At 46.4% G+C, this 576716-nt stretch overlaps 1 protein-coding gene across 8 annotated transcripts; it reads right to left on the bottom strand.

Annotated features, from left to right (window-relative positions):
- Window positions 1–108564: 108564 nt before the first annotated feature.
- LOC138282727 (uncharacterized) lies at window positions 108565–499098 on the bottom strand. 8 transcript variants are annotated; one of them, XR_011200989.1, is made up of 4 exons: window positions 499036–499098; window positions 491910–491982; window positions 463197–463240; window positions 183481–183679 (listed from the first exon to the last, which is right to left on the bottom strand). XR_011200989.1 is itself a non-coding variant. In XM_069220573.1 (3 exons), exon 3 carries the CDS (start codon window positions 110471–110473, stop codon window positions 109322–109324), a length of 1152 nt encoding a protein of 383 aa, XP_069076674.1. In that variant the 5' UTR covers window positions 110474–115501; window positions 491910–491982; window positions 499036–499098; the 3' UTR covers window positions 108565–109321. The 8 variants fall into 8 exon arrangements, 1 of the variants encoding a protein (XP_069076674.1); XR_011200990.1 differs by lacking the exon at window positions 183481–183679 and adding an exon at window positions 262605–263639; XM_069220573.1 differs by lacking the exons at window positions 183481–183679; window positions 463197–463240 and adding an exon at window positions 108565–115501.
- Between the last annotated feature and the right edge of the window lie 77618 nt (window positions 499099–576716).

Here is a 576716-nt window from a genome sequence, read left to right as displayed (position 1 = left end):
TCTTCTGTAAGGGACTTTTTTTTTAGCATTTGCCTGTTTCACTTTAACGCTGTGGGTGCTTGTTCAGTCCCTCCTCCCCACCAGCTCCCTTTGCAAACATATTAAAACAGAGGGGGGCTTTTCCAGGGCCAGCTTTCCCCTCACTGTTTATTTATGTTGTGTAAACATGATTCCGTTTCTTGTGCATATTTTTAAAAGGTCACAGTAAAACACGACCTATGTGTTTTTGGGAGTTGAGCTGTACAGCTTATTGTTTTCATCCCCGTGTGCGCTGATCTGCGCAACGGGTCTCGCATTTTCTCGAGTTAGAGCTATTAGGGTTGTAAACTCCTAACTGGACTTTTCTTGCCACACAAATGAAAAGAAAAAAACCGCAGCTTCATCGCGCTGGGGTTTACAGAGCGCGATCGAGCTACGTTTTTTTTTTCATTTGTGAAGAAGAAGCAGGAGCTTTCGCTGCTTTCTACTTTTGCTTCTAACTTCGCCACTAGAAGCCTCTCTGACCTGCCGCCTTGCACATCCCCATCTGTAAAGTTTAGTTAATGTTTAGCGGCTGTACAGTCAGAGTTGTGCAGATTAGTGTTTGTAGCTTGCTTGACTGACTGGCATCATGACTCATGCCCCGGCTGCGCACCATGTGCACTCCTCACTGCTAGACGGGCTTGCGCGCCTGTGTCTGGGTGCGTTACCCATGATATGTGTACTGTTATTTCAGGGAGATGTGTTGTCATATTCAAGCACGCTTGCACCTCCTTGTCTTTGTCTTTTTGCTTTCACAGCCTATACAGTGCCCCCTGTTGCCGAGAGGCGCTGCTGCACTGACAGGCAGAGATAAACTGCCCTCCATTCTCAGGCAGTGTCAGGGCATGGGGCAGGTAGCTTTGCGCTTGAAAAGCGCAGGAAACCTTACAATATCAGCAAGAGGCTGGTAAGAGAATTCATCCAGACACCACAGAACAGATCCCTCAGCTCCTTCTCGACCACTGGCTTCAGTGCTGCGCCTCTACTGACCCGCGCTGCCTGTGCCTACTCTGCTCCCATACATCATCTGCCCTCTTCTCTTTAAAGGACAATGTGTGGGCACATCTTAAACACACCCACCCAGAGCCCCAAGTCTCCACGCCAGGCAGCATCCCTTAAAGCACAGGGTGTCATTGTTCAAGTGCACAAGCTATTATCGCGGGCAGCACTTACTGGTTGTGATAATAATGTGCCCTCTAACAAACAGGACTCACAAGAATTATGTGTACGTGCCCTCACCGTACAGGATCTGTAGGAAGTTGGCTCTGTATGTACTATTTCAAAGTAAGAAATAGCATGCACAGAGTCCAAGGGTTCCCCTTAGAGGTAAGATAGTGGAAAAAAGAGATAATTCTAATGCTCTATTTTGTGGTAGTGTGGTCGAGCAGTAGGCTTATCAGAGGGTAGTGTTAAGCATTTGTTGTACACACACAGGCAATAAATGAGGAACACACACTCAGAGACAATTCCAGGCCAATATGTTTTTATATAGAAACATATCTTTTCTTAGTTTATTTTAGGAACCACAGGTTCAAGATTTACAAACAATACTTTAAATGAAAGGTATTTCACTTAGGAACTTTAGGAACTTTGAATTAGCAAAATAGCATGTACAGTTTTCACACAAATGGCAATAAGCTATTTTAAAACTGGACACTGTGCAATTTTCAACAGTTCCTGGGGGAGGTAAGTGTTTGTTAGTTTTGCAGGTAAGTAAACCACCTACAGGGTTCAAAGTTGGGTCCAAGGTAGCCCACCGTTGGGGGTTCAGGGCAACCCCAAAGATACCACACCAGCAGCTCAGGGCCGGTCAGGTGCAGTGGTCAAGGTGGTGCCCAAAACGCATCTTTCACAAATAAATTGTAAAGGCCATCATAATCATTTACACCACTGCCTTGAATCCAACCATCCAGTGTTTTCACTGAGTAGTCAACGAAATCAACCCAGGTCTGGCTCGAGGATTTTTGAGCCCCCCTGAACCTAATTCTATACTCCTCAGTGGAGAATCCAAAGCCCTCAATCAGGGTAGCCTTCATGAGGTCATAGGATTCTGCATCTTTTCCAGAGAGTGTGAGGAGTCTATCCCTACACTTTCCAGCGAACATTTCCCTAAGGAGAGCACCCCAGTGAGATTTGTTCACTTTTCTGGTTGCACAAGCCCTCTCAAAAGCTGTGAACCATTTGGTGATGTCATCACCATCTTCATATTTAGTTACAATCCCTTTAGGGATTTTCAACATGTCAGGAGAATCTCTGACCCTATTTATGTTGCTGCCACCATGGATGGGACCAAAACCCATCTCTTGTCTTTCCCTTTCTTTGGCTAGGAGCTGTCTCTCTAAAGCCAATCTTTTGACCATCCTGGCTAACAGTAGGTCATCTTCATTGAGGTTGTCCTCAATGCTTCCAGAGTTGCAGGACTCTCCTGTGAGAGAAGCAGCATCTCTGACTATCACATTTGGAGTCAGGGTTTGAGGGACCCTGTTCTCCCTAACTAGGACTGGAGGTGGGAATTCCTCCACATCACTAGCTTCCCCCTCTGGGAGGTTATCCTCAGAGGGGTTGTTCTTACCAAACTCTGCCACAAGCTCCTGGAGCTGTGCTTTGGTTGGGTTTGAACCAGTTTTTATCTTTTATTAATTTGCTGAGAGACCTTAACTCTGACATCCTAAGATGCAGGTAAGGGGTGACGTTGAGTTCCATCACATTCTCTTCTGCATTAGACATTATGTTTCTAAAAGTTGGAATACTTTTTAAGAATCTAAAACTATCTCTAGAACTTAATTCAAACTTTTACAAAACTTTTAAAAGTCAAAGTCACCTCAGCTCAGGACACCTTAGGGGCTGTCCTGACTGGCCAGTGACTCCTCCTTGTTTTTCTCATTATCTCCTCCGGCCTTGCCGCCAAAAGTGGGGCCGTGGCCGGAGGGGGCAGGCAACTCCACTAGCTGGAGTGCCCTGGGGTGCTGTAACAAAGTGGGTGAGCCTTTGAGGCTCACCGCCAGGTGTTACAGTTCCTGCAGGGGGAGGTGAGAAGCACCCAGTACAGGTTGTGTTACTAGCCACAGAGTGACAAAGGCACTCTCCCCATGTGGCCAGCAACATGTCTGGTGTGTGGCAGGCTGCTAAAACTAGTCAGCCTACACTGGTAGTCGGTTAAGGTTTCAGGGGGCACCTCTAAGGAGTCCTCTGGAGTGTATGTTACAATAAAATGTACACTGGCATCAGTGTGCATTTATTGTGCTGAGAAGTTTGATACCAAACTTCCCAATTTTCAGTGTAGCCATTATGGTGCTGTGGAGTTCATGTATGACAGACTCCCAGACCATATACTCTTATGGCTACCCTGCACTTACAATGTCTAAGGTTTTGCTTAGACACTGTAGGGGCATAGTGCTCATGCACTTATGCCCTCACCTATGGTATAGTGCACCCTGCCTTAGGGCTGTAAGGCCTGCTAGAGGGGTGACTTATCTATACCTATAGGCAGTGTGAGGTGTGCATGGTACCCTGAGGGGAGTGCCATGTCGACTTAGTCTTTTTATCCCCACCAGCACACACAAGCTGGCAAGCAGTGTGTCTGTGCTGAATGAGTGGTCCCCAGGGTGGCATAAGACATGCTGTAGCCCTTAGAGACCTTCCCTGGCATCAGGGCCCTTGGTACCAGGGGTACCAGTTACAAGGGACTTACCTGGATGCCAGGGTGTGCCAATTGTGGAAACAAAGGTACAGGTTAGGGAAAGAACACTGGTGCTGGGGCCTTGTTAGCAGGCCTCAGCCCACTTTCAAATCATAACTTGGCATCAGCAAAGGCAAAAAGTCAGGGGGTAACCATGCCAAGGAGGCATTTCCTTACAGGGTCTCTCAGTACATATGCTGCGAGACATATGGGGAGCATGTGCATGCCCCGTTAGACGAGCAAGGATTTGCACGTGCACCCATAGAGACTCGATAGCTCTGAGCATATACAATTGGGCATGCCTGGCGTCTCTACATACGCCCTTAAGACTTGCAGGGCTCTTACACGTACTGTCAAACACACACGTAGACCGTACACTTACCCTCACGCACACGGGCGCGCCAAAATGCCCTTATATAAAAGACGCCGGGAAACCATTGACACCCATTGACACATCTCTCTTCATGGGAACAAGCGCTTCAGCGCACGGCACTGGGGTATTAAGCAGCGCCCAATAAATGGTACACTACTGGCACGTTTCTGTACATGCGTCCTCTGAACACGGTGTCACCGGTTGTAGCGTAATCTCATCTAGTACACAGTGTTCAGCACAGGCCAACCACTAGTTTATTACATTTTAAAACCCCAATTCTTCTCTCCATCGCCTCCTCCCCCCTATTAATTGAGCACTCATTTTCGAGCAGCACCTTTAACCAGCACATGCGGCCTCTGTTCAGAGGGCATGTTGCTTTACTAACCTCACAATAAACTCTACTGATAGTGTGGGAGCCACATGTCTGTTTTCTGTACTCACGGGTACTCTGAGGTACATTTGCAAGATATATTTTGAGGATATTTCTTGGCTGAATTTCCTAACGTTCTACTTTCAGTTTCCCTGTTTATTATGCGGTGTGACATACTGAACCCACTTCTCTCATGCACTCACTGGGGACAATGTTCATACACCACACAAATATATCAGTCTTATGGCTTTCTGTCACTGTTCTGACAATAGCAGGTCAGAACAAGCATTTTCAATGTAATGGGTCTCGCATTTGCTCGAATTAGAGCAATTAGCGTTGTAAACTCCTAATCGGACTTTTCATGTCACACAAATGAAAAAAATAAAAAATAAATGCAGCGCGATCGCGCTGTGTCTTTTTTCATTTGTGAGGCAAGAAAAGTCCGGTTAGGAATTGACAAAGCTAATAGCTCTAACTTGAGCAAATGCGAGACCAGTTGCATTGAAAATGCTTGTTTTTGACTGCGAGTGCTGCTGTGGGAGGCTACTTTAGCGGGTCGCCTACCTGCACAAGTAGGGCCTGAGCTTTGACTATTATTTCCCAACTCTTGGCTTTTTAAAACCAGTACTCACTCCTAGATTTCTAGGGACACATAGAAAACGCTGCTCTGGTTTGTGTTCCGCCCAGATCCCACGGGCTTTAGGTACTTTGAAGTGGCTTTTGTGGCATGAGCAGCACACATGTGCAGTAATGTAAAATAAAATAAAGCAAATTTTTCTATTGATATCACCTTGTTTCCACTTTGCACATTTGAATGAAATCTAACATTTTAAAATGGAGAGTGTAAACAAACCTTGTTGGGTGGAAAACGAGCAAAGTAAAATCTAGAAGAAATACAAAATCCAAGGAGCTAGCAGGGACACAACACGTCAGTGTGCTCACTCTCTGGAGATTTGCTGGATCTGTGGTAGTTTCTTTCAATGACCTGTCACAGATCTGTACAATCCAGTGATAGCAAGGCATTGGGACCAACAATCTCTCCTTCATGAAGACGATGATACTAGACCATTTTGAACATTGGTGGCTTTTTACAGGCTTTGCCAGCAGCACACCATCAGCAGACAGATTTTCTTTCACGAATGTTTTCTTACAACTTTAAATGTTTGACTTACTCCAGGTTATCTCCTTTCCTGTTATTTTTTTTCTCCCTTTTTTGTCTTTCACATTCCTTTACTTTTCATGTCCTCTATATCTCTCCATTCCCCCCTTGACCATGAAGGTTTTGTTTTTCCATCTTTTTACATTTTTGCCAGGCAGCTGTAGCTCTCTGTTTGTTACTACTATGTTTTTTCCAGTATACATAGCGCAGGGTTTGGGTTAGCCCCTTGCTCATGATTGGATGCCTTTGTGAACTATCTCACTTTGCTGCTCCTGATTTGATGCATTTTCTCTGTATTCTTGTATTTGTCTCATCAGGAGCATTTTGGTCTTACATTGTTCTAATTGGATGAGTTGAAATCATCCACTGTTTAGCTAAGAGGTTCTTTTTAGGTCTCGCAATAACCAAGTCTTTTTGATTTTACCAAAGTATTATGCATAATATATTTAATTAAAGGGGCTTTCCGCCACCTCTCGTCATCCATTGGTCTATTGTGTCATTCCTATTTTACTTCCACCCATTACAGCATACAGAATGGAGCAGTGGGTTAGCTTACTTAAGCCTCTGGTTAACATCTCTTTGAGTAACTGCATTTTGCTCTTTCACAAGGTGCACATCCACACACACAGTGTTCCCTTTAGTCCCAGTGTTGCTCAATGTGATAGCAGAACACATTAGAACTGAGCCTAGGGCATATTTCAGCTTTATAAGTTCCTGTCTCCTTTCATTACTGTAAATTCCTTTTGAAGTGGAGAGCTGATATTTAACCAATGTTTCTTAGACAAACTTTGTTCAGGAAGAAAATACAACTTTATGGTATTTACTTTGAAGCACACTTGTATTTAAACATAGACGGTGAGTAATCTGGGTTGTAGGACCCAATATTTTATAATGTGAACCCTTTTTTCTTCCTTCTTGCTTTACTTTTTTCTCCCTGTCTTTCCTTTTTTTCATTCTTTCATTCTTTCAGTCTTTTCTTTCTTTTTTGCCTTCTATTCTTTTTACATTCTTTCCTTTTTTTTCTGTTTTACCTTCCTCCCTTTTCTTTCCTTCTCCCTTTCCTTTCTTTGCTTCTTTCTTTTTGCCTTTTTCCTTCATTTATTCTTTCTCCTTCTTTCTTTTTACCTTTTCGCTTTATCCTTTCCTTCGTTCATTTTTCTTTCCTTCCTTTATATCTTCTTTCTTTTCCCTTTCCTATTGTCATTATTTCTCTCTTTTCTTCTTTCTGTCTCTTTTGCTTCTTTTTAATCTTCCCCTCTTTCTTTCTTTTTGTCTACTCTTCTCCTTTCTTCTTACTTTATGCCTTCTTTTCTTATTTATTTCCTTTCTTTCTTTTTTGCCTTCATTCAATTTTGTTTCCTTCTCTCCTTTCCATTTGTACACCTTTATTTGTTGCATCCTTTACTTCTTCCCTTTTCTTTCCTTCTTTCTTGCTTGCTTTTTTCTTTTTTCTTTCCTTCTTTCTTGTTGCCATCTTTTCTTCTTTCCTTTCCTTCTTTCCTCCTTTCTTCCTTTTTGCTTTTCTTTCCCTTTTGTCTTACTCCCTTCTTTCCGTTTTGCTTCCCTTCTTTCCTTTTTGGCCCTTCTTCCTTCCTTTTTTGTCCACTTTTCTTCCTATTTTGCCTGCCTTCCCTTCTTTTTTCCGTCCTTCATTTCTTCCCTTCTTTCTCATAGGCAAAGCCAGCAAACAGTGAAAGGCTGATGTCTTTTTTAGGTCTGTGTTAGCCAAAATGTTTTGATTTTACAAACAAATATGTATAATATAGTTACTTTTAGGGGTTTTCAACTAAACTTCCTCCATTAGTCTGTGATTGTGTCCTTCACATTTTCCTTCCACCCACTCCAGCATGCATCAAGGGTCAATGTCACCCTTTGACAGCCATTGACTTACTTTGCTATGAGTTAAGGCATGCTGCCCTTTCCCAAGGAGCACCTCCTCACACATGGTAGTTCCCTTCAGTGGTGGGTCTACCACGGTAATGTGTATGTTTTTGAGACCAGAAAAACCTTTAGTCATTGTGTTCTTTAGATTTAGCCATTTTTTTTAGATTTAATAAGGCCCTGGCAGCTTCCCGAACAATGACGTTTTGCAAAAACCATGACAAAACAATACAAGAATTGCCACAAAAAGGCTGTCGGACAAAGACAGATGTACTGGCTTTCCCAATACTTTTTTTTATTTTACATTCACAACTCCTTGGGAGGTCATGTGTGTTCTTGCTCTGCAGACATGTGCTGCTTCTCCCATGCTACTCCCTGGCCCACAAACTTAGATGTTGCTTTTCTCATGATTCCCTTTTTCTTATGGCTTTTTGTTTTCCTTAATTAAAGTGTTCTTGCCTCTGTTGCTCTTTTATCTCTCTTTGCCTTTGCCATTCAGTGACATTTCCTATCCTCCCCACCTTCCTCCATTGATCCCGCTCTCCTCCTGTAATTTTTGAAAATTATTTTGTATTTTTTAGGAGCTTGGCAGCTACAGTTTGCCGCCAGGCCACTCCTTAAAATGTGGGCATTTTGGCCCTCATTATGACATTGGTGGTAAATCCCACTTACCGCCATGCCGACTGCCGCCAACATAATGCCACGGCGGCAGATAACCGCTAAGCATATCATGACACACACATACCAATCCGTCACTATACAGCCACACACACGTCCTCCAGCACAAAGATCAGTGATAAACTGGCAGTATCAAAACCCACACTGTTACGCCAACAGAACTATACCCACAACATTATGACCCACGAATCACCGCGGCAGACATTCAATGGCGGTAAACCAATGGCGGTACATACCGCCGCACTCAAAATACACACAACCTAATAAAACTACACCACATTGGACAATTCAAACTACACACACCTGACCCACATAAACACACCACACCCACACACCCACACCACTATAAAACACACACCCACATTACCCACAACCCTTTACGACTAGAAAGAATTGCCACCAGAGAGACATACAGCAAGAGCACCCACACAACCAGAGCCACATAACATCATCACCTATACACCATCCACGCACCTTACATCACACACCCCAACACATCACCCCACACACCCTCAGCCACACCACTCACTCTACACCCATGGCACCACAACGACACCCCAGGTTCTCAGAGGAGGAGCTAAGGGTCATGGTGGAGGAAATCATCCGGGTAGAGCCACAGCTATTCGGATCACAGGTGCAGCAGACATCCAATCCCATTCCCCTCAACCCCAACCTATCGCAAGCACACAGTCAGACGAGCATGCATCCAGGATAACACACAAGAGTGGACATGGCAAACACAAGCACCACACTTCATCCCACAGGCACTCACACAAACACCATCCAGAATCAGACATACCAACATCCACTGCCTCCACTGTGGCCCCCACCTCATCGTCATCCACCTCCCTCCCAGTTGCATCTCCACTCACACCTGCATGCACTACATCCTCATCCACTAACCCCATCAGAAGCACACCTAACAGCACATGCCCCTCACTAGCACTCACCACCCCCACTTCAATGCACACATCCCCTGTGTCCTCTCCCACTGTGCCTGTGCCCCCTCCTCCCAAAGTACAGAAACACAAGCACTCAGACACCCAACAGCCATCCACCTCACAACAGCATCCAGCCCATGCACCTGCACCCAAACATGGCAAACTGATACCTCCTACCACGACTTTCTCTTCCTCCACTCCCAAACCATCTCCCTCTTCCTGCCCCAATGTCCCTAAGAAGCTTTTCCTCTCCACCGTTGACCTCTTCCCTACCCCTCCCCCACCCCGACCCTCACGTCAGGCTAGGGAGGACAAAACCCAGGCAAGCACCTCAGCCACCCAGTCCACTTGCACAGTAGTGTCCACAGCTACTCCAGGTGGGAGAGGATCCTGGGCACCAGGCAGCCACCTTGAAAGGGTGCCTGCACCAAGTGCTGCAAGGAAGGGCAAGGAGGCACCCCCAGCTGCTAAAAGGAAGGGCAAGGAGGCACCCCAGCTGCTGAAAGGAAGGGCAAGGAGGCACCCACAGCTGCTAACAAGAAGGGCAAGGAGGCACCCCCAGCTGCTAAACGGAAGGGCAAGGAGCAATCCCCGGCTGCTCAAAGGAAGGGCAAGGAGCAATCCCCGGCTGCTTAAAGGAAGGACAAGGGGCCTGCACCATCAAGCAGAAAAGACAAGAGGCCTGGTGCTGGGACTCAGTCGGAGCCCCCACCACCAACCATGGTGGTTCAGCCATCTGATGCTGCAGGGGAAGGGCTGCAGCCTCCCCCCACCACTGCCAGCAGTGCCACCGGCATCACTGCCAGCTGCAGCAGCCCCAGTGGGCAGCCGTCTGAGGCTGCAGGGCAAGGGCTAGAGCCTCCACCCACCACTACCAGCTTAACCAGCAGCACCACCACTGCCAGCTACACCAGCAGCACCACCACTACCACCACTGAGCAGCTGTCACTGCCGGCGGACAGTGTGTAGTCCTGCGTCCATGGGCTGCTGTGTGGCCTGGCCCCAGAAAAACCTGTGGGGCTGACACCCAGGTGTGAGACTGTGACCTAGCACTCCCCAAGATCTGCATCACATGGCACAATGCCCCCTCCAGAACCAGTGGAGATGCCATCCACTCACCCCATCCTCCACAGGAAGTAGCTCACTGGGAACAATGCTGCTTCCAGAACCAGTGGAAGAAGCCATCCACTCAACCCATCCTCCAGAGGAAGAAGCTCACTGGACACAATGTCCCCTCCATAACCAGTGGAAAAGCCATCCACTCACCCCCCCATCCTCCACAGGATGAAGCTCACTGGGCACAATGCCCCCTCCAGAACCAGTAGAGAAGCCATCCACTCACCCCATCCTCCACAGGAAGAAGCTCACTGTGCACAATGCCCCCTCCGGAACCAGTGAAGAAGCCATCCACTCACTCCATCCTCCACAGGATGAAGCTCACTGGCCACAATGCCCCCGCCAGAACCAGTGGAGAAGCCTGCCACTCACCCCACCCTCCACAGGAAGAAGCTCACTGGGCACAATGCCCCCTCCAGAACCAGTGGAGAAGCCATCCACTCACACCATCTCCACAGGATGAAGCTCACTGGGCGCAATGCCCCCTCCAGAACCAATGGAAGAAGTCACCCACTTGAGAGACTGTGGCCTTGCACTCTCCAGGAAAAGGCAGTGGGCAAATTACCCCCTTGAGAGACTGTGGCCTTGCACTCCCCAGGACCAAGCACAGGGCATTTTGCCCCTCTCCAGGACCAGTGGCATTGTGTCATCTTCCGGCTGAGGTGCCCCACCATTCCCCGCCCCCCTGAGGCGCCTGTCTATTTTCGACCTGATGCCCCTGCAGTGTTCTGACCGTGTTGTTGCAGGAGTAAGATGGGGCCTTGGACAATGTGATGTGGCCCTGCGGCCCACAGACATTGAGGACTGAGAAGTGTCCCTACATTTGTAAATCTGTATGTACTTGTTCATTTTGATGCACGTATTTATCGTATTTTATCTTATTACACTCACTTTAATCAATTCCTTTTGTCCTTGCATTATTCCTGAGGGGTACGAGGTGTATATGTAATGTTATTGCATATGGTTATGTGTATGGTGTTGGGGCTGGGGGTGTTGCTTGTGTGTGTCACTCTCTTTTTCCTCCCCCCTCCCCTGTGTACTAGGCAGCAGTACTCACTGTGGTCGTCTTCGCCGGCGTTGGTGTTCATAATGGAGCAGACGGTAGAAGATCATGGGGAACACATGCAACTCAGGCTCCATGGAGTCGTGGTTCTTCCCTGAGTCTCCACACGTGAGTCCTTTGACTTCTGAAATTTGTTTCCACCTGGCTTTTGATGTCAGTGGTACCGCCCCGGAAAAGGTGGTGGATTGGTGTCTCATAATTCAGCGGGCGGTATATTGTCTTCCGCCTGGCTGTAGGTGGTTACCACTGTGGTGTCTGGTGATTTCGCCCTGGTGGTTGGTGTGTTAAAGTGAGTGTCTGTCTGAGTGGTTTCCGCCGTGGTCATAATTTCATATTTCTTTCCGCCGGCCTGTTGGCGGTATTACCGCTGCTTTATCACCAATCGCCAGGGTCGTAATGAGGGCCTTTATTTTATTTTTTAGTTTGTCCCACCAAGTAGTGCTTCAGCATTTTCAAAATGGTAAAACTAACATGCACCAGCAAGCATCATGATGCATGAACATCCGCACATAATGACATGTAGCAAGAGTCATGTGCATGTGTTTCTTGTAATGTGTGTGTCTGCATGTATCATGATGCATCAAAGCCATCTTGGAATGAATTCCTTTAATAGAAAACCAATTCCAAGCTTGCCAGACAGTTTGTGTGTATTTGTCTTTATGCATAGGTTTTCATACTGGCACAAGCAAGCATTAGCAATGCCAACAGTTCGGCAGTTTAAGTCCGAGCTATTGGCTTTGGCAATACTTATTCAATTTGTCTCACTTGGTTTCTTGCCTGGCAGTTATCCTTTTACCTCTTTTTGTTTTTTCATTCTTCCCCACCTTTCTCTCACTCCTTTCTCTATTTTTCTCTCTCCCTACCCAACTCTGTCCCTTATTTCTCACGCCTGTTATCTGCCTTATTTTTCTCATCCCTCCCCCTATCTCTCTCTACATTGCTTACACATAATTCTCCTAACCTCCCTCTCTGAGGCTATCTCTCAGCCTCTGTTGATTGTACCATGGGTCTGCCTTATGACCACTGCTGTCCTTCCTTTGTTCTCTGGTTGTCTTTTGTGTACTGTGTAGCCTGTGCTTTCATGGAGTTCTTCCTTATAATTCTGTGTATCAGTGATATTATATCTATGTATATATGTATATTCATTTGTATAGCTCAGTAATCACCCAAAAGGGTCCAAGCGCTTGGGTAGGTGTGTAGTTTTGTCGTTCCAAAGGTGCTACTATGAAGAGCCAAGTATTCATCTTCTTGCGGAAACAAGAAGTGAGGAGGAGGCTCTGATGTGTAAAGGGAGGTTGTTCCATGTCTTGAATGCATTGTAGGGGAATACGCAACCTCCAGTTTTGATTTTTGCAGATACAGGGAATGTGTGGGAGCGAGAGTGAGGCAGAGCATAGGTGTCTGGTGGGTTGGTGAAAGTGTATACAGCTGTTAAGGAATTCTGGTCTTGTGTTGTGTAGGGCTTTGCATGTGTGCATGAGAAGTCTGAATTGGCTGCACTTGCAAATAGGGAGCCAGTGATGCTTCCTGTGGCATGGTGTGATGTGGGCACGGTGTTGGAGGTCAAGTATGAGTCCTACAGCAGTGTTCTGGATGGTCTGTAGTCTGTGTAAGAGTTGTTTGAAGATTCTGGAGTTGAGAGTGTTGCCATAGTCCAGCCAGCAGGTGATGAGTACTTGCGTGACAGACCGTCTGGTGTTCTGAGGGAACAATATGAAGATTTTTTGAGGCATGCGTAGGATGTAGAAGCAGGAGGTGCACACTGCTTTGACTTGAGCCATAATGTTGAACTTGGTGTCTAGGATGAGCCCTAGATTTCTTGCATGGTCTATGCCTGTAGGTGTTGCTCATAGCTCTGACAGCCACCAGGAGGAGTCCCATTGGGAGGTCTTGTTGCCGAAGACCAGTACTTCAGTTGTGTCAGAGTTGAACTCCAGTCAGCTAGTTCACATTCAGTCTGATACCATAGTCATGCAGTTGGTAAAGTTGGTTCTGGTGGTGGTTATTTTGCCCATCAGCGAGACGATGAGTAGGGTGTCAACAGCCTAGGAGATGATGACATCTTATGAACGGATGATGCTGGCAAGCGGCGTCATGTATATAATGAAACACCTGCTGGTGGTATCTTCACGGACTGTAGAGCAACTTCTCAACAAACATAGGGCATGTGGTGGACAATTCCTAATGTGACACTTATGTGTCCAATGCACTTTGTATTCAAGTGGGTGTTAATAAATATATCTAACGTAGCTGCTTGCCTCTAGCTATCTGTGCCTGCTTATTCACAGTGACACTCAATGCAGAGTGAGCCCACCAAGTCCTCAAAACTCACATGCCTCATCCAGTATGTCCCATGGAGACCAATCAACAAACAACAACCTTTCAACTGTGCTCTTAGAATGGCCTCCAGGAACCAGATGCAAACTGGAGAGCTTCATGATCTTTCAAAGGCATTATATAAAATGCAGACTGACCACCCCAGAATTCCTTTTAGGTCCTGCCTGTAGTTTGGAAAGTGATTTAAATACCAAAACAAAACCTGCATCTACATATTGACTTGATACAACACGTTCTTTCTTTCTCTTGCCTTCCCTCAGAATTTGTCTCTTTCTCCCTTACCTTCTTTCTGTTTGTCTCACTCACCGCCTCTATTTCACTCGTCCTCTCCCTCTCTTAGCCTCTTTCTGTATCTTTTTTGTCACCCTCAACTTATCTTTCTATCGCTCTATTTTCCACTTCTCTTTTTTCTCCGAAACTCAATATTTCTCTGGGTACCCCTTTCTCAGTCTCTCTCTTGTTCTCTCTCCCAGTCTTTATATTTCTCTCTCCCTATTAGTCTCTCTCTTTCTCTTGCAGCCCCTTTCTCTTGCCCATGCTTTTGCACTCTCATTTTCGTTCTCAGCCTTTCTAGATCGCTGAGCCTCTCTCATCCCCTCTTGACCATCCTCTCCTATTCGTCTCGCTCTCTCTTTCTTGCCCTCCTGCTCTCTGTCTCTCTCAACCCCCTTTTTCTACTTTTTCAATATTCTCTTTTATAGGCAAGTTTCAAGCTCCTGCTTCAGGGCCTGTAGCAGTGGGAGCTTCCTTCCCGTCTCCACAGGACCACCACTGCTTACACTATTAGCATTCCTTGAGATATGATGCACCTCCGCATCAATAAGCAAATGAGAATTATCTAGGCAGATCTTCCATAATATATGCTTCAATGAATAATTTTATGAGAAGTAAATTGCTTTCATTTTAACCAGATCCATGTTACATCTTCCTACAACATGTTTGTGTCTCCTACTTGCTATTTTAATTTTTGTTCGACTCAATTGAATTCATCTGTCCTTTTTACCAATGAAAGGGTTAACAGAATACCAAGCGACTGTTGGGAGCATTTTAAAGAAAATAGCTGGAGGATGGCCCTGATGCAAAGTAATCCTTGCAACATCATACAGACTCACTTTTTCATGCATTTTCTCCTATTAATGTTGTGAAAAGGAAAGGACATTCTAGTACTTGCCAATATTTTTTTCTCTAATAACCACATTTGCAGCTAAAGAATCAGTACAGTTTTAGGACTAGGAGTTGGCGTAGTTTGAATGAGGCGCTATGGGTGCGCTACATAGATTCCGTCTCACAAACTTGGTGCCAAACTCTTTCTTTAATAAATTATTGGTTCAGTTTCTAGAATTTAATAAGTCTCTCTGCTTTCAATACTCTTTCAAATGTGAAGACAGTGTTGAATTTTCCCTTGAATGAACAGCATCCAGATTGAGGCAACATTGGAAAAACAAAGAATTACTGGCAAAGCTAATAGGTCTCGCCCATGCAATTGTGTTTTAGCCATGTTGTTCACCAGTTTGGCTGATGTTCAGCATGGGTAAATATTAGTTGTGAGGAGTTGACTGGGCTAGATTGGCATGGAGTGGTGTTGGGTAGAATGGGGTAGAATGGAGTGGGGTGGATTCATGGGGATTAAAGTGCTGGAGTCTGGTAGATTAGCATGGTAGATTGGAGTGGGTTAGATTGGGGTGGACGAGGGCATTTTGGAGTGGATTGGGGTAGATAGGAGAAAGCAGAGCACAGTGGATGGGAGTAGATTGGAGTGGTGTAGATTGGGGTGGTGTAGATTAGAGTGGATTGGGGTAGACTGGAAAGGAAAGGAGTGGTGTAGAATTGATTGGGGTAGATTGGAGTTGGGAAGATTGGAGTGAAATAGGGTAGATTACAGTGGAGTGAGGTAGAGTAAGGTGGAGTGGGGTAGATTCGAGTAAGATCGATAGGATCTGAGTGGCATGGGGTGGATTGAGTGGAGTAGTTTGGAGTGGAGTTGAATAGAGTGCTGTGGGGTAGATTGGGATGGGGCAAAGGTGTCTGGTGTTGGATAGATTGAAGTAGGGTAAATTAGGTTAAAGTTGGGTAGATTGGAGTGGAGAGAAGTTGACTGGAGTGGAGTAGATTTGAGTGGGGTGGATCAGATGGGGTAGATTGGGTAGGGTAGTTTGAGGTGGAGTACGGTGGATTTAGGTGAAGGAGGTTAGTTTAGATGGGAGTGGGGCAGATTTGAATGGCATGTGGTAGTATGGAGTGAAGTGGAGTGGGGTAGTTTAGGTAAAGTAGAATTGAGTGTGGTAGATTGAGGTAGAGTTGAGGGGGTAGATTGGATGGATTGGAGTGGGTAGACTGGAGTGCGGTATATTGGGGGTAGAGTGGAGTGGGATAGATTGGAGTGGGGTAGAGTGGAGTTGTATAGATTGGAGTGGAGTCGAGTCAAGGTTAAAGTGGAATGAGATAGATTAGGGAAGAGTGTATTGTAGTGGGGTAGACTGGGGTGCAGTGGAGTAGATTGGAATGGAATGGGGTAGATTGGAGTGGGGTAGATTGAAGAGGTATGATTGGAATGGGGTGGTTTGGAGTGGGGTAGATTGGAGTGGACTGGGGTAGAATGGAGTGGGATAGATTGCAGTGGAGTGGGTGGAGTAGGATTAAGGGAGATATAATGGGGTGGAGTAGATTGGAGTGGCGTAGATTTGGGTGGGGTACATTGGCTGTGGTTTGTTGTAACATGTGCTTACACATGCATCGTGATGCATCAAAGCCACCTTAGAATCAATTCCTTTAATAGGAAACCTTTTCCAAGATTGCTGGTCAGTTCGATTAGAGTGGAGTGTGGTAGATTACAGTGGAGTATGGTAGATTAGAGTGGAGTGGGGAAGATTGGAGTGGAGTTTGGTAGATTGGAATGGTGTAGATAGGATTGGGGTAGATTGGCTTGGGTGGGGTATATTGGGGTGGGGTTAAATCGGGGGTTGGGATAGATTGGAGTAGAGTAGATTGGAGTAGGATAGATTGGGGTGGAGTGGGGTGGGGTAGATTGTAGTGTAGTGGACTGTGATGGATTGGTTAGATTGGAATGAGATAGATTTGAGTGAAGTGTGGTACATTGGAGTGAGGGAGAATGGGGTGAAGTGGGGTCGGTTAGATCTGGGTAGAGTAGAGAGTGGCAGAGTGGGATAGTCTTAAGGAGTGGGGTAGACTGGAGTGGTGTTGGGTAGATTGGACTGTGGCATAGTGGGATAGAGTGGGTAGATTGGAGTAGATTAGGGTAGATTGGAGTGGGGTAGATTTAACTGGGGTAAATTGGGGTGAAGAGAAGTAGACTAGGGTGGAATGGGGTAGATTGGAGTGGGGTGGGGGAGAGTGAAGTGGAGTAGATTGGAGTGGGGTAGAATTGAGTGGGTTAGATCAGGTTAGAGTGGAGTGAGCTATATTGGGGTAGATTAGAGTGGAGTGGGGTAGATTGAGGAAGAGTAGAGTGGAGTGGATTGGGGTAGATTGGAGTGGAGTGGGGTAGGCTGGAGTGGGGTGGATTGGAGTGGAGTGGGGTCGACTGGAGTGGGATAGATTTGAGTGGTATGTGGTAGATTAGATTGAACTGGAGTGGGGTGGGGTAGATTGGGTAGAGTGGAATGGAGTGTGGTAGATTGGGGTAGTGTGGAGTGGAGTAGATTGCGTGAATTGGAGTGGGGCAGAGTGGAGCTGGATAGACTTGAGTGCAGTGTAGGGAGTTAGACTGGGGACAGTGGAGTGTGGTAGACTGTAGAGGACTGTACGGGGTGTCCTAGGGTGGGGTACAGTGGGGTATATTGGGTGGATTAGAGAAGGGTAAATTGAAATGGAGTGGGGTAGATTGGAGTCGGGTAGCTTGAAGAGGGATGATGAAGGTGGGATAGTTTGGAGTGGGGATGATTGGAGTGAGATAGATTGGAGTGAAGTAGATGAGGGTGGGGTACATTGGAGTGGAGTGGATTGTGGCGGAGTGGGTTAGATTGGAGTGGGATATATTTGAGTGAATTGGAGTGGGGTAGAGTGGAGTGGGGTGGATTGGAGTGGGGTAGATTGTGGTAGATTCAAGTGCGGTAGATTGTGGTACATTGGAGTGGGGTAGATTGTGAGGGAGTGGGGTAGACTGATTGGAGTGGGGTAGAATAGTGTGGAGATCAGTTGGATAGATTGCAGTGGAGTTTGGAGTGGAGTGGGGTCAATTGGAATGGAATGGGGTAAATTGGAGTGGGGTAGTGTGGAGTGGAGTAAACAGGATTGGGGTAGATTGGAGTGGATTCTGGTAGGGTAGGGAGTAGGGAGGATTGAGGTGTATTGGAGTAGGATGGATTGGGGTAGATGGAGTGTGGTGGATTGGAGTGGGGTAGACTGGGTAGATGGGAGCACAGTGTGATATATTTGAGTGGAGTGCAGTAGATTGGGGTGAAGTGCAGTAGATTGGAGTGGGGTGGAGTTGATTGGGGTAGAACAATTAGAGTAGCATAGTGAGGAGTATGTATTGTGTAGTAGCACACTGCCATTACAGAAATACATTTAAATTGAAAGGGCCATTATATTTGCACAGAAGTACACTTCTACTGCACATAAAATATAATGTGTGCAAATGTCATCATCTAGTGTATTGATGTGTTAAAATATTTTTTTCACCACATTTCAGAATTACAAAGAAATGTGCTTCACTTGTACTAATTCTGATATATTCTAAAACAGCAGCACAGTTCATTTTTTGGTAGTGTGTTAGAAAAAACATCATCCCTTCTTGTCTTACATGGGTACTCAGGAGGATTGTCACATACATTCTCTCACTCAGAGAAAGACAAATACACACCAAGCTCCATGGAAGAAAGAGCCTAACATTTGACCTCTGTCTTTGAATGCACAGCAAATGTGACAAGATAAGAACAAGATTTAAAGGCCTATTTACATAAAGCGAGTTCGTGGAAGAATACAATGAACTTAGTTTAGGCAACAAGATGGACAAACTGAACCTGGAGATCCTAAAGAAAATAAAGCCAGCAAATAGAAAGCAAGACAGTGTGAGTTGCAAACCACAAAGCCAATGGTAATCAATGAGCAGAATGCATTCCTAGGTCAACTTTCTGAAAGTCCCCAAGCTGTCTTTGGCAAACCAGACAGCTGTGCTATCTGGTAGGCTGCAACTTAAAAAGGACTTCTCATTAAGGAACATGTTTCTCAGTGCATAATGCTATCAGTTTAACAACAAGTTACCCAACTTTGTTTTAAAGAAAATACCTGCCTTTGATTATTACAGGATTTATAACTGTGCCATTTTTAGGGAAGGCTTAATTGCAACAGCGAGCAAGATAGTATGAAAGTTTCAGTCTTTTGGATACACTTAAAAAAAAATTAGATCCTTTATTAACATTTTGCACTGGCACAACCAGATGCACAAGGCAGTGTCAGTTTTCCTACCTGTTTAAAGGCCTGCATGCACAGTGCTAAATTGTGCTGTGTCATGCAAATGCCAGAGCATACTTTAACAGATGAGGACCTAAAAGTGATCCGATTCTATTTGCGCTCTTTTATCACACAAAGTCAATTTTAGAGGTCCTCATTCCAAACAGGAGTTTTCACCTGAATCAGGATTACATTTTCTGTGGCCATTATTGCGTTGCGGCAGCGATGCATCAAAATCACTTGTGCTTCGCCACAACAGCTTGCTTCATCATAGATGCATCGTATTTACAATATTCTGCACCATGGCATATGGTCCCAAGGATGCTTCAGAAATACTGACGCATCGAGGGAAGGATGTGCAATGCATCCGCCCAAATAGTGACACATTACTCAAGTAGATTTTGAGCCAACACAACTTCAGCAATGTGTCAAAAACACTGGCAATGCGTCAGTTCTAACTGACAAAAGTAGAATAATGTGTGGGGACCAATGTAATAGAGTATGAAATGGTGGAAAATCCATCTATTACTCTATTAATTGGCCCTGGAAGCAAGACAGATAAGGATGGAGTATGCCTATGTGTCACATTACAGTGGGCATAGTCTACTTATGTGTACGCGCATACCTAAGTATGTGTGACATATTTAGCAGCAGTGTAACATGAGTGGACACATGTATATGTTGCAATTTAAAGTCAGAAATCATGTGTTACCTACCTTATGTGTGTGTTACCTACCTACCTGATGTGCTTTGGAGTATGCTTGGCTGGACTTGTGGACCCATTCCCAGTTCGATATGGGACAATCATGGCCTCTCCCTTCCTTGAAGTACACAGTGTCACATTGCATTGCTGCAGTGAATGTTAATATCTCAGGTGCCATGGTCCGAGGCTGGTCAAGGAGTCCTACAACATCATTGTTACATGTGTAGGCCTACTACACATTGAGGGAATCTGATTTACTTACTTATTACTGTGTGTTAAGTGACTTCAGCTGGTTAGGTTGCTGTTAGAAAGCCACTGAGTAATTTCCAATGCCTGGGTTGAAGAGGCGTAGGAATTTTGACCCACTGCAGGCTTAGTGCGACACATCTCAAAGATTCATCACACATATAAATACTTGTAAATATCTCTGTGTCAGTCCTAAGTGAGTTTTTACGAGGGTACGCCTACCCTCTACATGCATTAGAAACTGCATGGAGCAGCCTGTTCAAGCGCAGATATTTATTACAAATGTTATTACCAGTCACCACCATTAGGGTGACCACCTGGCACTGAGGCAAATTAAGGATAAGACTGTAAAAAAATCAAGACAAAGGGGCAAAATTCAGGACAAAATTTCAAGAACAAACGTCAGCTTTACAGACACCCAGGAGAGACCATGCCTCACTATGTTATCAGTGCATTTATTTACTCATTTTTTACAATAGCACTGTTTATTCACTGTGGTCTTTTTGTGATTGCTTCCTAGTATGCTACATACAGGTGTCACATTACGTCCTTGTTCAGTAGTAAATTAATACCCTTCATCACTGTGTCAAGGACATCACCCCTACCCAAATCTACCGAATCTTTCTTAAAGAGAAAGTAACAACAGAATTTTGATTATGTTTCTGAACATTTTAAAACCCCTGGCAAACAGTTTGGGAAACATTAAGGAAACTAACCTTATGCTAGTTTAAACAAAATTAACAAAATCATCTAGCTCACCCCAACCGTCCATGGACTTTCAACCTAAACCTTTTTTAATGAGGCAGGGCAGATGGTGTGGGCGACAGTCTCACACCTAATGTCAGGATATGAGGTACCCACAACTTGTCTGTAGTCTCACAGCACTAGAGTGTATATTTGGGACTCTACATGTACCTCAGAACTGGGTGCCTGAACTATCAATCAAATATAATAAAAAAGGAGGATGAAATTGAGATTAAATGGGAACTGTTGTTGCTAAGAAGCGGATAAATAAGGAAGAGAAGAACAAGGTGGAACAATTCCTAATATCAGACAAGATGGGTCCACCAAGACTATCAGAAGATATTAAGCTCCTGACAAACAGAAGAGGCACTGTCAAGTGGTTGAACAAGCAGCACCCACCCACCTTGGCAAACTCTTCTTGTGCAACGGTCCGCTGTTCGTGCTTATGAAGGGTGAGAAGGGCCAGGGCCCTTGCAAGGTTGTTCAAGGCAATTGCCCACTTTGTCCATGTCTTAAAATGGTTTTGAAAATGAGCAAAAGCCAAACTGATCTGGGTTATCCTAAGTGCCAAGTACACATAAAATATTCAAAATATTTGGGATGTAAATTGCACAAACAAAATGTAAAAATGTTAAAATGTAATTAGTGTTTCTTTAACATATGGCACTGTTTTCCCGTTTATATGCAATTAGACCTCAGATTGAACTGGGAACCAGTTACCTTTCGATATCTAGTGATTAATATCTACCATTTTCCCACTGATTTGCACGATGGAAATCCTGGCAGAGCGTCACGGTCCCTCTGAACCCAGTTTGTTTTTTGGTCTTCTCTTCTGCTTTCTGTAGTGGGCCACATGGCACTAGTGAAGATGGTGTGCTATGCCGATGATAGTATTATTTTGAAAACCTTCCCCTGCTTGTCCATCATTTCTTCTTCAGACATGCCACACATCTGATTTGGTCGCTGGGGTGCCGTAGGGTAGCTCTTTCCACTCTAAAGCTACCCATTACTATGGGTGGATTAGGCCTTCTGACTTAGAATGCTATTATTCAGCTGTACAGGTCCAATGGGTGGCTCACTGGCTTTCTGCCCACCCCCCTGCATGAGATGGGGTTTATCCCTAAAGACTTTTAAGGAGGGCTTGCTCATTGTTCCCTACTGACCATTCTACGGACCACCATCCAGGGTTATCACGCTGAGCTTTCTCTTGCCATGCTAGAACTTGTAAACTCACTGACACGAAGAAACCCTGCGCTCCTGCTCTACCTTTTCTAAGCCTTCCCACTTGCAAAGGATGGCTGTGCTCAGAGCTGCGGGTGTCTTAAAATTGGGGGATTTGTTTCTGGGCGACGAGCTACATAAATTTCCAAACCCTTGTGGCACACTACCATCTTCACCCCTGTCAACTCCTTACTTGCAACCACCTTAAACAATCATTAAATGCCCTATTTTATGTCTGCCACCTAGCACTAACCCTACATGAGGTGTGCCAGAAGCTCTACACCATAGGGACTGGTGGCAAACTGATAGAATGGGTGTACAGACCTTTCCTGAAACATTGAGACCACTTCAGGTCTTCTCGTCATACTATCTGGGTGATTGATGTGGCCAAAGCTCTGCAAGATACGGACTGGACTAAAATACCAGGCTTTCCCCACAAAGTATCCCACGGCTGTCACTTAAAGTACATTCATAGAGCTTCCTTGGGAATGCATTCCGTCCATTGCTTGCCATTGGCTTTGTGGTTTGTAACTCACATGTCTTTGCTTTCAATTTCCTGGCTTTATTTGTTTTAGGTTATGCAGCTAGAGTATCCTTCCGAGTGCTCCCTTTCTGTAAACAGGCCTGTAAATCTTGTTCTTATCTCATCACGTTTGCTGTGAATTCAAAGAACAAGGTCAAATGTCAGGCTCTGTCTTCGGTGGGAACTTAATGTTTACTTTTTTTTCTCTGACTTCAAACTGAGAGGATTTATGCGACAATATTGTTGGATACTGGGGTTAGGAAATACATTTTTCTATCACATGACAACATTTAAATAAACTTCAGAATGCATCAGAATTAGGAGTACAAATGAAGTCAAGTTTTGTTAATTCTGAACTGTGCTGGAAACAAATACCTTTATACCTTTATATGATTAAAACAAATCACTGCACCAGGTAATACAATTTCCACACATGCACTGTATAGTTTTATCTGAAAAACCATATGTCTGGGCAATGTAATGGTCATTTCGATCAAGAACGTGTTGTCTGTAATGGCAGTGTGTTACCACACCATATACACTCCACTCTGCTCTGCACCACTCCACACAATTGTACCCTGCTCTGCATCACTCCACTTTACACCACTCCATGACACTTCACTCTGCTCCGCCCTGAACCACTCCACTCTAAGCCACTATACTCTATGCTACTTCACACTATGCCTCTCTACTCTACTCTGTACCACTCTACTCCATGCCAAAGCACTTTACGCCTTTCTACACCACTGCGCTCTGTGCCTCTGCACGTTATACCACTCCAGTCTAGGCAACACCAATCTAGTCCGCACAACTCCACTCTATGCCAATCTGCAACACTGCATTGTACGCCACCGCACTCTACGCTAATGCACTCTATGCTAGTGTACTTTACTCTGTAACACTCAACTCTATGCTCCTGCACTCCACATCAATACACTGTACGTCACTCTCATCTACTCTGCACCACTGCACTCTACGCTACAGCACTCTACACCACTTTACTCTATGCCATTGCACTTTATGCCACCCTATGCAACTGCACTATACCCTGCACCCCTCCACCCTACGCCACTTCATTCCACCATGAAAGGATCTACTGTATGCCTCGGCACTCGGTGCCACTGTATTCTTTGTGACTGCACTCTACCTTACACCTCTCCACTCTATGCCACTGCACGCTATCCTGAAACAATCTATTCTACGCCACTGCACTCTACGTCATTCTGCCCCACTACACTGTAAACCACTGCACTCTACTTCAATGCACTCTACGTCAATGCACTCTAAACAACTGCATTATATGCCACTGCACTCTGACCCTCTACCCTGCAACACTGCACTGGCCGCCACTATACTCTACACCACTATACTCTATGCCACTGTAGTCTACTTCACTCCACTCTACGCCACTGTACTCTACAGCACTATGCTCTGCACTGCACCACTCTACACTACTCCACTCTACGTCACTGCACTCTATCCCACATGAGTCTACTCTGCACTCTATGCCACTGCACCACTCTACATTACTGCACTCTCTGCCACTCTATTGTATGCCACTCTACTGCACTGCACTCTATGCCACTGCACTCTACAGCACTGTACTCTACTCTGCACTGTACCAATCCACTCTACACTATACCACTCTGCGCCACCGCACTCTATGCCACATAAGTCTACTCTGCACTCTATGCCACTGCACCACTCTGCACTACTGCATTCTCTGCCACTATATTGTATGCCACTCTACTCCACTGCACTCTATGGCACTCTAGTCTGCCCCATGCCACTCTATGCCACTGCACTCTATGCCACTGCCCTCTACTCTGCACCACTGTACTCTACGCAACTGCTCTCTGTGCCACTCTACACCTCTGCACTGTACTCTACACCACTACTCTGTGCTACTGCACTCTGACACTGCACTGTATGCCACTGCACTCTGCATCACTCCATTCTACACACTGCACTCTACTTCACTATACTCTGTACTGCACCACTCTACACTACGTCCCTTTGCACCACTCTACACTACTACACTCTATGCCACGCAAGTATACTCTGCACTCTATGCCACTGCACCACTCTGCACTACTGCACTCTCTGTCACTCTATTGTATGCCACTTTACTCCACTGCACTCTGTCACTTCACTCTACAGCTGCAGTGCACCACTCCAGTCTACACTACTCCACTCTTCGCCAGTGCACTCTATGCCACACAAGTCTACTCTGCACTCTATGCCACTGCACCACCATGCACTACTGCACTCTCTGCCACTCTATTCTATGCCATTCTACTCCACTGTACTCTATGCCACCCTAGTCTGCTTCATGCCACTCTATGCCACTTCACTCTACGCCAATGCACTCTCAACTGCACTGTACATCACTGCCCTCTACTCTGCACCACTGTACTCTACGCCACTGCTCTCTGTGCCACTCTCCACCACTGCACTGACACTCTACTCTGCAACATTGCACTCTCCGCCACTGTACTCTGCACCACTCTACTCTGTACTACTGCACTCTATGCCACTGCACTGTATGCCACTGCACTCTGCATCATTCCACTCTACACCACTGCATTCTACTTCACTATACTTTATTCTGCACTACACCACTCTACACTACTCCACTTTGCACCACTTTACACCACTGCACTCTATGCCACGCATGCCTACTCTGCACTCTATTCCACTTCACCACTCTACACTACTGCACTCTTTGCCACTCTACTGTATACCAATCTACTCCACTGCACTCTATGCCGCTCTACTCTTCCCCACGCCACAGCCTGCCAATGCACTCTAAACCACTGTACTCTACGCCAATGCACTCTAACCAACTGCACTGTACGCCACTGCCCTCTACTCTGCACCACTGTACTCTACACAACTGCTCTCTGTGCCACTCTACACCTCTGCACTGTACTCTACACCACTACTCTGTGCTACTGCACTCTGACACTGCATTGTATGCACTGTATGCCACTGCACTCTGCATCACTCCATTCTACACACTCTACTCTACTTCACTATACTCTGTGCTGCACCACTCTACACTACGTCCCTTTGCACCACTCTACACTACTACACTCTATGCCACGCAAGTCTACTCTGCACTCTATGCCACTGCATCACTCTACACTACTGCACTCTCTGTCACTCTATTGTATGCCACTTTACTCCACTGCACTCTGTCACTGCACTCTACAGCTGCAGTGCACCACTCCAGTCTACACTACTCCACTCTGCGCCAGTGCACTCTATGCCACACAAGTCTACTCTGCACTCTATGCCACTGCACCACCATGCACTACTGCACTCTCTGCCACTCTATTCTATGCCATTCTACTCCACTGCAGTCTATGCCACCCTAGTCTACTTCATGCCACTCTATGCCACTTCACTCTACGCCAATGCACTCTCAACTGCACTGTAAATCACTGCCCTCTACTCTGCACCACTGTACTCTACGCCACTGCTCTCTGTGCCACTCTCCACCACTGCACTGACACTCTACTCTGCAACATTGCACTCTCCACCACTGTAATCTGCACCACTCTACTCTGTACTACTGCACTCTATGCCACTGCACTGTATGCCACTGCACTCTGCATCATTCCACTATACACCACTGCATTCAACTTCACTATACTTTATTCTGCACTACACCACTCTACACTACTCCACTTTGCACCCTTTACACCACTGCACTCTATGCCACGCATGCCTACTCTGCACTCTATTCCACTTCACCACTCTACACTACTGCACTCTTTGCCACTCTACTGTATACCAATCTACTCCACTGCACTCTATGCCACTCTACTCTTCCCCACGCCACTCCCTGCCACTGCACTCTAAACCACTGTACTCTACGCCAATGCACTCTAACCAACTTCACTGTACGCCACTGCCCTCTACTCTGCACCACTGTACTCTACGCAACTGCTCTCTGTGCCACTCTACACCTCTGCACTGTACTCTACACCACTACTCTGTGCTACTGCACTCTGACACTGCACTGTATGCCACTGCACTTTGCATCACTCCATTCTACACACTGCACTCTACTTCACTATACTCTGTACTGCACCACTCTACACTACGTCCCTTTGCACCACTCTACACTACTACACTCTATGCCACGCAAGTCTACTCTGCACTCTATGCCACTGCACCACTCTACACTACTGCACTCTCTGTCACTCTATTGTATGCCACTTTACTCCACTGCACTCTGTCACTGCACTCTACAGCTGCAGTGCACCACTCCAGTCTACACTACTCCACTCTGCGCCAGTGCACTCTATGCCACACAAGTCTACTCTGCACTCTATGCCACTGCACAACCATGCCCTACTGCACTCTCTGCCACTCTATTCTATGCCATTCTACTCCACTGCACTCTATGTCTCCCTAGTCTGCTTCATGCCACTCTATGCCACTTCACTCTACGCCAATGCACTCTCAACTGCACTGTACATCACTGCCCTCTACTCTGCACCACTGTACTCTACGCCACTGCTCTCTGTGCCACTCTCCACCACTGCACTGACACTCTACTCTGCAACATTGCACTCTCCGCCACTGTAATCTGCACCACTCTACTCTGTACTACTGCACTCTATGCCACTGCACTGTATGCCACTGCACTCTGCATCATTCCACTCTACACCACTGCATTCTACTTCACTATACTTTATTCTGCACTACACCACTCTACACTACTCCACTTTGCACCACTTTACACCACTGCACTCTATGCCACGCATGCCTACTCTGCACTCTATTCCACTGCACCACTCTACACTACTGCACTCTTTGCCACTCTACTGTATACCAATCTACTCCACTGCACTCTATGCCACTCTACTCTTCCCCACGCCACTCCCTGCCACTGCACTCTAAACCACTGTACTCTACGCCAATGCACTCTAACCAACTGCACTGTACCCCACTGCACTATACTCTGCACCACTGTGCTCTACACCACTGTTCCTATGCCACTCTACTCCACACCATTTTGCCATTAACTTTTGCACATGCTGAACAGCAGCCACCCTGGTGTATAACATGGCTAAAACACATTGGTAAAGGCAATAACTCTTGCGTAGACAATACCTGTTGGCTTTGCCAATGTTTGTTAGCACTATGAGGTTTCTAGGTCCCTGAAAAAACTGTGAATGTGTAAGTCCTTATTTTAAACATGCATTATAGACATCATAATATAGGCTGCTACAAAATGTGCAAATACATTTCGGTTAAATGAAAAAAAAAAGTCCTAAAACACAGATTTGAAAAATATACAGTTTATTTATAGTACTAACAATATTTATAACAGTCCAATAAAACCACACACTCCACAGCTCACCTTGGAACACCATTACACTACCTCTCTAAAAGAAAATATCTTTGTCATCAGAAAGCTTCAAGTGACTCCTTTGATTAAAGTCAATGCAGGTTTCCAAGCCCCTTTACATTTGCAGATTTACCAGTTGGCCACATTTGCATTTCTTTAGGGAAGGAGACACATTGGCAAGGAGGCCTTTTCTTATCTGTGTGCCCCTCCCTCCTTCAGAGCACAGGAAACTCCCTGCCTTTCAATCCTGGTAGGGAAACTGATCTGTCCTATTTATATTTTGGCAATACAAAAGGTGATGGACGAAGTGTTGAAACTTTTTAAGCACTCAACATTTTTAAGCACTCAACACCAGTCACGTATCTGGGTTTCATCCATCGGTCTTTCGCTCACCATGCCACCCCAGTTTGGACCCAGCCATATGCAAATTAGTCTTGACCATGTTTCTCATGGGAACAGTCCAGCCTGAACTGTCAGGCCAGGTCCTCCCTGGACCAGAAACAAGCATTCTAGGACCAGTTTCAGGGAATCACCCTTCATCAGCCAGACTAGCTTGAATCCAGTGGCACAGTGAGCAAGAGACCCACGTCTGGGCATACCCTTCCACTTAGGGCAACTTTAGCTGCACAAAAGGATGATGGACGGAGTGTTGAAACTTTTCAAACACTCACCCCCAGTAACAGATCTGGGTTTAATCCATTGTTCTTTTGCTCATCATGCCACCCCAGTTTGGACCCAGCCATATGCAAATCAGTCTTGACCCTGTTGCCTATGGGAATAGTCCAGCCTGAACAGCCAGGCCAGGGCGGCCCTGGACCGGACACAGGCATCCGGGGACCGGTTTTAGGGTATCACCCTTCATCAACCAGGCTAGCTTGAATCCAGTGACACAGTCATCAGTGGTGTCTCTTTCTCTCTCCTCTTTGGTGTCTCTCCCTCTTTTCTCTCTCTGGTGTCTCTCTGTCTCTCTTCTTTCTCTAGTGTCTCTCCCTCTCTTCTTTCTCTGGTGCCTTTCCCTTTCTTTTTCTCATTTTTCCTTGGTGTCTCTTCCTTTCTCTCTTTTCTCTGCTATCTCTCCCTCTCAGTCTCTCTTCATTCTCTGGTGTCTGGTTCTCTTTATTTTCTGGTGTCTCTCCCTCTCTAGCCCTCTTCCTCCTCTGGTGTCTCTCCATCCCTTCTTTCTCTGGTGTCTCTCCCTCTCTGTCGCTCTTATTTCTCTTGTGTCTCTCCCTCTCTTCTTTCTGTGGTGTTTCGCCCTCTCTTCTTTTTGTGGTGTCTCTCCCTCTCTTCTTTTACTAGTGTTTCTCTCTTCTCGTTTCTCTTCTTTCTCTTGTCTCTCTCTCTCTCCGTTTCTTGTCTTTGTGTGATGTCTATCTGTCTTCTTCTTTCTCAGGTGTCTCTGTCTCTTTTATTTCTCTGGTGTCTCTGTCTCTCTTCTTTCTCTGGTGTTTCTCCCTCTCTGTCTCTCTTCTTTCTCTGGTGTCTCTGTCTCTCTTCTTTCTCTGGTGTTTCTCCCTCTCTGTCTCTCTTCTTTCTCTGATGTCTCTCCCTCTCTTTTGTCTCTGATGTCTCACCCTCTCTTCTTTCTCTGGTGTCTCCCCCTCTCTGGTGTCTACCCCTCTCTTCCTTTTCTGGTGTTTCTCCCTCTCTGTCTCTCTTCTTTCTCTGATGTCTCTCCCTCTCTTTTGTCTCTGATGTCTCACCCTCTCTTCTTTCTCTGGTGTCTCCCCCTCTCTGGTGTCTACCCCTCTCTTCCTTTTCTGGTGTTTCTCCCTCTCTGTCTCTCTTCTTTCTCTGATGTCTCTCCCTCTCTTCTGTCTCTGGTGTCGCTTTCTCGCTCCTCCTTGGTGGCTCTTCCTCTTTTCTCTCTGGTGTCTCTCCCTCTCTTCTTTCTCTGGTGTTTCTCCCTCTCTGTCTCTCTTCTTTCTCTGATGTCTCTCCCTCTCTTCTGGTGTCAATTTCTCGCTCCTCCTTGGTGGCTCTTACCCTTTTCTCTCTCTGGTGTCTCTCTCTCTCTTCTTTCTCTGGTGTCTCTCCCTCTCTGTCTCTCTTATTTCTCTGGTGTCTGTTGCTTTTCTTTCTGGGTGTCTCACATTCTCTTCTTTCCCTGGTGCCTCGCCCTCTCTTCTTTCTCTGGTTTCTCGCCCTCTCTCTCTCTCTCTCTTTTTTCTCTTGTGTTTGTCTTCTTTCTCTGGTGCCTCACCCTCTATTCTTTCTCTGGTGTCTGTCTCTCTTCTTTCTCTGGTGGATCTCCCTCTCTTCTTTCTCCCCATTCTGCATCTTGTTTTTACATTCAGCTACTTCTCCCACCTATCTCTTTATAAAATTGCTCCCACTGCCTCTCTCTTTCTTACTCAGCTGTCTCTTGCTTACTTGACTCTTTATCGCTTTTGTCTTTCTCTCTTATTCTTTCTGGACTCTTTCTAGTCTTCCATCCCCAGGTCATTTCTCTTTCCCCCTGTTCCGCACTGTTCTTTCTCTCCCTCGTGAATGAAGTGACACAGAGTCACATGGGCACCTCGCGAGATTTTCGATATTACAAGATTAAATCAATTCTCGTTGCAACTATGTAACTTTCAGCAAATTACCTGGGGCATCCTACATAGCATGCTTCCGGAGGTTGTTCTTTATTTTGCCTGATCGTACTGACATTACCTGGGTCCTCGAGGGGCTGCCTTCAGTGTTGCAGCACCACGAGGGCTGTCAGGCCCTGCGTACACCTGGGCGCAGTGGCTTGATAGTTTATGCTGGGAATGAATTCATTGAGAGCCATCCTCAAGTTAAGGTCTTGTACACCTCACCGGGTCATACATTTAGAATTTTGCCAAATTTTAGTGGTGGTGCAGGTGGAAATTACCTCGATTGTTTTTTCTACCTTAAAAAGTGCGGCATTAGGAGGGCTATTAAAAATAAAGGCGTTATTGTGGGAGCAGCTTACTAAGAATGTTTCCAGTTCTCTCAGACAAGCAGATATGCGCTTCATAACGCCTGGGAAGGCCTTAACACAACTCGAAAGACTTTCAAAGCTTTCCTGAGTAAACAGGCACAAGTGGCAGGAGTAGTGGGGCCACAGCAGGAGGCAGAACACTGGATTCAAGTTTTCTGAACCCGGGACCTCAAGGCTACCTTACATGTATTATGAAGCCTTACATCCTGAACAAATCTAACCACTTCGGCTGCATTATGTTCCCATCTGAATTGCTTCAGGAGGTAAGTTTCCCCTGTCTGCTAGAAAAACGGATGAATTCGGCTAATGTGAACTAGATCCTGAAACTTATGGGCACTAGATGTCAAGGTCTGGCGATAGAAGGCCGTCCTAGGGTGTTATTAAAGTGTTCTTGTTAAGCACTGGGCGAGAACACTGAAGCATGCTCTTGGTTTAGCATCCGGAGAAGAAACTGATAACACATGTAGTAAAACTGCTAGTTTCATGACTATAGGACCTGATTTAGGTCTTGGCAGAAGGGAATATTCCCCTCCTCCATATTTCTATCCCCAGAGGATATAATGAGATCATAATAGGGCGGACCGGATATCCGGCACGTTTGTGACTGAGTATTTCCCTCCACCAAGAACTAAGTCAGGCCCATAGTTTTCAAATCGAAAAGACAAAGCAGACTGAAGACTACTTTTGGTGGACTTTGAGTTTAAACCTTAATGTTGAATGTAAAAATCACTGTTAAAGTTTCATAAATATTTCCAGTGCAGATCAATTAAGGCTTTTAGCTTCTATATTAAGGGGTCTACTAGTGAAACTTTCTTTTCTTATGTTTTAAATGTATTATTTGGCTAGGTTATATGACTGATTTGTATAATGTGCTATCAGGCATTGACCTGTTTTTAAATGAAACTCTCAATTAACCTCAGGTAACATTAAACCTGGCAGCATGACAATGGGAGGCTGTCAACTCGTGGGCCTTATTACAACTTTGGAGGAGGTGTTAATCCATCCCAAATGTGACGGATATACCACCAGCCGTATTACGAGTTCCATAGGATGTAATGGACTCGTAATACGGCTGGTGGTATATCCGTCACTTTACCGTCACTTTTGGGACGGATTAACACCTCCTCCAAAGTTGTAATCAGGCCCATGGTTCTTGTAATAAAGAAGTAACAGAAAGAATTACATTACAAAAGCAGATTTTGTACAACAATCTCGTTTTTAATCTTTTTTAAGAAAGTTACGTTTTCTGAAACTAGTCTTAATGCAGATTGTGCCATCTCTCTTCAGAAAAAAGTCTGTTACGCTAATTTTTCCTTTCCTGATGCAAGAGCGGCAAAGGCACCCTTTATCAATTTTTTCACAATTTACACCTATTGTGGGTGGGTGATAATTAAAGAGAACACTAGAGAGAGAGAGAGAGCACTTGATGGACCTTCAATAAGTGTGTCCAGGACATTTTACAAAATATGTGATTTTCTGGAGTCATGAAAACACATAATTATAAATAGATATGGATTTGATTAGTACACTCAGACCGTCCTTTACCGTTTTTCCTCTATCTTCTGTATAGTTGTTTCTCTTTATTTAATATCTAGTCAGCAAGTTATTCTCGTGTGTCTTTTGACTTGTAAAAAAGTTTTTACTCTGATCCACTGTAGTACTAAACACATGGCCTGTACTTCTGGACGACGAGCTGCATTATTTCAGAACATAGCCGAAGTGCATTGTTTATTTACTGCATCGTAAACTAAGTTGTATGTATGTAAAGGTACAGATCAAAATGCGACATTTTTTGTTACATACTTTATAGTCAATGCCCTGAATTTGTGTAGTTGTGGAGTGAAATGTTAATAATGTTAATAAATGTGAGAAAAACTGTGATTTAACACTGATCCTATGATGCTGCTGTCACCATTGTTCAGACTAAAGAGAGCATCTTCCTGGGGTAGGATCCAAAAAGCCAACTTAGGGAGAACAGGAAGTGCTGATGTATGTTTCCCTGCCACCACTCAGCTTTCCCACACATAGGGTGATTTCATAGTGTGCACAAATTAGGTAAAATTGTTAGTTTAACTGACTATTTTAGGTATTAAGGGCCTGATTTAGAGTTCGGCAGACAGGATACTCAGTCACAAACATCATGTGTATCCTGTCCGCCATATTACAAGGGCATTATATCCTATGGGACTTGTAATATGGTTGACAGTATGTCTGTCAAGTTTGTGACTGAGTATCCTATCCACCAAACTCTAAATCAACCCCTAAGTTTGCACAATTTTTATAATAGGCATACAATGCATATGGTCAGGTGTGTCTATGTCAAGCTTTGGAAATTGCAACCAGTCTCAACTTGGAGTGCTGAATAGTTGTGACAAAGAGATAACCTGCTCATTTCTTGACCATTAGACTCTACCACAAAAGAAAGAGACTGCCTCCTTCATGTCCAGTGGGCCATAACAATACTGGTGCCTTATTAAAAAATACCCTAGTACTGCCTTCCTGCTGTGGCAAAGCGGGGACTGCAGTGAAGAGCCTTGGATCTCAGTTGTACGTAGTGTAGGTTGTCCAAGTTACAAGTACAGAGAAGGAGATGGCCTGCATTGGCGCAGGTGTTTTAATAAAGATTATTAATGAGTGTTTATGTATTTTGAATCATAAGTTTATGTAGAAAATATAATAACGTAGAAACATAATGCATGCATTTGAAAATGTGATTACAAAGAATGGCCACCAATGTTAACAAAGTGTACTAATCAATGATTAAGTAGTATGAAATGTTGAATATATGTTAGACTAATGCAGTAATATGTTGTATTAAGGGTTATGAATTAAGCTTTAGCTTTATTAATTATAGGCCTTAACTAAGCGAGTGTCTTGGCATACTTAGCAGGCCTCATGTAAAAGCTGAATTTCTTAGCGTTTAATAATATAGCTGACCAAGTGAGTTAAACTGTGAATTTCTATTGTATTGCTTAAGTGTGCCTATAATGGAAGCTTTTCATGTGAACCAACTGCTAGGAGATGATGTTATTGCTAATGCAACATTTTATGTGTAATGCGTGTGAGACTGACTTTCCCAGGATAAGAACAATGAAGATACTGACTAGAGTAGAAGCTGCAACAATATTGTTACCTGACAAGCCGGATGATGAGGACATCGCAAGATGAACCAATCAACAATATGTGAACGGAGAAATATTAGAATTCATAGATTTGGGATTTTAGTTTTATTGGACAGAGTGTGAACATACGATTAACTGACCAATACGGTTTTGGGGATAATTTAGGTAACTTTGACATAACAACACTGCACAGAGGGAAGAGAGTCATTCTGAGAGAAGACAGCTCACTACCCGTTTTTCCTGACTGAGAGGTTACTACTTTCTTGTGCATCTTGACTAGAGACATGCTTAACTTTAATGCTTAAAGACTTTGCCCTTTTGAATTCTGATGCTGAAGTCTGATGCCTTGCTGATCGACTGATGTCCTGAGGATGAAGACTGATTCTGCTTTGCTGTTCCACCCTGAGGATAGATATATCCGAATTGTGATTATCATGCATATTTGCTTTTTTTTTCTACGTACCAACTACGCTGTTCTGATAGAACCATAGTTAGATGTTTTTCTAAATTGGTGTTACTAAATTGTTTTGAATGAAGCCCAACATGCTGATGCTAATTTGATGTTAGTTAAGAATTCTCACTAATGACTTACGATAACAGGTACTAATGCTTGATGAATTTTTCTGCTAAACTTCATGTATGTTATCACGTTGACACAGTTGACTTTGCTACTGATTTGCACTATAACTTTAGAATGTGTTGCAGTTCAAGCTTTGATTGGATTATGTTTCTTCTGCTGCTTTGGACAACCAGTATTGTTTCTGTATGCATTTTGTCTGATGTTGAGATTAATATACATGACCTTAGCATTGTTAATATAGGGAAATAAACATTCTAAACTTTTACTAAAAGTGTGGTTATTCATGTCTGAACGGTCAAGATGTGTAACAATTACTGACTGGGGGTGAGTGTTTGACAATGTTCAACATTCCGTCCATCACTTGTTGTTTTTGCTTTGTCGCCCTAAGTGGGAAGGGTATGCCCAGACGTGGGTCCCGTGCTTCCCATGCCACTGGATTCAAGCTAGCCTGGCTGATGAGGGGTGAAACCCCGAATCCGGTCCCAGGATGCTTGTTTCCGGTCCAGTGAGGACCTGTCTTGACAGTTCGGGCTGGACTGTTCCCATGAGGAACAGGGTCAAGACTGATTTGCATATGGCTGGGTCCAAACTGGGGTGGCATGGTGAGCAAAAAAATGATGGATTAAACCCAGATCTGTGACTGGGGGTGAGTGTTTGACAATGTTCAACATTCCGTCCATCACTTGTTGTTTTTGCTTTGTCGCCCTAAGTGGGAAGGGTATGCCCAGACGTGGGTCCCGTGCTTCCCATGCCACTGGATTCAAGCTAGCCTGGCTGATGAGGGGTGAAACCCCGAAACCGGTCCCAGGATGCTTGTTTCCGGTCCAGTGAGGACCTGGCTTGGCAGTTCGGGCTGGACTGTTCCCATCAGGAACAGGGTCAAGACTGATTTGCATATGGCTGGGTCCAAACTGGGGTGGCATGGTGAGCAAAAAAATGATGGATTAAACCCAGATCTGTGACTGGGGGTGAGTGTTTGACAATGTTCAACATTCCGTCCATCACTTGTTGTTTTTGCTTTAACAATTATTGACATTATTGATTTATTGATTACTAATGATTATTGATTATTGTGTATTGATTATTGATTATTAACTGGATCTATGGTAAGACCATCTTAATTGCGAGTCAAAAGGTTCATCCCCTTGTAAGTTTACTTATTAAGGTCAGACGCCCTAATACCTGCCACACCTACTGCGAGGGACTTGCTAAAGTGTCAGATGACACAATCGAAGGCTTTAAGCGGCTGCGCAGCCCCCTTCCACAGAGACCTGGGAGTTTACTGATCTCCCGTACATGGCAGTGGGTCCCATACAACCTAGCAAATATCAATCAAATCATCCTGCACACTCTTTTATCCAGAATGTATGTCTAGAGGCTTGTTTGCCATTTCAAATCATGGAAACACCATTAATCTCATTTAATAAATTGGTCCACTTAGATAATTTTCTTTGCATGATATCGGCTCTATTGAATTTATTGCCCCAAGGGCCTGGCCAGATCAACAAACTGACCAAGGATAGCCGGAGATCTGCGGAACTGGCACAGAAGGTTCTGGACTGTGTTGAGTTTTTTAATCAGTGGGGAATACTTTATTACCCTTTAGGGAACCTGGATACCTGCACATCCTAGAGGCAAAGGAGTTCTCCACCCCAAGGCAAAATAAATCTGTGTACTCAGTCTTTTGACATGCCCTAAGCAAAACCCCTGACCTGGCCCCACAGCTAACCAGCGCGCTCCACAAGGAGCATACGCCTGGTACTGTTGCTGTGGAATACTGGGACTGGTTGTCAGAGGCCCTAAATTCTACTAGAGTGCTAAGCTGACAAAAATCAAAGGAAATGGCCCCTTCTGTATGGTCACTTACATTTTGCTCCTGAAATATCAACGGGATGGAAAATAAGCGAGGATACCCAGACACCCTTTCATACCTTAGAACTTTTCACATTATCCTCTTACAAGAGACTTGGTCCCAGGAGGCCCAGCATTTGGAGGGTTACATAACCCACTTTATTGCAGCAACCAAAACACAAAGGGGGTCATTCTGACCCTGGCGGCCGGTGGCCGCCAGGGCCACCGACCACGGGAGCACCGCCAACAGGCTGGCGGTGCTCCCACGAGCATTCTGACCGCGGCGGTTCAGCCGCGGTCAGAAGCGGCAAGTCGTCGGGCTCCCGCCGACTTACCGCTGCTCGGGGGAACCCTTCATGGCGGCGGAGCGCGCTCCGCCGCCATGAGGATTCTGACAGCCCCTACCGCCATCCTGTTCATGGCGGGAAACCCGCCATGAACAGGATGGCGGTAGGGGGTGCCGCGGGGCCCCTGGGGGCCCCTGCCGTGCCCATGCCAGTGGCATGGGCACGGCAGGGGCCCCCGTAAGAGGGCCCCGCAAAGTATTTCAGTGTCTGCCTTGCAGACACTGAAATACGCGACGGGTGCAACTGCACCCGTCGCACCCCTGCAACTACGCCGGCTCAATTCTGAGCCGGCGTCCTCGTTGCAGGGGCATTTCCTCTGGGCCGGCGGGCGCTCTTTTGGAGAGCGCCCGCCGGCCCAGAGGAAATGTCTGAATGGCCGCCGCGGTCTTTTGACCGCGGTGCGGTCATTTGGCGGCGGTACTATGGCGGACGGCCTCCGCCGTCCGCCATAGTCAGAATCACCCCCAAAGATAGGGATGTGGTATGGGTGGTCTCACCACTTATGTCTCCATCTCTACCCAAATGGAGTCCCAGGGGAAATTGAGCACTGAGTTTAGGCTCCAAGCAGTTGGTCTAACTCTCAGATCTGCTAATGGATGCCAAAAGGAAATTACCCTGGTCAACGTCTATATACATACAAATGCTTCAGCAAGGACGGCATTAACATTAACAAACAAGTTGATTGATATCATAATAGGCTCATCGCCAGAAGGATCCAGCAGTATTCTCAGGCGACTTTACTATGAGGCTGATGAGTACACTTCCTGTGAGCGAGGTCACAAAGGCCCAAGATAGCCTGTGGATGACACCACCTCAGGCGCATCCCCGGGGGTGCAAACATGACAAGAAAGGGTGGGTTTTGCAGACCAATCTGGAATATCCTGGCCTTAGGGCACTAAATGGATGCTTTGCCCCAGACAAGCCACCGGGTTTCTCCTTTTTAATGGCAACAAGGGCCTCTTTATTTGACCACACTTTTGTTATCCTTCTCCTTTTGCACAATTTATCTTCCTTCGGCTTTGGCGAGCAACTGGATAGTGAAAATTGTTCACAGGATATCATCATCAATATTAGTGTGGATTACCATGAATGCGTGACAGATAGAGGTCCTGATTTAAGCCAAAGAGGTGCAGCGGGATGGCGAGCCCTGTGTTTCCCCCTGCGTCAGCGCTAAATTAAGCTGCCTGGACCAACGCAGGCATTCTTGCACCATAGTGGAAGGGTGTCTGCGTTGAGGGGAAGAATTGTTTATGTGCAGGAAGGCACCACCTTCCTGCACATAAACAATCATCAATGGCAGTTTGCTACTATGTGTGCTGCAGAATGCACATGAGACGGGCATCGTAGGTGTATTAAACACTAGCCGGAGACCTTTATTTACCGAGAGCCACTCGGAGCTTGGATACGCTGCATGTGTTTTCAGCTAGCGTTGGTGGCAATCATCCTTGGGTGTATCCTGTATGTAACAGTGATACAGACACTATTCCTGTGAGAGTCTATTATTGACCACATTTATTTGTTAACTTATACACGCATATCACTTTTCTTCAGCAGTGATATGCACACTTTTATCTTCAGCAGTGATATGCACACTATTAATTGACATTACGTCATCGGTTCTACTAATAACATGCAATTTTTTTTTGAGTTCCTTGGAAACTAAGTATTACTCCTTGATTGTTATTCGGGTGGGGATTTAACAGCCATCTAATAACCCAACCATGTGTGCACGAACGTTTTCACTTACTCTTCCCTTAGCTCTTCTCCCTTGTCCAGGAAAGCCTCAAATGAATTAGGGAGAGTGAAAGGAATAGTTTTTAAATTACATTTCGGCTATTGAAGAAGAATGTTCATAGGAGTTTTCTTCTTCTAGGAAGAAGAAAATTCTTTCACATAATCTTGGTCCTGAAGGTTTGAGAATTTATAATCAGATGGAAAAGAAACTTCGCTCTGAGGAAGAACAAGATGTATTTGAAAATGGTTTAGGAGATCTATATTGGTACTTCCTACCAACGGTGTATGTAGAAATTGATAGATTTAATTTCTTTCAGTGGAAACAAGGCAAAGCTGAACCTGTAGAAGATTATGTTTCTGCCTTGAAGAAATTAGCGATTTCTTGTAAATTTGGAACTTTGCATGATGATTTGATAAGGGATCAAATTATCATGCATACTAATGATTATAATTTGCAGGATAGGTTATGGGTATGTGGTGATTCTTCACTTAAGGATATTGTTGCATTAGCAAAGAAAAGTGAGTTATCGAAAAGATGTGCTAAGGCAGCTTTGACTAGTGCAAGACTTCTTTTGAGAATAAGGACTGTGAGACTCTTTACAATGTAGCTAGTGTACACAAGAAAAAGTTTAACGAGAATGTGAGTACTAATCAGAAATACAAAGGCCCTTTTAAAAATACAAATCTAAGTTGTTTTAAGTGTGGTAGCAGGGATCATCTTGCTAGAGACAAAAGTTGTGCTGTTCTTAAAGTAAAATATTTGTTCTGTGGAATAATGGGACACTATGCAAAACTGTGCAGGAAAAAGGGTGAAAGGAACCAGAGTGTGAAATTGATTTCTGTGAAGTCGGATTCTGATCCTTCAGATGATGGATGTGATGAGTATACAGAAGTGTTATGTGTAGAATGTCCAGTTCTTAATGTAGAGTTGACACAAAAGAAGAAACCAATGTGTGAAATGACTATAGGAGGGCTATGTATTAATATAATTGTTGACTCAGAATCACCATACTTTATTGTCAATAAGAAAATGTGGGAGAAAAGTTTCATTCAAGTGATCAGTGAACAATTAGTAAAATCCGACATTCATCCAGTCAACTTCACAGGGGAGAAAATTCCTATGGAAGGCTACTGTGAATTGCTATTTGAATTTAGAGAAAACTGTGAGTAAATTATATGTAGCTGAGGTGGATCTGTCTGTTTTAGGAAGGAAGGATCAGAAAGCTCTCAACATAGTGTTGAACCCTAATGGAGTAGATCAAGTTCTGTTGTTAGAAGACTCTGAACAAGCATTTGTTGACAACATCAAATTAGATTTTCCGGAAGTCTTTTCGGGCAAGATAGGTACACTGAAAGGGTTTGTGCATAAGATAATATTAAAGGATAAAGCAAATCCGGTCATTCATAAGGCCAGAACTCTTCCGTTGAGTGTCAGGGATGAAATTGAGAGTGAACTGAACAGACTAGTTGATAATGGGATTATCGAGCCTATAGAATGTGCAGAGTGGTTGGCACCTTTAGTGGTTGCCAGGAAATCGAATGGCAAATTGAGGTTATGTATTGACCTTCGAGATCTTAATAAGAACAATGTGGTTGACAAATTCCTGTTACCAAACATTTTTGAATTATTGACAAAGACCAGAGGTATATCTTGGTTTTCCGCAATCGATTTGTCGTCAGCTTATTATCAAATTACATTGTAAAAAAATAGTAGGAAATTTACTGCTTTCATCACGCCGATGGGTTGCTTCCAATTCGTACGCATGCCGTTTGGGTTAGCATAGGTATGCCAAAGGTTAATGTATAAGCTTTTGAGAGATATTCCCAATATGGTGTATTACCAAGACGACATTTTGATTATGGGTAAGAATAAAATGGATCATGACAATAACTTGTACGGGATATTGAGGAAACGGAAAGATTTTAGGCTAACGGCAGAGTTATATAAGTGCAAGTTCGGTGGAGAGTCAGTGACATATCTGGGTCACAAGATTAGTAATGTAGCCATTTCACCAAAAAAAGCTACTGTTGAGGCTATTAAGAATGCTCCTGCTCCCTCTTGCAGAGGTGAGGTTAGGTCATTTATGGGCCTAACAGAATTTTATGCAAAGTTTGCAAAACATTTTGCAGAGAAAACATACAATATCCATCAGTTATTAAAGGACAGGCAGAATTTTGAGTGGAACACCAAGAGGCAAACAGAATTCATGGAAACTAAAAATGATATTTGTAATGTTATCCCTTTACATGCCTTTGATCCCAGAGCTAATACTATTGTAACTACCGTTGGCAGTGGTAAAGGGTTGGGGGCTGTCTAGACCCAATTACTAAGTCATGGAAAAGAGAACACTATGGGGGTCATTCTGACCCTGGCGGTCCAAGACCGCCAGGGTCGCGAATGACGGAAGCACCGCCAACAGTCTGGCAGTGCTTCCAAGCCCATTCTGACCGCGGCGGTAAAGCTGCGGTCAGAAAACCGGGGCCGGCGGTTTCCCGCCGTTTTTGCCCCGGCTGGGCGAATCCGCCATGGCAGCACTGCAAGCAGCGCTGCCATGGGGATTCTGACCCCCTTACCGCCAGCCTGTTTCTGGCGGTTTTCACCGCCAGGAAGAGGCTGGCGGTAACGGGTGTCCTGGGGCCCCTGGGGGCCCCTGCACTGCCCATGCCACTGGCATGGGCAGTGCAGGAGCCCCCTAACAGGGCCCCATGAAGCTTTTCACTGTCTGCCTAGCAGACAGTGAAAAGCGTGACGGGTGCAACTGCACCCGTTGCACACCCGCAACACCGCCGGCTCCATTCGGAGCCGGCCTCTGTGTTGCAGGCCTCCTTCCCGCTGGGCCGGCGGGCGCTAACATGGTTAGCGCCCGCCGGCCCAGCGGGAAGGTCGGAATGCCGGCAGCGCTATTTTGGCCGCGTTTGGCCAGACTTGGAATGACCACCTATATTTTTTGCATCCTGATTTCAGACATCCCCTAAGGAAAGGTATTCTGTGATCGAGCTGGAAATGTTAGCTTGTGAATGGGCTGTGAAGAGGTTCAGACAATTTTAATGGGGTAACAAATTGACCTTACGCACGGATCATCGTCCTTTACTTAAGGTGCTAACTACAGAAGGTTCAGTCAATGCCACTCCACACATAACCAGAATATCTTTACAACTGTTAGATTACACATATGACGTTGAATACATTCCAGGGTGGAAGAAAAAAGTAGAAGATTATTTGAACAGGTCTCCGGTGAAGTGTGAGATGAAATCGGTTAATGATTGAAATTATTATAGCATGACAATGATTGATGATGAAACAGGCGCTATTTCAAAAAATGAACGGGAGACAGGTTATGTGGAAGATGTGGTGTTAAACACTGTTTCCGGATTGATGTTACAAAGTTGGACAGAGAAAAAGAACATTCCAGAATAATGCAAGAAGTTTTGGGAATTGAGGCACAAATTGTCCATTTTGGATTTTGGTTTCCTTTTTAGAGTTGAAAGAGTGATTCCCCCTCTCAAATTACGGGAAAAACTTTGGGAGTTAACGCATGAAGAACATCTGGGTATTGTCAAATCTAAACAGAGAGTTAAAAGCTTCTATTGGTAGCCAGGGATTGATATGTGTATGGAGAAGTATGTAAGGAACTGCACATGGTGTGAAGAAGCTGACAAGATTCGTGTAATCTTGAGACCACCTTTAGGCTTAATGAAATACCTTCCGGACCTTGGGAAGTGTTAGCTGTTGATATTTTAGGTCCCATAGTATCTAGAAATGGTAATCCTAAACATATTATTGTGTTATTAGATACTGATTCCAAATGGCCTGAGATTGAGATTTGTGAAAAGATAGATGCAAAGCGTGTTGTAGCATTCCTGGAAAAAAGCTTCCTGAGAGAAGGAATTTCCAAATCACCGTTGAGTGACAATGGTCCACAATTTGTAGGGAAAAGTTCACTAATTTTCTTTCAAAGAATGGCATCATAGGGAAACAAACACCAGTGTATAATCCTGCTAGTAATGGAGCTGTGAAGAGATTCAACAAGGTAATAATGGGTTGTATTCAATCTTCCATTAACTCAGGAAGGAATTGGGAACTCGAGTTAAACAAATTGTAATGGGCATACCACACAACTCCTACAGTCACAGAGTACAGTCCTTTCAAAATATTGTTAAGGATAATTGTTAGATCTGACAGTCTTAGTGTGATCACCCCTAACTTTTTGCCTGCCTCCCTCCACTTTAGATACTGTTATTGCTGGTTTTAAGACTCTGCACACTATTCCACTGCTAACCAGTGCTAAAGTGCATATGCTCTCTCCCTTTAAACATGGTAACATTGGATCATACCCAATCAGATTATTTAATTTACTTATAAGTCCCTAGTAAAGTGCACTATGTGCGTCCAGGGCCTGTAGATTAAATGCTACCAGTGGGCCTGCAGCACTGATTGTGCCACCCACTGAAGTAGCTCCTTAACCTTGTCTCAGGCCTGCCGTTGCAAGGCATGTGTGTGCAGTTTCACTGCCAATTCGACTTGGCATTTAAAAGTACTTGCCAAGCCTACAACTCCCCTTTTTCTACATATAAGTCACCCCTAAGGTATGCCCTAGGTAACTCATAGGGCAGGATGCTGTGTAGTTTACATGTCCTGGTAGTGTAAAACTCCTACATTCGTTTTCACACTGATGAGTGGCCTGCTCCCCTCATAGGCTAACATTGGGACTGCCCTCATATATTGTTTGAGTGGTAGCTGCTGATCTGAAAGGAGTAGGAAGGTCATATTTAGTATGGCCAGAATGGTGATACACAATCCTGCTGCCTGGTGAAGTTGGATTTAATATTACTATTTTAGAAATGCCACTTTTAGAAAGTGAGCATTTCTCTGCACTTAAGTCTTTCTGTGCCTTACAATCCACGTCTGGCTGGGTTTAGTTGACAACTCCCTTGTGCATTCACTCAGACACACCCCAAACACAGGATTCTCAGCCTCACTTGCATACATCTGCATTTTGAATGGGTCTTCCTGGGCTGGGAGGGTGGCGGGCCTGACACTTGCATATCAAAAGACAGTAACCTGCCCTCACACAAAGGACTGCCACACCCCCTACTGGGACCCTGGCAGACAGGATTGAACTGAAAGGGGACCTTGTGCACTTCTAAGCCACTCTTGAGGTCTCCCCCACAACAAAGGCCTATTTTTGGGTATTTAAAAAGGGTCACTCCCCCTACCAACTCAGACACTTCCTGGAGAAGAAACCTGAACCAGAACCTGCATCCTGCCAAGAAGAACTGCCTGGCTGCTCAAAAGGACTCACCTGTTTGCTTTCTGGGAAGGACTGCTGCCTTGCTGTTGCCCTGCTACTCTCTGGCTGTGGTGAAGAAGTGCTCTCCAAGGGCTTGGATAGAGCTTGCCTCCTGTTCTCTGAAGTCTCAAGACCAAAAAGACTTCATCTCAACAAGAAGGTCTCCTTGTGTCTCAAAATTCAATGCACAGCCTGCCAGAAACACACACAGCCTGCACCATGGTGAAAAATTCACTGCACGCCGAACTGGAACGACGCAGCCTGACTTCGCAACGAGAAGATCAACGCAGTGCCAGCGTAGCGACCGGAAATTCGATGCACGGCCCACCAGATCGAGACACAGCCGAGCCAGAATGATGCAGCACAACTTCCAGAGAGGAATCGACGCAGCACCTGCCGTGCAGTAGTAAATTCAACGCAACGCCCACCGAATCGACACAGCTCCTGTGACTTCATCCTGCCAGCGCAGGAAATCCACGCATCGTCCCCGGGACATTCGAAAACCCCGCAACCCGAAGAGGATCCACGAGCAAGCACCAGAAATCGACGCACAGCCGTCCCTGCGTGAAAACGAAATGACGCATCGCTGTGTGCAGCCCGAGAAATAGACGCACACCCCTTTGTTTCCATGCATCTCCTCCTCTGTGGTTCTTTGCGGAGATTTTGCACGCAAACCAGGTACTTTGTGCTTGAAAGAGACATTGATTGCTTTTAAAAGACTTAAGGCACTTTATATCACTTTTACAGTGATATCTCAACATATACTTATTGCATTTTAATTGTTTTGACCTGCATCTCATTAGATACATAGTATATATTATTCTAAACACTGTGTGGTGTATTTTTGTGGTGCTAAATGGTGTTATTGTATGATTTATTGCACACATACTTTACACATTGCCTTCTAAATTAAGCCTGACTGCTCAGTGCCAAGCTACCAGAGGGTGGGCACAAGAGAATTTGGATTGTGTGTGACTTACCCTGACTAGAGTGAGGATCCTTGCTTGGACAGGGGGTAACCTGACTGTCAACAAAATACTCAATTTCTAACAATAATGCATTGTGGATGTCGCATGGTACTCAAAGCAAATGGTCACCAGGTATTGTTAGGAATAATTTAATGAATGCACGTTACAAATACCAAAGTTGTTTTGATAATACGCAAAATGTGAAGAATGTTACCTTGAATGAAGGTGATTTGGTATGTATCAAGCTGAACAAAGATGTACAGAAAGGTAAAAGTCAATTTTCTAAGCCAGTCCAAGAGAACAAAGTGTTTTCATGTTCAGCAAGTCTTAGTAATGGGAAGGTTTGGCATTTTAGTAATCTATCTAAATGTAAAAAAATCTGTATGTGGAATCAACAACAAAATGGTAGTTCCTAGAGCATGAAGAGGATGAGTTGGATTCCAGTTCTAACATCATGTCAGCGGATCCTAGTAACACACCAGTAGGAAGATTAGACGATGTTTCTTCTTGTGATGCGAACTCGACGGGTTAAAGAATTGGCAAGATGGCAACTAGTAGTGTCAACGACTTGTCGAATGGGAGAACAGGTGGATCTGCATCTAGATGTGGCAACAAGCGAGTTCATAAGACTAAAGGTGTGAGGAGGTCGTCCAGAATCTCAACGTTACCCCTTACATTTCAGGACTATGTAATTGGATGAGATGGATGGTATAGAATTTTATTGTTATTTTAGTGTGTTTAGAAATATTATGTGATCTGTGTTTTTGTTGTTGTTGTTTATACTTAAGATGTAAATTTGTACTTAAGTTTATCATTTCTATGTGTAGGACATAATGTATTTTGGTTATTAAGGGGGAAGATGTGTGGTGTTGGTTGCTATAATAACAACACCGATTGTTATGGGGTTCAAGTTCGGAACAGGGAGCCGGAGGCAGACTGTTGAGAGGAGATCTTGGTAGTGAGCGGTTGTGTTTCCCCGCTCTTTTCCATTACTGGTGAAATCTATGATTAATAATGTATTGTTCTTGATGAACTAATGTGTCACTTTCTAATGAACAAAACGGGTGACTTTTGTAAATGGCCACCACAATCCATTTTGTTTTCTACTTAGGCTAACTTAAGCTTATATGCAATTGCTTTTCATTGCTCAATGCTGTACAAGGTCAGATTTATTAGGTCATTGCCAGAGTTTGACTGTCCTATGGTTTAGAAAATGTCACTAACATGTGGTTTCTTCCTCGAGGATGGAAGTAGATGCAACATTGTTAGACGTTTCTTCCTGAACCTGAGATTTGGATGCAATGGAACAATGGAGCCTCAGACGAGGTGGCAGAGAAGAAGATATTGTTATATATTGTGTTTAGCTAATGATTTTGTCAGTGAAGCCATGGGAAAAATTAAAACTTAGGGTACTATGAATGTGTAACTTTTAGTTATTTAACAGAAGTTTTATTGGTTGAATGTACAACACCTCACATCCTTACCAATCATGAGCTTTGTGAAAACTAATAGAACGTTCTGTGACTTATTCTTGGGGTAGATTTGAGTCAGACTTTACGAGAGCTATTGTCAGATTTTGCAGAGATATTTTCAGATTTAGATTAATGAGAGAGTTTGCTGTCATGAAGACTTGAGGGATTTTCAGATCGTTCCTACTGATGGTGTCTTCTTACTGAAGCGATTCCTGTTGTTATTCATAGATCTTATGGGTAATGTATAAATTGCGAATTGTTATATGTGTCTTCTGTTTTATAGGTACCAGCTGCAACTCATGAAATAATTGCTGCATAATAATATTATTTTTCATATAACCCGAGTTAGTATGTTTTTCTAAATTTGTGTTTCTAAAACGTTTACATGAAGCCTAACAAGTTAATGCTAATCAGTGGATAGTGAGGGAGTTTGTCTTTACATGCTCATGATTCAATCATATAGATAACATTCTGTGGAGCACTCAAAATGTATAAATAATAACCTGTCACCAATAATGAATTAACATATATTCCATAATTAAATCAAAATGTCACAACTCCAAAACATGATGGGTACCCTGACTCATATGTGGCAAATGTATAAATCTGAAATATAATGAATGTACAAATAAATGTATGTATGTCTATACAGAACTGAAAAAAAACCACACTGAAAGACTATAAACTAACAATCAAAACAAGAAACAGTACATATACATGCCATGATGACCACATATAAGACAAAATTAAATATTCACTAATGGATCTATAGACACAAACACTAATCATCAAAAAAGGAAAAAACAATATACAAAGTCCATGATGAGTCCATCCATAATGTGATCCTTGTTTTTGCTGAGAGGTTTTAATTACTAGTGTAATCCATCCAAAAGAAAGTGCTGCTTGTAGTTATAAAGTTGAGCCAAGTTGAGATATGTTACCCCTGGTAGAGTCCAACCAAGGGAAATGTTGCTTATGACTGTAGAGTACAGCCTAATTAAGACATTCAGCCCAGCCGACACGTGTTTCGTCCTGATATGGACTTTCTCAAGGCTCTAGTACATTAAGTTTCTCCAAAAGTTTCTGCTAATTTCCTGTGTGCATAAGTCAAGCTTAATGATGATTCCTCTTGAAAAAAGACGACCAAAGCGTAAAACCAGGTAGCCACCCGCTCCTCTTAACCGGGCTCCTCATGAAGCCCACACACAGTCACTCGTTTGAAATCTCTTAGCGTTCCCAGCAAACCAACAGCATGTCTGCACCACTGTAACAGCCACCCTGTTACGCCCTGTTTATTTAATGCGCCCTGTGGGCGGCTGTTATGGTGGTGCAGACATGCTGTCGGTTTGCTGGGAACGCTAAGAGATTTCAAACGAGTTACTGTGTGTGGGCTTCATGAGGTGACTGGCATTTGGGAGTGAGGCGCTTAAAGGGAGGATCAGTGAGATATTGGATAAACCTCTTCTTAAGATCTACAGAGTGATTTTCCAGCTCCCCTCTCACTTGTCTCCTGCCCAGATCAGACTTGAGTTTGGGATCACCAAGCAAGTTTTGGCATGGATCAGGGCATTTAGGCTGTGTTCTCACAAATTTAGAGCCTGATGTATGAAAAGTTAGCGCTCCCTCTACATCATTTTTTTAAACAAAAGCGGTGCAAACTTACAAAATATAATTAATCAATATAGTTAATTATAATATAATTATATTTTGTAAGTTTGCTCCACTTTTGCGTCAAAAAATGACGTAAAGGCGGTGCTAACTTTTCATAAATCAGGCCCTCAGTTCTGTAAAAGAGGAATCTGTTGCCCATTATATATGGAGTGAACTGGATTTAAAACACAACTCTCAAGCACGATCTTATTTGCTGCGGTTCTTGAGCTCTTGGAACTTAATGTCGGCTTGGGACTTATTGATCAGATACCAGGAGTTAAAAAGGTCAATAAATCTGAGCAGCAAACAGCTTTCACTGTTTTAGGATAAGGCCACCTTGGCTCGATGTAAACATGGATGATTGACACTCCCAACCTACCAGCAGCTGAAACCACAGAGCTATCTTGGTGAGGTTTTTAAGGAACAAAGACTCAGTTAATAAAGTACAGGTTGGGTCTATTACCCGTCACATGTCACCAGCCAGCATAGAAAAGACGTGAAGGGCAAGAGTGCTGCCGGCTATGTCATTCAGGGCAGGAGGACATCATTCATATACTGTGCCTATGTCCAAACCTACTACAGGATCGGCAAGAGCTTCTTCGAAGGCTGTGGAATACCAGAGGAATAAGGTCCTGCAGGGAGGCTGTTTTAGCCTCTTTTGACACTAGGGACCTTAGATTAAGTTGTGCCATGGTGAAATTCTTGCATTGATTAGTGAAACGGGTAGAGGCCACGGCTTGAGTGGTGATTGCGGAGGGGTGTGAGCATTTAGGTTTTGGGTTCAGCTTTGTGGTTTATGTTGCTTTCCCATAAATGTTGCCTCTTAGGCAAGAGCTGATCACGTGGCCAGGAACGTCATTGGTTCTGTTCGATGGCAGTCTCTTGACCCTTATTCTTTATGAGCTCGGCTCTCTATCACATGTTATTGTTACTGGTGATATAACTTACTTCCCTTCACCATGGACTTGTATTAATTTTTTATCTCACTTACAGGAAATACTTTTAAGATCTCTGTTGGCAGCCCATTGATTTGAATTTAGCTCTCAACATTGTTTTAGCATGAGAGTGGCACTCCTCATAACATGTCAGCTACACTGCAGCCACCATTACTGGTGTAACTGGGTTTCTTTTAACACCTTGAGGTTTATAACAATTTTTTACATTTTAATCTACTTAAAATATATATTTTTAAATATGTCGGCGACATAGCAAAGACATTCAAAGCCATCCTTAAAAACTTGTTATTAGTGTATTCATCTTGCAAGAAACAAGCATAAAATGTATAATAGTGCATTGGACGGGCATGGGGGGGCTCATAAGGGAATTGTTTTAAATATTGAATTGTGTATTGTAATGCAATTTTAATAAAGCACGTAATAGAGAAAAGGACAAAAAAACTGTTACAACCATCGCTGAGTGGTCAGATCACGTCATGCGGGGAACAGTTCTGGTGATTTATTCAACAACATAGGCAGTTAAAAAATACCAATAAGGAGAACTTTGTAAGGGCTTGAACCCTATGCCCTTGTGCCCCTTCGCTGCCAGGCATTTTCCCCCTCAGGTGCCAGGCCTTTTTCTGGCTATTCGGGGCAGCTTGCGCTTAGACCCTCATAATGTTTTGTCCACATAGGCTATCCACGCTAAATTTCTATCCTTTCTTTCCCACATCCTAAGGAATCTAGAGGTACCCAGAGTTTGTGGGTACCACTGGAGGAGACCAAGAAATTAGCTAAAATACAGCTAAGATTTCGTTTTTTTTTTTTTAAATGGGAGAAGGATTGTGTTTTTGTCCCTGAAAATGTGCATCAACAAAGGGTTTGCGGTGCTAAAATCACCATCTTCCCAGATTTCAGGAACAGGTGGACTTGAATCAGAAAACAAAATTCTTTCAACACAACTTTGGCATTTTACTGGGACATTCCCCAATTTTACTATTTTTCGTGCTTTTAGCCTCCTTCCAGTTAGTGACAGAAATGGCTGTAAAACTAATGCTGGATCCCAGAAAGCGAAACATTTCTGACAAGTAGACAAAATTCTGAATTCAGCAAGGGGTCATCTGTATAGATCCTACAAGGTTTTCCTACAGAAAATAACAGCTGAAATGAAAGAATATTAAAAATTGAGGTAAAAAAACCAGCCATTTTTCTCCACGTTTTACTCTGTAACTTTTTACTGCGATGACAGATTTTCAAAAGCAATATATCGTTATGTCTTTTGGTTGCGGGGATATATAGGACTTGTCGCTTCGTCAAGAACCCTAGGTACCCAGAGCCAATAATTGAGCTGCACCTTGCTATGGGTTTTCATTGTATACTGGGTATACAGCAATTCATTTGGTGAAATATAAAGAGTGAAAAATTGGTATCAAGGAAACATTTGTATTTCCAAAGTGGGCACAAGATAAGGTTATTTGCACATCTCTTAATTTCGGGGTCCCCATATTAGCACATGAATTACAGGCCATTTCTCAAATAGACATCTTTTTTACACACTGTCTTACATTTCGAAGGAAGCAGTGTAGAGAAAGACAAGAGGCAATAACACTTGTTTTTCTATTTTGTGTTCCCTCAAGTCTCCCGATAAAAATGGTACCTCACTTGTGTGGGTAGGCCTAGTGTCCTTGACAGGAAATGCCCCAAAACACAACATGGACAATTCACATTTTCCCAGAGAAAACAGACCTGTTTTTTGCAAAGTGCCTAGCTTTGGATTTTGGTCTCTAGCACAGCTGGCACCTAGAGAAACCTACCAAACCTGTGCATTTTTAAAAACTAGACAACTAGGGGAATTCAAGATGGGGTGACTTGTGGGGCTCTCACCAGGTTCTGTTACCCAGAATCCTTTGCAAACCTCTAAATTTGAAAAAAGCACCTTTTTCCACACATTTTGGTGATAGAAAGCTCTGGAATCTAAGAGGAGCCACACATTTCCTTCCACCCAGCATTTCCCTAAGTCTCCAGATAAAAATGGTACCTCACTTGTGTGGGTAGGCCTAGTGCCCATGAAAGAAAATTCCCCAAAACACTATGGGGACACATCAAATTTATCAAATACAAAACTATCTGTTTTTGAGGGGGAACCTTGGTTTTTGGTCCTGGGCTCAGCAGCCATATAGGGAAACCTACCAAACCCAAACATTTCTGAAAACTAGACACCCAAGGGAGTCCAGGGAGGTGTGACTTGCGTGGATCCCCCAGTGTTTTCCTACCCAGAGTCTTCAGCAAACCTCAAACTTAGCTAAAAAAATCACATTTTTCCCACATTCTGATTGGGATCACAGCACCGGGACAAATTTCCTACCACCCAACGTTCCCCTCAGTCTCCCAGTAAAAATGATACCTCACTTGTGTAGGTGGGCCAAGTGCCTGTGACAGTGAAGAGCCAAAAACATGTTGAAATTGAGGGGGAACCAAAGCGGGTCTAAAAGGGCAATTTGAAAAAAAAAATTGGGCTGACAAGTGGGGCAGAATTGTTACCAGTATAGATGTGACAATGCTGGTTGGTAGGAATTTTGTGGATTCCTCCAGATTCCGGAAGGTTTCATCATAAAAATGTGAGAAAAATGTGTGATTTCTAACAATGTTGATGGTTTGCATCTAGGTGTAATTGGGTAATTGCCCCATTTGCCCACCGGTGGGAAGAACAACTTTGTCCCCATTTATTTGGGGTGGGTGTGTGGCTATACCCGGACCCTCTTTAAAAAAAAACAATCTTCCTCGGTCCCTGGTGGGCTTTCTGCCCCCCTTGGAGGCAGATGGGCCTTACAAAAAAAGGGGCAGATATGGTCAACAGTAATGTGCCCCCATTGGGAGCGACCCTTGCCCTGGGGGCTGCCTCCCCAAACAAAACACACACCAATCCCTGGTGCCTAAGTGGTTTCTGCCTCCCCAGGGCTGATCGGCCTAATAGAAATAGCCCGATCTGCCCCAAAGGGGGGCAGAAATGGCCTAAAGATAATTGTCCCCCTAAGGAAATAACCCTTGCCTAAAGGGTGGCTCCCCATGTGTAAAAAAGTTGTAAAAAATCAAAACAAAAAATGTCTAGAATTTTCTGGCCCCCCGGGGGGCAGAAACAACATTAAAATAATTTGCCCCTCTGGGAGGCGACCCTTGCCCAAGGGCTCGCTCCCCTCATGACAATAACAAAACAAAAAAAAAACATCCAGCGTGGTGGGGGTGGCCTCTGATGAGGTTAGCGTGCAATCGCGTGCTAGCGTCATCAGATGTCACTAGGCGGATCGGGGGCCGGGTGGAAGGGGAAGCGATTCACCTTCCATCCCTGCCCCTCGGATGAGGGTGCTTGATAGCAGGACGTAACAGTTAGGTCCTAGGCACCCGAGCAAACGAGGACATAACCGTTATGTACTGCGCACCCACAGCTTTGTCCCTCTCTGAGATTTTACGACCCCACAGAATCTCTATAGGGTCAGCTTCTGCACAAGTGATTTGGCCTCAAGCAGTTATGTTTGCCTTTTTCCTTTCCTTAACTGCTGCTTGAACATCCATTCCTGTTCTACAGGACAAGCAATTCACCCTCGGATTTTTTCCCGCTCTACATACACCCCAGGCAGGTTCTTCCTCTAACCTTTTCTTGTGCATAATTGTATTTTAGTCAGGTCCTAGTTCTTCAGATTCCTAAGTGTCTGATTTAGCTTTAAATATTGGGTGCTCATGTCCCCTCCTGATGATGACCTCATATTGCCAAAGGTCGAAACAGTGTTGACAATAGACATTTATAGACTCCATTCCCTGAACCCTAGAAGTAGTGAAAAGGGACCAGCAGTCATATGTCTTTTTATTTATGATGTACTGTCTCTTTTCACTTCACTTTTTTTCACTTATGTGTGAGCACTGGATTTCTTGAGAACAAAAACGGAAAATGAAAAAAATATAACAATGATATGAGAAAAAATTAAACTGAATAAATTGTTATATTGTATTCATTGCCTGCTTTTCCTTTCTCAGATTTCTTGTTTGTCTTGCCCTGGGTAAAACGTAAACTGTTTTGTCTAAAACATACAGACATACTGAACTGAATTATTGGAGCCAAACTGGTTTCTTGAAGTGATTACGTTTGAGTGAACCATTGTTTTTTTTCGATCTAAAGAACATTCTCAGTCGCACAATATTTGCACCAACAGAACCAAGCAAGAGAAGCCACCTTGAAGACTGAGTCAATCCTCATGAATCATGGGCTGCCAACAGGATCAGTCTCCCAAAAGATGCTTATTCTCTTCTTAAAATTTATTTCACTGGATGCTCCTTCCTGTTGCTGTCTGAGCTTATGGAATTTCACTTGGCTTGTACCTACAACCAGAAAGATTTAAAAGACAGCAGGTAATTTTCTTGAGAGGTTGAACACTGCTTCTCATGATGGATATATTCGCTCTCAGTGGGCCTTCTCAGTTGCCATGGTTTCATTGAAATTCCACCAGGACTACTTGTTCCTATTTCTATAGAATGTGCCCTTCCCTTAGACTTTGAATTTACCAGGGCCTACTATTGTCTTTAACATTAAATGGGTAAGAATGTTTACTATGTTTAGTGATAAAAGTGCTGTTATAAATAACTTCCTTGTATGAACAATAAGGGTAATGCAACTTTAAATCACATCTAACACTACGAATGGCACATACAGCACATTTTTACAATGTGGTAATTTAGAGTGTGTTACATTTACAATGTATTGTATCGGGGTCTAAAGTAATGGGATTTTAGGTCTTAAGGATGGGGAGTGTTAATGGGTAGAAAGGCTTTTAGGGATCAGGTAAAGGGAGGTATGAAGAATGGTAAGGAGATTTCAGAGTCCAAGGATGGTTAGTTCGAAAGGGTAGTTGGAGTTTTTGGGGATCCTGGAAAGGGTAGCGTTAAGGGGTAGTTAGTAGTATTTAGGGTTCAGGGGTAGGTAATGTTAAGCATTTCTAAGAGGTAGTGATGGGTTTATAAATTTCATGGAGGGTAGTGCAGAGTTTTAGGATTCATGGAAGGGTAGAGTTAAGGGATAGTAAGGAGTATTTAGGGTTTGGAGGTAGTGAAAATATTTTGTAGTATTTATATGTACATATATATGTATATATATAAATAGGTATTTGGATATATAGGTATTTGTAAATGCACCTATATATGTTAAATAATGCTGTGTGGTTTGCCTGATGATGGTAAATGTTATTGTTTTGATGTGAATGTATTGCAAGGATAGTCATTGGACATGTGTGCTAAAGTCATTCCTGGTGTTGGTGTGCGTCGTAGTGACCTATTTTCACAGTAGGTACTCTAAATCACTTCAAACTGTGATATTCTTAGGGCCTGATTTTCATACAATTCATACATTAAAAGTGGTCCCAATTCGTGCACCAACTTGTACTGAATGCATTGGCTTTTTGGATAAGGACGTTTCATAAAATTCAGATTTATAGAGGGTCACAATTTGAGCTACCTCAGCATGAGGTAGGTCATAAATTGAGACACACTGAGAATTGCTGCCATCACAGTGATAGTGGTCTACTAGGGGTCAGTTGACCATCATGTCTGTGATTTCTTATAAATGAAGCAATCATTTTTTTTTTTTTTTAAACCAGCCTGATTTACTTATAGGAAACTGGGATGTGTTTAAAAAAAAGAGAAAGTAAAGTTTCTAAAACTTTTTTTTACGACTAAGCAGTGGTCCCTGGGACTACTGCCTACTCCTAAAAATGTTTTTAATAAAATTGACAAAAGGTAAGGGGTCCCTAGTGGATCTCTTCCTGTGTGTGAGTGGGTTATAATCTCCTTTGATGTGTTGGTAACCTATCAACGATTTGCAGCTGCAATTGCGATCCGAAACCATTGGTAAATACCATATAAAATTGCAAATTTGAAGGGATGCCCGAAACATGCCCATTTCGATTTGTGATTCAGTATGTAGTTGCAAACTACGATTCTGTAACACCTTACCAAATCCCAATTTAGAGTTTTAACATACCCAGAATCAATTGAGCGATGTTGTGAATCAGAGTCTTTGCGACTACAAAATAGCTTTGAACATAAGGTCCACATAGAGCTAACCGCACTTTCCAAAGCCTGTACCGTCTTGCCACTGTTGGCAAATCTCTAGACTCTGTTCCACAGTTTTGGTAGCTCACTGTCAAATAACATATTGCAATTTTTTCATTGACTGGCATTTGAATTTCAAATGTTTAATGGGCATAATTTCGTGCTGGCTTGCCTACTAGAAATTGAAATGTAAAAAATGATTTAAATGGTTTTTTTTTAATATTTCGCTTGCTGCCAAAGTCCTGCAGTTAATATGCTTTATGGGTAACATGCATTACTATTATGGAATTCTAGGCGCTCATTTGATCAACCTTTAGGTTGGAATGTCAAGTCAGCCCAGTTTGCAGAACGATACTGCAGCAGGTGCAAGGAGCTACATTACCAGACCAATTTATTCCCATATACCATTTTCATCCTTTGTCTGTTCTGCCTCAAGCTGTTCTCCACTTCCACCCACCACCTTTATCACTCAGCACTGCTGCTTCCATTGAGGATTAGGTAACATTCCTAATTTCTCTTTTCTGCAGAACGAAGCACTGATATTAACTCTCAGAAAAGAAGCAGACGTCTCAAGGGGCACCGAATCGCAGCTCAGATCGATGCAGGTGTTAATCCATCACACTCTGTTCCAGGTGGTTTTCAAATACAACATATTAAAGTACGTTCTTGCTTTTATAGTAATTTCATAATTGCCACAAAAAGAAGTAGACATGGACTTAAGTAGCTTTAAAAATATTTGAGGTTGCATAGTAAGTAGAATTCGCAGTTGAGTATCAAACTGTAAATACACATAACTAAAACCATTTGTAGCATCAGAACCAACATAAAACAAACATTTGCATTGCAGTGGGTCTCACGTTTGCTCGAGTTAGAGCTATTAGCGTTGTAAATTCTTAACTGGACTTTTCTTGCCACATAAATTGAAAATGAAAAGTAAAACGGTTGACAGAAGCAAGTCAATTAAAAAGCGCTATGGCCGCCATGAGCGTGAGCTCAAGAGTTATTGGCTCCCAATGTCTAGGAAGGATTGCAGTTGGGATAAAAGGCAAACCAAAACTGGAGGAGGGGCCATCATACGCTGTAAAAGGAGGAAGCATGACGTAATGTGATGGCCAACAAAAATGTCACTTAGTGACATCTCCTGGGAGGGAACTCAGCACACAAAGGAGGGACATTTCAAAAACTGCAGCAATAAAAATGAAGCATTTAGGACAAGCACAACAAATAATGAATAGCAAGAGTGGGCGTGGTTAAAAGCTCACTGAGAGATTACAACAGGCCAGAGCTCTTGCACGCTCGACCCTAATAAAAGAGGCTTTTCTGAAAAACCTTATTAGAAACATGCTTCACTTGCTGCCTAACAACTTCCCATAGTACATAGGACACATTGCTAAAGTTGTGTGGAACAAGGCCTCATCCTTGTCACACTTCTAGGACATAATACTGAGGTAGAAAATATTGTGCTACATGAATATTATGCAAAAATATATAGGATCATAATATAGGCAATTCATAACTAAGTAGGTATTTAACATTACAGTAACCTAAAAAAATGAACTAAATGTAAAAAATGTTACTCACAGAAAAAAACTAAGGTTACAGGGACGTTAAAGTTAGGAAAAATAATTTAAAAAAACAAAAATTCACTCAAAACAACAAAGGTTACAAGGAAGTTATAGTTAGGCTGACATTTTAAATCTATGAAACCATAGAAATTCACCAGTTATAGTTGGAGTTACCTCAAGTAACTATAACTCGTGCCCTAAGGTAACTGTAACTCGCGCACCCTCATGCACAGTTTTTTCATCAAAATTTTTACTGCAAATATTACATTGGTAATATCAATGATGTTATCAAAGATGTCATGAGTGCCGTAATTTGTGGGGTAATTAGCAGTGCACTTCACACTCCGGTTCCACATTTATTGAAAGAAACAAATCCAGGTGAAAGTTCTTGTCTTTTAAATAAGAACTTTCACCTGGATTTGTTTCTTTCAATAAATGTGGAACCAGAGTGGTCGAGTGCATCTATGCTTTGGGGGCAAATTGGTTGGAAATTTGTACCGGTAGACTGGCCGGAGAAACTGCAACACCGCAGAAGCTGCGGGTCTGACTCAATGAACTGGATGCTGAGTAAAAAACATTTTGGAAGATTAACTTGAAACCAAATCATTTATAATGAGGCATTTTCAACCCATATTAAAGGGAAGGATTGCTAAATTTCTGTGTTGAAATGTCCCCCCCATGAATAAGGAAGTTTTCCGAAATGCGTTGAGGTTGTTTAAAAGACAAGAACTTTCACTTAGATTTGTTTCTTTCAATAAACTGGGAACCGGAGAGTCGGGTGCATCTCTGCTTTGGGGCAAATTGGTTGGAAATATATATATATATATATATATATATATATATATATATATGTTTAAGGTATGTGTTAACCTTTATATGTTTATAAACATGGGTGTGGGCACCTACCATGCTTTGAAATCTGGAAGGAGGGAGGACTCTGGCGATGTGAGAGGCAGTGGGTACTGGGGCTAGGGAGCGCTGTAAGGGTAACTTTATTATTTTGGATTCAATAATTTCAGCAGTGGTAGTAATTTCGTGCAACAGAGTATTGTTGCTGACTTGTGGGTGTGAGGAGAAAAGTTTTTAGTTGTGAGTCAATTCAGTTGTGGAGAAAAAGACACAGGGAGTGAGCCAGGTTGGGTTAAAGAAAATGCCATACTGGCTGCAGCCATATGGAGAGTGTAAAGTGCAGCTCGTGGTGTAACATGGTATGGGGCCATTTCAGAAGATTGTAGAGACGGGGGACTTTTGTGATCGGACTTTAAGAGGCAAACACAATTGGGCATGTAGATATTAATTTAGATTCTTCATGGCGTGCAGTGGGTTGTAGCAAGAGGAGGGTGAGCATATGAGTACAATTAAATTGGGACTGGAATTGTGCCCTAGTGCTTTGTGTTGGTTGATCAACTTTGATCATTGATAGGTTTATAACCTCCTCCCTTACAATAAAATAAAATCAATGGGCATAATAGAATAGGTTTAATTAAGTGTCAAGAACTCAGGACACATGTAATTTAATTTTTTTAGGATCCCGTGTCATGGAGAGAACATGAATGTGACCAGGAAAGTAAATTATAAGCAAGTAACACACATTGGAATCCAGCTGCTTAGTCCAGGTGAGACAATGGCCAAAAAACACATGTATTAAATATAGAGTATTATGAGTAAAAAATGTTTCTTTTTAGAAGATAACTCATTTGCAAAATATTTTCAGCAGATTTTATGTGAGCAAGGGGAATGGAAATACTGAATTTTTAACTGTCATATAAAAGGAAGGAATGGATTATTTTCCAACATTTGGCGTAAGTCTCTCCTAACTGTAATATAAGTAGTATGTTTGGGAAAGAATTTGTTATAGGAAAACTAAATAGCTTGTGAATTGCCTTACATGAATTTGGATTACAGATCAATGTTATAATATTTTATGGACTGAAGATGTACAGTTGTTTTTTGTGGAATATATATATTGAAATAAAGAAGTATTTCTTTTGAAGTAACTATTGATATTTAGACATATAGGCCCTCATTATGACTATGGTGGTAAGTCCCGCTTACCGTCATGCCGACTGCCACCAACATACCGCCGCCGCAGCGGTGTACCGCTACCCATATTATGGCACACACATAGCAATCCATCACTATACAGACACACACATAAGTCCGCCAGCCCAAAGGTCAGTGATAAACTGGCGGTAGCAAAACCCACACCATTACGACAACAGAACTACACCCACAGCATTATGACCCACGAATTACCGTGGTGGACGTTCAATGGTGTTAAACCATTGGTGGTACATACCGCTGCGCTCAAAATACACACAAACTAACAAAACAACGCCACATTGGACATTTTGAATAACACACACCTGACATCCATACACACACCACACCCACACATCCACATAACTATAAAACAGACACCCACAGTACCCACAACCCTTTACAACTCAAGAAAATTGATAACTGAGGGAGAGACACACCAAGAGCACCCACAGAACCAGAGCCACAGAACACCATCACCCATACACCATCCACACACCTCACAGCACACACCCCAACACATCACCCCACACACCCTCACACACACCACTCACACTGCACCCATGGCACCACAAAGACACCCCAGGTTCTCAGAGGAGGAGCTAAGGGTCATGGTGGAGGAAATCATCCGGGTAGAGCCACAGCTATTTGGATCACAGGTGCAGCAGACATCCATTACCAGGAAGATGGAGCTATGGTGGAGGATCGTGGACAGGGTCAACGCTGTGGGACAGCACCCCACAACAAGGGATGACATCAGGAAGAGGTGGAACAACCTACGGGGGAAGGTGCGTTCAGTGGTAGCAAGACACCAGATAGCAGTACAGAGGACTGGCGGTGGACCCCCACCTCTTTCCCCACAACTAACAACATGGAAGGAGCAAGTCTTGTCAATACTGCATTCTGAGGGCCTGGCAGGAGTACCAGGAGGACTGGAGTCTGGTAAGTCAAATCTCTATTACTATCACCCCCCTACCTGCATGCCATCACAAACTCCCATGCCTACCCTCACCCCCATCATTCCACCACCTCACATACACCACACCATCACAACCCACTCCTCCCACTACCAAGCCCTGCATGCAACACCAATGCATGGACACCCATCACAGACCTGCATGGACACCCATCACCAAAGCATGCACACTTGAGACAATCACCTATCCAACCAAATCACCACTCACACAAGCCTAAGCTGCCAGGGCAATCACAACCATACAGGGCAACACACCCATGCACAAGATGTTACACACAGAAACAATAACACTGCATTTACATCCCCACAGGTCCCCCACTCAATGTCACAGGAGAGGAGGTGCCAGCAACATCCAGTCCCCCCACCAAAGAGGCCCAGAGTGATGACAGCAGCTCTGCACACCTGGATCAGGATGACCAACCTGGCCCATCAGGGACCTCCGGACAGTCGGTTACCCAGCTACAGTCCCATACCACCACAGAGGCCTCCCCCCTCAGGAAACACCAGCACAGCACCCACCCAGCGGGCCCATACCTCTGCCCACAGGACACATCAATCAGCAGTGTGTCCACCACTACAGGGACCCCATGCAACCCCACAAACACAGGATGATCAGGGACCTGAGGTCAGTGGCAGTGGGCACACAGTTAAAGGGACAGAGGCACAGGACAAGAGGGAAGCTGGGAGGACTGTTGTACAACAGGGGGAGGACAGGCCTAGGGAACCGACTCTCCACAAGGCACTCACCAACATCTTGGGAGCATACCACCATTCCCAGGAGACGATGGGCCAGATACTGTACAAGTTGCAGGAGACCCAGTGTCTGCAGGAGGGACAGTACCAGGGGATCAGGGAGGACCTGAGGGACATCCACACCACCCTGGTCACCATTGCAGGGGTGCTGGCAGACATGGCCAACACCATGAGGGAGGCAGTGGCACACCACCGGGGCCCTGACACTAGCCACACCGATGAACAGCCCTCCACCTTCGCTGATGCTAGGGGACAGGAGGCCCCGCAACAGGAACAGCAGGCCATCAGCACCCGTCCCCATGCAGAAGGAGAACCACCACGCAAATGGTCTCTGCGATCGAGGCAGAAGCCAGAGACTATTGCCAAGACCCCCGCCAGGAAACAAGACTCTCCTGACTGTCACCCTTGTGTCCCACTATGTCACCCTGTCCACCTTGAACTGCCATTGCTCCACTTCCTATGCCCCCTTGGACAGTGCACCTGTGATACAAATAGACTGGAACTTTTCCCTGGACTCTCCTCCACCACCACCACCCCAGCCTATAGCAATACCCCATCCACTTATTAGCACATAAATAAACACCCTTGTAAAAAATACAAGTATTGAGTCAATTGATTGAACTATGTATTCGTTTAACAATCTGTAAACATTGCAATTCAACTGTACAGTACTGTATACATAGGTATGACCTGTAGTTTGCTGCAATCAACACACCAGGAGCCAGAGTGGGGCACATATATCTATAAATAGACATGCCAAAGGATACAGTAAGTGGCCATAGTAGTGGGAATATCAGCCTGCCAGTGACAATATCCAATACAAAACTGTCAATGGAAAGTGAAGTCACAGTGTCTTACCTTTGTGTCACTGGAAGTACTGTTGTATGATTGATGTTCTATTGTCCACATCCTCATCCTCTGCCTCCTCTTCGTCATTGTCCACAGGCTCCACCGCTGCCACACGCCCATCTCCAGCCTCATCCTCCTGCAGAAAAGGCACCTGGTGACGTAAGGTAAGGTTGTGCAACGTGCAACATGCCACGATGATCTGGCACACCTTCTTGGGTGAGTAGCACAGGGAACCACCTGTTAGATGGAGGCACCGAAACCTGGCCTTCATAAGGCCGAATGTTCGCTCTAAAAATTCTTCTTATTCGCCCATGTGCCTCATTGTAACGTTCCTCTGCCCTTGTCCTGAGATTCCTCACAGTAGCCATGAGAGGCTGGAGTAACCAGAGTCACCTGCAAATATTAAGGGATACCTGTTAGCCTGACACTAACCCTTAGGACCAACACCATACCCATACACCAACATATACTGGGTGGGGACAATGGGCTCACCTATTAGCCACACCCGGTACCTCTGGAGTTGAGGCAACACATATGGGATGCTGCTATTCCTCAGGATAAAGGCATCATGCACAGAGCCAGGATACTTTGCATTGACATGGGAGATGTACTGGTCCGCCAGGCACACTATCTGCACATTCATCGAATGAAAGCTCCTTCGATTTCTGAACACCTGTTCATTTCTCCGGGGGGGGAGGGAACACAAAGGCAATATGTGTACCATCAATTGCCCCAATGATGTTGGGGATATGTACCATTGCATGGAAGTCAGCTTTCACTGTGGCCAAATCCTCCACCTGGGGGAAAACAATGTAGCTGCGCATGTGTTTCATCAGGGCAGACAACATTCTGGTCAGCACTATTGAGAGCATTGGCTGTGATATTCCTGCAGCCAAGCCCACTGTCACTTGGAAACAACCAGTTGCCAAGAAATGGAGCACAGATAGCACTTGCATCAGAGTGGGGTACCCAGTTGGGTGATGGATAGCAGAGATCAGGTCTGGCTCCAATTGGGCACACAGCTTTTGGATTGTGGCCCTGTCAAGTCTGTAGGTGAGGATAATGTGCCTGTCCTCCATTGTTGCCAAGTCCACCAGGGGCCTGTACATGGGAGGATGTCTCCATCTCCTATTCATCTGCAGTGGTTGCAATCTAGGGGGCAAAACGGTGAGCATATTTTCAGTATTCCACATTTCCAAAATGTACAGTGCATTGCATGTTGTGACTGAAACAGTATGTTGTTGTATAGGCCCAAATGGTGCCTATGTGTGATGTGACGCAGTTAGGTGCCATGGCCTGCCCCCCCATGAAATGACGTCCACCTGTCCTGTGTAGATGGACATGTGGAAATGAGGTAATACCGCTGACGTTGTGTGCTATTGAGGAAGGCGGTCGAGTACTGCCGTGCAACTCCTCATTGGTTGTCATTGGGCCCTCTGGCTTACAGTGGCCAATGGTGATGTACGCCGGCCGTGAAGGTACGCACCGCCGCAGACGTGACTGCCATTTTCTATCTGTTCACTCACTTGCTACCTGACATTCAACAGGAGAGGACCTACACTGCAAGTGCTGCTGTGACCTGTGTCTGGAACCGACCATGGCTCGTGTCACTGGGGAATTGGCCCCTGCCTTCAGCACTGCAGAGTTGGAAAGACTGGTGGATGGGGTCCTACCCCAGTACTGAATGCTGTATGTGCCTCCAGACCAACAGGTGAGTACACTCTGAGCACGATGCATGGGGCATGAATGCATGGAGTGCTGTATGTGAGGGCCTTGCTTAAGGGGGGGTGTTTGAAGGGTCCTAGGCAGCGTGCTGCATGTATGGTGGGCAATGTCTGTGCGTAAGGGGATGGGAGGGATATGGTGGGCCATGAGTGTAACAGGCCGGACGGTATGACTGATAGCTTTTTTCTATGTTTATTTCTCTGCAGGTCAGTGCCCATCAGAAAAAAGTTATGTGGCGTGCCATCACCAAGGATGTGCGGACCCTGGGGGTCTACAGCAGGCGGAGCACCCATTGTCGCAAACGGAGGGAGGACCTGAGACGCTGGGCAAGGAAGACAGCGGAGGCACAGCTGGGGATGGCCTCCCAACGAGGAAGGGGTGCCCGTCGAACCCTGACCCCCCATTATGTTCTGCATACTGGTGGTGGCCTATTCGGAGCTGGATGGGCGATTGAGGGCATTACAGCAGCCACAAGGGGATGAGTACAGTTTCACATTATACTATCTGCGTGATGAAGTGGTCTTCGGGTGGGGGATGTGGGCCTGTTGGTGCCAGGCCGGACATTGCAGGGTAGGTTCCATGTTGGGCAGGGACTGATGAACCTCCAACCAAGCTAGTGGGCATCCACTACTGGGCAGGGCTCTGTGGGTCTCAGGTATGCTACAATTGGCATTAGGTATTCCTGTCCATGGCCTGGTGACTAGCATTGTGACTGTTAGTGCATTGCCTAGTGCGTAGGGAGGTTCCCTGTGTGTGTGTGTGTGTGTGTGTGTGTCGTGTACACCAACGCTGGTGTTGTTGCTGCCATTGACCAAATGTATCCTCGGTCTCTTCCCCCCCATCCTGCCCTTCTGTGCATTAGCATCATCTGGCGGAGGAACAGAGGCACCGTGATGGAGGGAACTGCATCCCACAGGGCCCATGAGGCCGAATCCACCGACGTTGAGGGCTCCAGTGAGGCAGAGGGCGAGGGGAGCTCCACGGCTGAGACTGGAGGGGACAGTTCTGACAGTGATACCTCCTCCGATGGAAGCTCCCTAGTGGTGGCAGACACCTCTGTGGCCACCCTAACGACAGGTACAGCCACCACCCCCATACCAGCACCACTCTCCCTGCAGCCCGCAGCGAGTTTCCCGTGCCCACTCACCCAGGAGGCTGGGCATCTCCTTTGCCCCAGGCACCTCAGGCCCTGCCCCAGTTAGCCCTGCTGCCCTGAGTGAGGAGGCTATTGACCTCCTGCGATCCACCTCTGTTGGACAGTCAACCATAGTGAATGCCATCCAGGGGCTGGCAAACCATTTGCAAGAAACAAATGAATTCCTGGAGGGCATTCTCTCTGGCATGGCGGCCCAACAGAGATCAATCCAGGCTCTGGCCTCCTCCCTGATGGCAGCCATTGTTCCTGTCTCTAGCCTCCCCCTCCAACTTCCTCTGCCCAGTCCCATTCCCATTCCCATTCCCCTGAACCCAAACCTATCACAAGCACACATTCAGACCAGCATGCACCCAAGACAACTCATAGGAGTGGCTCAACCAAACACAAGTACCACACACATTCCCACAGGCACTCACACAAACACCATCCAGATGCAGACACACCAACATCCACTGCCTTCACTGTGTCCTCCTCCTCGTCGTCATCCACCTCCCTCCCAGTTGCGTCTCCACTCACACCTGCATGCACTACATCCACATCCACTGCCTCCAGCACCATCATGCTTATCACTGCACACCCCTAACTGGCAGTCACCACCCCCACATCCATGCACACGTCCCCTGTGTCCTCTCCCACTGTGTCTGTGCCCCTCCTCCCAACGTACACAAATGCAAGCACTCAGACACCCAACAGCCATCCAGCCCATGCACCTGCACCAAAACACAGCACACAGACACCTCCAACAACCACTCCCTCTACCTCAACTCCCAAACCTTCACCCTCCTCCCGCCCCAGTGTCCCTAAGAAGCTTTTCCTCTCTGCTGTTGACCTCTTCCCTACCCCACCCCCTGTCCTTCACGTCGGGCCAGGGTGGCCAGAACCCAGGCTAGCACCTCAGTCACCCAGTCCACAGCCACAGTAGTGTTGGCAGCTACTGCAGGTGTGAGAGGCTCCAAGGAACCACCCATCAGCACTGGCAGTGTGCCTGCACCAGCTGCCAAGGGGAAGGGCAAGGATGCAGCACCAGCTGCAAGGGAAAGGAGGCACCACCAGCTGGCAAGGGCAAAGGGCCTGCACCTGCAGGCAGGAAGGACAGGAGGCACGGTGATGAGCCCCCACCACCAACCATGGCAGTTTAGCCATCCGAGGCTGCAGGGGAAGGGCTGGAGCCTCCCCCCACCACTGGCATCCCTGATACCAACACCGCCACCTGCACCGCTGCCAGCAGCAGCAGCCCCAGTGGGAAGCCGTCCGAGGCTGCAGGGGATGGGCTGGAGCCTCCCCCCACCACTGCCAGCCCTGACACCAGCACCACCACTGCAACCACTGAGCAGCCGTTGGCGCCGGCGAGCAGTGTGTAGTCCTGCTTCCATGGACTGTAATGCATCCTGACCCCTGAAAATCGTGTGGGTCTGACACCCAGATGAGAGACTGTGACCTTGCACTCCCCAAGATCTGCACAGGACACAAAGCCCCCTCCAGAACCAGTGGAAGAAGGCATCGACTCACCCCATCCTTGCCAGGATGAAGCACACTGGGCACAAAGCCCTCTCCAAGAAGCACACTGGGCACAAAGCCCCCTCCAGAACCAGTGGAAGAAGGCATCCACTCACCCCCTCCTTGCCAGGATGAAGCACACTGGTCACAAAGCCCCCTCCAGAACCAGTGAAAGAAGGCATCCACTCAACCCCTCCTTGCCAGGATGAAGCACACTGGCCACAAAGCCCCCTCCAGCACCAGTGGAAGAAGGCATCCACTCACCCCCTCCTTGCCAGGATGAAGCACAATGGTCACAAAGCCCTCTCCAGAACCAGTGGAAGAAGGTATCCACTTACCCCCTCCTTGCCAGGATGAAGCACACTGGCCACAAAGCCCCCTCTAGAACCAGTGGAAGAAGGTATCGACTCACCCCATCCTTGCCAGGATGAAGCACACTGGGCACAAAGCCCTCTCCATGAAGCACACTGGGCACAAAGCCCCCTCCAGAACCAGTGGAAGAAGGCATCCACTCACCCCCTCCTTGCCAGGATGAAGCACACTGGCCACAAAGCCCCCTCCAGCACCAGTGGAAGAAGGCATCCACTCACCCCTTCCTTGCCAGAATGAAGCACACTTGCCACAAAGCCCCCTCTAGAACCAGTGGAAGAAGGCATCCACTCACCCCCTCCTTGCCAGGATGAAGCACACTGGTCACAAAGTCCCCTCCAGAACCAGTGGAAGAAGGCATCCACTCACCCCCTCCTTGCCAGGATGAAGCACACTGGCCATAAAGCCCCCTCCAGAACCAGTGGAAGAAGGCATCCACTCACCCCCTCCTTGCCAGGATGAAGCACACTGACCACAAAGCCCCTCCAGAACCAGTGGAGAAGCCACCCACTTGAGAGACTGTGGCCTTGTACTCCCTAGGACCAAGCAGTGGGCAAACCACCCACTTGAGAGACTGTGGTGTTGCACTCACCAGGACCAAGCAGTGGGCAAACCACCCACTTGAGAGACTGTGGCCTTGCACTCCCCAGGACCAAGCAGTGGGCAAACCACCCACTTGAGAGACTGTGGCTTTGCACTTCCCAGGACCAAGCAGTGGGCAAACCACCCACTTGAGAGACTGTGGCCTTGCACTCCCCAGGACCAAGCAGTGGGCAAGCCACCCACTTGAGACACTGGCAATGCACTCCCCAGGACCAAGCAGAGGGCAAACCACCCACTTCAGAGACTATGGCCTTGCACTCCCCAGGACCAAGCAGTTGGCAAACCACCCACTTAAGAGACTGTGGCTTTGCACTACCAAGGACCAGGCAGTGGGCAAACCACCCACTTGAGAGACTGTGGCTTTGCACTCCACAGGACATCGCACAGGGCACGTTGGCCCCTCCAGGACCGGTGGTGTTGTACCATCTTCCGGCTGAGACCCCCCCCTTTACCCGTCCCCCTGAGGTGTCTGTTTATTTTTGACCTGATGCCCTGCAGGGTTCTCTTCGTGTTGATGCAGGTGTCAAGTGGGGCCTTGGCCTATGTGATGTGGCCCTGTGGCCCACAGACATGTGTGGACTGGGCAGTGTCCCTCCATTTGTATATATGTAAATCCTGTTTTGATTTTTGAGGAAATATTTCTACTATTGTATCGTAATACACTCACTTTAATCACTTCCTTTTGTCCTTGCATTATTCCTGAGGGGTACAGGGTGGACATGTAATGTTTGTGCATCTGATTGTGTGTATGGTGTTGGGGGTGGGGGTGTTGCAAGTTGCACGTGTGTGTGTGTCACTCTCTTTTTCCTTCCCCCTCCCTTGTGTGCTAGGCAGCAGTACTCACCATGGTCGTCTTCGCCGGCGTTGGTATTCATGGTGTAGGAGGAGGTAGACCAGCATGGGAAACACCTGCAGTTTGGGCTCAATGACGGCGTAGTTTTTCCTTGAGTGTCCAGAGGTGAGTCGTTTCCCTTCTGTGGTCTGTTTCTGCCGTGCTTTTGATGTCATTGGTACTGCCCCGGAAAAGGTTGCGGATAGGCCTGTTGTAATACGGAGGGCGGTACATTGTCTTCCGCCTGGCTGTTAGCGGTTACCGCCACGGTGCTTGTTGCTACCGCCGTTGCCGTCGGTGTGTTAAAGTAGCTGTCCGTGTGAGCAGTTTCCACTCATTTCTGCCGTTTCCATTTTTTTTACCGCCGGCTTGTTGGCAGTGTTACTGCCGTTTTATCACCGACCGCCAGGGTTGTAATGAGGGCCATGATATTGACATGTAGAGGAGGTACAGCCTAAAGAAATTTAGTCAGCTGTGGACAATTGCTGCAATTGTCTAGTATAATTAGTAGCTTATGTGTCCCCTGGGAAGGTTAATTCAACTAAGTCATACTCTTTTGCTATGTTATTTTATTATGATTGCTAAGAAATGTATGTGATGTGCGATGTAATAGTTATATGCTTATAGCTATTGAGAAAGTACTGTAAATCACCAGTGGGCTTATTGGTTATTCACACTGTTCTTCTAATTAGAACAAGTTTTATGTACAATAGTTTTTGTTGTGATTGCAAAATCACTGATGTACAATTTCTGTATTTTTTTAAACAGCCCTGAAGAAGCACGGTTTGTGGGAAACACATGTTGGCTGTTTGACAGCTCTCATTTGTTGGAACTGGAGTGTTTCCTCTGGATTTGCAGGAGCTGTCAAAGCTCCTACCAAGTCAGAGCAACCAGCTATGTCCCGGAGGTAGGCAACCTGGAACATAGCAGGAGCCGACCTGGGGGTGGAGGTCCCTAGGGCCATTATGTGCATCATGATGGAGGCCATGTGACACTCTCCAACATTCACATTTGTCCTGGGGAGGTGGTGGTCCCCTGGGCCTCGCAACAGACCCCCCTATGTTCTTTAAATTAAGCCCTGGGGAGGTGGCGGTCCTCAAGGGTCCGGGGGCTGCATGACCCCGCCTGTTTTCCCCAGGAGGTGGTGGTCACTGGGGCTGCAGGGGGGCACACTGCCCACCACGCTTCATTGACAGTTTGCCCACAGGGAGGTGGTGGTGGCGGGGGCTATGAGGGTGCCACGGGCTATGAGGGTGCCACGCGGTCCCCCTGCATTTCATTCAAAGATAGCCCCCAGAAGTTGTCTGTTCCTGGGGCTGCAGGAGGGCTGTGTAGCCCCTTCACATATTAATGACAGTAGGTCTCGGGGAGGTGGTGGTCCCCAGGGCTGCGAGGGGGCTGCTCGCCCCACATGAAATAAATGTTTGCCCCCGGGGAGATGGCAGTACCTGGGGCTTCAGTAAGCCCCAGGAGGGTGGCCTACATGCCCCTCTCCTTTATTTTACCATGGCCCCAGGACCTGGCCCACCCAGGAGCTTCATGAAAGCACAGGAGACTACTCTTTTTTTTTTTTTAAATTGCCATGAATTCGCGACCTGTCAGAATTTGCAGCAATTTTTTTTTTTTTAAAGAAAGACAGCTTTTTTGCCCTGTGGGGTCCCTCTGGGAACCCAGCACCAAAGCTAAGGGCTGCCCTGGCCCCTTTCCTTATTTTTACTTTTTTTCTGGGACTCAGCTGAAGCCAAGTCCCAAGATGGCTGCCAACACTCTCTTGTTGAAGTGTTGGCAGCCAATTAGATCTCAGCAAGAGATCAGGAGGGTTTGCAGACCTTCATGTCCCGGATTGCCGGTTCAGAGGGTGAAAAGAGAACAGTGATTATCTCGAGTCCCAGTTTGTTTTTGGAACTATTCTGGGTATTGCCATCGAGCCTGTATTATGACTGGGAAAGATTAATTTTATGTATCCCTCTGAACAGCATCCTGAAAGAAGTGGAAGAACTAGGACTGCAACTCCCACAACACCTTATGATGGCCAGGTGCTATAAATTAAGAAATTTATAAAGAAAATTATACATTAAGAAATGTATTGTTACACACTCTTTTCAACTCACTAACCAGACACAACTAACTCTAACTCGCCACTCTACCATGAACTGTGTACTCATGAATAATGATACTCCACTGTACAAACTAGCCTGTATGAGACTTTGCATCATGTGCAGGGATCAAATCCAGTTACTTGCTGTTTCAGAAATCCCTTCTCTGTGAAGTGACTATGTACTAATAGGTCCCTCAAAGATGTACTTCGTCTATACATTATCTGAGGAGCCCAGGGAAGTTTTGAACTTATGACACTGTCAGTTTGCAGGATGCACTAATTCTTTTTCATAATCGTATACAAAATCTCTAGAATCATCCTAAACATCTTCTGTTGTTGTTGGTAGGAAATGGTGTTTTTCTGACCGATATCCAATAGGCTTTTCCTACATACCATCTTTACCTTCTGGGATGCTTCTTGTAATAATTCCTAAGGTAACCCTCTCAATAGTGTCCCTTTCATCCTTGTTATAATCCATCAGCAAGGAGTAATTGTGCCTTACGTACAATATCACCTCATAGGGGATACTCTTGATCAAAGTGTCTGGATGGTGGCTGGTCGCATGTAACGGAGTTACCTGCTGTCGGTTTTCTGTACAGTTTAGTTTGTAACTGATTGCCGTACATAGACCAACAAGTCTAAGAACAGCACCTCAATGTCACTGATTTCACTGGTAAACTTCAAATTAAAATCATTGATGTTTAATCTGGCAATGTACTCTTCCACTGACTGTCTATAACCCTTCCATACTATAAACAGGTCATCTATGTATCTGGCCCATAGGACAACCTGTTCCACCCAGACAATCATTTTCTTCTGCATAGGCCACACGCTTCTCCCACCAGCCCACAAAAAGATTCACATAGCTGGGGCGAAGCACGTGTCCATGGCAGTTCCTTGCTGTTGTTGGTATAGTTGTCTTGAAAATAAAAAAAAGTGTTATTTAAACAGAAGGCAGTAATTTGCAATAACATCCTGTCATGTTCATAGTATTTCCCTACTCTTCAGAAAGAACTCTACTGCCTCTAATCTCAAATTGTGGGAAACGCAGGTGTATAAGCTTGTTATATCTAATGTGATCAGGGGAAACCCTGGTTCCCATTGTATACCCTCGATGAGTCTCAGGAAGTCTGTGGTATCCCTGACATACAAACTCAAATCTCCGACAAAGGGAAAAAGAAATGAGTCAATGAAGGTTGAGACATTCTCCAAAAGACTTCCCTTTGATGAAACAATAGGACGTCCTGGTGGAATCCTTGCATTACTGTGAATTTTTGGTATGTGATATAACGTCAGAATACATCGGTGTTCAACCACCAAGTACTGGTATTCCTCATAATCCAAGAAACCTCTATCCCTCCAATAATCTAACAGCTCATTAAAGGCTCTTAAACTTTTCAAATATTGATCTCTGGTAATAGGCTGATCTATCATCCAATTGTCTTAAAGTATCTTTCTTATGTTGTCTCCTTTGACTGCAATACAATATTGCCCCATTTGTCTGAAGGTTTGATCACTATAGTTTCATCTTTTTTCGGGATAAAATGTCTTGCCTCTGTTTTCTAGTCATGTTGTTATGCTTTAATTGGTTCACTTTTTCCTTCTGCGTAGTCAATTTCACCAAGTCCTGAAGAACTGCCTTCTGAAAAGTCATTAGCATGTGAGGAGTCATGGGGATCAATCATGATTTTATTTTGAAATTGCTTTTACCACTGCTCTGTGTTATCCCAGAGATCTTCAACCTGTTCACAGTTTCTTCTGTGTCCTCACTTATTCCTTCACAGATACTGTCCCCAAGTTCCTGCAGCATGAGTAGTATCTCAAGATCTCCCCCTGATAAAGTATCAGTCAGTTTCACTTTGTTATTATCACTACCTGTCGGATTTTTTGGATGTAGGACATACACTTTCATAAGTTTTAATTTAAAAAAAAATTAAACAAGTCAATGCAAGTTTGTGTAAAATCTTATTTTGTAGAAGGACAGAAAGTCAAACCTAGTTGAAGGACTTGTATTTCTGTCCCTGTAAGTTCTCTGTTGGTTAGATTCACCACTATCAGATTGGCATCCTCTACTTTTGATACCCCCAGTCCCTTCCTTTTTCGCTCTTGGTAACTCTCTGTGATTTTGAATTTATATTTCCCCTTCCTCCCCCTCCTACTCTTTTATTTCCTTGATCTGGAGGGCATGATTATTGAGGAATCTTTCTGTTTGTTTCCCTGATCAACTGATATTCCTGAGGAAAATTTGCACTTATGCTTGTACCTGGGACCTCCCGTTCTCTGATATCCTCTCCTTCTGATTGATCTATCTCCACCTCTGATTCTGAAATGTCCTTGGTGCTTACTTTGTTAAGATTCTTCACTTGGGTCAATTGTTTCCTAGGTATAACAAGTTGCTTTGGCAAGATTAACACACAACATAACTCATAATTTCACTAATTTCGTGCCAATTGTTTTTGCTTGGGTTGTTTAATTTTATTTTCATACGAGATGAGTCGTGCCTTCATTTGCTTTTGTAATTCTTTTGCAGTAAGGTTATTGGGATTCTGTGATATTTGTTCTTCTATTTTTTTGATCTACTCAAGTAGTTTAGTTCTGTTGCTGATGGCATACTTGATTAATATCTTGACCATCCCCTTAGCAGAGGCTGTTGTAAATCCAGCACATTCCTAGAGCAACTGGGGTCTGGGTTTTCATCAGATGGAATAGTATAAATGTGTAGTACCCTTAGTATCCTGTCAAATTCTAAGTATTTCTGCAATGAGGCCAGACCCTGCTCCCAACCCCACAGTGTACGGCTATGGACATCTTTTTTCACTTTAAAAACACCATAGAAAGTTACTGAAAAAAGCAAAGTTTTAAGTGATGTCATAGTTAGGTTAAAATGTCTGCTAAAACATAAAGTTTTAAACTAACAAAACTACTGTAATGTACCAGTTATAGTTATTTCAAGTTACTATTTAGATCTCGGCAGATGGAAGTACTCTGTCACACATGTGACAGATATCCCATCCACCATATTATGATCCCATTATATCCCATGGGGATCATAATATAGAAGATGGGATATCCATCATGTTTGTGATGGAGTATGGCCTCTTCTGTGCCCTAAAGTAACTATAACTTGTGCCTTCCCCATGCACTTTTTATGGCCTCACATATGACACCATTGACAACCACACTGTGCAATCGCCAGTAGGTAGCTAGGACCTAGTTTCCATTGAAAAAGCACTGTTTGACAAATCTTCACAAAATTTTCCAAGAAAGTGTGCCGAGGTATTTTTCTGTGCATGGTAAGTTTTGAGGTGATCTGTCAAGCGGGGCTGAGAACAAGGTGGGGGTAAAAAAAAAAGTGCATTTCCTATTTTAAATCTCATAGGAGTTTAGACACAAATAGAGTGTAAACTGCTGGACGGAATTACACTAAATTTGGCAGAAATGTAGCTCTTGGTCCAGAAAGAGTGCTTTTGTTTATTTGGTGTAAATCTGTTCAGTAGTTTTCAAAATAGTAAAAGAAAACCGAATTTGTATACCTGGAGGCACAAAAGCTTGCAAATACACCTAATCTTGTGCAGAGGTTTGATTAGCTGGCAGCACTTCTACCAAGAGTCTAAAAAAAAAAGGAAAAAGAAGAAAAGAGGGAAGGGTACTTATACTTAACACCCCTAGCCTTGGTGAATGTGCTTGCTTTTTATTTTGCCCCTGGGTAGGCTGGTTCCTGTGGGCATGGGAAAACAATAGGAGGGGGGCATAGGGGCCCCCCTCCTAGGGTTTATCAAAGCCCTGGGGACTGCCACCTCCCGTGGCACTGCTTCTTATGAACGCAGGGGTGCCTGTGCACGAAGTTAGGATGATTAGGATTTTACAGAAATGGAGCTTCAATGTGGGCACCTGCTTTGTTTGTATCTGTAAGTGCTTACCGTGAGGTTTAATTTCTGTAAAATTAGCATTGTGCCAGAATGAATCCTGCCATGCTTATTTGTCAAAGAAAAGCCCATCATTTTCTGCAAAATGTATACCAATTTTGGGGGCTGCAGGGGAAGTCTTAAGTTCCCATCGGTCCCTGCTGGCTCCTGACTCCTGCCGGAGCTGGCATTGCTCCCGCAAGCAGGGAGCTGCCATTACTCCCGCAAGCAGGGAGCAGGTATTGCTCCAGCAAGCAGGGAGCAGAAGTAGCTCTCTGCTTGCAGGAGCAATGTTTTCATCTGTTTCCCTGCACAATGAAAACTCCGCTTTCTGCAAGTAGGAGCTTCTTGCAGAAAGTGGAGTTATGTTTGCTTTTACTTGGTGGAAGCTGTCAGCTCAGATCAAGCAAAAGCAAACAGCTACCTTCCCAGGGTGAGCACCTCAGGTGGTAGCAGGACCTGGCCCTGGGGGTATCGGTCCCCAGGGCCATCTTTAGCTCTATGAGGGGTCCACATGGTCCCCTCCATCATTTAATTTAACCCCGGGGAGGTGGTGGTCACCAGAGCCAGGGGTCCTCCTAGGCACGCCAATCTTTTGATGGGGTGGTGGGAACAGCAGGTGTCCATAAGCCTTTAGGAATGTTATACTCTGGTTACATTACATTGATGACCTTTTTGTGATAAGGAAGGGTGATGATGCACAGGCAATTGCATTTATCTCGAAATTGAATGATAATAGTTACAATCTGAGAGTTGAAGGGAAAATGAGCAAGACTAATGTGGAATGTTTGCATGTGAGAGTGTTGGTTGAGAAAGGAAAACTGATCTCTACACTATATAGGAAGGATACTTCTGGGAACACCTTGCAACATGCCACAAGTAGCCATCCGAGAAACTTAATCAATAACATTCCTTTTGGATAATTTTTGAGAGCCCAGAGAAACTGCAGTTTAGAACAGGCTTTGAAAGAAGAGTGTAAATTCATGTATTCTAGGTTTAGAGAGAAGAGGGTACAAAGAGGGAGTTTTAAAGAATGCCTTGCAGAGGGCACAAGGACCCAGAAGAAAAAGAAAAAATTCTGAAGTTGTAAGATTTATAACAACTTTTAGAAATGGAGCAAATTCTGTATGAAAAGTGTTCAGAAAGCATTGGAAAATACTTGGCATTGATGAGACCTTTTCGGATGTGGTGGGGGAATCATCCCAATATTACTTTTAGGAAAGGGAGATCCTTGAAAGACAAATTATGCAAGAATGATATTACATCTAAATGTAATAGGACAGGACACACAATAAAAGCTTTTACGTATGTGGGAATTGTACAGCTTGCAAATGTAGCAACAACGTGAAACAATACAGTTCTCCTTTAAGTAACACCCCCAGATCTACTGAGAAAAATTGACTTGTCGTTCTGTCTATTGCATATATGCCCTGATTTATCCATGCTGAAAATATTATATGGGAACTACTGTTTTCCCTGTGAAAAGACACATATTTGAACACATGTGTGCCATGTGAAAGAGTGATAAACAGTATCCTGTTGCACATCACTTTGGCCCTCATTACAACACTGGCGGTCGCTGTTAAAGCGGGGGTAATACCGCCAACAGGCCGGCGGTAAAAAAATAGCAATCACTTACCATGGCAGAAACCACCAACATAGACAGCCACTTAACACTCCGACCACCACGGCGGTAGAAACAAACACCGCGGCGGTAACCGCCAACAGACAGACGGAACACAATATACCGCCCATTGTATTACAAGGCACCAATCTGCCACCTTTTCTGGGGTGGTACCAATGCCATCAAAAGCACAGCGGAAACAGGACTTGGAACGGAAACCACTCACCTCTCAACACCCAATGAGGAACCAGGACACCATGGAGCCCGAGTTACAGGTCCTGCCCATGTTGGTTTACCTCCTCTTCTACCAGGAGCAGCAAAGACGCCGGGGACGACCACGGTGAGTACTGCACCTAGCACACAGGGGAGGAGGGAGGGAAGAGAGAGTGACACACACATACGCAACACCCCCACCTTCACCCACGACAACATACACACAAACACATGCAGCAACATGACATTTACACCCCGTCACCCACTGGAAGAAAGCAAGGAAAACATTAAATGATTATAACGAGTGTAATCATTGAAAAATCAGATAGTCCAAAATTTAAATCATCAGTATATACAAATATGTACAGCAACCACACATTCCGGATAGTATTGCAATCATTGTCTGTGGACCAGTGGTCCAGTGGTCCCAAAATGCAGGGGCGAAGCCCACACAAGATACTTGACTCAAAATGGAGAGAACACTGCTAGGGCATCAGATCGAAAATAAACAGGCACCTCGGGGGAGGAGGAGGGGGGCACCTCAGCCGGATGAACGGACGAAACCACTGCTCCACGAGGGGGCTCCATGCCCACAGTTTGGTCCTGGGGAGCGCAAAGCCACAGTCTCTCAAGTCTCTCAAGTCTCTCAAGTGGGTGGTTTGCCCACTGCTTTATCCTGGGGAGTGCAAAGCCACAGTCTCTCAAGTGGATGTTTTTCTCCACTGGTTCTGGAGGGTGCATTGTGCCAAGAGTGCTTCATCCTGCCAAGGATTGGGGTTGTGGATGCTTTTCTCCACTGGTTCTGGAGGGGGCATTGTGCCCAGGGTGCTTCATCCTGCCAAGGATTGGGGTTGTGGATGCTTTTCTCCACTGGTTCTGGAGGGGGCTTTGTGCCCAGAGTGCCTCATCCTGCCAAGGACTGTGTGAGTGGATGCTTTTCTCCACTGGTTCTGGAGGGGGCATTGTGCCCAGAGTGCTTCATCCTGCCAAGGATTGGGGTTGTGGATGCTTTTCTCCACTGGTTCTGGAGGGGGCATTGTGCCCAAAGTGCTTCACATGCAGTTTGGCAGGTCCCATTCCCTCACCTGGGTGTGTGTGCCACGAGATTGCCTTGGAACAGGTAGCATGATACTCCATGGAGGCAGAGACACACTCCACCCTGCTGCGACTTTGCCTGCCACCTGCAGGTACAAACAGTGCTGGGTGTTGTGCCTCATGTACGCTGTGCAGGGTCCAGGACGTCTCCTGCAGCCTCGGACGGCTGCCCACTGGGGATGTTAGCCATGTCAGCTGTGGTGGCACTGTCTGAGCACGTTGCGGGGCTGGTGGCGGTGGTTGCGGCGGTATCTGTGGCGAAGATGCTGCAGGTGGTGAATTTATCAGCACCTGTGGAGGGAGACAGCAGGACGTCTCCTGCAGTCTCAGACGGCTGTCCACTGGGGATGATGCTGGGGACTGTTGCTGAGGCAGCAGACGTGCAGGTGGTGGTGCAGGTGGCGGTGCAGGTGGCGGTGCAGGTGGCGGTGTCCACTGACGTACAGGTTGCTATTCTGGTGGCCAGAAGGGGTGACTCTGGTCCCTCAGCCGGAGGCTTTGTGCCCTCTCCTGACTTCCCCTTCGCCTTGTGTCCCTTCTCCACCTTGAATGTCGCTGCTGGTCCCTTGGCACTGTCCCCTTTTGGCTTGGAGGAGCCCTTGCTGTTTGGTTGGTGAGGCTTTTCCCTACGGCATGTGGGCACCTTCTTCACCTTGGCAGGTGGCGGAATGGGCTGATCCTTGGCCTCACTAGGTGGGACACTGGCAGCCCTGATGGGTGCCGTCCGTGATGTGACCGGACTGCTGGAGGATTTGGTGACTGAGGTGCTGGGCTGGGACCTGGGCATCCTGGCCCTAGGGGAAGGACGGGGGGAGGTGTAGGGAAGAGGTCAATGTTAGCCAAGAAGAGTTTCTTAGACACACTGGGATGGGAAGATGGAGGGGGTTTGGGAGTGGAGGAGAGGTGTACGTCTGCTGAATGTGGGTGAAGATGCATGGGCCTGAGGCTGTTGTGAGGTGGATGGCTGTTGGGTGGGTGTGTGCCTGCGTTTGTGTATTTTGGGAGGAGGGCTCACAGACACACTGGGAGAGGACACAGGGGACGTGTGCATGGTAGTGGGGGTGGTGACTGCACGTGAGCGGTGTGTGGTGATGGGCGTGCTGGTGATGGAGGTAGTGGATGAAGATGTAGTGCATGCAGGTGTGAGTGGAGACGAGACAGGGAGGGAGGACGAGGACGAGGAGGAGGGGGACACAGTGGAGGCAGTGGATGTTGGTGTGTCTGCATGGGGATGGTGCTTGTGTGAGTGCCTGTGGGATGTTTGGTGCTTATGTTTGCCATGTCCACTCTTTTGTGTTGATGAGTGTGCATGCTGGTCTGATGGTGTGCTTGGGATAGGCTGAGGTAGAGGGGATTGGGTCTGGGTAGAGGAAGTTGGATGGGGGAGGCTGGACACAGGGCCAATGGCTGCCATCTGTGCTGAGGCCCGAGCCTGTAATGCTCTCTGTTGGGCCGCCATGCCAGAATGAATTCCCTCCAGGTATGCATTTGTTTGCTGCAAATGCCTCTCGACACCCTGGATGGCATTCAAAATGGTTGATTGCCCAACAGTGAGGGATCTCAGGAGGTCAATAGCCTCCTCACTGAGGGTAGCAGGGCTGACTGGGGCAGGGCCTGAGGTGCCTGGAGCGAAGGAGATGCCCGCCCTCTTAGGTGAGCGGGCATGGGAAACTCGATGAGGGGCTGCTGGGAGGGCGGTGCTGGTAGGGAGGTGGTGGCTGTACCTGTTGTTGCGGTGGGCACCACCGCAAGTGAGCTCCCATCAGAGGAGGAGTCGCTGTCGCTGGTGTCTGCTCCTGTCCACGTCGTGGAGCTCCCCTTGCCCTCCGTTCCACTGGTGCCTTCAGACTCTGTAAATTCACCCTTCAGGGCCATTTGGGTTGACGCTCCCTCCTGCTCTGGTGCCAGTGCTCCTCCGCCAGATGATGCTAATGCACACAAGGACAGGTGGACAAAACAAAAAGGGGGGGAAGACAGAAGAGACACATAGTCAATGCCTGCAATACCACTACCGTTGGCGTACACAACACACAGGGAGCAGCCCTATGCACTAGCGCATGCACTAACAGTGCAGGGGAAAAGCACATGCCCATGGGGGACTCTGTCTAGACCCATTTCATGCACAGCTGGAAACCATAGGAGTCTGACTAGGTGTAGAGGACAACTACCACCTTTGGGGTAGGAGTGGCACTGAGCCTGCAAAACAATGGATGTACCTTGGCTCGTCTGCCCTGGCCAAGGGGAACACACAGCCCACCTCCCCCACCCAGACACCTCGTCAAGCACGCAGAGTCAGCTGAATGAGACTGTACTCACCCCCTTGTGGCTGCTGTGATGCCCTCAAGCGCCCATCCAACTCAGTATATGCCACCGCCAGGATCTGGTACATCAGGGGGGTCATGGTGCAACGGGCACCCCTTCCATGTTGGGAGGCAATCCCCAGCTGGGCCTCCGCCGTCTTCTTGCTCCAGCGGTGCAGGTCCTCCCATCTTTTACAGCAGTGGGTGCTCCATCTATGGTAGACCCCCAGGGTCCGCACTTCCTTGGCGATGACACGCCAAATACCCTTCTTCTGGTGGGTGCTGACCTAGAGGAATAGTGAAGTAAAAATGGATGTTACTCCCTCGTACAGTTCTTCTCACACATTTGCCACAAACCTCCCACCCTGGCCCAGAAAAACATACACTCACCATCCTCACATGCTGGACTGTCCCCCCCCCGTTTCTTCCATCCACAACACTCCATACAATCATGTGCCATCCACCATGCACAGAGTTTACTTACCTGTTTGTCTGGAGGACCGTAGAGTAGCGTGTACTGGGGGAGGACCCCATCCACCAGTTTGTCCAACTACTCCGCAGTGAAGGCAGGGGCCCTTTCCCCAGACACTGTAGCCATTGTCGCTTCCAGACGCAGGTCACAGCAGCACTTGCAGTGTAGGTCCTCTCCTGTTGAAGGTCATATATCAAGTGAGGGAACTGATAGAAAATGGTGGTCACGTCCGCAGCGATGCGTACCATCACCACCGGCGTACATTGTCATTGGCTCCTGGAACCCATAGGGCCTAATGGTAACCAATGCTGAATTGCGCAGCGGTCTTCGACCGCCTACCGCGATGCTGCACAACAGTGCAGTTACCTCATTTCCCCCTGTCCCTCCTTACAGGTCAGACAGCTGTCATTTCAGGGGGCCACATGGCAGGCCAACTGACTGCATCACAGCAATTTTGGCCAGGAATACAGACAGACAAAGGCACACAGAGATTATTTCACGATTGTGCTAAACAGCCTTGTCAAACCTATGTGGTGTATGACCCTCTGCTCACCCTTCTCCTCCAAAGGGCATGTCCGCTGGGTCAGGTGATGAGATGGCAGCATCCTCCCGTGTACAGACCCCTGGTGGACCTGTCGACAATGGAAGACAGACACATCATTATCACTTACAGACTTGATTGTGCCACAATCCAGGAACTGTGTACCCTGTTGGAGCCAGACCTGATGTCAGCTGTCCGCCATCCCACAGGAATACCCCCTCTAGTGCAGGTCCTGTCAGTGCCCCATTTCCTGGCAAGTGGCTCCTTTCAAACAACAGTGGCCATGGCATCAGGGATGTCACAGCCAATGTTCTCTAACGTGTTGTCCAGAGTGTTATCAGCCCTGCTGAAACACAAGCGCAGCTACATCGTTTTCCCTCAGGTGGAGGATTTGCCCACAGTGAAAGGTGACTTCTATAACCTGGGACATATCCCCAGCATCATTGGTGCCATTGATGTACACATGTGGCATTTGTGTCCCCCCCGCAGGAATGAACAGGTATACAGAAACCGGAAAAGCTACCATTCAATGAACGTGCAGATGGTGTGTTTGGCAGACCAGTGCATCTCCCATGTGAATGCCAAGTATCCTGGCTCAGTGCATGACGCTTACATTTTGAGGAATAGCAGCATCCCTTATGTGATGGGGCAACTCCAGAGGCACCGTGTGTGGCTAATAGGTGAGCCCAAGGTCCCCACACAGTTGAAATAGGTGTCTGGGTATGGGAGAGTCTCTAATGGTTGGAGGATGTCTAACAGTTGTCCCTCGCTATTTTCAGGTGACTCTGGTTTACCCAACCTGTCATGGCTACTGACCCCAGTGAGGAATCCCAGGACAAGGGGAGAGGAACGCTACAGTGAGGCACATGGGCGAACTAGGAGGATAATAGAGCGCACCTTCGGCCTCCTGAAGGCCAGATTCCAGTGCCTCCATCTGACAGGTGGCTCCCTATACTACTCACCGAAGAAGGTGTGCCAGATAATCGTGGCATGCTGTATGTTGCACAACCTGGCATTGCGACACCAGGTGCCTTTTCTGCAGGAGGATGGGCCTGATGCTGGTCTTGTGGCAGCTGTGGAGCCTGTGGACAGTGAAGAAGAAGAGGCAGAAGAAGAAGATATAGACAACCGAAACAACATCATCATGCAATACTTCCAGTGAGACACAGGTAAGAGGATGGCACTGCTTCTCACATCTCATACTACTGTAGGACATAGCATGAATCTGCCATTTTACCTCTGTGTATGGACCCTGACATGTCACTTTGGCTTTCCATTTCACAGATCTGGGACCCACTTTGTGCCCTCTGCTATGTTTACTGCTGCCCAACAATTGTGTAAGCATGGTATGTGAACATGAACATTGACATTGCTAGATTTCCGAAAGGTTGCAATTACACATTTGTAAAAGTACAGACTGACTCCAGATTGATTTGTGATTCAAGGGTGTTTATTTCAGTGCTAATAAGTGGAGGAGGGTGCAATGGGCTGGGGTGATGGTGGAGGAATGTCCATGGTAGAGTTAAGTTTCTTGGTCTCACAGGTGCATTGTCCATGGAGGCATAGGAAGGGGAGCAATGGCAGTTTGAGGTGGACAGGGTGACAAAGTGGGACAGAAGGGTGACAATCAGGAGGGTCTTATTTCCTGACGGGGTCTTGGCAATGTTCTCTGTCTTGTTCCTGGATCTCAGGGACCGTTTGCGGGCTTGTTCTCCTTCTGCAGGGGTGGGGTGCTGGTGGCCTGTTGTTCCTGTGGCGGGGCCTCCTGTCCACTAGCGCCGGCGGAGGTGGAGGGCTGTTGATCCTCCAGGCTAGTGTCAGGGGCCCGTTTGTGTGCCACTGTGTCCCTCATGGTGTTGGCCAGGTCTGCAAGCACCCCTGCAATGGTGACCAGGGTGGCGTTGATGGACTTCAAGTCCTCCCTGATCCCCAGGTAGTGTTCCTCCCGCAGCCGCTGGGTCTGCTGAAACTTGGCCAGTACCGTGCCCATGGTCTCCTGGGAATGGTGGTATGCTCCCATGATGTTGGAAAGTGCCTCGTGGAGAGTGGGTTCCCTGGGCCTGTCCCCCCATCACACAGCAGTCCTCCCAGCTTCCCTGTTATCCTGTGCCTCTGTCCCCTGAACCGTGTGCCCAATGCCACTGACCCCAGGTCCCTGATTGTCTTGGGTTGGTGGGTTTTCCTGGGGTCCCTGTAGTGGTGGACACACTGCTGATTGACGTGTACTGGGGACAGTGGTATGGGCCCGCTGGGTGGGTGCTGTGGTTGTGTTTCCTGATGGGGGAGGGTCTGTGGTGGCTTGTGACTGTGGCAGGGGAACCAAATGTCCAGAGGTCCCAGATGGGCCGGGCTGGTCATCTTGATCCAGGCGTGCAGAGCTGCTGTCATCACTGTGGGCCTCTTCTGTTGGGGGACTGGATATGTCTGGCACCTCCTGTCCGGTGACGTTGGGTATGGGCCCTGTTGGGGTGTAAATGCACAGTTTTAGAATCTGTGTGTGCCATCTTGTGCATTGCGTGAGTTACCCTCTTCTCCTGTGCTTGCCTCTTATGTTTGCCAATGTCTGATTAGTGTTTTGGAGTCTGTGTGGGTGTCTGTACTGGACATGCTTTGGCAATGGGTGTCCATGCTTTGGTGTTGCATGCAGGGCTTGGTATTGGGATGGGTGGGTGGTGATAGTGGGGCATATGTGAGGTGTTGGAGTGATGGGGGTGAGTGTGTGATTGGGGGTATGTGATGGCATGCAGGCGGGGCGGGGGGATATGGTAATTAATATTTGACTTACCAGAGTCCAGTCCTCCTGCTACTCCTGCGAGGCCCTCAGGATTCAGTATTGCCAAGTCTTGCTCCTCCCATGTTTTTAGTTGTAGGGGAGGAGGTGGGGGTCCACCGCCAGTCCTCTGTACAGCAATCTGGTGTCTGGATACCACGGAACGCACCTTCCCCCGTAGGTCGTTCCACCTCTTCCTGATGTCATCTCATGTTCTTGGATGCTGTCCCACTGCGTTGACCCTGTTGATGATTCTCCGCCATAGCTCCATCTTCCTAGCAATGGAGATGTGCTGCACCTGTGATCCGAAAAGCTGTGGCTCTACCCGGATGATTTCCTCCACCATGAACATGAGCTCCTCCTCAGAAAACCTGGGGTGTCTTTGAGGTGCCATGATGTGGTGTGGGTGGTGTATGAGGTGATGTTTGTTGTGATGTGTGAAATTTTGTATGTGTGTTGTTTGCGGTGCGTGGATGTTGTATGAGTGATGGTGTGGTGTGCTTGTGGATGCTGGTGTGGTGTTAGCTATTCTCTCTCTGTGCTTCTTCACAAACATGTTGTTGTAAGGGGTTGTGGGTAATGTGGGTGTGTGTATTATAGTGGTGTGGGTGTGGTGTGTGTATGTGTATCAGGTGTGTGTATTTCGAATTGTCCAATGTAGTTGTGTTTTGTAAATGTGTGTGTATTCTGAGCGCAGCAGTGTGTACCGCCAATGGTTTACCACGGTTGAAAGACCGCCACGTTGAGTCGTGGGTCGTGATAGTGTGGGCATATTCTTGTTGGTGTGGTGGTGTGGGTTTTGGTATCGCCAGTTTATCACTGACCTTTGGTGTGGCGGACTTGTGTGGGTGTCTGTATTGTGGCGGATTACGAGATGTGGGTCATAATACCTGTAGCGGATTTCCGCCGCGGCCACAATATGTTGGCAGCCTTCAGCCCCCCCATTAAGAGACCCAGAAAAATGGTGCAGTGAAATTTACGAGATTCCACTGTGCCATTTTTCTCGTCATTTAAAAGTCACACTCCCATTGTTTCCAATGGGCCTCCCCATGCATTGCTAGGCTACCACCATAATATTTGGCAGTAATCGATCAATGCGCCACAATAATATCAACAATTTTCACTCTATTGTGCTAACATACGCCATGCTGTGCCATATTGTAAATAAGGTGCCACTATGGTGACATTGGGGAGGTGCAGGGGGATGCAAAAAAACTGCCACATCATAGCTGATGTACCACTTTCTTGTAAATATGCCCTTCAGTGTCTTTTTTGTCTGTTTTTTATGCTGGTAGTAAATCTTGTCTGTTTTCAATGTTCATGAAAGATTCTTTTTAAACTGTTGTAGATATTTCACAAATCTCTCGTGATCAAGGTGGCGTGACCACCGAAACATGTTGGGTGTTTTGTGGTTTTGCAGTCACCAATAAAGGAGATGGAATAGCATCACTGGGTTGACTGTAACATTTTATAGCATGTGCCTGATCTGGAAGTCGGAGTGATGGTTTGTTTTATATATCATTGTAGATGTGAATACTTATGTTATCAAAGATGTGATAGAACATGTCATAAGCAATGTAATATGTGAGGCCATCAACATATAAAAGAAGAGAGAACTCTGGGTAGCTCCTAAGTTTAGGTGATGAGCAGCTCTAGTAAGGAGCACCCTGCAACACTCTAGATTTGCTCACCTCAAATGTCTGTTTTTTTAGCAAAGTTTTTAAGCATAGGATTAGCACAGTGCAATTCACACTGAGCTACAAAAGGACAAAGGGCCACAAGTTTCAAACGTTTTGCACTCACAAACGGTGCAATTCGCTAACTTCGACTGTTTGCAAATGCAAAAGTTCCTTTCAAAATGTATGAAAGGAACTGGTAGTCCCATTTTAGGGAATCATAATTTTTGTGATTTCCTCAAATTGCAACTTTATATAGGGAATCGCAATTTGCGAACCCCTAAATAGGAAATCACAAATAGGGACTTCTTATTTGCGATTCCCTAAGCACATGCAACAAGCATTTCCTAAATGAGAAATATGCATTTAGGAAATGCTATTTCCATCTACTCCAAGTTGATGGTATCCATGTGTAATGTGGAAAAATGCATTAAAAATGCATTGTTAAAGTCTTTACATGTGCACAATTTATTTTAGGGGTGCATCAGTTTTGCATTTTCTAATTTGCGAGTTCCTAATAGGAAATTGCAAATTAAGAAATGCAAAACCATTCGCACCTATGGGCCTTCAGTCGCAATCCCTAATAGCGATTGCGATTCTGTAGGAATCGTTATTAGGTAACCTCTATTTTGTTACATACCATTTTGCATTTCTTAAAATTCGCTATTTAGGGAATGCAAAATGGGATTTTGACATATCTGGCCCCAAGTCTTTTGCCATTTGTATGGCAAAATCTTTAAGCATGGGACTGGCACAGTGCCATCCTCGCTCATTTGTAAAATGTCAAAAGCCTTTCACCACTCCAGGCACAGTATTAGAGCTTTGGACTGGTACAATATCCTCCAAGACAACCTGGAATGAGCAAAAGCAACCCCTAATGTGTTTCACTATCATTATAGCTATTCAGAGAGGTTTAGCTTTGTCCAGACACAGGGGAGCACCCAGTATAAGTCAACAAAAAACCCTTTAAGGGTTAGAGTGATGCATGAACTATGCAAAAAAAGAAGAGAAAACTCTGGGTAGTTCCCACATTTTTGTGGAGAGCAGCTCCAATAAGAAATACACATATAAAGATACAAATATATAATCAAATCATAAATGTTTACATACACAGGGATACACAGGAATATGGTGTACATAAGTGTTTGAGTATGATGATTATGTAGGAAGAAAGTAGTCTTCTGAAGGTAAGATAGTTTTCCATGGATCTTATATTTGAGAGTAACAAATGCCATAGTTTAGCTACTTGAACAGAGAAAGATGTACCACCTGTGGTCTTTTTCTTGTATGTTTGGGGTTGGAGGCGAGGTGCCAATCTTGAGTGGAGGTTCCTTTGTTGCATGTATTTGGTGTTTCTACTCCTGATGAAAAGTGGTCCTGTTCCATGGATTGCTTTACGTGGGATACAAAGCAGCTTGAAGGTAGATCCTCTGACAACCAATAACCAATGTAGAGCCCTCAAGGCAGGGGAGATGTGGGCTTGTGGCATTACATTTAGTAGTAGTCTGGCAGCAGGTCTCGGAGCCTCCTGTGGTCTTTTCATAGATGATAGAGATGATCCATGGTAAAGGCCATTGGTGTATTCAAGTTTAAACAGTACGAGACAGAGAGTAGCCTGAACTTCATATGGAAATCCCTGGTGAGGGAAGACGCGTTGCTCAATGGGGATGAAACCTGATCTTGTTAATTTGTGCACTTGGGCATTCATTGTTTACTTGGAATCTGTGGTAATTCCAAGGTTACTTACTTCCGTAGATACGTTTAGGATGTGATCCCAGATCGTTAGGCCAGGCACAGAGTGGGTCATAATTTTTCCAATTGCCACAAGTGAGCATTTCCATTTTGAAAGCATTCAATTTGAGATGGTGCCATGTCATCCACTGATCAACGGCTCTGACGCAACTGAAGTTTTTTGAGTTTCCAATGTCTTTGGGGCTTTCCAGTTTAAGGAGTATTTGTGTGTCATCGCATAGTTGTAGCATGTGAGCTGAAATTCATTGATCTTTGCCAGTAATTACTTCATGTAGATATTGAAAAGCATGGATGAGATGATAGAGGCTTGTGGGGCCACTGTTTTTATGAAGTATGGTTTGGATGAGAAAGGGGGAGTATAGATTACATTTGTTATGTTTTGAAGGTAGGATGTGATCCATTTGAGAGCAGTCCCCTCTATGCCTGATTTGTAGAGTCTTTGTATTAGGGTGTCATGGTCAAATGTGCCAGAGGCAGCTGAGAGGTCCAGGAGAAGTAGTGCAGCAACCTTGTTTCCGTTTACTGTGTTTATGAGCTCATCCCAGATGGCGATAAGGGCAGATTCTGTGCCTCTTACTGGCCGGAATCCAGTTTGGTAGACTGAAAGTAAGACGTTATCTTCAATAAACTGTGAGATCTGGGCAAATGCTGCTTTTTCTATCAGTTTGCCCAGGAAAGGTATATTTATAATTGCTCTATAGTTGTTGGGGTCATGAAGGTCCAGGTTTGTTTTCTTTATTAATGGTCGTACGTATGCCTTTCTTTAGGTCTTCTGGAAAGATTCATATAGTTAAAGAATTATTGATGATTCTTCTTACTGGTGTGGTACCAGAGGTAGATAAAAGAATGTTCTTGAAATTTGTGGTGGACAAGGGTCAGAAGGGCAACTGGAAGGCCTGCTTGCTTTGACCAGATCCATAAATTCACTTTGTGATATTTGTTTGAAAGAATGCATACGCTGGGTTAGTCTACCCCTAGAAGATATTTTTGGAAATGGGTTGGTGCTGGTGGTTTTACTTTGTTTTAAATAAGAGTCCAATGTGCCTGCTTTGGTTTTGTAATGGTTTGCCTGTTTTTCCGTGAATTCTTGAGTAATGGGATGAGTTCCTTCTCTGCATTTAGGTTTATAAAATTCAGTGAGAATTTTTTAAAGCTCTGTATTTGCACATTTATCATTTTAAATTCTGCCTGAATAGTACCTTTTTTTAGGTTTTTTGATAGGTGATTTGTATATTCTGTTAAGTTTGCGTAGGAAAGTTTGTCTTGATTGCCATTTGCTCTGAGCCATATATATAGATATTCACCGAACAAAACCAAAGGTTAAAATAATATTACAGTTAGCTGAATTTCTTAGCAACATCATTAACATTTTGAACTAAAAAACACACAGAAATTCACCAGTTATTGGTAACAGCACTAACTATAATATGCACCCCTGCCATGCACTTCTTATTATATCACATACGACATTACTCATGACATGTTCTATGACATAAATCATGACGTCACTGAAGGCATCTCAAATGACATCATTGATGACATCACTGATGCAGGCCTCGAAAAATCGTAAAAATGTTACAAGACCTGCAGGTCAAGTAACTTGAATAATCTATGTGACCTAACTGTAATGTTCTTGACCTGTGAATGGGTCTTAAACTGTGTGATCCTAGGAAAATATTTTAATTTTAAAGGTTACTTTTTTCTTCATTCTCACAGATAAGCACACCTTTAAATATGTGAGCTCAGCATCTCTGCTGCACAAAAACATCTTTTGTTTGTTTAAATAGACTAAGGGGTATACTTAAAGGCCCTATCTCCACCTTGCGCCACATTAACGTCTTTTATTTTGACGTTAATGTGGCCCAACGAGGCCAAAATCCCCATGCCGTATTTACAGAGTGGCGCACTGCATGCATTGCACCACTCTGTAACCCTTTACGCTACATTATGCCTGCCCCAGGCATAATGCATGCAAAGGGAGCGTTCCCCTGTTAGGGGAGTCGGAAAAATGGTGCAAGGAAATCTATCAGATTTCCTTGCGCCATTTATCACGGCACTTTTAACGCCTGCAGAAGAGCAGGTGTTTAAAGGGTGCTTCTTTTCTTTAGAATGGGCCCCTATGTACTCTACAGGAGTAGAGCCAATATTTTGGCTCTAATCCTGCAGAGTACATAAATAGTGTCATAAAAAAATGACACTATTGCCCCCTATCCTGCACTATGGTGTATCATATTTTAAATATGGTGCACACATGTTGGTGGTAGGGGGTGCTAAGGGGCGCAAGAAAAGTGGAATATAAATCTGCCCCTTAGTGCTTAGTCTATGTCTGAAAAGTATCTACCCCACCTGCAGTTAACACATAATCCATGTCTTGCTTCTTAGTTTAGTAATACCATTGCCATCAGGTCAGGAGTGTTTCTCAATTTATGTTTAAACACTCACTTTTAATATACATATATGACTAAAGCATGATCTGGTAGCACACTATCATTTACAGACAGTACATTTCCAAGAAATGCCCCAAAACCTTCCCACTAACTTGCAGTTTTACTGATAAAACTATATAGGGTGATAAAATCAGTGAAAATGGGGCTTCAGAAAATATATTTATCCTTTGCACATCACCAAGTAAAGTGTTCTGATTTGTTTTCATCCTATTAAATTATTTTTTTACCACACAGAAGTACACAAACTGGGCTTTCACAACAATTAAAATAGATTTTGAAATGTTTACACAGTTGACTTAGTGATTTAAATGTTGTGTGTCTTTGTATAGCAGATCAGACAGTTCACCTTACAAAATCCTGGAACTCTGCAGTTAGAAGAAAAATGTATTGTGATAAAAAAACGGACTTTTGACCTTTGCCTCTGAACACAGAGCAAATGTCACAAGATAAGGAAAGATTTTAAGGCATCTTTGTTGCTCCATTATTGTTCCTTCACTTTGTGAACAGAACACCTGTTTTCTCAACTTGCCAAAAGGTGTGAGTAAGTCCAAAAATTAACTCAACCTGATAAAATGAGACTCCCCATACTGAGAGTTTTCACCACTGTATGAAGGGTGCAGGTAGTATGATCATTAGCACCTTCATATCTTAATTATTTTTAGGAAATAGTGTCTTCTTTGACAAGTGTTGCATAGAATGTACACTGTTGTTAGTGGTTTCTTTTCAATACTCTGTGGTGTATTTCTCATTAGACTTTCACTGTTTAGAAATAGTGTGATATAAAATGAACTCTCTCCATAGAATAAACATTGTTTACAGCTCTCTACTGATAGCATCCTTGTTTCTTAATGTAGGTTTGGGTGTTTTGTGAGTTTGCTACTGATTAAAAGCTGTCTGCACTAGGGCAGTTGTTTTGGAAGTGGGATTCACTATTTTGGGATTCTCTGAACAGTGGTATACACATTAAACACCATACTCAATGAGGGTTTCCTGCATATATGTAAATTGGTAATGTGAAATATGCTACATGTAATAACGTTGCAAATTTTACAGCAATATGGGTGAAAATCGGTCTTGGATGATATCATCAGTGATGTCATTTGAGATCTCATCAATGATGTTGTAAATGATGTCATAGAACATGTCATGAGTGATGTCTTATGTGAGCTCATAAGCAGTGCACAGCATGGGCGCAGGATTCACCTAACTATAACTTTACTTTAACCTTTGTGTTTTTTTAAGATTTTCAAAGATTTTTTTTAACACAAATAGACATTTTTATTACACCTAACTATAATGTTACTTTAACCTTTAGCTTTTCCACTGAATTCTAGTTTTTTTTAAAGTAAATTTATTATTTTTGGGAATGTATGCATGATAGAATGAATGTACAGTATATGTTGTGTTTAGACATTATTTTAGTTAAAAAAAAAATTATTATGACAAAATAGTATACGGTTGAGAGTTCGCAAAATTCTTTGCAAAATGTGTGTGAGTTTTAAACAGATAAATATTGAATCGAAATTGATTATTTGTTCAGTCATTGTAACTGATAACAAGGGATGTCACCAGCAATCTTTTTTTTCAGATGTGAATGCTCTTGCAAAAGGATCGTGAGAAGCCTGAGGGTGGCTTGCGAGATCATGAATTTCAAAGTTTTATTGTCATCTATTTTACTTGAGTTTTTTACTGTTTAATGTTAATTTATCATAGTGTAATTAATGACAGATAGTTGGATTTTTCTTTCTTTTTTTTGCAACTGATGGCTCTCACATGACGCTCGCGGGAGCCAGACACACAATCCTCCATGTGGACTCTGAGGGGGGCATATTATCTCTTTGACTCCTACGACTCACTCATGAGATTCTATATTAAGAGTTATGTTAATGACAGTGTGTTAGGGTAATTGCCAACAAACTAGAATATCAGAGATGTTGTTTAAGGTATAAAAAATTAATGTGTATTGTTCTATAGAAGATTTAAAGGAATTTCTTTTCCTTATGGTCTTGCGAGACACCGGCAAGACACTAATGAGAGGCCTAGGAGAAGAAGCACAACCTAAGGAAGGATTCTAATTGGTTAATATGGGTGTCTTTATTTACAAGAAGAAGATTCCATCCTTTTTGCTTCATATCACTACTGGGAATTTGTGAGAGTGCACATATGTGGCTTGCTTTCCTTTCCTGTTTGGCCTTGAACAGAAAGATGTCTTCATCTTGTTCAGATGAACAGCCAGGGGCTTCTTCACCAGCTCAGCCACCGCAGGCACCCAGTGAATCCTTGGTTTGGCAATTTTTCTAAATTAGGCCAGGTGCCAAGAAGATTTCAGCGAAGTAGGTCATGTATAAACTTTGCAGCAAAGAGTTTTAGCTGGGGTACAAAAATAAGCAATTTAGCATGTATAAGTACTATCACAGGGATGTGGAGACACCTGAGGTCTATGCGTCACAGGTATGTTGGCTTGTACTGCAGAGCTGGAGAACTATACAGCGGTTTCAACATTATCTTCTCCAGGAGATACTGTGTCTGTGCAGGTTCTAAGTGCACAGCTGGACAATAACCCTGCTTTTTTGAATAAAGCAATAAAGCACTATTTTTCTGATTCTGCAAGCAGAACATTTTTTCATCAGAGACAAGCAGGTCTACACAGGACAAGTTTGCCTAAGAGCATAAGTGACCCCAGACAGTAGCTTTTTTAAATCATATTTTGTAAGTTTTTCTCCTTTTTGCTTGTAAGGAGATGCTGTTTTGTCTTTGTTTAGCAGCTCAAGTTGTTTGTTTTTGTTGTTGCAACCTTTAAAAAAAATTATAAAAAAATGTTTGAAAATGCAAATAAAAGTATGGTTATAATATATTATATATATCTAACAAAAACAGTTCTATTTAGAACTAGCCTCTACTTTTATCTATATGTTTTCCATTGTTTTCCTTTTACCCCTTCTTAAAATCTCTTGCGACACTCTCCCAAGAGCCGGGGAGGCAATCCCTTACATTCAGCCCCTGGGGTAAGCTTTCTTGTTTCCTCTGGAGACCCTCTCTCGAAATCGCCCCAAATATTGAAATCAACCAATAGAAAAGCACATACTGTTTTCTGTGCACCATACGCTCTGCAGTTGGTGACTTACTTTTGTACCTGCCAAGAACCTACCAACTACATTTATAATTTTGCAAACCTCCCACAGTTTTTCTGTCCACATATAACTCCATATAACCCCTAAAGCTTATTCATTCTGCTGAGCACTCCTCTTGTGACTGAGATCTCCATATAGCCATAGTGCACCTCTGAGTTTTGAAAAACAGCTTCATCCACTGGGCTAGAGAACATGCCATTAATTGTGGTATTGACAAGAATCTTGAATGACCTAACTTGAACATAACTTGGATCACGCATAGAGATAGGAAGTGGGATCAGTTGTTACCAATAGTTGAGAGCATTTTGGATTGTGAGCGCTCAAGTCTCATGACAGTGCACTCTGGTGGAAATGACATAGGCACAATCACACGTGTTGCGCTTGAAATACAAATGGAAACCCTTTGGCAATTGATGTCTCTTTTACCTCAACCTGCCTTTGTATATTCTAATAAATGCCAAAGGCAGAAATGGTAATAGCCAAAAAGGTTTTGTCCTAAGATTGAAAAATCCCAGAAGTATCTCAATAAAACAATTTCTGCATTTCTTTGTGGCCATGGCATGGGCTCTATATTTCACAACAACATCAGATTTGATATGCCAGGTATTAATAGGTGGGATAGCGTGCACTGCACTGCAGGAGGGAACAGGATCTTCCTTAATAACATCAAGGAATGCATTTAGATCTATGTGTAACTGAACACCACACACTACAAACACAAAGGTTCTTGTCAGAGCCACCCTATTGCAATATTATGTGATTTTTTATGGTATAAATCCCTTTTTTGGAATGCTGACACCCACGAGTCTATGCATCAAATTTAATCAGCAAGAAAACCCTACATGTTTGAACTTGGTCTGGCTTTTAAAGAACATCACAACAAACATAAACAACATTACATATCATGTAATGGAAAAGGATAATGTGCCACCATCATGAAATGGTACCGGTTATGATACTACCCAAGGAAAATAAAATCATGGAGCACTAAATACTACTGCTGGGTAGTGAACAGCATGTATGATGATTCTTGTCATTATTTGCACAATACTTTAACAATGGAACAGAAATTAATTCAACAATATAACAGTGTCACAATATAAGCATAATTTATGACTAGACAACCACCAGGGCTGCTAAAAATTCTGAGTCCCCCTTCAAACAATAGTAAAAGGTTTCAATAAATAATGTAAAATATGTGAAATGTGAACCCATCATCTAGTGTTGCATGGACCTACTTGCTGATGTCCTTTCAAAAAAGATGTAGAGGTGTATCTCTCATTTCCATGCACATACTTTTTTGTATTCAACCAGAATATATCATTAAATTAAACCTATTCAAAACCTCAATCTCATGATAAAAAAAATATAATTCCACAGTTAAACAGAAAACATTTTATTTTCTATAATTCTCATTCGTAAAACTACATTTTCACAACATCATCCATTTTTATCAGTCATACCTAAAACAAACCAGACTCATCCCCATATGTATATACTATGTCTAGCTATACCATATAGATAGTTTACATTATTTCTTCTGTCTCATGTTAATAATTAGTCATGCTCCAATACATGTTGGCAATTCAATTTAAGTGCAGCCCAATCAAACCCAACCTCATAATCTGGAGCAGTAAAATATCAAGTCAAAGTGATACAAATGACCTTGATTTTCCAAAGTAAAATTAAGTACTAGTTTGCTAGGCAGCTTTAGCTTGACCTCCTGATATGATCACACGCTACCCCTTCCTCTATGTGAATGGCAGTGAAAATATTTTTTCAGAGCTGGCAGTGGTCCCGTGCCTCCAGCAGGCCACCATCCATGTGAGGGCAGCCATTTCCAATGGGGTCGCTAATTGCGACCAATGAGGTAGGTCATTTGTGACCCCATTGGGAATCACAAACAGTGTAAAGTATACTGTTGTACATCCGGTTTTGCAACTCGGATCTTTGTACATGTGGCCCTAAGTTGACATGGCACTCCCCTCAGGGTGTCATGCCTACAACCCACTGCCTGTTGCATAGGTAAGTCATCCCTCTAGCAGGCCTTACTGCCCTAAGGCAGGGTGCACTATACCACAGGTGAGGGCATAGCTGCATGAGCACTATGCCCCTACAGTGTCTATGCCAATTCTTAGACACTGTAAGTGCAGGGTAGCCTTAAAGAGTATATGGTCTGGGAGTTCGTCAAACACAAACTCCACGGTTCCATAATGCCTACACTGAATACTGGGAAGTCTGGTATCAAACTTCTCAGCACAATAAATCCATCCTGATGCCAGTGTGGGATTTATTGAGAAATGCATACAGAGGGCATCTTATAGATGCCCTCTGTATACCAGCCCAACTACTAGTGCTAGGCTGACTAGTTTCTGCCAGCCTGCCATATCCAGACAGGTTTCTGCCCACATGAGGTGAGTGCCTTTGTGCACTCTGTGGCCAGGAACAAAGCCTGTACTGGGTGGAGGTGTTTCACACCTCCCCCTGCAGGAACTGTAACACCTGGTGGTGAGTCTCAAAGGCTCAAGCCTGGTGTTACAATGCCCCAGGGCACTCCAGCTATTGGAGATGCTCACCCACCGGACACAGCCCCCACTTTTGGTGGCAAGTCCGGGGGAGTTAATGAGAAAAACAAGGAGGAGTCACCCTCCAGCCAGGACAGCCCCTAAGGTGTCCTGAGCTGAGGTGACCCCTGCCTTAGGATATCCTCCATCTTGCTTTGGAGGATTCCCCCCAATAGGATTAGAGCTGTACCCCACTCCCCACAGGGAGGAGGCACAAGGATGGTGTAACCACCCTCAGGGACAGTAGCCATTGGCTACTGCTCTCCAGCCTTAAACACAGCCCTATATTGAGTATTTAGGGGCAACCCTGAACCCAGGAAAACAGATTCCTGATGACCTGAAACAAGAAGAAGGACTGCTGACCTGAAAGCCCCGCAGAGACGACGGAGACAACAACTGACTTGGCCCCAGCCCTACCAGCCTCCCTTCAAACTCAAACAACCGGCAACAGCGACGCATCGAGCAGGACCAGCGACCACTGCCGACTCAAAGGACTGCACTGCAACTCAAAGGACCAAGAAACTCCAGACGACAGCGACTCTGTCTGAACATCCAAGAAGAGGGACTCCAGCCTCACTCCGGAAGCGTGAGTTCCTAACACTCTGCATCCGACTCCCCCGGCTCGTGTCCAGAGAAACCAACACTGCAGCGAGGACCCCCAGATGACACCCATGATGTGGACACCCTGAGACAACCTCCCTGCACCACCATGGCAACGCCTGCAGAAAGAATCCAGAGACTCCCCCTGACCGCGACTGCCCGGTAACAAACAACCCGACGCCTGGAGGAAGCACTGCACCCACAGCCCCCAGGCCTGGGTCCCTCCATTAATTCCTATCTAAAATCCGACACCTACTTTGCACACTGCACTCGGCTGCCCCTGTGCAGTTGAGGGTGTATTTTGTGAGCCTTTTTGTGACCCCCCTAGTGCTCTACAAAACCCCTTTGGTCTGCTCTCCGCGGATGTAGGTACTTACCTGCTAGCAGACTGGACTCGGAGCACCCCTAGTCTCCATAGGTGCCTATGTTATTTGGGCCCTACTTTGACCTCTGCACCTGACTGGCCCTGTGTTGCTGGTGCTGGGTACTTGGGGTTGACTTGAACCCCCAACGGTGGGCTGCCTATGCCCCGGAGACTGAACTTGTAAGTGCTTTACTTACCTGATAAACTAACTTGTACTTACCTCCCCCAGGAACTGTTGATTTTTGCACTGTGCACACTTTTAAAATAGCTTTTTCCATTTTTGACAAAACTGTATACATTACTGTTTTAATTCAAAGTTCCATATTTACCTATGCCAAGTATCTTACAATTTATGTACTTACTTATTCTGAGTCTTGTGGTTCTAAACTAAATTAAGAAAATAATATTTTTCTGTATAAAAACCGATTGGTCTCTAGTTAAGTCTTTGAATGCGTGTTCTCATTGATTACCTGTGTGTGTACAAGTGCTTAACACTACCCTCTGATAAGCCTACTGCTCGACCACACTACCACAAAATAGAGGATTAGTTTTATCTAATGTTGCCACTATCAACCTCTAAGGGGAACCCTTGGACTCTGTGCACACTATTTCTCACTTTGAGATAGTATATACAGAGCCAACTTCCTACACTAAGCCATACTCAGCCGAAAAGGGGACAGAAAGAAGGGAAAAAGGCAGAAGTCTGTACCTCTCAAAGTCCAAAGGAGATCTGCCTAACAACCTACATACAAAACTAGTTAATATCACACGGATCCTTCTAAGCAACACTCCTTGTTCACACCATCAGGTGCTCCATTGTCTTCTCCATTCTCACAATGTAAGCTTCAACATCTACGGATTCTTCCATGCAATCCTGAGAATGATGTTGCCATTGAGCACCTGCAACATTACTGAATAGAGACTGTCAGCTCACACTGTTTCTTCATGTTCTTCCATCAAGTTCTTTTTCTCAAGCTCTCTATTGCTAAGACAGTGTAACACCTATTCCCAAACTAACATTTCATGTGAACATTCCTGGTAAAGACATGAAAGCAGAAATGGAAAACGGCATTTCATGTTGCGAGAAATGCAGGTCTAGTCATGACAATTTAAACATATAATGCAATTGTGCACATTTAAAATACATGTCAACTGTGCACATATAACTTCAAATAAATGAGAATGTCAGTACATAAATTCAAATTAACTTCATGTTATATTTTAGTTAGTGCGATGCAATTCAAGATACGAGTATAAATGCAACTGAGAACTACCTTATAATTCAAATGTGAAGAGGGGCAATCTTGTTGGACAGCTCCACTTGAACAAGATTATTTTCAATTCCGCATTTTTAGAAATTTAACATAAAACAGATGTAGAAAGGTGCAGTAACAGCTAACACAATCTCTGGTCAAGCTCTAACCTGTAAGGTAGAAAAGGAACAGTAGATGGAGTTATCTACGACTGGAAAACACTTGAAAGGAACAAAATATAACAATATAACTTTGTTTGTTTGTAACAGGGATCACAAATCCACCAACAAAATAGAAGATGTACTCGCAAGGAAAAGGTAAGAATCAATTGAGAGAGAATAACAGTAAAGTAGATTTAGAAAGCCAACACGTGCTTGTAAAAACAGAGAGTCACTTTTTTATGTTAATTTTCTTCCGTTCTTTCCCATTTCTTAAAGCAAGATTGGAAAACAGCTGGTATGTGGGCTATACACTTGTTGCATAAATGCTGAACACCGATTCTAAGCTAAGAAAGGCTTCACAAGAATGTGAAATCTTTCTTGAAAAGTGTTGGGCTCGGTTAGCAGTATGAGCTTCACGTGCTGTTTAGCATCACAGAAATCTCTCGCTACATGCCACCTCGCTTATACTTCTTACCATGAGGACACGTAGGAGTTTGTCACTCGTAATAAATATAACCATAATGGAAAGGGAAAAGAGCTGCCATAAAATATATCACAAATGAAAAAAAGCGGAAAGCATTTTCTGGATCAAATCTGTTTATTGGTATTTTAACATACAAACAGTACAAAGCTCTGTATCAATACCGCTACATATTTCGACCATTGATATATCAAAAGTCCCAAATCTTCACATTTAAGGCTATGGCACATGATCACTGTTCTGCCGCAGACAGGAACTTCCTCCCCTTGTCCGGTCCCACTTATATAAAGATCAAAGTAGTCAAAGCACAACAGTCGGATCTCTCAGAGCTAAACGTAAAATACAAAAGGAACAAAAAAAAGAAAACTACGCTTCCCCTTCAAAATGCTGCACCCCACTTCCATCCCCAGACATTCTCAGCCTCTTCACACCATTGCTCCAGCCCCTCACCAGGCTCCACATGATTCCTCATTCCTCTAAGGCTCACGTGCCAGCCCCAGGACCCTTAGATATGCTGGACATGTTAGTACATTAACTCAGATGACAGGATCTGGAGGAACGGCCTCCACAAAGTACATATATCACCCGCCCTCTGATTAGAGGCTAGAGTAAGCTTCTCCATCGCCAGGATGAACCACAGCTTCTGAAGCCAAGACTCATACGTCTGCAGCCTCTCTGAGTCCCATAAGGTGAGGATCACCTGCAGTGCAGCGTTGAGAGCTAAGGCCATTTGGCGCCCCCTCAACAATCGAAGGGGAAAGGTGAGAGAATTGGGTAGGCCCAACAATATGTACGATGGAAATCTGGGGATCTCTGTCTGGAACACCTTATCAATGTCATCCAGAATACTCGTTCAATATCTCTTCAGCTTGGGGCAGTGCCAAAGAAGATGTACGAGTGTGCCTGTGTTGCCGCACCCCCTCCAACAAAGGCCAGTCTTAGCGGGGTCCCAGGCATGTATCCTTGCTGGGGTTAAATACCAATAGGAAGCCACCTTATAAGCCGTCTCTGTCCCCGCAGCATTGTGGGCCGTATGATGTGTTTTATAATATATGGTGTCCCAGTCCTCCTCTGTAAGCTCCCACCCCAGCTCCCTCTCCCATCTCCGCTGCCCCTTAGACTTAGACAGACACTCCACCCTCTGCAAACATCAATAAAGCTCCGATACCACCCATTTATCATCCTTCTTTGTCATTATCCATTTCTCAAACGGGGTAAGCGGCCTGTCTATCATAGCCCTGTTCTCCGGCATGAGGGCCCAGTGCCGTACTTGATAAAACAACAGTCTATCCGTCTCGGTCAATCCGTATGTCTCCCGTATCTGATCAAAAGGAATCACCCCAGTCTCATCAAAAAGGCTTCCCACCCTTTTGCAGCCCCCATCATACCAGTGGCGAAAGTTCTCTACCTGCTGACCGGGCGCAAAGTCAGGGTTCGCACAGATCGGTGTCATAGGGAATGGGAACGTCATCAGCCCCATCCGACGCGCCACCATATCCCACACACGGAACGTCGCACCGTGATCGGGGAGGCGTATAGCCCTTGCGCTCTATGCTGGAGCCAAGGTTCCTTCCAAATGTGGGACCCCGCTACCGCCTGATCCATGAAACACCAGTGTTTCTCAGTAAGTGGCTGACTCCACTCTAAAAGAAAGTGCATCTGAGCAGCTTCGAAATAGCGCAAGAGGCAGGGTACAGCCAATCCCACCTCCCCCTTGGGCAGAAAGCATTTTAATAAACATTAGCATCTATTTAAAACAGCCCTACAGCTGAACAAAATTTCTTCCCATAGCATACCCTTCATTCAAAAAAGAGAAAAAAACTGACAAAATGGTTGATCTCTATGTGTTAATATCGTGATGTTTTAATTTCCATAAGCCATATCCAATTGTCAATGGTGTTGTGTTGGGACACTGGAATGTTCCACAATGCGAGAAACTGTCAGAGAGGGAAAAGTAGTTAACCTCATCACGGCATGGCCAACTGGTAGAGTCCATGACATGGGAGGGGAAGGAAATAAAGGGACCAGGGGGCCCGCACCTCGTGGTCAGCTAATCACCAAAATTAAAGTGTCTGCTGACTCTGACTGCAGTATTGAGCAGCGTGCACCCCAGCCGCACATAAGCAGATCAATTTGGCGATGAGCAGGAAGCTCACTCCACCCGTCCTCTGGAGTGTGGAAAGAGGCTTCCGAGTTCTGCGCTGTTTCCCACTGCTGCTGACCGAGCAACGCGCTACATCTGTTCCGGCACTCAAGAACGCTCCTATCTGTTCTCAGGCCTTGCTGCACACCATGGTCTGCAGCTGCTCTTGCCAGCTGAGGCAGGAGGCATTGACTGCTTTGTCCAGCCTGGGAGAGGTGCATTCTTTTGTTCCTGGCTGGCTCTGCCCACAAAACATCTATGTCTTTGTTTGGCTATGTCTCCAGGAATGTGTGCCTGCTGGTCTTGGCCCTTACCCAGTGCATTCAGCTGAGTGAGCCCAGCTGCTCTCTGCCCACATGTGGCCCTTTATGAGGCAAGTACAGTTGGCTGCATTCTGGCTTAATCAAGGCCACCTGCCTATTGCTACCTACATACTCGAAGCTGAGCGCCAGCCTGTCCTCTGCAAGCCTGCTGCTGCCTTTGTTCTTCAACCCCATTAAAGGTGTGACTCTTGCCTGTGGTGTCTTTGGGGCCTCAACTTTCCCCCCACCAAATGACTTTCACCTGGTGAGACCTTCTTGTATTACAAGTAGGCCAGTGGATAGGTTGTGCTCCATTCTTCTCAACACTGGATATTCTGATCCCTACTTGACCCGGGAATACGTTGGTGCCCGCCCTTGAACCTTTTGCCATAGAAGGCCCTCTATAAGTCCAAACAGCATGATGGAAGGACTGGGTAGAGAGATTGGAAACCTATTTTGCAGCAATAGTGTTGGAAAATGAGTGCCGCCGCCCCATGCTCCTGCATCACAGGGCTGCCCCCATTCACAAGCTTGGGAAATTAGTAGAAGAAGGCCCACCTAAGAAAGTTAATGCCATGCGGACCCTGTATGCACCCATGGATGACGAAGATATGGACGATGATGATGACATGGAGGGAGCAGTCCATGTCATACATGCCATGCAGCCCAGAGAGTTTACCCAAAGGCATATTCCAAAGTGCGCAGTTTGAATATCAGGCCACAAAGTCCCGGCCCTGATTGAAACACGGCTTTAATAAACATTCTTGCACTGTCTCTACTGAAACCTCTTCCCTTACAACCTGTTCTGAGCCCCACTGCCACACAGGTGTTTGCTTATGGCACTTCAAACCTGCATCCAATGGCAGGGGTTTTCATCACAGAGATTTCCTACGAATCTCACTCCACTCATGACAAAGTATTTGTCATCAATAATGGTTATGGAATGCTACTGAGCTGTTGCATAGCAGAGCAGCTCCACCTTGTCACACTCGGTTTTAATGTGCACATGGGCCATATAAAAGACCTGTTAACTGAATTTGCACAGCTGTTCCAAGGTATTTACTATCTCATAGACCGTCTCATACACCTCCATGTAGATGAACCCATTCAACCAGTTGCCTTGAAACATCGCCAGGTGGCCTTCCATCTGCCTCCAAAGGTGGAGGACTAGGTGAGAAAATTAGAGAAGGTGGACATTATTGAAAAAGTAGATGTTTCTACTCCTTGGGTCTCCTCTATCATAGTCGCCCATAATCCCAAACAGCCTGGTGAGGTCAGGATCTGTGTTAACAAATGGCTACCCAACCTGGCCATCAGACATGATGCCCACTGTGGATGATATTGTGGCGGAAGTTAGTGGTTCGAGATGGTTCTCAAAGAAGAATCTCCGAGCAGGCTACCATCAACTGCTCTTAGTTTAGGAATACCGTACCATTACTACATTCTCCACGCACGTTGGCCTAAGAAGATACAACCGCCACAGCTTCGGGGTGTCCAGTATGGCAGAGGTGTTTCAAGACACCATCCAGAGCATTTTGACTGGTCTTGAAGGAGTCATCAATATCAGTGAAGACATCCTAGTACATGCTCCAACCAGTCAACAGCATCTTGGCCATTTGAGGGAGACATTCAAACGACTGCACAATAGCGGACTTACTTTGCACCGGGAAAAATGTACTTTTCTCCAAAAGGAAATTTCTTTTATTGGCTCCCAGTTCTCTGAACAAGGAGTCTTGCTTGATCCTGCCAAAGTTCTGGACATTCAGTCAGCACCTGCACCAAACAGTATCACAGGTGTACACAGTTTCTTGAGGATGGTTACATACTGTGGCCAACTCATTCAAAATCTGTCCACCCTCACAGTCCATGAGAACTGATGCCCATGAGAAAACATTCCAAGCAACCAAGCAGCCCTTATTAGCACAAACCACGTTGGCATACAATGACCAAAGTGTTACAGGCCATGACGTGGGAGGGGAAGGAAATAAAGGGATGGGGGGGGCACCCCTCGTGGTCAGATAATCACCAACATTAAAGTGTCTGCTGACTCTCATTGCAGCATCCACCAACGCATGTCCCCGCTGCATATAAACATAACAAATGGGACTCATGAGGGTATTTATTTAAAAATTAAAATAATCAATATTGTGTGTGTATTTATTCTTAGTAATGAAGGACATTTGAAATCTTATTTTTCAGAGAAGCCTAGTCATAAAACACACTATATTTCCAATGGATTCATTGTTGGTGTATTCATTGGTGTTCGTTGTTCGGCATGATTAATCTACTGAAAGACAGCAACCAAGCTGTAGGTTCAGAAAGGTACAGTTACAATGGAAAGGAAAATGCGGGCGAAAATTGATTGAAAATAAGACGTCAGCTTAACATGATTTACCCTGCTGTTGGTTGAGTTGGATTTCACTCGTGACTGCTCTACGTTAGAATCTGTGAGTGAGCACATGACAACTGACAGGTGAGACAACTGTTGGGTGTTGTCTTTGCGGGCCTCGAAAAATGTACTGAACCATTCACTATGGTGAGACATTTTTTATCATGTTGAGTTATTTTTAGGTCCCCCTCCCCTCTTCTGGCAAGTTGACAATGAACTGGTGTTAAATCTAGTTATATCGTCACATTTGCTCTGTGTTGAGAGACAGAAGTCAAAAGTCTGTCTTGCAATAAATTTCCCTTCTCATTGCAGAGTTCCAGGATTTTGTAAAGTGAACTTCTCTGACCTGCTGTAAAAAGAGTTATGTAAACTCTTAAATGTTGTTTGTTAGGAAAAACCTGACATACTGTCTTTAATTTCACAGTAAGTCAACTGTACAAACATTTCAAAATATATTTCAGTAATTGTGAAAGCCCATTTTTTGTACTTATGTGTGATAAAAAATAATAATTTCAAAGGATGAAATAAATCAGAACTTTTTAATTTTTAATTAGTGATGTGCAAAAGATAAATATGTCTTCTGAAACCTGTTTTTCACAGATTATTATTAATACTCTATATACTTTTATCAGTAAAGCTGCAAGTTAGTGGGAAGGGTTTTGGACATTTCTTGGAAATGTACTGTCTATAAATGATAGTATGCTATCACATCATACTTTAGTAATATATTTAATCAAAGTGAGTGTTTAAACATAAACTGGGAAACCCTCCTTCCTTGATGGCAATGCTATTAGTAAAGTAAGAGGTAAGTCATGGATCATTTGTCTCCTACATGTGGGCTAGATTCTTCTTATACAAGGAGCAAACATTTTGTTTATTCAATCAAACAAAAGAGTTTTTTTGTGCAGCAAAAATGCTGATCTCGCATATTTGAATTTTCTGTTTCATTTGGTAAAAGTATAGAGTTCTCTCTTATTTTGTTCTGGTTGATTCGTTCCGTAAATGAAAGAACTGGAAACGGTAGTATTTCATTTTATGAATTCTTAATTATAAGTCAACAAATGTAATGTGTATTTTCTATTTTACTTTAATCTGTGTTTGTATTATTAATCAAATAAATCGGTTGAAACAAAGCAATGTGTGGATAGAAACCTAGGGCCTCTGGGACCCTCTCTGAGGTCCATCCTACCTATTTATTAATATGGTTCTCTCACATCTGAGGCTCTGTAAGCTACAGGCCATGCTAAAACATTCGCAGAAAAGAAACAGTGAAAATGCTCCCTTGGAGAAATGTCAGATTCAGTTCCTGGAGCTCCGGCATAGTATGAACGAAGATCTCTGTTAATTTAATAAGAATCCAGTGCCACATCTTCAGGTTCACCAATTGATTAAAGAGCTTTTTGGTGAAAGGTGAAATGAAATGGGCAATTGAACAATTACAAGATTTCTCTCCCATCTTTAAGCTTCTTAAGAAGCAGAGATAATTATGCCGAATCGAGGTAAAGAGAATTCCTTCGTACTAAGGCCCATATTTATATTTTTTTAGCGCCGCAGTTGTGCCGCTTTTTAACGCAAAAGCGGCGCAAACTTACAAAATACAATTGTATTATGTAAGTTTGCGCCGCTTTTGCGTCAAAAATAAGTATAAATATGGGCCTAAATCTCTTTGGCAGGTCCTCTTCTTTAGAAGAGAATGCTAATCCTACTAAACTTGTCGACTATAAGGTTGACGGTTTTATGACGATTTCTTGAACTGTTTTGTACAGTGGAACTTGTGCTACCTATACATTGCAGTCACTAGTCAAGGGCTTTTAAAAGATCTGTTTGGCCAACCAGAATGAAGTGTGTTTTTATATGCTGTTTCACATAAAAGCTTCTTGTGAGGCCTCACAAGCTGTGGCTACTGATAGTAGTTCAGTACTCCTGGAATATTAAAGCTGAAATACAGAAATTTCCTCTGTGCAATTTAGCCTTTTCAGGTCAACGACCCATTTGGTCCTCAGCTAGAAGAGTGGGTATCTGAAGCCTTCAAGATTCAAAAGTACTTGCCAATTCAAGAGAAGCTGAAAAAGAAAATCTCAGGTTTTCGCTTCTTTGTTACCCTAATAGAGCTTCTATATTTGCCTGCTTCTCCTTCAAATGAAAATACCAAGAGACCAGAATGCTGTAAAAATTATTAAAACCAACCTCATCCTTCAACAAAGCCACTCAGATCATAACCATCAATTCTTCCAGTGGATGCACGCCTCCCATTTCTATAATACTTGGTGTCATTCATTATGAAGTAGTTGGGTTATAAATATAAGAGGTTTCCTTCTTGCCCTCTGACATAAGGGATCAGATGACTCAGTTTCCTCAGGACTGTCTGAAACGGTAAACAGTGCACTCCAAGACTCAGGAATTTTTTAACAAGAGGGCAATCATTCCCATTCCTGAAGAATATTGGGGGTTAAAGTATATTTTCCATTGTCTTCAAAACATTCTAGCGGTTTTCACCTCATCATAAAACAGAAGGCTTTCAATCAGTTTATCCCCATGATTAATTTCAAGATGGAAACCTTACAGACAATGTGGCCAAATGTGTAGCCAGGAATTTTCTTGGTCTCATTGTGTATAGAAGATGCACACCTACACATTTCAGTTCAACAGACATTTCACAGTTCCTTTGATTTAAGATCCAGTTTTATCATTTCTAGTTTGTGGTTCTTCCCTTTGTACTCAAGTTGTCTCCACACGTATTTACAAACCTTCTGAATTCCTCTGGTGTCAAGTGTTCATGAATAAACGAGATTAGTTCATCCCTATGTGGGCCACTGGTTAGTCCAAGCATCCTTAATGGAACACACATCACAGGATATGCTCTGACTGTACAGCCCCTTTCAAAATGAGGGATTTTTGATAAACTCCAGAAAGTCTTATCTCAGCATAGATCAAGATCTTCAATACATCTGGGCCAGATTCCAGACAGACTACAGTCAAGTCTTTCTTCCAATGGAAAGGCTCCAGAAACGGAGTCTACATTTGTCATTGACCATTAACTGTAGAGGCTCCTGCTCTTTGATGGCTCAGGCTTCAGGATGGTATGGCAACAGCAATATTGATCATCAAGTGGGCTACTTGTTGTCTGTAGTTTCTAGTCCATGGTAGGATCTGAGAATAAGGAAAAAAGTTGCTTAAAGAAGTTGGTGACAATTTCGATCACCCATCTGGTCCAACCAAGGTACTGAATACTAATACAACAGTTAGGAGCCTGGGGAAGCAAGGGTGAAGGTGACCTCCTTGCAGGAGCTAAATTGGGTTCCTACTAGGTCAGCAGGTGGAAACCTAGGTTTCTGCCTGCTGGCCTAGCAGGAAACAAGCTACAGCATTGTCTCCGGCTGGTAATCTAGCTGGCGGCAATGCTCTCACCTGTAGGGTGCACCAGCACCCTCACAATGTGCCTGGGCATTGCAGGCCCCCCTGGCCACCTGCACCAGTTCTCTGCCAGCCTTTTCATGGCCGAATCCGATATCCTGGAGGAGCTGGCGTTTCAAAGGTGGTCCGACCGGTGCATTGGAGGCGGTTCTGACCACCACTGCAAGTGTCGCTGTCTATAGACTGCCACACATGTAATGAGGCCCTAAGTCTGGAAAGTGTATGAATGAGGAACCTAGGGAACCAGAGGAGAGGGTGACTTAGGAAAAGAAGTCACAAGGGGAAGGAACCAAAACGGGAAACAAAATAACAAAACTGGGGGCATGTGGAAGCTAAGTGTCACACTATTTGAAAGCAGAGAGAGCTGAAACAACTTGGTTGCCAGGGCCATACCTAGTGCATGTGGTGGTCTTAAATAGTTATCTTTTCAGATACTCTTGGATGTCCCACCCTTAACCCGGAAGTGAATCCTTAGGGCACTAACCTAGCTTCTGCCTTTTTAATTTCCATTCTTGTCCTTTTATGAACTTAAAGGAAGGCTTTTCTGACAGTTAGTCACATCCTCAGGTCCTGGAACCCTCTATACAGTAGTTTGGAGGAACTAATTGCAGTCCTTCCAGCAATTCAAAGCTACCTTGAGTGCTGGATGAATCCCTCTTGTCTGACTGAAGGAGTCCATCTGGTCCTACCTTAACAAGCCACTGTAACAGCAGATGCTCACACCAGAAGCTAGGGGGGCACTTATGGAACAGTTTTGGGAGAGGCAATCTTGTCCAGGTGAGAGTCTCACCATTCCGTCACATGAAAAGAGCTACCAGTTACTACTATTGCTAGATCGTCAGTATCTCATCTCATGGATAGAGGTGTTCTCATATGGACAGACAATATTACCACAAAAGATGGGGGAAGTTGCTAGAGATTCTAATAAAAGTAAAATCCATTTAAACAATAACCCGTATGAGTGAATTATAGGCCTATCTAAACGCTACATTTTAAACGTGCATTTTCCTTTCTAAACTCTGCATGACCCACATTTGCCTAATTTGCTTGACCTGCTAATATAAACAAATTCCAAACTGCTTTCGCTCAGCAGAAATGTTTCCTTTGTGAGTTTTGCATGACTTCTCATGACTCAAACTTCCTATGCTAACAAAGAAGATATATTTTCCTGTTCATTATTAACCGCTTGATCTGCTTTGAAATCTTAAAACTTGCTAAACTAATCTGAAAACCTGTTTCTTTATGAATAGGCTGCTAGTGTGATGTGTGAGACAGGAGATGACTTATTGTGTGTGATCATACCTAGAATTTACATTCATGTTCTTTCTTTCAGAAACCCAGGTTGTTGGGAAAATAGTGAAATATTCTGCTGTAGTTGAAACTTCTACAAATGCTTGTGTGTCTAGAACACTCTTTGTTATAACTTATGACCTCGACAGAAACTGTTCCTGTCTCACTGTGTTCTTACTTTCTGATTGGATGTTCCTGCATATTATCTGAAGGATTGTTGAACCTTTGGATCACTATGCCATGTATAAAACTTGTCCCAGGGAAAGAACAGGATCTCTTTCCCACATCAGAACACGCCCTCACACACTCTCTCAGATGTGCTTTACACAGCTCTGAAGCCACAGACCATTCTCTATCTTTTTTTTGCCTCAGAGACTGTTACTTTTCCTCTTTATGAGTTTGATAGATTTAGTGGATAGACAGACTCTAAGACATCTGTTCCTTTCTGCTATTTACATTTTATCCTCACTGACTCAGATGAATCTTTGTTGCTGAGGTCTGACTGCTCTTTATCAGAACGTTGGAATGTTGGAAGCTCCATTGACAACAATGAAGTGCTCTGCTTTTAATGCCTGGAGGAAGCCCAGAGCTCCAGCATTCCAATGTTTTGTTCACATTTGTTGCTAGGCTCCATGAGGCCTTTGCCTAATTTATTAGAGCATTCTGCCCTCCAGTGGCAGAATGTTCCGATATCCTTATAGCCCTCCATAGCTGGGCTGTAGTGGCATTAAAGTCTGCTCCTCTGTTAAAGACCCTCACCTTCGGGTTGGGCCTTTAACACTGGAGCAGGCCTTTAATGGCTGGTATAGCCCACTACGGAGGGCTATAAGGCTATATTACTAAAATCTTTAAAGGCTGTTTGATTTAATTTCTTCCTGTATTAGAAATTTAGAATAGGTAGTAGATTTACGGGACACACTTTATGCTACGTTCTGTAACCTATGCTTGATTGACATTAATAAAGAAAACTATTTGAGAACTAATGATTAATAAAAACTTTCAAAATATAAATACAACTCTTATTAGTGACTCCTGAGAATAAAAATTTGAATAATGCTGGAGTACGTTGAAGTTTGAGATCCCTGCTCATTTCCCAAATTCCCAAATTTAGGGGGTCATTCTGACCCGGGTGGGCGGCAGACGCCGCCCGCCTGGCGGGAACCGCCAAATGCCCGCTCCGCGGTCAGAAGACCGCGGAGGCCATTCTGACTTTCCCGATGGGCCGGTGGGCGCCCGCCAAGGGAGCGCCTGCCGGCCCAGCGGGAAAGGCCCTGCAACACAGAGGCCGGCTCCGAATGGAGCCGGCGGTGTTGCAGAGGTGCGACGGGTGCAGTTGCACCCGTCGCGATTTTCACTGTCTGCTATGCAGACAGTGAAAATCATGCTGGGGCCCTGTTAGGGGGCCCCTGCACTGCCCATGCCAGTGGCATGGGCAGTGCAGGGCCCCCACGACACCCGTTCCCGCCATCCTGTTCCTGGCGGTCAAAACCGCCAGAAACAGGCTGGCGGGAAGGGGGTCGGAATCCCCATGGCGTCGCTGCTTGCAGCGCCGCCATGGAGGTTCAGCCCAGCCAGGGGAAATCCGGCGGGAAACCGCCGGATCCCCTTTTCTGACCGCGGCTTTACCGTCGCGGTCAGAATGGGCACTGAAGCACCGCCAGCCTGTTGGCGGTGCTTCCGTTGCCCGCGGCCCTGGCGGTCTTAGACCGCCAGGGTCGGAATGAGGCCCTTAGTGTCCTAAGAGCTGTGGAGGTTTTATAAAATATAAAATACTCTCTGCGCTCCCACATCAATCATCTGAGCAGAACCAAATCCAGGAGTTTTGTCAGACCCATCTCCAAAATAGGCTAATATCGCATGTAACATCTTTTTGGGCTGCACTTTTTAGAGGCCTGTCAAAGGGAATCCATCAACACAAATTTTTCATCATATTTGTACTTCTGCTTATCTTGCATTATGCATGAGGTTCAGAAGTGCTGTCCTAGATCTATTTCTTAACCAGCACAATCACTTGCTACCACTGTACAGTTCTCGGGGTTGTGATCTGAAAACTTGGACAGCCATGGCTCTCTCCTGCAACTGTCCCAAATGTCACCCCTATAAATTCCTGTGGATTACCATGATTTAGAGATTCCTTTCAAGGGATAATCAGTTGAAGGTTTTGGTTTTAGCAATTATTTATTTTTTTGGCCTAAGATATTTTAATTCCCTTTCCTCAGGAAAATGTCAATGGAACATGTGTGCGTTCTTCTGATATTTCAATCCCATTGAGGGCTTGTACTTTTCTGCTGAGCGTACTGCTAAATATGAAGTCCAAAAATATCAACTGGCGAAAATATCAAGACCCCAAATATATAGTACCAAAAAATTGTTAAACCTAATGTTTAAAAAAAAAAATCTGTTTATTGCAGTTATCAAATTCTGTACAGTGGCGATATCATTATTGTCGTGTCATTGCTCCAGATTACTTCAACTTGGAGAAAAAACGTCTCTTTACATTTCGCGTAAGATAACAGAGCCTATGAACGACAATCGAGTTAACAGTAACCAAGAAAAATAAGAAAGAAAAAGGAAACAGTAAAGCACCATAAGACAAGAGAGTGGGGAGGGTGGAGAAAGAAATTTGCTCCTCGGGGGATCGGTAGCGGTACGCTAGTCAGCGAGGGGGGAGGAGGGAGAAGGGAGGCGGGGGAGACATAGGCAAGGGGGATATGAGGATATTTCTGGGGATTGGTCGGCCAGAGAGGGGAGCGCAGCGGCAGGTGAGTGAAGCCAAGGCCAGTGCAGCGGAGAGCACAGACATCACTCGTCCAAGTGGGTCTGCTGTGTGTTGTGTGGGTGTGTGATCACTTGGGTCAAACACTGAGTGCGCCCGAGTTAGGTCCCCACTCACTTTTGTCCATGCTGTGCCAGTATCCACCGTTCAAGGAGGGTGGGTGTCGTCTTTTCCTTGCAATTGGTCTATGAAAGTGTCCCATGTGTCCAACCCCCTGATCACCACCCCGCTGTCGCGCAACGTGTGTGTGGTATCTGTGCCTCCGCTCTGGCCCAGTGCAGCAGGTCGGATGACCAGCGATGCATTTCTGGGGTGCTAGGTGACTTCCACTGTGTTGCTATGAGTCGTTTGTATATGTCAAACGCGAGGTCTACACATCTATGTTTCTGTTTGTCCCTCCTGTGACGTCCAGTAAAAAGGATTTGGGAGTAGGGGATAGAGGTAGTCCCAACCAGGTGGCTGTTTGTGCTGTGATATTGTGCCATGCGCTGAGTATCGGTGAACAGCTCCACGTCATATGGTAAAAATCAGCTTCTGGGCACCTGCATCTGGGGCAACCAGGAGTAGCTTGTGGGAACATACGGTTTATCCTGACTGGGGTTAGATACGTCTGATGTAGATAATTGAACTGAGTAAATCGGAAGCGGGCGTTCCATGACACCTCCCGCGTGGTTGTGAGAGCCATGGTCCATGTGCAAGCATTTAGGGGTGAGCGCAGGGCCGTTTCCCATCTGGCCTTGGCTTGTGACTGTGGCTCCGATGGGCAAGGGGGGTAATATTTTGTATATTCAAGAGATTTTAGATTGTGTTCCCGAGCCCGACAACAGTTCGTAAAGCAGTGGTCATACAGTTGGCTCATTGTTACCGCTCCCCCAGGCAGTACGTACCAAGCGTTGTAACACACTATACTATGTGTGATGAATTCACCTCTTCCTAAGGTGTGTGTGTCTGCCAGCACCTCGTATGGAAGAAAGCGCCCCCCCTCAAAGAGTTCGGCAACAGTTTGGATGCCTCTTCCCACCCAGTTTGCCAGTCCCAGCTGTCCACTTATTTTATCTGCCCCTGTTATGGCCGTCAGTGGGATCCTAGGTGAATATGGAGGAGGTCGTTCACCCGCTATCACGTAGCGGCGCCAAATTCGGTCTGCCGTTTTTAATAGGATATTGCTGCGTTGCGGGAGGGTCTCACGACCCACTAGCCATCTCTGCATGTCGGAGTGTTTCAGGGCTGCATTTACTATGCGGTCCTCCGAGTTGAGAGGGTCTTCTATCCAGGTCATGATCCAGTGTATTTGTGCTGCAGCGTAGTACAGCTCAAACTGTGGGACACCCATCCTGCCCTTCTCCAGAGGGAGATGTGTCTTAGCTAAGGACACTCGGCGACGACCGCCACCCCATATCAGGTCTGTCAGTAGGTTGGACAGCGGCGCAAAGATGGTTTTAGAGAGCACGAGTGGCAGCGCAGAAAAGAAATATAGTAGCCGGGCAAGAATAATAATTTTAGCTAGTGCTACCCTTCCCATGGGTGAAAGTGGCAGCGATTGCCAGAAAGGTATTGAGCTTTTTACTGACCTGATCGCCTGCTCTAGGTTTCCCTCTCTTAGGTCTAGTTTGTCATGTTATATATTTACCCCTAAATATTTAAAAGTAGTGTAGCTCCACTGTAAGTCGTGCGTGAAGGGCACACTGCTCTGCGGGCCTGAGATCTGCCTCATCGGAAACAAACATGATTTTGACCAGTTTACGCTTAGACCCGATAATTCACCAAAGGAGTTAAGCAACTTTAGTAAATGCGGTAGGGACTCAGGCCAATCGCGCAGGTATATTAGGGCGTCATCTGAATATAGAGAGATGGCGTGATAAACGCCTCTGTTGGGGATGCCCCAGCGTGCCGCTTCACTGCGTAATCTAGCTGCAAGAGGTTCAATTGCTAATGCAAACAGTAATGGTGATAAAGGACAGCCTTGGCGGGTGCCTCTTCTTATCGCAAATTCTTCCGATATTACTGCTCCAGTCTTGACGCGTGCTTTTGGGTTAGCATATAGGATTGATATCCAGAGCATGAACTCGGTGCCAAATCCCATGTGTTTTAATGCAGCCATCAGGAATGGCCAACCTAACGTGTCGAACACTTTTTCAACGTCCAGAGAGACCGCCACATGTGTGTCATTAGTCCAAGAGGTGTCTAATATTGTTGAAGGTGCTACGCCCGGGTATGAATGCGGACTGATCTGGGTGGATCAGAGTGGGCATCAGTGGGAGAAGGAGATTCGCCAACACCTTCCCTAGCAATTTGCAGTCCGAGTTTAGTAGTGATAGAGGGCGGTAGGAGTGGACGTCCAGGGGGTCGCAACCCTTTTTATATAAGACTACAATTATTGCTTTGTGTTGCGACTCAGGAAGGTATCCTAGTTCGTACGCCTCTTGTAGCATTGTCAGATAAGGCGTGAGCGTCTCTGTCGGGAAAGCCTGGTAATATTCAATTAGTAAACCGTCCCCCCGGGAGCTTTATTGTGGGCAAGTTTCGCAAGGCTTGTTGTATCATGTCCATTTCTATAGGCCTATCCAAGTCTAGGAGTTGCACTTCCGTTAGGTGAGTGAGTGGGGAGAGCCGGAAGAATTTCCTTATCTGATCCGGGAGTGAGGGAGGCCCGGCCTTATACAATGTGTCATAATACTGTCTGAAAGCTTCATTGATCTCTGTGTGTTAACTATTGTTCCCGTGTCTAGGCAGATAGCATTTATGGGGGTATGTTGCTGTTCACCCTTCACAAGCCAGGCCAGCAACCTACTAGAGCGATCGCCCTCTGCATGGAGCCGCGCTGTATAATGACGATAGTCAAATTTCCTTAAGCGCTCATCGGCCTCGTCCCACTGCTTTTTGAGTTTAGCCACTTCCGTCCGGTCAGTTTTATCTGTTGCCGCCCCTCCTTCCGCATCACGTAGTGCCTCCTCGATGTTGCGCAATTCAAGATTCAATGTACGCCTGACCCCCCCCTATTGCCGCCATGCAAATACCCCTCATCACCACTTTGTGTCCGTCACACTCGATCGACCATGATGATGCCGACCGGTTGTTAGTTTTGAAGTAGGAGTCTATGTTGTCTGCTAGTTCAGCGCAGAAGGGGGGATCGCGTAATAGGGCTGGTTGTAAGCACCATGTGGGGATACGTGAGCGCTGCCTACCCCATCTCAGTGTAGTGACCAAAGGGCAGTGGTCCGATAAGGTCTAAGCCATATATGAAGCCTTGTGCAGTAGGTGCGTGATCGCCTATAAGCACAGTAGTAAATCTATTCGGGTGTGGAGTTGGTGGACTGGAGAGTAGAAGGAGTACTCCCTGTCTGTGGGGTGTAAGTCCCTCCAGGCATCGTGTAGTCTCCTCTCTGACATCAAGGACCCCAGTGCTCAGGACATTCTTCTGCTGTGGGCTCCCTCCAATGGGGGGTAAGATCTATTTAGGGTCATATTTGGCACACTATTGAAATCACCTCCCCAAATGATGGGTGTGGTCGGGTCATGTAATAGTAGTGCAGAGGTAGATCATAAGACTTCCCCCTGTCCTGTATTAGGTACGTACAGGCCAGTAATGACAAGCTGTTTATCGTCTAGTTCCCCCACCAGGTGTACGTATCTGCCATCCACGTCTATTTGTGATCGTTTGGCCCTGTATGGGACTCCCGGGGCTATCCAAATCAATACCCCCTTGGCGTATGCTGAGGTCTTAGTGCCGTAAATCACTCCCGGCCATCTTTTATCAATATTGCCCAGTTCATGAGCATTTGTATGTGTCTTTTAGAGTATGGCTATATGTATGTTATGTCGTTTAAGGTAGGCATGTACTCTGCGGCTTTTAGTGGCATTAACTAGCCCTTGTACGTTCCATGTTAAAATATTGTAATGTGGTTTTGGTATAACGCTGTATGCCCATTAAGCAGGGCGCCCCCAGTCCGCGCATCCCTTCCGTCCACCCCGCAAGCTTGAGAGGGTTGGTGCATAAAGAAAAGATAGGAGAGAATAATACAACTTGCAATTACTAATTTCCCAATAAACAATAAGGCACAACAGGTGCACGGGTAAACAACAGTTTGAACCAGTTCCATTCAGTGACCCAAGTGTGAGGGTCAAGGGCGCGGCTGGGGTGCTATCTGAGGTTGTACTCGTTCTTCGGTCCGGTCAAGTGTTCTAGTTTCCCTTGTGGACTATTTTGTCGTCTTCTTACAGTGATCTGACAGCTTGTGTGGCTGTTTGATCTGGGCGCTTATATTGACAGAGAGAGTGGGCATGTCGAAGGCGTAGGATCTGTGCATCTCCAGCAGAGGAGGATCGGGGCACGTCGTGAGTGTCTTTGGTTGCGGTTATGTGTTGCGAGGACAAGAAGTTCTAGGAGATTGTAGTTCACATGCGTTATTTCATAGGTCGTCGGCCAAGCGTGGTGTGATTTCTGGGCCGAGTATTAGAGGCGATGATGGGGGGCTATGCCGACTTCCTGGTGAGTTGAGTGTGTAGCTCTAGTTTCGGATCTGATCGGTGTTTGCATGGTCGAGAACATGTTGACCTCCTTCAGGGCTTGCGCCTGCTCATCTGCCGCTTGTGTCCTAGTCGTCGTGTCGTTGTCCCGGTGCCTGTTCTCCTCCTCCGCCAGGGTCGTCGGGCGATCCATTCCTTTTGTCCAGCGTCTTCCTTGATTGGGTCAGCCAGGCCTTTAGCGTGTAGCCACGTCCATGCGTCCTCCGTGGTAGGGAAGAAGAGAGTCCTATCCCCATCCACCACGGGCAGCCTGGCCGGGAAAATGAGGGAGTAAGCAATGTTTTTATCCCTTCGGACCTGTTTCGCTTTGGCAAACGTGGCTCGTCTTCGATGGACCTCCATTGTGTAATCTGGGTAATCCGTGATCTTTGCATTGTCCAGGCTCACGCAGCCTAGCGTCCGAAAACCCTGCAGAACTAGATCTCAGTTATGTAATCAGATTAAAGAAATCTTGCTATCAAAAGGTCGAGGAGGGGGACCCGGGCGAGGGGGTCTGCCCGGGATCCAATGTGCTCGTTCCACCGTCAGTGTAGGTGATGCCCCCAGTGTCAGCACAGCGCCCTCCAACCATTGTTCTAGAAACGTTTCTGCACTGGGGAGGTCTGTGCGCTCTGGTATCCCTAGGAATCTAACATTGTTGCGGCGCGAGCAGCCTTCCGCGTCTTCAGCCCGTCTTTGTAACTGCGTGACCTCTGCTTCCAGGTGTCGAAGTTTTGTTTTCATGTCTGCTATATCGAATTGGACTGTTTCGAGTGCTGATTCGGTGGTTGTTACTCTTTCCGCTAGTTTACGATGTTCAACGCCAAGGATATTGACTTCCGCTGCTACGAAGTCTATTTTCCCCTCTAAAGTATCCTGGTTTCAAGCACAGCTTGCATTTGTTTAGTGTCAGTCATTTTACGAAGGGTGCCAGTGTGAGTGTCCGCATTCCCCTCCGAGGGTGGCTACTCAGTCCTGATTTCGTGGTGACCCCGCGGGGGGTTCGGCTTGACCATGATTGCGCATGATTGCGTTTGTTAATTATGGGCTGAAAGGGAGACTCGCTGTGTACAGTACGTACTTCACAAGGTCTGCTATTGAGCACTGATCGCCTTCCGTCCCTCTAGGTCAGGGTTGGCGTGAGTGTAGTGAGGTGCCTTTTGGTTGAGATTGTGCTTAAAGTCTATGTTCGCGGGGTGTCTGGCGTGGTGTACACAGGGGAGCGATTACTGTTGAGCACCAATGAAGGCGGCAGATGGTAGGGTCTCGAGCAGCAGCAGTCCAGGCTCCGCCGCTCCGAAGGTGTCACCCAGGATAGTGCGTGGATCCCTTGTTTGTGTTCACCTTCTCAGATCCCCCTGGGAGTCCGGGGGCGGACGCTGATGAGCTCGTCGCACGGTATTGAGGTGGGGAGGCTCAGCGTACGGGTCGCCATCTGCAGGTGCCCCCCAAGCTGTAAGGGCCGTCGTTACTCCGAGGCCTCTGGTGTCGGGGGGAGAAGGTCCTAGGTCTTTTGCCACTGTGTGAAATGATCCCCTTCATTAATGTCTGCTGTGCATTTTATGTGCAGCTCGAGGCCCGGTGGGCCCCCCGAGGCACATTAAGGACGGATCCGGATAACAGCGCCGCGTCTGGGGTGCGCCCTCGTACCTTCGCTGGTCCTGTTCTTCCTCGGGCGCCATTGGGAGTCAGCGCGTTCTGCCGGGATCGCCCCCGTGTTGTCCGTCGAGCACGAGCCTCCGTCGTATTCGGCTCAGATTTGCTCCGGGGCTGGGCTCCAGTCTCCTTTTCGGCGAGAGCAGCGTCACGGTGCTGCTTCCGCTCCGCACTAGACTCGCGCCAAGGCCGAGTCTCAATGTCAGTGCTGTTTCTGTGTTTTGAGCTGTCGCCTATGAGTTCCCTGGATCGTCTAGGTGGCGGCTACAGCTGGGGCAGTGTTTAGGGGCCCTGGATACGGATAATGTTCAGGATAAAAGCGGACTGTGAACAGAGTTTTCTTTTAGGCATCTGCTCCCGCCGCCATCTTGGCCACGCCTTGTCAAACCTAATGTTATAGGTAAAATAACAGAAATATTGACTTACAAATATCATCCTACAAAAATATATAAAGATAAAAATATCTACTACAGAAATATAGTTTGCAATATCTTAAGATTTACAAGTAACATTAAAATTAACAAAAGTATTGGAAACCAAAATATAGTGTAAAAACGATTTATGTTATAACTTAAGAATATTAAGTATATTTAATTGGAATTATTTTAAACTTGGAAATGTCAATAATTGTATATAACATATTTAACGTAATCAGAATGTATTTCATTCTTAAATATTCTTTAAAAATAGCTATCTTAAATTACAAATAATCAATAGTAATACCTTTTATTTTAGAAACAGAAGGTTAAAATATATATAAATCATACAAATTAAAAATATCATTTCTAAACATCTAGGTATCTCAAAATAAAACCACTGGTATTATACATATTAGTACGTTGATTTTATCATATTTAAAAATATAAAACAAGCTTTCAAAAATCTATGAAAATAAAAAACCAATTTTGAACAACATTTTATTGCTTAATAACAAATATACATAAACCTAATTTAGCAAAATTACTTTTTTTAAACATATTGCAAAATAAATAATAAAGTAATAGCAAAAAAGAATAACTATATTCAGACTAAAGCTTACACAAAATACCTGTATCACCATTCATTAAATCGATAAAAATGTACACAAAAAATGATATCTTTCAGAATTACATGTTGTACTTTAAAACCATTTCAGCTAACATCAGGGAATATGCATATAAATGGGGTGAGGGTGAAATATGCTATAATAAGTCCAAACAAAGTCACATCAAGAAAAGTGTTGGACTACAGATTTAACATTTCCTCTGGCACCTAAGCAAAATTAGGGAAAGTGTAGGACTTTAGATGGGCCATATTTCCCATTCCCACTCCAGCACAAGCAACATTAGGGAAAGTGTTGGACTTTGGGGGATCATATTTACTATTAGCACTCCAAAATAATGAAAAGGAGGGAAAGTGTTGGGCATTAATGGTGTCAGATTCACTATTCCTTTTCCAGAATATGCAAAAGTAGGGAAAGTTTTGGGCATTGAAAGGGTCAGATTTACTGCTCCTACTGAAACCTAAGCAAAAGTAGAGACAATGCTGAATTTGCTTTTTCTAATTCTGCAGAAGCAACAGTAGGGAGAGTGTTGGACTTTGGAGGAGCCAGTTTAATATTCCCACTCCACACTTAACAAAAGTGAAAATGTGATGAAGTAATGAGGGGTCAGATTTACTGTTCCCACTCCAACCTAAGCAAATATAATAAAAGTGTTAAATTCTGTAAGGGACAAATTTACAATTCCCTACCCAAACTAAGCAGTAGCTGGGAAATTGTTAGACTTTGGAGTGGTCAGATGTACTATTTTCACTTCAGATGTAACAAAATTGAGAAAGTGTTGTTTTTTGAAGAGGTGGGATCTATGTGCTAGCGCCAGTGCAATCTAACCAACAGTAGTCAAAGTGTTTGACATTGGAGGGATCAGATTTACAATACCCCTCCAATCTAAGCAAACGTAGGGGATGTTTAAGACTTTGGAGGGGACCAATTTACCATTTCTACTCCAACCTAAGCTGCAATAAGGGAAGTGTTGTACATTGGAGGGATCAGATCTACTAGTCTCACTTTAACCTGTGCATCTGTAGGGGAAGTGTTGGATTTATGAGGGGTCAGATTTACTCTCCCAATTCCAACAAAAGCGACAGCTGTGAGTGGCGGACAATGAAGGGGTCAGATTTACTGATTCCATTCCAACCTAAAATAGTAGGGAAAGTGTGGGAGTTACATAATATAGAAACCCTCAGTTTGGACCTGAGCCAGAATACTTTCCTGAAGAAGTTCCTGAGGAGTTTCCTGAGGACTTAGATGCAGCTGGTAATGGTTTCTTTCTCGATTTTGATTTTTCACTTCTGTGTAACAATCTATTTAATGAGGGTCTTCATGGCATTGACGCTGTACTGCCTTACTTTTGATTTTTGTAATAAAACCCTTTAACTATTCAAACGATCTATAATTCAGTTACCAAGTTTGGGTCCTTTATTTGATTGAATGTATGCTTGACTATTCTGATGTGCTGGAAGATGCCTAATTTCAAAGACACATTAACTCATGCACCTGAGGTTTAACACTGGCACCAATTCATCAACTTGTTGATGTTCCATTGAGGTAATAACTTGGTGTCTCAAAATTGCGGAGTCCTTTGCACCCACAAAATTGTGGTAGCAGAGGGTGGTTATGAGTTAAGAGCATCTCCTTTCTGCTTTAGAAATTGTCCATTTTCACCCAGTCCATAGTGCTAGTGGATTTGTCTGTGTGGATTTTCTTGGTGGATTTTGCAGAGATCCTGGCTTGTGATGTTGCTTCTGAGCAAATCGTATTGGAAGTATGAATAGGGAATGACTTTCTTGATTGAAAGTGTTCTGGTGTGTTGTAGAGGTATTGTAGTATGTGCTGTATGATGGACTGTTATGATGTATGGTTTTTGGCTAAGGGATGATAATTTTGGGTTCCACTTGTGGTTTGATTACTGTGATTTTGATGTGCTATTCTTATTTGTAATTTACATTTTATACTTTTTAGTTTAGTTACTGAATTCTTCGAAACTCAAGATTTTGAGATATTATTGTTGGACTTGCCTGCAAAAATGTAGGGTGTTTTGGAAGGCACCAAATACACACATATAGGGACTCTGTATTAGTGAGTTTTCCCTTCCAAGAGTTTGCATGGTTAATCTAAGTTGTTATCTTTTGCTCTTTGGTGCTCAGGAAAAATACATTAACTTGAGGCAGATTTCTGCTGAACAGGAATCTGCTTTAGTGTGAATTGACATTGACAAGGGCCACAAAGGTGCTAGTCTTGTTTCTGACATTTGCGAGATTTATTTTCCTCTGTTGTCTTACCCTAACGTGTTGATTTTCTCCTATTGAGGTTGAGCAGACAACATTTATTTTGGTTTATTTTAGTGTGTATTCATTAAGAAAGGCTGTGTAATTGTTTTTGACTAACAAAGTAGTCAACCTGCAATTGGTTAGCCAGCAGTGTAGTAGCGTCTGGGTTGGTGAGATATCACCAGAGAGATGCGCTGACTGTGGTTGGTTGCTGCCAAAGCTGCACTGTGATTGGTTGACCTTCGACATATAGCTGTTCTGGGATTAACTGTTGCTCGCTAGCTTGTTTGAAATGTTTTTGTCTTGTTTGATTGAAAATAATTGCAAATAATGAGTGCTATGTTGAATATTCCTAAAGCTCCTAGTGTACCTACTGTGGGGGAACAAAAAAGCCTGCCAAGGGTTCACCTGCATATGAAATGGTGTAGAGTATTGGGTTTTATATGCCGCTTCCGACAAAGACTTACAGTTTCCTTTAAAGAGTACCTTTAACATTAGAAAGTTAGATTTCATGAGGCAAACAATGAATGTGTGCGAATGAAACATATGATAGGTGGAAGGAACCAGTGGATGATGGTTAGGTTTATATCTGTAAAATGAGAAATGTGCAGAGAAATAAAAAAAGATAAAATAAAAGAGTTGGGATTGGTAATGTTATGAGCTTACATTAAAGATGTAGTTGAAAAGCCAAAGGACAGGAGACATTTGAAGAAGTATAGAGAAAGGTGGAAGAACATTACCACAAAAAACTAAAGCACCAGAGACAGGAAAGAAGGGTAAGGGGTCAGTTTGTGATTCAGCATTGGGGGCTATTTCAGAGTTTCATAAGAGAGAGATACATGGTGGAAATTATCTACATGTGCCTTGGACAAGAGCTGATCCTTATGCCTTCACAACAAAGTTTCCAAAATTGCGAGAGGAACTTGAGAAATGGTATAAGCCTTACAAGGTTGACAACAAATTCGAAAATGCTGTGGACTGATTTAGATGTGTTGTTTGAGAATGTTGTTTCTATTGATTTGTGGTCTGAATGTAAGCTTGCTGTTGCTTGGACAACTGAGAAACCAACTAGAGTTGTACTTCATAAAGCTCTGTCTGAAATGGTTGCTGATAAATAAAAAGCAGTGATAAAGCATTTGAAAAAGAAGGTACCAGAGAAAGAAGTTTACTGGACAAAGATTTAGAGGTCTATACAAGAAATATATGCAAGGCATATACAGATTTTTTAGAAGCATAGTGGAGTTGCAGATCCCAATTAAGACAGTGCTACTGGTTTCATGTCTGCTTTTGTAATAGGTTTCAGTCCAGGACTGAGTTCTCATATTCAACAGAGTGTGATGTGTTGGAAGACTAACGGTATAGATGAGAACCTCAAATATGCCAAGTACAGTAGTGATTGGTTTGATGCAAAACAAAAAAAGATCAAAGAGAAGTTGGTGGTGCCCAGATGAGACAGTTTCAGAGAAATGGTAAGAACCAAATGATGGGGTTCTTATTTGGGTTGTTGCCTGACAATGCTAGAATGAGTTAAGCACATCTGATGAAAGGAATGAGAACGGGAAATGAGATAGTGCAGATGCAAAGTCGGTGAAGAGGTGTTGTGAATAGTTCCAGAATTAGTGCAAATATTGATTTTCTGAAGGCTCTGCTTGTCATTCTTGCTTTAAAACTGGGCAGTGAAAGCTGGAATGTACATGGAGTACAGATCCAATATATAAATATTTTGTTGCCCACATGCAGCAGAATGTGAGTCAGATCCAGACACAGTTAGCTTCCCCAGTCCAACCAGCTTCTGTGCAGGATGTGCAAAATCATGGGCAGTTCTGTATATATATATTCCCACAGCTCCAATGTTGCAATAAAACATGAGAAACTACGGCCCAAATTTAAGAAAAGTGGCGCTTCACATCATGAAACATCACTTTTCTTGCAGACCATTATGCTCCTCCTTACGCCACCATGTGTGCGCCGTATTTAACATACGGCGCACCATGGCACAGGTTAGGGACACTAGCGTCACCTTTTTTATGCTATTGTTATATTTTGCAGGATTTGCAAATCCTGCAAAGTACATAGAGGCGCATTATAAATAATGGTGTGCCTCCTTTTAATGCCTGATCTGTGCAGCCCTTAAAAACGCCGCTAAAAATTATGCAGTGGAATTTTATAGATTCCACTGCATCATTTTTGCGAGGGCCCTAACGAGGGAACGTCCCCCCTTGCAAGCACATTATGCCTGGCACAGGCATATTGTGGCACAAGGGTTTACAAAGTAGCGCAATGCGTGCATTGCACCACTTTGTAAATATGGTGCTGCATTTTTGCCACACTATCGCCACATTAGCATAAATAAAATGACACTAATGTGGGGACAGTTGGCGCTAGGCCTTTCTTAAATCTGGGCCTAAATACCTTATAGTCTAGGGTATTAACAGAAGCCATTGATTCTGAATAAATATTTTCCTCAGATTTCCCCAGAGACTAATCCCCAGTGACAGTGTCTGTGGAAGGGAGGAGGATTGCTTAGTTGGAGCTGTCCTGGAGGTAGACCAGAGTGGCCCTTATATTGGTGGTGAGGTGAATGGCCATCTGTGCAATTTTTGATTGACACAGGTACAACCAGACCTGCAGTTTGTTCAATGGAGGTTTCAAACCTACCCCTCTTGGGAAGAGAAGTTCAACTTGTAAGCATTAGTAGTATACAGATTGTTAACCAGGCTACAGCAGATGTCATTGTTAAAATAGGAATGATGGAGAATAATAATCAGTTCACATTGCATGATTCATTGTACACCGGATGGCGTTCCAACTGAAACCCAAGGTGAAGACTCAGGAGCATATTTACAAGCGGCTTGCACAGTGGCGCAGGCTGCAGACCTATATGTACAAGGCCACACAAAACCACTTTGCATGGCTTTTCATGGTCTCGTAGATATGGAGTAAGGAAAGCAGCGCAAGTTGTTGCGTTCCCTTACTCTGCGTCAATGAGGCATTCCATGGGCATTGCAGTGGGTGTCCCCACGTAACAGCCATGGATTTTGATGGATTCCCAGATTTACAAAGACTTGAAAACCTGGGAATGCGTCAAAAGCCTAAGCCTCTCAGGGAAGGCGTTACAAGGAGAAATAACTTTATTTCTCCTTGTTCCTCCCTCTTTCTATGTGCGTCACATTCTGCAGCACACATAGAAGAAGGAAAGCGCCTCCATTGACTGTTTTTGTGCAGGAAGATGTCCCTTCCTACACAAAAACAATCATTCCCACAATGCAGACACCCTTGAACGATGGTGCAAGGGTGCCTGCTTTGACGCATGGCAGCCAGCTATGTGCCAGTGCAGTTGAAGAGGACAGGAATGTGATGTGTCTCATAGAAACAATGGATTCTTGCCCCTTTGTTTTGACACAGGGCAGCTCCGCAAAAAGCCTTGCGGTGCTGTCCTGTGCCAAAATATTGTAAACAAGGCCCTCAGGGTCACATTTACAAGGGCTGTGGCACAGGGCGGTGCAGCAAGTGCTTTGCTGAGCCGCCCTTTGCCACCAGGAAAGGGCAGAAATGTGCTGAATCTACAAGATACAGTGTATTCCTATAATTTCCCACTGTGCTATCACACAAATTGCTGCCATGCACCAATGCAGGCACCCTTGCACCATGGTGCAAGGGTGCTAGTGTTCTAGGGATGATTGTTTTTATGCAGGAAGGGACAACTTCCTGCATGAAACAATCACAAGAGGTTTCTTCCTCTTTCTATGTGTGCTTCACAATGCAACACTCATAGAAAGGAAAAAACAGGGAGAAATAGAGATATTTCTCCCAGTTGCGTCACTCTTAAGCCACCCCTGATGTGGCGTAGGAATCTGGTGCATTCCCAGACTTGTAAATCTGGAAATGCATCAGATTCCTTCAGGATCCTTGGATGTTGTGTGGGAACACCCCAAGCAACACCCCTGGAACACCCCTTTCACGCAGTGTTATGCATGAAAGGGGGTCCATATTTACAAGACCATGAAAAGCCACACAAGGTGGCTTTACATGGCCATGTAAACATGAGTTAACACACTGCGCCACCGAAGCATCAAAAAAATGACCCTCTGGTGGGACAGTGTCTCACTAGGGCCTCGTAACTGAGGCCCTCAATATTTAAAATTAAATCACAAGATTGGAGAGTTCAGTTGTTTCCAGTTCCTACTAAAGATGATTTGCCTCTGACCTTAAGACATACTTTCAAAGATGAAGTATCAGAGTTCAGAGCAAAAGTGCAAAGTCTGTCAAGATAAATCTAAAACCAAATGCAGTTTTCCCAGAAATGAAGCAATCCAGACTTTCACAAGACACAAAATAAGGAATGAAACCCACCAATGATTAAATGGTTGAACTAGGAAGCCTGCAAGAAGTGCTCGGTAGTCCTCACAACTGTCCTGTGATGGGCATTAAAAAATAGTGGTAAATTGAGAAATGTGCAGGGTCAATACAATAGAGTTCTCTGGTAGTTCTGAATCCTTCAGTACTTTTGTTCCAGATTCCATCAAATGCAGAATGGTTGACAGTCATCGCCTTATGCCAATCATTCTTCTCCATTTCTCTGCATTAAGAGAGACAGTTTCTTTTTGCATTCCAATTTCAAAGTAATGTTTCTGTTTAGTGTCAAATTTGACAAAGTTATACTGAACGTCCTTCGATTTTTAGTCAGATTCTGAAGAAATATTTGGAAAGTTTGTAGTTGCCCTGTAACTTAGCTCTGATTCAGTATATAGATAACCTACTGGTGGCATCTCAGACAAAAAAAGATTGTGAACTTGATACAATTTCATTACTGATTCATTTAGTTGACAATGGTCACAATGTTCCCCCTACAAGGATGTAGTATTATAGAAAGGAAATTATTTATCTTGATCACCACATTGAGAAAGGGGCAAGCAAAGTCTCAAAAGAACACATTTCTGCAATTCTGAAGATATGTTCTCCTACAACCAAGAGGGTGGTAATAATGTACCCGGGAATTTTTGGCTACTAATGTCAGTGGATGCCAAACATTTTCTTGATTGGAAAGCCTTTAGTAAGACTGGCCCACATTAATGTCACAGACTTGGTATCATTTGATGACAAGTGTTTAGAGGCCTTCCGAGATTTGATGGAAAAAAATTATAGGCACCCGCCTTTGGAATGCCCGATGACACTGAAATTTGACCTTTCTTGTCATGAGAGAGGTGGGCGTGTTCAGTACTTACTCAAAAACATGGTGGAGCTATGAGGCCTATTGTCTATCTGTCAGCTGTATTACACCCAGTAGATGTGTGTCTTCTGGGTTGTATAAAATCAGTTGAAGCTGTTTGCATGACAGTTTACCAAAGTGAAGAACGTGTGATGGGACATACGTTGATTGTGGTTCTTCCACCTTCAGTTTGAGACTTTTGCTGACCGAGATTAAGCACATGGAAAACAGTCATCTAACCAGATATGAACAAGTCATACTGCCAGCTGAGAATATATCTATTATAAGGTTAATTTATTGAATCCTGCAGCACTGTTTCCTGCTCACTACAGCAAGGCAAGATAAAGACAGGAGTGATAAACCTGAGCACGACTGTATTAGTGCCACAGAGTTATGTGCCAAGACCAGATATTGCAAACACTCCTCCTGAAACTGCTTATCTGATTTTGTTTGTTGATGGTTTTTGTTTGAGAGACTAAACATAGAGCACTGGTGAAGGCTTCTTATGCAGCATGTTTAATTTCTGAAATTCTTGAAGCATCACACCTGCCACATGTAACTTCAGCACAAGTGGCAGAGTTAATTACATTGGCAAGAACTTGTTGTTTTGCAGAAGATTTGAATGTGATGATTTATACAGAAAACCATCATGGTTTTGGAATGGTGCATGACTTTGGGCAGTTATGGTCACAAAGGGGTTTTATGACATCCTCTGGAACGCCCATCAGGAACAGTTCCTATATACTTTATTTGCTGGAAGTAATAAAGCACCCAAAAGAAATTACAGTGGCACTGCCCATAAGGCTGGACAAAATATGGTCACTTGGTAATAAATTTGCTAGGTGGTGGGGTTTTGTGCAGTTGAGATTAAACTGTGAGGTCCAATGAACATATGAGGATTCAAGAGACAGGACAAAACAAATCAAGTGAAAATCTTGTTGAAAATGTAAGTTGTTTCTTACTAAATCCAATCAGACTTTTTTGAGTGCATTCAGGGACGTAAGGAGGAAGTGCCAGAGGATGAGAAAAGAAAATGGAAATGTTGGGTTTTAAAAGAAACTATCAGGATATATAGATTACTACAGAGGATCAATATGTTTTGCCTGGCTCAATGTTGCATAGCATGGCTAGGTATCTATATAATTAGTTACATGCAGAGAGGGACTCATTAAACTGAACATTCTATAAATATTGGTCAGATTTCAAATTTGGAAGTGTTTCAGAACATTTGTGTCAAAAGAGTTTAATCTGTCAGAGAAATAAGCAAGGAAAAATGACTACTGTTTTTTTGCCCCATGAAGTGCTGATGGGCACAGCAATGAAATTAGCCTGTATTCTTTCAGCAACACTTGTTTCAGTGACTGATGACAATGTTCTAGATTACTGCGAAGGTCTGGCTGAAATGGCGATATCTCATCAGGTGAATATGGCAGCACTTTTGACAAAAGAAACTCAGTTTTCACCCCTTGAACACTGGTGATTGGTTATTCATAAAGAAGCATCCGCTAGAGCTGCCATGAAGAACAGTAGCAAGGCCAATTTCAAGTTGTAATTGTGACTAACACTAGTATGAAGTATTCTGGAATTCCACAATGGATTCACACCTCTCAGACAAGACAAATGATGGTGGTGGATGAAAAAGTGGTTACAACTATCACTGATTCACAGAGTGAAGCTCAGGTTTGCAGGGTGGCTCCAGAGGAGCAAAAGAAACTGGTGAAGTTGGTGGAGATGCTAATGAAAGTGAATATCCAGGTGAAGATAGCAGTAGCAGTGGCCACTTTCAATTTGAGGATCTGAGTGGAGAGCTGTTGCAAAGTTACAAGCTGCAGCAAGAAGAAACAGTCTCTGATCCATCCAGTGAAAGGATTTGGTTGAAAGTTTGAGTCTCGAGAACCCCCAGAAGAAGAAAGCAGTTCACAGTGAGTCAAGTTGATGATGCTGATAAAAGTACAAGTCCACAGGGAGGGAAGAAGACCCAGCCATCATCACAACTGAAGGTGTAAGATTTGAGTTTTAGGATTCGCCCACCTGCTCATGTGAAGAGTGCATACTGGAAGGAATCCTGAAGGAAGGTATACCTGAGTAGTCCTTTCCTGTGAGTGCTGAGTTAATGTGTGGGTCCAGCGCGCTAATGGGCTCGCACGTCAGCTGGCAGTCACCATGGACGCAGCACAGTTTAAAGCCACATCCGAGTTAGAGGCCAGTGCTTGGCTTCTCATCAGGCTATGCTGAGAATTCCCAAGCCTAATCCTGGCCTATTTCTGCTTCCCTGCTAGCTCCGCTCCCTGAATACTTTTTCCTGAATCTAACTGTACCATGATCTCTTCCCTGCTGGCCCCGCTCTCTGCATACCGTTTCCTGAACCTAGCTGAACCAATTTGGCAATACCTCCTTTCTTACTGGATGCGCTACCCATGTCCATTTTACTCCACTTACATGTAGATGGGGAAAGTCTCTGCTTTCTCTGCTGGCCCTGCTCCTGCCTTTGGACATTTTGGCTTGCCCTATGTACTTACCTATGCTTATGAAATGAACAGGCACCACTTCCCTCATAGTTTCTCTCCTTCTTAGATGGACCTTCCCACGCTAGATCCTTTCCCTTGCACTGCCTTTGTGGAGTCTTCTTGGCACCCCTGCTCTTTCTCTGGATCTGGGGAGGAATCTGTGACTAAAGTAAAAATAACAGCATAATTTTCAAACAGGTCAGTGCACTGAGCCTGAGGCTCCAACAAATGTCCAGAAAAATCACTACTCAACCTATGAGAGACTATTGATATGGATCAAACTGGTGATTATTTGATGCGGCTTGACATATCAGGATTACTTGGAGGAAGTACATTTACCTGTGACCCCTTGCACAGAAACAAGACAAAGTACTCTCATTTTAATAAGTAAGGGATTGCTACTGCAGGGGTGGTGGGGAGGGAACTAAAACTTGTATTCTCTGTGATTTTTTAGGAGTCATGGGGCAGGGGAACTGGGTCATCTGACTGAGATACAGGGCCACAGAGGAGCCATTCACAGAGCTTTTGTCTCTACCCCTATTCCCTACCCCTTGCTACCTTTGGCATAATCCACAAACATCTGTGCCAGCTCTGGGTGTTAGGGGTTGTTCCCAGGAGGTGTTGAGAGGACTATCCTCACCCCTGCAGATTACCAGTCCCAGGTGAGTGAAGTCTTGACATTGAGACACTAAAAGGTGGTGATGAGAACATGCAAAAGAAGAAAAAAAACAATAGCAGAATGAAAAACTGAAGTTGATCAAAGAAGAACCTGTGCAGATCAACTCTGCCTCAGAGAAAACTGGAGGTGAGTCATGACTAGCAAGAATGGCAGTTCCAAACAGAAAGTACTCATCACTTTAATGGGCTTATCTTGCATCTGTGTCTGAAGAAGAAGAAGAACAGCCAGATACAGAGTTCTGCAGTCCAATAAACTGTTGCCAATTCGTTTTCAAACATGAGCTGGAAGAAGAAAAACCAACCTGAACTCTCTTCCTTTGTGCAAATTCCGAAAGTGTTGAAAGTGTTGAAATTTGTTTTGAAAATTGCAAAACAATCCAGACAATAAAAGGAGTTTGAGAGTCTGAACTATCTTTTTGATTTGATTATTTCTTCGAAAAAAAGTAGAAAAGATATTTTAATATTCTTTGAAAAAAGAGTTCCTGATTTTCATAGTTCCACGTTTCCTTTCTGTTTTGCTCTCAGTATAAATTGCATTTAGCAGATGCTGCAAAATTATTAGCTTGATCTCCATCATAATGATTCTGATAGTCTTAGTTTATTTATTGTTGTGCCTCTTTTTTATGGTGGATATGAGTCCACAAAGGTTGAGTTAACATAGTGCATAATAGGATTGGATCTAATACATTGACACATAGGGAACATTTATTTAGTATTTTTCATAGCAGTATCTACACTAAACTGTTTTGTGAGTATGTAGATATAACGGAGATCAAAGATTGAATTGTGTGTACTTTTCTCCCGACTTTTGCAGGTGCGGGTGAGACCTACATACAGCTTCCAATGTCTCATGGTCTTTCTTGCAATGTGTGTGTTACTATCTTTAAGTTTCTATTGCCTATCGGATTTCAATGTTTCGCTGGAAAACCTTCCTGCTTCAGACTATCCTGGGATTAAATTAACATATGGTAAACCTGTAAACACAGTTGCATAAATTGAACGTTTTACTACTAAAAATAAACTGGAATATGTTAAAAGTCTAGGTAAAGAGTCCTGGTGATTTTTCTGGATGAAAGTCTGAGGTAGCTTTTGCAACCTCAAGAGTCCATTATTGGCTCTTCCATATGATACTTGTTAGGATTCATAAGTCTCAGTAGCTTGACCTCTGTTATAAAGGTCTCCAAATTCTGCATGGATACTGGGTCTTCCCTATAGAATAAGGAGTAGAAGTCATGGAATGCCCGTAATTCGTCATAATTTCACTTCCGGGCAATGTCTCCCTCTGTTTCATAAGGGAAGTGTCTTTAGCTCTCAAGTAAGCCTCCTGTCAGAGTGACCTTTTCGGACTGCCCTACACACTTTCTGTCGCTTGGTAGGAGGATTCAATCCATTAATATCCCAGGTTATTAGTCACACCAATATACTAAGAGATAGGCTGCGTTAATCATGCAATAGCCTTCCCTGCACTCGGTTGAAGGGAGAGTCCCCCCGGCTGTCAATCAGTAGTACAGCCCACAAAACCAGATCCTTTGTGAAGGTCAAACTAACCAATTTGCCCCTCTGTGTTCCTCTCCTCTCACCCACTCTGTCCCCACCCTCCTATCCCTGCAGTCCTATAACATTAGGGAAGGGAACCATGGTGATGAACCACCATGCAACCCGCTAGGCTCCTATCCCCCACCCCCCACCGGGGCCCACTCCACGCTCCCTACCACACCCCCACCACCTGTCATAGAAGTAGAGATAGCTATATTGCTGATTAGGGGGGCTATCAGCCCGGACTTCCACTCCCAACCTCTGGCAAGTCTCATCTAACAACAGGTCAATGGCAGCATTAATACAGTCAATGACAACATACAACATCCATACTTCTTACTGATACAAAGGATTCCAGCTAACCCCTGATATGCAGTGGTGCAAACAGTGGATGTATACTTCTACGGCCGTCTACTTCGACAGTTCATAGCCCCTCCATCCGATCAATATCAGATCACGTGTCATTTGCTCTGCATGATGTGTTGTCCTTCTTTCTCCCTGTGTTGTTTAGGTCTCTTCTATCATCCTTTCCCCTCTCTCCTTGGGGACTCTGACTGTTCTCGAGTGTCCCAGTACATGGGCTCTGAAATTCTTACTAAACATACTCAATCTTAATAAAAATAGTATTACAGCAGGCTCCCTTTGACCTTTTGCCAAGGAAAATTGTACATTTGCAACGAAAGTCACGGTGCCACAACGTTTAGAAATTTGCAATTTTCCACTTGCCTAAGCATCTGTGGCCACTAACTAGAAGGGTGCTATCCACTTCACCTTACAGACTGGATCTGACCCTTTAGTACTGGTTAATTTTAGAAATATTTTTCTTTCTTTCAGTAATAAATAATTTAATAAACAGTAAGTACTACAATGAACTTCTTTCTTTGAGTCTTTCTTGACTCCACTCAGGCAGCCTTTCGACTAGGCCTTGCATGAGAAGTAGTACTTATTGTAACTTTGGATGTAAGCTACAGGACCCTAGATTCGACTGGTGAAGCTGCTTTGATTTTTCTCGAACAAGTTAGTCAAACGTTTATACGGTCTTCCATCCCATTCCTCTTTAAAGAGAGAGGTAGATTGGGGTGGGAGAAACCGCTCTTGGCTGTATTAAATCTTTTCTGATGGTTGTTGAGCATGCAGTTATTCTTCCTGTTTATCACTCCAAATTTCAGGAACTCCAATGTGGTATTGTCAGGGATCACTCCAGAGCGCCACTCTTTTCAACATACATAAAACTCCCTGGGTGACCCTTATTCCATCTTATATTTGTCGCTTTAGTTATTATACTCATGAAACTCCACTCATTTTAAAAACTAAATTGACAGTCCACGTCAAAATATGATTGCATGCTGGTCCTCTCACATTGAATTTTCTGTAGCCATCTAAAGGTGTAACAGCAATAAAATAGAAGTAGTGATCTTTGCCAACATCAACTTGCTTTGGAATAACTCAACATGAACTACGTATACAGTTGGTCCTCCTTCTCTAGGTCATCATGCAGGGACTTAGGACATTGGGGGTTATTACAACTTTGGAGGAGGTGTTAATCAGTCCCAAATGTGATGGTAAAGTGACGGATATACCACCAGCCGTATTACGAGTCCATTATATCCTATGGAACTCGTAATACGACTGGTGGTATATCCGTCATTTTACAGTCACTTTTGGGATGGATTAACACCTCCTCCAAAGTTGTAATAACCCCCATAATCTTCTCTATCATTTGAACCTCATATTCCAACGTGGGATCATTTTGTTTCTGGGCCCCGCCTTCTTTGTGTACATTTTCCCATAGTTTATCATAAAGATGGTTACTCAGCCTTGTATTTCTTCATTGCTAACAGACATGCAATGTACTTAGGCCTGCCTAAATATACACTCTACAGGTTGTAGCACACACAGAACACTGCACCCAGATTTTTAATAGGGTTTACTTGAGAGGAACACATGTATGGGTATCATTAGTCTCAAGTGGCTTGCTGTCTCTAAAAGGATAACTTTCAGGAGCTCATGTATATGTCACAATGCCTCAATTCAGGAAGGACCTTAAGACCTGGCTCTTTGACTAAAACACAGAGGACTGATCCCTTCACGCCTTGAGACCCTCACAGTTGAGTAGATGCGCTCTATAAATTCGATTGATTAACAAGGCAGTTCATGATAATGGGCACCTGTGTCTTTGCCATACACTACCTATATATGACCCTTCAGCCGCCTCCTTATTAAACTTACCTCATGCTAGAAGAGCTGGAACTAGTGGGGTACTTTTTTAGATGTATCTTTTAAGATATGGAACTCTTCCACTCACCATTCATAGTATTAATAATCACCAGAATTTCTGTACAACTTTTAAAACATAGCTAGTTCTCTCATCATCTCTAAAACTCTGCTGTGTCTCTTGTGCCAATAGCTTTGTTGATAGCTCCAGGACAATGTTCAAGGTCGCTAAGGACGTTACACACATACTTCATTCACTCTTAACTCAAACTTCATTGTGAGATGCAGAGACAAAAGAAAGTGGAATGAGTATACCCTCTCAATGTAATTTGCTCCCACAGGTTTAGTACTGTTTTTGTGCCCTCCCCCCCTTTAAAAGATGCTCCACCACACCTGCTAAAAAGCACTGCAGAGCAGCATGTTGGACGCCACTGGGCATCAAAGTAGAGGAGGAGAATACAAACCCAGATAATGCCCTGGAAATAGTTGAAGCATAGATACTTACCTGTAAATTGTACAAACCTTATTAGCACCCTCAAACCAAATAGTCCATATTGTGAAACTTGAGGTGCGCAATCAGCCTGAATCGGAAATGTAGCCATTTTATGTTATTAAAGGCGGAAATACACATAAGTTGTCTGAAAATATTTCTGAAAAGGAGAAACGAACACGTTTGTAGCCTGTTGAAAGCTTCCACCCCGCCCACAGAACATCGTTTGAGAGCTGCTGCCGCTTCCTGTGCGCTCTGTGATGAACGTTTCTAAGCAGGCAAGCGAAGCAGAAGGCTTCAGAGGAGGAGAGCACGACACAAGCATGTTTTATTTATAAACCACAGCCTTTCAGGGCTCCTTGTTAACGAGAATAAAGCTCTGAATAACTAAGTCTTATGCTAGCTGTACATTGCTGTTTCTCACGCATTCAAACACGAACTCTTTTTAATTTCATGTTAAAAAGCAATCATGCCAATAATAGCCTTCTACTCACCCTCCTGCACGAAAACGTAGCTTTAAAACACCAGTATTACAAAAAAAACTGCTTTCCACTCACGGAAATGTTTCACCCGCCTAGCTTCTGTTATGCTGTGGTCTGTTTATTACCCAAGATTCTGATTGCCTCATCACATTGACTTCTCGCTCCTTATATCACTTAGACAGTCTACACACTGGAGACACGCGCGCAACTGCCCACCCAAAAGAAAAGAAAGACAATCAAATGCCTCCCCCTTCAGGTGTCCCTATAAAGCCCCTGTTTTCTCTGTCTCTTTCGGGAGGCAGTAACCCTGGATTTTTCAGTCTCTGTGTGGTAGCTGGTTGGAAATTTCTGCTTATCTCAGGCCCTGGCTGAGCCTTTTCTGCTTGGCTCTTCTGTTGTCTCTGTTCGCTTTGTATTGCATGCATCCCCTCCTCTGGGGGAGGGCTGCTGCTATAGGTGCACTACCTGTACTTCTGCCTGGGGCTGGACTGTTCCCATGAGGAACAGGGTCAAGACTGATTTGCATATGGCTGGGTTCAAACTGGGGTGGCATGGTGAGCAAAATAATGGATGGATTAAACCCAGATCAGTGACTGGGGGTGAATGTTTGATTGGTTCCGCATTCCGTCCATCCAGTTATGCTATCCCACAGCGTTTGTGTTTTGCTTTGCTTTTGCCACCCTAAGTGCGCCGGGTATGCCCAGACGTGGGTCCCGGGCTCACTGTGCCACTGGATTCAAGCTAGCCTGGCTGATGAGGGCTGAAACCCCAAAACCGGTCCCAGGATGCTTGTTTCCGGTCCAGGGAGAACCTGGCCTGGCAGTTCGGCCTGGACTGTTCCTATGAGGAACAGGTTCAAGACTGATTTGCATATGGCTGGGTTCAAACTGGGGTGGCATGGTGAGCAAAATAATGGATGGATTAAACCCAGATCTGAGGATGCTTGTTTCCGGTCCAGGGAGAATCTGGCCTTGCAGTTCAGGCTGGACTGTTCCCATGAGGAACAGGGTCAAGACTGATTTGCATATAGCTGGGTTCAAACGGGGTGGCATGGTGAGCAAAATAATGGATGGATTAAACCCAGATCTGTGACTGGGGGTGAATGTTTGATTGGTTCCATTGTTACTTTGCTTTTGCCGCCCTGAGTGCACTGGGTATGCCCAGACATGGGTCCTGGGCTCACTGTGCCACTGGATTCAAGCTAGCATGGCTGATGAGGGGTGAAACCCCGGTCCCAGGATGCTTGTTTCCGGTCCAGGGAGAACCTGGCCTGGCAGTTCGGGCTGGACTGTTCCCATGAGGAACAGGGTCAAGACTGATTTGCATATGGCTGGGTTCAAACTGGGGTGGCATGGTGAGCAAAATAATGGATGGATTAAACCCAGATCTGTGACTGGGGGTGAATGTTTGATTGGTTCCGCATTCCGTCCATCCAGTTACGCTATCCCACAGTGTTTGTGTTTTGCTTTTTCTTTTGCCGCCCTAAGTGCGCGGGGTATGCCTAGACGTGGGTCCCGGGCTCACTGTGCCACTGGATTCAAGCCAGCCTGGCTGATGAGGGGTGAAACCCCAAAACCGGTCCCAGGATGCTTGTTTCCGGCCCAGAGAGAACCTGGCCTGGCAGTTCGGGCTGGACTGTTCCCATGAGGAACAGTATCAAGACTGATTTGCATATGGCTGGGTTAAAACTAGGGTGGCATGGTGAGCAAAATAATGGATGGATTAAACCCAGATCTGTGACTGGGGGTGAACGTTTGATTGGTTCCGCATTCCGTCCATCCAGTTACGCTATCCCACAGCGTTTGTGTTTTGCCTTGTCCTGTTGCTTTGGCACTGGCACTTAGGGCTTTGTTGGCTTTCTGGGTTAAATTCTTCTCGCTTTATTTCTGTCTGTGTCAATGATGCCATATGAGAAGTCATAAGTAATGTCATCTATGATGTAATTTAACATGTCGTGAGTAATGTAATGTGAGATCATAAGCAGTGCATGGTGGGGCAGCAAGTTGTAGTTAGCTCAGTAACTAAACCTGGTCAATTTCAGTGTTTGTTAAAAGGCTGTGTTTATCTTATTTCATCACCCACATATAACATCACATTAAACTTTGGGACATATTTACAAGGAGCTTGCCTCACTGTTGCATCTTTTTTTTAAAAGCAGTGGCAACGCATTCTGTGCTCCATATCAACAAGGTGACACATCAGGCACAAGGTGTCACTTTCCAGTGGGCTGCGTTGGGATTTTGCTGCGCCTGAACCGGCTGCGTCATGCAAGCTTAAATGTATGCAAGGTAGGCGTTCCCATGTAAATATGAATGCATGACCCACACAGTGATATTTACAAGTCCATGGCAAAGTGACAAATATTTGGCAAGCAGTACACTGAGCCAGAAATGCATAAAAAGTTATGTGCATCGGCAACGAAGGGTTAAGAAATGACACATTAGCTCTGGGATAAAAACACAACATACCCAAAGCACTTTGGCAAGCTCAACTACTCCATGGAGGTGCTCATAATGCAGCTAGAAGAAGCAAGAAGATCATCACCCCCACAGAGGCAGCGCAAGAGAAAGGAGTGGATATACTGCGAAAGGACTGCCCTCATTGGCCTCAGGGAGGAGGAGGTCATCACCTACTACAGGCTCAGGTGGGAGTCCATCATCCAGCTCCTGAACTAGATTGTACCAAGGCTGCAGCCAAAATCCCAACGGTACACCAACATCCCTCAACAGGCCAAGCTGATGGCAGCACTCAACATGACATCCGGGTCATTTCAAACCACCACAGCCCAGCCAGCGTTGCCAGAATCTCACAGCCACCCTTTTTGGCATTCCTGCCCTCCATCGTGGATGCCATCCTAAGCTTGACACCCACACAGCAGCAACAACTGGAAAACAAGCAAGGCTTTCTATGCCATAGCTGAATTCCCACATGTGCTGGGGGCAATGGGCTACACACATGTATAACTTGTGCATCTGGTACTACATCCCACCTGTACCACAGTAGGAAGCACAAATATTCCATCAACCTGCAGTAAATTGTGGACCATCTGGGGATGTTCATCAAAGTGCTGGTAAAGTTCCCGGAGGGTACTCATGTGGCCTACATCTTCAGGCACTCCATCATCAATGAGCGCTTCCAGAATGGAAGATAGGGGAATGGCCTACTGGTTGGTAGGTACATCTGGAGTACATGACAGACCTAATGACAGTAAATTATGTATGATAAAATAGCCATCTAGGTTTTGGGTGACTGAGACAGTGCATATGTAGGAAGAGTGGGCCTCATACTTGTCTCATACAACATGGGACAAGTGCAATAAACCCTGTGTGTCTTGAAATGGTAAAAAGATCATCAGCAATGTAACACTTTGAAAAATACTGTGTTACAGCACTGTGTGGAAGGAAGTGCCTCCATGTCTGTTGTCTGTGTGTCCACATGTAACTCCCATGGTCATGAGGCATGTCATGTATCCAATATGAGCGAAATTGAGAAATGTTTCAAATATATGCCCCCCCCAGGCCATATGTACCATGGAAAATGACATATTTCATCATAAACATTCTTTCCATCCTATGTGTTGTGCATTCTGTGGCACACAGACCTACACTTTCAGTCCTTTCAGTGTTCAGGCTGTACAGCAAGGCAGCCCCTCATGCATACAGTACATCTCACAGGAAATTCAGCCACATATTCACCATGTTGCCAATGTGCCTGTCTTGGTGCTATGCAGCCGTTGTATGCCAGTGCAGCCTGCAAATTCGGGACTGTGTTGTATGGCCTAAAATATGTCCCACACTGCCCTTACTTAGAGGGGGCAGTGCTGTGCTGATAGTTTACCAGTTCCACTGTGCAGCGCAAGATTCCCATATATCTGTGCCCTTGCCTGTCAACATAGTGCACACAGTGCACTGCTGTGTGTAGACCATGATGGTCCATACTGACATGCACTCACTAATCTGTCCATGGCAGTAGCTACTGAAGAACAATGACTACTACTGTCACATCCAAATCTGTGTGAATAAATGAGGCCACATCATCTCCACTGGCTAACTATTGAAAATTCAAACATGCAGTAGGCCAGAAATGTCAAGAGTCGTCTCAAACTAACAGAATAGAGAAGTGTGAGAGAATTGTCTCCTCAATGGCAAACTGACTGTCCATATCAGTAAAGATTCACCACGTTCATGGCATTGACAATAAAAAGTATTACAAATAGTAAGTGTATAACACAGGACAGTATTCGTGTATGTGTAGTACAGTGTCAGTCATACCAAAAATGAAAAGTCATGTATGCCAAACAATATCAGTGCAAGTCCCATACTGGTGGAAATGTGTATGAGTCATTCAGGACTCATAACTGACATGTACTTGAATGTGGGTCCATCAACCATCATGATCATTGACTTGATCCTCTTCTGTCTTTTGAGCTGACGAAAGATATTGTTTGTAGCCATGGGTCGTGACCTCATTTGTACATCACTAGACTGGGGGCCAGAGGAGTTACAATAATGCACTTGGTTGGGACCTGGTCCATAGTGGAGCAGACGTTCGGATCCTTAAGTCCTGCTTCTGCTGCCTCGACATGTCCAGGGTTAAATTGCTATACTCCCCCCATGGGATGTAAAATCATCCTTGTGTGCTGTATATTTCACAATCTATGTGTGTGGACCAACGTTCTTTGGGATGAGGGGCATGAGGACCAGGAGGCTCAGATGAGAATCATGAGGTCCAAAGTGTACACACAGTTGCTGGGACCCGACGAAGAGGCACCATAGTACAAAGCTTTTTTGCAGACGCTTGAGTCGTATTGGTGGACACAAATATATGTTTTTTTTTCTTTTCAAAGAGTGTTAAAAATGGCAATAAATGGTTGAAACTACCTTTGTATAAGCAATCTTATTTCACAGTCACCATAAACATCAAGGTACTCACATCTCACCTAATAGTTATTGGCCCATCACAAAGGTATGTAGCAATGTGTACCAAACACCGCAGGCCAACATCAGGTGCATAAAAAAAGTGTGCATGTCAACCACATGTGCCAAATGCCTGTGCATTGGTAAGACATACAACAAACAAAGATAGCAAATTGGCATAGTGTGGTCATGTTGTGAGTATGTGTGCTGCTGCAGTGTACTGACCGTCAGACATCCTACCACAAACAAAAGGGAGTGTAAATGTAAACAATGTGCAATAGCTGCGTGTGTTTGTTGTACATCTAGCCATTTATCAGTCTTATACTTGTGGAGGACAGTATAGTGAACTCATAGTCTGATGACTGTGAACAGAGGCACAAATGATATGTATGGGAACACAGTGCAACCCATATGGTCAATATGTGCTGCATCAATGTTTGCAAGTACATAGTAAAATCACTGTGGTATCTCATACAACACTTATAAGTGTGGATTTTTCAACTGTGCCCGTGCAGGATTGGCTACTTAGGTCCAATGCTGCCACACTTGCTCCACTAGGGAAGGATGCAGATCAAATAAACAGGGATGTATGTGCCTGTGTTGGTGTGTCTCACTCAAATGCAAACAATGCTGTCACTCCTACAGCTCCATCTATGTGTGTTGGTAAAAACATGATACAAAGAGATAGGAAATAAAAGAATTGCTTCGAAGCAATGACTGTAGGCAAGATAACTTCTGCCAAGGTAGCAAGCATCTTGTGTGAATGCCTACCCACATCTTAAGTTCACTGAACTCCTCAGTGTTGCAAAATAATGTGATGCATCCTAATGGTTAACTTATACGTCCATGGAAGAAATCAGACTTGTTTTGGCTACCCAAGCTGGCCTCCTGATCACCAAAATATAGGCTAATAATTTAGGCAGGCACTAATGTGCCACACATATAGTTCCAGACACTAACGCCCTCATTACAACCCTGGCGGTCGGTGATAAAGCGGCGGTAATACTGCTAACAGGCCGGTGGTAAAAAAACTGGAATCACGACCATGGCGGAAACCGCCAACACACACAGCCACTTTAACACATCGACAGCCATGGCAGTAGAAACAAACACTGCGTCAGTAACCGCCAACAGACAGGCGGAACTCAATGTACCGCCCACACTATTACAAGGCACCAATTCGCCAGCTTTTCTGGGGTGGTACCAATGCCATCGAAAGCACGGCGGAAACAGTCTTTGGAAGGGAAACCACTCACCTCTCGACACTCAATGAGGAACCAGGACACCATGGAGCCCGAAGTGCAGGTGTTACCAATGTTGATGTATCTTCTCATCTGCCAGGAGTACGAAGGACTTCGGCGACAACCACAGTGAGTACTGCACCTAGCACACAGGGGAGGGGAGGAAGGAAAAGAGAGTGACACACACACGCAGCACCCCCACCCACAACAACACACACACACATATCCAATCACATCACAGATACACCCCATCACCCTCTGGAAAAATGCAAGGACCAAACGAAATAAGTTTAACGAGTGTAATATTCGAACAAACAGATAGCCCAAGAGAAAAGTAAATAATCAGTATATACAAATATTTACAGCAAGTACACTGTCCCATTAAATGTCTGTGGACCAGTGGTCCCAAAAAGCATGGGCGAAGCCCACACATGACACCTGCCTCAAAATGGAAAGAACACTGCAGGGGCATCAGGTCGAGAAAAAAACAGGCACCTCAGGGGGAAGAGGAGTGGGGTCACCTCAGCCGGATGATGGGACGACGCTGCTGATCCTCGAGGGGGCTTCTTGCCTACTGCCTGGTCCTGGGGAGTGCAAAGCCACAGTCTCTCAAGTCTCTCAAGTGGGTGGTTTGCCCACTGCTTGCTCCTGGGGAGTGCAAAGCCACAGTCTCTCAAGTGGGTGGTTTGCCCACTGTTTGGTCCTAGGGAGTGCAAAGCCACAGTCTCTCAAGTCTCTCAAGTGGGTGGTTTGCCCACTGCCTGGTCCTGGGGAGTGCAAAGCCACAGTCTCTCAAGTCTCTCAAGTGGGTCCACTGCCCACTGCTTGGTCCTGGGGCGTGCAAAGCCACAGTCTCTCAAGTGGGTGGTTTACCCACTGCTTGCTCCTGCGGAGTGCAAAGCCACAGTCTCTCAAGTCGGTGACATGCTCCACTGGTTCTGGAGGGGGCTTTGTGCCCAGAGTACTTCATCCTGCCAAGGACTGTGTTAGTGGATGCTTTTCTCCACTGGTTCTGGAGGGGGCTTGGTGCCCAGTGATGCTGCACCTGGGCGTGGCAGTTCCCATTCCCTCACCTGGGTGTCTGAGCCATGAGATTTTCAGGAAACAGGTAGCATGATACTCCATGGAGGCAGAGCCACACTCTATCCTGAGGCTGCAAACTGCTTGTAGTGCCAGTGCTGGTACCTCATGTAGTGTGTGCAGGGTCCAGGACATCTCCTGCAGCCTCGGACGGCTGCCCACTGGAGATGCTGCTGATGTCTGCTGTAGTGGCACTGGCTGGGCACGTCGCGGGGCAGGTGGCTGCGGCGGTGTCTGCGGCGGATATGCAGGTGGTGCTGCCCGTGGTGCAGGTGTCTGTAGTAGTGGAGGGAGAAACCAGGCCGTCTCCAGCAGTCTCGGACGGCTGCCCACTGGGGATGCTGCTGATGTCCGCTGTAGTGGCACTGGCTGGGCACGTCGCAGGGCAGGTGGTGGTGGCTGTGGCGGTGTCTGCGGCGGAGATGCAGGCAGTGCTGTCCATGGTGCAGGTGTTTGTAGTAGTGGAGGGAGACACCAGGCCGTCTCCAGCAGCCTCGGACGGCTGCCCACTGGGGATGATGCTGGTGACTGTAGTCGTGGCAGCTGCCGTGCAGGTGGTGGTGCAGATGGTGGTGCAGGTGGTGGTGCAGGTGGTGGTGCAGGTGGCAGTCGTTGCGGCGGTGCTCACCGTGGTACAGGTTGCTGGCCTGTCATGAGAAATGAGGGTCACCAGTCCCTCACCAGGAGGCTCCGTGCCCTGAGGTGACTTTTCTTTGATTTTGTGTCCCTTCCCCACCATGGTAGTCGCTGCTGGCACCTTGGCACTGTCCTCTTTGATTCTGGATGAGGCCTTGTTGGGTGGGTGGTGCGGCTTTTCCCTTCTGCATGCTGGCCCCTTCTTTACCTTGGCAGGTGGTGGAATCGGGTGGGCCTTAGCTTCAGTAGGTGGCACACTGGTAGCCCTCATGGGTGCCCCATTCGATCCTCCTGGACTTGCAGGGACCACAGAGGACGACGCTTTGGTGGCTGAGGTGCTGGTCTGGGCTCTAGACATCCTGGCCCGAGGGGAAGGATGGGGGGGAGGTGTAGGGAAGAGGTCAATGTTAGCCAGGAAAAGTTTTTAGACACACTAGGATGGGAAGATGGAGGGGGTTTGGGAGTGGAGGAAGAGGTAGTGGTTGTAGGAGGTGTTAGTCTGCTGAGTTTGGGTGAAGGTGCATGGGCTGGAGGCTGTTGATTAGTGGATGGCTGTTGAGTGGGTGTATGCTGAAGTTTGTGTACTTTAGGAGGAGGTCTCACAGACACACTGGGAGAGGACAGGGGACGTGTGCATGGTTGTGGGGGTGGTGATTGCACGTGAGCGGTGTGTTGTGATGGGAGTGCTGGTGATGGAGGTAGTAACTGAGGATGTAGATGTTGGTGTGTCTGCATGGGTATGGTGCTTGTGTGAGTGCCTGTGGGATGTGTGGTGATTAATCAATCAATCAATCAATCAGACAATTTGTAAAGCACGCTATATACCCGTGAGGATTTCAAGGTGCTGGGGGGGGGATGCTGCTACTGCTCGAAGAGTCAAGACTTGAGGAGTTTTCTGAAGGAAAGAAGGTCCTGGGTCTGTCGTAGATCCGGCGGGAGGGTGTTCCAGGTCTTGGCGGCGAGGTACGAGAATGATCTGCCGCCGGAAGATTTGCGTCGGATGTGGGGGATGGAGGTGAGGGAGAGGTTGGCAGAGCTGAGATGTCGAAGCTGAGGTGGGGGTGTAGAAGCTGAGTCTGTTGTTCAGGTATGATGGTCCGGTGTTGTGGAGTGCCTTGTATGCGTGGGTGAGAAGCTTGAAGGTGATCCTCTTGTTGACGGGGAGCCAGTGAAGGTCTCTTAGGTGGGGGTGATGTGGCAGTGGCGAGGGATGTTGAGGATGAGTTGGGCGGAGGCATTCTGGATGCGTTGGAGGCGTTGGAGGAGTTTGGATGAGATACCAGTGTAGAGGGCGTTGCCATAGTCGAGTCTGCTGCTGACGAGGGCTTGGGTTACTGTTTTTCTTGTTTCTGATGGGATCCATTTGTAAACTCTGCGAAGCATGCAGAGGGTGTTGTAGCAGGAGGAGGAGATGGCACTGACCTGCTTTGACACGGAAAGTGAGGAGTCGAGGGTGAAGCCGAGATTTGGTGCGCTTTCTGTGGGTGTCGGTGGGGGACCCAGCGTGGGCGGCCACCATGAGTTGTCCCAGGCATAGGGGGTGCGCCCGAGGAAGAGGACCTCTGTTTTGTCCGAGTTCAGTTTTAGCCGGCTGTCTCTCATTCAGTCGGCGATGGCTTTTAGTCCCTCGTGGAGGTTGGTTTTGGCGGTGTGCAGATCCTTGGTGAGGGAGAGGATGAGTTGGATGTCGTCGCCGTAGGAGATGATGTTGAGGTTGTGCTGGTGGGCCAATTGTGCGAGGGGGGCCATGTAGATGTTGAACAGCCTCGGGCTGAGGGATGAGCCCTGGGGTACGCCGCAGATGATGTTGAAGGCTTTGGATTGGTACGGGGGAGGCGGACTCTTTGGGTTCTGCCGGTGAGGAAGGATGTGGTCCATTCGAGGGCTTGGTCCTGAATTCCTGCTGCGTGGAGTTGGGATTTTAGGGTGTGGTGACAGACGGTGTCAAAGGCGGCTGATAGGTCTAGGAGGATGAGGGCTGATGTTTTTCCATTGCCGAGGGGGCTTCTGAGGTCGTCTGTGGCAGTGAGGAGGGCGGTTTCGGTGCTGTGGTTGCGTCTAAACTGGACTAGGAAGGGTCGAGGATGTTGTTGTCTTCGAGGTATCGAGTGAGCTGAGTGTTGACGATTTTCTCGATGACCTTCAAAGGTAAAGGGAGCAGAGAGATGGGCCGGAAGTTTTTCAGGTCTTTGGGGTCCGCCTTTGGTTTCTTGAGAAGAACGTTGATTTTGGCGTGTTTCCAGCTTTCTGGGAATCTTGCAGTTTCGAAGGAGATGTTGATGGCTTTCCGTAGGTGCAGTGCGATGGCTGTGTCTGCTTTGTTGAAGATGTGGTGTGGGCAGGGATCTGATGGCAATCCGGAGTGGATGGAGTTCCTGGTCTTGCGGGTATCGTCGTCGCTGATGTTGGTCCAGGAGGTCAGTCGGCTGGAGTGGGTGGAGTTCGTGGTGGGTGGGGTAGGAGTGTCCGGAGTGTGAGGGGAGTTGAAGCTGTCGTGTATGTCCATGATTTTTGGGTGGGAGGCGGTTGCTAGGGCGTCGCATAGATCTTGGGAGGCGGTGATGTCGTCGACGGTGGCGTTTGGATTGGAGAGTTCTTTTACAATGCTGAAAAGTTCTTTGCAGTCGTGGGTGTTGTTTTCTAGGCGGGTTTTTAAGGAGGATCTTTTTGCTAGCCTGATGAGTTGGTGGTGTTTGCGTGTGGCATCCTTGATTGCCGGGTGGTTGTCTAGAGTGCATTCGAGTAGCCATATTTGCTTGAGTTTTCGGCAGTGGCGTTTGGAGGCTTGGAGGTCGTCGGTGAACCAGGTGGCTTTTTTGTTGATGTGGTTGTTGGAGGGTTTTCTGAGTGGAGCAAGGCGGTTGGCGCAGTCGTTGATCCATAGCTTGAGGTTGTGTGTCGTGATGTCGGGGTCGGTGGGGTTGACGGGTGGATTCTGGGCTAGGGCGTTGGTTAGTTGAGATTCGCTGACTTTGTGCCATCGACGGCGTGGTGGTTGTTCGGTGAGGTGGTGTTCTGTCTGTTTCTTGAAGGTGAAGTGGATGCAGTGGTGGTCGGTCCAATAGAGTTCGGAGGTATGGTTGAAGGTGACGTGGTTGCTTGTGGAGAAGATGGGGTCAAGGGTGTGACCGGCTGTGTGGGTGGGTGTGTTGACGAGCTGTGTGAGGCCGAGGTTGGCGAGGTTTTCGGTCAGGGTGGTGGAGTTGGTGTCATTGTTGTTTTCGAGGTGGAAGTTCAGGTCCCTGAGTAGGATGTAGTCCGTGGAGGCGAGTGCGTGGGTGCTGGCCAGGTCGGCGATGGCGTTGCAGAAAGGTGCCCTGGGTCCTCGGAGTCTATAGATGAGTGTTCCTCTGAGCGTGGTGTTGGGGTCGGAGTGGACTTGGAAGTGAAGGAGTTCGGCAGCGCTGAAGGAGTCGTCCAGGGTGGTTTTGACTTCGAGGGTGGCTTTGTGGATGATGGCTATGCCTCCTCTGGTTCTGTTGGTGCGGTCTCGGCGTGCAACTTTGTATCCGTTCGGGACGGCTATGGCGATGTCGAGTGCTGAGGAGTCGTTCCACCAAGTTTCCGTTAGAAAGGCCACGTCCGGGGAGGTGGAGTTGAGCAGGTCCCAGACTTCGATGGCTTATGTTTGCCTGAGCCACTTTTGTGTGTTGACGTGTGTGCATGCTGGTCTGATGGTGTGCTTGGGATAGGCTGAGGTAGAGGGGATTGGGTCTGGGTAGTGGAAGTTGGAGGAGGAAGGCTGGACACAGGGACAATGACTGCCATCAGTGCTGAGGCCAGACCATGAAATGCTCTCTGTTGGGCCATCACGCCAGAATGAATGCCCTCCAGGTATGCATTTGTTTGTTGCAAATGCCTCTCTACCCCCTCATGGCATTCAAAATGGTTGACTGCCCAACAGTGAGGGATCTCAGGAGGTCAATAGCCTCCTCACTGAGGGCAGCAGGGCTGGGTGAGCAGGCACGGGAAACACGCTGAGGGGCTGCTGGGAGGGGGGTGCTGGTAGGAGGGGTGGCGGCTGTACCTGTTGTTGCGGTGGGCACAGAGGGGCCCGGCACCGTAAGGAAGCTCCCATTAGAAGAGGAGTCGCTGTCGCTGGTGTGCCCTCCTGTCCCCGTCGTTGAGCTCCCCTCGCCCTCGTCCCACTGGTGCCTTCAGACTCTGTACATTCACCCTCCTGGGCCATTTGGGATGCAGCTCTCTCCGTCTCCGGTGCCTCTGCTCCTCTGCCAGATGATGCTAATGCACACAAGGACAGGGTGACAAAACAAGATGGGGGAAGACAGAGGAGACACATGGTCAATGGCAGCAACACCGCTACCGTTGTCGGACACAACTGACAGGCAGCAGCGCTATGCACTAGGCCATGCTCTAGCAGTTATTAGGAAAAACACCAGCCCATGGGGGACTATGCCTAACCTGGAACCCACAGGAGGATGACTAGTTGTAGATGGTCACTAACCCTATTGGGGTTGGAGTGCCACAGAGTCTGCCTAACAAGGGACCTACCCTACCAAGTTTGCCCTGGCCTAGGGGAACCCACAGCCCACATCCCCCACCCAGAAACCTCATAAAGCATGCAGAGTCAGCTGAATGAGACTGTACTTACCCCCTTGTGGCTGCTGTGATGCCCTTAAGTGCCCATCCAACTCCGGATATGCCACCGCCAGGATCTGGGACATCAGGGGGGTCATGGTGCGACGTGCACCCCTTCCATGTTGGGAGGCCAGCCCCAGCTGGGCCTCCGCCGTCTTCTTGCTCCAGCGGCGCAGGTCCTCCCATCTCTTGCGGCAGTGGGTGCTCCGTCTATGATGGACCCCAGGATCGGCACTTCCTTGGCGTTGGCACGCCAAATGCCCTTCTTCTGGTGGGCGCTGACCTAGAGGAAAGGTATAGGATGAAAGGAAATTACTCCCCCGTCCGGTTCATCATACTCATTGCCCACCACTTCCCACCCATGCCCTGACACACATACACTCACCATTCTCTCATGCAGCCCTCAGCCCCCAATCCCACATGTATCTTACATCCACACCACTCCATACATTCATGGCCCACACATCATGCTCACAGTGTACTCACCTGTTTGTCTGGAGGACCATAGAGTAGCGTGTACTGGGGAAGGACCCCATCCACTAGTTTCTCCAACTCCTCCGAAGTGAAGACAGGGGCCCTTGCCCCAGACACTAGAGCCATTGTCGCTTCCAGACACAGGTCACAGCAGCACTTGCAATGGAGGTCCTCTCCTGTTGAAGGTCAGGTATCAAGTGAGTGAACAGATAGAAAATGGTGGTCACGTCCACGGCGGTGCGGACCTTCACCGCTGGCGTACATCATCATTGGCTCCTGGAACCCATAGGGCCCAATGATAACCAATGCTGAATCGCTCAGCGGTCTTCGACCACCTACCACAATGCTGCACAACGCCAGCGCAGTTACCTCATTTCCCCTTGTCCCTCCTTACAGGTCAGGCAGCTGCCATTTCAGGGTGGAACATGGCATGGCACCTACCTGCGTCCCTGCACATTTGGGCAGAAATATGGACAGACAACGCCACACACGGATTTACTCACATTAGAGCAAAAACACGTGCAACCTATGTGGTACATGACCCTCTGCTTACCATTCTCCTCCATAGGGCACATCTGCTGGGGCAGATGATGAGATGGCGTCATCTTCCGGTCTACAGGCCCCTTGTGGACCTGTCGACAATGGAAGACAAACACATCATTATCACCTACAGACTTGATCGTGCCACAATCCAAGAACTGTGTGCCCAATTGGAGCCAGACCTGATGTCAGCTATACGCCATCCCACAGGGATCCCCCCTCTAGTGCAGATCCTGTCAGTGCTCCATTTCCTGGCAAGTGGTTCCTTTAAAACAACAGTGGCTATGGCATCAGGGATGTCTCAGCCAATGTTCTCTAACGTGTTGACCAGAGTGTTATCTGCCCTGCTGAAACACATGCGCAGCTACATAGTTTTCCCCCAGGTGGAGGATTTGGCCACAGTGAAAGTGGACTTCTATGCCCTGGGACATATCCCCAACATAATTGGAGCCATTAATGGTACACATGTGGCATTTGTACCCCCGCAGGAATGAACAGCTTTACAGAAATCGAAAAAGCTACCATTCAATGAATGTGCAGATGGTGTGTTTGGCAGACCAGTACATCTCTCATGTGAATGCCAAGTATCCTGGCTCTGTGCATGACGCTTACATTTTGAGGAATTGCAGCATCCCTTATGTGATGGGCCAACTCCAGAGGTACCGGTTGTGGCTAATAGGTGAGCCCAAGCTTCCCACATAGTATGAATAGGTGTCTGGGTATGGGGTAGTCCCTAAAGGTTGGTGTGTGTCTAACAGATATCCCTCGACATTTGCAGGTGACTCTGGTTACCCGAGCCTCTCATGGCTACAGACCCCAGTGACAAATGCAAGGACAAAGGCAGAGGACACTACAATGAGGCACATGGGCGAACTAGGCGTATTATTGAGTGCACTTTCGGCCTCCTGAAGGCCAGATTCTGGTGCCTCCATCTAACAGGTGACTCTCTATACTACTCACCGAAGAAGGTGTGCCAGATCATCGTGGCATGCTGTATGTTGCACAACTTGGCTTTGCGATGCCAGGTGCCTTTTCTGCAGGAGGATGGGCCTGATGATGGTCTTGTGGCAGCTGTGGAGCCTGTGGATAGTGAGGAAGAGGAGGAAGAGGAAGAAGATATTGACAACCGAAACAATGCAGTACTTCCAGTAAGACACAGGTAAGAGACTGGCAATGCTCATCTCATATCTGACTACTGTAGGACATTGTATAAGTCAGCCTTTTAACCTCTGTGTGTGGACCCTGACAGTTCACTTTGGCTTTCCTTTTCACAGATCTGGGTACCTCATTCTTCCTTCTGCTATGTTTACTGCTGCCCAACACTGTCATACATTGGTATGTGCAAATGGACATTAACATTGACATTTGTCGAAGAAGTTGTAATAATACATTTGTGAAAGTACAAACTGACTCCAAATTGTTTTGTGATTCAAGGGTGTTTATTTCAGTGCTAATAAGTAGAGGGGTATGTGCAATGGCCTGGGGTGATGGTGGAGGAATGTCCAGGATAGAGTCAAATCTCTTGGTATCACAGGTGCATTGTCCAAAGGGGCATGGGAAGTGGAGTAATGGCAGTTCTAGGTGGACAGGGTGACAGAGTGGGACAGAAGGGTGACAATCAGGAGAGTCCTATTTCCTGGTGGGGGTCTTGGCAATGTTCTCTGTCTTGTGCCTGGATCGCAGGAACCGTTTGCACGGTGGTTCTCCGTCTGCAGGGGGTGGGGTGCTGGTGGCCTGTTGGTTCTGTGGCGGTTGCTCCTGTCCACTAGCGCCGATGGACATGGAAGGCTGTTCATCTGTTGGGCTAGTGTCAGGGGCCCGGTGGTATGCCCCTGTCTCCCTCATGGTGTTGGCCATGTCTGCCAGCACCCCTGCAATGGTGACCAGGGTGGTGTTAATGGACTTCAAGTCCTCCCTGATCCCCAGGTACTGTTCCTCCTGCAGCCGCTGGGTCTCCTGAAACTTGGCCAGTACCGTGCCCATGGTCTCCTGGGAATGGTGGTTTGCTCCCATGATGTTTGAGAGTGCCTCGTGGAGAGTGGGTTCCTTGGGCCTGTCCTCCCCGTGTTGCACAGCAGTCCTCCCAGCTTCCCTATTGTCCTGTGCCTCCGTACCCTGAACCGTGTGCCCACTGACCCCAGGTTCCCGATCGTCCTGTGTTCGTGGTGTTGCCTGGGTTCCCTGTAGTGGTGGACACACTGCTGATTGACGTGTCCTGGGGACAGAGGGATGGGCCGCTGGGTGGGTGCTGTGGTGGTGTTTCCTGAGTGGGGAGGTTCAGTGGAGGTTTGGGGCTGTGGCAGGGGAACCGACTTTCCAGAGGTCCCTGATGGCTGGGCTTGTCATCTTGATCCAGGCGTGCAGAGCTGCTGTCATAATTGTAGGCCTCTTCTGTGGGGGGGACTGGATATGGCTGGCACCTCCTGTCTGGTGACGTTGTGTAGGGGTCCTGCTGGGGTGTAAAAGCATTGTTATTGTATCTGCGTGTGCCATCTTGTGCATGGGTGTGTTTACCTGTATGGTTATGATTTTCCTGTCAGCTTGGCCTTGGTTGAGTGGTGATTTTGTGGGCTGGGTGAGTGTCTCCACTGGGCATGCTGTGGTGATGCGTGTCCATTAAGGTCTGTGTTTGGGTTCCATGCTTTCGTGTTGCATGCAGGGCTTGGTATTGGGATGTGTGGGTTGTGACAGTGGGATATATGTGAGGTGTTGGGGTGATGGGTGTGAGGGTAGGGGTAGGGGTTTGTAATGGCATGCAGGTTGGGTGGGGAGGATATAATAGTAGAGATATGACTTACCAGAGTCCTGTCCTCCTGCTACTCCTGCGAGGCCCTCAGGATGCATAATCGCCAAGACTTGCTCCTCCCATGTTGTTAGTTGTGGGGGAGGAGGAGGGGGTCCACCGCCAGTCCTCTGTACTGCTATCAGGTGTCTCCCGTAGGTCATTCCACCCCTTCCTGATGTCATCCTGTGTTCTTGGATGCTGTCCCACTGCATTGACCCTGTCGACAATTCTCCGCCATAGCTCCATCTTCCTTGCTATGGATGTCTGCTGCACCTGTGATCTGCATAGCTGCAGCTCTACCCGGATGATTTCCTCCACCATGACCCTGAGCTCCTCCTCAGAAAACCTGGGGTGTCTTTGAGGTGCCCTGATGTGGTGTGAGTGATGTGTGAGGTGATGGTTGATGTGATGTGTGGGGTGATGTGTTGGGGTGTGTGGTGTTTTGTGCGTGGATGGTGTATGAGTAATGGTATTGTGTGCCTCTGGATGCTGGTATTGTCTTTGTTATTCTCTCTCTCTCTGCTTCTTCCAAAAATGTTGTTGTAAGGGGTTGTGGGTAATGTGGGTGTGTGTTTTATAATGGTGTGGGTATGTGGGTGTGGTGTGTGCATGTGAGTCAGGTGTGTGTAGTTTGAATTGTCCAATGTGGTGTCGTTTTGTAAGTGTGTGTGTATTTTGAGTGTGGCTGTGTATACCGCCAATGGATGACCGCGGTTGAAAGACCGCCACGTTGATTCATGGGTCGTGATACTGTGGGCATATTCCTGTTGGTGTGACGGTGTGGGTTTTGCTATCGCCAGTTTATCACTGACCTTTGGTGTGGCGGACTTGTGTGGGTGTCTGTATTGTGGAGGATTTCTAAGTGTGGGTCATAATACCCGTAGCGGATTTCCGCCACGGACACGGTATGTTGGCGGCCGTCAGCACGGCGGTCAGCGGACTTTACCGCCAGGGTTGTAATGAGGGCCTAAGTCTGTGTGTGTTCCACAATATGGTATGATGGTTGTTGGGTATTTTTGTGTAGTAAATGTTGTTCTGCACATATCAACATGCATCATATAGGTTGACTAAAATACCCTACATATCTAGCCAGTCAGTCTGTCCCCCGGATGCTAGATACACTGTAGACTGGCTGAAGCAACCAGTGTATGTAATTCCCTGAGGGTGTAATGCATCCATAACACATCCTAGGTCAGATATTTGCATATTTACCAGAGGCTTGTGACACTGTTGCTTCACTATTTTCATACCGTGGGTGGCACAAACCTCTCAGCCATATCGATGAGGCCACGCTAAGTCACTTTGTGTGGCTCCTTATGGCCACAGCGATACGGAGTAAGGCAAAGCAGTACTAATCGCTGGCTTGGTTTGTGCACCAGGTGGCGTACAAGGGGTCCTTCTGTGGTGGTTCCCATGCAACACCCATGGATATTTATTCTGCATCAGATTTACTTAATGATGTAAACGTTGTGCTGTGGCAAAACGTTATGCCTCCACCGAGCAAGTGTAATGTGGCGTGACAGTTTTGTCATTCCTCATTTCTACTTTGTTACATGTGTCCTGCATTATGCAACACAAATAGAAAGAGGAAAACACCTCTTGTGATTGTGTAGGAAGGTGCCCGTTCCTTCCAAAAATCAATCTTGTATTCAACACAGACACCCTTTCACCATGGTGCAAGAGTGCCTGTGTTGGCGAAAGGCAGCAAAATCTGTGCTGACAAAGGGGTAAAAGACAGAAATGTAATGTAGGTCATAACAATGGTACTTTTCTGCCACGTTCACACAGGTGTAATGCAGTGCAGCAAGAAGACTAGCAGTGCAGTATTCTGCAAATTGCCCATAAAAATGGGCTATATCAAGTCACAGGAGTTTGATCATTATCATGTTTTGCAAAATGCATACCATTTGCGTACAACAACTATATCTGCAGAAATTTTGAAACAACTCCGCTTGCCACGTTTACCAACGCATGATATTAACAGTAAGACATGAATATAATGTTAAACTTTCAAGAATACACAATATGTTACGCAATTTTACATTGATACATTGCGTGTCCTAGTCTCCACACCATTAATGCATTCAGTCTAATATATTTGCACTGCCAGCATACACATACAACACATATCAAGTCATTAAGCATGTCAACTTAGGAATTTACAGGCAAATCACTGATCCCTGGGAGTGTTTTCATGCATTGTACAATATACTACACTGAAAAATACAGAATTGGCAAATTGCATCAAATTATACAGATGCATTTGCTTATTGTGTGATGCATTGCACCCGTTGCGTCACCTGGAAGACAGGCATCTACAACAATGCATCAAAAATGAAGCCTTGTGCATTGACATGCCTTGTATGTAAAACATGCATTGGCTAAATTTTGATGGATTCTTCAGGAAAAAAAAAAAAACACATTCGGAGAAAACATGACACATCCACCCAGGAAATGATACAGTGGCTCTGTCATGCTGCAAACCAGGAAGTGTGAAGTTGCTTTCACTTTCCCTTACAGTCTTTTTGCTCGTGCTGGATGGAGGCTGTGTTTGTTCTTTGCTGGAAAGTTTGGTGCTGTTTCTTGATCTTGTTGGTATCTGTGCTGTCTCTGTTGTGTCCAAAAAGTGTCATTTTTTTGTCTTGTAATTGTATTTTGTATTGTTTTGCGTAGTGTATTGTCGGATGTTTGTTTAAATAGGGGGCTTTAGTTTTAGGTGTGGAGTACTTGTAGGTTTAGGTAGTTTGCTGGTAAGACTGACGTTTGTTGACAGCAACATATCAGGGAGGGGCTGATCCTGTAATCTGTCTGAGAAGGAGTTTGGGGCCTCCTGCAGCTGATTGTTCACTATCAGCCAAATACCCTATCAGTGAGAGGAAGAAGCATTAGTCAATGATGCACTACCATCTGAGCCATGTCTTTGGTGTTGACTGGACCCTCCATCAAATTAAACACCAATGGGCAGATGTCATCAGCCAATAGGCTGATCTTATTGATCATCTCGGCATGCAAGTTGGTGATGCTGTTGGTAACTATATATATATATATATATATATATATATATATATATATAGGAACATCAAGATGTGTCTCTTTGACAAAAAATTGGCATTGATGTTATGAGTCCAGTGTCAGACATGTTTTGGGATTAGTATGCCATGCTGCAGGCCAACTATGTTAGGCAAAAACCATGCCAGAGAGCAATGTTCACTGTGGCCCAGCCCTGGCACAAATAGAAGCGGTACAGGGGAGACCCTAAGGTGCTTGGGGACCCTTCTGGCACTGTGCGTGGAGTGTTGTCACCTGGCCTACAAAAGCTGTATGTAATTGGTTCATCCATGATTGGCATATTTGATTTACTAGTAAGTCCCTAGTACAGTGCACTAGAGATGCCCAGTGCCTGTAAATCAAATGCTACTAGTGGGCCTGCAGCACTGGTTGTGCCACCCACCTAAGTAGCTCTGTAATCTTGTCTCAGACCTGCCACTGCAGTGTCTGTGTGTGCAGTTTTAAACTGTAAATTCGACTTGGCAAGTGTACCCACTTGCCAGGCCTAAACCTTCCCTTTTCTTACATGTAAGACACCCCAAAGGTAGGCCATAGGTAGCCCCAAGGGCAGGGTGCAGTGTATGGTTAAGGTAGAACGTATAGTAGTGTGTTTTATATGTTCTGACAGTGAAATATTGCTAAATTCATTTTTCACTGTTGCAAGGCCTGTCCCTCTCATGGGTTAACATGGGGGCTCCCTTTAAATCTGATTAAAGTGTAGATTCCCTTTGGGAGCGGATAGACATGGAGTTTGGGGTCTCTGAGCTCACAATTTAAAAATACATATTTTAGTAAAGTTGATTTTAAGATTGTGTGTTTGAAAATGCCACTTTTAGAAAGTGAGCATTTTCCTGCTTAAACCATCTCTGTGACTCTGCCTGTTTGTGGATTCCCTATGTAGGTCAGTTTGACAGTTGAGCTGGTTGCACCTCTCACTAGACAGTTACACAAAGGGAGCTGGTGTTTAGTCTGCATTACCTGATGAGCCATTTGTGCTAGGAGGGAGGGGAGGAGTGGTCACTCACACCTGAAAGGGCTGTGCCTGCCCTCACACAATGCAGTCCCCCACCCCCTGGTGTGTGTCTGGGGCCAGGCCTGGGCAAGGCAGGATTTCACAATCAAGAGAGACTTCCCTTTGAAGTAGGCCTTCTTCAGAGGGCACAATGGGTATAACAAGGGCACCCAAAACCATAGACTTTTGAACACTTCTGGAAACCAAGAGGAACCTCTGCCTGGAGAAGAGCTGAAGAGCTGAGAAAGAATTGTGCTTTGTGGAGCTATCCTGCAGTTGCTGCTTCTGCCTGTGCTAGAGGACAAAGACTGGTCTTTGTGTTGCCTTCCTTCTTGTGAAGATCTCCAAGGGCTTGATTTAGAGCTTGCCTCCTGTTGTTTGAAGTCTCAGGGACAGCAAATACTTCTCTCTGCCAGCACCTGGAGTCTCTGGAGAGACTCCAACCCTGCCAAGTGGTGCCCATCCAGTTCCTGGGACCCTGAAAGGAAGAGCTGGCAGTCCAAGAGTGAAAAATCCACTCACAGACCGCCGTGCGGGGAAAAGATCAATGCGACTCCGATCTGCGGCTGAAAAATCGACACGCCACCGGCTTCGTGGCTGAAAATTGACATGCGCCTGCAACCTGACCCGAAGATCGGCGCCAGGGGCTGGAGAAACGAAGCACAGCATCGCTGACGGAGGCTGGTGAGATCGCAACCATGCTGCGTGGCTTTCGGATCATCGTGCAGCTGGATTTATGACGCAAACACTGCTGGGCGTGTAAAAACAACGCAAGGCCTGCCCGGAGCAGATAGTGCTGACCAGATCGTAGTATCACTCTCCTGCGGAGAGAAGAAACAATGCACGCCGACCAGACTAGAGGAGAAACTACGCAAGGTCCCGCTCGTGAGTAAAATCAACGCACCGCAAGCCCTTTTTGACACACACACGCCAGTGCAGGGTTATTTTTGATGCACCCAAGGTACATTTTCACGCTAACTGCGTTAGCGTTGTGTTTAAAATTACATAAAGACTATTTTTGCATTTTTTGTGATAACTTGACTTATATATTGTGGATATTTATCGTTTTGGTCTTGTTTTGTTTAGATAAATATATTCTATTTTTCTAAACCTGTGTTGTGCCATTTTGTAGTGTTTTCATTAAGTTACTGTGTGTGTTGGTACAAATACTTTTCACTTAGCACTCTGAAGGTAGGCCTACTGCTCGTGCCAAGCTACCAAGGAGGTAAACAGGGGTTAGCTGAGGGTAATTCTCTTTTACCCTGACTAGAGCGAGGGTCCTTGCTTGGACAGGGGGTAACCTGACTGCCAACCAAAGACCCCATTTCTAACACACTACAACATGGCATACCTATAATCATCATTGGGCCATATCAAATTTGCCATATGGTACATGCCTAAAGTGCTGATTTTAAGAGACATTTAAGACACAAATGTAGTGTGCCTCATTTGTACACAGTGTACATGTCCTAAATTCACAGAGCACTGCTCCATGTTTTTCTGTTAAAGGTGGACCTGACCCATGCACACTGGCTGAGGTGGAAACATTCCTGGATCCTGATGCTACCAGTGAGTGTCATCCAAATCGTTCCTGTGCTCTGTAAGGATTGTGTGTGATTGTCCATGGTAAACATGCACTTTGATACACTTCCTTGACCCCATGTATCCTGATATGTGTGAACTGTCATCCTGCATCATGTGTGCCAGAGCATCCCTCAGATTGCTGCTTATCAGTGACATGTTAGAAGGGAATGCTTTCTATGGTGGTTGATTGAAAGACTATTTGAACCTGCCTTTGAATGGGTCAACTGCAATCTGCCCGTCTGTTGGATGGTGCCAGTGTAATTGTATACATGGTAGTGTATGGTCTTTTCCCAAGTCTGGGCCACAAAGGATGTGAGGAACCCTACCTCAGTGCAGACAGATTGGGTGTGACTAGAAATGGCACATGTCACCAGTCCATCAAATGTAATGCAGTTAAAGGCCTGACTCTTGTCCTCTTGTGTCCAATGACCTATAAGCAAAATGTGAGCACACAATTCTAATATTTTGGGAAGTAAAAGGACAATGTGTATAAGAATACATGCATGTCTGCACTGCGTGGTCAGCATACAGGCCATTACATAGTCCAACTAATGGTGGTGTCACCCATTCTGGATCATGTTGATAATGTCATCCTTGGTGAACTATAGGAAAAGACATGCAAGGTACAGCACAGGATACTCATACATATGAAAATTACATGCTTCATGCACACACTCATCACATGGATGTGGGTTGAGGTTATGTACATCAAGGCTGCAATCCAAACTGACTTGTAGGGGCCAACACTAGGGTATGTAAGTTTTTGCTTCTATTTTAATACTTTGAACCTGTTATATGGTTCCATGTATTTACATGTGTCAAGATTGTTGACTTGTCCAACACCCAGCATGAAGGGAAGGTAGCTAGCCTCCCTCCATCTCTGTCTCAACACTATTGGATGCTTCTTGTATCACCCCAGCGAGTAGCATGTGACCATGTGTGCCATTCCTTGCGTAGACAACATCACATTTACAAAGCGGTCTCAGTAATATTATGTGTACAGGTATATTTCGGCATATCCTACCATTTTATATACCTGCAATCTTGAAACATGAGTACCTCTGCATCATTACATTTGGAGAAATGTCTATTTCCAAAGAGTCATTGACATTTTTACTATCCATAATGTAAAATTATGGTCAGGACATAACACGTGATGTTTTTGTTGACTAAAGCATAATGTTGAATCAAATAGGTACAGTGCAGGTTAGTTTTATACATATTTCCATCCAGGCCAAGGACCATGGGATTAGGAAGGACCATTACTACCACCTCTGGCATGTTGCCCGGGAATACCGGAGGATGGACCCCAGATATTTGGACAAAAGGGCCACAGGCACATGGGAGGCAGAAAAACAGGCACACTAAGGAGGAGCCACAGCAGGACCTAGCCATGCAGCCAATGTTACCCATAGTGGGGGAAACAGATCAGTTCCTAGTACCTCTACTGGCCGAACAGCAATAGCAGCACAGCCACCAACCCCAGGGGAGACTTCTGCCTTTGAGAAGCAGGCCCTGAATGACCTGGCTGAACTAAAGAGACGTGTAGGTTGAATGGAGCAGCAAATAGACATTATCATGCGGACCATAAACAGCTTACAGCAGGCAGTGGACCAGATGGCTGACCAAATGTAAGACACTTTTTTCATCCTACCCTTCCCCATTTCCTTTATGTACTTATTACTCTTTGTACAGTAGAATAGGTTAGTTTAGACATTAACATAGAGATAGTTTAGTATAGTTTAGTGTCAGTGATGTTTTAGATTTTATAGTTTTTATTTTGTTAGGTGGGGATATAGGTGGGTAGTTTGTTAGGGGCATGATGTTTATTATATGTATAAAAAAAAATTATATATATGTATATATTAAAAAAACAAAAAATATATATTTAGCTTTAAATGTATAGTTAGTTTGTGTATTGGAGTAGTTCATGTTGTTAATGTGTGAAAATGTGCCTTTCTGGGCGTGGGGGTTGATGTATAACATGTCTAGAGTGGTATACATGTAGGATTTCAAAGTTAAGTGTACATATATTACGTTCATTTTTAGATAAGTTAGTGTAGGTTAGATAGGTTCCGTTAATTTAGGATTATTTAAGGTAGGATAGGCAAGATAAGTTAGAATAGTAAGGTTTACATTAAATATTTTGGGATTAGATATGAATAAGATATGTTTGCTACTTTAACAACTGCTTTGTAATTAACTGTGTAGGAGTTGACATGTATTGTTAGATGGTGTTAGACACATGCAGTGGGGTTTCCATGCAGTGTTTGTTTGCATGTGTGACTAGGTGGAATACCTCTGGAGCCAATCCTCTGAGGTTTGCAATGGGTTCCCGTAAAAGAACCTCCCACATGATTAGATAATGTAAGTGGCACTCCTGCTATGAATGGAAACAAAGGTCAATCAGGTATTCTAATACTGTTGCAGTGTGTATGTCAGGAATGCTATATGTGTTATGTGGTTGATCATGTCAAACAATTGTCAGTATTCTGGGTAATTTTGGCTCACACACTGATGCCAGCCACTTGCACACTCACCCTTTCATCATTTGACTGTCACAGAAGTGTTGTTTGCTAGCTAGTATCCATGGATGTGCTCCCAAACAGTGCTGTGTTTTCATTCACCATTACCCTTGTTTGAATGCTACTTATTACACTACATCCTTGTGTCCTTGAGTAGATACTCTAGATACATATAGGGTTCACCAAAAATATTTCCCTCAGCCTGTGTAGCTTTGTCCATGGCTCTATGACACACATGTCCCTTTCGATAGTAGTTAGTGTCTGTGGGTCACAACACCCACCAAGGTCTAATAAGTCCAGTTACCAACAGACATGCAACACACAGGTTGAAATCACTGCATTTATTTACATGTGTATAAATATGTAGGATCACATGCACAGTTTTTTAGCAACAACCCCAACATTGGTTTTGAGCTATAAGATGTCCAGACAGTGATACGTGTCATGAGACATGTTGAGGAGAGGAGTATTCCAGGGAGGAGGAGATCTAAATTGCCATTAGAGAAGGGAGGCCACATTGCTAGTCTGCAGATGGCTAAGAGTAACAGGTGGGTAATCACAAAGTAGACACTGCCTGATGGCAAGTGCAATGGAATGTTACTCAACACAGTTCCAATGGGAAACTGGCCAAGGGCCACAGACAAATGTCTCTGCCGGAAAGTGGGGAAAGCCACTTCTTCCTCCTCTGATGTGTGTTGTGCCTCCTCTGAGGGTGGTGCTGTTTGTGCATGGGGAATCTGAGACACACACACACATCAGGGGATGAAGAAGTGGCTCCACTGTCCCCCGCAGTATTTACCTGTGCCAACAAGGAAGGCAGCACAGCACTGAGAAGGGCCTGCTGACGTCACAGTGGAAGGCCCCTGTAGTTGTAATGTAGGAGGCCTGGTTCTGCTTCATGGATTGTAGGATGTTACGTATGGCCCCCTGCTGGATGGTAACCTCACTGGTGTCACATTGGCAGGGCTGTTGTTGTTGCCTCTGCCTCATGACACCAACCATGTCTGCCAGGGACAGTTGCAATCCCTGGAGCGGAGTGTAGATGTTAGAAATGGGGTCTTTGTTTGGTATTCAGGTTACCCACTGTCCAAGCAAGGACCCTCACTCTGGTCAGGGTAGAGGAGACTCACCCTCAGTTAACCCCCACTCAGTCTCTTGGTAGCTTGGCACGAGTAGGCAGACTTAACTTCAGAAGCAATGTGTAAAGTATTTGTACCAACACACATAGTAACTGAGTAAAAACACTACAAAATGACACAACACAGGTTTAGAAAAATAAGTAATATTTATCTAAGCAAAACAAGACCAAAATGACAAAAATCCAGCATACACATGTCAAGTTCTGCATTTAAAAAGCAAAAGAGTCTTAAATCCTTTAGAAAACAGTGAGAACTTTGTCAGTGTTCAAAAGTACCTGGGTCGCATCAAAATAAAAGCCGCACAGGTGAGTGTGCATAGGAAAAGGCCAGCGATGCATCAATTTCTCACTCGCAAGCGAAAACGTGCATCATTCCTCCTCCGGTTGGGTCGGCGTGTATCATTTGTTCTCTCCCGCAAGAGAGTGATGCGGTGAGCCGGACGGGCACCTCGGGACTGGGCAGGCTTTGCATGGATTATCCGCACCCACTGATGTTGCGTTGAAATCCGGTCACACGGTGTCAAGAATCTGCACTGCATGGGGTCTCACGTCATTAACAGCAGCCACTGTGGGTGTTGCACGTCGTTTCTCCAGCCACGTTGCGTCGATCTCCCAGCCGCGATGCAGTTGGAGTGTCAATTTTAGCCACAAGGCCGGCGGTGGGTCGTTTATCAGCCACAAGGTGGGTGGTGCGTTGAAAGATTCCCGACATGGCAGTCTTTGCGTGAATGCATGTCCTTTTCCACCAGATTCACCTTTCCAGGGCCTAGAGACAGGTTAGGGCATCACTTGGCAGCAGACAGGACTCTCAGCAGAAAGCCCAGGTGCTGGCAGGGAGAAGTCTTTGATGTCCCTGAGACTTCAATAACAGTTCAAGCCCTTGGAGATTCTTCACCAGTGGGAAGTCACACAAAAGTCAGTCTTTGTCCTCTCTCAGGTAAAAGCAGCTACTGCAGCCCAAACCAGCAAAGCACAGTCACAGGCAAAGGGACAGTACTCCTCTTCCTGCTCTTCTCATTGGCAGAGGTTCCTCTCTTGGTTCCAGAAGTAATCTAATTTTCAGGGGTTTGGGTGCTCTTCTTATACCTCTTTCTGCATTTGAAGTAGGCCTACTTCAAAGAGAAGTCTCTGTTGTTTTCAAGATCCTGCCTTACCCCAGCCAGTTCCCAGACACACACCAGGGGGTTGGAGACTCCGTAGTGTGAGGGCAGACAAAGCCCTTTCAGATATAAGAGACCACTCCTCCCCTCCGCTCAGCCCAGATGGCCCATCACGATATGCAGGATACACCACATCTCTCTTTGTGTCACTGTGTAGAGGAGAGGTGCAAACAGCCAAACTGTCAAACTGACCCAGACAGGGAATCTACAAGCAAGAAGAGTCACAAGATGGTTTAAGCAAGAAAATGCCTACTTTCTAAAAGTGGCATTTTCAAACACACAATCTAAAAAACAACTCCACTAAAAGATGCAATTTTATATTGTGAGTTCAGAGACCCCAAACTCCACATGTCTATCTGCTCCCAAAGGATATCTGCGCTTTGATCATATTCAAAGGCAGCCCCCATGTCAACCTATCAGGCCTTGCATCAGTGAAAACCAAATTTGGCAGTATTTCACTGTTGGGACGTGTAAAACACATAAGTACATTTCCTACCTTTAACATACACTGCACCCTGCTCATGGGGCTACATATGGCCTATTTTAGGGGTGCCTTACATGTATAAAAAGGAAAGGTTTAGGCCTGGCAAGTCCAGGAGGAATGTGAACCTGAGGGGGAGGCCCTGGAGCCTACAGGTGGCTGGACGAGGTTCCTGAGCTGTCACAGTGGCAGCAGAAAAGGGGGCCCACCAGGGAAGCATTCTGTGAGGCACAGAAAACATGCCCTAATCTGGAGGGTTTGCGGCAGCAGGCTGCAGACCAGGCATCTGGCAAGGAGCATGGATCACATTTGATTTACTGGGAGGATGGCCTCCTATATTGCGAGCCTAAGGTGCCTGAGCCTGGATCAGCCCGTGTGCTGGTGGTACCCCAGTGCTTCAGAGCCTTCCTACTGGGGCTGGCTCATGACATGCCTTTAGCTGGTCATTTAGGGCAGGACAATACCTTTGAACAGCTTGTCACCCACTTCTATTGGCCCCAATTGCGAAAGCACTCTGATGATCATTGTAGGTCTTGCCCAGCTTGTCAGGCAAGTGGCAAGAGTAGGGAGAAATGTAAAGCTCCCCTCCAACCTTTCCCTGTGGTTAGTACCCCCTTTGAAAGGGCTGGTATTGACATTGTGGAGGCCTCTGGATCCCAAGACAGCCATGGGCATCAGATTTATCCTGGTCTTGGTGGAACATGCCCTGTGACTGAGCACCAGTGGGTGCCGGTTTCCACTTGGGACATTTGGGGTCCCCCCTCATGTGACCCTCCTGATCACATGCAAATCACTTGCAGGACCCCTTCCCTGCAGGTTTTCCTGTAGAGACCCATGGTTTCTTTTCTACTGGGGGCTGGGATTCTTTACCCTGGGAACTAGGTTGGGGCCCTTTAGAGAACTCCCCCTGTTTACACTAACCCCCTACTTCTTCTGATGGAGACCTTGCCCACCCTTGGCATGGTCTCTCCCTTATCTCTTTTGGACCCTGGTGCTCTTCCAATGGTCTGCTTCCTGCGCAAGCTTTGTGGGATCAGTCACCCTGCTGTCAATTAGGTGCTGGCGCTGCTGGCTCAGCTCTGGAAAACATAAACTGTACAAGTGCTCCCAATCAATCAAAATGTGAAGCCCCTAATACATTGTCACTTTACTGCCCTTCACCCAACCATTCAGTGACCTGCAAAAAGAATTACCACATCCCAACCATGTTTGGGATTCCTTCCTCTTATAGGACCTAAACTTGTCCTTATACTGATCAGGGGTAAGACCATACCTTGTGATCAGGGTGTCCTTCATGATAGGGTAAATGAGCCCCTGGGGATCCCCTAAGGATGTCAGAGTGTCCTTTCTGTCTAACTCGAAGTGCTACCACAGACCCGCCCCCCAATGAGCTTCAGGGACCAGATTCATATGGAGAGCAGACTCATACACCTTGAACCACAGCAGTAGGTCATCCTCTCTTTTGTAATACTTCACAAGGTCCTTAGGAATATGCACCCTCCTCTCAGGCCGCACTGTGATATTTCTGCCACCAACCCTCCTGGACTGGCTCCTCTGATCCAGCTCCCTCAAGCTGAGCTCATGAGCCAGCAGTATCTTCTTTTCCTCTATGGGGATCCCCTTTTCTTCCATTTCCCTTTGCATCCTAAACTTTTCCAACTCCAGCTGGTGAGCCCTCTCTGCCTGTCTGTCCTGTAACTCTTCTTGAGTCAGACCCTTGGATGACACACTGCTACCTGCCCTGGAGACTCTCTCCCTGGACATAACAGGCCCACTCACTATACCATTGTGTATGGATTGCACCTACTCACCCTCATCCTCCTCCTCCTCTGTGTGCCTCTCAGTTTCCTTGGCTGTTACCCAGGCCCTCAGTGCCTTCTGCAGCTCCTCCTTCCTGGTATAGCCCTTAATGGGACAAGCAAGGTTTTGCAGAACTGGCTCAACTGGGCAACAGTATAGCTCTCCAGTTTCCTTAAATCAAAAGCAGCTCCAGCTGATGCATCTCCAGATTGAGACATGATGAAGAGTTAAAGTGCAAAGTTCTAAAGGCAAAAAAAAGAGTTCCTAGTGAAGTTCAAAAGTCAATCAGGGGATCAGCAAAATATGGAAGTAGAACAAAAAGAGTCCAAAAAGAGAAAAGGCAAAAATCACAAAGACAAGCAGTATGTGGCCACGTAATGGTCTGCACTGAAAACAGTAGTATACACTTAATCACTGTATGTCAAGTACAAATACAAATCCAATCCCAGTCGCTGATCACCAATGTTAGAAATGGGGTCTTTGGTTGCAGTCAGGTTAAGGACCCTCACTCTAGTCAGGGTAGAGGAGACTCACCCTCAGATAACGCCCACTCACCCCCTTGGTAGCCTGGCACGAGCAGGTAGGCTTAACTTCAGAAGCAACATGTAAGGTATTTGTACCAATACACACTGTAAGTGAAAATACTACAAAATTACACAACAGGTTTAGAAAAAAAGGTAATATTTCTCTAAGCAAAACAAGACCAAAATGAAATCCAGCATTCACAAGCCAAGTTATGAATTCAAAAAGCAAAAGAGTCTTAAATCCTTTAGAAAACATTGAGAACATTGTTAGCATACAAAAGTACCTGGGTAGCGTCAAAATAAAAGCAGCACAGGCGAGTGTGCATCAGAAAAGGCCAGCGATGCGTCAATTTCTCACTCGCAAGCGAGAACATGCGTCAGTCCAGATGGGCACCTGGGGTCCCAGCAGGATTTGCGTGGATTTTCTGCACCCAGCGATGTTGAGTTGAAATCCGGTCACACAGTGTTAAGAATCCATGTGTACTGACACACAATTGGCTACCTAGCATTGACACAGCCACCCTTGCAACATGATTCATTTGTGCCTTCATTGCCCCCAGACAGCCATAAGGCTATAAGCGCAGGGGAAAGGAACAGGAATGGACCATTTTAGAGACATACATAGATTTTCTGGCCTTTCCCTGTTGCTCAGGGCAGCACAGCATGGTAACTTGCTGTGGTGCCATTGGCCTATATTGTTGTACTTGTTGTGCTCCTCTGGTCATGGCTCTGCACATGGTCCTAAGTGTTGGGACTTCTCATGGCCAATACCTGACTCTCCTCTCAGCTGAAGAATTGATACTCTGCCACTCAAATTCCATTCCATTTTTTTTCAGTCCAAATTTGGCTGCAAGGCCCAACAAGAAACACACTGGCCTCATGGTGAAAGGGGGCATACATTATCAAACTCAGGGTTGTCAGGCTTCCTCTGTCATGCCTTTTGTGGTGTTCCATTAAAGATCTTTTGCATGGTATTGTGTGACTTTTGGTCTTGCACACTGTTGTACATTGTACAAAATTTACATAGCGCCAACTTTGAAGCTGGACTGGTTCAGGACATCACACATGGACTGAACACACATTACGGCCGTGGACTGGACTATGCAACAAGTCTGTTTATTTCTTAAGTTACATTTCTTTGATGTGTGAATGGATATGTGGCTGTTTTCATCCTTTTCCCTTACACTCAGTGCTGTGAAGTGCCAAAAGGTGGCATGCTGCGCTGCAGGTCCTGACTTATTTTGAACAACTGTAGTTTGCTGTCACTTACACTGTCTTTCCCTGTGTGTCTTCTTGGTCCTCAAATGATGTGCTATAGTGTCCTTCCACTCCTGCCACCAACTCAGCTGGGATGACTGATGGCACCTGCTCCTCCAAGAATGTCAGCTCATCTTGTGCTTTAGGTCCTCCTCCTCTGGTATGCATGTCTGCCTTCATCTTGCTAGCCAATTTCTCCTTGGTCCTACACTTGGAGATGTGCTGGCGCTTCTTGCAGTCTGTCACAGTCCTCTTGATGTACCCTACACAGTTGATTGTATCCACTATGGACTTCCATGGCCTCTTTCTTCCCTAATTGCAATTTAGAGGTGACAAAGAGCTGATGTTCATGCTTTGTCATTTCTGTATTTGGTTCTCCACTTCACTGAAATTCATCTTCCTCTTCCCCTAGGGGTCTTAGAGATACAATTGCTGGTGCTGGGATTGTTGGAGTTGTTACCCTGGATGTTGGTGCCTGCTGCCTGCTCCATCTTTTCCTTTGTTTGCATAAGGGGAAACCTTTTTTTTAATGCGTCTCTATTTATAGGATTTCCTCTCAAAAGTGACGCACACTGGATTTGAGGTGCTACCAACTTGAATTTCCCTGTCCTGATGATGGCCCAATTTTGATTTGTTTCTGCAACTGGGTCGAAACTTCAACATATTTTTGAGTGTGGAATATAGAAATATAAAGGACTTTTATGCGTCTTCAGGGCTTCCTGGACTGAAGGAGCCACTAGAAGTCCATAATATTCGAAAACCACCCTTTGCACATACTTTGTATATATCAGCTTCACTTCTTTGCACTTTTTTTCACCTTCACTGCTTTGGCTAGGAGCACCTATTCAGACGAATGCGAACTTTATGTCTAGAATAACATGTTTAAAGAAATATACACCTTATGTCTGGAATAACATGTCTAAAGAAATACACAATGTAATAAATTTCTATTGATGTCACATTGTATGCATAGAATTACTTAAGTCATACGATTACAGTGGAAGTCAAGGTTACTTCCCCCTTGCATTGACCATTATTCTATTTGCAACCCTGCTGTGGGCAGTCAATTTCCTGGCTACTTTCACGTGGGTAGCCTACTCTATGTAACTTTGCACAGCTGGGGGTTCGCTGGAAGACCTTGCTTATGAAAGACAGTGTATCCACCCCCACTGGGTGGGACTAAATCTCAGATGTGTAGAGATTTTGGCCAGGCACAATGGGAGGTTGGCCCCTGGTGACCAATTTTCCAAAGACACCCGTCCTCACTGTGGATGCCAAACCCGCATGTCACAAACCACTCACCTGAATCTTCAAGCTGTTCCAATGGGGCTCTGAATGGACCCAGAAACTTTTAGGATCTGACTGTGGTTGCAACGTACCAAGTGACGTTCCAAAGGGAAGGGGGTTTGGAGGGAGAAAAGAGAGAAAATAAACCTGTCTGTTCTCAGTGGGTTGTACGACGGAACACCGACTTTCAAAACAACTAGTGCCTTAACAACGAGGTCGGAACACCGACCTCGTTCTTACTACTAAGGATTTTACCACGAATGCCTTAACAACAATATTTTGTTGTAAAGGCATTCCTGATAAAAGCATTACTAATAGGCACCATTCACCCTACATCCCTCACCCCACCCCCCCAACCCCACACAGAAACCTAAAACCCCCTGACCCCCCAACCCCCTACCCAAAACCAAAAATGCCCCACCCCCCAACCCCACCCCAAAACCTAAAACCCCCTGACCCCCCACCCCCCCAAAACCAAAAACGCCCCACCCCCCCAACCCCACCCCAAAACCTAAAAACCCCTGACCCCCCACCCCTTCCCCAAAACCAAAAACGCCCCACCCCCAACCCCACCCCAAAACCTAAAACCCCCTGACCCCCACCCCCCTCCCCAAAACCAAAAACGCCCCACCCCCCCAACCCCACCCCAAAACCTAAAACCCCCTCACCCCCCAGCCCCTCCCCAAAACCAAAAATGCCCCACCCCCAACCCCACCCCAAAACCTAAAACCCCCGACCCCCTACCCCCACCCCAAAACCTTAAACCCCCTGCCCCCCACCTCCTCCCCAAAACCAAAAACGACCCACCCCCCCAACCCCACCCCAAAACCTAAAACCCCCTGACTCCCACCCCCTCCCCAAAACCAAAAACGCCCACCCCCCAACCCCGCCCCAAAACCTAAAACCCCCTCCCCAAAACCAAAAACGCCCCACCCCCCCAACCCCATCCCAAAATCTAAAACCCCCTGACCCCACACCCCCTTCCCAAAACCAAAAACGCTCCACCCCCACAACCCCGCCCCAAAACCTAAAACCCCCTGACCCCCACCCCCTCCCCAAAACCAAAAACGCCCCACCCCCCCACCCCGCCCCAAAACCTAAAACCCCCTGACCCCCCACCCCCTCCCCAAAACCAAAAACGCCCCACCCCCCCAACCCCACCCCAAAACCTAAAACCCCCTAACCCCCACCCCCTCCCCAAAAGCAAAAATGCCCCAACCCCGCCCCAAAACATAAAACCCCCTGACCCCCCACCCGCTCCCCAAAACCTAAAACTCCCACCCCCCAACCCCACCCCAAAACCTAAAACCCCCTGACCCCCACCCCCTCCCCAAAACCAAAAACGCCCCACCTCCCCAACCCCACCCCAAAACCTAAAACCCCCTGACACCCCACCCCCTCCCCAAAACCAAAAACGCCCCACCCCCCCAACTCCACCCCAAAACCTAAAACCCCCTGACCCCCACCTCCTCCCCAAAACCAAAAACGCCCCACCCCCAACCCCACCCCAACACCTAAAACCCCCTAACCCTCCACCCCCTCCCCAAAAGCAAAAACGCCCCACCCCCCAACCCCGCCCCAAAACCTAAAACCCCCGACCCCCTACCCCCACCCCAAAACCTTAAACCCCCTGCCCCCCCACCTCCTCCCCAAAACCAAAAACGACCCACCCCCCCAACCCCACCCCAAAACCTAAAACCCCCTGACTCCCACCCCCTCCTCAAAACCAAAAACGCCCACCCCTCAACCCCACCCCAAAACCTAAAACCCCCTCCCCAAAACCAAAAACGCCCCACCCCCCCCAACCCCACCCCAAAATCTAAAACCCCCTGACCCCACACCCCCTCCCCAAAACCAAAAACGCTCCACCCCCACAACCCCGCCCCAAAACCTAAAACCCCCTGACCCCCCACCCCCTCCCCAAAACCAAAAACGCCCCACCCCCCCACCCCGCCCCAAAACCTAAAACCCCCTGACCCCCCACCCCCTCCCCAAAACCAAAAACGCCCCACTCCCCCAACCCCACCCCAAAACCTAAAACCCCCTAACCCCCACCCCCTCCCCAAAAGCAAAAATGCCCCAACCCCGCCCCAAAACATAAAACCCCCTGACCCCCCACCCGCTCCCCAAAACCTAAAACCCCCCACCCCCCAACCCCACCCCAAAACCTAAAACCCCCTGACCCCCCACCCCCTCCCCAAAACCAAAAACGCCCCACCTCCCCAACCCCACCCCAAAACCTAAAACCCCCTGACCCCCCACCCCCTCCCCAAAACCAAAAACGCCCCACCCCCCCAACTTCACCCCAAAACCTAAAACCCCCTGACCCCCACCTCCTCCCCAAAACCAAAAACGCCCCACCCCCAACCCCACCCCAACACCTAAAACCCCCTAACCCTCCACCCCCTCCCCAAAAGCAAAAACGCCCCACCCCCACAACCCCGCCCCAAAACCTAGACCCCCAGACCCCCCACCCCCTCCCCAAAACCAAAAATGCCCCATCCCCCAACCCCACCCCAAAACCTAAAACCCCCTAACCCCCCACCCCCTCCCCAAAAGCAAAAATGCCCCAACCCCGCCCCAAAACATAAAACCCCCTGACCCCCCACCAGCTCCCCAAAACCTAAAACCCCCCACCCCCCAACCCCACCCCAAAACCTAAAACCCCCTGACCCCCCACCCCCTCCCCAAAACCAAAAACGCCCCACCTCCCCAACCCCACCCCAAAACCTAAAACCCCCTGACCCCCCACCCCCTCCCCAAAACCAAAAACGCCCCACCCCCAACCCCACCCCAACACCTAAAACCCCCTAACCCTCCACCCCCTCCCCAAAAGCAAAAACACCCCACCCCCCCAACCCCGCCCCAAAACCTAAACCCCCAGACCCCCACCTCCTCCCCAAAACCAAAAACGCCCCACCCCCAACCCCACCCCAACACCTAAAACCCCCTAACCCTCCACCCCCTCCCCAAAAGCAAAAACACCCCACCCCCCCAACCCCACCCCAAAACCTAAAACCCCCTGACCCCCACCTCCTCCCCAAAACCAAAAACGCCCCACCCCCAACCCCACCCCAACACCTAAAACCCCCTAACCCTCCACCCCCTCCCCAAAAGCAAAAACACCCCACCCCCCCAACCCCGCCCCAAAACCTAAACCCCCAGACCCCCCACTCCCTCCCCAAAACCAAAAACGCCCCACCCCCCAACCCCACCCCAAAACCTAAAACCCCCTGACCCCCACCCCCTCCCCTCCCCAAAACCAAAAACACCCCAACCCCACCCCAAAACCTAAAACCCCCTGACCCCCCACCCCTCCCCAAAACCAAAAACGCCCCAACCCAAAACCCCCTAACCCCCACCCCCTCCCCAAAACCAAAAACGCCCCACCCCCCCAACCCCACCTCAAAACCTAAAACCCCCTGACCCCACACCCCCAACCCCTCCCCAAAACCTAAAACCCCCCACTTACCTTAGTTGACCCCTTGTCACCTGCGTCGTCCTCCTTCGCCAACTCCCTTCTTTGTACCTTAACCACGCATGTTCGTTGTTCGATACATAGGTGTTTAAGGCACAAAATAACGGAGTCGTGGTTAAAAAAAGCATTGTTGCGCTTTCGTTAACCACGACATTCGTTAAAAAAACGTTGTGAAAAAGGATGTTTCCCTTCTCAGTGTGTCCTCTTGCCAGTTGGGTCTGGTGGGCAGTATTCACTGTCACTGGTATCTGGTCCCCGTGATATCAGGACTTAATCAGGAGAACAGGTCTGTAGAAAAAGTCCACATTTAGACCTATTAAAATGTTTACATATGTAAAAAATTTCAACACAGCATACCAACAATATTCTAGGTGGCCAACAAGGAATTTCCATAGAACTCAAAGGTTAATTTCAGTCCAACAGTTTGCAGTGATAAGGATAGTGCCTTTCTTTTCAATGTCTTTTTTGTTAAACAAAAGTAAAGATAATGGTGCACACTTTGCAATAAATGAACAATAAAAACTGTGTCTTTCCAAAATGAACAATAAAAACAATGTGTTTTTATCACACAGGCTGTCAGGAATCCCCAAGGTGCCTTCTGCGTTATCTGTCAGCATCCCCAGGGATTAGGGTTAAATCAGATCTCTGTTCTTGGTTAAACCTTCATGTTTCTAAGTAAACATAATGTGCTGTGTTACACAATTGGTTTTATCAATGCTTGTTTTACCAATGCTTGTTTGCTAATGTGAGCAAGTGTAGACATGTGCTTTTAATTGGGTGTGGTGTAGACATGTGCTTCTAATTGGGTGTGGTGACTCATCCACATGTGGAAACTCAACTGCTTTCCTGATTGGCTATAAATAGCAGAGTGAAGCATGCCTCCCTGCTTGGCTTTGTTTTGCTTCCTGATCTCAGCATCTGATTTAGCAGTCCAGCCCCTGCTGTCATCCTCGTATTCAGGACTTTTGAGGCAATTATTTTCTTCGTTCTTGTACCAGCTGACACCAGGCATTCCTCCAGCACTCCGGAAAAGACTGCAGCTAAGTGACTAGTATTCTACAGGGAGTCTGTTCTTTGAGCGCTGCGCTTTCCTAGAACAGCTGGTGTATTTCAGACCTCGTATTTTGGCTTATATTGAAGACACAAATGCATTTCTGAACATTCTATATTATTATTGTAGTTACTTGCCTAAATGTGCTTCAGGAAATCTGCTTGAGCTCAAGTACAACAAAAAGTGACAGTGCAATTTTAAAAGAGCATTTACGTGACTTTTCTTTCTCTAATAGCATAACTCTTGGATTTAAATTGTGCCATTCATGCCTGTGTTTCAGGTTTGAGGAATTTGCTTTTGAAGGGTTTTTCACACACTCAGTGAAACCAAATCAAACTGTGCCACCCTAACTGTTTAAACCCAGAGTGGACATTTGTATTTCTCTGATTGTTTTTGTTCCTTTTAGTTTAACCCTATGCATGCAGGAAAGTTATACGTGATATAATTAATGCCCTTGTTTGTCTTTCAAGTGCAACCACAGTTCTAATTGTAGTGTGCAACAGTGAATATCTATGAAGCCAGCCCTAGTGTTGCAGTACTTATTGTTATGGTACCCAGTTTGGGTTTTTGGTAATGCAGTGTTAGTAATTGTGCCAAAAGTTATTATTATCAAAGAAAAGTGCTGGAGCATCCCGGTGTTCTTCTACGCTCCCGTGTCCATATCAGAAAGAGAGATTCAGTTTCAAGGAAGTTGAGTGCACTTACTCTACTATCACTCTGTCAACAGCGACCTGTCCCCCGAAGATAAAGGGTGCCTGGCTGGACCGGCAAGACGTGGCAGTGGTTTGTCTCTTTCTCTTCCACTCCCCCTTTCCTTTTGGGACACCTGCCTGGGTTTCTGTGTCCACCAAGAAGTGCCGAGAGGTGTTCCAGGAGGTCCGGGGGCATACCATCGCCTCCTGTTTTTCAGGTGAGTGGCCCCATCTCAACACAGGCTCGGCTATTTTTCTGTTTCTGCATAGTAGCCAAGGATTTCTGTTTTCTCCAGGATCAAATTATTTGCCTAACAGTCACAGTAACGTTAATTATGTTCTTTAATGAGAAGAAAGCAGAAAGCACAAGAAGCAAGGCTACTGTATACTTGCGGTTCACTTATTCTTTTTCACTTTTCACATGTCGGGGAATGAGGAACTGAAGCGCCCAGAGGTCCAGTTACAAGGGAGACACGTTGTCCAAGAAGCTGAAGCACAGGGAAAATCACATTGCTTGGACGAGACTGCTGAAGACAGGAGAGACGTTGCCAGGAGAAAGCTTTGTTGCGAGCAGCTGAAAAATCAGGTAGGGTGTTCCAACGGAGGCTAAGCAGATGGAAGGGATTGCTGGCTTAAATCGTTTGTGTGGGGTGTTACACATCACCCATTGCTCTCCACATGCTGCTGCCCGTTGCTGTCTGCATGCAGTCAGTTACCGACACATGTCTCTGGGCTGAGGTACTGTTTCCTTGTGCTTGTCTAATGCGTGCACAGCACATGGTCATCAACAGTTGATTACCAACTGCCAAATATTACCCAGCACTTGGTTTTGCTACAAAATAGTTGTCCTTAACGTTTTTGGGCATTTGCTTTATGTTTTAAAACAACCAATGATGCAATAAAGTGAGCCAAATAAATACCCTTATCTCTATAAACCCTAGTAAGATTTTTTGTTTAGAATACACCTTGCACACAAGAAGATAAATATATCGGATAGTTCAGCATGACTTGATGATATTCAAGAACACTCTTTGTCATTGTTTTTTTACATGCATATGCCATTTTATTGTAAGATAGTTCATGAACGAGCTGTAGCTGTGGGGAATAGGGTTGTGACACCTCATTTAGGGCCTGATTTATGAAAAGTTTGCGCTGCCTCTGTGTCATATTTTTACGCAAAAGTGACGCAAACTTACAAAATACAATTATATTTTGCAAATTTGTGCTGCTTTTGCATAAAAAAATGACGCAAAGATGGCACAAACTTTTCATAAATCAGGCCCTTAGTTTTATATTGTTTTTAAAGATTTTTTTGGGTGGTGCAGTGTTGGCCCCTAAAGGTTCACCCCCATAGTACCATTTTACCATGCAACCTTCATTGGAGAAGTAAATACAATACAATGGTACTATGCGTGTGAAGCTTCAATGGCAGCTCCCAGGGGAGTACTGTGGTACCTCATGGGAGGGCTGCACTGGGTGTCGGGGATGAATCCCCACCACAAGTGCCTAAGGCATAAGAGTGTCCCTACTCTGCTCCCTTATGCTTTTTAAACAATTTCAGGACAAGGAGACCTACTCCTTGAGTCCTTTACCTCGTTTTTGGTACTGAAATGGCCAAAGGGAAAAAAGGCTGTCTCAGCCAGTCAGGGGGCTCTCGGTACTGCAGGAGACCTACTTGATCAACCATCCAGATATATCTAACTCCTTGAAGCCCAACCTGAGCATCACTTTAAATGCAAATTTCTCAAAAACGGCTTAACTGATTAACACTGAATCACAAAAAGCACTCTATCTAAGTGAAGTTCAAAATTTTGTGTGAAACTTTACAGTCTGGAGCTGAGGTGGATGAATTTCTTTTGGAAAGTTTTGTGTAGATTTGTCAAATGGGACCAAAGTCATTAGCAAAATGAAATATGGTCTCCAACCTAATTATAACTACACAGTGTATTATATATATTGCCAGTAGGTATAGTTAGGACCTAGTTTCCATAGGAAAATCGTTTTTTGACGTGGCTATATCTTTGGAACCGTTTGATGAATCTTCATGAAATTTTCCATTAAAAAGTCTCTTGTTGGGTCTTGTTGTGCATGGAAAGTGTTGGGGTAATCCATCAACCGGGGCCGAGAAAAAGGGGGGAGGTGGTAAAAAAAAGTGCATTTCCCATGTTAATTTCCACAGGGATTTTGAACACAACAACAACCTGAACCGCTGTATGGAATTACACCAAATGGAGCTGAAAGATAGTTCTTGGTCCAGAAAGCTCATGTTATGTTATTTGATGTAAATCCATTCAATAGTTTTCGAGGATAAAGAAATTTGTATATCTGGGCGGAGCATAAGCACAGATCTCATGGTGAATTCTGATTGGCTGTAAGCGCTTTAATCAGGAAGTGCTGGCAGCTATCTCGGGACCAATATACATGACAGCACCCTAACTGAAATGCATTGTAGTGAATATCAGGTTTTGAGGGTCACTAAAAGGAGAACATATGAAGGGTGATAACACATTTTAGTTACAATATAAATCATTTGTTGATGGTACCATACTAATTTGAGGATTGTGGTGTGTTTTAAGGTGATTTTACCCTGCTGTGATTTCATGACTCATGTTTGAGAGAAAACCGTTTTCTTATAATTTTCTCTTAGAGGTTATGGAAGGTGCTCCAGAAACTAAAATGATAGCCTATTTTCTGTAAATTCACACTATCATTCTCAGCCATATGAGAATGAAGTCTGGCATTCTCAATAAAACTTGAACTTCCAACAGGGGCAGCCTGTCAGTTGATTCCCTTGTGTTCTACTGCAGCCTCCCAGAGTATTCTAAAGAACAACTAGAGCTCTAATAGTCTTATGTATGACAACAGTGTGGCACACCTGAAGGCATCTTGATTGAATCACATTGGTAAAACGTAATACATTTAGGCCTTCATTACTAGTTTGCCGGTCTTAAGAATGCCACACTCGTGGTGGCGGTCACACCACCACCAAAGTGGTGGTCTGACCTCCACATTACGATTGCGGCAAAAGCCCCACAGTTGGACCACCGGCACCATCACTTTTAGGCTGGCCGATGGTCTGGCGGTATCGGCGGTCTTAATCTGCCAGGGCAGTGCTGCAAACAGGATTACGACTCCCATGTCTGCAATGGCTGCTGGGGGTCCCCTCTACTGCCCATGCACTTGGGAGGGGCATTGCAGGGGCCCCTATGGACACCCCCATTGCACTTTTCACTGCCTGATTTAAAGGCAGTGAATAGCGCGACGGGTGCTGATTCATTTGGCGCACCGCAACATTGCCGCTTGCTCAATTACGAGCCAGCGTCAATGTTGTGGTGAGTTTCCCGCTGGGCCAGCAGGCGTAAAGGCTGTTTCCACCCGCTGGCTTAACGGGAAACTCATAATAGGGCTAGCAGTCAGAAGACCGGAGTGGTGGTCTTCTGACCCAAAGAGTTTGGCAGGCAGCCCTCGACGCCCACCAAATTCATAATGAGGCTCTTAATCTAGAAAGTAACAAAATGAGGGGGTTCATTTTGTCATAGAAATTATGGTTAGTGCTGTAGAAAGAAAAATTATGACACGTTTTGAGTTCTAAAATATCTTCCTTTTCTATGTCATTAAAAGATTCTCACATGTATACTGAAACACGCACTTTCAGCACCAGCAGCAGGCTGCCTGGTGATCAGCAGCTTTACTACAATGTTCTAATGAGCAAATTGAGTGCTGACATTCCCAATTTATGCCAAATGTGTGACGCATCTCAACGCCATCTTGATGGAATCGACGTTCAGAAATCAGTTTCAGGATGCTCACAAATGTTCATGTTTAGTGGGAATTCCCAAACTTATAAGGCTTTTCGAGTCAGGAGCCCATCTGATTTTGTGTCATTGAAGTAAACAAACAGTACCATGTCCCTTTGCAGTAGTAAGGAGTCCTTGAAGCCTTGTGTGAGCCACTTTCTTCTAGAAGAATTTAGGAGTCAGGAGTCTTCTTCCAGCAGGGTCTTCATTTTCAGGTGGGGCTGTTTATTCCAACTCCGGAGATGTGATGAGTTTCAGAACTGTTTCTAAGGCAAGCAATCTAAAGTCCCTTTTTACAAAGTTACTTTTTTCATGCACATTATCAAAATTTTGATTTCACCATTGAAATAGATTTTGAAGATTTAAGTAAGAAATGCATTTGAAGGATTTTGAAAGCATTTTTCCATTAGGAAATATTAAATTAAACCTTTTAATCTCACAAAGGACTGCCCTATAGGAAATTTAGCTGGACCTACACAGTGCAATAACTTTTAGGCCTTCAGCCACAGTGAAATCACTTTTGTTAATAATAATATAGTATGGCATTTTTGTATATTAGGCACCCTGCCTTGTGGGCTTACAAAGCACACTTTCTGAGTAACTTATTATTAATTATAACAGGTGTACCTGTGTCGCAAAGGCAATTTTATGTGCCATATGCTACTGCAGCACCCTTTAACTGCAACCCAGCCAGGGAGCACTGATACTTCTGATACCCAGATATTTTTGTCAGACATCTGGGTGTCAGACTTCCATCATTCATTTCAGAACCAACAGAAACCAGCTGTGGAGTTCCCCAAGGCTCCTCCCTGAGCCCGACCCTCTTTAATATCTCCATGGCCCCACTCTCAAAGATCGTCACACCACTGCCTCAACATTGGGGGTCATTCTGACCCCGGCGGTCTAAGACCGCCGGGGCCAGGGTCGGCGGGAGCACCGCCGACAGGCCGGCGGTGCCCCGCAGGGCATTCTGACCGCGGCGGTTCGGCCGCGGTCAGAAGAGGCAAACCGGCGGTCTCCCGCCGGTTTACCGCTGCCCTTAGAATCCCCCATGGCGGCGCAGCTTGCTGCGCCGCCATGGGGGATTCTGACACCCCCTACCGCCATCCTGTTCCTGGCGGTTCGCCCGCCAGGAACAGGATGGCGGTAGGGGGTGCCGCGGGGCCCCTGGGGGCCCCTGCCGTGCATGGCATGGGCATGGCAGGGGCCCCCGTAAGAGGGCCCCGCAAAGTATTTCAGTGTCTGCTAAGCAGACACTGAAATACGCGACGGGTGCAACTGCACCCATCGCACCCCTGCAACTCCGCCGGCTCAATTCTGAGCCGGCGTCCTCGTTGCAGGGGCATTTCCTCTGGGCCGGCGGGCGCTCTTTTGGAGAGCGCCCGCCGGCCCAGAGGAAATGTTTAAATGGCCGCCGCGGTCTTTTGACCGCGGTGCGGTCATTCAACGGCGGTACCTTGGCGGACGGCCTCCGCTGTCCGCCAGGGTCATAATCAGGCCCATTGTCTCCTACGCCATACAGGGCCATGTAAATAAGTCCCACAGTTTTTTTTCATCTTTTTTCCAACTATTAGATTATTACAATAACTGCACTGGTTTTATGTTATTCCTTGTGTCTTGAAGTCTGTTTTGTTTTTTCCGATAACCTAGTGATAGCAAAAAGTATATTGTGGTAAGAATCAGTGGCTCAGGTTTATTATGCTGCATTTTCATTTTTATTTTTTATTTTGTGCATTTTACTGTACGCATATGTGACAAAGTAGGCCACAAATAGCTGTTTGAACTCAAGTTTATTCTCAGATTAAGTACCTAACCCACTAAGCGGTTTCATAACTCTCTGTCCTTCCCTCAGACTAATGCATCGCCTTTCACAGCTATTTCCAGGTTCATTGGAACATGCTGAACCCTACATTCAACTTACACAAAAAGACCACTCCTCCGGCTTAATGAGTTAATGCACACATATGTTTGCAAGCAAAAAGGAGAATTCTCTTAACTCTTTACAAGTTAGCCTTAAAAATACAACTCAAACAGCCATCACAACTACTGTTGATTAAAACAGATTTATTTCTCTTCGCGTGGGCATATCCTAGTAGCAAGCTGCATTTTTGAACTACCCATGCTCTAATACAGCCTTCATATTGCGTGGTTATGATCTGCTCCTTGTCTCTCTCTCTCTCTTTCTCTCTCTCTCGTTACTACATTCATAGTGTTGTCTTTTCTCCTGTGTTATCTTTTCTTCACACTGAATTTGACTACCCTTCCTAAATTCCACACATGCAAATCTTCAGTTTTTATAGTATTTGTAAATAAGTTTACTACTTCCATTGGTTGAGAGTATTTGGACCACTTTTAATTTCATACCAACATTTTAATCGTACCAGAATCTCCTATTTTTTCGTTACTACCACTGCTTTGCCATTATCAGAGCTTTCTTTTCTCAATCAACTTCAACTCTTTCTTTCTCCAGTCCCCTTCTTTAGTAGTGTTTTGAATTACTTGGCCTTCATTGGCCTACACTCCACTCACAAATGTTTTTGGTTTTATTTCCCTAAATAGTTCAATTAGTAACCCCCCTACAGGAACGAATTGACAATCTGTAAACGTCCATTCTAATTTGTATCTCTTCTCTCCAATTCTTTCCATTGCAACTCTCCAATTGTAGTCCCTCTTTTATCACCCGTCATTTCTTCAGCTTCTGGAACGGTTTTCATCGATTTATATCCATGCCTTTCAAATTGTTCCATCTATTTAGATATTAGTTGAACTCCATTGTCTGTCAGCTTGCTTCTCCTGAGCCCTTCACTCAGGAAAAACTCTTCTAGAAAGGAAATGACAGTTCTTGTCTCAATATAAGTTACTATTTTGTATTTGCCCACCAGGAGTACATTTCTAATACAACCACAATAGTCTCTGTTTAGCCTCCGGAAATGATCCAGTGGGAGGAGGGGGTAGTTTGTTTTTTTGGGGGTGAAAGGGTCAGGATAGTTTGGTTTTTGGGATGGGGTGTCAGGGTAGTTCTGTTTTTGGGGGTAGGTGTTGGGGGGGTCAGGGTAGTTAGATTTTTGGTGGTGAGGGGAGCAGGGTAGTTTCATTTTTGGGGGCGGGGGTCAGGGTAGTTAATGTTTTTAATGGTGGGGTGGGGGGATCGGGGTAGTTTGGTTTTTGGGGGTGGGGGTCAGGGTAGATTGGGTTTTGGGGGTCGGGGGTCGAGGTAGCTTGGTTTTTGGGGATGGGGTCAGGGTAGTTTTTTATTTTTGAAGTGTTTTTGGTGGTGAGGTGAGCAGGTTATTTTCATTTTTGGGGGGTCAGGGTAGTTAATGTTTTTAGTGGTGGCATGGGGGGATTGGGGTAGTATGGTTTTTTGGGGTGGGGGTCAGGGTAGATTGTTTTTGGGGTGGGGGTTGAAGCAGCTTGGTTTTTTGGGGTAGGGTTCAGGGTAGTTTTTTCTTTTTGGGGATGGGGTGTCGGGATAGTTTGGTTTTTGGGGGTGGGAGGTGGCGGTAGTTTGGTTTTTGGGGGTGGGGATCGAGGTAGTTTTTTTTTGGTGTGGAGGGGTCAGAATAGTTTGTTTTTTGGGGGTGGGGTGTCGGGGTAGTTTGGTTTTTGGGGGTAGGGGATCAGGGTAGTTACGATTTTGGGGTTGGGGGAGCGGGTTAGTTTCATTTGTGGGGTGTTGTCAGGGTAGTTCATCTTTTTGGTGGAGGGGGTTGGGGGGTTGGGGTCATTTTTTTTGGGGGGTGGGGTTCAGGATAGATAATGTTTTTTGGCGGAGGGGGGTCAGGGTAGTTTGGTTTTTGGGGTGGGGGATCTGGGTAGTTTTTTCTTTTTGAAGGTGGGGGTCGGGGTAGTTTGGCTTTTTGGGGTAGGGGCAGTTTGGTTTTGGGGTGGGGGTCGGGGTAGTTAGTATTTTGGGGTGGGGGATCTGAGTAGTTTGTTTTTTTTGGGGTGGGGTGGGGTGGAGGTAATTTTGTTTTTGGGGTCGGGTGGGGGATAAGGGTTCTTTTTGTTTTCAGGGGGGCTCGGTTATTTTTAGGGTTGGTGGGTGAGGTTGGGGAAGGGTTTAGGGCTAAGGGTGGGTGGGAGGTTTCCGGGTTAGTTTTGTTTTAGGGGTGGGAGGTTGGGGAAGTTTTAGTTTTAGAGGTGGGGTACTTCCGGGCCTCAGGACAGGTGAGGGGTCGCATGCTAGAACTATGCATGCCGTTCCCACACATGCTTTTACAGCAAAAACATTCCCGGCAGAGCTTTCACATCTTTATTGCAACTATGATAACAATGTTATGCCTGGGCTTAATCCTACGCCACCTTCTTTGAGCTAAGCCTTGACTACTCACTTCTATAGGATTGTTTGGACTGCAAGGAACAGTGGGTAAAACCTTCAGGAGCCTAAGATCTGTTCATCAAGGAGACCATGGACAAGAGCGGCCGAGCACCCTTCCACCAAACAGTACGAACAGTACCCTTAACATCAGAACCTTGGAAAAGAGATACCGAATCCCCTAGGTGCTGTAACTGCAATAGACCTGCAAGAAGCAGCACACAGGGCATCAGAAACCACAAGCGCATTCAGGTCTTCATCACAAGTCAAAGAGGCTTGTAATTCCACACTCTGTATAGCTGACTAGGCGTATCACTGGTAGAGGTTCCTGATGTTACTGGGTGATCAGAAGTTGATCGCCTGTAAAACCATGGACTCTAAGCAATTCATGAATGCCCAAATAGAAAAAGTAGCAAGATCAAGCTTCATTACTATGAAAACAATTGCAACACAACTTCCCCCACTTAGGATTTCCACACAAGGTCCAAGCTACTATCTCTCTTTCACTGTCTAAACTTGATTAAGCTAATGGCCTCTGCCAAGGATCATCTTTATCAACTATGAAAAGACTACAACGAATTCAGAACTCTGACGCCAGACTAGTTCTGCATGTAAAGCCACTTGCCCACATCTCCCCTGCCTTGAGGGCCCTATATTAATTATCGATTGCTTTTCATCAGGAATAAAATCACCAAATACATACAACAAATGAACTTCTGCTCCAGATTTGCACCTTGCCTGAAACCCCAGCATACAAGAAAAACAACATGGGTGGTGCTACTTTCTCTGTTCAGGCAGCTAAACAATGACATTTATTACTTCCAAACATAAAATACACAAATAAGCTATCTTATCTTCCGAAGACTACTCAGGAGTTGTCTCTTCCCTAAATGACTACCATACTCATAACACAAATGTGCAGCATATGCCTGGTCCGTAAACATGCATAATTTGAGTATAGGTATGCATTCTAATATGTAAATTTCTTTGTACACACACATATATATATATATCTGCTACTTCTGTTTTTAAAATACACATATATATATATTCATATAAATCCACAGACAGTCAAATAAAAATGCTCGCGCAAGATTGCAGAGCAGGAACAACTTCAGCGTTTTATTTGACTGTCTGTGGATTTATAATTTAGCTAGCTTGCTCTGCTGGTATGAACGCTCCCCCCCCTGTTGGGTCAACTCCAGAAGGAGCCTTTGTGTTTTGAATATATATATATATATATATATATATATATATATATATATATATATATATATATATATATATATATATATATATATAAATAAAAAAATATATAAATACATATATACACACACACATATATATATATAAATATATTTATAAATAAAAATATATATATACATATATGTATATACACACACACACACATATATATATATATATATACAGACATATTATTATATTATGCTTAACATGTATGCATGTATGTAGGTCACTGCATAGTTTTCATATATGCAATTTGATTATATGCTTATGGATAAATGTTTTATTTTATTTTACCTATCACACTTTGTAAATATGATCATTGCAATTGTATCTATAAATGCTCACAAACCTTATTTTACTACTATTATCTCCCAATTAATATTTCTTACCTCTTCCCTCCTCAGTCCTTCCTTTATCCCATTCAATCCAACTAACGGATTCAGATGTCCACTGATCAAATTAACAATTTATATTTCTATATAATAATCCACTACTAACCCATGTTGGGTTCCTCAGTAGTGTGCTACTCGCTGAAAAGCCATTCAACGACACCTCAGGGTAGTAAGCGCTATGTAAATACAATTCAATTCCCCTATGTAATAGAGACAACTAGTAATCTCTCCCGGCCTCACCCGGTGAAACATGCAGTAAAACGTGCATTACTCAAGCAGCTGGGAATAGTGGGTTTGGTAATGTCTGATGATTATATATGTGAAGTGTAAATGTTTTAATCTGCAAATGGAGATAGCCTTGTAGATCATTTCTAATTACAGTGTTCTTTATTATGACGTTATTTGTTACATTACCTCCTTGTGTTTTTTCCTGCTTGGGTCCTGTGTGGTAAAATAAATTCTTCTGTGCTCTTGCTCGATTTAGACTTTCTTAAAGCGCTTCAACATGATGTGTGTTCTACTTTAAGGCTGTGTTACTCGGTCCTGCTTTTTTCTATCTACAAATTACAAAAGGACTGATCTGCATAACTAAATAAGTAAATGTTACAACGCTTAGGCATCTCATTTGGAGGCCTAATTTGCAATTCCAAGGAATCCTCATAGGGTTATTAAAATGTATATTGTTAATCAGAGCCCGATATTAAAAAAGCCGCATGATGAGCGACCTTTTAATATTAATTTGCCTGGTTGACTAATTAAAAAGAGACAGATTGCTTTCAGATCTTGCCTTTGCTTATATTGCATTTTTAATATATTTATGGCAGGCTGTTGGCTGACAGGTACATAGTAAATATTTTACTACTTCGTGGACAAGTTTAAGGAAAACCTTTGAAGCAAAAGACATTCGGTTTTAATTAATTATGATTTGAATTAGTGCACATGGTCATCGATTGGGGGCCGACCAAGATAGCTGCTGATATCTCTGGCTTGTCCTTTGGTGCCCCTGAAACTACCTTCCTGCCCCTAGTTTTCAAGGTCATAAAGGAACATTAAGTTTAAAAAGTAAACTACTTTCTGTAGTAGAAACTCCTTGTCCTTACCTTAGTACTTCAGCAACAAGTAGGAGGCTGTTTAGGGGCCCCTTACAACTTCACTCCCACTTCTTCTGACATTCATGAAAATTTACATCCATGCTGGTACCCTGATCAAAATAGTTTGCATACTTTACGGGTGTCAATGTTCTGCATGCAATTTTGAGTGTATAGGAGAAACAAGAACGTCTGCCATGGTGGTCAAAGGACTGGCTACAGCTTACATACACAATACCAACATAGCAAAGCACTGCAGAGGTCAAACCTTGACCAACATAGTCACTCACGCAAAAGTTGATAGCTTGAGAATTGCGGAAAATGCAGTCCAGCTTTGCAATTCATAAACCTTGGTAAAAATTATATTGGATCCGGTTGTGACAAATGAGATTGTTGACATTATATTACAAATATTCAGTTTACAAGGCAAAGGTATTTCTGCTAGTTCAATAACAAGTTCAACTCAAACTGCTGTTGGTCCACGAGATACAGAAAGCTAGCAACTGGAGTCAACAAAGGATGGTCTTTGTCAAAGGTCCGTAGCGGTCGAAAACCCCATCTGCAGCAACTAGATCCAGCAAAACTGGAATTTCTTCTAGGGGATTTTCAGCAGAAAAGGCAATAACTCTCTGAATGTGCCCTGCACTGCCCAAGCTCCTTTGGTAATAAAGTGCAAGCAAAGGACTTGGCATTGGTCAAAGATTACCATGGAGCCAAAGGATAAGGGTTAAGAGAGTTCCATACTCTTCAAAATGGCACACACAATGCCTGGTTTAAACAAAAATGACACAGAGTTGAAGACGAAATACTCATGACTATACAGAAAACCTCAATTTAGAGCTCATAAGCAATGTGGAGAAATTGTTTGGAAAACCTAAATGTAGATGTCAGTCGGGCTGCTACCAATACACCATCAATGCTTCTCCTACGCAGGCGTCACTCAGCTCATCCTCTCTCTCTCAAAGGACCCCGCAACTGCTAAGAACAACCTCCACACCGGACTCCATGCTATTGCCAACTGGATGAAAGCAAGCTGCCTCAAGCTAAACTCAGAGAAAACTGAGATCATCATCTTCGGCCTCAACAGATTAGCATGGGACGACTCCTGGTGGCCTGCCACCTGGGGGTCGGCTCTAAAGCCCACCACCCACGCACGCAACCTCGGCTTCATACTGGACTCTTCTCTCTCCATGACCCAGCAAGTCAACGCCATCTAATCCTCATGCTACAACACCCTTCGCATGCTCCACAAGACCTTCAGATGGATCCCCGTGGAAACCAGAAGAACGGTCACACACGCCCTCGTCATCAGTAGACTGGACGGCAGCAACGCCCTCTATGCGGAAATAACGGCCAAGCTCCAGAAGAAACTCCAGCGCATCCAGAACGCATCAGCACGACTCATCCTCAACCTCCCTCGCCATGAACACATCTCAGCCCACATCAGAGATCTCCACTGGCTCCCTGTCAACAAAAGGATTGTCTTCAAGCTCCTGATCCATGCTCACAGAGCTCTCCATGAAACTGGACCGGCCTAGATTAACGAGCGTCTCAACTTCCACTCAACTACATGCCAGCTCCGCTCCACCAATCTCGCCCTTGCAACCGTCCCCCGCATTCACCGCACCACATCTGGCGGTAGATCCTTCTGACACCTTGCCGCCAAAACCTGGAACTCCCTCCCCGTCAACCTACGTCTGACCCAGGACCTCCTGGCCTTCAGGAAGCACCTCAAGACCTGGCTCTTCGAGCAGTAGCAACCCCCCTGCTCCTTGAGACCCTGCTGGGTGAGTAGTGCATTTAACAAATTACTGATTGATTGATTGATTGATTAAATGCTTTGATACCACGTGCATTAAAGCAAGGGTTTTTCCACTTTTTGTTTGTTATGAGCCATCAGTCAATTGCATCATTTGTATCCAGTGTCACAACTTAACCCTTTTAACAATTGATGAGCAACACACACACACACACACACACACATACACACCACACACACACACACACACACACACCCACACACACAACACACAGATTCAATCATTGCTTTTTTTAAATTTTATTTTAATTATAAAGCGCATGGCTACCTGAACCCGGGCTTCCCAGTGCTAACCGAAAACAGTGAGAAAACAGGAACAGCACATTATGGAAAGAGGTAGGTTTTTAGCTGTTACCTAAAGTGCAGTCAATTATTTTTGCCTCTCAACTGGAGTGTGAGAGTTTCAGAGCCTAGGAGCAAGATATGAAAATTAACGACCACCACACCTGGATCTTTTTATTCTAGGTATAACTAAAAGATCCTGTGTGCCAGATCTAAGGGCCCTATTCAGTAGATAGGGTTTGATCAATTGGTGAAGAATTTTGGGGCCCAATTTATATTTCACACGAGGAACCATGCAAAGTGCCTTACACTGGACTCTGCTGCTTATCGGGCAGCCAGTTCAGAGTTCTAAGAGCTTCCCTCACTGAATGTGATTTTGGGATACCTAAAAGAATGCACGCTACAGCGTTCTGGATGACTTGAAGTTTCCTTTCACCACATAAGGGCAGCCTAAATATAGTGAGTTGCCATAATCCAAGCGAGATAGAATTAGCCCCTGGATTACAATTCTTCTGGAATCCACCAGGAACCACTTCAGAGATTTTTTCAATACTCTCGAAAACACCGAAGCAGGTGCTAATAATCTTGTTGGCCTCCAAGGCTATCCAGAGCTGTTCATCTAAGTTGAAGCCCAGGCTATTTACCTCTTCTTTGGGTGATGGACGTTCCCCGAACTGGGTGGGCCAGCTGATTTTTGCCAGAAGGATGGGTTATTACCTACCACCATCATCTCAGTTTTCTCTCCATTTAATTTTAGGTAACTGCCTGCCATCCATTCAGCCACCTTCTTCGGACAGCTGTTGAATTTTGTTGATGTGGCAAAGATATCATGGGATAGCATGACTACCAGCTGCGTGTTGATAACGGGCGGGCATAGATATTGAAGAGTGTGGGGCTCAGTGATGAGCCCTGTGGGACTCTGCATCTCAGCTGCTTAATGGTGGAGTAACATGACCCTTCACTGACTTGGAAGTATTTTTCAATCAGAAAGGAAGCAAGCCATCTAAATGAACTCCCAGTGATCCCTATTCCTTCCAGGCATTGTAGTAGGTTAGTATGGCATACTGTGTCAAAAGGGGCACTCAGATCAAGACGTATGAGTGCTGCAGATCCACTTTGATCAAGGGCCAATTTTAGGTTTTCTGTTGCCCTCAAAAGGGTGGTTTCTCTCCTGTGGTCAGCCCAGAAACATGTCTTTGTTGGGTGGAGAATGTTATTATATTCCAGAAACACTGATATATTCCTGTAAGTAATCGTCTCCAAGATCTTACTCAGCCCAGGAAGTAAAGATATGTGTCTGTAATTCTCCACTGCTTCAGGATCTAATGAGGGTTTTTGAAGTGAGGAATAACAGCATGTTTCCATTTGGGTGATACCTGCCGGTCTTCAGTGATAGATTATAAAGATCTGTCAACGCGGACATCATTACATCATCACCCTTCAATAAGATGTCTATGGGGTCCGGATCCAAAGGAGTGCTGGAAGTAATTGATTTTGCCACACCTGCTCCCTCCTCTTTGTTTAATAGTGGAAAACTTGAGAGTTTGACTCCCTGAACCTTGGTGTCACGTGCCCCTTCCAAATGATCTTTTACACGGATGCCAGAGAATGGCGAGTCTCATCATGTAATGAAAAGAGAATCTAGATTTTATTAAAGACACGGAGGCTAGTGTTATGCATGTTAATCCTTTAATGCCCCTTCAAGCAGCACATTTCAAAGAAAACATTACATCATAAAGCAACATTCCAGAATGGAACACTAAACCCTATAAATAGTCTCTGAACTGCAGCCACATCCTCTTTTAATTGAGAATCCAAAAGGACACGGCAATAGAAAAGTTCAGTCCAAACAATTATCCACCCACCACGATCTGCTTATTGATTAGTTTCTGAAAAAACATACAGATAAAAAATCATTACAATGTAATCATTATAAAAAACATAATAATGCATTTTCCATTTCCATTTTTTCAAAAATCTTCTAACAAAACACCAATACAAAACATTCAATCATATACATATTAGATGTTATATTTCTGTAAATCATCTTATTTTCCTTTTTTTTTTAAAACAAACCTAAATATTATAGGGCGTGGAGGGAGGGATAATGCTAGCCTCCTTGTCTTTAATGATATCTAGATTCTCCTTTCATTACATTATGAGAATTGCCATTTCATTACAAGACTAGAGGCTTTCATTATGCATGTTGGTAGCTCTCCAACACCACTCTAGACATATGTTCAATAGTTTTACAACAATGATTGACAAAAGTAGAAGCATTTGACTAATCCACTGCTTTCAGAATCTCTTCTGATCTACCACCACCCCACAATGCTTTGCTGGCCACAGCCCCCCTCATGGAATGTGCTGTAAATGTATTCACATCAATACCTACTTCCTACATTGTTCGTTTAATCAGTCTTGCATTTGTGACTGTGGTAACCGCTTTGTATGGTTTCACAAAAGATATCAAAAATTGATTTACTCCATGAGTTCTGACATTCAGAGTTATTGATTCATTCTCTTTTATGAAATGTTCCCCACACAAATCTTTGCATGAATCATATCTTGAATAGAAAATAGTTTCAGATATAGACTTTGTTGTTTTTTCAATTTCAAGTTACCCCAAAGGGGCCATAAACCATGTTACTTACCTCCCAAAGCTTCACATCTGATACCCTAAGGCATGAGATCAAACATAACAAAGAAACTAATTTCATAGACAATCTCTTGATGTCCAAGTATTTATTACTTGGCCAACATAGGAACATAGATAATACCTAATTCACATCTCTGTATCTTGACATGGGAGGTCTCTTTAATCTAATACTTTTCATGACCCTAAATACTAAAACATTACTCCCTATACGTTGTCCTTCCACTTGTGAATGACCTGCAGAAATTGCTGATCTGTAACGATTAACAGTCTTATAAGATAAACCCTTCTCAAATAATTCAACCAAAAAAATCACAACTTTCACTATAGAGGATTCCACAGAATCCAGACCCCTTTCCATGCACCAACATACCTATTTGTTCCAAATTCCTTTATATCGACACCTGGTTCCTGGAGCCCATGACTTCTCTAATAACTCCCCAGCTTTTCCCGAAAGGTCTGACACACCTGAAGATCTGATACTTGCCAAGCAAGAAGGTTCAAAACCAAGTACAATAGGATGATCTTCTCCTATACTCAACAAAAGGCCTTTGTTTGCTGGCAAATAAAACGGAACTCCGCAAGCCATCTCCAAGAGCATGGGAAACCACACCTGAGATGTCAAAAATGGAGTTATCAACTCCAGAATGCATACTTCCCTTCTTACGTTCTGCAAAACCCTCTGAATCATGGCAAACAGAGGGAAGGCATAAGATCTCATTCCCTTCAAACTGTGTTGGAATGCATCCACTGCAAGAGCTTCTGGGTCTGGCAACTAACTGAAATACATCTGAATCTGAAAAGTTAATCTGCTCACGAATAAACCCATCTCTAAATGGCTCCAAAGGCAATTTAACTTCTGAAAAACTCTCCAGCAAAGCTTCCAGTCTGTGTAATCTCTCAAAAATCTTGAACTCTAGCTGCAGACACATTTTCCTTCCAAGGTAAATATTCTGCTTTCAGACTTATCTTGTGCTCTAAACAAAATATCCATATCTCCTTTGCCAAATCTGAAAGTCCACGGTACAGGCACCCACCTAGTCAATTTATTCGGGCCCTTGCAGAAACATTGTCCATTTTCAGAAGCACTGCATTGCCTTTGAAAACATCCTTGAAACTCAGTGAGCGCATAAAGACTTGCTTGAGTTCCTTTCTTTGTCTGACCATAAGCCACCAGGCTCCTGAGCCCCCAAACATGCACCCCAACCTGACAGACTGGCATCCGTCTCCAATACAAAATCTGGAACACAACCAAAAATTGCACAGCCATTCCAGGCCTCCAAATTCTGCAACCACTAAATCAACTCAGACTTTGCTTCCGAAACTAAAGTTATGTTGCCTCCATACCAAACACCAGAGTGAAGTATTTTTCCCTTCACTCTTTGCATTGTTCGGTAATGTAAAGGTCCCAGAAAAACTGCCTGAATTGGTGAGGCTGGTAAACCTATCAACTTCGCTAATTCTCTCAATGTCAAACAATCTCTTCTCAATACGTAATGGATTTCCCTCTTTATCTCGTTCACCTTTTTCTCTAGTAAACTCAACACAACATTTAATGGGGCTCATTACGAGTCTGGCAGTTTGACCACCACATTACAACCCTGGTGGTCGAGCCTCCAGGATCACAGATCCCGGCGGTCTGGAAGTTGGTGGCGGTCCTAATCCGTCAGGGCAGCGCTGCTCTGGGGATTATGACCCCCTTCTCCACCAGCAGTTTCATGGCAGTAGCACCGACATGAAAAGGCTGGTGGAGAATGGGTGCATGTGGTCCTAGGGGGGCCCCTGCACTGCCCATGCACTTGGCATGGGCAGTGCAGTCACCCCCGGCCAGCACCCTCGCAATGTTCACTATCTGCTTTGCAGACAGTGAACAATGCAAGGGTGCTGGTGCACCCTGCAGGCTACAGCATTGCCGCTGGCTCGATTACAAGCCTGAGACAATGCTGTAAGCTGTTAACTGCTAGGCCAGCGGGTGGAAACGCAGGTCTCTGCCCACTGACCTAGCAGGAAACTCTTAATAACACCAGTGGTGGCCACAATGTCGTAAGTTTGGCGGATGGGCTTTCCCGTCTGCCAAACTCGAAATAGGGCCCTTAATGTGTCAATTTTAAACCCCAGGAATTCCAACTTCTGAGCAGGTTTCAAAACCGAATTTTCCACGTTTACCAGAAAACTTTAACTTTCAAAATGATTCTTTGTCCTCAGCAGATTCTTGAGAAGCTGTCTATACTTTGAGACATTAAAAGAATGTTTTCAAAATAGGTGATTATTCATACACTTCTCTCTCTTAAAAAAGATTCCACTGCTCTCATCACCTTGGTGAAACACCAAGGTGCTGAGGACAGACCAAGGGAAGGCAACAACATTGATAAATTTGCCCCTGCCATATAAATTGGAGGTATGGTTGACTGTGACGTGACATTGGAATGGTAAAGTAAGCATCCTTCAAGTCTAATTTCACTCTTGAAATGTCTGTAAACTGAAAACTTTCTTTTCAACTAAGAACAATGTACTTATGTAGACTTTGTCTTCTACACTTACTCTTACAATTTAATTATTTTCCAACTTAATTGCTATTTCTTTTTGTACAACTATATTCTGGTCCTTGTCAGTACCAATTGTCTTGGTTCTCTGTACTGACAAGAACCTCTGTAAACTCTATTTCGTAACCTTGAAAAGTATTCAAAACCCAAGAACCCTGATTAATTGATTTCCATACTTCTATAAGATACCTTAAGGGGCATATTTATACTCCGTCCGCGCCGAATGTGCGTCAAATATTTTGACGCACAGTCAGCGCAAACGTTGCCCCGTATTTAAACTTTGACGCCCGAGCCCGCGGACGACAAAAGTCCGCTGTGTGTGTAATTTTTTGGATGCTGCAACCCACCTTGCGTTAATCATATGCAAGGTATGCATTCCCATCCAAAAAATGACTTAAACGGCAGTGCGTCGTATTTATGCTTTTGGGCAAAAATGACACACGGCCAGGAGGCGGAGCCGGAAAATGACGCACAGCCCGATTTGCGTAAAAAATTAATACCTGGGTCAGGGCAGGCGTTAAAATGGGGCAAACACACCTGTATTTAATCAGAACACACAGAAGCAACAGCAGAGCAGCAGAGCAGCAACAGGGAGACATGGAGGTGATTCTAATCCAGCGTGCACGCAGACGCAGAGCCCAGCAGCAACAACAGCAGCTACAACAACACCAGCAGGGACCCCAAAGGCAGCGCAGAAGGCAGGAGAGGTTATTCCGCCCCAGAACAACCCTTCATGGCCTCAGGGAACACGACATCATCCAGAGGTACAGGTTGAACTGGCAGGCCGTTCAGCAGCTGCTGCACAACATTGAACCGCAGTTGGCCCTCACTTTGCTGACACCCCGCACCATCCCAACAGAAACCAAGCTGCTTGCCGTACTTCATATGCTGGCAAGTGGCTCTTTTCAAACAACTGGTGCCCTGGTTGCCGGAATATCACAACCATCATTCTCCGCCTTTATGCCCAAAGTACTTGATGCCATCATTGGACTTACACCCGCCACATCTGCTTCCCTAACACACTGCAGAAGCAGCAGGAAACAAAACAGGGGTTCTACCTCATCAGTGGCTTCCCACATGTCCTTGGTGCAATTGACTGCACACATGTATGCCTTGTGCCACCTGCTGCAACTGAACACCTCTACCGCAACAGGAAGCACACACATTCCATCAACGTGCAGGCCATTGTCGATCACCAGGGATTGATCACCAACATCGTGGCTAAATATCCTGGGAGTGTACATGACTTCATCATCTTCCGTCACTGCACCATCAATGAACACTTCCAGGATGGACGGTGTGGCAATGGACTACTTGTTGGTAAGTACAAAAACCTACTTATTTACACACTGCACAGCAACCCTCTAGGACACACAACACATACACCAAAACAGCAACATGTGAACAGGAACACACTGAGGTCGTGACATCGCTAGCCATGTTTCTTAGGTCTGCAGTGAACCTGTCACACATCTGAAATTACTGTACATCCTAATGTTAAGATGTCAAAGATCACAACGTGTGGAGTGGGTTGCCTAAATGTCACCTTGCAAAATGTAAGTGTCCCAATGACGTTTACATGAATCCATTGCATAAGTCTAAAGGTATGGGATGTCCATAGTACATTGATTAGAACGTGTTAAAAACACTGTCAATTTTAACCTGTGTATGGAATTATCATCTCACCCCCAGTGAAGACACAGGGACACCTGTATCACAAGTCACAATGCTAGGGAGGGCACACTGTACTGCAAATCCCAAAACATACTGCTGACAACCGGTCAGCAGCCAAACACTCGTTCAGCCAAGGAAACAACACGATGCAGATGGTACATCCTACAAGCCTAGGATGCTACATTATAACACAAAAGAGTCACAGACAACACAAGACATCTACTGCCATGCAAGGTCATTTCAATAGGGCCAGCTACATCAACATGATCCCATTAATTTTCTCTTGCAGCTGATCAGGGGTATGGCATCCAGCCATGGATTATGACACCTATTGGCAACCCAAGTACTGCTGCAGAGCGTGCCTACAACGACGCACATAGGAGGACACGCAGCATAGTCGAGAGGACCTTCGGCATCCTCAAGTCAAGGTTCCGGTGCCTCGACATCACTGGTGGTAGCCTCCTATATTCCCCGGAGATGGTCTGTAAGATCATCCTAACATGTGCAATATTGCACAACATTTGCATCAAAAGGAACATTCCCCTCCTGGAACCAGAGACACACATGCCTGAAGAGGAGGAAGAGGAGGATGCTGGCCTGCAACATGAGGGGGAACTACAGAACACGGCCGCTGGTATACGCAGGCGGCAACATATCGTCAACAATTTCTTTTAAATATATAATCACCTTCACCACTTTAGTTAGCTAATTTAAATAAACACCTATATTAACCACCATATCATGGTCTGGCTATTCATTTTTGCACACCTTCATCTCTACTTATCAGAATAAGAGTGTTGCCTCATGGAGCATTGCTGATATACTGATTAGGACACTGAAAATCCCAGAGCTAATATGATGCCTAACATACAATGGTCACATACACACACACACTGTAAATGACATCTATCATGTACATTTCTCCTTTGAAGGCCAATAGCAGAGGACCACACCTATTTCACACATACATGTTTAAATCAAGGTTCAACGCAGCATATGGCACACAACTAAGACACCATCACTCAATAAGGGGAAAACAAGCCTCATACATGAGGCAGTCGATGTGCTTTTGCATCAGTAACAGGAATGTCTGACCAGCCCCTTGACAGCAGTAAGTCCAACTGCATCCAATATTTGCAAGGACTATCTGTGACCAGAGTTCCATAGAAGCAGAACATAGACAGCGCAAGTGCCACATAGTGAGCAGCATTGCACACATGACATTCCATGTACGTCAGCCCATTTCCTAACTCCTGACACACCCATGCACCTGGTCACAACCTACCTGTCGTAAGAGGTCCCTGGAATACTAAGATGTGTACCCTGATATTCCCTCGTCTACACACACAGAATAACAATAGCAATCCAGTGTGCTACACCCTTTCCTTTGGTATGCCATTGTCATAGAACATCTCACTGCATGGACGTCAGGTTAATTTATACACTGTCTTCTAGTTTCAAAGCCCTGTTAGCACCTGTAGATTGCTTCCCGTGTGAAAATGTCTGTTGGCCCTTATAATGCAAATCTCACCTACAGGACTGGTGGTAAACAGATGCAGCCCACACCTGTGATCACCTCCATGCACACCACCCATTTCAAAAAGCACTGCCCCTGCTGATGCATGGAACAGCATAGGAGTTGCCATTTTGTCAAACACACTGTTAAGTATTGATACTAATTAAGCTGTGTAACACAGCCCTTGGGTTCATTTGTCACCTTCAAAAACACAGGACATACACAGTTTGACATGTCAACTGTCTAGTTCGTCCTCCAAACAGTCTGAGTCAGACCACTGATTATGTAACTTGTCAAATTGCTGGATCCTGAATCACTGATCCTGAATATATGTGGGCCACACTTATGACCAACTATTGCGTCAGCAAACCGTAAAATTACTGTGAAGGGAGTAGCGGATTATGGTTCGCTGCAGTATGATGTCACACATGTGAACATACAACATCAACACCATAGTGTGTTCAATCAGCCTATCTCTGATGTGTCCCAAATGTAACATAACAAAAAAACAGAAAAATTGCCCAAAACCAGTTAATGCACTGACATTTTGACTTTCCTAGCGTTATGCGCCATTTTTTGCCCACCAATACTGTATTTGCGTAATTGTTTTTTGACGCACAGGAGTGAAAATTAGCCCGCATCCAGATATTTGTACAGGCCATGTACTATTATTTGGATGCGGGCTAATTTTCACTCCTGTGCGTCCAAAAAAATGACGCAAATACAGTTTTGGTGGACAAACGCGAAAAAGGGCGGACATTTCATACAGGAAGTGATGTAATAAGATATCCTGTTTACAGATCATGTACAGTGGGTGTACTTTCACTTTGCAGTCTATGATCCTTCTAGACTGTGTGGCTGTGTAGAGAGTGGTGTCCTGAGATTTTGTGCTTTTTTGTCCTGTGTGCTATCTGTATTGTTCATTTGTGAAATAAATATTGTTGGTGTATACTGTACTACTGTATTTTGGGTACATTTGTCAATTTATCTAGTGTTTTTGTTGTTTGTGGGAGTCTGTTGTGGGTAGTGTTATTTTGGGGATAGTTGGGCTCTTTTAGGGGTTAAGTTTACTTTTCATCTGTATTTGTACCCCTACTTTCCCCCTTTTTCCCTTTCTATTTCTTTTACCCCTATTCCCTTTCACTTTTCCACTATGTCTGGTAGGCCACGTCTTGGCAGGATGGGTGAAGAGGAGTTGGGGGGTTCATATGGCTTGTGTGCCATTTCTTGCCACTCATGATCGAGGCAGGGTGATACAGGGGTATCCAACAGAGGCGCGCAGAATCCGGTGGGGAAAGGTGCTGCATCACCTGCAGCGTGTGTATGCCAGCCAGAGGAGTGACCACCAGCTGAAGCACCGGTGGGCTGACCTCATCACCAGGGAACAGGATCTCTTGGACCACCTGGGAATCGTGATTGGTGGCACTGTTGGTGAGTACTAATCATGTAAATGTGCATGATTAAATGCTCTGTAGTGACATAAGAGGATTTGTACTATGTCTGCCAGCTAACTTGCTGACTGTGTGTAATGCTGGGGAAACATAGAAGGATAATTGATGCACTATGGTAAGGATCACAATTGCTAGCTGTCAGGTTGCACATGCTCAGCAAACTAACAGTATACTTTTCCATGAAGTAAACTGGTGCGGCCTTTGTGTCAGACAACCAAACAAAATAGGAGCCAATCATGTCTACATAGGGTACTATTGACAGAGAAGTAAAGATGTACCAACATATTGGCTAACTTTGTTGACGCAATAGCTAGACTGACTTTAGAATCACTACATGATGCAGAAAATGAGTGCTGCCTTCACGTCAATTGATAATAGCAAAGTGGCTCAGACATATGTCTCATGTGAGTCTGGTGAGTGTGGAAGGAAAGCGTTCATGGAAGTACTATGAATGTTTGGGATTATTGTGTTCCTTGATCTTTTTGCATACATGTCAGATCTGGATTTGAAAACATCGTGAAAAGGTGTAAGGTGCCCTCAGCTAACATCTTAGAATGTTTGTTGGAGTTAGTTGTGCCACATTCCAAATATGGATGGCAGTCCAAAGGTATAAACATGGCTTCACATCTCCATGTTTGGTGCAAATCACCATAGCTGGGCCACATCAATTGAATCAAATGTAACAACAGGAGGGCTTACAAAAGTCCCTGCCCCTCCCTCTGTACATTGTACCTATGTGTAATAAATGTGTCATGGCCACAAGGCATGTTTGACTGGTAATGCAGTCCTCAAGTAACCAGGCTTTGGATGTCTCTCTTGGATGGACATGATGAGACGATTACACTCCATATTTTTTTCTGGTCACCAATTACGGGGCATGTTTGCAACCACATGATAGTTAGGGCCAATGTATGTGTGCAGATATGTGTGTAATTGTCACAGGAGACCCATGCTATGTACAAGTTGGCCGTGATATATCAGATGCAGTATCATTATGTCTGAATGGCTGCCATTTCCTTATTCAGCCGACACATTGTATTGTTTATGAAATTGTTGCTCTGTGCACAGATTTTGAGCACATTTCTTCCTTCCATACCTTACAGGTGGACCGGCACCCGACACTGTGGGAGAGGTGGCGACATTTGAGAACCCCGACCACTCCAGTAAGTGCTGATATGTCTTTTATGTGTTGTGTTTGCTGTTTATGGACTCATGTGTGTTGAACGCATAGCAAGGTGTGATGCGTTGGGAAATCATTTCTCTTGTTCCATGAGTGAGATTTCAGTTTCTCACATGTTTTGAGTTGGCCAGTGCGTATCCAATGGTATTATGTAGGGATTGTAGGCCATTCCAGTAGGCCCCACTGTGAGTACTGGGGTTAGTCATGTGAATGACACTTGTATCAACAAGAGTCGCACTGGAAGTCAGCTCCGATATAGTCAGCCTGTCAGACCCACATTCTCCAAGATTGGTGCAGCAAATTGCTTTCCAATAGACTTCTGCTTCCCTATTTACCAACGTAATTATGAAACTGTAGGTAGAACCTCCTAGCAGCATGTACTTCCACATGTAGTGCTACAAGTATGTGGAACTTGAGTGCAATGGCCTAGGTGTACATGCAATTAATGATCATGGGTGTTCTTGCAACTCTGTGTCTGATGTAAGTCAGGCCTTACTGGAAGTATATGTTGTGTACCAAGTTCTGCATTTCCTGACATGTGTGGCCCTATGATTGGTCTAGGGTTTGCTGACTCCTAATTGTTGATAGGCCAAACCTGTGGTGTGTGTGTAGAGCCAAACACGTGTGGAGTTTTCTATACACTCCTCAGTGTACATGTTGTTGGAAATTGATAGTTGTTTATCCACCCCCCCACCCTCAAACACGGGCATGGGTTTGTGAATGGGGTACCTAGTACTGATGCTACCAGTATGTTACACATACATGTGAATAAGTGACTGTTTGGTTGGAACCTAGTATACACACTCAGGTATGGCACTTGTTACTATACTGGCAAGTCCAGTTACAACTTGCAGACCATGAGGCTTTAGTTTTGCATTCCGTGCACTGACATTTGTAGCCCAGGTCTTGGCGGAGGATATGCAGCATGATTCTTAGCTGATAACTGGCAGAACTCAGATGGCAAGTCAAAGCCAGTTGTTACCCATCTTGTAGGTTATGGATGTGCTATGTGTGATGTGACCTTTGTAGGCTGGCCTGCCATGTACTTCCTCAGGGACATTCAATGATCTGTATTGTGATATGAGCTGGTACAAGTACTGTAGATGTATTGTCTGATTAACTTCTTGTGCCATTTCACACAATGCAGTTCCTAATGTAGATTATTTGCATTTGTCTTCACAGCTGGAAACATGACTCCAGACCAGGTCCGTGAGTTCCAGCTGCGGGCCATGAGATACCAGCACATCCTGCTGGTGGAGTCGGGGTTCAGGAGGATGGCCCGGCGATATCGCCATGAACGGGCCTCCGGGGCATGGAGAGCCTTCCCACAGGGTGGGCCTACTTTGCCCACCACAGTCACCACCAGCACAACCACCACTTCAAGCCAGGTGGCCCCACCCACAGCTTGGACTGTTGTGCCTACATCTGCTGGACTTCCAGGACCCAGCATTGCTACAGGCTCAGGACAGCCCACTGGGCCTGGGTCCACACACACACACATACCTCCTCCACCGGTACCCAGACTGCCACAGCTCCATCTGTTGACCCTGTAGCCTTCCACAACATGGAACGGAAGATGGACCGTGTGCTGCGCAAGTTGAGCCACCTGAGCCGGGATGTGCGCCACATTAACCGGAGTGTTAAGTCTATCAAGAGGACCCTCCCCAGGGCCAACCTCTAGACTTTATTTGAAATGGACATGAATCCCCCCCCCCCTCCTGTTTCCTTGTTCTTACAGTTAGTGGGCTTAGGGGGGTTAGGGGGCTTAGTTTTAGGTTAGTATAGGCTGTTAGTTTAGTTAGTGTTAGTGGGTGGGGGGTCCTGATTCTTTCTATTTTCACTTATTACGTGTGTGGGTGGGGGCTATGTTGCGGTTCTTGTGTGTTTAAAATAAAATAAAATAAAAACACAAAAAAAAATACAAAAAATATATATTTGTTTAGGATAGTATAGTATGTGTTTAGGTTAGTATGTGTTGTCCTCCATGTGTCCCGTCTCATAAGGGGGGTGAGGGGTAGATGTTTAGAATGTTTCGTTACATGTGATAAGTAAGTGTAGCTTAGGTTAGTTAGGGACAGTCGTGGGTAATGAGTAGTCAGGGTAGATAAGAATTTTCCCTCAGTTTCCTCTTCTGTGATTAGCTTTTAATAAATATTTAGTTAACCCTTAATAGTATGTGTTAAATGGTACTTGATCCTGGGTTTGGATTCAGTGTACATAAATGTTGTACTATTACATTTGTGTCCTATGCTACAAACAAATCCCAACTGAGCTGTATGATTGGCAGCTAGCCCAGAGCTACCTTGCAAAGTGTCCACCGTTCATCGCAACCACCAATCACAGTTAATATGGATGACAATGTGTTTCTGTTGATAAGTGTATTTTCAAAGTCACAAACAGTGCTTCCAGACTTGGTATTGGTGGAACAGTTTTAGGTCTGACTGCAGTGTGATGATCAAGGACACCCTTATAACATGAGTTCTCATTGGCACTCTTATATTCTTGTCTTCATGACTCTCATACGTCATTTGTGACACAGTTCAGCATGATTACCTATTTGTATGTAAACTCAGACACCTTAATTTATGCAGTTTTTGTAGTGTTTGCTTAGATTAGTGTGCACTGTTATATGTGTTATTGCATGTTGACAACATTTTGCGGCCACTATTTGATGACTTAGATATCCCTTGAGGAAGCATTATTCTGTCCAACACAGCATGATGGTGTATGGTTTCTCACTTCATCAGATATGTCCCTCAGGATGGGCAGAGTATGATGCAATCATGGGCACTGTGCAGATTTCTCTGACTACATAATATCAGGACAGTTGTATTGACAAGCTATGTAATTTGACAGTAGGCACATTTCAGTTAACTACTGCACAGTTGATATGTCACATTACCCAGAGACAGATTTGTTGTGTAAGTGCTATTTATTGAAAAGTGCTGTAGTGCTATCGGTACATTGTCCATGATTGTGAGTCCATTATAGTGACATCTTACATTGTGATCCAACACAAGGGTTTACCAAAATGCTTTTGACATGCTGGGGTTGATGTTTCAGACAGTGCAGAGGGACAGAATTTGCCAATGAGTAGACAATGCGTTGACAGGATTGCTGTTGTAGGTGTTGGATCAACTGTAGTACAGCTGTGCTGATTTCCTTCTGGGTTTTCTGCAGTTCCTGCAAGATTGATGTTAAGGCTTGCATAGCTGCTGCCTGATCTGTAGATGACATCATGCACAAACGCACCCCTTTTAGGCTGGCTGCCATATTTTGCATCCCCACCCGCACCTCCTTGGCCAGCTCCCGCTGTACTCCAACTACAGTTCTCTCAAAGCTGCTGCCAGTGTCGTCTGAGTCCTCAGCTGTATTGGAGCTGGCAGGTCTTACAATTGGGGTGGTGGGTGGATCCTCTGCGATGGCTGCTTGTTCTGTGCTCCTCCTTCTGACCGAAGGTGGGGTCTGGAGGGTTTCAAGGACCTTTTGGATAGTCTCCTGGGGAATGTTTATCGGTTCGTCATCCATGTCATCAGGGTAATCTGGGACAGGCATATCGGCAGGAGATCCATCTTCCTCTGCAATGAAACAGGGTACAATTAGTGTGTCTGTGTTGTGGCAATTTTGATGTGACATGCCTGACTTTTGATGAATTCACTTTGTAATCTTGTTTCGTGTTAATTGCTCCAGTCCTTCAGATGGGCATTCTTCCAGGCCTATGGCCCACCTGCATATCACATGTATGTTATTGAGTTATTAGACTTGTCAGCATCATCGCCTCTAGGTGTTGGTTTAGGCCAAATAGAGAATTGCCACCTTCTTGTCCTACTCAACCCTCCGTCTACATCCATTCTCATGGTGAAACCTTTCACTGGCTGTGGGTGTTCTGATGGGCCTGGCGGCACACTTAACAATCTGGACCTGCCACAATCTCTGATCTTTCACATCCACTTAAATGTATTTGACATGTGGCATATCCTATGCATAGCAATGTTATGACACAATATGGATGTTGGCATTGGTAATGTGTACTGCTGATGTTGGGGAATGTGTGTTACATTGGATTGCCCTGATAATCGTAGCAGTGTCCTATTTCCTCCTCTGACTGTGCAGGTGTATTTCAGTGACCAGTTACATGTGTCCCCCCCTCAATGCTGTTGTCTGAGCAGTATGACATTTGGGATGTTCCATTGTTACCCAGGCACAGTATGGACCCTGACATATGCAGCATGGGTGTATCCTTAGTGCTGTGTAGCTCCTATTGTTGTTTACATTGGCTGATGTTTGCGACAATTATGGGCATTGACATTTGACAGTACTGGGGCCTTTGTCTTGTTTCTGGGGATTGTTGAAGTTGTCATCCTCACCCCCTAATTTAGGTGTGTATGATCCATGGGGAGGTTGCTGCCATTGGCTACTTGAGCTGCACACAGAGCGGAGGTGGTAGTGGCAACTGTTGTCGCAGTTACATTCCAGTTGTCGGTATGGCTAGAGGTTGTTAAGAGGACCCTAGTTAATGTAGGGGGTATGGTGGCTGACGTGTGCCGGGATGTCAGTTTGACATTGTGGCCTTCCCTCCTGGCGTGGCTTTCCCTTTGCTCCATTGTTGGCATGACAGCATGCCCCATGGGACTGTTGTTGGTGTTGTGTAATGGTGTGCCCCAGGTCTTCTCAGAATGGGCCATGCCCCCGTGCCGTGCCCCTTTACCCATGCCACTCCATGTATATGATGACTTCAATACATTTTGTGGTCAAAAACAGCCACTTGACAAAAACAGCCACAACAGCAGAGAACTCTTCAGCATCGTCAAAGAGTTCTCCAACCCCAGCGCCAACGCCGTCACGCCCTCACAGGATTTGTGCGAATCCCTCGCCACTTTCTTCCATCGCAAGATCAGCGACCTCCACGACAGCTTCGGACACCAGACCCAACCATACACCACTGAACCCGCTTCCCCGGACATCACCCTCAACAACTGGTCCCACATCAACACGGAAGAAACCAAATCCATCATGAACTCTATCCACTCCGGCGCCCCTTCGGACCCCTGCCCGCACTTCATCTTTAACAAAGCCGACGACATCATCGCCTCGCACCTCCAGACCGTCATCAACTCTTCTTTTTCTTCTGCTACCTTCCCCGAATGCTGGAAGCACGCTGAAGTCAACGCCCTACTAAAGAAACCTACGGCTGACCCAAGCGACCTGAAAAACTTCCGCCCCATCTCTCTTCTACCTTTCCCAGCCAAGGTAATAGAAAAGACCGTCAACAAACAGCTGACCACCTTCCTGGAAGACAACAACCTGCTCGACCCTTCACAAACCGGATTCCGAACCAACCACAGCACGGAAACCGCCCTCATCTCAGTCACAGACGACATCAGAACCCTGATGGACAACGGTGAAACAGTCGCCCTCATTCTCCTCGACCTCTCGGCTGCCTTTGACACCGTCTGTCACCGCACCCTAATCACCCGCCTACGCTCCACCGGGATCCAAGGCCAGGCCCTGGACTGGATCGCCTCCTTCCTCGCTAACCGCTCTCAAAGAGTTTACCTCCCTCCGTTTCGCTCAGAACCCACCAAGATCATCTGCGGCGTACCTCAAGGCTCATCGCTCAGCCCGACACTCTTCAATGTCTACATGAGCCCCCTCGCCGACATCGTACGCAAGCACGACATCATCATCACCTCCTACGCCGACGACACCCAACTTGTACTCTCCCTCACCAAGGACCCCGCCAGCGCCAAGACCAACCTACAAGAGGGTATGAAGGACGTCGCAGATTGGATGAGGCTCAGCCGCCTAAAGCTGAACTCTGAAAAAACGGAAGTCCTCATCCTCGGCAACACCCCGTCCGCCTGGGACGACTCCTGGTGGCCCACGGCCCTCGGCACCGCACCGACCCCCGCAGACCACGCCCGCAACCTCGGCTTCATCTTGGACCCTCTTCTCACCATGACCAAGCAAGTCAACGCCGTGTCCTCCGCCTGCTTCCTCACTCTCCGCATGCTCCGTAAGATCTTCCGCTGGATCCCCGCCGACACCAGAAAAACCGTGACCCACGCCCTCGTCACGAGCCGCCTGGACTACGGCAACACCCTCTACGCCGGGACCACAGCCAAACTCCAAAACCGCCTGCAACGCATCCAAAACGCCTCGGCCCGCCTCATCCTCGACGTACCCCGCAACAGCCACATCTCCGCACACCTGAGACACCTGCATTGGCTCCCAGTCAGCAAAAGGATCACCTTCCGTCTTCTCACCCACGCACACAAAGCCCTCCACAACAAGGGACCGGAATACCTCAACAGACGCCTCAGCTTCTACGTCCCCACCCGCCCCCTCCGCTCCGCTGGCCTCGCACTTGCTGCCGTCCCTCGCACCCGCCGCTCCACGGCGGGTGGGAGATCTTTCTCCTTCCTGGCGGCCAAGACCTGGAACTCCCTCCCCACCAGCCTCAGGACCACCCAGGACCACTCCGCTTTCCGGAGACTCCTAAAGACTTGGCTGTTCGAGCAGCGATAACCCCCCCTTCCCCCCCTAGCGCCTTGAGACCCGCACGGGTGAGTAGCGCGCTTTATAAATGTTAATGATTTGATTTGATTTGATTTGGTCGGGATCCCCCTCCGCTCACAGTTGACATTATTGCATTTTAATTCCCCATGCGACTTACCCTGCATGTGCGTTGTCTCCTGGTAGTCTGTGCTGTCCTGTCCTTGAATCCCTGTGACGATCTCCTCAGGGATGACGGCTGCAACCATCTCCTCCATGTGGTCCACGGCCTCCTGGTGTGCTGGACTCCCACCTCCAGTCTGCAGTGCTGCCTTCCTGTTCCTGGCCATCTTTTCCTTGGTCCTGCACTTGCAGTCATGCAAGCGTTTCTTGCACTCGATGACTGTTCTGCGTACTTCAGCCACACGGTTAACCTTGTCTACAATTTGTTGCCATAAAGCCTCTCTCCTACTAATTGGCAACTTTGAGGTGACAAACAGTTGGTGCTGGTGTTCCGTCACCTCTTTAACCAGAATTTCCTGCTCCTCTGCACTGAAGCAACACTTTCTTTTCTTCTTATAAGTGTCCTGGTTCTTGTGTGGGTCCTCCTGGCTGGTTCCTAGTCTGATGTCATCTTCCTGGGGTCTGTAGTGGCATCTGGGATCCATTTTGGCTCTCCTCTGGTGAAATGGCAGTGTTCGCGTTTTTTTTAATGCTATTGCATCCAAAAACAGCGCATTTCCGGTTTGCGGGGTCGTAAATCGACCCACAGTTATTTTCTCCGCGTTAATGTCGTTTTGCTTTACGACTTGACACTGCGGTGTGCGTCAAAAATAATGACTCCCACCTGTGGTTTGCGCCGCCGTGCGTCAAAGTATAAATATGGCCCCTTAAATGTCTCCCTGCATTTGCTAGAAAAAAAACAGTAGTATTCACTGTACTCAACAGCTGATCCATGGCCTTGGGCTCTAGATCCCCTTCCTTGTTGGGATCTTCCTCTTTGATAGTAGAAGGAGGATGCTGCACCTCCAGGATATTCTTGTCCCCCTCTTTGAGCATAATGGGACCTTTGTAATCCTCGGCCAGCAGAAAGTCCCCTTCTGCCACCCCTTCCAAAAAACTATTGTTGAACATGCATCTCATATTAAATTGCACTTCATCCAAAGCCGTATAAGTTGAAACATATTTAAACACATTCTTCATCATGTTTTCCCAAATTACAATTATTTTGGATTTTCGGTACTTTCTTTGATTGCAGCATCCCTCAATTTAGGATTTATTTTTAACAAGATGGCAGGTCTTCTCTCAGCATTCAAGCACGCATTTGCATTCCCCAAAAGAACAATAGCTTTTTGACTCCATCCTCTCAATAATTCTAAATCTATTGGAGGTTCATTAATAAAGGCTTCTTCAGCCATGTCCAGGATATCCTGGCACTGTTTAAGTGATCCTTCCGAGGATCTCTCCCCATTTTAAATAAAAAGGTAATAAGCTCGGAGTCCGATTTAAGAGTTAGACAGACCTTCTCATCAATTAGGGCCAGATGTAGGAACAAAGCAAATTGCGACTCGCAATTTGCCATGCAGAAAGGTGTCTCAGACACCTTATGCGACTCGCAATGGGGTCGCAAAGACCCACCTCATTAGTATTAATGAGGTGGGTCGCAGTTTGCGACCCCATTGCGAGTATGGGCACTCACGGGGATGGTGGCCTGCTGGAGACAGCAGACCTCCATGTCCGTGACTGCTTTTCCAATAAAGGAAAACAAGCTGCACTTAGAAAAAAAAAACGAAACCTTTTGTTTCGGTTTTTTTCAGAGCAGGCTACCTGCTCTGAAAAATTATTTTTGTGAGCATTCACAAAGGGGAAGGGGTCCCATCCACTTCAAGTGGATGGTAACTGCGAGTTCATTTGCGACCGCTTTTGCAAGGAACACCCCTTCCTATTTGCGAATCGGCAACGCATTTTGCGAGTCGGATCCGACTCGCAAAATGCGTTTCTGCATCGCGTAGAGGCTTTTGCACCTCGCAAACGGCGTTTTTCGCCATTTGCGAGGCACAAAACCCTTGCTACATCTGGCCCTTACTGGTCTAAAGCATTCTACTTTCAAAATATTTCTCACCTTTTTGTCAAAAGGATTTCGTATCCACTTGTTAATAAGTTGTGCCGCACGGTCTAAAGATCACCAGTCAGCACTTCTGGGGTGAACAATATTGTAAGGATGAGACCCTCTCCCCCAAAGGATTTTTTATAGAATCTTTAGCAGTAAACAGTAGGTCTCCTTCTTTTAAAAAATCATCCTGAAATTCCTTATCAATTCCTAAGTCTAAAATATATTTGTCAACATTTTCAGTATCCTTATTGCAAACTTCCTCATCAATAATGTCCAACCCTTGGGTTATCAATTCTTTTGCGCTGCTTTGGACACCTTTCTTTTTCATGTCACTCTGGACATCTTTCTCTCCACACTTTGTGCCAATTAGGACACCTTTGCTTTTCACCAACCATCTCTTTTTCACCAACAGGCTTTTCATCTAAATATTTAATCCTGCTCTTTCTTTTTCCCTGAGTAATATTCTTCTCTGCATCACTTGGCGATAAAGACCAGTACTCATTATCAGAATCTGATTTCCTATTTTTAAGCATTACATATTCAATGATTCTTGAATACTTTTTTTATTTTTTTTATTTCATTCTGAATTAATTTCCTTTTAATTTCCTCACTTATTTTTCCCTCTGGAATGACCATCTAATTCTCTGATTCCGACATTCTTCCTAAATAATTTTGTAAATATTATGAAAACGTAGTGAGGAATGAAAAATTATATGTTCATTAAAGGAAATATGACCAAACCTAACGGTATAACAATCCAAATAAATCTGACTAGATAAAGCATCTCCTCTTCCAAATCACCTCTCACAACTGACAACTGTCAGCTGCGAACGTGGGAAAGCGCTAACGTAGCTTCTCAGAAAACAATGAACGTTATCCGAATTTAGAATGGCCACCACTTCTCGGCAAGAGGTTAAAGAATGCAATTTCTAATCAAATTCCTCTATCCTCCCTACAAGCATTACACGTATGATGGAGCTCTTTGAGACTACGTCACAACCTCACCAGAATATTCCAAGAGGTTTAATACAGCCTCCTGAGCGTGATTTGCATGTGCGAGCAGCGTATCTCAGAGCTGCTTGCACACGGTTAGATGTCAGCGCGCCTGAGGCTGTCCAACTGACAAAACAGCAAATTCAATGTCACAGCCGCCAACAAAAAAGAGGAAAAAAAAACAAGAAGACCAACAACAGGACAAGAAAGAGAATGTCGCAGGCGGACATTGAATATAACACTTTAAAAAGGTTGAATACTTACAAATAAAAACCCTGAAAACATGTACCAAACAATACTATTGTTACTGTCAAATACACATAACAATACGAACTCAAATACAAAGCATATAACCTTTAAGCTGTAAAAAAATATAGAATATATTAAAGAGCATATAACTAATAAAATATATTGTAAAAAGCTATGAGTCAAGGGATACTTATCTGAATGAGAGCAGCAATTAAAAGAGGATGAGGCTGCAGTTCAAAGTCTTTTTATAGGGTTTAGTGTTCTGGAATGTTGCTTAATGATGTAATGTTTCCTTTGAAATGTGCTGCTTGGAGTGGCAATAAAGGATTAATATGCATAATGATAGCCTCCGGTCTTGAAATGACATTGTAGATGCTGCTCACGTTCCCAAGGAAGTGTGATGCCAGTAGCTCACAGCGCTCTTCTGAGGGGGCAGGATAATAATATCATAAATATCTTTTGTAGAAGTTGAAGAGCTGATCCTACTGGCAAAATCAATCATTCAGGCTCTTTGGATGGCATATTGATATGTTTTTTAGAAGGCTCTATAAATTAGTTTCTCCGCCATATCATAATTATTTCTCCATTTCCTTTCTTTGACCTTACAGTCTTTTTTTACTTGTTTCAGTTTCTGAGAAAACAATTCAGTTTGTACATTGGTCAATTTTTTTTAACTGACTTTCATTGGGGCAACTTCATCTAGAGCCTTGTTAGCCCAATCTTTTACCTCAATGTAGGGCTGTGAAAAATAATTTAACTCCGTTAACATAGTTAAAAAAGGAGCTGAGGTATGTAAGGCCTGTTCCTAGTTAGCTGCATCTGGTTTGGACCATTGTCTTGATTTAGACACAGCATTGACTTTATGAGTAGCTTCTAATAGTCTAGGAATGAAGAATGGAATGGTCCATCAATGCTGTTTGTGCAGGAGACTCTACTACCATGTTCTCCAGATTCGTAAACATTGGATCTAAAATATGGCCATTGTTACATAAAGGGGAACTGATTAACTGAATTAATTGAATTAATTAAAGTGCCGACATGTCTTGCAAGAAATTGGAGACCAATGGGGAGGACATATTCTCCAAATGAATGTTTAGATCACCGAACACAGTAAAATGTGCTGATTGGAGAGTACATGTTGCTGCTATGTCCGGAAAGAATCCCATAAATTCTAGCGCTGAGCCCCGTGGACGATAGACCAATGCTCTAGAAAAAGTAAAGGTGTGGGAAAGTGCAATAGAGGATGCTAGGCTATCGCAACCCGGAACTGTACTAGGAGTGCATTTACACTATTTTATTTGTTTAGTTATAATTACAACTCCTCCTTCTACTTTCCCAACATGATCACATCTGTTGATCTTATAACCTAGTGGCAAGACAATGACAATATCAGGCTCACTGCCATCCTTAACCCATGTTTCCATGCGGAAAAAAACATCCGGTTGAGTATCCTCTAACAGTGTGAATAAATCCATTTTGTGCATGGTGAGAGACCTACAGTTGATTAGATACATCTGCCATCTCCTGGTGGAATTATTTTGCACTGCCTGTAAGCTGCCTTTAACTTGAAGCAGCAGCCCTACCTCTGAAATGAATGAATAGTTACATGAGGGACAGTTAACTTAAAGTCTATCAGGAGTCAAAGTGTGGCATCAGTTGGTATTCAGAGGCTTATTAAAATTTCATAACTCTGATGAGGTGTATATTTTCCTGTTGTGAGACTGGCAGAGTAACTGGCCAGTGGATCCGGCCCAACACAGACAGGTGCAAATGGGCTTGCCGTTGGCATGCCTTTGGCTTCAAAGACTCAGTATCACAGTGCAGAGCAGGTAAGTTAGAGTATTGGTAAACTTAGTTTGCATAGTGTGCTATAATTTAGTAGGGTGTCACCACATGATATTCCACCGCAACTGGTACCTGCATAGACATTTCACGGCCTATTCACAAACTTGTAAATTTAATCATGTGTTTATTTCATACTACACATAGGTGCAACTCTATATGTTTTTGTTATTCACCATTTCCAAGTGTATAAGTACTCTTAGGAGTAGACTTATATGTCTCCACCCCATCCAATCAGCTGGTGGAGCCTCATATAACAGGGTTTATGAGTGTAAAGTTACTACTATTTACTTTGTGCATGAAGGTGGAGATCTCCACCACCATAATGAAGATTTCCCATGGGAAAGTATAGCGAAAGTTAATAAAATTGTTTTATTTTAAAATATATTTTTAAATATAAAATATAAATGTAAATTAATATTAAATATGTTTAATCTAGAACTAATAAAAAAGGTACATCTCAATAAATCGTCAAATTAAATGTGCATTAAATTATCCATTAATTTAAATATACTCATTTAATTAAAAAGAAAATCTTATCCTCACTAACATTTCACTTTTATTTAGTATCTAGTAAATTTCTGCCTCATATTATGCTACAAAAACTATCACTTTCATTTATTATCTAGTAAATTTCTGCTACAAATTATGGGCCAAATGTAGATTTTAGTGACAGGATATCTGGTTTGCCTTATTACAAGTACCTGTCTGCCAAACATTAAATCAGGTCCTACATGTTTAAATAATTCAAAATTTTAAATTCTTTCAAATTTTTAAATACATGTTTAATTTGTTTACTTCATTTTGCTATAACTAGTGAATTGCAGTGTTTTATACTTTTCAACTGTTACGTTTTAACTTATATTTTCACCAAACTATTACGTCACAGTAATTATTTTTTGTGTGAATGCTGCAAGGTGGCAGTATTATTTTATATGACTGAGGAGTCTTACCATGTAATAGTAACACGTTACCCAATAGCGGACATCGGGTTCACACTAGTAAACCTTAGCTCAGTCGTGGTAGTGTGGCAAACAGCAGTCTGCTACTTAGAGGAACATGGGTAAAGGATTTCACAATGCAAACATGGACGATAAGTAAATGACTTGACACAAAAGAATTCCTAATCCAATTTAGAAAAATAAAGCTTATTTTTATATAAGTTTAGACACCAAAACAAACTTTTTGAGTTAAATACACAAGCGAAGAAAGGGATTTTAGAAGCTTTAGAAAATAGGGTTTTTTCACTGTTTAAATGGCTCCAATCGAAGTTAAAGGAGAAAATCAAAGTGTGCACTTGGGTACTTGCAGAGTGAGTTTCAGGGAGCCCGCCTGGACTTCAGTTTCTGTGGGCCCTACACCAAGAATCAACAGACTGGAACTTCACCTCCGGTGTCTCCGGGTGCAGAGGTGGCTTCTAGCTGTCAATTACGGGAACTGGTCATGCCAAAGATGCTTTGCTGATCCTCTCAAGCTCACTCTCTTCAGGATGCAGAACCACAGGAGAGGGGTCGTTGCTGACATTGGTCTCAATGCTGGGGGTCTGCTCTGTGGCTGGTGATGTCCAAGTGGCCTTGGTTTCCGGATTGGCGACAGACAACCCTAGGTAGCTGAACGGTGGTCTGCTGACATGGCTGGAGGTCATCCACTGGAGAGTAGAGGCTTGAAACTTAGCAGAGACTTCACTCCCACTCTTTGGACATTGGATACTGAGTTTCTTTAGGTTCACTCACACGGAGCCTGTTGTGTCACAATTCTTTGACCTCAGCACTGTGTTTACTCCTGCATTTTACAGGGGACTGGTACCACCAGTCAGGGGAGTCTTTCTTTGCCTCTTGGTGTCCACTGGGGTCCCTCTTGCTGGGACCAATGAGCTTTCATCTCAGGGACACATTGGTCACTCAGTTCCAGTAGAGATCTTCTTAGGTCACTTCTGTGTCCTCTCTTTTCTCTGTGGCTGGAGTGCAGGTCCTGTTGTCAGTGATGACATCTTCTTTGTGCCTCTTCTTCTTTGCAAGTAAGAACTAACTTTCTGGTGCCAGAGGAGCCCTTTAAAACCTGGTTTATTGGGCGTAGAGGGAGAGGGGGACAGTGGCCAATGGGATACTGGTCGCCACGGCTAGCCTGCCCCTGTAGTGAACAATTCTTGTGGGAGTGGGTTACTTTCCTGCCCAGAAATCACTAAACCTAAGGGTTACCAAGATGGCAGCACCCCTCTTGGCTGTACAGACCTCCTAGCCCACCCTAAAGGTGTGGCTAGTCTTTTGGGGGTGTACATCTCATGCAAAGCTAATTTCCCACCTATCGGGCTGGACACGGCGGGAAGGGCTTTGTCCTCAAGTGAGGAACACATAATTACACTTTAATTGCCTTTGAGGCTCCTCACCTCAATTACCTTTCTCACTAGTCAGCCTTGGAGGCAGGAGGTGTGACCTCCCAGCTGCCCAGACCCTTTGTCTCAGTCCTGTGGAAGTGCTAGCACAACCAGCAGGAGGACAGACTCTTGTCTGTGGTGACACACGCTCGAGAAAGCTCGCCAAAACAGCAGAGAGCTTGGTAACTTGGTAGGCACCCTCTAAGGGTGCCACCAGGGCACATGTTAATTAATCCTGAGCATGGGCATCATGCTCAAGGTTAAAAAGCACGGTGTTTGATACCAACAAGGGCTGAATCAGGTGGGTCATCACAGAGCTGGACAGCTGGGAACTCGTGGTGGCATTACATTTTAAATGCTTTCACTGGGTCATATATGCTCATGCATATATGTCCTCACTCTTGTACAGTGCACCCTGCCTCAAGGGGTATAGGATGCCTGCTTTAGGAGTAAATGACCCGTACTATGGGCAGTAAAGGGACTCTGCCTGCACCTGCTCTATTATTTGAAGGTGCAAGGCTGCGGAACTCCTGCTGCCCCAACCTTCCACATATCTATAAATTTTGAACCTTACTTTTTCAAAAACTACTGAATGGATTTATACCAAATCACAAAACATGCTTTCTAGATAAAGATATAGCTCCTGCCAAATTTGGTGCAATGTTGTTCAGCCATTTTGGCTGTAATACTGCTCAAAAATCACTACAAAAATAGCATGAGAAAATTGTGTTTCGGTCCCCCTCCTTATTTGTCTTGGCCTCTGCATGACAGATCACCCAGAAGCTTTCCTGGAGGGAGCTGAGGCTGATGAACGTTTTTGTGTTAAGTTTTATGAAGATTTGACCAATGGCACCAAAGGTACTAGCAAAACAAAAATGATGTTTCCTGTGGTACTTGATTCTAACTGTAAATACACCGTGGTGACACACATATTATATGTGCTGCAATTGGCTAATGTTCAACATTGAAAACTACTGCTATGATGTATTATTATTTTTTGAGCCTGAGTGCTCACTGGGACTTGATTCAGCCAGATCATTAACATAACAGAAGTGGAAGGTTATATTGATATATGTTATGCCCATCAGCTTTGGAAATTTGTGAATTATTGGAAGGGGGTATTGTTTTTTTTATTTGTCCACTGGGAAATTAATTATTGAAACAAGGCAACCTATGTTTGATTATGAGTTATTAAGTAATTCCGAGATACAAGAGTAACACAGAATTCTGAAATTCCTCCAATTCTGCCAGTGGAATTAAAATTCCACCCACCCCTAGTTAACACACTGTATATGTTTCTTAAAACTTGTGCTCAATCACATTTTTTATTTTGTTTCTACAACATGATTGGTCTGAAGCATTCAGGGCACAATCAGGGATTTCAAAGAGTGCGCCAATGGAAGAAATAGTACAGTGGGGTGGATGGTGTCCAACACAGATCCATGTTTACATATATTCACACAGACAGACAGACAGACACACACACACATCCATTTACCCTTGCCAGCAATCTGGTCCACAATTAAGGATTTTGCGGAGCCCTTCAAATACGGCAAAAGTAGAGGGAGGCGAATTGTTTCCATCGTAAGTCCAGGTTTATGCACCCACCACACTAACCCTTGCTAGCACTCCAGGCCACAATTAGTAATGATTGAATTAATTACACAGCAATGAAGGAGGAGAACTACAAATAATAATAGTGTGTGTCTGATGCATGTCCAAGAGCACAAACACTTGCTCTCAGTCAAATACACATTCAGTGCTACTGTCTGGAAAATTGTCACTCTAAAAGAATGAATGGCACACTCAGCCATTGTTTACTCAACAAAGTACCAAGTACCCAAACAGCACCCCTCACAACTCTGATGGTGAGTTAGTGTTGGTAAGGCAGTGGGTGTCCAACAAAGATCTAAGATCACAAACACCAGCATTTACTGAGATACTCAGTCTTACAAAGTAAGAAAAATTGAGTTAACATGTTCGTTTTTCCAGCCAAGAAGTACAGTTACATTTTGGTTTGTTAAAAGAAGAAAGGTACATTTATTATCAATCAGGTAAGAAATTGCAGATTTTGAAAACTATGTTATCACAAGTGAAAAAGTTACATGTTTATCCTTATTTAGAAGCCAAATCTCTTACCCCATGCCTGGTACCCTTACTTACGGAACCTGCAGCATGGAAACCTGAAAATATATATGTAAAACTGAAGACGTACCAGTTTATAGTTATTTACCTTATTAGAACTGGATTTCTCCTGCATTCTTCCATGACACTCCCCTGCACGTCAGTTACTCTAAACTAATTTTGAAGTAAACAAATCTATTTTTCAACATGTGTTCCCAGATGTGAATGGTTTAGCCATTAGAAATAGTCATTGAGATGAGTGGCCCTTGGCAGTGTGTGGCTAAGGCGCCACCTAAGATGGCTACCTGACCTCAGAGCTCCGTACTGCACCGGAGCTTCAGCAGCTATTTCCCGAGGTATAATTCATTATGGAATCGCTCTCTTACACCTCTTTTGTGGCAGAAACTACCAGGAATGGATATTAGTGCTTATAATCTCTTTTAAGGTACTGACTATTTTTAAAATGCACTTTTGCTGACTAAACTTATTACAGCTGCCATTTTCATTTTTTCAGCCCGCTGCTCCTTCAATGCTCGTTACCTCATGAGAGGTAAATTTGCTCATGTTTGTCATCAGTTTTTATATTCCTTCCATTTTTTGAGGAAATTGTAATGGGTATTTGAAAACTGGATGTTTTCTACTCAGTTTCTTCTCGTAATTACTCATTGAGGGTTTGAGGAATCACTAATTTAGTTGAACTTCAGCATTTTTTCTCAGCACTAAGTCTGAGGACTTGTTGGCTCATTTCTCACAGCATCTTCTTTAGACTTTTCTTCAAATTTGGCTTTTATGTGAAAGAGCAGGAGATTTTTGCAGTCTATTAAACCTGCTTAAAATACTTCCTTGGTCTCGGATCAGTCTTTCATGTTTTCTTTGATGGAAGCTTCAATGTCTCCTGTTGACATAGCTCAATCTAGTTCTTTTCATCCAGCGTTGTCCACGCTTCTACCTTTGAAGCTGTCATTATCATCTTCGGCAAATAAAAGACATATGCAGGATCCTCCTTCCCCTCCAAAGTCTACATCTCCTATTTCTCTGGATACTATCTTAGAGGGAATTAGAGCCCTGAGACCATTTATTGAGAAAACCAATGCTCACATTCGAAAGCTTGATGATAAGTGGTCTTCTGTTGAATCTAGAATAAGCTTGGTTGAACACAATGTCAGCACCAAACAGGAGTCCGCTTCTAGAATTGCTTCTATGGAGAATGATGTTTCATAGCTAAAGAAACAAGCTAAAGACCTTGAAAACAGGAATAGGCATAATAACCTGTGTTTATATGGTCTTCCAGAGGGCATTGAGGGTGGGAATCCCGTTGCTTTCTTCACTACGTTTTTACCAAAGATGTTGGATTAACTTTCATCTGCTTCATTAAGTATTCACGAGCCCATAGACTGGGAGCACAGCTTACTTCTATTTCTGCGCCAACAAAACCCCGAGGTGTAATTATTTTGTTTCTGAAGTTCACAGATCTTTTACAAGTTCTGAATGAAGCCAAAATTAAAAAACAACTGATATGGTCTGGTGGAAAACTAATCTTGACTCAAGATGTGTCTACAGCTGCTGCTAAACGAAGGAAAGACATCCTTGAACTTCGTCCTGCATTACATTCACTAAGTGCAAGATATGGTTTGTTTCATCCATTCACTTTCAAAGTTACTTTCCAGAATAACACATCCTCTTTGGAAGATCCTGCAGACCTCAAAAAATGTATTCATTCTCACTCAAAGGATCTGATGGACGTGGCTGGCTCCTCCTCTTCAGGATGAATTAACTATTGATTCCAAATGTTTTTGTTCTCGATTCATATGACATTCATTAATAAATACTATTGTTTATTGCTGGTTTAACCCATATTTCTTTAATCTCTCTACAGAATCGGTGCAGTCATCTATATCTCCGTTTCCCATTTGTTCTCATGTGAAGTTCCGTTGTGGCCCGCTTCTTCCTGTTGGTTGTGCTGTCTTCTGTGTGTTGCCACTCCCTGTTTCCTTCTTGTCTCATTTTAAGGTACGTTGATCAGTCGTCATCTGACATATACTGTCATCTTTTTAGGCACTTGATTCCTTAGCCCTTACCTCTTTCTCCTTCCCTTTTTTCTTTTTTCTTTTTCCTATTTCCTGTGTTTTTCTCTCCTTTTTTCCTTTTCCTTATACCTGAAAGTCTTTTTGTCTTCATTTACACGTCATGCATTATTAATGATTGTGTAGTTTTATATTTAATTCTTGTTGGTTATATTCAGGGTGATATCTTGGAAGGTGAAAGGTTTTGTTAATCATGTGAAAAGGCAGAGAGTATTATCTAATCTTGCCTCTTATAACCCAGATTTAGCACTTTTACAAGAAGCTCACCTTACAGAAAGGAGGCATTAAAACTGGAAAGTAATTGGGTGAGCTCAGTCTTTGTCTCTCCTACGTTTACTAAGAAGAATGGAGTAGTTATACTTTGTCACAAACGGTTAAATTGCGTTGTTGTATCTCAAGAAAATGATTCCGAATGTAGATGGCTGATTGTAAAGTTTCTTATTAATGATATTCCATTAACTGTTTTCAATGTATATGATCCGACCCAGCTGGCTTTTTTGTGTTGGCCTACTATTACTAAGAAATGTTTGCAGTATAAAGATGATTTTTTTTATTTTTGGTGGTGATGGTTATCAGATTATGGACCCTTTTATTGACCGGAAGTCTCAATTTCATTTTCTTCCACATCTCAAAAGCAATTCTATTCTACCAGTTCCCAGAATTCTTTAGTTGATGCGTGGAGACTATGGCCCCCATTCTTAGATTGGAGGGCGGCGGTCGCCGCCCGCCAAGCGGGAACCGCCAGAAGACCGTACCGCGGTCAAAAGACAGCGGCGGTCATTCTGAGTTTCCCGCTGGGTTGGCGGGCGACCGCCAGAAGGCCGCCCGCCCGCCCAGCGGGAAACCCCCTTCCACGAGGATGCCGGGTCCGAATGGAGCCGGAGGAGTCGAAGGGGTGCGACGGGTGCAGTTGCACCCGTCGCGATTTTCAGTGTCTGCCACGCAGACACTGAAAATCTATGTGGGGCCCTGTTAGGGGGCCCCTGCAGTGCCCATGCCAGTGGCATGGGCACTGCAGGGGCCCCCACGGGCCCCACAACACCCGTTCCCGCCAGCCAGGTTCTGGTGGTGAAAACCGCCAGAACCAGGCTGGCGGGAAGGGGGTCGGAATCCCCATGGCGGCGCTGCTTGCAGCGCCGCCGTGGAGGATTCCCTGGGGCAGCGCGGCTTTACCGCCGCGGTCAGAATGCCCCCGGAAGCACCGCCAGCCTGTTGGCGGTGCTTCCTCCGTCACCTACCCTGGCGGTCATAGACCGCCAGGGTAGGAATGACCCCCTATGTAATCCCACTGCTCAAGAGTATTCCTTTTATTCCCCCACACATGGTTCACTTTCTTGTCTAGATCATATCTTTCTTAATAAATCACTAACACAGAACCTTACCTTAGCCTCTATTGAATCTATAGTCATATCTTACCATGCCTCAGCTGTTGCCAATTTAGATGTGGTTCGATCACACCCCAAAGCGGCTAGGTGGAGATTCAATATTATGCTTTTGTTAGATTCAAACGTGTCCTCCTTTGTTTCTTTCACTAATTAATTATTTTTATTCAATACTACTTCTGACACAACTCCATAAATGGTATAGAATTCCTTCACAGCCTCAGCTCGTGGTTTTATGATAGATTTTGTTTTAAAAAAAATAAATTTTTTGCTCATCAACAGAAGCTCTTACAATCTAACACCAAACGTTTAGAACATACATTTTATTCCTCAGCTTCAGATTCTTTTTTGCATGAGCTAGTTCGGGCCAAATTAGTTTTTAATAAAAAGTCAACTGATCAAGCTTCCTCGATATTATTGCGTTGTACTGCTCGTTACTATGGTGGGGGTAACAAATCAAGAAAACTTTAAACCAATTATTTGAAAATTCGTAGAGAACGCTCTTTTACTGAATCCATTCATTCATCAGATGGGATACTTTCATTTAAAGATGGGGACATTTTAGCTGAATTCATGAAATGTTATAAAAATGTATATACTCTGGAACATCCAATTCATTCTACTTCTATCGACTCTTATCTTAAAACTGTGTCACCTCCTTCCCAGTCTTTACTGAATTTTGATCCTTTTGAATTTGATTTATCGATTACAGAGTTCCTCAAAGGTCTTAACACACTGACAAAAGGGAAGACTCCGTGTCCAGATGGGTTTACTGTAGAATTCTATCTGCATTTCTCCAATATTTTGATGCCTAAACTTCTACACCTCTTTCGTTTTTCTTCCTCACAGGCAAAGCTGGTAGTACTTTTCAGAAGGCTACTATCTGTCTAAACAATAAGGATGGACGAGATCCTACACAATGCAAGAATTATTGACCTATATCTCTTGTAAATTTAGATTATAAAATGTTTGCCAAATTGCTTGCTCTTTAAATTGAGTTCTTTTTGCCCAAATTAATAGGTAAAGAACAATGTGGTTTTGTTAAAGGCATTCTAACCTCATATAATTCTCGTTTATTTTTTAATGTATTAAATAAAGCTCCTTCTCTTTCCTATCCTCTTGCAGCTTTTTCTATAGATGCTGAAAAAGCCTTCAACAGAGTAAGTTGGTCTTTGTTACTTGTATTGAAATGGAATAGTTTTGGTCTCAAAGTTATCTCTCTGATTTCTCTACTTTACACAGATCCTCAGGCTGCAGTATTAATTAACTGTTGTGTATCTCATTATTTTTCCTTGCAGCGAGGAGTTCGTCAAGGTTACCTCTGATCTCCTCTTTCATTTGTTTTAGCTCTTGAGCCTTTCCTCTCTTGTATCAGTGACAATACTCTTCTATCAGGCTTTCAATCTCTGCCTATGCAGATGATATTCTTTTCTTTCTTTCTAATTCTGATCTCTATACTTGCTTTACTTAAGGAGCTTTCATACTTTTCATCTGTCTCTGGTTATAAAATTAATTCAGAGAAAACATAAATTCTGCCCCTTACTAAATTCTGTAGTAAGCATTCCTTTGACTCCACTGGGTTTCATTGGAATAATTCTAAAATCAAATACGTGGGTGTTTGGTTTACTAATTCCATTTTAGAGTCTGTTAAGATAAATATGAAGGAACGTTTCAATGGAATTGATAAATTACAGTTCTCCCAGAATCCTCTTTATTTATCATGGTGGGGTAATATGAATTCCATAAAAATGATGATTATACCCATTGTTTTATACTCTTTATCTATGACCCCAGTTCATATACCAGATATTTACTTAAAAAATTTGACCCACTTCTTTTCAAATTCCTTTGAATAAGAAAAAATCACAAATTTCTCTTTCCCTACTTCAAAAATGTAGGGATTATCTAGGGATCTAGTGAATTTCCCAGATTTTCGGACTTATCATAAAGCTTTTAGTCTGAAACAAGCTACCAAATGGATTTCTTCTGCTCCTTCTCTTTTTACATCATTGTGGGTAGACATTGAGCTAGCATTGCTTGCACCTTTCTTTAGAAAGGAAGTTTCAACATTTAATTAAAAAAACAACATAATATCTTCATCACTCTTAACGCATACTTGTTGTTTATTGTGTCCTTATTATCAAATAAAATCAAATAAAAATCTCATCTAGAGCCACTTTTTCACAATTCCGCTTTGATATAACAAGCTTATAACTATAAATAATAGGCCCTTATACTGGAAATCTTGGAGAACCAGGGGGATTATCTAGGTTCAGGATCTTTTTGATGGCCTCAATTCTCATTCCTTTCCTTAATTTCAAGTGATTTTTGACTGTCCTCAATCATTTTGGCACACATTTTCACACCTTATTTGGGACTATTTTGGATATTTTCTTTTTGCTCCCTTCAGAATCCATACCTCATTCCCTCTCTCTCCCGGATTCACGTTTACATTTGTTGTCTCTCAATCCTAAAGTCTCTCTTAGATACAAATGTTTTCGGTCATCTGATCCCTCTCAGCCTAAAGCCAAAGTAGAACTCACTTGGGAAGCGGATTTGGGAGGTGATTGGACCGTTTTTTTCTAGAACAAACTATGGTCCAAAATCTTTAAAATTTCAAGATTGGCCTCTATCACTCAATATATGTTTTTTGTTTATCATAGATTGTATCATACACCAACATCCCTAACCAAATTCGGTTTCACGTCTAGCCCTACTTGTTGGTCATGTCATTGTTCAAAAGGGGATTGCTTCATATTTTTTTTATGCCCCCGCACTACTATTTTTGGGCAGAAAATCTGGGCCCAACTATGTCGATCTTCTCAATTTTGTATTAAGGCAGCCTATCATGTAAAATTTAATTATATGCACATGAAAATGATTAGTTGAATTTATATTGGCATTGGCTTTTCAACAAATTACAATTAACCGGAAATCCTCCTCTAGCATATTTATTACAGCTTGGTGGAATAATGGTTGCCGTTATCATCGCTTAGATATTATTTTTGCTTCTATTTGTATGCCTCTGGTAAATAGAGATTTATATTGGTCCGCATTAATGAATTTCTTAACAATAAGGTTAAACAATGTGATCAATCCATTAGGTCTGAGAATTTTAAACCACTATGATTTCTTTTTTTCTCTTTTCTTTTCTCAGAAACATGGTTCTAGTTTTCTCATAATACTGATATTTGATTATATCTACCTACCTGATCTTCAAATATAGACTTGTATTCCCCTTTCCCCTTTTATGCCCATTCTTGTCCTTTCTAACATAAAATTGTAAACAGTTTTTATCTTATATATTGCTTATTAGCTTTGTACTTTTATTGTTTTTTGTCATGATTGACTAATGTTGGAATTAAACCTAAAAAAAGATTAGTGGCACTGACACCTTAAGAAAATATGGAGGCCTCATCTAAACACTGATCAGCAACCACGGTGTTGTTCCTTCAAAACCATACTCCCTGCTGATGATGAACTTAAACTGCTGGTAGGAGAAATCATCATATTGACTAACCTCTGTTCCCCTGGAATGGAAAGTCATTCCTTTTATCACCAGCACGTTCTTCAGTCATTCTTTACTCTCTTATCAAGTAAGCCAATCTGTTTCCATTCATACGGATATGGTCATCTTCTCTTTTCTTGTAAATGTCCCACACCTACAGTGAAGCATTGTGTATGGTGTTAGTCTGTTTTTGTTTTTCTACGGCATATTTTTTACCCTTTTTTATTTGTGTGTTGTGCTATCAGGGCATGCATCAGTTTGGCACTTCTTTTAACGGTGTTACATTACATATATTTGTTTTCTATTTCAATTTTATTGCTTACCTCTATGGTTCATTATATGTCTGAAATGTGTACTTTTTATATATGGGTAAGCCCTCCGTTTGATTTATTGTCTTTACTCATTATTATATATATGTTATTCAATTTCAAATCACATTAATTCTTCTAGTGAAAAAATAACTGAAAGTTCCTCACTTTTGTACTTCATTCAGCCTACTTTCATGGAGTTTAACCATATTATCTTTCTCACCTGTTTCACCAACAGAGCTTTATATGTATCTCTACACAGAAAACCTACTTAATGACTGCTATCACAGTCCATCTCAAACCGTTTCTCTTGACACAGGGTTGCAAAACGCTTCTTTTATTTTACAATTGAATTACCCTTCATGAGTAATTTTCTCCTTCATACTGGAATACGGTGCCAGCGATTGTGAAATCATGTGCTAGACAGTTACCAGGCACACTTGATGGCCTCATCCTTCCTTCTTGTTCCGTGATGTAATGTGCTTCTTTCAAGGCTCCCAGCTGTGGATTGCCCAGAGTTGAGCCCAACAGTGTACATTTTGCAATCATTCACACCACACATCACTAAATGTGGGAAGACCAATTATCAGGTCTACCATTGTTCTAATATTATGAAGTGTACACTTAAATAGAACTCCAAGGGAGGCGTGGCCACGGCAGTGACCAAGATGGCCTCCTGCCTCTGAAGCTCCGTCAGCTGTGACCTACAAATTGCATGGATCACCCTCACATCTGACCCCATCCATACCATGAGAGGGTGCTGTTGACAGTGGGAGGATGCAGAATGCAGACTTTCCAGCTGCCAGAACCTCCTGCTGATCCATTTCTCCAGTGGGAGGCCCGCACTGCCCGGGATTGTCTCGGAGGCCCCATGGCTGCAGGGGTCATGGGTGAGCCTGACATTGGAACGCAATCTGAAAACAGTGGCCAATAAAAATAAGGATTTGGAGGCGTGGTCTGGTAGGAACAATAGTCTCATGTCTGTCATTTGAGAGACTACAAATATGGGGACCCCAGATGCATTCATAGAACGGTTTCTCACAGACATTCACAGTGGAGCATGCACACCACTCCCTTGGCCTAAACAGATGTCAGGGCACTCGTGAATCACAAATACATTTGGCCTTGTGTCCTTATTTTGGTGTCTTGTTCACATTCCTTAAGCATAAGACCGACTAGAATAATCACAGATTTTGTCAATTTATTCTAGGAAGATGATGTCTGTTACAGCAGCAGCCAACAGCCAACACGTGTTTCATCCTGTGAGAGGATTTGATCTCATGGACTTCATCAGGGCTGTAAGAATTCAAGTCATGACCACGATTATAGTCAGAAATGTAAAATACCCAACATTTCCAACCACGTGACTTTAGTGCCAAACTTAATTTTGTACGTGACAATTCGTGAGAAATTTGAAATTAGAAAAAACAACACAAACACTTCATCAACAGGCTCGCAGTACTGCCTGCCTCATTTCGACCGTGGCGCTTCAGCTATGGTAATACCGCCGGGACTGGTGGTACACCGCCATGGTGGTCCCGGCAGTCGTAATCCACCAGGGCAGTGCTGCCTGCCCTTGGGGGCCCCTGCACTTGGCATGGGCAGTGCAGGGGCCCCCAGGCACAGCCCCATCGTGCATTTCACTGCCGAATTCCAGGCAGTGAAATTCACGAAGGGTGCTACTGCACCCGCTGCACATCAGCATTGCCGCCGGCTCTATTACGAGCCGCCAGCAATGTTGATGTGACTTTTCTGCTGGGCCAGCGGACGGTAACACTATTAAGTCATAATAGGAAGCCAGAACTACTGCCAGCACTGGTGGTATTCGGGAGTCCACAGCCTCGGCGGTCTTCTTTGAAGATCGCTGAGGTTGTAATGAGGGCCATATTGTGTTGTTCATCAACATGGCACATTTCTTCATACATCTCCTTTCTGAATGACACCACTTGATGGATCGGGAGTGAGTGGCAGACATCGCTCTTCTCACTTGGAATATTTGCGGCATTAATAATCCACGTAAGAGGAAGCAAGTTCTCTCGCACATAGCCCATCATGGGACTAAAATAGCTTTTCACCAAGAAACCCATCTCCCGCCTAGAGACTACCAGACATATGCATCTACTTGGGGTACACACCATTACTTCTCTTGTTATAGCTTCTATTCCAGAGGAGTCTGTATCCTCATTCATAAAAGCATCCCTTTCTCTCTCCTCATCAACCAAGCCGACCCAGAAGGCCAGCATCTAATACTGACTGACACCCTAGCAGACAAAATTGTGCTACTGATTAATGTCTATACCCCAAATGCTGATGCTCTTGAATTTTTCTATGACATATACACACATATGGGCCAGGTGGAAACAGACTTAATCATATCTGGCAGAGACTTCCACCTGGTAAAAATCTCTCAGTGGACTCCACCAGTACTCATCTGAGTGGTAAAGATGCGCCTGGGGTTTCCTCTGACAAACCGCTGATACATACACCCCCCATGAAGTCTGGCGCACACGTCAACTCTCATCCTGCAACTACATCTTCTGCTCCAGTCATCAAGGCATATGCACATGGCTTGAATACTAGCTCCTATCTGCCAATGTCTCGCTCTGGACCACAGAGAAGCATTTTCCACATACTTTGACCATTGTCTGGTCCTCTTGAGGCTACATGTACCCTATAGTGGCAGGCTGGAACACTTCTGGAAATTCCATGGTGGGGTGCTGCACAATCAGGTCTTTCTCACTGAATTGCATGACTCTATAGATGAATATTTTGCTTTAAGTACTGGCACAGTGACAATCCAGTCCACCCTTTAGTAGGCCTTCAAGGCCTACATTTGTGGTGTATGCTTGTCTAAACATGTGGGTATTCTATGAGATATCCTCTCCCACCTAACCCGGGCCGAATCTGAGCTGCCAGTCATTGTCCTCCCAGGCAGACTGCTCCTCCAATTACATAGAAGCTGAGCCTTAATGACTGAATTTCATGATCTGGCTGACAGGGAGATTGCGTACATGGGGAAACATGCAATCGCCAGGTGCTACGGAGAGGGGGGGGACCCTGGCTGCTGTCTGGTGCGATTACTTCATCCTAACTATCTCAGTGCCTACATCGCTGAATTACATCCCACCACTGGGAACAATATATCTAACGAATTTCAGCGATATTATGAACACTTATACACCTCCTGTACATTGGACAGTGTGTTGGAGATCTCACTTTACCTGTCGAAAATTGCGATGGTGTAGCTTACGGACAGCCAATACCACTTCCTCAGTGAACCTATAGCATGCAAAGAAGTTGGACAGGCAATAGATGCCCTGGACGGGTCTGGCCTAGCATTCTACAAAGCTTCTAAACATCAACTAGCCCTGCAGCTCCAAGCCATGTACACAGAGTCACTGGATACAGACTCTCTAACACCCACATTGCGTGAAGCATTGCTCACGCTTCTCTTGAAACCTGGCAAAGACCCTCACTTATGCACTTCCTATCGTCCATTCTCCCTTCTCAACTTAAGCACAAGATTTAAGCCAAAGTCCTTGCCACTAGGTTGTGCCTGCTGATGGAGCAGATTATCTCTCCTGCCCAGTCTGGTTTTGTTATCCATAGGTCCACCTCTCTTAATTTGCAGACTATATTGTGGTGTTGAAGAGGATCTCCCCTATTACCCCTAAGGTGGCTGACTTACAGGATGCTGAGAAAGCAGTTGACTCCTGTTAGAAATGGGGGTCTTTGATTGGCAGTCATGTTATCCCCTGTCCAAGCAAGGACCCTCACTCTAGTCAGGGTAAAGGAGAATCACACTCAGTTAACCCCAGCTCACCTCCTTGGTAGCTTGGCACAAGCAGGTAGGCTTAACTTCAGAGACAAGACGTAAAATATTTGTACCAGCACACACAGTAATATAGTAAATACACCACAAAATGACTCAACACTGGTTTAGAACAATAGCCAATATTTATCTAAACAAAACAAGACCATAACAACAAAAATCCGACATACACAAGTCAAGGTATGAATTTTTAAAGATTAAACTTTAAAATAACGCTTAAAATCACAAAATACTTCGATGAGGTGTTAACACAGCTTCATGACGGAGTTGTTCCCAACAATCTGATGCCAACGGCGCCGGGCACGGAGTCACGCAGACCCCCAGGTACAGTACCTTAGTAAAGTGTGAAAACAAGCCAGTGCGTGAAGTCGGAGATCGCAGCCTCGCTGGATCCGAGGCAGCATCTGTTACTGTGATGCGGGGTGAAGGAGCTGAGGCATCACAAAGAGGTGTCGGGTTCTTGCTGCAGAGTGGTGGAGGTGAGGCGGCTTCAGTGCGAAGAGTTGAATCTCTGCACTTTGGGCGGAGTCGATATCCAGTGGTCACAACGTGGTGCGGCACGGAGTCGCGGACTTCGGCGGGGCTGCAGCGGTATGGGGCGTGCGAGGGTCGTCGCACTCCAGCGAGGACCACGGAGTCAGGTGCAGGCGGCGTCACGGGATTCAGCAGCAGCGTCGGTCCGGAGTCGTCAAAGGTTGGTTTTCTTGGATTTTCACTAGCTTCTCTTTTCAAGGGCCCAGGGACTGGATAGGGCACCACTTGCCAGGGCAGGAGTCTCAGCAGAGAGTCCTGGTGCTGGTGGGGAAAGTCTTTGATGGCCCTGAGACTTCAGAACAGGGGGCAAGCTCAGTCCAAGCCCTTGGAGATTCTTCTCAAGCAGGAATATAGAACAAAGTACAGTCTTTGTCCCCTTTCCCAGGCAGAAGCAGCAACTTCAGAATAGCTCCACAAAGCACAGTCACAGACAGGGCAGCACTTCTACACAGCTCTTCAGCTCTTCTCCTTGGCAGAGGTTCCTCTGGATTCCAGAAGTGATCTAATATTCAGGGGCTTGGCGGCTCTTCTTATACCCCTTCCTGCCTCTGAAGTAGGCCTACTTCAAAGGAAAGTCTCTCTTGTTTGTAAGATCCTGCCTTTCCCAGGTCCCAGACACACACCAGGGGATCGGAGACTGCATGGTGTGAGGGCAGTCTTAGCCCTTTCAGGTGAAAGTGACCACTCCTCCCCCCCTCCTAGCACAGATAGCTCATCAGGATGTGCAGGCTACACCCCAGCTCTCTTTGTGTCACTGTCTAGAGAGGTGCAAAGAGCCCAACTGTCAAACTGACCCAGACAGGGAATCCACAAACAGGCAGAGTCACAGAATGGTTTAAGCAAGAAAATGCCTACTTTCTAAAAGTGGCATTTTCAAACACACAATCTAAACACCAACTTCACTAAAGGATGTATTTTTCAATTGTGAGTTCAGACACCATAAACTCCATATTTCCATCTGCTCCCTAAGGGAATCTGCACGTTAATAATATTTAAAGGTGGCCCCCATGTTAACCTATGAGAGGGATAGGCCTTGCAACAGTGAAAACCGAATTTGGCAGACTTTCACTGTTAGGACACGTAAAACACATTAGTACATATCCCACCTTTTACATACACTGCACCCTGCCCATGGAGCTACCTAGGGCCTACCTTAGGAGTGCTTAACATTAAAAAAAAGGGAAGGTTTAGGCCTGGCAAGTGGGTACACTTTCAAAGTCGAATTGGCAGTTTAAAACTGCACTCACAGACACTGCAGTGGCAAGTCTGAGCCATGTTTACAGGGCTACTAATGTGGGTGGCACAACCAGTGCTGCAGGCCCACTAGTAGCATTTGATTTACAGGCCGTGGGCACCTCTAGTGCACTGTACTAGGGACTTACTAGTAAATCAAATATGCCAATCAGGGAAAGCCAATTACACATACATTTTACATAGGAGCACTTGCACTTTAGCACTGGATAGCAGTGGTAAAGTGTCCAAAGTGACACAAACAGCAAAAACAGAGTCAAGCATACATCAACAACCTGGGGATGTCAAGTCTAACAACTCCCTTCGAGTGACCCTTCCTGAGAGTGACACTGTCAAAACTGGTTCTCCCCAAGGGCTTCATCTCCCTGATTATGGTCCTCTACTCCAGTCCGGTGGCAAGCCTGAGGGTGAATGACTCACTCACCAATGTCTTCCCCATTACTATGGGGACCAGACAAGGTTGTCCCCTCTTCCCCCTCCTGTTCTTCACTACGATGGATCCACTGGTTTGCCACCTTCAAGAACGACACATGCACCGTAGCCTTCAATTTACACATGGTCCCTTTCTACCTTCCATGTATACAGATAACATCCTGCTATTCGTCCGTCATCCCTCTGACAATCTTACCTCCTGATTTGTGAAATTCTATGCTTCGGAAGTCTCTCAGGTCTCCATATTAATTAGGCCAAATTTGAATTTTTCCCACTAACCGAGGGCACCTCTCCTGTGTCTGTTGACTATCCTTTAACATGGAACGCAGGCTCCACCAACTAAGTAGGCATATACATACACAGGGACAAATACCAGATTCTTCGGCTCAATTATGGTCCGGGAATCCACAAGTTCACAACACAGGTGGGGCGATGAATCAAACTTCCGCACTCTATGGCTGAACAAGTGGCAATAATTAAAACGGTCCTCCTCTCTCGCTTTCTCTACCTCTTCCTAAACATTCTCATACCACTCATGCAGCATTTTTTCAACAGCCTATGTAGTCTCTTATTGAGATTCATATGGGCCAGCCGCAAGCCCAGTAATTGATGGGACACCGTAAGTCTCCCTTACGACTATGGTGGCTTTGGGGTCACAGATTTTCACCTTTATTATCTGGCAGCTCAATGCCAATATGCGTACCATCGCTACCCCCTAGACTCCCGAGTCCCTTATCTCAAAACAGAGAGAGACCAACTTGGGGAACTATCGTACTTGTTATGCCTATGGACCCTTCAGATATCTAAACTCCTTCCATCATGTGCTGGGCATGATGAAAACTCCACGGTTTATTGGGAGGGGGCCTCCTCTACTCCCATGCTCTGCCTCTGAATGATAACCCCTGGCTCCCCCTCACATGCAAAAAACTCGTCCCACGCACCTTACAGCACCAAGATCTACATACCGTAGGAAACGTATTACCCAATGTCCATGTTCTAACACATGCTGATGATAGCCGCTTACAGAATGCCTCATATATGGACCACTTTGTGTTAAGGTGACTCCATAACACTCTGTGCTCCTGTGTATCCACTTAGCCCCTAGCCCCAGACTCCTTCCCATCATTGACACTGTGGAGACAGGTTGGTCTCTAGGTTATTTCACACTTGTCTGGCTATGAAACCTGACTCTACCAAGTGGGTTAGAGAAGCCTGGGAAACTGACTTGGGTTATCCGCTCCTTGACAGGTTTGGTCTTACTGCTGTTCCCAATCATATCAGTCAATCACAAACGTTTACATTTTAAATTCCTACATCGGGTGTATGCCACCCCTGCTGACATTGCATGGTTTGATCCTACACTCTTGACCCAAAGTACCAATGTCATGCTCTTGACACTACTTTTACACACTTAAACTGGACATGCCCACATACAGGATGATATTTGACCACCATTTTTTCTAATCTCCACCACGGTCATCCCTGACCACCTGGTGGCCACCTGGTGGCACTGCTGGGTACACCAGTGATGTCTCTAAGTCTGTTTGCAGAATCACGTCAGTGACACGCCGACTTACTAAAGAAGAGCTGAGGTTACATTGGGTAGCGAAAATGGCCCCCAGACTCTGCCTGGCTCAAAAGCATGACTCAATGCAACAATGTTAGCGAGGACTATGTCATGTTACAACCCTTTGCTTCTAGGCCTAAAGGTGTTTGGCAGCCTCTGAGAGACCATCTATTCACCTTGGAATTAGAAGACTCAGACTGAGTCTTACACTTTTGATGTACCACACATCAACTCCACCATGACTATTCGGATCTGTTGTCACAGCTCACGTCTATCCCGTAACATGACACATGTCTGCATTGCACTCAAAGACCACATTAACTGAACACTTTGGGGCTTATTTACAAGTCCCTTGTGCCGCCGGCGCGTCACTTTTTCCTATATAAAAAAAGTGATGCATCGGTGACGCAAAGGGCTTATAAATAAGTCCCTCTGTTCTTTACCTGAGTTTTTCTCTTAACGATATGCCATGTATCAAGCCCATACTCTTTGTACATATATGCAATGTGTTTTTTTTTCTTTGTATTTTCTCATATATCACAAAATCGAATAAATAATGTTTTTTTAAAAAGAGTAGCACTCCATGAATGATGATCTGGTCATTGCAAGGCTGCGTACAGTGGTCTTGTGCGAGAGTGATATTTTATTTTGCATATCTATAATCAGGTTAATTATTAAGTACTTGAACGCCTCTTCAATACTGTGATTGCATTTAATTCTAAACAGGTACCGCTCATAAGGCCTTGTGGCTAATTATTAAGGTTGAGTATTCTGGTACCAGGCCATTATAAGATAGCATTATCAGTCCTGAGACACTCCATTGTTCTCAGCCAATCTGTCAACATTCTCAACGTATGCAGTCTAGTGGGTGTCATAAATGTTGTATGCAACAACTTCCATTAAATGAATATGGATGTTTAATCACATTAAACTCCTTTGGTTTGTTTGCAAAATTTCTTCCATTTGGAATTATCTAATTCACTATTCAAGTAGACCCACAATCTTCACCTGGGTTATGACTATATCATTACCTATTTAGAAATGGAAGATGTACCCCCTTCAAGTAATGAAACTTGTATCTGGATGGTTGGGCATTGTTTGCCAACATTTCCCAATCCTTGAAACCAGATGGGGCCATATAAAGCAGTAATCACTTGATAAATTTTATTTTTTTGTAATAATCAAAGCCTATCATTGTCATACAGATTTAGTTCACCCCAGTCCCTTGCTCCATTTCAAACACACTAATATCAGAGAGAAGTCTCTTTTCTCCACATAGTTGAGCTTTTGGAGAATAAAAATACACCGATATATATATATATCAATAAACATGACAGTTGAATGTATAAGATTCTGCCATCCAGCATGTGTTTTTTAATATTGGCATCAGACATAGCTCCAATCGGACAAGTAATGCAATTTTTGCATCAGAATAGTAGACCTGGTAACCTACAAGATTACAACCACCGTACTCCAATGGATGTTTCAGTCTAACGCTATTCTAACCATAATTCTGCCACTGGTGAGTCACGTCGTCGGCCTGTGAAGCAATGCAAAAAAGCTAGGTTTCATGGTAGAATATTTGCGGAAAACATAGTAGACTCTAGGAATGATGCCTAGGAAAGGCGGCAGTAACCTTCTACAGAACTCTCTGGTCTGATGACAGCACCCTACCCATCTAAGCAGCATTATTGCCTATAGATTGGTAATGTATTACAATTTAAGGATATCACAACAAATTGTGCTACTTGCGAACACTTAGCCCTGCAGAAGCAGCCTATCAAAATAGTCATGGTGCATGCAGATTTATGACACCGTCTCAGATAGGTCCACACTTTGTAATATCTTCCAGCACACACGAAAGAGGATGTGGCATAAGGGCCTGAGCTGCTGACTTCGGAGCTGAGTCTCAGCGTCAGCCCAACATTCTGGGCAAATCACTTTGGAGCAATTTACAAGAGGCTTGCACTGTCAGAGCATCACTTTTTTGATGCTCAGGCCTCTCAACCATTTTGTGTGGTATTTCATGGCCTCATAAATATGGAGTAAGAAAAAGCACCACTAGTTGCCGCCTTGTCTTACTTTGCATCAGCGAGGCGCTCCATGGGAGTTGCGGTGGATTTCCCCATCCAACGCCAATGGATTTTGATGCTGCCCCAAATGTACTTAATTACGTAAACCTGGGGCAGCACCAAAACCTTACGCCTCCCCAGAGCTGGTGTAATGAGGAGGAATATTTTCATATATCCTCGTTTTTTCCTCTTTCTTTTGTGTGCTGCAGCATGCAGCACACACAAGAAAGAGGAAAACACCTCTCTGGATTGTTTCTGTGCCTTCAGATGTCCCTTCCTTGCACCATGGTGCAACGGTCCATGCATTGACACTAAGCAGCCAATGGTGCACCGGTTCAAAGTACAGTAATGCACTATAGGCCAGATGCATCAAGTTTTCCAATAGCGATTATCAAGTTGCGATTTTTTGCAATTAAGTAATTGCTATTGGAATGTATGAAACTCCAGGAGTTTCATATAGCGATTAGCAAGGGCTTGCAAATGGACCTACTTCATAATTATTCATGAGGTAGGTCGCAATTTGCGACCCATTGCCAATGGCTACAATCACAGGGATGGTGGCCTGCTGGCTCAGCAGACCACCATGTCTGTGACTGCTTTACAATAAAGCAATTTTTTTTTTTTTTAAACACATCCTGTTTTCCTTAAAGGAAAACAGGAGGCATTTAAAAAAGAAAAATGAAAAATGTTTTTGCATGCATTCACAAAGGGGAAGGGGCACATTCTGTTTTTCGAATGGGTTACCACCAATTTGAAATTGGCGGTAACTGTGATTGTTTTGCGACCGCATTCACGGTCGCAAAACAATCATACATACCTCTGTGAATCGGTATTAGGAAGGGACGCCCTTGACACGTCGATTCCTAATACTGAATCGGTATGTAGTCGCAAATCCAATTTGCGATTTGGTTACAAGATACTGAATCGCAAAGTGGATTTGATACATACTAAAATGCACTTTTTGTGATCTCAAAACTGTTTGATACATCTGACCCCATATTTCATAATTTTCCTGCCCTTTCACATTGACGTAGCGCAACACAGCAAGAAAACATGCGGCGCTGCCGTACGCCAGTTCCCCATATATATATATATACATATATATATATATGTACACCCCTTAATCGCCTGGTGCCCACAATTTAGCACCTTGAGACCCTCATGGGTGATTTGCCATGCTTTACAAATCCTAGATTTATTGATTTTACCAGGGATATGATAATTTTCCTGGTCCTGCAAGCCAGCGGTTAAATGAATATAGTGAAAAGTAAAGGAGGCAGGTGGCAGGTGTTCCTTGTGCCTCGCTGGGGTTTCCTGTCTCTACCACATCAACATCTTATTTTGATTGTTGTTAGTGATTTGTTGTACAGCAGTTTCATGTACTTTAATTATCACTTCTAGAAATTAAACCTTTTTAAGACTACTAACATACACTACAATGAAGGTCAAGTGATTTTTGGCTTCTTAGGAGCCAAGGGTATCCCCTTACTTATCAATGTCATGCTGTACTCTGTATGGATTGCTTGAGGTGTTTCTTCCAACTATGAAGACAAGTCTTATTATTCCACATATTATTTTCTTTATACTGCGAGTTATGATTTTTCCTTTCAATATTTATGTCTAGCTTTGGTGTGGATAGCAGGCTGTGTGAGGAACAATGTTGAGAATATACTGGACTTGAAAAGCATCAACTGTCTGCTTTATAGATGTTGGTCACTTATACATCAATAAAATGTATATGTGGCCTGAAAGGATGCAGTCAGTAACTCTTGAAGAATTGTGAAACTCAGTTGACAATCCATATTTTCCAATGTTTTTCTTCCTCTCAGATGTTTTATGCCAGTCCCAATGCCCGCGACTATAAGAAGACCTAGTTAGCCTCTGCTGAGACATTCTGTATGCATAGTTGGTCTAATAATTCCTGAATACGCTCTCTGTTTTTGCATGCATGGCTCAGTGTACAAATGATTGATGACATTTTTTCATCAATGTCTTTATATCAGATTCTATGTTAACTCTGGGCCAGCTTGTCCTCACTAGTGTGTTTCTCAGCGTAGAGGGTTCTGTCTGTCATCTAGCTCCTACACCCCTGCTTTCTGCTTGCTACCTTGAAATCTTTCTCTGCAGAGTGCATAGTGATCGATGAAATGCATGATCTTTACCACGACTTTAAACGCCCCGGTTAAATCATTTATTTATAGAATTTGTAAAGCGCGTAATTGCCCAAAAAGGCCCTAGCGCCATGAGGTCTGAAGCCGAGGAGGTGTCAAATTTTAATCAATATATCCACAGCTGACAAGGCACGTTTCCTTTGTGAACAAGATACAGTTGGCCATTGAATGGAATTTAGTTGACAGTCAGTTTCAGAGAGTGGCATCCTGGTTGGAAAAAACATTTGCGTGGCATGGTGTTTATTCCTGACCTTGGGTACACTGGCGAGGTGCGCACAAATCCGAGCGCAGGGGTCACCCTGATTTAAATCAACTGAAGAGCCGCTGAATAAGGAAGGAAGGGCTTTTACTGTCAGGTGCTTCAAAGGATTTGCAAAGACTCTTAAACATAAAACACTTGTGACTCGAAGCCGCTGGAGTTTCTTCTGATGAATGGAGATCGTATTCATCTGAGGACTTTTAGGCAGAAGCGGAGCTGCCGCATTTTATTCCAAGTGAGGAGAGTAAGCTATTGATGTTTTCCTCAAGATAATGTGCTACGATTTTGCGTGTTACGGATCTGAATGCTTTAGGCAGGGGCAGCACCTAAGCCTTTCACTGCAGGACTAGACCCATCTCTGATACCACAGTTTCCGGGCCATCGGCATCACAGCCGCCACGATCATTTTTATGGCAAAAATGTATTGCAATTAATTTCTCTCTCTAAGTTTTATATCTCAGTTTATTAAATATTTTATACCTCTGAAACATTTTTGCTAAATATATTCTATGGAGCATTTTACAAAATACACTGGAAACACATTGCAAATGCAAATATGTGGATTGTGAACTTTAACAGTTTAAGTAGTATATTATATACATGCTTCACAATTAAAATACAGGCAAGTTTGAACAATAATGGTATTGTGAGATCAAACCATGAGTTTTGGATAGGCAAATAAGATTAAAAAGAGAGGAGACTAGACAGAAGAAAATGGAAGAAGCCATAAACAATGAAGTGGAGTCATAGCCGTATTGGTGTAGAGCGTGAATAATAATAAATACAACAAACGTAGTAGCAATATATCACAGTTAGTAATAATGGTATACAAATTGTAAAGCTATTCATTAAGTGTAAGTTATGCAGTTATACAGTTAGGTGGGGGGGAGGGAAATCCGTTCCTTTGGCAGAACGTGACACATAGTTATTGAGTGGCATCCACAGCTGATGACATTTGATGTATAGTTGCATCAGGTCAATTTAATAATTGTGTAGTCTATGATAGTAACAGACTATGGCCCATATTTATACTTTTTTGTGCAGAATTTCGTCATTGTTTGACACAAAAGCGGTGCAAACTTACAAAATATAATTGTATTTTGTAAGTGGGCGCCGCTTTTGAGTCAAAAAGTGACGCAAATGTGGCGCAAAAAAGTATAAATATGGGCCTAAATTCCACCAATTTGGAAGAGTGATATTGTCGTAGATTTCCAATAAACAACTAAAATATGAAACACGTTTTTGACTCAATAAGGTGCCATTATTTCGATAAATATAAGGTATAATTAATTTATGAAATGCAGTTCCTTAACAATGCCAAAAAAATTAATTTCATGACAGATAACATTTCTTATTACATACATCTTACCATTTAAAAATAACCTGACATTATTCTCATTCATATAATTAACTACATTTATCCTCTATTGGGGCACGTCAATCATTATTTCATAAGCAAATATTTATAAGAATAACACCTTATGTTCTACTGTGCCTCAATTTTAAAACGTACCACTTTTGTGCTTTGTCGGTAACTCTGAAATCAAAGTTTCGATTCCTAGTGTATCTTTCTCTTCATTACGTTGGGTGGCAACTCGTGGCTTTATATAAATATAAGTACACTCTTCCATTTGAAAGGCGTATCTGAAAAACACAGATGCTTTGATGATCTGTGTGATTCCAGTCAAGAAAGATACATTGTTACCCACGAGCCCTGGCACTGAAGGGGACTGTTTTTATAGCAGATGTGCATTTTGTGAACAGGCAAAATGCTGCAATAACAGTGAGAGGTGACAGTGGCTGAGGTAGCCGTTTCTGCATGCTGTTGTAAGCATAAGCAACATTTGAATAACAATTTAACTGGCCAATGGATGAAGATGAGCCGAAGTTGCTCTTTGTATGCTTATATGATTTAAAAAAAATCAGCAGTCTAACAAAACAGCTACTTCTGTCTCAAAGGGAACACCTACAAATTAAACATTATGTGCAATGAAAGTAGTATTATAGGACTACTCTTTTACATACTCATTTCATGTCTTTGTGAACTGGCTCCAAAACGTCAAACTCCCTTTAAATAAAAGTGCAGAGGGCATTTTACTTTCTCGTTTTGAGGCCAATTCACAAAGGCGTGTAAAAGTACTTGAAAGAGTGCTTATTTATGTATCCCAAAATTCCTTTGTGAACAGGCCCCATGGTATTTAGATCTCAGTAGCGACATCGGATCTCTAGTGATTACATGGCTTAGATTATTTATTTGGTAAGAAGGCTAAGGTAACAGAAGAAATCAATACCAATACGGTGATATTGCATGCAGGAGGGTCAGGAGTAGGAACAGTTTCACTATCAAACAGGAACATCTCGCAGCGCACTTAGGGGGCGAGGTAGCACGTGGCAGTGGGGTAGGAAGAGAGAAAGAAAATATCATTTAATACAATAAAAACCACTTACCTCGCCGCTGCCACCACTGCGCCGCTCCTCTTGCCTTCACTGCAGGCACAGGCTCCCAGCCTGCCCTGCAGCTAGTCTGAACGCTGCTGCATGACAGCAGCATTTGGATTGGTTGGAGTGCCAAGCCAGGGTGCTCCCAGGGAGACTGGAAGCCTGTGCCTGCTCTCTCCTACCTGGCAACACAGTGCCGGGTTGGAGAGAGCCTAGTGCGCATGTGTGTTTGCTGTGCACTCCCCCCTCAGTCCCTGCCATCGCCCGTGGCCCAGCCCCTTTTACAAGAAAACAACAATCAACATAGTTTATTATAATTTTCTTGTAATGGTTTTGCAGCTGCTGCTGGCGGGAGAGGAGCAACGCTCCTCTGCCTTAGTGGAGGAGCCGCTTCTGCTATCAAAGGCTTGCCTGCATGGTGTTTCTGTGCCCAGTCAGGTATACTAGTTGAGCCATGGTATGGGGACAGTAGTTCCAAGGAAATCCCCTAGGGGCTCACTGGAAAAAATAATGGTGGTACTCTTGTTGCATTTACTCTCTGTAGAAAAAAAGTTAACTGGAGGACCACATTTGAGGTTGGAAAATTCAGTACCATTATACTGGGTAAATGTAACATGTGTTATTATGCATTGCTACCTCTCTTTGGTGCTTCATACCCCTTGTGGGCAGTGGAAAAAACATAACATAGGCAGGACAATGGAAGCCCTGTTTACTTTTTGCAGTTTTCACCTCTTGCCCTCCGTAATAGCCTCAACAGCACATAGAAACTTGTTGAAGGGATAAGCGGGATGAACCTATTCATGGCTTAATGGTGAAAATTACGAGCAATGTTACTTCTGTTACCCCTTGAAGTTTTACAAATTAACATTCATGCCAATGTGTAATAGTAGATAGAGTTGCTTGATAGACAATGTCTCATTTCTACCTTCATTTCAATGAACCTTCTGTCATTTCTCACATTGTATTTTTGGCTTCTTTTCTCACATCAATAGTTTCTAACTTTCTCTGCACAGCAGTTAATTAGAGTCTATTTTCTCCTGGTGTCTCTGTTGGCTTACCTGAAAACTTCCTTTCAAAGTCTTTTGTTTCTACAGGATGGGAAGGTGTGAATTCCTATTCTAGAGAGAATTTTCACAGCTATCTTAGGTATGGCCTAGACGTGGCTTAGTTGTGGTACCTTTTATAATCAAACACTCTCAGAAATAAAAAGATATTTTCTTAAATACATACATAAAGGTGTTTTGGGACAACATTCTTCATTTATGTGGTACAAAGTCAGGAACAGGGGCACTGTGGACTGCAGATGCATGAGCACTCTCCTTTGCATGTGCTGTGTTGCTTCGGACAGCAGACTCAGGAGCATTTCTTGTTCTTGGTTTTGGTGCTTTTTGAGTTGCGGAACCCGTGTTTCTCACTTCTGTCAGCTGCTTGCAGTGCAGTGAGTTCATCCAGGTAGGCATCCCACTGCACTTTATAGCTGGGTTTGTGGTAAGCAAGATGTGATATGGCCCTTGCCATTGGGGCTGAAGTGTAGACACCCAGAACTTACTATTGGCAGTAACCTCCCATCCTCAATAGACTTGGCACCTGGGAGATGCCTATATTGCAATCACGGGGCAAATACAATTTCTCTTTACAGACACTTTATTTCAATTTAGGTAATTCAGTCAGTAGATGCAGAGAATCTTCCTTTCACTAGACCAGTGAGCTAGAAGCAACCAACAAATCATTAGCATATTGAACCAGCGTAGACATTGTCAATGTCCAGATTTCTCTTGAGCGCATGTGAGAAGACAGAAGGTGCCTCTGTATACCCTTGTGGCAATGCTCCTGTTGAGGTATGTTCTGTTTAAACTGATTGGACCACAACTAATAATTGCAAACAGAACAAAGGGGAAACCCCTGCTGATTACTTTCACCAGTTGAGAAAAATGAAATAAATACATGTATTTACATGGGATGTTTAATTCACAATGGCTCCATAAAAAAACATGATGGACTTGAGAGGCGGGATAAATTACTGGAGTAGTTAAAAGGTACGAAGTTGCACAGAGTGGATTTGAACCACTCCAATTAGATTAAGTTAATCAGCCTGCAAAAAAACAGAGACAGCATCCTAGTAACCAATGCCTTACATACAAGATGTACACATAAGAAGTGTTTGTATGATCCATTACATTGATGACATTTGAGAGACTAAGCAAGTGAGAAGACAGTTTTACCCAGTAGCTAGTGTGTGGAAACAGCTAAATACTATGTGGAGGCTAGTAGTGTTGGTGCTGCATCAGGGTCTGAACCTTTAAAATATCAACCCATCAATCTATTTGCAGAAATAATTTACTTCTCATCCAGATAGCCATAAAAATACTGATGGTGTCTACATGCGTCACATAAGATGTGGGACTTTTCAGTAGATAGCTCTTGAATAGGCCACAAAAAGTTCAATTTCTGGCTTTAGTAGTAAAAAGGGTTATGTCTGAATTTACGGAATAAGTATAGGCATTTTCAAGACAGAGAGGCATTATTATCCCTGAAATTAGGATACGGCTGAAAAATATTAAGGGTGTTTTTTGTCAATTTAAGTGATGGCAGGTAGAGAAATCTTAGCAAAACATTCAGGCCTTCATTATGAGTTTTGCGGGCGGAAATGCCCGCCCGCCAAACTCCTGCGGTTGGGTTACCACCTATGCGGCAGTCCTCCCGCAGCCCCTATTACGAGTTTTCCGCTGGCCCAGTGGGAAACATCCCACAACATTAACGCCAGCTCGTAATCGAGCCGGCAACAATGTTGCGGTGTGTTGGGTGCAACAGCACCCGTCATGCTTAAAGCGCAATGGGGCTGTCCATGGGGGCAGCTGCACAATCCATGCCAAGTGCATGGGCAGTGCAGGGGCCCCATGGGTCCCCGACACCCCATCTCTGCCAGCTTTTACATGGCGGTGCAACCGCCATGTAAAAGCTGGTGGAGAGGGAACTCGTAAGCGCTGCCCTGGTGGATTAAGACCGCTGGCACCACAAGGCCATCGGCTGGCGAAAATGTAGCAGTGCCACTGGTCCGACCGTGGCGCGTTCACCACGGTCATGATGTGGAGTCCGGACTGCTACATTTGCAGCGGTCTGACTGCCACCGCGAGTCTGGTGATCCTAGGACTGCCAGATTTGTAATGAGTGCCTCAGTGTCTAAACATGTATGAAACGTGGGACAGAGTATATGACACCTTTCCCTTCGCCTTGTTGTAGTCATCCTGCCTGGCTAGTTATTCCATCCCCTGCTAAATCTTGGTCTATTGTCCTAAATACGAGAACTCTTTCAATTTTGTTGGGGCCCATACCAACAATTACCAGCCCCATCAGAATTGTGACATAGTCTTAGGACAAAATGAGGCAAGGGAATTGGACCCAGAATTATTGATTGACCTGGTAGTTCCTCATGTTTAGTGGACCCTCAGGGTCCAACTCACAACGGGCCAGATTTTCGCTGTCCACAGATTTCCTGATACTTCAAGTATCTGTAACTTTGATGGTGCAGAAATACCGGCTAAATGTCTGGGCCACCTATTAAAAAGTTTTTTGTCTTTCTGCTTGTGTCTAGAAAAGATTTGGGGTCGAATTTATCACCAACGTGCACTGGGTGAGTGTTCTTAAGGTTGCACAAACCTGCACAAAGTGTTTATTTTTGTATTTATAGTCCACCACTACTGGACTTCTGCGAAGAAAAGCAGCCTCAAAATAATGCACAGTTGCACTTTATGCTACTTTGCCCTACTTTGTGTCAAGGTGGCATACCATGGGTGGTACAAAGGTAATTCTGTAAAACCACCCTTAGGTTCTTATTAAAATCCCTATCTGCTAATATTGGTAGACAGGTATATGAGCCAAAACTATATACCTCCACAGGCAGGCGTAATATTAAAGAAAAGTTTTCTTTTGTCAAAACGTTTCTAATTTTGCATATGTGCTCTGTTGTATAGCACACATACAATGTTATAGAAGGGTTTTAAAACCTATGCTTGACATCATGTACACACCTTGCACTATAGTCCCAGCGTATGTATAATGACACTAGGCAACCTACAGTGCACCAGTGCAGGGAGAGAGGGAAACAACACCATACCATAGTAGAAGTGACACTTTTCCGTTTTCTTCTTTTCACGCTGTGCAGCATTATATGAACTCTTTGTAAATGTGCCCCTTGGTTCAGAGTACACATTACAAATGCTATTAATACATGTATTACGTTGATCAAACGTATGTTTAAATTGAGAGACTGCACAAATAACTCCTTTAATTGTCAGAATATGTTTTCTTAAGATTCTCTTTAGAACTGAGCAAGTTCCAATTTCAATTTTTATATTGAGTTGCCCAATTCCAGTAGTTAACTAACACTTTAGCACGTATGTATATGTATAGTGAAACAAGGCACTGGATGCTTTATTTAATATCACCAGTACTGAACTTTACATCCCCTGCAAAAACTTCCTTTGTGGAAAACAAGCCAGCATTTGTATTCCGTCATTTTTAATGTACAATGTGACATTAGAAGGCAATATTCTTGCATAATAGATGTATGCTCTGGCCCATTTCATAAATAAACTATTTTTAAGCCGCTCCGATTTGTGAGTCACTAGTTTCTGGAATGAAATAATGAAAGCTCTCCACAAGAATACGTGAATTCTTTAACAAATGATTGGAAGCAGCTTTGTTATTGCATGGTAAAACTTGCAAACTCAAAATACCTTCACCTTCTACAAAGGCTGAATGTATTTTCAAGTAAGGCATAATCGTGACACATTTTTTACTGTCTTGCTTGGCTTTCAATGAATAATATGAAACGTTTTTCAATCCAAATCTGGTTTTGCTGTCGCATGGGGAGGGGGCGAGGAGGGGTGGTTGGCAACAGGGGGTGACACAACTACACCAGCACGATTACAGTCTTTTAATAATAATAGTTCCTTTTCTGTGAAATAAGATGCTGTTAAAGAAGGGACAAAAAGTAAAACTAAAAGCAATGTACTCTGTTGGCAGGACCTTACAAAACCCCTAGGTGTTAAAGATTTCAAAATATAAATATCCATATTGTAATACCAATAGGTATCTCTAAACCACAAATTACCTCCCCCATAGCCCTCCAAAACCTAGTCCCTGTGACCAGGAAATGTGAATAGCAACTTCTGCTGTAATTAGGTACTTATATAAAAACATTGTGATATTCCAAATGTGCTACTCCTGTATGCTACAGAATGCAGGACAGATAGCTAGATGTTAAGGAGTGGAAATACTGTGTAGCTTTGCCAGGATAGACAAGGGAGTGATTAAGGGGAAGATGACATGAAGGCAACAATTAAGTACTCCCCATTTGGATGTGAATCACTTGACAGGTGACACAAACAGGAATCAATATTTTATTTTATTTTATTGTGTTAGCTTTTTATTTATAGAAAGAAAATGTATTAGACCTCTCACTATTTGCAAAAAAGAGGGATGTCTGTGAGAAAGTTTATTTTGTTCAGTTTTGATATTAACAGCTTCAGAAGGTCGACAGTGTATACAATTCCTACATCTATCAGACAATGACACGGACAAAAAAGTATAATTTAAAAACTTAAGACAAATCCAAAAACGCATTAAAATGTTTAAAAACAGGGTAACAGTATGTTGTTGTCGACAGGAAAAAGACACATTTTGGAGCTTGTTTAGCATTATTCACGCCATTTTTAATAAACATATTCCTCAGAAATCTTTTACAAGTGGTGGCTAGCGATTTTGAACGTGGTGGTGCATAATATCTACCGCCGGTAGCTGAGAGTGAGCAAGGCAAGCAAACCCAGCCTCTTCAAGGGGGTTTGGTTACCCCACCCCCTAAGAAAAATTTGCAAAAGTTGTGTCAAATAGGGCATTTTATAGCACAATTTTACATACATTTACTAAATTGAAATAGGCTCTCAAAGGGCACTCATTAATTATTTAGGCACTTTCTGAATGTGCAAACTAAGCCTAAACTTCCACAGGAGTGTTGGAAGATCGACTGCCATGGGATAATTTTGGGAAATGAAGACAAAATGGTGTAATTTCAATCTATTTCCACTAAAAGAGTCTAAAAGCCTAGGTGACTTTGGTAGTTCTGAGAAAGCACTTTCACATGGCTTATCATTTACTATAGCATTTCTTTACACTTCTACATGTCACTCCTTTCGAATTTCCATCTTGTTCCTTTCAAATATATCCACAATCAGATATTAGGACTGGGAATGTTCTTGTATGGGAGAGAATGGAAAAATAAAAAATGAAAATTACACAACTCTCTAAACCACATGCAATACAATGTAGTTTCATTGATTTCACAGGCTTGCTTCTTGCTTTTGCTAAAGTTATGGGCAGCAAATGGTTTGCACTAATCGGACAGCGGTATTAATTGTCTCTTAAATATATGCTTTAAGTTCATATTTAGAAACGTAATCAAATCGTCTCCAAACATCAACTTATCATTTTTTTCTTTAACACAAACGTTATTGCATTTTCATATATCAGGCATCACAGGCAAATGAGTGTTAGTTATGGAATCAGTATTATCACTGAGAGTCAATGATATATATGCAAATTGCCACTTCTGTGGCATATCAATCATTGTTCCGTTGTGAAAAGGCAAACAAAGATTCAACACCATTCTCAACCCTCCACCAGGATCCCAAACCAATAACAAGAACCCTCAAAGTGTCACCTAAGAGTCGCCTCTCATGTCAGGGAACATCACCTTCTCAATTAATGAAAATATGGACATTTTACTATCAAATAGTGCTATAATTTTTTTTATGTGATTCCAGAAATACAGGCCTATCATTTTCATGACATAAATGTGTTTTTGTTCTGAAACACTATGCTTTCTTTTTTTATCCAATGCATGTTTGATGCTTAAAGATCAGGTCAATCAATCAATCAAGGTTCTTGTAGAGTGCGGTTAATCACCTGTTTGGGTCTCAAGGCGCTGGGAGGGGTTTGAGGGCGGGGGCTGCAGCTCAGTTGAAGGGCTAGTTGGCAGGTTCAATCAAAGGACTTGAGGCCCTTCCTGAATTGAGGCAAAGAGGGAGATTGCCTGAGATGAAGAAGAAAAGAGTTACAGATCTTCATGGGGAGGTAGGAGAAGGATCTTCCTCCGGCTGTGGTATTGGGGATCCATGGGATGGTGGTCAGGGCCAGGTGAGCAGAATGGAGTTGTCTGGTGGGCTTGTGGAAGGCGGCGGTGGTTGAGGTATGCAGGCCTGATGTTGTGGAGGGCTTTGTAGGCGTGCATGAGCAGCTTGAAGGTGATTCTTTTGCTGATCGGGAGCCACTGTAGGTCTCTCAGGTGCCCTGAGATGTGGTTGCAGTGAGGGATGTCCAAGATAAGTCTATCCATGGCGTTCTGGATTTTTTGCATCTTCTTTTTGAGCTTCTGGGTGGTACCTGCATAGAGTGAGTTGCTGTAGTCAAGCTTGCTACTGACGAGCGCCTGGGTTACTGGTCTTCTGGAGTCAATGGGGCTCCACTTAAAGCTCCGAGTCAGCGGTCCACCAGGAGTTGTTCCACTATGAGGGGGTGGTGCCCAAAATGAGGACTTTCATCTTGTCGTAGTTGAGCTTGAGGCAGCTGTCTTTCATCCAGGTGGTGACTGCCTTCATCCCTTTGCCGAAGTTGGTCTTCGTGACTGCAGGTTCGTCAGTGAGGGAGAGGATCAGCCGAGTGTCATCGGCATAGAAGACAATGTTTAGTCTGTGGTTTCTGATGAGGTCTGCTAGCGGGTCATGTAGCTGTTGAAGAGGGTGGGGCTCAAGGAGGCACCTTGGGGGACACAGCAGTTGATCTCTGCAGGTTTGAATGTGAATGGTGGGAGCCTGACTCTCTGACTGGGTACGGCCGGTGAGGATGGAGAGGATCCATTTCAGGACTTTGCCGCGGATGCCGACATCATGGAGTCTTGCGCAGAGGGTGGGGTGGGAGATGGTGTTGAAGGCAGGCGACAGGTCCAGGAGGATGAGGACTGCGGTTTCACCTTGGTCCAGGAGATTGTGGATGTTGCAGCGAGGAAAGCAGCTGTGGTTGCTTCTGAAGCCAGTTTAGGAGGGGTCCAAAATGTGGTTGGTCTCGATGAATTAGGTGAGTTGTGCTTGATGGCTTTTTCAATGACTTTGGCTGGGAAGGAGAGCAATGAGATGGGTCTGTAAACAAGTCATCTTTTGCATCAAGTGCTCACATCTACTACTACCACAGATTAATTGATTCAGTCTTGTGTTCCCATATATCACCATTGCATGCCATAGATGTTAGTAGTATGGCAAATAGTATCACTTTTATGACAGGTCAACAGAATACCAAGGGTAGGCTCTCTGTTTCCATGACTGCCCATTTTGCTAAGCATGTGCACTATTATACCATGAATGCCTGGCATCAGGAGGCAATTTAATTGTTATTTTTCATGTTGTTTGTGTCCTTCTTTATAGCTGCTCAGAAGACAGTCCTGCAGTTTTCCACACAGTGCCCCCTCTCTTTTACTTCTCTTTCTGTCCAGCTCTCTCTTCTTTCTCTCTCTCTCTTCCACATCTCTCTTTCTCTCCCCATTACTCTGTCTCTCTCTCTCTCACTATTATCAAAATTTCCCTCCAATAAGGTCCTATATTCATTATCTGACTCCCTTTTATTTTTTATTTTCTCCATGATCTTGTCAATGGTCTCTTGAACACAATTTATGATTTGGTGTTAAATTAATTTCTTTATAATCTCCTCATTAGTCTTCCCCTTGGTTATTTCAGTTGTCTTTTGCTTTTTATGCCATACTAGTGTAATCACCTTAGTATTAGTGATAAAAAAGCAATAATATTTGAGTATGATCTTAAACTCTTACATTTCTAACCAAACTGTAACTGCCATAACTTACAGACCCCTCTTAACATTGTTTCTTCTCAAATTCCGACACGGTAACTGACAGATTACAACATAATAGCATAGTTTGAAAAAACAGCACCGTATTTTATATTATTATCATTGGGCTAAGGCCAAAGAAAGATGACCCCCAAATCTCATGGTATTTTAGGCCTCCATTGCTGATCGCTTTCCTCTATTTTATGGAGCCTTGCCACTGAGTCAGGGCAGCTGACTAGCATGTGGAAGTCTTGGAAATAGGCCATTCATACACAGCGAGGCATAAACACTATTCTTTTGGGTACGAGTGCCTGAAGGCCCCGTTCTCTGCCCCGACCAAATGGGCCTCACTAGAGATGCACACCGGTAACCGCTAGACTCACCCGCACTGACAAGAGCGAACAAAGCTAAAACTGTAAAAACAATCTCTCACCTTGAAATATAAGTTCACTGTATACAGGTCATATTAAGCATCTCAGCTAGTTACATATTTACATTGTTTAACACACCCAGTACCTAAAGCCTGAAGAAAAATGTATCTACCTAGCATGTTTCCATAGATTGAAAACCATTAGTAACCTGAATATTTAATTCCCATAGAATGTATACACATGTAAATACATTGCTACCTATCTGATTGAGGAGTAGCATTTAAAAGAGTTTAAAAGAGCAAGATGATTCTGTTAGGGGGCTATTTATGTGTGGAACAAGATTCTAGTTCTGGAATGGTAATGTTTTATGATGTAACATGGTCTTTAAAGTGATGCATGGAGTGGCATTAAAAGACTCATACATAATAATAGCCTCTAGTCTTGTAATGAAATTTGAAAACACATCCAAATTCTAACAGGCAAGAAAGTGTTAGAAGTTGCCCATGTGAAAGTATTGTCAATTTCCTGTAAAGTAACACCAGCTGCTTATGCGCAGGATGCTGCCACCACACTGCCTTATTACCTGGCAAATTGAGACCCACTGCAGAGTAGGATTGAGAAATTGCCTGTCATACCCATCCACTTATAGTAGAAGAAGATGCTTTCTTCCCTGAACAGACAGTACCACATGAGACAAACAAGAACTGAGAGGAACTGAAGTTTTGAGTTCATTGCAGATAAATTAACAAATCTCTTCTGACAACTAAGGTTGATTCAACATTATGGCCCTCATTACAACCTTGGCGGTTGGATGAGGCTGACCTCCAAGGTTGTACCGCCAGTCGGCCGCCCATGTGGCCGGAAACCCGCCGGCTGCATTTGGAGATCCCCAGAGTTTCCACCCGCCGGCCCAGCGGGGATGTCTTAATGGAGCCTGCAGCAATGTGGCGGTTCGGCAGGTGCAGCAGCACCCGTCGCGCTTTTCACTGTCTGCCAGGCTAGTGCATGGGCAGTGCAGGGGACCACAGGGGCCCCCAGGGGCCCCGCGACTCCCCTTCCTGCCAGCCTTTCTAACGCGGTCTCTACCACCATGGACAGGCTGGTGGGAAGGGGAGTCAAAATCCCCAGGGCAGCGGTGCAAGCAGCGCTGCCCTGGCAGATTCAAACCGCCGGAACAACCATGGTGGAAAACCACCGGTTCCGGCAGTGTGACCGCGGCGCTACTGCCGTGGTTAAAATATGGCAATTTGTACCGTCAGCCTGTTGGCGGTACGATCACCACTTGGGTTGTAATGAGGGCCTATGTGTAGACTGGAAAACCAGAAGTACAATCACCTGAGTGGAATGAAACATCGATTCGATTTTTTATCCAAACTTGGGATCTTGCAGAAGGACAAACTTATCCAGGAAAAGTTTAAGATAAAGGTAGGCAATGAATAAAAAAGACAACTTTCCAGTCCTCTTAGGAGATGCTACTTTGGCTGGTACCCAAGACATGTCTGTGTGCTTGAAAGGCCCAAAGGTGCTTTTTGTAGCCTTTCCAGAACAATCAAGAGATCCCAAGATGGAATAGGACAAGACTCACAATGTTTTTTAAAACATAAACTACGCAAATGTTTCCTAACTATGAGAAAAAAAGGAACAAAACACTCCTGGTTTCTCTACAAGATCTCATTACTGCCCACTGGAAGGAAAGAGTAGCCAGGGCTAAGCCCTTAGTGAACCCATCTTGCAAGAAATCCAAAGTTTTGAAAGGGTCTACCACAAGAGGATCAAAGCCAGAACTGAAACACCAGGAGCAAACATGCTTCCAATCTTTATCATATGCAATAGGGTAAAACTGCTTTCAACTATCTGGATATCGCAAGCCACTTCCCATAAGCATCCAGATCGTTGCAAGCCAATCCTTCCATCTCCAGGCTGTCAGTTTTATCTGACGTAATTGCATCTGTGGCAATACTGGGAATTAATAAACTTTTTACATTCCTGATGGATCGGGCCGTGAAAATAGGCATCCTGAAGATACAGCTGTACAGCACACGTACAAAATAGGAAACATTTTAAAGTTTGTCTATCTATAGAATTTCTGTACAGGAAAGGAACAATGCTAGTACAAAACCTATGCTAGACTCCTACACACACCCTTGAACTGTGGCACAAAGGTGTGTGCATGACGCTCGGCAGAATAATTCTGCACTGGCACTAGGGAGAGGGGAAGAGAGAGCCATATTTATGTAGATATGGCACTCTCCTGCTCTCTCCTTCTCACGCAATGATGCAGCACAGTATTTTTGGCTGCTGTGTTGTGTGACAATTTAGTAAATCTTGCCAAGTGTTTTAGATAGTATCAAAGATATCAGAATCATTGTTAATTGTGTACATAATGCATTCACAGCTCACCATATTCATCATTTTGGTATGCCAGGTTGAAAGTACAGATAACACAGGTGTTTACCAGAGTCTAACAATACAGAGGTTGGCAGGTGCTGTAGTGAACCAGCGCCCTCCTGTAAGCATATCCACCTTCAATATTGGACATTTCCTGGAAAAGAGAATCCACATAGTGTTCTCATTATGTCCCATATCTGGAACCAAACTTGGGTAAGCCTAGGACAAGAACATTGGTCCATTATCTCATTTTAACAGTCTATTCCATTTTCTTTTACGCTTTCCCTCAGCACTTTTTCTCAAATTTGGGCTGCACGTCTGCGTATTAAAGTCTATAAATTCCCACTGCTAAGGACTGTGTGCTCATTGATGCAGGACAAAGTAGACCTACTGATTATGAAAATAGGTTTAACAGACAATTAATTAATGAAGCAATGAGTGAACAGAATTACATCTTTTAAAAAACGTCATACCTTAACAGCGAGCAGCCCTGAAAAGCAAATTGCTTTTTAAAAACTTGTCCACATAGAAAATTGCAACTTGAGAAGAAAGCATTTGTGAATATGAAAAGTAGGTCTATAGTTATTCAAATGTAGCTCTTTCAACAATGGTTTAAAATGTCTTGATCTAGACACTCTGGGGGTCATTCCAATGTTGGCGGGCGGCGGAGGCCGCCCGCCAGAATTCCCCCATCCGAAATACCGCGCCGCGGTCAAAAGACCGCGGCGGGTATTACAAGTTTTCCCCTGGGCTGGCGGGCGGTTGCTGAAAAACCGCCCGCCAGCCCAGGGGAAAACGACCTTCCCACGAGGATGCCGGCTCGTAATCGAGCCGGCGGAGTGGGAAGGTGCGACGGGTGCAGTGGCACCCGTCGCGTATTTCAGTGTCTGCAAGGCAGACACTGAAATACTTTGCGGGGCCCTCTTACCGGGGCCCCTGCCGTGCCCATGCCATTGGCATGGGCACGGCAGGGGCCCCCAGGGGCCCCGCGACCCCCCCTACCGCCATCCTGTTCATGGCGGCTTTCCCGCCATGAACAGGATGGCGGTAGGGGGGGTCGGAATCCTCATGGCTGCGGAGCGCGCTCCGCAGCCATGGAGGATTCACACGAGCAGCGGAAAGTCGGCGGGAGACCGCTGACTTTCCGCTTCTGACCGCGGCTGAACCGCCGCGGTCAGAATGCTCGTTGGAGCACCGCCAGCCTGTTGGCGGTGCTCCCGTGGTCGGTGGCCCTGGCGGCCACCGGCCGCCAGGGTCAGAATGACCCTCTCTATGTAGATCACAGAAAAAAAAATGACATTCCCCATTGTCTGATCTGAATGTAAGCCACAGAAACAAGATTAGTGGGAGCTAAGGCTAACCCACCCCCTAAGTTTTTAAAGTAGGAGATGCTTGATACCTAATTTAAACTTGGTAAGTATCACTCAAAAACATGGCATACTAAGCTGAGGTAAAACTGAATCTCTACAACATTACGGGCCTTATTAAGACTTCGGCAGACAGAAAAGCCTGCCCACCAAAGTCCCGATAAGTAGGTTACCACCAATGCAGCAGCCTTCCCGTCTGGCCCATTACGAGTTTCCCTACAGAATTGTCTCTGGCTCATAATAAAGCCGGCGGCAATGCTGTAGTGCATAGGGTGCAGAAGCACCGTCGCAATGTTCACTGTCTGTAAAGCAGACAGTGAACATTGCAACAGGGCCCCCCTGGCACCCTGAACCCATTCTCTGCCAGCGGTTTCATGGCGGTGGTACCGCCGCTGGCGGAGAAGGGAGTCGTAATCCCCAGGGCAGCGCTAATTGTGTAATTACTGAAATTACTCTGATTACTCTAGCGTAATAAAAATGTCACCCTGGCCTAATATTTCACTCTTTTCCCACTGGTCTGTGACGTAAAAACTATTTCTTGATGTTCATCTTATTAAACTTGCAGATGCTCTCAGGACTTATGAAAACAAATGGTCGACCAATTTCAGACAGATTTGATGTACCTGAGCAACAGGAACTTGTTAACAGTGTCAAGTCTTAGGAAAAGGCTAGCAGATATGCTGTTCGAAATCAACATCCATAAAAGAAAGGATGACAAATGAATTAAGTCCCTGGGGTATCTCATTCCCAAGCTTATATGGCATATAAAAGTAGATGGACCCTGGGGTAAACCGAGCAATTGCCTATAAAAGTGACTTTTCTCTATGTGCTAGAAAGTGGCAATTCTGGTACACTAGACACCAGCACTATAAGGAACAACAGAGGAATATTCTAATAGATAGTTTTTATCCTTTTAAGTGGTTCACTACCTATTTTTGCCATAAAATTAGTCACTGTACCTAGGGAACTAATGAACTTCAGTCTTCTGGTATGTCACAAGTTAGCCCAGTTTTTCGTGTTACCAAAACTAACACCTAAAAATGGGAAAGAAGGAACGTTCTTTAAAACATCCATTAACAAAAAAAACATAATTTAAAAGCTTTAGGGTCCGTTAGTAAGATTTCTGAAAAAAATAAATGATCCATAACATTAACATAAAAGGTGACATAACAGTACTTTTAGTTCATTGACTTCCCTGGTCATTAGGACCACATCACGTGCGTAAAGAATTACAGGAATACTTTTTTTGTTTAAGTCTGGGAACATCAGACCCCATCACTGTTGGCTCAGCCTCCATACTTTCGGTGTATAATATTAGCAAAAGCAGGTCAAGTACACAGCCGTGACAGCCTTTTAATGCTGAGAACTATTGGCTTTGCCAATGTTTGTTCTTTTTATCCTACGTCCGAGGGCAAAATGCACGCTGTTACCACGTGTTTTACAGTCATCTTGAGCATGAATCTAGTTGTTGGAGAATCTATTTGTATGACACTGAACTGAATTGACATGGATTATGGATTTATAGTGATCTTAAGTCAATTTCTGTTCAGAAATCAATCAATAAAATTGATTACTGCATGAAGTATCACTGATGCAAAAGTAAAGGTTAAACATTAATTACACTTTGGAGTAATTGGAACAATAGGCAGCAATCAACAATTGTCAAAATTCTAAGTGATATCAAAACACACCAAACACTTGTCACATTACTTTCACAAGCTTGACAGAAAGCAGGAAAACCCCAATTGAGCATCAAAGTCGACATTAAAATTAATGAATTTATTGAAACTTCCTTGCACTAAGTGAGCAGCACTGAATAGTATAATAAAAATGCAGGGCCAGATCTACAAACACTTTGTGTGTGCAGAGTTTGTGTTACTTTACGCCAAGGAGCCATTCCATGAGTGGTGCATGGGCATTCCCAAGCAATCACCCATGAGTTTTGCCACAAATACCTATCTAAAAAGATCCATAGATTGAAGCAGGAGCAATGAGGGAAAATGTGTTTCTTTTTGTTTTCTACTTTGCATGTGTGCTGCATTGTACAGCACACATACTAAGTGTGGAAAATCTTAAAGCCTAGTTTTTGTACTTGAAGTGAGCACTTCCAGTACAAACCCAAAGCTTCAGACAATGCAGACACCCTTGCAGTATGGCCTCAGGGTGCCTGCATTGGTGCATGTATGCCAAAAGTGCACCACGGCAAAGAAAGAGACCAGCGCCATGTCTTAAAGGACATTGCCCTCTTCTGCTGTCTTCCTTCTATGCAACACAGTGCAACAACTTTAGTTGCTGTGCTGTGCTGTATGACTGCTTAGTAAATCTGACTTGTATTCTGTTTCTCACTGGCATGATACTTGCGAGAATTGCAAAAGAGTAAAAAGACACAACACACTTTTCATTTGATGAAGAAATTAACATTTAATTCCATACAATATGATAATATAAAGTACAATTAATAGTTAAAAAAACTAACCTTTGAGTATGTATGACTAATTTAAATATCTCCTTTTGCTTCTTCGGCAGACACACAAATCTACTTTCAATTACATGCTGATAATGAAAAATGCACAATCCAGACGATTTCTCACACATCAACCCATGGATATACTGCTGACAGAGCACTGCAGATTACGTAATACTGAAGAGACATAGAACACCCATGACAATCCGTTCTCCTACAGAACTATTTCACCAAGCTAGAGTCCTTATATTTTTGTACAAAGATGTATTCCATCCAGAAGGAAGTACAACAATTACTTATTTGCAAGGTGACTAGTACTTCCACAATGTTAACACTCAGCCTCACTATCATACCTATGCTTAGAATTTAAGATATTCTCTATCAGTACAGGATCAGCACTAAAACTCTAACCAAATACTTCCTCCGATAGCCCAACAGAGCAGGGTCTGTCGAAAGAAGGACATTCTGCACCAATTAGAGTAGATGATATGATGCCTTTTTTTTCCTGTCCGTTACTGCCAGGAAAAACCTGGCGGTGAGGGAAAAAACAATAATGACCCTCTCATTCTGAGAACTATCTCTCTGGGGGTGGGAATCATTAATTTCAGCTTTTTTGGAAACAAGCTCCCACTTTAGAGATTGTTTCTGAAAAACACAATCTGTAACATTTGGTCGATGGCCTTCAAAACTGACAGTGGCCATCCACCAAACGTTTTGTACATTGAAAGAAACTGCTTCGACTGCGGTCCCCTTCAGTGTACCTAGATTACTGCTAGGGTGGCGGTCATCAGTTTAATTGGTGGGTGGAGTAATGTTGAGATGGCAAAGGTAATTTCCTCACCACCCACACTATTCTGTCAACAAAACTCTAAATCTGGCCCTTCGATATCAGATTAGTAAATAATATCAATCTTTGCTTCATAATCTTAATTCACAATTTTGGGACACCTATTTATATAGCCCATGTTCCTGACAATGACTATGTGTGGGGAATTGGAAGGGCAGGCTTTAAGAAGAGAGCCCACAGTCTTGAGGTGAGGTGAGCTGTGACTGATTTCTGACAAAATCAGAAAAATTCAACATGCACAGTAAACCTGGTTTCTGTAAGCAGTACCTTGGCTCATCTTTGATAGACTGACCTAAAAGCTGAAAGGCATCCGAAGATAAAATTAACAAAAATCAAATGGTTCAAATGCATGGGTGTAGCTTCAGGGGGATGTTTGGGGTGTTGCACCCCCCCAATAAATGTATTTTCAGGTGAATAGTTAGGTACAGGTGCTTTCAGTTGGGTTATGTGAGGTGCCTGTCGGAATTCACCAGGGATTGTTGTATGCACACACTCTCGTCTCTGTTTTGAAAGCCTTAAAAAATGTTCATTATTTTACAAATATTGTGTTTCTCTCAATTAGTACTCCTACCAATCCACATACCTCTCCCTTTCCACTGCCTCTTAAGCCCCTCTCATGCGCCCTGCTTGTCGTATAACATATTTTAACATTATATGCCAGCGTGATTGTCAGGAAATCTGAGCTACCCCCCAATATTACGACCAAGCTACACCCCTGTTCAAATGCAGTTTGTTAAAAAGTAAAGGTGTCAAGCATGGATCTTCTGTGTGAGCTTGGAGTGTCTTCCTGGTTCGAACAAAATGCCTCTTATCTCTAGAGGCAGTGTCAGGTACCAGATTGAAACAGCAAGTCTAATAATGGTTCAGAAAAGAATTCAGCAAGACTAAGAAAAACTGGAGACAAGAATAAATGTGCTAGCTGACCAGGTCAAGCAATAGGGTGATGAGCTGGGAAGTAGCAATAGGAACAGGAGAGAATGCAGTTTCCACAAAGTTAAATGGCTGAGCAATTAATTCAGGAACAATTGTGACGCAACTGTACTAACAATGGAACTTTCTTTTGTAGGGAAGTAAAGGACATCATGTCTTTCTCAGGGTTTGGAGTGGAAAGTACAGATGAACATAGTTTATAAAAATTTATTTATGTGCATATTATTTCAGCAATGTCATTTTCCAATATTCTCTACGGAAGAACTGCTACTGCTCCACGCTACATAAATTATGCAGAGATATGATTATTTATATTTATAGTGCAGTCAGAAGCTGACAAGTGCACAGAAAAACCACATGGTGCTCTCTGTCTCGGGACAGCAGATTAGAGCCGCAGTGAAACCTGCACTGTGATGTAGTAAGCAAAAACTCGTTAAAAATGGTTTATTAAAAAACAAGATAAGCACAGCCTAGGTAAAGCAGGCAAAAGAATTTGGTATAGTAACAGAAAAAAATATGAATGAACTAAACAGGGCCTAAGTTGGAAACTCACTGGTCTCAAACTGCAGTTTGAATCACTTTCGTAGGTCAAACATTGCTGTCTCATCTGGCATTGTTTTTTCTCAACGTACTGGCTTGATGAGTCAAAGTGTTGCAGCTATTGGAGCACTGGTTTGAAAAACCTTGCAGAGACTTATGGCTGATGAACCATATGGTTGGAAACTAAGACAACAAGCACTAGTTTTGGTGTTGGTTGCCAATCTTTTGGCATTGGCATTTCTTGTTTTGTTCTTTTATGCTTTTCACAAAATGTTATTGTTGAGGAAGCTGCAAGGCCCGCCTCAATTTAGAAATAATAATAAAATAAAATTGGCTAATGGCAAACATATTTTTAAGTCTCAAGAAAACACACATTACTATAGTAGTCCCTGACACTAAAGGGAATCAATTGTGTGTGGATGTGCTCCTTGTGAAAGGGCAGCAAGTTATAACTCACAGTGAAGTCAGCCAACGGCTGGAGTGGGCTCACCCACTGCCCCATGATGCATGCTGGAGCAGGGGAAATAAAAATATGAATGTTATAACAACCGACTAACAAATGAAGCCTGGCTGAAAACTCCATAGCTAACTACGGGTTCTATTTAGAGTTTGGTGAGAAGGATAGTCCATTGCAGCAGTGATGGACTGCCCTTTCTGCTAAACTTTCTGTCTGTCCTTCTGATTTAGGGCTGGGTTACCAATGAATATGTTGCCAACTGAGCCTAGTCTTGCTCTGTTCCTGACATACTTCTCTGTCGGATTAATGGAGTTCAGTTCGGGCAGTTGGAGGTAAACCACCGAACTGTCTGCCCAGTTTCGAATTAGCGGTCGGGTGGCTCCATTTTGCTGTCCATTAGATGGAAAGTAAAAATGAAAAAAAACACATCCACACCATGGGGACAGAAGTACATCAAACTTTTCAAAGGCTTTCATGAACTGTGACAGTGTTCCATACAAATCATTAGAGTAAACTCTGAGTAAAAGCAGGGTGGTGGGCCAAGTTCCTCTGCCACTCTCACTGCCTTCATTGCATCTAAATTGGGCCCTATGTCATACACAGAATTTTAGTGCAATCAAAAATCTTGACAAACACCAGATCTAAAAAAGTCAATAGGTCTGGCATTGTCTGCCAGCCTCTTGCATTTCTTAATGCTTTTTTGTAAAGCTTTTACTAGAGAGGATTGAAAGGATAGATGGAGAGATTTGCTAAGATAGATAGATAGATTGGTAGACAGTTAGATAGATAGACAGATCAGGACATTTAAATAAATGACACAACTTCAATTAGTAATATAATAGGTGAATGTCTGTGTAAGCATTACATACAAGAGCACTGAAAATAAACTAGAAAGCCAGGCAAGCAGGTCATACAGAGTGAAATGATTAACAAATATAAATGTAGTCCTCAATTAATATAGATACCAGCATAACATAAAGGAGTACAGTTATAAATACACTTCATTTTTGTGCACACTAAAAAGAGGATTTATACAGGGTAGTTTCAAATGCTCACAATCAGGTATGCTGTGAAATGGATGAACACTCCAAAAGGAATTTACAATAGAAGGCGACAAGGAAGGATAAAGGTAGAATGTGCCCTTTGGTCAAATCAAAATCAACATGAAGACATCCTGCTATCACAAAGGGAACATTAAAGTAATGACAAAGTCAAAACTAAAATATTTGCCTTATGTGTGGATGTTCTCCTTGTGAAAGAGCAAAATACAGTCACTCAAAGTGAAGTTAGCCAGTGGCTGAAGTAGGCTGACCCACAGCTTCATACCTTATGCTTTAACGAAAAAGTTTTGAAACTGGAGGGCACCCACTTCTTATGGGTCCATGGTGGTGCTAACGCGTCCCTCTATGTTAATTTTATACACATTAGGACTCATTTTAGGCCGATAAATCTTTTGACCCAGTGGTGAGACACCGTAGAACAAGATAACTAATCAATATGTCGAGTAATATATCAATAAGGTCGCCGATATTTATCACCACAATACACTTTACTTTGGATAAAGACATTAATCAAATTGTCGACGCAACCATGACCTTTCAGCCATGAATAACCACACTTTGTGATAGCATTTTATGAGTTTTATTCCCTATTGATTACAATCTACTAGCAAAGTGTCAATCTCAAAACGAAGAAACATATAAGCATAGTCACAATATGGCAACTATAATAAGACTTCAATAATGCAATGATCACGAATAAAAGGGCATAACATAAAGTAAACATGGATCAGAACACATAGAATATCATATAAGTCTTAGTTCAGCATGGTATAATGTCAGTCACCTCAGTTTGTATCAGTCAGGGTGGTCCACCTATCCTAGCCTCTAATTAGCATCAGCATGTTGGACTTCATGCAAAACAATTTAGAACACCAATTTGGAAAACATCTAACTATGGCCTCTAGTCAAAACACAGCAGTTGGTACCTAGAAATGAAAAGCAAGTAGACAAATTACAATAGCATTGTCATAATTACCCTCCAGGGATTGAGTCAGCATACAGGATCGGTCTTCGTCTTCAGGACATCAGTCGTATCGCCATCAGTCTAACTTAGTCTAGAAAAGAGGGGACACTTTCCCTCAGAAGGAGGAGAAGTATAAAAGCAGTCTATGTGTGAGGATAATTTATTAAGTCTCAAAGTCACCAAACAGAGTGACAGAGTTTCTGGATAAATCGATAGCATTCCCTACCTAATTCCCTCGTCCCTTCTATGTCATGAGCTTTTATCCCTTCTTCGCAATACCTTCCCCCAAAATTCTGTTGGATATTTGCTATACCCCACTAACTTTAACCTATCAAATTATACATTAGTTAATCCAAATTGTCACCCCACGATAATTTATAACACTTTGATTGGTCTTCATAATTGACGTCTTCGTAGGTGGCACATCCGGGGGTTACTTCATCCTTTGGCACGTATTTCGGGTCATGAGGTTCTTTATCTACGGTTAAATGTCCTTGAATATTTCTCTGGTACACTTTTTGTTTCAAATCTGTATAAACTTATACTAAGGCAGCTAGCATGCGGATGAGAACAGGGCGAATCTTGCAACATAAAACAAAGGAAAAGAACAAATGCTGGGTCATGGCCCTTTACGAGTCAGCACACTGGAAAACAGAGAAATATGCTTTAATATGAGAGCTACACAGCTAAAATCCTTAACTCACGCTAACTTATGGCCTATGGGTTTTAATACAAATGCAATATTCGTAAGTGTTAATATATTCAATTAATCATGGTGCAAACAATCATTTCTTACAGTCGACATTAGTTTATGTGCACAGTAGTAACTTCACACTTATAATCATGTTGAGAATACATTTAAGCAACTAATATTTATGATCGTTTTTCATATGCAGCATTGTTAGGTATTTATATAAGCATTTTTACATTTAATATATGTAATATCTATACTACGCTCTCTCAGTCCCTCCTCTGATGACGCTCGTCATCACACAAACCTTTCCCTCTGACCTTTCATTTTTCTAATTTTCAATTTTTCACCTTGCGCATAATACGCATTTCAACATCTTGCCCTTTATGTGAACCTTCCCAAATTTCATTGAACATTTTCTCTCTCTCACTTTCTTCGTTTCTCCTTGTCCTTTTTGTCCAATTTCTTTTTATTTTGTCATTAATTTTGCATGCCCCCCATAATCCTAATAGACAGACCAAAACAATTAATAGAGCCATCAATATTTTTGCAAGTACCCCATTCCAAATGTTGGTAAACCAACTCCCAACTCTGGCAATTCGTTTTCCAGATTTCTCCCAAACACTGAGTTCTTTCAAATCCTTTAAATCTATACTATCTCTAGTAAGGTTAGTAAGCATACTTCTAATCTTTTTACTGTTATCTGGAATGAATGAACAACAATGACGCTCATTGAGCATATTGCAGACTCCTCCACTCTTAGCCAAAAGAATGTCTAAAGCAAGCCGATTTTGAAGAGTCATAGCTCTTTCTGCCTCAAGTTCAGTATCCATGAGGAGTATAGCCCCTGTAAAGTTTGTCAACATGTTGTCCACTATAGTAGACAACTTTTGAATCTTCATAGAGTTCAGGATAACCCCTACTGATGGGATTATGGCTCCAAATATATCACCAATGACAGCCGCCACTGATTCTCGTTTTTGTCTGGGATGTTGTAATTCAGACGTCTTAGGTATCTGTTTTAAGTCATCAATTTGGTAAATCTTTGGGAATACTATTCCCAAATAACATGTCCCATACCATCCCTTAGGGAGACGGTAATAAGCGTTTAACCCACAGATGTAATAGATCCCAGGAATCGCTGGATCTTGTCCATTTAGCATAAAGGTCCATTTACTCTGAAACAAAAACACATGCCTGCATTCACTCGTTCCCACAAACAAATTATCCTGCTCAGATTGTGGCCTATATATACAAAGCCTACCTACATGTAATGCATCTATAGCTAATTTACCTTGTGTCTTGATTGCAGTGTAAGCATAATCATTTGCATATGTGCGTTTCTCTAATCCTTTTTCTAGTCTTTCTTTTAATGCTTTGCGTCTGTCATCTGTGTGATCTAAAAAGCTTTTCTCTACAGGCGATAGTAAGCAAGTTAAATTATTGCGATGGGCATAGGCAGTCCCAAATGTAAGCGTCGGCTCAAAGAATCCCCTAACTATTTTTATATCATGTTCCTTAGCTAACTTATTTAAAAATTCAATCACAGGCACAAAAGAAAACACAACATCCAAGTTTGAATAGAAATATTGCACATGCTCTTGATTATAGAATCTTGTTAATAGCAAACTACAACTAATGCCATCAGTAAGAGGGAGGCTATGATATGTAACTCCCTCCTGCACAGATGAAGGAATTTTAGTTCATACATAACAATCTTTCGCATCCATAGTTTCCACATACTCATTTAGTAAGCGATAGAAGACATTAGTAGAAAGTTCCCCTTTTGCATTAGTTCCCTCATGCATATGTCTTGCATCTTGTTCAAATCTCTCCCATGGTGTTAATGTGGTAGTTTCAGGCTTTGAAGTAGCATTAATAGTTTATTTCTCTATCCAAGACATTCCTATAATCACTCCTACAACTATCACTGCACATACAACACCTATTATAAGTCCTAGCCAACCACACACTTTACTTCCCTTGCTACTATTTCTATTGTAAGCCATGTTTGTATAGAATCAGACAGTAGAGCGACAATCAACCAGAAGATAGTTCAAACTCTCCGGTTTTCTGCGTTTATTTACAGCGTCTTCACTCACTCCAGGACCTCTTTTGTCAAATCCGGTTAGCAGCTTGTCGTAATCTGGTTTATCAATAGTCAAATCCGGTTCTAGAGTCTCTTTGGGTAATCCATAAAGTCTCTCTTTCCTTTCGATTTTCAAGTTCAAGTACCGTAGTATTGGCCTGGTACCTCTCAATCAAAACAGAAAGCTAAGAATTCTTGTTGCCATTCTGATGTTGTAGCATATGCCCATTCAGGACCTGTATATCTGCAATTCTCTTTCGTTTCAGCCTTCGTTCACCCTGTTGTCCTCCTTCACTCAATTCTTCCACTCAAGAGGTATTGTTCTCTTCTATTATTGTGTCATTTGACACGTCTCTTATTTTGAACAATGGTTTATCAGGCCAATTGTCTCCTTTATGTGTTTTCTCTTGATGTGTTCTTTCAGGACCCTGGACAGCACCCTCCTCTTGTGATATGGTGTTTTCTCTTGATGGACCTGCAGCTGGCTCAGGAGATTCTGATATGTTCTGATTTCTCTCTACAATTTCTCCTTCTTCTTCTTCTTCTGGTTCTGTACCGGGTTCGAGTTCTAACCCGTACTTGTCTACTTCTGGGAGAACTTCTTCTTGATTTAATTCTCCTGCCGCCTCTACTGAGATTGGCGCTCTATCACCTCTCTCAAACTCATTGACTGTTTGAGGGACGAGGCTGTTCTCAGTGGGCTCTCCAGTAATCTCAGTTCCTTCTTGACTGTTTTCTAGTCCTGAGACTTCTCCTTCTAAAGATGTTGTGCCGGAAACTTCAAGTTCCTCTTCAACAGCATACGCTACCCTTTTTGTGTGACTAGCATGTATCCAGTTGGGAACTCAGGCACACTTTACAGCAGTAGTAGTCATCAAGATTACTTGATATGGCCCCTTCCAACGTGGTTCTAGACACAATTTTCTCACGTGCTTCTTGACAACCACCCAGTCACCAGCTTGTAGAGAATAGCCTGGATCGCCAATCGGTGGCAATGTATTAGCTTCCACCTGGTGAGAGAAAGAGTGAATCACATCAGCCAAACCTTTGCAGTAATCCAACACCATATCATCTGTAATATTCACTAGCGCATTTGCAGGTACTGCTGGTAATCTCATAGCTCTACCCAAGAGGATTTCATGGGGGGATAGTCCCGTTTTCTTGTCTGGGGTGTTTCTCATTGACATCAGCACTAGAGACAAGGCATCTGGCCACTTCATGTTAGTTGCTGCGCACATTTTTGCTATTCTCGATTTCAAAGTACCATTCATTTGTTCTACTAGTCCTGATGCTTCGGGGCGGTAGCTACAATGCAGCTTTTGCTCGATGTCCAGTGCAGCACACAGGAGTTTTATTACCTCATTGTCGAAGTGTCTACCCCTATCCGATTCTATAGAAACTGGAAACCCGAATCTTGGTATCAGCTCTCTAAGTAGTAGTTTTGCAACTGTAAGACTGTCATTTCTACGTGTGGGATATGCCTCGATCCAATGACTGAAAACACACACGATCACCAACACATACTTCAGTCCTCCACAAACAGGCATTTCAATTAAATCCATTTGCATCTTGTTAAGTGGACCTCCAGCTCTCCCAATGTGGCTCAAAGTTACCATGGTTCCTTTTCCTGCATTCATCTGTTGACAGATGATGCATCTGTGACAAGTAATTTCTGCGGCATGTCTGATTTTCGGGTTAAACCAGTCAATTTTGAATGATCTAATCATAGCATCCCTTCCCAAGTGAGCCTGCCCATGATATAACCTGGCGAATTGTGATAGAAGGCTGTTTGGCAAAACTAGTTTTCCTTCTTCTGAAACCCATAGGTCATCTACCCTTTGTACACATTGCATTCTTTGCCAAGAGCGTTTTTCTTCCTTGCTTGCACGGCTCTGTAATGTTTTTAACTCATCTAATGTGTCAACCACCCGCAATGCAAAGTTCAAACATGTGTCATTCTCAGTTTGTGGTAACAATTCCCATTGATCCTTGAACGATATACAGTTCAATGCACAAAATCTTGCAACTTGATCTGTATAACCGTTTCCCATGGACACAAAATCTTGTGATCTAATATGAGCACTGCATTTCACCACGGCAATTTCAAGAGGTAACTGAATTGCATGTAACAAATCCCTTATTTGTTCACCATTTTTCACAGGAGAACCAGATGAGGTCATAAAACCTCTCTGTGACCAAAGTTGGCCGAAATCTTGTACAATTCCGAATCCGTATCTGCTGTCAGTATAGATAGTGACTTTAAAATTTACAGCTGCCTTAGTAAGGGCAATCAATTCTGCCACTTGTGCAGAAAACACTTTTTCGAGCCAGGAAGCTTCAACGATACCAGTTATGGTACATACCGCATAGTCAGCTCTCAGTGTTCCAGTAGAATCTCTTAGACAGGACCCATCAACAAACACAATACAATAATTTTCTTTTAACTGGGTGTCCTGTATGGCTGGACGGGGTTTGGTACACAGCTCCGTCACCTCAAGACAATCATGTTCAAATTCTTCCTCATTTTTGGTTTCATTATTATCATTAGGAAGTAATGTTGCCGGGTTCAATACACTGCACCTTTTAAGTGTTACATTTGGTGATCCCAGTATGATCGTCTCATACCTAGTGAGACGTGCATTAGTCATGTGCTGAGTCTTAGTTCGAGTCAACAGAATTTAAACTGAGTGTGGAACCATTACTGTTAGAGGGTATCCCATGACTAGGCCTTCACATTGTATAAGGCTCTGACCAACTGCTGCGACTGCACGCAAACAACCCGGTAAGGCTGCTGCGACAGGGTCCAAGGTAGCTGAAAAATATGCTACAGGGCGATTTGCATCTCCGTGGACCTGTGTTAAGACAGACAAAGAACAAGCATCACGTTCATGACAAAACAACAGAAAAGGTTTCTCGTAATCTGGCATTCCTAGGGCTGGTGCCCTGCACATACATTCTCTCAATTCCATAAATGACTCAAGCTCTTCTTTTGACAAAGTTATAGTATATGGTTCATCCTTGATTTCTTTCCCTGTCAGTTTTATTAATAGTTTTGAAATGATCGAGAAGTTGGGTATCCACTGGCGACAGTAGCCCACCATTCCCAAGAACATCCTGACATCTCTTTTTGTCGTTGGGGGGGTTCATTTGCCAGACAGCTGTTATTCTTTCCTTTGATATTCTTCTGGAACCCTTCCCTATCAAATGTCCTAAGTATTTCACCTCCTTCTGACAGTATTGTAGCTTTCTGGGTGACACCTTGTGTCCATTCTTTCCCAGATGATTCAGTAATGCAATAGTATCGTATTTACAACTGTCCCTTGTTTTGGACGCAATTAGCAACTCGTCAATGTACTGCACAAGAGTTGAATTAAAAGGCAGCACCAGTGGCTCCAAATCTTTCTTCAATATCTGATTGAAGATGGACGGCGACTCAGAAAACCCCTGAGGAATTCTGCACCAACTGTACACTTTATCCAGGAATTTGAAACTGAACAAAAATTGGCTATCCTCATGAAGAGGTACTGAAAAGAAGGCTTGTGATAGATCTACTACGGTAAACCATTCAGCATCACAACATGATTACTGCTGGGTTGGGCACCACAGGGCAACATTTTATCACAATTTCGTTTATTTTTCTCAAATCCTGTACAATTCAAACTTTTCCACAGGGCTTCTTTAAACCCATTATTGGAGAGTTGCAAGGGCTGCTCAAGACCTCTTTCAGAACTCCCTGCCTGAGGAAGTCTGTGATTATTTGTGACACTTCAATAAGAACATCTTGGGTCATATGGTATTGTGGCACTTGAGGAAACACTGCATCTGGTTTTATCTGAACTTTAACCGGTTCCACTCCTTTTATTAGTCCTACCTCTTTCCCGGTCAAGTCCCACACCTTCTCTGTTACTGTCCCTTGTAGTTCGACAGGTAAGTCGATCAAGGTATGCATTGGGAATAAAGTAATCAGAGGGTATTCTTCATTTGTTCCCGTTTCTTCCTCTAAAAACTGACTTTCATCTCCTTCCTCGTCACTATTTGTCTGCACTTCAATTCCGTCATTGGAACAGGTAATCGAACATTTTGTTTTACACAACAAATCTCTTCCCAGTAGGGATACTGGACTCGAGTCACAGACTACGAACCTATGTAGCCCCTGGAAGTTACAGATCTCAACTTGCACTGGATCTGTAATCGGGTTTGTCAAATACTGATTTGCTACTCCAACCACTCTTATGGTACGCCCTGACAGAGGCGATCTTGGAACTTCTGCGCTTCTGACTGTGGAAAGTGTGGCTCCTGTGTCAACCAAAAATGAAACCTTGTACCCCATCACCTTTCCTTCTACAAATGGACCCCTCTGATCCACCTCTAAGGATGCTGCAAGCCTGTACTCTTCACTATCTGAGCTATCATCTGACCAATCTTCATTCATGCCATTTTCACCTCGTAATGGGAATTGTTGTACAGTATTGTTTTGATTTGTTACCTGGCCTGTGACCTGCTGAGGAAGCACCACCTGTTGCTTTCCCATCAGAGCCATTGGTAATTGCATTTGCTGTCTAGGCACCATTGCAGTCTGCTGCTGTACTGGCTGTAATTGTATTGGCTGGAATCGCGGCATTTGCATCTGCTGCATGGGCTGTACCCCTTGCAATTGCACCAGATTGTTCTGGAAGTTCGGGTTCTGATGTCTTATTTTCAGACCTCGTGAATTTGGTAAAGCACCAACATTAGTACCCTGCTGAACACCATCCTGCACCATATTCGGGCATTCCCGTTTCCAGTGCCCCACGCCCCAGCACGCTTGACATGGTGACATATTTTTCGCCCCTTGTACGTCATTTTGAACCTCAACAGTATTCAAGTCTGAACCGCGATTCACAAACCCTCGGACTCGACCTCTCGGCTGTGTCTGAAACACACCATTCATTTGCGGTTGCTGCTGTATCATTTGTTGAACTCCATTTCCCTGTATTCCTGCCTGTGCAGCCCTTATCTGCATCACCATCATCTTTTCTTTCAACTTTTTCTGCTTCAACTCAATCTCGTTGCTGCAGTATTTCGCATACTGCAGCACCTCATCAATCGGCTTAGCTTGCCAACAGATCAAATGATTCTTAATCATCTGGCTAACCTCCGGTCGCAGCCCTTCAACAAATCTAAACACAAGATGGTTCATATCTTTTGGTTCAATTGTCTCAGTACCACTGTAGTGTTTGAATGCCTTCAACAATCTTTCATAATATGCATGTATCGATTCCTTAACCTCTTGAGATGTCCGGTCGATTTTCTGCCAATCAGTCACTTTCGGCGACACCTTTTGTTTAAAAAACTCAATCACTTTATGATAGTACTTCATCACCTCTTCTGAAGGTGCCCCAGTCGCCTTATCCCTTGCTGGTTCCTTTGTCGGCCAATCAACACTTTTCTTACATTCAAGCCACAAATCGGGCGGAACAATGATCTCAAACAAAGTATTCAAGTCTTCCCAGAGACATTTCGCGAGTTTCACAAACCTGTCTGTCTGTTGATACCACTCGATCGGTTTCTCTCTCAGTCTGGGGTAATCGTTAGTAAAGGATAGAATGTCTCCTCTGGTCCATGGCACATGAACTAGGACACCGCCAGCTGTTTCTCTCATAGGCAATATTTTTACGGATTCCAAATCAGGTGAAGCCTTAGCTTGATTAAATCCTGGGCTAACTCCCTTTCCTTTGTCTCTTTTCTTTGCCCATCTGCCTTCCCATTTCTTCAGTGCCCCCCAAATTTGTGCGCTTTGCAACAACTCTCTCAAATGTGCTTTCATTCCCGCAGACCTCATGTGTTCAAAATCTTTTGGGTCGAAATCGAATCTATAACTTCTTTTCAAATGTTTGGTGTTTGCGATATCGATATTGTATTTGTCTGCCAAGTTCGCTAATCTTTGATGTACCTTGCCTACTTCTTTGGTAATCTTAGGGCATAAGTATCTCAATTCTGCCTCCGTGTATGATTCTAATCTATTTACTCCCATTGTACCTTCCACTAACTCAGCAGCTTCTGCCCCCAGTCTCACGAAGTTCAGGTATTCATCTTGTTTTTCTTTCTCTGGTTCGATGCTAACCGCTGCAGTCTTTTGTGAGGTATAAGTCTTTTCTAACAATTTGTTTAATTGTTGGACTGTAAAACCCTGCAGCGAAATGTTCCCTGCATGTATCATTGGGGAATGTGAAGTGTTCGTACTCGTTGTTTGTGGAGTTAGAACTCCTAACCCTGCTTGACGCATGGCTTCGAGGGGTGCTCCTACCGGACTAAGGTCCATCAAGGGCCTCGGCTGTTCAATAACTTGTTCTCCGGGGGCCATTATCTGTGGAGTTCCCATAGACCCTCCTCTTATCGCCTCCTGAGTCATTACTCCCTGATCACGCATACCTGTTTTGTCTTGTGCATGTAATGGTACTGGTGGACCAACAGTAATTGGTAATGATATAGCAGCGGGTGTCTGACCCGGACCCAAACTCCGTGGAGCAGTAACTCCATTTGTCTGTTCTAAGGTACCTGGGACAGGTACAGCCACTGGGTTATACCCTGGTATCAGCTGTGGCTGTGGTTGCGAAAGAAACTTCGGAGTTGATTCAATCTGTATTAACTTTGGCTTTGTGTATATCGGATCTGGCGGCACTATCAAATTTGTAGTTGTTTCAAGTACTGGGACATCTGGGTAGATCCTTTGTATCTGCGGTGGAGGCTGCAACTGTATCGGCATGTCTGGTGCAGTGGGTACATTGACACCATTCTGTATCGAGACAGTATCATTAGTCTGTACCGTATCAGTAACTCCCTTTTCCTGCGTCTGGTTCCCAGGGTCTGTGTTAGCACTTGGAGCACTGTCGCTCACCACATAAGGTGGCGGGCGATCATGTAACAGCCTGTCCATAAATTCCTCATCATCTGAATCATCTTCCTTTTCCCAAGATCTTTTATTCTCTTTAGATTTGCCTGAGTCTTTGTCTGTTTTACAGGAGGCTTTCTTTCCCTGTGTCTCTTCTCCCTGTGATATTGCTGGGAATAATTTGATTCCATCAACGATTCCCATTCTCCACATTTTGCTCTCGCTATCCCATCTAGCCTCTGCATAAGATTTTTCTGCCCTTCTCCATCTTCTCTGAAACTTTTCTTGCCTCTGTTTAAGAGCCATTAGATCCCAAACTGCTAATGCTTCATACTGTGCTGGTCTCGGAGGTGGTTTCTGTGTACTAAACATCCACCTGAAGTTTTCAAGAATCCTCGTATTGAACGTTCCATATTCTGGAAACGCTAAACATCCCTCCTTCTCTGTTAACTTGCGCCACTGTTTCATCCATAAACAAGGTGCAACACCCTTCTCTTCCATGACTATATAAGCTGGAGTACCGTTGGGTGGTGTAGGCTCCCCATCAGTTGCAACAATATACATGTCTCCTTTCAGAGTGCTCTTGAACGCTTTAACAAAATTAATTTAGCGATTTTCTTTTGTTTTGAATTTAATCAGAATTGACTTAGTTCCCAGGACACTCTTCACCCGCCTTTCTCAACCTATTGCCTCTCACGGACAGCAGCCAATCCGTGCTCGACCCCTCCCGACGATTGACCTATCTCAGCGCGGCACCACTGACGTCACTCTCACATACACACTGCGGCTGACAAAGTCTTGCGGCTCGTCCGCTCCTCACTAAATCCATACAAACCCACACAAACTAATGCAATTATTGCGAGCACCTTAAATGACAACACAAATCTGACGGTTTACTACAGGAAGGGTAACACATTTGCTTTGGAACTTTACAGAGATTTCACTTGAAGCCTCGGCCGCTAATCTCTCCTTATCAGTTCCCGCATACGTAAGCAGAATTCGATCCGCAAACTCTACTCTCGACTTGTCAATGACTCCTTCTAGTGCACTTTAGAATTTGTCAAATCTCCATCGAAGGTTTCATACACACATTATGACTCAAACTTGACTTGTCAACCACGCCCGATTGACCTATTAAACCGCGCAGATTACAACATAAACCACATTTGCCTTCATACTCCGGAGTCTTAGACCTTAACAGGTCCGTACATAAACAACAACCAACCACGTGGATAATTTTGAGCACTAAGCGCCACACTCATATGAAGTACGCCGGCTTCCCTACTTTCATACTGTGGAGTACACCCACTCCTACTAAACAACATATATTTTAACCTAATTACACACGATCCTTCACAATCATCTGCAAAAATGCATAAGCCAAGCAAGCGCAAAACCCTAAGCACATACACTATGGCGCCGAGAACATTCCCAACTCACTTAGGCAGGCTCCGAGATCCCGGGAAAGTCATGGTGGACTTTAGAAACCCATCATACCTTCAATTTGCATTATCACAGAAAACAAAATTAAACAATGAATCTCCGTCGTAGGGCCCCCAAAGGGCCAAACCGTGATCTGCTACCAGAACTGCTAACGCGTCCCTCTATGTTAATTTTATACACATTAGGACTCGTTTTAAGCCGATTAATCTTTTGACCCAGTGGTGAGACACTGTAGAACAAGATAACTAATCAATATGTCGAGTAATATATCAATAAGGTCGCCGATATTTATCACCACAATACACTTTACTTTGGATAAAGACATTAATCAAATTGTCGACGCAACCATGACCTTTCAGCCATGAATAACCACACCTTGTGATAGCATTTTATGAGTTTTATTCCCTATTGATTACAATCTACTAGCAAAGTGTCAATCTCAAAACCAAGAAACATATAAGCATAGTCACAATATGGCAACTATAATAAGACTTCAATAATGCAATGATCACGAATAAAAGGGCATAACATAAAGTAAACATGGATCAGAACACATGGAATATCATATAAGTCTTAGTTCAGCATGGTATAATGTCAGTCACGTCAGTTTGTATCAGTCAGGGTGGTCCACCTATCCTAGCCTCTAATTAGCATCAGCATGTTGGACTTCATGCAAAACAATTTAGAACACCAATTTGGAAAACATCTAACTATGGCCTCTAGTCAAAACACAGCAGTTGGTACCTAGAAAGGGAAAGGAAAAGCAAGTAGACAAATTACAATAGCACTGTCATAATTACCCTCCAGGGATTGAGTCAGCATACAGGATCGGTCTTCGTCTTCAGGACATCAGTCATATCGCCATCAGTCTAACTTAGTCTAGAAAAGAGGGGACACTTTCCCTCATAAGGAGGAGAAGTATAAAAGCAGTCTATGTGTGAGGATAATTTATTAAGTCTCAAAGTCACCAAACAGAGTTTCTGGATAAATCGATAGCATTCCCTACCTAATTCCCTCGTCCCTTCTGTGTCATGAGCTTTTATCCCTTCTTCGCAATACCTTCCCCCAAAATTCTATTGGATATTTGCTAAACCCCACTATCTTTAACCTATCAAATTATACATTAGGTAATCCAAATTGTCACCCCACGATAATTTATAACACTTTGATTGGTCTTCACAATTGACGTCTTCATAGGTGGCACATCCGGGGGTTACTTCATCCTTTGGCACGTATTTCGGGTCATGAGGTTCTTTATCCACGGTTAAATGTCCTTGAATATTTCTCTGGTACACTTTTTGTTTCAAATCTGTATAAAACTTATACTAAGGCAGCTAGCATGCGGATGAGAACAGGGCGAATCTTGCAACATAAAACAAAGGAAAAGAACAAATGCTGGGTCATGGCCCTTTACGAGTCAGCACACTGGAAAACAGAGAAATATGCTTTAATATGAGAGCTACACAGCTAAAATCCTTAACTCATGCTAACTTATGGCCTATGGGTTTTAATACAAATGCAATATTCGTAAGTGTTAATATATTCAATTAATCATGGTGCAAACAATCATTTCTTACAGTCGACATTAGTTTATGTGCACAGTAGTAACTTCACACTTATAATCATGTTGAGAATACATTTAAGCAACTAATATTTATGATCGTTTTTCATATGCAGCATTGTTAGGTATTTATATAAGCATTTTTACATTTAATATATGTAATATCTAAACTACGCTCTCTTAGTGGTGTTCCTAGGGAGGCTCAAATGCCTTTGTAAGTACTTGTAAATGAAGATTGCCTAGAAGTGCAACTTGTTTATTTTTTGTGCGTTTTCAAGCCATCTTCATCTACATAAAGTGGTTGAAGTGCAGAAAAAAAAGAATGGAAACTGTCATCCTGAGTGCCATGGTGAGTGCCGCTGCTGCCCCGTGGCCCAGCCCTCCTTTTTTGCGCCGTTCTCCTGCTCCCTACTTAATGGAGGTCGCATGCAGTGGGTGAGCCTAAGGCAAGCCCGTCTGCGCCTGTCTGTGACCCACCTTCAACCAGCACCTGGACCTCTTGCCCCCCACCGCTACACGCCAGCAGCACTCATCGCACTTATCCCGGGACATGACAACAATTGTAAGTAGGCATCACCAAATGACACCAAGGGACCCTTCACCTGTCGCCACTGCAACTCACCAGCCTCCGCCACTCAAGCCCATCCACGAGGACCCACAAAGCAGAACACAACCTCAGATGTATGCTGATCAACACACGCTCCATCCACAGGCACGCCATCGAACTCTGGAACCTCATTGATACAACATCCCCGGACGTCGCCTTCCACACAGAAACCTGGCTTAACCCATCCTCGGCTCCGGACATCGCCATCGCCATCCCTGGCGGCTACAAGATCATCTGCAAAGACCGCATGAACCGCCCCGGAGAAGGCATCGCCATCCCTGCGCCTCTCCACCAGCACCGAAGACACCACAACCAACATGGAACTCCTCCACTTCCAGATTGGAACCATCCCTAACACCACTCTGCGAGGCACCCTCATCTACAGGCCACCTGGCTCCCACACCCCCGTTCTGGGACACAATCGCCAACCTCGCCACCACCCATGTGCTTGCTTCCAAGGACTACATCCTCCTCGGGGACCTCAACTTCCACCTGGAGAACCCCAATGACAACAATTCCATGACAATGCTCGAAAACCTCGCAAGCCTTGGAGTCAAGCAACTCATCACCCTGCCCACCCACTCTGCTGGACACACACTCAACTCTATCTTCACCTCCAGAAACCACATCTCCATCAGCCACATCACCGAACTCCAATGGACCGACCACCACAGTATCCACTTTACCTTCAGCAAATCCCCGACCGACACCTCGGTCACCTACCCACTGCAGAAGCTGGAACAAGATCACCAAGAACCAGCTATTCACCAGCCTCAATAACTCGCCACCCCAGAAGACCTCAACACAAACACAGCTGTCGAGATCTCAACAACTGGATCTTAGACTGCGCCAACACCATAACCCCCATCAACAAACCCTCCAACAGATGCACACCAATGAAAGCCAATTGGTTCACCCCTGCACTCACGGAGTCCAAACAAAGCTGCAGATGCCTCGAAAGAAAATGGCACACCAACAAGACCCCCACCAACCACGAAGCCTTCAAAAAAGCCATAAACACACACCACCAACTCATCAGTACCACCAAGAGAAACGCCTTTTAGGACTGCATCAACAACAATGCACACAACAGCAAAGAGATCTTCGCAATAATCAGCGAACTGACCAACCCCAGAGCAAACTCCACGGACATCCCCCCCCCCCCACAAGAACTCTGCCACAACCTCTACACCTACTTCCACTGCAAGATACCAGACATCTAAGACAGCTTCCCAGCTTCCCGACTCAGGACCATCCCACGCCCGCCACCGTCATATCCATCACTGAAGTTCCTCCAAACCCCCACCACCTACTCTGCTGGACCAACATCTCTGACGAAAAAACCCTCAACATCATGAACTCCATCCGCTCCGGCTCTACCTCGGAACCCTGCCCCAACCACATCTTCAACAAAGCAAGCAGCACTATTGCACCCAAACTCCGGTACATAATCAACCGCTCCTTCGAAAACGCCACCTTCCCAGAAATCTGGTAACACTCCAAAATCAAGCCCTTCCTGAAGAAACCCACTGTGGACCCAGACGACCTCAAGAACTTCCAGCCCATCTCTCAGCTCCCCTTCCCAGCTAAAGTCAGCAAAATAGCTGTCAACAGGCAACTCACCAAACATATCGAACTCAACAACATCCTGGACCCTTCACAGTCAGGCTTCCGGAGCAACCACATTACCGAGACCGCCCTTCTTGCCTCCACAGATGACATTCGCATCCTCCTAGGTAGGGGTGAGGCCGCAGCTCTCATCCTCCTCAACCTGTCCGCCTCCTTCGATGCCTTCTCCCACTGCACTCTATGGACTCGTCTCCATGATGCCGGCATCTACAACAAGGCACTAGAATGGATCACCTCCTTCCTCTCAGACAGGACCCAAAAAGTCTGACTCCCCCCTTCTACTCAGAGGCCACCAAGATCATCTGCGGCCTCTCACAAGGCTCCTCTCTGAGCCCCACTCTCTTCAATCTCTACATGGCCCCGCCACACACCACGCATTCAACATCGTCTGATACGCCAACAACACACAGCTAATCAGCTCCCTCACCAATGACCCGCACTCAGCCAAAGCCAACTTCCACAACGGAATGAAGGCAGTCGCCACCTGGATGAAGGAGAGCTGCCTCAAGCTAAATACCGAAAAACACAGAAGACATCGGCAACAACCCCTCAGCTTGGGACATCTCTTGGTGGCACACTACCCTCGGAAGCACTCCGGCCCCCACCGACCATACCCGCAACCTCAGCTTCATCCTGGACTCAGCACTCTTGATGAATCGTCAAGTCAGCGCAGTCTTCTCTGCCTGCTTCAACACCATGCACATGCTCCGGAAGATCTTCAAATGGATCCCAACTGAATCGTCAAGAACAGTCACCCAGGCCCTCATCAGCAGTCGCCTGGGCTACGGCAACGCACTCTACGCTGGAACCACCACCAAGGTACGGAAAAGACTGCAACACATCCAGAATGCCTCCGCCTGTCTCATCAAGAACGCCCCCAGACACAGCCACACTTCCGCCCTACTGAGGGACCTGCACGGGCTCCCAATAGACAAGAGAATTACATTCAAACTTCTCACACACGCCCACAGAGCCCTTCACAACGACAGACCAGAATACCTCAACCGCAGACTACATTTCTACACACCCACCAGACAGCTCTGCTCCGCACATCTCACACTAGTCGCCGTCCCACGCTTCCGGAAGGCCACAGCTGGAGGATGATCCTTCCCTCACCACGGTGCAAAGACCAGGAACTCCCTTCCCATCCACCTCAGAAGATCTCCCACTCTGTCACAATTCAGAAAAGACTTCAAAACCTGGCTCTTCATCTGATCCTCTCTGTTAATCGACGACTACTCACTTACTGCCCCCCCCAGTGATTGAGACCCTAGAAAGTGACTAGCTGTGCTTTACAAGTATAGTGATTGATTGATGGTTGAAGGTCAAAGACATCACTAAATCAACAAGATATTCTACAAGTATTTTGCTGTTTTTTTGTCCTTACAGAACTGCATATTAAATAATGCACACACCTGAACTGAAAAATAAATGCAAATTAAACAAATTGGTGGGAAATGTTCTTTTTTCAATTATGAAACATCCATTAGCTAATGTGGTCAGTGCAGATGTTTGTTTGTGAGACCAAGGGGTCACAGAGTTCAATCCTATTAGGCGCAATGTGGAACCGTGACTTGTGTGTTTGTAGTGCTATGAAACCCCAGCCTGTAACAGAAAACATTGTGATTATGTAAGTCACTATTTTAAAATTATATTACACACTGTATAAAATAGGCTGCCACACAATGAGTTCCTGTATATGATAGAAGAAGTGCTTTCAAACAATATATATTAATAATAGCTAATCAGACAGTACCTAGTGCAAACATTTGTAGAAAGTATTTTTAGCTGGATCCCTGCAATTATTCAGGAATTATAATTTATCAAGAACTCCCTCATATTCATGAGGTTGAATCCACAGAAGGTAGTACTGTCTTACCAGAATCGGGTGAGGAATACTATGATTAAGCATGCTGCATTATGCGAGTGAGGCAACTGGATCTGGTCTCTCAACCTATGGGATGTTCAATACAGAATACAATCTTCTTCTGCATTCCCTCATGATGCCCCATACTCATCGTGGTTAGATGTGTTAACGTTTTCGACGATGTACTCGTGTGATTGTATAGTGACACCTAGATCCACTTGAGTAAAGGTCTGCTATTATGTGTATGCCCTGAATCTTGTGCAGGCATCCCATGTTTATCTTAAATGCATTTGTAAGTGTAGGACGTGTGACACGTGTGGTCCTTTACTCTGAGTGTGGCTAAGCCTGAGTAATGGACACCAGTGGGATCCATCAGCGCCTTGAGACCCCCCCAGGTGAGAAATCGTGCTTTACAAATACTTGATTGATTGATTGATTGATGTCCTTGGATTGGCTTGGCAAAAGGTGGAGTGTAAGGACTGTGCTCCCAGACAATGGAAGTTTATTGCGTGTTGTGTTCATGTAACTGAATGGAGGAACTTCAGACCCTAAAGTGAAGAAGATGGAGACAGTACTACCTTTCCAAATTTTATAAAAGATTTTATTAGCAACATGCTACTAACTAGTCTTCCTAAGCACTGCCATTAGGTAGGTTGGGTGCGGGGAGGAGTAGGACTGCAGTCTCTTAAATGATGACGTTTCTAGTTGAGGCCTGGCCTTTTGTCTGTACCTGATTGCTTCTTCGGTTTGTCTGATAAGAGCCATGTGCAAAATCCTCATACCTCTTTGTGCTTTTTTTGTGGGTGCTTGCTCTAGGTTGGACGCAGTCTCAATGCCACCTGCTGTGAGGAGCATCACTTTACTCTAAGGCTGTATCTGGGGCGGGCACTTGAAAGAAGTACAACCCCAAACTGATTCTACAGTATGAGACAATGAATCCACATCCCCTGTCTACAGGTTGAGTATAAAACTGAGATATAAAAAACCCCACTTTGTTCTAGTTTTAAGTCCTTTATGAGCAGCAAAGAGAGTGCACCACAGAGCACTCAAAGAACTGGTGTGCAAGCAGAGCTGGTGTCTGCCTGACATTCGTTTTCCCAGAGGTGAGGAGGCATTACCTGAAGGCTGCACTTTCTGCTGGAGGAGATGGTGATCTGCCCTGGAGCACCTATAAGGCTGCCGGCTCAGTATATCTGGACAAGTGTGTCTTTGGAAGTTGTGTTACACCCTGAGAGAGCTGGCTGCACAGGAGCAAGCTATGGGGGACCTGTGTGTAACCCCCCAATCTATTATTCCCATTCCTGGCATGATCATTGTAAGCCCAGTTGTGGCTGCAACTGTGTGATCTTTGTAGGCTCAGTTGGGGCTGCAAAGGCATGATCATCATATTTCCAGTGGGGGCTAAAAGTGTGTGATCCCCAATCGCCTAGGTGGGGCATGTGACTGCCTATATCACTGTAGAGCCAGATGTGGGCTGCAAATAATGAGATTATCATAGGCATGGATGGGGCTCAACTACCTCCTGTCCATTTGGGATTGCAATTGCTGTGATGACTGTTGCCCGAATCTAGGTGGGACTGGCTTCAACCCAGGCCACACCACCGCTTCTCTTTGAGATTGTTGAATCTGGGTCTGTATATGTTGCAGCACTGTGGAAACAAAGGACTGAGGCACATCAGGCAGATAGAATCCCCCTGTTACCCAGTAAACATGTTGCGTAACGTGGCCCCAACAGAACAGGTGTGGGAGAGCTGCCCAAGGCTGCAATGGAAAATCGAGGTGTTGAATGTGCCATCACAGTATTGCTAATGCTGTACTTCCACTTGATTCACACTAAATGCTGATATTTCTGTGAGGGGGAACCAGCATATAAAGGGCCACCCGGGAAACGATTAGTAGAAAGAGATTGGCGTACCACAAAGATGAACTGCACACAGGGATACTAACATGTATAACTCCTTGCATTGTGTAGTATTTATTCCAGTTGTGTAGTCAAAGGTACTTTCTTTCCTTTGAAATATAAGCACCAGGCTGGGAGTTTATGTCTTTTGCTTGTTTGTTGAGTGCTGAACATGAGTCCCAAACACTACCTCCTTGAGAGTTCTGTGAATGATTGTCCTCACTACCCTAAGAGTCAAGAGAGGAAGATGTTATACTTGGCAATGATTACAGAGGCATAGTATGATGGGCCCCGGACATCTGCAGCAGACAGCCCTAATCCCCACGGATAGAGCCCAGTAGCCCCTGTCTACTCTGTGGCTCCCGAATGGCGTCTGACCTCTTCTGGACTTTGCATCAAAGAATGTAACCCCACACTACCAGGTGCATGTTGTTTACCAAGCCACTGATGCATCTGGACCCTTATCCTGTCTGTAGAAGATCTGTTACCATGCTTCGGCTGCCTGGCCAAAGCTATGTGCTTCTCCATGCATGCATCTGTTACAGAGCCAGTCCTGCACAGTGCATTTTCAAGCTTTTGAAATGGCTGATCTGCAGATTTCATAATCAAGCCCATTCTGTACCTAGCCTTCTTTGAAGTTAGTCTTAAGAATCATTAACTGTTAGACCTGACAGTCTTAGGGTGGTCACCCCTAACTTTTTGCCTGCCTCCCTCCACTTTTTAAATACTGTTTTTGCTGGTTTTAAGACTCAGCGCATTTTACCACTGATAACCAGTGCTAAAGTGCATATGCTCTCTCCCTTTAAACATGGTAACATTGGATCATACCTAATTGGACTATTTAATTTACTTAAAAGGCCCTAGTATAGTGCACTATATGGGCCCGGGGTCTGTAGATTAAATGCTAGTATTGGGCCTGCAGCACTGATTGTGCCACCCACTTAGGTAGCCCCTTAACCGTGTCTCAGGCCTACCATTGCAAGGCCTGTGTGTGCAGTTTTGCTGCCAATTCGACTTGGCATTTAAAAGTACTTGCCAAGCCTAAACCTCCCCTTTTTTGACATATAAGTCACCCCTAGGTTCTGCCGTAGATAACCCATAGGGCAGGGTGCTGTATAGGCAAAAGGCAAGACATGTACTTATGTAGTTTACATGTATTGGCAGTGTAAAACTCCTAAATTCGTTTTTACACCGCTGCTCCCTTCATAGGCTAGCATTGGGGCTGCCCTCATACATAGTTTGAGTGATAGCTGCTGATCTGAAAGGAGTAGGAAGGTCATATTTAGTAAGGCAAGAATGGTGATATAAAATTCTGCTAACTGGCGAAGTTGGATTTAATATCACTATTTTAGAAATGCCCCTTTTAGAAAGTGAGCATTTCGTTGTACTTAAATCTTTCTGTGCCTTACAGTCCATGTCTGGCTGGGTTTAGTTGACAGTTCCTTGTGCATTCACTCAGACACACCCCAAACACAGGATACTCAGCCTCACTTGCATACATCTGCATTTTGAATGGGTCTTTCTGGGTTGGGAGGGTGGAGGGCCTGTTTTCACACAAAGGACTGTCACACCCCCTTCTGGGACCCTGACAGACAGGACTGAACTGAAAGGGGACCTGGTGCACTTCTAAGCCACTCTTTGAAGTCTCCCCCACTTCAAATCACATTTGGGTATATAAACAGGGCCTCTGCCCCTACCAACTCAGACACTTCCTGGAGGAGGAACCTGTAACCAGAACCTGCATCCTGCCATGAAGAACTGCCTGGCTGCCCAAAGGACTCACCTGACTGCTTTCTGTGAAGGACTGCTGCCTTGCTGTTGCCTTGCTGCTCTCTGGCTGAGGTGAAGAAGTGCTCTCCAAGGGCTTGGATAGAGCTTGCCTCTGGTTCCCTGAAGTCTCTTCAAGAAGGACTCCTTGTGTGGTGAAATTCAATGCACAGCCTGCCAGAAACGCCGCACAGTCTGCCCTGCGGTGAAAATTTCACTGCACGCCGAACCGGAACAACGCAGCCCGACTTTGCAATGAGAAGATTGACGCAGCACCAGCGTAGCGATCGGAAATTCGACTCGCGGCTCACTGGATCAACGCACACCTGACCCAGAATGACGCAGCCCGACTTCCAGAGAAGAATCAACGCCGTACAGTAAAAAATTAGACGCAATGCCCACCGGATTGACGCAGCTCCTGTGACTTCATCCTGCCAGCGCAGGAAATCCACGCACCGATCCTGGGGCATCTGAAAAACCCCGCAACCCGAAGAGGATCCATAACCGAGCGCCGGAAATCAACTCACAGCCATCCCTGCGTGAAAACGAAACAACGCATCGCCGTGTGCGGCCCGAGAAATCGACGCACACCCCCTTTGTTTCCACGCATCTCCTCCTCTGCGGTTCTTTGCAGAGATTTTTCATGCGAACCAGGTACTTTGTGCTTGAAAGATACTTTGTTTGCTTTCAAAAGACTTAAAACACTTTATATTACTTTTCAGTGACATCTCAACATGTACTTATTGCATTTTAATCGTTTTGACCTGCATCTTATCAGATAAATATTATATATTTTTCTAAACACTGTGTGGTGTATTTTTGTGGTGCTATATGGTGTTATTGTATGATTTATTGCACAAATACTTGACACATTGCCTTCTAAGTTAAGCCTGACTGCTCAGTGCCAAACTACCAGAGGGTGTGCACAGGATAATTTGGATTGTATGTGACTTACCCTGACTAGAGTGAGGGTCCTTGCTTGGACAGGGGTAACCTGACTGCCAACCAAAGACCCCATTTCTAACATTAACTTTATTTAGAACCCAAATATAGCTACAATATCTGTCTTTCAGGGTGGCTTCACTGAGATGTTCCCCCTATTACCTCAATAGTTGTGAGTGGAATTTTCTAGACATATTTACACATGCTTTTTGACCTGCAGAAAGGGATTCTCTGACTTTGTAAAAGTGTGCCTTTGATGCAGTAGAGATAAGGGCTGCTACTGTGATGTCACAATAATGGTCTAAGAGTGACCATGCTTTCATTTATAATGTATTAAAGATTAACAGTTAAGCTGTAAAGTGGAGCCTATATCGATATGCATTCACTGTAGATTCATTATTTTGTATGATGTTGTATAGCCCTAAAACTTTAAGTATGATCAGTCATTTTGATTTTATGTGATACCTTAGGATGCTAATAATTGGATTTTACCAAAACGATAATTAATTTCTTGCAAATAATGTTGAATGTCATATGTTAATGATCGATTAATGCAGTTTTTTGTTACACTTAATGTTATGATTTTACAAGTTATTTTTCATTGCTAATCAATTGTGATATGAATATTTTTCATTGCTAATCAATTGTGATATGAATCAATATTGAGATTTTCTAATGAGAACATCATGAATTTTATGTTTACGTGTTTTATTCAACCTAAAATAGAGAGTGTCACATAAATCTATTTGCTTAGCTTATAGTAATTTGTTAGAAATGTGAGAAAGCTGTCTTTATTTTGTTAGTGTGTCATTCCTTTCACATTTTGTTCCCTTTAAATGTTAGTTTCAATGTAGACATGCTATTGATTTACACATAGAGAGCCTGAGAAAATAACCTTGATTCCGGAACATAGATATATACAATTGTTTCAGATTTATTTTTACAGGAGAGGAAGATGGATGTCTTTCCCATGTCGGCAATGGGAATATTTGACAAGGTGTCAGATGCCCAACACATGATGGATTTTGATTGGGTAGTGGAATTTTTTGATTGCCTTAACATGAACATTACATTACACTACATTTTGCCTTGCTTGAGCATTCTTCGATTTGCTTTCCCCCTGGACACTTTGTTAGTCCAACTTTTGATTTTCTTCCTGCACCTTCTCTTTGCTGGCTGACTAGAGACTTTACTGAGCTCCTTGCTCTTGTCACTATTGCTGGTGACTTCTGCTTGGACTTTCTATGGACTCTAAGAAGTACAGACCTCAATGGGCTTGTTCCACACCCTTCTTAAAAGCTGTTAGAAGATTTAGGGGGTCATTACGACCCTGGCGGCCGGCTGTAAGTTGGCGGTAACACCGCCAACAGGCTGGCGGTGTTCTGCCAGCAATTATGACCGTGGCGCAAAAGCCACGGCCATACCGCCGGCCCCTCCACTTTACCGCCAGGTTTCCGCTTGGCGATTATAATCCCCAGGGCAGCGGTGCAAGCTGGGGATTATGAGTCCCCGACCGCCAGCCTGTCCGTGGCGGTAAACACCGCCATTGAAAGGCTGGCGGTAAGGGGACTTGGGGTGCCCCTGGGGGCCCCTGCACTGCCCATGCACTTGGCATGGGCAGTGCAGGGGCCCCCAGGCATAGCCCCGTCGCGCATTTCACTGCCGAATTCCAGGCAGTGAAATGCACGAAGGGTGCTACTGCACCCGCTGCACATCAGCATTGCTGCCGGCTCTATTACGAGCCGCCAGCAATGTTGATGTGACTTTTCTGCTGGGCCAGCGGACGGTAACACTAGTAAGTCGTAATAGGAAGCCAGAACTACCGCCAGCACTGGTGGTATTCGGGAGTCCACAGCCTCGGCGGTCTTCTTTGAAGACCGCTGAGGTTGTAATTTCGGGCAGTGAAATGCGTGACGGGTTCTACTGCACCCCGCTGCACATCAGCATTGCTGCTGGCTCTATTACGAGCCGGCAGCAATGTTGATGTGACATTTCCTATAAATGTCATAATAGGGAGCCAGGAATACCGCCGGCAATGGCAGTATTCTGTCTCCCGCGGCCTGTTTTTGATTTTTGACCCTGATTGAGAAGACTCTTGATCAAGCTTCTAACACTCTCTATTTTACTTACTTTTTACCAACCTTAATTAGTCTCTGTTTGGCCCAGACTTCACTTTCTCAAATACTTTTTGTCCTATTTTTCCATTTTACGTTTTGCCCTTACATTTGTTAGCCCAGCACATGTCAGTTAGTGATTGGTCCTTGTAGAGATTTTTCCTTTGGGTTTAAATTAACCTTGATGTATTTTGGTTCTCTTCATGTTAATGAGGGATGGTCAGTGGTTGTTTTCTGACCACCATGTAGTCCTTTTGTTATTCTGTGACACACTAATAGAGTGCTTAGTATGTTTAATGTTCATTATGTTCCGTTTCTTTCAATGCCTGGGACACCCCATGGTGATTTTGCATGTTCATAGGTTGGTCTTGAAACTTGTTGACATTAACCTGGACATTAGCTTGTCATAAAACCTTTCAACTTTATTGTGACTTGGGTTTTCCTTGCGTGGCCATATTGGTCATACTGTAAATGCTAAATGGTTTGTTGATTTGTGATGCCCTTATCCCCTACCTCCAGGTAGGGTGAAAAGGTGTGTGGACCTCGTTTAAAGCATACCTAACAACAAGGAAATGCTTCATCACCTTTGCACCTTCTAAGTGGCCAGAGAAAGACAAAGTTGGATAAAGATGAAAAATGGCCCTCTGTGACTCATCCTCTTGTTCAGATCTAGTTTATGGTTACAAAACTGGTGCTCATGAAGGTCCTGATTTACAAAGAGATTGGTTCAGTGCAGGAACTGTGCTCGCTTATGATTATTCTTACTTATCTTTGTGAGTCACAAAGAATTATAGGAGTAGTCCTAGGAACTACGCTACATGTACATTTCCAGGAGTATTTACGTGTATAAAATGTATACATTCAAATTTTCCACATGATACAGAATGCATGCGCAAATGTACATGAAGTACATGAATACCCTCAAATTAACACATCTTGGGATGTTTTCCTACCTTTGCAAGTAGACCTACTCAGAAATGGCCACAACCCACCTTCTATCCATATATTTTCAAATTATGAAATTACAGCCATAGGAGATGAGGTACAGCATTCACAAATGAGGAATTTATCAATCCAAACTGGCAATGTTCCAGACCCTAGTCCAACTTAGGTGCTCAAAATGTTTTGTGAATGAGGTTCAGAGAAGTTAACCAAATACAATGATACTGTCCTCCTCACTTGAGTGTCCCACCTAATGTACAGTCTGGCTATGAGTCACACAAATTGAACCCTGCCTGCTATCAGTGATTAACAGAGACAAGTGGAAGGGCTGAGTGTGTCAGCGGAATTGGCACCATATGTACATTAAGAAGGCTCTGCTTCCAAGCACTCAAGTATTGTCTAGTTCAAGGGTCTCAACCCTTTTATATAGTATACTCCAAAGCATTCCAAACTACTAACAGATACTGCTGGTGTAACGCTAGTATGACCATGTCAGGCAAGGTACATTCAGGCGTATATTCAAAATGATCATTAATTATAACCCTAGTGCATCAAATAAGACAAACATAATGTACTAGAAATCATTATCATTCTGAAATGCCTCTTCATGAGTACTAAAAGTAATAGTTACAGCAGCAAATGCCCCCTGGGTATAGGAGATAAAATTAGCAAGAAGAACCCCAATCCACAACATAGCATGACTTAATATTCAGCCATCAACTTTAAATACAGAGCTCCTTTTTGGTTTTGATGTTTTCTATTTATTAAACAAACGTACCCCCCACAACAAACAATCATAGTTTTCTTTCAAAACACAATTGTGCCTCAAAATATTAGTTTCCATTTTTAGAAAACTCACATTTTGTCCTCACGCTGCATAATGCCGTTTTCAATGAGTACTCATATGTATAACTTAATTACAGTGGCAAATTTGCCTTACCTGCACATGTATTACCATCACTCCTCACTATTAAGCCAAAGGTGGCTACAATAAGATCAAGCATGTCCGAAGTATGCCAAAAACGGCCACACTTATTCCAGGACTGGACAGAATACCAGGATTCCTAGAATAAGTCGAGGATGGACATTATTACGACAGACGTGCCAACCAGTGGTGAAAATGCATAAACAAAGTATGGGAGCTGTGATCCAGACCTCAATGGTGGCGGGGTAAAAAATGTGGGGGCTGTCAGAGACGTGGGTAATAAAAACAAAACATTCTGTAACTACTTTGTAGGCTTTTTACCTGCATGTAACTGCATGTAAAATATAATGCAGACATCTTATAAGAAAAATGAAAACAACTTGAAATTATGCATTTTTGTCTGGTAGGAAGGCTCTGTTGGTGAATGTGATTTCTTGAAATGTCTGGTGGTGTACCTGGACAGTCACTGATTTGAATCTTGGTCAGTGCACTGGGACAATAGTAACATCTATTTACGAGGCTAAGATGTCCATGCCTGTGATAGAAAGCACTGTGAATATGTAAATAAGAAATTGAAGCCTATGTTGGTGCCCAGAGCATCATTTAGATTTGCCCATTAACCAATTGCACACATTTACATTTCTTTTAGGTAGCAGGCACCCTGAAGAGAAGGCTTGTCTCTTCTTTAGCTGCCTCTCCCTTTTCTCACTTCACATTGGAGGAGATTCTCCTGCTTCCCTTTCAACTTGTGGCAACTCAACTATTCAAGAGCAGTTATTTTTCAATATAAAGTAAGGAAACTGTTTTGATCAAATTAATAGAGTTTAGTAACTTCGTTCCCTTGCCCATTTCGATCTCTGGTGCCCAGCATTATGTAAGAGAAGGCCACAGTTATAGCATGGTAGGCCATGTTTAGGCTACAATAGGTCTAAATATCTAAACATGTGTATCCCTCACTCATTGCCTATCACAGACAGGGATGCACTATGGGGCTGATGTACAAGAAAGTGGTGCATCGGTCCTGATGCCCCACTTTTCTTGCATCCTTCCTCTCCCTCCTAACAACACCATGGTTGCACCGTATTTACAATACAGCGCACCATGGCGGTCATTACCACAACAGCGAGCAAGTTAGGGTACGTGTCTGTGCGTGAGCGAGTGGGGGTGCGTGTCTGTGTCCGAGCGAGTGGGGGTGTTTTTATGTATGAGTGCAGTCGGGTGGGGGGGGTGTTTTCTGCAACTGTGTGGCCATGTGAGGATGCGTGTGCATTCCCGCCAGGGTTTATCGTGGCGGGGCGACCGCCGCAAAAAGCCTGGCGGTGTGCTGCCTTGTAATATGGCCGGTGGTCTCAGGCATTCCGCCGGCCTGAAGAAGATCACCACCGGCTGTGGTGGTCCACCTGCACCGGCGGCACAAGCGGCGTTGTGGCAGTTTGGCATCAGCCAAACCTCCAAACTCATAATGTGGTGGTCTTTATCAGCGGGACCATGGCAGTAAGACTGCCACTGTGAGTGTGGCGATCTTAAGACCGCCATACTCATGAGGAGGGAATGAATGAGTGAGTTCTGCTGGAAGGTGGGCTTTGAGGTTACTGCTGAGGAACAGTGAGCCTGCCTGTCACATGTGTGCACACATGTGAGGGCTGCATATGGTAGACTCCTGTTGTGCACAGCTCAGTAACTGTACACAAGTAGCCTGACACAGATTGGACTCTGCAGGATTATATTTTGACATGTGGTAAGCCTCATAAGGTTAGTGTGCACTCAAACAGAAAGTCAGTGTTACTGTCTTATCTGCAGTGACCCTCCATTATACACCTTTGGGATAGACTGCCTTAGAGTGCAGCTTTAACTCTCTTTAGCCTACAGAGACCAGTGACATATCGAGTTGGGGTGTAACCTGTGCGAGAACATCAGTTCTGCAAGTTTCAATAAGATATAAGTGCAGCTTATGGGTCGTCCAAGATTGGCATATTTCTCTGCCTCAGCTGAGGATCAGAGTTCAGGCCTTTTGTTGCTTTGCTGTGCCAAATTAATTAAGTTTCTCTCCAGCAGCAGGAACAAAGGCCTCCCCACACAAAGGGAGGAATTAACATTATTTCACTCAGCTCTTGAGGAGTAAAGCAGTGAGAATGAAGGATCTGCATCTGTCAATCAGCTGTCACACTGTGCCAGGGATGTGGTCAGCCCAAGCCTATTGAACAAAGGAGGGAGCTCAAGCCTCTACAGCCAACACAGGAGGTGGCTCCCTATGAGGATTTGGTGGGAAAGGCCCTGGCAGTGATGTTAGTAAGGGGCAGAGCTGAGGACCCCAGCGCAGGTATAACTAGTGTCTCCTGGGTGACACCATTTTGAAATGTCCCAGCAGTCTGTGCAGAAGAGGTAATTGAGCACCTCAAGTTGCCTCGCTTCTGAAACCTTTCGCTCCACTTCATCCTATGCAAAGGGGAGAGCTCTCGCTTGGTTGTGATTTTCTACTGGGACTGGAGGCGGCAGCCATGGACAACTGGAAGGAGGAACCCCCTGATATCCATCTGGACTCCCCATCGATCATGGAGCGCATTTAGCTCTGCTGCCCATTTGCTCAAACCTCCCAGAGTGGGCCAGGGCCTGGCGGTCTCCGCAAGAAATCCTTTAAATTATGAGCCCTGGGAGGGCCGTGCGTGGAATACCTTTCCCAGAGACCTGGAGGACTATGGACCCCTACCCCAGGCCGTGCTGGGACTCCATCCTCAGACTCCGGCCATTGGAGGCAATCAGGGTAGCTCCGTTGGCCCCCCACGACGAAAGGAGGAGTGGTCCAGGACTCCATCCCTGGACATCGTCACCAATCAGATGCAGGGAGAGCACCACTGCCCTCCCTTTGGTAGTGGCAGGCCTGCCCCGCTCCCCGTTCCCATGTCTGAGGGGAGCAGGAGGCTGGAGTGGACAGGGCAGAAGAGACCTGCAGGGTCCCAAAACTCTTGTGCTTGCGTGGAGAGCCACAGAGATAGTGAGGGCTGGGCTACCTTAGCAGCCCGCACCCTGGAGAGCACACAGCTATGCCCAAGTTCGGCAGAGCACTCCTGAAAATAAAATGGAAAGAAACAAAAAGGAGAGTAAACGTCGTATGAAGCCACAAGGCTACATCAAAGGAGTGATGAAGCTGCTTGTTAATATGCACATTTCTCAGAGGAGTGCCCCATAATGCCCTGCAGGGCCTGTTCACCAGGGTGGTTGGGCCACCACTGAAAAGGAAAAGAGAGCTCCCACAAGGAGGCCCCAAACACCCTGTTATAAAGTACAGACCCTAAGTGTGAAGGGTCCCCAAACGAAGAGCCAACCCAGGATTCTGCTCTTGTCTTTAGGCACTCCCAACAGCTAGGAGTGCTCTCTATGATTGCAGTTACTGTGGCCTGAGAGTTGTACAGCGGCTTCTAGGGGTGAAGTGTATGGTTACATGTTTGATCCAGTGTGATCAAAAACACACAGACATGTGATGATCTTTTTAATATGCTTCATTTAAATAATGTTGACAGTGATTACTGATCAAATACTGTATATATTATTTATTAACAGTACTGATCAAAATGTATATGCTTCATTAAAACAAATACCAAAAATCCTGAGACAAAATTGCATTCTGGACCCCTCGCAATCCGAATTTCTGTCGACTCATAGTACAGAAACTAACTTAATGGCTGTAACAGATCATATCAGACTAGCCCTGGACTGTGACACACCAGCACTGCTGGTGTTGTTAGATTTATCTGCTGCCTTTGACAGTGTCACATGTCACACCAGAAGCTTTTACAAAGATTGCAAGACTGTGGAATCCAAGGGATGACCCTGAATCGGTTTGGGGACTTTTTAAGAAATAGTACTCTAATTATTTCTTCAGGACCCTTTAAATCTCTAAGTAACTAACTTGATAAGGGAGTGCCACAGGGCTCTCGTCTACAGTAAGCCCTACAGTTTTTAACATTTATGTGGCTCCTTTAGCAAACATTGTCAGCGCACAAGGCGTGGAGATACAGCCATGACATGCAGCTGGTCATCTCATTCAACAAGGACCCAGCAATAACTAAACAATGCTTCCTATCAGGTATGAAAGTATTTGCTACTTGGGTGTCTAGCAATTACCTACAATTGAATGCTGCCAAGACAGAGATATTATTGTTTGGAAAAACCCAACTCTACTGGGTAAACGACTGGTAGCCAGCTGAATTAGGTGCTGCATCCACCCCAAAACAAGTAGTGAACAATTTTGGCTTGCGTCTTGACAATACGTTGATCATGAAATACTAGGAAATTGCAACAACCAGCCCTTGTTTTCACATATTGCATATGCTAAGGAAAGCCCTCCCTCTCCTACTAATGACAGCTAGGAAAACATTGGTGCAGGGGCTTATAATTAGCAGGCTGGACTATTGTAATGTCCTGTTAGCCTCTGTAATGAGAGCTTACTTGCTAAACTACAAGTAGTTCAAGATACGGCTGCCTGTCTTATCTGTAACTTGTCATATGGAACAGCCTCAGCTCCCTTTTTGCAATCACTTCATTAGTTACTGATGAGGAAAAGAGCATTTTTCAAAATGTGCTGCCTTACTCACAAAGCTTTAAAGGGTTCTGGTCAACAGGATCTTTCTCAGAAGCTCTTGCCTTACTGTCCTATTAGGCCCTTACAATCTAGTGAAAAGACTTTCTTGACTATTATCCATATAAAAAATCCAAAGCAGGGGTCAGAGCTTATTCTTACCTGGCCCCTTATTATTGGAATCAATTGCCATGCAAACTGTGGACATGCATGGATTATCAGCACTTTAGGAAATTGCTCAAGACTACCCTGTTCTAGCTTTAACCCCAACTGCCTTACATAGGAGCAGAGAGATACTCCTTCAGGGGTGGTTTGAGCGCTATATTAAATGGTTTTAACATAACATTATTAACATTAATAAGTGTATTTACACATGGTTAGCTCTGACAATTATTGATTGAGTATTATTACTGCGTGCCAGAGAATGGTGATTACTAGCTTACGGCTCCTCCCTTGAATAAGCCTTAGACTGCTCTACTCCACTACCCAGAGAGAGTCTACCACTGCAATGGGGTATGTGGTTCTCAGTGGAGGGCACATATGAACCCATTCCCTATACAGGCCACACAACTAATGGGCCATTTCCTTACAAAACAAGCATTTTGCAATGCAGTGGGGCTCGCGTTTGTTCGAGTTAGAGCTATTAGCATTGTAAGCTCCTAACCGGACTTTTCTTGCCACATAAATTGAAAATGAAAAGTAAAACAGTTTCACATAACTAACCAGACGTTTCTTGCCATATAAACTTAAAAGTAAAAGTTTCACATAAGCGAGCTGACGACTGTCATCAGCGCAAAGCAGACACGCAAAGGGAAATAAAAGTTCACTTGCAGTGAAACCTATCGCCAAAAGTGCAATTATCCATGTAACCGGCAAAAGTTCATTTATCTATGTAACCGGCAAAAGTGCAATTACCTATGTATGTAGCAGGATCGATGTCATGCAAAGCGCTCGACTACTGCCCATAGAGATCGAGCTGCGAAATAAAGAGAAAAAGTATCCCAGAAACCAGACGGAAAACATCGAGCGTCATATGTTTTCAGTAGTTGGTCAATGCGCTCGAGGAGGGCTAAACACCGGAAAAGGCATGGCGTATGCATGCCTTTCATTAATGAAAGCAAGTGAATTTTAAAAGGCAAGCCCACGAACCAATGAAAGTGACTGACGTGACATGGGCGTGGTTAGAAGCCCAAAGAGAGATTACAACAGGGGAAGGAGCGCTTTGCACTCGCCCCTAAAAATGAACTGTTTTGACACCATTTTTCTTTAATAATGTATAACATGCACAGGAAATGTACCCAACTCTACAGTGTGCTTTGCCCCCTGTAGGATCAACCTCCCTGTTACTCCCTTATACCCCTCCATATAAATCCCATTGATCACAAATACTACAGCTGGCTGTTGTCACTTCCTGATCACCGTATTCCATAATTGGGCATGTCCCTCTTGGGCACATATTGTACTGCACAGAGAAGCCTACAGTATTACGCAATTTCCCAATGGCTCAAACTGTCCAAAATGGGCACAAGAAGGCATTTCACTAAAAAAAAACAAGTTCTGGTGCCGCCTCAACAGCTACTTGCATTCAGCTTATATGCGCTATACCCCATGTTCTAGTGATAGGATTTTTACTCAAACAAAATCGTGTTTAGGCTACATGGTTTAATGGCATAAAGCTCATGCATTAAGTGTAACAATTGTAATGTGAAATTACTCGAGTTCGAGTACATTATATCCAGGTTTACCTTTAATACTCTTAACAGCAGTGCTTAATTTGTAAATAAATAAGTGCCAGGGCCCTCATCAGGAAGCCACTGCAGCTTGCATCACCCATTGCCCCTACCAGTGCTGCCAGTGACAGTACCAACACAACTACTAACCATCCCTACAAGTTTGACAATTCAAATTCATCCAGGCCCTCAAATCTTCAAAAAAATTCTTGGACTGCATGTATTAGTCATTTCTTATGCATATTGAATCCATAAACACAGGTGGTTGTACGTATCTCTAAATTAGACAAACACCAACACCGTCACCATGTGGCAGACTGTCACAAGTGCCAGTGTTGACAATTAACTACCTTGCCAGGCACCGAAAACCACCTGCTCAAATTAAGCAGTGCTCTACAGATTATTATCAATGTATGCTAGAGAACATAAAAAAAGGTACAATTGAGCATGATTTGCCACAACTTGGCAGTTCCTTCTAACCCCATTGGAAGAAAAGGCATCAAACCCCAGCAAATGAAATTTAGCCAAAGAGTGTAAAATCAGAAGGGACTTTTTGCTGTATTCTTTGTACCATAGCCAAATCCAGCAAAAGAACTCCAATTAGAGTAGCCCACTGAACCTAAAGCCTGTCTTCTTTTCTATGCTCGACGGGATGAGGCCTGTAGGGATGAAAGAGTTTTGAGACAAGACGACAGGTTCCTTTCACTTTTTTATGGTCTGAAAGATGACTGGCCTTCGCCATTCCTTGTTTCGCCTCATTATCCATGGCCAGCTACACAGCTTTCACCTGTACGACATGCAATTAGGCGCCGTCGAGAGTGACACATTGATGCGTTGCTGCGCACATGTTAAAGAAACGTTAAGGCATGGATGACTCAGACGCTGCCAGAAGGCGGCAGGAATGTCAACTTCTTTCCGGAGCAGCGGTCGCGATTAATATTAGAAAAGGCTTGGTCTTCCGAAACAAAAAAGCTAAAATTGTGAAGCGCTCTATCACAGATTTACATCTTCTCACAATTTACTTCGCTGGCCTACTTGCTGCCTTTTCATCACATGTTTGAAAAATGTACCAGGACATTTGTGATTCACGTCGTTCGTCCGGTCGTGCAGGTGATTTAGAGCTCAGTGTTCGAATTATTGGTCGTCAAAATTGCAATTTACAACCAGTATTTTTGTGACCAGTAAATAATTGAATAACCTGGCCTCTGTACTAATAGGCCAGTTCGTAAAACTCCGATCTGGACTACCTCATGAGTATTAGTGAAGTAGGTGGGAAACTGCAACACGCTCAGATCAGTGGCCATCATGGGGATTGTGGCCTCCTAGCGTCTGGGGGCTCCCACATCTGTGATCTCCTTTTGAAAAGAAACGTTTTCTTTTTGTGGATAGTTTGAGAGTTGCCTCTTGTAACTGCTATTTTCCAATATTTTTTTTACTTTCACGAATGTTTTTTTTTACGAATGCTTTTACACTCCAAATCGGGAATGTTGGACTTTGCCCCCCTCAACCAGTAACCCAATTTCTTACAGGGAGTCAGTAATTTTTCAATGTTTTGCAACCGAATTTCAAACGCAAAACATTGATACATCCCCAAGTGTTTTGCTATTTGGAAGGGACGCCTCCACTCTCCCCTTCTAAATAGCGATTGGGTATGAAGTCCTTAAGCCAGTGTCGGGAGCCAGTAGAAGACTCCTAAAATGGCTTTAGTACACTGTAAAAAATGTGTTTGTGGTTGAAAACAGCCATTCAATCTGTTTGCAGCAGTAGAACATTTTGTAAATGTAGCCCCTACTTTTGACTGGTTTTCTCACTGCTAAAACAAAGACTGGTGAAACAGAAAAAACATCAAGAAACCAAGACAGACCTTATGACAAAGAAGACAAGATCTGGAAAGAAATGTGAAAGTCTGAAAAACAAGTGACATCACCTTTCTATGGGACAGCTAAGGATATAAATGTAACTGGCACCCATATATAGAAAGGATCTTATTAGCAACAATGCAGTGTTTCCCAAGTGTACCATTGACGTCAACAAAATGCATAGGTACAGCAAATGCGACTTGGATAACAAATGTGAAAAGAATGCTTAGTTCGGTTTTCAGGTGGATGCTGTTACATGACACAACGTTCAGAGGATATATTAATGCCCAGATTGTGGCATAATAATAAGAGAAAAGGGATTTTCCAAAAATGTTAATATGATGGGACACTTTATCAGTCTACAAATAAGATCTGGAATAGCAAGGAAAGTAGTAAGAGCTCCAGGGAGCAACCTAAGGAAATAGTTACAAAGTGTTCACTCTGTGTTGAAGCATAACGGGCAATAATTAAAAGAACCAGGCACAAAAATGGGATGCATAGAAACACCCAGAATAGATAAAACTGGAGTAACAGAGGAAATGCAAGGCCGTCAAGAAAGAGTTTGGTATATGACTAATAGTTGGCACACAGGACCATCGGGAATGGGTGATACTGAATGGTGCATCAATAACTCAAATATCATGAGATGTGTGAGTTCAAAGTAGGAAAGAATCAGTCATCATCCTATAAAGCAATAAATAATCGGTGCTCTCAGTAAATTGCCCCACTTAGCAACGAGGAGGTCAGATTATCTCACCATACAAAAGGCACCTTTTCAGCAAAAGTCTTGATCAATCTTTGGCAATCCTGCAGCCATATCTGTATAGTCTAGGAAGAAGAGCAAAGACTCCAAGAATGTCAGTGGACAAAAACAAAACAAATCCTGACTAAACTAGTACACATAGACTAGACAACACAGACTGCCTATAATAGAGAAACAAAGGGCCAAATTTAAGAAAAGTGGTGCTGCATCATCTGCAGCGCCACTTTCTCTGCGCCTCTTACCGCCCCCCCCCCCCCAATGCCACTGTGTGTGTGTTTCCCGTTAGGGAAATAGCTTCAGAATTTTTTATGCTTGTTTGGCGCTTTGCAGGATTAGCATAAAAATTGTTGATGCTAATTCTGCAAAGCACCTAGAGTCCCATTGAGAACAACGGGAGCCTCATTTTAATGCCTGCTCTGTGCAGGTGTTAAAATGCTGAAAAATAGGGCAAAGAAATCATTAAGATTTTTGTCACCATCTTTTCGGTATCCCTAATGGGAGAACGCCCCCTTCACATACATTATGCCTGGTGCAGGAATAATGTGGCTGAAGTGGTTACAAAGTGGCGCAATGCATGCATTGCGCCACTTTGTAAATATGGATTGTGGAAAATGACACTTTAGTGCCGCCTTTGCGTAAAAAAATTATGCTATGGCGGCACTAATGTGGCACTAGGGGCTCTCAAATATACCCCTAAGTCAACTACATTCACTGCTGAAAAGGAAGAATTAGAATGATTTGTGCTCGAAGCGGGACCGGGAGTGTGCATATTTCAGTGTAGTTAAACTGAAGGATTAGAACTATGATTGTATCCACACAGACTTGAGTGTTCAGTCTAGTGTGAAGGGAAAAAGAGACTTGCAAAGCACATGCCAGAATTCAAAACAACAAACATCCTTAAAAGAGATTCATCTATGACAGCAAAGGTAGGAGGTGATTATTAGTATTTAGAAATATCAACACAAGGAGGTAGGAGTAGCAGCTATGAGTTACTGTTTCTACCCCTTTGACCTGCCCATCTCCATCTGTGATATCAATGCAATGAAGTCAGCTGGTATTGGATATCTCCTTCCCCTCTCGTCTAGGGCCTTTCCATAGGGAGCCGAGCAAGTGAAGTGGTTGAAAGTATTAGGTGCTGAGAGACTAGTGAAATTAGTAGGATTTCTGCTTGCGCCACATGGTTTCATGCAATTCAGGAAAGGGAAAGGAGATCGTTAATCCTCAGGTCACACATGTTTAAGGGCCCTGCTCCAATGTTTCAAAATGTATTTTAATGCAAGCCTGCTCTATTTATTAATGGCTAGGACTCTAACATGGATGATTCCAGTTGACAACACTCAATGCTGTGAGTTTGATGGCCAAGACATGCAAAACATCTGATTTGGCTTGTTGTTGGATATGATGGGATCTCTACAAAATTCTCTAAATACAGTTCAGTCAATCTGTTACCTATGCTACATTGTTATTTTGCGGTCCCCTGTCCACAGTTACCCTCAACCCCTGTAGAGGCACCTCCACACTACATAGGAGCTATATACTACCAACCATGCTAGAAGACAAAGACATAGGTATGTAATATTCATTACATTTTGAGTGACCACGATGATTTGTATAAACTCAAACATATCAATTTTATTCTGATGAACATCTTACAGTATACGTAACTAAACTTTAGAGAAATAATGAAAGGCAATTCACTCGTCTTAATACAGAACATTTATTAGCTCCCATGACAATTGATTAATTGATCCTATCAATACCTTTCCATCATTGCGGTCGAATGTCAAACCAATCAGAAACAATTCATAAGTAAAGAGAGGAGTTTGAATTACAAAACATCCCAAAACAATGTTTTATTTCAACTATTCGTACAGTCTTCCTCAGGACTGAAACTGTGAACAGAATTTTTTGTCCTGAAATAACATGAAATTATAGGCAAGTCAACTCCCAGCACACATTATCTCAGCACACAAAAAGTGAAAAAACAAAATGGAGGAACAGTTACTAGTGTGAGAACTCTTTTACAATAGTGGTTCAAACAGTCAATACTGCACACAAACCCAATAGAGTAATACAATTATGATCCATTCTATTTCCACAGGTTTAATACTTCATTAATATTAAGGAGCTGAGAAAGACATCATAATGGAACTAGTTGTATTAAGGAGTTTCCCCTTTCATTCCTCTGAACCTTTAGAATGTTTAGTGTCATATTATGTAGGCAAACCCGTGTCTCTTTTAAATATCAATGCCCCTTTAACATATTCATCATTCCTAAAACCAAGAGCCTCATTAAGAGGTTGATAGTCTTAAGACCGACAGCCTTGCGATGGCGTTCAGACCACCACAGACAGGGCGGTCTGATCACCCAATTATGACCGTGGCAGAGCCGCCACGGTCAAACCACCGACACTGCCAGGCTGCAGCCAGCCTGCAGCCTGGCAGTCCCAGCGGTTGTAATCCACCATGATTATGAGTCCCCATCCGCTAGCCTTTCCATGGTGGTAAAGACCACCATGGAGAGGCTGGAAGAATGGGGGGCTTGGGGAGCTCATGGGGGCCCCTGCACTGCCCATGCACTTGGCATGGGCAGTGCAGGGGCCCCCATGAAAAGCCCCATTGCGCATTTCACTGCCCGAAATGCGAGACGGGTGCTGCTGGACCCGACACACCACAACATTGTTGCTGGCTCAATTACGAACTGGCGTCAATGTTGTGGTGAGTGTTCTGCTGGGCCAGGCGGAGAAAAAGCTATTTTCGCCCCCTGGCCCAACGAACACTCCTAATATTGCGGACAAAAGACCTCCATTACTGGCGGTCTTTTGCTTGCAGCGGCTTCGGTGCTTCAGTCCTGTGAAAGGACCGCCGAAGTCGTAATGAGGCCCCAAAAATTCACTTTTTTCCCTTTAACACTGTATGTTTACTATCTGATATTAACCGCTACGGAGCCTTGGACGAGATCACCTCATCCTGCACCTGGGAACTGGGGGGAGCGCTAGCGCTCCCCCCATGGGCTGCCCTCCCCCAACCCCCTGTGACGTCAGCGCACATCGCGTGCTGACAATCACAGAAGGGCCTCCTCCGCGATCGAAAGAGAAATGCAAAGCATTTCTCTTCTGATCACGTGGAGGAGGCCCGGAGAGGCTTCAAAGGGAAGGAAATGTATTTCCTTCCCTTTGAAGTCTCTCTGAGCATTTCAAAAGCCGGAATGCTTTGCAATCCGTCTTTTGAAACGCCCACTGGACACCAGGGATTTTTTTTTTGTGGTGAAATTGACATAAGGGAGCGACCCTTTGGGCAAGGGTCGCTCCGGGGGGGGGCATTTTTTTTTTAAGGCCTTTTCTGCCCCCCCTGGGGGCCGATCGGCCTATTATTAGGCTGATCTGCCCTCAGGGGGACAAAAACCTCTAGGCACCAGGGATAATTTTTTGTTGTTGTTTTTTTTGTTTTGTTTTTGTTTTATTGAGGTGGGGAGCGACCCCTTAGGCAAGGGTCGCTCCCCTACGGGGCAAATTACATTTAGGCCATTTCTGCCCCCCTTGGGGGCAGATTGGCCTATTTTTATGAGGCCAATCTGCCCCCAAGGGGGACAGAAACCACTAGACACCAGGGAGTTTTATTTTCTATGTGAATTTCACGCAAGGAGAGCGACCCCTTAGGCAAGGGTTGCTCCCCTGGGGGGCAAATTTATTTTAGGCCATTCCTGCCCCCCTGGGGGGGCAGATCAGCCTATTTTAATTAGGCCGACCTGCCCCCACGGGGATTTTTTGTTTTTTTTTGTTTTACAGATGGGGAGCGACCCCTTGGGCAAGGGTCGCTCCCCTGGAGGGGAAAATTGTATTTAGGCCATTTCTGCCCCCCTTGGGGGCAGATTGGCCGATTTGAGGTCAATCTGCCCGAAGGGGACAGAACCCACTAGGCACCGGGGATATTTTTTGTGTGCCAATGTCACGCAAGGGGAGCGACCCAGTAGGCATGGGTCGCTCCCGGGGGGGGTGGAGGGATGGGGGGGCAAATTCATTTTAGGCCATTTCTGCCCCCCTGGGGGCAGATCGGCCTATTGTTATTAGGCCGATCTGCCCCCAGGGGGGGCAGAAACCTCTAGGCGCCAGGGCAATTTTTTTTTTTTGGATTTTTTGTTAGTTTGTTTGCTTTTTTAGAGATGGGGAGCGACCCATAAGGCAAGGGTCACTCCCCTGGGGGTCAAATTGTATTTAGACCATTTCTGCCCCCCTTGGGGGCAGATTGGCCGATTTGAGGTCAATCTGCCCGAAGGGGGCAGAAACCACTAGGCACCGGGGATTTTTTTTTTTTGCGCCAATGTCGCGCAAGGGGAGCGACCCCGTAGGCAAGGGTCGCTCCTGAGGGGGGTTGGGGGGGCAAATTTATTTTAGGCCATTTCTGCACCCCCTGGGGCCGGCTGAGCTAGAGGCCAAAATCCACAGGTAGGCACTTTGCAAAAAACACCTCTGTTTTCTGTGAAAAAATGTGAGGTGTCCACGTTGTGTTTTGGGCCATTTCCTTTCGTGGGCGCTAGGCCTACCCACACAAGTAAGGTACCATTTTTATCAGGAGACTTGGGGAAACGCTGGGTGGAAGGAAATTTGTGGCTCCTCTCAGATTCCAGAACTTTCTGTCACCGAAATGTGGGGTAAATGTGTTTTTTTAGCCACATTTTGAGGTTTGCAAAGGATTCTGGGTAACAGAACCTGGTCAGAGCCCTACAAGTCACCCCATCTTGGATTCCCCTAGGTCTCTAGTTTAAAAAAAAGCACAGGTTTGGTAGGTTTCCCTAGGTGCCGGCTGAGCTAGAGGCCAAAATCTACAGGTAGGCACTTTGCAAAAAACCCCTCTGTTTTCCGTCAAAAATTGTAATGTGTCCACGTTGTGTTTTGGGGCATTTACTGTCACGGGCGCTAGGCCTACCCACACAAGTGAGGTATAATTTTTATCGGGAGACTTGGGGGAACGCTGGGTGGAAGGAAATTTGTGGCTCCTCTCAGATTCCAGAACTTTCTGTCACCGAAATGTGAGGAAAACGTGTCTTTTTAGCCAAATTTTGAGGTTTGCAAAGGATTCTGGGTAACAGAACCTGGTCAGAGCCCCACAAGTCACCCCATCTTGGATTCCCCTAGGTCTCTAGTTTAAAAAAATGCACAGGTTTGGTAAGTTTCCCTAGGTGCCGGCTGAGCTAGAGGCCAAAATCTACAGGTAGGCACTTAGCAAAAAACACCTCTGTTTTCTTTAAAAAAATGTGATGTTTCCACGTTGCGTTTTGGGGCATTTCCTGTCGTGGGCGCTAGGCCTACCCACACAAGTGAGGTATCATTTTTATCGGGAGACTTGGGGGAACGCTGGGTGGAAGGAAATCTGTGGCTCTTCTCTGATTCCAGAACTTTCTGTCACCGAAATGTGAGGAAAATGTGTTTTTTTAGCCAAATGTTGAGGTTTGCAAAGGATTCTGGGTAACAGAACCTGGTCAGAGCCCCACAAGTCACCCCATCTTGGATTCCCCTAGGTCTCTAGTTTAAAAAAATGCACAGGTTTGGTAGGTTTCCCTTGGTGCCGGCTGAGCTAGAGGCCAAAATCTACAGGTAGGCACTTTGCAAAAATCACCTCTGTTTTCTGTCAAAAATTGTGATGTGTCCACGTTGTGTTTTGGGGCATTTCCTGTCACGGGTGCTAGTCCTACCCACACAAGTGAGGTATCATTTTTATCGGGAGACTTGGGGGAACGCTGGGTGGAAGGAAATTTGTGGCTCCTCTCAGATTCTAGAACTTTCTCTCACTGAAATGTGAGGAAAACGTGTTTTTTTAGCCAAAGTTTGAGGTTTGCAAAGGATTCTGGGTAACAGAACCTGTCAGAGTCCCACAAGTCTCCCCATCTTGGATTCCCCTAGGTCTCTAGTTTTAAAAAATGCACAGGTTTGGTAGGTTTCCCTAGAAGCCGGCTGAGCTAGAGGCCAAAATCTACAGGTAGGCACTTTGTAAAAAACACCTCTGTTTTCTGTCAAAAATTGTGATGTGTCCATGTTGTGTTTTGGGGCATTTCCTGTCGCGGGCGCTAGGCCTACCCACACAAGTGAGGTATCATTTTTATTGGGAGACTTGGGGGAATGCTGGGTAGAAGGAAATTTGTGGCTCCTCTCAGATTCCAGAACTTTCTCTCACTGAAATGTGAGGAAAACGTGTTTTTTTAGCCAAAGTTTGAGGTTTGCAAAGGATTCTGGGTAACAGAACCTGGTCAGAGCCCCACAAGTCACCCCATCTTTGATTCCCCTAGGTCTCTAGTTTAAAAAAATGCACAGTTTTGGTAGGTTTCCCTAGGTGCCGGCTGAGCTAGCGGCCAAAATCTACAGGTAAGCACTTTGTAAAAAACACCTCTGTTTTCTGTCAAAGATTGTGATGTGTCCACGTTGTGTTTTGGGGCATTTCCTGTCGCGGGCGCTAGGCCTACCCACACAAGTGAGGTATCATTTTTATCGGGAGACTTGGGGGAACGCTGGGTGGAAGGCAATTTAGGCTCCTGTCAGATTCCAGAACTTTCTGTCACCGAAATGTGAGGAAAATGTGTTTTTTTAGCCAAATTTTGAGGTTTGGAAAGGATTCCGGGTTACAGAACCTGGTCAGGGCCCCACAAGTCACCCCATCTTGGATTCCCCTCGATCTCTAGTTTTAAAAAATGCACAGGTTTGGTAGGTTTCCATAGGTGCCGGCTGAGCTAGAAGCCAAAATCTACAGGTAGGCACTTTGCAAAAAACACCTCTGTTTTCTGTCAAAAATTGTGATGTGTCCACGTTGTATTTTGGGGCATTTCCTGTCGCGGGCGCTAGACCTACCCACACAAGTGAGGTATCATTTTTATCAGGAGACTTGGGGGAACGCTGGGTGGAAGAAAATTAGTGGCTCCTCTCAGATTCCAGAACTTACTGTCACAGAAATTTAAGGAAAAAGTGTTTTGTTTTGCCAAATTTTGAGGTTTGCAAAGGATTCTGGGTAACAGAGCCTGGTCAGAGCCCCACAAGTCACCCCATCTTGGATTCCCCTAGGTCTCTAGTTTTAAAAAATGCAGAGGTTTGGTAGGTTTCCATAGGTGCCGGCTGAGCTAGAGGCCAAAATCTACAGGTAGGCACTTTGTAAAAAACACCTCTGTTTTCTGTCAAAGATTGTGATGTGTCCACGTTGTGTTTTGGGGCATTTGCTGTCACGGGCGCTAGGCCTACCCACACAAGTGAGGTATAATTTTTATCGGGAGACTTGGGGGAACGCTGGGTCGAAGGAAATTTGTGGCTCCTCTCAGATTCCAGAACTTTCTGTCACCGAAATGTGAGGAAAACGTGTCTTTTTAGCCACATTTTGAGGTTTGCAAAGGATTCTGGGTAACAGAACCTGGTCAGAGCCCCACAAGTCACCCCATCTTGGATTCCCCTAGGTCTCTAGTTTAAAAAAATGCACAGGTTTGGTAAGTTTCCCTAGGTGCCGGCTGAGCTAGAGGCCAAAATCTACAGGTAGGCACTTAGCAAAAAACACCTCTGTTTTCTTTAAAAAAATGTGATGTTTCCACGTTGCGTTTTGGGGCACTTCCTGTCGTGGGCGCTAGGCCTACCCACACAAGTGAGGTATCATTTTTATCGGGAGACTTGGGGGAACGCTGGGTGGAAGGAAATCTGTGGCTCTTCTCTGATTCCAGAACTTTCTGTCACCGAAATGTGAGGAAAATGTGTTTTTTTAGCCAAATGTTGAGGTTTGCAAAGGATTCTGGGTAACAGAACCTGGTCAGAGCCCCACAAGTCACCCCATCTTGGATTCCCCTAGGTCTCTAGTTTAAAAAAATGCACAGGTTTGGTAGGTTTCCCTTGGTGCCGGCTGAGCTAGAGGCCAAAATCTACAGGTAGGCACTTGGCAAAAATCACCTCTGTTTTCTGTCAAAAATTGTGATGTGTCCACGTTGTGTTTTGGGGCATTTCCTGTCACGGGTGCTAGTCCTACCCACACAAGTGAGGTATCATTTTTATCGGGAGACTTGGGGGAACGCTGGGTGGAAGGAAATTTGTGGCTCCTCTCAGATTCTAGAACTTTCTCTCACTGAAATGTGAGGAAAACGTGTTTTTTTAGCCAAAGTTTGAGGTTTGCAAAGGATTCTGGGTAACAGAACCTGGTCAGAGTCCCACAAGTCTCCCCATCTTGGATTCCCCTAGGTCTCTAGTTTTAAAAAATGCACAGGTTTGGTAGGTTTCCCTAGAAGCCGGCTGAGCTAGAGGCCAAAATCTACAGGTAGGCACTTTGTAAAAAACACCTCTGTTTTCTGTCAAAAATTGTGATGTGTCCATGTTGTGTTTTGGGGCATTTCCTGTCGCGGGCGCTAGGCCTACCCACACAAGTGAGGTATCATTTTTATTGGGAGACTTGGGGGAACGCTGGGTAGAAGGAAATTTGTGGCTCCTCTCAGATTCCAGAACTTTCTCTCACTGAAATGTGAGGAAAACGTGTTTTTTTAGCCAAAGTTTGAGGTTTGCAAAGGATTCTGGGTAACAGAACCTGGTCAGAGCCCCACAAGTCACCCCATCTTTGATTCCCCTAGGTCTCTAGTTTAAAAAAATGCACAGTTTTGGTAGGTTTCCCTAGGTGCCGGCTGAGCTAGCGGCCAAAATCTACAGGTAAGCACTTTGTAAAAAACACCTCTGTTTTCTGTCAAAGATTGTGATGTGTCCACGTTGTGTTTTGGGGCATTTCCTGTCGCGGGCGCTAGGCCTACCCACACAAGTGAGGTATCATTTTTATCGGGAGACTTGGGGGAACGCTGGGTGGAAGGCAATTTAGGCTCCTGTCAGATTCCAGAACTTTCTGTCACCGAAATGTGAGGAAAATGTGTTTTTTTAGCCAAATTTTGAGGTTTGGAAAGGATTCCGGGTTACAGAACCTGGTCAGGGCCCCACAAGTCACCCCATCTTGGATTCCCCTCGATCTCTAGTTTTAAAAAATGCACAGGTTTGGTAGGTTTCCATAGGTGCCGGCTGAGCTAGAGGCCAAAATCTACAGGTAGGCACTTTGCAAAAAACACCTCTGTTTTCTGTCAAAAATTGTGATGTGTCCACGTTGTATTTTGGGGCATTTCCTGTCGCGGGCGCTAGACCTACCCACACAAGTGAGGTATCATTTTTATCAGGAGACTTGGGGGAACGCTGGGTGGAAGAAAATTAGTGGCTCTTCTCAGATTCCAGAACTTACTGTCACAGAAATTTAAGGAAAAAGTGTTTTTTTTTGCCAAATTTTGAGGTTTGCAAAGGATTCTGGGTAACAGAGCCTGGTCAGAGCCCCACAAGTCACCCCATCTTGGATTCCCCTAGGTCTCTAGTTTTAAAAAATGCAGAGGTTTGGTAGGTTTCCATAGGTGCCGGCTGAGCTAGAGGCCAAAATCTACAGGTAGGCACTTTGTAAAAAACACCTCTGTTTTCTGTCAAAGATTGTGATGTGTCCACGTTGTGTTTTGGGGCATTTGCTGTCACGGGCGCTAGGCGTACCCACACAAGTGAGGTATAATTTTTATCGGGAGACTTGGGGGAACGCTGGGTGGAAGGAAATTTGTGGCTCCTCTCAGATTCCAGAACTTTCTGTCACCGAAATGTATGGAAAACGTGTTTTTTTAGCCACATTTTGAGGTTTGCAAAGGATTCTGGGTGACAACCTGGTCAGAGCCCCACAAGTCACCCCATCTTGGATTCCCATAGGTCTCTAATTATAGAAAATGCACAGGTTTGGTAGGTTTCCCTAGGTGCCGGCTGAGCTAGAGGCCAAAATCTACAGGTAGGCACTTTGCAAAAAACACCTCTGTTTTCTGTCAAAAATTGCGATGTGACCACGTTGTTTTTGGGGCATTTCCTGTCATGGGCGCTAGGCCTACCCACACAAGTGAGGTATCATTTTTATCGGGAGACTTAGGGGAACATAGAATAGCAAGACAAGTGTTATTGCCACTCGTTTTTCGCTACATTTTTCCCTTCCAAATATAAGAGTGTGTAAAAAAGACGTCTATTTGAGAAATGCCCTGTAATTCACATGCTAGTATGGGCACCCCGGAATTCAGAGATGTGCAAATAAACACTGCTCCTCAACACCTTATCTTGTGCCCATTTTGGAAATACAAAGGTTTTCTTGATAGCTGTTTTTCACTCTTTATATTTCAGCAAATGAATTTGCTGTATACTCGGTATAGAATGAAAACCCACTGCAGGGTGCAGCTCATTTATTGGCTCTGGGTACCTAGCGTTCTTGATGAACCTACAAGCCCTATATATCCTCGCAACCAGAAGAGTCCAGCAGAGTAAAACGTAGAGAAAAATTGCTGTTTTCTTACCTCAATTTCAATTTTTTTTTTTCAGTTGTTATTTTCTGTAGGAAACCCTTGTAGGATCTACACAAATGACCCCTTGCTGAATTCAGAAATTTGTCTGCTTTACGGAAATGTTTAGGTTTCTGGGATCCAGCATAGGTTTCACGCCCATTTCTGTCACTGACTGGAAGGAGGCTGAAAGCACAAAAAATCGTAAAAATGGGGTATGTCCCAGTAAAATGCCAAATTTGTGTTGAAAATTGGGTTTTCTGATTCAAGTCTGCCTGTTCCTGAAAGCTGGGAAGCTAGTGATTTTAGCATTGCAAACCCTTTGTTGATGCCATTTTCAGGGAAAAAACCACAAGCCTTCTTCTGCAGCCCGTTTTTCCCATTTAAAAAACAAAAAACGAGATTTTCACTCTATTTTGGCTAATTTCTTGGCCTCCTTCAGGGGAACCCACAACGTCTGGGTACCTCTAGAATCCCTAGGATGTTGGAAAAAAAGGACGTAAATTTGGCTTGGCTAGCTTATGTGGACAAAAAGTTATGAGGGCCTAAGCGCGAACTGCCCCAAATAGCCAAAAAAAGGACTGGCACAGGAGGGGGAAAATGCCTGGCAGCGAAGGGGTTAACAAAAATACAACCTACTAGTATGATCTTGTCAGTGGGTTAGAACAATACCTCCTGATGCCCTCTCATCATTTCCTCCAAGTAGTTTCAGAGAATGTTTACCCCCTTCTCAATTTTTCCATAAACACACACAGACGTACTGTGATGTTTAGATGCTAAATTGCTAAGGTTTTTAGTACTAGGACTCGAGTGTTGCACCATTCTAATTCACTAACACCAGAAACCGTTCTGCTCATTAATTGCCTAAGTATCAAAAACGCATTTAGGAGCACCCTCCAAAACATTACATTTCAGTTAGAGCAAACATTTTTTATTCTATAATTTCAACTTGCTCAACTATAATTATTTTTCCACCATTGCAATTTCTCATTGACAATATTTCATAATTTCACAACAGCCTAGTCCTCGTTTTTTTATAAGGATAAAAGCATCATAACAACAGTGAGCATATTTAGCAGGACAGACTGCTTTATCGAAGCTGAAAACAGAAATGAGTTTGTTTCCGCTAGACTAAATGCATTTTAGATATAAAACTTTTATGATCCATATTTTTTAAATAATTTAGCCAATATTCCTATATTATAAATAAGAAACCATTATCACCATCATTTTTCATTTCTGTCTAAAATACATGACTAATATATAAACATGTGAAAAAAAAAACATAAAGAGAAGAGGAAAAACCAGATATCTCTTAGATTACAACTATACACTTACAGTTATTATTTTTTAATAACAACCTCCATATTTGCATATCAGTCACAAGTGTTTCTTTGAGAGTTATCAAAGATCATAGTTTAATTATAGACGCATGCCATTGTGATTAAATTCAAATTTGCATTATAACAGGAACAACAAACATAGGATTTCTAGAGGTGCATAATATTAGCAATTACCAATGAATAATTATATCAAACCAGATCAATAGAGGTTATTTTGATGGAATCTTCCTCTCTCTGGTAAAGAGACTTTGGGGCCGATTCACAAAGGTAAAGTTAGACCTGAAGTCTAAGTTTAGACCTTAAGTCTAAGTTTAGACCAAAAGCCTAACTTTACACCTGAAGTCTAACCTTACTTCTTTTCGTTATGCACAAAAGTAAATTACTACTAGTAAATTTAATAGTAGTAAAGTTACTAGTAGTAACTTACCTTTGTGAATACCTAAAAGTGGTAAAGTTATACTTTTGTTCTAAGTTAGACTTTTGGTCTAAATTTAGACTTTCGGTGTTAACTTATTTTTCAGGTGTAAAGTTAGACTTCATCGTCTAACTTTACCTTTGTGAATTGGGCCCTTAATCTTGGCTTACCAATAGCTCATTAATGCATTGTGCCTCCAATTGAGGTAAATAAGCTTATATACATTTCCAGCACAGTCTTTAACTGAGATACAGGTTATAATGGCTTTAGCTTTCAGAGTATACAAAGGGGGAACAACAAATTGATTATAAGAAGGAACTTTGGGCAAGATTCAAAAAGCATATTGAAGATACATGCCTTTTAATATGAATTTGAAAGTATTGCTTAATTTGTTTTTTGATTGATTACACAAAGAATATGCTGTTGTAAGAGGAAGAAGAGGCAGGTAATGCTAAATTAGAGGATTGTTATTCTAAGTGGTGGAACATGGTAACTCAATCTTCACTACAATGTTAGTTTAAATATGCCATTATCATCTACCTTCTATGAACACTTCCCCCCTCATGTTTATTTATATCATCATGTAAACTGACACAATGGTCTAGTCTATCCAGCATGGCAGAACTGAAGATACTTAAGACAGATTAGCGCTCATATAAATACCATTTAAGTAGAAAAAAGGGCAGATATCCAACAAAAAAGAAACATTTTGAAAGATTTCCTAAATGAGAGATGAGAAAAAAATCATATGGCAATTAAGTCAGTTATTTCACATAAGGAGGCCAAAGCTCAGAGAACAGGCATCAAGGGCTAGGCGTACATAGCACTGGTAACAACTAGCAACCAGTATTTTTGCGACTAGTGGTATTTGCTAACTAACGTATGTACTAATAGGTCAGTTCACATATTACAGATCCTAGTGGGCCACAATTCGACCTACCTCATGAATATTGATGAGATATGTCTCAAGTAGCAACCCACTAGTAATCACAGTCATCAGAGAGACAGTGGCCGGCAGAGGTCAGCAGAACACAATGGCCCTGATTCTGACCCCGGCGGTCTGAGACCGCCGGGGCCAGGGTCAGCGGGAGCACCGCCGACAGGCCGGCGGTGCCCCGCAGGGCATTCTGACCGCGGCGCTTTGGCCGCGGTCAGATTTGGAAAACCGGCGGTCTCCCGCCGGTTTTCCGCTGCCCTTGAGAATCCTCCGCCGCCATGGGGATTCTGACACCCCCTACCGCCATCCTGTTCCTGGCGGGTCTCCCGCCAGGAACAGGATGGCGGTAGGGGGTGCCGCGGGGCCCCTGGGGGCCCCTGCAGTGCCCATGCCAATGGCATGGGCACTGCAGGGGCCCCCGTAAGAGGGCCCCACTCTGTATTTCAGTGTCTGCTTTGCAGACACTGAAATACGCGACGGGTGCCACTGCACCCGTCGCACCTTCCCACTCCGCCGGCTCAATTCTGAGCCGGCGTCCTCGTGGGAAGGTTGATTTGCCCTGGGCTGGCGGGCGGCCTTTTGGCGGTCGCCCGCCAGCCCAGGGCAAATCCCAAAATACCCTCAGCGGTCTTTCAACCGCAGAGCGGTATTTTGGTGGGGGAAGTCTGGCGGGCGGCCTCCGCCGCCTGCCAGACTTAGAATGACCCCCAATGTCTGCAATTGGTACAAAGGAAGGGCAACCTAAAAACCCCTTGAGAGCTTAGGTATTTCCTAAAACAAAATATACTTAGTCCAGATATTTAGACGTCTATGATATATGACGCATTGAATCATAAGAATTACATGTAATCAAGTGTTTATCTGTATTGATGCAAATACACAAATCAACTGAATTGGATATACAAAATCAATCATGGGTAACCAAATGAATGAAAAAATAATGACTGAAAAAATGCGTACAAAAATAAAGCTTTTGCATTCACTTTAGGTCTATAACATTCACTTTATGTCTATCACAGAATTACATAGTAGGTGATCAGAGAGCAGCAATGAGACACACATATGTCCAGTGTGTAGTTTGTCTATGTTGTTACAATAATCATATGTGAGACAAATGTATGGCAACTCATCTCTCAAAAAACAGAAGAACAGATCCATGAGCTGTAGAATTTGTTCTATTGGTAAGTAAATTGCAGAAGAGTAAAGGAACTCTAAGGATGTTTCGGTCTCTATAGTGTTAAGTACGTGAGACCATCCTCAGGATTAATTGTAACTATGAAATCAGAGGTCGCCTATGATGTTGCATTTTTCGTCGAGCGAGAGAAAGGGACCAGATTTGATTTAATTAAAACTGGTTAAATATGCCCAGCAATGGCAGAGTCCTAAGCTGTATTTTGGCTAGACATCAATTCTAGGTTTGTGTGGAAGAACTCGCACCATTACCAGACATGAATCAAACACACCAGCTCTCCTTACTCAAAGCTGAAGTTTGGCTACCACCAACTATTTCTCTCGCCCCCTCCCCACACTACTAAGGTATTCAAAGAGGCAGAACACTGACAGCACATTCGAGGTGTCTTCCAATCAGCAAGTTCCATTTTCATCAGAATTATGCTTTGTATATTGCCCTAACACCTCCTAATGGTGAGATAATAAAATGCAGTGCAATAAAATAAGTCTCATATGCACTACTGCCACTAGTCTATTTTCTCATTAAGCCCCATTCTGGTATGTATGTCATTATATGTCTAAGTTTAAGCAAAGGGGGCAGTCTCCATACCATGACACTCACTATGACACAGCCTCACTGTTGTTGTAATAAAACATCAAAGAAGCACACACAATAACATAAAAAAAGATATACACTACAGTTGCTTTGGGTATGTCCCAATGGAGATAGAAATGAAAAGCCTGAGACAACTTATTAATGGGGTTGGTCTATTGCTCCACTCTGAACGTGGGTATGGGTGAATTTAATGTAACTTTGAAAACAGGAGAGACAACCTTAGACTATGATCATTGTAAACCCAAGGGAATTAAGTCAGCTCTCAAAAATCTAATAAATAATCTAAACCTTGTTAGTATTAGAAGATCCAAAAATAATAAATGAAAACAAATGACTTTCTTACTCTAATAAATACGATTAAGTTGGAGAGAATACAAATTCACACAAAGGTATACAGAAAGTAACACACAAACCCATATTCTTGTCATATCAAGCTGGAACCGGATAAAGAACGTCAGGCTGCTCTGGGCCTCTTTAGATGCTGGACCAAGCTTGATCATATGGAACTTTGCACTCAGCTCCAAAGCTCTATACCTAAGATTGAGGGATCATTGGACTCCCACAGTTACATGGTAGGCCATTAGATCTGCTCTAACTTGGATTCAATACTTCCTCTCCAGCCCAGAAAGAAAGCTAATTTACACTCCCGTATCCCTTGGTTTACAGATACAATAGTAGACTTGAAGAAAAAGTGCAAAAGATTGGAACATGTCTGGTGCAAATATTATGCAGCAGAAGATAAAGTGAGGCTGAAGGAGGCCTCCAAAATTTATTACGGGGCCTGTAGGTCTGCACAGGCCATGTACTATTCAACTAAAATTTCATCTGCTAGTAATTGCTTTAAATACATTTTTGAGGCCACAAAATCCTCACCAGAAATTGCTAATTTAGCACATCACCCTGCTCTTTCGCAGGGCCCCAGGACATGGAAACATGTCCTAGTCCTACAGTAACTAAAAAAAAACAAATTTAGAAGCTTCAAATTGGGATAATTATTTCCCTAATTCTTTGCTGTCTCCTCTTGCAAAGATTTTTCAATTTTCAAAACCATATTATTATTCAGCTGTCAGCACATCTGGAATCTGATAATGTGCTGCACTCATACCAGTTCAGATTTCGCCCGGAACGCAGCACCATATCCGCACTGCTAGGTATCACAGAAGGCAAGAGCTGGCCAGAGGAGGCACTGTGGCCCTCATTATTTGTGATTTAAGTGCTGCATTTGATACTGTCTCACAATGGGTGCTTCTCAAACAATTAGCAAGTGTTGGCATTCCAGGCGCAGATCTTGCCTGGTTTCAATCCTTCCTGAATGAACCCTCATTTCAGGTTATTGTTCAGTTCAGGTTATCACTCAATCTTATGAATCTTCAGTGCACAATCAACTGAATGGAGCCCCTCAAGGCTCTTCTTTGAGTCTGGCATAGTTTAACATTTATACCTCACCTTTGGCAGACATAGTGATAAATCATGGATTGTCAATTTATCCCTAAACAGATGACACTAAGATTGCCAAATCCTTTTCCTCACCACACTCTAGCACCACTTACAACTTGGTCCACTGCTGTAAGAATGTCGCTGATTAGATGGTCTTAACTGCCTGAAACTAAATGGTGGTAAGACAAATGTGCTGTTTTTGGGCAACAAGCTCCTACTGTGGGGTCCTTATTGCTGGCCTGAGGAGTTAGGCAACTGTCCAACCTGTTTGCAAGCGTTCAAGGATTTGGGCTTCTAGTTGGATGATAAAATGAGCACCAAGAAGCAAATTACTAAGGTCCCTGCCTGCTGTTCTGGCCTTCCTAGATGCTTTAGTAATATTCTATGGCTTCTTCCTCCTGAGACCCAAAAACCTATCATATTGGCCAGTGTGGTCTCTAAATTGGATTATGGCAATGTGTGATATCTGGATGTTACTAACAACCACATAAAGCAGCTGCAGATTGTTAGAATGCTGCTGCGTGTTTACTTTGCTATATTCCATGCAGCGCCTCAGTCTCTCAACACCTTCCTTGTCTGCCCTGGCTTCCTAAATCAAAATTCATAGTTTCAATCTTCATCCCATGTCTATATAGATCTGCACTAAATTGGGCCTGCAAGTATTCACTCCCTGATTTACTCTAATAGTCCCAAGCTGGAGATTCGGTCAAGCAAATCCAATTTAGCCACTCTCCTAAATATTGGACGGGCAAGACAGGGCAAGTGGTCGTAATCGTTTTTAGAAGCTAAGTTACGTAATTCCCTTACTCTCTATTTCCATCTTTGCAACGCTTACGAGAGGTTTAGTAAGATGCTTAAGACCTGGCTCTTCTAGTGTTCTAGTTTAGTCCCTTTTTTTCCTTCACTAGTGCTCAAAACCCCATAGGGGTAGCCAAGCACTGTTTAAACCTGAAATCTGAAATGTATCATTCTGCATTTTAAATGGATCTTCAGTAAATTGATAGGCATTTCATTAGAAGACGTTGGGCATTGGAAAAAGCTCCCATTTTAGATGATAAGAACAAAATATTATTAATGTTGAAAATACATTAGTGTTCTTTGGCTCAACAAAAAACTCAAAAAAGGAATCTGAGATGCTCCCAAGGTTTAAAGGTTAGTGACCAATGCGAAGCACAACCTAGCAGAAGAAAAGCAAAGAAAAGAAATAAGACCATGTGTGTGAACAAAGGCCCATATTTTTTTAAAGTTTGTGCCGCCTTTCAGTCATTCTTTTTTAAGCAAAAGCAGCGCAAACCTACCGCCATATAAATATTTTGACGCTAGACTTCTCTAGCATCAAAATATCAGAGTTAGCGTCATATTTTGGGAACGCCAACCCACCTTGTGTCGCATTGTGACAATGGTATTCAAGGTAGGCGTTCCCTCCCCAAAAATTACGATAGCCCTCTTACGCCATATTTACCCTCCGACCCAAAAACGATGCACAGAAAGGAAGCGGTCCCAGAAAATGATGTAAAGGCTGATTTGCGTCAAATGTTAATGCCTGGTCAGACCATTAAAAAGGGGCCCACATACCACCACTTAAGGAAAACATGTACAAGGAGCATTGGCAACCTCCTGGACAATATGGAACTTTTATTGCTCCAGCTTGGCACACGCCGCAGACAACAGGTCCCTCCGCCACCACCGCATCAACCCCAAACACCACCACAGAAGCCACAAAGGCAGTGCAGAAAGTGGGAGAAGATCTTTCGAGCGTACACCCATCCTTGGGCTCAGGGAACAAGATGTCATCAGGAATTACCATCTGAACCAGGAGTTAATTGCGCCAGACATCACTGCAAGGGTGGAAACTCCAACAAACATACCACCCGTGACCAAATTCCTCACTGTCCTCATATGCTGGCTTCAGGATCTTTTCAGACAACAGGTGAACAAGTGGCTGGTATCTCCCGACCATCCTTCTCGGTCATCCTTCCAAAGATTCGGGACGCAAACATATGCCTCACACCCCGCCACATCTGCTTCCCTAACATGCAGCAACTGCAGCAGGAGACTAAGCAAGGTTTCTATCAAATTGCTGGTTTCCCACATGTGCTGGGTGCAATGGACTGCACCCATGTCCAACTTGTGCCATCTGCAGCAACAGAGCACCTATACAGGAACCGCAAGTAGACCCGTTCCATAAATGTGAAGGCCATTGTGGACCACCGCGGGCTCTTCTCAAACATCCTTGCCAAATACCCTGGCAGCGTACATGATGCCTACATATTTTGGCATTCCACCATCAATGAGTGGTTCCAAGATGGGCAATACGGCAATGGCCTACTCGTAGGTAAGTCACCATACCAATCAATATGCAGACAACACACCAACCTTGTAGGACAAACAAGGCATACACCACACTAAACACACATGGGCAGAGGAACACATATGTACAGGCACAACACATATGCCACATGCCACACTACACCACAATCATTGCACATCACACACGCATACACCCACATGTACATAACAAAGCCACAACCTGACTGGCACACCACGTGAGGACAGGTGGAGCTATGCCCTTTTTGTATACAGAAGCTGGGCCCAAATCACTACTAGTGTCCACTGGTCCCCATACAGATCCCCCACAAATTACACCAAATAATGCATAGCTGCAATGTGAATGGCATATTCCTTGTCAAGGTAAAGAAAGTCACATATAGGCACAGCCCTACATTAGTCATGGGATTCAAGCCTCTGGCAGTACCAATAACAAATGCCATCCATATGTTACAGTCACGTACCTATGCATACCTGTAGTGTGCACATTCACCTGTCTGCTGCATTGTGTTGCACACATAGGAATACTACATTACCTGCCATGAAAGACCATGGAGCAGAATGAAAAGAAGTCGTGCAGCACCTAGTCCAGTGCCACCTCACATGCGCCCCCTGACGCCACCATGTGTGTGCTGTATACAAGAAACGGCCCACCATAGCGCAGAGAATATGCAATACTGTAAAGATCATGGATGCCATAGTAGGACTCTGTAGGAGTATAGAGGACATACCTGACCTTTCATGCCCAGTGCATAAGGACCCATGTAACAGAATGATGTGCCCCCTCCCAAAGCCTGAACTGTGCATGTGTTGAAAGTGTCTGTGATAAATCATGTATAGGAACTTAGGAGATTCCACTGCACTAACTGTTGCTCATCCTCCAACTGTGTGATTCACACCCTAGTACACTCAATGGCTGGCACAGCCTTCATCTGCCACAAAGGGTCACTATGTGTCACACTGCATGCGCAGTGAGATATGTTAACATGGAGGCCGGATTCTGGCTTTGCAGAGCTGCCATGGTGTCTCTACATATTACACCACTGTGGTGCAAGAAGGTGGAAGGACACTGGCACAAATATGGACAACACAATACATATTTGCAATGGGTGAATAATCAGTTTGGATTGAATATTACAGCCCTCAGGTCCCTGAGCCACATTGTTATGTCCATCAATACAGACCTATGAAACCATTTCACAAAACAGGAACATACACTATACCAGAAGCAAGTCTGAGTCACCACTGCACCTAAAACTAACAAATGCCTAAGCACATACCAAGCCACTATCAAGCATTACCAACACATCTTCTTTCATTCCTTTGCAGCCGACCAAGGTTACGGCATACAGCCATGGGTGATGACTCCATTTGGCAATCCCACAATGGTGGAGGAGCATGCATGTAATGAAGAGCGCATAATAACACAACATTTGGTGGAGTGGACCTTTGGGCTTCTGAAGTCAAGGTTCAGGTCCCTGGCCCTGACAGGAGGAAGCATGCTGTATGCTCCACCACTGGTATGTAAGATGATACTGGTATGTGCAATCTGCATAATATATGTATACGAGCCAATGTTCTCTCAGGTGAACAAGTAGATGCCCCCAACAAGGAGGAGAATGACAATGGTGCAGCACATTTGCTGGGGGAAGTACACAACACTGCTGCAGGAGTTTCCAGGATACTACAAATTGTACAGAACTTCTACACAACGTAAATGTACAAATATTATCACTTTGTAAATATCACCAATAAATTACTTAGCACCAGAATCTCCATGGTCTACTCATTCTCAAATATGGCACACAGACATTGGCTATGGTGTGCGCAATCGGTTGCCAGACAAATGAAGTAGCTATGGCTGCTGAACAAACTCTCCAAACATATGGCCCATTGTCAGGATTTAAGAATAAAATGGGACAATGCACCGCCAAATTAATGTCTAGGTGGAATGTAGGCAGAATGTGTTCCACTCCCTATGTACATTCTACACACACTTGCCACTCAACTCTGCTGTCTTGACACATGCCTACAGCTAAACCACATATACATTTGAAGAATGATGTTCAGGTGTATGGCCTCAGGTGTATGGCCTAGGTAGCACAGGGTTTGCAATTACCAACAATTGTTGACATGTGACAGCAAGGTAACCTAGTATAGTCTGTATTACACCATTACACAGCACAATGGTGTGTACATTCTTTCTAAAAGTGGCATTTTCAAACACACAATCTCAAAATCAACTTTACTAAAAGATGTATTTTTAAATGGTGAGCTCAGAGACCCCAAACTCCACATGTCCATTCGCTCCCAAAGGGAATCTACACTTTAATCATATTTGAAGGTAGCCCCCATGTTAACCTATGAGCGGGACCTTGCAACAGTGAAAAATGAATTTAGCAATATCTCATGGTCAGGACATATAAAACACATTAATATATGTCCGACCTTAACTATACTCTGCACCTTGCCCTTGGGGCTACCTAGGGCCTACCTTAGGGGTGCCTTACATGTAAGAAAAGGGAAGGTTTAGGCCTGGCAAGTGGGTTAAAACTGCATACACAGGCACTGCAGTGGCAGGTCTGAGACATGATTACAGAGCTACTTATGTGGGTGGCACAATCAGTGCTGCAGGCCCACTAGTAGCATTTGATTTACAGGCCCTGGGCACGTCTAGTGCACTGTACTAGGGGCTTACTAATAAGTCAAATATGCCAATCATGGATAAGCCAATTACATACACATTTTGTATAGAAGCACTTGCACTGGTTAGCAGTGGTAAAGTGCCCAGAGTAACAAAAACAGCAAATCAGAGTCCAACACACATCAACAACCTGGGAAACAGAGGCAAAAAGTTAAGGGAGACCACGCCAAGGATGACAAGATCATTGACAGAATAAAATGACCTTCAGATGCATTCCGACTTACGGAAACATAGGTGGTACTGATATGACTACACAGGCATTTGTAAAAGTCCAACATGTGTCCATGCAGGAAGATAGATATGTGAGGTTTCATATCCCATACACACACCGGTGTGGTCATATTTTACTGTAATGACACTACACATGTCTTTTCACACAAATGGCACAAACCAATCTTTATTGACACATGTGTCTACACCACAGGTCTTCAAACTGTCAGGCCCGCCCCCCAGGAGGGGCGTTGCATCATCCCTGGGGGGGGGTGCACCTTATAAGAAAACCTCACCTTTCATTGTGCACTTTCAAACGGCGAACGGTGAAAGTACGTTACTTTCCTTTGCTTTTTCCCTCATCTCCAATGGAGCTCTCTAAATTTGTCCAGTAAGGTAATTTTGGGACACATTTTATATGCGAAAACCATCCCCTGACAGTTTTAAAGTTATTTTGATTGAGCAGAGTGTAAGGGTTTTGTAGCAGTGCAGTCGTTTTAGAAGCACTGCAAAATTCCTTGTATCTTCAGCACTTTTTTGAGCAACAATAAATGTGTCAAGTTAACTCCGGATGTAACTGCTGGAGAGAGAAGTGAGTTTTGTCTAGCTGCAGTTTTTACTCATCTAAGGTAGCGCAGAGGGTTAATATGCCTCCTGCAAAGAACGCGCACTATTCACATCAAAGAACAATATTTTATGTGCATAGCTCAGTAGGTTACTGCTTTTGTCACAGAGATTCTTCTGTTACTGTGCAGTTCATAAGATACAATCGTATTCTAGCACAGTGAGTTATGAACTGCCATCAAAGAGCTGCATGCGAACTACATGCAACAGGTTATACAGTTATGTATTCTCCCAGTCTTTTACTATCTTGAGGTTGCTTAAAAAGGTGTTTATCTGGTGGAAATAAATTATTTTTTATTAAAGTCAGCCCTAACCACTGTGTTAGGTTCTGAGTCATGAGTTGGTGCTACTCCAAACCAAGCACTTTCCAAAAGTGCCTACCAGTATGGATGACATGTGAATGATACACTCTGTAGTCCCCTTTGTCTTATGTAACATTTTCTCTACACTGATTTACACATGTATGATGCATTGTCTCTGCATGTGTGTTTGAAACAAGCAAAACAGTGCATTTTCCAACGTTTTATTTCAAAGTCATGGCCCAATTTCTAATTTTTGCCAAGAGACTCTGACCCTCCTATGGTCACCAAGCACGTGTTAATTGAGTGTCTGGGTGTTCTCATGTGTGCACTAGCCACGTAGGAGGACTGGCTTAGGGTACGCTTCCTGTCTTTATTTCCATGGAATACCATGTGCATCCCCTATGACCAAGGAGCTGTCAGATTAGCTGCTAAATGACATCAGCTTGTCAATACATTTGTCATCCACTGGTCCAGCCATTCACATTGTGTATGTGTACATTATTTTGGACAGGTAAGTATGGAACTTCAACTGTCATTGGTGGTGTCTAGCAGTATAATTGTTTGAAAGTGTGGTATGTATGAGAATAGCCAAATTTGGGATTGTATGCTGCAACACTGACTGCTGCCCGTCACTGATTAGATTGGCCTCTTCTGAACCACACATATTAGTTGTACTGGTGTTCCCCTCTGGGTAAATTACCATAGACTTGGTTCAGACCTAGTATATGCATTATGTCAACTTCCAAGCATATCTGTTCAATACATGTATTAAAGACTCTGGCCCTCATTACAACCCTGGTGGTAAATGCCGCCTCCCGCCGTGCTGCTGGCCGTCAACATACCGTGACCGCGGCGGTATTCTGCTACTGGTATTATGACCCAAATTGAGAAATCTGCCACTATACAGACACCCACACAAGTCCGCCAGACCAAAGGTCAGTGATAAATTGGTGGTAGCAAAACCCACACTGTTACGCTAACAGGAATACGCACACAGTATCAGGACTCACGAATCACTGCGGCAGTCTTTCAACCGCGTAAACCATTGGTGGTACACACCGCCACGCTCAAAATACACACACACTTATAAAACTACACCACATTGGAAAATTCAAAATACACACGCCTGACACACATACCATGATCGTGGCGGTATTCCGCTATGAGTATTATGACCCACCTTGAGAAATCTGCCACTATAAAGACACCCACACAAGTCTGCCAGACCAAAGGTCAGTGATAAATTGGTGGTAGCAAAACCCACACCGTTACGCCAACAGGAATACGCCCACAGTATTAGGACCCACAAATCACTGTGGCGGTCTTTCAACTGCGGTAAACCATTGGTGGTACACACCGCCACGCTCAAAATACACACACACTTACAAAACTACACCACATTGGACAATTCAAAATACACACGCCTGACACACATACACACACCATACCCACACACTCAGACCACTATAAAACACACACCCACATTACCCACAACCATTTCAACAAAAAAAAAAATTGCCAACAGAGAGAGACACAAGCCAGGAGCACCCACTCAATCTGAGCCACAGAACACCATCACCCATACACCATCCACGCACCTCACAGCACACACCACAACACATCACCCCACACATCCTCACACATATCACTCACACCACATCCATGGCACCCCAAAGACATCCCAGGTTTTCAGAGGAGGAGCTAAGGGTCATGGTGGAGGAAATCATCCGGGTAGAGCCATAGCTATTCGGATCACAGGTGCAACAGACGTCCATTGCTAGGAAGATGGAGCTATGGTGGAGAATCGTGGACAGGGTCAACGCCGTGGGACAGCACCACAGAACAAGGGATGACATCAGGAAGAGATGGAACGAGTTACGGGGGAAGGTGCGTTAAATGGTTGCAAGACACCAGGTAGCTGTATAGAGGACTGGCGGTGGACCCCCACCTCCTCCCCCACAACTAACAACATGGGAGGAGCAAGTCTTTGCAATAATGCATCCTGAGGGCCTCACAGGAGTAGCAGGAGGACTGGACTCTGGTAAGTCAAGTCTTTGCTACTATATCCTCTACCCTACCTGCATGCCATCAGAAACTCTTACCCCTACCCTCACCCCATCACTCTACCACCTCACATATACCGCACTATCATAACCCACCCATCCCAAAACCAAGACCTGCATGGACACCCATCACCACAGCATGCCCATTAGAGAGGATCACCTAGCCCACAAAATCACCACGCACACAAGGCAAAGCTGATACGGCAATAACAACCATACAGGGAAACACACCCATGTACAATATGGCACACGCAGATACAATAACACTGCATTTTCATCCCCACAGGACCCCTACTCAATGTCACCGGAGAGGAGGTGCCAGCAACATTCAGTCCCCCCACTGAGGAGGCACACATTGATGACATCAGCTCTGCACACCTGGATCACGATGACTAACCTGGCCCATCACTGACCTCTGGACAGTCGGTTACCCTGCCACAGCCCCAACCCACCACAGAGCCTCCCCCCTCAGGAAACACCAGCACAGCACCCACCCAGCAGGCCCATTCCACTGTCCCCAGGGCACGTCAATCAGCAGTGTGTTCACCACTACAGGGACCCCAGGCAACCTCACAAACATAGGACGATCAGGGACCTGGGGTCAGTGGCAGAGGGCACACAGTTCAGGGGACAGAGGCACAGGACAATAGGGAAACTGGGAGGACTGCTGTGAGACAGGGGGAGGACAGGCCCCGGGAACCGACTCTCCGGGAGGCACTCACCAACATCCTGGGAGCATACCACCATTCCCAGGAGACCATGGGACCGATACTGCACAAGTTGCAGGACACCCAGCGGCTGCAGGAGGGACAGTACCTGGGGATCAGGGAGGACCTAAAAACATCAACACCGTCCTGGTCACCATTGCAGGGGTGCTGGCTGACATGGGCAACACCATGAGGGAGGCAATGGCACACCAACGGGCCCCTGACACTAGCCACACCGAAGAACAGCCCTCCACCTCCACTGATGCTAGGGGACAGGAGGCCCTGCCACAGGAACAACAGGCCACTACCACCCTCCCCCCTGCAGAAGGAGAACCACCCCGCAAACGGTCCCTGCGATCCAGGCAGAAGCCAGAGAACATTGCCAAGACCCCCACCAGGAAATAGGACTCTCCTGATTGTCACCCTTCTGTCCCACTCCGTCACCCGGTTCACCTTGAACTGCCATTACTCCCCTTCCTATGCCCCATTGGACAATGGACCTGTGATACCAAGAGACTGGACTCTAACTGGACATTTCTCCACCATCACCCCAGCCCATTGCACATCCCCTTCTATGTATGAGCACTTATACCCTTGGAACAAATACAAATCTGGAGTCTGACAAATGATTGAAATATGTATTAGTACAACATTCTGAAAACATTGCAAGTCATATGTACAGTAATATATACATTGGTATGACCTTTAGTGGGCAGCAGTAAACATACCAGGAGCCAGAGTGGGCCACAGAGATCTGAAAATAGAGATGCCAAAGGGTACAGTAAGTGGGCATAGACATAGGGAAATCAGGCCGCCATGTACAATGTCCAACAGAAAACTGAAATGTAAAGTGAAGTTACAGTGTCTTACCTGTGTGTCAATGGAAGTACTGCTGTATTATATTACTTCTGTTGTCTACATATTCTTCCTCTGCCTCCTCTTCCTCACTGCCCACAGGCTCCACCGCTGCCACAAGACCATCTCCAGGCTCATCCTCCTGCAGAAAAGGCACCTGGCGTCTCAAGGCCAGGTTGTGCAACATGCAACATGCAACGATGATCTGGCACACCTTCTTGGATAAGTAGTACAGGGATCCACCTGTCAGATGGAGGCGCCGGAACCTGGCCTTCAGGAGGCCAAATGTTCTTTCAATAATCCTCCTTGTTCACCCATGTGCTTCATTGTAACGTTCCTCTGCCCTTGTCCTGGCATTCCTCACTGGGGTCAGTAGCCATGAAAGGTTGGGTAACCAGAGTCACCTGCAAATATCGAGGGATACCTGCTAGACACACACTAACCCTTAGGGACAACCCCATACCCAGACACCAGCTTATACTGGGTGGGGACCTTGGGCTCACCTATTAGCCACACCCGGTACCTCTGGAGTTGGCCCATCACATATGGGATGCTGCTATTCCTCAGGATAAAGGTGTCATGCATAGAGCCTGGATACTTGCCATTCACATGGGATATGTACTGGTGCGCCAAACACACCATCTGCACATTCATAGAGTAATAGCTTTTTCTATTCCTGAACACTTGTTCATTTCTCAGGGGGGGAATGCCACATGTGTACCATCAATGGCACCAATGATGTTGGGTATATGTCTCAGGGCATAAAAGTCAGCTTTCGCTGTGGCCAAATCCTCCACCTGGGGGAATACGATGTAGCTGCGCACGTGTTTCAGCAGGGCTGACAACACTCTGGTCAACACGTTGGAGAACATTGGCTGAGACATCCCTGATGCCATGGCCACTGTTGTTTGGAAGGCACCATGTAATGGGTTCTTTATCCCAAGAAAAAGGATATTGGAATAATATGACAGGTGTAGAAGGTAAGGGTTTAACTAATTTATTCGTGCTCTGTTTTTAAGATGGAACTTTTTATCTCTTGTTTCTTGTTCACAAGGATAGTCCACTTTTAGTCCCCAAAAAAATAATAAAGTTCCTTTTTTTTTCTCTTTCAGGGTTCTTGTGATAGTCCACGTGTGGCCGGGTCCAGCTTTGGGAAGGGGTCCGATCTTCCTCTACATCAGTGGCCCAAACTCTCCAAAGAAAATAGAAAGAAGGACAAAAACAGGTAAGTGGGATATATAAAATGTAATTATATAGGGTTAGTAGGGTGGTGGGGGAATAGGTAGAAGTGAAGGGAGGTGAGGGTATAACTGTCCTTTAGTTTGTGGTTCTCCCTGTGGGTGTTCTCAGGAATTCCCTTCCTTGTGAGAAGTCCTCTGGCTGTCGGTTTTTCTGTGAGGTTAGGTTTATTTTAGGGCTCTCCCTCATATGATTTCCCCTTCCCTGCAGGACCTCCCTCTTCTTCCCTTATCCCCCCCTATTCCTAATAGCCACCCTGACCCAAATCCCCAGTTGCGGTACGGACGTACCTGAGGTGGCCACGCCCCTCCGGGGACCCGGGCGGCTCTTTGGCGATCTCCCGGCTTCTCTCTGACAGGGGCGGGAGGTCCTCCGCTCCTTCAACGGGTTCCTCGTTGTCGGTCCTCGGCGTCCGGGTTTCCTCCTCTTCGGGTCGCGTTCGCCGAGCGCTTCTCTCCGTCTCTCTCTCTCCTCCACGTTCGGGTCCGTCTTTTCTTTCACTTTTCGTCCAGACGCAGAAGGCGTCTGACGTCATAAGTCCGAGTCCCTCTCGAGTGCCCCGGGGGCATGTAATTGCGGCTGTCGTAATCTCCTGGGAACCGGCGTCCGGAGACGTCCGGTTACACATACCCTCCCTCGAATGGGGCTGTTCGAGACCCAAAGGTCCCGGGAACCGGGATAAATAGTCAGCCTGACCCATAAGATCACCAGGGAGATGGCAAACCTGGAAGGAGAAAGGTTGAAGCTCCATAAACCATCTCAAAATGCGATTGTTAGTATCTTTATACCTCGAGAGCCAGGTAAGGGGAGCGTGATCCGTATATAATAGAAAGGATCTTCCTAGGAGGTAATATTGAAGGCTTTCAATCGCCCACTTGATGGTGAGACATTCCCGTTCTATAATGGGATATTTCTGCTCCCTGGGAAACAGTTTACGACTAATAAAGACCACGGGATGGCTAATATTGCTTTCATCTTTCTGAAAAAGTACGGCCCCCAGACCCACGTCTGAGGCATCCGTTTGGAGGTGAAAGGGGATAGTGAAGTCAGGACATTTTAAAATCGGTTGGGTGGTGAGACATCTTTGTAGGGTATGGTAACTATGGGATTGGACCGGGTTTAAATTTGTGATATTTTGGGCCTGGCCTTTCCTCAGGAGGTCGGTCAGAGGAGCGGCCAAGGTGGAATAATGGGGTATAAATCTTCGATAGTACCCTACCAAGCCTAAGAATGACCGGACCTCTTTTTTCGTTGTGGGTGTATCTATCCGTAGGATGGCTTCAACTTTATTCATTTGTGGTCTAAGTATACCTTTCCCTATATGATAACCTAAGTAAGAGATATCATTAAATGCCAATCGGCTTTTGGAGGCGTTGGCTGTCAGTCCAGCCCCTCGTAACGCTGTAAAGATTTTGTTTAAATGCGCCAAGTGGTCCTCCCAAGTCTCGCTGTGGATAACGATATCATCCAGATATGCGGCAGCATATCTGGTATGAGGTCGTAGAATGGTGTCGATGAGACGCTGGAAGGTGGCGGGTGCCCCATGTAACCCGAAAGGGAGAACATTAAAATGATATAGTCCTGAGGGAGTAGAGAAGGCCGTTTTCTCTTTATCTTCTGGTGCCAAAGGAATCTGCCAGTAGCCTTTGGTCAAGTCGAGGGTAGACATGTACTTAGCTTTCCCAAATTTTTCTAAGAGTTCGTCCACCCTTGGAAGGGGATACGTGTCGAACTGTGATATAGAATTGACTCGTCTAAAGTCAATACAAAAACGTATAGACCCATCTGGCTTTGGCACTAATACCACCGGTGAACACCAGGGACTCTGGGAAGGCTCTATAATGCCCAGGTCTAACATCTTTTCTATTTCGTTTTCTACCAGAATCTTTCTAGCTTCAGGGATACGATACGGCCGTAGCCGTACGACCTTGCCAGGTGGTGTTATGATTTGATGATGTACCAACTTGGTTCTGCCTGGTATCGAGGAGAACACATGGGTATGATCATGGAGGAGCCGGGTTAACTGCTCACTCTGTTGAATCGAGATTTCGGATTTATGGGAGGCACCTCGTTTTTGCTAGGACGATCAGTGGGACACCACCCTATCTCCAATTCCTTAACCGTGTTAACTAGACATCCCCTGGTCGGTTCTCCCTGTGGCTCTTCCCATCTTTTTAATAAATTTACATGAAAGATCTGTGACCGGTTGGAACTGTCTGTGAGCTGGACCTTATAGGTCACGGGTGTTACTACCCCTATCACTTTATAGGGTCCCTGCCACTTTGCTAGCAACTTGTTGTCTGAACTGGGGAGAAGCACTAACACCTTATCTCCTATGGTAAAGGTCCTTAATTGAGTATTCCTGTCGTAATATCTTTTCTGCTTTTCTTGAGCCTTCTCCATATGTTCCCTTACGTTTTCCCACACGGTTTGTAGGTGGGTTTTTAACTCATGGGTATATTCCAAGAGGGACTTTTCCCCATCCTCCTCCTCCCATAACTCCGCAGCCATGTCTAATAAGGTCCTGGGCTGTCGTCCGAACAACAATTCAAATGGACTATGGCCCGTGGAAGATTGTTCATGGGTCCTGACAGCGTATAATACTAACGGGAGTTTCCTATCCCAGTCTTTACCTGTCTCTGAAATAGATTTCTTTAGTAGAGTTTTCAGAGTGCGATTATATCTTTCCACCAAACCATCCGTTTGTGGATGATAAACCGCCGTCCGCAACTGTTTGATCCCCAGAAGTTGACATATTTGTGACATCAAGTTGGACATGAACTGGGTACCTTGGTCTGTTAAGATTTCTCGGGGAAAACCTATTCGGGAGAAGAACCCTATCATGGCATGGGCGACACTCTTGGAGTTAATACTGCTGAGTGGGATGGCTTCTGGGTATCTGGTGGCATAATCTACCAATACTAGTATATAACGGTAGCCTCTAGAAGAAGGTAGGAGAGGGCCTACAATGTCCATTCCTATTCTTGAAAAAGGGATGTCTATAATGGGAAGCGGTTGCAAGGGAGCTCTTCTCTTTGGACCAGGATCAATCAATTGTCATTTAGGACACTGCTGACAGAACCTCCTAATCTGTGAAAAGACCCCCGGCCAGTAGAACTTCCTCAACAGATACTTTTCCGTTTTCTCTCTCCCATAGTGACCCCCCCCCACCCCCCGGCTGGCTGTGGGCTAGGTGTAGGACTTGTTGCCTATAAGGTTCGGGAACTAATAGCTGCTTCTTTTCTTCTCGGTTATTGCCAGTGACACGGTATAACAGATTTTTGATTATTGTAAAAGAAGGACTCTTGTCTTGGGGGGTCCGGGGTCGTGCACTTTTCCAGGCATGGATCAAACTCGGGTCTTCTCTTTGACAACTACGGAATGGGGGAAGATCAGTAAGGGTAAGGACCTTTGTAATTACCCTATCTGGACTCGTGTTTCCTTGCGCGTAGACTTTTCTGGTTTCTCTTTTTTCTTTTCGGAAGGGTTTGTATCGAACCACCGGCGGTGGTATAGGTATATTAGAGAAAGGAGCCCTTTTCCACCAGATACTCATGTCCTCAGAGTCTTTTGTACTATCAAGAAGTTCCGAAAAGTCAGTGAAGTCGGTTCCTACGATAGCTTCTTCGACCAGTCGTTCCACCAACCCTATCCTTATGGGGGTTTCTTTTCCTTCCCAGGACAGGGTTGTCCAGATTAGGGGGTATTCTCTCGTTTCTCCATGAATACAACATATAGATACCGTAAGTCCTGAAGTAAAAGTGGGGCTTTCCAGTAAATCAGCTCGAATTACGGATTGACTGCAACCTGAGTCGATGAGGGCCACTGTGGTTCTTCCATTGATAACAAGTCTCTTCTTGTATTGGGTTTCCTTTCCCCCTGTATAGAAGACTCTCCCCCTAGTAACTCCTATTTCCATCGGTTCTGGTTTTTCTGTTTTCAGGGGGCAAACCCGGGCGATATGTCCCCACTCTCCACAGCTAAAACACTGTGGTTGTTGCATATAGGGTCTTTCCAGTCCTCGCATTTTTCCCGGGTCCTCGGTTGTTTTTCGCCCTAGGGATGAGGATGGTCCGAGGCTCTGCCGGATGGGGTTAGGTGTTGGCCGTACGGGAGGGATTTTGAACTCGAGGGAGCGGTGAAAGGCACAGGCTAACTCAATGGTGGTGTTAGTGTCTGGGCTTGGGTGTTGCTTGATCCAGTTACGCGTGTTGGTGGGTAGGGCGTCTAGATATTGTTCTAAGAGGACAACCTCAATGATATCTTCCCTATTAGTCCCAATGGGACCTAGCCATTTGAGACCCAAATCCTTAATCCGGAAATACAGGGCCCGGGGATTCTCGGAGGGTCCCCACTTGGCTTTCCTAAACCGGACCCGGTAGTGTTCTGTATCAAACCCCACCCGCTCCAGGATGCTCTTTTTAATATCTTGATAGGGTGTCGTTCCGCCTGGGTTTACCGCTTGATAAGCCGCTTGGAGAGTTCCTGTTAATAACGGAGCAATGTATTGGCCCCACCTATCCTGGGGCCAGGTGGCGGAAGTGGCAACCCGCTCAAAATTGGTGAAAAAGGCATCCGGGTCTTCGCCTTCCTGATATCGCTGCAGGACCGAACTGGGTACGTTCGGATGCACCCGGGTGGCGGCAATAGTGTCCGTGAGATTTTTGATTGCAGTCTCATGAACCAATTGATTGTTGGCCATGATAGTGGCCTGACTTTTAAGAGCACTTTGTAGGGCCTCCCTTTCCACTTTAGCCTCCTTCTGTTGCTCTTCCCACACAACTTGTAGATGCCTCTGCCCCGCGGCTAGCTGCTGCATCATATCCGATAGGGTGGGCGTACCCTCCATCGTCTTAAATTACCTGTCGCCGTTCCAATATCCCACTTCTGACACCACTGTAATGGGTTCTTTATCCCAAGAAAAAGGATATTGGAATAATATGACAGGTGTAGAAGGTAAGGGTTTAACTAATTTATTTGTGCTCTGTTTTTAAGATGGAACTTTTTATCTCTTGTTTCTTGTTCACAAGGATAGTCCACTTTTAGTCCCAAAAAAAATAATAAAGTTCCTTTTTTTTTCTCTTTCAGGGTTCTTGTGATAGTCCACGTGTGGCCGGGTCCAGCTTTGGGAAGGGGTCCGATCTTCCTCTACATCAGTGGCCCAAACTCTCCAAAGAAAATAGAAAGAAGGACAAAAACAGGTAAGTGGGATATATAAAATGTAATTATATAGGGTTAGTAGGGTGGTGGGGGAATAGGTAGAAGTGAAGGGAGGTGAGGGTATAACTGTCCTTTAGTTTGTGGTTCTCCCTGTGGGTGTTCTCAGGAATTCCCTTCCTTGTGAGAAGTCCTCTGGCTGTCGGTTTTTCTGTGAGGTTAGGTTTATTTTAGGGCTCTCCCTCATATGATTTCCCCTTCCCTGCAGGACCTCCCTCTTCTTCCCTTATCCCCCCCTATTCCTAATAGCCACCCTGACCCAAACCCCCAGTTGCGGTACGAACGTACCTGAGGTGGCCACGCCCCTCCGGGGACGCGGCCGGCTCTTTGGCGATCTCCCGGCTTCTCTCTGACAGGGGCGGGAGGTCTCCTGAACTTTTCCACCTTCTCTGGGTCCTCCGCTCCTTCAACGGGTTCCTCGTTGTCGGTCCTCGGCGTCCGGGTTTCCTCCTCTTCGGGTCGCGTTCTCCGAGCGCTTCTCTCCGTCTCTCTCTCTCCTCCACGTTCGGGTCCGTCTTTTCTTTCACTTTTCATCCAGACGCAGAAGGCGTCTGACGTCATAAGTCCGAGTCCCTCTCGAGTGCCCCGGGGGCATGTAATTGCGGCCGTCGTAATCTCCTGGGAACCGGCGTCCGGAGACGTCCGGTTACACACCACTTGCCAGGAAATGGAGCACTGACAAGACCTGCACCAGAGGTGGGATACCTGTGGGCTGGCGGATAGCTGACATCAGGTCAAGCTCCAATTGGGCACACAGTTCTTGGATTGTGGCCAGATCAAGTCTGTTTCTTAGGATAATGTGTCTGTCCTCCATTGTCGCAAGGTCCACCAGGGTCTGTACACCGGCTGATGTCACCATCTCATATTCATCCTCAGCGGTTGAAGCCTATGGAGGAAAACGGTGAGCAGAGGGTCATATTCACACATCAATTGAAATAATGTTGCATCTTTTCCTTTACAGAACCTGCATGTGAATCCGAGAGTCAGTTGCTGTGCCAATGTCTGCTGTGACGCAGTTAGGTGCCATGGCCTGTGCCCCCCCTAAAATGGCGGCTGTCTGATCTGTGAGGAGGGCAAAGTGGGTGAGGTAATTCCGCTGGCTTTGTGCACCATTGCGGTAGGCGGTTGATGACTGCCGCGCAACTTCGCATTGGTTATCATTGGGCCCTATGGATTCCAGGAGCCAATGGCGATGTACGCAGGCAGTGACAGTACGCACCACTGCGGACGTGACCGCCATTTTCTATCTATTCACTCACTTGCTACCTGACCTTCAACAGGAGAGGACCTACACTGTGAGTGCTGCTGTGACCTGTGTGTGGAAGCGACAATGGCTCATGTGTCTGGGGAAAGGGCCCGTGCCTTCACTGCGGAGGAGTTGGAGAAACTGGTGGATGGGGACCTACCCCAGTACACATTACTCTACGGTCCTCCAGACAAACAGGTGAGTACACTGTGAGCATGATGCATGGGCAATGACTGTCTGGATTTCTGTGTGTGTAAGCCACATGTAGGGGGCGGCTGAGGCGTCCTGGGCAGAGTGCTGCATATACGGTGGTCAATGTATGTGCGTCAGGGGATGGGAGGGATCTGGTGGGCCGTGAGTGTGACTGTCTGGACGGTTAACTAATTCCCTTTTCGGTTGTCTTTTCCATGCAGAGCAGCACCCATCAGAAAAATGGTATTTGGCGTGCCATCGCCAAGGAGGTGCGGACCCTGGGGGTCTTTGACAGGCGGAGCACCCACTGCCGCAAATGGTGGGAGGACCTGCGCCGCTGGGCAAGGAAGAAAGCGGAGGCCCAGCTGGGGCTGGCCTCCCAATGAGGAAGGGGTGACAGTCGTACCCTGACCCCCCGATGTTCCGCATCCTGGCGGTGGCCTATCCGGAGTTGGATGGGCGCTTGAAGGCATCACAGCAGCGACAAGGGGTGAGTACAGATTCAGAATCATGACTGTGCACCCGTTAAGGTTTACCTGGGTGGGGGATGTGGGCTGTGGGTGCCCCTAGGCCAGGACAAACATGGCAGGGTAGGTCCCTTGTTGGGCAGGCTCTGAAGCACTCCAACCAAAATAGCGTTCGTGGGCATCTACTACTGGGCAGGGTCCTGTGGGTTTCAGGTGTGCAGCTAATGGTGTTAGGCATTGTACCCCATCGGCTGGTGACTATGGTGGTCATTACAACCCTGGCGGTCGGTGTTAAAGTGGCGGTAAGACCGCCAACAGGCTGGCGGTAAAAAAATTGCAATTACGACAGTGGCGGAAACCGCCAACAAAGACAGCCACTTTAACACTCCGACCGCCACGGCGGTACAAACAAACATCGCGGCGGTCACCGCCAACAGACCGGCGGGAGGCAATGTACCGCCCACACTATTATGACAGGCCAATTTGCCACCTTTTCCGGGGCGGATTCACCGTGGATAAAAACATGGCGGAAACAGGAATCCCGAAGGAAAAACAATCACCTCTACACACTCCATGAGGAACGAGGATACCATGGATCCGGAAATCCAAATTCTACCTGCAATAGTCTTCCTGCTCCTCTACCAGGAGCACGAACGCCGGCGGCGAAGACCACGGTAAGTACTACACCTACGACACAGGGGAGGAGGGGGGGGGGAAACAGGGACATGCACACGCAACACCCCCACCCTCACCCACTACAACACACACACTAATACATATCAATACGTCACAGTTGCATCCCCCAAACCCCCCGGAAGAATGCAAAGACAATAAAAAATGAGTGTAACCATTGTAATATATTAAAAGCAAGTAGGCAGAAATATATATATATACACCATGTACAAAATAGATACCAAGCATAGTAGTCCAGGTAGTGCTGTAAGAAAGTCCGTGGAACACTGGGACCACACAGTATGGGCGAGGCCCACACAAGATCCCCGACCATGACGGAGAGAACACTGCAGGGGCATCAGAGAGCAACTAAAAAGGCACCTCAGGAGGAGGGAAAGGGGGGGCACCTCAGCCGCTTGAGTGCACGATGCCAAATCCACGAGGGGGCCACATGCCCACTGTTCCATCCTGGGGAGTGCAAAGCCACAGTCTCTCAAGTCCCTACAGTGGGTGGTTTGCCCACTGCCATATCCTGGGAAGTGCAAAGCCAGTGTCTCTCAAGTCTCTACAGTGGGTGGTTTGCCCACTGTTCAATCCTGGGGAGTGCAAAGCCACAGTCTAACAAGTCTCTAAAGTGGGTGGTTTGCCCACTGTTCAATCCTGGGGAGTGCAAAGCCACAGTCTCACAAGTCTCTACAGTGGGTGGTTTGCCCACTGTTCAATCCTGGGGAGTGCAAAGCCACAGTCTCTCAAGTCTCTACAGTGAGTGGTTTGCCCACTGTTCAATCCTGGGGAGTGCAAAGCCACAGTATCTCAAGTTTCTACAGTGGGTGGTTTGCCCACTGCCATATCCTGGGGAGTGGAAAGCCACAGTCTCTCAAGTGGATAACAGTTTCCACTGGTTCTGGAGGGGGCATGGTGCCCAGATTCCTTCAACCTGCTAAGGACAGAGGTAGTGGATGGATCTCTCCACTGGTTCTGGAGTGGGCATGGTGCCCAGAGTGCTTCATCCTGCTAAGGACAGAGGTAGTGGATGACAGTCTCCACTGGTTCTGGAGGGGGCATGGTGCCCAGAGTGCTTCATCCTGCTAAGGACAGAGGTAGTGGACGACAGTCTCCACTGGTTCTGGAGGGGGCATGGTGCCCTGAGTGCTTCATCCTGCTAAGGACAGAGGTAGTGGATGGATCTCTCCACTGGTTCTGGAGGGGGCTTTGTCCCCAGAGTGCATCATTCACCCCATGACGGACTCAGTTGCGTCAGTGCCCTTGCCACTCATGGGCCAGCGGTGCTTGAGACAGCGGTGCCCTGTTCAGCGGTGGTTGAGATGGCGGTGCCCTGTGCAGCGGTGCTTGAGATGGCGGTGCCCTGTTCAGCGCTGCTTGAGATGGCGGTGCCCTGTGCAGCGGTGCTTGAGATGGCGGGGCCCTGTTCAGCGGTGCTTGAGATGGCGGGGCCCTGTGCAGGGGGGCTTGAGATGGCGGTGCCCTGTTCAGCGGTGCTTGAGATGGCGGGGCCCTGTGCAGCGGTGCTTGAGATGACGGTGCCCTGTTCAGCGGTGCTTGAGGCGGCGGTCTCCATTGCAGGGACTCAGCTGCTGGCGGTCCTTCATGGCCCAGCGGGGCTCTTGCTGGCGGTCCTTCATGGCCCAGCGGGGCTTTTGCTGGCGGTCCTTCATGGCCCAGCGGGGCTTGTGCTGGCGGTGGCCTCCTGGACAGGTGGGCTGGTGCTGGAGGGCCCCTCCTGGGCAGGTGGGCTTGTGCTGGCGGTCCTGTCCTGGGCAGCTGGGCTTGTGCTGGTGGTCCTGTCCTGGGCAGCTGGGCTGGTGCTGGCGGGCCCCTCCTGGGCAGGTGGGCTGGTGCTGGCGGGCCCCTCCTGGGCAGCTGGGCTTGTGCTGGCAGTCCTGTCCTGGGCAGCTGGGCTTGTGCTGGCGGTCCTGTCCTGGGCAGCTGGGCTTGTGCTGGCGGTCCAGTCCTGGGCAGCTGGGCTTGTGCTGGCGGTCCTGTCTTGGGCAGCTGGGCTTATGCTGGCGGTCCTGTCCTTGGCAGCTGGGCTTGTGCTGGAGGTGGCCTCCTGGGCAGCGGGGATGATTGTGGTCTCCTCCGCCGTGCTGCTCTTCCCAGACTTGCTGGGTTTCTTGTGACCCTTCCCCACCTTGGAAGGTGTCACAGCTGACTCCACACTCCCACTGGGACCCCTGGGAGCGGCTTTGGTGGCTGGAGTCTTCCCCCTCTCCCGCCGGGCACTGGCCAACTTCTGATGCTTCACAGGTGGGGGACTGTCTGTCCTGTGGCTCCGTGCCACACTGGCTGCCCTGGTGGCCGTGCAATCCAGATTCCGGTGACTACAGGCACCACTGGTCCCGGAGATGTTGTGGCTGAGGTGCTAGTTCGGGACCTAGGAGACGGACGGGGTGGGGCAGGTGTGGGAAAGAGGTCAAGGTTGGACAGGAAAAGTTTTTTTGACACACTGGGATGGGTAGCTGGAGGGGGTTTGGGAGTGGAGGAAGAGGTGGTGGTTGAATGCCCTCCAGGAATGCATTTGTTTGTTGCAACTGCCTTTCTAAACCCTGGATGCCATTCAAAATGGTAGACTGCCCAACAGTGAGGGATCTGAGGAGGTCAATAGCCTCCTCACTGAGGGCAGCAGGGGTGACTGGGGCAGGGCCTGAGGTGCCTGTGGCAAAGGTGATGCCTACCCTCCTGGGTGAACGGGCACAGGGCGAAGGCTGAGGGGCTGCTGGGAGGGCGGTGCTGGAAGGAGGGGTGGCGGCTGTACCTGTAGATGGGGGTGGCACAGATTTTGCCGCCACCACAAGGGAGCTCCCATCAGAGGATGAGTCCGTGTCACTGGTGTCAGCTCCTGTCCCCGCCGTGGAGCTCCCCTCGCCCTCCGTCCTACTGGTGAAGTCCGATTCCGTACTGTGGCCCTCCATGGCCATGTGGGATGCAGCCCCTTGGTGCTCCAGTGCCACTGCTCCTCCGCCTGATGATGCTAATGCACAAGGACAGGGAGACCACAAAAAGGGGGGATGACAAAAGAAAGACATGTTGAGTGCATGCATTACCGCTACCGTTGGCGGACACGACAGACACAGAAGCCCCCTGCACTATGCCGCGCTCTTGGGCTCCACTGTTCAATTCCTGGGAAATGGCCTACAAGGCTATGGACGACATCTGCACACATAGATGACACAGGGGCATGACTAGGTGTAGTTGTCACTCTACAGAGGTGGGGTGGGGTGCCACATGGCCTGCCTTACGGAGGGGCCTTGCCCACGGATCTCGCCCTGGCCTAGGGAAACCCACAGCCCACCTCCCCCACCCAGACACCTCCACTGCGCGCAAAGTCAGCAGAATGAGAGTGTACTCACCCCCTTGTGGCTGTTGTGATGCCCTCAAGCGCCCATCCAACTCCAGGTAGGCCACCGCCAGGATCCTGAACATCAGGGGGGTCATGGTGCGACGGGCACCCCTCCCACGTTGGGAAGCCATCCCCAGCTGAGCCTCCGCCGTCTTCTTGCTCCAGCGGCAAATGTCCTCCCATCTTTTCCGGCAGTGGGTGCTACGTCTGTGGTAGACCCCCAGGGTCCGGGTGTCCTTGGCGATGGCACGCCAAATATGTTTTTTCTGGTGGGCGCTGATGTACATGAAATGTACAGGGGAAAAAGAGAAGTTATTACCAACTGCACCATCAAAGTGATTGGCCCCCATCCCTACCCTTGCCATGTGGCACATGCATTCACCGTCTTTCATGCACGCAGCACTCCCCCCTTCCTTCTTACATCCAGCCCTCTCCACACAGGCATAGCCCATACAACATGCTCCCTGTGTGCTTACCTGTTTGTCTGGAGGAACGTAGAGTAGCGTTTAATGGGGGAGGACCCCATCCATGAGTTTCTCCAACTCCTCCGCTGTGAAGGCAGGAGCCCTTTCCCCAGACACTCAAGCCATTGTCTCTTCCAGACCGAGGTCACAGCAGCACTTGCAGTGTAGGTCCTCTCCTGTCGAAGATCAGGTATCGAGTGATTGAACAGATAGAAAATGGCGGTCACGTCCGCGGCGATGCATACCGTCACCGCCGGCATACATCGTCATTGGCTCCTGGGACCCATAAGGTCCAATGTTAACCAATGCAGCAGTGCGCCGCGGTCTTCGACGGCCTACCGCAACGGTGTACAATGCCAGCGCAGTTACCTCACATCCCATTGTCCCGCTTTAGAGGTCAGGCAGCCGCCATTTCAGGGACCCACATGGCTTCATTTTCAACTGCCTCACACATACCTAGGCCTAGACTCAACACACATACAGGCCACCTTTTGTGTATGAATGGTGTTCTGTGTAAACTGTGGGTACGTACCTCTGAGTTGTTTGACTCTGTGCTCCCTGTTGTCCTTCATAGGCACCGTCTGCTGGAACATGTGAGGAGATGGCGGCATCCTCCGGTGTACTGACCATTGGTGGACTTGTCGACAATGGAGGAGCGACATGTGATTATCACATACAGGCTTGACCGTGCCACAATACAGGAACTGTGTACCCAGTTGGAGCCAGACCTGATGTCAGCAATCCGCCATCCCACAGGAATCCCCCCTCAAGTGCAGGTGCTGTCAGTGCTCCATTTCCTTGGCACTGGGTCTTTTCAAACCAGTGGCCATAGCATCAGGGATGTCCCAGCCTATGTTTTCCAACGTATTGTCCAGAGTGTTGGGGTGGTATAGGTGATGTGTGGGGTGGAGTGTGTGGTGGTAAGTGTGCTGATATGTAGTGGGGTGTTGTGTGAGGTGCGTGGAAGTTGTGTGGGTGATGGTGTTGTGTGCCTGTGGATGCTGTTGTTCTTGCTGGTGCTGTCTCTCTCTGGCCTTCTTTCGGAATTTTTGGAAGTAGGGGTTTGTGGGTGATGTGGGTGTGTGTTTTATATTATAATGGGTGTGTGGGAGTGGTGTGTGTATGTGTATCAGGTGTGTGTATTTCGAATTGTCCAATGTGGCTGTGTTTTGTAAATGTTTGTGTATTTTGAGTGCGGCGGTGTGTACTGCCATTGGAATACCGCGGTTGAAAGACCGCCGCGTGGATTCGTGTGTCGTGATAGTGTGGGCATATTTCTGTTGACGTGACGGTGGAGGTTTTGTTTTCGCCAGTTTATCACTGACCTTTGGTGTGGCGGACTTGTGTGGGTGTCTGAATTTTGGAAGATTCCGAAATGTGGGTCATAATAGCTGTGGCGGATTTCCACGGCCGCGGAGGTGTGTTGGTGGTCTTCTGCACGCCGGTAAGCGGCTTTTAACACCAATGTTGTAACAAGGGCCTATCTTAGTAACTGGTAGTGCAAGGCCTAGTGCACAGGGCTGCTCCCTGTGTGTTGTGTACGCCAACGATAGTGGTGTTCCTGGCACTGACTAAATGTATCCTTTGTCTCTCCCCCGCTTTTGTTTTGTCACCCTGTCCTTGTGTGCATTAGCATCATCTGGCGGAGGTACAGAGGCACCTGTGCGGAGGTCGCTGTATCCCACATGGGCCTGGAGGCCGAATCCACCGCTCCCAAACCCTCTCCCTCTTCCTGCCCCAGTGTCCCTAAAAAGCTTTTCCTGGCAAACACTAACCTCTTCCCTACTCCTTCCCCCCGCGTCGTTCCCCTCAGGCCAGGGTGGCCAGAACCCAGCCCAGCACCTCAGCCACCAAGCCGACATCTGCTGTGGTTCCTGCAGCTATCAGAGGCTCAAAGGGGGCACCTGTCAGCCCAGCCAGTGGCCCCCAACCACTGCCAAGGCCAAAGCCATTCCACCACCTGGCAAGGTGAAGAGGGGGAGAGCATCCAGCAAGGGGAAGGAGCCACAACCACCCAGCAAGGCCTCCTCAAAGACTCGAGCTGCCAGACCCAAGGTCACACCACCATCTGCCAAGGTGAGGAAGGGGCAGAAAACATCAGCCAAGGCACTTCAGCCGTCTAAGGCTGCAGGTGAAGGCCTGGTTGCTACCATCACAACCGCCAGCTGCACCGCAGCCAGCACCGCCAGCAGCCTTGCCACTAGCACCGCCGCAAGCACCGCCACCTGCACTGCCACCTGCACCGCCACAAGCACCACTGCTGTCAGCAGCAGCAGCCCCAGTGGGTAGCCGTCCGAGGCTGCAGGAGATGGGCTGGAGCCTCCCTCCACCACTGGCAGCACCACAGCCAGCACCGCCACCTGCACCGCCGCTAGCACAGCCGCAGGCACTGCCGCAGGCACTGCCGCAGGCACCACCACCTGCACCACTGACAGTAGCACTACTACCAGCAGCAGCAACCCCAGTGGGCAGCTGCCCGAGGCTGCATGAGAAGGGCTGGAGCCTCCCTCCACCACTGGCAGCACCAGCACCGGCACTACCACCAGTTTGCAGCCGTAGCTGCCGCCGGATGGAGTCTAGCCCTGCCTTCATGGACTATCGTGGAACCTGGTCCCTGCAAATCTCATGCCTCAGACACCCAGGTGAGGTACTGTGAACTGCTACACCCCAAGTGTTGCATCACTGGGCTCAAAGCCCCCCTCCAGAACCAGTGGAGAAAGGCATCCACTCACCCTATCCTTGGCAGGATGGAGCACACTGGGCACCAAGCCCCCTCCAGAACCAGTGGAGAAAGGCATCCACTCACCCTATCCTTGGCAGGATGAAGCTCCCTGGGCACCAAGCCCCCTCCAGAACCAGTGGAGAAAGGCATTCACTCACCCTATCCTTGGCAGGATGAAGCTCACTGGGCACAAAGCCCTCTCCAGAACCAGTGAAGAAAGGCATCCACTCACCCCATCTTTGGCAGGATGAAGCACACAGGGCACGAAGCCCCCTCCAGAACCAGTGGAAGAAGGCATCCACTCACCCTATCCTTGGCAGGATGAAGCACACTGGGCACAAAGCCCCCCCCAGAACCAATGGAAAAGCCATCCTCTTGAGATACTGTGGCCTTGCACTACCCGGGACCAAGCAGTGGGCAAACCACTCACTTGAGAGACTGTGGCCGTGCACTCCCCAGGACCAAGGAGTGGGCAAACCACCCACTAGAGAGACTGTGGCTTTGCACTCCTCAGGACCAAGCAGTGGGCAAACCACCCATTTGAGAGACTGTGGCCTTGCACTCCCCAGGACATCGCTGTGGGCATGGAGTCCACTCCAGGAGCAGTGACGTTATTCCATCTTCCGGCTGAAGTGCCCCCCCTTCCCCGTCCCCCTGAGGTGCCTGTGTGTTTTCGACCTGATGCCCCTGCAGTTGTCTCTCCGTATTGAGGCAGGAGTCAAGTGTGGGCTTGGCCTATTAGTTTTGACCAAGTGGCCCACGGACATTTTGAGTGGACAATGTACCGCCTTCTGTACATATTGTATATTTTTGTAAATACTGTTTTTTAAATTATTACGTATATCTGACTATTTCTAAAATATCACTGATTTGACTCTATTCCTTTTGTCCTTGTATTCTTCCAGGGGCTTACGGGGTGTAAATGTAATGTTGATGCATGTGTTTGAGTGTATGGTGTTGTGGGTGAGGGTGGAGGTGGGGGTGTTGCCTGTTGTATGTGTGTGTCACTCTCTTTTTCCTCCTCCCTCCCCTGTGTACTAGGTGCAGTACTCACCGTGGTCGTCGCTGCCGCCATTCGTACTCCTGGTAGGTGAGGGGGTAGACCAGCATTGGGAAGACCTGCAGCTCGGGCTCCATGGTGTCCTAGTTCTTTGTTGAGTGTCGAGAGGTGAGTGGTTCTCCTTCTGGGTACTGTTTCCACCGTGCTTTTGATGGCGTTGGTACCACCCTGGAAAAGCTGGCGGATGGGCGGGTTGTGATGGGGTGGGCAGTACACTGACTTTCGCCTGTCTGTTGGCGGTTATCGCCACGGTGTTTGTTGCTACCGCTGTGGCGGTCAGAGTGTTAAAGTAGCTGTATGTGTTGGCAGTTTCTGCCGTGGTAGTGATCCCATTTTTTTTACCGCCGGCCTGTTGTAGGTATTTCTGCCACTTTAACACTGACCGCCAGGGTTGTAATGAGAGCCTCTGTTAGTTGGTTGTAACCCACAACACCATCATTCACCATTTTCATGTTAGGATCCTAGTGTGTCGCTTTCTGTCTGACAGTAATGCAGTCATGTAATTATGTGGTGTACTCATTGACATGGCTTCACACAATGCATTCATTTAGTTGAGTTGATGGATCACAGTAAACATAGAAATGTTACATGTGAACAAGGTGCTTTACTTACATGTGCAAGCGTATTTTCCAATGTTATACACTACCCAGTTCACAGGCCCGATGAGAGATCATTTGTTGTACAGTCAGAGTGGAGGGGTGAGGGACATGTCATGAAACATGGTTAGGAGAAGTGTGCATTAGGGAGGAAGTGTCCAAATTGCCAATAGGTAAGATGTGAGACAATGACAGTACATAGCAGACAAGTCAACAGTGGATGAATGAAGAGGGCACATTGCCTGCTGTCACAACACTGGCATGATCTTAAGCACAGAACTAAGGAGATACTGTCCATGTGGTACAGACTGGTGCTACAGGGTGGTTTTCCTTGCGAATGTTGTTCCTTCCACATCTTCATCCTCTGATGTATGTGGTGCTCCTGTGCCATGGGTGGCACTGTTGTTGAGGTTGAGAGGGCCATGTCCTTCAGGTCCTCCCTGATCCCCAGGTTCTGTCCCTCCTGCAGCAGCTGTGTCTCCTGCAACTTGTCCAGTATTCGGCCCATCGTCACCTGGGAATGGTGGTATGCTCCAAGGACGTTGGTGAGTGCCTACTGGAGAGTCGGTTCCCTGGGCCTGTCCTCCCCTTGTCGCACAGCAGTCCTCCCAGCTTCCCTGTTGTCCTGGGCCTCTGACCCTGAACCGTGTGCCCACTGCCACTGACCCCAGGTCCCTGATCATCCTGTGTTTGTGGGGTGGCCTGGGGTCCCTATAGTGGTGGACACACTGCTGATTGACGTGTCCTGGGGACAGAGGTATGGGCCTGCTGGGTGGGTGCTGTGCTGGTGTTTCCTAAGGGGAAGGGCTCTGTGGTGGTATGGGACTGTGCCTGGGTAACCGACTGTCCGGAGATCCCTGATGGGCCAAGTTGGTCATCCAGATCCAGGTGTCCAGAGCTGCTGTCATCACTGTGGGCCTCTTCTGAGGGGGGACTGGATGTTGCTGGCACCTCCTCTCCGGTGACGTTGGGTGGGGAATCTGTTGGGATGTAAATGCAGTGTTATTGTTTCTGCATGTGACATCTTGTGCATGGGTGTGTTGCCCTCTATGGTTGTGATTGCCCTGTCAGCTTTGCCTTGTGTGAGTAGTGATTTTGTGGGTTAGGTGATTCTCTATAATGTGTGTGCTTTAGTGATGGGTGTCCATGCAGGTCTGTGATGGGGGACTGTGCATTTGTGTTCCATGCAGGACTTGGTAGTGGGATGGGTGGGTTGTGATGGTGGGGTGTATGTGAGGTGGTGGAGTGATGGGGGTGAGGGCATGTGATGGCATGCAGATAGGGGGGTGAAAGTAGTAAAGAGTTGACTTACCATAGTCCAATCCTCCTGCTACTCCTGCCAGGCCCTCAGGATGCATGATTGCCAAGACTTGCTCCTCCCATGTTGTTAGTTGTGGGGGAGGAGGAGGTGCGGGTCCACCACCAGTCCTCTGTACTGCTATCTGGTGCCTTGCTACCATGGAACGCACCTTCCCCCGTAGGTCGTTTCACCTCTTCCTTATGTCATCCCTTGTTCCTGGGTTCTGTCCCACGGCGTTGACCCTGTCCACGATTCTCCGCCGTAGCTCCATCTTCCTAGCAATGGATGTCTGCTGCACCTGTGATCCAAATAGCTGTGGCTCTACCCAGATGATTCCCTCCACCATGACCCTTATCTCCTCCTTTGAGAACCTGGGGTGTCTTTGTGGTGCCATGGGTGTAGTGTGAGTGGTGTGTGTGAGGGTGTGTGGGGTGATGTGTTGGGGTGTGTGCTGTAAGGTGCTTGGATGGTGTATGGGTGATGGTGTAATGTGGCTTTGGTTCTGTGGGTGCTCTTGGTGTCTCTCTCTCTCAGTTGTCAATTTGTTTTAGTCGTAAAGGGATGTGGGTAGTGTGTGTGTGTTTTATAGTGGTGTGGGTGGGTGGGTGTGGAGTGTGTATGTGTGTTAGTTGTGCATAGTTTGAATTGTCCAATGTAGTGTTCTTTTGTATGTGTGTGTGTATTTTGAGTGCGGCGGTATGTACCGCCAATGGTTTACCGCAGTTGAATGTCTGCCATGGTGATTCGTGGGTCATAATGCTGTGGGCGTAGTTCTGTTGGCATAACGGTGTGGGTTTTGGTACTGCCAGTTTATCACTGACCTTTGGTCTGGCAGACTTGTGTGTGTGGCTGTATAGTGACAGATTGCTATGTGTGTGTCATAAAATGGGTAGCGGTAATCTGCCACGCCGGCAGTATGTTGGCGGCAGTCAGCTTGGCGGTAAGCGGGACTTACCGCCAATGTCAAAATGAGGGCCTAACTCTCTATAAATTGATGTGCCAGCAGTGTTTTCATAAAACAGAAAAGCTCTTTAATGCACATACAACTAAAACTATTATCAAACTGAAAACTAATTTGAAAAGGTTGATTTTCATCAAAGTGATCTATTTATTTACTTTGAAAATTGCATTGTTAAATAAAACCATTACATATTCAAACTGTTTAACTGGCAAAAAAATATTACACATGTTATTTTAAACCAGATAATAAAAACAAAGCCAGATTTTCGACAATACAAGGACTATTAATAGTATGCACTTGTAGGGTTAAAGATAACTGAGTGTGTATATATTCTCTTTGCTGGCAGCTAATGAGGAAGGGTGTGGCCATGCCTATCAAGCACACTCTGCTCCATCAACTGTTCGGAGATGACTAATGATTCTTTAAATCAGGGGTGTAGTTTAGTCAGTGAGGTTCGGGTGTGTGAATTGTAAATTCCCCTCTTAACAGCTCTCTGCTTTCGGGCATCAGAGTGGGACAGATGCATAGAATGTGAATCATAGTTTCTTTCCTGGAGACACACAAACTGCAGGAGTCACAGTTGACAGTTTTTATCCCAGGGAGTTTAACATCCAGAGTTTGATGGAATCCTAACTTGAGGCCAAACACCTCAGCTTTATATGAAAAGAATACCCTTGATCGAAATAGGGCTGTGGCTTTAGGCGAGTATAAGAATTATTGACCTGCCATGCATGAGTTCTCTTGAATAAAGTTACTTTGTCCTGCAGAGAGCGAATTTTCGTTATGATGTTAAGTTGTTTCTTGAAAAGAGAGAGTGACATCCTGATATTCCACAAGATAAAAATGCGTATTGCTTGGACATTATCTTGTAGTGCCCGGCTATAGGAAGAGCTGGGGTTCAACTTGCTTATTTCGTGCAAGGCTCAAAATGCTAGCAACCTATTGTCTGCTCACCCGAATTTATAACCCATCTTGAGGTAGGAACATCTGGTCACCCAGGATTGCTTAGTCAGCCCAAATTCCAGATGGATCTGAGCCTGTAATGTGCAATTTGTGGGTAAATATACAGTTGAGTATGTTTTTGCTAGTAGAAGGTCTAACTGCATGTCAGCTATCAACTAAAGGAATTTGGCAGACATCGACTTCTGTAGTAGCCCCATAATTGGTCCATTGAGTATATTCAAAATGGTCTTAAATTGTGCCATCAGGGTGGCAGCCTTGTGTTTCATTGCTTCCAGGTGGGGCTAACAGGAACACCTTCTATCGACTGTTACCTCTAAGTATTTATATTGTGTCTCACAGGTAATCTGTGTACCATTAATGAACCAAGAGCAATTTGTGTTGTTATGCATTGCCTTTTACAGACACCACAATTTCCATTGAAATGGTCACTAAATTTGCACAGCTATACAGTTTTACTGATAAAACTATATTCCACACAAATGTTAATGTGTAGGAATCAGGTTTCAGTGAATATTTCTTGTATGCACATCACCAAGTGAAGTGTCTTGATTTTTACTGAGCCCAAAAAATCTTTGTTTCCATCACACTTTAGAATTACAAAAATGTGCTTCATTTTTGCTTTCCTAACTGATGATTGTGTACAGCTCATTTACAGGTATCTACATTTTGCTGAGATTTACACAAAAATTACTTTGTATAGTCTTTCCATTCGCAGTTTCATGTACCTCATCAAGATTGTCACAATAATTCACTTCACTTTTCTTTTCCTGACTGAAAAGCGAGTGGAGTTGGTAAATACAAGTTCCCATGGTAAAAAGTGAGCAGCACAAGACATTGCCTGACATTTGGTCCCTGTCTTTAAAGTTCAGAAAATGTGATGAGATGAATACAGAAATTAAGGGCATCTTTATTTATTTCTTGGACTTTTGCAACCTGTCAAAAGTCAGCTCACATTCCACAGGTGGGTCACAACCCACAGTTTGGGAAACACTGGTTTAGGCATACCCAAAGTATACATTGACATGCACATTAATTCTGCTTCTGAAGGCACCAAGCACTTGCTATGGCCGGACCTAAAAAGGGAATTATGTACTAAACACTTCCTATTGCATTTGTCAAATAGCTGACAAACCGATTACTATTGTATTTGACAAATAGTTCTAACTCAAAAGCTTTTTCCAATGGTGTTTGTCATGGAGTTCACAATGTAAAATCATTTCCTATTGTGTTTGTCAGAGAGCTAGTAATGAGAAGGAACTTTGTGTTTTTTTGGTCAACCAGTTTCATAAAGAACGTTTAGATTTAACATATGCTTTTTGCAAAAATAGTAACTCCAGCCAATATATATGGCAATTGTGGCATGGAGGGGTCACCCTTACGGCAGCTCTACACCATTTTCACTATTTTTTCTTCCCCAAGTGTACCATGTACACCATAGTGTTTCCACCCATGCAAAGTGTACAAATGGATCCATGTGCAGGGAAATATTATAGACATTAACCTTATTTAAGATAGACATCTTTTTTGTGGGTCTGGCTTCAAATACAATGGTTTTGTTAGGTCTGCCTTGCCACCATGACCACTTAAGGGAAAAAAGCCAGCTAGCTTGATGAGAAACCAAATATGCTCCGCTGCATTGTGCAAGGGCGAAAACACAGCATAGACCTATATTTTCTAATAATATTAGATTGTTGCTGCTGTCATCTTCTTAGCTGGCACTTAAATAAAGCTGACTTGCATGATACACAGCGTCACACCATGGTGCACAAGTGAGTGCACAGTCTAGCATAGTATTTTGAGCATAGTGGTTTTACCATCCTTTTGATTGGCTGACTTGTATCATCCCACTGCTCAAATTTAGGGAACTACTTTTTTTCTCATTCAGCATTCCATGAGAGCACATATGTTGTCGGCTCTCTTCCTCATCTGATTCTCTCCACCATCAAATGCCGTTCCCCTGTGCTCTTTGTTGATCCTCACCCCTCCAAGCTTGTCTATATAAGAACAGCAAAGGTATATTTTTACGAGGGTGTGATTAAGAGCAAGGCTGATTTTCCTTAGCTGCATTCCACATATTGCACAAAAACTCAAGCCGTGGCACACAAGGGCTTTTATGGCGCTGGGGGAGGAGCAAGCTGCTGCACTCACTCAGCTGCCATTTGAGGTACAAGGTGTAATTACCACTTAGGAAGAACTAATCTGCAGCCTCTTGCTAACAGAGTATTTATGGAATTTCTAAAGATAGCCTTGTCTAAATCCTAGCTATTTTATTGTCTGGGCCTCCATCCGCCAGCCACAGGAATGTAGGCAATACACTTCCACTCACAGGGGGAAGCAGCCCTCACCGCCTACCTTGTGCCAAAATGGATGTGTTGGTACATATACAAATATGCGTGTGTGTTTGTGAATGTATATAAGGGTGTGTGTGTGGGAATATATATATTTTTATATCTGTATATTTATATCAACAGAATATAAAACTGAAAAAAACAAAGGTTACAAGGACGTTATAGTTAGGTTCTGAATTTAGTCGTACAAAACCATAGAAATTCAGCAGTTATAGTACTTTTAAGTAACTATAACTCACGCCTGAAGGTAACTATGACTTGCGCCCTGCCATGCACAGTTTTCTTATCAATAATTGTATTGCAAATGTTGCAGTGACAATATCAATATCAAAGATGCTGTAGGAAGTTGGCTCTGTATGCACTATTTCAAAGTAAGGAATAGTATGCACAGAGTCCAAGGGTTCCCCTTAGAGGTAAGATAGTGGCAAAAAAGAGATAATACTAATGCTCTATTTTGTGGTAGTGTGGTCGAGCAGTAGGCTTATCAAAGGAGTAGTGTTAAGCATTTGTTGTACATACACACAGGCAATAAATGAGGAACACACACTCAGAGACAAATCCAGCCAAAAGGTTTTGTTATAGAAACATATCTTTTCTTAGTTTATTTTAAGAACCACAGGTTCAAATTCTACATGTAATATCTCATTTGAAAGGTATTGCAGGTAAGTACTTTAGGAACTTTGAATAATTACAGTAGCATATATACTTTTCATATAAAACACAAATAGCTGTTTTAAAAGTGGACACAGTGCAATTTTCACAGTTCCTGGGGGAGGTAAGTTCTTGTTAGTTTTAGCAGGTAAGTAAATCACTTACAAGTCTCAGGTTTGGGTCCAAGGTAGCCCACCGTTGGGGGTTCAGAGAAACCCCAAAGTTACCACACCAGCAGCTCAGGGCCGGTCAGGTGCAGAGGTCAAAGAGGTGCCCAAAACACATAGGCTTCAATGGAGAGAAGGGAGTGCCCCGGTTCCAGTCTGCCAGCAGGTAAGTACCTGCGTCTTCGGAGGGCAGACCGGGGGGGTTTTGTAGGGCACCGGGGGGGACACAAGTCAGCACAAAAAGTACACCCTCAGCAGCGCGGGGGCGGCCGGGTGCAGTGTGCAAACACGCGTCGGGTTTTCAATGGTTTTCAATGAGAGACCAAGGGATCTCTTCAGCGGTGCAGGCAGGCAAGGGGGGGGCTCCTCGGGGTAGTCACCACCTGGGCAAGGGAGAGGGCCTCCTGGGGGTCACTCCTGCACAGAAGTTCCGTTCCTTCAGGTGCTGGGGGCTGCGGGTGCAGGGTCTTTTCCAGCCGTCAGGACTTTAGGTTCAGGCAGTCGCGGTCAGGGGGAGCCTCGGGATTCCCTCTGCAGGCGTCGCTGTGGGGGCTCAGGGGGGACAACTTTGGTTACTCACGGTCTCGGAGTCGCCGGAGGGTCCTCCCTGAGGTGTTGGTTCTCCACCAGTCGAGTTGGGGTCGCCGGGTGCAGTGTTGCAAGTCTCACGCTTCTTGCGGGGAGTTGCAGGGGTCTTTAAATCTGCTCCTTTGAAACAAAGTTGCAGTCTTTTGGAGCAGGGCCGCTGTCCTCGGCAGTTTCTTGTCTTTCTTGAAGCAGGGCAGTCCTCTGAGGATTCAGAGGTCGCTGGTCCTTTGGAAAGCGTCGCTGGAGCAGGTTTCTTTGGAAGGCAGGAGACAGGCCGGTAGGACTGGGGCCAAAGCAGTTGGTGTCTTCTGTTCTTCCTCTGCAGGGGTTTTTCAGCTCAGCAGTCTTCTTCTTCTTGTAGGTTTCAGTAATCTAAATTCTTAGGTTCGGGAAGCCCTTAAATACTAAATTTAAGGGCGTGTTTAGGTCTGGGGGGTTAGTAGCCAATGGCTACTAGCCCTGAGGGTGGGTACACCCTCTTTGTGCCTCCTCCCAAGGGGAGGGGGTCACATTCCTATCCCTATTGGGGGAATCCTCCATCTGCAAGATGGAGGATTGCTAAAAGTTAGAGTCACTTCAGCTCAGGACACCTTAGGGGCTGTCCTGACTGGCCAGTGACTCCTCCTTGTTATTCTCATTATCTCCTCCGGCCTTGCCACCAAAAGTGGGGCCGTGACCGGAGGGGGCGGGCAACTCCACTAGCTGGAGTGCCCTGTGGTGCTGGAACAAAGGGGGTAAGCCTTTGAGGCTCACCGCCAGGTGTTACAGCTCCTGCCTGGGGGAAGTGTTAGCATCTCCACCCAGTGCAGGCTTTGTTACTGGCCTCAGAGTGACAAAGGCACTCTCCCCATGGGGCCAGCAACATGTCTCGGTTGTGGCAGGCTGCTGGAACCAGTCAGCCTACACAGATAGTCGGTTAAGGTTTCAGGGGGCACCTCTAAGGTGCCCTCTGGGGTGTATTTCACAATAAAATGTACACTGGCATCAGTGTGCATTTATTGCGCTGAGAAGTTTGATACCAAACTTCCCAGTTTTCAGTGTAGCCATTATGGTGCTGTGGAGTCCGTGTTTGACAGACTCCCAGACCATATACTCTTATGGCTACCCTGCACTTACAATGTCTAAGGTTTGGCTTAGACACTGTAGGGGCACAGTACTCATGCACTGGTGCCCTCACCTATGGTATAGTGCACCCTGCCTTAGGGCTGTAAGGCCTACTAGAGGGGTGACTTATCTATACTGCATAGGCAGTGTGAGGTTGGCATGGCACCCTGAGGGGAGTGCCATGTCGACTTACTCGTTTTGTTCTCACCAGCACACACAAGCTGGCAAGCAGTGTGTCTGTGCTGAGTGAGGGGTCCCCAGGGTGGCATAAGATATGCTGCAGCCCTTAGAGACCTTCCCTGGCATCAGGGCCCTTGGTACCAGGGGTACCAGTTACAAGGGACTTACCTGGATGCCAGGGTGTGCCAATTGTGGAATCAAAAGTACAGGTTAGGGAAAGAACACTGGTGCTGGGGCCTGGTTAGCAGGCCTCAGCACACTTTCAATTCAAAACATAGCATCAGCAAAGGCAAAAAGTCAGGGGGTAACCATGCCAAGGAGGCATTTCCTTACAGATGCCATACAAGATCTCATCAATGATATAATATGTGAAGTAATTAGCTGTGGATGGCGAAGGCGCGAGTTATAGTTACCTTAGGGCTTGAGTTATATTTACTTAAAAGAACTCTAACTATAACTGCTGAATTCCTATGTTTTTTTACAAGTAAATTCAGAACCTAACTATGACGCCCTTGTAACCTTTGTTTTTTCAGTGAATTTCAATGTTTTTTTAACATAAAGTAATTTTAATTACTATACGTAATTCGATCGCCTGCTGATCACGGCCTCTGGCCATGTTCTGCGGGGGTTCGTCACAAGGCCTGGCCTACAGCCAGGCCTTGCAGCCAAGCCCTTATAACCACATAACCCCACACCACGTACATCCTTTGGCTGTGGGCAGTGCAAATTGGCCAGGGGCCTGTCTCTGTGAGTGGATCTGTGAGTGGGTGTGTGAGTTTGAGTGGGTGTGAGAGGGTGCATGAGTGTCTGAGTGGGTGTGAGTGGACACATGAGTCCCTGAGTGCAGGTATGAGTGGATTAATCAGTCTATGAATGAGTCTGTGGTTTTTCTTTCAAATTGTTCCATATTTGCAAACAATTAATTAAAATTTGTGAATTTTCACAAAGATCGCACATGGTAACACAAAATTATTTGAAACCTATAATTTGCACTTAAAGCACACCTATATCACACCCCTGGGGTCAGGGTACCTTCACCCCGACCCCTGTTGCCACTTTCAATTTGGATTTTCACCCGTGGGGACAGTGTTCTGTGAAATAAGATGACGGCCACAACTTTGTAGTCAGGCTGCGGTCAGTCAATTGCAACGCTTCTTTTTGCATGCGTATTCGTGAAAAATTCATGAATTTTGTAAATGATTTGCAAAATATTCCTGAAATATTCGTGGCCAGAGATATACACATTTATTTTCCGGATTAATATCTCAAAAAATACTGAACAGATTCACACCAAATAAGCACAAGCATAATCTGCGTACTGACAGCTAGGAAATTTGATGCAATTCTGGCCAGTGGTTCGGCCTGAAGTTGTCGCTAAAGAGTCCTATAGGAATTAACATGGGAAATGCAATGTTTTTGAGCCCCCTTTTTCTCAGTCCCTGATTGACGGATCATCCCTAAACTTTCCATGTGCAACATGATTCACCGTAACACTTTTTTTGGAAAACTTCATGAAGATTCGTCAAATGGTGCCAAAGATGTAGGCAAGTAAAAAAACGCTTTTTCTATGGAAACATGGTCCTAACTATAACTACCTAGTGGCGACCGCCACTAGGTAATACATATATGTATGTATGTATATATATATATATATATATATATATATATATATATACACACACACACACTTAAAAAACCAAAGGTTACAGGGGGGACGTTATAGTAAGATTCACATTTTAAATGTATGGTGTTATAAAAGATGTAATGAGTGCTGCAATATCTGGAGTAAATAGCAGTGCATGGTGAGGACACAAGTTATAGATGCCTTAGTGCACAAGTTATAGTTACTTGAAATAACTCTAACAGCTGAACTTCTATGGTTTTATATGTTTAAAATGTGAGCCTAACTATAATGTCCCTGTAACCTTTGGTTTTGTAAGTGAATTTCTATGTGTTTTTTAATTCTATTTCCTAACTATAATGTCCCTGAAGCCTTTTTTTTCAGTGAATTTCTGCAGTTTTTTAAGTAAAGTAATTTTAATTACTATAGGGGTCATCACGACCCTGGCGGAAGGCGGAGAAGCGGCGGTAAGACCGCCAACAGGCTGGCGGTCTTTTTTGTAAAATTATGACCATGGCGGTTACCGGCATGGTCATCCGCCGCTTCTCCGTTCCGCCCGCCAGGGCGGAGACGACCGCTGGGCTGGAGACCAGGGTCCCCAGCCCAGCGGTCGTCATTATACCGCTGGCGGTATTTTGACCTGGCTGACCACCATGGATTTCATGCGGTTTGGAACCGCCATGAAATCCATGGCGGTAAGCACTATCAGTGCCAGGGAACTCCTTCCCTGGCACTGATAGGGGTCTCCCCCACCCCCCACCACCACCCGACTCCCTCCCCTACACCCCCCCACCACCCCTGCCACCCCCCAAAGGTGGGAGGACCCCCCCTCCCCACCCCAACCCCCAACATCACATCACTCATACACACACGACACGCACGCAGGCACCACCAACACACATACACGCACACACACCGACATACATGCCAACATCCACACACACAGTCAGACACGCACACCCACATTCAAACATACATGCACACAACCATATAAACATACCTACAGTCATACACGCACTCATTCCCAACCTCACAACACCACTGCAATCATACACGCACTCACACACCCCCACTACATACACACACGCACACCCCCATGCACCCACACAACACCCCTCACCCCCCTCCCCTAATGGATGATCGACTTACCTGGTCCGTCGATCCTCCGGGAGGGGACGGGATCCATGGGGGCTGCTCCGCCGACACCACACCGTCAACAGAACACCGCCACGCCGAATCACAGGACGTGATTCGCTGGGCGGTGTTCTGTTGATGGGGCGGTGGAGGTGGAGCAGCCTCCACTTCCCCGCCGCCCGCCAGTATGGCTGTTGGCGGCTCTCCGTCCGAAAAAGGACAGAGAGCTGCCAACGGTCATAATACGCCGAGCGGCAAACCGCCACCACTGGCAGTCTTCCGCACGGTGGTCCCTCGGCGGTCTTGGAAAAAGACCGCTGAGGTCAAAATTACCCCCTATATGTTAATCCAACCACCGCCACCTCCAGGAAGGATAACCACCCAACATTGCGAAATGCATGGCCTTTGGCCATGCTTGGCAGAAGTTGGCCACAGGGCCGGCCTGCGTCCAGGCCCTGCAGCCAACCCTTTATAACCACCCAACCCCATGCCATGCACAGCCTTTGGTCATGCACTGGGGGGTTGGCCAGTGGCCAGGCTCTGTGGTCAACCCCCTTTAAGCTCCAAACCCCGCAGGGGTGGAGTCAAGATGGCTGCAGTGCGGACGCTTGATTCGGAGCTCCGCAGAGGCCCCGGGGTTTTATCCTGGCATTGCATCGGTAATGGACCCAGACGCGTTGAATTTTTATCATGACCCCGGGCGAAGCACCAGAACTTACAAGAGCAACGGTCTCACCTTGTACCGCGGTGTCTACGCGGACGGTGAGGCCTGAGGGAGTGGAAGGCTAGGCTTGCCTTGCGGCGATCTAGGCCTGTGAGGCCAACAGCCGTACATGGGTGACTGCATTACACGGCGGCTGATGGGCTGCTACTGAACCCTCTGCAGGGTGCTGTGTCCATCACACGAGCTCAGCGCAACCAGCAGTGCCGGAGGTCGGCAGAAACATTGAGGTGCCACTCGGCTACAGTGGAGACGCGACCGCAAAAAGGGACCAGCTCCAGCTGATTTCGCCCTGAGCGATGGAGATGGGAGCCAGAGGGGTGCCACCTCATAAGCCCCAATTTTGACCTGTGCATAGCTTTGGGGTGTCAGTAGGGAACCCTGGAGCACATCGTGGTGGCAGCCGAAGGTCCTCCAAGCAGCATCCGGTGAGTCTGAAAGGCAATTTTCAAGCGCTGATAGCCGAGAGGGCCCTCTGGATTTAGAAAGGGGAGGGAACCTCAACAAACAACCATCCACTAGCAGTGACTTACCAACCGGTAACGGGCGGAAGAGCCCTATGGCTTTCCCCTCACCTGCAGGTGAAGCTGGAGATGACTGCTCTTCACAAGCAGGCGTAAGATGCAGAGGGGAGATCTCGCCACAACATTAGACTGGTGGGATTTCCTGAATGAACGCAAGGCCCCAGTGTGGAACTATTTGTGGAACAATGGCTGACTGACACCGTTCTAGGTGGCAACCCCTCGAAGTCTTTCATGGTTGAAAGGACCCACAGAGTACACGGGAGACCACCTCGCCCAGGTGCACCTCCACGATCTATAGTGGCCCGCCTCCTTAATTTTAGAGACTGAGATTTAATTCTGCAACTCTCCCGCTCCAATGGACCGTGGCATTATGACAATGCCAAGATCTCAGCTTATCCGGACTTGACCTCTGAGGTGCAGAAAAAACATAACTCCTTTGTTAAAGTGAAACAACATCTGAGAGAACTGAATTATAAATATGCGCTGTTATTTCCAGCAAAACTTCGGGTGGTTGATGGTGAAGCAACACAAGTGTTCACCTCCCAGAAGATGTGTGGACCAGGTTACACGCCAAAGGGATAATGCGCCCCCCACAGGAATCCCGAGAAGATGCCACCTGGCTGACCCCCCGAGATCAAGAGCACAAATGAAAATCCAGCAGAGTGAGACTATCACATGCCCAGGCAGCCAGGGAACGAGAAGGGGCAATAAAGGAAGCCTCACAACTATCTAATAACCCCTTTTTTGCACTGGTGGATAATACTCCAATTAACTCTGGTACAGATGCAGGAACTCCGTCTCCCTCCCAGAACTCGCTTGGAGAGGAAGGCCCGGCACTAACCCCATGCATGGCAGATGACCTTATATATTACCAACACTTTATTATTATCCTTATGCGCCAACGGATCTGATGCGGGTAGGAGGTGTCCGCGGAAACATTGAATTGTATCCTCCTGGTTTGTTGCTTCACCAGGACCCAGGCTTTTCCTTGTTCTATCCCGCCCGGGCCTGCAGCGCGGACACGTGCCTCATATACATCTTCCTTCGCCTCCCTGGAGGAGAGGTAGACGAAAGACCTAGTGCCTTGGCTGAAGGGACGCATGTATATTACAGTTCTTGACGTACTGTTTGAATGTTTGTGGAGTTTTGGCATGATACTTGTTGATCGGGCAGTTGTTTCTTACTGTTTTTAAGTGCCTAGTAGATAGGGAGAGTGCAGACTGGGTGGAGGGTTCGGGGTGGTTGAAGGAAGGGAGCAGATAGGGGGATGAACATTATCTGTCGATTTTATGGCTGTAGAATACACTATGTTAATTTGGAACATTCGGGGTATGGGAAATTCTGTTAAGCAGTCCAGGTTGTATACCTACCTCAGGTGGTGACAGACACATTTTGCCTGTCTACAAGAGACACATTTGACACATGCGGAATTGCTTGAGCTTAACCGCCGGTGGAGGGGCCAAATTTATGGTACTGGATACTCAGCGTACGCCATGGGTACACTAATTCGGGTGGCACCGGAAGTACTCTTCGTTAAACCAGGTCGCACATAGATCGGGAAGGGAGATATGCTCTACTAGAGGGCCAAATGAATGGTCGCTCTATCACGCTGGCATCGATATATGGCCCTAACACTGCACAAGAGACTTTCCTAAATGAACTGACTCCGACTTAATTTCATGATCCTGGGGCTCTTGGACTCTGGGGGATAGACTTTAATTGTGTACAAATTACCACACTAGACCACTTGACCCCTCCTCTTCCCAACACCCCTGGCCTGCGAGCTACTGAACGCTTCCAACAGTAGTCTCATTCCATGCATTTACATGATATCTGGTGGTTAAATCACCCGAGACCAGGGAATACTCTTACTATGTACCGGGATACTAAATACACACAAGACTTGATTATATTTTCTGTGACTCACTTTTATGGCCTCATATCTGTGGTTCTGAATATCTGGGCAGAACACTATCCAATCATAATCCCCTTAAAGTTACTTTCAAGTGGGTTAAATCCAAGCCACCAATCCTGTTGTGGAAGTTACGAGCAGAGGCTCTGCAGGACGCAGCGTATAGAACTAAGGGCCAGATGTAGCAAATCGGCAATATGCGACTTGCAAATTGCGAGACCCTGCGACCCGCAATTTGCAAGTCGCAAATTGCTATGCAGTACGGTGTCTCAGACACCGACTGCGACTCGCTATGGGGTCGCAATGACCTACCTCATGAATATTCATGAGGTGGGTCGCAAATTGCGGCCCCATAGCGAGTATAGGCACTCGCTAACATGGAGGCCTGCTGTCGTCAGCAGACCTCCATGTTCGTGACTGCTTGATCAATAAAGCAGTTTTTTTTTTTTTAAGTGTAGCCCGTTTTCCTTACAGGAAAACGAGCTGCACTTAAAAAAAAACGAAACCTTTAGTTTCGGTATTTTTTCAGGGCAGGGAGTGGTCCGTTGGACCACTCCCTGCCCTGAAAAAATATTTGTGGGTCCAGTCACAAACTGGAAGGGGTCCCATGGGGACCCCTTCCAATTTGCGAGTGGGTTACCATCCACTTGAAGTGGATGGTAACTGCGATGCAAATGGTATTGCATCCCACTGCGAGTCGCAAATAGGAAGGGAACACCCCTTCCTATTTGCGAGTCGGAAATGCATTTTGCTAGTCGGTTCCGACTCGCAAAATGCATTTCTGAATAGGAAACTGCGTTTTGCGACTCGCAAACGGCAAATTTTGCCGTTTGCGAGTCGCAAACAGTTTCCTACATCTGGCCCTTAGATAGGTGCCACTATTTCAGAGTACTTTAAGCAAAATTCAGGTTCTGTGGGTGACCCCAGAGTGGAGTGAGATGTGATGAAGGTGGTTTTGCGAGGCGCAATACGCATAGTATATTGAACTTTGAACATGATATACGTCAGCTGGAAAAGGAGGCTATATGTGACTCCTTGACGCACACGCTGTTAGCTAGGTCAACGCTGTCAACACCGGGAAGAACTGAGGAGGCTCGGTAGGGTAGACTATAAGGCATACTTCACCCAACAGCATAACGACGGTGACAAACCGCGACGCACACTGTCATGGCTGCTGCATTCGGAGGTGCCCAGGACGGTTGTGGGTGCGATTCACAAGAAAAGGGGTGAAGTGGTAAAAACCCAAGAGTCAATTAATGAAACCTTTACACAGTATTATGAAACATTGAAAACTGCACAGCCTGCCACTGCCGTTTTTCACACTCACTCATTTCTGCAAGATCTGCGCTTGCCCATTCTGACACAGCAGCAGAGACAGGACTTAGAGCAACTATTAAAGTTAGACAAAATATGATTAGCGATTCAACAAATGGCCATGGGAAAGACCCCCAGACTGGATGGGTTTTCAGTTGAATTTTATGCTGCCTACAGGGACACTCTTGAGCCTCGGTTGCTAGATATGTACAGGGCGTCATGTCACCAAAGGAAACTCCCACTTTCACTGAATGAAGCACTTATACTAGTGTTACCCAAGCCGGGTAAAGACCCGCTTGAAGTTGGCTAATATCGACCCTTATCAATGCTTAACATTGATTAAAAGATCCTAAGCAAGACCCTGGCGAACAGATTGCTCCCGGTGATTTCTACCTTGATACGCCCAGATCAGTGCGGATTTGTACCACGCAGGGCCACATATTACAATACTAGAAGGCTGTGCCACATCATAGATACGGTCTCCAGGGGTACGGACCAACCGGTGGCTGTATACCTGAACTTTGAAAAGGCATTTGATGCGCTTAGTTAGGCCTACTTGATGCGGGTCCTGGAACGATTGGGACTGGGTCCTCATTTTATACGGTGGATACAGCTGCTATACTCTGCCCCCCGGGCAGGAGTCCGCACTGGCAACCAGGTATCTTGCTCCTTTTCCATCCAAAGGGGGACACGTCAGGGCTGTTTACTTTCCCCGGTGCGTTTTGCCCTGTCCATGGAACCGCTAGCGGCGCGATTGCAGGTAAGGGAACTAGAGTGGGGACTCTGGGTAGACAGACAGTGGCATATCCCATCTCTATATGCAAATGATGTCTTAATTTATCTGCGTGAGGTTGGCAGTGCCCTCCCAGAGTTATTTGCTTTATTAGACCAATTTGGTGAGGTGGCAGGCCTTACGGTAAATTGGGGTAAAGTGTGCGTTACCCCTGTGTAAGGCTGGGAACGTAACGGGGCTGCCGACAAGTGGAGAGCGACTTATGTGGGCCACCAGGACCTTTTGTTATTTAGAGATCAATGTGTACCACTCTGAGATGGATGTAGTGGAAGGTACCTACAGCAAGACCCTGGCCTCCACCCGACAAACTTTGTCCTCCTGGATGCACCTGCCCCTCTCCCCAACGGGTAGAGCGGCCATGGCCAAAATGTTGGTTCTCCCCAGATTGCTTTACTTGTTCATTGCCTTACCGGTTCCGCTTGGGAAGGCCTTTTTTTAAGGGGGATTGGGACACAGGAGGGTGTCCCTGGATGCACTCCAGCACTCCTTGCTTGAAGGTGTCATGGCAGTACCAGATATAGAACGATACTATGCAGCAGCCCAACTGCAGTGGCTGATGCTCTGGTTGACTGGTGATCAGACAATAGAGGGGGATATGGTGCGAAACACTGTAGGCTAGGGGGCGCTGAGGTGGCTCCTCACACCAGACAGACACGGCGCAGACGTAGGTCTATTGCTGCCGACAGCAAGGACGGCCTGGACTCGATATATCCATCCATGACAAAGGTTGTTCCCCTACTCACCTCGACTAGCGATATGGGATGTACCTCGATTGCGAGACCTCACTTAAATATACGACCTTAACACATGGAGGGAGGATGAGCTTGCATATATAGGCAACCTTAATGAGGAGGGGCAGCTGCATTCCTTTACAAACTTAAGTGAAATATATGGCCTGGACACAGGGCAGTTCCTTGCCCACGCGGCACTGCAAGCAGTGATAGGGAAAGTCTGGCAGTTGGGCTCACTTAAACCCACAAAACATCATGTGCTGCATTATATACTAACACGAGGCTCAGAGAGGAGGGCGGTCTCTCACTTATACATAGTACTGAGGGCGACACAGGGCATACCACACCCCGTAGCAAGGCTCGGTGGGACGACTGCCTGGGCATTGACTTGACCGAACAGCAATAGAGAATGATGCTGGAGCGTGGGAGACATGTTTCACGAAATGCCAGACTGAAATCTTTATACTTCAATTATGTTCATCAAACTTACCTGACACCACATCGCCTTCATAATATATTCCCAGGAGCTTCTCCGTAATGCCTGCGATGCGGCCATGAAGGTGCCACTTTTTAACATATGACGTGGGAATGCCTGCTGTTGCGCAGCACATGGTCCCACATAGTGCAACACGTATCGGACATTATAGATGTACACTGGACCCACTCCTTTGTCTACTCGGGATAGCCAAGAGAAACAAACAGACTAAACACTACCTAAAATTTGTAGACCTTGCATTTGTACTGTTCAGACAACTTATTGCTATGTCTTGGAAAGCACCCCAATGCCCCTCATGTAAATCTGTTCAGTAGTTTTGCCGATATTAAAGAAAAAACATTTATGCATATCTAGAGATGCAGATCCATACGCCAAGAGCAATGAAAGGAAAGTTGAGGCTGTCATTTTGTATATCGGGACTCAGTTCCAGTGGGGGAGGAAGGAAAAATGAATTGAAGGGGTCAGGGTAGAAGTACCCATAGGAGTGATGGAGGGGTCTCTGAGGGACCTCTCATGGGCAAGAAATTGTCACCAAAAACATTTTTGGGGATGCGAGAGGATTTGCGGATCTTCTGCAGTGCTCAGCGTGAGTCCTGTGTGAATCTGCAATAGAACAGCTCATCCAGAACCCAATAAATAAAAAAAATAGACCCACTCACAAACTCACTCACTAACTCACCATCATGCACATTCTAAGGCCATGCGCAGCGTGGGGTTGGCTGCATGTGGGGCAGCCAACCCTCTCACACACAGCCGAAGGTTGTGTGCTGGCATGGGGTTGGGTGCATGCAGGGGGAGGGTGTCCACAGGGCCTGGCCAAGGGCTGTGGCCAACCCCCTTCCAGGCACAGCCAAAGGCCAGAAGTGGGGGTGCTTTGATTAATGTATGTTAATTACATATTAATTTAAGTTAAAAAAAACTAGAATTCACTAAAAAAAGGAAAGGTTACAGTGACGTTATAGTTAGGAAATAGATTTTAAAAAACCTTGACATTCACTAAAAACAAAGGTTACAAGGATGTTATGGTTAGGTTCAGATTTAACACACACAGCACCATAGAAATTCAGCAGTTATAAATCTTCTTATCTCAAGAAACTATAACCCATGCTCTAAGGTAACTATATATATATTCACTTGAAAAAACAAAGGTTACAGCGACATTATTATAGTTTGCCTCACATTTTAAACATACATAATCATAGATTTTCAGCATTTAGAGGTATGTCAAGTAACTATATCAAGTTAGGATGCCATCAAGATACCAGTTTCACATCCAGTCAGGCTCTCCCCGGTGGACAATCTGGTTTCAAAAGGTTGTCACCATAATAAGCCACTGCCAGCATAAATACTTATTAGCCATCACTTATACTCTTATTATCATCTATAAGGTGCTAGAGATGGCCTCCTCAATAAAAGCTTGTCTTGCTGTAGGAAATTCAGTGCCCACTACAGAGGAAATAGACTGAAATGTACATTTTAGATATGAACTCTCATTCTTATACCTCCCCTGATGCCCCTGTATGAAACTTTGGTTGATGATTTGCTATTTATATTATAAATTCAGTGTACAGTTTTGCAATACCTTTGTTTTTCCTCCAGTAGTTGGAAATGTTTTTAACTCTTTTAAACAATGCTTTACAATGAAATATTCACAAAGACAACAGCTTGCCACTCTCATTATATTAGTGAGGCCTTTTGCCTTAGCCAATGCATGTCGTTTTGAGAAATTAACACATTTCCCCTTGTTTGCGCCTACCTCATGTTTCCTGTAGACAGTAGTTTTTTACACAAATCCTGGTCTGGCTATCTGAGTAGATGGGGCCTTGTGATGAAACTTATGGGTGTTTGCTCTGATCTGCCCCAGTAAAGCCCCCTTGAAGCAAAACAGCGCTAATCGATATTTGTGCAGAGAGAAAGGCATCTTTGTAGTGCAAACACTTTTTGTGCTGGATAGTGTTACCATTCAGTTCTTTGCGTCACTTTGTGCTGGAGGAGAGCCTTAGTAAACCTGTTCTTAAATATTAAAGAGTAGCAAGCCTAGTGAGGGCTAAATTAACCTCTAAAATGTATGCCCTCCATCATGCCCACATCCCCTTTCCAGCTTTATGTTGATGTGGCGTAATCGGTGCAGAGAGCGCTAACATTGGAACAGTGGTTGGACAATAGTAACATAAAATTGGAATGAAAACTGACGTCCACCTCCTCAAGCCTTGCCATCTAATATCTAATCCAGAAGCATTCCTACTTTTTCTTACTTTGTTTGGCTTCCCTGACAATTACGGAAATAAAATGAAAAATGTTGGCTTTCTTTGCAGCTCAATTTATGCCCCCTTTCCAAACAAGCTTGGAGGTTCGGCGACCATTCTTTTTAGATCTATCAACTTTGCAATGGAGCTCCCTTCAATTAGGCTGATTTGCATTAGTCTATCATAGAGTACTCATGACCTCTAAGCTCAGCTATCTGGAGTGCCTGCAACTGCTGAAGGACTATGGAGTCCATTTGTTATTTTGGCTTGAAAGGGAAACAGCAGGAGTCTGAACTCTCCGGTGGTCTATCTTGGCTGCCTTTAGTGTTCAGAGCTCACCTAAATCTCTGTGCCAGGCATTGAAATGCCCTCATGGTCTTGCACACTGCCATCGTAAATATTACATCACTTTATCCCGTTCAAACGTCTTCCTCCTTTAGGTTGATAAAATTGTTGGTAGTTTTTAGCGCAACATGCGAATCCTGAAACAGTGGCATAGCAAAGACACCAGGGGGCCAAATGTTAGCAGGAAAACTGGGCCCCTTATTCCATGGTTTGTTATTATAATACAGCCACTATTGTGATACAGAGATCCCCTCAGACCCGGTGCCCGGCTATCACTGCACCAGTAGCAGCATTGATGATCACTATCCTGTTCTGAAGTGATAACCCATTTTTGATTCTTGCTTCTCTCCTCTGAAATGCAGGTCTACCAACTGGACCCAAACCACTACCCTCGGTGGAGTCCGTTGTGCTTCTGATTGCCTGCCTTCTTGTTTCCAAGTGAAAAGGCGCTCTTAGTTTCCCTGTGACTCGTGATTTCTCGTGCTCAGTGTTTAGTAAGGCACCAAGAGTCCCCTGACTAAAGTGTGGGAAAATCAACATAAAGAAAATTAGGGAAACGAGGAGCTCCATATATTGCATATTTGTTGTGAATCCTCTTGATCATATAACTGTACCTAGAAACTAACGTTTAAAGTACAATATCACTACACTGCATAAGTGGTACACTGCACAAGTGGCTTCATCTTTGCAAAGTTCAGGGGACCATTGTTTTCCAAAGATATTGCTCTGATTATTATTGAATGTGATGTTGTGCAATACTGTTTCTGGGTTCCAAACTTACTAAAGTCTTCAGAATTAACCCTTAACTGTTAACAGCCGAGCACATGGCTATGCTAAAAATGACTTTATCATATTAGGAAAACATCTTCAAAACATCTTACAGCACTCCTTGCACCAGAAAACCAGACTCCACTTACTAAAGGAGGAATTGATTTAGAGACGAGTTCCCTTATAACTACTTCAATTGCCAGTCACTGATGTGGGTTGGAAAGAATGTTCACAGGCACTGGCGTCTTTGAGGGGGGATGTGGGGAGAGGTGGACCTTTCTCCCTACTCTAGTTTCTCTGCACCTCCCCTCCCACGGGCCCTATCACCTCAGCTGTTGAATGTGCCAGAAGGTGACACAGAAAAACAAAGACAGTGCACCTTGCTACAGACAATAATTTGTCTAAAACAGTATTGTTTTCGCTAAATGTTTAAATCAAACTTTGAATGTATGTGTATTTAAATATAAATATAAAGTTGTAAAGTTATATACATATATATGTGTATATATATATATATATATATATATATATATATATATATATATATATATGTGTGTGTGTTATAGTTACCTTAGGGCACAAGTAAAGTAATATATATATAATAAAACCTTTAACTAAATTTCGAATCCTTGCCTGAGTGGGTGCTTTATATTCGATTGTGGACTAACGATATACACATATACTAGAAGATGAAGGATCAGAAGAAAACAACAGCCAGCCAGGGCAAGAATCTGAATCTCAAAGGATACGATGAGTCACAAGAAAATGAAATATTCAAGAAAGAAGTGACTCAAGCAGATGGTCTCACCAAAGAACAAAAATATATAATGGAAATATATTTTTGATCTTTGGTGAGACCATCTGTTTAAGTCACTTCTTTCTGGTACCATATATATATATATATATATATATATATATATATATATATATATATATATATATATATATATATACTCATTTCAGCATAACATACTGGGATTACAATTTACACATGAGATAAATAGGGAGAAAAGTAACCTTCCTGGATTTTGAGGTCTATATTAATAATGAAAAGATTTGTACAAAATTATATCGTAAGCCCACCAGCTGCAAAAGTATTTTGTTTGCCAATAGCTCACATCCTAAAGCACTGAAATGGAGTGTACCTTATAGAGAATTTTTAACAGCAAGAAAAAACTGCTCTGAATTGAGTGACTTTAAAATACAGGGTGAGGACACGTTTAAACAATTTATTAAACAAGGATATCCGACATCTGTTTTGGAAAATTGCATGAAAAGAGCTATGGAGAAAAACAGAGAAGATATCTTTGTCCCAAAAAGCATAACAGAGGAGAAATATAGATCAATTAACATCATTAGATATTAGATATATCGTGAACTTTAATCAAAGACAAAGAGATCAAAATAGCGCTAAGTAAGAATTGGAGGATCTTAAGGAAAGACGAGGAGATATAGGATTTGGTCACTGAAAACCAAGGATCACTTCTACAACAACACCATCTCTAAATGATTTGTTGGTTAAAAGTTACTTACCTACACAAGGGAGCAGAAGAGGTAATTGGCTTCAGATTGAGGGCTTCTGTAAATGCAGTAAATGTAAAGCCTGCCGGCATGGTAAGAACATGACAAAGCTCAAAGGCCTAGATGGTCCACAAGAAAAATTAGAGGACAGATATCATGTGAAACTCCATTCACAGTTTACTCTTTAGAATGTGGTTGTGGAAAAAGGTACATAGGAAGTACTGTGAATAAACTAAAGTTGCGCATATTGCAACATCTCGGAGTGATAATGATAAATAAAGATTATTCCTATGTTATTGCTAAACACATTTGGGAACAACATGCTGGAGAATACAAGGACTTGTGCTATTATGGCATTGATCATGTGAGGAGGAACAAATAAGGAGGTGATTGTGAATTGACTCTTAGGAGAGTGGAGTCAAGGTGGATCATGTTAATTGGAACAGAAATACCTTGGGGCCTCAACACGGACGCTGAACTTCACATTCACTAATGAATGAATTATGAAAGTAGATTAGGTGCTTCTGTTATCCTCCAATGTTGATAGCGTTGTTGGACATTATCATCTGGGGACTATAATGAACTAGAATGTACTAGATCTTTGATGTAATGAGAAAGAATGGTGCCCTCCTATTTTTTGTTTGTATATCCTTTTTGATGGTCATTATTATTATGATTGCTTTTGTTATTCTCATATTCTTAAAAATGGATAGGTTTTTCCTGCTATTTATTACGACAATGATATGCCTTTAGGATTACACGTTTAGAAAATGTATTAATATTTCTAGTTATTTATTGCGACAAAGATATGCCTTTATCATTCTTAGAAATGGTACTTTACCAGGATTTTTATTGTTCCTTCTTATTGATCCTTTATAAGATATTTTTGTCGATATTTATCTTCTTTGAAAAATCATGTTGCACTTGTATAATTAAGCTAGTGAAAACCTAACAAATATAGTACTTCACTATTAGCAAGTGATGTTTTTAAAACAGTCATGTTGTATTTATAGGTATTTAGCTAGTGAATACATAAAAAATATTGATTAATTATGTGATGAGGGCAGTAAAGAGATGTTCTTACCTTCTATATATGAACAATGCGGCCTGAGTATGAAAAACTATCCAGGGCAAAAAGTGACTGCAATCTGCGTTTCTGTATCTTTAAAAAGAGGTGTGGGTAAAAGGAGGATGTACCTTTAAATTTTTGTTTTGTACTGCACCGTGGGATGGCCCAGTCAAAGGCTTTTTACTGAAACGTGTAGGTCAGTGTTTTGTGGCACCTCGCACTTTGCATTTTGCACTTTATTATGAAATAAATTAACTCTTTTGAGTAACACATCGACTCATACCGGTTTGTGCTATTTTCCTGGACTCGCCCGTGGGAGAAGGTTGTCGATTGGGGCAGGAATCCCAGGAACTGAACCATAAATATATAAAACAAAGAATTTTCACAGCACTCCACAAGTCCAATTATTTCTCCTCTATTTCATTTTTATATATATGTATATATATATATATATATATAGAATAAAAAAGAAGGTAGTCTGTTGTTCGAGTGGCGCATTAACTGATGTTATGACCTTTGGTAACCAACGAATGATTTAAACATGCTGAAGCATTGCAATAAGGTGTTACAGTTCCTGATAAACAAATAAAGACATAGCGGGCATCGCGTTATTTTCTCTAACTAAATGGTTTCGAGAAACCGAGAATCAGTTGAAGATAACTACTGTTATAAAATTATTTAAATCATTATTATGATGTCGATGCAACCTTATTTAATAAAGGTCACAAGTCCACTCTAATATAAAAAAGACATTCATTAAATATATGCATAGCTTTGTGGGTTTTTTCTACAACGTTTATTGACATAAAATTACAATGGAGGCGAGAGTTGCTAAATGAGCACAGAAAGCTGAATCACTATTTACAACTTAACCAGCTGCCAAATACACATTATCTAGTAAAGCAACAGAATCAATTGACTCTATAAACTTACAAACATTGTTTTTCCAATTAGGAAAGATGCATCGAATGGAAATAACAGAGCTGGGAAATATTGACACTTGAAAAATAGATAGACGTTGATAGGGTGCCTAGAGGGCTTCAAATTTTCACCTTACCAAATCATCCGGACTTTAGACCTGAATAGTTGGTGGAATGGGGTGAGAACAATATGAACTGCTCACGCAATATGATGCGCATTTTGATCAAATATGCCAAAATTGATGTTGGAGAAGTAACAAAAACAATACATAAAATTGAAGAGAAAGTGACCATGATGACTAATCAAGAGGGCATTAACAAATCAAGGCAAAAAATGGAGGAAAGATTAAAGAAATATGAGTTGAAGATGGAAGCACGGAAACTAAGAAAAATCCATCGGGATGAGAATGAATACAACAACAGCACTATTTTAACTTTTACAAAAAGATTTGTGGCTATTAAGCAACAGTTTACATCACAAACAAAGGTTAACATCCCATCCACAATGTATACAGTCAGTGAATCAGACACTGAATTGAGTGAAAGCAAGGAAACAACAGAGTCCAAAACAAAAACATCATTACTAGTGGAGATGCAAATCATGTACAGGGATAAACAAACATCAAAAGGCAGGGCCGAGGACGCAATCGAGGCAGAGGCGGGATGACAAGTTTATAAACAAGCACAGAAAGATCAGAAGAGGCAATAGGACAAAAAAACTATCTGTTGCGCAACAGACAGAAAACATTACAAATAATATGGAAGATAATTTAGTGATAAATCTATCTGACTGTGTATTAACATCAAAGTACTAAACAAAGGCTTATCATTTTGCCCGGAACATCATTTTGACAGAGTTGAAACAAAAATTGATATTTACAAATTTGTGCGAAAAATAAAATTAGTCAAACATTTTTCAAAACGATTGCCTAAACAAATTGCACACAGGGAAACTGAATTAGACACACAATTGACAATTGGACATATATATGATGTTAAAGTCTGTTATGAATTGATGCACAACATAGATGAGGAAGTAATGACATCAACTCAAATTATGGATGACTTACAAACTAATGATCATTCCTATAGTCATTTTAAAGGAAAATCCAAATTCTGTCCGATATTAACACAAAAATGTATTTATTTTTTGACATGGTCACAGATGATTTAGAATCACTACAATATAAAGAATCATCACAAAAACAAGAGAATCTAAGCGTAATGGAAAGAAAAGCTGTACAGCAATTGATGGATAATGACGAAATAGTGATTAAACCTGCTGATTAGGGAGGAAATGTTGTAATATTAAATCAAAGATTATGTGAATGAAACTATAAGAAACTCAATAAAGCACATATTTCTAAAAAAATGGATACTAACCCAATAGAGAAAATAATACATCTTGTGAATAGCAAATTGGACTTATGGCATCATGACTGATTGATAAATGAAGCAGAATTAGATTTTCTAAGACCAACTCATTCCAGGTTACCAACTATATATTTTCTTCCCAAAATATATAAAACGTTAACAAATCCACCTGGGAGATCTATTGTTTCAGGATGTGGATCTCCAATGGAAAACATTTCTAAATATGTTGATTTTTATCTTACATCAATGGTAAACTCATTGAGTTTTTATATCAAAGACACTAGAGATTTCTTGAGAATCATGCCTGACATAACTTGGCAAAAGAACTATATACTAATTACCATGGATGTGGTTTCGTTATACACATCAATTCAGCGTGAAGTAGGTTTGAAAGCACTTGAAATTGTTTTTGAGACAAAGGAATATCAAAGAAAAAAGACATTCTAAAATGTTATTGGAAATGGTATCAATGTGTCTCCAAAATAATATTTTTTTATTGGACAATCAAATTTACAGGCAAATACGAGGGACAGCCATGGGAATTTATCTTTCCCCCAGCTATGCTAATCTCACTATGGGCTGGTGGGAGAGAGAATTTGCATGTCAGGAGAAACATCAGGAACATCTTAAAAAAGTAATCCTGTAGATGAGTTACATTGATGATTTATTTCTAATTTAGCATGGTACAAAAGAGGAATTTAATAAATATTTTGAATTGCTGAATCACAATGAGCATGGATTAAATTTCACTTGTAATATTAGTGATGATCAAGTAGAGTTCTTGGATATCAAAGTCTATAGAGAGAGCAATCAGCTTCATACAACTATCTTCAGAAAAATAACAGTTACAAATAGTATCCTACATGGAACAAGTTTTCATCCTAAACCCTTATTAAAGAGTATTCCTTATGGTGAATTTGTGTGTACTAGACACAATTGTTCTAGTGATGATGAGATGGAAGCACAATTTATGGATGTGAAACAAAGATTTATTCCCAGAGGTTTTCCACGTTCACATATTGAATTAGGTGCTACTCGAGCCAGACAAAAAACTCGACAGCAAGTTTTGGTAGGACAGACATTGCAAACCAATAAGGATCAAAATGATAGCCCACGTTTGATACTTACATACAGCAAAGATATTATAAACATCTTTGAAAAGCATTGGAAGATATTAAAAAGTGATCAAGATATTGCAAACATTTTTTGTGCAAGGCCTCTAGTAACTTACAGAAAATCACGTTCACTCAAAGATATGCTTGTACGTAGCCATTACATTGCACCCATCAAAACTAATTGGTTGAATAATGAAATGGTCGATTTTCATAAATGTAACAAATGCAAAGTCTGTCAAATAGCCAAAAATGTGAAGACTTTTAAGGATTGCAATGGGAAAGAGGTCCGAATTACACAAAGAATCACTTGCAACAGTCAATATGTTGTGTATTTGATTGAATGTAAATGTGGCTTAAGTTACATTGGTAGTACCATTTGTCAACTTAAGAAAAGAATATTGGAACATGTAAGAGCTATATAACATGGAGATTTAAACTATGCAGTTGCCAAACATCTGGTAATGGAACTTACTAATGACTGGAAGAGCATTCGATTCTTTGGTTTAGCAATGGTGAAACAAGATGAACGAGGCAGAGACAGAACTTTGAGATTAAGACAGCTGGAGAGTAAACTTATTAATCAGTTGCATACTAAGATCCCAGGAGGTGTGAATGCTGATGAAGAGCTTTTTGTTCATTTAATTGATTCATAATGAAAAATAATTGAACATGACAGTAATTAGAATGAGTTAATTATGGTTTCGATTTTGATTGATAACCAAAGATAATCATGTTTTGTTTTATTTTGTTGATTTACAATGCAAATTGATAAAAACTGGTATGAGTTATAATTTTTCAAGATAACGATTTGCAATAATGATAATTATACGTGAGTATAAGATAAGAATGAAAAAAAATGATGAAAATATTTAAATAAATATATATATTGAATGTCATGTGAAATAATTGAATAGATTGGTTAAAATGATATAAATTAGGATCAATATTGATTCATCCATTGAAAACTTCATCAACAGCTTTAGCTTACTGAAGCTCTAAAGTATAGACAGTATTGGGATGTATTTAATTGCTGTCTTTGCATTGACATTTATAGTAAGGCTCTCTATCTAATATTATCATGGTAATTCAGCTTATATGATATATTTTAGCAGATCATTATAATGTTTATTTGAAACTACGTTATCCAGAATGAATTATTACTAGCTTCCTGGATTGTTTGGATATAAGTGAAAATGGTAAAGGACTCACTACCGTGATCAAGACTTCAGGCGAGTTGAAACACGTTGGTGGCTCCGCAAATGAAATAAAGGAGAAATAATGGGACTTGTGGAGTGCTGTGAAAATTCTTTGTTTTATATATATATATATATATATACATATATACACACACACACACACACACACACACACATATCCATAAAAATAGTTAGGACCTAGTTTCCATTGGAGAAGCGTATTTTGACTTGCCTATATCTTTGGCACCGTTTGACGTATCTTCACTAACTTTTCCAAATAAAAGTGTCCTATTGTCTTGTCGCGCATCTAAAGTTTTGCGACAATCCATCAAGCAGGGGCTAAGACAAAGGGGGTAAAAAAAAAGTGTGTTTCCCATGTTAATTTCAATAGGGTCTTTAGACACAACTACAGCCTGAACTGCTGAACGGAATAACACCAAATTTGGCAGGAAGCTAGACCTTGGTGCTCAGATTGTGCTTTTTGTGAATTGGTATAGTCTATTCCGTAGTTTTAGAGACAATAAAAGTTTAAAAATATACATATCTAGGGACGCAGAGAATCCATGGATCCAGCTTTCCCCATACTGATATCTTATTGGCTGCCAACACTTCAACCAGGAAGTGCTGGCAGCCATTTTGGGAATGAGCTGAAGCTGAGTCTCAAAAACAAAACACAAACAAAAAGAAAAGGGGTCAGGGTAGTAATACCCAGAGCTCATAGTCCTGGGACCCTCTCAGTGCTGAAAAGTAGTTTTTTTTTAAATATCGGAAAAATCAGTGGATCCACAGACTTTTCTGAGATTTAAAAAGACAGCGCTTTTAATTTCTTTGGACTACCACCTCCCGGGGGCCGAAAAGAAGGAGGGAGGCTGGCGGACCCCCTCTTGGGACCATAAGTTGACTTGGGGACCGCCACTCCCAGGGCCGGTGCCTGCTACCTCCTGAGGTGCCCGCCCTCAGGAGGTAGCTATTGGCTTGTGCTTGGCGGGAGCAATGCTAGCTTCTGCAGGAGATGGGAGACAGCTGGGACTGCGGGGGCCATCAGGCTACCCCCCGTCCCCATAAGCACTTTGGGCCAGATGTAGGAAAGCTTTAGCGACTCGCAAACGGCGAAAAACGCCGTTTGCGAGTCGCTAAAGCCCATCAGGTATGTAGAAATGCATTTTGCGAGTCGGAACCGACTCGCAAAATGCATTTCCGAGTCGCAAATAGGAAGGAGTGTTCCCTTCCTATTTGCGAGTAGCACTGGTATGCAATTCCATTTGCGACCGCGAAAGCGGTCGCAAATAGACTCGCAGTTACCATCCACTTGAAGTGGATGGTAACCCAGTCGCAAACGGGAAGGGGTCCCCATGGGACCCCTTCCCCTTTGTGTCTGGCCTAAAAAAAGATTTTTCAGAGCAGGCAGTGGTCCAATGGACCACTACCTGCCCTGAAAAATACCGAAACAAAAGGTTTTGGTTTATTTTTCAAAGTGCAGCTCGTTTTCCTTTAAGGAAAACGGGTTGCACTTTGAAAAAAAAAAACAGCTTTATTCGAAAGCAGTCACGGACATGGAGGTCTGCTGACTACAGCAGGCCTCCATCCCCGTGAGTGCCCTGAATCGCTCTGGGGTCGCAAATTGAGACCCACCTCATTAATATTAATGAGATGGGTCTTTGCGACCCCATAGCGACTCGCAGAAGGTGTCTGAGACACCTTTCTGCATCCCAAATTGCGACTTGCAATTTGCGAGTCGCAGGGACTCGCAAATTGCAAGTCGCAATTTGGGATTTTGCTACATCTGGCCCTTACTTCTGTAAAGTACAAATCATCCAAGTGTGTTTTTTGTGCAGTTCCACCTTTTATAGATATCTAATGAAGACGCTCGAGGAACAATCACATTGGCAAACTTACACACACACAAGGTCACTGAAGACATTTACTTGGCATCCTTTACGCAGCTGTAGAGTAGGAGATGTACTATACATTTACCCAATGAGATAGCACTTACTAATTAGCCAGTAGAATGTACTCCAGTTGGGAAGACATTTTTTCACAAAACAGTGGCTCTTCTTGGATAAATATGCATGTCAGGATTTATTCTGGCACAATACTCATTCACTGAAATTAAACCTCAACGGGAAGCACCTACAGATATGAACAGAGCAGGTGCTAAAGTTGAAGCTCCACTTCTGTAAAGTACTAACTATCCAAATTTCTTGCTCATTGTGTGGGCAAAGCAAATGTTTTCTCTCTGCATTTCGACCTTGAAAAGTAAACCTTGATGGAGGTGTTATTATCCTTCTTTTTTTTAGCGCAATATCTCATGTAGTGACTGTGAGAGTGGGTTCTTTCTTGTTCAACTTCTGCTGAGATCCAACCCCACCATGCACTGCCAAAGGCTGTGCTCAATAGGGTGTTAGACAAATATAGGGGGTTGGCCGCAGGCCCAGCGTCTGGTTATAGGGGGCAGGCCACAAATCCTTAACACAGGCTAGGCCATGTGGCCCATCCCCGGCACATATGGCAGAGGGTTGGCTGGTTATAGGGGGTTGGCTGCGGGGCTTGGCCGCAGTTCATGGCTTGCAGCCAACCTCTTTTGCGCATGGCCTTTGGGCATGCGCAGTAGTGTTTGGATTAAAGTAAGTTAATTAAAAGTACTTTACATTAAAAAAACATAGAAATTCACTGAAAAAAACAAAGTTACAGGGATGTTATAGTTAGGAAATAGAATTAACAAAACTGTAAAAATTCACCTAAAAAACAATGTTTACAGGAATGTTATAGTTAGGCTCACACTTCAAATGTACAAAACCATAGTTATTTCAAGTAACTAAAACTTGTGCCCTAAGGTAACTATAACTCTCGCACTCGCCATACACTGCTAGCTACCTGCTGAATTTCTATAGTTTTGTACGTTTGAAATTTGAGCCTAACTATAACTCTATAACTTCCCTGCAACCTTTGTTTTTTTAAGTGAATATATATATATATATATAGGTAATTTCCAAAATCTCAAAATCGCACTCCAGGAAAAGAATTGTCTCAAGTTGCTTTATTAACCACACATAAAATTCTTCTACCAATGCGTTTCGACTCCAGAGAGTCTTGATCAGTATGCATTGTCATCAGGATGGGGTAGGAATGTTTCTCAGTTAAAGTTAAAAAACTCTCACATTTTAATAAATCCTATTCATAGCATATGATGTACTAAAGTTAAACACATCAGGGTATTAAGGCAATACACTTTCTAGAATTTTGAAGGCACCTTATATTCTAACATGTTTGCTGCATGACGTATAGTCTAACAATTTTCAAGGCTTCTTTGGGCATAGATTCTTAGAGCCAGATCCGAACACAATCAGCAAGATGAAATGTAAATATGAGCACAGATTTAAGATAGGAGGGGCTGAACAGGTAGTATAAAGGCAATTGCTTTCCCAGTTTGTTCCTATGTTTCATATCTGAATGTAGTGAAGTTTAATCACCCTTTCTCTGGCCAAATTGAATACCACAATATCCTCTGTACCCTCCCCACCTACTCATTTCTCTCTTAATTTAACACCAAACATCACTGCTGATGTCTGTAAATGCTATATGTAATTGCAGTTCCTAATAATACATGAATTCTAAAGGTACTCATTTAATGGACTGTGAAAGGATGCTTGAGTGTAGACATGTGGCCTGCAGATCACAGCAAGTGGGAGCTGTGAGTGTTAATTCACTGAGCCATCTTGATGGCATGTGTGAAGAATGTCTGTATTTACCATGGGGCTTGTATTCATGAGGAAGATAGGAGACTGAAGAATAGGCAGAAATTGGGTCACATTGAAAATAATAGACAAGAGGACAGGAACAAACAGACAACATTATGCTGAACAGAAGGAAAGGGAGGTAGAAAAAAACTAGGTATAGACAGATTATTGGGGTGATGAAGGATGACTGAAACAGTAGGGAATGCTGACAAAACTAATGGGTTGTGGAAAGAGTGAAGAAAGGAAAAAATAAGAAACAAATGCAGAAGAAAGGAAGGAGAAGGGGATTGAGTAGTGAGAAGCTTTAAGAGGGAGCAGGCACTTAGGAATCAAAGTGTTCCATTGTGCTTTCATTGTGTATTTCATTGTGCAGATGTCTCCACCCAGAAGTATGTTGTTGGAGGGAAGTTATTATAATCAAAATGAATACGAAATGGTTGCAAATTAATGCCTAATGATGCCGCATAGAAATTGTATTGCAGTGTTTTATTAAACGCGTGTTTTGAAATGTGCCCACGGGGAGTGGCCACCAATTTATACGATGATTAATGAAATTGACTAATAATTAATTATTAATGTACTAATGTATGATTTTATGTTAGCATTAAGAATTACATGTTAAGGTTTTGCTGAAATAATTACCAGGCCTTAGTTAGCATGTGTCGGGGCCTAGCTGCCGATCTCATATTAAATGTGTTTTTCTAACGCGCAATGTGCTGACTTGCTGAAGGACATGTAGCTGTACTTTTCCAGAAACTAGATGTGTGTAACCGTAGTAAATTCTTTCTCATGAGACTCGACTTGCTCAAGGAGACATTCTTGCTGAATGCAACAGTGTACACTTGCAACAGGTACAAGGTGGCCTGAACTGGTAAAGACAATGGAGCTACTGACTGAGCCTGAGAGAACAGAAATTTGTACCTGACATTCTACCCGTTGGAGACGTCAATTACAGGAGCCAATGAACTACGTGAGAACTGTTCTAAAGTGACAATTCTAATGAGGTGATTACCTGATCATTGGATGTAGATAATGGTGCACCAAATTTTGCCCAATTGAAAATTAGGGGACTGTACAACAAGTTTGATATAATCCTGTGACACGAGGAGAAATCAGCCATTACGTGCCTTTGCTATTACCTAGACACTTCGTCACTCTGTCTTAAAGACCTTGCTGTTTGATTCTTCGAACCATCCTTATCTTTGTCCTGCCCGATTCATACTTTTCCTCCTTATGAGGGAAGTGTCCCCTATTCTTGCTGACCTTTGCTGTGTTTCCTGGCTGATGACAAATCAACTGATGTCCTGAGGACGAAGACTGACTCTGTATGCTGACCCATTACGGAGGGTAATTATATGATGATGAGATTGTAATTGTCTGTTTGCCTTTACTTTCTAGGTACCAACTGCTACCTTTTGATAGAGACCATAGTTAGATGTTTTCTAAATTTGTGTTGATAAATTGTTTTGCATGAAGCCCAACATGCTAATGCTAATTCAAGGTTAGTCAAGGAGTTCACTAAAACAGACGCAAATAGACAAATGACTGAATCAATGCTTTGTTGAATAATGTGCTAATGATGCTCTGCTAAAGTTAATTTATGTTGACGTCGTGCTTTGTTCTAATGTTTATGATCTTTGCGTTAATGAAATCTTATCCTAGTTGTCATATTGTGACATTGCTGATGTGTTTTCTGGTTTTGAGACTAATAAACTTGTTAGTAGAAGTGTAATCAACAGGGAATAAAATAACGTAAATCTTACTAAGTTTGTGTGGTTATTCATGGTTGAAAGGTCATGGTGTGGTCAAAGTTTATTGATACATTTATCTAGATTGGTTTACCTTCACATATTGAGAAAATTATTGACCTAGTGATTTATATGCTGATTAGTTGTCTCGTCCTAAGGTGTCTTTAATCAGGGTCAAAAGATTCATTGGCCTGAAACAAGTCCCAGACAAATAAATTATCTAAGACAGGACGCGTTATCAATGTGAATGGTATTTTGTTGTAACTTGTACTAGACCGTTAATTCTTATGTCATCATTTGGTGAACCTGCAACACAGTGGATGTTGTTGCGACTCAGTGAGGCTGTGCTGGCACTTGGTGGATAGAAAGGTAGAAATGAAGCCATAAAGGAAGCCTCATTCTTAACACTGGCAATGAAGCTGGGATGGGAAGTGTGGACAAAGAGATCTGGTGTGATTGACGTTGAAGATTAATACAGGATTACACAAACTTAACCATCAACGTATTAATGGTTGTTATTTCAATTCTTTATGAACTTATTCCTTTGTTTTATCACATTAGCCTGTTTATTTACTTATTTTACGTTCTTTTTCAGGTACCACATTTAGAATGACTGCTGCCAGCATGTCACAACCGCCTCAATTCCTATCTGAGCTAGAAAACCTTTACTGCCTTGAAAGAACTGGAAACAAGTTTTTGACTCCTATTTATTAACTATAGGAGGAAAAAAGGTCTCTCCTGTAAGGAAGCTAGGAGTGTTGCTTCATAATCTTGTGGTAGAGGGTCTTAATATCTTTAAAATTCTTGACCAGCTGGTGATTGGCAATGGTGAAGGTGAGCCCAGAGACCTTTGTGAGATCTCATTGTTGATGTTTGAGAAGCACTTTGGGCCACTTACGAACACTGCCATGGGAAGTCACAAGTACTTTATGAGAATCGCGACTAAGGGAGAAGGAGTTGGGAACTATGTAGCCTTGTTAATAACTCTAGCCCAAACTTGTGAGTGGGGTGATTTAGCTGACTCTCTTATTAGTGACCGATTAGTGTGCTGCACCAATGATCCCAGGGTGCAGGAAATGCTCTTGGCCAATAATTCCTCTTTAAAAGAAGCCATTAACAATGTAGAAGGAATTGAGTATATGCCCTGTTGGGTTAAAGAAATGTGTGACACTCAGACCACTGCAGTTTCAGGGTTCCTGGAGTGAAAGTGGAGATTGACATACCTGTTGTTGATCAACCACTGATACTAAACTTAGTGGCTGAAAAACTCAGTGCTACCTCTGGTGTGGTGAAAGACTCATTTTAAGTTTTACAAGTGTGCCACCCCTGTTCACCTATCAAACAGCCAAATTGTTTTGTCAGTTACCTGTTGGAATTGTGGCAAGTGGGGTCATTTTGCCTTTGCTTGTAATAGCACCAAAACACATATATTATAAACGCCCCTGAATTCAATCAACATTCTGTTTTTCAAGTATCTAAATCAGCAAGTTGAGTCAAACAAATGGATAACATAGTTGATGGGGGGGTTTAATATCATGTTGAAATGTGATATTGATGTTGGTGGAAAAAAACGATACCTGTATTGGCGGGATTCTGGATCACCTTTTACTTATAGGGGATTGAAATAGAAAATAAATGTTTGGTAATGAAGAATAAAGTTTGTCACCTGATAAATCTAGATAGGTATTGGGGGCTGAAGATTGACTTGATTGATTATACAGTTATGACCATCAGTTTCAAAAGCAGAGAAACAGTAGGGAAGGTTTACGGGGAGAGAAGCTTATTGTGTGGCGCCATCAAAGGGACCTTAGTATGACCTTAAGTCCCAACTCCCCTGACCAAGTTCTTTTGGTTTCATATGTCAGTGATGACTGAATGAATGATATAATTTGTAAAGCACATGGCTACTCAAATGAGTGTCCCGGTGCTAAAACCCAAGAGGTAAGAAGAGCAGCAGCACCATCCAATTAAGATGCAAATACATATGTTTTTGAGTCCTAACGAAAGGCTAAATCTTGAGAAATCCTACAAAGCAAGGGAGGGAGCCGTTCGCACGCAACACCAGCTAACACTGAAAAGGAACAGCCTTGACGTCTTGTACAGTGAAATGTGGGAACAGAAAAAAGCAAGGCAGAAGTGGAGAGCATGTTTCTTTTCTGCACATAGTGCTGAAATTGCGAGCTTAGATACTGGGGGCCCTAATAATGGAAAGCCCAAGAGATAATAGTAAGGGGTTTAAAAATAATCCTCTTCTTCAATGGGAGTCAATGTAGTTTCTGCAGAAGTTAAGAGAAATGCTCTTTCCCTGGAATGCCTATGATCAACAGAGCTACTGTATTGTGTACCATTTGAAGCTTGATAACAAGCCTATTGGTGAAGCCAAGATAAGCCCATTAGCATAGTTCAATCTTCATCTAATTAGCGCATGCACCACAGATTTATGCAATGTTGTGGGCAGGAGATCCAAACATTTGCACAACAATCTTAAAAAAGAGGAGCAGTAAGCTGCAACAGAATTGATTTGTAGACTAAATTATATTTTATTATCAATGCTTACCCCTAGATTCCACACAAAGAAGCAGGCTTTGAAGAGGAGGGAATATTGCGGCCATTAGTTAAGCAACCATTAATCTTTTAAATGGCCGAACAGGAGAATCTCAGTTTTGGGAGGGAAATGAGGCATTGGATATGAGAAGGAGCTGTGTGTCATCAGCATAAGAGAGGATCCTAAGGCCATAAGATTCAATCAACTTTGCCATAGGAGCTGGATAAATATTAAATAGCGCTGGGCTGAGGGAGGGCCGTCCTTGCCAGTGGGTGGTTGGGGCTATATAAACTTGTTGTTCTCTCTCTTCATGGAAGGATTTAAGCATTCTCCAGGCCTGATTGCAGATCATAACCTCAGAGAGACGATATCACTCGCTGCGGCCATATCCAAAAGGATAAGAATAACACTTTCTCCTTTATCCAATATGAGTATAATGGTCTCTGTGATCTCAAGAAGAGCTGTCTGAGTACTTTGGCCTTAATGAAAGCCAGATTGTGTGTAGGTTAAGAGAGAGTTAGCTACCAAGTAGGTAGTCAAGTGAGTATTGATACGTTTTTCCAAAATTTCGAAAGCTGCTGGTAAATGAGATATCAGGCAGAAATTATTTAAAACCTCCAGATTAGCAAAGGATATTTTGGACAAAGGGACCACTTGTGCCCTTTTCCAACTACAGGGCACACAAGCTGAAGACACTGAGCTGTGAAAAAGTTGCTGAAATAAATGTGCTATCTCTTCACTCGCCATCTGAAGAATGGCAGGATTATCCTGGGAGTCTGACATATAGTGAGAAATGGGACGGAATTGAGGAAATAGGTTTCTGTGATCAGGTGCTATTAGTACAGATAGCTTGTTCCAAGGCCGAGCCGTCAGGAATACTGGGGCATAGAAAGAGTAGAGTGATTTTTTTAATTTAAATGTTTTCCTCAAAATAAGCTGTCAGCTTACTGCACAAATCAGGAGAAGCAGCTGCAGTGGGATTGCAGGCTTGGAGATAAAAAAAAGATTCAGTGATTTTAAAAATTGTGTGAACAAAATTATTTGCTAAATTATTTCAGTCCACGGTAACTCTTCTCAGCTATTTTAATTGCTTTATGATACTGTTCATGGTTCAACTCTGTTTATTGAAGTTTAGTAACAAATACGCCTGCCTACAACCATCAGCCAGCGGGGGGCTAGAGAAAGTCTTGGCTTATAAGGTGTATGTAACATCATTAAACTGTAAGCCCCAACATGTCCCTCCCTCCCGATCCCAACCACCCCCGGGAGAACCCAATCGATGCAATGTATATTAATCTTCCACTGGTGTATTAATGTTACTGTACGGCTTAGGTGTATTGAACCAGTCTTATGGAGGTGGCTTCGCGAGGCGGAGTAGTCTCAAGTATCTTGCACATGTGAGTTGCCGGAACTCCCTAGATGATAATGCGAAAAATGGGGTCCCTGTCTCCCTGAATGTATCGCTGCGTGCTGTTACTGTTAAGGTTAAGTTGAGCTTTTCCATTCCTAGTAAGTGCTACAGCCTGGTGTGCTGGAAGCTTATCAGACCCCCCACAGTGCAAGGACTGTTTGGTGCACAGCCCTATTGCAATACTTATTTGACAGCCTCTTTCGGATTTGAGTGGGTAGGTGAGAGGGTTGGGGAGGCCCCAAAGAGTATATGTTGGAAATCTAAGAAGGGTCTTGCCTAAACAGGAGTCTATGTTGTTCAGGACTGTCTCCCGAAATGGAGCTATCTGGAGGCATTCCCATAGAATGTGAAGCAGAGTCCCTCTCTGCCTGCACTGATGCCAGCAGGTCGGGCTTGGGGCAGGATTATCTCTGTGGAGTCTGGTTGGTGTAAGATACCAGTAAGTCATGATTTTTGTGGCTGCTTTGATGTTTGTGGAGCTGGTGCTACATGCCTGGCACAGTGATATATGTCCCCCCATTCCTTCACAGAAAGCTGTCTGCCTAGTTTTTGTTCCCAACACCTCTGACTGGGAGCTTTATCTAAAGGAGAGCCGGCAGAAGTAAGCTATGAAGTTCAGACACCAACCTTTTATCGTTACTATTCAAAATGAGCCATTTTTCAAAGGCCGTCAATGGGAGGTGTGCCCCATTGTTAACAGAGCCATGAGAAAGCCAATGTCTGACCTGTATGTAATGTAGACGTTACGATTCTGGGGGCTCGTACTGGCGTCTCAACTGGTCATATGGGATGGAACCATTTTCATTAACGAAATGTCCAAAGGAGCAGCAGTCCACCCTCTGCCAGTGACAAAACGCTGCTAGATCCATCCCAGTGGTAAAGTCTGATTTTCCTAAAAAGGGGGTTAAAAAGCAATGGAAAGTTGTCAGACCTTTGCGTATGGCGACCGAATACCAGACCCTCAAAGTCGACCATGTGATTAGGGAAGGATATAAACGCCATGCTTGCTGTGGCTGCTTGAGGAATGGAATCTTCCACAGCTGGGTGCCAGCAATCTCTCGGTCCACAAAAAGCCAGTGCTTTTCTGACTCTGTTTGCGACCATTCCACGAGGCAGGGGAGTTGTGCTGCTTGATAGTAGCTCTGGAAATGCGGTATCCCCAGGCCCTCCTCTCCACAGGACGGTGATAGCTCCTTTCTCTGCTCATGTGAGGGATTTTTCTTGCCCATATGAAGCAGAGCATGGCATTTTGTGGTGATCTGATCGTCCCTGCAGGCGGGTCAACTGGGAGGGTCTGGAACAGAAAAAGCACCCTTTGGAGGATCACCATTTTTACAGCAGCTATTCTGGCCAACCAGGAAAGGCGATTTAGTGATCTGTTTGAGTAAAATATTTTAATTAAGTGCCCCGATGGTGTCTGAGGAGGTGGAAAACTGAATACCCAGGTAAGTGATCGAGTCTTTTCTCCATTGTATGGGAAGACTTCTGGTAAGGAGGGCTTCCTCAGTGGTGAGACCATGAGACTGAGGGTTTGTGACTTACTACCAAATTACAGAGAAGCCCAATGCCATTCCAAACCTCTCAACCTGTTCAAGAACGGTTGGAAGGGCAGTTGAGGGGTTGTCAAGAGCCACTATCACATCATCCATGTACAGGCTGGTGGAATGCTCTTCCCTTCCAAAGCAGACCCCCGTGTTTGCCTGGGTTATCACACACTCTTTCTGCAAATACCTCCATATAGAGAGTGAAAAGTAAAGGTGACAGAGGGCAACCCTGTCTTGTCCCCCTACTAATGTCATACCATTAATACAAGCCGATGCCCTTGGGGAAATGTAATTGCTCAGTATCCAGGCCAGAAGTGTTCTCTGAAGCCAAAGCATGTTAGTGCTATCTCCAGGCATGGCCAGTGTAGTCTGTTAAATGCCTTTTCGACATCAACTGAGAGGAAAACAATGTGTTGGTTGAAACGGGGCATTTTGTCGATTATTTGCATCAGCCTTTTGGTATTATCACTGCATTGCTTGTGGGGAATAAAATCAGACTGGGCAGGAGCTAGAAGTCCAGGCATTGGTGGGTTTGGCGGGCCGCTAGTATGCTTGTGAAAAGCATTAATGACGCTATTTAGAAGGGAGATGGGACATAGGACCTGCTTTGTTTCAAATCTTTCCCTGGTTTGGGGATGATGTTAATAGATGTGTCCAGCATTGACAGGGAGATGGTACCTGGGCCTGCTTAGGAATTAAAAAGCCTGGTAAGGATTGGGGCCAGCGTCATGCAAAAGGCTTTTTAGAATTAAGCCATATACCTGTCCAGGCCCGGTGATTTGTGGGTCTCGCAATTGTGGCGGGTCGTAGACTGAATAAAGATTTTAACAAGATGGTAAGGTTAATAGTGATTATTTTATTATTCTCTGAAGGCTATTTTTAATGTCCCAAAATGTCCCGACAACTTCTCCTTAGTAGTGTCCTCTTCTCAATAGATTTGTCCCTTTCTTCTCTTCTCTTTTCCTTGGGTTGGGCGGTATCCCCTGGATTCCCCCTGTGTGTTCTCATTGGTTCATCTCAGAGAAAGAGCGAGATAAAACAAAGGGGCCAGGATCAGATAAGTGCTGTTGATTTTTGAATTTATGGGTAGGGAAATGGGGAGTGCTCATGAGGGATAGGTGGGGACTCATCTCCAGTTTGTGTAGAAAAATCCATGCACTTTGTTTGTTGTGCAGAGTGACTAAAATCGTGCCATTCTTATTAAAACCTGAACTGGCTCCCTTCCAAGCAGCTCTCCAACCGGCTTTTACTCACTCTCCTCCCCCACCCTACTCAATTTGGTCCTCTTGTCTCCCGCGTCTTCTTCTCTCGTCATCCCTCGTCGTCCTGCCTCAGCTTCTGTGTCCTCTCCTCTCATCTTTCGGTACTCGACAATGCTTTCTTCTCTTGCTGGCTCTTCTTGTGTAGCACTTTGAACCCGGAAGTGGTCCACATTTCCGGTGGCCCGGCCTTTACTTGTTCCCTCGGGGCACCATGAAAAGCCCTTCTGCCGAGTTGCGACGCTGACCCACGTCGGAGCCGTGGCTGCACCGGACAACCCGCCACAGACCTCTATCACACAAGTTGGTGCATCTAGGTCATGGGCCTGGTCTGATGTGAGTCGGGTTATATTTAGTTCCTGTAAGTACTGGGCAGATTGCTCTAGCGGAAGAGTCTGGGCTGTGTATAAGTCTGCGGAGAAGTCTCGAAAGTGGTTTCCATTATGCAAGTCATCTGTGATCTCCCACCTATCCACCCCCCTAAGGCCTCGACCTTTGCTTTTTATCGTTGGGATTGCAGGCTATTTGCAAGGATTTGGCCACTCTTGTCCCCTCAACATAGAATGAGTGTTTTAGGCGCAGCAGGGAATATTCAGTCCTATCCATCTCTAATCCTGCCAGCTGTTTCCTAGTAGACCTCTAAGTGTCGCAACACTGAAGGTGCATCTGTGCATTGATGTATGTGTTCCAGTTCCCTTACCCGTTCCTGGAGTGATGTGCACTGTTTCTTTGGCGCCTTCTTATCAACTGCTGATACGGCAATAAATTCCCCTCTAATCATTGCTTTCATAGTAGCCCAAAGGCGAGAGAGATAGGGGTGTCAGTGCTGTAGTTAGTGGTGAGGAAGTTATGCATCGCAGTGTTGATCTGCTGTAGCCCTTTCGGCTTGTGTAGAAGAGTCTTGCGCAGGCGCTAAGGTTGATGTATGCTGGTTGTCAGGAAGCACCATGTCTGCTACTATTGCTGCATGGTCTGAAAGGAATTGTGCATCTATATCGAATGTGAGGGCTAAATCTTGGACCTCTTTAGCCCCTAAAAAATGATCTAATCATGCATACGTTTTGTACGCGTGGGAGTAGAATGTATGGTCGTGTGAATTTGGGTGGCATTCTCTCCAGAGATCCCTTAGGCCCATTTCCCAAAGCCAACACTTACATTCATTAGTTAATTCTCCCATCCCACGTTGTCTCTGAGCAGATCGGTCTAAAATGTTGCTAAAGATATATTGAGATCACCCTCCCCAGCAGTATTACCCTCTCCTGTGTGGCCAAACCTCTGTTACTGATCGGCGGAGGAAAGGTTCTTGACTCTTGTTGGGAGAGTACAAGGAGCGTACTGTAAACATGTAACCCCATGTATGAATGCGATAAACCAAGAGGCGCTACCGTATCCCCGCTGCCTTGACCCCTATTTTCCCCTGGAATGAGTGGGAAACTAGAATAGCTACCCCTGCTGTTTTAGTGGCTGAAGAAGAGAAAAATTGGTGTGGAAACATTTTGGATCAAAGACAATGCCAATCCCTTGACAGCAGGTGTGTCTGTAGGAGACAGACATCTACCCCTGATCTTTCTAAGTATGAGAGCATGGCTCATCTTTTAACATGGTTATTCAACACCTATATATTCAAAGATATCATGCATACTTTGTGCATTGTGGGTAATCCATTTCAATGGTTGCTGGGTGTCTCTCCCTTGTTTGCAAGACCCTGAAGAGGCAGTGGTAACCAGTTCTTGCACATATATTGATGATGCTCAATGTATGCCATACAGGGAAGCATGTTCTAAGGTTTGAGTACTCTCTTAAAAGCAAAAGAAAAAAAATTCCATTGAACAAAACAACAACCAATCAATTATATATCCCTGGTAGGTCCAACTCTCCAGATGGAGCAACAGGTGCTTCTGTGGTATATCCGAAGTCCTGGTCCATGGGCACGTCTGATTCCTCCTTCTCATGGTGGTGGGCCGCAGCCCGATCCTCCTCGCCCACTCCCATAACCCCCCTCACCTGCTGCTTAATATATCGCATCTGATGCTCAGCGATGTCTTTCATCGGTCAGTTGTCAGAATCTCTTTGTAATGAATTCAGGACAGTTCTCCACTCCTGGGCTATAGTGTTTCGGAGGTTGTAGGAAAGGGAGGCGTGTGAATCCACCATCTGAGTCTTTTCCTGGATCTCCGACTCGCCATGTTAAACGCTGTCTCCCCAGCGGTGGGCAGCTCAATTCCCAGCAGGTCGCTAGCAGCTTTTAGGGAAAAGATTTGGTGGAGTGTCTCCTCCCATTAAAATATGAGTCAAAATGGATGACTCCATGAATAAAGACACCCCGTTCACGGAGAAAGGGGGTCACTGGGCAAAAGCCTCTGCATTTCTGTGGTGTCAGAGCTGACAGGTCCTGATACAGCGTTACGGTGTGACCTCTAAATTTTAATGGATGTTGCTCTCTCAACTTACGTAGGATTTGCTCCTTCAGGGGGAAGTCGTGGACACAAACAAGTATGTCAGTGTTAACCGTGGGCCCTGGCCATGGGAGGCTCACTCTGTGTGCCCTGTCCAGCTGGATCCACTTATCGTCTAGGGCTTCCAGGACCTAGGCAAAGAAAGCCTGCACATAGGAATCCACGTCTCCATCTTCTGCTCTATGGGGAGCCCCCCTGATTCTGATGTTATTGCACCTAGATCTATTTTCTAGGTCTTCTTCGTGAGCCTGAAGGTCAATATGTTGCTTTTTTAGGTGAAGGACCTCTTTTTGAAGTTGTTCAGTTTCTTTGTCTCTGGGTGTCTCTCTGTCCTCCAGTGCCAAGACACTGACCCTAGTTCAGTCAGGTCCAAGCGAATCACCTTCATATTTTGGGAGAGTTTCTTTTTAACTAACTGGAGGTAATCTTTGAGAGACATAAAGAGCGCCTCTATTTAGACACCTGTTACAGGCTTTCAACGTCTTTACCCTCAGGAGGAGGATCCAGGTTGCAGGGTGCAGGAGGGCTATCCCTCTGTTCCCCCAAAGGTCTTGACAGCATGTCCTTACAGGAGGGCTCCTTTTTTGTTCCTCACCCCTGTAATGGCTGGTTTGCTTCAGAAACAGTGAGACCAGTCCGAGCAGTCCAGTGTGCCAGTGGCGCTACTGGTCAGTTTCTTGTGGTGGGCGGGAGAGTATCCGAAGCGAGTGCCGTACAAGTGTGTTGGGAGAGTCAAAGGGGGCCATCCGGAGTGCCCACTCCGTCTCCCAGTTGAGCCTCAGGTGTCATCTCAGCAGGGGTCTCTTCCCTTCTCGCCCCCTGCTGAGGATGCCTGCAACCCCCTTATGAGAACTGGAATGGTGGTTCTCCATGGATGGGGGGGCAGATTGGTTAATGCATATGCTCTGGGTCTGGGGTTGGTGTGCCCTGGGAAGAAGCGTCCCTACCATGTAAAAATTGCGGGTTATCCACTGGGTCTCCTCACCAAGCCGGTGTGGCCCTGTCGTGCAGAGGAGGAGGATTCAGATCCAGCTGGGAGTCTGGGGTGGTTTCCTGCTTGTGTCTCGCAGTACCCCTGCAGCTGGACCAGTTAGTGGTCTTTGCTCAGTCAGTGCTTAGGTGGCATAAGTCAGGACCACTTGCTCCCTGGGGCCATGGGGGGGGCTCCTAAAGATGTCCTGATCTCTCAGAAGAAGCCAAGCCAGCCAGCCTGATGTTCCGCATGGCGATGGGGACGCTGTGCTTAGACGCCGCTCACCTTTAGCTATATTGGTGCACCTCGACTTCTCCTCTAGACACTGGCTGTGTTCTCCTATTGTGGCGGGCCTTTTCACCGCATGCAGGACAGCCTCACACTCTCCGTCCAACTCACGTCCCGGCTCTGGAGCTCCACGTGCTGCTCAAAAAGGTCAACGGGGCCTCTCTGTCCCCTGTGGGGCACTGTACGTGCAATGTCGGCTCAGTCGGCCCAGTGCAAGGGGAGCACCGTCAGGCCTCACCAGTGGCTACTCAGCACCCGCCATCTTCGATCCATCGGTGACAGCCGGCAGAGGCTTCCTCAGCGTGTGTTTTGTCATCAGGGGTTGAGAGGTAGCGCCAAACTTGAGGTAGGGGGTGTAATAACACCTGGGGGTCCCGTGGGCCCCAAATGCAAGTTGGGCAAGGGGAGGGGAATCAGCATTAAACACTTGGGAATGGGGGAGAGGACTGAAAGCACGTTCTATTCCCTCTCCATCTTGGCCATGCCCCTCTAATGATACTGTTTAAAAGCAATTTTATACTCTTCTTCGACTTGTATATCATAATTCCTGCACCATAGGTGCTCTTAATTTCTTGCATATCTTTTTATGGGTCTGAAGTTCTAGGGAAAATCAAAGAGTGGAGGGTCCACTGCCCGAAGCGAATCAGGCTTTAATGAGGGTGAGATCATTAGGGACTCCTCTAATCCAAGCATTTACAGCTATGGAATCAGAATTGGTATCACCCTTTGACCTGGGAGGTGCCAAGTGCTTTTGAGAGCTCTGAAGTGGTGACTTTGTTAATGCCTTGTATTTCCCAAAAAAAGTTTCCAGCACACCTCAGGGACAGCACAGATGTAAACTCAGCTGAACAAAATAAGGTCTAGGGTATGTACGGCTTGGTAGCTTACTATAGAGATCAGAGAATTAAGATTAAGGACAAGGCATGATTCAAGAAATTGTCAGTCTCTGCCTGTCAAAACGCCACATGAAAAGTAAGGCCTCCTCCACCCTCCCCAAGATAGTGCAATTAGAATATTACAGAGCCACTTCAGAAACAGACTCTTCCCATGAGTTTAAAATAGGAGTAGAGTTTTCCAGGTCAGTGCTATACCAATAAACCAGAAAAAGAAACATTAGGAAAGCTTGAAATAGAAAGCAATAAATTCCCTGCTCCCTTCAGGCTGTCAGAAATGGCTGATGTGCATATAAAATTCTCCCGAATGATAAGAGCGATGCCACCCTCAGCTTTAGTGAGCCTATCTTGATGGAAAATGGCACAGCCAGGAGGGATTGCTAAGGCAATATCCAGGTTTGTATCATGCAGTAGCCAAGTTTAGTTCAGAAACAAATCATTGAGGTTGTTAGTTGATACTATATAAAAGATGTGGGAGACATGCTTGGGTAAGGGTCAAGTATTTAATAAGTTGGCCTTAAAGCTCCTAATCATGGCCTCTAGAGCAGCTCCATGCCTGAAGGATGGGTGTAGGAGGCAGGAACTTTCCTATTGCAACCTCTAGACATGTTATGAAGAAATAAGAAAGGGATTGATCAGAGGAGAAGCAATAACACTGGAATCGGTGTGGGTTTATTAATATGGAGTGTTTGATATATCAAAAACAACAGGTTTCAATTAAGCTATTACAAAGGCTATAGCAAATGATAAGAGAGCTTCCCTCATGTAGGTAATTAGCCCCATAGAGTTTACCTGAGATCAGGCAGCATGGCTGGTGCCAAGCACGGAACAGACATAGACGGGCACAGATAGGCTTGTCTTTGGTGTGCCAGTGATGCATCCACACCACGGCTTCCCTCAAAAAGCACATGAGAGGAAGCCGAAATGAGCATCTAGAGCACACACACACAAAATGGTGCCTCACAATGTCCACCAATAGATACCTCACTCTCTCCACATAAAGAATAGTAGACCAAAGTGATGATGAAGATATAGGGGGTCATTCTGACCCCGGCAGTCAAGGGCCGCCGGGGCCGGGGTTGGCGGGAGCACTGCCAACAGGCTGGCGGTGCCCCGCAGGGCAGTCTGACCGCGGCCACAGAACAGGAAAACCAGCAGTCTCCCGCCGGTTTTCCGCTGCCCTACAGAATCCTCCATGGCGGCGCAGCTTGCTGCGCCACCATGGGGATTCCGACACCCCATACCGCCATCCTGTTCCTGGCGGGCGAACCGCCAGGAACAGGATGGTGGTATGGGGTGTCGTGGGGCCCCTGGGGGCCCCTGCAGTGCCCATGCCAATGGCATGGGCACTGCAGGGGCCCCCGTAAGAGGGCCCCACCCTGAATTTCAGTGTCTGCTTAGCAGACACTGAAATTCGCGACGGGTGCAACTGCACCCGTCGCACATCCTCCACTCCGCCGGCTCCATTCGGAGCCGGCATCCTCATGGAGGGGTGTTTCCCACTGGGCTGGCGGGCGGCCTTTTGGCGGTCACCCGCCAGCCCAGTGGGAAACCCAGAATACCCGCGGCGGTCTTTTGACCGCGCAGCGGTATTCTGGCGGTTCCCTCCAGGCGGGCGGCTCCCGCCGCCCGCCGGGGTCAGAATGACCCCCATAGTTAAGAAATATGAAGTGTTCAGAAAATAACTTGGTTTACTAAATGATTTCAAAGATAGAATTGTATTAAATGCTAATGCTAAACCTGTAGTGCACAAGGTAAGGAGAGTATCCAATTTTATGTTGAAGCCGCTTCAAGATGAATTAGATAAATTGTGGCACATGGGTGTGATCAAAGAGATGGAGGACTTTAATTGCTGTCTCCCATAGTTTTGGTCCCCAAGGATAAGGACACCAAGTTGAGGATGTGTGCCAATCTTAGAGTCCTCAACCAGTGTATCTTGGTAGACCGACAACACCTGCCCAATATAAATGAAGCTTTAACTATGTTAGGAGGTGCTAGAGTGTTTAGTGTAATGGATCTTCCAGCGCTTACCATCAATTGTTACTTGATGAATATTCAAGAGCGCTCACTTTTTTTGTTAGACGTTTGTGTGCTTTTAGATGTATAAAGATGGCGTTTGGACTGACCTCAGCTGCAGCTTGTTTCCAAAGGTTGATGAAAGTAGTGTTGCCAGGAACTGACTCTGCTATTTATTTTCAGGATTATATTTTGGTGTACGGAAGGGATAGATTGAGTCATGGCAGAACATTGAAGGAGGTGTTAACCAGTTGAAGATTTAGAGGACTCACACTGGAAGGGAAAAGTACAAATTAAGAGTAGGTACACTTTCTTATCTTGGTCAGATGCTATCTGGAGATGGTATTGATCCCAAGTTTGAGTTAGCCAATTCTATTACCTTAGTGCCATCACCGTGTGAGAAGGATCAGATGAGGTCATTTTTGGGGCTGGCTGAGTACTACTCAAAATGTATTCCTAAATTTGCAAGTGTGGTGCAGTCTTTAAGAATACTACTCAAGAAATGTATGTGTATTACATGGTCCCAGTACTGTGAAAGAGCTTTTATTAGTGTGACGAACCAAATAGCCAAGCTGACAACTTTTGGACATTTTGATGTTAGGAGGAAAACTATGCTCACCACTGATGCCTGCAGGAAGGGGTTGGGAACACTTCTCATCAAAGTGGTAGAAGGTGAGAAAAAGGTTGTGACTTTAGCCTTGCGTTCACTGAAAGGGGCTGAGGAGCATAATTTGGTTATTGAACATGAGCCTGCATGTGGTCTGTTTCATGTTTTGCCTATGGGTTTTGCCGTTCATCATAGCTGCGGATCATAGGCCCCTGGTTCAAATTTTTGGATGTAGTCATGTGAATTGTACATCTCCTTGTATCAAAAGATGGATGGAGTTTATTTCCAGGTGGAATATCACTGTGGTGTGAACAACGTACCAGGAGACTGCTTGCCAGTTTTATCTTGGCTGAAAATTTACTTTTGGTGATGTGGATTATGGAGTCAGTCCTGGGTAAGCCTGAGAGGGAGTTCGAATCTTTCAAAGATGATGTACGGAAAAAGATGCTGGATTATGTTGTTGATGATTGGGCATATAAAAGTCCTGTGTCTGATGGTGCTAAAACATTCTGGAATGCGAAAAATCTGTTAAGCTTTGTGTGTGGTGAACTTTAACGTGGGGAGAGGTTAATGCCCCCCGTTGGCCTTTGAAACCAGATTACTAACCTTGCTCATTAAAGGACATGAGGGAGAAATCTTGCTATGGTGAGAGAGCAATAGTGGTGATCTGGTTTGGTTAAGGAAGCTGCGAGATACTGTTTGCAATGCACGGGTAGTGATAAGTCCATAACTATTAAGAGAGCCTCAATTGCTCCTGTTGGGATACCAGATAAACCTTGGAGGAAACTCAATTTACATATTATTGGTCCGTTGGAACTGTTGGTACCTTGTGAGAGATTTGTTTTGGTATTGGTGGACTATATGTTTGAATGGTTCACAACTATTTGTGTAATGTCAATCACCACAAGGAATGGTTTTGCATTTTTGAGTGATGTTTTTGTTTGTGAAGGCATTCCCAAAACGATTGTGACTGATATTGGGGTTAAATTTGTCTCTCATGAAATGAAAAAATCCTTAATGATTTATCAGTTGTCCATAATCACACTGCTTTATATGTGTCCCAGGCGAATGGATCAGTGGAAAGGATGAACCAATTGGTGAGATTGTGGGTTCAAACTGCAATGTAGAACAAAATACCACTCAAAGGTGTGTTATGTGAAAAACTGTGGGCACATCGCAATACTTCTAATGGAGGGACTAACATTTCTCCTTTCCAGCCTTTAAGAGTAAGGGTGGCAGGATCTAAACTTTAAGAGAGGTATATGGAGTGACCCCAAGTAAGATAAGAGATTATCAGGAGCAATACAAGAAACTTTTGATGATAAACAATGTGCACAAGAGAGGAAATGTAAGGTAGGGGAGTTAGTATACATTAAGAAGATCGTGCTGGACAGCAAAAGGTAAATCAAAGTACATGGGACCAAAAGAGATTGTAAGAGTTCAGAGAAATGTTGTCATTTTGAGTGATGCTGGAATGTGGAGTTTGCCACAATTGTCAAAATGTAAACTGAGTACCAATGGCAAATACAAAAGCTGTAGTGAAGAGGAATTGGGCTCTGAGAACATCTGTGATTGCACCATTCAGCAGTGGGAAAGTACACAATCTAGAAATGAACCTTGGTATCTTAAAGATTACACACTAACATAAACTATTCCTTTACTGGTTGGTACTCGGGTTTTCATCAAACCCATACATTGTATTGTTTTTTCTCACTTTTCTGATTTTGTATTTATATGTTGTCCATATTTTTGTGGGTATTCTAAGTTATTAGTTTACATTATCATATTTTTATTTGTTTTGTTGTTAATGGAGAAGATGTGTTGTAACTTGCACTAGGCCTTTAATTCTTTTGTCATCATTTGGAATGTGGGGGTGACCTTAGCAAGGCAGTGGCTGTTGCTGACTTGGTGAGGCTGTGCTGTCGGTTGGGGGATTTAATAAAGACTTACAAATTGTGGACTCATTCTTAACACATTTGTGAGTTTGCTACTAGAAACAGAGTACTACTTTAAGTACTCAAAAGTGCTATTGTGAATAGGCCCCTTTGTGTCACTTTTGATTGTAATGGCTGATTAGGTGTTGTAGGAACTGCGGTGTAATGCACCTGGGCATCTCTTTTCTGTTTGCCCAGAGGGCTCCTCCATGCTACATAAAAGTATTGTCACTTCCGATAATTACAAATATTTGTAAGGCCATGTCTGTTGGTTCAGCCTAATGGAGAAATTTGGAAGGTGGCTCCTGTGGTTGTATGCTACTAGCATGTATGCAGAATTGGTATCCCTGGAGGAGACATGGTGGTGAGGCTGGCGGCTTCAACATCCAGGATGGCAGTGAAGAGGAACACTGGTAGGACATAATAATAACAAAATTGAGGAAGGCAGGGTAAACAAAGGTGAAACAATCCAGAAAGCTCAGTTGGCAGAGAACGGTAAATGTAATACAAATAATTACAAAGCTGTGTAGGACCATCATTGGCGACTAGACATATGGTGGTAGGATATTTATTTAGGCTTGTATGCTACATTTATGTTTTTTGAAAAGTGCACCACCATGCTTGAGACAGAAGTTAAACTACGTGAAGCTTTATTTGTGTTAGGTAGCTGTTTTAATCTTAGCAATTTTGAATTCCAATTAAGTTTAGTATACTACGCGAACTTGCAGACGGTGGCTCTTAGATGAGTGGTTACCATCACGCCCCCCATACTTCCCATGGACCGCCATTGCTTCACAACAGCCTCCCCTTCCCTATTCGTCAAGACACGCTTGAAGCTGTTGGACTGAAATCAGACACCTCCCTTACGAGAGCAAGACATACAAACAGGAAGGAGTTGCGTGTTCATGAGGAAATGCTCCTGAAGCCCCATCCCACCCTCTGACTAGATATTGTTTTACCACACTGAGTGCATACCAAAGGGGATAGGAAAGGATTGAAGGAGTGAGGAAAAGGTGAGAAATGACAATAGGGATATGAATGACACATGAAAAGGTACACAAGAGGAAAGGAAGATAAAAAGGTTAATAACTTGCCAGAAGCTGAATAAAGCAGCTGAAATAAATAGTAGATAAGCTGCCAGGGAAGTGTATTTCTCTGCAGTTGAAAAGCAAAAATAGAAGGGAGAACCCCCCGCCCCCAAACACTCCTCAGACAGTTTTTACATTTATTCTGGCTGCGTTTATGATACCAGCAGTTTATGACATTTTTGTTATGATTTATAGTATTGCTGCTGGCTAAGTGGCAATAAAGACCCACTGCATAATGCGTCCTGACGTTAATGTTCAATATTTTAGCCTAGCAGGAGGCACCTTATCATAAGCACTTTTTCATACATGGGTCATTCTCATTCAAATATATACGTATTATCAGTCTAATCCAATGGAATAAATAGAAAAATGCAAATGAGGACCTTCTCATGTTCTGAGATTGGCCAGTAATGCGCACATTACATACTTCAGTTGCCTGCAATAAAAGTTCATAAAAGTCATGTGCAGGGTCATGAAGATGCGAGCTAGGGTGTATTGATATGAAGAATTAAGAGGGTCGTAGGAGGAGGGACAGGCGTCAATAGTAGTATTGCTCACAAGCTGTCAGATCTTAATATATGTTAATCGCCTTTGCTCCGCCACATTAGACGTCATTATATTCAGCGTGGGCCCATTAACAAGCAATAATGCCTGCAGCAGGGGGCAATGGCTCTTAATTGCAGTAGAATCTGAAAGCAGTATGATTCTTTCTGACACACGTTCCAGTTAAAATTATATAAATGAAGGCAGTAGGATGGACCTGAGAAAAAAGTTAAGGGGTTTAAGTGGTTGATATATAGTTATATCCATGATTCAGGTAATTCTGGAACGGCTACTTTTTGTCTTAAGAGAGAGCGTCACATTACTTATATATATATATATAAACAAGTTAATTACTTAACGTAAAAGAAATGTTTAAAGGGCACACACTAGAGCACCACAAGCACAGTGTGGAGGGTCGGACTGAGACACAAAATAGGCCGGGTATAAAAAAAACAGTATCTCCCATTAACAGTGGCAGCCTCCAGGACTAAAATACGGTCGGGTGCGTTGGTGCCAAACTCATCATATTTGTGGCTCCCCCCAGTGCGGCACTTCTCGCCCAGCTCAGTGGAATGCAAATCCAACTAATCCTGGAGCTGCTCTCATGCTGTTTCCAACATGAGAGCAGCTCCAGAATGGGTGGGAGCAGGCTAACCCCGTGCTCATTTGGAGGCTGTGGGCCTGTGCCAGCAATTCCCCCGGCTGTTTCACAGCCCTGGGATTGCTGGGTCCAAAATGCGCATGTCGGGCTGGCTGTAGCAAGACAGCCGGCTAACTCGACATGCGCCCTGAAAGGGTCAGGAGTCATCCTGCAATTGCAGGAAGCAGCCCTCCCCCTGCCCTCACACTCGCGCTGAACACAACGCAAGTTGGTGGCAAAATAAAATGGCATTATTATGCCATTTTATGTATTAGTGTTAGCCTGCTGCACTCACAGCAGGTGGGGTGATGCTCCTCCTCTTTTTAGGAGGCACTGCCGCTGCCCTTTAGTGAACCAGATGGCTAAAGAAGTTGACACATTTGCAAATCAGGCCACTTTTGAACTTGTAAAGCACGCTGCATGGGTGTTTTGCAAGGTATGAGAGACTGTATACATTTGCATTTGCTGCAGGGAATGTTTGTATTGATTATCAGAAAAGTCAACAGTAAAACCAACCCACCTGGACATAAAACAGACCCACAAACTGCTAAAAAACTTCCCACACACTGATCTGTCAGATTAGCCCATCAGGCACTGCCTGGGTGCCCTATATGCCAGTCCGCCCTGGCAGTGTGGCAATCTCAACAAAGACATAATGGTTAAAAGGGCAGCTGTCATGAAAGAGATGGAAACAGATATTTGTAATTGTATTTTATTGTAAAAAAAACAAAAAACGATATGTATATTACCCAGTGGTGGTCACCACTAGGTATTTATTTAGGACCTAATTTCTATAGAAAAAGTACTTTTTGATTTGCCAATATCTTTGGCTCCAGTTGACAAATATTCACAAAAAATTTTCAAAAAACTTTTACGTTCACTTTACCTGCTGTCTGGAACATTTTGGGGTGATCCGTCAAGCGCCGGCCGAGAAAAGAGGGGTCACACAACGCATTTTCCCCATTCATTTTTCCATAGGGATTCTTGAACAGCGATAGTGCCAAAACCACTGGACAGAATTACACCAAATTTGCAGAAATGTAGCTCTTGGTCTAGAAAGAGGCCTTTTTTGGTATTTGGTGTAAATCTGTTTAGTAGTTCTAGAGAAATTAACGAAAATCCAAATTTGTATATATAGGGATGCAAAGGATTTGCTACCCCTTCGGATCTCATGCTGAGATCTAATTTCTAATTGGCTGCCAACACTTCAACAAAGAAGTGTTTCAGCCATGTTGGGACTCTGCTTCAGCCGAGTCCTAGGAAAAAACATTAAAAATAAAAGGAAAAGGGGCCAGGCTAGGGGCACCCAGATACCTTAGCTCTGGTGCTGGGGTCCCAGGTGGACACACCCAGGGATAAAAAGTACTTAAGAAAAAAAAAAGATTTTGCAGCAAAATCGCAACTGGGCCACAAATCCACGACAACGTTTTCAAAAAATGAAGAGTGGGCTCCTTCACTTCTTAATACCTAGGCCCCCGGGTGGGGCATTGATATTTGTAATGCAGAAGGCTGCCCGCCCCCCTCCCCACTGCCTCTGGGACCACCACCTCCAAGGGGCTTATTTGAATTTAATGTAGGGGCAGCGCAGCCCCCCTTCCCCTGCTGCCCTGGGGAGCACCACCTCCTCAGGGCACTAAAGACAATCCGGGGACCATGCCACCCCCCAAGAGTATAGCCCTCCCGGGGCTATACTAAATGAGAGAAGGGGGTCCGTTTAGGACCTCCCAAGGCACTGGGGACCACCACGTGCCCAGGGCTAATCTTGTTGGAGGGGGGTTGCCTGGGCCCTCATTTTGACATAGGCGGTAAATCTCACTTACCACCATGCCGACTGTCGCCAACATAACGCCGCAGTGGTGGATAACCGCCAACCATATTATGACACACACAGACCAATCCATCACTATACAGCCACACACACAAGTCGACCAGCCCAAAGGTCAGTGATTAACTGGTGGTATCCAAACCCATATCGTTACGCCAACAGAACAACGACCATCACATTATGACCCATGAATCACCGTTGCGGACATTCAGTGGCGGTAAACCATTGGCGGTACATACCGCCACGCTCAAAATATACACATTCAAACAAAACTACACCACATTGGACAATTCAAACTACACACACCTGAAAAACATACACACACCACACACCCACACCACTATAAAACACACCCACACTACCCACATCCCTTTACGACTAGAAATAATTGCCACAGGATAGAGATTTAGCAAGAGCACCCACACAACCAGAGCGACATAACACCATCACCTATACACCATCCACGCACCTTACATCACACACCTCAACACATCACCCCACACACCTTCACACAAACCACTCACACTACACCCATGGCACCACAACAACACCCCAGGTTCTCAGAGGAGGAGCTAAGGGTCATGGTGAATGAAATCATCGGGGTAGAGCCACAACAATTTGGATCACAGGTGCAGCAGACATCCATTGCTAGAAAGATGGAGGTATGGCCGAGAATCGTGGACAGGGTCAACGCCGTGGGACAGCACCCCAGAACAAGGGCTGATATCAGGAAGAGGTGAAACGACCTACGGGGGAAGGTGCGTTCCATGGCAGCAAGACACCAGCTAGCTGTACAGAGGACTGGCGGTGGGCCCCCACCTCCTTCCTCACAACTAACAATATGGGAGGAGCAAGTCTTGGAAATCATGCATCCTGAGGGCCTGGCAGGAGTAGAAGGAGGACTGGACTCTGGTGAGTCAAATCTCTATTACTATCACCCCTCCTACCTGCATGCCATCACAAACCCCCACCCTTACCCTCACTCCCATCACTTCACCACCTCCCACATATCCCACCATCACAAACCACTCATCCCAATACCAAGCCCTGCATGCAACACCAATGAATGGACACCCCTCACAGACCTGCATGGACACCCATCACCACTGCATGCACACTGGAGATAATCACCTACCCCACCAAATAGCAACTCACACAAAGGCAAATCTGCCAGGGCAACAACAACCATAAAGCGCAACACACCCATGCAATATGTCACACACAGAAAAAATAACACTGCGTTCATATCCCCACAGGTACCCCAGCCAATGTCACCGGAGAAGAGGTGCCAGCAACATCCAGTCCCCCACAGAAGAGGCCCACAGTGATGACAGCAGCTCTGGTCGCATGGATCTGGATGACCAACCTGGCCCATCAGGGATTTCTGGACAGTCGGTTACCCAGACACAGTCACACACCACCACAGAGCCTCCCCCTCAGGAAACACCACCACAGCACCCACCCAGTGGGCCCATACCTCTGTCCCCAGGACACATCAATCAGCAGTATTGTCTACCACTACAGGGACCCCAGGCCACCCCACAAACACAAGATGATCAGGGACCTGGGGATCAGTGGCAGTGGGCATACGGTTCAGGGGACAGAGGCACAGGACAACAGTGAAGCTGGGAGGACTGCTCTGCAACAGGGGGAGGGCAGGCCCAGGGAACCGACTCTCCAGGAGGCACTCACTGCGATCCTTGCAGCATACCAACATTCCCAGGATACGCTGGGCCAGATATATGCGGCTGCAGGAGGGACAGTACCTGGGGATCAGGGAGGACTTGAAGGACATCAACACCACCCTGGTCTCCATTGCAGGGTGCTGGCAGACATGGTCAACACTATGAGGGAGGCAGTGGCCCACCACTGGGCCCCTGCCACTAGCCAAACCGATCAACAGCCCTCCACCTCCGCTAGTGGACAGGAGGCCCGCCACAGGACCAACAGTCCACCAGCACCCCTCCTCCTGCAGAAGGAGAACCACCCACAAATGTTCCCTGCGATCCAAGCAGAAGCCAGAGACTACTGTATTGCCAAGACCCCTGCCAGGAAATAAGACTCTACTGATTGTACCCTTGTGTCCCACTCTGTCACCCTGTCCACCTTGAACTGCCATTGCTCCCCTTCCTATGCCCCCTTGGACAATGCACCTGTGATACAAATAGACTGGTCCCTATCCTGGACTTTCCTCCATTATCAACCCAGCCCATTCCACTGCCCCCACCACTTCTTAGCACTTAAATAAACACCCTTTTAAAAAATACAAGTATGGAGTATGTCAAATGATTTAAGTATGTATTTGTTTATCCAGGTTTAAACTTTGCATTTCAACTGTACAGTAATGTATACATAGGAAAGACCTGTAGTTTGCTGCAGTCAATACACCAGGAGCGATAGTGGGGCACAAATATCTGCAAATAGAGATGCCAAAGGGTACAGTGAGTGGCCATAGAGGTGGGAAAAACAGCCTGCCAGTGACAATGTCAAACACAAAGCTGTCAATTAAATGTGAAGTTACACTGTCTTACGTGTGTGTAATTGGAAGTATTGACAAATTATTGTACTTCTGTTGGCCTCATCCTCTGCCTCCTCTTCTTCACTGATCACAGGGTCCACTGCTGCCACACGGCCATCTCCAGCCTCCTCCTCCTGCAGAAAAGGCACCTGGCGACGCAAGGCAAGGTTGTGCAACATACAGCATGCCACGATTATCTGGCAGACCTTCTTGGGTGAGGAGCACAGGGATCCAACTGTTAGATGGAGGCAACGAAACCTGGCCTTCAGGAGGCCAAAAGTCCTCTCTATAATTCTTCTTGTTCACCCATGTGCCCATTGTAAAGTTCCTCTGCCCTTGTCCTGGGATTCCTCACAGGGGTCAGTAGCCATGAGAGGTTGGGGTAACCAGAGTCACCTGTAAATATCGAGGTACAACTGTTAGCCACACACTAACCCTTAGGACCCACACCATACCCATACACCAACATATACTGGGTGGGAGCCAGGGTTCACCTATTAGCCACACCCTGTGCCTCTGGAGTTGGGCCATCACATTTGGGATGCTGCTATTCCTCAGGATAAAGGCATCATGCACAGACCCAGGATGCTTTGCATTGACGTGGGAGATGTACTTGTCCGCCAGGCACATCATCTGCACATCCATGGAGTGAAAGTTCTTTTGATTTCGGAACACCTGTTCATTTCGCCGGGGAGAGGGGGGGGGACGACAAATGCAATATGTGTTCCATCAATAGCCCCAATAATGTTGGGGATATGTCCCATTGAATAGAAATCAGCTTTCACTGTGGCCAAATCCTCCACCTGGAGGAAAACGATGTAGCTGCACATGTGTTTAATCAGGACAGACAACACTCTGTTCAGCACTATTGAGAACATTGGCTGAGACATTCCTCCTGCCAAGCCCACTGTCACTTGGAAGGAGCCAGTTGCCAGGAAATGGAGCACAAATGGAGCACTGATAGCACTTGCACTAGAGGGGGGATCCCGGTGGGGTGACCAATAGCAGAGATTAGGTCAGGCTTCAATTGGGCACACAGCTCCATGATTGTGGCCCTGTCAAGTCGATAGGTGAGGATAATGTGCCTGTCCTCCATTGTTGCCAAGTCCACCAGGGGTCTGTACACGGGGGGATGTCTCCATCTCCTATTCATCCATAGCGGTTGCAACACTGGGGTAAAATAGTGAGCAGCTGGTCATCATCTCTTATTTCCAAACACTACAGTTCAATGCATGTTGTGATTGTAACAGTATTTTGTTGGAGATGCCCATATGGTGCATTTGTGTACTGTGACGCAGTTAGGATCCATGGCCTACTCTCCCCCTGAAATGGCGTCCGTATGTCCTGTATGGAGGGACCGGTTGAAATGAGGTAATTCCGCTGACGTTGTGCGTCGTTGCGGGAGGAGGTCGAAAACCGCCGTGCAACTCCTCATTGGTTGACATTGGGCCCTATGGTTTACAGTGGCCAATGGTGATGTACGCTGGCGGTGACGGTATGCACCTCCACAGACGTCACGGCCATTTTCTATCTGTTCACTCAGTTGCTACTTGACCTTCAACAGGAGAGTACCTACACTGCATGTGCTGCTGTGTCCTGTGTCTGGAATTGATCATGGCTTGTGTGACTGTGGAAAGGGCCCCTGCCTTCACCTCAATGGAGTTGGAGAGATTGGTGGAAGGGGTCCTACCCCAGTACCAAATGCTGTATGAGCCTCCAGACCAACAGGTGAGTACACCATGAGTACGGTGCATGGTGCGTGAATGCATGGAGTGCTGTGTGTGAAGTCCTCATGTAGGGGGTGGGTGGTGGATGGGCCCTGGGCAGCGTGCAGCATGGATGGTGGGCCATGTCTGTGCTAATAGGGATGGGAAGGGGCATGGTGGGCCATGAGTGTAACAGGCAGGACGGTCGCACTAATACCTTTCACTGTGTCCATTTCCCTGCAGGTCAGCGCCCATCAAAAGCTGCCATCGCCAAGGAAGTGTGGACCTGGGGGGTCTACGGCAGGTGGAGCATCCACTGTTGGAAACGGTGGGAGGACCTGAGATGCTGGGCACGGAAGACCGGGGACGCCCAGCTGGGGATGGCCCCCCAACGAGGAAGGGGTGCCCATCAAACCCTGACCCCCCTGATGGCCCACATACTGGCGGTGGCCTATCCGGAGCTGGATGGGCACTTGGGGGCATCACAGCAGCCACAAGGGGGTGAGTACAGTGCCCCAATATACCACTTGTGCCTGGTGGGGTGGGATCCGGGTGGGGGGTGTGGGCCCTGTGGGTGCCCCTAGGCCAGGACTGGTATTGCAGGGTTGGTCCCATGTTGGCTGGGTTCTGATGTGAACGTACTCCAACCAAGCTAGTGGGCATCCACTACTGGGCAGGGGTCTGTGGGTCTCAGGTATGCTGCAATTGGCGTTAGGTGTCCCTATCCATGGCCTAGTGACTAGCATTGTGACTGGTAGTGCGTAGGGCTGTTGTTGGGGCCATTGACCAAGTGTATCCTTTGTGTCTCCCCCAGTTTTGTTTCGTCACCCTGTCCTTATGTGCATTAGCATCATCTGGCGGAGGAGCAGAGGCACCGGCAACAGAAGGGAGCTGCATCCCACAGGACCCAGGAGGCCGAATCCACCGACGGTGATGGCACCTGTAGGATGGAGGGCGAGGGGAGCACCACGGCGGACACAGGAGGGGACAGTTCAGACACGGATACCTCCTCCGATGGGAGCTCCCTGTTGCTTGCAGACTCTTCTGTGCCCACCCCAGCTACAGGTACAGCCGCCACTCCCGTACCAGCACCGCCCCCCCAGCAGACCCTCAGCAAGTTTCCTGTGCCCGCTCACCCAGGAGGGTGGGCATCTCCTTAGCCCAGGCACCTCAGGCCCTGCCCCAGTTAGCCCTGCTGCCCTGAGTGAGGAGGCTATTGACCTCCTACGATCCATCTCTGTTGGGCAGTCAACCATTGTGAATGTCATCCAGGGGCTGGCAGCCAAAATGCAACCGACAAATGCAATCCTGGAGGGCATTCACACTGGCATTGAGGCCCAACATAGATCAATACAGGCTCTGGCCTCCTCTCTGATGGCAGCCATTGTCCCTGTTTCCAGCCTCCCCCTCCAACTTCCTCTACCCAGTTCCATTTCCCTCAGCCCCAACCTATCCCAAGCACACAGGCAGACCAGCATGCACCTAGGTCAACACACAAGAGTGGACATGGCAAATACAAGCACCACACTTCATCCGACAGGCACTCACACAACCACCATCCAGAAGCAGACAGACCAACATCCACTGCCTCCACTGTGGCCCCCTCCTCCTCCTCGTCCACCTCCCTCCCAGTTCGTCTCCACTCACACCTGCATGCACTACATACTCATCCACTATCCCCATCACCAGCACACCTAACAGCACATGCCCCTCACTGGCAGTAACCACCCGCACTTCCATGCACACGTCCCCTGTGTCCTTTCCCACTGTGTCTGTGCCCCTCCTCCCAAAGTACACAAACGCAAGCACTCAGACACCCAACAGCCATCCACCTCACAACAGCATCCAGCCCATGCACCCAAACACAGCAGACACCTCCTACCACCACTCCCTCTTCCTCCACTCCCAAACAATCTCCCTCTTCCCGCCCCAAGAAGCTTTTCCTCTCCACCATTGACCTCTTCCCTACCCCTCCCCCGTCCCTCACATCAGGCCAAAAGCCAGGTAAGCACCTCAGCCACCCTGTCCACCGGCACAGTAGTGCCCCCAACTACTCCATGTGGGAAAGGATGTCGGCAACCAACCAGGCAGACGGACAGGGTGCCAGCCCCAAGTGCGTCGAGGAAGGGCAAGGAGTCAGCCCAAGTTGCAGGACTGAAGGGCAAGGAGGCAGCACCAGCTGCAGGACGGAAGGACAAGACCGCCACCAGCACCACTGACAGCAGCAGAAGCCCCAGTGGGCAGCCGTCCGAGGCTGCATGGGAAGGGCTGGATCCAGCTCTACCAGCAGCACCACCACTGGACAGCCATCACCGCCAGCGGACAGTGTGTAGTCCTGCGTCCATGGGCTGTTGTGCGGCCTGGCCCCAGCAAATCCTGTGGGTCTGACACACAGCTGAGAGACTGTGACCTTGCATTCCCCAAGATCTGCATCACTGGTCACAATGCCCCCTCCAGAACCATTGGAAGAAGCCATCCACTCACCCCATCCTCCACAGGATGAAGCTCCCTGGGCACAATGCCCCCTCCAGAACCAGTGGAGAAGCCATCCACTCACCCCATCATCCACAGGATAAAGCTCACTGGGCACAATGCCCCCTCCAGAACCAGTGGAAGAAGCCATCCACACACCTCATCCTCCACAGGATGAAGCTCACTGGGCACAATGCCCCCTCCAGAACCAGTGAAGAAGCCATCCGCTCACCTCATCCTCCAAAGGATAAAGCTCACTGGGCACAATGCCCCCTCCGGAACCAGTGGAAGAATCCATCCACTCACCCTATCCTCCACAGGATAAAGCTCACTGGGCACAATGCCCCCTCCAGAACCAGTGGAAGAATCCATCGTCCACAAGATGAAGCTCACTGAGAACAATGCCCCCTCCAGCCCAGTGGAGAAGCCATCCACTCACCCCATCCTTCACAGGGTGAAGCTCAATGGGCACAATGCCCCCCAGATCCAGTGGAAGAAGCCATCCACTCACCCCATCCTCCCCACGATGAAGCTCACTGGGCACAATGCTCCCTCCAGAACCAGTGGAGAAGCCATCCACTCACCCCATCATCCCCAGGATGAAGCTCACTGGGCACAATGTCCCCTCCAGAACCTGTAGGCAAGTCACCCACTTGAGAGTCTGTGGCCTTGCACTCCTCAGGACCAAGCACAGGTATGTTGCCCCCTCCAGAGCCAGTGGGAAAGTCACCCACTTGAGAGACTGTGGCCTTGCACTCTACAGGACAAAGAGCAATAGGCATGTTGCCCCCTCCAGAGCCAGTGGGCAATTCACCCACTTGAGAGACTGTGGCCCTGCACACCCTAGGACCAAGCACAGGGCATGTTGCCCCCTCCAGAGCCAGTGGGTAAGTCATCCACTTGAGAGACTGTCGCCTTGCACTCCCCAGGACAAAAAGCAGTGGACATGTTGCCCCCTCCAGAGCCAGTGGGCAAGTCACCCACTTGAGAGACTGTGGCCTTGCACTCCCCAGGACCAAGCACAGGGCATGGTGCCCCCTCCAGAGCCAGTGGGCAAGTCACCCACTTGAGAGACTGTGGCCTTGCACTCCCCAGGACAGAGTGATGGACATGTTGCCCCCTCCAGGACCAGTGGTGTTGTACCATCTTCGGGTTGAGGTGCCCCCCATTCCCCGTCCCCCTGAGGTGCCTGGCTATTTTCGACCTGATGCCCCTGCAGTGTTCTCTCCGTGTTGTTGCAGGAGTGAGGTGGGGCCTTGGACTACGTGGTGTGGTCATGTGGCCTACAGACATAGAGGACTGGGCAGAGTCCCTACATTTGTAAATATGTATATACTTGTTGATTTGGATGCATGTATTGTTACTATATTTATATTATTACACTCACTTTAATCGATTCATTTTGTCCTTGCATTATTCTTGAAGGGTACGGGGTGAATATGTAATGTTTGTGCATCTGCTTGTGGGTATGGTGTTTGGGGTGGAGGTGTTGCGTGTTGCATGTGTGTCACTCTCTTTTTCCTCCCCTCTCCCTTGTGCGCTAGGCGGCAATACTCACCGTGGTCGTCTTCGCCGGCGTAGTGAAGCAGAAGGTAGAAGATCATGGGGAACACATGCAACTCGGGCCCCATGGCGGCGTGGCTCTTCCTTGAGCGTCCAGAGGTGAGTTGTTTCCCTTCTGTGCAGTGTTTCCGTCAGGCTTTTGATGTTGGTACAGCCCCGGAAATGGTGGCGGATTGGTGTCTCATAATACAGTGCGCAGAACATTACCACTGTGGTGCCTGTTGATTTGGTCCTGGCGGTCAGTGTGTTAAAGTGGCTGTCTGTCTGAGCGGTTTCTGACATGGTCATAATTTCATATTTATTACCACTGGCCTGGTGGCGGTATTACTGCCGCTTTATCACCAACCGCCAGGGTTGTAATGAGGGCCATAGTCCGCTTTCTGACAGCAGGACCTGTCAACAGCTGCTGCTGTCCAAAAGTGGAATTTTCATCTGCCTTTCCTGCATGCACATATGCATGCATGGAAGACAGATGAAAGCATTACTCATGCAAGCAAGCAGCTGCTATTAAAAGCAGCTCCCTGCTTGGGGGAGCAATGCCCGCTCCCACAGGACATGGAGAGATGGCCAGTACTGTAGGGGGCTTGAGGCTCCCCCGAGATCTTTTCATTTTCTCTCTCTGTATTTCATCCCATGATAGGATGGAAGAGAGAGACAGAGAGAGATGGCCATTGCAATCGTCTCTGCATGCAATGCAATGACATAAAACAAAAACAAAAAAAAGTATGGTGTCACCTGTGGCATAATGGTTAAGGTCACAGACCCTCACACTGAAAGTTGAGAGTAGGTGTGTGTGTGGTTATTTTCCCTTCTTTAATTTATTAGCAACAGCTACATTTTAAGGTTATTAATAAAAGGTGATCTTACTCTTTTTAACTGACAAATACATTTTTCTTTTCAATTTGTCCAGAAATGTCTTATTCTAAGTATATCATTCGACATAGCCTAAGAACTCTCTCTTTCTTTTTCACTCTCTTTTTCTCTCCCTATTTCAGTCTCTTTCTCCTACTCACACACCCACTCAGGCTCTTATGCACGCACTCACAGACCCACTCCGACACTCACACACCCACTAACAGACCCACTCAGACTCTCACACACCCACTGAAACACTCACACACCTACTCACAGACTCACACTGACGCACCCACCCACAGACACACATGACACTGACGCACCCACTCACACACCCAGAGAGACACTCTCACAGACACTCTGACACCCAGATACACCCTGCCACACCTATTGTGACAGTGGGCGGCCAACTCCCGCCGTGCACATCCACGGGCTGTGCGCAGCTTGGAGTTGGGTGGATGGGGGGGTTGGCCGCAGGCAGTGGTTGGATTAACAGATAGTAATGAAAATTACTTTACGCTACAAAAACATGGAAATTCACTGAAAAAAACAAAGGTTACAGGGACATTTTAGTTAGGAAATAGAATTTTTTTTAAAGACAGAAATTCACTTACAAATGTCAAGGTTTACAGGGACGTTATAGTTAGGCTCACATTTTAAATGTACCAAACCATAGAAATTCACCAGTTATAGTTAGAGTCATCTCAAGTAACTATAACTTATGCCCTAAGGTGACTATAACTCATGCTCTCGCCATGCACTGCTAATTACCACAAATTACATCAAAAAATTGAAGAAAAGACTGTGCATGGCGAGGGCACAAGTTATAGTCACCTTATGACACCTTTGTTTTTGTCAGTATATATAGTGCACCTGATGAGGGGTTGAAGTTCTGGCACCCTACATTATTCACAAGGGAGACATTTCACATGCATTGTGGGGAATCTGCAGCAAACCAGACTCTTCCTGTTCTAGTTGTATGCTTATAGAAAATGAGCCACTCTGCCATTCTGAGAAGGATCCAGACAATCTTGCAAATGTTTTGGATTAATCTCTTAGGTCAGTGCTATAACCAGAATTGCGGGCCCCGGGGAAATGCTAGATGCAGTCTAGTCTTTCCCTGGGGAATTCATGAGGCTGCAAGTCAAGGACAGGATTGGGAAGAAGTGGGTGGGGGGAAGAACGAGGCTGAAGGACTGGGGTTCATAAGCGGTTGGAAAGGGAAGTGATGCCCTTTCCGACTCCTCAACGGACCTCAGGTGGCTGCAGAGCTTGGTTGAGAGGCTCTGCTGTCTTTGCAGCGGTGATACTTGAAATGTTGATGGGGATGGTCAAAGGTTGGTCAAGAGAAAGAGGGGCCAAGGAGAGAGAGAGGAGTGTGATTACGTTTCAATTGTTGGGGGAGATTCTGGTTGTATTACATGGATGTTGCAGAGATGCTTTTGAATTGGCACTTTTTTGTTTGTGTATGATCTAGATGTTTTCTGGGGCATTCAGGGTGTCTGAGTTGTTGGGGTGGGCCAAGGCGAAGGAGTATGACAGGGGGACATATGTCTTGAGTCAGGGAGACTGGGTATTTGGTTACAAAACTTTAAAACAGGCCAGGCTGGGAGGGGGCGGTAAATCTGGCTGCTGGAGGGAGATTAGTACATTTACCCTGTCAAAGAGTGGCAGAAGTTTGCCAGGAAAGAGGCAGGAGGCAATCTTTTGCCATGCTGATGGGGTCAAAGTGACTGCTTTTCAACTGTTGTCACTTTTACGTAAGGCCCTGGGACAACTTGGGTGGGACCCTGCTAATTTTGGGACACACTCCTTTAGAATTGGGGCGACATTTGGGTTGGGGGATGCTGCGGATTCAGGCCATTGGGAGATGGAAGTCCAAAGGCTGTGAGCATTAGGTATGCAAGTGAACGGGGGGGGTCGCAAAGGGGGGTGAGTGCGTGCTTTGGGGTTCATCTGACAACAGATGGCTGACATTATTATTCTCTAGGATACCTGGGAGGCCCATGGAATCATAAAGACATCACTTGGATAGTGGGCCTTTCGTTCATTCAGTGAGTGGCCACATTTGTGGAAAGGCAGAACTATGGATGGAATCTTGGTCTGCTGAGTACCAGACACAAGGTGCACTGGTGGGGGGAAAGGGGATAGGCGTTGAGGGGGTCTGATGCGGTTCCTGGTCACCATGGTGCCAAAATGCAGTTGCCCGGACTTACTGGTGGTCCATTTGGGGGATAATGACTTGGTGCAATTGTCTGGTTTGACGCTCCTGCAAGAGATGCAGAGGGATGTGGAAATTTTGAAACACAATCTGACAGGGACAAGCTTTGGCATAGACGGAATTTGTGCTGCATACGAATTGGAGTGGGACCATGAAGCATGCGACTATTGACAAAGCAAGGTGGAAACTCAACAGGCAATGAGGGTTTTTTGCTCGGGGAAAGGCATTGCAGTGGTGAGACATGGAGACACCAAGGAAGAGAATAGGGGCCTGTTCCGTGCTGATGGGGTACATTTGTTGGTATTGGGTTATTCCTACTATATGATTGATTTGAGGGAGCTGGTGAGGAAACTGTGGAATGAGACGGTGTGGTGCGGACAAAGCATTTGGGCTTCAATGTGTTGCAGCAGTGTCGTAGGACACTGAGAGGGGGGGCAGAAAAACACCATATAGGGCTTTTCTGGGTGGCGGTATTTGGAGGATTGAAGAATCAGATGCGGGCAGGTCTACCCCTCGGGGGAGGAAGGATGAAACACAGGTGATTGAAGATTTGGGTAGGTTGCCTGGAGTACGAGAAAGAGATGGTGTTTGTTTGGTGATAGAAGTGACAAACACGTACAGAATGGGGTGAATTGAGTGGAGCAAGGGCAAAGAAAGCATGAAGCCTTATGGGAAAGGAGTTGGGGAATATCAAAAAGGGTACAATTTTGAGATGTTAATGTTAAAAGTGTTCTTGTTGCATGTTATACTATTGATTCAATCCTGTCCTAATAAATGGTCTTTTGCACACAGACTGGAGTCTGGATTGTGAATGCCTCGCGATGGTGGACCCCAGGGAAAAGTTAGACGCAGTCTAATGTTTCCCTGGGGAATTCGGAGGGCCGTAAGTCAGGGACAGGATCGTGAGGAAGGGGGTGGGGGTAGGAAAGAGGCTGGGGACTGGGGTTTTTTAAGGGGTCAGAAAGGGAAGTGACACCCTTTCTGACTCCTCGATGAACCTTGGGTGGCTGCAGAGCTTGATTGAGCCAATGCAGGTTTCTGGAGGGTTGCGGGACTAGAGGTTTGCCATGATAAGACAGGTTGCATGGTGATGGGCAGTATTTGGGGGGGTGGAGAGTCAGATGCGGACAGGTCCACCCCTCAGGGAGGAAGGATGAAAGACAGGTGGTTGAAGATTTGGATAGGATGCCTGGAGTACGAGAAAGAGATAGCATTTAGAGTTCGTTCAGCGAAAGAAGTAACAAAGACGTACGGAATGAGGTGAATTGAGTGAAACAAGGGCAAAGAAAGCATAACACCTTATGGGAAAAGAATAGTGGGAAGGGGGTCAAAAAGGGTAACATTTTGAGATGTTAATGCTAAAAGTGTTGTTGTTGCATGTTATACTAATGATTCAATCCTGTCCTAATAAATGGCCTTTTGCACAAAGACTGGAGTCTGGTTTGTGAATGCCTCGCAATGGTGGGCCCTGGGGAAAAGCTAGACGCAGTCTAATCTTTCCCTGGAGAATTTGCGGGGCTGCATGTCAGGGGCAGGATTGGGAGGAAGTGGGTGGGGGGAGGAAAGGGGTTGGGGGACTGGGGATTTTTAAGGGGTCGGAAAGGGAAGTGACACCCTTTCCGACTCCTCGATGGATCTCAGGTGACTGCAGAGCTTGGTTGAGACACAAACCCACCCTGCAGCTTGCTGGAGGGTTGGGGGTCTGAAGGTTTTCCATGATAGGATGGGTTGCATGGTGATCAGCAGTATTTGGAGGAGTGGAGAGTATGATGCGGACAGGTCCACCCCTTGGGGGAAGGAAGGATGAAAGACAGGTGATTGAAGATTTGGGTAGGGTGCTTGGAGTATGAGAAAGAAACGGCATTTGGAGTTTGTTTGGTATAAGAAGTGACAAAGATGTACGGAATGGGGTGAATTGAGTGGAACAAGGCCAAAGAAAGCATAACGCCTTATGGGAAAAGAGTAGGAGGTTGGGGGGAGTCAAAAAGGGCACAATTTTGAGATGTTAATGTTAAAAATGTTGTTCTTGCATGTTATACTAATGATTCAATCCTGTCCTAATAAATGGCCTTCTGCACAAATACTGGGGTCTGGATTGTGAATGCCTCGCGAGTACATGTCAACCTTAATGATGTTACCAATCTGTGGTCCTGACATTAACTGAGAGCACAACATATGTGAACACCATGACGAAGCCCACTTATTATTTTAAAGATTTACATTTTCTTTACTTTTATCTACCAAATTCTCGTTCTTAACATTTGCTTTCTATATTACTAATAAAAAGACGTCCAAAGATTAAAATGCATGAACTAACATCACCTGTGTATATTTTTTATGAATAAATACTGAGTGTCCTGCTCTTTCCCTTGAAAGCTTATGTAGTGGTATGTTAGACTGTAATTTCCTAAACATAGGTGGTCATTACAACCCTGGCGGACGGTGTTAAAGCTGCGGAAATACCGCAAGCAGGGCGGCGGACAAAAAAAGGGAATTATGACCGCGGGTGTAACCACCAACAAAGACAGCCACTTTAACACACCGCCCGCCACGGCGGTACAGACAAGCAGCGCGGTGGTCACCGCCAACAGACAGGCAGGAGACAATGTACCGCCCACACTATTACAACCCGCCAATCCGCCACCTTTTCCGGGGCGGATTCACCGTGGATAAAAACACAGCGGAAACAGCTTTTGCTATGGGAAAATGCTCACCTCAACATACTCCACGAGGAAGGAGGACACCATGGAGGCCGTATTACAAATCCTACCTGCCCTTGTCTTTCTGCTCCTCTACGACCAACAGCTACGTAGGCTCCGAAGACACCGGTGAGTACTGCATCTACGACACGGGGAGGCAAAAGTTAGGGGGACACCCACCAAACACCCCCACCCCCACCCTCGCATATTACAACATACAGACCAATGCATTCACAAAAATCACAGTAACAACCCACAATCCCCCCGGAAGAATGAAAAGACAATGCGAAATTCGGTCAAACATTGTAATGTGCCAATATACATGTCATACAAAAATATACACTTATATATATCTCAAAATCACTCTTATTTACACATACAATCCGAGAAGTAGTGCAGATATGTACACAACAATGTCCGTGCACCAACAGTCCAAAAATGCATGGGCGAGGCCCACAAACTATACCTGACCAAAATCGGAGAAAACACTGCCGGGGCATCAGATAGAAACACTACAGGCACCTCAGGGGGAAGGGAAGGGGGGGCACCTCAGCCAGATGAATGCAAAGCCAGATCCACGACGGGGCACCATGCCCATTGATGTATCCTGGGGAGTGCAAAGCCACAGTCTCTCAAGTCTCTCCAGTGGGTGGGTTGCCCACTGCTTTATCCTGGGGAGTGCAAAGCCACAGTCTCTTAAGTCTCTACAGTGGGTGGCTTGCCCACTGTGCCGTCCTGGGGAGTGCAAAGCCACAGTCTCTCAATTCTCTACAGTGGGTGGGTTGGCCACTGTGCCATCCTGGGGACTGCAAGGCCACAGTCTCTCAAGTCTCTACAGTGGGTGGCTTGCCCATTGTGCCATCCTGGGGAGTGCAAAGCTACAGTCTCTCAAGTAGATGCAGTTCTCTACTGGTACTGGGGGGGACTGGTGCCCAGACTGGATGAGTCTCCCCGTGAAAGTTCATGTCCGGTCACTGTCCCAGCTGCACATGGGAGAAGGATGCCTGATGTGGCGGCCTTTTCATTCCTACACGGTGCATGCCCTGTTCAGCAGTGCTTTGCCATGGCGGTCTTTGCCCTGTTCAGCGGTGCTTTGGCATGGCGGTTCTGGACTGTTCAGCGGTGCTTTGCCATGGGGGTCTTTGCCCTGTTCAGCGGTGCTTTGCCATGGCAGTTCTGGACTGTTCAGCGGTGCTTTGCCATGGCGGTCTTTGCCCTGTTCAGCGGTGCTTTGCCATGGCGGTTCTGGACTGTTCAGCGGTGCATTGCCATGGTGGTCTTGGCCCTGTTCAGCGGTGCTTTGCCATGGCGGTCTATGGACTGTTCAGCGGTGCTTTGCCATGGCGGTTCTGGACTGTTCAGCGGTGCTTTGCCATGGCGGTCTATGGACTGTTCAGGGGTGCTTTGCCATGGCGGTTCTGGACTGTTCAGCGGTGCTTTGCAATGGCGGTTCTGGACTGTTCAGCGGTGCTTTGCCATGGCGGTCTTTGCCCTGTTCAGCGGTGCTTTGCCATGGCGGTTCTGGACTGTTCAGCGGTGCTTTGCCATGGCGGTCTATGGACTGTTCAGCGGTGCTTTGCCATGGCCGGTCTGGACTGTTCAGCGGTGCTTTGCCATGGCGGTTCTGGACTGTTCAGCGGTGCTTTGCCATGGTGGTCTTTGCCCTGTTCAGCGGTGCTTTGCCATGGCGGTCTATGGACTGTTCAGCGGTGCTTGCCATGGCAGTTCTGGACTGTTCAGCGGTGCTTTGCCATGGCAGTTCTGGACTGTTCAGCGGTGCTTTGCCATGGCGGTCTTTGCCCTGTTCAGCGGTGCTTTGCCATGGCGGTTCTTGACTGTTCAGCGGTGCTTTGCCATGGCGGTCTTTTCCCTGTTCAGCGGTGCTTTGCCATGGCGGTTCTGGACTGTTCAGCGGTGCTTTGCCATGGCGGTCTTTGCCCTGTTCAGCGGTGCTTTGCCATGGTGGTTCTGGACTGTTCAGCGGTGCTTTGCTATGGCGGTCTTTGCCCTGTTCAGAGGTGCTTTGCCATGGCGGTCTATGGACTGTTCAGCGGTGCTTTGCCATGGCGGTTCTGGACTGTTCAGCGGTGCTTTGCCATGGCGGTCTATGGACTGTTCAGCGGTGCTTTGCCATGGCGGTTCTGGACTGTTCAGCGGTGCTTTGCCATGGCGGTCTTTGCCCTGTTCAGCGGTGCTTTGCCATGGCGGTCTATGGACTGTTCAGCGGTGCTTTGCGATGGCGGTTCATAACTGTTCAGCTGTGTTTTGCCATGGCGGTCTTTGCCCTGTTCAGCGGTGCTTCGCCATGGCGGTTCTGGACTGTTCAGTGGTGCTTTGCCATGGCGGTCTTTGCCCTGTTCAGCGGTGCTTTGACATGGTGGTTCTGGACTGTTCAGCGATGCTTTGCCATGGCGGTCTTTGCCCTGTTCAGCGGTGTTTTGCCATGGCGGTCTATGGACTGTTCAGCGGTGCTTTGCCATGGCGGTTCCGGACTGTTCAGCGGTGCTTTGCCATGGCGGTTCTGGACTGTTCAGCGGTGCTTTGCCATGGCGGTCTATGGACTGTTCAGCAGTGCTTTGCCATGGCGGTTCTGGACTGTTCAGCAGTGCTTTGCCATGGCGGTTCTGGACTGTTCAGCGGTGCTTTGCCATGGCGGTTCTGGACTGTTCAGCGTTGCTTTGCCATGGCGGTCTTTGCTCTGTTCAGCGGTGCTTTGCCATGGCGGTCTATGGACTGTTCAGCGGTGCTTGCCATGGCGGTTCTGGACTGTTCAGCGGTGCTTGCCATGGCGGTTCTGGACTGTTCAGCGGTGCTTTGCCATGGCGGTTCTGGACTGTTCAGCGGTGCTTTGCCATGGCGGTCTTTGCCCTGTTCAGCGGTGCTTTGCCATGGCTGTTCTGGACTGTTCAGCGGTGCTTTGCCAAGGCGGTCTTTGCCCTTTTCAGTGGTGCTTTGCCATGGCGGTTCTGGACTGTTCAGTGGTGCTTTGCCATGGCGGTCTTTGCCCTGTTCAGCGGTGCTTTGCCATGGCGGTCGATGGACTGTTTAGCGGTGCTTTGCCATGGCGGTCTATGGACTGTTCAGCGGTGCTTGCCATGGCGGTTCTGGACTGTTCAGCGGTGCTTTGCCATGGCGGTTCTGGACTGTTCAGCGGTGCTTTGCCATGGCGGTCTTTGCCCTGTTCAGCGGTGCTTTGCCATGGCGGTTCTGGACTGTTCAGCGGTGCATTGCCATGGTGGTCTTGGCCCTGTTCAGCGGTGCTTTGCCATGGCGGTCTATGGACTGTTCAGCGGTGCTTTGCCATGGCGGTTCTGGACTGTTCAGCGGTGCTTTGGCATGGCGGTTCTGGACTGTTCAGCGGTGCTTTGCCATGGGGGTCTTTGCCCTGTTCAGCGGTGCTTTGCCATGGCAGTTCTGGACTGTTCAGCGGTGCTTTGCCATGGCGGTCTTTGCCCTGTTCAGCGGTGCTTTGCCATGGCGGTTCTGGACTGTTCAGCGGTGCATTGCCATGGTGGTCTTGGCCCTGTTCAGCGGTGCTTTGCCATGGCGGTCTATGGACTGTTCAGCGGTGCTTTGCCATGGCGGTTCTGGACTGTTCAGCGGTGCTTTGCCATGGCGGTCTATGGACTGTTCAGGGGTGCTTTGCCATGGCGGTTCTGGACTGTTCAGCGGTGCTTTGCAATGGCGGTTCTGGACTGTTCAGCGGTGCTTTGCCATGGCGGTCTTTGCCCTGTTCAGCGGTGCTTTGCCATGGCGGTTCTGGACTGTTCAGCGGTGCTTTGCCATGGCGGTCTATGGACTGTTCAGCGGTGCTTTGCCATGGCCGGTCTGGACTGTTCAGCGGTGCTTTGCCATGGCGGTTCTGGACTGTTCAGCGGTGCTTTGCCATGGTGGTCTTTGCCCTGTTCAGCGGTGCTTTGCCATGGCGGTCTATGGACTGTTCAGCGGTGCTTGCCATGGCAGTTCTGGACTGTTCAGCGGTGCTTTGCCATGGCAGTTCTGGACTGTTCAGCGGTGCTTTGCCATGGCGGTCTTTGCCCTGTTCAGCGGTGCTTTGCCATGGCGGTTCTTGACTGTTCAGCGGTGCTTTGCCATGGCGGTCTTTTCCCTGTTCAGCGGTGCTTTGCCATGGCGGTTCTGGACTGTTCAGCGGTGCTTTGCCATGGCGGTCTTTGCCCTGTTCAGCGGTGCTTTGCCATGGTGGTTCTGGACTGTTCAGCGGTGCTTTGCTATGGCGGTCTTTGCCCTGTTCAGAGGTGCTTTGCCATGGCGGTCTATGGACTGTTCAGCGGTGCTTTGCCATGGCGGTTCTGGACTGTTCAGCGGTGCTTTGCCATGGCGGTCTATGGACTGTTCAGCGGTGCTTTGCCATGGCGGTTCTGGACTGTTCAGCGGTGCTTTGCCATGGCGGTCTTTGCCCTGTTCAGCGGTGCTTTGCCATGGCGGTCTATGGACTGTTCAGCGGTGCTTTGCCATGGCGGTTCATAACTGTTCAGCTGTGTTTTGCCATGGCGGTCTTTGCCCTGTTCAGCGGTGCTTCGCCATGGCGGTTCTGGACTGTTCAGTGGTGCTTTGCCATGGTGGTCTATGGACTGTTCAGCGGTGCTTTGCCATGGCGGTTCCGGACTGTTCAGCGGTGCTTTGCCATGGCGGTTCTGGACTGTTCAGCGGTGCTTTGCCATGGCGGTCTATGGACTGTTCAGCAGTGCTTTGCCATGGCGGTTCTGGACTGTTCAGCAGTGCTTTGCCATGGCGGTTCTGGACTGTTCAGCGGTGCTTTGCCATGGCGGTCTTTGCCCTGTTCAGCGGTGCTTTGCCATGGGGGTTCTGGACTGTTCAGCGGTGCTTTGCCATGGCGGTCTTTGCCCTGTTCAGCGGTGCTTTGCCATGGCGGTCTATGGACTGTTCAGCGGTGCTTTGCCATGGCAGTTCTGGACTGTTCAGCGGTGCTTTGCCATGGCGGTTCTGGACTGTTCAGCGGTGCTTTGCCATGGCGGTTCTGGACTGTTCAGCGGTGCTTTGCCATGGCGGTCTTTGCCCTGTTCAGCTGTGCTTTGCCATGGCAGTCTATAGACTGTTCAGCGGTGCTTTGCCATGACGGTTCTGAACTGTTCAGCGGTGCTTTGCCATGGCGGTTCTGGACTGTTCAGCGGTGCTTTGCCATGGCGGTTTTTGCCCTGTTCAGCGGTGCTTTGCCATGGCGGTCTATAGACTGTTCAGCGGTGCTTTGCCATGGCGGTTCTGAACTGTTCAGCGGTGCTTTGCCATTGGGGTTCTGGACTGTTCAGCGGTGCTTTGCCATGGCGGTCTTTGCCCTGTTCAGCGGTGCTTTGCCATGGCGGTTCTGGACTGTTCAGTGGTGCTTTGCCATGGCGGTCTATGCCCTGTTCAGCGGTGCTTTGCCATGGCGGTTCTGGACTGTTCAGCGGTGCTTTGCCATCGCGGTCTTTGCCCTGTTCAGCGGTGCTTTGCCATGGCGGGTCTGGACTGTCCAGCAGTGCTTTGCCATGGCGGGTCTGGACTGTCCAGCAGTGCTTTGCCATGGCGGTCTATGGACTGTTCAGCGGTGCTTTGCCATGGCGGTCTATGGACTGTTCAGCGGTGCTTTGCCATGGCGGTTCTGATACGGACATTGGTGTGTGGCATGACGATCTCTACACTGGGCATTGGTGTGTGGCATGACGTTCTCTCCAATGGGCATTGGTGGGTGGCATGATGTTCTCTACAATAAGCATTGGTGGGTGGCATGATGTTCCATCATTGCCCAGAGGGGCTGTGGCATCCGGGACCCTCCTGGGCTGTGACTCCGGCGGTGGTTTCTGGACCAGTGACGATACTTGGGCCCTCCTGGGCTGTGACTCCAGCGGTGGCGGTGGTCTCCTGACAAGTGATGATACTTGGGCCCTCCTGGGCTGTGACTCCGGCGGTGGCGGTGGTCTCCTGACCAGTGACGATACTTGGGCCCTCCTGGGCTGACTCTGGCGGTGGTCTCCTGACCAGTGACGATACTTGGGCCCTCCTGGGCTGTGACTCTGGCGGTGGTCTCTGGACCAGTGACGATACTTGGGCCCTCCTGGGCTGTGACTCCGGCAGTGGCCTCTGGACCAGTGACGACGGTGCTGGCGGTTTTGTCCGGACTGCCGGAAATGATGGCGCACTTCTCCGCCGTGACACTCACAACAGGCTGGGCAGACTTCCTCTGGACCTTCCCCACCTTTGTTGGAGTTACAGCTGACTCAACAATTCCCTTCGAACCCATGTCACTTGTTGTCCCACCAGGAGTCTTAACACGGTCCGGTCGTCCACTCTCCAATTTTGGAGCCTTTACAGGGGGTGGGCTGCCAGTGCCTTGGCTCCGGGTCCTACTGCCTGCCCTGGTGGCCGATGCACTCCACAAACCTTGAACAGGCACCACTGGTATTGGAGGCTTTTTGGCTGAGGCGCTACGACGGGACTGATGAATTGGAGGGGGGGTGGGGGCAAAAAGGTCAATTTGACATAGGGACAGTTTCTGAGGAACACTGGGATGGGTAGCTGGAGGGGGTCTGGGAGTGGAGGAAGAGGAGGTGGTTGTAGGAGGTGTCACTTTAGGTGTTTTGGGTGCAGGTGCAGGTACTGGAGGCTGTCGTGAGGTGGATAGATGTTGGGTGAATGATTGCTGGTGTTTGTGTACTTTGGGAGGGGGCGTCACAGACACACTGGGAGAGGACACAGGGGACGTGTAAATGGTAGTGGAGGTGGTGAGTGCAGGTGAGCGGCTTGTGTTGCTGGGTGTCTTGGTGCGAGTCCTAGTGCCTGTAGATGTGGTGCATGCAGGTGTGTGTGTAGACGAGACTGGGAGGGAGGAGGGAGAAGAGGAGGAGGGGGACACAGTGGAGACAGTGGATGTTGCAGTGTCTGTATGTGGGTGAAGCTTGCGTGAGTGCCTGTGGTGTGTGTGGTGCCTATGTTTGCTTGAGCTACTTGGGTGTGTTGACTTGTGTGCATGCTGGTCTGTAGGTGTGCTTGGGATGGGCTGGGGTACAGGAGATTGCGTCTGGGTGAAGGAAGTTGGAGGGGGAGGCTGGACACAGGGACAATGGCTGCAATCAGTGCTGAGGCCAGAGATTGCAGGGTTCGCTGAAGGACAGCCTGACCAGAATGGATGCCCTCCAGGAATGCATTACCGTGTTGCAACTCTCGTTCTACACCCTGGATGGCATTCACAATGGTAGACTGCCCAACAGTGAGTGACCTGAGGATGTCCATGGCCTCCTCACTGAGAGCAGCAGGGGTGACTGGGGCAGGGCCTGAGGTGCCTGGGGTGAAGGTGATGCCCACCCTCCTGGGTGAGCGGGCACGGGGCGAACGCTGAGGGGCTGCTGGGAGGGCGGTGCTGGTAGGGGAGGTGGCGGCTGTACCTGTAGAAGTGGGGCGCACAGATGGTGCCGCCACCACAGTGGAGCTCCCATCGGCAGACAAGTCCGTGTCACTGGTTGGTGATCCGGTGGCCGACGTGAAGCTCCCCTCGCCCTCCGTCCCACTGGTGCATTCAGAGTCTGTGGTGTGGCCCTCCATGGCCATATGGAATGCAGCTCCCTCGTGCTCCGGTACCACTGTACCTCCGCCTGATGATGCTGATGTACAAAAGGACAGGGTGAGCAGGAAAAGGGGGGGAGACAGAAGAAAGAGAGTTTTAGTGCATGGCATTCCGCTAGCGTTGGCGGACAAGACAGACGTAACAGTCCCCTGCATTACGCCGTGCTCCTGCCCTCTGCACATGCAATTTCTGGGATATGGCCTACATGGCAGTGGTGGACATTTGCGCACATGGATGCCACAGGGGCAACTATACCTCAACTTGGCACTCTGGTGAGGTGGGGTAGAGTGCCACATGGCCTACATTACGGAGGGGCCTTGCCTACCGAATTTGCCCTGGCCTAGGGACACCCACAGCCCACCTCCCCCACCCAGACCCCTCCACTGCACGCAAAGTCCGCAGAATGAGGTTGTACTCCCCCCCTTGTGTCTGTTGTGATGTCCTCAAACGCCCATACAACTCCGGGTAGGCCACCGCCAGGATCCGGAACATCAGGGGGGGGTCATGGTGCGACGGGCACCCCTTCCACGTTGGGAGGTCATCCCCAGCTGAGCCTCCGCCGTCTTCTTGCTACAGCGGCGAATGTCCTCCCATCTCTTACGGCAGTGGGTGCCCCGTCACTGGTGGGCCCCCATGGTCCGGACCTCCTTGGCGATGGCATGCCAAATGTCCCTCTTCTGGTGGGAGCTTACCTACATGACATGCACAAGGGAAGAGGTACAGTCATTACCAACTGCACCGTCAATGTGAGTGGCCCCCTCCCTACTCTGGCCATGTGGCCCATTCATTCCCATGCATAACTGTTCTATGTACTCTGCCCCCTTCCCTCTTCCACCCAGCCCTCTCCACCCAGGCCTAGCCCATACAACGTGCTCCCTGTGTACTAACCTGTTGGTCTGGAGGACCGTAGAGTAGCGTGTACTGGGGGAGGACCCCATCCTCAAGTTTCTCCAACTCCTGTGCAGTGAAGGCAGGGGCCCTTTCCCCAGACGCAGCAGCCATCGTCACTTCCAGACCGAGGTCACAGCAGCACTTGCAGTGTAGGTCCTCTCCTGTCGAAGGTCAGGTATCTAGTGAGTGAACAGATAGAAAATGGCGGTGACGTCCGCGGCGGTGCGCATCATCACCATAGCCAGCGCACCTGTTCATTGGCTCCTGGGACCCATAGTGTCCAATGTTAACCAATGCAGCATTGCGCCGCGGTCTACGACCGCCTACTGCGACGGTGTGCAATGCCAGCGCAGTTACCCCACAATCCCATTGTCCCAGTTTAGAGGTCAGGCAGCCGCCATTTCAGGGGCCCACATGGCTTCATTTAGTACTGCGTCACACATAGCTAGGCTTCCACTCAACATACATACAGGAAGGGTTTTGTGTCTGGTGTAGTCTTGTGTGTAACAGTGGGTACATACCTGGAGGATTAATGACTGGTTCTTCGCTGTTGTCTTTCGTAGGCACCGTCAGCTGGGACATATGAGAAGATGGCGGAATCCTCTGGTGTACCGACCGCTGGTGGACCTGTTGACAATGGAAGAAAGACATGTTATCGTCACCTACAGGTTTGACCATGCCACTATCCAGGAACTATGTACCCAGTTGGAGCCAGACCTGATGTCACCGATCCGCCATCCGACTGGAATCCCCCCTGACGTGCAGGTGCTGTCAGTGCTCCATTTCCTTGCAAGTGGGTCATTTCAGACAACAGTGGCCATGGCATCAGGGATGTCAAAGCCTATGTTTTCCAACGTCTTGTCCAGAGTGTTGTCTGCCCTGCTGAAACACGTAAGGAGATACATCATATTCCCTCAGATGGAGGATTTACCTACAGTGAAAGGTGACTTCTATGCCCTTGGACATATTCCCAACGTCATAGGTGCCATTGATGGGACCCATGTAGCTCTGTTCCCCCCGCAGGAGTGAACAGGTGTACAGGAACAGTAAGAGTTATCATTCTATGAATGTCCAGATGGTCTGTTTGGCAGACCAGTACATCTCGCAGGTAAATGCTATGTTCCCTACGCCTACATCCTGCGCAATAGCAGCATCCCTGATATGATGGGTCTACTCCAGAGGCACCGTGTATGGCTATTGGGGGACTCTGGTTACCCCAACCTTTCCTGGCTATTGACCCCAGTGAGGAATCCCAGGACCAGGGCAGAGGAACGGTACAATGATGCCCATGGGCGGACTAGGAGGGTTATCGAACGCACCTTCGGCCTCCTTAAGGCCAGGTTCAGGTGCCTCCATATGACAGGTGGATCCCTATTCTACTGACCGAAGAAGGTGTGCGTCATCATCGTCGCCTGCTCTATGCTCCATAATTTGGCATTGCGACGCCAGGTGCCTTTTCTGCAGGAGGATGATCCAGATGACGGTGTTGTAGCAGCTGTGGAGCCTGTGGACAGTGATGAGGATGAAGCTGAGGAAGAAGAAAACGACAACAGGGATTCAGTCATACAGCAATATTTCCAGTGACACACAGGTGAGAACATTTTCTGGTTTCACATTACATTAACTTTCACACGTCTACCTCTATCCTGTACCTACATTTCACTCACTATTTGTTAATTGAGTTGTACCCTTCCATTTCAGTTTCACAAGTGTGGTAACCTACGTGTCAACTGCTTGCATCCTTCAAGGGCGTGTGATGTGTGACATAGGTATGTTAGCCTTACAATGGGTAACCCATTATGACACTGTGATTGATAATACAAAGTACCAAATCTTAGACTGACTCCAGATTTTTTTGTGTTTCAAGGGTGTTTATTTAAGTGCTCAAAAAATTAAGGGGGGGTGTAAAATGATGATGGGTGATGGTGGAGGAATGTCCATGGCAGAGTCCAGTCTATTAGTCTCACAGGTGCACTGCCCATCTTGGCATAGGAAGTGGAGCTGGGGCAGTTCGAATATGGACAGGGTAACAAAGTGGGACAGTGGGAGGACAATCAGGGTGGTCTTATTTCCTGGCGGGGGTCTTGCCATCTTGCTCTGTCCTGTTCCTGGATCTCAGGGACCGCTTGCGTGGTGGTTGTCCGTCTGCAGGGGGTGGGGTGCTGGTGTGGTGGTCCTGTGGCGGGGCGTCCTGTCCACTAGCGCCGGCAGAGGTGGTGGGCAGTTCATCGTCCATGCTAGTGTCAGGGGCTCCTTGGAGTGCCACGGTGTCCCTCAAGGTCTTTTGAATGTCCGTCAGCACCCCTACGATGGTGCCCAGGGCGGAGCCGATGGTCCTGAGCTCCTCCCTGAATCCCAAATACTGCTCCTCCTGCAGGCGCAGGGTCTCCTGCAACTTGTCCAGGACCGTCGCCATCGTCTCCTGGGAGTGGTGGTATGCTCCCATGATGGAGGAGAGGGCCTCGTGGAGAGTTGGTCCCCTTGGCCTGTCCTCCCTCTGTCGCACAGCATCCCTCCCAGTTCCCCGGTGTTCCTCTGCCTCCGTCCCCTGGACTGTGTGCCCACTACCACTGCCCCCAGGTCCCTGTTGTTGTTGGGGTGGTGGGTTAGCCTGGGTGCCCTGTAGTGGTGGACACACCGCTGATTGACCTGTCCTGGGTAGGGAGGTTTGGGCCCACTGGGTGGGTGCTGTGCTAGTGTTACCAGAGGGTGGCAGCTCGGTGCTGGGCTGTGGCTGGGCAAGGGGAACCGACTGTCCGGAGGCCCACGATGGTCCGGGCTGGTCATCAAGATCCAGTGGGGCAGAGCTGCTGTCGTCACTGTGGGCCTCTTCTGGGGGTGGAGTGGTGTTGTCTGGACCCTCTGGTGTGGTGACAGTCCTTCGGGTTCCTGCAGGGGTATGAGAACATGATTATTGCATGTGTGTGTTTCGTGGTATGCAATGGGTGGGTGTTTGTGTACCCCAGTGCCAGCATTCCTGTGTGGGGGCTTGTGTGATGATGGTTGGGGGGGTGTTCTGGGTATGTGCAGTGAGCATGCTTTAGTGAGGGGTGCCCCTGCTTAGTTGTGTCATGCAGGGCTTGGTGTTGGGATGGGTGGTTTGTGTTACGGGTAGATTAGTGAGGATTTAAGGTGATAGGGGAGGGTGTGAGGGTGGGGGTGTGTGATAGCATGCAGGTAGGGTGGGGGATGTGATAGTTAAGATTTGACTTACCAGTGTCCATCCTCCACCGACTCCTCCGAGGCCCTCAGGATGCAAGATGGTCAAGACTTGCTCCTCCCATGTTGTTAGTTGTGGGGGAGGAGGTGGGGGTCCGCAGTCAGTCCGCTGCACCGCAATGTTGTGCCTGGATACTGTGGAACGCACCTTCCCCCGTAGGTCGTTCCACCTCTTCCTGATGTCCTCCCTATTTCTTGGGTGCTGTCCCACGGTGTTCACCCTGTCCACTATTCTGCGCCATAACTCCATCTTCCTGGCTATTGATGTGTGCTGTACCTGTGAGCCAAATAGCTGTGGCTCTACCCGTACGATTTCCTCCACCATGACCCTGAGCTCCTCCTCGGAGAAGCGGGGGTGTCTTTGGTGTGACATGGGGTGGTGTGTGTGAGGTGTGGGGTGGTGTATGTGGTGATGTGTGTGGTGAGTGTAGTGGTATGTGGTGTTTTGTGCGTGGATGTTGTGTGGGTGATGGTGTTGTGTGCCTCTGTGTGATGGGGTTGTCAATAGCTGTGCTCTCTCTCTGGCCTTCTCTCAGAATTTCTGGTTGTAGGGGCTTGTGGGTGATGTGGGTGTGTGTTTTATATTGTGTTGGGTGTGTGGGAGTGTTGTTTGTATGTGTATCAGGTGTGTGTATTTGGAATTGTCCAATGCTGCTACAACACCGTCATCTGGAACATCCTCCTGCAGAAAAGGCACCTGGCGTCGCAATGCCAAATTATGGAGCATGGAGCAGGCGACGATGATGTCACACACCTTCTTCGGGGAGTAGAATAGGGATCCACCTGTCATATGGAGGCACCTGAACCTGGCCTTAAGGAGGCCGAAGGTGCGTTCGATCACCCTCCTAGTCCGCCCATGGGCATCATTGTACCGTTCCTCTGCCCTGGTCCTGGGATTCCTCACTGGGGTCAATAGCCAGGAAAGGTTGGGGTAACCAGAGTCCCCCAATAGCCATACACGGTGCCTCTGGAGTTGACCCATCATATCAGGGATGCTGCTATTGCGCAGGATGTAGGCGTCATGCACTGAGCCAGGGAACATAGCATTTACCTGCGAGATGTACTGGTCTGCCAAACAGACCATCTGGACATTCATAGAATTATAACTCTTCCTGTTCCTGTACACCTGTTCACTCCTGCGGGGGGGACCAGAGCTACATGGGTCCCATCAATGGCACCTATGACGTTGGGAATATGTGCAAGGGCATAGAAGTCACCTTTCACTGTAGGTAAATCCTCCACCTGAGGGAATATGATGTATCTCCTTACGTGTTTCAGCAGGGCAGACAACACTCTGGACAAGACGTTGGAATACATAGGCTGGGACATCCCTGATGCCATGGCCACTGTTGTCTGAAATGACCCACTTGCAAGGAAATGGAGCACTGACAGCACCTGCACGTCAGGGGGGATTCCAGTCGGATGGCGGATCGGTGACATCAGGTCTGGCTCCAACTGGGTACATAGTTCCTGGATAGTGGCACGGTCAAACCTGTAGGTGACGATGACATGTCTTTCTTCCATTGTCAACAGGTCCACAAGCGGTCGGTACACCGGAGGGTTCCGCCATCTTCTCATATGTCCCAGCTGACGGTGCCTACGAAGGACAACAGCGAAGAACCAGTCATTAATCCTCCAGGTATGTACCCACTGTTACACACAAGACTACACCAGACACAAAACCCTTCCTGTATGTGTGTTGAGTGTAGGCCTAGCTATGTGTGACGCAGTAGTAAATGAAGCCATGTGGGCCCCTGAAATGGCGGCTGCCTGACCTCTAAACTGGGACAATGGGATTGTGGGGTAACTGCGCTGGCGTTGCACACCGTCGCAGTAGGCGGTCGTAGACCGCGGCGCAATGCTGCATTGGTTAACATTGGACCCTATGGGTCCCAGGAGCCAATGAACAGGTGCGCTGGCGGTGATGATGCGCACCGCCGCGGACTTCACCGCCGCGGACGTCACCGCCATTTTCTATCTGTTCACTCACTAGATACCTGACCTTCGACAGGAGAGGACCTACACTGCAAGTGCTGCTGTGACCTCGGTCTGGAAGCGACGATGGCTGCTGCGTCTGGGGAAAGGGACCGTGCCTTCACTGCACAGGAGTTGGAGAAACTTTTGGATGGGGTCCTCCCCCAGTACACGCTACTTTACGGTCCTCCAGACCAACAGGTTAGTACACAGGGAGCACGTTGTATGGGTTAGGCCTGGGTGGAGAGGGCTGGGTGGAAGAGGGAAGGGGGCAGAGTACATAGAACACTTATGCATGGGAATGAATGGGCCACATGGCCAGAGTCGGCAGGGGGCCACTCACATTGACAGTGCAGTTGGTAATGACTGTACCTCTTCCCTTGTTCATGTCATGTAGGTCAGCGCCCACCAGAAGAGGGACATTTGGCGTGCCATCACCAAGGAGGTCCGGACCCTGGGGGCCCACCAGAGACGGGGCACCCACTGCCGTAAGAGATGTGAGGACATTCGCAGCTGCAGCAAGAAGACGGCGGAGGCTCAGCTGGGGATGGCCTCCCAACGTGGGAGGGCTGCCTGTCGCACCATGACCCCCCTGATGTTCCGGATCCTGGCGGTGGCCTACCCGGAGTTGGATTGGCGCTTGAGGACATCACAGCAGACACAAGGGGGTGAGTACAACCTCATTCTGCGGATCTTGCGTGCAGTTGAGGGGTCTGGGTGGGGGAGGTGGGCTGTGGGTGTCCCTAGGCCAGGGCGAATTCGGTAGGAAAGGCCTCTCTGTAATGTAGGCCATGTGGCACTCTACCCCACCTCACCAGAGTGCCAAGTTGAGGTATAGTTGCACCTGTGGCATCCATGTGCGCAGATGTCCACCATTGCCATGTAGGCCATATCCCAGAAATTGCATGTGCAGAGGGCAGGAGCACGGCGTAATGCAGGGGCTGCTGCGTCTGTCTTGTCCGCCAACGGTAGCAGAATGCCATGCACTAAAACTCTCTTTCTTCTGTCTCCCCCCTTTTTCCTGCTCTCCCTGTCCTTTTGAACATCAGCATCATCAGGCGGAGGTACAGTGGCACCGGAGCACGAGGGAGCTGCATCCCATATGGCCATGGAGGGCCACACCACAGACTCTGAATGCACCAGTGGGACGGAGGGCGAGGGGAGCTTCACGTCGGCCACCGGATCACCAACCAGCGACACGGACTCGTCCGCCGATGGGAGCTCCCCTGTGGTGGCGGCACCATCTGTGCGCCCCACTTCTACAGGTACAGCCGCCACCTCCCCTACCAGCACCGCCCTCCCAGCAGCCCCTCAGCGTTCGCCCCGTGCCTGCTCACCCAGGAGGGTGGGCATCTCCTTCGCCCCAGGCACCTCAGGCCCTGCCCCAGTCACCCCTGCTGCCCTCAGTGAGGAGGCCATTGACCTCCTCAGGTCACTCACTGTTGGGCAGTCTACCATTGTGAATGCCATCCAGGGTGTAGAACGAGAGTTGCAACACGGTAATGCATTCCTGGAGGGCATTCATTCTGGTCAGGCTGTTCTTCAGCGAACCCTGCAATCTCTGGCCTCAGCACTGATGGCAGCCACTGTCCCTGTGTCTAGCCTCCCCCCTCCAACTTCCTCCACCCAGACCCAATCCCCTGTACCCCAGCCCATCCCAAGCACACCTACAGACCAGCATGCACACAAGTCAACACACACAAGTATCTCAAGCAAACATATGCACCACACACACCACAGGCACTCACGCAAGCCTCACCCACATACAGACACAGCAACATCCACTGTCTCCACTGTGTCCCCCTCCTCCTTTTCTCCCTCCTCCCTCCCAGTCTCGTCTACACACACACCTGCATGCACCACATCTACAGGCACTAGGACTCGCACCAGGACACCCAGCACCACAAGCCGCTCACCTGCACTCACCACCTCCACTGCCATTTACACGTCCCCTGTGTCCTCTCCCAGTGTGTCTGCGACGCCCCCTCCCAAAGTACACAAACGCCGGCAATCACTCACCCAACATCCATCCACCTCTCGACAGCCTCCAGTACCTGCACCTGCACCCAAAACACCTAAAGTGACACCTCCTACAACCACCTCCTCTTCCTCCACTCCCAGACCCCCTCCAGCTACCCATCCCAGTGTTCGTCAGAAACTGTCCCTATGTCAAATTGACCTTTATGCCCCTCCCCCAATTCATCAGTCCCGTCGTAGCACCTCAAGCCAAAAAGCCTCCAATACCAGTGGTGCCTGTTCAAGGTTTGTGGAGTGCACCAGCCACCAGGGCAGGCAGTAGGACCTGGAGCCAAGGCACTGGCAGCCCACCCCCTGTAAATGCTCCTAAATTGGAAAGTGGACGATGGGACCGTGTTAAGACTCCTGGTGGGACAACAAGTGACATGGGTTCGAAGGGGATTGGTGAGTCAGCTGTAACTCCAACAAAGGTGGGAAAGGTCCAGAGGAAGTCTGCCCAGCCTGTTGTGAGTGTGATGGCCGAGAAGTGCGCCATCATTTCCGGCGGTCCAGACACAACCGCCAGCACCGTCGTCACTGGTCCAGAGACCACTGCCACTGCCGGAGTCACAGCCCAGGAGGGCGCAAGTATCGTCACTGGTCCAGAGACCACCGCCAGAGTCACAGCCCAGGAGGGCCCAAGTATCGTCACTGGTCCAGAGACCACCGACAGAGTCACAGCCCAGGAGGGCCCAAGTATCGTCACTGGTCAGGAGACCACCGCCACCGCCGGAGTCACAGCCCAGGAGGGCCCAAGTATCGTCACTGGTCCAGAAACCACTGCCGGAGTCACAGCCCAGGAGAGGCCCAGATGCCACAGCCCCGCTGGGCAATGATGGAACGTCATGCCACCCACCAATGCTCATTGTAGAGAACGTCATGCCACCCACCAATGCCCATTGGAGAGAACGTCATGCCACACACCAATGCCCAGTGTAGAGATCGTCATGCCACACACCAATGTCCGTATCAGAACCACCATGGCAAAGCACCTCTGAATAGTCTATAGACCGCCATGGCAAAGCACCGCTGAACAGTCCATAGACCGCCATGGCAAAGCACCGCTAAACAGTCCATAGACCGCCATGGCAAAGCACCGCTGAACAGGGCAAAGACCGCCATGGCAAAGCACCGCTGTACAGTCCATAGACCGCCATGGCAAAGCACCGCTGAACAGTCCATAGACCGCCATGGCAAAGCACCGCTGAACAGGGCAAAGACCGCCATGGCAAAGCACCGCTGAACAGTCCAGAACCGCCATGGCAAAGCACCGCTGAACAGGGCAAAGACTGCCATGGCAAAGCACCGCTGAACAGTCCATAGACCGCCATGGCAAAGCACCGCTGAACAGGGCAAAGACCGCCATGGCAAAGCACCGCTGAACAGGGCATGCACGTGTAGGAATGAAAAGGCCGCCACATCAGCCATCCTTCTCCCATGTGCAGCTGGGACAGTGACCGGACATGAACTTTCACGGGGAGACTCATCCAGTCTGGGCACCAGTCCCCCCCAGTACCAGTAGAGAACTGCATCTACTTGAGAGACTGTGGCTTTGCACTCCCCAGGATGGCACAGTGGGCAAGCCACCCACTGTATAGACTTGAGAGACTGTGGCCTTGCACTCCCCAGGATGGCACAGTGGGCAACCCACCCACTGTAGAGACTTGAGAGACTGTGGCTTTGCACTCCCCAGGATGGCACAGTGGGCAACCCACCCACTGTAGAGACTTGAGAGACTGTGGCTTTGCACTCCCCAGGATGGCACAGTGGGCAACCCACCCACTGTAGAGACTTGAGAGACTGTGGCTTTGCACTCCCCAGGATACATCAATGGGCATGGTGCCCCGTTGTGGATCTGACTTCGCATTCATCTGGCTGAGATGCCCCCCCTTCCCTTCAACCTGAGGTGCCTGTAGTGTTTCTATCTGATGCCCCGGCAGTGTTCTCTCCGATTTTGGTCAGGTATCGTTTGTGGGCCTCGCCCATGCATTTTTGGACTGTTGGTGCACGGACATTGTTGTGTGCATATCTGCACTACTTCTCGGATTGTATGTGTAAATAAGAGTGATTTTGAGATATATATATCTGTATATTTTTGTATGACATGTATATTGGCAAATTACAATGTTTGACCGAATGTCGCATTGTCTTTTCATTCTTCCGGGGGGATTGTGGGTTGTTACTCTGATTTTTGTGAATGCATTGGTGTGCATGTTGCAATATGCGAGGGTGGGGGTATTTGGTGGGTGTCCCCCTAACTGTTGCCTCCCCTCTCCCCCGTGTCGTAGATGCAGTACTCACCGGTGTCTTCGGCGCCTACGTAGCTGTTGGTCGTAGAGGAGCAGAAAGACAAGGGCAGGTAGGATTTGTAATTCGGCCTCCATGGTGTCCTCCTTCCTCGTGGAGTATGTTGAGGTGAGCGTTTTCCCATAGCAAAAGCTGTTTCCGCAGTGTTTTTATCCACGGTGAATCCGCCCCCGAAAAAAAGGTGGCGGATTGGCGGGTTGTAATAGTGTGGGCGGTACATTGTCTCCCGCCTGTCTGTTGGCGGTGACCGCCGCGCTGCTTGTCTGTACCGCCGTGGCGGGCGGTGTGTTAAAGTGGCTGTCTTTGTTGGCGGTTACCGCCAGGGTCATAATTCCCTTTTTTTGTCCGCCGCCCTGTTTGCGGTATTTCCGCAGATTTAACACTGTCCGCCAGGGTTGTAATGACCACCTTAGTGTTAAGACTAATAGATTGTGGACCCAATTCAGAAAACCCAGAAAGGGCAGGACAAATACAAAAGCAGTACATAAGCATGGAGGCCACATATTTAGTGACTTCCCTGACTCTCAAAGAAAAAAACATTTGTAGGCCTAGACAAGACTTACATTTGCAGATCTTTTGTTAAAACTTACTGAATTTCTAAAATTGTAAGCCAAGGCTGAGATTGTAAATGTGGAGCTTCTCAATAGGTGTGCCATAAAAAAATGTGAACTCTTGCAAGAAAAGCAGGGAAATTCGTGCCAATGGTAAATGCAAGACAAATCAAAAACACACCCTGAAATGAGTAAATCAGCCATAGGATCGCTGATTCACAGAAGCCGAGACACCATTAATTCTACTCTACTCTAAACCTATCCTGTCCAGATGTAAGTCTCACAGCTAACTGATTCCGGTCGGGGAGGGTAACAAAGCAGCATCACAATAAATATAAGACCACATGTACAGTCTTGCTAAGTCAGGGATGGCACAGTAGCAATATTAAAGTGAACTCCAGTACACTAATGAGTTTGAAATAATAATATATGGTAAACAATATGGACAATTATGCCATAATAGTAAACAGTAGAAAGTAGAAATGGACAGGAAAGCTGAGACACTCACTGAACTCAATTGAAGTCTTTTGTGCCTCACAGTAAGAGCAGCAGACAATCTCTATTCATTGTGGAAATATTTATTGCACTGATTTGTGATGTTTGTTACTTGTATTTAGTTGTCATTTGTAGATTCCCAGCAGAATTCAAATGATAGATGTCAAGCTGACTGTTCACTGAAGGAAGCTCTTGGCACACTCTGCGGTGTGTTTAAGATTATGAGGCGTACTTTCCCACTCAACCACTCCATTGAAACTGGAGGCTACAGAGTTTTTTGGGTATCACTAAAAAAGCACAGGTCTTCCTCAGTTTCTTTTAAGTAATATGGTTAGTATGGTTCCTGAACAGTCCTTAGCTGCACTACATGGGCTACGCTGGGTCACAATCTTCCTCAAGGCATCCTGCTAGGCCCAAGCCAATGAAGAGCAGTATTTCACATCTTTTCAAATCAGGCCAGATGAGCGGCCAGCTGCAGGCAGGCTAATGCTAATTAGACTGCAGTGGATTCAGGAAGGGAAAGTATCCTGTATATTTATTAAAAATCTAATCCATTGGATTGGATTTTGAATGAATATCAGAAAGAGTGGTTGAAGCAGCTCTGTAGCCTATATCCAACCAAAGACATGGAGTTAGCACATTACTATACTTTAGCTTTTTCTTCATGAAACCAGCTACAACCCTAGAAATGAAAATAGGTTTTGGGGTATTGTCACTGTATGAACATGCAAATAAGAAATTCATTCATGTTCCATTTTTAAAATACCTGGCAGTTCCTTCTGGACTATGAGTCCTACTTCTGGGTGACATTTAAAATTTAAAAGCAGGCTTTATGTATGTCAAAAATTGTAATTTTGAGAGGTCTGCATGCAGGTTTAAAAGTTACAGCTGCCAGACTATGCATATAGACCTGAAGTCATGTTTTTCTTGTCAGCCTTCTGAATATCACAGTCGGTGGAGCAGTCCACAGGTGACATCTAACTTTCTGTGCCATTGTTGTGTGTGGTGGCCTTACAGACAAGTTAACCATACCAATTGGGGATTAGCCCGTTTTACCAGGGTCCTTGGACAGCAGTAACTCAGTGTTCAGAGTTAAAAAAAAACAGCAGGATCAATCAAAACAATGCAGCATAACTACTCAAAAAGAGGCACTTTCTCACACATTTGATGCATTTGGAATTTTTGCCACAAAATATTTTATGTGATGTAGTTTGTTTGTCGTCTGCATAACTTATTAAGAACACCAAATTGAGCTCAATCAATCATTACAGAACAATCCCTCACATTTAGTCTGCATACGAAAAATGATAAAGAATGTAGTGCACAATAAGAAGTGCTTTCAGACATCAGAGAAATCCATATTTTTTTTCTGCAGATGCGGTTGCCCAATGGTTAACTTGTTCTGTGTATCTACTGGTTTCCACCTATCATAGCAATTCACTTTGATATGATGTCATTAGGAAAAGCTAGCACTGGAACTTTACTATAATAAAAATAAGCGCGGGGAAAAAACTATATTTTTGGTACTTGCATGAGGAACAGGTGTGGGCATGTCAGAGAAAAGTAATTCCCTATTACTTACTATAATTTATTGTCTTGCAAGTGCTTATTTGCCCAGGTGCACTGAGTTGTGAGTGCAGACAAAAGCACCTGAAAAATTGATGCTGCAGAAAAAAGGGTTCTTTTTCTGTAGTATACTTTTTTCACTTGCTTTAGTCAGCTCTCACTCTCTAGTGCTGCCTGGCCACTCATCAGCTGATTTCAGATGTAAAACAGTCCCTCATGCATTCCAATGAAGGTGGAAGGACACACCCAAACAGCCAATAGAAAAACTGTGAGACTAAAATACTCCTGTGGACTCATTAAAGATATGATTCACAATGTTTTAGGCCAATGGCTGAAGGTTTAGGAGCAACAGAAGCCAATGGCTGAAAGAGGATGACACAAAGCCCCTTAAAGTAAGTAGAGAATACAATATGTTCTCCATGAATGGAGCAAGCACCATTCATGCCAAACCTACTAAGCCTCCCCACTTTGACAAACTGAATGAGAATTGTACCCCATGGTTTAAAAAACAAAGCTACATTATGGTTGGTTCAAAGCTAAGACAGAATTAGTCCTAACTGGAGTTAAACTAATGTTGAATTGTCTTGATTGTTTGATGTCCAGGAGAAAAATGTCTAAGGAAAAGATAGAAACAGTAAAGTTATTAATATCACACAAGGGGCTGTATTACATAAAATGCCCTGATGGCACAAAGGGTGTTTGCGTCCACTTTATGCATCCCAGGTCACTTTGGTATTACAGAAGGGGCCGCAGATGTTTGTGCAGCCCCTTCTGTAATACCAATAGGGCTGGCCTACTGATAGAGCCAGGGGCTATCAATAGAGGGCTGAGCCTCATTTGCATGCAGGGCAAGTTCCCCAGCTCTGGCCCTTACACCACATCCTCTCCCTAGGGTTCTTTGTCTGGTGCATGTTGGGGTAGTCTGGGAATAACTTGTTTTTTTTATATAGCACTTAGTAATACAGGTTCTATCATTCCATAGCATTGCAAAGCAGGTGCCATTCTTAACAAAATCTCTATAATTCATTTGCGTCAACCTTGCAGAGATGAAGAGGTGAAAAAGCTATATCAGCATTGTAATCTGTGACATTCTCATTCTGTCAAGACCTCTGCAATGGGTGCAGTGATCAACTGACTTGAGTAGAGCTTAACACTAGGCAATAGCAAGTGCTCTTGATAACAAAATCTCTATAATTCATTTGCATCGACCTTGCAGAGATGAAGAGGTGAAAAAGCTATATCAGCATTGTAATCTGTGACATTCTCGTTCTTTCAAGACCTCTGCAGTGGGTGCATTGGCCAACTGACTTGATTAGAGCTTAACACTAGGCAATAGGAAGTGCTCTTGATAACCTCTGGAGGGTCACCGACCAAGCACATAGGATATTTCTAGGTAAGAAGATGGCGAAAGGTGTTGTCTCCAAAATGGAGGAAAAGAAGTTGTGACTCCAGACCCAAGCACTTCACAACCTCAAGCTTGATAGCAAAAAACATGTAGCCTTTGGATGTAAATTGGGTCTCTCCAAATAGAGTTCAGTTAGCGTGAACTCAATACAAAGGTATTACAGTGCTTTGAATGAGTACCGGTTACATTACACAATAACACATTTATTTTTGGAAGCAAGGGGAGATTAAGTGATTTGCTCAGAATCACATAGGGGGTCATTCTGACCCTGGCGGTCATGGACCGCCAGGGCCAACGACCGCGGAAGCACCGCCAACGGGCTGGCGGTGCTTCCAGGGGCATTCTGACCGCGGCGGTAAAGCCGCGGTCAGAAAAGGGAAGCCAGCGGTTTCCCGCTGGCTTCCCACTGCCCCAGGGAATCCTCCACGGCGGCGCTGCAAGCAGCGCCGCCATGGGGATTCCGACCCCCTTCCCGCCAGCCTGGTTCTGGCGGTTCTCACCGCCAGAACCTGGCTGGTGGGAACGGGTGTCGTGGGGCCCCTGGGGGCCCCTGCAGTGCCCATGCCACAGGCATGGGCACTGCAGGGGCCCCCTAACAGGGCCCCACATTGATTTTCAGTGTCTGCGTGGCAGATACTGAAAATCGCGATGGGTGCAACTGCACCCGTCGCACACCAGCAACTCCGCCAGCTCCATTCGGAGCCAGCTTCCTAGTTGCTGGTGCTTTCCCGCTGGGCGGGCGGGCGGGCGGCCTTTTGGCGGTCGCCCGCCAGCCACGGTCTTCTGGCGGTTCCCGACACGCCGGCGGGTTACGCCGCCGGCGGGGGTCAGAATGACCCCCATAATGTTGAGCCGGCGCCCAGATCTGAACTGTGTTCCCCAGCTCCAAGGTTGGCAGCTCTGGCCCTTATGCCACATCCTCTACCCTAGGGTTCTTTATCTGGTACGTGTTGTGGCAGTCTGGGAATAACTTGTTTTTTATATAGCGATTGTTAATACAGGTTCTGCCATTTCATAGCACTGCAAAGCAGATGCCATTTTTAACAAAATCACTATAATTCATTGGCATCGACCCTGTAGAGATGAAGAGATGAAAAGCTATGTCAGGATTGTGATCAGTGACATTCTCATTCTGTCAAGACATCTGCAGTGTGTGCATTAGCTAACTGACTTGAGTAGAGCTTAACACTAGGTGATAGCACCTGCTCTTGATAACCTCTGAAGGGATACCAACCAACCACGAAGGTTAGTTCTAGGCAAGAAGATGGCAAAAGGTGTTGCCTCCAAAATGGTGGAAAAGGAGCTGTGACTCCAGACCCAAGCACTTCACGGCCGCAAGCTCGATAGCAAAAAGCATCTAGTCTTTGGATGTAAATTGGGCCTCTTAAAATAGAGTTTAGTAGGTGCAGGCACCCATTTTCCTAACCCTGTAGTGCAAAGAAGCTAACACAAGGGTGCCACAGTGGGAGAAGCAGTGAATCATAGGGAACAAAAGTGGAGCCAACTCCATCACTTCCCCCTCTCAGAATTCACTGGTGTCATGGCCTTGATGACAGTCCCCTCACAGCTACTGCGACCTTGCAGATGGCACTTCTGGAAGCGCTCTGCAAAACAGCACTTGAATAGCTCTGCTTCCTGTTTGAAGAGGCACAACCTCAAATACCTCCCACATTCGCTGCGACAAGCACTGAGCACTTCCCCATCACCCTCTGGACTCCTGTGTGTAATGATCCATGCATTGTCTGTCAAGGTCCAGTAATGTTTAACCTGCTCTTCTCTCTTCCAACCCCAGGCTTCATGTAACCACTTCACTAAGTCCCCATGCATCATTTGATGTAAACTCTATGCATTATGTCTGATTGCTTACCAAGTACATAGAAAATCTATGTCCAGAAAATATCTTTCTGACCCTTTCCAGTGGCCCTTTTCTCACTCCTGCTTCTACTGGTGCTCCCCTCAGTGCTTCACCAGGCCTCCCGGTGTCTATAGGAATAAACATGTGTTTGTTTATATGGGTACACATCCCAAGGACTACATCTCAAGGTCAATCCTGGACAGTAACAGTACAAACTCCATGGGCAGGAGATGTTTTAAACAGGAGAACTGTTGTTTCATAAACTGTGCCCACCAGGACCAGCCATTGCTTGTACTTATGTAATTCAAATGTGTTGTTGTGACTAAAGTCTTTTTTTGTATAAGACAACAAACAGTCAGGAGCCATGCTAGGCTTGCAGGATAACCACTGTGTAAATAAGTTCCATATTAAATATTTTTACGTAATTTATCTTATGTGGATATCAAGAAACTGACATGGTTCTTGACCTACCTTGGATTACCCTAAAAAACATACACTTGAATCATTTTCATAGCCAGAGAAAATGCCAATAAACCAGCCCTGTAGGAGCCTCACTGGGCACCACTGGTCTAGAGAAAAACACACACTATGTCCAAACCCAGGCTTCCTGCTCTACTATGAGTGGTCCAGGTGGCAAGGCCAAGACTTCCAATTTTGAGTAGCCACCCCAACAGAGATAATTCTGACTTCAAAACCATCACAAATGTTTGCACCGAAAAGGCACTGTCAAAGCCCAGGAAATTCAGATACATGTATCTGTTCTACAGTGTCCAGTCCTGAGCTGAGGGCTATCATGTGAGTACTAACCCAATGTAGTGCTTTAATTGAATATGGAGTACCAGCCCTTCTGTATTTCCATTTAAAACACTGACCCAGGATCACAGATGTCACACTTCTGGAACCTATCCTGTCGGCCCATCTACCACTGAAACTCTGTTTCACCAATCTGCACATATTTGAAGCCTCCAGTTCAGTTAAGGTTCCTCTTCTGTTATTCTCTTTGTATACAGTCAGTGTATTTAAACGTTAGGCTGGTATTGCCAATGTAGAGCAATAATTCATTTAAATGTTTAATAGACAAAAATAAATAAATGGCTACCCCTTTTTCTTTGCTCCTAACCCTCTTGATCCCCTCATTCTCCGGGGTAAATGCCACAAAGGTGCCTCTTTGTTGCGTTTTTGGTGCTATAAAACTTTAGGTAAACACACTAGAAAGGGTTGCATCTCTAGGGTACCACTGCCACTCTGTAGGAATTAGGCAAAAACACTCCCAAGATGGTGGCCTTGTTGTGTCCTCTCTCCTGCAGCAACAGGTTTGTGAGGGTGCTGTGGCACCTAGCATACATCTATGTTAGAAATGGGGTCTTTGGTTGGCAGTCAGGTTACCCCCGGTCCAAGCAAGGACCCTCACTCTAGTCAGGGTAAGTCACACACAATCCAAATTATCCTGTGCACACTCTCTGGTAGCTTGGCAGTGAGCAGTCAGGCTTAACTTAGAAGGCAATGTGTAAAGTATTTTTGCAATAAAACATGCAATAACACAGTATAGCACCACAAAAATACACGACACAGTAATTAGAAGAATATAGAATATTTATCTGGTTAAATTCAGGTCAAAATGATCAACATTTAATAAGTACATGTTGAAATATCACTTCAGAGAATGATAAAAAGAGTCTTTAGTCTTTAAACAGCAACAAGTGTCACTTGCAAGCACAAAGTACCTGGTTTGCGTTCAAATTCTCCACAAGGGACCGCAGAGGAGGAAATGCGTGGAAAACGGGGAGGTGTGCGTCGGTTTCTCCGGGCGCACACAGACAATGCGTCGATAATTTTTCACACAGGGAAGGCTATGAGTCGATTTCCGTCCCGCTGACTTGAATCCTATTCAGGTTGCAGGGTTTTCAGACGCCCTGGGGACGATGCAGAGAAATCCTGGCCGTGCAGGACAAAGTCACAGGAGCTGCATCAGTCAGGTGGGCGATGCAGGGCAGGCGCTGCGTCGATTCTTCTTGCAGGAAGTCAGGCTGCATCTTTCTCACTTGGCTATGCGTCGATCCAGTGGGCCGTGCGTCGAAGTTCCGGTCACAGTGCTGGTGCTTCGTCGATCTCCTCTCGGGGAGGCAAGCTGCGTCGTTCCGGTTTGGCGTGCAGTGATTTTCTCACTGCGATGCAGGCTGTGCATCGTTTCTGGCAAGCTGTGTGTTGAATTATTGCTGCATAAGCAGTTTTTTGCAGGAGGAAGTCTTTTTGGTCCGGAGACTTCAAGGAACAGGAGGCAAGCTCTTTCCAAGCCCTTGGAGAGCACTTCTCAACAGAGCCAGAGGGAAGCAAAGCAGCAGGGCAACAGCAGGGCAGCAGTCCTTTGCAGAAAAGCAGTCAGGTGAGTCTTTTGGGCAGCCAGACAGTTCCTCTTGGCAGGTTGCAGGGTCTAGTTCAGAGTTTCTTCACCAGTGGTGTCTTGTCCAGAAGTGTCTGAGTTGGTAGGGTCAGAGGCCCTGTTTAAATACCCAAATGTGCCTTTCGAAGTGGGGGAGACTTCAAAGAGTGGTTTAGAAGTGCACCAGGTCCCCTTTCAGTTCCATCCTATCTGCCAGGGTCCCAGTAGGGGGTTTGGCAGTCCATTGTGTGAGGACAGGCCACTATCCTTCCAAATGTGTCAGGCCCTCCAACCTCCCAGCCCAGCAATACCCATTCAGTATGCAGATGTGTGCAGGTGTGACTGAGCATCCTGTGTTTGGGGTTGTCTGAGCGAAATGCACAAGGGAGCTGTCAAGTAACCTAACCAGACATGGATTGTAAGGCAGAGAAGGATTTAAGTGCAGAGAAATGCTCACTTTCTAAAAGTGGCATTTCTAAAATAGTAATATTAAATCCAACTTCACCAGTTAGCAGGATTTTGTATTACCATTCTGGCCATACTAAATATGACCTTGTTACTCCTTTCAGATCAGAATCTACCACCCAAACAGTATATGAGGGTAGCCCTAATGTTAACCTATGAAAGGAGCAGGCCTCACAGCAGTGTGAAGTGAATTTAGGAGTTCTACACTACTAAGACATTTGAACTACACAGGTATATGTCCTGCCTTTTACCTACATAGCACCCTGCCCTATGGATTACCTAGGGCCTGCCTTAGGGTTGACCTATATGTAGAAAAAGGGGTGTGTAAGGCTTGGCAAGTACTTTTAAATGCCAAGCCGAAGTGGCAGTGAAACTGCAGACACAGGCCATGCAATGGTAGGCCTGAGGCATGGTTAAGGGGCTACTTATGTGGGTGGCACAATCAGTGCTGCAGGCCCACTAGTCGCATTTAATCTACAGGCCCTGGGCACATGTAGTGCACTTACTAGGGACTTACAAGTATATTAAATAAGACAATTGGGTATGAACCAGTGTCACCATGTTTTAAGGGAGAGGGCATATGCACTTTAGCACTGGTTAGTAGTGGTAAAGTGTGCAGAGTCCTAAAACCAGCAAAAACAGTATCCAAAAGTTGGGGGTGACCACCCTAAGGCAGTCAGGTCTAACAATCCACTACACTAGAAACCAAAACACATAGATAAAAGACATTGGGGGTCATTCTGACCCCGGCGGGCGGCGGTTGCCGCCCGCCTGGAGGGATCAGCCATTTGGCCGCCCCGCGGTCAAAAGACCGCTGGGGCCATTCCAACGTTCCCACTGGGCCGGCGGGCGCTACCTAAGGTAGCGCCCGCCGGCCCAGCGGGAAAGGGGCCTGCAACACTGAAGCCGGCTCCGAATGGAGCCGGCGGTGTTGCGGGTGTGCGACGGGTGCAGTTGCACCCGTCGCGCTTTTCACTGTCTGCTAGGCAGACAGTGAAAAGCATGCTGGGGCCCTGTTAGGGGGCCCCTGGACACCCGTTCCCGCCATCCTGTTCCTGGTGGTAAAAACCGCCAGAAACAGGCTGGCGGGAAGGGGGTCAGAATCCCCATGGCGGCGCTGCTTGCAGCGCCGCCATGGCGGATTTGCCCAGCCGGGGGAAATCCGGCGGGAAACCACCGGACCCGGTTTTCTGACCGCGGCTTTACCGCCGTGGTCAGAATGGGCAAGGAAGCACCGCCAGCCTGTTGGTGGTGCTTCCGTCACCCGCGGCCCTGGCGGTCTATGACCGCCAGGGTCGGAATGAGGGCCATTGTCATTTACAACACCAATAGCTCTAACTTGCACAAATGCAAGACCTATTGCATTACAAATGCTTGTTAAATGCTAGCATGTGTGTGACTGACTAAAGGGTAGTTATTTAGGAGATAGCAGGAGTACTCAAAATAACAGTTACCTACTTGATTATAGATGCTTAAGTAAAACTCTTCAGTCTATGGACCACATAAAAATTAACACAAGCTCTACCCCTTTCCAAATGGCACTAAATGGCCCCAAACTATTATTATTAATATTTTCACAACTAAATAGACAGTTTTAATCAGCTTTGCATTGATTGAATACTTTAGTCTTGCACTGCACTTTCTCCACAGGCATCTTCATATGGCGCCTGTGTAGATGGCGACTAGTTCTTTAGCACAAATATTTTTCACCAGTGTAAGTTTGTAAAATTATGATTTTACGCATGCACAAGTAACATGGAGCAACACTAACCATTCTTGGAATGTGTTTGTCTGTGTGAGAGTGTAAATGTATATGAGAATCAGAATAGACGAAGAAATGGCACGAAAAAGAGAAGCAAGGGTGTGAGCGAGTTCTCATTTGAGTCTCAATGGGGTATGTACAAAAGGGATTGAGAAGGAAAGTCGTATTTGAGCGAAGGCGGGAGTATGTGTCAGTGGAGGGTTGTAGCGCAAGGGAAGCGGTTGAACATTTGTGTGGCTGTGCTTGAAACAGTAGTTTGGCATGAGCTGTGTGTGACAGACTGAAGGAGCCTAAAGAGATGGATGTCATAAGAAGGTGAGATTGAAGAGAAGAGTGTGAATAAGAGTGAGGTCTGTGCAGTGAGTGAGAGGAAAGTATACTGGAGAGAGAGCAGGGTGTCAGAAGATGGAGACATCGAGGTGTGTGAAAAAGTTTTTGATAGGGGAGTGAGTGAAGGTATATGAGAGAAAGAGGATGAAAAAGCTGAGAAAGACGAGGATGTAGGGAGCCTGAGGAAGGAGGATGAGTGCCTGTGAGTTCAAAATAGAGGAACTATGAGTATGACGGGATGCTGTGAGAGACAGAAGACAGCAGAGGGGACGTTTATATCGAAGGAAATAATAGGTGGATACCATGTCACGAATACAAATCAGCAAATGTGGCGCCATTAATAGGGAGGAGGGCACATACAAATGTACTTTCAACTAGCGTGGCCAAAATTGTTGCGCCTGCCCTAGGAGGTGGTGAATGTGATGGAAGTAAAGGGTGGCGGAATTAAGAAAAAACGTGGTTCGGAGACAGAAGATGGTGATACAGGAGTGAAGAGTGTGAGAGAAAGAGTGAGCAGCAGTGTGGGAGAAAGGGAGGGGCAAAACCGAAGTGTGTGTCAAGGGGAGGGTCAAGGTGAGGGTAGGAGTCGAAGATCAAAAGGGAAATTAAGGTGAAACAAAGACAAAAGAAGCAATTGAAATGGAGAAACGAAAGCAGAAAAGATGAATGTATAAGTGAGAGGGGGCTTGAGAAAGAACTAGTGGGAAAGAGAGCTAAGGCGAGGGAGGGAGACATTTTCCCTGAAATGGCCCCCCTGGATGCAGTCTTGTTGACTATAGTTAGAAAACATACACTCAGAGATACTCACTCCATGTTGAATTATTATTTTTTGATGCAGACAATTACTCTTACTACGTTTTACATTATGAAGCTTTAGCATTGCGCCCAAGAAAACTATTGGGGTGGTTGAGTATCAGACTACAAGACGGGAAGAAGCTTGACCCAGGCCATAGCTATTCAGGCTGGCTCAATAAAATAAAAGAAAGAGTTGCATGCGGTGACGTCAGCTGGAATGGCAGGATTCGACAGCAGCAAGAGAGAGACATGCGGTGACAGCAGCACAGTTGGCAGGACATGAGAGCAGTATGCACCACAAGAATTGACATAGGATTGAGTAACGGACAGCAGGATATCTCAACAAGAGGAGTTGCAGCAGTAGGAGTGGACTCAGTGACAGCGGAAAGATTTGCAGGAGGGAGAGACTCTTGACGCTCTGCTGTATCTTGTCTAAAGAGAAGGCTGCTCGCACTGTGCTTGATGAGTAATTGATGTGTTGCTTTTGTGATTGAGAAACACTTGCACTGTTCGCGGGCTTCCTGTTCTGCGTAGTCTACTCCAACTATTGTTTATTACGCGGTTCAACGTGAAGCTTTGCTCTGGATCTCCAAGGCATGGCGTATAATCAGGCACCTGACACCATTTACGTCATCATTTGTAGACGCGCAGGAGGCACACTCACACTCTGTGCCGATGACGCAGTTGTTGATAGCCAAAGCCGCATACTGATTAGCGTTTTGATCTCCGTGGCTTGGCAGAAAAGCAAGTTGCCAGACGCTATATATTTCTGCGCGTCTCGAGCCGGGACATTTGACTGAGTTTAGATCAAAAACATATGTGACACAATTCAGTGGACTGAAGAATTTATCATTAACTCATCGCCATAATAGTAAATCTGTCTCTATGCTAGATCCTTGTTAGATTGTCCTCTGGTCGACTAGTCTATGAGACACATATGGCATATGAAAGAGGGACTTTGATTAGCAAATTAAAGAGATAAAAGGCATCAATGCTCCAAAATAGAAAGAATCCCTCACACCACCAATTTGGAGATATTTAAAAAATATACGTGGTTTGCATTTGTATATATGTATACAAGTGCTGCCTAGGCCTGTATATTTTCTAAAAAAAAATGTTGTGCTATTAAATATTAAACAAAATAAACGGCATCTTTGCCACATTATAAGACAAAATTAACAAAACTGTCACACCACGCAGCGCAGTACCCAAAGCCGCTGCGCTGCTTTGCGTGAGCGGGCAGGAAAGTGCCACACCTATTCAGAAATGTAACTATCCTGCTCTCTCCCTAGTGCTGGTGTACAATTAGGCTATTGAGTGCCACACACACATCTTTGCATCATAGTGCAAGGGTAGCTGCTTGAGACTAGCATTGGTTTTGTACTGGAAGGGTGCCCTTCCAGGTCAAAATACTATGCCTAGACACATTTTCCCGCTTGTATGTGTGCTGTACAGTGCAGCACACAAGCAAAGTGGGAAATCTTAGGAGAAATAAAATAAACATTCCTTTTTAACGCCTGCTTCAATGTGGCATTATTTATTGGTGCAAAACCCTGTCTACTAATGTTAGTAGATAAAGTTTTGCATCAAAAACCATGAGTGGCTGCAGGGGATTGCCCATGCTCCTCCCTTGAAACCCACTGAAGCAGAGTGAAGCAAAGCAGTGTTTTGAACTGCTAGCTGATAAGGTCTACAATAATAATATTGTAATATGTCCATTTGTTAATTTTCTAGTTAACTTAGCCTGACTCTGGGCCTCAGCTGAGAATGTCACATAATAAAATTTGCCAGTGTGCTGTTTTTCTATCCTCTGCAGGTGTGTTATTGGGTCCCCCCTTAGTTAGAGAAAGGTTATTTGTTATGTATTATACTAATAATGAGGCCTGGGAGGAGAAAGCTGGCAGAAGAGGTGAAGAGATGATGATTAAAGAAGCTTCCTGTGCCTTGCAATCTAAGGAAATGCAATTCTAAAGAATGAGAAGATGTGTACTTAATTGTGCGGGCGGGAGTAGGAATTTGGGGAGTCTACTGCTTCTCAGAAAAATCCACCAAGGGATTGGTCTTGGACCATGGGAGCGAGATATGGATTTTCTGGAACCTTCCATTGTGCTTTAATTAGTGTTCCCTAGTGAGTTTCAGTCAGACTTTACCCTGACATAGGTTTTCCCCTGAGTGAAAAGCTTTATGCTAGACACTCTTTTGCTTTCCTCTGAACTCCTACTGAGGGTCACTTGATGCTGACACCTTCTTCTTTACTTCCTCTTTAGAAGTCACGGACTCTGTCTTTACTTTATAATTTGACAGAGTGGATTTCTTTAAGGAAGACATTGTTTGGGTATTTGGCATTCTTTATATATTGTTTGTTATTATCCCTCACTTCATAATACTTAAAATTTAGAATAGTTGAGCACCTGAATATTAGGGCTATATATTTATATATTTCCTAAGCCATTTCCAAATATGTTAATGGATAATTGACTAATAACAAATGCACCTTTATGGGTGAAATGACTTTTTTTCAGTGGTCATTGTCAAGCTTTTAAGTTCACTGTACTTGAAATGCATTTCTGATTTTAGTTCCCTCCCTTTTGGAACTTTGATTATTTTCCCTATGTAGTATAGTTCCAGCAGTGGTTAGTCTTGGTGTTATCAAGCACAGGTTCCTCTACTTCCTCTAACATTGTCAGAAACCCCCTCCATATCTGCAAGTCATCTTTAAAATGGTAATTCCGTCTAACCTGCCATAACCGTATTTCTTCTGCCACGGCCCATTCCTTCACGTCTTTAAGCCAACCCTTTGCGCTGGGTCCCTATGTGTTCATCCAAGCAATGGCCACCGCCATTTGGCTAACAATAAGGCCAGCTGCATGAATTTCCATTCCATTTTCTTACCCCTCTACCTTTTAATAGCCCCTAAAAGGCACATCACCAGAGTCAGTTCCAAAGCCATACCCCCTATAGGTTTCAGACTCTGGACTACAAAGTCCCAGAGTATTTGTGCCAAGGAACAACCCAGGCCAAATGAAGAAATGTTGCCAGTTGAGTGAGACACCTTTGGCATCTATCAGTTTTAGTGGGATCAGTTCTCTGTAGGAATACTGGGATAACATATGTATATAGTTAAAATGTATTAGTTTAAATCGAGCATAACACATCCCCTGCTTGAGCCGGGCACATATTGCCTTCCACTATGTCTCCTCCAGGGGTGTGTTCAGTTCCCCTTCCCAAGCTGCCAATGCCTTAAATTTATTCCTGGGTGTGTCTGACAGCATAGCTCTATAGATGTGGGAATTATGGCCCATATTTATACTTTTTTAGCACCGCATTTGCGTCGTTTTTTGATGCAAAATCGGCGCAAACTCACAAAATGCAATTGTATTTTGTAAGTTTGCGCCAATTTTGCATCAAAAAATGACGCAAATGCGGCGCTATAAAAGTATAAATATGGGCCTATGTGTCTACCACCTCCATATTCCAGGAGGGTCCTAAACAATGTTGATGAGCTGGGGCCTCGGGATACGTGGACATATTTCTCATATTAAATTAACGATACTAGCATCTATTTCGAATTGGCCCTGACTAAACCCAAAGGCCTCCTGTGCCGCTTCATATGTTATGAAGATGTCACTGGGGTAGAGATCTGTGAATGTTAGACAGCCTCCCTCTCTCCAAGTACTAACGTCTACCGCAGTGGTCAGCCGTCGAAACGCTGGAAGGTCCCAGAACCCAATCTCCAGTGGAAAGGGCCCCATTTTAAAACCACTTTCATGGCTCGCTCCCAGAGTGTTTCAGTGTGTTTTATTATGTATGCTAGTGTAGAACCCCCCTCCTTCCACCCGCATGGAGTAGCTGCGGTAGCATATTGTGATGGGAATCATCTCAAAGCAGGGCCTTTTACCAGTTGTCTCCTTCTGCCAACCAGTGTGCCCCCTGTTGCAGCTGTGAAGCTAGATAATAATACTCTCAGTTAGGCAATGCCAGTCCTCCATCTTCTAAGGGTAAGTCCAAGGTCTCACGGGTCACCCTACTGCGGTCCCCAGACCATACCAGTTTATTAGTAATTAGTATAAACGCTTGAAGACTGACCTGGGGAGTGTATCAAGAGAGTGCTGCAGAGTACATAGGCATCAAGGAAGGAATACCATCTTTGCTACTGGGACATGCCACATTATCGACAGGAGGGTGTTCCAGAAATGCACAGACCTAGTCAGGCTGAAAATGACCCTTTCTATATTATGTTGGGTTTACTGCCTGACTGTGCATTTATTCATGGCCCAACCACATTGAGAGGATCTTGCACAGGATCTTCACGTCAAAGTTGATCATGGAAATAGGGCAATAGAATGCCGGATCAAATAAAGCAGCATTGGGCTTCGGGATCATTATCACATATCGACAATGGGAGTATTTTAGCAGCTAATGCTTCTTTATACACGTTTAACAACTGAGAGTCCACCTCGACCATAAAGGCCTGATAGAACTCGTCAGTGAAGCCATTGTTCCTGGGACTTTTACCTGATGGATGGGATTTAATGGCTACCTTAACTTCCTCCAGAGTGAGGTCAGAATCCAGGAATTTGTACCCCGTCCAAGTAGTCCGACAATTGGTCATGCTCCGGGCCACCTGGACTGGCATAGACCCCCTCAAGGTGGTCCCTCAAACCAGTCAATATGTCTCTCTGTGATTTCGCCTCTCCCCCTGGGGGTTTGTGAGGTGGAGTGCGTGACAACTCCTGACACAGGAGCACACCAGGAGTCTTCCCGATCTGTCACCCTTGCAGTGCAGGAGTTTTCAATAAGATTTCAAGGTATAACATTCTAATCTGTCTCTGGTGTCAGTCAATTGCCTCAGTAGCTCTGTTTCATCTCCCTTCCTGGGTCCTTCACCCACCAGACGTCTCTGCCATGCCGTCAAGGTGTCTTCCTTGTGGCGCAGTTCTGCCTGCAATGTTTGTCGCACTCCACGTGTAAGACTCACATACCTATCCCAAATCACAGCTTACAGGGCCTCCCATTCCATCGCCCACCTTTCAGTAGTCTCCCAATTCTGTTCCATATAGTCTGTTAGTGACTGTGCTGTTGTTTCCTTGCCTACTTGATCTTGGAGATTCTCTGATGGGAATCTCCATGTGTATAGGGCGTTAGAGAGGTTGCCACGCCACTGAAATGTACGTGTCATTGGGGCATGGTCCGATAGATATTGTGTGAGGTGGGTTACTTCCTGTACCTTGGGAGCTATATGTTGTGTTAGCAGTATGCGTTCTAGCCTACTAAATGTGCCATGTGTTGTTGAGTGACAGGTGTATTCCTGAAGTCCCAGATGTGTGTCCCTCCACACATCTCCAAACCCTAGCTGTGAAATACTTCTCTCAGAGTCGTGGTCATTCCTAGTTTAGTACCCTGTCTGGGGGCATATCTGTCCAGTTCTCCACCTATGACGCAATTGAAGTCTCCCACCCAGGAAGTGTCAGTCTCCATGGTCATGGACACTATGCCAGCTAACATAGGGTAGAATAATTTGTCATCTGTATTCGGGGCATAGGAGTGAAGTACTCCAATTCCTGGTCATCCATTGTTCCCCAGATCAGAATGTATCTACCCTCGCTATCGGCCTCCATGTGTGTCAGGGTAAAAGGCACACCGGGGCTATCCAGATCAATACCCCCCTAGTGAACGAGGAAAATATAGCGTAGTTTGTTTGCCCCCTCCATTTTCTGCCAGTTTCTGTGCTTCAGTATCGGTCAGGTCGGTTTCCTGGAGACAGGCTACATCTACCCCCTGGTGCTTTAGCAGCGACAACACCCTATTTAGCTTTGTACTATTACCAAGTCCTTTTACATTCTGGGAGAGAAGTTTATAGGTATTGTGGACTACCACTGTGTGATGCATGTTGAGGTCCCCATCTGCAGGATTATCTCTGGACTACCGTGGCCATAATCCCTCCATAACAAACTGATTTATTAAAAAAAGGAAACAATACACTCAACTGCCCCTGTTCCCTCCACCCACAGACAACTGTAACATTAACGTTTAACTATCGGAGCCCACCCACTGTTTTGGCAGGACGTCCACAACCACCCTGTTGGTCCAACCGGGACATATTAACATTAGACTAGCTCTTCTCCCAGCTTACCACATCTATTACCTTTACGAGCTACCAAGCACATAAGTACTGTAAATACATTAAGATTGTAAAAGAAAACAATCAGGATTCTTCTGATTCAAACCAGTAATGTGTTCTGCTGCCACCCCTTTTTTGCAGGCTGCCCAACCAGAATGTTTTCCATGATCGAGACGGGGTTCTGAAATGTTCGTTTCTGAGGAGGTAGTACTCCTTTGGCCTCAACAAATATGACCTTTCACTGGTTCTACGGCACTGTTCCTCAACCTTCTCCGAGCACACTCTCAATAAGTGCTGTGACCGGAATCATCTCTGATGTGGAGCTCAGGGGCCATGACATAATGTCTGTCTAGTTCACCTGCCCCGGCATCTTGTCTGCTCTCTCCGGCGACACTGACTGTGTCAAGTGGCTGGTGCATCCTCCCCTATGCATATTCTCTCGGGGGACAGCAGGGGTCAGATTTGGATTGTATCCACTGACTTCTGCGTTCATCCCGGGTATTCGAGTGCTCATCCCCCCAACGTCAGTTAGTTCTCCTCCGTCCTGCGGCACCAGAGACCCCAAGTTCAAGCCACTACCAGACCTCCTACCACCTATCAAATAAACGCATTTTGCCATTGTGTATGAATTTCAGTTTGTCTGAGTAGAGTAACATATATTTCAGACTCATTGCCCTGAGTTTCTCTTTTGCTGGCAAGAAGGATTTGTGCTCTTACTGGACCTGTTTAGTATAGTCTGGGAAAATAGCAATGTTACAGTTCTCATATTGCAGTACTTCTTGTTCCTGAGCTGCTCTCAAGATGCAGTCTCAGTCCCTATAGTTAAGGACATTGGCAATAGGGGTCCTCGGAGGGGCACCGGGTGTGGCGTCGGGATCAGGGCCCTTTGAGCCCTTTCAATTACAAATACAGATGAGAGACGACGGGGTTTAAAGGATGATCTGATCCAGTCTTCTAAGAAGCACTCCTTGAGGTTCCCTCTGCCTTTTCTGGGAACCCCAGCACCCAAATATTTCTGCGTCAAGAGTGACCTTCTGCATCCTTCGCTCTCCTGCCAAACTCTGAAACCGTGGTGTTTACAGTGGCCATCTGCTGCTTCAGGTTGGCCATTTCCTCCTGTAGGGTCCCTATGTTGCTCTCAGATGTGGAGACTTTGTTCAAGACTCTACATAGGTCTATTAAACTATTTTAAGCTGAGAGTTCCCAGCAACCCATGACACCCACTCATCTCCCTGCCCCCCAAAGCTGTGCAAGCCATAATAAAAGTATCCCTTAATATGCCTGCCAAGTCACCAGTGCTAACTGCAAGCTGAACCAAAACATCAATACCTACAATACCCACCATAAGCTTAAAAGGCAAGAGACAAGCAACAATGTAGCCATACTAGCCAGCACCTCTACAGCAGTATAGATGAACTTGAGTAGACAGGTAGTGGAAGAGTAATTTAGCGTTATCAAACTAAGGGGGTCATTCTGACCCTGGCGGTTCGAGACCGCCAGGGCCATTCTGACCGCAAGCACCGCCAACAGGCTGGCGGTGCTTTTCTCCCCATTCCGACCGCGGCGGTAAACTTGGTTTGCGCCCGCCGGCCCATCGGGAATGTCAGAATGGGGGCCGCGTGAGTGCGGCTGCATTGGCGGCCGCATGGCGGTTTCCGCCTGGCGGGCGGCAGCAGCCGCCCGCCAAGGTCGGAATGACCCCCTAAATGAATGTGAAGACTGTCAAAACAATGGCCAGTAAGCCCAGGTATGAAGCCACGTTATGCACACTGACACCAAGATTCAATTCGATGGGCTGTCACAGTAGGGTTGATTTGTAGAACTAGAAGATAGAATTTATCTCTCTCTATGGCATCTATGTATGTGTAAATATATGAATACTTTTTAAACTGTAGTTTACATATCGTATGGAAAATCCAGTCATAAAAGTTAATGTAGTAAATAATAGTGAACTATTAAGGACAGTGACCCACTAAACTCTGTGTACCCATAAATAAGAGTAAGTGCTTAATGAAAATGTCCTAATTTCTGTAAGAGTGCCCATCTATGGGAATGCCGTTCTCTAGGGCCCAGTTGGAGTGACAAATACATTGTTTTCCAAAAAGCACCTGCAGGATACCCTATTCCGAAAATCTGTCACGATGCTTTCACTAGGAGGTGTAAGGTAGCAATCCATCACTGAAAAAAATTGCATTGATTTGCTGAAGGACTGTTAATGAACTATTAGTAAAATCTGGATCAGTAGCTCAAAGCTACTGATTTTGAGAACGGAAGAGAATTCTGCTGTTTGTCCAGGGATTGGAATGTTTGTGGTAAATATTGCACAGCTGCAAAGTTTCCCTGACAGGTTTCGTGAGATCATACGTCCAGAAATTATTTAGAAAAATGCACAGAAAAAAGCCAAAAGTGGAATTTCATGCTTCAAATACCAATTTTGCATACTGTGCCTCATTTACAAGTTGAAAACTTAGAATAGGCGGTATTTATTACCTTCATAAATACTTCATGCCTCAGAAATTGTGTTTACCAGATGAGATGAGTACAGCCCCTTTGCGGACCAACTCCTAATCGTGGCCTATCAAGGAGCAGGGTTATGAACAGAGCTGTCAAAAGCTTGAATGCCTTTTCAGAGAGAGAAAAAATTATTCTTTCCTGAAGTGGTTTCATCTTCTCTGTTCAGCATTTCAAACAGAGTAAGCTGACCTTATTATTTAAGGTCAACAATAAGAATCAAACTGGTGGAAATGAGTCACTGAAAATAAATCACTTCTTGAAGAATGGCGTATAATTTTCAAGTTTCACCAAAGCAAGAGTTCATATCAGCTGTCAGACTTTTTTTATACTTCAAGGATATTCTCAAGAAATGGTTTTGATATTGTCTGCCATATCTAAATGGAACATTCAGAATAATACAGCCCTTTGTGAGAAGAGTCTAATAAATCTGCATAGCATTGCACTTGTTATTCTGAAATATGTTTTAGTTAAAGGTGTACTAAGTAATGGAATGACAATTTTTCTGAAAAAGATTTAAAGATATACTCAAGACTCCTATCAATTACCAGCATGCAATTTTGTCTCAGTTCTTTGAGGTGCGTAAATGAGTAAGTGAATGAAATAGTCAAAAGATTTGCTAATATTATGGCCCTCATTATGAGTTAGCCTTAGTGGTATCATAGGGATACTGCTCTGACCAATTCTAAGTGGCCCAGTGTTCCTGAACCCAGACTTACCAGGTGCAAGAACCCTTGACCAGGTGTTACTGGGTGCAAAAATATCCACGGTAAGAAACAACAAGAGTTATGGGCTGGCCATGAGAAAGACTCAGGTGAGTCCCCAGCTCGCCTCTGCCATGAGCAGCTAAGGGAGCATGCAATGTTGCTACTGCAACCCAAGAGTCTGCCGTGCCATCCGCCACCGTCTCCCCCCAAAGGATCCTGCATTGAATCACAGCGTGGCCACACCATTACCATTTACCACCTACCTTTTACTACCTGCTGAGAAAACATGGTAAATAGAAGAGTTAAACTTCACAGAATCAGGAAAAACCTGGGATCTAATGATTTCCAGACTTCATATTATAACTTATTCTGGGTAAACCTATGATGCACACACATACACACACTCCATATCTATCTATCTATCTATCTATCTATCTATCTATCTATCTATCTATCTATCTATCTATCACTCGCTCTATTACTTTTATACAGCAGTTGCAAATGGAACCCGCCTGACCTACATACCAGTATATTAATAGCAGAATTTATATGGTCAAACTAAATACAACAGACATATAAACAAAACTGTATTTGGCAGACTAATTAATTGACATATAGTTGGCTCATCAATTCACTTTGCAATAGGCATGTCTTCAGATATCCTGAGAAGGCAATTTTAGAGCACACCTTTCATGTCCCCCTCTCCCTTTTATAAAAAGATCAGGTGGTGGTTTGGCTTTCATTAGTTGCAAAGTTGAACATGTGATGATTGCAAAGGCAGTCAGCAATAGCATCCCCTGCACTGTGCACACTATCCTCAGTAAATACCAATGCATCTCCTCAATCTCTTTTATTACTTCACTTACATATCTTTTCAAAATGGTTCTAGATCCATTTACATTCCTTTTGAAGTTGGTTCCAGTCCCTTTCCATTTTGGATCATGGTTATGTTTACTGATTGGCTCTGTGGTATGTATTTCTTTAGCAGGAGTAGTGAAAATCAGTAAGTATAAAGAATTAAATACATGCTTTTCCATTCATGGTTTCTGGAAGTTCTGATCTGCAGATGTTCTGGTCGACCACCTGCTTATTGGCCATTTGCAATTTATATTCTTTGTCTCTTTTGAAATATTAAAAATAGGTTTGTCTCTCTGGTGTCAATTTACACTAATCTAACCTATTATTATTTGTCTTATCACTGCGCATGCTCTATTAGTTGTGTCTCCAACCTAGAAACAGATATCTTCCTCAACAACTTAAATCATTTTAAGAACCTCCCATAGAGTGTGTCACACAGATATGACTGTTTTGAGGAACAGAGGCCCCTAATCAGTAATATAATGAATGATACACTGGGAAAAAAGAATACCCAGGTTATATCAAATCAACTGTTTAAAATTAATTACATTATTAGTATGATGAAAATAATTTGTGGGGGTAACCACCCCCATGGGGCACACTACTACAGGTGTCAAAGGAACACACAGCCAGCAGTAAGTGACACAAAAATCAAACAAAAATCGAAGTCACAAATATATCTAACAGGGCACAACTACACCAGGGCTCCAAAAATCTACTGGCTATGGCGAGTCTTATTTGACAAGTCTTATTTGACATATTTGATCAGATAGAGCTATTTTTACTCACCCCTTCTGGAGTTGACAAAGAACAGGTGTTCTGTTCAGTTCAAAAGTGGAGGGGCAATAAAAGATGCCTTTAAAGTTTGTGCTTATGTCACATTTGCTCTGTGTTCACAGAAAGAGGTCAAAAGTGAGTTTGTCTTAGAATTTATTTTCCTTCTGACTGCAGAGTTCCAGGACTCTGTAAAATGAACTGTGTGACCTGCTGTTTAGAGTGTAAAATAAAAGGAAACAGGGTGTCAAGTTTTTCCTAGCACACAACATTTAGGGGGTCATTACAACATTGGCGCTTACCGCTGTGCAGAAGACCGCCAATACACCGCCGCGGCGGCGGCATTCCGCCACAGCTATTATGACACACATCTTGGAATCCACCGAAATTCAGACACCCACACAACACCGCCACACTAAAGGTCAGTGATAAACTGGCGGAAACAAATCCTCCACCTCCACGCCAACAGAAACACGCCCATGCTATTACGACCCACGAATCCACGCGGCGGTCTTTCAACCTCGGTATTCCATTGGCGGTACACACCGCCGCGCTCAAAATGCACACACATCTCCAAAACACCGCCACATTGGACAATTCCAAATACACACACCTGATACACATACAAACAACACTCCCACACACCAAACACAATATAAAACACACACCCACATCACCCACAAACCCCTACTACCAAAAATTAGACACGAAGGCGACAGAGAGAGAGCAAAAAATAGACAACCCCACTACACAGAGGCACACAGCACCATCACCCACACAACATCCACGCACAAAACACCACACACCACTACACTCACCACACTCATCACCACATACACCACCCCACACATCACCCACACCACCCCATGGCACGCCAAAGACACCCCCACTTCTCCGAGGTGGAGCTCAGGGTCATGGTGGAGGAAATCGTCCGGGTAGAGCCACAGCTATTTGGCTCACAGGTACAGCACACATCAATAGCCAGGAAGATGGAGTTATGGCGCAGAATAGTGGACAGGGTGAACGCCGTGGGACAGCACCCAAGAAATAGGGAGGACATCAGGAAGAGGTGGAACGACCTACGGGGGAAGGTGCGTTCAACGGTCTCCAGGCACAACATCGCGGTACAGCGGACTGGCGGCAGACCCCCACCTCCTCCCCCACAACTAACAACATGGGAGGAGCAAGTCTTGACCATCTTGCATCCTGAGGGCCTCGCAGGAGTCGGTGGAGGATGGGACACTGGTAAGTCAATTCTTAACTATCATATCCCCCACCCTACCTGCATGCTATCACACACCCCCTCCCTCACCCCCTCCCCTATCACTACAACTCCTCACTAATCTACCCATGACACAAACCACCCATCCCAACACCCTGCATGACACAACTAAGCATGGACACCCCTCACTAAAGCATGCCCACTGCACATACCCAGAACACCCCCCCAACCATCACCACACAAACTCACACACAGGAATGCATGCACTGGGGTACACAAACACCCACCCATTGCACACCATTACACACACACATGCAATAATCATGCTCTTATGCCCCTGCAGGAACCCGAAGGACCATCACCACACCAGATGGTCCAGACAACACCACTCCACCCCCAGAAGAGGCCCACAGTGATGAGAGCAGCTCTGCCCTACTGGATCCTGATGACCAGCCCGGACCATCGTGGGACTTGGGACAGTCGGTTCCCCTTGCACAGGCACAGCGCAACACCGACCTTCCACCCTCTGGTAACACTAGCACAGCACCCACCCAGCGGGCCCAAACCTCCCTATCCAGGACAGGTCAATCAGCGGTGTGTCCACCACTACAGGGCACCCAGGCTAGCCCACCACCCCAACAACAACAGGGACCTGGGGGCAGTGGTAGTGGGCAAATGGTCCAGGGGACGGAGCCACAGGAACACAGGCACTGAGAGGGCTGCTGTGCGACAGGGGGCGGACAGGCCAAGGGAACCCACTCTCCACGAGGCCCTCTCCTCCATCATGGGAGCATACCACCACTCCCAGGAGACAATGGCGACGGTTCTGGACAAGTTGCAGGAGACCCTGCGCCTGCAGGACCAACTGAATTTGGGGTTCAGGGAGGAGCTCAGGACCATCAGCTCCGCCCTAGGCACCATCGTAGGGGTGCTGAAGGACATACAGCAGACCTTGAGGGACACCGTGGCACTCCAAGAGGCCCCTGACACTAGCCAGGACGACGAAATTCCCACCACCTCCGCCGGCGCAAGTGGACAGGACGCCCCGCCACAGGACCAACACACCAGCACCCCACCCCCTGCAGACGGACAACCACCACGCAAGTGGTCCCTGAGATCCAGGAACAGGACAGAGCAAGATGGCAAGACCCCGTCAGGAAATGACACCACCCTGATTGTCCTCCCACTGTCCCACTTTGTTACCCTGTCCATACTTAAACTGCCCCAGCTCCTCTTCCTATGCCCAGATGGGCAGTGCACCTGTGAGACTAATAGACTGGACTCTGCCATGGACATTCCTCCACCATCACCCATCCTCATTTTACAACCCCCTCCCATTTCTGAGCACTTCAATAAACACCCTTGAAACACAAAACAATCTGGAGTCAGTCTGTGATTTAGTAAAAATGTATTATCAATGACAGTGTCATAATGGGTGTACACATCACAAGCCCTTGAAGGATGCAAGCAGTTGACACGTAGGTAACCACACCTGTGAAACCGTAATGGAAGGGTACAACTCAGTTACCAAATGTTGACTTAAATCGAAAAACAGGATAGAGGTAGACGTGTGAAAGTTAATGTAATGCTAAAAATGAAAATGTTCTCACCTGTGTGTCACTGGAAATATTGCTGTATGACTGACTCCCTGTTGTCGTTGTCTTCTTCATCAGCTTCATCCTCATCACTGTCCACAGGCTCCACAGCTGCTACAACACCGTCATCTGGATCATCCTCCTGCAGAAAAGGCACCTGGCGTCGCAATGCCAAATTATGGAGCATGGAGCAGGCGATGATGATGTCGCACACCTTCTTCGGTGAGTAGAATAGGGATCCACCAGTCATATGGAGGCAACTGAACCTGGCTTTCAGGAGGCCGAAGGTGCGTTCGATCACTCTCCTAGTCCGCCCATGGGCCTCATTGTACCGTTCCTCTGCCCTGGTCCTGGGATTCCTCACTGGGATCAATAGCCACGAAAGGTTGGGGTAACCAGAGTCCCCCAAAAGCCATACACGGTGCCTCTGGAGTTGACCCATCATATCAGGGATGCTGCTATTCCGCAGGATGGAAGCGTCATGCACTGAGCCAGGGAACATAGCATTTACCTGGGAGATGTACTGGTCTGCCAAACAGACCATCTGAACATTCATGGAATGATAACTCTTCCTGTACACCTGTTCACTCCTGTGGGGGGGGGGGGGAGTGGGCAGAGCTACATGGGTCCCATCAATAGCACCTATGACGTTGGGGATATGTCCAAGGACATAGAAGTCACCTTTCACTGTAGGCAAATCCTCCACCTCAGGGATAATGATGTATCTCCTTACGTGTTTCAGCAGGGCAGACAACACTCTGGACAACACGTTGGAAAACATAGGCTGGGACATCCCTGATGCCATGGCCACTGTTGTCTGAAAAGACCCACTTGCAAGGAAATGGCGCACTGACAGCACCTGCACGTCAGGGGGGATTCCAGTGGGATGGCGGATTGGTGACATCAGGTCTGGCTCCAACTGGGTACATAGTTCCTGGATTGTGGCACGGTCAAACCGGTAGGTTACGATGACATGTCGCTCTTCCATTGTCAACAGGTCCACCAGCGGTCGGTACACCGGAGGATTCCGCCATCTTCTCATATGTCCCAGCAGACGGTGCCTACGAAGGACAACAGCGAAGAACCAGTCATTAGTCCTCCAGGTATGTACCCACAGTCACACACAAGACTACACCACTCACATAACCCTTCCTGTATGTGTGTTGAGTGTAGGTCTAGCTATGTGTGACGCAGTATGAAATGAAGCCATGTGGGCCCCTGAAATGGCGGCTGCCTGACCTCTAAACTGGGACAATGGGATTGTGGGGTAACTGCGCTGGTGTTACACACCGTCGCGGTAGGCGGTCGTAGACCGCGGCGCAATGCTGCATTGGTTAACATTGGACCCTATGGGTCCCAGGAGCCAATGAACAGGTGCGCCGGCGGTGATGATGCGCATCGACGCGGACGTCACCGCCATTTTCTATCTGTTCAATCACTACATACCTGACCTTCGACAGGAGAGGACCTACACTGCAAGTGCTGCTGTGACCTTGGTCTGGAAGCGACGATGGCTGCTGCGTCTGGGGAAAGGGCCCCTGCCTTCACTGCACAGGAGTTGGAGAAACTGGTAGACGAGGTCCTCCCCCAGTACCGCTACTCTACGGTCCTCCAGACCAACAGGTTAGTACACAGGGAGCACGTTGTATGGGCTAGGCCTGGGTGGAGAGGGATGGTTGGAAGAGGGAAGGGGGCAGAGTCCATAGAACATTAATGCATGGGAATGAATGGGCCACATGGCCAGAGTAGGGAGGGGGCCACTCACAACGACGGTGCAGTTGGTAATGACTGTTCCTCTTTCCTTGTGCATGTCATGTAGGTCAGCGCCCACCAAAGAGGGACATTTGGCGTGCCATCGCCAAGGAGGTCCGGACCCTGGGGGCCCACCAGAGACGGGGCACCCACTGCCGTAAGAGATGGGAGGACATTCGCCGCTGCAGCAAGAAGACAGCAGAGGCTCAGCTGGGGATGGCCTCCCAACGTGGGAGGGGTGCCCGTCGCTCCATGACCCCCCTGATGTACCGGATCATGGCGGTGGCCTACCCGGAGTTGGATGGGCGCTTGAGGGCATCACAGCAGACACAAGGGGGTGAGTACAACCTCATTCTGCGGACTTTGCGTGCAGTGGAGGTGTCTGGGTGGGGGAGGTGGGCTGTGGGTGTCCCTAGGCCAGGGCGAGTTAGGTAGGCAAGGCCCCTCCGTAATGTAGCCCATGTGGCACTCTACCCCACCTCAGCAGAGTGCCAAGTCGAGGTATAATTGCCCCTGTGGCATCCATGTGCACCAATGTCCACCATTGCCATATAGGCCATATCCCAGAAATTGCATGTGCAGAGGGCAGGAGCACGGCGTAATGCAGGGGGCATCTGCGTTTGTCTTGTCCGCCAACGGTAGCGGTATGCCATGCACTAAAACCCTCTTTCTTCTGTCTCCCCCCCTTTGTCTGCTCTCCCTGTCCTTTTGTACATCAGCATCAACAGGCGGAGGTACAGTGGCACTGGAGCACGAGGGAGCTGCATCCCACATGGCCATGGAGGGCCACACCACAGACTCTGAATGCACCAGTGAGACGGAGGGCAAGGGGAGCTTCACGTCGGCCACCGGATCACCAAGCAGCGACACAGACTCGTTCGACGATGGGAGCTCCCTTGTGGTGGCAGCACCATCTGTGCCCCCCACCTCTACAGGTACAGCTGCCACCTCCCCTACCAGCACCGCCCTCCCAGCAGCCCCTCAGCATTCGCCCCATGCCCGCTCACCCAGGAGGGTGGGCATCACCTTCGCCCCAGGCACCTCAGGCCCTGCCCCAGTCACCCCTGCTGCCCTCAGTGAGGAGGCCATTGACCTCCTCAGGTCACTCACTGTTGGGCAGTCTACCATTGTGAATGCCATCCAGGGTGTAGAACGAGAGTTGCAACACGGTAATGCATTCCTGGAGGGCATTCATTCTGGTCAGGCTGTCCTTCAGCGAACCCTGCAATCTTTGGCCTCAGCACTGATGGCAGCAATTGTCCCTGTGTCTAGCCTCCCCCCTCCAACTTCCTCCACCCAGTCCCAATCTCCTGTACCCCAGCCCATCCCAAGCACACCTACAGACCAGCATGCACACAAGTCAACACACCCAAGTAGCTCAAGCAAACATAGGCACCACACACACCACAAGCACTCACGCAAGCCTCACCCACATATAGACACAACAACATCCACTACCTCCACTGTGTCCCCCTCCTCCTCTTCTCCCTCCTCCCTCCCAGTGTTGTCTACACTCTCACCTGCACGCACTACATCTACAGCCACTAGGACTCGCGACAGTACATCCAGCACCACATCCCGCTCACCTGCACTTACCACCTCCACTGCCATTTACACGTCCCCTGTGTCCTCTCCCAGTGTGTCTGTGACGCCCCCTCCCAAAGTACACAAACGCCAGCAATCACTCACCCAACATCCATCCACCTCACGACAGCCTCCAGTACCTGCACCTGCACCCAAAACACCTAAAGTGACACCTCCGACAACCACCTCCTCTTCCTCCACTCCCAGACCCCCTCCAGCTACCCATCCCAGTGTTCGTCAGAAACTGTCCCTCTGTAAAGTTGACCTTTTTGCCCCCCCCCCCTCCAATTCATCAGTCCCGTCGTAGCGCCTCAGCCAAAAAGCCTCCAATACCAGTGGTGCCTGTTCAAGGTTTTTGGAGTGAACCGGCCACCAGGGCAGGCAGTAGGACCCGGAGCCAAGGCACTGGCAGCCCACCCCCTGTAAAGGCAATAAAATTGGAGAGTGGACGACGGGACCGTGTTAAGACTCCAGGTGGGAAAACAACTGACATGGGTTCCAAGGGGATTGGAGAGTCAGCTGTGACTCCACCAAAGGTGGGGAAGGGCCAGAGGAAGTCTGCCCAGCCTGTTGTGAGTGTCACAGCGGAGAAGTGCGCCATCATTTCCGGCAGTCGAGACACAACCGCCAGCACCGTTGTTACTGGTCCAGAGACCACCGCCAGAGTCACAGCCCAGGAGGGCCCCACTATCGTCACTGGTCAGGAGACCACCGCCAGAGTCACAGCCCAGGAGGGCCCCACTATCGTCACTGGTCAGGAGACCACCGCCATAGTCACAGCCCAGGAGGGCCCCACTATCGTCACTGGTCAGGAGACCACTGCCATAGTCACAGCCCAGGAGGGCCCCACTATCGTCACTGGTCAGGAGACCACCGCCGGAGTCAGTGCCCAGGAGGGCCCCACTATCGTCACTGGTCCAGAGACCACGCCAGAGTCACAGCCCAGGAGGGCCCAAGTATCGTCACAGGTCAGGAGACCACCGCCACCGCCGGAGTCAGTGCCCAGGAGGGCCCCACTATCGTCACTGGTCCAGAGACAACCGCCAGAGTCACAGCCCAGGAGGGCCCAAGTATCGTCACTGGTCAGGAGACCACCGCCACCGCTGGAGTCAGTGCCCAGGAGGGCCCCACTATCGTCACTGGTCAGGAGACCACCGCCAGAGTCACAGCCCAGGAGGGCCCCACTATCATCACTGGTCCAGAGACCACCGCCAGAGTCACAGCCCAGGAGGGCCCAAGTATCGTCACTGGTCAGTAGACCGCCGCCACCGCCGGAGTCAGTGCCCAGGAGGGCCCCACTATCGTCACTGGTCAGGAGACCACCGCCAGAGTCACAGCCCAGGAGGGCCCCACTATCGTCACTGGTCCAGAGACCACCGCCAGAGTCACAGCCCAGGAGGGCCCAAGTATCGTCACTGGTCAGGAGACCACCGCCACCACCGGAGTCAGTGCCCTGGAGGGCTCCGGCTGCGACAGCCCCACTGGGCAATGATGAAACGTCATGCCACACACCAATGTCCCTATCAGAACCGCCATGGCAAAGCACCGCTGAACTGTCCTGAACCGCCATGGCAAAGCACCGCTGAACTGTCCTGAACCGCCATGTCAAAGCACCGCTGAACAGGGCACAGACCGCCATGGCAAAGCACCGCTGAACTGTCCTGAACCACCATGTCAAAGCACCGCTGAACAGGGCAAAGACCGCCATGTCAATGCACCGCTGAACTGTCCTGAACCGCCATGTCAAAGCACCGCTGAACAGGGCACAGACCGCCATGTCAAAGCACCGCTGAACAGGGCACAGACCGCCATGGCAAAGCACCGCTGAACTGTCCTGAACCGCTATGTCAAAGCACCGCTGAACAGGGCAAAGACCGCCATGTCAATGCACCGCTGAACAGGGCAAAGACCGCCATGTCAATGCACTGCTGAACAGGGCACAGACCGCCATGGCAACGCACCGCTGAACTGTCCTGAACCGCCATGTCAAAGCACCGCTGAACTGTCCTGAACCGCCATGTCAAAGCACCGCTGAACAGGGCACAGACCGCCATGGCAAAGCACCGCTGAACTGTCCTGAACCACCATGTCAAAGCACCGCTGAACAGGGCAAAGACCGCCATGTCAATGCACCGCTGAACTGTCCTGAACCGCCATGTCAAAGCACCGCTGAACAGGGCACAGACCGCCATGTCAAAGCACCGCTGAACAGGGCACAGACCGCCATGGCAAAGCACCGCTGAACTGTCCTGAACCGCTATGTCAAAGCACCGCTGAACAGGGCAAAGACCGCCATGTCAATGCACCGCTGAACAGGGCAAAGACCGCCATGTCAATGCACTGCTGAACAGGGCACAGACCGCCATGGCAACGCACCGCTGAACTGTCCTGAACCGCCATGTCAAAGCACCGCTGAACTGTCCTGAACCGCCATGTCAAAGCACCGCTGAACAGGGCACAGACCGCCATGGCAAAGCACCGCTGAACTGTCCTGAACCGCCATGTCAAAGCACCGCTGAACAGGGCACAGACCGCCATGGCAAAGCACCGCTGAACTGTCCTGAACTGCCATGTCAAAGCACCGCTGAACAGGGCAAAGACCGCCATGTCAATGCACCGCTGAACAGGGCACAGACCGCCATGGCAAAGCACCGCTGAACTGTCCTGAACCGAAATGTCAAAGCACCGCTGAACAGGGCACAGACCGCCATGGCAAAGCACCGCTGAACTGTCCTGAACTGCCATGTCAAAGCACCGCTGAACAGGGCACAGACCGCCATGGCAAAGCACCGCTGAACTGTCCTGAACCGCCATGTCAAAGCACTGCTGAACAGGGCACAGACCGCCATGGCAAAGCACCGCTGAACTGTCCTGAACCGCCATGTCAAAGCACCACTGAACAGGGCAAAGACCGCCATGTCATTGCACCGCTGAACAGGGCAAAGACCGCCATGGCAAAGCACTGCTGAACAGGGCAAAGACCGCCATGTCAATGCACCGCTGAACAGGGCAAAGACCGCCATGGCAAAGCACCGCTGAACAGGGCAAAGACCGCCATGGCAAAGCACCGCTGAACAGGGCAAAGACCGCCATGTCAATGCACCGCTGAACAGGGCAAAGACCGCCATGGCAAAGCACCGCTGAACAGGGCACAGACCGCCATGTCAATGCACTGCTGAACAGGGCACAGACCGCCATGGCAAAGCACCGCTGAACTGTCCTGAACCACCATGTCAAAGCACCGCTGAACAGGGCAAAGACCGCCATGTCAATGCACCGCTGAACTGTCCTGAACCGCCATGTCAAAGCACCGCTGAACAGGGCACAGACCGCCATGGCAAAGCACCGCTGAACTGTCCTGAACCGCTATGTCAAAGCACCGCTGAACAGGGCAAAGACCGCCATGTCAATGCACCGCTGAACAGGGCAAAGACCGCCATGTCAATGCACTGCTGAACAGGGCACAGACCGCCATGGCAACGCACCGCTGAACTGTCCTGAACCGCCATGTCAAAGCACCGCTGAACTGTCCTGAACCGCCATGTCAAAGCACCGCTGAACAGGGCACAGACCGCCATGGCAAAGCACCGCTGAACTGTCCTGAACCGCCATGTCAAAGCACCGCTGAACAGGGCACAGACCGCCATGGCAAAGCACCGCTGAACTGTCCTGAACTGCCATGTCAAAGCACCGTTGAACAGGGCAAAGACCGCCATGTCAATGCACCGCTGAACAGGGCACAGACCGCCATGGCAAAGCACCGCTGAACTGTCCTGAACCGAAATGTCAAAGCACCGCTGAACAGGGCACAGACCGCCATGGCAAAGCACCGCTGAACTGACCTGAACTGCCATGTCAAAGCACCGCTGAACAGGGCACAGACCGCCATGGCAAAGCACCGCTGAACTGTCCTGAACCGCCATGTCAAAGCACTGCTGAACAGGGCACAGACCGCCATGGCAAAGCACCGCTGAACTGTCCTGAACCGCCATGTCAAAGCACCACTGAACAGGGCAAAGACCGCCATGTCATTGCACCGCTGAACAGGGCAAAGACCGCCATGGCAAAGCACCGCTGAACAGGGCAAAGACCGCCATGTCAATGCACCGCTGAACAGGGCAAAGACCGCCATGGCAAAGCACCGCTGAACAGGGCAAAGACCGCCATGGCAAAGCACCGCTGAACAGGGCAAAGACCGCCATGTCAATGCACCGCTGAACAGGGCAAAGACCGCCATGGCAAAGCACCGCTGAACAGGGCAAAGACCGCCATGTCAATGCACTGCTGAACAGGGCATAGACCGCCATGGCAAAGCACAGCTGAACTGTCCTGAACCACCATGGCAAAGCACCGCTGAACAGGGCAAAGACCGCCATGTCAATGCACTGCTGAACTGTCCTGAACCGCCATGGCAAAGCACCACTGAACAGGGCAAAGACCGCCATGTCAATGCACCGCTGAACAGTGCAAAGACCGCCATGTCAATGCACCGCTGAACAGGGCACAGACCGCCATGGCAAAGCACTGCTGAACTGTCCTGAACCGCCATGGCAAAGCACCGCTGAACAGGGCAAAGACCGCCATGTCAATGCACCGCTGAACAGGGCACAGACCGCCATGGCAAAGCACCGCTGAACAGGGCAAAGACCGCCATGGCAAAGCACTGCTGAACAGGGCAAAGACCGCCATGGCAAAGCACCGCTGAACAGGGCAATGCACCGGGTAGGAATGAATGGCCTGCCACATCAGGCATCCTTATCCCATGTGCAGCTGGGACAGTGACAGGACACGACCTTTCACAGGGAGGCTCATCCAGTCTGGGCACCAGTCCCCCCCAGTACCAGTAGAGACCTGCATCAACTTGAGAGACTGTGGCTTTGCACTCCCCAGGATGGCACAGTGGGCAAACCACCCACTGTATAGACTTGAGAGACTGTGGCTTTGCACTCCCCAGGATGGCACAGTGGGCAAACCACCCACTGTAGAGACTTGAGAGACTGTGGCTTTGCACTCCCCAGGAGGGCATGAATGGGCATGGAGCCCCGTCGTGGATCTGGCTTTGCAGTCATCCGGCTGAGGTGCCCCCCCTTCCCTTCCCCCTGAGGTGCCTGTAGAATTTCTATCTGATGCCCCTGCAGTGTTCTCTCCGATTGTTGTCAGGTATCGTTTGTGGGCCTCGCCCATGTATTTTTGGACTGATGGTGCACGGACATTGTTATGTACATATCTGCACTACTTCTCGTCTTGTGTATAATTCTGACTGATTTTCAAATATATATCTGTATATTTTTGTATGACATGTATATTGGCATATTACATTGTTTGACCGATTTTCGCTTTGTGTATTCATTCTTCCGGGGGGATTGTGGGTTGTTACTGTGATTTTTGTGAATGCATTGGTGTGTATGTTGTAATATGCGAGGGTGGGGGTGGGGGTGTTTGGTGTGTGTCCCCCTAACTTTTGCCTCCCCCATGTCGCAGGTGCAGTACTCACCGTTGTCTGCGGCGCCTACGTAGCTGTTGGTCGTAGAAGAGCAGAAACACAAGGGCAGGGAGTATTTGTAGTTCCGGCTCCATGGATTCCTCGTTCCTCGTGGGATATGTTAAGGTGAGCGTTTTCCCATAGCAAAAGCTGTTTCCGCCGTGTTTTTATCCACGGTCAATCCGCCCCGGAAAAGGTGGCGGATTGGCGGGTTGTAATAGTGTGGGCGGTACATTGTCTTCCGCCTGTCTGTTGGCGGTGACCGCCGCAATGCTTGTCTGTACCGCCGTGGCGGGCAAAGTGTTAAAGTGGCTGTCTTTGTTGGCGGTTTCCGCCAGGGTCATAATTCCCTTTTTTTGTCCTCCGGACTGTTTGCGGTATTTCCGCTGCTTTAACATCGTCCGCCAGGGTTGTAATGACCACCTTAATGGGCTAAGTCAACTGTGCAAATATTTCAAAATATATTTCAGTAGTTGTGAAAGCCAATTTTTTATATTTCTTTGTGATGAAGAAAATATTTTAATATGATGTAAACAAATCGGAATACTTTACATGTTGATGTGCAAAGGACATGTTTTCTGAAATCCAATTTTCATAGATAGTTAATACACTATATAGTTTTATCACTAAAGTTGCAAGATAGTGGAAATGTTTTTGGACATTTCTTGGAACTTTACTTTGTGTAGATGACAATATGCTACCACATCATAGTTAAGTAATAAAGCTAATGTTTAATCAAACTGAGACACACTGCTGCCCTGATGCCAGTGCTGTTAGTAAACTAAAAGAAGTCATGGGTCATGTGTCCCCTATATGTGGACTAGATTTTGGTGAAACATGCAGCAAACTTTAGACTATTTAATCAAACAAAAGAGGGTTTTTTGTACTGCAGACATGCTGAGCTCACATATGTGAAGGTTCAGTCACATGTGAGAATGAAGAAAAAGGTGACTCTGTAAAGTATTTGCCTAGTATCACACAATTTGAGACCTGATTATGGGTCAAGTACTTTACAGTTAGGTTGAGTAGAGTATGTAAGTTACTCGACCTACAGGTCCAGTAAAATATTTATGATTTCTCTAGGTCTATACAGCCATAATCAATTGTACATAGTCAATAGGATCAGGGTGTCTAAGTCAACAGGGTTTCGATCCACCTAAGATTATGGAATCATCATCAGGACAAAATGAGGCATGTCTGGGAAAGATGGACATTGATTAGTAAGAGAACCTGGAAAAGCAAGAGAAAGAGAGGGAAGGAAAGACAATAGAAAAGAAATGAGAAAAGAGAAAATCATATAATCATAACAGAAAACAATTATCAATGTGATGAAAAAACCATGCTAAAAATCTCCATGCTGTATACAGTGATTCACAGTAGAACTATGTGGGGGTCTTCAATACAGTATCTCAAAGTAAGTTAATATTATCTAACTTCAAAACCTCTAGTGTAAATGTAATACAAAAATTACCCAGTGATAAATAAACAGCATGCAAGGTGTCATATATAACTCATGCTAAAACAGCACCCACTGAGGAAGTGAATCCTCCATATGCCAGACCTAGATCAATTACCAAGGAACACCGTGGCCTCAGGCCAGGGCATGTCAGAGCATTCCAAGGAAGTATACACACCTGGGAGTATGCATCCTCCAAATATCAATTTAAAGGGACACTGCCCAAAAAAATTAAGAAATATCTCAATATTAGCTTGCTTTTATAAATAAAATAAAAGTGCAGGTAGACCAAAAGTCAAGGGGTCCTACTACATACCTTTTGCTAACAACTCCAGTTATAAATAATTACGAATCACCATATACACTGTGAAGAGTCAAATCACCCAAGTCAGGAGAACAAACAAAGAGAATCACCAATTAAGCCAGTGGGTCAATTCCCGGAGTAAGGAGGCCATCCCAGTATCCACCGAAAAACAGAGGCCTACAATTGTTGTGGAGAGAAATACCAGTGTATTTCCACCAAAATAATAGAGAAAGCGGGGACAAATGCCCCAGGTGGGGAAAAGAAGGCAAAGTCTTACTGCAGTGCTTGCAGGGCTCGACACAAATAAACCGCATTCGCTCTGTAGTCAGAGATTAAGTATGCACACCTGGACCAGAGTAATACAAATAGAAACAGGACTGCTCCATGTAGTCAAGTGTATGCAGAACGGTGGCGGCAATATTGCAAAGATGAAAGAAAGTGTGAGAATAGAACAAGATAGACAAGGAGAGCGAAAATAATTTTTAATCAATAATCAAACAAAAATTACTAAAATGTCATTCAAAATTAGAAAAAAGGCTGATAGTAATCAGTAAAGTTTGAAAACCAAAGGATAAAGTGAAGTCCCTATTATAATGCATCTTGACAACACCTCAATCATATAAGGGGCTCATTCAATGTGCCCACAGGTATCGCAGAGTATGGACATCAGTAATGCAATAATATAATAATTATGCAAATTATCAAAAACAAACAATAGTTCTATATCCTACTACCTCTATTCAAGCACACATAAATGAATATGGTTGTACTGGTAAACAACAGAATACTCTACAGGAGGCATTAGTAGACCAGTTAGAAAACCACAAAATCCCTCAAATGTGAAAACTGGATCATTAGCATACACATAAAAGGTGAAGCAATTTCACAACCATGAAATCAAAACAATAGGAATAAAAAAATACAAATAAAGAAAAATAAGCAACAAGTTGTCACAGACCATACTACTCACTGAAAATCATAAGCGTAGTGCCACAAGTTGGTCAGGGAGGCAGTACTGAGCTAGGAGGTTATATTAATGACATCCAGCCCTGTATTTTGTTAAGTCCACTTTGGAAACTGTCTGTTCTCAGAATCCATTTGAATTCTATTTGTTGTGAATTGAGAAGATATCCCTGCCATGCTCAAGTAATTTCACTACAGCATTCACTGCCATCGTAGTTGTTCTTGTTGTGGCCGAATGTTTCAAAATGTTCCATCAAGGTGCATTGGTCATCTTCCACCAAAGACGGCTCCCACATTGGCACATTCTTATTCTGACTGTTTGCGTTTTCTGGCCAATATAAATCAAATCATTGGGCAGGTAATAGCATAGATTACGTTAGCAGTAATACAATTATAGAAGTGAGTTAGTGCAGTTTTAAAAATGTTATGCTCATATTCCTTTGCCTCAACAGTGTAATCACACACACAAAAGTTCCCATGCTCCCAGTGACCAATCAAGGGGTCATGCCCATGGATCATGTAATGTATGGGTAGCTCTAGTAGGAGGTTAGTTAGCTTTTACCAAGTGATTTTTGATGCTTTTATTTTTGCGGGATGAAAAAATGGGATGTTTTAGTGACAGCTCCTCTGCATTCAACACATGCCAGTGGGGTAAAATAATTGTCTTTACCTGATGGAAATAGATGAGAACCACAAACCACTTTTTCCATGTCATTTGTTTCTTTTAGGGTAAAGAGTGCCTCCCTCGGGCAGAACCATGATCTCTTCATGGATCTGGCAACTAAATTATGTGGGTGCCCTCTGGAGAGAAGTTTGGTAGATAGTATTTCTGCTTCCCTATGAAAATTCATGCATAAGGGGACAATTTCTTCTGATCCTGTATAGTTTCTCTTCATGTGTTTTAATCGTGAAATCCAAAAAGGGAATTTAATCTCTACTGTATTCAAGGGTAGATTTCAAACACTTGCAATGAGTGTTCAACCATGCAAGAAAAATTATAAGGGTGTCTGTGCCCCACTTCCTTATGAAAAACATATAATCAATGTTGCATTTCCATACTGTTATGGTGCTAGGGAATTGATTATTATCAGAGAACATTGTTGTCTCATCGCTATCCTTGAACAAAAAGGCAACATTGGGAGCATAAACAGCACCCATGGATGTCCCATTGATCTGTTGTCAGAGTTCCCCACCAAACTGAAAACAGTTTAGAGTAAGTGTTAAGTATAGTAATTCTAAAATAAAATCTATAGGCACTTGGTGCGTTCGTGTTCTCTTCTCTAAGGTTTGACAAATAACTTCAATCTCATCTGTTTGAGGAATATTCATATTCAACAATTCTATATCCATTGTACAGACAAGACACTCATTTTGGTCAAAGGTCATATGCTCAATCTGATTAACGAGGTCCATGCTATCTATAATGTAGCACCTTGTAGCAGCTACAAAATCTGTGATAAAAAAATCAATGTAGCAGCCAATGGGTTCAAATATGGGCCCACACCCAGAGATTATGGGACTAAACGGTGCTGATGTTTGAATTTTATGCACTTTAGGCAGCGTATCTATTACCGGAGTCCTGGGAGTCTTAGTATTAAGGAATAAGTGCTCATTCTTGCTAATGAATCCTGCCTACAATCCTTTCCCAGTTATTGTGGAAATCTTGGCCTGAAGTTCCTTTGTGGGATCGGTACTCAGTCTCACATAATGCTCAATATTTAAAACCAGTCTAACTATCTTGTTTTTATGTTGGTCAATATCCTGTGCCACATTCCCCTGTCTTTGTCTGCTGGCTAATGATCACTGCATTATTCAATTTGAGTTTAGTAAGAACCTGCTTTTCAGATAAGGAGATGTTGTATGGGGAATAAAAATCCTTTGGTATTCAAGGTTGGAGCTATCCCTCAGTACCAGTCTTTCAAAAGTACATACCTCCGGGAGCATAGAGGTATTGGACGGTGAGAAGGTGGAGGGTAGACAAAAAGTAGTATATTTTTTTGTGAGCATCTTATTGGTATTTATCCATATTTATTTTGAAAATAAATAGAGTTATAAAATGGTATGTTTCCACATTTATTTACCTCTTAGATGTGCACTCATATGTGGATGCCTGTCACGTTTTAGCAAATTAAGCAGCCACATATAACAATGGTACATGTAAGCCTATTACTACAAATAAATGTTAACATATGCCTGTATTTGAGGACATCTCATCCTGTTTTTTAACTCTCCATGCTGTTTTTTTTGCTCTGCTGTTGGCCTTGAATTCATAAATGGAAGCAAGGAGTGTATCTCACAAGAAGCACAGTTTTCTGTATTTTTCCTCTTTTAAAAATAGATACAGACTAGAAACACATTGTTTTCTGTCTGTATTTAGCTGTAAAAACCAGTAAGAACAGAAAACTGGGAGCCTTAATTACCATTGGCTAGACGTTTTGAAATTAGATAATATTAACCTAGTGTGAGGCACTATATTGAAGACCCCGTATGGTCCTACCGCGAATCAATGTATACCCCATAGAGATTTTTACAGGTTCTCTTATTGAGCAATGTACATCTTTCCTAGGCATGCATCATTTTGTCCTGAAGATGATCCCATAATTTTAGGTGGATTGAAACGTCGTAGACTTAGACACTCCGACCTTATGGACTATGTACAACTGATTATGGGTGCAGTGCTGCCTTTTTGTTTTATTTTAGTGTCACTTACTGTTGCCTGTGTGTTTTCTTTTGATACCTGTAGTAGTGTGCCCCGTGGAGGTAGTTACCTCTACAAATTAATTTAATAGTACTAATAAATGAATTAATCTTAAACAGTTGATTGGATATAACCTGGTTATTATTTTTGTCCCCAGTATATCATTCATTATATTACTGTTTAGGGGCCTCTGTTCCTCATAACAACATACCTCAGTTGATCCCTAGGTATCCTTGGGTTTCCCTTGTGTATGTGAAACATACAAATATAACTGGTAGTGTAATTCAGACTGGGTTGTTTTGTCTGTCTCCCATATAAGGCATGTTTTTCTCTCGCTGTTCTTCAGGATGTGGGGGGACACTGCAGGAGGAAGTCACAGAGGGTTTAGCTTTGCACATACAATAAGCTTCCTCCAAAGCAGTGTATCTGTTTTTAGCTATGCATTTCATAGAGTTCCCCTGTTATATCTAACTTTTTAAAGTTGTGTCTTTTCAAATTAAAACAGCAGATCTCAACTTTTAAATAGCATTTAAAAATGACCCTGCAGTAGGCAAAAAAGTCTGATGCAGCACTTTGCACCATGCAAATTTCTGGTGCAAACTCGAGTATCGGCTGCACTCAAGTGGATGAACCTTTAGTTCTGACTTAGGCTTTCGCAACAATCAATACAATCACATAATGTGAGGCACATTTGGCCCAGCAAAGATGACAAAAAGGATTGGATTTGTAAACCATGAAGGTGAAATTAAAAGATTAGCAAAGCAACAAAGCCAAATCATCCAATCAGTTGGAAATCAATAGCCAAAACGTGAATGTTTTAGTCATTATAATTCAAAGCAATTCAAAATCATAAATGTAAAGACAAACTATTATAAAGCTATCTCAAAATACACCAAAACAGACTAATTTCACATACAAGGAAATCGCGCTTCAGCTAAGTTATAGAAAAGTCGTAAGGATCCAGGCAAGCAGAAGGTGTAAGAATGGAAAGTCCCTGAAAGCAGGACATATAAATTAAACAAAGCTTTGTCTAATAAGATGAACACCTTAGGGCATGGAGAAAAATATATTCTTTAAATGAAGGGCATCTTTGTCTAAAGGACGTTAGAAGGGGAACTGAACTCAAATGCTGCAAACACATTCTTAAAAATGACTTACTTCTGTTATTATCAGTAACACTTAAACTTTCAGAACACACAGACAATCAAATGAAAGCAGGAAAGATATAGTTCCACTCTTATTTAGACATACAAAACTACTCCCAAATAAGTTCCAACTGTGACCTTCAAACTTAGCAGGTAAGACATAAGGGTTGCTCGCACTCTCAGGAAACTGAACGGCTTTGTTCAAATAAGAAGTTCCACCACATACTCAAAGAACAAAAGATTCTTCTCTGCATGAGAAAAGAAATACTTGCATGTGACGTGACTATTTAATATATATATGCGCGCAGAACTTTTTAGTAATGAAAACCTTATTTCACGTCTTTATCATTGCTATTCTACCATGTCTGTTCCTACAAGCCTACTGCTTAATATGGGACAATTTTTGGGATTAAGCATAATTGACAAATGCAATAGAACATAGTACTAGCAACCATTCACCACATCAGCGAGATTTCCTTGTTAATACGTGGAATAGGCAGTCAGAAATATGATAATGTCACGGTGCGGCGGGCATGGCAGCCGCGGCCGCAGGCTTAGGCGGCCGCGCCGCGGCATTCTACCGCGGTCTGCGTGAGGGCCCCGGGGAAAGCCGTGGCCGGCATACGAACCACGGGGGAAGCCGTGGCCTGCATGCAAGCCGCGAGGGAAGCCGCGGCTTGCGTGCGGGTCGCGGGGACAGCCGCGGGTTCGTCCGGGGGTCGCGGCACTCGCCGCGCCCCCTTCTTTTGTCTTTCCAGGAAAGACAAACGCGGCGGGAGAAAGACCTCGAGTTTGGTCTAGATCCTGCCGCGCACTGCGCATTAGTGCGCTTTACATTTTTGACTGCATGTACTTAGGCACTTACCAGCATGCACAGGCAAAAGCCGGATATTTGCACATGATGGTGCTTTTATGCAGACCTTTTCCCTTTCCCAGCATGCTACCCACTTCCTCTCTTCCCAGCATGCATTATTTTTCTTTGTTTGGACGCATGTACCTGATTCACTATTATACTCTTTTTCCCAATTCAAGATGGTGGTGTTTCTACTTCCTGTTTCCTACTTCCTGTCTAGAGGTATATAAGGGGAAGTCAGCTGCTTGTTCATTGCGTTGCAACACTCCTTAGTGGTAGTCACGCTCTGACTGGTTTCTTCCTGTGAATCCAGTGTTTCCTGATCTGTCTTCGTTTTCCAGTCTTCCTGTACTCCGGATCTTCTGCTCTAACGCCTTGGTGTCCTCCTTCCTTTTCAGGGAGTTCCTGTTGGAGGTTTTTTACCCTACTGGGGTTTTTCCTCTGGGACTCCTTCTGGAGGGCACGGACTGTAGTGGCTTGCTATTGTCAAACAGCACCGTGGCTACCGGAAGGGGTCGCCCCTACCTTGGCCAGAGCAGAACCTGACGGAACCGGAGCCGTTCCCCAACTCTTCTCAGCTTCGACGGTAAGCCCATTGAAAACCGTGACAGATTGCAATGCCAAAAAATCCAGTTGCAGTCCGGAACCATGGATAATCCAGTGGCAAATACGGAACCTACGAACCAGACCCTGCTTATGACGATACAACAGCAGGCTCAAGAACTCCAACAGCTACGTACTGAAAATACCGTCTATCGACAAGCCTTTGCATCCAGGACCACAGATGTACCCTCAGTAGCTGCCACTACACCCCGTTTCTCCGGAGATCCCAACAAATTAAAGGAATTCCTGGATGCCTTGACGGTTTATTTTGCCTTTCGCCCCTCGCAATTTGTACAAGACAAAACCAAGGTGGGGTATTTGATTAGCGCCTTATCGGGGCCAGCATTGGCTTGGGCCACTCCTTTAATGACAAGAAATGATCCTTGCCTGTCTAATTATTCCACCTTTATCACTACTTTTAAACAGATGTTTGAACGCCCTGGACTCGAGGCGTCAGCAGAAGAAGCTCTTTGCGAAATCCAACAAGGGAATCAAGATGTATTACAATACATCACCCGATTCAGACAATTAGCAGCAGAAACATCCTGGGTGGAACGTACCTTGGTGACACTGTTCCGTAGAGGTCTCAGAGAGGACATTAAGGACGAATTGGTGCACTCTGCTAGAATAGAGAACCTTAAAGGATTGATGGATCAGACTCTAACAATAGAATATCGGTTGAACGAACGCAGAATGGAGAAAAAGAAGAGTAATTTGCCATCTCACTCAGTGACGACTCGCACCTTCTCTCATCGTACCGAGGAAGTCCGTCCTGAACCTAAGGTGAATACCGAGGAAGAACCAATGCAAATTGACATGGCTCGAGGACCTTTATCAGCTAGTGAAAGAGAACATAGACGAAGGAAGGGGCTTTGTCTATATTGTGGTGCAGCTGGTCACCTAATTCGCACCTGCCCCATTCGCCCAACCAAGCCCTTGGGAAACGCCAACTCCCGTCCTCAGTGAGAAGGGTGAGGACGGGATATCGTGAAATACCTTCTATTTGTTCTTCCAGGGAGGAAGGAACTGCTCTTTTTCTTTTACCAGTTATCCTTCATTTAACTGATGGCTGGGAAGAAAGAACCTTGGCCTTACGCCATCTCCTACGCCGACGACACCCAGCTGATCCTCTCCCTCACCAACGACCCAGCCACCGCCAGAACCAACCTGCATGAAGGGATGAAAGACGTAGCCGAGTGGATGATGAACAGCCGCCTGAAACTGAACTCAGACAAGACGGAAGTCCTCATCCTTGGATCATCACCCTCTGCATGAGACGACTCCTGGTGGCCCCCTGCCCTGGGCAGCGCACCCAAACCAACGGACCACGCACGCAACCTGGGCTTCATCCTGGACTCCTCCCTCTCGATGACCAGACAAGTCAACGCTGTCTCATCATCATGCTTCAACATCCTACGCATGCTCCGAAATATCTTCCGATGGATCCCCACCGAAACCAGGAAGACGGTCACCCAGGCACTCGTCACCAGCCGACTGGACTACGGTAACACCCTCTACACCGGAACCACGGCCAAACTACAGAAAAGACTCCAACGCATCCAGAACGCCTCTGCACGCCTCATCCTTGACATCCCCCGTCACAGCCACATCTCCGGACACCTGAGAGACTTGCACTGGCTCCCCGTCAGCAAGAGAATCACGTTCCGTCTCCTCACCCACGCACACAAGGCCCTCCACGACCTGGGCCCCAGGTACCTCAACAACCGCCTGACCTTCTACACTCCCACCCGCCAGCTACGATCGACCAGCCACGCCTTTGCCGCCGTGCCACGCATTAGAAAAGCCACCATGGGAGGAAGATCTTTTTCCTACCTGGCAGCCAAGACTTGGAATTCCCTCCCCATCCACCTCCGCCTGACCCAAGACCACCTCTCCTTCAGGAAGCAACTCAAGACCTGGCTGTTCGAGCAGTAGCGGTCCCCCCCTCCCCCAGCGCCTTGAGACCCTCCAGGTGAGTAGCGTGCTATACAAATTTCTTGATTGATTGATTGATTACTGGACTGCGGAGCCAGTGGTATCTACTTAGATGAAGCATGGGCAAAAGAACGACAGATAGTACAGATACCTAAGGAAGTACCTGAACAAGTACACACGGTGGATGGATCACTCTTAGCCTCAGGACCCATACAATATACCACCCCTACCTTCTGTCTACAGTTTGAGAAACACCAAGAAAATCTTTTGTTTGATTTAATTTCATCACCACACCATGTCATGATCCTGGGAATTCCATGGCTCACACGGCACATCCCTTACATCAACTGGGAAACAAGAACTATTTCCTTATCCTCTCACTTTTGCCAACACCACTGCTATCTCGCAGGGGATTATTGGTCCCCAAAAGGTCTTTTAGCAGCACCCCCTAAGGTGGGATGCTCTATTAACGTCCTGCAGGGAGTTCCCAGGCATTATCAGGAATATGCCGATGTATTCCAGAAGCCAGAAAAACCTGAACTGCCACCCCATAGAGAATACGATTGCGCCATCCCTTTAGAACCAGATACAGTGGTTCCTTTCGGGCGGATGTACTCTCTCACAGAACCGGAGAAGCAGATTCTTAAGGAATACCTTGATGAGAACCTACAAAGCGGGTTGATTGCTCCCTCTTCTTCACCTGCGGGGGCTCCTCTATTCTTTGTGCCTAAGAAAACTAAAGGTTTGCGTCCCTGTATTGATTTCAGAGGATTAAACAAGATCACTATTAAAGATCGGTACCCGCTACCCCTCATAAAGGACATCCTAGAAGCAGTCAGAGGGGCAAAGAGATTCACCAAGCTGGATCTTCGAGGAGCCTACCACCTTCTAAGAATTAAAGAGGGTGATGAGTGGAAAACCGCTTTTAGAACACCTTTTGGTCACTATGAATATAGAGTAATGCCATTCGGACTCACCAATGCCCCTTCCATTTTTCAAAGGTTCATGGATTCTATCTTTTCTGATCTTTTGCAACAAACAGTAGTGGTGTATCTCGACGACATTTTAATCTTTTCTGTTCATCCAGAGGAACACTCTAAGCATGTTCGCCAAGTTTTAGAGAGACTCCGACAACACCATTTATTCTGCAAACCTGAAAAGTGCGAGTTTGATTTGTCAGAAGTAAAATACTTGGGGTATTGCATAAACCAAACTGGAGTCGCCATGGATTCAGACAAGGTGCAAGCTATATTGAATTGGCCATCTCCTTCTTCTATCAAGGAGACTCAGTGTTTTTTGGGATTAGCCAACTTCTATCGACAATTCATAGCAGACTTTGCCCAGAGAACCAGCTACATTACTCAAACCCTTAAAAAAGAACATCAAAAGAAGGGCTTTTGTTGGACACAAGACGCAGAGTCAGCCTTTCAGGATTTAAAGAAAGCCTTTATTCAAGCCCCTATTCTACGACACCCAGACACCAGCAAACAATTCATTGTTGTCGCAGACGCCTCAGAAAGAGCCATTGGGGCTGCCTTATTGCAAAGACAAGACGATGATGATTTAGAACACCCTGTATTCTACCTGTCACACATTTTATCCGATTCTGAGCGGAACTATTCCGTGTTAGAACGTGAATTACTCGCCTTAAAAACCGCTTGCACAGAATGGAGACACTTTTTGATGGGCTCAAAAGAACCTTTTGAAGCCCGGACAGACCACAGAAATCTACAGTGCTTAAGAAACTTTCAGTGTCAAAATAGCCGGCAGGCTCGATGGGCTTTCTTTTTCAGCCAATACGACTTCTATATCACTTACATCCCTGGTTCCCAGAACATCCTGGCGGATGCCTTGTCCCGACGTTACCCTGAGTGCAGCGATTCTACTGAAGAGAACCTATTTGATAATAACAAGATCATTGGAGTAGTACAGACTTTTCTAGACCAAGTCAAGTCCGAATATGCCTGTCTAGAAGAAACAGAGCTGAATAAGTTGCGGCCGCAACTTCATAGAGATCAAGAATATTACTATCATGATAAGGCCCTGTTTTTACCCACTAAAGTAGTACAGACCGAAGCCTTACGTATGTGCCATGACTCCCCCATCGCAGGTCATCGAGGAATGAAAGCTACTCAAGAACTTCTGCTTCGCTCCTTCTGGTGGCCAACTCTCAAGACAGATACGGAAGAATATGTATCATCCTGTCCTATCTGTGCTCAATCTAAGACACCCCGTACTAAACCAGTAGGCTTACTTCGCCCACTACCAGTTCCTCCAGGACCATGGCACACCATCTCCACAGATTTTATGTGCTCCTTACCCTCTTCGAATGGAAATCACGTAATAATGGTAACTGTGGACTCCTTCACTAAAATGGCGCACTTCACGGCCTTAAGAAAGTTGCCAACGGCAAGAGACCTAGGTCAAATCTTTACACAAGAAATCTTTCGACTTCATGGATTACCTCAGGTCATTATATCAGATAGGGGTCCTCAGTATATCTCCCGATTCTGGAAACAATTCTGTAAGACCCTAGGAATCGAAGTAGCTTTATCATCAGGGTTCCATCCTCAAACTAATGGTCAGACGGAACGACTCAATCAAGGCCTCGAACAATATTTACGTAGCTTCTGCAATGCTACTCAGAGTAATTGGGCTACCTATTTACCGATTGCAGAATTCTCCTATAACAACTCCATACACAGTGCCTCGAAGGTTTCCCCTTTTTATGGCTCCTACGGTTTCCATCCAAAGGCCTTTCCGACTCCCCTGAAAGATACTTCCAATCTTCCTGCCATCTCCTCCTATGTTTGACAACTACGGGGTGTCCAACGTGTTCTCCATTCCAACCTTGTGGCCACTAAGTCTCGCATGAAAAGAATAGCTGATAAGAGACGTTGTGAGGCTCCTCACTATCAGGTCCATGATAAAGTTTGGCTCTCCTCTAGATTCCTACCTCTCCGACTCACTCAGAACAAATTCAGACCCCGTTTTTATGGTCCCTTTCTGATTGTCCAAAAGATTAACCCGGTATCTGTGCGTCTCCGTCTGCCCCGACGTGGAAGATACACCCTGTATTCCATGTCTCTCAACTTAAACCTTACCTACCTGATCCTTTTCACAGACAATTCTCCTGTCCTCCCCCTCTGTTGGTTGATCATGTGCCCGAGTACGAGGTCCAGGAAGTCTGTGACTCCCGGTTTTTCCATGGGCGTCTCCAATATCTTATTCATTGGAAAGGCTACCCTATGAGTGAGTGCTCTTGGGAGGATGCCCCTTCAGTTCATGCCCCTCTTTTAGTCCGTTGCTTTTTCCGACTCTTCCCTCACAAACCTGGGGCCTCGGGGGGGGGACCTACTGTCACGGCGTGGCGGCTGCGGCGGCCGCGGCCGCAGGCTCAGGGGGCCGCGGCGCGGCATTCTACCACGGTCTGCGTGCGGGCCGCGGGGAAAGCCGTGGCCGGCATACGAACCACGGGGAAGCCGCGGCCTGCATGCAAGCCGCGAGGGAAGCCGCGGCTTGCGTGCGGGTCGCAGGGACAGCCGCGGGTTCGTCCGGGGGTCGCGGCACTCGCCGCGCCCCCTTCTTTTGTCTTTCCAGGAAAGACAAACGCGGCGGGAGAAAGACCTCGAGTTTGGTCTAGATCCTGCCGCGCACTGCGCATTAGTGCGCTTTACATTTTTGACTGCATGTACTTGGGTACTTACCAGCATGCACAGGCAAAAGCCGGATATTTGCACATGATGGTGCTTTTATGCAGACCTTTTCCCTTTCCCAGCATGCTACCCACTTCCTCTCTTCCCAGCATGCATTATTTTTCTTTGTTTGGATGCATGTACCTGATTCACTATTATACTCTTTTTCCCAATTCAAGATGGTGGTGTTTCTACTTCCTGTTTCCTACTTCCTGTCTAGAGGTATATAAGGGGAAGTCAGCTGCTTGTTCATTGCGTTGCAACACTCCTTGGTGGTAGTCACGCTCTGACTGGTTTCTTCCTGTGAATCCAGTGTTTCCTGATCTGTCTTCGTTTTCCAGTCTTCCTGTACTCCGGATCTTCCGCTCTAACGCCTTGGTGTCCTCCTTTTTTTTCAGGGAGTTCCTGTTGGAGGTTTTTTACCCTACTGGGGTTTTTCCTCTGGGACTCCTTCTGGAGGGCACGGACTGTAGTGGCTTGCTATTGTCAAACAGCACCGTGGCTACCGGAAGGGGTCGCCCCTACCTCGGCCAGAGCAGAACCTGCCGGAACCGGGGCCGTTCCCCAACTCTTCTCAACTTCGATGGTAAGCCCATTGAAAACCGTGACAGATAACATTGTGATTTTGCAAGCAATGTTTTGAATGCAGGTGCACCAAAACATTTGTGAATCAAGTCCATTGTTATGGTATGGTATACTCTGCCTTATTGTATCTTTTGTTATGCATTATGTTTTTGGTTATGTTCTATTTTTGCTGTGCTATAGTATGTTATTTTTGTCACTTTTTTTGGTGGTTTCTCCTGGTTGTGTTGATGGGAACATACTATACAGTTGTAGAATTTAGCAACTGCAGTATTTATATTTTAAATCCTCAATTAAAACAGAACATTTAAAACTCCAAAAAAATGTCAGAGGTTTGTAACTAACGTTATTATGCGACCAGCAAGAAAAGATAATGCACAGGTTACTTTTTGCAGCTGTGATTGGGAAAGTACTTAGCAACCTATTAGACTGTATCCATGAGTACTGCAGACAGTTATTTTTCAACAATGTATGTGCTTACCCAGATAGCCTCTCAGTACCTGGGTTCCGAATATAAGGCATACACTGTGGATAACAGAGGAAAAAGATCATTACAACATAAAAGACAGGTAATTGAAACCATTCATTATCACTGAAAATCAGTTACTTTTTAAAGTTCCAAGTTCTACACAAAGCCCCCTTAATTGCAAACAATGTGTGGCCAGAGCCCAACCCACTGGGTAGAATGCTCTCATAGAGAAGAAGTTTCTGCTGTATGGAAATTACGAATTGCAGGGTGAAGAATATCAAGTATGCCATTCAAGAAGCCAAACGACGGAAATAAAAAAGACGACTCCCCAAAAGCGCTTCATCAATCTACCAAGAATGAACTGGGACCAGTGGAGAGGCCCAATCACCAAGGGAACAGGAACCCAACACACTGGTAGTGACATATTTCTTCACCATCACCCTGATTTGTGTCAGATGTCTACTAATACAGGCTCATCATCCTACTTACCGCACTAAATACTGCTGCAGTGCCTAACAGGCCTTTCGGAGCATCTTCTTAATCAATAGAATGGCAGGGAATGCCTCACTCCTCTTAAAGATGTACTCATTACACAAATGAGGGGGCAATTATCCTGTGGTCGATTAAAGCAAAAAAAGAGGGAAAAAGAAGCAGTCACCCTTCAGCGTCCAAATATTGGTAGATCTATGTTTTACTTGAAAACAGGTGTCTACCAGTCTCACACATCCCTCTGATAATAAGTATCAAAATTGCGGGTATAGCCTAGCCGAGAAAAGCAGAGCTAATCGGTCTCCTGATCAGTCACATGTGTCAATTACAAGAGACCATCAAGAAAAAGTCTAGAAAAAAGCAAAGGATGTGAAATTCATCCTATTTTCACCCCCGATGCCGCCTATACAAATACATCCATGCTTTACCTGGAGCCTCCTGCCACAAAGCTGTGGAGAATAGATCTGAGACGTCAAGAACAAGGAAATCCTAGAGCTCCTAGAGCACTGCACAACAAAAGTGCTAACTGACAACTCCTTTAAACTCCCTGCCATGCCGGAGCGAGGCTGCTCCCAAAGCCGCGTCATGTGGTAACTGTTTGGAGGATGCCAGCCCTATTGACGAGGAGCCACGGAGAGTATAAGAATCTACTTTTCACAATTCCGGGCTCACCCCTAAACTGCTCATACAGAAACTAATAAGCCAGTGCTCAGCTCTGCAGGGATACTGAATTGATATCTTATCCAGATCAGCTTAAAAAAAAAATACGGGATCCGACCCAACTCATCAAAAAATGTGATTTGCTTCACAAATGGCTGCCATCTTGAAAGGGGGTACACAAATCAGAAGCGCTTTGCCATAATAGCGCTGCTGTTGGCCTCAGATATAAAATCAAAGTTATCACTCAAATCCACAATATATTCAAGGGAAGAAGAAACCAAATCTTATAATGGAATAAACTCTGGACATCTATCAAATATAACAAGGAATATTTTGCTCTCAGAGCACAGGAAAAACTGAGCATATCGTGTTCAACCCTGACAAGGAAAAAATGCACATTTGTTAAATCAAATACAGAAACAGAAAAACACATACTATAAGTATACAATCATATTATGAACCACACCATATAAATGTTTTTAAGGAGTAGATACACGTGTACATCAATACCATACTTATATACGTAGTATACACATCAACTGCATCCCATGTTGTCTTCAGGTCCCTTATTAGGTACCAAGGGTATACTGTATAAGGGACCACACTTCATACAAATCATTGAGCCCAATTGTGGTAATTTTGAATTTTTCAATCATCCTCACCTCCATTTTACTTAATAATGATGTCACATAACCAACCCTAGGAGCCCTACATAGATTACTGACCAGCTGAGATCATCTACTGAGTGATACATATTTTGATAGTGGTCCACAAATGGAACGCCTTCTGTCTGACATGTGGTATGAGATCTATGTTGCATAATGGCATAATGTGTACCTTCACTGATTGCGTCATCTGACCAATGTACACCTTATCACACGGTAACAAAGTAAACCATGTTCTTAGTATTGCAGTTCAAGAATTTAGGGCCTGATTTTGATCTTGGAGGTGTTACTGCCAGGCCGCGTTGACCGCAGTGTTCCACCCGCTGCATTTAGATGTTACAGTTCTGCAAGCGGATTGACTGGCCATGGATTGCTGACGGAGGGAGATATCGGGAGCCAGTGGACTCCATACAATGGCAGGGTAAGTGACACACACACACACTGCCTCTTAGCTATATGTACCCCCTGCACCCCACACTACACAACACACCATCATCCATTACAATTCCAACACAACGCAACCCGTACATTCCGAAAACACACATTGACATACATCCATGACACAACATAAAACACCATTGACACTGCACCCACACACGACACAACCACAACAACCAACAGAAGTGCACACTTAGCTACCAAACACACTCACACACAAGCACAACTACACACATCATGACAACATCCGCCACACAAGAAGACTCACCTGAATGTGTCACATGGCAACACAATATATGTAACATCGGTCACACATGCATGTGACACACATACAGACACAACCACACCCACTCCAGCTCCCACCCGGACTTCCTGTGCAGTGCCCACCCTCAAACTGTGGCAATGTGGCGTCTAAGCCTTCGAGTCCGGTGACAAGGTGTTGTGTTTTCTCTGTGGGCTGGTGGCTGCAGCGACAGTAGATGTTGTCCAGACATGTCCAGTCGAAGACAGGGGTGGAATGGGAGGAAAAGGTGAGTTTTCATTCCTTTCCACCCAATCCGCCAACTCCAAAATGGAGGTCAGACCACCACTTTTTTCTTGGCGGTAATGCACATGCAGATCTTCATGGCGGGAAGGGTGTCCAGGGTTCTACCATCAGCCACTTTTCCCTCTCCCGCTGTTGACGAGGTCAGTGTTTCTTGGTGGAGATGGTAGTTCCAATATGGGCTATCGCCTATGGGACATCCAACCTCTAAATACAGTGGGCGGACCGTTGCGGTGATGGATGGGTTTTCAGTTGAAAATTTTACGGTGGACCGTTACCACCAAGATCTAATTCAGGCCTATAATTTGTATATGTACTATGCCATTCAGTGTAACCCACTTAGGGCCTCATTTACTACAAAGTGTCACGGCACTGCAGCGAATTTTGCAGCACCTCACTGCGTCATTTAAAAAATGCAGGGATGAGCCATATTTACTCCATACCTCGCACCCCTGTGTTTTTCCTAGAGCTGGTGCTAAACTTAGCTGCCTAGCACCAACGTAGGCACCCTTGCATCATAGTGCAGGGGTGCCGGCGTTGCGGAGCATGATTGTTTATGTGCAGGAAGGTGTCCCTTCCTGCACATAAACAATCAATAATGGCGTTCTGCTCTTTCTATGTGTGCTGAAGAATGCAACACACATAGAAAAAGCAAAAACGATGGGAAATAAAAGTATTTCTCCTCGTTGTGCCACTCTAGCGCCACGCCTGGGGTGGTGTTAGTTTTGGTGCTGCCTCAGGTTTACGGTTTCTCGTAAATATGGGACAGCATCATAATGCAATGGGTGTTGCAGTAGAACTGCCCACAGCAACACCCATTGCACGCCCCTTTCACGTGTAGTGATGCATGTAAGGAGCTGTATTTATCGGGAGGAGCTAAGCCCCAAAAATTGGCTTAACGCTGCCTTGTAAATATGGAATACAGCACAGCATCACTGGAGAATTGCCAAAAGTGACACTCCTGTGGCGCTAGGGGCTTGCAAATTATAGTGTCCTGTGTGAATTTGAATACGGAACAATTTTAACATCTAAATATTTCACTGATGGGGTGGAGACTCAGCATCTGGGGTAAATCTTTGGCTTTATCCTTAGATCTACTCAAATGTTGACAAAGATTTTTTTCCTTTTCAAATGGCAAACAAGGGTTTAGAAATATTAATTTCCAAGAGGATTTTCCAATGTTTTAAAATAATATGTTTAAATCTGTTAGTCTCAGGTTTATATGGAAGCATGCATGTGAGAGGATTGGAATTCTTTTTATCTGTTGGTACAAGGAGAGTCTCTCAGGGGGTGTACCAAGCTCTTTTCAATGATTTTCCCACTAATTTATTAGGATAGCCCCTTTTTTTGAGTTTCAAGTCCAGCTTGTTAGCATTATTAAGACAGCCTTCCTTTGTGGTACAGTTCCTCCCGATACGGAGGAATTGACCATCAGGCAGATTCTCCTTAATTGACCTTGGGTGTCCACTGGAAAAATGTAACAGTGTATAATGGTCTGTCAGTTTCGTACACAGACTCACAGTGAATCGATCATTATCAGTTTTTATAACCAAGTCCAAAAAGTTAATCGACTCAGAGGGGGTGATTCTGACCCTGGCGGTCGGTGATAAAGCGGCGGCCAACCCGCCAACAGGCCAGCGGTCCAAAAAATGGAATTCTGACCCTGGCGGGAACCGCCAACACAGCCCGCCACATTAACACTCCGACCGCCACGGCGGGACCGACAAACAGCGCGGCGGTCACCGCCAACAGCCAGGCGGCAGACAATGTACCGCCCACACTATCATGACCGGCCAATCCGCCACCTTTTCCGGGGCGGGAGCACCGCCGATAAAAACATGGCGGAAACAGACTACGAACGGGAAAACGCGCACCTCTACGCACTCCACGAGGAAGGAGGACAGCATGGAACCCGAATTAAACATCCTACCTGCTCTCGTCTACCTGCTCATCTACCACGAGTACGAACGCCGGCGCAGACGACAACGGTGAGTACTGCACCTACGACACAGGGGAGAGGGGAGGACGAAAGGTTACATGCACACACATACGCGATACACCCACCCCCCCAAACCATGTACACACCAATGCAGAGCAACAAGTCACAGTGAAACCACCCAAACCCCCGTAAAGAAAACAAGGACATAATTAAATATTGACTCGAAATTTATGGGAAATAAAAACCACTGATAAGTCACGGTCAAATAGCAATAACAAATCAAAAATCCAAATTCAATATCCAGTGCATACGAAAAACCGAGGCAATAAGTCCTGCACATCTAACGAGATTCAAAGTGTCCGTGGGCCAAAGTGTAGCAACACAAGGGCAAAGCCCACACAGGAGACCTGAGTCCTCTGGAGAGAACACTGCAGGGGCATCTGATGAAAAAACCACAGGCACCTCAGGGGGAAGGGAAGGGGGGGGGGCACCACAGCCACATGATTCCACGACGCCAGATCCACGAAGGGGCCACCATGCCCACTCGGCCATCCTGGGGAGTGCAAAGCCACAGTCTCTCAAGTCTCTACAGTGGGTGGGTTGCCCACTCGGCCATCCTGGGGAGTGCAAAGCCACAGTCTCTCAAGTCTCTACAGTGGGTGGGTTGGCCACTCGGCCATCCTGGGGATTGCGAAGCCACAGTCCATCAGGTGGATAACAGTCTCCACCGGTCAAGGAGGAGGCATGGTGGGCACAGTGAACCGTGACCAGTAGCTCGAGACAGATCCGGCACTGTCATTGTGCCAGTGGTGCTTGAGATGGCGGTGCCCAGCGGAGCGGTGCTTGAGACGGCGGTGCCCAGCGGAGCGGTGCAGAGACGGCGGTGCCCAGCGGAGCGGTGCTTGAGATGAAGGGCCCAGCGGAGCGGTGCTTGAGACGGCGGTGCCCAGCGGAGCGGTGCAGAGACGGCGGTGCCCAGCGGAGCGGTGCTTGAGATGAAGGGCCCAGCGGAGTGGTGCTTGAGATGAAGGGCCCAGCGGAGCGGTGCTTGAGACGGCGGTGCCCAGCGGAGCGGTGCAGAGACGGCGGGGCCCAGCGGAGCGGTGCAGAGACGGCGGGGCCCAGCGGAGCGGTGCTTGAGATGAAGGGCCCAGCGGAGCGGTGCTTGAGACGGCGGGGCCCTCTTCAGCGGTGCTCTTCTGCACGGCGGGGCCCTGTTCAGCGGTGCTCTTCTGCACGGCGGGCCCTGTTCAGCGGTGCTCCTCGCCACGGCGGGGCCCTGTTCAGCGGTGCTCTTCTGCACGGCGGGGCCCTGTTCAGCGGTGCTCTTCTGCACGGCGGGGCCCTGTTCAGCGGTGCTCTTCTGCACGGCGGGGCCCTGTTCAGCGGTGCTCTTCTGCATGGCGGGGCCCTGTTCAGCGGTGCTCCTCGCCACGGCGGGGCCCTGTTCAGCGGTGCTCGTCCAGTAGGTCAAAGGAGCCAGACCTGGCCTGGACTCCCTGCTCAGTCGCCCTCCGACCGTGCTGTTGCTGGACCCTTCGGTGACGGAGTCCTGGGCCCTTTGGTGTCCTTCCTAACACCCGGGATGGGGCTTGTGGGCCCCTCCTGCTCCGCGCTCCTGCTGGCTGACTTTTCCGCCCTGCTGCCCTTTCGCTCCTTAGATGGGGCTCTCGGGCCCTTGCCTCCCCTAGATGTTGTGGCTGGTGAAGTGGGCGAACTCTGCTCCTTGGGGGCAGCCGTGTCAGTCCTCTCACGGCGGCCCTTTAGCTTCCTGGTCTTCTTGCCTGGTGGGGGGCTGGCTGTCCCCCTGCTGCTGATTGAAGTGTCACTGCTGGCAAAGGGTGGGCTCCAGAACCCATGCACCACAGTGACACTCGAAGCTGGGCTGGTGGTGGCTGAGGTGCTCTTGGGACTCTTTGCAGATGGAGGGGGTGGGTCAGTGGAGGGAAAGAGGTCAAGATTAGCAAGGAAAATTTTCTTAGGACCAAGGTAAAAGGTAGGAGAAGTGGTGATGGAAGTGGAGGAAGAGGATGTGGTTGTAGGAGAGTCAGGTGTGCTGTCTTTGGGTGCAGGTGCATGTGCTGGAGGCTGTCGTGAGGTGGATGGCTGTTGGGTGGGTGTCTGCCTGCGTTTGTGTGTCTTGGAAGAGGGGGTGACAGACACAGTGGGAGAGGACACAGGGGACGTGTAAATGGTAGTGGGGGTGGTGACTGCACGTGTGCGGACTGGACTGGAGGGTGTGCTGGTGATGGAAGCACTGGCTGATGGTGGTGTGCATGCAGGTGTGAGTGGAGACGTCACAGGGAGGGAGGAGGGAGACGAGGAGGAGGGGGACACAGAGGTGGTAGTGACTGTTGGAATGTCTGCATCTGGGTGTTGCTTGCGTGAATGCTTGTGGGTTCTGTGGTGCTTGTGTCTGGATGAGCTGCCCTTGGGTGTTGAGGTGTGTGCAGGCTGGTCTGATGGTGTGGATGGGATAGGCTGAGGAACAGGAGACAGAGACAGGCTGGAGGCAGTCAGAAGAGGGAGGCTGGAGACAGGGACAATGGCTGCCGTCAGTGCTGAGGCCAGAGCATTGAACGATCGTTGATGGGCAGCCTGACCCGAATGAATGCCCTCCAGGTAGGCATTGCTCCGATGCACCTCCCTTTCTACCCCCTGGATGGCATTCAAAAGGGTAGTCTGCCCAACAATGATGGTCCGCAGGAGGTCAATGACCTCCTCACTGAGGGCAGCAGGGGTAACAGGGGCAGGGGTTGAGGTGCCTGGGGCGAAGGAGACGCCCGCCTTCCTGGGCGAGCGGGCACGGAGAGTAGGCTGAGGGGCTGCTGGGAGGGCGGGGCTGGTGCGCTGGGTGGCGGCTGTACCTGTAGAGGCGGGGGGCCCGGATGTTGCCGCCACCGCTAGGGAGTTCCCATCCAAGGACGTGTCGCTGTCGTCACCACCGGTCCCCGTTGTGGTGCTCCCCTCGCCCTCCGGATCACTGGTGCCCTCGGTGTCTGTTCCTGGTCCCACCGGGGCCTTGTGACTTGCAGCTCCCTCGTGCTCCGATGCCAATTCTCCTCCGCCTGATGATGCTAAAGCACAGATGCACAAGAAGACGAAGAAGAAGGGTGGGGGGAGAAAAACGAAGACCAGGTTGAGTGCATGCAATGTCAACACCGTTGGCGGAGAGGACAGACACAGGAGCCTCATGCACTAAGCCGCGCATTCGGGGTACACTACTCAGTACTTCTGACTAGGACAACAGGTCTAGAGACGACAAAGGCGCACATGTGTGATGCTGGACCATCGATAGCTGTACTTGTCACCCTACAGAGGTGGGGGCCGGGAGCACAGGGCCATGCTTAAAGGAGAGGACTACACTACAGAAAGCGCCCTGGCCTAATGTCACCCCCAACCCTCCTCCCCCACCCAGACGCCTCCACTGCGCAGAGAGATAGCAGAATGTGCTGATACTCACCCCCTTGTGTCTGCTGTGATGTCCTCAAGCGCCCATCCAAATCAGGGTAGGCCACCGCCAGGATCCGGGACATCAGGGGTGTCAGGATACGACTGGCACCCCTCCTAGGTTGGGAGGCCATCCCCAGCAGTGACTCGGCGGTCTTCCTGGTCCCGCGGCGGATGTCCTCCCACCTCTTGCGGCAGTGGGTGCCCCGTCTGACGTGGACCCCCAGGGCCCGGACTTCCTTGGCGATGGCACGCCATATGTCCACTTTCTGATGGGCGCTGACCTATTTGACATGTACAGGGTGGGAAGGAGAAATCATCATATTTCTGCATGTTAGATGCGATTGGCCCCCCCTCCCCAACCTTGCCATATGGCACATGCTCTCATCTGTCGTGCGTTGCACTCCTCATTCGCCCCCCACCCCACCAACTTAGCATCCACCCCACTCCACACAGGCATAGCCCATTCAATGTGCACCCAGTGTACTTACCTGTTGGTCTGGAGGACCGTAGAGTAACGCATACTGGGGGAGGACCCCATCCACAAGTTTGTCCAACTCCTCAGACGTGAAGGCAGGGGCCCTTTCCCCAGTCGCAGCAGCCATTGTCACTTCCAGACCGAGGTCACAGCAGCACTTGCAGTATAGGTCCTCTCCTGTGGATGATCAGGTCTCGAGTGATTAAGCAGATAGAAAATGGCGGTCACGCCCGCGGCGGTGCGTACCACGGCGGTGCGTACCGCGACAGCCGGCGCACCTCGTCATTGGCTCCTGAAACCCATAGGCCTCAATGTTAGCCAATGCGGCTTCGTATAGCGGTCTTCGACCGCCTACCGCCACGGTGTGCCACGCCAGCGCATTGACCTCACATCCCATTGTCCCACTTCACAGGTCAGGCAGCCGCCATTTCAAGGGCCCACATGGCATTATTTGTACTGCGTCACACAGGCCTAGGCCTTGCATTGCCACACATACACGCCTTTCAATACATAGATAATCGTGTGCTATGCATGCAGTGGTGAACGTACCTGTGACTTGCTTGACTCTGTGCTCCATGTTGTCCTTCCTAGGCACCGTCCGCTGGGACTTGCGAGGAGAAGGATGAATCCTTGCGTGTACCGACCGCTGGTGGACCTGTCGACAATGGAAGAACGCCACATCATACTACGATACCGACTTGACCGAGCCACTATACATGAACTGTGTGCCCAGCTGGAGCCAGCCCTGATGTCCCCCATCCGCCAACCCACAGGAATTCCCCCTCTAGTGCAGGTTCTGTCAGTCCTCCATTTTCTGGCAAGTGGCTCATTCCAGACAACAGTGGCCATGTCATCTGGAATGTCTCAGCCTATGTTTTCAAAAATCTTGTTTAGAGTGTTGTCTGCCCTGACGAAACACATGCGGCGCTACATTGTATTCCCTGAGGAGGTTGATTTGGCCACTGTGAAGGGTGATTTTTATGCCCTTGGACATATCCCCAACATAATTGGTGCCATTGATGGGACCCATGTGGCTTTAGTACCCCCAAAAGACGATGAGCAGGTGTACAGAAACAGGAAAAGTTACAATTCGATGAACGTTCAGGTGGTCTGTTTGGCTGACCAGTACATCTCCCATGTGAATGCCATGTTCCCTGGGTCAGTGCATGACGCGTATGTGATGCGAAATAGCAGCATCCCTTATGTGATGGAACAGCTACAGAGACAACGTGTGTGGCTAATTGGTGACTCTGGTTACCCCAACCTGCCTTGGCTATTGACCCCAGTGAGGAATCCCCGGACCAGGGCAGAGGAACGGTACAATGAGGCCCATGGGCGAACTAGGAGGATCATAGAAAGAACCTTTGGCCTCCAGAAGGCCAGGTTTAGGTGCCTACATATGACAGGGGGATCCCTGGTGTACTCACCAAAGAAGGTGTGCCAGATCATCGTGGCCTGCTGTATGCTTCACAATCTGGCATTGCGACGTCAGGTGCCCTTCCTGCAGGAGGATGGTCCAGATGGTGGTGTTGAAGCAGCTGTGGAGCCTGCGGAGAGTGAAGAGGAGGAAGACGAAGAGGATGACCCAGACAACAGGGACAGAGTTATCCAACAGTATTTTCAGTAGCACACAGGTAGGAATCTCCCACGCCATTTAACATTTACTGAATGCCCCCTGCATCTTTACTTTGTGTATTTCCCCCCAGTTCTTTTAAACTGAAGTTTACTTTTCCCTTCCCTTTTCAGTGCTGTATGACCCACTGCGTGACTTCTGCTTGGTTAGCCCATGGACTAATGCTTATTGACATCGGTATGTTGTCCACACATAAATAACTGAACATTATTGATAAGTAATGTGTTATACATTTGTAATTAATACAGGCTGACTCCAGAATGATTTATGTGCAATGAGTGATTTATTTTTAGTGCTATATATTGGTACATGATATTAAAACGGTGATGGGTGAGGGTGGAGTTATGTCCATGGCAGAGTCCAGTTCTCGGTCGCACAGGTGCATTGTTCATATGGCTGTGGAAGGATGGAGCAGGGGCAGTTCAAGGTTGGACAGGGTGACACTGTGGGACAGTGGAATGACATCCGGGGGGATATTAGGCTGGCGGGGGTCTTGGCATCCTACTCTGTCTTCCTTTGAGATCTCAGGTTCCTCTTGCGGGGTGGTTGTTCTTCAGCAGGAGGTGGGGTTCTGGTGGCCCATCGTTCTGTGGGGGCCTCCTGACCACTAGCGCCGGCGGAGGTGGTAGGCTGTTCCTGGCTAGTGACAGGGGCCCTTTGCGGTGCCACATGGTCCCGCAATGTGGTTTCTATCCGGTTGAGGGCCTGGACTATGGTCCCCATAGCGGTAGCGATGTCCCGGAGTTCATTGCTGAACCCCATGTACCGTTCCTCCTGCTGTGCCTGGATCTCGGTGAACCTGGCCAGTACCGTCGCCATCGTCTCCTGGGAGTGATGATATGCTCCCATGATGGTGGTGAGGGCCTCTTGGAGAGTCGGTTCCCTGGGCCTGTCCTCCCCCCCCTGTCGCACAGCAGCCCTCCCAGTTGCCCTGTTTCCCCGGGCCTCTGTCCCCTGGACGGTGTGCCCACTACCACTGCCCCCAGGTCCCTGTTGTTGTTGGGGTGTTGGGTCAGCCTGGGTGCCCTGTAGTGGCGGACACACCGCTGATTGACGCGTCCGCGAGACAGAGGCATGGGCCCGCTGGGTGGGAGCTGTGCTGGTGTTCCCAGAGGGGTTTGGGTCTGCTGTGGCCTGTGTCTGTGTGTGGGGAACCGACTGTCCAGAGGTCCCCGATGGTCCGGGCTGGTCGTCAGGTTCTAGGTCGACAGAGCTGCTGTCCTCGCTGGGGGCCTGTTCTGGGGGTGAGATGGACAAATCTGGACCCTCCGTGGCGGTGTGTTGGCGTTCGGGCCCTGCAGGGGTAAAGGAGTATGGTTATTGTTTCTGTGTGTGCCATGGCGTGCATTTTGAGTGCCCTTGTCCCCCAGTGCTGGCATTCCCTTGTGGGAGGTGTTGTGAGGGTTTGGGGGGGGGTGTATGGGTATGTGCAATGGTCATGCTTTGGTGGTGGCTGTCTATGGTTTGTGTTGGCATTCAGGGGTTGGTGTTGTTTAGGGTGGGTTGTGCTGGTGAGACATTGGCAGGGAGGTTATGAGCTGGGGGGTGATATTGGGGGTGAGGGGGGGGTTGGCATGCTGGTGGTTGGGGGGGTGAAGTAGTTGAGATTCGACTTACCAGAGTCCATTCCTCCGTGTACTCCAGCGAGGCCATAAGGATGCAGGATGTTTACCACCTCTTGCTCCCATGCTGTGAATTGGGGTGGGGTGGGTGGGGGTCCGCCGCCAGTCTTCTGCACAGCGATGTTGTGCCTGGAGATCATCGAGTGCACCTTCCCCCGTAGGTCGTTCCATCGCTTTCTGATATCTTCCCGATTTCTGGGATGCTGTCCCACAGCGTTGACCCTGTCTACGATCCTTTGCCATAGCTCAGCCTTCCTTGCTATGGTGGTGTGCTGCACCTGTGTGCCGAAGAGCTGGGGCTCAACCCTTATGATTTCCTCCACCATGACTCGGAGTTCTTGGTCCGAAAACCTTGGGTGTCTTTGGGGTGCCATGGGGTGGTGTGGATGAGGTGTGGGGTGGTGTTTGTGGTGATGTGCGTGGTGATGTGTGGTGATGTGTGCGTAGATGTGGTGTGGGTGATGAAGTTGGGTTCCTGTGTGTGTTGGGGTTTTCTATTGCTGTGCTCGCTATCTCTATCTCTCTCGCTCTCGCCTTCGCTCCGATTTCCAACTAGTGGGGGTTTGTGGGTGATGTGGGTGTGTGTTTTATAGTTGCTTGGATGTGTGGGAGTGTTGTTTGTATGTGTCTCAGGTGTGCGTATTTCAAAATGTCCAATGTGGCAGTGTTTTGGAGCTGGGTGTGTATTTTGAGCGCGGCGGTGTGTACCGCCAATGGAATACCGCGGTTGAAAGACCGCCGCGTGGATTCGTGGGTCAGAATGCCATGGGCGTGTTTGTGTTGGCGTGACGGTGGAGGTTTGGTCATCTCCAGTTTTCCGCGGCCCGCTGATGTGGCGGCCTTCCTTGGATGTCGGATTTTTGACGGTTTCACAGTTGGTGGTCAGAATGACCGTGGCGGTTTACCGCGGCCGCAGCGGTAGAATGACGGACTTCTGACCGGCGGTAAGGGCCTTTTACCGCCGAGGTCAGAATGACCCCCAGAGTAATACACAATAGAAAATCGCAAATCTTTGGATCTCTGCTTCAGCCAAACATTAAATTCCGCTCTCGGGACTCTATCCAAATCATGAAAATCATGAAAATGTCATCTATGTAACGGTACCACTGTCTAATGTAAACAGAATATTGATTGTCGGTACCAAATATCCATTTAGACTAAAAAAACAGATATTAGAGGTTCGCTATCTCAGGGGCGAAGCTACCACCCATCGCCACACCTTTGATTTGCAGGAAAAGATTTTTCTTGAGTCCAAAAAAGTTATTTTTCAAACACAAGGAAGCCAATTTCACTATATATTCAGTGGGTACTTTATGAGTTAAAGAAACAAGAGGAAATAGTAAAGATCGGACTATGCCCCTATTTGCTACATTGAATAAACATTTGGGTGATATGACAAAAGGGACCATATACTAATATGGAGCTCTGAGTTGTTAAAAATTGTCAAAATATAATAACTGGTTTTAACTATATTCTACTTGTTCTTCAGAGTTTATTATTTTAAGAATGCAGGGGAGTGGGATCAAGACGGTGTTGGGGCTTCGTGTTTAATGTGGAACTTTAAGAAGTAAGCGATTTCACTGATAATTGATGGTTTTACTGACCTGTCTTTTATCTTGTAATGAAAATATCCACAGTATATACCTTATATACTGCAGACTTTCAAAAGGCAGAGAGACCCCCAGTGTATCAGATGTCTTTTCCTCACTGAGGGCATCCTCCACACATTGCTGGAACTTCCCCTGCCGGCTGTGGCTTCTAGCACAATCTGGTGCTGAAGTTAGTAGTGCAAGCTCTCTTTCTAGAAAACCATATGGTCTAAGAGGAAAACCTGTAATGTAAAATGCCCACTGTCCAGTCCATGGAGGCACTCCCCTTCTGCAAGATGACTGCTGAATTATGATGGTCACGTGCAGCCATCTTACAGGATAGGATTTTCCTCTCCTGTCTGGAATCATCCCTGCAGCATGCAGCTCTCCCCGTCTCACTTCTTTGATCTGCCTCAGTCTGGATATCACTTCAGCCGTTGTTTAAGGGGCACCGTACCCCGCGTCCCCTGCACTCCACAATTCTGCACCACATCCAGTCTTGAGCCTGCTCATTCTCACCGGGAGGGACTGAAGGCTGCAGGCTCCCCAAGAGGGATTCTCACCCTCGTCTGCCTGATGCCAAGGTGTGCTACCCACTCAGCAGCTCTGCATGGGTGCAACCACTTCCTCATCTGAGGTTACATTGTGCACTGTGTCTCCCTCTCACTCACATCTGGAGTGATCCCTGGTTGCTATGCCATGGCGTCTGTGCCTAGAGTACTAAACATGGCACCCAGAGTAACACCAATACCCCAATCACAGTACTGTCCTCTGGACAACCCCATGCCCTCAGTGCATTCCTTTGCCAAGCGTGACACAGGAGCTTTATGCCTTCCCCCTGTTGCCATTCTTGCTTCATACCCCTCTCCTAAGAATTGCCCTCTTTTGGGCACTGCTGTTCCTCGCTGCTCCCCAGTATGTGAGGCACTGCGGTCCATGCTCCGCAGCTGCTCTACCTTCTCTGTGATACACAAGTAGTGACAAAACCGAAAATTAGCTGGACCCCACCAAACATGTCTACATTTGTAAGTATGCACTAACTACAACTTTATCTGGTTTGAAGAACGCATTTCTCCGGATGTGTGATATGTTTAGAGACGCTAACTGAACAGATGGGAACATAATGAACTGGTGATTCTGTCTGGCTGGGCAGTATCTGACCGACAGAGCAGGAAACGTCATCACTGGTTGGAGTCATGTCCACATGGCCCACTCCCCTGTAATACTGAAGCTCCTCCTGTCTCAGCAGCTGCGAACAGCATCTGTGATTGCGGAGACTGACTCCTTTGCAAGTCCCCTTTCTAAAATGTAAACTTGTGCATGCTTGTGGTCGCGTGTGTCAGCGCGCAAACCCACGCGTTTCTTCGCTTTCCCTATGTTCTCTGGCTTTCTTGGATCAGCAGCAGCGTAGCCCTGATACAGACTCTGGCGCTACCCGATGGACCCCTGTCTCTTGTAATTGGAAGTATAGTAGTGACTTGTCATTCAATCATAAGGGAGTCTAAAAAAAGGAAGGATATTAAAGTCTCAGTTTTTAGGGTGTTACTTCAAAACTATTCAAAGTAACAGGCTCAATTTGCAGTTAGCCAAATAAAAATTCAGTCAAAGTGCTAAACCCAAATGACAGAGAATGATAAACTCAGGAAAGTTCCAAAATGAATCCCATAGAGATTATCCTTCTAAGAACGGGGGAAAGGACTCCTCCTTACCTTCCAAAATTACACTTTTTTTTATCGGATTTTAGACAAATGTTCACAAATTCACCTCATTAGTACATGGTTCTCATGCTCCTAAGCAATAGAAGCCAAACAAAGAGAAACATTTGCAACATAATACATTAGAGGATTTTCTCACTATTACACTACATGGGATTCTGCGTTCACATTGTCAGGCGCAGGGGGACACAACTGCTGCATAGTATTGTATTCGGCCTGAAACAGCTAAACTCTGCCTTGAGAAAACAACATTGTGTTCAGAACATTCAATAAAGTCTTCCGCTTGGTCCATTGAGACTAGTAATTCTTTATTCTAATAGAGAATGAAAAGGCAAACGTATTCATTAAAGGTGAACAGATGCTGAGGTAGCCTAAGTCACTTAAAACACGATTTCTGCTGTTGTTGACAATTTTTTTTTAGAATTTTGCGTTTTCACTTGCGTTAAACAGACCTAATGGTTTTGGTGGTCAATGTTGCATTAGTGCCTCGTACAGCTAACTGCGTAGTGTGCTTTCTACGGTTGCGCCGATGGACTTGCTAACATCTTTTAGCTGCTGATAAGTGCAGGTGCACAAATTAAAAATGGTGTGTTAAAGCCCACAACATGAACACAAAATCCATTTGCACATGATAGTCACCATGTTTTTTAGGTCCAACCCAAGATATCTTTAGAAGTCCCACCAGCAGTGTTTAATTTGTGCTTGTTGTTTCCGGTGCTGAGCCCCGCACTTATTTTTCTGCCTCAGGCTTTTACTGCGAGCAAAAGACACATATGGGAAATAAGGAGGAAGTGAAAAGCAAAACAGCTTCACAAAGGGAGAAATCAGAAAGCTGTAAGAGTGAGCTCAAGGGGCGAGAGTGGGTGTAAACGGATTAAAGAGGCCTGAGATGGCTTCAGCATTACGCTGCCTCAGTATTGCATGTTAGCACATTTAATTGCAGCAGCCGCGTGTTTAAGAGGAAAGCTATGAGCACCGGCACGTTTTTATATACAAATTAAGCACTGCCCACCAGTCTCCTGTGATCTAAATAATATGATTTGCACATATGCATACAGGGGGAGCTTTGGGTCAGACACCTTTATTCATTGATATGTTCAAATGTCATTTACATTTTTCTTCCAAAACCCACAGCATAAAGTATGGGTCAACCCACTTCAACCACTTCAACCATTGTCTCTCCTTGGTGACAGCTTTCCTCATCACGTGTGCACTTCAGTCCCCTATCAATTGGGCCAAAACTTTACTTTCTAAATGCTTTTCATTCTTTTTTCTTTTTCATTTATTGTCATCCTTGTGTGTTTAATCTGTCTTTAGGTTACTGTAATTCAAAGCTGTCAGAACGTTTTCTTTGTGTCATTAAGAATACTATTTTCTTGTGATGTTCATTAGAACTGAAAAGTGTTTCTATAGCTGTTCTAACTAGTCCTGCATTTTATGAAGTACCCATACTGTTCTACTTAAATTGCATCAAATTATTTTTTTAATTAACATTTTTATTGCAAGTACGTGGTTGCAACATTTAGGTAGCGGCAAGTTCTATTTTCTGTTTTCTTATATATTTTTGTGTGCCATATGCTTGCAATAAAAAATTTAAAAACATGGTAACTATTGCATCAGCTTGCCAGACCAAATCTATCGGCTTTGCAATGTCTGTTAACCCTATGTGTTAATATCTTGCGCATAAACACACTGATACCCTCTGTTAACACTGGAGTCAAAATTGTCCTGATGCCCAAATCAGATGCTGCTTAATGGTTTATTTGATAGATGCCCAGGACTGGAGACAGAAGACGGCTCTAACAGGTTCCTCTGGAGAATGGAAATAGATGGCATTTAATTTTTAGTTGACTTGACCGAGAACAAATACAAAGCCTTGATTGTGTTGATAATCTCACAGCCAAATCCTATTTCTTCCAGGTTTATCCATATGTGCTGCCAGGAAACAGTGCCAAGAGCATTTTCAATATCAACATGCATTCATAAAGTAATCTTTCCTGCTTATCCCCTAACAAAGAGAACATTTTAAAAGGATTATTGCAAAAAAGCAGCGTTGAGTTTACAGAGACACCGTAGAGGTTTATTGCTGGATATTTTAGCTAAGACTTTTACCAGAATGTTTACGTTTGGATTTGCTAAGGCAAGCAGTTAATATGAGCTAAATAATAGGATTTCCTTCTCCGATTTTGAAAAACAAAACTATGGTGGTAGCCTGTTTGAAAGAAAGTAGAAGTGTGTAAAATGTCATGTTTGTTGCTTGAGTGTTTGCCATGTTTTGTATTTTGGCATAGGTGATTTACGCGTCATTATCCATAATTTGTCCTAGAAACATTTGTTGAATTCAATATTTTTGGTTGGGTGAAGACGTATCACGAAGTTGTATCTGTTTTGTTCCAGCACAAAACACCTTATTTTTCTCTTCACATATGTATGAATTCTTAAGTTTGAATACTTGTTATTAGTATTGTAGTATTATTATATTATTATATATACTAATCCAAGAAACAGCAACAACCATGCAGTCCATACACTCTGAAGGACCGTCAGACCCTTGCCATTACCACGTCTTCATCAAAAAGACTGGACCCCATCATCACAACCCTCACCCTAATCTTGAACGACTCGGTCGTTACAGCCAACTACCTGGATGCAGAGAAATGCACCACAGTACTCCCCTCCTCATAAAACTCTCAGGAGACCCAAAGCTGCTAACCAACTACTGGCCTACCTGCCTGCTACCATAACTTGCAAAAGTCATGGGAATAATGATACACAAATCCCTAGCCATCCACCTCACTGCCAACTATCTCCTCAACATCAATCAATTCAGATTCATACCGCTGCCAAAGATGACATCCGGATGATCAAAGACAGACGTGACACTGGACAGACATCACACTATAGCCCTCATCCTACTGGATCTCGTTGCAGCCTTCAATACTTTCTCCCACTCCATCCTTATCTAAGGCCTGCACAAATCCAGCATCGAAGGTCACGCATTTCACTGATTCTGCTGCTCCTGACATGATACACCCAGTCAGTTTGGCTGACCCCCTTCACCTCAGACATCATCAGCTTCATCTGCAGAGTTCCTCAAGGATCCTCACTAAGCCCCTCTGTTAGACCTGTCAGCATTAGGGCGGTCTTCCCCCAGTTTATTTTTGCCTCTTGGCCTTACACTTTGGTGCATCTTTTTGGTGGCCCTAAGACTCTGAGCACTTTACCACTGCTAACCAGTGCTAAAGTGCATGTACATCTCCCCTAAACATAGGTAACATTGGTGTATACACCACTAGCATATTTAATTTACTTATAAGTCCCTTGTAAAGGGGTATACCATATACCCAGGGCATGTAAATTAATTCCTACTAGTAGGCTTGCAGCACCAATTGTGCCACCCACTTAAGTAGCCCTGTAAAACATGTCTCAGGCTTGCCAGTGCAGAGCCTATGTGTGAAGTTTCACTACCACTTCAACTTGGCTTTTAAAACCTCTTGCCAAGCATTAAGCTCCACTTTTATTACATATAAGTCATCCTTAGGGTAGACCCTAGGTAGCCCATTGGGCAGGGTGGTATGTAAGTAAAAGGTAGGACATTTATGTTTAAGTTGTACATGTCCTCTTAGTGAAAAACTCCCAAAGTTGTTTTTCACTATTGTGAGACCTACTCCTCTCATAGGCCAGCATTGGGAATTGCTTAATATACTTTGAGCTGAATTCCTAACCAGAAAGGAGTAGCTGCATCATGTTTCATATCATTGGAATGGTAATGTTAACTCCTCTTTACTGGTAAAGTCAGATTTAACACTACTATTTTAGAAATGCCACTTTTAGAAAGTGGGTATTTCTCAGCTCTTACTGCTCTGTCAGCCTAGCAGCCTTCCTCCAATATACGTCTGGGCTAGGTGACTGCTGCACTTTCTGCATTCCTTCTAGACAGCCACAAACACAGGAAGGGTGAGTGTGACAAAGCACTCATCTGAATTCTGATGGGTCTTCCAGGGCTGGAAGGGTGAAGGGGAGCTCACAATCACACTTCAACAGGGAAGTGCCTGTCCCAACACAAATAGCTGATTACCCTAATTGATAGTATGGAACCAGTGCTGGGATGAAAGGGGGACTTATGCACTTCAAGGAGCTGCTTTGAAGTCACCCCCACTTCAAAGGCACTTTTCGGTACAAGTACTGGGGCCCTGACCCCAGCAAATCTGTACACTTCTGGACTTGGTAAGAACTCTGCTGGAGTAAAGTCTGCTGTGCTGTAAGGATTTCCACTTTGCCTGGAATGACTGTTCCAAGGAACTACTTCTCTGCTTTGCTGAACCGCCTTGCTGTCTGCTGATCTCTGCCCTGCTGAGTACAAGGCCTAGAACCATCTTGCTGAACCCAGAATGAATCCAATGGCTTGCTGGCTTGCCCCCGGTTCTTCTGCAGTCACACGGTCATCAAAGACTGCCTGCAACTCTCCTGGTGCTGCTGGGCTCAGCCATATATGAGTCCTACCCTTTGCCTGAGCTGCACCTCCAGTCCTGGGCCTCAGAAGTGAGTTCTGCTGCTGATTTCTGAAACAGCAGACACATTGCCATGAGTGTGGGAGAAATTCTAACTCACCTCTCGTTCGATGACAGCGGATTCATAGCCTACGTGATCTGCCGATGACCCTCTGCACAGCTCGACGACAACGTATTGCATTTACTTCAACGGAGTTTGACACCGACGGGGGGGCCGACTGTGAGGATGGGAACAAGCACATCATGCCCTCAACACTTTGCTCCATCAACTGTACTGTTTCCATTGGCCCTGCATGGGCTCTGTTGGCCTGAACTTTGGATTTGCACCGTCCCTCACGACTTCAAGTAACCTTTTGACCTCTAGTGACTTTTAGGCACTATTTTACATTCAATCTTTAAAAAATCATACGTCAACGTCTACTAATTGGATTTATGTCATTTTATTCTTATTTTACTTAGATAAATATTCTCTATTTTACTAAACTGGTGTAGAGTCTTTTTGTGGTGTCTTTCACTGTGTTACTGTAATTAATGGCTAACTAGAGACCCAGTTTCTTACACCTACTCTGTTCAACGCCTATATAACCCTGCTCACCAGCATTTTCTGCGCCCACGGATAACCATTTACTGTGTTGATGACACCCAGCTCATACTCTCCCTCACCGACAAGATGTCAAACACCTGGACAGACCTTTCCACCTGCATGACCAAAGTCACCAAAGGGATAAAATCCAAGTGCCTCAAGCTCAACACATACAAGACGGAAGTAGTAATCGTCAGCAAAGGTACATTGCTCTGAGACTCCATCTGGTGTCCTGCCTGAACTCAGGCCCACACCCCTCCCAGCAATCAATGCAGAGAATCTCAGGATTGTAATCGACAATCAGCTCACATGACCAGCCAAGTGAATGTAGTCTCTATCTCCTGCTTCTACACACTCAAGATGCTCAAAAAGATCTTCCAATGGCTACCCACCAGACCTTGCAGAATGGTCACCCAAGCCCTCATCATCAGCATGCTGACTATGACAACTCACTGTATGATGAAATGAACGCTCAACTGACCTGAAGACTTCAGACTACACAAAACTCAGCAGCCATGCTCACCTTGAACCCTCCACCCTGCACTCGCGTTATCCGTACCTCAAAGAACTCCACTGTCTCCCAATCCACAAATGGCAACTCTTCAAACTCCTCACACACACAAACAAAGCCTTACACAACACAGACCCCACATATTTCAACAACTGCATAAACTTCCACAATCCTACCAGACACCTCCGCTCAGCTAGAATCCTACTCGTGCACATCCTCGCACACGCAGAACCAGATCTGGTGGATGTGCCTTCTCCTATCGCACTCTCAAAGCCTGGAAATACCTGCCCCTATACACCAGAGTCTCCTCCTCAGTTCTTGAATTGCAAAAGAAACTGAAGACCTGGCTCTTTCCCTAGCCCTGACCCTGACTCGGTCCCACACAGCTCCTGCTTCAGTGCCAGGATGACCGTCGGGGTGAGTTGAGCACTATGCAAATATGTGGTTTCGTAGCCCAAGCTGATTCTCCTTGGGGGCACTCTCAGCTACCATGCTGTTGAGAAGGACATCAATTGCTACACCCTGGAGTACCTGTTGGCCGTTCATTTATTGTGGTTTCATTACTACTCATTTGCTGCTTCACAACTACCATGGTGTACATGGACTGCCACTGCTTGTGAGTCCCATTGATCATCTGCTTATCCAACAACACTTCTATTTCCTCTGTTTGTGGCCTGGTTTCCAGTGCTCTCTTATGACCATTGTTGGACATGGCCCTTCTTAGTGGATTTTCCCTGAAACTTTTTGCTTACTGTCCCAGTTTTTGCTCACTCTCTGCGCATGGCCTTGAAACTCTGGGCACTTTCCCACTGTACCGCAGGGAGAATGTGTGTGCTCCCTTCCTACTCATGCCCGGAAGAGGCGCTTACGTGATTGGTTGAGGTGCTGTACCCAGGAGTGCCCTGTAAAAAGGTACACCACATACCCAGGGTGGGTATGGCCCTGGACACTAGTGGAGCGTTGCACTAAGGGTGCCACCCACCAGAGTAGTGTGACCAATATGTTATAGGCTGGTAGTGCTGCCCTGTGGAGGTGCAGGTACGCCTATGCTCAGGGTGGCATGTTCCCTACTGGGGCTAGTAGTAGGGTGGAGCAGGTGGTAGGCAGAAGGCAGGCCAGGTACACAAGGTGGTTCCAGTCCCTGGTAGGGGAGAATCCCCACGTGGGTTTCCCTACCAAGGAGATTGTATCTTCCTTGAGGTTTTGCTGATCCTTTCTGAGTGGCCTTAGGGACCTGGGCACTTTTGCACTATAAGTACAGTGTGAAAGTGTATGCGTGCCCCCCCTACATAAGTTAGGAAGTGGCGCCTACCGGAGTGTGCACACTTGCACATTGGTGACTTCATGTATGTACTCAGCCTGGCCTGTCTTGCATCAGTGTTTTCATGTAAATATTGAGCCTGGCATGGCTTACCTATATGGGCACACTTGCACATTGGTGTTTTCTATGTATATACTGAGGCAGACCTGACTGGCCTATATGTGCACACCTGCACATTGGTGTTTTCATGTATATACTGAGCCTAGCATGTCTTGCCCGAATGTACAAACTTGCACATTGGTATTTTTATATGTATACTGAGCCTGGCACAACTTGCCAGTATGTACACACTTGCACATTAGTGTTTTTATTTATATACTGAGTCTGTCACAGCAGGCCTGTATGGGCACCCTTGCACCCTTGTGGTGTTCTCAAAGCTTCTGTCCAGCTGCTACTGAAGGTTTGTGCGTGTGTTTGTGCATGAGCCAGGGCACATGAACCCACAGAGTAAAGAATGCCCATGTGTGTTTTCAATACCATTGAGAACTGCTCTGTCCATAGGTTACCATGGGGAAAAGATTCTAATTAATCCTAGCTACAATAGAGGATTGTAGTGGAGCAGCCTCATTATGTTTAAGATCATTAGATTCCTAAAGACAGCCCCTTTCCAATAGTAAAGGTGGTTTTGTCAGTAATATCTTGGAAATGGCACTTGTAGAAATGGGGCATTTCTGTGTTCTAAAATCCTTTTTGTGTGCCTTTTTAATTTAAGCTTCATTCCACTGGGGGCTGGAGGGACAGATGTAAATCTTGGGCAACTGGAATGACAGACCTCTGTTAGTTGACAGACTGGCTGGATAAATTGGAGGGAGAGGTTTTGACACTTGGCCTGTTAGAATCAGATCATGGCACCACTAAACATAAAGATCTACATTCCATGGCCTCATGGCAGACAGGACTGAAATTTAGGGGAGACATATTTGGTTCAAAGGGGAACCCTTTTGACCACTCCCAACTTCAAAGGCACACTTGAGTATACCTAGCGATACTACCTGTGTCATCTGGAAAGTGGTACCCTCCCACATGTCTATGTTGTCTGCTGGATTCCACCAGGTAGCAGCGGTGTGAGTGTAGAACTAAGAATTGTGCCCGGAGAATGGATTTGCCTGGTGTGGAGCCTGCAAAGCACTGCCCATATTCAAGGAGCGTAGCCCTTCATTGTGGGGTCATGTCATGTATAAGCGTTTGGTTGGTAGTGAACAGATTACTGGTTGCGGGACCCTGCGTAGCCAATTGTTGTTGTGTGCCGCTTTTCTCTCATGCGACACCCGACTGCATGCTTATTGCATGTGGTGTCCATGTTACTGGTTGCAATCCTTGGAGGTAGGGGAGTACCCAGAGCAGTGCCACATTCTACCTCATGTGGTACCAATAAACTAGCATCTGTGTTTGTGACTGGACTGGTCTGGTGAGGCGCAAGTCATCGTGCACCAGATGTTGTGTCTCATTCTAGGGAGGCGCTGCAGTGGTAACCTTTTGTGTGCAAGCAGGATTGTCTGGTGTGAATCAAGTCATTGCACACCAGACGTTATGCCTCATTCCAGGGAGGCAGAGCATTGGTAACTTGTTGTGTGCAGACCGGCCTGTCTGACATGAATCAAGCCATCTCGCACTAGACTTTGAGCCTCATTCCAGGGAGGCATGGCATGGGTGACGTTTTGTGTATGAGCGGAATTATCTGGTGCAACTCAAGTTATTGAGCACCAGACGTTGGGCTTCATCCTAGGGATGCCCCGCATTGAGCACTTTGCATGTGCAGTTGTGCGTGTCTGGTGTAACGTAGGTCATCGCGCACCAGACTGTGTGCCCAAACCAGGAGGGCATGGATTTTGGTAAACTCTTTGTGTGCAACTGGGATGCCTCGGGTGGTCCAAGTCATTGCACCCCAGATGTGGTGCCTCCTGTCCTGGGAGGTGCTGGATTGATAACTAACTGTAAAGTGGTGTGTCTGGCTGGGCACCACTGTGAACAGCGTGTTGCAAGGTGAACCTCCCCCTGTGCTTTTCAGACTAGGGCCTGTGCCGGAAGGCCGGTGTGGAGACCTCTAACTGAACTTCCTGAGTGGGACCCAACACACCATTCGCCGAGTGTTGCCTGATCAACCATTCTCTCTTTCTTCCCCGTACCTTTATTTCTAACTCTGAGGGGCGGGGATTGGTTGAAGAGTGGAGGAGGGTTTGGGTCCAAAAGGGATCTACGAACTCATTTACATCTCACCTGCTGGCTGTCAGAGCACCAGATAAGGGTGCTGGAAGCGAGAGTGTGAGTGTGTGTATGCTAGCATGACTGATATCTATGGCATTGTGAAGTGTTGCAAAGTGTTGCGAAGTGAGAAGTGGGAGCGGGTGTCTAGGGTTAATATCACTGTACGGTAGTGTTGCTATGCACAGTGTTTACAATAGCGGCTGATATTGACGTATTGACGATGACGTGCCCTGAGTGCTGCAGTAACTTTGAAATTGGATACACGTGCTACTTAGCCCTTCTTTAAATCACAGGTCCATCCAAATGGTTCTTTTTTCTGTCTTTTTATGTATTTGAAGTCCTCAAAGTAATTCCTAAAATAATTTGAGTGATCAAAACTGTGTGTAAAGGGGAGTAAGTGTGGTAATGTCAGTAACCTAGGCTGTTGCTCCATTTCAAATGGAGCATACTCATAATGTTTCATGTAAGATTTTATAATTTCTTTGCTAAAAACACGTGCTGCCTTTCTCTCCATCGTCCTTTCTTCTCTAAGATACTGCAATATGTAGTTTTTAACTGATTCACTGCCTGTCTCTCCTCTAACCACCTTAAAGCTCCTAAATGCTGGGTTTCTACACTCTTCACTTGACTGAAATTGCACTTTCTCATTTTTATCACTCTGCTCACCACAATCACCTGAATTCCATCCTTATACTTCTTGATCTGTTGACAGAGTTTGACACTCTGTCCTACTTTCTCCCTCCATACAATTGGTATCAAAGACTTTGCTCTTCAGTGGCTTTCTTTTCATTAATAAGACTGTTGTTCCTCTGTGGCATGGGGCTTAGAGTGGTCTCCTCCAACCCTTGTACCCATTGGGGTCCCTCACAGGTCTGTCGCAGGCCCACTATTTTTTCTCCCATCACAATAGCTTCCCTGTGGACAACATCTCCTCTTTGTCTTCTTTTACCATTTCTACCCTGATGACAACCTCTCCCCATATCTACAAGTGTGCAGCTTTTACTGCCTCGCTGATAACTAATAACGGATGGCCTTCTGTTCCCTAACAACGAACTCCTCCAAAACTGAGGTACATTACTGTGCTTCTACTTTACCCGCCCCTCAGACTAGTTCTTCCTACTTTCCTCTAGGAATATTGACTTTCTGCTCCTATGCCAGAAACCCCAGTGTTAACTTTAACCCTTCTATACATATGGAGTTGTATATCACCATGCAGATACAACAACACACTACCAGGTTCTAAATGTAAGATAAAACTGACTCTGCCTATCATTCCACGCCTGCAGGGCAATAATAAATTCACACAAGGTTCTCAATTTTCCCATCTGAACATTATTCAACCTGACAACACCTACGCTTACCACTCCCTTTTGTCCTGAAGTTAGGTGGCTGACATCTAGAAAAGGGGCGTTTTACAAATGGCTGACGATCACACATAACGTGATCCACAGTGCCTTCTCATAACAACTTTGCCAACACCCGGGCTCCTTACACACCCTCTAGGAACCTTTGGTCCATTAACCTGAACCTTCTGGCCACACCCAAACCAGTGAGTGTGGCATCAAGATTCTGACTTCTCTGCCTTCTTGGCCTCCATCTCTGCAAATCACTGCCCGAGAGGCCCATGCCTATCTCATGCTCAATGAGTTCAAAATTGCCTTGGAATGCCATATCATGTAGGAACAAAAGGAAAACTGCACAAAAAACATCGAATGTATTTCTCAGGCATACTTGGCTATGCTCGCAATAATAAACATGTTATGCAGCTAGCTGCAGCTAGCTGCTCACAGATATCAACATAAATACATAAATAAAGAGGTAGGTAAATAAATAAGAACATAGGTGTCATAATGACAGAGTTTCCACCCTCCTGGTTAAAGTTCAACAGTGGGAACTGTGTTCTCAACTGCTAAACCTCCCCAAATCCTGATTTTGTGAGACCAAATCAGGAATATATCAGCAGAGAATCAACTTTTACATATGTAACATTGACTTTCATATTTAGATATTTGTAAGTGTGACCCTCGGTCTTTACATTTTAACAAATATTTTAAGGCGTTACGGAAAGAGCCCTTTCAGAGGCTTGCTCCTAAAAAATGCTTTGCAGTGTCAATAGAAGAATGAGTCCTCTTGTTCTCTATGGACCTCCCAAACACACATCCATAGGGTCAGATGAAGCAGTCTATTTACCAGGCTCCTCCAAATGCAAAAAGCTGTCAGCTGCTGAAAGCATATCCGAAATTATAGTCTGCCATTAGGGTGTGTCATTAATGTTAGTGCTAAGGTAATAACAACTAAGCCTGCTCATTCTAGAATACTGTGCTTTACTTGGGGTTTGCATTCAGCATTCCGTCCATCATCTTTTGGTGTTGCCATGGTCACTCTAAGTGGAAGGGTATGCCTATACAAGTGTCCCATGCTCACTGTGCAACTGGATTCAAGCTAGCCTCTGATGAGAGGTGATATCCCGATGCTGGTCTGATGATGCTTGTTTTCGATCCAGGGAGGACTTGGCTTAGCAGTTTGGGTAGCAGTGTTCCCATGGGGAACAGGGATAGACTGATTTACGTATGGCTGGCTTCAAACTGGGGTAGCATGGTGAGAAACAAATGATGGATTTAACCCAGATCTGTGACTAGGGGTGAATGTTTTACAATGTTCAGCATTCTGTCCATTATCTCTTTGTGTTACTTGGGGTTTGTAGCCCAGACTGAGAGAGGGGTTTGTAGCACAGACTTGGGGGAGGCCCCATCAGTTTGATCTACGTCACTGTGTGGGGGGAGAGGGTGAAGGCTTTGATTTAGTGTTAGCCACTGACTTACTCCACTTCAGCTAGCTATTACTGAGCTGTGACTTTCAGCGAGAGAACCCCAGGAGAAAGGATCTATTGTCATTAGTGTTGACCATGCAGAGACCTGCCTGTTTGCCTTTGTGGCAGTGTGTGTGGTAAGGAATGCTCAAAATTAGCATTCCTAGCCAGGCTCCTGGGAGGTCAGGACATCATCAGCTGGCCAAGGCCATCCTGCGTTCTAGAAATTGTGACAATATTACTGCTCAGTACCTTTCCTCTAACTTCTCTAACTACAATTTTGTTTTTTCTACACCAACTCCTCTTGTGAAAAAACATGGAATTATAGATGGTTAACTCTGAATATTGGGGATGTTTTCCACTGCAGGGTTCTGAGTAACAGTAGTGTAGCACAGGCCCCTGCAGCCCCTGCAGTTCAGGGGTCCCCCTACCCTTCAGATGGCCCCCAATTCAATTATACCACTGTTGAGTGACATACATACAGAATGAGAGCAAACCTCCACTTTATTCACTGTTATCCATCTACAATTGTATAGTATATTTGGGTTCCAAATCAGTGTACTATTGGGGAAATGTTTTCTTAATTAGTATTATAAACAAAGTAAACATGGCATGAAGTAGAAAGGCTCCAGCTCCAGGATTGTTACATCACAATGGAAAACAGCCTTACTTTTATTTATCGCTGCTATGAGCTAATTGCAGTGAGCACATCATTTTGAAAAGTCTGTTCATGCTAGGGGACAGCGATAAATCTTTTACAAAAAAACAAATACAGTATTAGAAATGGATAACAATGGATAACAATGAATAACGGAGATGTTTTTCACCGAGGGGTTCCGAGTGACATCAAATAGACAATGGAAGCAAAGATTGAGTTGCTTTTTATATTACTCAGAACCCCGAGGCAAAAAGCATCCTCATTATTCACTTTTTAACCCATCTATAATTTTATTTTATAATATGTGTAGCCTCTTACCCAAATTATCTCTCTTGCTTTCAACTTCTACACAGGGGCAGAGGAATAATGGAAAGCCATATATTACATAACCTACACTTCTAAATGTAAAATAAATAATGCCTGGCCTCCTGACATGCACCCCCACCACACTCCATTTAACCCCCCCAGTCAAATTAAACCCTAAGATGGTGTCATGCTCCAACCACTAAGCAGGCTCCTTATAACACTGCCCATGTTCCTGCCTGTAACCAGGCTCCTAATGCCATTGCCTATGTTTCCACCAGCAGGGAAAGGGGCTTGGTTACTGTGATCATCTAGGCCAAGGATGAAGCAACAACAATACGATCATTTGACCCTCAAACATTTGGTTCCAGATTATGGTGAATTTGTGGTTGGTTGGGCTGTGTCAGAGAGGCTCCCAAGTTCCCGCTGATGGGAGTGTTTGGGGAGTAATATGATATTCCTGCCATATTGGGCACAGCTCATTACAAAAGCTGCTGCCATCCTTGCAGGTCGGAGGTCTTGCCAGTTCTAGTAATTTGAGCACAAGAGAGGACTTATTTTCATCTTGTCTCGCTCCTAATTTCTAAGAAAACAACACTTACCTTTGCTGTTGTATGTGCTGTGCAGCTTCCAGATTCTGAGGTTTATTCTTCAGCAGCATAGACCACTGGTGAGCTGTAAGATAAGAAAGGTGAAAAGCAACAATCCTAAGGTAACAGCTCTGCGTAGATTTAGAAGTCCTAGATATCTACTGGCAATGCCCCTATTTCTAGGGAATTCACTGGCATTGTGTATCTGAAATACTGTATGTAGGCACATTTTATTTTTACCTGGAATACTTTGTGTCTGTGGAAAAAGACATATTCAAGAAAACTATTAAAGGAACACTGTTTCTGAATGAAAACACAAGAAGAGAAAACCTATGAACTGTTATTTTAAAACATTGTGGGGGTCATTCTGAACCCGGCGGGCGGCACCACGGTCAAAAGACCGCTGGTGCTATTCCAACTTTCCCGCTGGCCCGGCGGGCGCTACACAAGGAAGAGCCCGCCGGCCCAGCGGGAAAGAGGCCTGCAACACTGAAGCCGGCTCCGAATGGAGCCGGCGGTGTTGCAGGTGTGCGACGGGTGCAGTTGCACCCGTCGCGCTTTTCACTGTCTGCTATGCAGACAGTGAAAAGCAGGCTGGGGCCCTGTTAGGGGGCCCCTGTACTGCCCATGCCAGTGGCATGGGCAGTGCTGGGGCCCTGTTAGGGTGCCCCTAGACACTCGTTCCCGCGATCCTGTTCCTGGCGGTAAAAACCGGCAGAAACAGGCTGGCGGGAAGGGGGTCAGAATCCCCATGGCGGCACTGCTTGCAGCGCCGCCATGGCGGATTTGGGCAACCGGGGGAAATCCGGCGGGAAACCGCCGGACCCGGTTTTCTGACCGCGGCTTTACCGCTGCGGTCAGAATGGCCCAGGAAGCACCGCCAGCCTGTTGACGGTGCTTCCGTCGTCCCCGGCCCTGGCGGTCTTTGACCGCCAGGGTTGGAATGTGGGCCTGTGTGTAATCACATTTGAGTCATCGACGGTCTTTAATATTTACATTAGCATTAGTATTGATAATCAAGATTTGCATATTAACAAAATGTGTTAGCTCATATGCATAATGTTTTAAGTGGACTTATAACATGGACAAGAATGGCCACAGCACACCGATAGTATAGTCCAATAGTGTGGCAGGGATGAGTGACCCTTATCTTATGTTGCTATGAAGCAAAGTTGAAAGGAGTCTCAAGTCCTGTTTGTAGAGGGTGTCTTTTATTTGTAGATACTGGAAATCATTGTGTCATCAGCGTGATACAGCCAACACGTGTTTCGTCACACCAGTGACTTTATCAAGGCTGGGCCAGCCGGCCAGGAAGGTGCGTGACAAAGGTAAGTAATGGGGGAGCCGCGTGATCGGTTGAATGGGCTCAGGGACGTAAGTGGTGACTTCTTAGAGTGGAACTAATGAGAATATGGTTGAGTGAGAGAACATGAATGCAGACCCTGGTAAGCCTGTGGTCGGAACCTGAAGTGGCGAAGGGACGTGTGTCAACGAGCTATTTTGGACGAGTACTGGTCCAAAATAGCTCGTTGACACACGTCCCTTCGAAGTCACCACTTACGTCCCTGAGCCCATTCAACCGATCACGCGGCTCCCCCATTACTTACATCCCTGCCACACTATTGGACTATACTATCGGTGTGCTGTGGCCATTCTTGTCCAATTTTGTCTTCGGGTATCCCAATACCCTTTTTGGTGCCTACCGGGTAGTAAGGCACTGGGCCAGTTTGCACCTGATCTTACGGTTACTTTGTTACTTGTGTAAAATTATTGTTTTACTGCCTAGATGTGCGGCGCCTTTCACCCTTACTACCCTATTGGACTTATAACATGCATTGACAGTATATTGTGATAAAATGTACGATAATTACCTGAACTCAGAACCACAATTCTTAAGGATAGTGACTCTTAAACCTCATGAGAGGAAGCCAAAAGTAAGGTGTTTTTCAAGCAAAAAGTAGCATACTTGCAGAAGAGATTTAGCATAAATGAGTTTCTTGGAGCAGGGGAACCCCTAAATTTGCCCACCCCAAAATATTACATAAACAACTCCCCCATGGGTTGATGAAGCCGAACAGTGTTAAAGCTACATTTCATGAGACAATGTTTTCCCTGAGATAAGGTACCCCATCACATACCAAAAATATAGTCAATTAAGTAAAGACTAATTCAATGATTAAGTTCTAGATCAGGAACAGAAATTTTAAGATTTACTAGAAAAATTCAGTAGGTAGAGATCATAAATGCAAATTAATGAAATCATTGCCACGAAGGCTCTCAGTAAATACGGCATACTAAATAATGTGCAGATCAGAAATATTGTAAATCTCAAGTAAGCAGCAAAAACAATATGGAAACAGACAGCATCCCTAGTAGCATCAGAAATTCTTCTGACTCACCGCCAAACTCAGGGGTTTACATATGATTCCCTTGCATTGGACACCATCAAATATTGCTCAATCACAGTAATGTGAGCAAAAGAACTACATTCTCAGCAAATTAGAGCTCAGCTTTAAAAAAATGTATATTGCCTTAGCATCTAAGTACTAATCCACTACTTGAATATTGATTCTGCCCACTCGCTGCTAATGTCATCCAGAGATGGTAGCACAAACTAGTTACATGAACCCAACGATGCATCACTGCAGAGCAAGCAGCAAGCACGATACAGGATTGTGGCGCAAGGGAGACGAGGGCTGTGCTGAGAGGGAAATCAGTGCTGTGCCCCAAGGCCAAAGAGGGCACGGCAGAGGGCAGCATAGGTAGACTTTGTTTGAGGCACTGAGTCGGCAATTTCAGTGGCCTCGAGCTCCCTTTGGCAAGGTAAGGGGCCATGTCTTCCATGCCCATGCTGCCTACATGGTAGTTTACACTGCTGCATTGCCGTATCACAGCACAGTTGACCTCGTTGTTGCTTTTTCTCTCTCATGCTTGAGTCTACCTCACCCGCCACCCCACTCCACCTAATCTGTTCAATCGGCACCCTCAAATTCTGTACATAAAGCCAGTGACAGTGCTAGCTGAGCACTAGTCAGGGGAAAAAAGTAACAGGAGAAAGTAACCTTTGAATGGCCGCACAGGACTCTGATAGGCAATTAGGCGAGCGGGAAGTTTCCTGTTTAGTATGTTGGAGAGAATCAAGACAAGCCTGCGGTGAGCATGGCTGTGAGGTTAGAGCGCAGCCCCAGGGTAGAGCCAGAAGGTTGCAGAGGCAGCTGAGCTAGGGCCCGGTGTGGCTTGCGCCTCTCCGTGTGCTCCACATGCCAGGTGTTTGCCCCTCCTGAGGTCCTCACACCCACAGCCGCAATATCAGGTCTGCTCCAATAGATACAGCATCAGCGCCAAGGAGTCTGGTCTATTCTTGGTCCAAGCAGCACCAATGCCCCACATGCAAACACAACAGTATAGCAAAGGACACTACGTGATCTAGAAAAGTCCACAGGGTAAAGAAACAGCAAAAAATATGGGGGTGTAATTAACAGGCAATTGGTCACCTTATAAGGCAAGCCTGCGAAAAATTCCCCACACAGCCCTGAAGAAGTCCGTGTGGACGAAACGTGTTGGCTTGGAGGCTCACTATGAATTGCGGCCACTATGACTACTATGAAATACAGAGGAAGATGGTTTTATGAATATTAAAGAATAAAAAGAATTGTTTCACCAAAGAATAAAGTTTTGAGAAATCTGAGCCATCCCTAATTTTGGAATTAGACTTTGTTGAACTATTTATCCTGTTACAGAACAAATATGAGTGCTGAGTCCCATGTGAATATTGAATTTCCAGGACTTTGTCCTAGGGTAGTTGTGACTAGGAGGGCTGGTCTTCAAGACTCGTGCAGCATTTCTATGAAGGGAATTTAAAAGATGTTTGGTTTACTAGTGTGGTAAGGTGCAGCATTGATCTCCTTGGCCCTTCTTTTGATTTATTTGAGAAAAAACATGGGGTATTGGGGAAGGCAAAGGCCACAGTCGTCCCTGAGCCCCTAGTGTCAGCTCAAGACCTCGAACCAGACACAGCAGAGCCAACAAGCAAGGCGGCACCAACTACAACTGCCCCCAACTGTCCAGGATCAGGAAAGGTCAAAATAGCTGACTACTTAAAGCCTGTGTTAGAGGCACACACCCCCTTGATCAGCAAGGACCAGGGCCCGAACACTTCCCTTCTCCACTGGTACATGATTCTTCTCCACCAAAGGAAGCACATAGGCAACCAGTCTAACCAGCGTCCAGCAAGCTATCTCTCGGATCAGAACCTGTCAGGGTGTGAGGTTAAGCCGGATTACGACTTTGAGTCCCAACCTCAGCGCTCCCCCAAACATTTAACAAAACCAAACCAGCCGATCCGCTCCAAGGCTCAGTTCTTGGTTGAAGAACAAGTGCATGCCACAAGAATGCAGCACATCATCCAAGGCCCTCCCATCGACATCCCTGGCAATCTGCATACGAAGCCCCATGAAAAACAACTGGGATGGGCCGTTCTGCAGGACGACTCCCAGCTGCATTCACAGACTTGTGGTACAAGACAATTACACGATGAGCCAACCAACACGCGTCATGATGAGGCACCAGATGACTCTGCAGTGTGGGGGAGATGCTTCTAAGCCCGTTGACCAGACTCTGGAACAGCCTTTGGATCATCTCAGCACTCTCTCAATCTTAGTCCTAAAGCATAATACAACATCTTGCTATCGCCTATTAAACTGCCACTGGGAAACTAGATTGCCACCATGGACAATGGCAATTCCTGGAGCCTCAAAGAGGAAAAGACAACAAGAAGCGCCTGGAAGCAGAGGGTCCAGTTACACCAGTGAAGATCCTATTAGATCGGTCTGCAAGACACCTATAAGATACATACAATCCCTCTCCGGAAATGACCACTTGGTCCCACTTATTGAGGACAATGGAGGTGATCTCCTCAGCATTAACCTTCCACACAGACAAACTGGACATCCAAGGTGACCTTTTAAACATTCACGCTCAGGGAATTGATTGAAAATTGCAGGGTTTGAACGACATGATCATAAAAGTACAGCAAGATCCAGCCAAAACCTACCATACCTGCCAAATCAGCCTGAACATGGACCGCCTCTTGACAGTCCCCACAATCTTACCAGTAATTCTGGAGGAAATCAAGGTCTCTCAAACTCGCCACTTCCCCACAATACTCAGTCTATCAGTGAGTTCAGTTACTCCAAGAGTCCATCAACAGGAGCTAGGCATTTGGCCTCAACACAGGAACACCACATGGAACACAACAGGACTAACAATAAATCAACCTTGCCATTGGAACAGGATTACTCCATGGAATATAACAAGACTGACAATAAATCAGCCTTTCTAATGGAGGTGTCAGTAACAATCATCTTAGACATCACACCATCGAAACAGACACCTCAGAAACAGCAACCCCCAGCAACATCGTCATCATGCCAATGCCCCTGACTTTCCAAGAGGGAATGCTTAAGAAAAGCAGGGAAAAACGGAGGTGGAAATACAGCAAAAAGCGCCAATACATCGCAAAATCGCATCCATCGCACCAAGACTCCATCCAAGATAAAAACATTGACTCCACTATTGCACCTTATCCGATATTCTGGCAGCCCACAAAGAAGCCACTGTGTCAGCCATGAACATGCCAAAAAATGGAAATATTGCACCACAAGTCCCTGGAATGAGCGTGCATCAAGAACACGTACATGCATCTCACAGACACAGCAACTTCCCTCCTTTTCTTTCGGGACTCTGAAGTGAGTCCATTTGCCCTGAATTATGGGCTCTGTAGTGTCCTGCTGGACACGTTCTAGTGTTTTGCCAAGCCTCTCTGCTGAGGGCTGGCCTCCCACATACACCCCACACCCACCCAGCACAGGCGTCACCAGTCAGGTGACCCTGGCAATAAAAGGGGCCGGGCGCACGTGCCCAGGGCCAGTTTCACCCACTAAGAAAGCGAGTCCGTGTGTCTCATTTTTAGTAGCATGAGGGCCTAGGGCCCCAACACAACATTGGCGACGATGATGTCTGCCCCACGCGTGAGCCGGCTGCAGCTGTTGCGCTGCGAGGAGGGAAATGCATGAAGTGTTCCCTTACTTTACATCTGTAAAGCACCTCACTGCAGCACCCACCTGCCACAAATCCCGAAAGGCAGAAAGCAGCCGAGAACACCGCCGACACCCTGCCTGGCATGAGGTGAGCCCTGTGGATGCCAGTGTGGCACCACCACGGCGGGAGAAATCTGAAAAGGGGGTAAAGACTGCTGCGCGCTGTCCCCGCTCTCCCGCTGGGATAAGGGAGACCGAGCAGCAGTGTGAAAAGGAACGTAGCTCTTAGGCTACCGCCATAAAGGCACAGCACGGTGGACCGCAGCACTGCCAAGACGGCTGCGGCCGTGAAAAGAGGAGCGCGACGGTGCTGACATGCACCAGCCAAGTGAAGCACCTAGAGCTGCCCCCCAGCAACACGGGTCGCAGCATCAGGGAAGGCTGCCGCGGCCGGGACCAAGTGCCGGGATGGTGCTGTTGCGCACCGAAAGCACACTGGAAAATGCCCAAGGCCCCCGCCCCATACTTTCCCAGTAACACGACCCGCAGCGTTAAGGGAGGCTGCTGAGGCCACGGAAGGCAAAGGTGCTGCCGCGCACCCAGAAAACCCATAAAACAATAGCCGGGACCGGCCGCCCCTGCCCCCACCCCCAAGAAGGTAATGCACCCTGCTAAAAGTAAAAAGAAGTGCCCAGGGCCGCCTCCCCCTTCACAGAGCAGCGTGCAATTTTGCCTGCCTCTGCCCACGAGGCTAATGTTTGCTCAAAGAAAGAAGCAAAGTGCCCAGAGCCGCCCTCCTGCTGCCGCGTGGTCAAAGAGCACATCGGTGCACACACGCACCGAAAACAGATTGAAATACAAGGTGCAGACACGCACCAAGGGCAAGGAAAATTGCCCAGGGCCGCGCCCCCACCTCATAGAAAGGAACAAAGAATTGAGGTGCTGACACGCACCTAGAGAAAACAGTGCCCGGGGCCCCCAAACCACCCACAGAAACTTCGAGCTGCCTGCCTCTCTCAACGAGGCTGTGCAAGAAAAAAAAAAACTTTTACAAGGAAAAAAGAAGACAGAAAACTGGTGGAAAAAGAAAAGACACTTACCTGCAGCTTCTGCAGCCCCCTCCAGCCTGGATCCTCTCCGGTGTCTGTCTCCAACAACCGAGGCACAAGAGGAAGAAAGAGTGTCTTTCAAGCATGAAAGAAGTGCACTACTGACATCCAGTGGCCAAAGGTGGCACTGCACCCTATTTTCTATTTTAAAGGAAAACAAGATTGGATGAAGGCAAGTCTACAGCAGCACTTTCAGAGAGTGACTGCACAAGACCAAGATCGCGCCCCTTGACGGAAACGGCGCAGAAGAAGGAAACGGCGAGGAAGGACGCAACGCGAACGACGCTGCAAAAGGGAAGGCGAAGACTGCAGCTGTCCCCGCCCACCTGCAACAGTGAGGAATGGACGTAAGTGCCACGTGAGGTATCGAAGAGAGCACGCATGGTCGGCGCAGCCACTGGCGGCCATCCACTCCCATCGCCGAAAGAACGCCACGTCTCAGCAGTGATGGAAATCACCGCAGGACAAGAAAAAGGACATGCCAGGCGCTAACAAAACGCCCAGAAAAAGAGACTATGGGGGTCATTCTAAGTCTGGCGGGCGGCGGAGGCCGCCCGTCAGACTTCCCCCCTCCGAAATACCGCTCCGCGGTCGAAAGACATCGGAGGGTATTCTAAGTTTTTCCCTGGGCTGGCGGGCGGTCGCCAAAAGACCGCCCGCCAGCCCAGGGAAAAACTCCCTTCCCACGAGGATGCCGGCTCGTAATCGAGCCGGCGGAGTGGGAAGGTGCGACGGGTGCTGTTGCACCCGTCGCGTATTTCACTGTCTGCCAAGCAGACAGTGAAATACTTGTAGGGGCCCTCTTACGGGGGCCCCTGCAGTGCCCATGCCAGTGGCATGGGCACTGCTGGGGCCCCCAGGGGCCCCGCGACCCCCCCACCGCCATCCGGTTCCCGGCGGGCGGACCGCCGGGAACTGGATGGCGGTAGGGGGGGTCGGAATCCCCTCGGCGGCGCAGCTAGCTGCGCCGCCTTGGAGGATTCCAAAGGGCGGCGGTACACTGGCGGGAGACCGCCAGTGTTGCCGGTCCGACCGCGGCTTTACCGCCGCAGTCGGAATGCCCTTGGGAGCACCGCCGGCCTGTCGGCGGTGCTCCCGCGGTCCTCCAACCCGGCGGTCATTGACCGCCAGGGTTGGAATGACCCCCTATGTCACATGCGCAGAGAGCTGCGCCAGAGAACGTGACGACTAAGACAACGCCCGCGAAATTGGAGAGAGCACCCGAGATCGTGACGTAACGCGCGGGACAAGAGGCCGTGCCAGCCGGCTTTTCAGCAACACAAGACGGCCACCGTTGGCCCATCACACAGAAGGTCATCAGAAGCGGCCAACCCTGCAAAGCACACGCAGGTTCAAGCAAGACCCAGTGCCAAGAAAGCACTGCCTTGAGGCGCAAGCACTGCGCCCTCAAGTGAAGAGGAAGCGGAAAAGAAAGTGACCCTATGTCACTGCCCTGCAACGGGCCAGTGACTCAGCAAGGAGTGTCCTCCCACACACTGCCTCAAGACGGAGTCGGCAGAGACTCGCAACAGGCAAGAGGAGAGTCGCACAAGGAGTGTCCTCCCCCACACTGCCTCAAGACTGAGTCGGCAGTGACTCACAACAGGCAAGAGGAGAGTTGCACACCCTGAGTGGCACGACGCCACCACTGCAACACGGGGATGAGCCCCTAGTCCTTCGGCAGGACAGGACCTTCGAAAGGTCCACACGAAAGGAAGACAAGTGGCCAGACGCCACAACAAAGGAGAAGAAAGCGTGGCGTAGCACCACGCTATGAAGGAGGAAGAAAGGAGACTGTGTGACATCACCTGTCACACTGCAACACCTGAGGACCATAGAAGAACAAGAACGGAAGATCAACAGGGTGGAGAGATGGAGGACTCCCACAACAAAGGAAGAGTGCACACACAGACAAGACAGCCACCGGGGTGCGATGACGTCACTGGAGACAGCTCGGCGGGAGTGCCAAATGTAAGACGCCATGCGCGAACCGCGTACTTACCCCACACGTCAAAGGTGACCATCCAAGCCACCTGTCATCGGCTGTTTGAAGCAGATGGCACCACTGCTAGCTAGCATCTGCACTTGAGCAAAAGAAAGTCTGCACTCGCTGTGACGAAGTTACTCCAATCACCCTTACTCCAGCAACATCACTTGTCGTCCAGGTCTCCCAACGGCAAATGTCATCATTGCCATGTGCATCACGATATCCATCAAAGGAGCAGTTAAACAACCAGAATGGAGTCCTACACCTCTGCTTTAATGCTCTGAAGAACTATTCAACCAATGACCAACTGCTCGCCCTATCGGTATATCCTGCTCTCGGTGACAAGAGCAAGTCGTGACCCAGATCCATCTACCCCTGTAATTGCACGAGCGACTAGGCAGTGGCTCCTAGGAGGTCTTGCAGCTGCCCTATGTGGCACACAAGCAACCCCAGCGCAGATCACAAGCAGTCCCGTGACAACCCAGACAAGGGTCCTCTCAAGCTTGAGAGAGGACTGGACATTGCCCCACCGATGAAGTCAAAGAGACAAAAAGGGCTGTGCAATGGAGACTCCCAACAGGTCACAGCACACCAAGACTGTCTTCAGTGAATTAACATGACACCAACTAGACACCCTCCTGGCAACGTGATAGACAATTGCCCTGAGTCCGTCTGAGAGCCCGCATGCACCTGATCCATGTCGGCAAGCGCCCTGACCACGGAACATCCACCCTTGTGGTTGCACGAATGATTTGACCATGGCTCCTGTCGGAGAGCCTGCAGCGGCCGGCAGATGGCCCACACGCAGCCCAGCACAGTCCATGCCGATCCCGTGGCAAACCCATCGAAAAGGCCTTGAGGAAGTTCCATAGTGAAGAATCCAAAACCGAGAGGTGGCCTGGAAGCAACTCTGCCATCAGAGGTCAGAACATACAAGGGCTTCAGAGGAGGACCTCACAACATCCAAGATGTCATCCGTCTTCAAGGGATTGGCCTTCGTGAAGCTAGGATGTCTTGGCAAGCAGATTCACAGTGGACTCCACCAACGCTTGTGATGCACCCAATTTGGGTGATGCACCCAATTCGAATGATACGCCCTGTTTGAACAAACTGAACTGTAAACACCACCAGCCTCGCCACGAGTGCCCACAGGACTGAAGCACGGTGCATCAGTGGACATTTGTCCAACCATCTGACTGTCAGAGTCCGGATTTCTTCCACACTGTGTTCGTGCCCGGCTGTGACTGGTTAAATCATGAACTCGTGCAGAAGGATCCGGGTGCTCCCAGCTGCACCTGCCCACGGCAATCCTGCGGCCTGCCTTCTCGAGGCCGAGAGACTGATGGTGGTGTGTTTGTTACTGTGTTTTTCTCTTGCAGGTTGGACTTTGTTTTTGTTCCTCAAAGTTTTGGAGGAATGTAGTGTCCTGCTGGACACGTTCTAGTGTTTTGGCCAGCCTCTCTGCTGAGGGCTGGCCTCCCACATACACCCCACACCCACCCAGCACAGGCGTCACCGGTCAGGTGACCCTGGCAATAAAAGGGGGCGGGCGCACGTGCCCAGGGCCAGTTTCACCCACTAAGAAAGCGAGTCCGTGTGTCTCATTTTTAGTAGCATGAGGGCCTAGGGCCCCAACACAACAGGCTCCACAATCAAGGTCAACACCCATGCATCTCTCGAGCAGGAACAAGTCCCAACCTACCAACTCATTGATCCTGTGGGGAAATAACATCCAAAGATCAGTCACCCTTGTGCCTTCCAACACCGAGAACTAAGGAGCAATAAGGATCTCTTTTCCCATACTTCAAGGCATGCTCAGACAGACCCAGAGGACCGCACAGTCACCTGAACCAAACAGGTGGAACACACACAAGGACTCAGCAGCCCAAACCAGGAGAAAGAACGGCTTCAACTGATCCCATGTTACAAACACAGGGGTCACCACAACATCTTAAATAGGAGTGCAGTCTTAAGGCTGCTCAAAGCACTACAGATGTCAACACATTATATCCAATAATATAGAAACAGTCAAATTCAGACCCAATCCCCAACCTACCAGAGAATTAAATCACCACCATAACTTGGACAGATGAATGTACTGCTGCCCAAGTCTGACAATACAGGGACAAATTTGCAGAATGGGAATTGACATGAGGATACCCGAACACGATACCCAAACCCTCTGTCCCTATATCTGCCAATTTAGCAACAGCAAGGACTGCTAATGGGGCAATTGGCCCTGTGCACCCGACAGCAGCGATGGAGGGGCTACAAATAACAAGGTCATTGACACCTCAAGTAGCACATCACAGTGCAAGCCATGGTGCCCAGCAGTCAGCACAGCCCACTAGCAACAGACTCATAACATCTGTGTGGTGACCATTTCTAGCACTTTTCCCAGAGCCCACCACATACAAAATCTGCACCTGAAAAGTAAACGGCTTAGCAGCAAGGTGGTAGAGGACGATTTTCTAAGTTTCTTGCGAACACTTGATATCTTGCTGCTGCAAGAAACTTGGATGCAGACCCCAGCTTCAAAAGTGGGCTTCCAAGAATATTATATTGCTGCAATAAAAGAATCAAAATCAGGCAAAGCAAAACGGGGGCTTTCACTCTTCATTGCCACAGACGTTTCTTGTTTTCCATGAGGCCCTGGACCTGGGATTACCATGGTTAGAATGTGTTAAACTCTATGTAGTACCACAAACAGAGCACACATCAACTTTATTGATCTTCAACCTATATATCCATCCAGCATGTAGGGTAAGTGCGCAAAGATCAAGACCCTGACAGGCCTACTCAAATCCCTTAAAGTTATGTACCCACAAGCTCATATAATGATATCATGCGATTTTAATATGGTTTTGCTACAAGGCTCAGTTTTTAAGCCTTCATCCAAAATTCAGGCAATAATTGGTAACCAGGCCAGATTAGATCAATTCGGCAAATCGTGCACTTGAAACCCTGGGTCTTTATACAGTAAATGGGTAGAGCCCACAGAACCAACCAGCAGCATTCACCAGACTGACAGACAGTACAAATTCCACAATAGAATACACTCTGGGAGACTCCGAATTATTCATACGTATCACCAACTTCACCATACAACCGAGATTGGAGAGCAATCATTCCACTCAAACGTTTGCCCTAGAGACTTCCCCTCAGAGAGCCAGAAGCAATATATCTGTCCTCATCCCCTCAGCTGTACAACACAAGGTGCCTCATTTGGGAAGATTCAATAATAGCCAGCATCATTGACTTCATCAATCTTCACTTTGAAACTTCGGGTGCTGCCACCTGCAACTCACCTCTTCAGGCCTGGGAGGTCTTTATAAAGGCATTAACAAAAGAATTTCCAATCAAACCCTTCATCAACAATGGATGCCACCAAACCGGGGCCAGATGGTTTACACCCCAACTGCAGGCCATGAAAAGGCAACTTAACAAGGAGATCATTCATGCTCTCTGACAAGGTTGCCAACTTAGCAAGGAAGCCAAGCTCAAAATAGTCAAAACGAAACAACACAAAAAAAAAGCAATTTGGTCAGCCAAATCCAGCTCCACCACTAGCCCCTGGATGAAACTGCTTCATGCAAGCAAGCAGAACAACTCAAAATTCTTCTGAGCAGAAATAAACAGATTAGCAAACATTCCCCACTGGCATCATAACGCCGGTGTCACGGAGGCTGCCTCGGCAACACACAGAGATACAGTCTACAATCAGACCGACCTGAAACAGCTCCAGAAAATACAAGTAGATGTCCACAGGCGCCTTCACCAAAGGCCCCAACTAGATGAGGCATAGTGCTTCAGCTTGAACCATACGCTGGTCAAACAGACTTTGAAACAGCTCAGGTAGAATGCGGCTCCAGGGCCCAACAGCCTCCCAAACGCACTATTCTAAAAATATTCCTTCTTCTGGGCCACACACCGAACACCATTTTACAATTACGCACTATTAACAAACTCCATCCCGATTCTTGGCTAGACAGCATACTACGCCCAATCTATAAATCCAGAGAACACTCAAATCCCGCAAACTACAGATTAATCGCCTTAATCAACGTCGAAGCCCAGGTCAATGCCTCCACCATGCTCACTAAACTAAATGACTGTGTCACCCATTCAGACACTGTGCTGAAAACTCAGACCGGCTTCAGTGCAGGCATGAGCGTAACTAGCAACTTTCTGGCAGTGACTCTGCTTGCCGAAAAAGTTACATCTAAATCTGACAGGCTTCACACCAGTTTTGTTGACCTTAAGGTGGCCTTCAAAAAGGTGCTGAGGGCAAAGATGTGGGAAAAATCTCTCGCTGTGGGGTGCTGCTGAAATTACTGGATGCCATTATAAATCTTTACAGCAACACTTGGGTCCAAATCAAGATTGAGGATGAACGATGCACGACCCAAAGAATCCCAACCAAGAATCCGTCAAACAGGGATGCATTCTGGTCCCCTGATTATTCAACATCGACATGGGTGACCAAGACAACCATCTGGCCAGTCTCAAGTGAACTCCCCAGGCTGGGTGAGGAACACCTCAGACATCTGCAATATGAAGACATTGTACTGCTCAGCAAAACACCAATCGGCCGGCAGCATCTAATAGAAAATCTACTGGAATACACTGATACACTTGTGGCTGGAACTTAATTTTAGCAAAACCAAAGCATTACGCTTCTCGAGTAAATACAAAATACGCTGATCAAATTCATCTGATTGGCCAGGGCAACCCTCTAGAAGTGGTGAATTCTTACAAGTATCTAGGTGTCCACTTAGATTCCCACTTAACCTTCAAAACGCATCTAGCATCCAGATCGGCCATAGCAAACAAACTTTGGTTTGCTTTCAAAACCCTGCAGCAAAAGATACAAAACACCTCAACACATCACCTTCTGGTCCTGGGTGCTAAATGTATGCCTTTATTACCTTGTGGCTCAGGACTACTGAATGGGAAGGATGCAGCAATTCTAAGCACTCTGCAAACAAGCCTCTTTAGAAAACTTTTTGCAATAATACAGCATGTCTCACAAGCTCAAATTAGGCTCAGGTTCGGCCTGCTCCATCAGAGCCCAGCAAGGAATGGGACCTCAGTCAAACTGTGCTGGAGGTTTAAAATGGCAGAAGTCAACTTGCTCTCACACCAGTGCTGGCTGGAAATTGAAAAGCGGGTGCACGAAAAGAATTTGAGTTTCTCGGCAATCTTGCTTTCAATCAAAAAGCGGAAAACGCTTAGCATACCCCTATGGAACATGCCGCTTGCAAATGAACCACCAACAGAGCAGTCAAGCGTTTATCCCACAGCTCAGATAAGGCCACTTTTGCATGCAAACGGCATGCATAGGCAGTCATACTGAGAAAGTGTAACATATATAATCTAAATTAACATGAAATGTTTATGAATTAATGTGTGATAATGCCGCATAGAAACTGTAATAGTAATTTTGCTTAAACGTGCACCTGAAATGTGACCACGGGGAGTGGCCACCAATGTATACGTGGACTAATAATGATGACTAAAATGTTTATTATTATTATATTGAATGAGTTTTTACTAATTATTAATGATTGTATTATTACATTTGTGCTGAAATCCTTGTAGGCCTTAAGTTAGCATGAGCCGAAGCTTAGCTGCTTGGCTCTCGTATTAAATGTATTTTTCCTATCTTGCAGTGTGCTGACTCACAAAAGGACACAACCTTTTATTTTTCTTCAAACTAGAAGACGAATGTAACCATGCTAGATCCATTCCCATGCAATTTTCCATTGCTTGTAGAATGATATTAAAACAAAATGAAACAGTGTAGATTAATGTAATATACAAAGTCATTCAAACCGGTGAAGACAATGGAGCTACTGACCAAAAGATGTGCAAAGAATTACAGAAAGATGAAATCATACCGGATGTGCCACCTCTGAAGATATCGAACAGGAGAACCAATCAAAGACTTGTAAAATAATATGGGGTGAAAGTTAGGTGACCATAGTTAGATGTTTTCCAAATTGGTGTTCTTAATCGTTTTGCATGAAGCCCAACATGCCAATGCTAATCAGTGGCTAGGACAGGTGTTCACTAAACTGACGCAAATAGACAAACGACCGGAGCTATGCTTTGTTGAACTGAAGTGTTATTGACACTCTGCTAAATTAATCTATGTTCACGCCGTGTTATGTTCTGATGTTTGTGATTCTTGCCTTAATGAAATCTTACCAAAGTTGCCATATCGTGACTATGCTATTATGTTTCTTGGTTTTGAGATTAACGCATCTGCTCTTAGATTTGTAATCAATAGGGAATAAAACTCATAAAATTCTACTAAACTGGTGTGGTTATTCATGGCTGCAAGGTCATGGTAGAATCTTGAATTGATTAATGACTTTGACTAAAGTGAAATGTATTGTTGTGATAAATATTGATGACATTATTGACGTATTGATTGACATATTGATTAGCTATCTCGTCCTAAGGTGTCTCTTAACTGGGTCAAAAGATTCATTGGCCTAAAACGAGTCCTGATGTGTAATAAATTATCATGGAGGGACGCGTTAACAGTTCTGGTAGCAGAGCGACGGTTTGGCCCTTTGGGGGCCCTAGGACGGAGTATTATTGTTTAATTTGTTTTTCTGAGATAATGAAAATTGGAGGTATGATGTGTTTCTAAATTCACCATGACTTTCCCGGGATCTCGGAGCCTGCCTAAGTGAGTTGGGGATGTTCTCGGCAACATAGCATGTGTGGTGTAGGATTTGTGCTTGCTCAGCTCATGCATTTCGCAGGTGATTTGTGAAGTTTGTGTGTATTTAGGCCAGGTAATGTTGTTTTAGTAGGAGTGGGCGTACTCCGCAGTATGAGAGTAGGGAAGTCGGCATACTTCATATGAGTGTGGCGCTTTGTGCTCAAAATCATCGACGTGGTTGGTTGTTCATGTACGGACCCGTCGTGGTCTAAGACTCCGGAGAATATTGACAAGTGTAGGAGACACTTGGGTTTATGTTGTAATTTGTGCGGTTTAATTAGGTCAATCGGGCGTGGTTGACAAGTCGAGTTTGAGTCAAATTGTATGTGTGAAACCTTCGATGGAGATTTGGCAAGTTCTAAGGTGCACTAGAACAAACCATTGACAAGTCGAGAGTATGATTTGCAGGTCGAATTCTGCTTGTGGGTGCGGGAACTGAGAAGGAGAGAGTAGCGGCCGAAGCTTCAAGTGAAAGCTCTGTAAAGTTCTGAAGCGAATGTGTTACCCTTCCTGTAGTAAACCGGCAAATTTGTGTTGTTGTTAAGGTGCTCACAGTAATTTTCGCATTAGTTTGGTGTGAATCCAGTGAGGGGCGGACGAGCCGCAAGACTTTGTCAGCTGCAGTGTGTGAGTGTGACGTCAGTGGTGCCGTGCTGAGATAGGTCAGTTGTCGAGAGAAGTCGCGCACGGATTGGCTGCCGTCTGTGAGAGGCAATAGGTAGAGAAAGGTGGGTGAAGAGTGTCCTGGGAATTAAAGTCACTTCTTGAATAAATACAAACAAAAGAAAAGACGCAAAGATGAATTTTATCAAAGCTTTTAAGAGCGCTCTGAAAGGAGACGCATACATTATGGCGAGTGAAGGGGAGCCTACACCGCCTGAGGGTACTCCAGCTTATATAGTTATGGAAGAAAAAGGTGTCGCGCCTTGTTTATGGATGAAACAGTGGCACACATTGACAGAAAAGGAGGGATGTTTAGCGTTTCCGGAACACGGAACGTTCAATGCGAGAGTTCTAGAGAATTTAAGGTGGATGTTAAGTGTGCAGAAGCCACCTCCGAGGCCAGCTCAGTATGAGGCTTTAGCAATTTGGGATTTAATGGCTATTAAACAGAGACAAGAAAAATTCCAAAGAAGAATAAAAAGGGCAGAAAAGACTTTAGCGGAAGCTAGGTGGGATAATGAGAGCAAAATGTGGAGACGGGGAATAGTTGACGGACTCAAATTATTCCCAGAAATATCACAGGGAGATGAGACGCAGGGGAAGAAAGCCACATGTAAAACAGACAAAGACTCTAGTAAGTCTAAGGAGACTATGAGATCTTGGATAGAAGAAGACGATTCAGACGATGAAGAATTCCTAAATCAGATATTACATGATCGCCCGCCACCTTATGCGGTAAGCGACAATGTCCCGAGCACTAGTGCGGGTCCTGAGAACCAGACGCAGGAGAAGGGAGTTACTGATACAGTACAGACTAGTGATAGAGGTTCGATACAGAATGGTGAAAGTGTACCCACTGCTCCAAACATGCAGATACAGTTGCAACCTCCACTGCAGATACAGAGAATCTATCCAGACGTCCCAGTACTAGAGACTACTACAAATCTGATAGTGCCGCCAGACCCGATATATACAAAATCGAGGTTAGTGCAGATTGAGCCAACACCACAATTGATGCCCCAGCCACAGCCACAACTAATACCAGGGTATAATCCAGCAGCAGGACCTCCATTAATACCTGCCCCGGCTTCAGAGAATCAGACCTTTGGAGTCGCTGCTCCACAGAGTTTTGGACTAGGTCAGACACCTGCGGCCATATCATTGCCAATTACTGTTGGTCCACTGGTGCCATTGTATGCACAAGGTAAGCCTGGCATGTGTGATCAGGGAGTAATGACACAAGATGTAATAAGAGGAGGGTCCATAGAAACTCCCCAGTTAATGGCCCCAGGAGAGCAATCGGTCGAAAAACCGAGGTCTTTGCTAGACCTTAGCCCAGTTGAAGCACCGTTGGAGGCAATGAGACAAGCAGGGCTAGGAGTGCTAAGCCCACAAACAATAAGTACGAATGCTTCACAGTCGCCAATGATGCATGCAGGGAATATTTCACTGCAAGGTTTTACGGTGAAACAAGTGAATGAGTGGTTAGAAAAAACTTACGCTCCAAAAGCCGCAACAACTGTAGAAAAGTTAGAAAGGTCTGAGAAAGATGAGTACCTGAACTTTGTGAGACTGGGCGTGGAAGCTGCTAAACTAGTGGAAGGAACAATGGGGGTGAACAGATCAGAGTCATATAAAGAAGCAGAATTGAGGTATCTGTGCCCTAAAATCACTAAAGAAGTAGGTAAGGTACATCAGAGGTTAGCGAACCTGGCAGACAAATACCATATCGATATTGAGAATACTAAACATTTTAAAAGAAGTTACAGATTAGACTTTGACTCAAAGGACTTCGAGCACATGAGGTCTGCCGGGATGAAAGCACATCTAAAAGAAATACTGCAAAGTGCTCAGATCTGGGGTGTCTTAGAAAAGTGGGAAGGTAGATGGGCAAAGAAAAGAGATAAGAAGAAAAGTGACAGTCCGGGTCAAGTCAGGCTAAAGCTTCACCAGATACGGAATCAGTAAAGATGCTACCAATGAGAGAAACAGCTGGTGGGGTTTTAGTCCATGTACCGTGGTCCAGGGGAGACATTCTATATTTCACAAATGATTATCCCAGGTTGAGGCAGAAACCGATCAAGTGGTACCAACAAACAGATAGGTTTGTGAAGCTTGCGAAATGTCTCTGGGAAGATTTGAATACCTTGTTTGAGATCATTGTTCCGCCCCACTTATGGCTTGAGTACAAGAGAGGGGTAGACTGGCCGACACAGGAGTCGGCAAGGCATAAGGTGACTGGAGCCCATCTGAAGAGGTAATGAAGTATTATCACAAAGTGATTGAGTTTTTGAAGCAGAAAGTGTCGCCGAAAGTGATTGGCAGAAAATCGACCAGACCTCAAAGGAGGTTAAAGAATCGATACATGCTTACTATGAGAGATTTTTGAAGGCATTCAAACATTACAGTGGTACTGAGACTATTGAGCCGAAAGACATAAACCATCTCGTGTTCAGATTTGTTGAAGGGCTGAGACCAGAGTTTAGACAGATGATTAAGAAGCATTTGATCTGTTGGCAAGCAAAGCCGACTGATGACGTGTTGCAGTACGCAAAATACTGTAGTGATGAGATTGAGCTAAAGCAGAGACAACTGAAGGAGAAAGTGATGGTGATGCAGATAAGGGCAGCGCAGGCAGGTATGCAGGGAAATGGAATTCAGCAGATGATACAGCAACAACCGCAAGGGAACGGTGTGTTTCAGGCACAACCGAGAGGTCGAAGTTTTGTGAATCGCGGTCCAAACTGGAACACTGTCGTAGTTCAAAATGACGTACAAGGGATGAAAAAGATGTCTCCATGTCACGCGTGCGGGGGCGTGGGGCATTGGAAGCGGGAATGCCCAAATGTGGTGCAGGATGGTGTCGTTCAACAAAGCACTAATGTCGTACATTACAAAATGTGAGAGGTCCAAAATTGAGAAGTCAAAATCCGAACTTCCAAAATAACATGGTGCAGATGCACGGTCTACAGCCCATGCAGCAAATGCAAATGCCGCGTGTTCAACCAGCGCAAATGCAGCAAGTACAACAGCAGGTTCCCATGGTACCTAGACAGCAAATGCAATTACCATTAGCTCCAATGGGTCAGCAGCAGGTGATGCTTCCTCAGCAGGTCACAGGTCAAGTGATGAGCCAAAATAATACAGTACAGCAATTCCCATTACGTGGTGAAGATGGAATGAATGAGGAATGGTCGGATGACAGTTCAGACAGTGAAGAGTGCAGGCTTGCAGTGTCCCTAGAATTAGATCAGAGGGGACCCTATGTAGAGGGGAAGGTAATGGGTCACAAGGTTTCATTCTTGGTTGATACCGGAGCTACACGCTCTACAGTCAGAAGTGCAGAAGTTCCAAAATTACCACTTTCAGGGCATACCATAAGAGTGGTCGGAGTAGCAAACCAGTACTTGACAAATCCAATTACAGATACGGTGCAAGTTGAGATTGGCAACTTTCAGGGATTGCATAAGTTTGTAGTCTGTGATTCAAGTCCTGTGTCCCTACTGGGAAGAGACTTACTGTGCAAAACGAAATGCTCGATTACCTGTTCCAATGATGGAATTGAGGTGCAGACAAATAGTGATGATGAAGGGGATGATGGTCAGTTCTCAGAATTAGAGACAGAGACCGCGAATGAAGATTACCCTTTGATAACCTTATTCTCGATGCTTACAGTAACTGACTTACCTGCTGAATTACAGGGGACAGTGACGGAGAAAGTGTGGGATTTGACAGGAAAGGAAGTGGGACTGATAACAGGAGTGGAACCAGTTAAAGTACAAGTAAAGCCAAATGCAGTGTTTCCCCAGGTGCTGCAGTACCACATGGCACAAGATGTCCTTTTTCAGGTATCGCAAATAATTGCGGACTTTGTAAAACAAGGAGTCCTGAAGGAATATTGAGCAGCCCATGTAATTCACCGATAATGGGTCTGAAAAAGCCTTGTGGGAAGGTTCGAATTGTGCAGGACTTGAGGAAAATAAACAAGATTGTGGTAAAATGTTGCTCCATAGTGCCAAATCCATCAGTGATCATGTTTCAGGTTCTGTGTGACGCTGAATGGTTCACTGTTGTAGACTTGTCACAAGCTTTCTTTTCAGTGTCTCTTCATGAGGACAGCCAGTTTTTATTCAGTTTCAAATTCCTGGACAAGGTGTACAGTTGGTGCAGAATTCCTCAAGGGTTTTCTGAGTCACCGTCCATCTTCAATCAGATATTGAAAAAGGACTTAGAATCTTTAGTACTACCTTTCAGTTCGACTCTAGTACAGTACATTGACGACTTGCTGATTGCGTCCAGGACAAAAGATGACTGTAAGTATGACAATATTGCCTTGCTGAATCATTTGGGAAAGAACGGACATAAAGTGTCGCCAAAGAAGCTGCAGTACTGTCAGAAAGAGGTGAAGTACTTAGGACACTTGATTGAGAGAGGGTCCAGGAGAATATCAAAGGAAAGGGTGACAGCTGTTTTGCGGATGAACCCCCCGACAACAAAGAGAGATGTCAGGATGTTTTTGGGAATGGTGGGCTACTGTCGTCAGTGGATACCCAACTTCTCAATTATCTCAAAACCATTGGTAAATCTGACAGGCAAAGAGACTAAGGATGAACCGTACACCATAACCCTATCCAAGGAAGAGCTTGAGTCATTCATGGAATTGAGAGAGTGCATGTGCAGGGCACCAGCTTTGGGTATGCCTGATTACACAAAACCTTTTCTACTGTTTTGTCATGAATGTGATGCTTGTTCTTTGTCTGTCTTGACATAGGTCCATGGAGGTGCAAACCGCCTTGTAGCATATTTTTCAGCTACCTTGGACCCCGTCGCAGCAGCCTTACCGGGTTGTTTGCACGCAGTTGCAGCAGTTGGTCAAAGCCTCACGCAGTGTGAAGGCATAGTGATGGGACATCCCTTGACAGTAATGGTTCCACATTCAGTTGAAATTCTGTTGACTCAAACCAAAACTCAGCACATGACAAATGCCCGACTCACACAATATGAGACAATTATTTTGGGGTCGCCTAATGTCTCACTGAAGCGATGTACTGTATTAAACCCGGCAACTCTACTTCCTTTTGAGGAAGTGGAGCATGATTGTCTTGAGGTAACAGAACTATGTACCAAGCCCCGACCTGATATTCAAGATACGCAGTTAATGGAAAATGACTGCATTATGTTTGTTGACGGGTCCTGTTTGAGAGACTCAGTTGGAATGCTGAGAGCTGGTTATGCTGTGTGTACCATAGCTGGTATTATTGAAGCTTCCTGGCTCAACAGAGTGTGTTCCGCACAAGTGGCAGAATTAATTGCCCTTACAAAGGCATGCCATGCAGCTGAAAATCTGAGAGTCACTATCTATACCGACAGTAGATACGGATTTGGAATTGTACATGATTTTGTCCAATTATGGTCACTGAGAGGTTTCATGACCTCTTCTGGTTCCCCAGTGAAAAATGGCGAACAGATAAAGGATTTGTTACATGCGATTCAGTTGCCTCTTGAAATTGCCGTGGTGAAATGCAATGCTCATGTTAAGTCACAAGACTTTGGGGGTCATTCCAACCCTGGCGGTCGGTGTTAAAGTGGCGGCCAACCCGCCAACAGGCAGGCGGTAATAAAAATGGAATTCTGACCCTGGCGGGAACCGCCAACACAGACCGCCACTTTAACACTCCGACCGCCACGGCGGGACAAACAAACAGCGCGGCGGTCACCGCCAACAGACAGGCGGTAGACAATGTACCGCCCACACTATCACGACCCACCAATCCGCCACCTTTTCCGGAGCGGGCGCCCCGCCGATAAAAACACGGCGGAAACAGACTACGAACGGGAAAACGCTCACCTATACACACTCCACGAGGAATCTGGACAGCATGGAACCCGAATTAAACATCCTACCAGCCATTGTCTTCCTGCTCCTCTACCAGGAGCACGAACGCCGGCGCAGAAGACAACAGTGAGTACTGCACCTACGACACAGGGGAGGGGGGAGGAGAAAAGGTTACGGGCACACACATACGCGACACCCCCCCCCCCAAATCCCTACACACCAATGCAGAGCAACAAGTCAGAGTGACACCCCCCAAACCCCCTGGAATAATGCAAAGACAAAAGAAAATGTTCATTAAAATTGAAGTATATTAAAGCATATTTGAACTTAAGTGAAATATGAAATTTATCAAATAAATATATTACAACATGAACAATATATACATAGTCCAAAAGTCCGGCATATATTGGCTACATTCCATTGTTCGTGGGCCAATGTGCATAAACACATGGGCAAAGCCCACACACGAGACCCGATTCCATTGGAGAGAACACTGCTGGGGCATCAGATAATAAAACCACAGGCACCTCAGGGGGAAGGGAAGGGGGGGCACCTCAGCCACATGAGTCCACGACGCCAGATCCACGAGGGGCCTCCATGCCCACTGTACCATCCTGGGGAGTGCAAAGCCACAGTCTCTCAAGTCTCTACAGTGGGTGGATTGCCCATTGTACCATCCTGGGGAGTGCAAAGCCACAGTTTTCCAAGTCTCTACAGTGGGTGGATTGCCCACTGTACCATCCGGGGGAGTGCAAAGCCACAGTCCATCAGGTGGATTACAGACTCCTCTGGTTATGGAGGAGGCATGTTGGCCAGAGTGCTTCGTGAAGCCCTGCCCGACACAGATCCGGCCCTGCCAATGGGCCAGAGGTGCTTGAGATGAAGGGCCCAGCGGAGCAGTTCAGAGACGGCGGTGCCCAGCGGAGCGGTGCTTGAGATGAAGGGCCCAGCGGAGCAGTTCAGAGACGGCGGTGCCCAGCGGAGCGGTGCTTGACAGGAAGGGCCCAGCGGAGCAGTTCAGAGACAGCGGTGCCCAGCGGAGCGGTGCTTGAGATGAAGGGCCCAGCGGAGCAGTTCAGAGACGGCGGTGCCCAGCGGAGCGGTGCCAGCGGAGCAGTTCAGAGACGGCGGTGCCCAGCGGAGCAGTGCTTGACAGGAAGGGCCCAGCGGAGCAGTTCAGAGACGGCGGTGCCCAGCGGAGCGGTGCTTGACAGGAAGGGCCCAGCGGAGCGGTGCTTGAGATGAAGGGCCCAGCGGAGCGGTGCTTCTCACGGCGGGGCCCTGTTCAGCGGTGCTTCTCACGGCGGGGCCCAGTTCAGCGGTGCTTGTCACGGCGGGGCCCTGTTCAGCGGTGCTTCTCACGGCGGGGCCCAGTTCAGCTGTGCTTCTCATGGCGGGGCCCTGTTCAGCTGTGCTTCTCACGGCAGGGCCCAGTTCAGCGGTGCTTCTCACGGCGGGGCCCTGTTCAGCGGTGCTTCTCACGGCGGGGCCCAGTTCAGCGGTGCTTGTCACGGCGGGGCCCTGTTCAGCGGTAGTTCTCACGGCGGGGCCCTGTTCAGCTGTGCTTGTCACGGCGGGGCCCTGTTCAGCGGTGCTTGTCTTGGCGGGGCCCTGTTCAGCGGTGCTTCTCACGGCGGGGCCCAGTTCAGTGGTGCTTCTCACGGCGGGGCCCAGTTCAGCGGTGCTTCTCACGGCGGAGCCCAGTTCAGCGGTGCTTCTCACGGCGGGGCCCTGTTCAGCGGTGCTTCTCACGGCGGGGCCCAGTTCAGCGGTGCTTCTCACGGCGGGGCCCTGTTCAGCGGTGCTTCTCACGGCGGGGCCCAGTTCAGCGGTGCTTCTCACGGCGGGGCCCAGTTCAGCGGTGCTTCTCACGGCGGGGCCTTGTTCAGCGGTGCTTCTCACGGCAGGGCCCTGTTCAGCAGTGCTTGTCTTGGCGGGGCCCTGTTCAGCGGTGCTTCTCACGGCGGGGCCCTGTTCAGCGGTGCTTCTCACGTCGGGCCCAGTTCAGCGGTGCTTCTCACGGCGGGGCCCTGTTCAGCGGTGCTTCTCACGGCGGGGCCCAGTTCAGCGGTGCTTCTCACGGCGGGGCCCTGTTCAGCGGTGCTTCTCACGGCGGGGCCCAGTTCAGCGGTGCTTTTCACGGCGGGGTCCAGTTCAGCGGTGCTTGTCTTGTGTTCCTAGGGAACCAGATCTGGCCAATAATTCCCGCTCAGTCGCCATACGACCTTTCGCTTGCGGGCCCCTCCTGTGCTGGAGTCCTGGGCCCGTGGGTGTCCTCCGTCACACCCCAAATGAGGCTGGTGGGGCCCTCCTGGGCAGCTCGCCTGCTGCCGGACTTGTCCGCCCTGCTGCCCTTGCCCTCCTTGCCAGAAACTTTGGGGCCCTTGCCTCCCTTTGTGGATGGGCCAGGTGACGGTGCAAGGGTGGTGTCCTTGGGGGCAGCCGTCTCAGGCCTGTCGCGCCGGCCCTTCCCTTTTTTGGTTCTTTTCCCAGGGGGTGGGCTGGCTGTCCCCTTGCTGCTGGCCGATGTTCCTGCCCTAGGAGCTGGTGGACTCCAATAGCCCTGAACAATGGTCCTAGTAGGTGCAGGGCTTGTGGTGGCTGAGGTGCTGATTGGAGTCTTATGAGATGGAGGGGGTGGGTCAGTTGTTGGAAAGAGGTCAAGGTTGGAAAGGAAAATCAATTTAGAAAGACAGGGACGGGTAGTTGTAGTGGGTATGGGAGTGGAGGAAGAGGATGTGGTTGTAGGAGAGTGAAGTCTGGTGTCTTTGGGTGCAGGTGCTTGTGCTGGAGGCTGTCGTGAGGTGGATGGCTGTTGGGTGGGTGGCTGCCTGCGTTTGTGTGGTTTGGAAGAGGGGGTGACAGACACACTGGGAGAGGACACAGGGGACGTGTAAATGGCAGTGGGGGTGGTGACTGCACGTGTGCGGACTGTTCTGGTGGGTGTGGTGGTGATGGACGTACTGGCTGATGGTGGTGTGCATGCAGGTGTGAGTGGAGAAGTCACAGGGAGGGAGGAGGGAGACGAGGAGGAGGGGGACACAGAGGAGGCAGTGGCTGTTGGCATGTCTGCATGTGGATGTTGCTTGGGTGAATGCTTGTGTGATGTGTGGTGCTTATGTCTGGATGAGCTGCCCTTGGGTGTTGAGGTGTGTGCAGGCTGGTCTGTAGGTGTGTCTGGGATAGGCAGAGGAACAGGGGAGTGGGACTGGGTTGAGGAAGTTGGAGGGGGGAGGCTAGACACAGGGACAATTGCTGCCGTCAGTGCTGAGGCCAGAGCGTTGAACGATCGCTGATGGGCAGCCTGACCCGAATGAATGCCCTCCAGGTATGCATTGCTCCGATGCACCTCCCTTTCTACCCCCTGGATGGCATTCAAAAGGGTAGACTGCCCAACAATGAGCGTCTGGAGGAGGTCAATGATCTCCGCACTGAGGGCAGCAGGGGTAACTGGGTCAGGACCTGAGGTGCCAGGGGCGAAGGAGATGCCCGGCTTCCTGGCCGAGCGGGCACGGGGCGAAAGCTGAGGGGCTGCTGGGAGGGCGGAGCTGGTGCGCTGGGTGGCAGCTGTACCTGTTGTTGCGGTGGGCACGGATGTTGCCACCACCACAAGGGAGCTCCCTTCCGAGGACGTGTCGGTGTCGCTGACGTCTCCACGGGTCCCCTTTGTGGAGCTCCACTCGCCCTCCGTCTCACTGGTGTACTCGGAGTCGGTTGCATGGCCCTCCGGGGCCATGTGAGATGCAGCTCCCTCGTGCGCCGATGCCACTTCTCCTCCGCCTGATGATGCTAATGCACACATGAACAGGAAAACCAAAAAAAAGGGGGGGGAGAAGAAAGAAAGACATGTTGAGTGCATGCATTGGCGGCACTGTTATTGGAGAGGACAGACACAGAAGCCCCCTGCACTACGCCGCGCACTCGGGGTACACTACTCAATTATTGTGACTTGGCCTACAAGTCTATGGATGACAAATGCACACATAGGTGAGCCCGGACCATGGATAGCTGTACTTAGCACCCTACAGAGGTGGGGGGCGGGGGCACAGGGCCATGCCAAACGGAGGGGCCTAGCCTACAGAAACCGCCCTGGCCTAGAGATAGCCACAGCCCTCCTCCCCCACCCAGACACCTCCACTGTGCGCTAATATAGCAGAATGTGCTGATACTCACCCCCTTGTGTCTGCTGTGATGTCCTCACGAGCCCATCCAAATCGGGGTAGGCCACCGCCAGGATCCGGGACATCAGGGGGGTCAATTGCCGTGTGGCACCCCTCCTAGGTTGGGAGGCCATCCCCAGCAGAGCCTCTGCGGTCTTTCTGCTCCCGCGGCGGATGTCCTCCCACCTCTTGCGGCAGTGGGTGCCCCGTCTGTTGTGGACCCCCAGGGCCCGGACGTCCTTGGCGATGGCACGCCAAATGTCGATCTTTTGATGGGCGCTGACCTATGTGACATGTACAGGGTGGAAAAAGAAATATCATCACTTTTCTGCATGGTCGATGTGAGTGGCCCCCCCCCCCAACCTTGCCATGTGGCACATGCTCTCATCTGTCGTGCGTTGCACTCCTCATTCGCTCCCCTCCCCACCATCTTACATCCACCCCACTCAACACAGGCATAGCCCATACTATGTGCTCCCTGTGTACTTACCTGTTGGTCTGGAGGACCGTAGAGTAGCGCATACTGGGGGAGGACCCCATCAACAAGTTTCTCCAATTCCTCAGATGTGAAGGCAGGGGCCCTTTCCCCAGTCGCAGCAGCCATTGTATCTTCCAGACCGAGGTCACAGCAGCACTTGCAGTATAGGTCCTCTCCTGTGGATGATCAGGTCTCGAGTGATTAAGCAGTTAGAAAATGGCGGTCACGCCCGCGGCGGTGCGTACCGCGGCGGTGCGTACCGGGACCGCCGGCGCACATCGTCATTGGCTCCTGAGACCCATAGGGTTCAATGTTAACCAATGCTGCTTTGCGCCGCGGTCTTCGACCGCCTACCGCCACGGTGTGCCACGCCAGCGCATTGACCTCACATCCCATTGTCACACTTTACAGGTCAGGCAGCTGCCATTTCAAGGGCCCACATGGCTTAATTTCTACTGCGTCACACAGGCCTTGCATTGCCACTCATACAAGCCATTCAATGCATAGCGAATTGTGTACTGTGCAAGCTGTGGTTACGTACCTGTGGGTTGCTTGACTCTGTGCTCCATGTTGTCCTTCCTAGGCACCGTCCGCTGGGACTTGCGAGGAGATGGAGGAATCCTCCTGTGTACAGACCGCTGGTGGACCTGTCGACAATGGAAGAAAGACATGTCATACTGACATACAGACTTGACCGAGCCACTATACAGGAACTGTGTGCCCAGCTGGAGCCCGACCTGATGTCCCCCATTCGCCAACCCACAGGGATTCCCCCTCTGGTGCAGGTTCTGTCAGTACTCCATTTTTTGGCAAGTGGATCATTCCAAACAACAGTGGCCATAACATCTGGGATGTCTCAGCCTATGTTTTGTAAGGTTTTGTCCAGAGTGTTGTCTGCCCTGATGAAATATATGCGGAGCTACATTGTTTTCCCTGAGGTGGGCGATTTGGCTACAGTGAAGGGTGATTTCTATGCCCTTGGACATATCCCCAACATCATTGGTGCCATTGATGGGACCCATGTGGCTTTGGTTCCCCCCAGTGGAAGTGAGCAGGTGTACAGGAACAGAAAAAGTTATCATTCGATGAAAGTCCAGGTGGTCTGTTTGGCTGACCAGTACATCTCCCATGTAAATGCCAAGTTCCCTGGGTCAGTGCATGACGCATACATCATGCGAAATAGCAGCATCCCTTATGTGATGGAACAGCTACAGAGACACCGTGTGTGGCTAATAGGTGACTCTGGTTACCCCAACCTGTCATGGCTACTTACCCCAGTGAGGAATCCCAGGACAAGGGCAGAGGAACGCTACAATGAGGCCCATGGGCGAACTAGGAGGATTATAGAAAGAACCTTCGGCCTCCTGAAGGCCAGGTTTAGGTGCCTGCATATGACCGGTGGATCCCTAATGTACTCACCAAAGAAGGTGTGCCATATCATCGTGGCCTGCTGTATGCTTCACAACCTGGCTTTGCGACGCCAGGTGCCTTTCCTGCAGGAGGATGGTCCAGATGGTGGTGTTGTAGCAGCTGTGGAGCCTGTGGAGAGTGAAGAGGAGGAAGACGACGGGGACGACACAGACAACAGGGACACAGTGATACAACAGTATTTTCAGTAGCACACAGGTACGAATCAACCACGCCATTTTACATTTACTTAAAGTCTCCTGCCTCTCTACTGTCTGAGTTCCCCCCCAGTTCCTGTTAACTGAGTTGTGACTTTCCCTTCCGTTTTCAGAGCTGTGGGCCCCACTGCGTGACCTCTGCTTTGTTTGCCCATGGACTACAGCTGTGTGACAGTGGTATGTTGTCATCACAATGTAACTGAACATTTTTGCACCGTTATGTCTAATACATTTGTTCAAAATACAAGCAGACTCCAGATTTTTTAAGTGCAATAAGTGATTTAATTAAAGTGCTACATTTAGGAACATGATTGTAAAACGGTGATGGGTGATGGTGGAGTAATGTCCATGGCAGAGTCCAGTTCTCAGTCTCACAGGTGCATTGTCCATATGCCTGTGGAAGGATGGAGCAGGGGCAGTTCAAGGTTGGACAGGGTGACAATGTGGGACAGTGGGATGACATCAGGGGGTATCGTTTGCTGGCGGGGGTCTTGGCATCCTACTCTGTCTTCTTGTGAGATCTCAGGTTCCGCTTGCGGGGTGGTTCTTCTTCTGCAGGAGGTGGGGTTCTTGTGGCCTGTCGTTGTGTGGGGGCCTCCTGTCCACTAGCGCCGGCGGAGGTGGTAGGCTGTTCCTGGTCCAGGCTAGTGACAGGGGCCCTTTGTGGTGCCACATGGTCCCGCAATGTGGTGACTATCTGGTTAAGGGCCACGACGATGGTCCCCATTGCGGAACTAATGTTCCTCAGTTCCTCTCTGAACCCCATGTACTGTTCCTCCTGCAGTACCTGGATCTCCTGGAACCTGGTCAGTACCGTAGCCATTGTCTCCTGGGAGTGGTGGTATGCTCCCATGATGGAGGAGAGGGCCTCTTGGAGAGTCGGTTCCCTGGGCCTGTCCCCCCCCCTGTCGCACAGCAGCCCTCCCAGTTCCCCTGTTTCCCTGGGCCTCTGTCCCCTGGACGGTGTGCCCACTACCACTGCCCCCAGGTCCCTGTTGTTGTTGGGGTGGTGAGTCAACCTGGGTGCCCTGTAGTGGTGGACACACCGCTGATTGACGTGTCCTGGAGACAGAGGCATGGGCCCGCTGGGTGGGAGCTGTGCTGGTGTTCCCAGAGGGGGTTAGGTCAGGTGTAGCCTGTGGCTGTCTGTGGGGAACCGACTGTCCCGAGGTCCCCGATGGGCCGGGCTGGTCATCTGGGTCCAGGGAGACAGAGCTGCTGTCATCACTGGGGGCCTCTTCTGGGGGTGGGATGGACATCTCTGGACCCTCCGTGGTGGTGTGGTGGCGTTTGGGTCCTGCAGGGGTATAAGAGTGTGATTATTGCTTCTGTGTGTGGCATTTTGTGTAATGGGTGGGTGGCCGTGTACCCCAGTGCTGGCATTCCCTTGTGTGGGCTTTTGTGACGGTGGCTTGTGGGGGTGATGGGTGTGTGCAGTGGGCATGCTTTGGGGATAGGTGTCCATGCTTTGGGGACGCATGCAGGGCTAGGTATTGGGATGGATGGGATGTGATGGTGAGCCATTTGCAAGGAGTTGGTGTGATGGGGGTGGGGGTGAGGGTGGGGGTATGATTTGGCATGCAGGTGGGGTGGGGGGAATGAAGTAGTGGAGATTTGCCTTACCAGAGTCCATTCCTCCGCCTACTCCTGCGAGGCCCTCAGGATGCAGGATGTGCAAGACTTCCTCCTCCCATGCTGTGAATTCTGGGGTAGTAGGTGGGGGTCCGCCGCCAGTCCGCTGTACCGCGATGTTGTGCCTTGATACCATGGAACGCACCTTCCCCCGTAGGTCGTTCCACCGCTTCCTGATGTCGTCCCGATTGCGTGGATGCTGTCCCACAGCATTGACCCTGTCCACTATTCTTTGCCATAGCTCCATCTTCCTGGCAATGGTGGTGTGCTGCACCTGTGCCCCGAAGAGCTGGGGCTCTACACAAACTATTTCCTCCACCATGACCCTGAATTCTGCGTCAGAGAACCTGGGGTGTCTTTGGGGTGCCATGGGGTGGTGTGGATGAGGTGAGGGGTGGTGTATGTGTTGTAGAGTGTGGTGAGTGTGGTGGTGTATGGTGTTTTGTGCGTGGAAATTGTGTGGGTGATGTTGTGATTTGCCTCTGTGTGATGGTCTACTCTATGCTGTGCTGTCTCTCTCTGTCCTTCAGTCGCAATTGTGGTCGTAAGGGTTTGTGGGTGATGTGGGTGTGTGTTTTATATTTAATTGGGTGTGTGGGAGTGGTGTGTGTATGTGTCTCAGGTGTGTATATTTTGATTTGTCCAATGTGGTAGTGTTTTGTAAAGGTGTGTGTATTTTGAGCGCGGCGGTGTGTACCGCCAATGGAATACCGCCGTTGAAAGACCGCTGCGGGGATTTTTGGGTCGGAATGGTATGGGCGTATTTCTGTTGGCGTGACGGTGGAGGTTTGGTCATCGCCAGTTTCCCGCTGACTTTTGGTGTGGCGGACTTTTGTTGGTGTCGGGTTTTTGGCGGTTTGCCAGTTGCGGGTCAGAATGACCGTGGCGGTTTACCGCGACCGCGGCGGTGTTATGGCGGTCTTCTGACCGGCGGTAAGCGCCTTTTACCGCCGAGGTCAGAATGACCCCCTTTGTATCCATGGGAAACGGCTATGCAGATCAAGTCGCAAGGTTTTGTGCATTGAACTGTATATCGTTCAAGGATCAGTGGGAATTGTTACCGCAAACTGAAAATGAAACATGATTGAACTTTGCATTAAGGGTGGTTGATACACTAGATGAGCTCAAAACACTACAGGGTCGTGCTAGCAAAGAGGAGAAACGCTCCTGGCAGAGAATGCAATGTGTACAAAGGGCTGATGATTTATGGGTCTCAGAGGAGGGAAAATTGGTTTTGCCAAATAGTCTTCTGTCACAATTCGCAAGGCTTTATCATGGACAAGCACATCTAGGGAGAGATGCAATGATCAGGTAATTCAAGATTGACTGGCTTAACCCAAAATTCAGACAAGCCGCAGAAGTTAATTGTCACAGGTGCATCATCTGTCAACAGATGAATGCAGGAAAAGGGACTGTGGTAACTTTGAGCCACATAGGTAGAGCTGGCGGTCCATTTAGCAGGATGCAAATGGATTTCATTGAGATGCCTGTTTGTGGAGGATTGAAGTACGTGTTGGTGATTGTGTGTATTTTCAGCCACTGGATTGAAGCTTACCCCACACGTAGAAATGACAGTCTCACAGTTGCAAAGCTGCTGCTTAGAGAACTAATACCCAGGTTCGGATTTCTGGTCTCTTTAGAATCAGATAGGGGCAGACACTTCGACAATGAGGTGATTAAGCTCTTGTGTGCTGCGTTAGACATTGAACAGAAGTTGCATTGTAGCTACCGCCCTGAAGCATCAGGACTAGTAGAACAAATGAATGGTACCTTGAAGTCGAGAATGGCAAAGATGTGCGCAGCTACCAATATGAAATGGCCAGATGCATTGCCCTTAGTGCTGATGTCGATGAGAAACACTCCTGATAAGAAGACAGGACTATCACCCCAGGAGATCCTTATGGGCAGGGCTATGAGGCTGCCCGCAGAACCTGCAAATGCTCTTGTGAATATCACGGATGATATGGTGTTGGACTACTGCAAAGGTTTGGCTGATGTGGTTCGCTCTTTTTCTCACCAGGTGGAAGCCAACACATTGCCACCGATCAGTGATCCAGGTCACACCCTGCAAACCGGTGACTGGGTGGTTGTCAAGAAGCACGTAAGAAAGTTGTGTTTGGAGCCGCGCTGGAAGGGGCCATATCAAGTGATACTGATAACAACCACTGCTGTGAAATGTGCAGGCGTTCCAAACTGGATACATGCCAGTCACACAAAGATGGTAACGTGTCCGACTGATGAGGAACTTGAAGCCTCCAACTCAGCAAGTCCAGAGAAGGAAGTCTCAAGGTCAGACAATAGCCAAGGGGGAACTGAGACAGTAGGAGAGCCCTCTGAGAACAGCCTAGTCCCTCAAACAGTAAACAAGTTCGAGAGAGGTGACAGTGTGCCTATCTCAGTAGAGGCAGCAGGAGAACTAAATCAAGGAGAGGTTCTCCCAGAAGTAGACGGATACGGGTTAGAGCTTGAACCTGTTACGGATCCAGAAGAAGAAGAAGGGGATATAATAGAGAGAGATCAAAGCACACCGGCATCCCCTGAGCCAGTTGCAGGTCCATCAAGAGAAAACACCATAGCACAAGAGGAGGGTGCTGTTCAGCGTTTTGAAAGGACAAGCAGGAAGAAGACACATAAGGGAGATAACTGGCCAGAGAAGCAGGCTGCGAAAGAAAAGATCGTGCCAGGTGAAACAATAACTGAAGAAACTGATACATCCCGAATAGAGGATTTAAGTGAAGGAGAATTGCAAGGCGAACGCAGATTGAAAAGAAAAAGTACTGCAAATAGAAGTTACTCAGGTCCTGAATGGGCGCATGCAACAACATCTGAATGGCAAAAAGAATTCTTAGCGTTCTGTTTTGATCGAGAGGTACCAGTCCAATACTACGGTACCTGAATTCAATCAGGGAAAGAGACTGTGTTAAAACTGAAATTGAAAAGGAAAATCGAAAGCTAGAGAACTGAGAAAGAGACTTATAAATTACCGGATGTGACACTGATAACCTGAATTGACTTTGAAACCTGATTATGACAAGCTGCTAACCTGATTTGACAAAAAGGCTCCTGGAGTGAGTGAAACTTTGTGAATACACGCAGAAAGAAAGAGACTTTACATCAAGAAAAAAAAAAAAAAAAGAGTTTATATCGTCCTCAAGTTGATTGTTATTCTGCTCTCTGATTCTTTACAGACATGGCTTATAATAGAGGTAGTAACAAAAAGGGTAAGGTGTGTGGTTGGTTAAGTCTTATACTACGTATTGTGGGCCTGATTTTAACCTTGGCGGACGGCGGAGGCCGTCCGCCAAGGTTCCGCCGCCAAATGACCGCACCGCGGTCACAAGACCGCGGCGGCCATTCTAACATTTCCTCTGGGCCGGCGGGCGCTCTCCAAAAGAGCGCCCGCCGGCCCAGAGGAAATGCCCCTGCGTAGTTGCAGGGGTGCGACGGGTGCAGTTTGCACCCGTCACGTATTTCAGTGTCTGCATGGCAGACACTGAAATACTTTGCGGGGCCCTCTTACGGGGGCCCCAGCAGTGCCCATGCCATGGGCATGGGCACTGCAGGGGCCCCGCGGCACCCCCTACCGCCATCCTGTTCCTGGCAGGAGACCCGCCAGGAACAGGATGGCGGTAGGGGGTGTCAGAATCCCCATGGCTGCGGAGCACGCTCCGCAGCCATGGAGGATTCCCCCGAGCAGCGGAAAGTCGGCGGGAGACCGCCGACTTTCCGCTTCTGACCGCGGCTGAACCGCCGCGGTCAGAATGCTCATGGGAGCACCGCCAGCCTGTTGGCGGTGCTCCCGTGGTCGGTGGCCCTGGCGGCCACCGGCCGCCAGGGTCAGAATGACCCCCTGTGTGTGCAATAATAATTGTAGGTGTGATTGTGGGAATGCCGTGGTTGGATAAGAAAGCGACTAACAATGCTTCAAAACCTGAGACTGCAACATCAACACCATGGGAAAAGTTTGAGCAGGATGCAAAACACTTGCATGAGGGAACTAACTCAAAAGGGGAACTTTCCACTAATGTTTTCTATCGCTTGCTGAACGAGTATGTTGAAACCATGGATGCAAAGAACTGTTATGTGTGCACAAAGATTCCTTCATCAGTACAAGAAGGGGTCACTTATCACAGCTTGCCATTAACTTATGGGATAAGTTGTAGTTTGCTACTAACAAGATTTTATAATCAAGAGCATGTGCAATATTTTTATTCAAATTTGGATGAGGTGTTTTCTTTTGTGCCTGTGATTGAGTTTCTGAACAAGTTAGCTAAGGAGCATAGTATAAACTTAGTTAGAGGTTTCTTTGAACCGACACTTACATTTGGGACAGCTTATGCACACCGCAACAATCTGACTTGCTTATTGACACCTGTAGAGAAAAGCTTCTTAGATCACACTGATGATAGACGCAAAGCTTTGAAAGAGCGACTAGAAAAGGGGTTAGAGAAACGCACATGTGCAAATAATTATGCTTACACTGCAATAAAGACACAAGGCAAATTAGCTATAGATGCATTACACGTAGGAAGGCTTTGGATATATAGGCCGAAATCTGAACATGACACTTTATTTGTGGGAACGAGTGAATGCAGGCGTGTGTTTTTGTTTCAGAGTAAATGGACATTCATGTTAAATGGACAGGACCCAGCGATCCCTGGAATCTATTATATCTGTGGACTTAATGCTTATTACCGTCTCCCTAAGGGATGGTATGGGACATGTTATTTGGGAATAGTTTTCCCAAAGATTTACCAGATTGATGACTAAAAGCAAATACCTAAAACGTCTGAATTACAACATGCTAGACAAAAACTAGAGACAGCGGCTGCTGTCGTTGGTGACATATTTGGAGCCATAATTCCTTCAGGAGGGGTTATCTTAAACTCCAGAAAGATTCGAAAGTTGTCTACTATTGTGGATAACATGCTAACAAACTTTACAGGGGCTATACTCCTGATGGATACTGAACTTGCTGCGGAAAGAGCTATGACTCTTCAAAATCGGCTTGCTTTAGACATTCTATTAGCAAAGAGCGGCGGAGTCTGCAAGATGCTCAACGAGCGTCATTGTTGCTCATTTATACCGGACAATTGTAAAAAGATTAGAGGTATGCTTACTAACCTAACTAAAGATAGTGCAGATTTGAAGGATTTGAAGGAACCTGGAGTGTGGAAGAAAGTGGGAAAAGGAATTGCCAGAGTATGGAGCTGGTTTAGCAATATTTGGAATGGGGTTCTTGCAAAAATATTAGGGGGTCTTTTGATTGTTCTGGCCTGTTCATTAGGATTATGGGGAGCATGCAAAATTAATGATAAAATTAGAAGAAATTGGACAAAGAGAAATAAAAAGAATGAGGAAAGTGAAAGGGAGAAAATGTTTAATGAAATTTGGGAAAGTTCACATAAGGGACAAGATGTTGAAATGCGCATTATGCGCAAGGTGAAAAATTAAGGGAAAGGTTTTGTGTGATGACGAACGTCATCAGAGGAGGGACTGAGAGAGCGTAACATATATAATCTATATTAACACGAAATGTTTATGAATTAATGTGTGATAATGCCGCATAGAAACTGTAATAGTAATTTTGCTTAAACGTGCACCTGAAATGTGACCACGGGGAGTGGCTGCCAATGTATACGTGTACTAATACTGATGGCTAAAATGTTTATGTATTACTATTATATCAAATAAGTTTATACTAATTATTAATAATTGCATTATTGAATTTGAGCTGAAATCCTTATAGGCCTTAAGTTAGCGTGAGCCGAAGTCTAGCTGCTTGGCTCACATATTAAATGTATTTTTCCATCTTGCAGTGTGCTGACTCACAAAAGGACACAACCTTATTATTTTTTCTCTAAACTAGAAGACTAATGTAACTATGCTAGATCCATTCCCATGCAATTTTCCATTGCTTGTAGAATAATGTTAAAACAAAATGAAACAGTGTAGATTAATGTAATGCACAAGGTCATTCAAACCGGTGAAGACAATGGAGCTACTGACCAAAAGATGTGCAAAGAATTACAGAAAGATGAAATCATACCGGACGTGCCACCTCTGAAGATATCGAACAGGACAACCAATCAGAGACTTGTAAATCAATATGGGGTGAAAGAGTAGGTGACCTAATGTGTTTTCTGATATGTTAAAGATAGTGGGGTATAACAAATGTCCAATAGAATTTTGGGGGAATGTACAACGAAAAAGGGATAAAAACCCATGACACGGGGAGCCATTTAGAATTAGGTAAGGAATGCTATTGATTTTATCCAGAAACTTTGTCACTCTGTTTGGTGACTTATTGGTTCACTTAAAACCATCCTCGTCCTTAGATGTGCCCATTTTACACTTTGCCTCCTTATGAGGGAAGTGCCCCTTTTGCCCCGGAGCTGAGTTCTGACAAATGGCGATTTGACTGATGTCCTGAAGACGAAGACTGAGCCTGTGCGCTGAACTAAACTTTGGAGGGTAACTATGACAATACAATTGTGATTTGTCTGTTTGCTTTTCCTTTCTAGGTACCAACTGCTTACTTTTGACAGAGACCATAGTTAGATGTTTTCCAAATTGGTGTTCTAAATCGTTTTGCATGAAGCCCAACATGCCAATGCTAATCAGTGGCTAGGACAGGTGTTCATAAAACGAGTCCTGATGTGTAATAAATTATCATAGAGGGACGCGTTAACAATACCATTGTACGTGGCCTGGGGCCCTCAGCACTACTTGTCCGCTCATTTTTCAGCAGCCAGGAAACATGACCTGATGCTTGTCCACCTTGGAGTCTTTCTATCCAAGGACTAAGGCCCTCATTATGACCCTGGCGGTGGGTGATTAAGTGGCGGTAATACCGCCAACAGGCTGGCGGTAAGTTCCGCCAAATTATGACCATGGTGGTGATAACTCCCATAGACAGCTAATGTACCACACCAACCGCCACGCGGAAACAACAGCCACAACGGTGATAGCCGCCAACAGCCAAGCGGAAGACAAAGTATTGCCCACCATATTTTGACCCTGCAATCTGCCACCTTTTCCAGGGCGGTACCAATGCTAACAAAAGCCAGGTGGAAATAGAGCTCAGAAGGGAAAGGACTCACCATTGGAGACACAGGGAAGAACCTCGCCGCCATGGAACCCAAACTGCATGTTTTCCCGATGATCTTCTATGTATGCTCCACCTGGAACACCTGCGCCAACGACGACTGTGAGTACGACCACCTAGCACACAAGGGAGGGTGGGAGGAAAAAGAGTGACACACACATGCACCACACACACCCAACACACACACACACACCATACACACAACCAGCTACACAAGAAAAACTATTTGTCCCCGCAAAACAGCAGAATAATGCCAAGACAACAGGAATTGACTAAAGTGATTGTAATCAGATCAACATCAAAATTGTTAATTTGATTTGTCAATGAAACAGATATGTACACATGTAGACAAAGGGACACTGCCCAGTCCAATGTTCAAAGGGCTCACATGGCCACAGGGCACAGTCTAAGGCCCAACTCTAATCCTGACCACGTCCAGATAGTACACTGTAGAGGCATCAGTTTTCAAATGGTCAGGCACCTCAGGGGGAGGGGGGCACCTCAGCCGGATGCAGGAATAATCCCACTGGTCCTGGAGAGGGCAACATGCCCATTGCTTTGTCCTGAGGAGTGCAAGGCCACAGTTTCTGGAGTAGGTGTCTTGCCCACTGGTTCTGGAGGGGGCAACATGCCCAATGCTTTGTTCTCTGGAGTGCAAGGCCACAGTCTCTCAAGTGGGTGTCTTGCTCACTGGTTCTGAAGCGGGCAACAGGCCCATTATTTTGTCCTGTGGAGTGCAAGGCCACAGTCTCTGGAGTGGGTGTCTTGCCCACTGGTTCTGGAAGGGGCAACATGCCCATTGCTTTGTCCTGGGGAGTGCAAGGCCACAGTCTCTCAAGTGGGTCTTTCCCACTGGTTCTGGAGGGGGCAGCACGCACAGTATCCCCTGGAGGGTGAACTACATGGCATCCGCCGGCAGTGATGGCTGCACTGTGGTGGTGGTTGGAGGAGGCTCCTGGGCATCCCCTGCACTGCCTGATGGTTGCATTGTGGTGGTTGCTGGATGAGACTCTTGGGCAGCCCCTGCACTCTCTTATGGCTGCACATCCACAGCTGCCGGTGGGGCCCCGTGACAGCTGGTGGTGGTGGCGGTGTTAGCCTGACAGCATCCGCTGGCGTAGAGTGCCTCCTCTCCTCCTGTTCATGGGTCAGGTCTCCCTTACCCTTCCTGACAGGGGTGGATGGGCTCTTCCCCTCTCTTCCTGGTGGTGCAGGCTCCTTCCACTTCTTCACAGCTGGTGCAGACTCCTTCCCCTTCTTCAAAGCTGGAAGAGGCTCCTTCCCCCTCTTCACTGATGGCGCAGGCTCCTTCCCCTTCTTCACAGCTGGTGCAGGTCCCTTCCCCTTCCTCACAGCTGGTGCAGGACTCTTCCCTTTCATCCCTGCGGGAGCTGGCTCCTTCCCCTTAAGTGTTGTAGGCCTGGTATCCTTAGCACCATGAGTAGGTGGTGCTACCACTTTCCCCGTGGACTGTTTGGCAGAGATGATGGGCTGTGTCCTTGGTACCCTGCCCAGACATGCAGGACAGGAGGAGGGGTAAGGAAGAGGTCAATTTGGGAAAGTAAAAGCTTTTTATGGATGGTGGAGTTGGATGAGGGAGGAGTAATGCGAGCAGAGAATGAGGGAGTGGTTTTTGGAGGTGTATGTCTGCTGGATTTGGATGCAGGTGCATGGGCTGTATGCTGATGTGAGGTGGATGGCTGTTGGTTGTCTGAGTGCCTTGCGTTTGTGTCCTTTGGGGGGAACAGACACGGTGGGAGAGGACAGAGGGGACGCGTGCATGGCTGTTGTGGAGGTGTATGTCAGTGAGGTGTATTGTTCTGCTTGGTGTGGTGATGCTGGTAGTGGATTTAGATGTAGTGCATGCAGGTGTGAGTGTGGATGTGACTGGGAGGGAGGTGGAGGAGGGGGGGACATAATGGAGACTGTGGATGTTGTTGTGTCTGCAACGGTGTGGTGTTTGTGTGGGTGCCTGTGGGATGAAGTGTGGTGCTTGTGTTTGCCTGTGCCACTCTTGTGTGTTGCCTTGGGTGCATGCACGTCTGTCTGTGTGCTTGGGATGGGTTGGGGTTAAGGAGAGTGGGACTGGGAAGTGGAAGTTGGAGGAGGGACGGTAGAAACCGGGACAATGGCTGCCATCAGAGAGGAGGCCAGACCCTGAATCGATCTCTGTTGGACTGCCAAACCACCATGACTTTCCTTCAAGAATGCATTACATTGCTGCATCTGGGATGCCAGCCCCTGGATGGCATTCACAATGGAGGACTGCCTTACAGAGATGGATCTGAGGAGGTCAATAGCCTCCTCACTCAGGGCAGCAGGACTCACTGGGGCAGGGCCTGAGGTGCTTGGGGTGAAGGAGATGCCCACCCTCCTCGGTAAGTGGGCATGGGCAACTTGCTGAGGGGCTACTGGGAGGGTGGTGCTGGTACAGAGGGTGGTGGCTGTACCTGCAGCTTGGTTGGTCACAGAGGTGTGTGCCACCACTAGGGAGCTCCCATCGGAGGAGGTATCAGAGTCTGTGTTGTCTCCTCCAGTGTCCGCCGTGGTGCTCCCCTCACCCTCTGTCCCACTTGTTCTCTCAGCGTCGGTGGACTCTGCCTCCAGGGTCCTGTGGGATGCAGCTCCCTCTGTCGCTGGTGCCTCTGCTCTTCCGCCAGATGATGCAAATGCACACGTGGACAGGATGGCAAAACAAGAAATGGGAGGAGAGAGACAAAGAATACACTGGGTCAATGACTGCAACAACACCACCGTAGACGTACACAGCACCCTCACACACAGGGAACAGGCCTATGCAATATGCATTGCACTACCAGTGAAATGGCTAGTCACCAAGGCATGAGGAGCATCACACACCACCAACTGCAGCACATCTGGGACCCACGCGGCCCTGCCTAGAAGTGAATGCTAACAAGCTAGGTTACCTGTATTTGCCATGCAACCATTACCCTTCAGAGGACCTATGCTGCAATGTCTGGCCTGGCCTTAGGGACACCCACTAACACACAAACACCACCCCGATACCACCCCACCAGCCATAGGTTGTAATGATACCCACTGTACTCACCCCCTTGGGGCTGCTGTGATTCCCTCAAGCACCCATCCAGGTCAAGGTAGGCCACCGCCAGTATGCGGGCCATCAGGAGGGTCAGGGTCCGATGGGCACCCCTTCCTCGTTGGGAGGCCATCCCCAGCTGGGCCTCCGAGGTCTTCCGTGTTCAGCGTCTCAGGTCCTCCAACCATTTCCAAAGGTGGGTGCCCGCCTGCCATAGACCTCCAGGGTCCACACCTCCTTGGTAATGGCACGCCATAATCCCTTCTTTTGATCGGCACCGACCTGTAGAGGTAATACATACAAGAGAACTCCATTAAACATACAGTCCAGCCTATTACACACATGGCCCACCATACCCGATCCCATCACCAGCGGCACACACATAGGCCAGCTCACAACATGTACACCGACAACAGACAATCCCCCCAGCTCCCAGCCACCCTTACACGATGCCTTCACACACATCTCCATGCATTCATGCCACATGCATCATGCCCACAGTTTACTCACCTGTTGGTCTGGAGGCCCATACAGCAGTCCCTTCTGGAGTAGGACCCCATCGACCAGTCGCTCCAACTCCTCCGAAGTGAAGGCTAGGGCCCTTTCCCCGGTCACACGGGCCATGGTAGGATCCAGACACAGGTCACAGCAGCACAAGCAGTGTAGGTCTTCTCCTGTGAAAGGTCAGGAAACAAGTGAGGAATGATAGGGAAAACTGCAGCTACGTCTGCGGTGGTGTACCCCGTCACCACCGGTGTAGATCCCCACTGGCCACTGTATCCCTTAGGGCCCAATATTATCGAATGAGGAATTGCACGACGGTTCACGACCGCCTACCGCCACGGCGCACAACGTCGGAGGAATTACCTTACTTCCACCTGTCCCTCCACACAGGACAGGTGGTCGCCATTTCAGGGGGGTGAACAGGCCTATCAATAATTGCTGCATCACAGGATAAATAGGCACATACTTTTAAATTACACTGTCCCAAAACATGATTGTACAATGTGGACTGCTGTTGTGGTATGGTTGTTCAAATTGTGACAGCCTACTCACTCTTGTGTCCCTTACCTACCGCTGCAGATGAATAGGAGATGGAGACATACCCCTGTGTACAGACCCCTGGTGGACTTAGCTACACTGGAGGACAGGCACATTATACTCACCTAGAGACTGGACAGGGCTGTGTGCCCAGTTGGAGCCTTACCAGATATCAGCTATCCGTCATCCGACTGGGATCCCCCTCTTGTGCAAGTTCTATCAGTGCTCCATTTCCTGGCAACTGGTTCTTTCCAAGTGACAGTGGGCTTGGCAGCAGGAATGTCACAGCCAGTGTTCTCAATCGTGCTGGCAAGAGTATTGTCTGCCCTGATAAAACACATGTGCAGCTACATTGCTTTACCCCAGGTGGAAGATTTGGCCACTGTGAAGGCCGGATCTTATGTAATGAGACATATCTCCAATATTATTGGGGCGATTGATGGTATACATGTTGCGTTTGTCCCGTCCCCCGGCAGAATGAATAGGTGTACAGGAATCATAAGAGTTTCCACCCCATGAATGTGCAGATGGTGTGCCTGGCGGACCAGTACATCTCCCACATCAATGCTAAATATCCAGGGTCGGTGCATGATGCCTTTGTCCTAAGGAATAGCAGCATCCCAAATGTGATAGCCCAACTACTGAGGCCCAGGGTGTGGCTTATAGGTGATCCTTGGTCCCCACCCAGTGTATGTTGGTGTATGCCTCTGCTGTTAGCCAAATAGGATAGAGAGTGGCTAAATGTTGTCCCTCAATACTTGCAGGTGACTCTGGCTACCCAAACATATTGGGGCTGCTGACCCCTGTGAGGAATGCCAGGACAAGGGCTGAAGAACGTTATAATGAGGCACATGGGCGAACCAGAAGGATAATTGAGAGGACCTTCAGCCTCCTGAAGGCCAGGGTCAGGTGCCTTCATCTGACAGGTGGATCCCTGTGCTACTCACCCGAGAAGGTCTGCCCGATAGTAGTGGCATGCTGCATGTTGCACAACCTGGCCCTTAGACACCATGTACCTTTTCTGCAGGAGGAGGAGACTGGAGATGCCCCTGTGGCAGCAGTGGACCCTGAGGATAATGAGGAGGAAGAGGCAGAGGATGAGGATGTGGACAACAGAACATTAGTGATCCATCAGTACTTCCAATGACATACAGGTGAGACAGTGCAACTTCACACTTCTATGACTATTGTTGTATTCTGTGTGGCAGTGGCATGCTGGCATTATCCACTTGTTTCCTCTACTTACTGTCACCTATGGATTGTCATTTTACAGATGTTGGTGATATGACTACAATGTTGTGATGTGATCACTACAGCCAGTAATAGGTAATTCATTCTATGCTCTCACTATGTACAGTTCATTTGCAATAGATGTAGCTGTTTCAATCAATACAAATTTGCAATACCTGAAATACTAGTAGTCGAGTTTTATCCAAGGGTGTTTATTGTAGTGCTAATAAATTGAGTGTAAAGTGCAATGGGATGGGGTGATGATGGAGGAAAGGCCAGGGTATTGTTCCAGTCTGTTTGTAGCACAGGTGCAGTGTCCAAGGGGACGTAGGAAGGGGAGCAATGGCAGTTCAAGGTGGACAAGATGACAGAGTGGGACACAAGGGAGACAATCAGGAGAGTCTCATTTCTGACAGTGGTCTTGGTAAGTGTCTCTGGCTTATGTCTGGCTCACAGGGAACGTTTACGGGGTGGTTCACATTCTGCAGAGGGAGGAATGCTGGTGGCCTGTGGGTCCTGTGGCGGTGCCTCCTGGCCACTAGCGGCAGGGGAAGTGGAGGGCTGTTCAGTTGACTGCCTAGTGGTAGGGGCCCGCTCGTGTGACACTGCCTCCCTCATGATGTTGCCCATATCTGCCAGCAGCCCTGCAATGGAGATCAGGGTGTTGTTAATGGCCTGCAAGTCCTCCCTGATCCCCTGATACTGTCCCTCCTGCAGCCGCCTGTTCTTTTGCACATTGTCAAGGATGTGGCCCATCGTGTCCTGGGAATGTTGGTAGGCTCCCAGGATCTCGGAGAGTGCCTTCTGGAGAGTCAGTTCTCTGGTCCTGCCCTCCCCCTGGCGCAGAGCATTCCTCCCAGTGTCCCTCTTGACCTGTGCCCCTGTCCCCTGAACGTGTGCCCACTGACACTGACCCCAGGTCCCTGATTGTCTTGTGGGCGCGGTGTGGACTGGGGTCCCTGTACAGGTGGGCACACTGCTGATTGACGTGTCCTGGGGACAGAGGTGTGGATATGCTGGGTGGGTGCTGTGGTGTTGGTTCCTGATGGGGGTGCTCTGTGGTGGTCTGTGAGTGGGCTTGGGTGACTGACTGTCCAGTTGTCCCTGATGGGCCTGGTAGGTCACCCGGATCCAGAAGTCCAGAGTTACTGTAATCACTGGGAGCCTCTTCTGTCGGGGAACTGGATAGTGGTGGCACCTCCTCTCCACTGACATTGGCTGGGGTACCTGTGGAGATGTAAATGATGTATTATGCTTCAAGTGTCTGACATTTTTACTTCCGTAGTTTCCCCTCTATGGTTGGTGTTGCCCACCCAGCTTTTGCTTGAGTATGGTGATGTATTGTGGTTATGTTAGTTTCTCTTTGCTGTGCATGCTTTAGTGATGGGTGCCCATGCAGGGCTGGGAGGGCTGTCCATGCATTGGTATGCCATGCAGGGCTTGGCATTGGGGTTAGTCATCTGCGTTGGTGCAGTGTGTGGGGTGGAGTAGAGTGATGGGAGTGAGGGTGATGGGGTGTGATGGCATGCAGGTATGGGGGGTGATAAGTAGTAAATGTTGATTTACCAGTGTCCAGTCCTCCGGCTACTCCAGCAAGTTCCTCAGGTTGCAGTATTGCCAGTACCTGCTCCTCCCATGCTGTGAGCTGTGGGGGAGGAGGTGGGGGTCCACCGCCAGTCCTCTGTATGGCAAGCTGGTGTCTTGCTGCAATGGAACATACCTTCTCCCGTAGGTCATTCCACCTCTTCCTGATGTCGTCCCTTGTTCTTGGGTGCTGTCCCACGGCGTTGACCCTGTCCACGATTCTCCGCCTTAGCTCCATCTTCCTTGCTATAGATATCTGCTGTACCTGTGCTCAAAAGAGCTGTGGCTCTACCCTGACAATTTCCTCCACCATGACCCTTAACTCCTCCTAGGTGAAACAGGGGTTGCCTTTGTGGTGCCATGGGTGTTGTGTGATGTGTGTTGGTGAGGGTGTGTTGGGTAATGTGGTGGGGAGTGAGATGTGGTGTGCGTGAGGGGTGTATGGGTTTATGTGGTGTTTGTGTCTAGTTGTCTCTGTGCTCTTCTTCTCAAACTCCTGGCAGTAATTGTTGTTTGTATAGGGTTGTGGGTATTGTGGGTGTGTGTTTTAGAGTGCTGTGGGGGGTGGGTGTGGTGTGTGTATGATTGTCAGGTGTGTATTTTTTTTATTGGCCAATGTAGTGTTGTTTTGTATGTGGGTGTCCATTGTGAGCACAGCGGTATGTCCTGCCAATGGTTTACCACCATTGAATGTCCCCCGTGGTGATTCGTGGGTCTTAATGTGATGGGCGTTGTTTTGTTGGCATAACGGTATGGGTTTTAGGACCGCCACTTTATCACTGACCTTTGGTCTGGCGGATTTGTGTATGTGGCTGTATTCTGTTGGATTGGTGTGTGTGTGTGTCATAATATGGTGAACTGATTTCTGCCACCGTGGTGGTAAGTTGGCAGCCGTCAGAATGGCGGTAAGTGGGATTTACCAACAGTGTCATAATGAGGGCCTGAGTCCCTTCCTGGAAGCAGTCCTGGTCCAATAACCAGTGTTGCCTCTGTAAGTATACCAATGAAACCCTGCTCCATCTTCTATGTGTTTCGCCGGCCCTGCTACAGCACAGATGCAATATTCTATGTCCAGTCTTAAGATCACTAGAAGTCAGATCTTGTTGCCCACCCATAATAGCCCTGCTAAGAGGGAACTCAGTGCAATCATTATGTAAGGCTATGAGGTTCCTCACCCTCACCTCCAAGATGCTGGAAGGGCACAACAACCAATCTGCTTGACCCCATTAATTTTGATCTCCTAATAGCCACACCAAGGGCCGGTCACAGCCAACGGCAGTAATGCAGTCCAGCCTTAGCCTAACACCCAGATTATGCTGCCATTGTTACACCACCAAGCTTCTTCGTTTGAGCCCGTTCTGGCATTGTTTCACTAATGCACAATGCACCTAATGCTTTTTGCCCAGACTGTCCCTTACATCCCCCAGTTCCTTTCCTTCCCCTCCTTCCAATAAGGCTTTATTACAAAACTGACCATGTATTAAATTGTGAGTACTTTCGAATGGATATAGCAATCGTGGACTGGTTCTGTCTTTTAATTTTTTTAACTCTTCTTTTTTTAATCATTTTTTTAAGTGTATCACTGCCTATTGTAATAATTTTTATTAGTCAATCAATAAAGACATTCTTTTTCTTCTTTAGTTACATGAACAATAGCAAAATATTATGAATGAATAAGGTACAGTGAGCTAGCAGAAGGCCCTTAGGAAAGGATTTACTTTATGACCATGCCAGAAAGTTTTCTACGAGAACAGCAATAAACAAACGTTGACTGTGTGCTGCAGAAATAATGAATTGTGTAGGTGCAGGAGGTGACACCATTTGAAGAAGATTACATATAGGTTTACATTGAGTGGTAGTTAACATAAGCCTGAAAAACACACTTCTGAAGTCCTAGCAGATTAGTTTCAAATGCATTAGCACAAAGTCAACGTGCATATGTAAAATAGAGAGTAAATCCATTTTCTGTTGTTAACAATGCACAAAAGAATAAAATGCATACAAATGTCAATAGTATCAAAGTTAATATGTGCACTTTTGCTATTTGGTTCACCTACTCCACAACAGCTATTTACAACACACCAAAACTAGTCAACTGCATTACAACTGAAAGGCATAAACTGGGAGTTCTTCTAAGTGTCTCAAGAAACATACAAAATAACTAAAATGATACCAGACTTCATCGTTCAGAAGGAAAGTCGGAGACATTATAAAGCTACAACAGAAAACAAAACTTCGACCCGGTCTTTCTTTGTCTCTCAGCCCCTACTCCCTTGGGTGTTCAGCACACTCTCGCTAGAATCAAGACAAACGGTGTCTGTGAGAGTTCTGAGACCTGACGCACAGCACACCTCTCTTCAACACCCCCATCCAAATAAAAGAAAAATATTTGTGATCCCGCCTCCCACACCTATATCCTCTGTTTCTTTCCTTCTCCTTCATACTAAAGCCAAACTATGTGCTCCCACATGAGCGGAGAGCTGGCATAGCACTGACACCAGCTCAAACGGACCTGCTGGGCAGCACAACTTCTTTCCCCCTGTCAGGATGGGTCTACAGTGACAGGGGAATGTGGCATTAGGTGCAGACACCACACCTGTCTGAGTTCTACCACCTACCTCTGGTCTTTAGAGACACGGAAGAAGTGATGTGGTGACCTAGCAGAGGTGGAAAAAGTTGGGTCAGACCAATAACTTCTATTCCATTGGGGTAGTCACTTAGCCACAGACCCGAATGAAGCAAGTGTAGACTGAGGAAGCAAGCACTTCTGGTGACTTAACACATTGTTTCTGTTTCCCACCCGTAATTTGATCCTGTTATTCATGTTACAGGTATACGTAACATAAAGAATTGTAGATGGCCTTCTAAATTACTTCCTAGACAACAAGAGAAAAGCTATTGTTCGAGGTGTCTCATTATAATTCAGAGGTGGAAATACTCCTTTCTTAATATCTTCCTTCATACAATTTTATAGTCTGAAAGCACCCCAGGTGCTCTACACTGATCGCATGGACCTGCTACATAGAGAGATAGAATTATAAAATCCCTCAAGAAAATACGCCCACACTATCAAGACCCATGAATCAATGTGGCGGTCATTCAACCGCGGTAATCCATTGGCGGTACACACCGCCACGCTCAAAATACACACACATTTACAAAACACAACCACATTGGAGATTTCAAAATACACACACCTGATACACATACACAAACCACACCCACACACTCACACCACTATAAAACACACACCTACATTACCCACAACCCATTACAATGACATTTTTGGAAGAAGCAGAGAGAGAGAGAATAGCAAACACAACACCAGCATCCACAGGCACACAACACCATCAGTCATACAACATCCACGCACCTCAAAAAACACTCACCAACACAACACATCACACAGCACAACAAATATCACCTCACACATCACCCACACCACATTATGGCACCTCAAAGACTCCTCAGGTTTTCTGAGGAGGAGCTCAGGGTCATGGTGGAGGAAATCATCCGGGTAGAGCCACAGCTATACGGATCACAGGTGCAGCAGACCTCCATTGCAAGGAAGATTAAGCTATGGCGGAGAATTGTCGACAGGGTCAACGCAATGGGACAGCACCCAAGAACACAGGATGACATCAGGAAGAGGTACGGGGGAAGGTGCGTTCCGTGGTATCCAGACACCAGGTAGCCGCACAGAGGACTGGCGTTGGACCCCCATCTCCTCCCCCACAACTTACAACATGGGAGGAGCAAGTCTTGGCGATCATGCATCCTGAGGGCCTTGCAGGAGTAGCAGGAGGACTGGACTCTGGTAAGTCAAATCTTCACTACATTATCCCCCCCACCCTACCTGCATGCCATAACAAACTCCTACCCTCACACCCATCACCCCAAGACCCCACAAATACCCAACTACCACAACCCACACATCCCAAAACCAAGCCCTGCATGTAACACCAATGCATGGACACCCATCACCAAAGCATGTCCAGTAGAGAGACTCACCCAGGCCGCAAAATCACCAATCACACAAGGGCAAAGGCAATAATGCAAGCACAGGAGTATAGGGTAACGCACCCATTGCACAAGATGGCACACACAGATACAATAACTATGCATTTACACCCGTACAGGACACCTACCCAACGCCACAGGACAGGAGGTGCCAGCCATATCCAGCCCCCCACAGAAGAGGCCCACATTGACAACAGCAGCTCTGCACGCCTGGATCGAGATGACCAGCCCAGCCCATCAGGGATCTCTGGACAGTCGGTTCCCCTGCCACAGTCCCAAACCACCACTGAACCTCCCCCCTCAGGAAACACCACCACAGCACCCACCCAGCGGGCCCATCCCTCTGTCCCCAGGACACGTCAATCAGAAGTGCGTCCACCACTACAGGGACCCTAGGCAACCCCACTAACCCAAGACAATCAGGGACCTGGGGTCAGTGGCAGTGGGCACACGGTTCAGGGGACAGAGGCACAGGACAACAGGGAAACTGGGAGGACTGCTGTGCGACAGGGGGAGGACAGGCCCAGGGAACCCACTCTCCACGAGGCACTCTCCAACATCATGGGGGCATACCCCCATTTCCAGGAGACCATGGGCATGGTACTGGCCAAGTTTCAGGAGACCCAGTGGCTGCAGGAGGAACAGTACCTGGGGATCAGGGAGGACTTGAAGTCCATTAACACCACCCTGGTCACCATTGCAGGGGTGCTGGCAGACATGGCCAGCACCATGAGGGAGACAGTGGCACACCAACGGGCCCATGACACTAGCCTGAACGATGAACAGCCCTCCACGTCCGCCGGCGCTAGTGGACAGGAGGTCCTGCCACAGGACCAGCCAGCCACCAGCACCCCACCCCTGCAGAAGGAGAACCACCCTGAAAATGGTCCCTGAGATCCAGGCACAAGACAGAGAACATTGCCAAGACCCCGCCAGGAAATAAGACTCTCCTGATTGTCACCCTTCTGTCCCACTATGTCACCCTGACAACCTTGAACTGCCATTACTCCACTTCCTATGCCCCCTTTGACAATGCACCTGTGATGGAACGTTACTGGACTCCACCATGGACATTCCTCCACCATCACCCCAGCCCATTGCACATACCTCTCCACTGAATAGCACTTAAATAAACACCCTTGAATCACAAAATGATCTGGAGTCAGTCTGTACTTTCACAAGTGTCTTATTACAACCTCTCTGACAAATAGCAATGTCAATGTTAATTTTCACATACCAATGTTTGACAGTTGCTGGGCAGCAGTAAACATAGCAGAAGGCAGAAAGTGGTACCCAGATCTGTGAAATGGAAAGGCAAAGTGAACTGTCAGGGTCCATACACAGAGGTAAAAAGTCAGAATCATGCAATGTCCAACAGTAGTATGATATAAGAGGAGCAGTGCCAGTCTCTTACCTGTGTCTCACTGGAAGTATTGCATGATGATGTTGTTTCGGCTATCTATGTATTCTTCTTCTGCCTCCTCTTCTTCACTGTCCACAGGCTCCACAACTGCCACAAGACCAACATCAGGCCCATCCTCCTGCAGAAAAGGCACCTGGCGTCGCAAAGCCAGGTTGTGCAACATACAGTATGCCACGATTATCTGGCACACCTTCTTCGGTGAGTAGTATAGGGAGCCACCTGTCAGATGGAGGCACCGGAACCTGGCCTTCAGGAGGCCGAAAGTCCGCTCTATTCTCCTCCTAGTTCGCCCATGTGCCTCATTGTAGCGTTCCTCTGCCCTTGTCCTGGGATTCCTCACTGGAGACAGTAGCCATGACAGGTTGGGGTAACCAGAGTCACCTGCAAATATCGAGGGACAACTGTTAGACACACACCAACCCTTAGGGACTCTCTCATACCCAGACACCTAGTCAAACTGTGTGGGGACCTTGGGCTCACCTATTAGCCACACACAGTGCCTCTGGAGTTGGCCCATCACATAAGGGATGCTGCTATTCCTCAAAATGTGAGCGCCATGCACTGAGCCAGGATACTTGGCATTCACATGGGAGATGTACTGGTCTGCCAAACACACCATCTGCCCATTCATGGAATTGTAGATTTTGTGATTTCTGTACACCTGTTCATCCCTGTGGGGTGGGACAAATGCCACATGTGTACCATCAATGGCACCAATGATGTTGGGGATAGGTCCCAGGGCATAGAAGTCACCTTTCACTGTGGGCAAATCCTCCACCTGAGGGAAAAAGATGTAGCTGCGCATGTGTTTCAGCAGGGCAGACAACACTCTGGACAACACGTTAGAGAACATTGGCTGTGACATCCCTGATGCCATGGCCACTGTTGTTTGAAAGGAACCACTGGCCAGGAAATGGAGTACTGACAGGACCTGCACTAGAGGGGGGATTCTTGTGGGATGGCGGACAGCTGACATCAGGTCTGGCTTCAACTGGGCACACAGTTCATGGATTGTGGCACAATCAAGTCTGTAGGTGATAATGATGTGTCTGTCTTCCATTGTCGACAGGTCCACCAGGGGTCTGTATACCGGAGGATGACGCCATCTCATCATCTGCCCCAGTGGGTGTGCCCTATGGAGGAGAAGGGTGAGCAGAGGGTCATACACCACATAGCTTGCACAAGGGTGTTTTGCACGATTGTGATGTAATCGGTGTGTGGCGCTGTCTGTCCGTATTGCTGCCCAAAAGTGCAGTGATGCAGTTAGTTGCCCTGCCATGTAGCCCCCTGAAATGGCAGCTGCCTGACCTGTAAGGAGGGACAAGGGGAAATGAGGTAACTGTGCTGGCGTTCTGCAACGTCGCGGTAGGCGGACGAAGACCACAGCGCAATTCATCATTGGTTATCTTTGGGCCCTATGGGTTCCAGGAGCCAATGACGATGTACGCCGGCAGTGACGGTACGCACCGCCACTGATGCAACCGCCATTTTCTATCTGTTCACTCACTTGATACCTGACCTTCAACAGTAGAGGACCTACACTGCAAGTGCTGCTGTGACCTGAGTCTAGACGCGACAATGGCTACAGTGTCTGGGGAAAGGGCCCCTGCCTTCACCGCGGAGGAGTTGGACAACCTGGTGGCTGGGGTCCTCCCCCAGTACACGCTACTCTACGGTCCTCCAGACAAACAGTGAGTACACTGTGAGCATGATGGATGGGACATGAATGTATGGAGTGGGGTGGATGGAAGATACATGTGGCGGGCTGTGGCCAGCATGTGAGGATGGTCAGTGTATGTGTTTCAGGGCATGGGTGGGAAGTTGTGGCCAATGAGTAAGAAGAACCGGACGGGGGAGTAAAATCCAATCTTACTTCACTTTTCCTCTATGTCAGTGTCCACCAGAAGAAGGGTATTTGGCGTGCCATTGCCAGGGAAGTGCGGACCCTGGGGGTCTACCATAGACGGAGCACCCACTACCGCAAAAGATGAGAGGACCTGCACCACTGGAGCAAGAAGACGGCGGAGGCCCAGCTGGGGATGGCCTCCCAAAGTGGAATGGGTGCCCGTCGCACCATGACCCTCCTGATGTACTGGATCCTGACGGTGGCATATCCTGAGTTGGATGGGCGCTTGAGGGCATCACAGCAGCCACAAGGGGGTGAGTACAGTGTCATTCAGCTGACTCTGCGTGCTTTACGAGGTGTCTGGGTGGGGGAAGTGGGCTGTGGGTTCCCCTAGGCCAGGGCAAACTTGCTAGGGTAGGTCCATTGTTAGACAGGCTCTGTGACACTCCAACCCCAAAAGTGGTAGTGGCCATCTACACCTAGTCAGGCTCCTGTGGGTTCCAGGTGTGCATCAAATGGGCTTAGGCACAGTCCCCCATGGGAAGGTGAATTTCCTAAGAACAGTTAGTGCATGGCCTAGTGCATAGGTCTGCTCCATTGTGTGTTGTGTCCGCCAACGGTGGTGTTGTTGCTGGCATTGACCATGTGTCTCCTCTGTCTTTCCCCCTCTTTTTGTTTTGTCACCTTGTCCTTGTGTGCATTAGCATCATCTGGTGGAGGAGCATTGGCACCGGAGCAGGAGGGAGCTGCAACCCACATGGCCCAGGAGGGTGAATGTACGGAGTCTGAAGGCACCAGTGGGACGGAGGGCGAGGGGAGCTCCATGACGGGGACAGGAGGAGACACCAATGCAACAACAGGTACAGCCGCCACCCCCCCTACCAGCACCACCCTCCCAACAGCCCCTCAGCGTGTTTCCCGTGCCCGCTCACCCAGGAGGGTGGGCATCTCCTTCGCCCCAGGTACCTCAGGCCCTGACCCAGTCAGCCCTGCTGCCCTCAGTGAGGAGGCTATTGACCTCCTGAGATCCCTCACTGTTTGGCAGTCAAGCATACTGAATGCCATCCAAGGTGTCAAGAGGCATTTGCAACAAAGAAATGCATACCTGGAGGGCATTCATTCTGGCGTGGCGGCCCAACAGAGAGCATTTCAGGCTCTGGCCTCAGCACTGATGACAGCCATTGTCCCTGTGTCCAGCCTCCCCCTCCTATTTCCACTACCCAGACCCAATCCCCTCTACCTCAGCCTATCCCAAGTACACCATCAGACCAGCATGCACACTCATCAACACACAAAAGTGGCTCAGGCAAACATAAGCACCACACATCCCACAGGCACTCACACAAGCACCATACCCATGCAGACACACCAACATCCACTGCCTCCACTGTGTCCCCCTCCTCCACGTCCTCAACCTCCCTCCCAGTCTCGTCTCCACTCACACCTGCATGCACTACATCCTCAGCCACTACCTCCATCACCAGCATGCCCATCACCACACACCGCTCACTTGCAATCACCACCCCCACTACCATGCACACGTCCCCTGTGTCCTCTCCCAGTGTGTCTGTGAGCCCTCCTCCCAAAGTCAACAAACGCAGGCACACACCCACTCAACAGCCATCCACCTCACAACAGCCTCCAGCCCATGCACCCTCACCCAAACTCAGCAGACGTACACCTCCTACAACCACTACCTCTTTCTCCACTCCCAAACCCCCTCCATCTTCCCGTCCCAGTGTGTCTAAGAAACTTTTCCTTGCTAACATTGACCTATACCCTACACCTCCCCACTCCCGTCCTTCCCCTAGGGCCAGGATGTCCAGATCCCAGCCCAGCACCTCAGCCACAAAATCCTCGAGCACTGTGGTCCCTGCAAGTCCGGGAACATTGAAGGTGGCACCCATCAGGGCTGCAGGGTGCCACCTAATGAGGCCAAGGATCACCCTATTCCGCCACCTGCCAAGGTGAAGAAGGGGCCCACATGCTGTAGGGAAAAGCCGCACCAACCACCCAGCAAGGCCTCATCCAAGACAAAAGAGGACAGTGCCAAGGTCTCAGCAGCGACTTCCAAGGTGGGGAAGGGACACAAGGCCAAAGGGAAGTCAGCTCGGGGCACTGAGCCTCCGGGTGAGGGACTGGTGTCACCCCTTCTGCAAGACAGAACAGCAACCTGTACGGCGGTGGCCACCGCCGCAACCACCGCCACCTGCACCACCACCTGTGCCGCCACCTGCACGTCTGCTGCCTCTGCTACAGTCCCCAGCATCATCCCCAGTGGGCAGCCATCCCAGACTGCAGAAGACGTCCTGGTGTCTCCCTCCACAGGTGCTGACACCTGCACTACTGGCAGCATCTCCGCCGCAGACACCGCCGCAGCTACCGCCACCTGCCCCGTGACATACCCAGCCAGTGCCACCACAGCGGACATCAGCAGCATCCCCAGTGGGCAGCCGTCCGAGGCTGCAGGAGACGTCCTGGACCCTCCACACACTACATGAGGCACCATAACCAGCACTGGCAGTACCAGCAGTTGGAAGGCTAAGTTGCTGCAGGGTGGAGTGTGTCTCTGCCTCCATGGAGTATCATGCTACCTGTTCCCAGAAAATCTCATGGCTAGGACACCCAGGTGAGGGAATGGGAACTTCCACACCCTAGGTGCAGACCTCTGGGCACCAAGCCCCCTCCAGAACCAGTGGAGAACTGCATCCACTACCCCAGTCCTTGGCAGGATGAAGCCCTCTGGGCACAAAGCCCTCTCCAGAACCAGTGGAGAACTGCATCCACTACCTCAGTCCTTGGCAGGATGAAGCACTCTGGGTACCAAGTCCCCTCCAGAACCAATGGAGAACTTCATCCACTACCCCAGTCCTTGACAGGATGAAGCACTCTGGGCACAAAGCCCCCTCCAGAACCAATGGAGAACTGCATCCACTACCCCAGTCCTTGGCAGGATGAAGCACTCTGGGCACCAAGCCCCCTCCAGAACTAGTGGCGAACTGCATCCACTACCCCAGTCCTTGGCAGGATGAAGCACTCTGCATCCACTCCAGAGACTGTGGCTTTGTACTCCCCAGGAGCAAGCAGTGGGAAAACCACCCACTTGAGAGACTTGATAGACTGTGGCTTTGCACTCCCCAGGACCAAGCAGTGGGTAGACCACCCACTTGAGAGACTTGAGAGACGGTGGCTTTGCACCCTCCAGGACCAAGCAGTGGGCAGACCACCCACTTGAGAGACTGTGGCCTTGCACTCCCCAGGAGCAAGCAGTGGGCAAACCACCCACTTGAGAGACTTGAGAGACTGTGGCTTTGCACTCCCCAGGACCAAGCAGTGGGCAGACCACCCACTTGAGAGACTGTGGCTTTGCACTCCTCAGGACAAAGCAGTGGGCATGGAGCCCCTTTGTGGAGCAGTGGCGCCGTCCCATCATCCGGCTGAGGTGCCCCCCCCCCCTTCCCCCTGAGGTGCCTGTTTTTTTTTTACCTGATGCCCCAGCAGTGTTCTCTACGTTTTGAGGCAGGTGTCATGTGTGGGCTTCGCCCATGCTTTTGGGGACCACTGGTCCATGGACATTGAATGGAAATGTATACGGACTTGTGTAGTAGCTGTAAATATTTGTATGTACTGATCTTTTAAAGTTATGTTGGCCTATCTGGATTTTCGATGATTACACTCGTTACAATCATTTCACTTGGTCCTTGCATTCTTCCAGGGGGGTTACGGGGTGTAAATGTAATGTTGCTGCATGTGTTTGTGTGTGTGTTGTTGGGGGTGGGGATGGGGGTGTTGCATGTGTGTGTCACTCTCTTTTTCCTCCCCCCCTCCCCTGTGTGCTAGGTGCAGTACTCACCGTGGTCGTTGTCGCCGTCTTTGATGTTCCTGGTAGAAAAGGAGGTAAACCAACATTGGTAACACCTGTAACTCGGGCTCCATGGCATCCTGGTTTCTCGTTGGGTGTCGAGAGGTGAGTGGTTTCCTTCCAAGTACTGTTTCTGCCGTGCTTTTGATGGCGTTTGTACCGCCCCGGAAAAGCTGGCGGATTGGTGCCTTGTAATAGTGTGGGCAGTACAATGTCTTCCGCCTGTCTGTTGGCGGTTACCGCCGCGGTGTTTGTTGCTATCGCCGTGGCGGTCGGAGTGTTAAAGTGGCTGTCTGTGTTGCCGGTTTCTGCCATGGTCGTAATTCCATTTTTTTTACCGCCGGCCTGTTGGCGGAAGTACCGCCGCTTTATCACCGACCGCCAGGGTTGTAATGAGGGCCCTAGTGACCTGTAGCCCTCCACCAGCTTCAGGAATCCTCCCTCTTACCCAACGTGTGGAAAAACCTGCTATCAACTCCTTCTAACTTGCCTTCCCCAACATGTTCAACTCTATATGAGAAAGCGGGGTATTGATATTGTGCTGAGCAGTACTGTTACTTCAAGCCACTGCCAAGCAAGACAAACATTGGCTGTCGTCCGCAAGCTTGCACAGACCTGCTTGGCAAGGGTATGCCCAGTTTTGGGTTCCGTGGTCCTTGTACCACTGGTGCCAAGTTACACTGAATGATGAGCCAAAATCAGGATGAAACCGGTCTTCGGTCACTTGTGTTCTGATTCAGGGAGGACCTGGCTTGGCATTTCAGGCTGGATTGCTCCTATTGGAGCAGTGTCAAGATTGATTTGCATATGGCTGGAACCAAACTGAATGGTGGGAAAAAGAACAATGGGTTGGAATCGCTACCTCAAGCAATTGCAGTGGTTAGACAAATTGCAAACATGCCTCCCTTCACCTTTTGTGCATTTGATGGTGAGTGTTGGTGCCACAGCATGCACACTATGCCACCGCTTACCTTAGGGCAGTGCTTAATTTGTGCTTGTTGTTTCCAGTGCGGAGCAGCAGCACTTATTTTTCTGCTTCAAGCATTTACTGCGAGCAAAACACACATATGGGAAATACGGAGGAAGAGAAAAATACAAAAGCGTCACAACGGGAGAAAGCAGAAAGCTGTAAGAGTGAGCTGAAGGGGCAGGGAATGGCTGTAAATGGATTAAAGAGGCCCGAAATGGCTTCTGCATTATGCTGCCTCAGTATTGTGTGTTCACGCATTTAATAGTAGCAGCCTCGTGTTTCAGAAAAAAAGCTTTGAGCACCGGCACGTTTTTATTTACTGCCTAAGGCAATAAATGCCTGGGAAGGAGGGGACAACGGCATTGGTGGCTGTTGTACTGTTTCACAGAGGTGTGACCTCACAACAATGAATGTGTTAAAATGCGGATACAAGTTAGATTTAACCACAGCTTTATTCCAGTACCACCAACCCAGGACAGAGCGGCTACACTCGACGCTCACTCTGTCCAACTGCCAAAGAACCTCCTTTGCTCATCACATGCACAAGGAACCCTGATGAAGTGAGGGTTCTAATATGTGCCTTACATTGACAGAATCATAACCAGGTAACTATAACACTTCCCCCTTACCCCAAATCAAACACTAAAGAAAAGATAGGGAACATGTTTTAAAAGGAAAGAAAAATAATATTTACATACTAGGAAGGAAATATAACTTACTCCATATTGCTAACAGGTTTCCACTATGATGTAAAAATATGCAAACCTACTACATGTTACTATACAGATTATACTATGTTGCGATTATAAGCAAGGCACCATGTGTTAAGCACAGTACCAATAAATTCTAATGCACAAAATCTTTTAACCATTTTGGTTCAGAGCGTAACCTGGAAGAAACCTTGGTCTGAACCCCGCCCTCGGACTCATGACTATTTTTCATTCCTTGGTTCTCTGGAGAAGTGGAATCTTTCACAATCCTGGACATACTCCACACATCTCCATTATCCAAAACAACAACATTTTTTCTTACTTCCTTAATACTGTAAGGACCCTTGAATCTCGATCTTCCCTTTGTTACAAAAGTAGGATCCTTTACCAGCACCATGTCACCAATCTTCCATTTAACATTAGAAACGTCCCATTTTGAGTCATAACGCAATTTGTATTTCCCTTGATAGTTCCTTTTACGGTCATACGCCTTATCGACCCTCTTAAAGTCAAAATGATCAAAATCCTCCAGCTCCAATCTGTTTTTCATCCAAGCTGGAAACATTTTGGTGCACCCTGACCTGCCTCTCATATACTCAAAAGGGGTATTCCGATGTGCCCACCACAAGTCTCTGAGCAAACCAGCCAATGGAGCTCTGGTCACAACAGCCTCTTGTACACATGATTTAACCATTCTATTCATACGCTCTGCAAGACCGTTAGCCTGAGGTAAATAGAGAGCTGTCCGTAAAATGTACCACAGCCAAAGATTCCAAGAAAAGTTTCATTTCTTGAGATGTCAGCTGTACCCCATTGTCCGTGACCAAATGTCTTGGCACACCTTCCCGAGAAAATTCTTCCCTCAGAAACTCAATAACCGTTCTGGTGTCTATCGAACACACACACTTCGTTACCACCCATTTCGATGCATAATCAACCAACAACAATACATACCGTTCATTGGCAGGCAAAAGATGAAAAGGTCCCATGAAATCAAGACCCAATTTCAACCAAGGCTTCTCGGGTGTTTCTACAGGGTACAGTGGAGCTTTCCTCATAACCTTACTTTTGTCACTGCATGCGCAAGATACACAATCCTTCACAACAGCCTCTGCATCTCGGTCAAGCCCAGGCCACCAGTACACAGCTCTCAGTCTAGATTTGGTTAAACTTCTGCCCAGGTGTCCTTCATGAGCCAAGTTAATTATTTTACTTCTCAAAAGCAACTGGAGGTATGGACTTAGAACCCCTAAATAATCCACCTTCACTCAAACTCAGCTCATCTCTTACATTCCTCAACGAATCAGAGATATCTTTATACTCTGGCCAACCTTTCACAATGAACTCTGCAAGAGATTTCCTGTCAGGATCCTGCTCTACTGCCACCTTCCACTCGTCTTGAGTTATAGCCATTTCTCTCACCCAATTGATCACCATCGATACATCAGAAGAATCATCAATGGAATCATCCTTACAGCTGACAGAAGCACGGGACAAGAAATCCGCTACCACATTCTTCGGACCAGGTATATATTCCACCAAAAAATTATATTCCATCAGCCCTTCCACCCATCTTCTTATCCTAGGTGTGGGGTCATCTCCTTTTTTTGCAGAAAAAATTTGGACAAGGGGTCTATGATCTGATCTGACCACAAAAGGTAAACCCCATAAGTAAAACCTAAAATGTTTGATTGCCCACATACACGCTAGTGCCTCTCTCTCTATAACTGAATAGTGTTGTTCAGCTTCTTTAAGAGAGCGAGACGCAAAGGCAATGACTTTTTCTTCCTGGTCTATCCTTTGAATCAAAACAGCTCCTAAACCCTTGACACTTGCATCCGTGTACAAGAAAGTTTTTGCGAAGGCATTAAAATGCCCCAAAGTGGGCATTTTACTGATACTATCTTTGACAGACGTGAAAGCAGAAATGCAATCAGCAGTCCAATTAAACTCACACCCTTTCTTCAGGAGAGATCTTAGGGGTTGAGTTACACTAGAAAAGTTAGCAATGAACTTGGAGTAATATTCTGCCAATCCCAAAAAGGATCTGACGCCATCTTTATCCCTGGGCTCAGGTGCTCGGATGATGGAATCAACTAATTCTATCTTGGGCTTAATTCCATCACCTGATATGGTGTGACCAAGGTAAGCTACTGAAGTGACCCTGAATTTGCACTTCTCTTTCTTAACAGTGAGACCTGACTGGGCAAGCTTCCTCAACACTTTCCTGAGAATTCCATCTTGGTCACTTACAGTCTTACCATGGATCAAAATGTCGTCTTGGAAAAATAAAATCCCAGAGATCCCTTCAAGAGTCTTTTTCATAACCCTTTGAAAACATGCAGCTGCTGAAGCCAATCCAAATGGCATTCTTAAGAATTGATATGCTCCCACTGGTGTTACAAAGGAGGTGACATGCCTAGATTCAGGATGTAAGACAATCTGATGGTACGCAGAGGATAAGTCTAACACACTGAAGATTCTCGACCCTCCCAACCGTGATAATTCCTCAGATATGTTCGGAAGAGGTTGGCGATCTACCCAAATATGCCTGTTTAGATCTCTAAGATCCACGCACATGCGAATCTGTTTTCCATTATCCTTGGGAGCCAAAACCACAGGGGCAAGCCATTCTGAAGATTCTATCTCCTCAATTATTCCCGCATCCAACAACTTATTCAATTCATCCTTGAGAGGCTCCATCATCAGTCTCGGAACCCTCCTTGCCTTGTGCACGGATGGGACTGCACCCCTTTTTAGTATTATTCTGTGCTCGAAATTGGTTAAACACCCTAACAAGTCACAGAAAACTTCAGGAAATTCTTTGAAAATCTCTAGGTCAGCATTATCATCACTCACCACTGAAACTTGAGAATCAGAGTTGGGATCCAATCTAATTCCCATGTCACGCTGGTGTCACCAACCCAGAAGATTATTCCCTCGCTTGGCTACATAGACTTTACCCATAGTGGATTTATTCTGAAACTGGATTTCCATAACCTTATAACCAATTACATCTATTTTCGTACCACCATAACTGACGGGGTTAATGTCCGGTTCAATTAAGGAATTACAGTTCTCACCAAATACTGCTTGCCAATTCTTGTCGCCTACCATGGTGTACGGGGAACCCGAGTCTGCTAAAACTTTAACAACCTTGCCATCAAGGCGAATTGTGCATTCAGGCAAAATAATGGGCCCATCATCAACTATACCCATGCAAATTCCTACATGATTAACCCCTTCTGTGCCGCGGACGTAGTGGTTACGTCCTGCGGCACAGTGCTGCTGTGCCGAGGACGTAACCACTACGTCCTCGGCACACAGCCCAGAGGGAGCGCTCTCGCTCCCTCTGTGTGCTTCCCCCCACCCCCCAAAGTCAGGGATGGAAGGGGAAGCCCTTCCCCTTCCACCCCCGACCCCCGCCACCCCCCATAATGACGTCAGCGCGCGATCGCGCGCTGACTTCATTATGGGGATTTCGCCGCACAGGAAGCCATTTGCTTCCTGTGCGGCGTGGAGAGAAGAGGTGAGTTCCTCTTCCCGGTGGGTGGGGGGTTTGGGCTAAAGAGGCACCGGGGGAAAGGAAAGGCTTTTCCTTTCCCCCGGTGTCTCTTTGAGCATTCCTGCTGCCCGATCGCATTGCGATCGGGCAGCAGGAATGCCCACTAGACACCAGGGATTTTTTTTTTTTGTTGTTCTTCACCCTTTCTTGTTTGCGGGGAGCGGCCCCTTGGGCAAGGGTCGCTCCCCTTGTGGGGGCAATTAGTTACGGCCATTTCTGCCCCCCTTGGGGGCAGATTGGCCTACTTTTTAGGCGGATCTGCCCCCAAGGGGGGCAGAAACCACTGGATCACCAGGGATTTATATTTTCTGTGCATTTATGTTGGGGGGGGCAGAGAACTGTTGGCCTTTTCTGCCCCCCTTGGGGGCAGATCGGCCTATTTTTTTTAGGTCCATCTGCCCCCAAGGGGGGCAGAAGCCACTTAGGCACCAGGGATTGTGTGTGTAGTGAATGGGGGGGCGCCCCCTTGGGCAAGGGTCGCTCCCCTTTGGGGGGCATGTCTTTTAGGGCCATTTCTGCCCCCCTTGAGGGCAGATCAGCCTATTATTTTTAGGCTGATCTGCCCCCAAGGGGGGCAGAAACCACTAGAACGCCAGGGATGTTTTTTTATGTGTTTATTTTTGTGGGGGGGCGTCCCCTTGGGCACGGGGCGCCCCCCCAAGGGGGGCATTGACCTGTTGGCCATTTCTGCCCCCCCTGGGGGCAGATGGGCCTATTTTTCTAGACCCACCTGCCCCCAAGGGGGGCAGAAGCCACGTAGACACCAGGGATAGTGTGTGTGTGTGTGTGTGTTAGTGGATGGGGGGCGGCTTGGGCAAGGGTCGCCCCCCACTTTGGGGGCACATGTACCCAGGCCATTTCTGCACCCCTTGGAGACAGATCAGCCTATTATTTTTAGGCTGATCTGCCCCCAAGGGGGGCAGAAACCACTAGAACGCCAGGGATTTTTTTTTATTTGTTTATTTTTGTGGGGGGGCGTCCCCTTGGTCACGGGGCGCCCCCCCAAGGGGGGCATTGACCTGTTGGCCATTTCTACACCCCCTGGGGGCAGATGGGCCTATTTTCTTAGGCCCACCTGCCCCCAAGGGGGCAGAAGCCACTTAGGCACCAGGGATAGTGTTGTGTGTGTTTTTTTTGTTTTTTTTTGTTTGAGGGCTGTCCCCTTTGGCAAGGGTCGCTCTCCATGGGGACACAGTACTAAAGGTATTTTTTGGCTTCCTTGGGGCAGACAGGCCTATTTTTTTTAGTAGGCCCATCTGCCCCTATGGCAGAATCCACTTAGGCACCAATTTCTAAAATGTTTGATGGTGGGGTGTTTGTCAACTGAAGAAGTCTTTGCATTTGTGATAATAAATGTTTTCCTCCTTTTTGTTCTAGTTCAAAGCTTTTGCTTTATTTGCTGTGGCTCCTTGCGGTTTTGGCGGTGGTTGACCTGCAGTTTGCACAGTTGCATGTTTTAGGTAAGTAAAAACAATTTACTCCAAAGGAGTATTGTTGCCATGCATGAATGACATGTTTGTAGGGGGTGTACTAAATGCAGGATTGTGTGTGAAATTGTCCTTAGGTTTGTGCACAATGATATTTGTTTTGTCTTATTTCTAATTTGCCTTTCTTTCTTTCTTTTTAGTGGGATATCATTGGTGATTGCTGTGTAGTTGCTGGTGAATCAAGCTTTTTCAGGCAAGTGAGCGGTATAGTTTTTGAGTTTGTAACTCTTACTAACAAAGCTACACTTTGTTACTTGTCTTACACAGTGCTGGTTGTTGGTGGTGAATTTGTCCAGTTAATTTTAGCAGGAGAGATCATGGCTAGCCGTAGGATGACCGCTCAGCAGGTGGTTGGTATGCTTTTTGAGTCACAGTCTGATCATGACTATGAGACGGACTCTGCATCTGAGGCAGAGGAGGAAGTCAGAGATTCTGGCAGTGATGTTTCTGTTGGAGGGGAATCTTCTGATGATGAAGCCACACTCAGTGCAGATGAAGGTTCTGTTTTAGAGGAGGACATTGATGTGCCAATAGTGCAGCAACCTGGGGCTGAAAGGTTTCCCGTTAGAAGACCTGATGTCTGGGTTGCCCCAAACATGGAGCAGCCAGAGTTGCCTGCCTATACTGGTCTCCCGGGGTGTAACGCCAATACAGAGAACTTTATGCCTATCAATTTCTTTGAGTTATTCATGGATGATGTGTTTTTGGAAGAGATTGTTGAGCAGACTAATTTGTATGCGGAGCAGCATTTGAGGGACAACGCTGCTAGACTTAGGCCACACTCTAGAGCTGCCCAGTGGATTCCCACAAATTTGGAGGAGATAAAACAGTTTTTGGGTTTGACTTTTTTGATGGGGTTGATAAGGAAGCCGTCACTGGCTTCTTATTGGTCTACTAGTCCCTTGATGGCAACAGCTATATTTCCAGCTACCATGAGTCGTAATCGGTATTTGCTTCTTCTTAGGATGCTGCATTTCGTTGACAATGCATTAGCCTTGCCACGAGATCACCCAGATTCTGACCGTCTTTTTAAGATTAGGCCTGTCCTTGATCATTTTGTAGATCGGTTTTCAGAGGTCTATGTTCCAGGCAAAGAGATAAGTGTGGACGAGTCTTTGGTCCTCTTCAAGGGTCGTTTGGTTTTTAGGCAGTACATTCCTAGCAAAAGGGCACGATATGGAATTAAATTGTATATGCTGTCTGAAAGTAGGACAGGATATGTGTATAGTTTCCGTGTGTACACTGGTAGGGATTCCAATATTGACCCCCCTGGTTGTCCTCCCACTTTTGGAGTTACTGAGAAAATAGTGTGGGATCTTGGTAGACGACTGTTCAACAAAGGTCACCATTTGTATGTAGATAACTTCTACACTGGTGTGCAGTTGTTCAAGGAATTGTTTAGAGTGGACACAGTTGCTTGTGGCACAATCCGTTCTAACCCGAAAGGCTATCCAAGGGAGCTTGTCTGTAAAAAACTTGAGAGGGGACAGTGCTGTGCCTTGCGGAACGAGGAGCTGCTAGCTTTGAAATTTTCAGACAAGAGGGATGTCTACATGCTAAGTACCATCCATGATGAGAGTACTTCCCCTGTGACTGTTTGGAGCCAGGTTGCTGAAGTGCGCAAACCTGTGTGCATTTTAGATTATAATAAGCACATGGGAGGTGTAGATAGAGTTGACCAGAGGTTGGAACCTTATACTGCTATTCGTAAGTCTTATGTTTGGTATAAGAAGTTAGCACTTCACCTCTTCCACTTAGCAACCTTCAATGCTTTTATTGTGTTTAGGGATAGGTCTCCAGACTCAAAGATGACATTTGTGAAATTTCAGGAGTCAGTGATAGAGAGCCTTATTGTGGTGGAACAGGCCAGAGTTCCTAGAGAAGCAGTGGTGGAGGATGTGGCTAGATTGAAAGATCGCCACTTTGCTGAGCACATTCCTCCCACACCCAAAAAAGACTTTCCAGCTAAGAAATGTAGAGTGTGTTTTCGAAGAGGTATCCGGAGGGAGTCTCGAATGTACTGCCCAGATTGTCCTTCAAAGCCTGGGCTGTGTGTCGGTGCTTGTTTTAAGAATTACCACACCCAGAAGAATTTCTGGGAACAACCATGAGTGTAAACTCATGTCTGTTTTGTATTTTCATGTGTTTAGTTTCATGGTTAGCATTTCTGTCATGTTCTTAGTTAGAGCTTTTGTGTTTGTTGTTTTGTAATTCTTTCTACTTAGTTAGGGGTTCCTCTGTTTAAAAAAAAAAAAAAATATGATGCCATTGTGTGTGGAGTTGGGCTTGGCTGAGACTGTACATATTGACTTGATGTTGGCTACTGCAACACACTGCCAGCCAAACACCAGTCCACACACTCCCATCAGCTGGTGTGATTGTTGTATCAGGCATGTGGGCGTATGTAAGTGATGGGCCCTTGAGTGGCGCTGTCTGTCGATGTGAGTGTTGTAATGTGCTGGGCCCGTGGCTGGCGGTGTGAATGGCCTTGTGTGTGTCATGTATGAAAGTTGTGTGAATGGACTGTAAAGCGGTTGGTGCCTTGTCGCGGCTTTACAGCTCACGAGCTGTGAGTCATTGGTTCAGTTTTTTGCCTTTCAGTTACTAACAGTGCTTTTCATTTTTGTGAAAGCTCTTGTTAGTAAAATTTGATCCACTGAACCATCACTCACCCTCGTGCCAAATCCAACCAGTATGTGTGGTAAAAATGACCAAACCTGCTCCGCTGTAATCAGGCGTCGCTGCACACCTATGACACGCTAGGTGCCTCAGGTGGGACCCCGATGATGAAGCATGCCACCAACTTGGTTGGTGGGTGAGGGGTCTTTTTCACATAACCTAAGTGTGTTTCTTTTCAAAATTTTAGTGTTTGGCACATCACGGACGTATGTGGGCACATCAAAACGATATATTACAAAACTACCTGTGTTTGGGGGGGGATAGGGCACCTATGTTTTTGGTCCTGTGTGCGGCCTTCATCTAGGGAAACCTACCAAACCCAGACATTTTTTAAAACTAGACACCCCAAGGAGTCCAGGGAGGAGTGGCTTGCGTGGATCCCCCAACATTTTCTTACCCAGACTCCTCTGTAAACCTCAAAATGTGCTTAAAAAATGCATATTTTCTTGACTTTTCTTCGTACGATCACCACTCCAGCACAAAATTCCTACTCCCCAGTGTTCCCCTCAGTCTCCCAAATAAAATGACACCTCACGTATGTGGGTCCCCAAAGCAGAGTCAGTCTAAAGATGTATAAAAGAATATGTCCTTATAAACTCGCAGTACTATCCCCTGTATCTCTACAAGTTTTGGGCCTTATTCTGTTGGAGGCACCTGGCCCACCCACACAAGTGAGGTATCATTTTTATCGGGAGACTTGGGGGAACGCTGGGTGGAAGGAAATTTGTGGCTCCACTCAGATTCCAGAACTTTCTGTCACCGAAATGTGTGAAAAATGCGTTTTTTTAGCCAAAATTCGTGGTTTGGAAAGGATTCTGGGTAACAGAACCTGGTCAGAGCCCCTCAAGTCACCCCATCTTGGATTCCCCTAGGTCTCTAGTTTTCAGAAATGCACAGGTTTGGTAGGTTTCCCTAGGTGCTGGCTGAGCTACAGGCCAAAAACTACAGGTAGGCACTGTTTTCAATGAAAAAATGTGATGTGTCCACGCTGCGCTTTGGGGCGTTTCCTGTCGCGGGCGCTAGGCCTACCCACACAAGTGAGGTATCATTTTTATCGGGAGACGTGGGGGAACGCTGGGTGGAAGGAAATTTGTGGCCCCTCTCAGATTCCAGAACTTTCTGCCACAGAAATGTGAGGAACATGTGTTTTTTTAGCCAAATTTTGAGCTTTGCAAAGGATTCTGGGTAACAGAACCTGGTCCGAGCCACACAAATCACCCCATCTTGGATTCCCCTAGGTCTCTAGTTTTCAGAAATGCACAGGTTTGGTAGGTTTCCCTAGGTGGCGGCTGAGCTAGAGGCCAAAATCTACAGGTAGGCACTTTGCTAAAAACAGGTCTATTTTCTGTGATGTGTCCACGTTGCGCTTTGGGGCGTTTCCTGTCGCGGGCGCTAGGCCTACCCACACAAGTGAGGTATCATTTTTATCGGGAGACGTGGGGGAACGCTGGGTGGAAGGAAATTTGTGGCTCCTCTCAGATTCCAGAACTTTCTGCCACAGAAATGTGAGGAACATGTGTTTTTTTAGCCAAATTTTGAGCTTTGCAAAGGATTCTGGGTAACCGAACCTGGTCCGAGCCCCGCCAGTCACCCCTCCTTGGATTCCCCTAGGTCTCTAGTTTTCAGAAATGTACAGGTTTGGTAGGTTTCCCTAGGTACCGGCTGACCTAGAGGCCAAAATCTACAGGTAGTCACTTCGCAAAAAACACCTCTGTTTTCTTCCAAAATTTTGGTGGTGTCCACGTTGCGCTTTGGGGCGTTTCCTGTCGCGGGCGCTAGGCCTACCCACGCAAGTGAGGTATCATTTTTATCGGGAGACTTGGGGGAACGCTGGGTGCAAGGAAATTTGTGGCTCCTCCCAGATTCCACCACTTTCTGCTACAGAAATGTGAGGAACATGTGTTTTTTTTAGCCAATTTTTGAGCTTTACAAAGGATTCTGGGTAACAGAACCTGGTCCGAGCCCCGCCAGTCACCCCTCCTTGGATTCCCCTAGGTCTCTAGTTTTCAGAAATGCACAGGTTTGGTAGGTTTCCCAAGGTGGCGGCTGAGCTAGAGGCCAAAATCTACAGGTAGGCACTTTGCTAAAAACAGGTCTGTTTTCTGTGATGTGTCCACGTTGCGCTTTGGGGCGTTTCCTGTCGCGGGCGCTAGGCCTACCCACACAAGTGAGGTATCATTTTTATCGGGAGACGTGGGGGAACGCTGGGTGGAAGGAAATTTGTGGCTCCTCTCAGATTCCAGAACTTTCTGCCACAGAAATGTGAGGAACATGTGTTTTTTTAGCCAAATTTTGAGCTTTGCAAAGGATTCTGGGTAACCGAACCTGGTCCGAGCCCCGCCAGTCACCCCTCCTTGGATTCCCCTAGGTCTCTAGTTTTCAGAAATGTACAGGTTTGGTAATTTCCCTAGGTGCCGGCTGAGCTAGAGGCCAAAATCTACAGGTAGTCACTTCGCAAAAAACACCTCTGTTTTCTTCCAAAATTTTGGTGGTGTCCACGTTGCGCTTTGGGGCGTTTCCTGTCGCGGGCGCTAGGCCTACCCACGCAAGTGAGGTATCATTTTTATCAGGAGACTTGGGGGAACGCTGGGTGCAAGGAAATTTGTGGCTCCTCCCAGATTCCACCACTTTCTGCCACAGAAATGTGAGGAACATGTGTTTTTTTTAGCCAATTTTTGAGCTTTACAAAGGATTCTGGGTAACAGAACCTGGTCCGAGCCCCGCCAGTCACCCCTCCTTGGATTCCCCTAGGTCTCTAGTTTTCAGAAATGCACAGGTTTGGTAGGTTTCCCTAGGTGGCGGCTGAGCTAGAGGTCAAAATCTACAGGTAGGCACTTTGCTAAAAACAGGTCTGTTTTCTGTGATGTGTCCACGTTGCGCTTTGGGGCGTTTCCTGTCGCGGGCGCTAGGCCTACCCACACAAGTGAGGTATCATTTTTATCGGGAGACGTGGGGGAACGCTGGGTGGAAGGAAATTTGTGGCTCCTCTCAGATTCCAGAACTTTCTGCCACAGAAATGTGAGGAACATGTGTTTTTTTAGCCAATTTTTGAGCTTTGCAAAGGATTCTGGGTAACAGAACCTGGTCCGAGCCCCGCCAGTCACCCCTCCTTGGATTCCCCTAGGTCTCTAGTTTTCAGAAATGTACAGGTTTGGTAGGTTTCCCTAGGTGCCGGCTGAGCTAGAGGCCAAAATCTACAGGTAGTCACTTCGCAAAAAACACCTCTGTTTTCTTCCAAAATTTTGGTGGTGTCCACGTTGCGCTTTGGGGCGTTTCCTGTCGCGGGCGCTAGGCCTACCCACGCAAGTGAGGTATCATTTTTATCGGGAGACTTGGGGGAACGCTGGGTGGAAGGAAATTTGTGGCTCCTCCCAGATTCCAGAACTTTCTGCCACAGAAATGTGAGGAACATGTGTTTTTTTTAGCCAATTTTTGAGCTTTGCAAAGGATTCTGGGTAACAGAACCTGGTCCGAGCCCCGCCAGTCACCCCTCCTTGGATTCCCCTAGGTCTCTAGTTTTCAGAAATGCACAGGTTTGGTAGGTTTCCCTAGGTGGCGGCTGAGCTAGAGGCCAAAATCTACAGGTAGGCACTTTGCTAAAAACAGGTCTGTTTTCTGTGATGTGTCCACGTTGCGCTTTGGGGCATTTCCTGTCGCGGGCGCTAGGCCTACCCACACAAGTGAGGTATCATTTTTATCGGGAGACGTGGGGGAACGCTGGGTGGAAGGAAATTTGTGGCTCCTCTCAGATTCCAGAACTTTCTGCCACAGAAATGTGAGGAACATGTGTTTTTTTAGCCAATTTTTGAGCTTTGCAAAGGATTCTGGGTAACAGAACCTGGTCCGAGCCCCGCCAGTCACCCCTCCTTGGATTCCCCTAGGTCTCTAGTTTTCAGAAATGTACAGGTTTGGTAGGTTTCCCTAGGTGCCGGCTGAGCTAGAGGCCAAAATCTACAGGTAGTCACTTCGCAAAAAAACACATCTGTTTTCTTCCAAAATTTTGGTGGTGTCCACGTTGCGCTTTGGGGCGTTTCCTGTCGCGGGCGCTAGGCCTACCCACGCAAGTGAGGTATCATTTTTATCGGGAGACTTGGGGGAACGCTGGGTGGAAGGAAATTTGTGGCTCCTCCCAGATTCCAGCACTTTCTGCCACAGAAATGTGAGGAACATGTGTTTTTTTAGCCAATTTTTGAGCTTTGCAAAGGATTCTGGGTAACAGAACCTGGTCCGAGCCCCGCCAGTCACCCCTCCTTGGATTCCCCTAGGTCTCTAGTTTTCAGAAATGCACAGGTTTGGTAGGTTTCCCTATGTGGCGGCTGAGCTAGAGGCCAAAATCTACAGGTAGGCACTTTGCTAAAAACAGGTCTGTTTTCTGTGATGTGTCCACGTTGCGCTTTGGGGCGTTTCCTGTCGCGGGCGCTAGGCTTACCCACACAAGTGAGGTATCATTTTTATCGGGAGACGTGGGGGAACGCTGGGTGGAAGGAAATTTGTGGCTCCTCTCAGATTCCAGAACTTTCTGCCACAGAAATGTGAGGAACATGTGTTTTTTTAGCCAAATTTTGAGCTTTGCAAAGGATTCTGGGTAACCGAACCTGGTCCGAGCCCCGCCAGTCACCCCTCCTTGGATTCCCATAGGTCTCTAGTTTTCAGAAATGTACAGGTTTGGTAGGTTTCCCTAGGTGCCGGCTGAGCTAGAGGCCAAAATCTACAGGTAGTCACTTCGCAAAAAACACCTCTGTTTTCTTCCAAAATTTTGGTGGTGTCCACGTTGCGCTTTGGGGCGTTTCCTGTCGCGGGCGCTAGGCCTACCCACGCAAGTGAGGTATCATTTTTATCGGGAGACTTGGGGGAACGCTGGGTGCAAGGAAATTTGTGGCTCCTCCCAGATTCCACCACTTTCTGCCACAGAAATGTGAGGAACATGTGTTTTTTTTAGCCAATTTTTGAGCTTTACAAAGGATTCTGGGTAACAGAACCTGGTCCGAGCCCCGCCAGTCACCCCTCCTTGGATTCCCCTAGGTCTCTAGTTTTCAGAAATGCACAGGTTTGGTAGGTTTCCTTAGGTGGCGGCTGAGCTAGAGGCCAAAATCTACAGGTAGGCACTTTGCTAAAAACAGGTCTGTTTTCTGTGATGTGTCCACGTTGCGCTTTGGGGCGTTTCCTTTAGCGGGCGCTAGGCCTACCCACACAAGTGAGGTATCATTTTTATCGGGAGACGTGGGGGAACGCTGGGTGGAAGGAAATTTGTGGCTCCTCTCAGATTCCAGAACTTTCTGCCACAGAAATGTGAGGAACATGTATTTTTTTAGCCAATTTTTGAGCTTTGCAAAGGATTCTGGGTAACAGAACCTGGTCCGAGCCCCGCCAGTCACCCCTCCTTGGATTCCCCTAGGTCTCTAGTTTTCAGAAATGTACAGGTTTGGTAGGTTTCCCTAGGTGCCGGCTGAGCTAGAGGCCAAAATCTACAGGTAGTCACTTCGCAAAAAACACCTCTGTTTTCTTCCAAAATTTTGGTGGTGTCCACGTTGCGCTTTGGGGCGTTTCCTGTTGCGGGCGCTAGGCCTACCCACGCAAGTGAGGTATCATTTTTATCGGGAGACTTGGGGGAACGCTGGGTGGAAGGAAATTTGTGGCTCCTCCCAGATTCCAGAACTTTCTGCCACAGAAATGTGAGGAACATGTGTTTTTTTTAGCCAATTTTTGAGCTTTGCAAAGGATTCTGGGTAACAGAACCTGGTCCGAGCCCCGCCAGTCACCCCTCCTTGGATTCCCCTAGGTCTCTAGTTTTCAGAAATGCACAGGTTTGGTAGGTTTCCCTAGGTGGCGGCTGAGCTAGAGGCCAAAATCTACAGGTAGGCACTTTGCTAAAAACAGGTCTGTTTTCTGTGATGTGTCCATGTTGCGCTTTGGGGCATCTCCTGTCGCGGGCGCTAGGCCTACCCACACAAGTGAGGTATCATTTTTATCGGGAGACGTGGGGGAACGCTGGGTGGAAGGAAATTTGTGGCTCCTCTCAGATTCCAGAACTTTCTGCCACAGAAATATGAGGAACATGTGTTTTTTTAGCCAATTTTTGAGCTTTGCAAAGGATTCTGGGTAATAGAACCTGGTCCGAGCCCCGCCAGTCACCCCTCCTTGGATTCCCCTAGGTCTATAGTTTTCAGAAATGTACAGGTTTGGTAGGTTTCCCTAGGTGCCGGCTGAGCTAGAGGCCAAAATCTACAGGTAGTCACTTCGCAAAAAAACACCTCTGTTTTCTTCCAAAATTTTGGTGGTGTCCACGTTGCGCTTTGGGTCGTTTCCTGTCGCGGGCGCTAGGCCTACCCACACAAGTGAGGTATCATTTTTATCGGGAGACGTGGGGGAACGCTGGGTGGAAGGAAATTTGTGGCTCCTCTCAGATTCCAGAACTTTCTGCCACAGAAATATGAGGAACATGTGTTTTTTTAGCCAATTTTTGAGCTTTGCAAAGGATTCTGGGTAACAGAACCTGGTCTGAGCCCCGCCAGTCACCCCTCCTTGGATTCCCCTAGGTCTCTAGTTTTCAGAAATGTACAGGTTTGGTAGGTTTCCCTAGGTGCCGGCTGAGCTAGAGGCCAAAATCTACAGGTAGTCACTTCGCAAAAAAACACCTCTGTTTTCTTCCAAAATTTTGGTGGTGTCCACGTTGCGCTTTGGGGCGTTTCCTGTCGCGGGCGCTAGGCCTACCCACGCAAGTGAGGTATCATTTTTATCGGGAGACTTGGGGGAACGCTGGGTGGAAGGAAATTTGTGGCTCCTCCCAGATTCCAGCACTTTCTGCCACAGAAATGTGAGGAACATGTGTTTTTTTTAGCCAATTTTTGAGCTTTGCAAAGGATTCTGGGTAACAGAACCTGGTCCGAGCCCCGCCAGTCACCCCTCCTTGGATTCCCCTAGGTCTCTAGTTTTCAGAAATGCACAGGTTTGGTATGTTTCCCTATGTGGCGGCTGAGCTAGAGGCCAAAATCTACAGGTAGGCACTTTGCTAAAAACAGGTCTGTTTTCTGTGATGTGTCCACGTTGCGCTTTGGGGCGTTTCCTGTCGCGGGCGCTAGGCTTACCCACACAAGTGAGGTATCATTTTTATCGGGAGACATGGGGGAACGCTGGGTGGAAGGAAATTTGTGGCTCCTCTCAGATTCCAGAACTTTCTGCCACAGAAATGTGAGGAACATGTGTTTTTTTAGCCAATTTTTGAGCTTTGCAAAGGATTCTGGGTAACAGAACCTGGTCCGAGCCCCGCCAGTCACCCCTCCTTGGATTCCCCTAGGTCTCTAGTTTTCAGAAATGCACAGGTTTGGTAGGTTTCCCTAGGTGGCGGCTGAGCTAGAGGCCAAAATCTACAGGTAGGCACTTTGCTAAAAACAGGTCTGTTTTCTGTGATGTGTCCACGTTGCGCTTTGGGGCGTTTCCTGTCGCGGGCGCTAGGCCTACCCACACAAGTGAGGTATCATTTTTATCGGGAGACGTGGGGGAACGCTGGGTGGAAGGAAATTTGTGGCTCCTCTCAGATTCCAGAACTTTCTGCCACAGAAATGTGAGGAACATGTGTTTTTTTAGCCAAATTTTGAGGTTTGCAAAGGATTCTGGGTAACAGAACCTGGTCCGAGCCACACAAATCACCCCATCTTGGATTCCCCTACGTCTCTAGTTTTCAGAAATGCACAGGTTTGGTAGGTTTCCCTAGGTGGCGGCTGAGCTAGAGGCCAAAATCTACAGGTAGGCACTTTGCTAAAAACAGGTCTATTTTCTGTGATGTGTCCACGTTGCGCTTTGGGGCGTTTCCTGTCGCGGGCGCTAGGCCTACCCACACAAGTGAGGTTTCATTTTTATCGGGAGACGTGGGGGAACGCTGGGTGGAAGGAAATTTGTGGCTCCTCTCAGATTCCAGAACTTTCTGCCACAGAAATGTGAGGAACATGTGTTTTTTTAGCCAAATTTTGAGGTTTGCAAAGGATTCTGGGTAACAGAACCTGGTCCGAGCCACACAAATCACCCCATCTTGGATTCCCCTAGGTCTCTAGTTTTCAGAAATGCACAGGTTTGGTAGGTTTCCCTAGGTGGCGGCTGAGCTAGAGGCCAAAATCTACAGGTAGGCACTTTGCTAAAAACAGGTCTGTTTTCTGTGATGTGTCCACGTTGCGCTTTGGGGCGTTTCCTGTCGTGGGCGCTAGGCCTACCCACACAAGTGAGGTATCATTTTTATCGGGAGACTTGGGGGAACATAGAATAGCAAAACAAGTGTTATTGCCCCTTGTCTTTCTCTACATTTTTCCCTTCCAAATGTAAGACAGTGTGTAAAAAAGACGTCTATTTGAGAAATGCCCTGTAATTCACATGCTAGTATGGGCACCCCGGAATTCAGAGATGTGCAAATAACCACTGCTTCTCAACACCTTATCTTGTGCCCATTTTGGAAATACAAAGGTTTTCTTGATAGCTATTTTTTACTCTTTATATTTCAGCAAATGAATTGCTGTATACCCGGCATAGAATGAAAACCCACTGCAGGGTGCAGGTCATTTATTGGCTCTGGGTACCTAGAGTTCTTGATGAACCTACAAGCCCTATATATCCCCGCAACCAGAAGAGTCCAGCAGACGTAACGGTATATTGGTTTCGAAAATCTGACATTGCAGGAAAAAGTTACAGAGTAAAACTTAGAGAGAAATTGATGTTTTTTTCACCTCAATTTCAATATTTTTCTTTTTCAGTTGTTATTTTCTGTAGGAAACCCTTGTAGGATCTACACAAATTACCCCTTGCTGAATTCAGAATTTTGTCTACTTTTCTGAAATGTTGCGGTTTATGGGATCCAGCATTGGTTTCATGCCCATTTCTGTCACTGACTGGAAGGAGGCTGAAAGCACAAAAAATCGTAAAAATGGGGTATGTCCCAGTAAAATGCCAAAATTGGGTTGAAAAATTGGGTTTTCTGATTCAAGTCTGCCTGTTCCTGAAAGCTGGGAAGCTGGTGATTTTATCACCGCAAACCCTTTGTTGATGCCCTTTTCAGGGAAAAAACCACAAGCCTTCTTCTGCAGCCCATTTTTCCCATTTTTTGTTAAAAAAACGAAATTTTCACTGTTTTTTGGCTAATTTCTTGGCCTCCTTCTGGGGAACCCACAAAGTCTGGGTACCTCTAGAATCCCTAGGATGTTGGAAAAAAAGGACGCAAATTTGGCGTGGGTAGCTTATGTGAACAAAAAGTTATGAGGGCCTAAGCGCGAACTGCTCCAAATAGCCAAAAAAAGGCTCGGCACAGGAGGGGGAAAAGGCCTGGCAGCGAAGGGGTTAATATTTGGCTCAACGCATAGAACCATCTTGTTAATATTATCAGTAACAGCATCTACTGTACTCTGTTTGTCACTATTACAAATTCTCGCATAATGGCCTTTTTTCCCACATTTCCTACATGTTGAATTGCGTGCAAAACAGTTTGGGCTATTCGCTGAGTGCCCAGTATTGCCACAACGATAACACCTTAGTCCTGAATGTTTCTTCTTCTCCTGGGATGATACATCAAAACCAACTCTTGAAATCTCTTCCTGAACTCGTGACGCTTGTGCTAAGCACAAATTATCTCCTTCATGATTGTTCATTTCTTTGATCCAGCTATTGGTGCTCTCCATACCTTCTACGATCGCAATAGCCTCTCGCAAATTGGGATTCTTTGTTAAAAGCTTTTCCTGAACCCGCTTGCTGTTAGTACAGCGAACTAATTGGTCGCGGATAAGAGAATCAGAGATGTCTCCAAAGTCACAGATACGTGCTAGAGTACGTAAGGCAGCAACAAAGTTCCCAACACTCTCCAATTTACCTTGAGATCTCACAAAGAATTTGTGTCTCTCTAACACCACATTAAGTTTGGATTCAAAATGAGCTGCCAACATAGTTATAGACATGTCATAAATATCTCTTGGTTCACCTTCCGCTCCTCCAAAGGGTAATGTTTCAAGACTGTCATAGATGTTCCTCCCTTCAATGCCCAAATTGTGTAAAAGAACAGCTTGTTTCCTAGCTGGGGAAAATGTTTCCCCATCTATTGCTGTTAAATATGCGTCAAAAAGATTTTTCCAACGCTTCCAGGGTAAAATGGGCTCACCTTTATCAGAGAGAAAAGGAGGAGGTTGAGACATCGTGGTTGCAGACATCATTGTAACAGTCAGTAAAATCCCTAACAAATTCCAATAATAAAGAAGCTCACAGAGGTCAGCAGTCTAGTTTCTTTTTCCAGTCCCCTTGGTAACAGGAAATCAGTATCAAGCAGTTGAATGCAGAGACTCTGCAGTGCTTCTAGGTGGCTGCTAGGCAACACAAGTGCATCGGAAGAAAACAGACAACGGTGTCACGAGACAGGATTGTGCGCAGTTGCCTCACGCGCAACAATCAACAGATGGCCAAAAAAACTTAAATGTTCATGAAATGTCGGAAGGAGACGCCAACGCCACCACGGACGAACATATGGCCACAGGGAGAACTGCTTCAACTCGCGGCGGACGCACAGAAAGTCTTACCGCGAGCCGCGGCGGCAAACCGCAGCGGCGTCTCTTCTCAGGCAGCAGGCAAGAAATGGATGGTCCCACAGGGACAATCACGGACCGGAACGACGGCCCAACAGGAACGGCCCTACAGGACCCACTCACATGCGGCCGCAAATACCGGAATGAAGCAAGGCAATTCCAACGGTGGATCCAGGGTTGGTGGCAGCGCCTGTGACAACCAGGCCCTCGTCGCCAGTGTTAAAATGCGGATACAAGTTAGATTTAACCACAGCTTTATTCCAGTACCACCAACCCAGGACAGAGCGGCTACACTCGACGCTCACTCTGTCCAACTGCCAAAGAACCTCCTTTGCTCATCACTCGCACAAGGAACCCTGATGAAGTGAGGGTTCTAATATGTGCCTTACATTGACAGAATCATAACCAGGTAACTATAACAGAATGCCCAGGGTTAAACTGGAATGTTGTTCATACAGCTTTCCATGGAAGTCATACAAAACACATAGAAAGGTTTATGGGTAGCTGTAAATAACAGGGATGTTGTTAATCGATGGGTTCCAAATGACGTGAAATAGACAATGAGAGTTTGAGTTGTTTATAATATCAGTCAAACCGTGATGTGAAAAACAACCTCTTTGCTCACAGTTACCCATGTACAGTTATATGTTGTACACGGGTTCCGAACTTGCATACTATTGAGAATTGGGTATTTGTGCATGTGGACTGAAGGAGGCATAATCCAGCTCCAGGGTTAAGCATTGTTATGTCACAGCAGTGGAAAATAAGCTTTATTTCTCAGTTTTATGAAGTAATTGCAGTGAACAACAGCACTTTGTTGCCTGTTTAGGATAGTGGATAGATATTGACCCGGTATATGACTAATTTATTATGAGTAGACAGTCTGGAACATTTGGGGCACAAGTAGCATTCCAATCAGTTCACAAAGTTAATTTTGACGAGATTTTTTCTCTTGACCTTACTACATTTGAAGTGATGCTTATTAAAATATCCATCACTGGAAGCCACTTACAAATAGTTGTATAGGAGGATTGTGAAGGCAACGCATTGTCTTTAATACCAGCGTTTGTTTGTGGGAATACAGCTGGTAATGGGGTATCTTTTTTTTTAAATCCAAAACTTGGTTTCTTCCTTTTGTTAGTCGTATAATGATTTATCAGTGAACATGCTGTTGCTAAGTAGGCAGTGAGCCTTGTCAAACAACATAGCAAAGCCTTTTTGGCTGACAACAAAATGAGAGAGTGAAGCAGTCAGATGCAGGAAGCAGCTCTTCAGCAGGGATAACTACAGAGCCCAGGAGACTGGCTTATGTTAATGGAGAAATGCCATCCACATGGTAGTGAAAGCTGTTGTGATGATCAATACCCCAAGTGGGAATTGATCAGCACAAGAGGAGACTCTAGATACAGGCCTTTCCATGAAAAAGAGCGTGATAAGAAAATATTTGAAGAAAACAACACAAATGCATCTCACTAGCACTCAGCGGGAGCCTGGGGTCAGCCCCTAATGGAGACGGTGACAATGATTCAATGTCAAAACCGACTGAAGTTGAATAGCAATGCAACCATAATGCCAAAACAGAGAAAAAAGCGGCTGTATCCGCCAATGAGAATAAGTCAATGTGGGTCTAAGCATCCTCCGATGCAAAGGACTCCCGCTGCTAGTGCTTAGTCAAACATATTTATTTGAGCCAAATGCATGGTGTGCTCTGTATGGTCAAGGAGTCAATCAGTGCTATGCTTCCCAGGCTCACATTAGAAGACACAATAATGTGTCTCTTTCTTTGATTCATTTAAATTCTCCAACATAAATGTAGTCACTTGGTGTTTGCCTGAAACTAGTGAAAGACATGAAAAATGAAACCGTGCAAGGATGTATAATACTTCACAAAAAGAAAATTCCTGTCACGTCCTTTCCACGTCAATTAGGACACATTTGAAGCTTGTGGGGCAAACCTAGTGCCCCTGCTCATGGCACCTTGATCCGTTTCTTAAGATTTCTTACCTTTAAAACTGACTCTGGCAGCTGTCTATTTTTCTAACGCAGTCAAAGATGCTTGCAGTTCGACATAGAGAATAATAGAGAATATAGCCTAAGACAGAAGACTAACTTTATAACAAGGAGCTGCGAGGTGAAATTCTGCCCTGGATGGTGAGTGAAAACCAGGATCCCTAAACTAATACAAATCTCAGCTTGATTTTAGTAGGGAAAAACTTCCTTGAAAACAATTCAAACTGATCAAGGTCATACCATTTTGAAACTTTAGCAAATATTATTTTCTGAAAAACGTTTAAATGCATGTGACTCCTTATGTCTGAAGGTAAGCTAAAGTTAATCACAATTTTTTTCTTTCTTCCTTTTCTCTTTGTTTTCTTTTCACTGCCCTGTAATTATTCATTCCTTTGTACTCTTAGGACCAGATGTATGACCTTTTGTTTTGTGAGTCACAATTTGTGATCCGTTTGCGAATTGGAAATAGCGAGTCACAAAACAAAATGTACAACAGCGGTAACTACACTGTTTGAGATTCCCAAATAGATCGCAAATGTGTTAACATAGAGAAAAATAATGCACGCATTTGAAGGTGCGCCCACGTGAGGGGCCACCAATGTTCACAAAGTGTATTTATTAATGGCTTATTAATATGGAATGTTGGGCTTATGTTTGATTAATGTAGTAATATGTCATATTGAGGGTTATACATTATATATTAGCTTTAATTATGTGGGCCTTAACTTAGCGAGGTCTTGGCCTAGTCGCACGACCTCATGTCAAGCTGCATTTCTTAGGCGTTTAATAAAATGTCTGCTTAGGGAATTAAAATATGATTTTCCACTGTGCTATCCTAATGATCGTAGCAAAAAATCTTTCTCTTGAGAAACTGCTTCCTAGGAGATGTACTTGCTAGTGCAACAATGTATAATGTAATGTGTGTAAGACTGACTTTCCCAGGAGAAGACAATGAAGACTCTGACTGGAGCATAAGCTGCAACAATATTGTTACCTGACGAGCCGGATGATGAGAACAGAAGGAAAGGAGCCAATCAAAGACATGTGAACCATGTACTAGTAGATATATGGATTTAAAGTTTTAGTTTAATTGGACAAAGTGTGAACATGCGATCCCCTGACCAATTATGATGTGGGAAATAGTTTTAGGGAATCTAACTTAGCCAGACTGCATTGAGAAGAGGATACCATTTTGCCATTTGACGTTTTATGCCCATTTTTCCGTCTTGAGAAGAGACATGCTTAACTTTATTGCTTAAGAGACTTTGCTTTTCTGAACTCTGATGCTGACTCCTGATGCCTCGCTGACCAGACTGATATCCTGATGACGAAGAAGATCTTAGCTTGCCGATCCAATTGAGGATAGGTGTAGTATCACTGATGTTGTTTGCGGTGTCTATTTGCTTTTGTTTCTAGGTACCAACTGCTATTTTGATAGAGCCAGAGTTAGATGTTTTCCAAATTTGTGTTGACTAAATTGTTTTGCATGAAGCCCAAACATGCTATTCTGACCTGGTGTTAGGTAAGATTCTCTCTGATGAAGTTTGCTATATGAAATAACAGCTGATGTTTTTTCTTTGCTGAATTTAAATATATGTAATACTTTTGTGGAGTTATTCTTGCTATTCAATCAATCAATCAATCAATCATTTGTAGAGCGCGCTACTCACCCTCTAGGGTCGCAAGGTGCCGATTGGGGGTGGCGAGGGGGTGGTGCTACTGCTCGAACAGCCAGGTCTTGAGGCTTTTCCTGAAGGCCAGCAGGTCCTGGGCCTGTCGTAGGTGGGCGGGGAGGGAGTTCCAGGTCTTGGGGGCAAGGTGGGAGAAAGATCTGCCGCTGGCTGTAGTTTGGTGGGTGCGAGGGACAGTGGCGAGGGTGAGGTTGGTGGAGCGGAGTTGACGGGTGGGAATGTGGAAGGTGAGTCGCTCATTGAGGTAGACAGGGCCAGCGTTGTGGAGTGCTTTCTGAGCGTGGATGAGGAGTTTAAAGGTGTTCCTCTTATTGACGGGAAGCCAGTGTAGGTCTCTTAGGTGGGCTGAGATATGGTTGCGGCTTGGGATGTTGAGGATGAGGCGTGCGGAGGCTTTCTTTCTATGTTGCCGTAGTCCAGTCTGCTGCTGACGAGGGCGTGGGTGACCGTCCTTCTGGTTTCGGTGGGGATCCACCTGAAGATCTTGTGGAGCATGCAGAGGGTGTTTGTAAGGAAATGCCTCCTTGGCATGGTTACCCCCTGAATTTTTGCCTTTGCCTTTGCTGATGCTAAGTTATGATTTAAAAGTGTGCTGGGACCCTACTAACCAGGCCCTAGCACCAGTGTTCTTTCCCTAAACTGTACCTTTGTCTCCACAATTGGCACAACCCTGGCACTCAGGTGAGTCCCTTGTAACTGGTACCTCTGGTACCAAGGGCCCTGATGCCATGGAAGGTCTCTAAGGGCTGAAGCATGTCTTATGCCACCCTGGGGAACCCTCACTCAGCACATGCACACTGCCTCACAGCTTGTGTGTGCTGGTGGGGAGAAAATGACTAAGTCGACATGGCACTCCCCTCAGAGTGCCATGCCAACCTCACACTGCCTGTGGCATAGGTAAGTCACCCCTCTAGCCGGCCTTACAACCCTAAGGCAGGGTGCCCTATGCCACAGGTGAGGGCATATGTGAATGAGCACTATGCTCCTACAGTGTCTAAGCAAAACCTTAGACATTGTAAGTGCAGGGTAGCCATAAGAGTATATGGTCTGGGAGTTTGTCAAACACGAACTCCACAGTTCCATAATGGCTACACTGAAAACTGGGAAGTTTGGTATCAAACTTATCAGCACTATAAATGCACACTGATGCTAGTGTGCAATTTATTGTAACCTACACCCAGAGGGCACCTTAGAGGTGCCCCCTGAATACCAACCCGACTTCCAGTGTAGGCTGACTAGTTTCTGCCAGCCTGCCACACACCAGACATGTTGCTGGCCACATGGGGAGAGTGCCTTTGTCACTCTGGGGCCAGGAACAAAGCCTGTACTGGGTGGAGGTGCTTCTCACCTCCCCCTGCAGGAACTGTAACACCTGGTGGTGAGCCTCAAAGGCTCACCCCTTTTGTTACAGCACCACAGGGCATCCCAGCTAGTGGAGATGCCCGCCCCTCTGTCCACTGCCCCCACTTTTGGCGGCAAGGCTGGAGGAGATAATTAGAAAAACAAGGAGGAGCCACCCACCAGTCAGGACAGCCCCTAAGGTGTTCTGAGCTGAGGTGACTCCTGCTTTCAGAAATCCTCCATCTTGAGAGTGGAGGATTCCCCCAATAGGATTAGGGATGTGCCCCCCTCCCCACAGGGAGGAGGCACAAAGAGGGTATAGCCACCTTCCAGGACAGTAGCCATTGGCTACTGCCCTCCCAGACCTAAACACACCCCTAAATCTAGTATTTAGGGGCACCCCAGAACCTAGGAAACTAGATTCCTGCAACCTTAACAAAGAAGAAGGACTGCTGACCCGAAGCCCTGCAGAGAAGACGGAGATGACAACTGCCTTGGCCCCAGCCCTACCGGCCTGTCTCCCAACTTCGAAGAAAACTGCAACAGCGACGCATCCAACAGGGACCAGCAACCTCTGAAGCCTCAGAGGACTGCCCTGCACCCAAGGACCAAGAAACTACTGTGAACAGCGGCTCTGTTCAAAACCAGCTACTTCTTGGCAACAAAGAAGCAATTTCCAAAGACTTCACCCTCTGCACCCGACGCCCCTGGCTCGACCCACAGAAAACCAACATCTCAGGGAGGACTCCTCTGCATCTGCAAGACCGTGAGTAACCAGAGACGACCCCCCTGAGCCCCCACAGTGATGCCTGCAGAGAGAATCCAGAGGCTCCCCCTGACCGCGACTGCCTGTAACAGGGGACCCGATGCCTGGAACCAACACTGCACCTGCAGCCCCCAGGACCTGAAGGAACTAAACTCCAGTGCAAGAGCGACCCCCAGGCGACCCTCTGCCTAGCCCAGATGGTGGCTACCCCCCGGGTCCCTCCATTACTTCCTATACAAAACCCGACGCCTGTTTGCACACTGCACCCGGCCGCCCCTGTGCCGCTGAGGGTGTACTTTCTGTGCCTCCTTGTTTCCCCCCCGGTGCCCTACAAAACCCCCCTGGTCTGCCCCCGAGGACGCGGGTACTTACCTGCTGGCAGACTGGAACCGGGGCATCCCTGTTCTCCATAGAAGCCTATGTGTTTTGGGCACCTCTTTGACCTCTGCACCTGACCGGCCCTTAGCTGCTGGTGTGGTAACTTTGGGGTTGCCTTGAACCCCCAAGGGTGGGCTGCCTATGTCCCAACTTTGAGACTTGTAAGTGTTTTACTTACCTTCAAAACTAACCTTTACTTACCTCTCCCAGGAATTGTTGATTTTTGCATAGTGTCCACTTTTGAAATAGCTTATTGCCATTTTTACAAAGACTGTACATGATATTGTGTTCATTCAAAGTTCCTAAAGTATCTGAGTGAAGTACCTTACATTTAAAGTGTTTGATGTAAATCTTGAACCTGTGGTTCTTAAAATAAACTAAGAAAATATATTTTTCAATATAAAAACCTATTGGCCTGGAATAAGTCTTTGAGTGTGTGTTCCTCATTTATTGCCTGTGTGTGTACAACAAATGCTTAACACTACCCTCTGATAAGCCTACTGCTCGACCACACTACCACAAAATAGAGCATTAGAATCATCTATTTTTGCCACTATCTCACCTCTAAGGGGAACCCTTGGACTCTGTGCACACTATTTCTTACTTTGAAATATTATATACAGAGCCAACTTCCTACAGTGTTGAAGCAGGAAGATGAGATGGCATTAACTTGCTGGTTCATGGTGAGCGCTGAGTCTAGGATGAAACCTAAGTTGCGTGCGTGGTTGGTGGGCGTCGGTGTGGTTCCTAGGGTGGCTGAGGAGTGGTTGGAGCCGAGGATGAGGATCTCCGTCTTGACTGAGTTCAGTTTTAGGCGGCTCCTCTCCATCCAGTTGGCGATGGCCTTTATTCCGTCGTGGAGGTTGGTTTTGGCAGTGGCGGGGTCCTTTGTGAGTGAGAGGATCAGCTTGGTGTCGTCGGCATAGGAGATGTTGTTGAGGTTGTGGGATTGGAGGATGTTGGCGAGCGGTGCCACGTAGACGTTAAAAAGGTTAGGGCTGAGTGAGGATCCTTGGGGAATGCCGCAGATGGTCTTGGTGGCTTCAGAGAGGAAGGGAAGGAGGCGGACTCTCTGGGTTCTGCTGGAGAGGAAGGATGTGATCTAATCCAGGGCTTTGTGGCGGATCCCTGGATCGTGGAGGCATGTGCGAGGGGTGTGGTGACAGATGGTGTCGAAGGCAACCGAGAGGTCTAGGAGGATGAGGGCCGCAGTTTCGCCTTTGTCGAGCATAGTCCTGATGTCGTCGGTTGCGGCGATGAGGTCGGTCTCGGTTCTGTGGTTCCTACAGAATCCGGATTGAGAGGGGTCCAGCGTGTTGTTGTCTTCCAGGAAGCAGGTCAGTTGGCCGTTTACGATCTTCGCTGGGAAGGGGAGGAGGGAGATGGGCCGGTAGTTCTTGAGATCTCCGGGGTCTGCTTTGGGTTTCTTTAGCAGGGTGTTGACTTCGGCGTGCTTCCAACTCTCTGGGAAGGTGGCGGTTTCGAAGGAACTGTTGATGATCATACGGAGTTGGGGGGAGATGATGAGGCTTGCTTTGTTGAAGACATGGTGGGGGCAGGGGTCGTGTGTGATCCGGAGTGGATGGTGCTCATGGTTTTGATGGTGTCCTCGTCGTTGATGTGGGTTGGTGTGGCTGTGTGCGTTGGGGTTTGTGGTGGCCGCAGTGGTTGTGGGGGTCGAGGTGTTGAAGCTGTCGTGGATGTCCGTGATCTTGCAGTGGAAGAAGGTGGAGAGGGAGTCGCAGAAGTCTTGCAAAGGTGGGGGGGTCGATGGAGCAGGACCTTGGGTTGGCGAGTTCCTTGACGATGTTGAAGAACTCTTTGCTGTCGTGCGCGTTGTTGTCGATCTGATCCTTGTAGAAGGATCTCTTGGTGGTCTAGATTAGCTGGTGGTGCTTGCAGATGGCTATCTTGACGGCTGTGTGGTTGCTCTCTGTCATGTCGCCACTTCTTCTCGTTTTTTCGGCACTCCTCCTTGGAGGACTGAAGGTCGGCAGTGAACCAGATGGCCTTACTGCTGGTGCGGTTGTTGGAGGGTTTCCTGATCGGGGCGAGGGTGTTGGCGCAGTCGTCTATCCATTGTCTGAGATTGAGGGCGGCTGTGTTGGGGTCGGTGGTGATGGGTGGCGGGGCACGGGCGAGGGTGGAGATCAGCTGGTCTTCAGTGATCTTGTTCCAGCTGCGGCGGGGATCTGTTCTGGGTGGTGGTGTGTGGTGGGTTTCTGGAAGGTGAAGTGGACTCAGCGGTGGTCGGTCCAGTGGAGTTCAGTGGTATGGCTGAAGGTGATGTGGCTGCTGGCGGAGAAGACGGGGTCGAGCGTGTGGCCGGCAGGGTGGGTGGGCATCGTGACAAGTTGTTTGAGAATGAGGTTGGTGAGGTTGGTGATCAAGGCGGTGGAGTTGCTGTCGTTGGCGTTCTTGAGGTGAAAATTCAGGTCACCTAGGAGGATGTAGTCTGTAGAGGCAAGGGCGTGGGTGCTCATTATGTTGGCGATGGAGTCACTGAACTGTGGCCCGGGGCCGGGGGGCCTCCCCGAAGCACACCCATGGGCCCTTCTCCTGCTGGATGTGCAACGTCACCTGCACCCAAGCCACCAAGCACTACAACAGCTCCACCCACAACCACCTCAGCTGCATCCTCCTCAACACCTGCTCTGTCCACAAGCACGCCGTCGAACTCTGGGACCTTCTCACCTCGACCTCCCCAGACATCGCCTTTCTTACCGAAACCTGGATGAACCCCCCCTCGGAATCCGACATCGCCATAGCCATCCCAGAGGGTACAAGATTACCCGCAGAGACCGCACGAACAAACAGGGAGGCGGAATCGCCATAGTCCACATGAACACCATCAGGATCTCAACCAACACCCATGACACCTCCGATGCCGCCGAACACTTGCACTTCCAGATTTACGTCAACGCCAACACCACCCTTAGAGGAACCCTTGCCTACAAACCCCCGGGCCCCGGGCCCCCGACCACAGTTCTGTGACGCCATTGCCGACACAATCAGCACCCACGCCCTCGCCTCTACGGACTACATGCTCCTGGCGACCTGAATTTTCAACTAGAGAACACCAACGACAGCAACTCCTCAGCCTTGATCGACAACCTCGCCAACCTCAGTCTCAAACAACTCATCACAACGCCCACCCACTCAGCCAGCCACACACTCGACCCCATCTTCTCCGCCAGCAGCCATATCACCTTCACCCATACCACCAAACTCCACTGGAC

This window comes from Pleurodeles waltl, chromosome 2_2 (genome assembly GCF_031143425.1).
Source record: "Pleurodeles waltl isolate 20211129_DDA chromosome 2_2, aPleWal1.hap1.20221129, whole genome shotgun sequence".
Lineage (NCBI taxonomy): Eukaryota > Metazoa > Chordata > Amphibia > Caudata > Salamandridae > Pleurodeles > Pleurodeles waltl.
The sequence above is the reverse complement of the archived record's forward strand: the minus strand, read 5'-3'. Positions and strand labels throughout refer to the sequence as shown.

What these genes read in the sequence shown, in the direction of transcription:
- LOC138282727 (XM_069220573.1), bottom strand. Translation starts at nt 110,473, where the DNA reads ATGGGAAGGGTAGCACTAGCTAAAATTATTATTCTTGCCCGGCTACTA.